This window comes from Gymnogyps californianus, chromosome 5, assembly GCF_018139145.2.
Source record: "Gymnogyps californianus isolate 813 chromosome 5, ASM1813914v2, whole genome shotgun sequence".
Lineage (NCBI taxonomy): Eukaryota > Metazoa > Chordata > Aves > Accipitriformes > Cathartidae > Gymnogyps > Gymnogyps californianus.
The window spans coordinates 12,256,269-12,775,615 of record NC_059475.1 but is presented as its reverse complement, the minus strand read 5'-3'; the positions used below and the strand labels follow the sequence as shown (position 1 = coordinate 12,775,615).

Sequence of the window (519,347 nt, the reverse complement as noted above, 5' to 3'; positions counted from 1 at the left end):
ATCAACTATAGGCATGGCTTTGGACACAAAGTCCACTTTTGATGGAGAACCCATTCAATTCTGGATCTTGTAATGAAGAAAAAGAGGTTGCCAGCTAAAAGCAGCTGTGTTAGCAGCACAACTCCAGATAAAATACTCTTTAAACTGTTCACCTTTAAGCTGTCAGTGGCCTGGAGACAACATCTCCCAGTTGGCACACTACCCCTGAGACCTGTTAGCCCTGTATATGCCAAGTCTTGCATGAACACTGGAACGCCATCACTGGCACCGGTGACAATCACACTGGTCCCTAGGTACCTGCTAAAACCCAACAGAAAAGCCAGGAATAGCACAGATCTGTCCCTGCTCTCGGTTCTCCAGCAACAACCTTGGTACAGGTGGCTGTAGTGTTTCTGTTTGTCATATAAGCAACTTGACCTTCCTCCTCTTCTGCTTTTTCAGTCCATTTACCCTTCTCGTAATAAGATGAACTCATCATAGTTTCACGACTATACTGGCTGATGTAGAATGGGTTTCACCCAGTTTTTGGCAGAACTCTTCCAATTTGATCAAAGTGGTACTGGGGGACTGCAGATGAACTTGTAAGTGCAGGAAATCCTGACAAGATGGCAGTGTACCCACTTCTGTGGCAGTTTCCTCTGACAGCTAGACAAATTGGCCATTGTTCCATTTCTTTACCATTCATCATTATTTGGGTTCCCCTGCTACCCACAAAAGAGGGAACAACAGTTTCCCTTGAGCTTGAAAACCCCTAGTTAAAAGCAGCTGTTTGTCAGTGAGCGTGTGCTGCCCCAGATAAGTATTTCTGGTAGCAAAATCTTCAGTGCACCAGACTGATACAGTTATTTTTTTAATTTAAAAGCAAGTATTAAAAAAAAACCCAGAAGCCAATTTTGCAAATATATCCTGAAAACCCTTAAACCACTCAGATTTGTAGGAATATCAGTCAGGCACTGCCTGGACATCAGGTTACATGCTGTTAGTTTATTTGGAGGATCAGGGCTTTAGCTTGCAAGATCTACAGAGGCTCAAAGGTGCAATTTAATCAGCTTCAGAGAATTTGGGCTCAATTTGGCTCAGAGAGTATGGTGCAGTGGAAGCCTGCAGAGCTCTTCCCCGCTCACCTCTCTTCCTCCTGTGATGATGTCCATTGCTAATGTGCTCTCTGTCTAAGGGAAATGGCTCTGCAGTGCTTTTTAGTTAGGCTGCTTATAGGCCTCCTAATGCTAGTTATAGTGGTGTCATGGTGGACAGGATAGCAAAGTTGCCACACTCAGTCTGGGGGAAAATCATCTTTTCTTCAACACAACCATTTATGGTCCTGTCAAACTACAGCAAAAGAATAACTGATGCAAGTTCAGAACAGCACATATGTAGAGCCTATGAATGCAGTCCTTATATAGCGACTACACATTTTGTTATAGTTACATATTTATTCAGTATTTCCCTTTCTTATTTGCTCTCAGTTTGGAAATAAACTTTCTTTTAAAACAATTGTGGTACTGCTGTTTCTTTCTTTCTCTATTCCTTTTTTCCTTTCCTCTCGTGTCTGTCTTCTCTTCAGAAATACTTCCTTCTCTGTACAAACTCTGAATTGTTCCATTTGATTTTGTCCCACTTAAACTGTTCCAGTGATTAGCAATTCATTAGTTAAAGTCTATATAAAACGGCTTCTGAATTTGTTTGCCACTTACCCTCACTAAATACCTGTGTCTGTAGACTCCAGAAAGCAACGCAGCACCAGTTATATTTAGGTTGAGTTTGGGAAGAAAACTGCAGCTTTGGCATTTCAGGGGGAGGGATTTATTGAAAGTTTAAATTCTTTAATTTTTTACATCATCTGTTCTAAAACTTGAATGCTTCAGTTAGTATTTGCTATCCAGTGCATTTCAGTTTTAAAAATTAGTATTTTTAATGGGACATTATTGTGATTCTAAATTATTGCACACCAAGCATCTCTACAGCATTTGGCTTGATGTAGCCGTATCTCTCTAAATGCTGCCCAATCCCAGTTTCATAGCTTATGTTGGCTACTTTCAGTTTTCTGAAACTAGTTTTCAGGAGGTTTCCATAATCTCAAAAATTGTGTTCTTGTGGCTCACCGCTGCTTGTCCTGAAAACAAAAACCATCTTAAGCTTTCAGGCTATTGAAAGTGTGAGAAATACACAGAGATGTGCTATTTAAGCAGAAATGTTTCTACGTAGGCCTTACAAAAGAAAAGGGTAGTGACCCACATGTCTCAAGGCGACAGAGCTCCGAGCAAAACCATTTCACTGCGCAGGCATGGGGAGTGTGTGTGTGTACAGAGTTATATTGATGGCTGGTCCGCTTAGCCAAATTAATTTAAGACGCTCTTAGGTTTGTACAGTGCTGGTGGCACAGGCAGTCACCCCCCACGCATGCTGCTGGTTCAGTCCCTGCAGGGTACCGGTGAGAGCCGCTGGGGACAGTTGTGCCGCCCTGCGTGGCAGCTCTCCACAAAGAAACGGGGTATATTCAGGCAGAAGAGGTTAAAAAAGGAGGAACCACTAGTGGAAGTGGAGTATGGGACACTAGCATCCCTGTAGTGTTTCTCACGTCCCAAAAGCACATGGGCTTGGAGAGCAGCAGTGGTGTGAACAGCACCAGTGTGAAAAGGGGAGAAAAAAGTATCCCTGTATTTTTGGTTTGGGCCTCAGTAGCAAATCTGTCTGAAGATAATTACCTGTTGGAGATACAGGTGTTCCATTTCAGCAGGCAGCAGAAAAGGGCCTTCGAGCCCCGCTGTTGACCACAGCCCTTCCTTCAGCAGCAGGAATGTCTGCGTCCTGGCTGCAGCCACAGGAGCTGGAACAGTGTCAAAAGTCGCTTCTGCGGCTTCTGCCCATGGACATTGGGGACCAGTGGCCCAGTGACAGGAGATCGGCAAACAACAGAAACACAGTTAAGTACAAACATCTGTTTTCTATTGACTGGGCCTTAGGTGTTTTAGTTCGTTATCTTTGAAGCTTTCAGTCAGACCGTGCTGCTCGCTGTAGAAGTGTGCCATTTGCAGCAGATGAGGTTTTTGTCCTCCAGGCGAGGAGGGGTAGGCTTTGGGGAGGAGGCTGGCTGGGGGCACGGGGTGACAGAAGAGGGGCTGTGCTGCAGGGTCCGAGCATGCCACCTGCCCTCAGCTCTCAGGGAAGCGAACCCCTGGCACTGCTTGCACGTCCAGGGGATGGTGTGCCTGCCCGGAGAGCCTGGGGAAGCAGAGAGAAACTCGAGGGATACACACCTGACTTTCTTCGGGTTGTTTGGGTGTCCTGTGGCTGGAAAAAACTTACCTTTTTTTCAGGACCCTTGTTACACAAGGCGTTCATTTTAAGGTGATTTGGTACAGGAGAGAGATTGGCAGGTTTATTTGTTGGGTTACACTTAAGCAAGGTGGTATGAGATGGAAAATGAAGCCGAGGCAAAGTTGTGGCATCTGCCTGTCTGATAAATGGCATCCACTACAAATTACATTTGCTGTGCGGAGACTTTTTGATTCGTTTGAAAGGGTCTTGTAGGAGTTATCGTTAACAGCATGGGGTGCTGTATTTGAGGCTCCTGTGTTTCTGACTGCATTTTAAATCACATGACTAGAGTATTTGGAATGTATTAATTTTTTGGTTTAGCTAAAAAAGGCCGTCTTTAACTGGCCTAAAAGGAGTTACTGTTTTTGGGCACATGGAGATTTTTGCGCACTCTTCTGGCAACCAAACGGGAGTAAAACAAAATTGCTGTGAAGGGGGAAGCTGCACCCTCAGAAGAGCAGCTCGCGGTCCCCGCCCGTCCAACGCTCGCTCTCCGGGCGGTACCGGCCCGGCCCGGCCCGGCCCGGCCGTCCCCCGGCCTCCGCCGCAGCCACTGCTGGGCGGGGCCGCGCCCCCGGGCTAAGATGGCGGCTCGCCCGCGCCTCACCGGGCGGACACGTACGTGTGGCCGCCTCGGGGCTGGTTTGGGGTGGCGAACCCCGCCCCCTCCGCCCGCACCGCTCGCGGCGTTCGCGCCAAAGCGCCCCGTGACGCGGCCGTGTGTAGGTCCGCCCCCGCCCTCCGTGTTTTCAAACCGAGTGGGCGGGCGTGATTGGCTGGCGTGCGCGCCACGTGACTAACGGTCGCGGGAAAGCCGCGGAGTCCGAACAGCGCGAGGCGAGCTGTGCCCGGGGGCAGCGCCGTGCGGAGCCGCCGCCGCACCCAGGGGCGTAGCGCGCCGAGGGGACGCGGGGCCAGCGCAGCGACAGCGGGCGCGGCGCGGCCGGGTTCGGCCGTGAGCGGGGCTCGCAGCGAGCCGCCATGAGCTTTCTGAGCTTGCAGCAGGCGGCGCCGCCGCGGCGGGTCTCGGCCCGGCGGGCGGCCGCCCCGATCCGGCAGAAGCTGCTGTTCCTGAGCGGCCACAGCGACTGCGAGGAGGAGGAGGAGGACGAGGAAGAGGAAGGAGGCAGCAGCGGCAACAGCACCGGCGAGGACTCGGCCTTCCAGGAGGCGGACTCGCCCCTCTCGGCGGCTCGCACCCCGGCGCGGGGCGACCCGCCCCTGCTGGAGGAGGAGGAGATGGAGCCAGCGGCGGCGCCGGTGCCGGACGAGGGGGACTCGTGGGAAGAGGAGGGCTTCGGCTCTTCTCCGGTGAAGTCGCCCGGAGCCTACTTCATGGCCGGCTCGCCCTCGCCGCCCCACAAGGGCCGCCGCTACTGCAGGCGCTCCCCGCCGCACCCGGCGGCTAGCGGTTACCGCCTGCGGAGCGAGGAGCCCAGCTCGCCGCTGCCCGACTACCCCGGCACCCCGCCGCACAAGACCTTCCGCAAGCTGCGCCTCTTCGACACGCCGCACACCCCAAAGGTGAGGCACCCGCCCCGGCGCCGAAGCGCTCCGCCGCGCCGCGGGGCCTCCTGCCCGGCGTGAGGGCGGAGGGGGGTGCTGGGCCGGGCAGGGCTCTGTGGCCGGCCCGCCCCCGGGGGCCTGGGGGACCGCGGGAGGCGCCGCGCCCGTCGGTTGAAATGCGGGCGTTAGGGGGCGGCGGGGGCCCGGGTCCGGGCGGTGCCGGCGGGGTCGCCGCCCGCCCCGCGAGCCGCTTGCACCACCCCGCCTGCCCGCAACGGCAAGTTGGCGTCTGCCCCGGGACCTGCCCACAGCCCGTCCGTTACGGTTATGTAACCCGCGGGGGGCGACGCTCCGCCCGCGCCGCTGCCCGGCCGGCCGCTCGGGCTCGGCGCGCCGGTGGGCTCGGCGGGGGAGGTGGGGGGAAGGGGCGGGCGGCTGCGGGCGCCGTGTTAAAGGCCGGGGAGGCGCCGCCTCCCGGCGTGGCTCCCTCAGCCCGGCTCCCTCAGCCCGGCCGCAGGCCGCCCGCCCGCGGGGGCCGAGGCGGGCGCCTCTCGGTTCGCCCCGCAGCCCGGGCTGCCGCGCTGTCTGCCGACGGGCCACGGCCTGGGCGGACGGGGAAGCGAAAGTCGTGCCGCGCCCCCCAAATCGTGCATTTTGTCCCGTAGGGTAACTGGGGGCGTGGAACAATCCCCCCATATATATAAAACATATTTATAAATACATTTTTATATCTATATTATTTATATGTAAATGTGTAAGTGCCCTGCTTTTCTTATATTGCGTGGAAAAGATCTTAAAAAAGGTGAAAGTACAATATTAAAATCTTAAAATAAATATTTTAGTGTTGTGTGGGCATCTGTACCTTTATAACCAGAAAGTTAAAGCTTGAATTGGAATTTCCTCCTGCCTGTCTGTCAGTAGATTGGTGTGTCTTGTTTAAGTACTACTGTTGTACTGTATGGCAGTGCAAGTTCAGTGTCTGCACTCTTTTGCATTAAAAGTAAAAGGCTATGTGAGTAGCCAATGCTGTTAAACTGATGGATTGGAAAGCTTAAAGGGATAGGTAGCTCTTAACTCTGTCAATAACAGACTTTTGGAAGGCATTTCAACTTTTGAACTCGACACTCATGTAAAACACAGTATAGTGAATTTAAATCTAGTGATAATAGGCTTGCTTTCTTCATTACTTTTCATATAGCCCTTTACAAGTAATCCAGGGATAATCCCTGGGGATAATCTCCCAGGGGTCTACAGACTATAGATTGAAAACAACTGACTAAAGGTGGGAGGAAGGCAACCTTGTTAATTGGTTTTCTACAGCTTCCACCTCAAATGAGGTTTCACTGGTAGAAATCAGTGGTACGTGTTTGGAAATAGTAAAATTGGTGATGATCTTGTACCGAGTCAAGCGCAGATGCTTTAGAGATGCAAGAGTCTCGTGGATTGTGACACTAAAACCAAGGTCTTAACACTGCGGTTCACTGGGATTCTTAAATTAGGTGCCCAAATTCTACATGGGTTATCTTGGAGAGGTTATCTTTTGGAATCTGGAAGAATCAGTTGTTTAAGGTATCCAGTGGAACTACTGAAATGTGTGTTGAGACACACAGTGACTTAAAGGTCTTCATCTAGCCCAGATTTGGGGAGTGCAGTTGAGATTACCAACTACCTTCTTCCCTATGGTGGTTTAGGCTTTAGTTATGTCAATTCTTTATTTTGAAAGGCATTGCTAGGATAAGGCAGTACTCCTGCTTGTGATCCAATAGGTCAGTGGTTGGCATCCTCACCAGGATGTAGGAGACTTAGGTGCAGACTTCCCTACCTAACTGGGAGAGGTTTCATCATGTGCCTGGAAAATGCCTGGTCTGACAAATTACCACCCAAAAGATCTGTTTTGGATATTGGACTGAACACGAATGTGTATTGAAATAACAGCAACAGTGCTGTCAATTCCTGAGCAATTTTTTGTAGGTTCATGAAGAGGCATCTGTGCAACAGTATTAAATCTTTTATTTGCTTATTTTTTTAGCTTGCCGCCTAAAGTTGTAGTCACCGAAGATAATTTCCTATGTCTGATCTAACTTCATATCTTGTGTGTGAAAATCATGGTGATACAGCACAGAATGGTCCATGAGTTTCATCTGTGTTTGTTTCATGGACAAGGAATTGTCCAAGAATTTTAGGTGATGACGTGATTAAAGACAGAAGAAAACTGCTCTCATAATCTTTCCTGTCTTCTAAAAATTATTTTAACATTCAGTGTTTCCTTTAACTGTTTTTGTGTGGAGTGTAATGCCTAATAGTTTCTTTGGAATTCTTTTTGATGGAAATGCAGGTATTTAAACAACTCATGCTAACTTTGATTAGACAATATTGTAATGATGGCTTTCAAGCATGACCTGACTGTTTATGTCTATGGCAATATTGAGGCTATAAAATGTCTTTTTTGTCTTTTTTTTTTTTTTTTTTAAATAAATATAGAGTTTGCTTTCTAAAGCACAAGGAATAGGCTCCAGCTCAGTCAAACTTCGAGGAGGCTCTCTATTTATGAATGTTGGGAAATTGGAGAAGCAAGAAGAAGATATTAGACAAACACCTCATGTGAACATCAATCCCTTCACTCCCGATTCCATGTTCCTTCACAACTCTGAAGGAAAATGTCGTAGGAGGAAGAGAACGCACTGGAATGAGTGAGTAACGTGTATTTTCCTTTAAGCTTATCTTTAGAACTACTTTTAGCTGCAAAAGTTTTGTTAAAAATTGCTTCTATGAAAGTATTTTTCCTTGCAAATCTGTTAGTGATGCATAATATAGCTCTTAAAGTATCTGCTTTGAGATGCATGATATTATGAAGTAACCTGTTAGCACAAGATCTTTTGATTAGTATACAGAGAGGATAGATTAGGCTGTGTCCTACAGTCTTTTTACCTGACTGAATGAGCTAGGCACACAGTCTTTTCTTGAGGAGGGAAAAACACATTAAATGCTAGTATGAAACATGAAGAAAGAAATGACAAAGATATTAGCATGGTACCTTTATTTTATGAGTTTGTGCTTACAAATGTCTAGCGTTCAATTAGTTAAACTAAGGTAGAATGGGAGAATTAGATCTCAGAAAAATCAACAGCTGTTAGACTTCAGTTTTAAGTTTACTTAAGCCATATTACTTCTGCAAAAGTAACTGGTGTGAATTTCAGCTCTTGCGGAGAGGACATGGAAGCAAGTGATGGAGAGCCTGAAGATGAAACTATCAGACCTGCTAAGGTAGTTAATCTTTAGAACTTGATAGTAAGTTTGGCAGTTGGTGTATCTGCAGATCTAAGTATTTTCCTTTCTAATCTTTGCAGAGGATAACGATAACAGAAAGTAATATGAAGTCACGGTATGCAACCGAATTTCACGAGTTAGAAAAGATTGGATCTGGTGAATTCGGTTCTGTGTTTAAATGTGTGAAGAGGCTTGACGGCTGTATTTATGCAATAAAGCGATCCAAGAAACCCTTAGCTGGCTCAGTGGATGAGTGAGTATTTCCTGCTATTAAAAGTCACCTCTTGGTGCTTTTTCCTCCCGTGTCTCTTTGTATTGGTGTCTAGAGAAGACATTTAAGAGAAAAGTATAAATATACATGAATTAAAAGTAAAACAGGTACAATTTTGAAGTCACTTTACTTCCCCCCACTCACCCCCCGAATACTGTGCAGTACTGGGGAGGAAAGGCTACTTTCCTTGGCCTTCCCAACTAGGTCCTCATCCTTGTCAGCTTGAGTGACATGCAGATTAGTTAAGTCTGTTTTGGGGTATTTTTTGGCATTTGTGAATGAGCCTGTGATTCATGACTTTTCCCCCTACTGTTCTAATAGTTATAATATAAAACTCCACAAATTTGAGTTGCTCAAAATTGCATACCAGGCTTACACACAAGAAGTTAGGAGTCTTGAGTTCAGTCATACTCCTGACTTATGATCATCATTGGTTTTTTCCTAAAACTTCAGTGATGTTTCTCAAAGCTTGCTGGTGCTGCTGGTTGGAAAGTATGTAGTGGAAGTGGCAGCTCCCTCGAGAATTCTCTGCAACAAAACCTGGTTTTTGATGTTCCATATACTTAGTCTCTTAATACAATGTAATTTATTTTAGCTATTTGGATATAAGTACAAATCCACCTTAAGGTGCCACAGAACTGAATATGAAGGTGTTAATTAGAAACCTGAGCTGGCAGAGGGTCATGATATTATAAGTGTTTCTATCAAGCTGAAATTGGACTAATTTTACCTCATAATATTCTTGTGTGCTGTTATTTTTTTGTGACTGTAACAGGCAAAATGCTTTAAGAGAGGTCTATGCACATGCAGTTCTGGGACAGCATTCTCATGTAGTAAGATACTACTCTGCATGGGCAGAAGATGATCATATGCTTATACAGAATGAATATTGTAATGGTAAGTAAAGTTTATCGCTTGCTCTGAACTTGCTTGCAAAAAATCTGATTTTGGAAGATATACAGGTATCTTTACAAATCCCTAGCGCTAGTTAGGAATTGATTGCCCTACACATAGCTCATACCATCATTGTCTCAAATGTGTGTGATGTTCCTTTCTGTTGGAAAAGGCATATCAGATATACAAAGCAAAAACTATACAAAATTGCAGACAAAGTCTTAAGTGTTCAAGAATATTGGGAGTACAGTGAGGCATTTGTGAGCAGCAAAACTGTTCTTTCTTCTGTACAATACTACAAACTGGAATAGAGAAAATTACCAGAGAGTTTCCTTTAAAAAGGGAGGTGGACCTGATTTCTGAAGCTTTTTGCTATGGTTGATACCCTGCCAGAGATTTGGAAGAGGGAGAGAGGTCTTTTCCCTTGTGTTGGTATCCTGTTAATTTGCACGGCAACTACAGCAGAAAAATAATTTTATTATATTACGTGGTTATAAAGAGGGGATACAGCACTAGATTTTACACTTCCTATGTATCATCAGCAAGTTCTTGGCGATATATTCACTGTTAATTTTGGAAGCCAGTTGTACTTTTGGAAGCAAGTTGTCATTACTTTGTCAACTGTTTGATGTAAAATAATTAGTTGTTTTCTTTAATGTTGTTTTAGGTGGCAGTTTAGCAGATGCCATAAGTGAAAATTACAGGAATATGCGTTATTTTACTGAACCAGAACTGAAGGACCTGCTACTTCAGGTGGCTCGAGGCTTAAAGTACATTCATTCAATGTCACTGGTACACATGGATATCAAACCTAGTAAGTTTGCAAACTGCTTTACTCTGCGTTGACAACTTCCTCAGTTAATTTAATATGCTGTAGAAAAATGAGCAGTTAGCCACACCTTACTAACTGTAAATTCTTCCCTGAAGTTCTAAGTAGCAGTACAAAGATGTCAGTTATAAAATTGGCTAGCAAACTTAAACTGTTGTTGAGTTTATCTTGGGTCCTTTTTGTGTAATTGACTCTACTTGCATAACACTTGGCTCCTCTCCCAGCAGAGGGACCAGAGTGAGTTAGTTAGTTTCTTGCTCTATGAACTGGGTATCTATACAACTAAAACTTCTGTGTGGCTAAAGCAAACTGTAGTGAAACTAGATGAAGTAGAAATTGGACAGAAATGGTTTTTTTAACAATTCTGCTCTTTTTCAGGTAATATTTTCATATCTAGGACATCAGTCCCGAGTACAACTTCAGAAGAAGGTGATGATGATGACTGGTCGTCTGATAGAATCATATTTAAAATAGGTGAGAAGCAGCACACTTGTGCTCAAAAGAATTTCATTGTCTATTTGTCTTCTGAAAAATAACTTTCTTTTCTTTTTGCAGGTGACCTTGGTCATGTAACTCGAGTATCTAGTCCACAAGTGGAGGAAGGTGATAGCCGTTTTCTTGCAAATGAAGTCCTACAAGAGGTAACTGTTTTGTGTGTGGAAAATAGTGATGTTAGGTCTGCATGCTGTTTTCTTTAGAGTAATGAGTTGCTGTCTGCTGCTTCCTTGCTGGAGGAGAAACTTCCTAAATGGTGTCCCCTTGAACACTGGTAGTACTTAAAGGAGAATGTAATATTGTAGATGTGTTCAGTGCTGAATAGTTTAGCTGTCTGTTAGATTTCTTCTTACACTGGGTGGTATGTGTAGTAAATTAATTTTTCTTTATTTTTCAAGAACTACACTCATTTGCCAAAAGCAGATATTTTTGCTCTTGCTCTGACTGTTGTCTGTGCTGCTGGGGCTGAACCACTTCCAACTAATGGGGACCAATGGCATGAAATTCGACAAGGAAAACTACCTAGAATACCACAAGTGCTTTCTCAAGAATTACTAGACTTACTAAAAGTAAGAACTTTTTGTACTAGTGGCTCATTGATTAGTGTAATTTACTGTATTACTGGCCTTAACTAGAATGCCTTATTTTCTTTTTTCCAAGGTTATGATTAATCCTGATCCAGAGAAAAGGCCTTCAGCTGTGGCACTGGTCAAGCATTCAGTGCTTCTCTCTGCCGCAAAAAAGAGTGCAGAGCAGCTCCGGATAGAACTGAATGCTGAAAAATTCAAAAACTCACTCTTGCAGAAGTAAGTAGTTCCTTGGGGTCCTTAAATATAACTTCATTTCTAATGGGCTTTCATATGACAGTAGAGCGATGATAAAACAGGACCGTCCTTGTTTCTGCATGAGGTCCACAAATCTGTATGCATGTACATACCTGAGAGTACAAAGTGGGTTACGTAACTTTAAAAGGAACTTTCTCCATAGAAGGAACTTCTTGAACACTCGAAGGGAATCTCAACTACACTATTAGTATTCAAGGCATACAAAACATTACAGGTTTTTAAAAAATGTTTCAAGCATAATGCATACTTTTGTGACATGTATAGTGTAACTTATATTATTTAAGTTTGTGTTTTCCTAGGTCATCTGTACATTGAAACATGTTGGAAAACGTGACTTAAATGAGCTGTTTTGAACTTAAATGAAATGGCACTTCAGGAATGTTCTTGGACTAATTTGACTTGTACAGAGCAGTGTTACTAGATTATCAGAGAATCATTTGTATCGAGAGGTCATCTTCTCCTACCCCTTGCTCAAACACTCAGCTCTGAATTAAAGCTTTGAAAAAGAGATTCCCTTTAGGAAAGTCTGACTGCTGCTTAAGTTTCAGAGGAAGAGTTAGTAAGTTAAGAAGCAATCATCTGAATCTTTCACTGCAGTTAACTTTGCACGTGTTATGCATAATAGGCAGGCTTTTATGAGGGAATGTAGAACACTGATTACTTTCTGACTGGCTCATGGTGAATTAAGATGTTAACTTCACATTTGGATTCTCTCCTTTGCTATCTGCTTATCTTGCTATTGCTACAGTCTGAATGTAGCCACACTTGCCATTTTAGATATCTTTATAATCTTCTTATGAATTACATTGACTGCAGAAAGAATAATTTGACAGTCTGTGCAGGTTATTCAAGGACAGATTTGCTGAGGTAACTTGCTTGTATGAAGACAGCATATTTTTGTATCATGTGAAAGGGGAAGTTGGCAAAGCTAGTATTTTGTGAAGACTGCTGGCCCGCCAACAAGCAGGGTACATCCTTATAAAATAACTGTAAATCCAAGAATAATTTAAAAAGAACACTTACCCACAGTAATTTTTAACGTTGTGTAGGATGGTGTTCCATAAAATAGTTCAGGTAGGTATTTTTCGTTTGTTTTGTTTTATTTTGTTTTTTTAACACTCCTGCATTTGACCTATTTAAGATACACGCTTGTGTATGTAAGTTATCATCAGTGAAAGGAATCCTTGTAAGGAAGCTCAGCTTTTGTACTGTGTCGTCGTCTTCAGAGGAAGGAAGAATTCAAGATTAGACTTCTAGGGAAGAATGAAAGTATATTGTAAAACTTAATTTCCTGGTAATGGTGTGGTGGGTGGGTGTGCACATGTGTGTGCATTTGACTGACGTTCAATCTTTAGGGAAGATGACTAAAAATTGATTGCATTCTCTTGCAGTGAACTGACACAGTGATAATGTGGGGAGGATTAGATGGGGCACAGGTGTTAATGAATGATACTTTGGCTTACAAGAATGGGAGTAGCTTATTAAACTAAAACATGTAACTTAATACACCTGCACCAATATGCAGCAAGCTTGTAAAATTTGATCTTGCTTTGGAGTCCAGATGTGAAGTGAGATTACAAATACTAGTTTTTATGGTAGAGAAAATTCTTTGAGGGATGGTTTGGGATAGTAGAAGGAAAAGAGTATGGGGGGAATCCTTACACTTAGCCATATGTCAGCATTTAAGGAAAGGAGAAAAAGGGTGTGTGGGGAAACCCTTGATAAAGATAACTTTGCTCTTTAGTCAGACTATTTAATAGTTTTATCCTGAGTTTTATTTAACTTTGTCCTCAGACTGAGTATTGGCAATTCTCTGAAACAGAAGAGTTGACAGAATGTTGCACAGGGACAATGGCCTGTGCTACCTTCAGTGACTCAGCCTTGCAGTTTTGGGCTCAAATTTTTATGTTGGGCAAAAAAGATTAGGTGGTGATAAGCTTTTAATGTGGGTATGCAAAACGAAAAGGATGCTTCCCGAGTTGTCTGTTGCCAGTTATGTTCATCTATGTTGATCTAAGTGTGTGTCTGTGTGTCTGAATCTTCCACAGAAGTTCAGTTGTGGCTGAGTGCTTCATCTGGGCAAACCTCAGTAATTAGCTCTTCAGTGATTTATCATACGGCTTGTACTAGAAAGTAAATAGCATCCTACTGTGTTCTGGTAATTGAAGTGTTGAGCTGCTTATAAAAGGCTGGATTTCAAAATCTGACTGAGTTGTGTGAATTTGTCCTTTCCTTACCTTGTTGTTCAAAAGAAAGAACATCTAGACAAGTAACGAACATCCCACTTCTGTCCTCTGGGTTGTAAACAGGTGGATATGAATGATAATGGTCTTAGTATGACATAATTGATGGCAAGTCTAAGTTCTGAACTGCTGTAATTAATTTGAAATGCTCTTGCTGCAATACACTGTAGTCCTTACTGATACTGTTGTGTAAGTGCGACTCTCAATGTCTTGCAGAGAGCTGAAGAAGGCACAGATGGCAAAGGCAGCAGCTGAGGAGCGAGCACTGTTCACTGACAGAATGACAACTAGATCTACGACACAAAATAGACCATCTCGACTCATTGGAAAGAAAATGAACCGCTCAGTTAGTCTCACTATATACTAACTATGAAGTCTAAAAGAACTACTGAGGATGGCTATAGCATCTCTGCCGGACTGAAGCCTAAGGAATTGAAGGAAGCATTCAATTCTTGGTTTCTTGTCCTGTCTTTGATCAGTGTCACTAGTTTTACAGGAATTGCTTCTGGGTTTTTACTTGTACAATATGGCTGATTAGCTGTATTAACCATTTGAGTTAATGGACTCGGTTACTATCTTGTCTATAGAGGATCCTGGATGTTAATCCATAAGCCTTTCAGTTACACTGTTAGATGTTACATCGTCCCAGGGTTAACCACTATAGTGGTGTGCTGCTTTGTAGTGTTACGGCATTGTAATAAGAAGTAATATCCCAAATGATCTTTAAGAGGGAGGGAGGGGGCCTTGCTTTGATAGTTACTGATTTTTTTGGAGCAGAGGGGAATAAATTTTGAAAGACAGGCTTTAAGGCCACCTACACTCAAGGTACCTGATGTCAGGTAGACTTCTATTGTGAATTTTATTTGTATATTCAACTGGGAGCACTTTGTAGGCATTGCATAAACCACAGCTTAGAAACCTGTGGAATTAAGTGCCATGTGGAACTGCTGCTATTTTTAGTTTGTCCTTGCTGTAAACTGTAGCATTAAAACAATCATTATTGTGTTAATAGGCTTCTTGTTAAAACAATTACGTGAAACAAATCTAAGCTGCGTTTTAGTGAAGGCAGCATTTTTCTCTCAAAGCTAGTGCATTGTGAAATAATGCACCAATTTAATATTTGGACTCTGTATTAGTGTAGTGCAATTGTTAATGTCTTGGCTGTTGATGTTTTGTAATTCTTTCTAATAAGGTTCTCTAAATGTTGGTATTCTCTTCAGTTGTCCATTCTTGAGGCTATTGTATATTTTTTTTCTATGTTGGAGTACTTGTAAATAATTGTTTAGTGTTAAGTGTTCAGGTTGTTCTTCATTGTTTATGTACATAAGTTTGATCGTGCTTATAGTATACTATACTGAAACTGCAGTCTGAGATGCCAGCAGACAAAGCGTAACTATTCAGTTTTAAGTTCCAAAATGAACTGATTGTGGCTGTCAGAACCTGTACTGATGTTGGACCTAGGCTGACAGATGTTGCTAAAAAATAGAACTGTTCTAATTACTGGCTCGTCTCTTCATTAATTTTAGTTTAAACAATGTTTCCCATTTGTGCTCTATTTGTTCTTACTAGTGTTGAGTTTGAATATTAAAGTTAAAAGTTTTGTTTAATATTGTCTAACACTTATTTAACTCTACAGTTGTGGAAATAAAATATTGAGTCAGGAATATACTACGGCAAGTCCTGATTAGATCTGCTTCCTGGTCCTGCATAATGCTTGTGGTTCTCTCTCATGAGAGTGGGACTGAGATAACATATTCACTGATAGTTACCTTGGGAGAGAAGCACCACAGTCTGTGCGTTAGTATCTATAGCAGTCTGTCTCTACAGCTTCAAAAATGGTACTGCATGTTGGAAAGATGAAGCCCCTGGAAGATTTGAAGTGGAACCCATGACTGTGAAGACGGAGTACTAGATGAAACTATGTGAAGAAAGACCTGGATCTGAGGTAAGGAGGAAAACTCATGAATTGCTGAGAATGGGAAGAGAACTGCTTATTGAAAAGTTGGGAAGAAAACGGTGGCAGTAATTGGAATAGTCTGGGGAACACAATAACAGCATGTTCTGTGGCATGGATGCAAAATACATACGCATTTGTATGCTACCTCACATAAAGAAGAGAGAGACAGTAAAATTAGTAAAGGCTTAATAGATTATTGGGGAAGCTTTTACATTGCTGTGTTAAAGAGTCGCAGGTGACTATCAGAAAAGCTGTATGTGAATTGAATGGACTATCATAAAATTTAACTTTGCAATTAGCAAATGAAAACTACATATTTTTATTTGTAAGAGGTCTCGGTGCTATTCATATATGACAGTGAAATTCAGAGGCTTGGTTTAGGTAACTATTCTCTGACTGTGCAATTCTCATCAGTAAACATTGGTCGACTGGAATACCTTTAAGTTTTTGCTTTGTATGATAGTCCTGTCTTGTTTGTGAGAGAACTTAGAATATTTCATACGGTTTTGTTGCAGCATTTTAATGTTCATCAACACTAAATGAGACCTCTCTTAAAACATACTTCTAAACAGTTATCAATATCAATTGATGGGGATCAACAAACTTAATAAGCCTTTCTTCTCCTATACTGTAAATAAATTTGATCTACCTATGATAATTATGTGCTCTTGCATCACTCACTTTCAGAGGCTTGTAACATCAGTACAGGTTTTGCTGTGCAAGCAAGCCATACACAGTAGCTATGTAGGCTTGTAGAAATGTACTCTGGGTAAAAAAAACTGGCTGGATGGCCAGGCCCAAAGACTGGTGGTGAATGGAGTTCAGTCCAGATGGTGGCCGGTCACAAGTGGCATTCCCCAGGGCTCAGTATCAGTGCACCCTCAGTTTGCAGATGACGCCAAGTTGGGCAGGAGCATTCATCTGCTTTGAGGGTGGAAAGGCTCTACAGAGGGATCTGGACAGGCTGGATCAATGGGCCAAGGCCAGTTGTATGAGACTCAACAAGGCTAAGTGCTGGGTCCTGCACTTGGGTCACAACAACCCCATGCAACACTACAGGCTTGGGGAAGAGTGGCTGGAAAGCCTGGCGGAAAAGGACCTGGGGGTGTTGGTCAGCAGCCAGCTGAATGTGAGTCGGCAGTGTGCCCAGGTGGCCAAGAAGGCCAATGACATCCTGGCTTGTGTCAGAAATAGTGTGGCCAGCAGGGCTAGGGAAGTGATCACCTCGCTGTACTCGGCACTGGTGAGGCCGCACCTTGAATACTGTGCTCAGTTTTGGGCCCCCCACTACAAGAAAGACATGGAGGTGCTGGAGCCTGTCCCAAGAAGAGCAATGAAGCTGGTGAAGGGTCTAGAGAACAAGTCTTATGAGGAGCGGCTGAGGGAACTGGGCTTGTTTAGTCTGGAGAAAAGGAGGCTGAGACCTTACCGCTCTCCACAACTACCTGAAAGAAGGTTATAGTGAGGTGGGTATTGGTCTCTTCCCAAGTAACAAGTGATAGGGCAAGAGCAAATGGTCTCAAGTTGCACGAGGGGAGGTTTAGACTGGATATTAGGAAAAATTTTCTTCGCTGAAAGGGTTGTCAAGTATTGGAACAGGCTGAGTGGTTGAGTCTCCATCCCTGGAGGTATTTAAAAGACTCAAGTGGTTGAGTCATGTCCCTGGAGGTATTTAAGACATGTAGATGTGGCACTTAGGGATGTGGTTTAGTGGCAGACTTGACAGTGTTAGGTTAATGCTTGGACTTGATGATCTTAAGTGTCTTTTCCAACCTAAATGATTCTATGATTCTATTCTTTTGCTGGTCACAGGTTTTGTATCTGCTATGGAAGGGAAGCCCAGCCTAAACCATGCAACTGAAGTGGCTTTGGATGTTTTAACTTTCTCCTGTGTGCCAAGGAGAATGTTTAAAAAGGAGCTTCAGGGGTTTTTAAGTAGTTTGAGAGCAGTAAGAATGGTGAAATTTTATCTCAAATTTTCATAAGCTTTCCTGAGGCCAACGGTGAGGCTGAGAATCCTGGCCCCAACAGTGGCCAGTGGGAAGACGCAGAGAATTTGGAAAGTGTGCGTTAATGCTTCCCATGAATACTCGCAGCATCCAGTGATTCATGATTCAGATGCTTGCTGAGTGAGAAGTGGTATCTATTTTTACTGTCATTGAAGGGTTTTTTCTTTCTTAATAGAAACAATCTGACAGTAATTTTGGTAGCTTACGAATTTATTGCAAAAAATGACTTTTGGGCAAAACTCGTATGTAGTTAAGCAAGCCTTGTATGTAGTTAAGTCAAGCAATTTCAGGTGGAAGGAGCTACTAGCCTCCTGCAAAATGTAGAAAGTCAGATGTCAGTTGAAGAAATTCTGCCAAGCATGGTGTAACAAGATGAGCTTCAGCACTTTAAGAAGAAAGCTTTATCTCAATTTAAGAAGCAAGCATTAGAGTTGGGTGGCAAATGTGTTATTCAAAATAGCTACATTTAATGTTTAACCATTTTTCTCGTTAATTCATCTAGCTTAATTTTCCAATACAGAGGTAGCATAGTACCTTAACTTTTTTGATCAGAGTACCTGACTTCTTGAAGAACTACATAGAAAGAGAACCTAAAAATAACTGAAAGCAGGTATTTCATATCCCCACCGCCTCTAGGTATTTGTCTGCTTCTTTGTCTTCAGTCTTTGAATATAAATTGAGTGTCTGTAATCCATCTTGTAATGATACGTTACTGGACAACCCTACCTGTCTAGTCTTGCTTAGTCTTGCTGCATCTTGTGCTCAAAGAGTGGGCGGTGTGATGGACTAAAGCTCTTACGGAATTAGTTTCCTGTAAAGACATGACACCACTTAACACTGACAAATGCAGCTTTCTTAAAGAATATTCTGAAATTGTTCCATCTAAATGCTTTATTTGTGGATGAATTGTCTTCCATTTGACTGTACAAAACTAGTTCTTGTTGGAAACAAACAAACAAAAACAGCATTAACCCCCCCATCTTCTTAATGTGAATTTCAAGTATCAAGCATTGATTCACTTTTTGGATAATTCGTCTTGAGAATCAAGCCTTTCCATGGACTACCTGTAGAAATATTGATGGTCCTTAGTTTTTCATTGTTTTGCAGGCTAAACCATTATAATCGAATCATAAATGCTATATTTTTCAAAATATTTTGAGTCACATATGATGTTCAAATACTATATGAAATTCTATTTATGCCATTACTGTCAAAACACAATTGGATTTACTCAGAGAATATTTTTTCCGGAAAACAATACTGTGATAGTCATGCATACTACTGGTCCAATATAGCCATGAAGGCCAACAGATGGACGAGGAGTGTGTCTGTAAAGGGCAGCTAGCGCCTTCTAGTTGGAAACTGTAGCATAACTAGAAATTGTTGTTCTACTTTCGTAGATTGCGTATCAAACTCCCAGCAATTTTTGCCATGAATTCTCAAAGGGTTAACCAGCTAGAATTACTAAGGTCATCTTAGTCTTTTTGTTTTGTTTTTGTTAAGCTATTGATACACAGCATTTGTCTAGTTTGTTTGGGGTTTTTTGTAGTTTCCAATTGTCCTATTGGCTCCCTGATTTCCTGCTTCCCCACCCCACCCCTGGATACAAGCTGTTGATTACCACAGACCTAATAACATGTTTTATTTTAGTTGGGATGGATCTGAATTAGTAAGATGTAGAACCTGAAAAACTTACTGACTACTTGGCTTTTTTATGAAGTTACAGACAAGCTTTACCGCTACCTAGAAATGGAGGTAGACACTGCTTGTATATTTGAAAATAGGATTTCAATTTCATAGATTGCATTACTTTAGACTATAACATTGAAAAGTTTTGTGAATAAAAGTATACTTAGTCACCCTATCCTTCTTGTTGAACTGGGGGGAAAAAAAGAAAAGTGCCATGCATTGTTTGACCCCCTACCAAAAGCTGACCAGCTTGACCTTGTCTTTCATGTGTTTTGTAGTCTCCAGCAACACCTGCTGGACAAAATAGTCAACTGTACACTAAACTTTTGTCTTTAAAGTGTTTGTGTGCTAGTATGACACTCAACCATGACTGTTAGAAATCATTATCTTGTTCTGCAGTAATGATTGAGTATTCTTGCCAGCAGTAGCTCAGGTAAGTGTTGACTTTTTTTATTTTTTCATCCGCACCCACCCCCTTGGTTCTGTAAGCTTGGAAAAGGCATCCTCATGATTTTACCATATATGTGATTTGGTATATAACACGTATGCACGCTTAATAAATCTGTGCATGTGTGCTACCTATGAATATCACCGCTATAGCGGTGCTTGAGGACTTGGGTCTAAAGCAATGGCCAGCAAGAGTCAAAAGCAGGGCTGTTCCCTGCCTGAACCTTAGCTTCTTTCAGTGAACCATGGAAACCATCTGAGAGAGAGCTGCGAGCTCCCCCGACTGGAGGCTGCTGAGCTGACATATAGGTTCTCATCTCAAGAAACACTGGAGAGAGAAAGCAGGAAGAAGCAGTGACTGGGCAGGACAGCACACAGGAAGTTAAGGTCCTGCTTCTGTTTAAACAGTTGGAATTAAATGAAGATGCTATCTTCCCAAAGTATAATGGGATCGGGGTAGGGGAAAGGGAGGTGCCCCGAGGAGAGAATATTGCTGCGCCTAATCAAACAGGAAACAATTTATTACTGTTTAACATGTTGCTCAGAGATCTGAGGTTGTACATGCTTAAAAATTATCTGAGATTCTGGATAGTCTTGAAAAATCTGAAGAATTGGTTTCAAAGATCTTCCTTTTGCCAGTCATTTGACTCCCTTCTACTATGCAGCATCAATATTTAGCATGACATCTGAATAATCATGCTGGTCTAAACTGATTTCTCTGTTTCACTCAAGATGAAAGCAGAATAACTGGCCTAATTCTAATTCATGATCTTCTATGTATCCATAGGATCACTGCCAGGTAGGTGGGCTAATGGACATAAAAATGGCTGCTGTTACTGAATTACTATTTATGCACAGGAAAAGATTCTGTGTGTTCAGCCTGCATCCTGATGGAGACGACCTTGTTCATCTATTGATTTACAGACAACAGAACGCACCACCAATGAAAGTATTTTAGGCAAAGTGTTCTACAGGATAGGGATGGGGAGGACAGGAGAAATACCTCCTGTTCCCAACCTTTAGTAGTCTCACCAACCACTGCTCTTGGGTTATCTTCCTACTTCTGCGACTGTTTCCTCTTGCCTCTTTTCACTCTCAGCTACTTAGGTGTTAAGATGTTTAGGGTAGAATCTCCCCATGTATTTGTTCCATGCCTTAGCAAATGGGATTTTAATCTCCTTTTGGTCTTGTAGACACTGAGTCAGACAGTAGAAGACTGTCAATCAATATTGACTCTGCTTAAATGGCTTTTTCCATTGACCATTTCTCTCTCCAGTTTCCATCCCAAAACATGGTGTCAGATGGTTACTGCAGTACACACCTGGGATTTAATTTCCTTTTCCTTTCTGCAAGTAAGGTATCTGTTGTATTCTGTTCTACGGTGAGTTCTGTAACTTGGTGAGAAATACCTTATCATGTACAAGTGCAGAGTAAGATGTGTGTTACCAGGGAGGAACTGAAAGGTAACTTAATGCTCTGTGTTTTACCTTTTCATTGTATTTCTTTTGTCAAGTTTGAATAGAAAGGCATGTGTTGTGCATATGAATATAAATAGTAGAAAATGATAGTAAAGTAGGTGTGCTTTGCTGGAATCACTTCAAAGATTGCTCTAGAAGTCTTAGAAGTGAATGGCAAATCAACTCTTTTTTTTTGGTAGGAGAGACTGAGCTGCCATTCTGGTTCAGCATCTAATGCTGCTTCCTATTTCACCTAAAGTAATTTTTTGTCCTTAATTTCTACATAGTTTCAGTGAGAATGTTTGAGGAATGTGGATAAGGTCAGAGATAAAACTTTTAAAAGTATTTTAAAATAACAGAAAAAAACAATGCCTGAAATGGCTTGAGGACTGGGTTACGGTATAATGTCAAATATACTTACTGTTTTTTACACTGTCCCCCAATGCTTCCTTGAGATGTTTTATGGTGGGACTAGTCTGTTCAGAAACTATAACGCATTGATCATGAACACTGGCATTTGATTTAGTTTTATTTTCTACTGAAACATTGCTGTGAAATGGCAGATACTGGAAACAGTTTGCTACAAAGTTGGCTTAATGATTTTCAATTTCTGTTTGCTTCAATTTAGTTTTACTGTGGAGAATGAAAATGACTGGTCTAGCCACAGTTCAGGAAGATTTTTCTCAGGGCTAACAATGAGCAGAAAACTGAGTTGCCGATGTGTCTGAATTCTTTCCTTGATGGCATTTTAACTGACTCAGTGGCATAAAATAAAATTAGTAACAGTTCAAATGTGTAATCTTTCCTCTGGTTAGAACCTCCCTGACAAATACTTATTATTTGGCTAACAAGGAGTAATTAAGCTTCTGCAGGGAGGAGGAAGAGAAAAGTGATTGACCTCTTAAGGCTGAGCCTCAGCAGGGTCTAACTAAAGCTTCTTCCTGAAAGTGTGAGTCACTCTGAGACTGTGAGCCAGTTTTCCCTCCCTGATCTCCTCACCACCCATCAGTCATGTTTTTAACTGTGGTGAGCAAACAAGATTAGAATAAGCACAGTTTTAAAATAAAGTTGCTGAGATCTCAGACAACTTTCAAGAAAAGCAGAAGTACGTTAAGTTGCATCAGAACTCACTTTTGTACCATGCAAGCAATTTAGAGTTTATGTAGTGCTCTCAAGGACTTCATGGTTAAGTGTGATCACTGTTAATTAATGTTCTGTGGATTATATGTCAATCTTATCTTCAAAGGTTTAGAATGTAAAGTCTTTGATAAGCAAAGATCCAGACTAGCACATTAAAACAGAAGAGTTGCTTAAAATAACTCACACTTTGGGTGTGGGTGCAGTTAGTCCTGTAACTTTGTTAAAGCTATTTCGGGTAAGTATAAAAAACAAAGGTTTTGTTCAACAGCAAGTTTATGTCTGCATATGAACTTCAGTTTAACTGGTTTTGCTCAATTAGTTCAATCCTATAAAAACTATTTTAAATATGAGTATGTCTGTATAAAATCATGTACTAGTTCTATGCATAACTTGTAAGTATCCTTTTGATTAACCTACCAAAAGCTGGAGCAGCTGAGGCTTATGTAAACTACTCATTTTAATGAAACATTTAAGCATGGACTGTTAACCTATTGAGCTGAATGGGACTATTTATATTCTTAGTGGAAAACAAGTCCTGTTCTGGCAAAGGATTTTAGCATGTCATTTAAATCAGGAATAACAGAAGCCAGCAAAAAGAGTGAAGAGAAGCACACAGGTATTTTTTACAATTACTTTGTGGGGCATTTTGTTTTAGTTTCATTTTTCCACTCTACTGTTTTTATGAAAATGAGCTGCCAAAAATCACTGAACTCTGTTCAAAACAGAAATTAAGTCCCTGCCATGAGGAGATTCATGTGTGAACTATATTAATTGTTTTTCCTCAGTGACATTTCACAGAACCTAGCTGTATTTTAATGCACTTTAATAGGTATGTTCTCTGTTTACTGGTGACCTTGTAGTTGCTCAGCTACCAAATAAAATAGTTTGTTAGGTTATCTGCATATACAAAAGTTGTCTCCTTCCTCCTTAAGTGGAGTAGCTGTGGTCAAATTGGAGAAATGCTAATGTATTTCAGGATGATAGATGTTTCTGGTAATATTAACAGTTATAATGTTAGCAAATCAGGTTCATTAGGAAATTTAATGCAATTAATCTTTGACATTAATTGTATATTTGACACCATCCATCTTGAGGAAAGAGCATAAATAATTGTTTGTGGATTCCAAAGTCCTGAATAAACTATGGAGAAAAAGGTTAAGAAAAATGAGGGGAAAAAGGTTGCTAGGATACAGCTGGTGAATAAGGTAGGTTGTGTTTGACTATTCACTGTGCTACTGAGAGGCTACGATATCTCTGCATTGCTAGAGTATTTTTGTTGCTTGCTGTAAACTAGAGAAGACACTAAAGAGTAAAAATTACCAGAAATCTGTGGATCATTCCAGTCTCCAATTTCCCACATACAGAAAACTCATTTTATGAATTATTACATATGAGAATTAAAAGTACTTCCCACAGCGGACTTTGCTATCTGCTCATCCGTAGTGATCCTGACCAGAAGACCATTGTATATCAAGCATTAGTGATCCACGTACGTTAGGCCTGTGTGTACTCAGCTTGTGCTGCACTGCGCTGCCCGTCCAGCCTGGCCTCCGGGCCCACGTGGGGCTGCGTGTCTCCTGCGGCCAGGGCATACATCTGCCCAGCTGATTGTACCAGAGGAGCCTGCGGGCAGCTCCCGCTTGGTACCTGCGATTATATCCGCTGCGTGGCCTGCCCTTTATCTGAAAATGGAACAAGAAGTTCTCGTGTTAACATCCTTTCTGTTTAGCTGTAGAAACAACGTAGAGAGCTGTTTCCTTGTGTGCTGCTTTTGGCTGGGATAGTATTAGTTTTCTTCATAGTACCTAGTATGGGGCTATGGTTTGGATTTGTGCTGAAAACAGTGTTGATAATACAGGGCTGGTTTAGTTACTGCTGAGCAGTGCTTACCCAGAGTCAAGGCCCTTTCTGCTTCTCACCCCACCCCACCAGCGAGCAGGCTGGGGGTGCACAAGAAGTTGGGAGGGGACACAGCTGGGACAGCTGACCCCAACCGACCAAAGGGATATTCCACACCATGGGACGTCATGCTCAGCATATAAAGCTGGGGGAAGAAGAAGGAAGGGGGGGACGTTGGGAGTAATGGCATTTGTCTTCCCAAGTAACAATTATGCGTGATGGAGCCCTGCTTCCCTGGAGATGGCTGAACACCTGCCTGCCGATGGGACGTGGTGAATGAATTCCTTGTTTTGCTTTGCTTGTGGGCATGGCTTTTGCTTTACCTATGAAACTGTCTTTATCTCAACCCATGAGTTTTCTCACTTTTACCCTTCCAATTCTCTTCCCCATCCCACCGTGGGGGGAGTGAGTGAGCAGCTGTGTGGTGCTTATCTGCTGGTTGGGGTTAAACCATGACACCTTGTAAGAAAATCCTGTAATAGCTTGAATGACCAAAATGGTGTAACTTTTTCATGGGCAGGATCTGTGTGACATGCTGCGCCTTGATCAGAGACCTGGTTGATGCTGCACAGCTCAGGGTTCCCAGCACCTAAAGGAATGTAAGATTATTTACACTGTCCTCTCTATTACAGTGTTAGCTCCAATAAATGGCATTTAAGTGGTACTTTAGGGTCTGAGTGCCTTTCTAACTGAGATCAGAATGAACCAGCACCACCTGGTGCAAAACAGTCATCTTGCTGTACCTGCCAGAACTATTGCACTTGCAGAGTGCCATTTTTGTTCTGATGATGCAGCTGAATGAAGACTAAAATTGGACAAAAGTTAAAATCTTTTTCCTTGTTTGCTTGATGCCTGGAATTTGGCATCTTAATGGTTCTGCTTAAAGTCCATGAAAATAAAACCTTGACTTCATCATGAGCTGTGTGCACTGTGAATCTCTCAGATGCAGTATTCAAAGCAGTATATGTTGTGGCATTGCCTTCTCACCGCTTCTGGCCTAGATGCAACTAATATTGTTGGCAGAGAAATACCATTGAGGGATCTACTAGAAAGCACAAGGAGTGCGGAGACATCTCAAGTCCTCACACAGCAGCTGCTCTCATCATTGCTCAGTTGAATTACCACAGCATTTAAGAGGACTTAACAAAAAAAAAACCAACCCACCCCAAAACACATCCCCAAAAGCTAACAACAACAAAACTGCTTCCTTGTGATTATATTTTGTACCACTCCTGCGCTGAAGTAGCGGTGAAGTTTCTTTTAACCCTGCCCCTGTTATTTTTCATTGGACTTCATTCACTCCTGCCGTACACAGCCTTCGTTGCAAGCTGCTTTTTGAAATTCTTGGGGCTGAAATAGCCTACGAGGAAAGCTGCTCTTCTCTGTGCGAGCGTCTGTGAAAATCAGCGTGTCTCCTGCACGAACAGCCGTGGGCTGGGGCACGGAGCCACCCGCAGCGCGGGCTGGTCTCTGGCAGCGCCCGTGGAGCCGGCGCTGCTGAGGCAGGTACCTCGCGGGGGCCGCCGCTGCCCGCGGGGAGCTCAGGCGCACCTCGCGAGGCGCCCGCTCGCCTCCGCGCCCGAGGCCGCCCCGGCCCCCGCGCGGCCTCTCCGCCCCGCTGCCCTCGGCCCTTGCCTCTGAGGCGGGACGCGCGCGGCTCCCGGGGCGGCGCCTGCGGAGCCGGGCAGGGCACGGCCGGGCACCCGCCCCCGGGGCGGCGCGGGGCGGGCGCGGCGGCGGCGGGGCCGGGCGAGGCGAAGCGAAGGCAGAGCGACCGCGGGAGCGGGGCAGCGGTAGCCGGCGGGCCGGCCATGGTGGGCCTCAAGGAGGAGCTGCTGAAGTCCATCTGGCACGCCTTCACCGCCCTCGACCTCGACCGCAGCGGGAAGGTCTCCAAGTCCCAGCTCAAGGCAAGTGGGGCGGCCTGGCCTGGCCCGGCCCGGCCCGCCCCGGCCGGGGGCAGCGAGGAGAAGAGGGGTGGCAAGCCCAGGGGACGCGGTGTGGGGCCGGGGCCCGAGGCGGGTGTGAGGGGCCGTGACATGGGCCTGGGCTGTCCCCACCAGCAGCCTCTACAGTGGACATGGGGGTGCTGGGCCTGGGGCCTCTCTGAGGCGGTCACACTCGGGACTGGACAAGGGGACATGGCCGCCCACTTTCGAAGCTCACTTGGGGGCCATGAATTGCATTTTCTCTATTGAGGCTACCGTTCATCACATGGCATTGCCAGTCGCTGCGGCTCCTGGATGCCTCTGTCCTGTGGGAGGCTTGCACAGGCCCTTCCTCATGCTCAAGGAGGCTTATTTTCATTCTGCCGAGGCGAGCGCTTTGTCCTTCCAGAGACGTCAACGCACAAACCCTTGTTGTGCTTCTGGTCCGCTTTCAACTGCATGTCCTTGGTACCCTTTTTGGCCAAAATCTGTTGTGGTGTAGCCACAAGGTCCTATCTATAGGGGTTGGCTGTGTCCAAGTGAAATTCATAGCTTGCCAAGGGGAGAGCGAGGTTCCACAGTGCTCTCTTATTTGGATATAAACAGGAGAATTAGTCAAGAGGCTCCAACTGTGCCATTCTTCCCTTAGCTTATATGCTGAAGTAATGTTTGTGCTCTTAAAAGAGCTCTCAGGCAGCTTGCTGAATCTGATCCCGTCTTGGCCCCGCTTTATGGGACTGTCTTGGCCTGGGAATAATAGCAGGAATCTGGCTAAATAAATATTTTGAATAAGAACGCAACACCTGTTGACATTGGAGACTGTGGGTCCTTGTACTGAATGCTGGAGTTGTGTCGGCCACAACAATTAGCTGAAGTTTGTGCCCTTTGTGGGATTAACTCCATGAGCGAGAGTGGCCGTGCTGTGGGTGGTATTTCCAAGCGTGGTCGGTAGCTAATGCACTTTGTTTTCAGCATTATGTAATAAGTGTCCATAACATGCAACGTGCTGCAAGCAGCCCGTTCCTCTTCCCCTTTTCTTCGCTCAGGGCGATCAGGCTGTGAGATGGCCAGAAGTGACTGTGGGGCAGGAGTCAGGCAAGAGGCCAGACCTGACTGCAAGTACAAGCTGAAAATGTGTGTGGGTCTCAGGTCTTTTACAGGAGGTGTCATGAAAGCGAGTATTTGTGTTGCAGTGTTGCAGGACTAACGGAAGTAGGTTGCAGAGAGGCATTTTTTTATTGTCCTGCTTTTTAAAGGAATTCTGTTTTCCTGTCACGCTACTACACCTTGCGTGCGCTGCCGCAATTTGTGTGCTCAGTGCAGTCACCCCGGGAGGTGTGTCTGCAGCACGTGTGGGTGTGCCGGTCAGCGAAGAAGCCGTCATGGTCGCATAGGTGCTGGGGTAAATTAAATGGCTAAAGAAGCAGCCAGGATGCTGGTGGGCTTGTACGGCTTGCTCTGATGGAGTAAGGTAAAAATGTAAAAAGGAGAGGGGAAATTAAACTTGTCCCCTCGTTACCTATCAAACATCTTCCTAAACAGTTTTGATGTTTCATGCTGTCTATCTGTGAGAGAGAAGGGATGAAAAAAAAGTGGGTCTTTGTGGATCTGTGCAGTTCTGTCTGTGATACAAAGACTCCTGAGGGAAGCGTCAACGGTGAGATTTGGGAATGCAGAAACAAGTCTGAAATGAGTCTGCTGCCTTCTCCTGTGGCCACCAAGAATTAGTTCTCTGGAAACATGAGAAAGGGTAGAGAGTGTTCTTCCGTAGGCTTTTTGCGGCAAATGATGAATGTGGTGTCAAACTGATAGTCCTAGGGAGGAAAGGTGTACGTTATGGCAGTATCCCCACATTGATGCAGCGGAAGGGGTAGGCAGGACAGCAAAACAGAAGTTCCTGTCTCATTGATTTAGGGCTGTGTTGTATTAAGAAGGTATTTCACAATAAGGTATTTCTCATCCACATTACCATGAGGAAGATATAGCACCCTTATAAAATGGAGAGATGAGGTTTGGAGATAAACAGGTTAGGAGAGATCTGTGGCATTAGAAAAATATGTTTAATAATTTAGTGAAACTCCTGTTACAAGAAAAATTGGTAAAAACCTATTTGTTTTCTGAGACCAGCATGCAATGTTGTAACTTGCTGAACTCTTCCCTCCTCAATAAGAAAATTTACTGACAATGGATCTTTTAGTTGTATAATCCAGTATAAGGTATTGCTGTCATGTTGCACAGAAGGTCTTAAGTATAACATGTTGGTTGTTAAAGAGAGTGATTTCTAGTTTCTCTGCCTAGAAGTGATCTTTGAGCCCTCCATAAAAATAAATAATTTTCATTAAATACTATGAGAAAAATTAATATGTGTTATGTAGCTAAGGCCCTACTGTGAAGGGTTTGCATCACACATTGTTTTTAATACATCTAGAGCAAAGGGATGGAGGTGAGTGAATTGAGTCTGTTTCGTAGTCTGGAGAAACAGCAAATGCTTAGAGGAAAATCTAGGACTTTCTTAGAATAGTAAGGATTTCATCAGATGTCTTTTATCCATTTGTATCTTTTGTATATGGTCTGAGCTGCTGAGAGAAGAGACAGTCAAATCAGTCCTCCGTGTAATTTTGAATATTATCTTCTTCCAGTATGCACTGATTTTTTTTTTTTGTCTAATCAGTAATCTTCAGAAGTTCTACTGTTACGCAGGCTGCAGATCTTACCCTTTTTTCTACATCAGCAGAAACATTTGTGTATTCTGTTCTTAAATGACACCTTTAAATATGGACACAACCATTATTTTGTCAGTGTGTTTCAGCACTTTCAAACACTGATACAGCAAGGCTAAAGTATAAATTTTGTGTATGCACTTGTAGCTGCTGTTGTGGTTTGAGCACAAGCTACATGCAAATACTTGCTTTCCTATATTTAAATCCAATTTAATTTTTCTTGCAATCTGCAATTTTAAAATTGACTTATTTTTAAAGTTTGTGTAATGTGCCGACATTCAATCTGCTTTTCATCCAGATCTTGAAACACTGTGGTTTTAAATGTAGTTACACTTAGCAGCCAGCAGTACTCCTTGTAGTATGTGTGTACGATTGGATCTTGGAAAGAATACATACCAATTAGTTTTTACACTCTCTGTGGAAGCTCTTCCTTACATTGCTTTGTGACTTGTCCCTGCTTAGGCAATGGGGTTATCTGGCTGTTCTTGTTCTGTTTTGTGTGCTACCACTGGGGTGGATTTTCAAAGTCTTGGGTTCCTGGCGTGATATCTGCAGGACATGGATGGTGAGCACCTTGTGAAAATACGGTCTCATTCGGGCCCGTAATATGTGGGTGACCAAAGTTACTAGTCAGGCTTAGAAAATTTAAGCTGGTCTTTAATCATATCTAGGATGTTATACGATGATTATACCTTTTATCTTTGTTTTGCCTTTTTACTAAATGGGAAGTCAGTGGCCAGTGCAAAGAGGAAGAATGGTGTAATCAGGGGCAAGAGGGACGGTCTGAATGGAGAGGAAGACCTCGAACAATGTAGCAAGGGACTGGAAAGGTTGAGAGCCTGTGACAAGTGGGCAGGACCCCAGCCGGACAATTGACTTTGTACAACATTGAAGGATGGTAGGAAATTAGTCATTATGACTCACTATGAGAGAGTTGTACTCTGACATCATTAACAGGGCTCAGAAGTGTTTGTATTAGGGTAGCCATGAGGAATCGTGTCTGTAAGGTGCGAGGGGGGGATGCCCCTCTTCCAGAAGAGCTGGCAAACCAAGGCAGCTTGTAGACTAAAAGGGGAGGCATTAGGAAACGACCGGGCCATGATATGTGCTTGAGAGGAGCAGCTGCCAGTGGATCAGCAGGCCGTTTAACCTTTGTCCTTGAGGTTTTGTCAGCTGGTTTCAAGGAAGATACAGAAGGGCGCAGTAGATGGAGGATGTTTACTGGGAGCTCTTCCTAAGGGCTGGGAGCTGCAGGGCAGAAAGGCAATTTCCTTGGCAACTGGACAGATGCAGGCTGGCACCAGTATGTGATTGGGGGCCAAAGGGGATGTGCTGGTAATGAAGGCAAGAGGAAGGGTGAGGTTGTCGAAAATGGTGTCAAGGAGTCTGTGAGTGCCCAAGGGAGAAGGGAGCAAATGAAGGAACGGAGAGATGGTGTGGGCAAAGGGTGCTAGCATCAGGAACTGGAGCTGGTGGAGGCCAGGCTTGAATATGCTTGTCCGACTGGGAAAGAGGTTGCTGCACTAACCCCAATGTTAAATAATGACACTCCGAATGGAGCATTTGCTGCCTGAGTGGATAAGGAAGCTGTACCTTGGAGATGCTGTGATGCAAGGGGCATACATGATGCTGGTTTCCACACTGGTCAAAACAGGAAAAGGGAATGTACTTGCGAGTAGCCTTATTTTGGCTGGCTAGCTGCTGACATGGATGTCAGGGAGAGATGAGCCAAGAATGTCTTGGAATGAATTCACATGAAGCCACTGAATGGAGCTGTCAGGATCTGCGATGCCAACATTTTAAAATCTTAAAAAGAGATGGGGGAGGGAGAAGACCCCCCTGAAAGATGGAAAACAAAAAGAAAAAAAGTGCTGAAGAAACTGATGGTAGCCACTGTAGGATTAGTCTGCCCTGTTAATGCTCGTGCTATCATCTGGGCCAAATTTTTGTCACTGAGCAATAAGTAGTCTAGCAGATCTTCCTTTCCCTTTTAGAAGCGCAGATCACTTTTATGGACAAGGTTAAATGGAACTATTCAGATGGTAACAATTCAACACATGCTTAAAGTTTTGGAAGATCAATGTTTTGGAAAATGGGAGCTCAGAGGGGAGCAGCTGTGGCGGAGTAGAGCTGGGCTGGAGATCTGCACTCCAGGTAAAGCAGCATGAGACTGGCCACAAATGAAGTAAATCCAAAGTCTGTAACGACCTTTCGTGTTCAGCTTGCTTGTTTCATCTGATTATTTATATTTAGAGCAGAACACCTTCAGTATTTCCTGGGCACTACTAAGCATCTTTCTTATGAAACTTTTCATTGAAAATGGAAAAATTGTGCCAAGAGTGCACTGGTTTTGTGGACCCTCTGCAGACTGCTTGTACTCTCTCACGGACTACAGTTTGGGGACCACTGCTGTACCCATTGCTGCAGCACAGAGATGAGTCTCTGGGCTGGCATAGGAGTTGGCTCTGGCATGAAGGTAGATAGTTAAACGTGGCATCCAGAGCATAGTAAGTGCTGAAAGAAAAAGCTGCCTAGCAACCCTGTGGACATGGGGGGAATAATCCTTACTCGTGCAAAACTTCCTCATGGTTGACGGAGCTTCTGCAAGGCAAGGCAATTTTTCGTACCCCAATTAACCTGCTACTCAGCTAGATTTTTTTTTTTAATTGATCATTAAAATAGAGTATATCATGGTTCAGATAATGTGATTTGAGAGAACAAAACAAAATGAGACCTCAGTGCAGAATTTTTCAGGCTTACCCTGCAACTGAGGAATTCAGCTGGCACTTAGCCGTGTTAGAGAATGGCAGGCTTTGGCAGGCACCGAGGAATTTCCTGAGTTATGAAAAGAGAGCACTGGGCACAGGAGAGATCGCAGATAAGCCAGATCTTAGAATGATTGAAAGTGGAATTCTTTCCTGGTAAATTGGTGGCTTGATGCGGAAAACCACGTAGGTTTCTGACGACCCAAGCACAGCAAGAAGGCCAAAAAAGGGAGAAGAGAAACATGTAGAAAGGACATGATGAGAAGGTGTTTTATTGAGACTTGTACATTATTTTGGTAATAAGCTTAAATCAGTTATGCTTTTAGAATATTTTTATTAGCTGAGTATTTTTTTAGTTTTAGTATTAGCAACTACAGTCTGGTTGGAAAACTGAGATCATCTTTATCTCTCAGAAATTCAAGAATCCCTCAGTCTTCTATAAATAACAACAGAAGCCTTAAATAGAAGGGGAAACATGCATGATAGTATGGTTTTTTTCCCCTCATATGTAAATCACATGGCCTCAAATACTTGATTTAATGTGGTGGTTAAAAATGAGGATAGATTGAAGGGAAGTATACTGTTGATGGAGGGTAGTGTGAAATGTGATAACATCTAAATACTCTTTTGCTACTTCGGGAAATACAGGTTTTGTTGTAATATGGCTGATGCTACTGTTTTTCTGTTTTTAAACTTTTGCACCTGGTTAGCTCCAGTGGCTTAATGTTAGCATATGGCAATGAAAATATGTATTTCTCATGGAAATGTGTGCTTTTCTAAAAGAAAGTGTAACTGTGGAGGTATGTCAAGAGGAATTCTCCTCTGAACTGAACTTGCATCTTGGGCTATCTTTGTAGGATTTTATGCTAACTAGCACTTAGACTCTGCATGTCTCCTCATCATACATAAGAAAAGTAAATTTACATTATTTTTTGGGGGGGGGGGGGGGGCGGGAAGCCCAGACATTTTAAGTGTGTGGCATAGGTTTGATTTCCTAGGCTTTGACGACTTCAGACTTTCACTTCTTGTTTTGCAGCTACCCCATCTCGACCGCTTTATGTCTACTCACCTAAATAGACCTGCTTATAAATTTTCTGCACTTTTTTTTACTGCTTTCTCTTTGCATCATTTGGGTCTGGTTTTTTTTTAATTTTATGCTGCAGAGTGAAAAAGTAAAACATATGCCAAAATTCAGTTGCAATCTGTGCCATCTAGTTGTTGATTTACAAACAAAAAATACCACAAGCAGCATGCCTTTTCAAAAGATGCAGTCTGTTTTACTTCTGCTAATTTTGTTTTACCTGCATTTTTTGCCTTTGGTTCTTAGTTACATTTTTTCAATGCAGACCATTCCTGGGCATGTGAAGTTAAATCCTTAACCCAGCTCCTGTAGCCGGTACATGGTCTTCAGAGGCTTAACTCTGCATCATGCCAAGGGGAGAGGGCTCCCAAGTGACAGCATGTTTAAGACCCAGTGGGCAGCGTGTTACAGGACTGGCCTGACTCAAGACAGCGTGAACAACGAAAGGGATGGCGCTTTGCCTTTCTTAGGAAAGTGCTGGTGGCACAGGAGTCGCTGCTGCCCAGGCTGTGCCTTCCTGTTGTTGGTACCGAGGTGCTAGTTTGTGCGTGCAAAACTTGGCCTAAGTAGAAGCAGTTGAGATGCGTTGGCTACCAGTTAGTTTTCAATAATTCAGTACTTCCTTAAAACTAATCAAGCGTGTAGCCTCTTCTTGAAGGTTATTTCTCAAGAACAGACATGAGTGCTGGTGGATGTTTAGCTCTTGACATAGTTCATGCAAATACCTTTTTGAAATAAAAATTTGAGAAGCACGCCTAGACCCTTCCCCTTTCTGTAACATTACTTTTCCTTTGCCAACTGAAACATGGGGTGAATGTTGAGAAGCAAGCCAAAAGCAAGCAAATGAGAGAAATCCATCAATTAAATAAATCAATTAAATCAAATTAATGCTTTAATTTGAGTGGTCATTTCTTTGTAAACTAAAGGTACATATTGAGTTGTTCTCTTTATTACTAGTTTTCACTAGGTAGTAAATGTTTTTAATTTCAAAGGCTAAGTGTTTGTGATTGTTTTCTGTAGCTGTCTAATTTCACTCTGTAAGTATTACTTTGGTGTTTCTGCATGCCTCTCCTGGTTTTCAAATGCATAAGTATATGTGTACAAAAGGGTAGCTTCTGTAGCTGTGTTTGCGCTTCTGTAGCTGTGTTTGCACTTCTGTAGGAATGGACCTATCTGTGATCACATTACTTCTGTAAATGTGCAACTGTCTGAAGCTGTTGAATCCTTGGAGTCAACTTTTTTAGTTACGTTTTGTTTTTTGACAAAAATCTGCAGGGCAGAACTTGTGCTGACATGAACGTGTCACTTTGCGCATGGTTTTGGGAATCACAGGTCTGCTCTGGAGGGAACGCAGCATGGTTAAGGCCGACAGCAGTATCACTGATTTCTCTTCTGTCCTTAGGTCCTTTCTCACAACTTGTGCACAGTGTTAAATGTTCCCCACGATCCAGTGGCCTTGGAAGAGCACTTTAGGGATGATGATGAAGGACCAGTTTCCAATCAGGGTTACATGCCTTATCTAAACAAATTCATCTTGGAAAAGGTAAGTTTTGAATTCTTGTGTTCTGTTTTTCCCTTTATCAGGTTTTGTATTACAGTGTCTTTACAGTAAACTTCTGTTTGCAGGAAGCTTGCTGGTGTGAAGACACTCTGGTTGTGAGTGTCCCTGTGTGGGGTCGTGATGGGGAGAGTACTCTGGAAAGCCTGTGCCTTAAAATGGAAAGGTGCACTGTTCTCTACTTCTTTTTTCTCTCCTTGGTTTCTATTTCCTGTTACATCTGGTCATTGTCTAAGCTGTGTTCATGCAGAACTGTGTTCATATTAATAAAGCACCTCAGCTTGAATTTATTTGAAGGTGTCTTGGAGCTATAGGTTGTCGCACTTTATACTACAGCTATAACAGAATATTGTCATAGACTCCTTTGCAAACAGGAAGGACAAAAATATCTTTAATGTCTGTTCACAAGGTATTTCAATAAATAGATCCCTTCAGATAGTTACAGTGGGTGACATTAGGGAGTTTTGTTAAGTTTCGTCTTGCAAGTTCTTTCCTTTTGTGTCTGAGCACCCTTCAGTCTTCTGTTGTGCCTTGTTTTGGGGGAAGCTCTGGAAAGCCAGCAGGGTTTCCCCTACTCTCCTCTCCATCTTGTTCTAAGATAGGTAGTCACTGGGTTTGAAAGTAAAAAAAACAAACCTATCTTCCTGCTTTTTTTCTGACAACCTCTGTTGAGATACGGGTCTAGACGGTAAAAACCATCCCACGTGATAGCGCGAACACATCGGCTTCAATACCACTGCTTTCTTGTACACTTGGGGGCCAACCCCAGAAACCCTCAAACTTTGATGTTGTGGCTGCAGGGATAAATAGATGCTTGCTTTCTTTTGTAATGTTAAGAAGTCCTGAACTGACATGCTGCTGAAAAGTGCAATGCAGCAATTGCAGATTTGCTGATTTTTGCTGCTTCTTTAATCTACATTTAATACTGGTGGAAAACGTGATATATACAATGCAGTCTGGCAGCTTCAAAGCAGTAGAAGCTTCTTATATCTAGCTAAGACTTATCAGCTCCTCTGCCTCTCTGGTCTGTGTTTCTCTCATACCCAGTAATAGTGTCCTGTTTTATGTGTGGGAGTTGTTGGCTGTTAATACACATAAAGGTACTCGCTTAAAGTCTTGGTTGTTTGATGCTGAAGAATCCTGCTTTGTCCCCAAGAAGTTTGTGATCTCATTTCCACTTCATGTTGACTGTCTGAGCTCCTGTAAGATTCAACAGAGACCAAGCAGTTTGTATACAAATTTTGGGGAAAAAGAAAAGGCCTTACTTTATTTTGACCAAAGGATTACAGTAGTAGAGTCTGAACCACAGTGGTTTTTGTTAATACTATTTGTAGGCAGTAGCAAGCCATTAAGTTAAAAAAAAAAAAAAAGAGATGGATGGCTTTTTCAAATATAAACGTGCTTTATTGTTAAAGGGTGTTTATGGAAGAATAGTTATGGAAATGAGGAGCAATTGCATTTAAATAACACTTCAATTTGAAAATGAAAGACCTGGCTGCATAAGCAAGTTGGTGTGAATTTAGTGTTTAGCTACTCTGGGGCACCTTCTTACCCCGTGGTAAAAACAAAGAACAAGCTACCTTGCTTTCTCATGAAAGGAAGGAGCATGACTGCGAGTAGTTTCTTGTGTTGTTTTATTCATACACTGATCTGGCTTCCGATAATTGCCTGATATACCCATACCATTAGTTCACCTTAAAAGATGAAAATGTTAAGGAACAGCATTAAATTACTTGTAACTTCATGTTATTTAGTCCTGACTAAATGCTCATAAACAGTTTAGATATGTACTATTAAAAATTAGTGAAATTCTTCAGACAGAAGGCTATCTTCTTGGACTGGAAAAATCTTGATTGTGACATCTCATCTTTTAGAGATGACTTTACATCAGTGCCAAAAGACAACATGCAGTGGGATGAAGTCACTGGTTCATAGCATGTCTCCTTTGTTTAAAACAAACAAGCAAAAAAAGAGAACAAGAAACCCCTTCTTTTTTCGTTCTTCCAAGGCGTAATCTGTTCTTTTAGATGGGGTGATTGTAGAACAAATGCTATTAATTTATGCTAGTAAGCAAAGGTACTAAAGAAGGACTGGTGCTTTATACTCCTGAATACAGAGGAAGTTCTCTCAATTTCCCGTCATACATCTTCGGGTGAATTAATTGATTTGAGCAAGAGCAACCTGCTCAAGAGAGGTTTTTTGATCTCAAGATATTTTGCTTTAAAACATTAGTAAAATATTTAAAGAATGAATCCTTAGATTTCTTTTAAAACAGGTATGTAACTGTGACTTACAATTTTATTGAGAGGACTTTGTAACCTTTTAAAATAACTTCTGTTGTACTCTTAAATGCAGTTGTAGCTTTTTATATTTTTTTAGTGCTGGCTTACCCTGTATTACCCTGCAATAAAGCCTCTTTATATAGAACGAAGGAATCGTCAAGAAAGGCACAAGTTGATAGTTTAAGGAGGCAATTTGGTTGCAACTAATTTCCTTTATCCAAATAGGGAATTTGAATAAATAGTTTGAATAATTAGTATTGCCTAACTGATGATTTCCAGTATCGTGCTGCTTATTGCTTAGCAGATAGATATATCTAGGATTTTCTTGCATCTGAAACAAAATCTGTTCTTGTTCTGTAAGTGTCCCTTTCAGGAGGGAGCTGTCGCTTGGCAATATAATGTCTTCATAATTTGTTTTACTTGATTTCATAACCATATTTTAGCATGTTCCATTATTTACAATATGTGTCTTTTAATACCAATTGAAAATGTTTCCTTTTCAATGATGGTGATGGTGGTATTTTACAACATGTCTTATTTATAGCAGGGAAGAGTCATAATGGGGGGAGACAAAGAAGGACATTGTTCTAAACCTCAGATTATCTCATCTTCCAGACAATGTAGTGAATGCTAGTTACACTACAAATGCTTGTTATATTTTTGGAACTGATCTGATCGCTGGTACTTAAGCCAAATATTTTCTGTATTTCCTTATGGTTTAGAGTTATTTGGTAAGATAGATGATGGTAAATTATACTTTGCATATTAGTAGAAATTAAAGATCTAGAAAATTGTATGGGTTTTGCTGCATTTTTCTTTTTATTATTTTGTGAAACTTCTTAGAAAGGGAAGGTAGGTGTCTTTTATAGATCATGTTTTTATCTCTATGAGTTTAAGCAGTTTTTAGGTTGGAGGGGTTGGTTCATTTGCATGTTTCATCATTTGGACTGATTCACAAATAAAAGTGATAGTTGCTGTAGAGTTAATAGTGTGGAGTACTGTAGAAGTTTCCAAATGAAATGGTGACATCAAATAATTTGGACAAATTATGAAGTACAGTTAAAAGCACGTACTAGTGCAGAGGAAGCGTCTCTTGTACAAGGATTTGTTCATTATGTAAGCAATGGAATTGTGTGATATTCACACAGGTTGCAAGCAGGATGAGTATTGTGGCCAAATAAAACTACAATTTTCGTTTCTCAGTGGAGTGTCATAAATTTCTTACTTTAGTTTCACATCAAGATGATTTCAGTGTAGGATTCATAGTAGAGTCTCACTGTAATTAAAGATGGTTTGGGGGATTCTCTTTATATTTAAATATCAGGATAGTCTTTGACCCAATCTGTTTTATAAATATGTGTTCTGTTCATGTCATGAAAAAGTGAAAAAGTGTACATGGGTTTATGACTGGGTTTTTTGCCATCAGTTCCTCCTGTTTTAAAAGTTTCTACTGTTACAGTTTCTTAATTTAGAAGTACTTTTGCAAATAAGTTCAACTTTAAAAACTGTTCAAATATTTTTGATTTTTGAAACTATGCTTAGAAATGATCTGTCATAAATCCAGAGAGATTATTCATTCAGAGTAATTATTATGTAGCTACCTACAGTGGAGTGTTGCCAGTCAAGGAAGCCAAAGGAGCACAGCCAAGACTTTTGTAGTATGGAGTTAGATATAAAGCAATTTGGGTTTAGTTGTGGGATTTTCACCTTCCTTCCCCTCCCACCCCATGCAAATGTACTTGTAGAATGTAGGTACCAGGAATAGTTGGCATTGCTACATGAAATTGCTGAGGAAAATTTTTATTCTTCATTAAAGAGAACTATTTAGTTCCATCCCCAACTCCCAGTATCTCCAGAGCAACGATCTTGTGATTATATCCCTTATTTAACAGCCAGCCTGATCATTTAGAAAAAAAACAGATGCGAATCAGAGTTATTTTGGAGAGCCGGGGCTTGTACGCTCATCTGATTATTGTTCCTGAATAATTCCTAAACAGTGTCTCTGCTCTGGATGACACGTGGGCCCCATGAAGTTAATTTCAGAATCAAGTCTGCATTCTGAAAAAAAGACTTGTATGTCTAAAGTGGGACCGCTGGCACAGTGCGACTGTCGTGGTTTAACCCCAGCCAGCAACTAAGCTCCACGCAGCTGCTTCCCCCTCCCCCCTCCCAGTGGGGTGGGGAGGAGGAAGGAAAAAAAAGTAAAACTCGTGGGTTGAGATAAGAACAGTTTAATAACTAAAGTAAAAATAAAATATACTACTAACTAAGAATAATTGTAATGAAAAGGAATACAACAACAAAAAGAGAAATAACACCCAAGAAAAGACAAGTGATGCACAATGCAATTGCTCACCACTTGCTGACCAATGCCAAAGCCGCGATCCGCACCTCCCGGCCAACTCCCCCAGTTTATCTACTGAGCATGATGTTCTGTGGTATGGAATATCCCTTTGGCTAGTTCGGCTCAGCTGTCCTGGCTGTGCTCCCTCCCAGCTTCTTGCACACCTGCTTGCTGGCAGAGCATGGGAAACTGAAAAGTCCTTGGCTTAAGATAAGCACTACTTAGGAACAACTAAAACATCAGAGTGTTATCAACATTATTCTCACACGAAATCCAAAACACAGCACTGTACCAGCTACTAAGAAGAGAGTTAACTCTGTCCCAGCCAAAACCAGGACAGCGACCTAGTCCCCTGTAGCAAAATGGTCCTGAAACTTCCTGCTTGGCTGCTGCCTGATCCTGGTGGCAGTAACATGCTGTAGGTGACTTGGGTTTTGACACAAGTTTCTGAGGCGCACGCAGTCCGACTTTCCTATGTGAGCAGAAACCACGCACTTTCCTTTACCCTGGCCAGGGCCTGTGCCTTTCTCCACCCATCTCCCTGTGGTCGTTGATTGCTGCCATGCTTTAAAACATGAGCTGCTCATAGAGCAACCCACCTTATTTATAGTGCTTAGAGCACTTGCCAGGTGATGGCTGTATGAAAGGAGATTTCCCACCCTGTTGGCATCTTCCTCGGGAGTAGCATAACCACTAGGACGTTTCCAAGGTGGAACTGCTCATCATCTGGGTGGGTGAAGCTGTTTTAGAAAAGAAGTCAAGCTTCATTGGGCAGGGTGGGGAGGACAGACAGGAAAAAGCACAGGCAAAAGTAGCCAAGGGATGAGGCACTGGCAAATTGAAGGAAGGGGAGGGAAACCTGGCTTCTAGCCCTTCTTCCAAAGGGTGTTCGTTTGCTTAGCTGGTGTTTCATTTAAGACCTATGTTTCTTGTGTGAACAACCAGGATGCTGAGCTTGTGGCTATAGCAGCTACAGCTCCTACAGCTTCCACCTTCTTCAGAGGACAGCTGTAGTGTGTAGTCGGCCTCTTGCATCGTCACTTACATTGATGGCCTGCTCTGCAAGCATGCAAAGTCTATGGCTTGCTTTCATAGTCTCACTTTTAGTCCTGGAAATAGTACTGTAAAGTGCTTCTTGGCATAGGGTTGGTTTCCTGTTTCCTTCTGTTGTCCTTTTTTTTTTTTTTTTTTTTCCCTCCACCCCCATCAGTTCATCCACTTCCTTAGTCTATCTTTGACTTAGCCACTGTGGCTCACCCTCCACTATATTTGACCACTTACCAGACTGGATAGGAAATCATACAGTTTGCAATGGTGTCCTTGAAGCACCTAAGATGTATGGTTTGGCCTATCATAAGAAAATGTCACTGAACATTACTGGCATCGTTACCACAAGAGGTACAAGAACCTGTTTCTTAGACATGCTTTCCGAAATCTCAAGAGTCTTCATTACAGTGCAGAACATGCCTTTATCAGTTACATGTTGGCAAAGAAATAGCATTGCTAAGCTGTAGGGAGATAAATAGATTTAATCTCTAACATAAATGAAGGTTTAAAAAGGAAATAGAGGAAATGAAAGCTTTTGCATATGTAAATAATTCACAGATGGGTATGTACAGTTGCTAGGTATGATAAAGGATAATGAAAACGAGGAATTTTTTTTATCAATAAGGTGAAGATTTGAAAGTCTGAGAAAAAGGAAACGGTTTAAGTGGATTAGCATTTGAGAAAAAAATGATTGCAAGTTTATGAATATCCTACAAGAGTTACGTTTGAGTAACATGAAGTGGAAAAACATTAAAGGTCTTTCCCAGCTATTGTTCCAATATCGCTTTTAGGATATCTGCATATAGTTTTGGCTATATTGGTTTCCAAATTTGCTATATAAAATCTCAGTAACTCAGTGCAAAGAAGGGCAGTTTTATGAAGATGGTTTGGAAGCTAAAGCTAATGTGCTAGAGGAAATGCAGAATGCAGTGTAGCCTCCTTCACATGAAGTCAGGGTGTTATTAACTCGACCAGAAATTGGAGGTTGGATGTAGATTTTGCTGGAAGAAGTTCCTTAGTTGACCCCGTACAGGAAGTCAGACTAGGCTGCTACAGTGCTCTTTTTGGGCCTTGACATTTCTTGCAAACTAGAATTTTCTCGGTGCTTTTTGTATGACTTAGCCTGTTAAACTTTGTCTGTTATTCTGTGCCATTCGTGCATATTAATTTTTTTTGTGCAATTTCTTCACTTTAGGTTCAAGGAAACTTTGACAAAGTTGAATTCAACAGGATGTGCTGGACTCTCTGTGCTAAAAAGAACCTCTCTAAAAGTCCTTTGCTGATTAGTGATGAAGATGCATTTAAAGTGTGGGTTATTTTTAACTTCTTATCAGAGGACAAATACCCTTTAATCATTGTACCTGAGGAGGTAAGAACAAAAACTTAAGCTGTTTAACACCAGTTTGCTTAATGTCCCAGTTGAACTATGTTAGTGTTTGCTACTCTCTAGAGATTTAAGAAAACATAATTGTTTAATATAAAACTTTTATTCCCCTCTTTTAATAATGTAAGGCGTCAGGTGCTTTTCTTTGTCTTTCAGGGTGCATATGCGGGGATTCCCACAGGATACTTTAGATATTGATGGCTATGCATGTCTGTCATTTAAACAGCCTGGACTAAATGGGACGTGCTGCTTGCCCCCCAGTAAATAGCTAATTTTGCTTTTTGTGAGGACTGACTGGTGCTGGGGAGACTAGCTCGAGAAGCAGCAGGGAGCTCCTACTAGGAGAGAGCAAGCTAACTTTGTGCACTCAGAGCTGTTGAGGTTCTTGCTTCGCTCATGAGTAGTGCATGTATGTGATCTTTAATCACTGCGCTTGCTTATATGTGATTAAAATTTTGCAGTTAGTACGTCAGTGTGATTCTGAACAAAAGTCCTCCCCTCTGCTCTGTGTTACCGTGACTTGCAAGATGAGTCTTCAGTCTCATGTCACCCTCCTGATGAAAAGGAGAAGTACGAGCTTTTCTGATGATGTCTGTTTCTGATCAAAAGCAGCCACCACCTGAACACTCTTGCCTTGAAACAGTTGAAGGAATAATACCAGAGAGATCTCTTTCTACTTTAAGTTCATGAACAAGCATGGGCAACGCTCAAATAGGTATTTTAACCCTAAAGCAAGATTTCAGTATCTCCACTATTCTCCCCTTGGGGCGGGGTGAGGGAGGAAGCAGAAAGATCAGAACTGTAGGCATAAGTAATCTCTTGCAAAACTGTATACAGAAATCCCAGGGGTTTGCAGTTCAGCACTGGAGTACTGATTAATAAATATTTGCAAATTGTTGAACAGTCAGGGATCAAAACAGTCTGATTTACATGCCACTACAACCTAACTGTTGGACTCCAAGCTGTTGTGCCAAACCATAAAGTACAGATAACTCCCGTATCAAAATAAACTGCTCGGTTTTGCCTTATCACTCACTTTTTAGCAGGAGACTTTCACTCTGTACAATGTTTCTGTTTTTGCCAGACTAGTGATGACAGGGCCCTACCTGGCATGCTGTATTCCCATGAGAAGTGGAACAGTCTTCTTGCTTGCTTTCCTGTTTTTTCTGTCAGTTCTGGGAGATGGGGATCACGGTTATAAAAGCTAAGACAGCTCCTTTCTTAATGGTGCCAGATTTGGCTTTGGTAGAAGGTCAGAGCCACTAATAAATGTCAAAACTGGAACTCAAATCCACATCTCTGGTTTGTCATTGTATTCCTCACTGTGCAGCCTGGCTTATCTGAGGATAGATATTTCACATCTCCTTATTTGCTGGGATGGTTAAAAGCTTCAGACCTGCCAGCTCTGGGGCATCAGCATTGCTCACTTGCTACCCCTCCACCAAGCAAGCCCCCAGATTCGTGCTGCCTTCTGTAGCTGGTGCCGGGTAATGGCAATATGTCCGTTTGTTGGCAGACGGGCTGCAGAGTTGGCTCAGAGCCCAAAAGAGGTTTTCCAGATTTCAGAGCTGCTGTTGTTTGCTTTCCTTCCTATCCTTAATGTGCAGGGTTAACCTGTATTGCTCTTCTACTTGGATTATTTTTAAAATTCTTAGGGTGGATCTGTGTCTGCATCTCCTTGATTAGGGCAAGATTTAAATTGTGCAATACTGTTTAAAGAAAGCTTATAGAGCCTGACAAAGAAAGGCTGCTCTGTTCTTATCATGTACAATGCCTGTATTCACTCTAACCTTTTGCCTTAGACCACACAGGTAATGTGATCAGCCGGTGGAGGAATGCTGTCTGTTGAAGGCACTCCTTTCTGGTTTGCATTGGTCCTCCTCAGGTTCTCTGTGCTTCTAGAGAATTCCACATTTACTCATTTACCCTTTTACACAAAATTGCAAAAGTAAAGATGCAAAGTCTCAATTTCGGTCAGTTTTGCTTTTTCTCTGTGTGACCTTTCATATCTGCCTTTTAAGTTCTTATGTCTGGATTTTTGTATGTTAAATCTAAATTCCAGATTTGCAAAGTATTTTTTTGTACAGACTTGTAGTTGTTGTCTTAGTGCTGAGAATTTCTACCTGAAAATAACTCTTTTCAATAGTATTCAAAATGATACTGGTACCTGGTAAAGGTATTTTTCTTTCCACTTACTTTTTATGCCTCTTGAGTTCATAATAAAGCTTGATTATATATTTAGTCTTCACCACTTTATATTGCATCCTTTCATTTAATTACAAAATGGCTTGCACGTCATGTATAAAGTGAGGGTTTTTTTGCAAAGTGAAGAACAGAGGAGAAGGGTCATGGAAGCATTGCTGTTCTGTGATGTTTATGTTTTGGTGAGAGCAATGTAAACCTCTCATGGGTGACTATAGCTTCCCAGCCAGGGAGCAAGCTTTCTTTCCCTCCCTGTCTGTTGCTCTTATTGTTGGCTGAGAATATTGCAACACACAATTTACTGCAGTTTCTGGCTTGGAGTCCTTTGTGTGGGATCCAGCTGTTTCCCCTCCTCCCTCTCTTCCACCTCGTAGGCTTTTGGGTTTCAGAGATTTTGTTTCCCCTTTGGAAGTAACTAGGAAACTTGACCCATACTTTCAGATTGGAAGGGTGATCCCATGAAGATTTTTGCATCCCATCTTGTGGATGGGAAGATTATAGTAGAGCAAACTTCTTAGGTCTCCAGTGAATGTGTTGATACAACTTCATATGGCTATGAGGATGCCTTTTCTTCCTCTTCCTTGGACAAGCTGCTCTTTGAAACCTGCTTGGGAGTCTTATTTTCCTTTGTTTTTTCTTTTAAATGAGAGAAGTGGTTTCTGCACTCATTTGAACAATTTCATGTCTGGAAAACTGTCCTGCTTGGGTGCAGTTTCACCTTCTTTGCACTGTGCTGACTAAAGATTAAGGCTGCTGTCCTTCCTTCTCACCCATGTTGTGTACTTTTGCACTAGTGCTGCTGTGCTAGGCCTTTCATATTAGGCAGCTAATTGTGGTGGGGCTGTTACCCCCATCTGCAAAGTGTTAAGTCTTGATTCCCTGCCCAGGTGTTGAATGGGCAGCAAATTGGGAACAGCTGCAGTTCAACTAGAGAAGGGAAAAAAGGCTACTTTGGAAAGGTTTCAGAGATGCAGGCTGTGGAAAGCTTTAGAAAGAGCAAAGTAGTTACAAAGAGGGAATTTGAAAGCAGTGGAGTAGGTGACGCAAGGGCCAGAAGTTGCTTGCTTAGCAGAGGCCAGACTGAAAGCTTGAGGCAGTGTCTGGCCTGTGCTCCTCACCTGCCATGGAAGGAGGGATGGCAGCCCTGCACTTGAGGGAAATAAGGTTAGTAAAATCCAGCATGGGGAAGGGCTTGGCTTGGGGTGTGCAATTTTGGAATGTGACTTCAAGCTTGAGAGGATCCCTCTATGTTATGGGGACAAGTCAGGTCACAGAGAAACAGGAGCTGGTGGCTATGCAGGGCACTGGGCTCAGCTGGTAATGGCCTTGGGCTCCAGTGTTGCTTCTGCTGGCTATTGGTGGGCAGCTGAGAGCAGTTAGGAGAGTTGGAAAGGAACAGAGATCCATGACTGTCTATTTTGCAAAGGTGCTCATGTCCCAGGGAAATGCAAAATGGTATCAAATCTGAAAGCTTCCTCCCCTTTCAAGTGGGAAGCCTTGGTACGCACAAAGTAAAACACTTCCGTGAACCGGGTGAATGTGGTATTTCAAAGAGATACAAATGGACTGGAAGAAAACAGTGCTGTATTTTGTTTAGTTAAAATTAGTCCTGATGGACAGCTTTCAGAATTAATACAATTCTCAGCTAACAACAGAACTGCCTCCTGTTGCAGTGGTCAGAGCTTTACCAAGCAGCTATACTGCTAATGTGTTTGGAAAGCAGGGGCCAGGTGGGAGCTCCTTCCCCTCCCCGCAGCCGGTCTTTTCCACTAGATCATCTGAGACACAGACATCCAAGTGTGTGTTTCCTTTAGCTCTTGCAGGCATTACCTCTTCCATGAGAAGGATAAAATAAAGGGAAGAAAGGTGGACAGAACTGTAGCCATAAGAGAACTATTTCTAGCCTGTCATGAACTTTCCTTACAACTCACCTCTTAGTTGTTACAGACTCATTTGCGTGCCTTGGTATTGTTTAACCAGATGTTTTCTGTTTTATAAAAAGGTTTCCAAACACTTCCCCTTTCTTAATTCTGGACATGTGACTGCAGCCTTGGGAATGCTTTATCCCCTGAAAGCTGTGGTATGTGGTTAGCTATGTTTCTGGGCCATCCTTAATGGTGAAACTTGCAGATATGTACGCTGCAAGCTGCATACTCTTTGTGTGTTGTAATCTAGTGTTCACATAACTTGTTTTAAATAAGCCAAGTGTATTTGCTGTCTTTGCTTTTTAAGCCTGGCTTCTTGAGGAAAGAAGATTTGTACAGTCATTTTTCACTTGTCCTCTAGCCTTCAACTGTATTAACACATGGCATTTCTAATCCTTCTAGTTAGGACAAAGAGGGTCCAAACCTTGTCTGGCTTTCTGTGCATTTGAAAATGAGGTGATGTTTTTTAGACTGAGGAGGTGAAAGTCTGAAAGCTGTCCAGCGGTGATTCTTCTGGAGGCATTTTTTGCAGAAAAAGTTTGTTTTGTGACCATGTTTGCTTCCTTGTTCTGCATTCTAGTATCAGAAACTGATACAGTGAATGAAATATTGGGAATTGAACCTTGGCCATTCAGAAATAAAATAAAAACTGATACAACTAGAATGAAAGCTGCTTGTATGGGGTTTTAATTGACCCATGATCTCTACAAGTTGATGATGATGGTTAGAAAGATTTTTAGTCACAACGTGCATCAGTTCTTCCCATTTCACTACTCTTCCTTGATTGCTGCAAAAAATAAGACAGTTTTCAGCTTCTGCAGCAGGTTGTCCTTAGGATTTACATGTTTACATGTTACACTGTTTTTTGAGTTGACCTTTATTATACTACTTAATGCTAATTTAATTTAAAAAAAAAGATGATAATGGCTTACACTGGATAATGAACACAGTTTTGTTGGTGGAAAGGAAGAAACAAGTATTTGACTTAAACGTGATGTTCTGATGCAATGAAAAAAAGGAATTGATGATGACTATGAAAGGGGATATGATTGCTTTCATGTCTCTTGCCCAGTAACATGTGCTTCCACAGAATTCTGTACAATGTGAATAGACTTTTTACATCTGCTCTGTTAATATCACAAACCTTATTTGAATAGTATGAACCAGAATAGCCTTGTGTGCCGTGCTCTGCGGGGCATGAAGGTCTCCTTGACATTATTTTTCATCTAAGAGACGCACTTGTATATCAGAAAAATATGTGAAACATCTATGATACTTCATTCCCCATGGAGGATAGTGCCAGGAATACCTGGAAAAGAAAAACAAGTAGGTATTGAAACATGGGAAAAGAAAGTGCCCTCTGAAAGAAGGTACCAAACAGGCTGCATAGCTCATGTTAAACAGCCTCTGTTCTTTATATTATTTTTGCTTTCTCTTGGCAAAATTCTGGCTGAAAAGTTTCTGTTGTTTTGAGATGGAAGCTGTTTTTCGTACTATGGAGCCAGTTGGTCCGTACTAGTGTATGTAGCGTTACACCCCCCCCCCACCCCCCCCCCCCCATGTTTTTATGTCCCTATCTGAAAGTACGGTCCAGTCAGAATAGCAGCAAACGTTGCTTCACGTTTGCTTTTCGACACTCTACTTTTTAACCACAAGAGTAGGTTATGTTTGAGCCAGTAGACTTAATTTGTCAGTTATTTGCTGAGTTGACATGTCTCTTTGTGGAGGAGGGGAAATGTCGTTTGCTCTGAGAGGTTCCTCATTTGAGCACATAATGAATGGTCTCTTATTTGCTTCCACGCTGATCCAACTTATTTCTTTATATTTATCTTGCACTGTTCCATATTTATACCCCACCACAACACTTACTGTTGCTATTGAGCAGGTATGTTAGATAAATTTTTTCTGGGGACTTTGGTTAGCCATGTACTTATCTGAATGCAAGATAAAGCTTGAATTTTTTTTATTTTAGAAATTAAATTGTAATATGTATAGGTCCTCTTTCAGTTAAGAAGAGTTAATGTATTTTAAAATGAGATATTTTATGTACTTTAATGGGATTTTAAGATATTTGTGGTCATGTTAGTGACTTGTAGATGGGAGGTTAGCAGACTTAAACTTTTAAATCTGTTCTAATAATCAAAATAAGGTAAAATGTTTACAAATGACATTAAAGGAAAGGCTATGTTGGCTTATTTTTAGTGCATTACATGATAACTTGTACTAGCCAAGAGTTTTGCATTGCTTGTTTTCCAGACCGTTAGTCTGATATACATTTTGTTCATATGGCTTGAGCAAAAAAGTGAAAAAATCTATTCAGGTATGGGGTTTTTTGTGTGTGTCCCTGTGTGTGTCTGCAAGTGAGTCCTAGTACTTTGAGATAATTAACCAAAGGAGTTTGAGAGCTGCATGCCTCAAGTAGTGTAATAGGTTGTGAAATCTTGGAAGAATACATTTTAAAGTTCATTCAGTTTTAATGATTTTTTTTTTTTTTTTAATTACTGTCTAGCATTTTGGCAGTTATTATCTACCTAATTAAGCCTGAGTTATTTTAGCTTTCCTTTCAGCTAAAGTACAGGATCGTAGTTCAGAACTGATGCTGCTCAGAGGGACTGAGCTGAGTGGCAGAATGTGTTTTGAACATGGGGGAAAAAAGTTACTCCTGCATTGATGCCAGAGCTCATTTCAGCTCATCAAATCCAGGTTTTAGGAGATTTGTTTTGAAACAAGTTCGCAGTGCTACTGTTCTTGCATGCTGTGAAGGGCTTTTTTGAGTTGGGTTGTTTTTTTTTTTCCTATAAAACTTGTCTGGAGTAGGAAGTAAGCCGCTTCCTGCCTTTAACTGAATGCTGAGGATTTATGGTAGTTGATGCTCAGAAGCCTTAGATTAGTTTTTTAACTTAAGGATTTTGGAGAGTGAAAATCAGCAAAGCATATTTTAAAGATTTTTAAATGAATTAGCTACTGAATTTTACAGAAATCTAGTAAAAGTTATATGTTGGCTGCTTGGGAGGGCATGCTAAAAATTCCTTGCTGTCATGTGACTGTATTAACTTCAGTGATTCAGAGCTGTGCATGGAACCACTGCAAAGCAGTTTTATGACTTGTTCTTGTGAACAGTCTGAATATGAGCAGTGGTGAACATCGCACAGCAGAGCCCTGGCACTGCAGCAGCAGGAGGCCCCTGCCACCCTCTCTGGCCTGCGGCACACAGCCTGCTGGAGGGGGCGAAGCGGGTGTGCAGGTGTGCCCTCCCTGGGGGGTGCTTTCCTCAAATGGCAGACGGCACAGCACAGAGCTGCAAGTGGTCTTTGCTGATTACCATAAACCTTGTACCAGTGTTAGTTGCACTTATCTACAATTTGAATGCCACTTTTGCAGAGGCCTCTGTTCAAATCATATCTTTGCTAGTAAGAATTGCATGAGGAGCTAAAAATACTTACATGCCATACTCAGTGAAGCTGAAATTAAAAGCGGTGCTCGCTACAACTTCTGTACCCACCCTGGGGGCGTATTCTGTGCCTGGCTAGCCTATCTTCTCTTAAGACAGTCTTTATGAGGAGGATAGACAGCCACATCTCAGAGGGATATGTGCTTCCTGCTCATTCAACAGAGCAGGAACTTTCCTCTAGACCGTGCAATGGCTTTCAGTAGCTTCTCCATTTTGCTGTAGCATTAGCCCATGTGCTACTAGAGTAGGGTCTGTGAGACTAAGAACAGTTACTGAGCTGAAATAGTAAGAAAAGCCAACCCATCTGTAGGGTGAATATGGTAATTTACTGCTTTGCCAGATGAGTGTGTTCTGGTACATGCTTGTGTGTTTCTTGATCGTGAATGTGAGGGTAAGGAAGGGATTTGCCTGTACCAGTTGCAAGAGAGAAGCAGCAGCTACAAAATTAGCATGTATGCTGCATCAAAACCTTGAGGCCTGGGAGTCCTTGTGATGAAATGTGTGGGGAAAAAACACTTCTTTAGTTCTTTGTACTCCCAAATCTCTTACGCAGAGACTGCTGGGCGCTCAAAAACCTATTAGACCAGCTGAAAAGTGACGCTGAGCTGTAGCTGAAAAGTTAATTTCTTCTGTGGTGAAACATCCTCTGGCTCTTTCAGCTAGGGTTTTTCTTACCTGTAGGAGAAATTACATTGTGTTTTCAAGCAGTGCTGAGGAACAGAGGTGAACCAGCACTGGTGATTAGAAAAATGAAGTCCTGGAAAGCATTTTGTTTCCACTGCTTTTCAGTGAGGCATGTTCATGCTGTACACCTTAAGTCATTTTTGGTAATGGGATTCAGACTCCTGAGTCACTTAGTGTTTCCAAAACCACACCTAAAATAGGTAAACTGAAAGTGGAGCAGACTGTCCTGAAGGACTAACCTTCAGAAAAGCAGCACTTAAGGAAATCTGTGTAATTTCCACGTGCACCGAGAGAACCTGAAAGGATTATGGTGCTTTCCCACCTCGCCTCCACCGGGCAGTGTGCAGTTCCCACCCTGTCAAATCCCTCATGCCTGTAGAGAAGCATGGCAGCCGGGAGGAGCCCTGGCCTGCAGCTTTGTGGACCAGCCTGCCAGGAAGTGGTTCTGTGCTGGCCTTGTGGTGGCTGGAGAGAAAGGCCAGCCCTTGGGGGAGCTGGTGCTGCGCTGTCCCTGCTGTGGGCTGGTGCGGGAGGGTGCTCCGGTGCGGGGTTACTGAGCACCCTCTCCCCAGGCTTCCTCCTTAGGGAGGGCGCAGGTGGCTTTACTGTCTGCCTTGGCCAGTTGCCGAAGGTGGCTGGGTTCCCTGCAAAGCTGGCGAGGAAACGCAGTGAGCCATTACCCAAAATAGCAGAAGGCCACATTAGCTTGGTCTGTCTTCAAAACTGGGTTAAATGCTGTAATTGGTATCCTGTGACTTCAGTCATAGAAACTTAGAAGCGAGGCTTTTACTTTGTTGTGTAGAGGTCTTTGTAGGAAGGCTCTCACCAATTATTTTGTTTAAAGAGCCATTAAAACCATTTTATGCGCACTCAAAGCTGTAGATGGGCTTAGTTTAAAATACTGCGTTTAAAGAGGGAACAGTGATGAGTTTAAAAACAAAAAAAAAGACAAAAGAAGAAACTCAGCCTTCTTTCCCTCTTTTTCATTCTTGTGTTTATTTTGACTAGTGTTATTAGTGTTATTACCCTGTGTATGGTAATGCTTACAGAATGATGAAAGATTAAAGGAAAAGGAGAGTTTATTTTGGAAACAATAAAAGCAGATGTGAAAAATTTGTTCTTTTACTTCTCTTGATACATCTGCCAAGATTGTGTCCAGTGATGGAGTGCTTGAGAGCTGGAGAAGAGGGGTCAGGTGAAGACTAAGATATGTGATCGTACCTCGGTAGTTTTTCATTTCACTTCTTGTCCAAACTGCCATCTTTTCTTATTTTTTCTAATTTGTTTGCTTTTTATCTTACAAGAATACTTTTTGAAACTTCTTGCTTTCTCACACTTCAGTCATCATGGTTTGGAAGCTGTTGCAGGGAAGGTCCCATGTGTTCTGTAGGAATCTGAAATATTAAAAGAGGCTGTCAGGTTCAGTTCTCTGTGTCTTTACTATGAAGAGGGTAGCTGCGGGGTGGGCTTGGCAGTCAAAAGTTCAGCTGAAACAGGAGCCTAAAATCTTTGCTAATTAAACCACCTATGTTTAGGGGCCTACATGCGAATGTAGGAATGGAGCTGTAATGATAGTCTCTAGGGAAGCTTAGTTTACAGCTCTGAAACACTTGATTTCCATGCCTGCTGAAAATGATTAATTTCTGTTTGTATTTCTGTACAGATTGAATATTTACTTAAAAAACTCACTGAAGCAATGGGAGCAGGCTGGCAGCAAGAGCAATTTGACCGTTATAAGATTGCTCTCAACACCAGTCGAGAAGGTCTTTCTGCATGGGAGCTGATTGATCTCATCGGAAGTGGGCGGTTTAGTAAAGGGATGGACCGACAGACGGTGTCCATGGCAATCAATGAAGTCTTTAATGAGCTTATATTAGATGTACTCAAACAGGTAAGAACCACAGAGAACTAATGTTTTAAAGTAGAACAATTTATTGCATAATTAGGAAGTGTTCAACTTCTACTGAAATTCCTTTACCTGATGGATAATGAGCAGGGGGAAATTAGGTAAATTACTTATAAGGGTTCTTTAATATGAGCTTATTTTTATAAAAGAGAAATTGTGCTACTGTTCAGATTGTTGTAATTGTTGTAGTATTATGAATGAGTTGCTTGTTGGGAGAGTTTGTGTTTAGAAAGTAAAAGAAGTGTGCTCTGACTTGAAATACAGCCTTTTTTATACCGGTATCAACTGCTTGTTAGCTGACAGAATAGTTGCAACACGCTGTCAGTTCTTAAACTGGTGACAACTCTTCAATCTTTGAAAATGCTTTTTTCTAGTTTCAGTTACGTGGTAGCAAATATAAGTTGTGCTGATGATAACCTCTGTATTCAAACAAGGGGGTCTGGACAAAGGTATTGCTCCAGCTGAAAGGTCTGCTTCTAAGTTGCCCCACTTCAACAGGGCAAAAAGGTGTAGAAGAGCTCCAGAGCTCTCTCCCTTCTTGTTCTGCTTAGCAGGGTACGTGACTGACAACTTATTTACCTGTACTCAAACACAACAAGTCATGCTGGCCTTTATATTCTTAGCAAACTTCTGTCAGTCTTCAGTTTCTTCAGATTTCCAGTGGCTGGATTATCAGTTTAGGAATGACTTTAAAAACTGCATTTCTTTCATGGGAAGTATAAATATCACAGGGATCTGAGGGGTCACAGCAGAGCTTACCTAGAGAGCTATTTAAAATTGACTTTTACCTGACAAAGAATTTTTTTTGTCTTTGATTTCTTGGCTTCTTGGTGAGGAGAGAAACAAAGGCTTTCTTGGCAGGCTTTCCTAAGCTGTTCTGAAGAAATCATCAGAAGGTCTTGGCACAGGAAATTATTTCGGAATATCTACAGAACAATGCAAAAGTCTATTTTTGTTAACTGCTGGTTGCCTCTTGGAGGTGAGGGCTGGGGACACACACACATAGTCAGTTGAGGGCAAAATGAAGTAATTCTGCTGTTTAATACCATGAAAATAAAATAACTAGTGTCAGGTCAGCCCTTCCACTTGAAACTTGTGAGGAAATCAGATTTCTTTTCAGTTTTGATATGGCATTGTCTCTCCCCCCCCGTTTTTTTTTTTTTTTTTACTGTCTCCTTTCTTTCCTCTCTTGGTGGCTGGGCCTCTTTCTCAAGGATGTCTGAGTGCATTTGAATGGTTCCTTGACACTTACTTAAAAATAGTTTGTGTCAGGATTTGGCCCAGTGCCTCCTGGACAGTCAGTGGCCTAATGGAGAATGGAGTTCCTCATGTGCTTACAGACATCTGGTTCGGTCACAGCTTGTACTGTGATACCTTGTTGATTCACAGAATTGTCCTGTTTATTGCAGTAGGTATTAATTAGTGACATACCATATCGTAGCCAAGTCTCATGGTACCCTTTTTATTGTACACTTATCCTGGATCTCTAAGGCTTATCACTCCAAGGTAGCAGTGATGATTAAATTTTTGATATTTAGTTTTCTGAAAGACGTGTCCTTCATGCGATAGTTGGTGTGAAAATATCCCCAGGAGCTGTCAGTGGGCTCTTGGAAGATGAGAAGCAGCTGATGCACAGAAATAGTAGATAAAGATTTTGCAGAAATTTGAGGGGAAAATATCAGTCTGACTTGGCTTTGAAAGCAAATTTAGTATGTCAGGAAGGGGAAAAACACCTGGTTATGACTTAGACTGTGCCAGGCATGAAAGAGTGAAGCTGCAGGAGTCCTTCATACGCCCTTGTGACCACCCAGACCTCGGATGTGAGTACAGAGGCGGTGGGATAGCACGGGGGAATAGGCACGGCCTTGGCTCTGGCCACGTTTAACTGGCTAGAAAAGCTGCGCACAGATAAGCTGTGTGTGTAGGGGGGTTATTTCTTTTTTGTTTTGCCTTTTTTTTTTTTTTTAAACAAAAGAGCTTCTCCAACTGTCCTGAATTTTTTTCCCCTTCAGACCTGTACAGAAAGACACCTTTGACTTAAATATGCCACAGCACATTTATTTGTTTGCTTGCATCCAAAATTGCTATAGCTAAAAGGCGTTATGGAAAAATGTTCCTTGGTCTCCTTTCCAACTTTTCAGTCCTCTTAATCTGGAATACTTTGAGTACAGTGCTTTCTGTATGGCTTGTTCATAGCTATATTGATGTAGGTGTTTCAGTTGCATCTGTGATTTGACTTTTTTCTGAAGTTAGGAGTCAGACAAAAGTATGTAAGTAATTGGGGAATATGGTTTCAGAAATGGCAGGTATAGCTGAAATACTGGCAAACTTTGAAACTCTAGATTAAAAACTGACTAGGTCACAGCAGTGCCCTTGATAAGACCACTAAAAATCAAACGCCTGAAAGAATGACCAATTATTATATCATTCCCTGTGCACCCTCTTTTTCATGAGATGGTTTTTGAATTGCTATAGCCACAGTGGATAATGTATAACAGGGTTACTAGTATAACTGCACTTAGTATTGCTGCTTATATTTGAGATGTTAATATTCAACAGAGGCAAACTTGGACAATTTGATCATGATACCAGCCCTATTTATTGTCATTACAGAAGATTATAATTTTTATTCTTTTATTTGTATAAAGCTCAGTGGCAAAGTATGGGCTTCCCTTCCTTCTTTTGAAATAGTCTTGTTAAGGCTTGCAAGTGTTTTTCTCATATAGAAAGTTGAGTGGATCATCTTTCAAGAAGAATAAAATACTATGAGTGAAATCTTGGCATTATTTAAATCAAAATACAACTCTGGATTTTCCCTTAAAGGAACAGGCTTCACCAGTGTTCCCATATCCAGTCCAATAAAGATGCCAGGAGTATGGTTCTGGTATCGGTTTCTCTAACATAGTCATTGAAGTATCCTATATGGGATCGCTTCTTCAATGGGGTGCAGCTAAATGAGTGTGCTGGCAGGGTGGAGCCACTCCCAGGACAGAGGTGCTTCTGCTTTGTCCCTGGGAATATCCCATAACAGGCTGGATTTACAGTGCGTAGATGCAGGCCCACATCTGTCACGGGGGCGTGCATCTGCACAGGACTGATTTTTAATAACGGGTGTCATTAAAGTATTACAGGTGAGTCTTAGCGATGGCAAATGTCTGTCCTTGACTGAAGAGAATTAAATAGTAAAGGTCATCAAAGAGGACCAAAGAGTCATAATAATAACTTGATAATGACATAATAATTGTTCAGTTCTTCAGATAGCCCAGTTACTTATTTAAAAACTGGACAGAAGAAGAGCGAGTAGTTTCTCATGGGCTAAACAATTGGCAGTGTGCTGGTTTTAGGAATGGAAGTGTGTAGGTGAAGTATTTAGGGTCTTGAGCTAACTTTTCTGTGTGTTCTATTAGGCCTTTAAGCCACATAACCAAAAGACCAGGTGGTTCAACAGGGGCTGGGCATTTCAGCTGATGTGTTGCTTTTTACAGGGCTATATGTTGAAAAAAGGTCATAAAAGGAAAAATTGGACAGAACGATGGTTTGTGCTAAAACCCAATATTATTTCCTACTATGTAAGTGAAGATTTAAAGGACAAGAAGGGAGACATCATACTGGATGGCAACTGTTGTGTAGAGGTAAAAAAAAAAACAAACACCAAAAACTATGACTGAAGATAAGAATTAATCCTTTTTTGTGTGCGGGATGGACTCCAGATATCTTTTGTTAACGGAATTTTTTTTTACTTTGTATAAAAACAGTTCCTAAATGCGTTTTTTTTTGTTGTTTTTTTTTTTAATAAAGGTTCTTGGTACTGGTATTTGTAGCTCTGTAACAGATAACTCCATACGTGGGGCTTGACAATATAACTTAGATTCCAGTGTTTGCAAGGCTAATCCTTTGTTACCCATTCTAGGCCTTGCCTGACAAAGATGGAAAGAAATGCCTTTTTCTCATAAAATGTCTTGATAAAAGCTTTGAGATCAGTGCCTCTGATAAAAAGAAGAAGCAGGAGTGGATTCAAGGTGAGGTTACGAAAATCTTAGTTATGTGAAAGTTAAGGTAAGCTGTCTTACAGCTGTGCTTTACTCAAATTTGAAATTCTTGGTCTTGTGATTTTTGGTGTCTCTGTTTTGGGCACATGGAAAGCATCTTTAAGGAGCCTGAGACTCAGGAAGAACTAAAGATCCACATAAGGGGAATTGGTTTCTGTCACTTAGGTGCCTCAATTCAGGCAGCCATAACCAAAATTAAATGGATATTATTGTTGTTTGCTTTTTCTATATTGGCTGTACTTCTAGGGATGGGGAAGGGAAGAGGAATACATTGTAAATGGTTGCTTTTGGGGAGAAAGGGAAAGCTTGGTCATTTCAGCATCATAAAATCCTGGCTTTGCTTTTACAGTTTTGCTTGAGGTAGTATGGTTTGGTAAGCTGAGGATAAGGCTGGGAACTGGGGCTTCCTTTTCTGTTCCCACGGTGAAGGTACTCCTTCTGTGAGACCTTCCCAAATATGTGCTGAGTGATAGTTACATGCATCTTTTGCAGAGTGAGGTAGAAGGCCTTGCAAACCCACTGTTGCCAACACCACTGAAGTATGTACAGCATTTAAATATTTGGAGCTGTGTGCTTTCATTTGCACTTCCCTCTTTACCTAAAGCATGTGTTTAATTGCACCAAAGTCTGATGTATGACAAATGATTACTTAGTTCCAAAAGGAGATCTTTTTTTCACAGGTGTAGTAGGTGAATAAAATACCAAAATAATCTGCCATTCCTCAGCGTTGCTCTCTGAATATTTCCTCACTGAATATAAGTGAATGAGGGCTACTTTCATACTGGGAGAAAGTTTTCCCTTGGAGTATCAGTATAGAGTTTAAGGTTGGTTCTAGGGAAGTAAGTGATGTATATGTTAGGTAATGTCTTACTGCTTGATTAGAGTCACTACATCTAGGTAGTAAGAAATCTTCAAGTTTTGGGGTTTTTTTTTTTTGCAGCTAGGCGTACGAGTGACTTGTATGTCCACTGCCTGTTAGAAACCAATATTGGAGTTGACATAATGCATTGGAATTGCCGGACCTTATCCCTGTGGCACACAGCCAATAGTGAAAGCCAAGTATCTTTCACTTTTGGTTTGTGTTGACAGCTAGCCTGATGAGAATTAGAACTGGCAACAGTTATTTCTGATTGAAAAATACGTTAAAAAACCCGAAACCAACAAACAACACACCACCACAAGTATTCATTCACTAAGCCGATCCAGGAAGTTTAGCATTTCCCTTCACTGGTGTTTTCTTCCTCTCCCTTTGTCTTGCATGCTCCTTTCCAGCCATACAGACCACTGTAAACCTGCTGAGAGTGGGGAGCCCTCCACCCCACAAAGAAGCACGCCAGAAACGAAAAGAATTGCGCCAGAAGCTGTTAGCTGAGCAAGAAGAGCTGGAGCGGCAGATGAAAGAACTGCAAACGGCCAATGAGAACAAGCAGAAGGAACTGGAGACCGTGCGAAAGGTGGGAGTGGGAGCTGCTAACCTTCAAGCTTTAAGCTCGGTCTCTGTGGTTGAGCTGGGCTTCTTGAAGTATAATTAGGCATCTATTTCCTATTCAGGTGTTCAGACACATTGAGCAAACTCCTCCAGAGGAGGTGAGCTTGTGTTGGTGTCAGCCCCCTAAGCAAGTAGATCTGCTGGTTGAGCCTGCAGTAAAGCCTTCAGCATTGACTGCAGCAGTTTCTGAGGACTGTTCAGCAGGCTTGGGGTAACTCACGTGGCCCAGCCCTGTCCCCTGTACTTATGAGGGTATTGTGAAGCTACTGTAAAAGAAAACCCTAGCTGTGTGGATGGTGTTTGGGGACTGGAGAGTCTAGTATTTTCAGTTACTTGTGGGTTTTATGTTTTTCTTTTCTGTCAGACGTGTCTGTCAAACTTGGGGCTTTCCATTAAGATTTTCTTATATGGTTTTCCAAAGTTCTGTTATGTGAATTGTATGTGTGGGGGAGCTCTTCTCTGCACACAGACGGAGTTTCCAGAGATTACAAAGATGCAAAGTGGTTTTGTGAGTATGTATAGGCATAATTTTATTAGAGTAGTTTGGGAGAGATTTATAGAGCTGAGACGCATAACAACCATTTATAAACTGTTTAAATGCATGTTCCTTGTAAATGCTGGATTGACTTTTAAAAGCCTGAGAATTGGACTAGAAATTTCTGAGTATTAGCAGAAGACTTGCTGAATACATTATTTTCCTTGTAGACAGCTTTTTAACCTAAATCTAACAACTGGCAGGAGACACCAGGGTGCCTTTGCTGTGGCTGCACACTCTTAACGGTCTGTTGAACATGCTGATGGATCTTTGTACTTTGGAACAACTGGTACCTCTGCGATAGTTCTCCACAGAGACTTGATTAGTATCCAGATATACTTCCTGTCTGCATCATTGCTTGAGTTTTTCATAAATGAAAAACACTAACTAATTTTAGCCCGCAGTTAGAAAAAACTTTAATGATCTTTGCGGCGGGAGGTGGGGGGAGAAGCTATAAATATTGTGAGAGCATGTTAAAGGTGCCAAGTCTAGAAAGCAAATAAAATCATCCAAAATGTATCTTTTTAAAAGTCTTGTCATTAAGTCACAATTTGTGGCAAGGAGAAATTTGTCTTTTTTTAATAATCTTGCACAGACAGTACTGATCTGGGTATTATTCTCTTTGCCTTAAATGGAGTCTGACAGTGGAAAACCATTCTTTTAATTAAATTTTAGCACCTATATTCTACCATGTGTTTAAGATTCAGAATGCAAAATATGCTTTAAAGGATAGCCTGCGTTACCTGCAAGTTACTGGTAAGTAATATACCTGTTAACAGAAATCATAGGGCTGGATTTCGGTGTTGAGTTTACTTTCTTGAGGAAAAAGTTAGGGGGAAGATAACATGAGAGCAACCCCAAAGGAGCAGTAGGATGTTGACAGGCTCCAGGGAGTTTTGTAGAAATCACAATGGGTAAACTAAAGACAATTGCGGCAAGAAGCATCTTTTGAAGTGGACTGGATTAAAATAACTTCTCAAGGAGAGTAGTTTAGTCTCTGACATGAACCACTGCACTTTGACTAAGTGGAATTAGCAGGGAGGTACTGTGTTGGAGGAACTTAAAGTGTTTGATTAGTTAGAAAAATGGTCTTCAAGGAAAAGGGTTTGTAAATGGTTCAGGAAACGGAATTGTTCTGGAAAGCTTAGAGTTAGATTTGCTCCTAATGGCAGTGAGCCACCACTTACGCAGCATCTGCCAAAGTGCACTGTGAGACTGGTTTGTATTTTGATAGCTCCTGCAGTAGAAAATTTAAGAAGAATAAGAGCCTTTGTCTAAAATAGATTTTTTCATATTTTTTTAATGGGATTTTGAGAGACATACATTGAATAGACTGGAAGGTAAGTTTTTCTTACCAAGAAAGCATGCACAAGACTTGTGCACCCTTTCTATTTCAATTTGGGGTCTTGCATGGGCTTCAGGGACTCTGTGCTAACTAACCTCTGCTGGAATGGTGTGTTCCTGTTGATTCCCCCTCCCTCCCCACCCCCAACATTTGGGACTTTTCCCTACACTGCCTAGTTGTTGCCAGTAACCTTACCTGCCAGGAGCTGATGTCCTCTGACATGAATTAAGCAGGAAGTTGCTGATAAAGAGTGGACAAACAGTGTACTTTCTTGCTGAGCTCTCTGGCAAAAGCCTCGCACCCACCCTTGGCTGTGACTCTGCATGTTCGCCCTCTTGGCTCAGTATTGGCAATGTTTGTTTCATTTCAAAGCAGGGAAGAAAATCAAAAGAAAATTTCACCTAAATAGGCATCTTGGATTTGACTACAATTACGTGCTTTTAAATGTTCTGGCAGAGGAGGAATACTACTTCTAAAAGACTGGCATCATTTAAGCCTTTGAAAGGAGAGCAATTCTGTACTATCTTCTACAGCTTAAAAACAAACCAGGAGCCTTCTCCTTCCCTTCTTCCCATCTATTTCAGACTAGAGTGATATCACAAGCTCTTAAAGGAATGAAAGTTTTAGCTTGGCAGTTTTAATCGTTTAGGCATCTCATTAGTTCATCTACGTTGTGTGAGGGAAGATGGTTTAAATGTGGTACCTTCCAAAAATACTAAAGAAGATGGGTGTCCCACTCTTACTGAAGGTCTGTGGAAACAATTTCAGCAGCCTAGCGTATTACAAAAGAAGAGTGCTTGCTTTCTGTTTCCTCTGAAGCATCAGATAAGTTTCTTAGGAAAATTCTGTGAAAGAATTATTTTGTTTTCAGTATTGGTAAAGTTTTGGCTGGTACTTGTACAATTCTAACCTTCCGTGCATTCTAAAAATACATGCTATTGAAATCCTGATGAAAGGAAAAACTGTGATGACTATCTTTATATGTGAAATCAAGATGCAAAAAAAGTTAAATAAGTTGCAAAAAGGCATGAAGGTACGAGCAGCTGTTTCCTAGGCCTTAGCTCTGACTACGCTAATTTTTCCCCTAATTTCAAGTGGTGATTATCGACTAGAATTTTATTTACCTTACATGGCAATTTAGGGGATGTTAAAGGGATGTGATTCACAATAGCACAATCACTTATTATAGTCAAAGTTTGCGGCACTTCTGCTTTCCCATGGCAATTTACTGCTGCTCACTTCTGTTTCTGTATGAACTCTGTGCATGCTGGCATGTTTTCACTGTTGGAAGTCCTGTGCAGTCCTGCCTGTGATGTGGTTTTCCATAATAGTTTTCTATCCCATATGAGATAGAGAAAGAAATATAACGATTTCTATCGGTTATGCAAAGCAGGACTCAAAGGAAACTTGGAGGAAGTCTGATAATTGACTTTTCATTGGTAAATTTAAAATTGTCTTGCAAATAACAAGATTAAGAATTACATTTAGAGATTGAGAACAGCCTCAGACATTTAAAAAAAAAAAAGCTGGTGCCATAATGCTTTTGAAGGTTTCTTCCATTTTTGTTAAAAACAAAAATTGTTAAATAAAATTCCATTCCCCCCAAATGTTTTAGTTTTTACAAAGTCTTTTTTCCTTTTTTCCTTCTCCCTACCCCCTGCCCTTCTCTTCCAGCAACTGGAAGCAGCAGCTGCTCGTGCTGCTGAGGAAGAGAAGAAAAGACTTCAGACTCAAGTCGAATTACAAGATCGCTTCAGTTTGGAGCTGGAGAGAGAAAAAATGGTGAGTAGTACACGTGGTTTTTCGCTATGATTACACATAGCGAGCAATGCATTCAGCAATGACTTCCCTCACAGGCAGTCACTGAAAGGGTTCTGCAGATTTTGCAGGAGGCTGAAGAATGCAACCTGTGTTGCATTTACTAGAGACATAGGAATAAAATATTTTTACTAGTGAATTCAAATACTGGAACAGCTTGCCTACAATTTGTATAGCATTCAAAGCTTAAATATCATTGGAAAATTGGGAAAAATTTGACTGAAGGATAAATGCAGACTGAAGTTATCCTTGCAGTTTTCAGAGATGGAGAACCTGAGGCCAGTACCTACTATATGAATAGGCAAAATGAACACAGGCACAATCAAAATGCATTTTAGGAATTTTCTGACTTGAATATATTCCTAAAACTATTGCTTTTTTTTATACTGTGTGTTCTTTTACATTTATACACAAACATAAAAAAATTAAAGAAATATTGTAGCTTTACAATGCTGTTACTATAATCCACACTGAGAATTTCCAAAAGAACTAATTTTCAGTCTTCAAGGGCTTTGTCAGGCATAACAGGTTTTTCTGTTAGCTGGAGGAAAAAAGTAGAAATAGTCAAGTTGATGTGATGGAACATCTTGGAACATAAATGCACACAGTCCTGCTTTATGGGCTTAGTGTGAATTCCTGAATACGATCACTTTTCTGGGTCAGTGGGATTTCGGTTAGCTGAGGGAAAGCAGACTGCAGACCAGTGGAGCAGGACATGCCATCCTACCAGACTTGACAGCAAGCCTTTCTTGCTGACTTCGGGAGCTGTGCTTACCTTCTGTGAAGTACATGTTATGTATTGCTAAATGCTGAGGTTTTGGTGCTTTATCTCGCTTCAGTTCAAAGCCAGCTGACTGCTGTTGTCCCCAGCAGAGTGATGGGCTGAGTGGGAGGATGGCTCTGGTGCCGCAGCACCCCTGGTTTCCCACTCTGGTCAGCGAAAGGGGGATCGTGAGGATCTGGGTGACTGTGACTGTGGACAGGCAGCATGCCCTCACCTTCTTCTATCTCCTACCGTTGCTTTTTGTTATAGTTGCTCTTCTCTTAGCAAAGCCAACCTCCTTAGCTGATTTCCACCCCTTTATCCATCCTGTGCTGTTGCGGTGCCATCATCCAGATATGCGTGTGAAATACACTGCTGCCAAGGGAGGACTTGCCTGAGGAAAGGAGTGGAAACAGTGTAATTAAACCAGCCTGACCTTTGTGTCTGGGAATTCTACAAGTTTTCTCTTCCTTCAGTTTAGTGTATATCTGTAAACTAAGTGACAAGACCAAACTGATTGAAGTTAGGTTTAAACCCCTGTAAAAATCCTGTGCTGCATGAAGTAGGGCAATGGAAGTAACCTGTATTATTATTTATTTTTTTAAATGCTTTTAGTTACACATCTACAAATCTAGACTCAATTTTATCAGTTTTGCTCTGCAGGCAGCAGGAAAAGGTTTGTCTCTGAAAACGTTATCTGAGGGAAACCTGGCAATTCCTTTAAAAATTGGAAACCTGAGCTGAATCGTAGCTCATATGTGTCCTCTATTTATGCTGCTAGGTAAGACAAAAAATGGAAGAGCAGGTTGCTCAGAAATCATCTGAACTGGAACAGTATTTACAGAGAGTACGTGAACTGGAAGAAATGTATAAGCAGCTACAGGAAGCTTTGGAGGATGAGAAACAGGCACGTCAAGATGAAGAGACTGTAAGGAAACTTCAAGCCAGGTATGGCTTTGACCTAGTAGAGATTCATTTCAATTCCCCACTCCCCCACACAATAATAAATAACTGTGCCATAGTATTAAAGACTGTTTGCGTCTTGGACACGCTGCTGGAAAGGGGGAACTAGCTTGAAGTCCAAACACAGGATAGATTTTTTTTTTTTTTTTTTTCCCCCTTAAGCTACGAAAGCTAAAGCTGGTAGTTACGATTTTTTAATATGTTTTGATTAGCCCTTAGCAGTGGGAGTGTGCAGCCATTTCAGAAAAGCAAGTGCACTTCTTTTTCATCAGATGTTGTGCATGTCAGCACTTGAAAAACTGAGATCACTCTGTACAGAATTTTCAGTTGTGTATTTTATAAAGCAGCAACTGTAAATATGACTTTCTGTTGTATTTTATCACAGGTTTAAATTGTGATTGATAAAGGGTTAAGTCTCATCTTACTCATGTGGGCTTTGATTAGTGTGGTTTGTTTCTTCATATATTCAGTCCTCCTCAGACAATTAAGACAACTTATGCATGCCTGTTTCTTTTGTGGTTTTCAGTGTTGTGTATTTGCATTATTGACTAAATTTTGTGAATAGCCCTTTGTAGCAGTCAGACTGCTTGCACTGCTGGCATGATTTTTCAGCTTTACATTGAAGACAAGCCAACAAGCAATAACTTTTTCCCTGCTTCCCAAGTATTTAAAAAAAAAAAGAAAAAGGAAAGAAAATAATTAGCTTGGCTTCCCTACATGTATGCTACATAATGCTTACTTTAAAGTGCAGTTAACATCACAATCCCCATTGCAGATTACTGGAAGAGGAGTCAGCAAAGAGAGCTGAACTGGAAAAATGGCACTTGCAGCAGCAACAGACCATTCAGATGACAGAAGCAGAGAAGCAAGAGCTAGAAAACCAGAGAATGATAAAGGAACGGGCTCTTCAAGTTGCTATGCAGCAACTGGAACGACTTGAACTGGAAAGGAAGGAGGCCCTTGAGCAATATGAGGTGAGCTGTTCTGTCCGTCAGCCTCTCATACTTAGCCAGGTATTCAGTAGTTTAACCGAACTTAAAGTTCGTCAATATCATGCTTCTTTAAGGGTTAGTATGGCACAAAAATTATAATAACAGGTAGGATAGTTATGCGTTGGGTTTTTTTCGCCTAGACCAGTAGATATGTTCGAAGAGGACATGTTTCAGACACACCACCTCCTTTATTCTTTTGTCCCAATTTGCATGCAAGCCAGCTCAGTCACATCCTGAAATACTCTGTATATGTTTGTCTTCTGTTGAAGACTAACTTCTTATGCAGTCCCATTGATGCCTTATGCTTTTGAATTAGTTATTCTTGCAATGTTTTGATGATGTCATGGGGCAATATTGTCTTCTACAGGTGAAAAATCAACGTGCTACTTTAGGCCCTTGCTCCTCAAAAAGGTATTTAAGCATTGAACTGATGTCAGGGATAGCTAGGAATTGGCTCAGATTCTCAATGTGTAGCAGTCCTCGCATCCCAAATGCCAGGCCTGTTCTCTGTTCCACTGAGTGTTTTTGGTGAAGGCCAGTAGCTGTATTCATGGAAGAAATAAGAGTCAGAATCCAGCGAGTACAGAGTCTGAAGTGCTGCATACTTTCTAGGGCTAGGGAGGTGTTGATCCTGTGTGTATTTAGGTCAGGAAATGAAACATGACTGGATTTCTGTTTAACTCGGGAGTGTGTTTATGCTGTCTGTGTGCCCTTGAGGTTAGCTCTGTGAAGGACAAGCTAGTGAGCTGTCTCGACTGGCACAGAACACAAATGCTGCAGTGACTGCAAGCAAGGGCCCAGGTGGGGCAGTTCTGGCCACTGTACAACTTACAATGTTGGTGTTACATCTGACACCATCATTAGATTGCTTTTGGCTAATACCTGACTTTTTTTTAGATGACATCTCAGACTTTTCGTATATGAAACATCATTTATTATTCCAAAGGAATTGCTGAATACAATAGACATAAAAAACCAACCAAACAAAAAAATCCACAAAACAAATGATGGAGTAGGTCACTGCGATAGTTGACTCATTATTTCAGAAATAATTAAACATTCTGGCCTTCCGTTTGGAATTGACCAAAAGACTGGTTTAGACTGAAGAATATCTCTTTCTTGTGTGGGTGTAACAGCAGTGGTCCTTTTCCTAGCTTACATTTTATGATTTCTGATAGTGAGAGATACCCACTAGCTGGTCTTAGTTTGGAACAGAAAATGCATCTTTCTGTTTTGAAACTACGGTTTATGCTTTCGATCTTCATGAAGACTAGCCCTACTTAGCAGCTACAGAATCTTGTAAAAACCTGGTTATTTTTGGATTCTGGTTTGACAGCTTACTTCTATACAGCTAGCAACTGACTAAATTACTTAGAATGGTTAGAAATGAAGTTCTCTTGTCTACCCTAAATGGAGTGCTGGCTGAATTAGCATGGTTCTGTCTTTAGATTTAAAAGGATGTTTTTTCTTTTTATATAAACAGAGTAAATTCGTTCTTGTTTTCAAGTGGGCTGTATCTTATTTCAGGAAGTTAAGAAGAAGTTGGAAACGGCAGCTAACAACACCAAGAGCTGGAAAGATAAAGTAGCTCATCATGAGGGATTAATTCGACTAATAGAGCCAGGTAAGTTATCAGCAGAAAAGTTACAAAAAGTATGTATTCATTCTGTCTCATACTTAGATCACCTAGTGGTTTACTGAAGTCTGCCTTTTCCTGTAGCTTATTGGTTTCACAGCAGCCTATAAATAAATATCACATTTGTGAGAACTGCTGATGGTAACTTTCAAGTCTTTACCTCTACTGGCCCTACCATAACGATTATTGTATTATTGTTTGTTTGTTTGTTTATGTAAAACACAGCAAAGGTCAGCCTGAACATTGCATGGTTTGGGTGTTTAATGCAGTTAGCGTAAATGCTAATTGCCGAAAACATGAAGATAGCTAAAATTAGATTTTTGGGAAAAGTTTAATTTCTTAGCTTAATTAATAGTGTGCCAGCCGAGAGGAAAGTGGCTTTGTAATGCAGTGCTGGAGAGATTGCTTTCCTTCAAGGACATCTCTAAAGACAGGAAGAAGAGGTGTTTGCTAAGACACAGCTGTTTGGGGTGGAGGGGAAGTTGGGAGATAAGGATGCAAAAGATTGCAGCAGTTGACAATTTCTCACACTAAGCACCTTCACTGACAATGTCCCAGGCATTCCTCCCTCCTTCGTTAGGCAGGTCCTCAGGTCACCTTTGAGAGGATTTCCAGTCACAGAAGAAATGGCACTTACCAAATCGTCCTGTGGCGACACTCGGCCTGTCCCACTGACGGTGGGTGAGTGATGTCGCTGTCAGAAACACCTGTTTCAAGTATTGCACTCTGTCTTCCAGGCTCCAAGAATCCTCACTTAATCACAAACTGGGGCCCCGCCGCCTTCACTGAAGCTGAACTCGAGCAAAGACAAAAGAGCTGGAAAGGGAAAAAAAACACTTCTGAGTAACGACAGTAGCTGACGTATCGTTCGTGAACAGAAGCCCGCCTTTGTTCGTTCTGCTTTGCACAGAGCAGCTTCTTATAAAGATCTTGGTTTGCTCAGCAGGTTGGGCCTTTCTACAAAGGAAATACTGTTTACCACATAGGAGTGTCTACTCGGAGCTCAGTAATTGTAACGTGTGGTGTCTGACAGTACTTGCTGTTTTCCCTCACATTTCTAGAAATGCTGTTCTTTTATACAAAACTTTACAACTGAAGATTTTTATTTCAATGTAGCTTGTGACAGAGTTGTTTCTATACTAGCCTGTAACAATCTGACAGCATCTTAACCAATCAAGCAGCGTCACCTTCATTCCAAAAAGTGAGGGAAGCAATTGTTTCATTGGTTCAGTTAGTATAATTTAAACCCAGGACAAATCAGTCCTGGAGGCTCTGTCCAGCTCTGAGGCGTAGAGCATTACCTTTCCTTCCATTGAGTCTCCTTTTATTTTTCTCTGTCCATCTGTTGCTCTTGCACAGTGCTTCGTGCTCGGATATATTCTTCCTTAGCGAGGGTAGACTGCCATCACTGGGTACCTGCTGGCTGGTCTGGTTTTGTGTCCTGTTTTCCTCTGTTTGCAGGAATCCAAACAAAAGAACTGGAAATAGGCATGTACAAAATGCTGCCGTAAAACATTTGGAAAAAGTAGTCATGCAAGATTGTTCTTGTACTGTCTCATACTTGAGAAGTGCTAAAAAAACCCTTGAGAGTTCTCTGCGTAGTTTAAAAGATGCACAGTTTTGACTTACAGATTTCTGGAGCAGATGAATGGAAGATGATAGCACATACAGGCCAAATGCCATCTGCATCAAGGCTATGTTTGTGCAAGAAATCTGATTATAACATACCACCATTTTAGATGCAGCACTTTTGTCTTAATTGGAGGCCAGATGAAAAAAAATGCAAGAGGAAAACTAAATTTGACATTTTTATTTTAGCTAAAAATGATAAATGTGTAGCAATAGTGCTTTACAAAAAATTAATTCTCATCAGTAAAATAATTTCAGCGTTTCTAGTAGCAAGGCTTCCCAAAGAGCCTACTGCTCTGCCTCAAAAGTCTCTCCAGGGACAAAGCCAGTTATTTCTGTTTCTGTAGGGAAAAGGAACAAGTCTGTGATTTTGCTTTGTAGATCTCCCACACCAGACAAGAAGTCATGCTATTGCTAAGTAAAATAGTATTCTTGCTGAATTGGACAGACGTTTTGAGAACTAAGTCCCCCCTCCCAAAGAGCAGGTGCCCATTGGTGTGGCTTGTTAGTCAGCTTTGACCTTTGTATGTACACCGAACAGGGACATCCATCTCTTAGCACTTGCTTTTTAGGTCAGCTAGATGGTAAATTATTTTTAGTAAGAAGTGAATTTTTCAGATGGATAACCAGTGCATTTGTGTACAGCATTGTCATACTTGGGTCGCAGCAGAGCAGAAGCTGTACAGAAGTGATCTTCAGATCTGGAAGTCAATAGCATTTTATTTGCCTGTTAACTAAGACTCACTCAGATACTGAATCTTCTCAGACATTTATTCTCTGGTTATATTTTTATACTAATTGAAATCTTTAGTGTTTCAGTAAGTGGAGTGCTGAATAGAGTGGCAGGAAAATCCAGGATCTTCCTATTTGTATTTACTGTACAGGAAAGCAGTAGTTCCTTAAGCTTGCTAACAAGGCATTTTTTAAATTGATTATGTTTACAGAAGAAATGTGAAAATAAACCTGTAATAGAAATACTAATGTACACATTGTTAAACTTTGTTAAAGGAGATGGAACAGTATTTATAACTACCAAACATCTTTTATGTGGAGAGCAGAAGGTGTATTGAGGCTAAACTTGTTTAATTTTTCTAACAGTCTTTATTTTGGACAAATGTTTTTTAAGAACACCAAATGATGCATGTTTTCATATTTTTTACTGTTCTTTAGAATTGGCTATTTAATAAAGTAATACAAAGTCATTTACATTTCTGAATTGATGTCTTCTTGCATGGTTTTCTTTTGGGTTACTGGAGTTCAGAATCCAGTAACTGTTGTGTGGAAGTATTACTGTGATGGAAGAAATATACTCTTACTGGTCTGATCAATGGGATTTGGATTAAAGCCATAATAAAGGCAATGACCACACAGATAATACAATATAATTTGTCTTAACAGCACCACTTCTCTTACAGTTCATATTCAGTACACCTTGATACGGTATAACGATGCTCAGCTGTTATAGACAGTGTTGTTCCATAACAGTACTTGGAGGGTGCAGTTGAGCTGTTTTCTGAAACACAAAGCATGCCAGGTAGGAAATGATAGAACAGTTGCATCTACAGTAACACATCAACGCTTAGAGTGCTAGCCTGGGACAAGAGCGGACCTGCTCGCATCAGCGAGCTCATGGGGGAAAACGGCTGCGGAGTGAGGGTACCTTGGCACATACAGGTATGTGCCTCTGCAGGCAAAGCAGCCCTTCATTAAAATGTCATCTGCATACATCTGTCGAGTTATTTCTTAGTCACTAGTAGAAGAGGAAATGAGACAAGTCTCCTTTTAGCTTTGTTGTCCCTGCTTGCTCTGACAAATTAAGAAAGCTTTGTGTGAAGTGTTGCACATTAAAGTGGGGGAAGAGGGTGGTTTAAAAATTAACTAATTGCATTTTGAGCAAAAATACCACTTTAGACTAAGCCCACTAAAGCTACACAGCATTTAAAGAGAGAGTAGAGCTGAGTCAGAGTCATCACATCTCATGGAACAGTGCAGCATAGAAAACTGCACCCCTGGTGCAGTACCATGGCTGGTGAGGCCAAAGGTTACAGCACTCCTATTCCAAGAAACCAACGAGACTGCTAATGGTGAGGATATCCTCAATGAAGTGTGATGCTATGGATGCCTCTGTCCTGCCCTGAGAAGCCTTGCAACATCGTGGTGCCTTAAACACGCACCAGGCTTACATATGCGGAGGCCAGCAGAAAGCTGCGTCTGCTGTTCTTGAACCCTTAGTAAGGTGTGCTGGAGGGCTTAGTCCACTTGTTTTGTCTGCCAGATTCGGGTTTACCTGCTGCTGATGGTGGAACAATCCTGCAAACCAACAGCTCAGTACCATGCTTTTTTCTCCTAAGACAGACACGCTTTTTTTTGCCCTGTGACCATTTTATGGAGCTGATTTATGAGATGACTGTTGCATCCTTATTCACACATTCCTGAACTGTAAAAGAGGCAGGTTTCCAGCAACTCTTATTCCTTCTGTTTAACTTTCCTGCATGAACAGCCACAAACCCAAAGCCTACACGGGAAAGCAACAGTGTGTTAGAACAATATTTGTATCCTGGGGCGGGGGGACCCAACCCCAAAAGAAACAACTGTTCAGTCATGCAGGCCTTCTGGAACAGTCGCTGCACCATCCATTTCAGTAAAAGTGAACTGAAAATAACTGCTCTGATTTTTATCTCAAACATGTAAAGCAGTTAGTTAAGTAAACAATTTTTGAGCAAACCGGTGCATGGCCAGGAAAGGGGATATCCATAAGGTCTTTTAGCTGCTTCAGGGAGAGAGGTAATTATTTGTTCATGAAGTAAAGGGCACAGAAGAGAGGAATTACAATGTGCCATAAAGTTGTCGTCTTAATAGAATGAAAATCTCCCGCAATGCTAGCAAGATTTTTAGTTCCCCCACTCATCAATTAGGGACTTTCCAACTCTGCCTGCGCCATGCTGGTTATTTGATAATTGTGGCGCGCTCTGTTTTTTTGTGGTTTGGGTTTGTTTTTTTTTTAATCTTTTCGCGTCACGATAGGAGCCCCGGCGTCTCTCCGCCTGGCAGTCCCCGCCGGGACCTTGGACCGGGGCGGCGGCCGGCCCGGCGGGGGGGCGGCAGAGGCGGAGGCAGGAACAAAAGCCGGGGGCCCCGGAGCCTGTCCCATCTCTGGACTCCAGCTGCCATCTGGTGGTGGCTCAGCCCCTAACCGCCCCAGCTTCCCCAGCTTGCGTTGTTAACAGGGGTTTTACTCACCCTGTGAACGGGTCCCGAGGCGGTGAAAACCACCCTTCAGCTTCACTCCCCTTCAACAACTACCGCAGCCGCTTACAAGAGAAGCACAATGACGTACAAAGGCTGGAAAACTGTTAAGTGAACCAGGTTTCCTGCTGTATTATGATTACCTCACTGCCGTCATTGTAGCATGTTGTTGTCCTTGAGTTCATGAGCCAATTCGGGTCTTCTGTTAGCTCAGTATATCTGATCCCAGAGACGTCCCATGAGACTGAAAAAGGATTTTACCATACGAGTGTTACCACTGGCCTAGGATAAATTTATGCTCAAAGCCTTAAAGCTAATTCAGGTATATTGTCCAACACCACCCCCCCCACCCCACCCCACCCCCCACCCCGCACCACCGAAGTACAATGTGTACAGATACATCATCCAGCGAGCCCTCAGCTGCAGCACAAAGCTTGGGCTGCCATACAGCTTTCCTAACGGGAGTAAAGCAGAGCAAGGAGAAACGTGTAAGGAACGTTACTTTTACCTGTAAATAGTGTTTTCCCAGGTGCCTCGTGTACATGCCTTGTTTATCCTTTACTCCATCCCGTTCTCCCTTTTGTCCTACTGAACGGTGCTCATTGACTTGCACGCTAAAAAAGCTCCGAGGCTGCAGGAGTGGGGCTGAGAGAAGGATGTGCAATGCGCCAGCTCACACGTACTCCCCTTTTGGGAGCAGGACCCAGACTCATGCCTTCAAGTCGCAAAGCGGGGGTAGAGGGTGGGGAGGGAGTGTGGAGAAAAAGGAAAAAAAAAAAAAAAAAAGAGAGAGACCAGCCTGTGGTCTGAAACACTTCGGTCTGAAACACTGCCTGGCAGGGTGAGCAGCCATACCAGACATCATGTCTTGAGGACTCCTGTTACTGCTAACGTGGCCCTGAGTTCCAAAATAAAACACAAACAGAAAGTTTGTAACACTACATGAATTTAGAGACTATCGTGACTTTCATACATTGAGTCTCACTGTGAACTTCAACTATTTGGAAATGCCAGGGAAGTGAAAGTGCAGAAAAGCACTGTTTTATGAACTAGCTTTCTGTGTACATCAAAAGTACACATCCTGCAAAAAATGGAAAGGCCAGTGGTTGTTTTAACACTTAAGATGAAAAAAAGATTTGGAAAAAGGTAGCTGCTTCTCACCTCTAAAAGAAATTAAAATCGGAACAGTATGATGCAAAACAAAAGACAAAAAACATCCTGCAAAGCCTGGAGAGGGAGATTTAATGAGGCAGTTTTTAACACCTACAAGCACAATCCAGAAAGGCCACTTGACAAGAGCCCCACTCCCCCATTCTTTCTGATATTTTAGCCTAATTGACAGCGGTAATGTAAAAGGATATGAGCAGCTGGCCAGAGGAAAGCCCATGACAGACTGGGCAGAATGTTGATAAAAAGAAAAAAAAAAAAAAATCACAAACCCCAGAACAATTGCACTCGCTTTCCCCATCAGCCATTATTTTAAATTCCTTAATAAATAAAACAAGCACAACCCCCCCCCCCCCGTTCTACCTTAGTCAGTGTGCTCATTGCTCACATTGCTCTTCTGCCTATCAAAGGAGCTTGCTCTAGCACCAGCTTGATACACTGTTATCATTGCTAATTAATAGAGATACTTGCCATGGCGACAGCACACAAACAGCTTTTACAGGCTCTGGGCCTAACAATGTCTTTGTACAAACGCTCACCTGCCATTATTCCTGTTGTGGCCTATTTTCTGAGCACACGACAGCGATTTGCTCAGGCAATGCCGATTTCACCATGGGAAACCTACCAGGTTGGTTGAGCGTGATTCATGCAGGTCTGCGTTGGCTGCTCTCGCCCACAGTTGCACAAGGCACCCGTGTCCTTTCACCTAACTTGACCAACAAGTCTAATTTGAACATGTTAGTATCTCAGATGGGATTAAAAACTCAAGCATTGACATGAGACAGTTTCAAAAGCAGCCTGGACTTCCTCGGTGTTGACATTTATTAGCTGTTCCAATGCCTACCAGAGCATGGGGATTTCTTTTTCCACTCCAAAGAGGCTTGTGCAGCTCGGCACTGACACAGTACGCAAGTGCTGGGGAAGCCCAGGTCCTCTGGGGTGTTGGTTCCTTGCTCCTGACTAAAACAGGAAAAAAACACTTAAAAACCTATTTAAGGTCAGACTCTGCTTAGACACCTTTAGAAAGTCCCTCTCACAGCATAGCTGGGACTGAAATTTTGCAGCTGGAGCAGCCTAAGGCTGTGTTTTCCCAACCATTTCCTTTGCCAGCAATGCATTGGGCTGTTTTGCTCTTTCCAAGCCGTGAAGTCGACCGCCATGTCTGCCTGCGAGGGAGGAACATGCCTCATTTTGCAGCCAGGCTTTCCCTCCTGCCAGAAAGATTGTGTTGGCCCTGGGCTGCTTTTTCCCAGACAGAAGGTGGGAAATGATGGGGGAGTACAGCCTGCCTGTGGTCCTACACAGGTCCTACCCAAAAAGCTGAGTGGTGTGGTGGGGCCCAGGCACTCAGTGTGGGGCTGCTCACTGTGGGGATGGAGGTGGCATCTTCTGCATTTGCTGTTTTGCTTTATCATGGCCATTGCTTGCCTGTGGGGGTTGCACGACGCCCAAGGGGGTCGTTGCTGGCCCATGGAGCACCCTGGGGAGATGGTTGGCCAGAAACAACCATCACCCCAAGCCTGGTCTCACAGCATAGCTGTATGTGGCCCCACTTGCAAAAGAAAATTGCCTGCCTGTGCTCCCGCATGCTCCCTTCACTGTCACCATTACAGATGGCAAGAGCCAAACCCACAACTGCTCTCGGGCCACCTCCGGCCAGCAAATCCTCCTTGCCGACAGGAGAAAATCCAGAGCGTATATTCCTTGAAATCATACTTCCAAGGGCTGGGTGCAGGCATGGGGTGTGGTACGAGAACCAGCTTGGCAGAACAGCTCACCAAAGAAAAAAGGAAAAAGAAAACCACACTGGGTGCCAAACGCCCTCACCGGGCCGGGCTGCTCCCCAGCATTTCTTTTGTCTCTGCAGAGCGTGGACCAGTACTGCACAGCTTCGAAGACAGTTCTGCCTCTGCTTCCCCTCCTCACCCTACTCTGATCAGTCATTCCTACTGGTGTCCCTGCGACCCAGCTGACAGTGTACCAGTTAGCAGGCATTTACCACCCGGCAAATTAGACATGCTCTGTTGCTGCAGACTGGCACAGCTATTTTAGCAGAAAGCTCTTTGGTGAGTGCTGGGCCCAGGGCAGCATGCACGGAGCCCACCCCACCTCCAGGCGAGCGGTGCTGCACGACCACTCGCTGCTCTTCCAGTTTTCCGTTCTTTCCTCATTTTTCTCTCGCCCCTCCTGATGAGCCCCAACTCCCTACATGCCAAAGCAGGGCGAGAGGACTGACACGATTTTTCCAAAGCCCTCGGCTAGTTCTGGGACCCGCAGCACAGGACTCCGCCAGCTCCTGCCCTGGCAGGCCGGCCAGGCAGCAGCAGCTGCTCCCCCAGAGACGGGGAGAACAATAAGAAATACCAGATCTGCCGCAGGAATGTGGGAGATACCGTGGCGGGGGGCCCTGGTGAGTCTGGGCAGGATTCGCTCACGGCTTGGACGTAGACCAGAGGTTGCCACTTGAACAGCCCTGTCGTCGGGCCGGGGTGACTTGGGGGATGCTTCGCGGGGCCCTGCCCCGCCGCGGCCCCCGACGCCAGATGGCAGCCGGACACCGCCGCACGGCCCTCAGAAACAGCTCACGGGAGCGAAGCGTCTCCTCGGCAGGCTTGTAATTAATCACATCTGCGGATCCTGTTTTGAAAGGCAGATTCACACAGATGCGGTACGACACGGGTTTTTTACAGCTGAGTTGGTAGCATGCTTGGAGCTGCGTCACTTGTGTACGTGCAGCAACACACTGCTACTGCAGGAGGAAAAACCCACTCTTCCTTTGCAAGGAAAGCACACGTAACACCAAACCAAAATGTTTTTCTTAGGGTTTGAATGACTTACCTAACCAAAGAAAAGTAAAAAAAAGCGAGGACCAGGCAGATTGCGAACAACAAGGCTGTCAGCATACCAGTCATCACAGCTTGGGGGGCTTCCACCTAACTGCAAAGGCTGAGCAGCAGCGAATGCATCTCGCCCCCTCCGGTGCTCTGGGCACACTGGTTACCCTGATTTATTCAGGTGACTGAAACCAGGGTCTGCACCCACAGCTGCAAAGGCCTGACACTAATTTGAGAGTCATACAGTTACTCTGTTGGGTAACATTTTCCCTCAATGACTTACGAACTTTAATCCAATTTTGAAATGTAGGGGAGGCTAAGTTGGATTACATTAGCTTTACTGCTCATGTCATAAACTCTTGAGAAGGGGGACTGGAGTTTTTTTCCTCCAGAAACCTTCTGTTGGCGCACAAAATCCTTGTTTTTTTCTTAGCTTAGACACCAAAAGGGGGAGTTTTCAACTTCCAAAAATAAATCAAAGAGACCATGTTGCCTGCAGGGTATTTGTTTCTCCATAGGAACGTGAACCTGGTGGTTTAGTTTAAGAGAGACTAAGCTAACTCTCACATTTTCTACATTCCTCCTTTTCCTGATATATCAAGATCGACAGGTTTGAACTGTTGTTTTAATGAAAACCTACTACTCCTGAGAGGATTTCCTGGTTTAGAAAGATGATATTTCAGAGCTGCAAAATTCCAAACAATTTGACTCGCTATCACCTTTGTCAGGTCCCTTAACCTCCTTATGTCTCAGTTGCCCATTGATGAAACGTGAGTGATATTTACCCATAAAAAAAGCACACAGATTAATAAACATCTGCAAAATACCCAGCTGCCCCTAAAAAGAGAGCTCTTTAAGTGATATCACGATAAACTGAAATTGTGTCCACAAGGTGCAAATCAGAGATTGCTACATGAGGACTTGGAAAGGGCCGTGTGTACCAGGGCAACACCTGCATGACCAGAGCCCCCTGGCACCATCCCCTGCCAGCCCCTCGCAGGGTCACCTCCAGCTCCTCCGCCTTTATGCATGATCCCTGGTGGCCAGAAAACCTCCTCTGAGCTCTTGGGTAACAACCACAAATTGAAGCAGCCTTTAGCTCTCTAATTAACTGGAGCTAAATCACCATGTAGCTACCCCCAAAGTGTCAGGAAAATTAAGCCAGTAGTCATAAAGTCATGCAGCACTCCAGCCAAGCCCTCTTTCGTCATCTCTAATTCAGGCTGCTGAATCAATCCCAGGTAGGTTTTCCCCTCCCTTGTGCATGTGGAGCCCTAGAAACATCCTGGGGTAAATCTAAACATGACTGACCTGGACACTGCATCTCTGGACAGTTTTCAGAGCTTAAGCTCTGCAACTCAGAGCAACAAGTTTTGCAGATGGGTGCAAATCACTTGTGGAAGGCTCAAGTATTTGTGTTAAACTTGCAAGTACAACAGGACTCCCTGAATACGTTTTTGGTCTTGGAAACTGATCTTCAGCTCCCAGTTTCGTTAATTCTGCAATCCAAAATGTTTTCTTCACTGTTTTTTTCTTGTCTACCGAAGGCAATTAGGATTTTCCAACTGGGCTAACAATTTGGAAGCTCTAAGATGTAAAAACACTTTCTTGTGTTACACAAGTTTCTCTGAATTGTAAAATGCATTACAAAGGGGAGGGAGTCAGTCCCTTGTACACTGCTTGGGCTGCTCTCCTGGCAGAAAATGACCACTGGCAGCTTGCAAGGCATGGAAAAAAGACTTATCATCCAGACCCTGGAAACACAGTCAAAGCTGCCTTAGCTGGGCAAATCGGCACTGATTTCTCAGCCCTAGTCCCTGGAGGTACAGGTCTGCTGACGTCAAGGCTGTCGTCGTTACTGCAGGGTTCACAGCCCTTAACATTTTAGCTGCAAGCCCTAGTCCAGCCCACTGCACAGAAAAGCTCTTCAAACGCTTCTGATAGGGACGGCTGGGACATGGAGTGCTCTTGATGCCTCCCCACTCACCTGCTCCAACTGTGTAGCCGAATGTTTTAGGGATCTTTGAAATACGCACTTTGAGAAGCCGCTTGCTCTCCTGTTTGACTCAGAAATCCTCCTGGAACATTGCTGCTTACTGTCTGAACTCCTAAAGCCAGGTTTTCTTCCTACTATGCCAAAGAAGCCTATAAAAAAGGAAAAGACATTGAAATTCAGGAAAGCGCTTATCTGATATGCAAAAGCTCACAGGTGTAACACGAAAGAATGCACAATGCTCAGGATTACATGGCCATTAGGAAAATGGGAAAGCCGCTAATGATTTTCAAAGTTAGGCTCTCACTTGTTGTTTCTATCTGGCTATTATTTTGGGGAGACTTGAAGATTCCTTTTATCAGGGAATGTTTCTTGATAATTTCTTATCGAAAGAGCATTGCTTTTATCCCTTTGTATTTCAGGTAGATGAAGCATTTCATAAGCTGCTTGCTGAGCACTGCTCAAGGGCAGGAGTAATTGGGTTTTTTGGGGGTGGGGGGAGGCTGATACATATCAACTTGCTGGAAGAGCTGGAGCAGAGCCAGCAGCCATGATGAACCAGCCCTGCAGCGGTGCATGCTGGTGGTGGGATGGCATATCACTGTCCCAGAGAGCTGCTGATAAGCTGCTTCGCCTTCTGGTGCGGCAGCACAAAGCTGCATGTGGGCTCATTTTCCGTTTCCCCATGTTCTGCAATGCAGACATCCCCTGGGGTCCCAAAGTCGCAGGATGAAAAACTCGTCCTTCCTTTTGGCCCGGATCCTGAACAGACATGTGCACACGCTTAGCGCTGAGCACGTGAGTAGCAACACTGATCTCCATGGAACAATGCACATGCTCAAGCCTCTGCACATTTGGGAGCGGGGGAGAGAAGGACACTTGGTTCTTTGGTCGCCTGTTTTACATACCACTGGTGGAGATCCCACCCAAGAGAGAGCTGTACAGCAGGATGGCGGTGAACTATATAGCTATTTTTATTTCCATCACTTGTAGCCTTGCTGAGACCTGCTATGAATTATCTGGGATATTACACCCCAGACGAGTCGAAACAACAGGTCTTACTGCAGACTGTCTGTGTTTAGTGGGATGATTTAGTTACTGTTTTCCCCCCACCCCGTCTTCTTCCTTATTCCCATTAGTGACACGTTGGCTGCAGAGAAAAGTTATTCATGCTCTAGAAATGTAATATTTACTCAAAACAATTTTTATTTGGCTTGGCTTCTTCCCAGTGCCATAAAGTGATAGCCAACCCCAAGTGCTTACATAGACAACATGTGCATCTGAGTCATATTTATGATCCCAGTTATAAAAAGCACACAATCTTGTTGTTTGGTGCAATAGGATGGGACTGAAGGCATCAGCACGTCTTGAGCATAGCTTGTCTCTGGAATCTGCAGAAATTTGCCATACTCCAAATTTAGAACTTGTGGGTGGAAGCTCAGGCAGCAGCCAACTTTTTATACCATTACATCACAGGAATTGAGGGCTTCATGCCAAAGGATCCAAGGAAATTAATAAAGAGCAGAGGCTGTCCAGCTGTTTGAATTTAAAGTCATGGCAGAGAGGTAATTATTAATAAAAGTGGCTTTATTCAGAACATAGTAATCTCATTGCTTAAATTGAACATATCCCCTCTCTTTACTGCAGCTTACTATTCTGTTGGAACTTGTAAAGATAATAGTAAGGAATTAACATCTGTAAGAGATAGGCCCAGTGAAGCTGAGATCGTTCTCGATAGAGGACACGCTTCAGTGATAACTTTCCAGCTAAGTAATGCTCAGCGAGCGCACGCGTTTGCCAGTGGCATCACTGCTCCCCTGGCTGGAGGAGGTGGCTGGAATGTGGCGTGCATTTTTCCAGCTAAAACACACAAGGTCTCAAATGGACAGCGATCAAAGCTATATCCAGCTAATTTGAAGAGCAATTCAATTTGTTTGACCTCCCTGTGCTGGGGCAGCCAGCGTAAGCTCAAATGTCACAGCCTCCCAGGAGCTGATGGTAAAGCATCAGGGGCTGTTACCAAGAGGCATGGGGTGACCTGACCGACCTTCCAGCCCATTTGGGAGGCACTGCGCATGCCCACAGTCCCGGCGGTTAATGGCCCTGTGTGCAGAGCGTGGCTGTGGCTTGGGTAAGGCCAGTGCCGATGCTGGGAGGGGGCCGTTGCCTGTGCATGTTAGGGCTGTGCCCAGACAGACCGTGGAGTCCAGGTCTGCTAGATGCTGCTTTCTGCACCTCAAAAGCACAGCGCACACAATAGGGACCTTCCTAGCTCCAACAGCGAACCTGCAGCCCCCAGCAGGACAGGCTCCACACAGAAAAAAAAAAAAAAAAAAAAAGGGTCTGCACACAGAAAGGGGTCATAGGTCTAGGTGATGAGACTCGGCATGCCAAGGGCTGAACACAGGTTTGCCACAAAACATATAGCCAGGAGAATACAGCAGAGTCTTTGGAAAAGGGGCTCCCCTGATGCTTAAACCACAGAAATGTTGGTACGCAGCTTCAGAGGTTTACAGCCTATACTCTCCTCAAGGGTATGCAGAAGCCATGAATAATTAAAAATTTAGCTTCGGGTTCCCTAGGAAGTTCCCTATTCCCATTTTACAGATAAACAAGCTGAGGTGGGAAGCAACTAAAAGCTTCTTCACTGGAGCTATATTGTCAGCAAACCAAACATTAGAGTTCCCAAAGACATGCTCCTGCACCCACAGATATCACGTCATGCTTGCACATGTATTTCTTGCAGCAGCGCATACCAAACAGCTTTACGCATCCATGCCTCACCAGGAGCCAGCAAAGCAAAGACTGGGACCTGCAGCTCGTAACATCCCCTGCTTAGGTCTAAGCACCCACACACGTACATCATCCCTTTCTCTAGAGAGAGCAGATTTAAAAAAAAAAAAAAAAAAAAAATCACTTCAACCACATGTCCACAAGGTGACAATTTCCACAATGAGAAGGTGGCAGTTACTGGTAGGGAAAAGTAAGGGATAAATAGCAGAAATCAAGTCATTCTCCATTTCTTAAACATTGTGTTTCCACTTGTAACACAGGCATGTGTGTGCAGGGGGTGTTACAAGACTTCAGGCTGCTCTGGATTCAACAGGCTCTATTATTAGATAAACTTCTGGTATTTTACCTAGAAAAATACAATGCCAACCATTCATTCCTGCCAGAGAACCCACTGAGAGATCCTGGGCCTGCTCAAGTACAACGCTTCAATACTATGTATTTTTTTCCCTGCGTGTAGCTGATCATGGTGGACTATGCATTTTATTTTTTGTGAATAGCCGTGAACATCTAAAGATTAAAAAACCTCAGGTTTATTAACATCCCATTTATAGTTAAGAAATGCCCTTCTGCAACGCATGACTCACAGAGGTAAGCTGAGGCGCTGCGGTGGTTGAGGAGAGCCTTCGGCTGCTGCTTCGCTGTGTAGAAGAAAAAAGTCAGCAAAATGAGCAGTCTTAAGGATACCGTCATGCACCCCAGAAGCTGGGAATGCCTACCTGTCAGAGCCAGACAGTGGATACTTACTGTCCTCAGCCCTTCCTTTCAGATATTGCAGGATAGTAACCTCACTTCCTGGAGTACTGCACTAGACAAATAATTGTAATAAGCAAGGGATTCTATGGTAATAGATGAAACACTTCAAGCTATAACCCAACAAGTTTCTAACCCATGGCTAATCTCTAACTCTCTCCCCGCTGAAGTCAGCGGCAATCCCTCCCACCCCATCTACAGTCATTAGGAATGCAGCAAGCATTTAAAAATTTGGAGACCTTGCCCATTCTTACAACTGGGCAAGAATCAGATTTCCAAAATGCTATTTATGCTGCATAGAAACTGCCTTTGAAGAACTCCCTTTGTATCCAGCAGACAATCCCTTATTTCACTACTAGTTCTAGACGCAGCCAGCCATCATCCTATTTAAAAGTTGTTCCCTTGGCCACCGTCTTCTAACAATGATAGCAATAAATACATTTGATCAGCTAATTTACCTTCTGCAATCACAAAGGTAGACTAACGACCTGTTTTATCTCCTGGCATGTAGCCTGCAAAACCAACTCAAACTAGTAGCACAGAAATTAATACTAATATATAAAATATGGAGAAGGGTTTTATGAGAAGGTGGGTTTGTGGCTTCTTGTTTTGACTTTTTTCCATGAAACTCTTAAAAGTCTCAAACCCTGAAACTGAGGAACCTTGGTGGTGCCTTATTTCCCAGCAGTTTCTTTAAAAGATGAGTCGTTCGGAAAGCATGGAAAGTATTAGAGTCATTGCTTTGATGTCTTTAATAGAAATTCGGGATGGATTTGAAAGAAATCAGGAAAGTGCTGTTATTTCCTTTTGGAATGGCAGTCTGACATGACTGGTGCTGTTATACAACAGAGCGACCAAATGGCAGTGCACACGCTAACCCAGCAGTGGGCCCAGGAACTTGTCCTCCTAATCAAGTTTATAGCTGCATGCTAACGGGCTCAGCAAACAAACACTCATGTTTATTATAACAGAATGAACAGAATGTACCACAGAGAATATGACTCACTTTTCCATAGGACGCCTGTCTATTCTCTGGGTTTGAATAATGAAATATTGCACCTCTCACTTGCAGTTTGTTTTACAAAGTTTTAATGAGTTCATCCCAACGAGCTGTAGCCCTGCCACATAAAAACTGATTCATTCGCCTTGTGAAAATAAGCGTGCCTTTTGACAAGACGCTCTGCACTAGGCCCTACTAAATCAGCCAGAGAGGCTAGACTCACTCACAGGTGGTTTTAGTCTTGAGTGCTTTTTGAAAATGAAAATATGCAGTCAGCTTCAGCATCATGTTGGCTGTTTTCCCTTGGGTGACAGGCTGTCCTGCTGCATCCAAAGTACCCCTCCTCCTCCTCTGTACAGAGTTTGTCTTTTAAACTGGGGCTTTAAAACCATTACTTTCTGTAAGAAAAGGGTTTGTTTTAAAGCAGAGTTTGGGAAAGGGGCATTTAAGAAATGATTACATTTTTATTTCAAAACATGCAAAAAACAAGAAAAGCTGCCTATTACCTCACAGGAAATTCTGATTAAAGTAGGTGTCCTTATAAGACCCTCCTGCGAGAAATTCAAATGAAGGGAAGGGGAGGGAAAGAGATTTTTAAGTAAACAAGTGAGAAGAGCCAGGGAAAACAAGAGCAATGAGCAGAGTCTCAGGTGGCCAACTTGGCGGAGAGGGGCGTGAAGGAAGGAAGAGGCTGTGGGACAACGAACCGCTGGCGTTTACAGTAGTCGAGGAGTCTCCAGAGTTTGTGACTTTAACCACAAGTTGCTTAACGATACTGTATGCTCCTTTTCTTTCACATCCAGCCCCAGTCATGTGGGTAAATACCCCTTCGAGTCAAGACAGTGGACACAGGTGCGTGGGTGGCATCGTGGATAGTGCTGTTGGAGAGAGGAGGAGGACCGGCAGAGGGGGTGTTTCACTGCCCCTTGAAATTACAGGAGTCATGATGAGAAAAGACGGCTCCTGACTCAAGTCTCGGTCCCTGGATGGGAGAGGGCTGGTGAGTAACAAGTTAGGGACTGAGGGACTGCCCTGTGGTGTAGTTGGTGGCCAGTTGCAGCTAGAAAGATTCCCCCCCCCCCCCGAAGTCAGCGGAGGCCTTCAAGTGCCAGAAGAGAATGACGAGACAGGAGAAATAGTGTGTTTGTCACTTCCCAGTGACAGATGCAGGAGAGCAGAGGATCCACTAGCAAAGAGGCGGATGTAAGCTGGCACTTCAGAGATCAACTTGTTGCTGTGGCTTTCTACCAAGCATCGACAGTTACTGCGAAAGACACACTTGATTCATGTTTGCGGTGGAGATTAACCTTGGCTAAGACTCTGCAAGTTAGAAAACCATTTCAAGTTAAGAAATGAAATATTCCCCAGGTTAAAGATTGCTCAGGTTATAGCTCATCCCTATGGGAATTTTTAGCATGGATCTGCAAATGCATTGTTTGAAAGTTGTAAGTACTCTTTTGCAGCCTGAAACACTAACTGCAATAATGGAGAAACTAACTGAATGACAGAAAAGCAAACCCTAAAATAGTTTACCATTAGCACCAGGAAGGCTGGGGGTGTGTTATTCTGTGGTTTTCTGTGCTCGGTAGCGATGTATCATCAAAAAGAGTGTATATTTAACGGCTGAACAATGCCATGCATGGTGTCACCTTCCCAAGGGCAAACTGTGCAACAGCTTCTCCAAACTGCTGAATTTCCACTGCTGAAGCAGTTCATTTAAAAAAATCCTTATACAGCTGGGAATTATAAAACTCTGCGAGAGCCTGTGATGCCAAGGACCTTCATTTGGAGGCACACCTATGTTTCTAGTGCTTTGGAAGCTGGTCTTTTCCAAAAATCTTTCTATAGATGCTAAAGCAAGGATGAATCTGGCCACAGTCCATTCACCATGAGTGATTATATCTTAAAGGGACATTCCCTCTCTTTAAAAATTCTAATTCTTCACATGTTTCTGGTTAAAAAAAACCACAAAAGAACCAACCCTTGTGCCTATGTCAGTATCTTAGCTGTATAAATTTAAACATTCCATTGTAAGCTAAGATTATCTTGCCTCTTGCCCACTGAGACATGTGGGTTTGGCTTTATAAGACTCCATAACTGGCCTGCTTGAACCCTGTCCAGCAAGTTTTCATCTAAATTGATTAGGACTTGGAACGTATTTTCTTGGACAAATTGTGTTCTAATGAATAGAACACTCCCTCACAGCTGTCCTGCCAGAAAGCCAAGATTTTTTCTGTCTAGAAATCATCCCAAAGTGACCCTTAGATAAAGTTCAGAATCCATTTTCATTTTTTAATTAAGAAAAGGTTTGCTTAATTCCATTCCATACATTTCAGTGCTAGGCAGCTGACACATGATTCCCCCTAAACATTTTATTTTAAAGAATTTGGTTGTGATGTCAGATCTGCCACAGACAATACATTTCTAAACACACTGTTTACATTAAATGCAAAGCAGAAAGATGGCTTCAGCAGGAGCAGAAGCCTCTCTCATCCTGATACCTGTAGATGGCATATAGAGCAAATGCAAAGTCAGCCCTGTTCTCCACACAATAAATTTAAACATTAATGAAGACAAACAGGGGACACCGCTTTAAAGTCTCATCCAGGTACCAGGGATTTCCACAATGCCCTTCCCCAGGGACACGGCTCCCAACAGACCCCTCCTCCCACCCAGTATGTAGCTTCATGAGCTCACCTTCAAGTCCAAGAATGCACTGGCTGGGAAATCCTGTCATTAATTAATGCTGGCCAAATTAAGAGGGCATTTCCCCTCAATAAGGGGCCCTGTCCGCTCTGAGGCAAGAGCCTTCCCCAGTCAGGATGAACACACCTTTTCTTTTTAGCATTTTGCTCCATAGTTGTTTTCCCAGATGTCCCAGCTTGAAACCTCGGTAAATGTTTGTCTTATGATTAGCCCATCTGGAATTTTTATTCTATGACCATTCCTATGGTACACAAGGAGGATTTCATTCAATCCAGAATACCCAGTGGACATCCATGATTACATCATTTTGCTTATCTTTTAGCAAGAGTATTTCTAGGAACCAGGAGTACAATTTGAGACAAGATCAGATCCTTTCTAGTCTTGCAAAAGATGGTTCTGACCCATGCACCTATGTGGCAATAACAAGCCTTCAGCATGGTTTCAGGATTTTGCTGACACACGGCACTCAGAAATTAAAGATGTTTGTTTACAGGAATTCAAAGGAACAGGTCTTCCAAGGAACATGACTTCCCAACTCTTTAAACATCAGCTATGTCTTTAACAAGATAGGAAACAGAGGCAAAGTCACTTATGCTCAGTCTTGAATGGAATTTGACTCCTTCAACTAACAACTATGCTTATAGAAGAAAAGTAAATCACGACAAATTGCTCTGCTACAAAAGTAATTAGCATTGTGGTATTGCTTGTGGAAAACAGGTCATAAGAAGACAATAAGAATGGGAAGCTTCCTCTGCTCTCAACAGACTCTGCTTGCTCATACTTGCAAGACACACTGAGCTGCAGAAATTTACCTGAAATCCCACAGAGAAAGATGATAGCTGCTGCAGTTATTCTCCAGCGCCTTTAGTGAAAGCTGGTCCAGTCAAATCAACATGATTAGTCAATCTGCATGATTAGATAAAAAAGGTCTTACTTAAGCTTATGCTGCTTTGGCAGACAGATTCAGATGGAAAAATATCATGTACCTTGGCTAGAGGCCATGTCATCTTTGCTCGTGGACTAAGAAAACTGGTTACATTTGCAGCCATTCCTTTGAGCCCATGTTTTTTTTTTTTCCTGTGTGCTCTTAAACCAGCTCATTGGAACCTAAATATAATGACAGGGAATGAAGAGGAACAAGATTTGCTAACACTTTATCGCACTGTATTCTGCAGCCTGCTATTGTCTGGAAATGTGGTTACAATGGGCAGATTATACAACGTTAAACCCTCCTGAAAGCATACACAGAAACTGTGATATAATCATGCTTGGAGCAGTTATCTTAATACAAGCACGGGTTCAGTGCCCAGTGGAGAGTAGCAAGCAAAGCTATGGGCCCAAGGCAAAACAATGACCAATTGCCAAGAAACATCCTTGTTAGTCTTTGTTAGAGTTTGTATTTTTAAAGTCATTGTGCAGTTTAATTAAGTTGGTAACATGCAGATGCGAAAGTGGAAAAAAATGTGAAGACATAAGGAGATGAAATGGTAAAGCACTGAAAGATGTCACCTCCTCTGTGAAACGCTTACATTGTGAAAGAAAAAGGGAAGAATGAACGAGTCATTTCAGGATACATCTGGAATGAGAGATAAGACCAGAAGATTACAATCTTCTAGTAGTCTTCCACAAAACCTCTTTTTGCATTCTACATCATGCAGGCTGATTCTGAACACAAATCAACAGGGCACTAAATGGAGAACAGACAAGAAGATGAACTGCAGTCTAAGAAATGGGATTTCAGGACATGGTGGCACTTTCAAGACTCTGAGAACTTGACCCACATGTTCCCTGAAGACGCTAACAACATTTACTCACAAGAGCTGAAGGTTTGATCAAGCCTAAGTTATCACAGAATGATTAACTCAGAGATCAAGGACGTAAATGGGATAAGAAAGCAGAAGAGAGAGTGAGCAGAACTCAAGTCAACCCTTGTGACCACCCCTGGTGGTCCCTGTGTGCTACCAAGTTGATCACAGGCTTTAAGTATTTTTTGGTTGTATTCCAGCTTGTTATACACACTCAGCTCCTCTCCCTGTTTATCTATTTTGCAGTGCTGGACGTGTGAGTAGTTTTGTGAAATTATATAAAGCTTTTAAGCAGACACAGCCAAAAATGTTTAGATAGAGACAGGCAAACTATTTCTTGAGTTGAAGAGGAGACTTCAGGCCAGATCCCAGCTATCACGTCCAGGTTAAGTTCCCCTTGCACCATTTCCAGAAAAAGAGAGGACTTCAAGCTGTCCTTGGGATCAGCTGGGAATTTCCTTTTCATGGGGGCATCCATGGGTGGCATCAGGCCAGATGAAGCCAGATTTGTGCTGTCCACTTCCCGCTGAGAAAGCCGGTGCTCCCCAGCTATCCAGAAACAGGAGAGGACAACCAGCATTCAGTAGGAGTCGTCCAGCAGGCTGAAGCTGCAAAAAATCACATGAGCATTTCCTGCCTTCACCTCAGGTAACAGCTGCTTTGGTGGGTCTCGAATTGCAGGTATCGAAACCAGAGAAAGAAGTGAGCTACTACCAGGGGCCCTGCCAGCATTTTTGCCCCTCATCTGTGCAGAAAGCAGAGGACTTTGCCCTAGCTTGTGCTCTTAAGCACATGTGGCTGCCCTTGTCTTGCTGCATGACTCAAAGGCTGGCATGCAAGCAGTCCCCCTTGTGCATGGGCAGACAGGTAGGAGACGGACAGCAAGACCAGACATTACATTACCTTTAACTCTTACATACCCAGTAATTAATCAGCACCCATTTCACAGAAGTCACGTGGATTGCCAACATCCCGGAGTGGCCCTGGCTCAGCAATCTACTTGCATGCTGAATTTCCACTGCGCTTAAATTACAGTTTTGCCTAGGGACTCGGTCTCCAAAAAAAAAAAAAAAAAAAAAAAGAAGTGCTGAACACCAAATACAAGCTCTTTGTAGTCAGTGTTTTGCAAGATCCGTCCATGTTGAAGGACTGCAGGTTTGTACCCTCTGCTGTTAAATGGAGGGACAGAAGGGTTATAGGAAAGGCACACTTGAACTCTCTGTAGCCAGTATATAGCATTGTAGGGAATAAGCCAAAATGTCAACGCTAAGGAAGCAAAACATAGAACTAGAGAGATGGGAGTGGAGTAGAAAGCTCAGAATTATGGACAAATTAATGAACCAGCAGTACTGGCAACGGGAACAAGCTGTCAGAACTTCATCTCTTACAAGGGACAAAGAAAAAAAAAAAATTTCTGATGCTTTTGATGGAAACGGAGTTATGCAAGACTGATATTGTTCACACTGATTTAATTAAGACTCTGTCAGCACTGTCAAGCTTAATTGGCCTGGTATTTAACATTTATAGAAGTCAGTTATAAAAACGTGCTCTACACTAAAAATCAGTGTTCTATAAATGGTCCCAGTCCTAGAAGGGTCGCCTTTTTGGCACAGCAGGCTCTTGAGAGCATCCCACTTATGTGCTAAGATATCTCTAGCTGAAAAGATTACAAGCTCATGCTGCATTCCTTGCCCACACAGTCCTCTCCTCGCAGTTTGTGGGAATCTGGGGTGTCCAAAGAATGCAGAGTCAAGCTTCCTGGCAGCATCCCATCACGGAAATTATTTCACAGAGAATTAATCCCTGATTCTGACACTTCTTGTCATGTTAGATTCAAATCTCTGCATTTGCTGAGTTGTAATGAGTGTGGAAAGGCAAGGACTAGACAATGGACTTGCACCACTTGTGAACATTTTGGTTTCTGGGCTGGTTAGTGACAGAAGCAGTTCTCTCTGTAGAGAAACGAGCTCATCTGGATGTCAGCAACAGCCCATGGGTAGAGTATACCACAGACCTCGGCTACTGTCATGTACAGCCCTATTCATCAGGGCCATAGCATCTCTAGCACTAACTCCTGCGGCTATGGGACATGCCTTTCTTCTTGCCTTAGTGGGCAGCAAGTACACACCAGCCTGGAGTCACCAGTGAAATCAGTTAGGTCTCTAGTGGGCTGCTTCAGGCAGTATTATAGATAAGATTCAAATAAAGGCAGCAAAATTAATATCAATGAGAACAAACAACCAACACTCCCAGAAAATCCCATGTTCTGTAATTGTTATTGCTTCATCAGTGACAGGAAAGAGCAGTGTTTTAAAATAGAAGTTCACTTAATTGAACTTCCCTTAAGGCACAGAAAATAAGCTTCCATGAAGTGGTATCAATTGTTCAACAATAACATGCTCTCCTGACTGAAAACTGGGTTAGGAATTTGTATTGTATTTTGACAAAACATAATTCCTAGCCCAGTTTCCTCCTCCTCCTTGAGATAACCAGGCAGATTCCACCTCAGTGATTACTGAGTTAGACTATGGGGGTCGGTCAATGTGTAACCGATGTCCAGCTTCTCCACATACCTACTTAATGGAGGCTGGTGGATCCACTACCGGGCTTTAGACGCACAAAGGCATTAAAGGAGTTGATTGCTTAAATACCTTTGTAGATATGCATCCTTATCCTCTGTGCTGGGGCTTAAGGTTCAAAACTCTGTGTCAGCCTAGGTGAGGTCAGCTGCACACAGGACTCACATCCTTGTCCCTCCTGGGTTACAGGGCACACAGAAATATAACTCTCAGGGTACTAAAAAAAGGGAAAGAAAGGAACACTCAAAAACTACAGGACAGTGAGGACCTATACCTCTTTCTGGTAACCTGGAAAGTGTTAAGAACCAAGTAATGTATTTACGTGTGAAATACTATCTTTCCGAAAGCTTGTCATAAGTGTGGCTCACACCACAGGGATGGCCACGCTTTCCAAGTTTGTGCAGCAGGAAGAATATTTCCTAGGGAATAAGGTCAAAATATTGGTATTCAACTGAATCAGTATGGGCCAAATTAATGAAGTTACTACTCCATTATAGACTTCCATACGTGAAATCTGAGAAAGCGGTTGTATCAACAGCACATCAATCCATGGCACTGGTCAGAGGAACAAAAAACCCCTAACCTTCAGTTTCAAAGTTTCATTCAGCTTTGGCACAGAAAGGTTAACTTTTGTTTAAACAATGCTTCTGAACAGATAATGTTAATGAAATGTTTGCATTCAAGTCTTATTACACAGTGCAATAAGTTTGCTTTCAATACAAACACTGCGCGTCCGGTACAGAACAGAAAGCTGGGGGGGCAGACACTAATGAGTAATAGTTCAATCCCATGGACCTTTTTTAAAACTAAAAGCAAGGAGGGGGGAATGTTTGCCATCTCCAGACTCTGTGTGCATCTGCCTCTAAGTTTCTTCTCATTCTCCAGGGATTTACAAAATTATGTGTTTAAATATTCATTTTCCTTCTACTCTAATGCTGCCTAAAACTCCTTTTTCAAGCCCAAGAATGACATAGCCAGTGGATGCAAATTATATTCAGTAAAAACAGAATCTTGTAGCAGCACTGGGTAAGTCAAATGCCAAGTTAGCCCTGATGTGAAGCAAAGCGGCTAAATCATCCATCCAGATGTGAAATGTTGACAGTCTCTTAACTGTAGCGGTTCTAGTTGCAATAGAGGTGCGCAATTTGGCTTTGTTAAGCAGACATCATGGAACTATTTATTCTGTCCACAAGTTGAACAGGAAGTTTATTAAACTTGCATATTGCTGGACATATCACCTGGCTGCTGTGTTTCATATTGGAATGCAAAATTGGATGGTCCATTTCTGTACTGACGTAATGTACTGCCATGCGGAGGATTTCTCCTCGAGACTAAGACCTATTTCTCTGACCCCAGGACCGCATTGGATGTTGTGCATCCAATTCCTGACAGGAATGCTTCATTTTGCTCTTGAGCAACCACTTCTGAGCAAGCCAAGCTCTTCTTGGCTGGAAGAATTGGGATGTCCCAAAATGGGGCTTTTCAACAGATGAGTGAAAAAGCAGAGAGCCCAAAGGACCATCCCTCTCCAAAGAAAATCATACAAATCAACAAGGAAAAATTCCTCTTCGTAAGTTAGACTTTCTACGATGGTAAAACAGCTGTGTGCTGTTGGGCTTAGCTCTGCTCCAGCATAGCCCTGAATATCCGTTTAACTCTCTCAACAAGGCCCCAGGGGACAGAGCGAGGCTCCTGGGTCTGCCTTTGGCAGATGCTGAACCAAGCTGACTTTAAACGTGCCCTAGATTTCTTGTGGGAGACTGTCTTGGTCGGACAATGCCTCCTTGCAGCGGACCTTCCTGCCACCCCAGCACACCATCGCTCTCCCTCCCCGTGAGCCGGATGCTTCCCTTCCATCAGGCTTGGCTGGGCTGTGGCCTCCTCCCCTGCCAAAGCAGTGGGTTGCAGCCAGCATGGCTGCTGGGGACATGCTCGCTGCTGCCACCAACGCGCTCTCTCTGGCAGGCTGGAAAGCTGCAAATATGGTGCTGCTTCCGATGCAGGAGAGCTCTTACCTCCCCCAGGATGGGGAGCCCTGGTCCAGGATGTTAGTGGGGTGCAGGACGATGGTTGGGAGCACAGCATTATATGCAACTGAAGGCCCCATGGGGAAGAAAATGGAGGTGAAGACCAAGCTTTTCAGACTTCACTTGCTGAACCACCAAGTCCCCTTGCAAATGCATAAGAGAGAACAAGGGAGTCCTGAGTAATTTTTGTAGTTTCTCTTCTCTGTGCAGTGAGCTGCTGAGCATGACCATACCCTACTTACCAATATAAACTATGGGGCAGAATTGATTTTTCCCCACTTTATTTGCCCTCCAGAAATAGATAACAGTTCAATATAAATCCCAAATAATTTCTCTTCACCCTGATGAAAGTTTTCTCTTAACAGCAAATAGTGTTGTTTTCAGACTTCTCTTAACACCCTCCAATGCACACGTAAAATTTTGTTGAATTTAGCCAGTGAACATCCTTTCAGAGTGGATAGTTCAAAAGATCGCTTATTTTCAGCTAAAACAGTACAAAATACACTAGGTATTTTGTCCAAAGAATCCCTCCCAGATTTACAGCAGGCCAACTGGATTCACAAACCGTTCACAGATAGAGTAATCAGACAGATTTAAAATAGGAAACATTTTCTCCTCTGTTCATGCTAATTTTTTTAAAATCAGGTAACAATGTGCATCATCAATGTGCAACATCAGTGCAATGTATCATTTTACAAATGTATAAATGTGCTTCCCTGACACTTCACTCTTCATAGCAGCCTGCAGAAGGTAATTTAAGATGCAGGCATTTTTTGAAATATGAATAGAGACACACTTATCCAAAGCACACCAATCTTTTTGGCCTGTTCTGAACAGAGAAACTTTAACTGCTATAAACATTTCAAGCAGGCTGGATATCGCTTGAGATGGAGAATTACATCTTTCCACCTCTAGCTTAATACAGTAGGAGTAGGCAAACCCCAGCATATGTACAGGCATGTGAACCCAACTGCCATCCCTCAACACCCCTTTGTGGCCTACTGCTATTGTAATTATTCATTCTGTTTCCACACCTTGCCTGCTTGCTTGGTTTTGCATGTTACTGAACCTCAGCGTCACCTCCGTGAACTACCACAACGCACCACAAAACACGGGTCAGCAGGGACCCCTGGATGTTACTCAGCCCAACCTCCTGCTCAAAGCAGGTCTACCACCAATGCCAGAGCAGACCTGCAGGTTCAGCTGCTGTCCCACTCACCGGGAAGTTTCGGCATAAAACCCATAGCAATATTTAAACTACAACTCTGCCTGAACTGGTGACCACTCGAGTCTTTTTACAGTGGTCAGGAATTGCGTCCTGTGAAGAAGAGTGGGGAATGAAGGTCCTCAGCTACACAGAAGTTAGTATTGCTTCACCAAGCCTGACAACGTTATGAATTTTTACAAACCATAAAAATGACCAGATTCCAAGCTTTGAGGCGGGGAGAAAAGCTAACTATATAATTACATTTTCTTTGGACTTATCTATCTGTATGTGAGAGCTGGGGTTGAAAACACTTCGTACAAAGCAGAGAAGAACTCAAAGCACGCTCACTTATTTAAACCAGCTTCCAGCATTCTTGTTCAAAGTAAATGCATAACAGATATAAAGTTTTAGTGTAACAGGAATTATCTTTTTTTCTACAATGCTTTTTAAATTGCTATCCTGTCTGTTCCCTTTCCAGAGAATTAACATTCATCTGTATGTAACCTATGCTTAAAGGACTAGTAGGGTAAGACTGTGTAGGACACTGCTCCTGATGTGTTCACCCAGCTATTGAGATTCCCCATTGAAGAGCAAGCAGAACTGGTATCTATTATATTAACACTTCTCAACATGTTCCTCATGCAGCTGCAAGATGCCAACCAAAGAGGATGCCCCCTGAGCAGCCTCTTGGGCAGGCCAGGTGCTAAGGAACACTTTGACTTTATGACACCTTCATTTTGCTCTAAAGTTTTGCCGTTAGTTGTAAAGCCCTACGCATTCCATTCACTTGCATGATAAAAAGGTTTTTACAGTAAAAATTCAGATATTTTCTGCAAGTTCATCGAAGTTCAGTAAGCTGTATTTTCTCATTGCTAGGAACATGTCTGCTTGAGCTGGAAAACTTTCTGGCAAAGTGCAAGTCTTTAACAGAGGAGTCAGTACTTGTCAGACCATGCAGAAAGCTCGAGAGCTCCCTTCTCAGCAAGCCTTACACCTTCCTCACGACTCCTGTGGCTTTGCACATACCTGCAACTACATGCCCCAGAACCATACGCTACTTTAAAAAGGCAAAAGAATTTTTTTTTTGAGTTTGAACTTTAGCTTTGTTTTGAAACCTTCCCCTTTTTTCCTGACTAATGCAGATCATGAAGGAACACCTCCCTCCGGCCAAAAGCATGGAAGATGCTTGTGATGATCTGCCAAGATTTTAACAAGGGCGTCCTCAGCACCTCGAAGCTGCACATCAGTGGAATGTGGCCCATATTAATAATACTTTAACTTCTCTCGACACGCTCAGAGACAGCCTTGATGCCAGCCCACAGGGTCCTGAGGGCAGAATGACAGCATCCACACACAGGCTATTAACCTGAAAGACAAACGTTCGCATTTTTTGCTAATCCCCTCAAGTACTTAGTATTTCGGAATCTCTTTCCTCATAGTTGCACTCACAAGACCATGGAATTACTTATTTTAGTCTGAAAGAGGATAGTCATGTGCTGGCATTACTTGTGAGAACTGTCACTTGTTTATTACCATAGCACTATTGGTATATAGCAAACGTATCAGATTTACAAATGAAGGGCTTTGTTCAGGAAATTGCTCAGACACATGCAAAGCCTCTCTAAGAACGAACATTTTGGGGATGCAGGTGTGAATCATTCTCTGCACAGCCAGGAGTTAGCTCGGTAGGTATGGACCCTGCCCCTCCACCGTATCCCTGTTCTGGGGCAAGCCAAGGAGCAGAGTGCCGCTGCAGCACCTCACCCAGTGTTACAAAGGTATCAGCCGCTTTCAAAATATTGTACTAACATTCAAGCTGTAGGAGTGCAGAGTGACCACTGCAGAAAGTGGGTCAAGTCTTACAGTCTTTTCTACGGTAGAAGCTACTATGGCAATAAGAGAGATCAAGAACATCTTGATTTGGACGTATACCTTTGAATTACTTAATCAGAAAGAATATTATGGGCAACAGGGATTTAAAACAATCATGTAACCAAGCCAATTTTATACTGGTCTTATCGGAAGATGTTGCAACAAGACACTTTGTGCATTGTTTACATTTCCAAAATGACGAAACCAGAGGACAGAACAAATGAAACTAAAACCCCAGGCTGCTTCATGTAGTTTCTACACCTTGGCAAATCAAAGTCAAAACCAAATGCTAAAACTTACCCACATCATCATCTCTCTCACAAGGGGGGAAAGAAGGATTCTTAAGTGCTGTTAAAAGACTAACTTTTAGCATTACTTCCTCATCTCAAGTTTGTTAAGAGAACACAGTGGTGACCCTTCTTGTGCCTGGAGAATAGAGCTGACATAGTAAGGTGAAGAAAATACCAGCAGTACTGAGAGAAAGAACAGCAAGAAAGCAAGTTTAGTATTACTGACTTGCTGCCAAGTGGAGGCAGATCTTTCCTTGTTGACATGACACAGACTTTACTCTTGGGCTAGGTGTGCTCTACAGGAAAGAGCTGGGATCCCCCCCAGCTGCTCCACTGGTCTTGGTCTGGTTAATTTCTATCAGAAACACACTTGCCAACCCTCTCCCTTTTCCGACCATCGTAAATATCAAGGCTAAAGATCAAAATCTGAAAACAAAACATGTTGAAAGACTTGTCTTCTCTGAAAGTGAGAAGAAAGCATGTCTAACTATTCAGACTGCATGCTTTTCAGTATGAGCATGCTGGATTATCAGAGTTTACATGACAGCTTTCATCAGGCGGTCACACAACACGGTGCAAACAAGCCACATGTTAACCCTGTAAGGCAGGGATAAATCAAGATTTTCTGTATTTCACTGAGCAGAAGACTGAAGAACTGAGAAGTTTAGGGATTCATGCAGGGTCACATAGAAGCAACAGAGCTGTGAAGGGAGCCTCTGACCAAACTAACATGGATGCATAGGAAAAAGTCCAAACTCCACTTCACAGTTTGTCTAATTCTCATGGGATCACAGGCCCTAAGATTTCACCAGGTCAAGCAAGCCACAGTCTGCTCAAGGATATACATTCCTTTTTTATCATGTAACCACTATGTGACCCTGACAAAAAGTTCAGGGGTTTCTTTTCTCTAATATAGGCTCTTACGGCCTTTTTAAGGGGAGGGAAAAAAGGAAACGAGACCCAGGTGAGCATACAACAACAAAACAATCACTCCAGCCTCACTTCATTTCACTTGCAAACAATATAAAAACCCCCCAATTTCTGTTCAGGTATATACTTTTTATATATACTGTATAGGTATATACTTTATACATACTTTTCTGTTCTGGAATAATAATAACCTATGTCCTGGGCTCCGCACAAGCAAGAATCTCACATTAGAAGATAATTATCTTGCTACAGTCACGCATCAAGAAGTAGCTACTCTAGGAAAAGGAAAGCAGAGCTTGGAGTTGAAGATGCCGTGGGGCTGACACCCAGCCACAGAAGGACCTTTAGTCACCATCGCCACATACCCATTACCACATGGCTATGCATCCTCATAAACAGCAGCAGCATTATACTTTCCTTTCTAGGCCATAAAAGGGGAGCGGGGGAGATGCAAGAGCAGGTCTTGTTGTTGGTCCTAGGAATACAGCAAGATAAAAACCACGGCTGTGTAGCAGTGCAGAACAAAAATAAGCTAGGCATCCCACAAAGTCATCCAACATGTCTATTAACACTCCTAGTAAGTGACTGCTTCTACCTTTTGCAGCCACTGGCATCAGTAAAAGTTATGAATTTAGTGATTCAACATTTCAGTGAAGCGTAAACAAATTGTAGTCCCTGCAAGGGACAAATGGTCATGAAATCTGAACTCAGAGATACTTTCCATAACTCAGAACTTGACAGAGTATGCTTACAGATCTAGCAGGGAACTTCCATCAAGCTTTGGAGAAGCTTATGGGAACTGCAGTCCTCTCATTTGCAGCAGACATACTTCTTGGGAGACTCATTCCTCTTAAACAGAAAGCATTTTAACCATTTTAAAAGATCTAAGTTTAAAACTAACAGGCATTCTGACACTGTGTGCAGAAGACTAGATTCTCACTCATTTCCCAGTAGGCTCGAAGATTGCAGCCAAGAGCATACGGATGCCAAAGAGATGCCTCCCACAGACTTGTAAGAACCCTTCTTGCTTTTTTAAACCTGAGAAGACCTTTGGTCCAAAGTTTTGCAGTGTGGAGTTCCCAGAAATGCGAACATGCAAAGAAAAAAAAAAAAAAATAAATCCCTGGAGAGCTAACCTTATTAATAACCTGCTTCTCCCTACTTAAAGTTGGTTCAGATAGAAACAGTGAATCTCAAACCCAGGAAATTATGAGTATGACATTGTAACGCCCAAATAGGGATGGCAGAGCTCCCAGTGATTTCACACAGTCAGTTCTCAAGTTACAGAAGTTGGAGCTGGATTTACAAGTGGCATCAACCAAACCTCCAAATCCAAATACGAAGGTATCTTCAAAGTCTAGACCCAAATCTTACAACTTCTCCCATTAGCATGGACATGTGAGCATTTAAAGGATGAAATGTTGCTCTCTGTCCACTTGGGTGACAAAATGCACACACATGCCGGAAAGGTCAGAGACTGAGAGTTCATTCTGCACTTTTATCATACTTTAGGAGACATGGGTGGATGGAGAACTAACTGCTGCCAATAGAAACATTGTTTCTTATTCACAGGGACATGCAGCAGCAAAACCAAAATTACTCAAAACAACTAGTACTGACATTACTCAGGTCAAGAACAGTGGAGCCAAGAACACCCAAGAAGGGTGGGACACAGGTACCTTACATCATCTTGACATTTTAAAAGGACTTTTTAGGGTTTAACTCTCCTGGTCTCATGAAGAGAGTCAGTGGTGTGAGAAAAATCTCTCCTTCCTCTCCTGTTCTTGAATTCTTTGAAAAGGACAGTCAATATCTCCGATTACAGACAGAGAGACTTTTCCTGCTGAGGAGGGCTCCAGAAAACAGCCTGCTGGCAAAGTGCGTGAGGAGAGCTGCTGACAGCAGTTGCAAGTGCAACCACCACAGCAAAACAGTGGGTTTCATCCACCCATCAGAGCACTAAAATAATCGGATTTTTTGGTGTTATAGCAGTCGTAACTGTGTGAGCCATGGATGTTGAACCAAACCACGGCAGACTTCTGAATTTGCCCAAGCATAGCTTTGCCTGTTGTATCGACAGTGCAGCTCAAACAATGTAAATGCAGCATGTGTAGAGACACGCAAACAAGTTTCAAACTACCATCCCAAGCAATGACACAGAAACGATTCCAGTCAAGGTCCCAAAAATTCACTCTGTTTTCTGGCCAGGTTTTACAGGCTACAGTGAACCTCTGGCTGCTGCTAGCACAGGTACAGGAAGTGGCGTTACAAAATCCCCCTGGGGATTACAGGTTAGGTCTCCTGCTCTGGCAGCAAATAATTTTTTAGTCAGATTACATAACCGCATCTGAATCCACCTCTGCTAAGCCCATTTATGGAGTAAGCGAGTGGCGTTATGTGCCTGGTCAAAACTCCTCTCCCACCACATCCCCATGGCACGGTGCTGTTCCTCCTGCCGCTGCCAGGCAGGGATCACCCAGAGCCCCAAGGAGGAATAACTGGGTACCTCCTTGTGCCATCCACCCACCACGTCACCTCTGCCCTTTGCTAGGGTGCTGGCAAAACCATTTCCAGGGTTGGACCGGCACAAATAATTTTGTGTGACAACTGGTCAGGGGACTGCTAGCTTCTCTCCAGCACTGGCGTTTTGTACCCCGGTGGGCCTCCAGCCTGGCGAGTGCAGCTGCCCCTCTGCTCCTGACAGTTTGCTGCAAAGCAAAGCATACACAAAGCCAGCTAGTTCACAATCCCAGATTAGAAAGTGTCACCAGTTAATATCACCTGATGGCATTGTTTAGCTAAGGATTTTTTTTTTTTTAGACATGTTTATAGCAGTCGTTTTGATAGAATAATCACAGCACTTAGCGTTGGCTTTCATCTCCCTCATGTGACTCACTTCTTCCATTTTCTAGTGCTCAGCCGTGATTGCTGTAGTGGTTTAGCTATCTGCACTAGTGCTAGAAACAGGCTTGTGCCACCAAGCTCAGATCTGGATCAGAAGTACTGCGAGTCTGCGGGAGTTCAGATCAGGAGGTTTTAATCACTCTGCCGCAGGGAGGCTGACTCTTATCTCTGCAGCTGGCTCTGCTGCGTGTCTGCCGGCTGAAAAGGGACACAGGCAATCTGGGGCTTAAAAGGTAGATGTGGCTTTGGTCTCATCTCTAAATATATATGTATCTGTAAAATAAAGGTATCACTAAACATATCTCTCAATATGTATGTTTAGAGCTGTATCTTTTATATATCTACATAAATACACACAAGGTTTTGAAACCTTCTTATTTTGAAAGCTTCCCCTCTCCATCAATGGTGGAAAACCCACCTTGTTTTGGAACAAGAACTCCCACAGGAGTCTGAAAGAAACACCTCTGCCTCCCCGACCCGAAAGCACCGACAGAGCCGTTGAGGAGGTATTTCCCAGGCACCAGGGGCTGGTGGTGCAGACCAGAGGCAACCACAGCCCTGCCAACCGCAGCACCCTTGGCCCAGCCCTGGCATGGAGGAACCCGGGGGGGGGGCTGACAAAGCAGCCGTGCCTCGTGGCCCCAATACGAGGTGGCTGGCATGGCAGCTGCATTGAGCAATGTAAAGGCGGTGGGGAAATAATTTCAGTTTCCTGTAGCGTTTCATCATTTTACATATATTTGCATAAGTCAGTGTAAAACCTCCTAGCTTTTTCCAGCAGCATTAGAAGTATAGCTAAACATACAGATTTCCAGCAACACTCCTTGAGTTCACTTTCTTGCCAGTTTTCAGGAAAAACTGCCCATACATGATTTGCCAATTTTTATGGAATTTTGGCTCAAAAAATTTTTAACTACTTAATACAGATCACATTTATTATCACCATCAGTGGAAAATGTTATCTTCTCAGATTTCCTTGTATTGTAAGCAGTGGGAATATAATTAATTCATTCTGCAGTTATACAAATATGTAAATCCATTACAAATACAGCATTGAATGCATTTTCTCAAATTCCTATGCTGTTTGCTGCTTTGTTTCTGGCAGCACCAACATCCTTCTGCTGATGATCAGATCGCCCTTCAGCCCTCGAATAATTCCTGGAATAAACCTATTGATTAATGCTCTTGTGACATACTAACTCATATGGCAATAGGGAACTATTTTTATTGCTGGAGGCTATTTGTCCCTCATATGTGCACACATTTTGACTTCACATTTGATACATCTCACAAGCTGTCCTACAGTTTGATGCTATCCATCATCCCATTGCAGCTCCAACACTCCTGTTACGAGAAATTCCATTAAGCACTAGGGGTCAGTCAACTGTATTAGAAACATAAAGCAATTTACTAAAATATACATTTAATGAGGCTTCAGGGAGATAAAGGATCACATGCACAAATTACAGTTTTAGGAATTAGACCGAAACCTGTAGAGGATAAAGTCTAAACTATGATCAGTCTGTGACAAATCCTCAATATAACCCCATGCCTGGATTCTATCAGCAGACTGTATGATCTACACTATAGCATCTTTTAGGACTTATCTGTAGCTGTAATTTACCATGCATTGATCAGAAAAATTTTCCACTTCAACAACAACAACAAAAACATAACAAATACCCTAAACCCCAAAAAGTTGCTTGTGAATTCAAATTTTGTTGCTGCTACTTACGAGTTTTCTAGCATTTGTGCATGATAGAGATGGGAGTTCAGTTCTCTTCCAGTGAAGCTGGAGGCTGGTCCCACCCCACATCCCCCTGGTTTCCCAGCAACCCATGTAATTTTTGCCAGGCATATCACAGTGGCCTCACATATCACAGAGCTCACCTCACAGACAGTGCTGATGGGCAGCTGGGACCTTCTTTTGCAGGTCCAGTCATGAGAATCTTCCGATTGCTATGTTGCATTCCCCATCCTGCCAGGGCAAGCAGTCATGGCTCATGCTCCCGCCCAGTGCAGCACCCAGGCCTTTGGTTTCCCTGCTCTGGGGAGAGGTAGGCAGCAGCACACATCTGAGCTGCAGCCACTGTGAGGAACAAATGCACAAAAGCAGTTATCCAAATGATAGTGCCAACAGTGGCCAACAGGATGGAACAGAGCCCCAGGTGACCCGAGTGGTCAGAGAAACCCAAACCTTACTGCTCCCTGAACTGGGATATACTTCCAATAAAACCCATCACAGTGCTTTGTGGGTGTCACAGAAGAAATCTGTCCCTGCTGCAGATGATTAGGGAGCCAAACAGGACCAAGGTAACACTGAAACCCTCAGCCTCAGTATGTTCAGCCAGAGAAGAGATGGTCTGAAGACCACAGTGCCAGTAAGTAAAACAAGACACACCACAGAGCTGAAGGTCGGAATGTTTCTACTGTGTCAGAGCTCCTCTTGCCCTTCCAGTCGTATCATTAAGGCAGTGTGGTTCCAGGTAGCCTACAAGGGCTGCTGTATTCATCTACACTACCCCCACCTTCTTTTTTTAACGAAAGGCAGTATCTCTCTCTCACTCCAAGTAGAGGCCATGCTGGAAAAAGTACAAGCTCTCTGATTCCCCTTAATGATGAGTGAGAAAGACCACTTTACTTGCTCAGTCCTGCCACGTACCACCTGGCTGCTTACACCATCTTCCTTTTAATACTTTCTCTTCCCCTCCACCCTACATGGTCACCTAACTGAAGGTTGCAGCACTGCACCAATTAACAGAACAGAAATACAAGCTCCAACTGTAGTGGCAAAGAAGCAGCTGAGGATTAAAAAAAGCAGCCAGAGATTGCAAAAATACAAATGATTCAAGGCACGACTAGGGTTTCACATACCTCTTTCTGGACTGTTGGGTCACTTAAATGTTGTGCAATTCATGCTGACTGCAGTTGTTGGGAAAGGTAAGAAAACCAAAAAACAAGAGCAACCTTAAGGAAATCTAATTTAGGGAAGAGAATTGCACAGCAATGCAGTTCTCTTAAAGTGACTTATAACAGATGGTACCATTTAGAGCCAATGGTGTCCTTCCACTCCAGTGCAACAGCTCCATTTGTCTGACGCCTTTTGGAAAATGGATACCTGCTTAAGTAAGGACAGCCAGTACCAACGTACAAACAAACACCACCTTGCCTCTGCGTGCACCATTGTTTTCCCCTGGCCACAACATGCTCTGTAAGAACAGGTGTGGACATTAGTCTGATTTGCACTGAATTTTTCTAAACTTCTCTCCTCAAGGTAGACTGATGCCCCTCATTCTTCAGAGGCAAAAGATTTTGAAAATGTCTTGCTGTCTTCAAGACTGGGAAGAACCAGAAAGCTAAAACAAAGGGGGAAGGGGGAGCAACCCAAGCTCTTTGTTCCAGTTGGCATGAAAGCATCATTCTTACAATAGCCCGTTCTCTCATTCCCCCCAACAGCTGACAACTCATGGCAACTAGGGACAGGGCTGCTATTGTCATTAAGCAAATACTTGTCCAATCTACATAGGAAAAAGAAGAGCTCCAGAGATGACGACATGTTCAAAATGCTCGCAAGGGCATCCCAGGAGGGGAATAAAGAGAGAGAGCAGTGGAGGAAAGGGTTCCTGAAGCAAAAACAGGGGACAGAGAAGTGGTCTCGCAGATGCAGCTGCTGCAGAGGTTGAAGAGTCAGCCTGCTTCACCCAGCTAGGGACTCAGACTCTAAGTCCACCGCAGACTGCAGCCTGGGCACCCTCTGCAGGCCCCTGCTTCTGCAACCGTCCTTTTCCGGGGCACACTGCACACTGCTGCCTGGCCCGCACTGTCATGCATTTCTGCATGAAGTGATGGCAAAGAGATTTCTGGGCACTGGGAGAGCCCTTAATGCTGACTCTTACCAGTAGGACAGTTTATCTCTAGCATTCAATGACCAGCGTGCACTGAGGACACATACTCATGATCTTTCACAAATAATTTCTTTAGAAAAAACATGAACGACCAAGCAAACAAACAACTCGCCACACACCCACACAAAATGTGTTTATTATTAGAAATCTTCTCTTTCTGTACAAAGCATGAACCCTCCCCCATATAAAGCATTTCTGCATGTTCACCACTCCAGCCACACACTTAAGGGGAGGATGGAGGCTATACATCATGACATTAACATGTGGGATGAGTTCCAAACAAAGCACAACACACATTTTTCCATGAGCAGTCCTAATCCTCAAAGCAGGAGCTTGAGTGACTATAGTCCAGTCGTGGCAGCATTTGTTTAGTGTTTTGAATTGCTATAGGATAAGTCTGCCTTCAGGGTCCACCAGCCTCCTCCCCCCATCTGTTGCATAAGCCTGCAGCCCTTTCTTTCACGAAAAGTTGTGCAGAAGAGCTCATGCAGTTTCTGTAAAGTTTGGTGGCGATGTGCCTGACATGGAGACAACAGGCAAACAAACTAGTCTCTCCTCTGCAGTAGCAGTGAGGGACACAGCCAGAGGCCACAAGGCCAAGAATCGCAAGCAGGGCTGCGGGAAGCCTGGCACAAGGGGCTTTTCAAGACCGTTATGCCTTAATACAGGTGAACCTGCACTTACAGGCTTTGTAGGTCCTTCTTTACAGAATTATTCCAGGGGCTCCAAGTGTAAGCAACAGAGTCATCCAAATCAAACAACTTAGGGACTCACAAATGCACAGACTTGCAAGTACCTATTATGGATTCTTCAGCCTAACACATCTTCATGACAGCAGCACACGGCTCCTATGCAATAGTCAGTCAGCTGCTCTACGTGGCACAGATAGTCAGCAGCTAACTCATAGCATGCTTAAGGATGGAGAAGCACGAGTCAAAGGGAGAACTGCCTTTACATAACGAATCCCCTGCTCCCCCTACAGAGGGCTTTGTCACAGGGGATTTTACCCATTTGTAATCCCAGATCTACAGAACTAACCTGCTACCAGTCATCAGCGACTGCCCAAGACGGACCACGCTCCACTGAGCAAGGCTGCCCTGGCAGCGGTAGGGGTGGCGCTCTGTGTGCCTGGTGTCAGACTCCTCCTTGGCTGCCCTTATTGCCCTGGTTCTGAAAACTTTGCATGTCTTCAGACAAGTTTGCAACAGCCTGTTTATATTCATCACCATGAACATCTCGGTGCTTGCCAATGTTTTTAAACTGGTGCTGGCCGGGTTGCAAAAAACAAGATGGATGTGAGATAAGAAGAATCATGGGAATTTAAATTTCACTCCAAGCCTCAAAATTCCATCATCTTGCAGTCGGATGCCACAACACACAGTATGTAAAGTTCCAGGATCTTACACAGCAGTGGCAACACATCTTGGGAAGCCTGGCTAAAGAGCCCAACACTTGTTTGGAAACTGCAACACTGGACAGTTGTAGTGATACATAGCTAAAACTACTTTGGCTGTAGAATGACAGTATTCACTGCACCACATTTATGGATATACAATTCAACTATATAAAACCACTGAATGTATCTTGTTACTAGCTTCATGCAAACCCTTAAGCAAATTGTTTGCTGCACACATTTGTGCTCTGCCAGCAATGAAGTGGGGCATATAGCACCACAAGACAGCACAGCCACAGAAAATTGCTATTATTATGCTGGCCCTCAGCAATGCTTTCACAAAAGGAGAAAAAACCCTAGCTTTTTCAGTCTGATGATTCCTTCCCAGAACATTGTGGTTCAGTTCTCTTATCAATTTGAAAACTCTACTAAAGAGTTTTGAGCTTCTCAGATTGTGAAATACCTAAGAAGCCACAGCAGACAGGCACTATGCAGATAAACAATCTCAGTACAACAGCAGCTGCAGAAAGGCAGTAAACATGCATTTTGGCCTTCTGCAGCTAAACACTGTAAGACAAAACCAAGAAAGCATCCATGATTAGGGCGATTTATAGCCTAAAATAAACCCGAAGATTGATGAAGAACACGAGACCAAGAGAAACTATTCCTTCCATTTCACCAGTTTTGTAATTGCTTTGGAACGAGAGAGGAGAAAAAATTAAGAGATTAGGGGAAAGTCATTCTTCATTCCCCATGGGTCTGATCCAGAGCTTATTGAAGTCAATGAAATGAATCCTGCTGCAGCTCCACTGGATTTTTTTGATCGGGCCACAAGAGATGATTACTAAAGCGGCTGTGCAAGAAGAATCAAATTTGTTTCAGAAAAATATTTAATCAGCATTTTCCTTTAAGGTAATCACAGACCCCATGAGGCAGTAAAAACTCTATGCATCTAGCTTCAGCACTCAAGGGTGAAATGCTGTGAAGAGCATCAATTTAAGAAAACAACATTTGTTTTCAACATTTTTTTCCACCCATTTACTGTTAGCATACCCAGGATGACTAGAGGTGATAACAGAAAATAGTGTTCTGCTCCTTCTCTCCACCCCAGTGAACTTGTACATTTGATAACACTTTGTGCACAGTCAAGCTCATTGTTTCCTCTGATTTTTGTGTAGCTCTTTTACAACAGTGAGAACCTTTAAATGTGAAAAGCTGATAGCATATGACAAAAATGGGAGAATCCACATGCAGGTTTGACTTAAACTGCTCTTAATTCATCATTTACAGTTGTTTGGCTTGCAAGTCAAGGATGACTCTTTAAGTTGGAGTTTCCCCTGAAATTCTGCCTCTACGAGCAAGTTTTTTCAGGCCTCTGTCCAGAAGGGGAAAATTAACGATTCTTGGAATCATTATCATCTTTTGGGTCACTTTTTTTTTTATCCCGATAGGAACTTTCTGAAACAAAGGTCCAGTCAAGAACAGTACTGGTTTCTCAGCTTCCATTGTGGTAAAATGGAATGTTCTTCTTTAAGAAAACAAAACCACAAAAACATAAGCAAAAGAATCCCCCAAAGCCATACCGTATGCAGTGAAGCAATGTTCAGTGGTTCTATCCAGGTGACTTCACTGGGTCAGTAGTTGTCTGCGCTCTGAAGCTCCTCTATAAACATTCCTGTCTTTAACCTTTCCAAGACAGAACTTCCTTTCTGATGTTTGTTTCATCAGTGTACTTTGCTAACCTGCCTAAAAATTTAAAGAAAAAGTCAGCCAGCAGAGAGGAAGTTAAAAGCTGCAGTTCTTAGCTCTTTATAATGCACAGGAGCAACTGAATGATCAAAAGAATTAGCTAATTATGTTCACGTGGGCAAAGAGGGAAACCTGTGGGGCTGACACACTTCCAGGGCAGTGCCCACAGAAGACCACCACCACACCAGTGCTGTGCCGAGGCAGGGATTAGGGTAAAGCTGCAAGCAGAATCGCAGCCTCTGCAACAGGGAGATAAGGCCTCTGGAGAGCTACTGCTCTCTTCTTTCTGTGAGCTCCTTTTGAAGGTTATCCATTCTATGGTTTTGGATATACAGATATAGAAGTGAAACATGTCCTGTGGCCCCTGCCACATAGATATTTTGGTAAAGAGGTCAGGAAGTCTGACCACCTCTTCACTATGGAGTTAGAGTCTTTGGATTCTCACACCTTAACCCCAAGTTTATGAAAGCCCTCAGCAAAGCCATGGCCAATTTACAATGGTCTGAAGGAACAGTGTATTGCATCCTTGTCTCAGCAGGTCACCATTAACCAAGAACCAGGCTATTGTGGTTTTTGCCACTATATGCCTGCTGTAAATCAAATTACTTAGATGAGGTTTTGTCTCTCTTCCCATCTAGCATTGAATTGGTTGTCCTCCAATTGCTTCATTCTCACTTCAGTGTGCTTAAGCCAAGTTTCAGTCTCATTGTTGTCTCCATCATACTTCACACTGAGTCTACCTACAGATCAAGTCAACTTTTCCATTTCCTTAATGAGAAGGATATGATATTCTCAAGGAATTAGGCAGAAGCACTTTATTAATCTAGATAATTCTGATGATTTTGTTATTTTGGAGAATAAATATTTATCCTCATTGGATGGCTGGAACAGATGCTCTTCCAGATACGTCCAGCCTTACTACACAGGTATGTTACAACTCCATTATTGCTGTACTAACAGACATGTTCATTTCTTTATAACCTAAACTGTTCATAACAAATATGGAACACAAATCGCCTCCCATGTCCATACTCAAAACAGGTCTTAGAAATAGTGATGTTTATGGAAGGAAATCTTTTAATTAGCCCTATCTCAACAAGGCATCCTTCAGCAATTTAAAAAAAAAATTTACACATTCTCTTCTAATTCTAAAGCTAGTACTGACTCCTACTGCTGTTGGTCCCATGTTTCATGTCATCTAGAAAAAGAATTAACGTAGCTTAACGAGGCATGTCACATGCATACTTACTCCACTATCAGTGTGCCTAATCCCTACCACTACTACCCCAAAGTTTCTCATCTTGCACATGCTAAACGCATCTCTCCTGATGCACTGAGAGCATCCAAAACTATTATTACACCACAGAAAAGGATAGAAGCTCATAAGTATCTAAAAGTCAGTGATTCTTAGTGCTCACATGTCCTCTACTCTGAAGACTCAGTTGTGGCATGAAAGTGAGTGCTTGGATCCCATGTGAATTTGAGCTGCCACTTTACGCTGCTGGAAGTCTGGAGGTTTTACCTGAGGGATCATGTAGACAGGACTGCTGCCTCATCTGGTAGCAAGGAGGTGCACAGAGCATTCCTTCTAAGGAGCTTGTTCACTGTTTTAAAGTTCCCAAGTACTCTTATGGGAAACTATGCAGTCTGTTATAGCTCCTCCATCAAGGCAACTGGTTCTGTTTTTGGGGAAAGATGCACTTGCAAAAGGATCATACTGTTGGAGCACTGATGGTTTTTGTCGTTGCTTTTACATGGTGGGTTTCTCCCCCCCCCCCCGCCCCTTCCAGCTCTTACACAGAAAACCCTGACTGTATTGTACGAGAAGGAGGTCCTGAGCAGGCAGTAAGCTTCAACTTCTTCAACTGGCTTTGGCGTTACCTGAGCCATTCATGACCTATTCAACTTACCCACGCTCACAGCAGACATTGCACTAAAAAGTAATATAATAGTTTTGCTACATTTCCACTCTTCTTTTATTTAAATGGGAGCTCCTGTTGAGATAGAAGTAGCTCCCCGCAAATAGTGCGGCTAAGGACAGGCAGCAGGACTTTTAAGAACCCCTAAGGAAGACAAGGAGACGAGAAACATATCAAGTCAGAATCCTACTTCTTATTAATTTCTGGCTTTTCCATTCTATACAGTGCTGTACATATGTAGTGCTGAAGCAAAAGGTACATCTTATTTTTGCTCAGTGCTATCAAGTCTGGTAATCATACTGTTGAATCAGAGGGTTACTATTCAGTTCTGCATTAATAGTAGACTGGCCTGTGCAGTAATTTTTAAACTGGGGCAAGAACAACAAATGATTAGGGCTGAAGTAGTTGTTATCCATGAATGATAGGTCTTCTGAGCTTGCAAGCCCATTTCAGTTGTTGTTCAAGACTTCTGGAAGACTTTTCACTAGTTAAACTAAGAAGTCAAAATAATGGTACATTTATGTATTCCATGTGTGTCTTTTGTCAGTGTATTTGCACACATTTAGTTTTCCAGGACACACTGATTCTGGAGAGACAGCAGACATTTGAGAACGTGAACTGAAGTGCAAATTGACCAATGTATTAAAGCAGCAGAAGCTGCAGATAAGCCGAATTCCTACAGAAATGAAGACATGAGAGAAATAAAAAGACAAAGATGCTAAAAAAAATGCAGTGATATAGCCAGTCTTACATATTTTGTGTTATTTTAATTTCTTCTCCTTAATTATTTTTGCACGAACACCTAAACTTCTTGGGCAGGAGGAAGAAGAGGGGAAAAGCAAGCATCCTGTGTTTGAAGTAGAGGCTCTGTGCAAGGATTATTCTCTAGACATGTCCCTCTAAAAGATAACATACAAAGCTGCTAAACTGTCCTCTTGGGAAGATGTAGCACTGTCAAAGCAGGTGATCAAGGGTACTTCTGCTATAGCTTTTTAGCGGCAATATTCCTGCCAGCGTAGCTCGGTTAGGGGGTTTCCACACTGTCCTGATCTGGTCTGCCCTGCTCCAATATTTTTAATTTGGAAAGCAATTTCTAAATCAGAAATGCCGTGAAGAAAGAGGGACATGCCATCAGTCTCCATGGTCTATTTGAACTTCGTACTAGTCTGAACAACACTGACTTGCCAATAGGATTCCAAGAAAGTATGGACGCTGCTTTATTTTTAAAGTTGCTTGGGAATATACTTCTCAGCTGCTACACAGGAAACAGTCAGCCCATGCATTAAAATTGCTTTCTTGAGACCAGATTTGAGGTATTTTATGAAGTCTAACATTAATTATGCAAGATCAGGAAACTATCTGGGTTTCTTTGAGATCCCACAGATGGGCATATAAAGGACAAACAAAGTAAGTGCTACAAAAGACAAACATAAACATGCCTGCAAACACAATTGTTCACTCTGCCTTGAATTACAAAACAGCATTTTTCACATGGCTAGAGTCTTAGGTCATAACAAGTGTCAGTGGAGAAGAATTCAGAGAGGCGAGGATGCAATATGCTAGCAATACGTCTGGTAGGACCTGGCTTTGGAAGTAACTTTTCTCAGAGAAAAGGCTTTAATAATAAGCAAGTGTATCAGATTTCTGCAAACACACTGTTAAGGTCGGCAGAGCAGCTGGCAGCAAGGCGAGTTCTGTGACCTGCTCCTGAACCCTTCAAACTCATTTCCTGTCAAACATCAGACCCAAGAGGACAAGCAAAAAGCTGTTAAGCTCTTTTCTAGAAGAGTCTGAGATTAGAATTCCAGTAATGGCTCAAATTCCTTTCCAGTTGTCCTGAACTGGCCACTTCCAGCGCTGAGGATTGCTATGCCGTATGGCAGCGCTGTTCTTCTCTGGGGGAAGGGAGGCAGGGGAAGGAGAGGCCATGGAAAATAGGATCCAGCTTTTCAGACAGCAAACAGGAGAGTCAGATGTGCTATTCATTTAAATAAATTAGCGCTACTTCCGGTAGATCAAAACAGTTGGTGAGAATTGCTTAGTGTGTCCTGGAGAGCAAAGGTAAGCCTGGATGTAATTTGCCTCTGCAGTCCTCTTCTGGAACTGCACATCAGGAGGCCAAGTGGGAGGCTGGCCCCTCTGAAAGCCGACAGGCAGGAGCTGGCGCACACAGCCAGAGCCAGCCACCCCTTCCCAGCGCACAGCAAGGGAGAAGAAAAAAAGAAGCGTCACTGCTCATTTCAGATCGTTAGAAGAGAGCTGCTCATTTCCACATCAGCAATTGTGAAAGCACTAACAGTGGGCAGATCAGAAAAGATGTTAAGAGCTGGGCATTTTTCCAAAGGGAAGCACCCAACAGTCAATGTGTTTATTCCAGTATATAAAGCATACAACTGCACAAATTTTGTGGAATGTGCACATAAGAACAACTCATAAGATCTCAAGTAACACCACTTTAGATATTCCTCAGTTTCTGCCCCAAACTGGATCTAACAGTTCAGAACACTTAAATAAATAAAAAAGCCTAGCAAGGAATATCTATCTGCTTGCTTCTGCACAGAGGTTTCCCATTTTTCCTGCACCAGCTCTGCAAGAGTCCAAGTTCACAAGGAGTTACAGCATCAGAGCAAACTTCTCAAATCCCCCTTTAGTTTATTTGGCAAGACCATTCTGGAGCTAAATGCTTCCGTTGTGTACCATATCTATGGACAGAAAGGTATAGTACAACACCAGGAGCGATCCTCTTTCATTTCATTTGAAGAAATTAAAAAAAAAAAAAAAAGAGAAATACTTGTAAAGTTTATTCTGACATCATCAACTTTCCCGTCAGCACCACCATCTCTACGACAAGGAAAACAAAATTATGATGAAATTTTGGTTTTCTACCTTCCATAGTTAAGAGGCAGTAGGGATCTGAAAACAAATTTGATAAACTTTAGTTTATTGTATCTCAGTAGCTATCTTCAATTTCATTTTTCTTTCCAATTATATTGTTATAAGCAAAACAATATATCTAAATACATAGCAGACTATTTGTATTAAGATGTAAATCCAATAATAAAGAAGAATGTTAAGGAAAACAAGAGAAGTAAACTTGCAGCAAATTAATCAAAATATTTGCTTTTAATGCAGATGAAAATGTGAATAAATCATTATGGACAGATGCTTGTGATTTTGTTTTTGTTTCTCTATTATTCTGTCTATTATTGGCCAGAGGCTTACATTCATCTCTGGAAGTGAGCCAACTTCCAATAAAAAGCACTTCTACAGCAGGTGTATAAACTGAACAAATTCTACCGTCAACAAAAAGTTAATATTTGGCAGGATTTTTGGATTTTGGGTCTGTTTCCTCTAGTGAGTTCATTAATATAAAGTTTAACTGCCTTCCTTCCCTAACCCAGAAATAGCAAACAAACTCTCCCCTTTCCCCCCAAATCTCACCGCTCCTAATTACTCGTTTGTGTCCCAGAGACTCCATTGCTGCACACAAATCACAGTGGCCACCACACAATCCTTCATGTCAAAAAAGCTGGAGAACGCTTCAGTGGGATTTTTCCCAATTTACTGCTGGGAAGCCTAGGGACGAACAGACAAGCTAACATTTTAGTTCAGCTCAGTGACTCTTTGAATTGGCTAGTACAGCTGCTGGCGGAGCAATGACTGACCTGCAGCCAGCACGTAAAAATGCAGTGCTAAACAAAGGACAAATAAATAAGAAAAATGCCACCCCAGAGTACAAGGCTTGAGCTCCTCTAGACAAACCACAGTGTAACAAGATCAGCTCCCTCATCAAGGGCACAGCCAGACTGTACTTTCTGCTCACCGTGTCTTGGGCCTGTTACTGCAGAAAGGCTGCAAGGCATGTGCCAGAATACCCTTGAGTATTAAAGGATATATAGAAAACCAGGACTGCTTTCTCCCCCACAAGCTTCCTTTCCTGAAAGCAAATGGTCTGTTTCACAAATCAAGGTGAGATTCATACATATTAATGCAGTCTGATGAACAATTACAGCCATTAACCGTGAACTTCAAGAGGCTCCAACTGGATACCTCTTCTTCTCCACAGTATTTATTACAGGTCTCACAACTTGTGTCTGCTCTTTCCAAACATTTGGGTCTGAATTCGAACTTCACAGTTCCTTCCCCTTGAAGCCCCAGATGTGTCCAGGAGTACTCCTGAACTTTGAAAAAGCTTGGATCCAACTGAGGCACATTTCTAACATTCATTTGAATGAAATCAAGTAAATGCAGTTGGAATCTCTCTTGAACAGAGAAAATATTTATAAGCAGAAGTTTTTACCTATCAAGCTAGTTTGAAGAAGTGTGCAAGGACAGAGATTTATAACTAAATCCTTTAGAATATACTGAGAACTATGCTCTCAAGATACTAATCATAAAGCATCGAGAGGCCTAGGACTCAAAACAAAACCAAGTTTTTCTTTCACCTATATAAATCATATTGTAGCAACCAAATCAAAAACTAATCTTGACAGTGCTAGGTCTTGCTGACCTCAGTCCAGGACAGCAGTAAATACATGTCTACCATAATTAAGTTCCATTTAATTTAACAAGTTAAGAACATACATACTGCTGTTTTGAACATTTGTATTTCCATCTATTCTTACAGTTAGGGCCCTGTGGAGAGCTAAAAACAATTCCAAATTCATTATCAAAGTATAAATAAATCGGAGCAGAAGAACACACACTTCCCTGTGCTGATACAGTCAGGGCGTTTATGTTCAATAAACTGCAGGATGCTATCTGAGGTTTACCCTTGAGGAAAGGTATCGGAATAAAACTATAAGTAAACTCTGTACTACAGCTGCATTTCAGATGGTAGTAGTTAACGTTCTTGAAAATCACCACGCTATATTAGCTAAGCTTTTTTAGAAGATATCGCATACACTGTGTAAAGCTGGTACCTACTTACAAGATCAGTCCTTTTCAGACTTAACAGTACCTATACAAGTGAGCCCCAAATGAGTGGCGTCGCTGAGGACAGGAGCACAAATGGCTCAGGAGATCAGAATGGAACTGTGCACTGATCAAAAGCAACCAAGATAGTACCTGAAGACTTCACACAGCTCTCCCTCTGATGCCTAGGTAGTCCCGTACCAATGTGATTAATTTGACATCCTTTTTTTCGCACTTAGTAGCCTTCAAAGAAATGTAACACTTGAGGAGGCACAGCCAGGCATGTTAAAGTTGGGTTTAATAGCAAGCACCAGAGTATCGTGCAGGAACAGCTTAGTAACTTCCTGGATGATGCTGGAAACCTCTTTTGGAATACAGATAGATTTATTTAAAGAAAGATGGTACATCTTAAGGTTTTGCTTGTTCTCCCTGACCGCCACAGGAAAGAACCATACAAAGCTAAATAAAAATAGGAACATATGCAGGGTGACTGGACTTTAAACATTGCCTCACTGTCAAAAGTAGTAGAAAGGAAGTGAAGCACGGCTGTGCTACTGTTCTTTCTGCTTTGGGGCAGAGTAGGTGCCAGCTGCCCATAGAACTGAGAGAGGAAGCTCGGCTGCCGGTAGAGGCTGTGAACTAAGACTGTCTCTGTCATGAACACTAAGGGAATCAGTGTGGATAACCACTGAAGAAAGAGGAAGCTACAGCTAATCACATATCCCAGCAAGCAACATTGTTCACTAAATGAAGTTACTAAAAGAGGCAAAAAGAGGACAAGGTTAGAACACTGTAAAAGCCAATGACTATTTCCACATTGAAGAGTTCATAATAATAGTTCTTGAACAAATTGAAAACAAGAAACTGAATTAGGTTCAGATGGTCTGCTCCTAAATAAACCACACTGTGGAAGATTTCACAATGCACTGCTGAAGCATAAATATCCATACCCAGTATAACAATACATTTAATCTTTGGGTATGGGGGATGGAGTAAGTTTCTAGGGGGGAAAAAAACCCCCAACCGTGTCTAGACAAGGTTAGATCAGCATTATTTAGTACCAGTGAGAGCTAAACTCAATTTATTACCAAAGGCTAATGAAACACAACCTCACACACACATGAGTGTGTGAAGTCCTTTGAAAACAAACTACGATCTTGTAGTCACTTCTTCCCTCCCTCCCCCCTGCCCCAAATTTGATGTGTACTCTATAATGGCATTGACATTTTGGAATCCAATCTTACAGATACCTCAAAGTTTGGCATAAAAACAAATAGCTGTCATCTGGAATAAGATATTTGGGAAACTTGAGCAAGTTAAATAGGAATTGTTTTGAGTCCTCATAAAACCTATTTTTTTAGGAATGATAAAGTTAGAAATTAAGATTATTTGTTTCTATCAAACAGCATGCAGTGAATTTCACTCGCTAGTATGAAAGGTATATTGTGTTTGAATATTTTACAAAAATTTCTGAAGGACATTGTCTAACAACCTGAAGTCATATCTAGGAATACTCTCAAAAGCATTAAGAAACATAATGTATAGTCCTAGGATTCATTTAGGAAGACATTCATAAAACTAACCTCTCAAACGTTTTTTACTTTCTATCTAAACACTGTTTGTTACACTCAGGGACAGTGTAGCAAAACAAAAACTTCCATCAGTATTTAAACAAAACAGTTCATCTTCCAAACAGTAACAGTTTGGTTGCAAACCAAATATTGCAGCACTTTCATAAATGCTCTATAGCAGAGATATTATTAAGAGCAGAAGGAATTTTTAGGCCAAAAGTCTCTCTCAAATAGGATTTCTGAAGACAAAAAAAAAGCATCAATGAAAACAAGCAAAAATGACACCCAAAACTCCCTCATCCAAACACTCATCTCCTACAATGCACAAGGTCATATTTGCAGTCTAGAAACTGTTTCATATTAAGAAGGGAAAAAAGCCTCGGGGCGGGGGAGAATCACAAACCCAAAGTGGCAGCCACCTTCATTGTAAATTAGGAGATCTCTTCTACGTTTTAAACTACAGCATACAAAAATATAACAGTGCATAGAGCTATACCTGAAAAAAATATACTACGTTGTCCGATATCTTGATTTTACTGTGCAAAGGACTAGAAGATCTAGAACAAAAGTAGATAAATAATTTTGAAATACAGCAAATTTTTTGGAAATGCCCATCCAGAAAAACTACACAGAGTGTAAGTTTTTGCTTTAGTCATCTTTTATGAGCCAAGAACTTCCCTAGATAATGATGACAAGATGAGAAACTCAGGATAATCAAAATAAGTAGAACATTTGGACAACAAAGAAAAAAAATTTAGGAGTAAACTATCACATTGCAAGACTGAAAGCCTGACCCTGGTGCAGTGAGATACTTTGTAGGACATGAGAGACTGCAAATGCTCTCTGGTATCACCAACAACAGTATTTTGTTACGGAATAGGCAGTTCAGAAAGATAGCGTATTTGCCCATATTGCCAAGCGCCAGGCTTAGAATGCTTTCTATTGAGATTTCTCTGCATCAATGAACAATTACAGGCCTTCAAGTAATGTTCCTCATTTACAAGCATCCACTGTGCTGTTTCAGCTTCTTCAAATCGAGGTTGGGATACAGATGCGGTTGGTTTCAGTTTCTGAGAAAACTGACTGCTAAGATAAAAAGCAAAGGATACTCAAGTACGATTCTCTGCTGCTTCTGCTCCTTGATTCACAAGGTCTTTTCTTTGTTCCACTACAGAACACTGTTTTTAGTTAACACTTCCAGATGCAATTCCATTTTTCATGGGTTAAATACACAAATACTTCATATTCAGCTTGAGGTTATGTGGGCTTGAGCAAATTCCTCATAGAAGTCTAACACTGTATTATTTTGCTATGTGTCTATGCTTTGTTTTGGGGTTATTTTTGTTTGTTTTGTTTTAAATCATGAAGCTGACCTCATGATGCCTCTGAATTTGTGTCTTTGGGAAAATGAAGGAAATATCAAAAACACCTGGTCTGTTTCTTCCAATGTAAACATAGCAACTTCTCACCAATTTATCTTTTTAAGAAATTTCAGCACCCAAGAAAGTACATGAATTTTTTCTAGGTGCAGAGAGGAAAGGAAAGAGAAGGTCTTACAGATATTAATGACAGATGATGAAACTTTATCATGCCATCTATAAAATGCACTTAAGAGCCTGGTGCTTTAACACACAGTATAGTACCAATTCAGGTGTTAACTAGTAGGGCTCATATCCACTAGGAACATCCTTTTTGCTTTTTATGTCAGCAGAGGGGGCATAGTTGAGGGAGAAAAAAACCAAACCAACAAAGAATGCCCCCCCACCTCCCCACCCCTTTATATACCTTATGGATCCTTGCCACTGCATCACCCTTCACAAAGATGACAGCAGCTGACATAACTCTAGCTCTTACAGTATTTATAACAAACAAGGCTTTTTTTCTGTATAAGAATTAGCTGCTTTGTGCACAAAAAATGTAAAATTCTTTCCAACGAGCAGAGCCTCAGACCCTTCAGAAGCAATGTTTTTAACTTTATCAAAGCCAGAGTTAAAAGGAAGATGTGCTACTGTTTCTACATTCTAAATAATAGATATTCAAAAGGAAAAAAATGTAAATTAAATAAGTGGTTCTGGCACACAGAGCACAGATGCCAAAGACAGAAGCATTTTTGTGGTGTCTTGACATAGCAATTTTATCTGTGACACATTGTAAGGATAGACTAGAAAACTGAAGTGGGACCCTAGGACTGACCAATACAAAGCCATGTCCAAATACAGAGCAATGCAGGATATGCATTGCAAACCATATGAAATGCAATGCAAATAATTTTTCAATGCAAACCATATGAAAAATCTCCACGTGAAGGGTCTGAGGTAGAGAAATACTGGCAAAACTGAGTTTGAAAGTATTGCATGTCTTGCTCCCACAGTAAAATGTTGTTGGCAAACCACACTGGCATCTAAGCTGTAACAGGACGTGCCACACTACATAGCCTGTCAAACTTATGTAAACACTAACTACCTTCGTAAAATATTTGGAATACTGAATTTCTTTGCCATAAAATGGTGTAACTTACATCACATGGCTTCACTAGAGTTTGGCTTGAATCAGAAAAACAGATCTGAATTTCTCTGTGCTTTTAAAGAATTTCTTGGTTTCAAACTGCTCAGCTGGTCTGTAACTTGACTGGAGGGATCCATGAAGTCCAGCCCTGCATTGAATCGTGACCCAAGGGAATGTTTCTGAGTTGCATTACTTATCCAGGTGGATCTCTCGCAGCACGGGACTTCAGGAGAGCAAAACACAGCCCTGCCTAAGTTTCTCTTTAGCTATAAATAATTATGCTCGCTCTAAGAGGTTGTACTAGAACAAAAGAGCTGCCCTGAACATCACTTCAGGAACAGGTTCCTATCCTATGCACAGGGCCAACCTCCATTTACCAATACTAGAGCTGTCCATCTTAAAATGTTCAGTGACACTGAGAGCAACACTAACATACTATGGTACTTGTTCTGGGAAATCACCACACCTGGATGCCTCCTTGAAGTGCCTGAGCACTCACATACAGCTTGAGAAACAAAGAGGACGAATTAGAGGTCTGCAGGCAGTTGCAGGGCTACAATCTCATTGGCATCAGGGAGACATGGTGGGATAGCTTACAGAACTGGAGTGCTGTGATGGATGGATACAGGCTTTTTAGGGATGACAGGCCAGGAAGATGAAGAGGGAGAGTTGCCCTTCGTGTGAGAGAGCAGCAGGAATGCACAGAGCTCTGCCTTGAGACCTACAATGAGCCAGCTGACCGCCTATAGGTCAGAATTAGCAGGCAGACCAACACAGGCAATGTTGTGGTGGGTGTCTGCTACAGACCATATGATCAGGCATAAGTAGATGAGGCCTTCTTCAGACAACTGGACGAAGCCTCACATTCGTAGGCCCTGGTACTCATGGTAGACTTTAATCACCCCTATCTCCGCTGCTCCTTTACTGAGTGACACAGACTCTCCACCAGTGCCCACCTCTGGCAGGCAAGGACACTGTCTGCCCAGCCTCAGAGAGGGGCCCCATGCATCCCCACAGCCCCAGGTCTACAGACCTGCATCCTCCCTTAGCAGCTTGGCCTCAGTCAAAGCCCCTGCTGATCCAGGGGCAATTGTTCATTATACGTAGTAATGAATTTTATATACCTCATACCATCAAACATTGACCTGACATCTAGGAATATATGTTTTGCTTATAAACAGTTCCAGGGATAGCTGGGAAAAAATCTGTAGCCTATGTTATAAATTATGACTCTACACTAGTTTATTTTGAGCTATGTCTCTATAAGTAAGGGCTGAAGGATTGAGTCCCACTTAACACAGTAACCATAACCCACCTAAGCAAGATCTCAGGGTCACTCCTTTGGCTGTGCACTCAGACTGCTGAATGCTTTGACATAAAAGCTTTGTATGTCTTTTACAGATAACCAGAACACACTGCATATGAAGTACAAACTAGTTTCTATATAGTTGTTGCATTAGTGAAGAGCTACAATCAAACTAGCTGACTCTGCAAGAAAATAATTCCTGCATCATATATTCATCTTGATTACTACTTGTAACAAACACTATCTCATCATTTCTTTTGTGAAATCATAAATCCACAGAATTAAAAGCAATTTATGGTGTCACTTTCAAACCCAGCTGAAGTTTCCCTTCATCCCACGGTTATTAACATGTATTATTTTTGTTCTTTTTCCAAAACACAGTATTTTGGAAATTATGATGGTAAATCCAGAGAGGACAGAAACATGGTTCCAAAGTATGCTGAAAAAAAGAATGCAACTTTAATAATAACAGCAAGTATTGGTTTCCATGTGACCAAAGCTCAAACTCAATTTAACAAATATGATAACCTTCATGAGGGATGAAATCTCTGCTTTGCTGAACTCAGGGCGAGCTTTGCCAAAGAGTTAAGCAGGCCATAATTTCACTCCCCAAAAAGAATTCAGGAACAAGAGTAAAAAACCAAAGGAACTAAAAATAGCCCTTTTCCTGGTCCCGTGCATATGACAGCTGTTCAGCTGCATGTTTTCCTGGATTTTGCTACCTATGACAGCAAAAAACCAGACCTGTCGAACAACGTGCCAAGAAAATGGAGAACTCAAAATATTTATATTGTTGACAATACTATTCAGGAAGTTAGTTATAAGTCAAACTAAGTACTGTAATATCCAATATATGCTGTTTATATTCATGTAATCACAGAGAAATGCTCTGGTTGGCTACAATATCACTTAAGAGCAGAGCAATTGATCCCTTCTGAGAGTCAGCTACATCCAAAAGTACTGCAGTAAAGCAAAGATAGATCCATCTTGTTTAAGATGGCAGGCTTATCTGAAGTAGCTGAGGGATCTTTAAAAAGTGGTTTAAGATGATGTACTCATCCTATTGCATAAAGAAGGAGGGCTAACTGCAGGTTTCATCCTACTCCATGTCTCCCAAACCAGCCACCTATATGGAATTCACCTGTAGCATTCACCTGCAACTTATAGGGTACTTCTTCAGTTAGCCACATACTAAGTCATATCATGGTTTCTAGTATGAGCTGTTTGGATGCGCAACATCATGTAAAAAGATTCTGCCTCAATTGGCACGTCATACACATGTCAATGACATATGTAATGCATGAAATGCAAAGCACGCAAGTATACTACTCCCTTGATCAGAATAGACAGGAACATCTTATCCCTTCTGAGCACAGGAGATTTCTTGTTCATAATGGTAACAGAATTTAAAAAAAAACAAAACAAACTTTTCTAAGATGACAGAAGCATGAAAATTTTTCAGATAAAACATAAGACATAGTTAACAACAGGAAAAAGCTGAGTACCTATCCGTGCTTCATAACACACTGTAATGCAAAATGAATCAGGAATACTTGGTTGGAAGATGGAAACGTTTGCATCTGTGAATCGTCAGTCTGACTTCAGTGCCTCATGCAGCAATTACTTACACATGCTTTTTAAGCAAATTACAACATCAAAATATTCTCCATCACATTAACACAATGTCCAAACTTTCTTTTATTCTACACAACTTCAACACGTTCAGCATATGTGCAGATTTGGTATTTTATTTTTCTGTGGAAGAACTCCACTGACATGATTAGGCTCAGAGGTATTTCTGATCTACACTAAATCCTTTGGGGAGCTGGGATTGGATACAGAAAAGCTCTGTTGTAATGTAGAAATTAGATGCTGAAGGTGGGTTAGCTGTACTTATTTTCTCCAATTTGTGTAATTTTTATTTGCTTATTCTGAAGCACTTCTTTTCCACAGAGGCACATATGGAACCAAAATGTGTAATTGTGTAGTAAACAACAGCTGCAGCCACCTTTTGGCTCACTTCTATTTCTATAGCATATTAGCCGTTTTTGCTAGGACTTTGCAAAGCTCTAGGTGTTATCACTTAAATGAAGGGAAAACACCTTGGAATTTACCTCAAAGTTGATAGAGATCAGCTCAAGCAGGATGCAGTATCCACACGCTTCTTTAACAACTCTGCATAAAATGTACTGTGAGAGACCAGTGCAACACATCTCAAACACTAACCACCGAGTCATGCAGCTGGTCTTAGAACAACTACTTGAATAGTAAGCAGAAACTTCCCTTCTCAGGGCTGAGTTCATCACCTGGATCATAGCACTTGAGTCTTACACCACATAGTTCAGAGCTCCCTGTGAAGCAAGCTGAAGGTGACATGCTAAACGTCACACAAAAAAATCACCAGGGAATTCCTTCATTTCAGGTAGTAGGTCCTTTAACACAAAGGACATCTGTGAATATCTTCCCAACACAGGCTGCAGACAAACCATCCAGAACAGAACGCACCCTCAAGCACAGCAACGCCATATTCCCAAAATACCACACTAAAAGACTGCTGCACACTGAACTATTACTGTTCAAAAGCCCTTCATATTTTAGCAGTCTCTAAAGGACAATAATTCTTGGAATTACACCATCACATCAAAACTTCCAACACTGCCCTCCAAACTCTATATGCCCCCCACTTACCTTTTGGAACCTCCTTGGGCAAAATCACATTCAGAACACTGGGTTACACCCCACACACTCTGGCAACATAGCAGCTTCTGCTCCCTTCTCAGTCAAGGTGCAGAGGAGTCCTGCTGCACCTGGGGAGCTCCTGCAAGCAGGACCCCTTGCTGTGATGCAGGAAGCCCTCCCCTGCCCAGCCTCAGCTCCTAACCAATACAGAGACCCTTGCCGCTTCCCATTCAGTGGCTCCCAACACCATCCAGTGCCATGTGGCTGTTCGGTTACTGAGCCATGCCTCAAGGGTCACAGTCCCCAAACCTCCCAAATAGGTTTTCAGCCTCACACCTAGCTGAGGAAAGCCTGGGGACTACTTTCTCCCCCCGCCCCCGCCCCAAGAAAAAGGAGTTCTCCTGGCAACTGAGCTCTGCCCCACAGCCTCACCTTTTCTGCAGGTACCGAGGACTGCTCTTGCCAGAGTCCATCACCTTTCATCTGCCCAGGCAGGAACACAGGCAGAATCACAGGCATGGCCATCACTGCTGTTCCTTCTCTGCCCAACACAGCCCTACCCCAGAGACAGGCACAGGTGCCACTTATCGGGGCCTGCTGCCCCAGCTGGGCTGTGCATGAGGCACACCTGGGCCCAGGACCCCTTTCTTTTCTGAGAGGGCACCCAGGACAAGTAGGAGTAAACCCCACTTGGCATGAGAAGCATGTTTCAGGATGCATTAGGTGTGTTTCTCTCCTACTGTGTTTGTTCAGTTTAACGTCTATCCTTTTTTAAGGATTTAAGACCTATCTTCATGGAGACTAGCAGCCTCTTCCTCCCCACTGCTGCCAGGCACAGCTAGCAGCCAGTCCCTGCCCTCAGCTGACCGGAGCCATTTGCAGCTGCAGACCCTTTCATACCGATTAACCATTTCCAAGCATTTGTACTGTGTTGCACATTTTCAGTTGTTCTAAGCCACCATCCCAGGGCAACTCCTCTGGTGCACAAGCTGTCATTTCATCCATCCAGAATGTGTTTCTGGCAACGGCTTTAATAATCTGTTGTCCTCATGACAATCCTCTTTTCACCTTCAGAGTAACAAAGTATTAATTTAAATAACATCTACTAAAATGGTAAAATTAATGCAAATCACACATATTTTTTTACCTCTGAGTTTGTCCTCAGTCTTTTCCTTCAGAAGAAAAGGTTGCCATGCTCCTGCAACATAATTCAAACACATCAACTCTAGATAAAAATGCAGTCTGCAATTTCTGTCCATCCTGGGCTTGAGATTTTTAGTCTTTCATTCTTCTAAGCTCTCTGCTAGCCTGTGCAATAGCAAGCAACATGGCAGCCTTTTTCAAGGTTTGTATGTAAAAAATAATTTCCCATTTTCTCCATTTGCCTGGCTGCTGTCCTGCCAACTCTAGATCAGCTCACTCCTCTGTCCCTCTCCTCATTTAATGCTACCTTGTGTAACAAGGCAAGGGCTAACAGTTTTAGGATCTACTTTATACTTTTCTTATTATGCATGTATTGTATTTGTACATGCCCTCTCATAAAGGCCTGGATTTTGTATTTTATATAGAAATTCAGGATAACACTCCTAATTTAAGAAAAAAGTATTTTGTACCATATTAGCATTTATTCTTTTAATCAGGCAGTGAATAATTCAGACGTTGGCCAATGTGAGGGTTTGTTTCCTAAGTACACATCTCCCTTTGTTAACTACTATCCATGTTTGTTCTCAAAAAAGGACTACAGGTTTCTCTCTCCTCTCCCATTCTCTTCAAGCCTTGCAAACTACAGTTTGATAATGATCACTTCTGATTTCGCAAGAAATCCTGCATAGTGTTTTAATAGTCATCTTTTTCAAGGGCTGTAGGACTATTTCTTCCTACAGTGTCTAGCGCGGTGTCACTGTGCTTGTGTCTTTAAAAGGAGCAGCTTTACTTAACGTAGCAAAAGCTCAGGTTTGTTCTAACCACGTATTAGCAGTCCACCAAATATTAAGTGGTTATGTTACCTACCAAATTCCTTTAAGAGGAGCAAAGGTAACAGTTCTAAGTAGCATTACTTTCTTCAAGTATTTATTAGCACGGATGAGTGATATTTGGGCCCACTTTTACTGGCATATCACTTCAATGTTTTGCTTCTTCCTTATGCACATAAAATGGAACAGGTGTGTTTGCTCCGTGGTTTCTGGTTGAAAAACATTCAGTGTACACATCAAAGGAGACTTTGTTTTAGGTATGCTGTTTGTGTTTCAAACTGCTAGGAATTCTCTCATTCTTACAGGAAATAACAATCTTAATTACATAATAGCTCAAAATAGTATTAGCAATAATTACGCTAGTAATAGGACACAGCATTGTATAAGCAATTTTTGGTCAGCGCATTGGTCCATTTTGCCTTCTGTGCTGTCTCTGACAGTAGCTCATGCTCAGCTACACTGAAGAAAGCGCAAGCAAATTTATAACCAAATTGTTTTGGTTAAAGAAACAAACATTAAGGAAAGGCATCCATATTCTACTATATGGATAAAATTCTGTGTTATTAATTACTCCACATTTGAGAATATCCATATAACAGATAAGTATGTTACGTCATGGAAAGATTGGCCCAAATTTGGAAATTAAAGTAGAGACTTGACAGTGCATCCTTTGTACCCATCTCCAGCAGCTGCTAATAATTTGGCTAAGTCTGCATTTGATAAACAAAGCCGTGTTGTTGTACTGGAAATACACTTATAGTAATATTAGCAATGGTATTTTCAATGACCAGAGTTCAGCATACTTGATGTTGGCTTCATGTTAACCTCTTTCCTCAGCGCTGTTAAATCTAATTCCAAAGAGCGATAATTACATGTCAAATGCTGAGAGTGTTTGAAATCCAGGCTGAGATCCAGTTTTACAAACTGGCCCCTTATCCCTTATGGCAGACCAAACTCAATCACCAACCCTGTTCCCCTACCCCCCAAAATTCCAAAATACAGATGTACAACTTGAACTTGCCACTAGTTTCAGAGCACTTTGAAAAACAAAGACTCTTTCCCTTTTGGCTTTAATTATATCACAGCACCTGCAAGTATTCTAGGCACCTCTAGGGAACCAGTTAATACTGATCATCTCTGCTTCTCAAAAATTTCTCATCTAAATTTAGACGTCATCAGACAAGTAAAGGTCAAAAACACAAAACAGGGAGTGAGACAAGTATAGAGGGAGATTTTGGCGAACAGATAACGCAACTGCTCAGAGGAAAGCAAAGGAGATCCGAAGTCTTCCTTTGCTACTGGAGATGTGGGTGTATGGTATCCAGTTCCATGGCCTCCTTACCTGCAATTCTTCCCATTTGCAGTATGAGCTTTCCTACACTCCACTCTGTCACAGATACTTGCCTTTTTCCTTTCTAATTCTTTGATCATCTGTCCAATAGAGGAATACGCACTAAGCTGCTTACATGTGCTATCTTGACCTCTGCTTTACACTGGCATCAACTCATTGCTATGTTAGGCACTAACTACCAGCCAGGGCTTGCTTCTCCCCTGCATCTCTCTACTTTTTGACATCCATAGTCTTCATAATCTCTCTTCATTCTGGCTTGGTCAGAAGAAAATATATACAAAGGTTAATCTAAAATTCTAACTTCTAATATACACCAATGAGAGCAGTAAGACAGTCACTTGTAATTTCAAGCGTCACTAAAGGCCTCACTACACTTTCATGTAACTCAGACTGATAATGAAAATTAATAGAAATCAACGGGCTGGAATCCCAAGATAAACTGAAGGATCTCTGTTTTGGTTGCACATACTCACTTTTCAAATAAAATTATCAAGTTGTCTTGAGATACCATCATCAAATAAAGCAAGCTGTCCTTATCTCAAGTATTATATGAATTTAATTTAAAACAACTTAAATATGCATAATGTTTCACTGTGAAATGGTGAACAGGTGTGAGAAAAGAAAAAGTGGTAAAGTTGCACAGAACTGTGTTTTCAGGAAGTATTTGAATATCATATGGTAACACGCATGCAGTGACCTAGGACAGGGGAGAAATATTTTTAAACTGAGGCCCTTCTGACAACAGCTAAAAACTTTTGTGGTAGTCCATAGCAAGTTGCTAGGGTATACATGACCCTATTGACAGCAACAGTTAGTTTTGATAGCAAAAATGGAAAATCCGCTCGCATGACAAAAATCTGTGTGCAGTATTCTTTGAACTAAAACACATTCAGTATCATAGGAAATAGCTACGTTTGTTTTTTATTCCTAGGCTGAGAAACTTGTCACGTATGCCACTGTGTGGTCAGCTGTGTGGTTTTAACAACTGAAATAATAATTGATAAAAATGAGTTTATCTTAAAAATTATTTTCTCTACAGAAGTTTGTGTCACTAAAGAGACAAAGTCTCAGACAACTATTTCTGCAGGAAGAAGAGGATACAAAGCTTCGATATTTTAGGGTTAAAAACAGATGTCTGACTGCTGTAGCAACAGTATACTTTCTGAGACTGTAATAAGACCTATAGCCTGCCCTGACACTGCTAATGTACGTAATACACACAGTGGTCAATGACACGATTCTACATACCATAACTAACTCCTCAATTTATTCCTGGCTCTCGTTCATTATCACTTGATGGGACATTTTCCAGGTTTTCAGGCATTGCTACACACTTATACCAGAAAACAAGACTTACTGCAAGCTTTCCTTTGAGTCAGGAGCCTGAAGTGGAAGAAGCCAAGTTAATTTTGACTTAAATTTTGACTTTTTTTTTGGTCAGAAAACAGTTCTAAAGATGAAGAAAACTAGTTGTTTTGAGTAAAGTAAGAAAAGCAGAAGAGATTTTTGAACTTAATTTCTTTTCACTCTAATTCAGGAGGCACTAGGAGCAAGCTGGATATTTTAAATAAAAGCTCTTTGAAAATTTAAAAAGAGTATCATAAAGAAAAATATCTTACAGGCATCTCAGAGAAACAGGCTGTCCAACTTCATCAAAATTCAATGGTAATTGCATCACCAACTCTCCAATGTTTTTTTCAAAATTCCAATCCTAAATCATTTGCCTGCACGAAACACTACAAAGATTTGAATGCTTTATACTAAACAATGTAAGTATTTTTGATTTAAAAATGTTAGTGCAAGCCTTTGCTTCAACTATTGCATTAAAATATTTGCCAGTGATAATCTGAGCACAGCAGAAATAAAAATCAAAGTTTTAACTATTGTGATGGCACAAAAACAATGCAACATTTGCAAAACCTGAACATGTAAGTATTTAAACGAGAGTGATTCTACCTGTACTATAGCTTACTATATTGAGCTTAATTCATAATTATACACAATTTTATGAAGTTATAATTTTGAACTTATTGGAGATATTGACGTGAATAGAGTTTTTAACTCACTGGCACTACTAACGAAGATGGTCCACAGCCAGTGTAACCTGGCAAAGCCCACAGTGCTGTCAGTGTGATGCTCATTTCTTGAGCTATGTGATAATTTCTCCTTATTGAGAAAGCATTTGCACAGAACACTCCTCCTGGGTGTTAAATTCAAAGCAGTCTCATCTGTCCATCATTAAACAGGGATGTTGTACCTAGTATAAATTTTGGACAATTAATGGAGACTTTTAACACAAAGGGACACTACAAGTTTTGCAGGTCCTGTCTGGTGACAGGCTGAGTGCATTTGAAATGTAGGAATCCTTACTGAGTTGAACAGTGAGAGAAATTCATTAAACAACAATGTACGCATTGATATTTTGTCAATATACATTGATAAACAAGTCATCAATAAATAAATCTTAAAATAAACCAAGACTATGCCTCAGGTTCTTCTATGTGAGTATGAGGGGCAGGAAGGAGTACCATTCAATACCTGAAACAACTGCTACCTTCGTGTCTCCTTCCAGGATAATATTGTGGTCCTTTTAGCCTAACTATTTCCATCCTCTATTATTGCCTATTTTACAGATAAAAGTATAGGCTCTCTATGAATCTCCTAGAAGACACATAAACAAAACATCTTTACTGAAGAGTAGACAATGGAAAACAGCAACAGTAAACTTGCCACAATCAAGCAACATTTCCTATTCATAAATGTGCAAATTCTGACATGTAAGCAAAATTTGAAGAGCAAGGAAGAATCTTGAACTCTATGGTGCAACCTGAAACTGGACAAAATGTAATTTCCCATTGGATGTTGACAACATGCAATATTTTAGAGAAGCAGAGATTAGATTAGAACAGATTAGACCACCATCAAAAAGATAAATAAGACAGTATTTTGGCTAGATATGACTAGCAATCTGGAGTTATAATTCAGCTGTCACTAGCACATCTCCTGGTTTGTAGGGTCTGCATAGACATCAAAGTATAAACAACTAAATTATGTTGGAGAGTCTGCCTTTAAAACAGAGCTTTTACCTTTTGTTCCAAGATTGGGTTTCCAGAACTTTCTAGGAGTAACATATCACATATGAAATCAAATATCTCAGTTTAAGAAAGACTCTTTATCTTCTCAGGACTGACTCAGGTGAGCATTATGACAATCTCAACTCATTAAAAGCTGTGTTTATTTCATAGTTGCTTGCTAAACCAGAAATGACATCAGTGTTCAGTCCCTTCAGCTCTCGACGGGCAGTCTTGTGATGAAGGAGAAACTTTCATAACTGTCAGTGGTAAGAAGGGAAGTTAGTATCTGGGTTTTAATTACTGGAGTGTGATCGTGGATGGAGATGGTAGCCATAGTTGATTACACTTAATTGATTTGCTCTTACAAACTCAAAGAGTAGTGAATTAAAGATAAAGAATTGAAGAGTCCCTTTGGGTGAAAAGTCATATCAGCTTAGACTGGAAAGGTCTACAGCAGAAAAATAAAAAAAGGTAAAATTAGTCTTTGGAGATTTTGTATTATGCACAAAGAAACACAAACCCAATTCTTATCAGTATTTGTATTAGTAATCCATTCCTTTGAGAGGCTAGCTGGACTAGTAAGTAAAGAGAGGAAACAACAGTGAACTTGCAGCATCCTTATTTGACAGTCAATTAAGAAAAAGTTGTATGTGAAAAAACTCAAAAGATGAAAATTTCCTAAATGAGAATGTGGATGCTAATACTGCCCTTGGCTTGCACAGTAGCCAAAATTTGGGAGGAAACTGATCGAACACAGACAAAACCCCAGAAAGTAGGTGCGACAGTGATACTGAGCATGAACTTTAGCATAACTTTAGCATAACTGGGGAACTGGTAGATTCATTTCAGTTTTCTGACTCCCCAAAGCAACCACAGGATAATTACGAACAGACAAAATACTTGGATGATCACAAATGTGAAAAATGAGAAATGTGGTGCAGCCACTTAGACATACTCCAAGAATATTACAGGATGAAAAGGCAAAATGACAGTATTTGGACAAGATCACCACATTTTTGTTATGTCTGCAGTTCACAAAATATCAGATACAAATAATGTGTGTGGGATGTGATACAACATTTTGAACATTTGTTCCTGAGTCTGTTAGCTGTTTGTGTATTATTACATAACCAGTGACCCACACGTGTGGCATGCTAAGTATTTTATTATTTAGTATACTAATTCTAAAGTTCCATCAAAAGTAAGGACTTTTATAGAAATTCCTTGTATGTTAGACAGGAAAGAGAAATTACTAATATAATATATCAGTAACAACTCTTCAAAACTTAAACTCAGTTCATCCCGTCAATATTATGTGGGCATTCTGTTACTCAACACAGAGAAGAGCAAGCAATCTTCTTCCCTTATGTAAAGCCCCCGATAATTCTCTTTTCTACAGTAGGAATGTTATGATACACAGTAGGGGAATAGCGATATAACACACCAGAGGGAGCACACGTCTACCTCATTCCCAACTCCTGGATGGGTTCCTTTTTCTGTAATATTTTCATAGAATATGAAGATGGATCCCTTTGTACACAGAATTTTTTCCAAGCAAATTATCTGTTTCTAATTCTCTAATTCTGCTGCCACAACTCAAACACACTGGCAAAACCTGTCGCTTATGCTATGCTAACTTCTCCACATTTTCTCTAAGTCTCTGTTTGAATCTTCATTTTGTATAGAAGAGACCCTCAGGGACACTGCAAACTTTGTCTCTTCACACCAAGAGCCTATGCCTACCATTCCTTTGTATATTCCTTATATAAACACCACAAATATCATACATCTCATTTCAGCTTTTATTTGAATATTTTTAAGTTAAGTTGCTCAAGTCCATTTTCCATCAATACAGACACTAAAAATAGAGATCAACATTTAAGGCAACATTAGCATCCATGCCAAGCTCAATATGCAAACCTTATCATGTAAGCACCACAGCATCCAAGAATTGTCACAGGTCCCCTACCTCCATCACACATTCCCTTTCCATTTTAACTCTGCTATCCCACACTACACTCAGTAATTCAATTTAGATGCACATTCTCAAGTAAGACTTCGTCATTTTTTATATTTTGTTTCTTATGAACTAGATAATTTTTGCATAAGGTGATATAAATGAGTGAGATACGTTTCAGGATGAAAGTATGCAGTGGATTTATGTTGTGATACCATATAGGATTTTTTTTAAAAAATATATTTAACATCATTATTCAATGACTTAGTATGAACATTATATGTATTTAGCCTTTTAGTAAAGGCTATACATTGAGACTTGTTAGAATGATAATTTTGCTTTAAATTCTGATTTCATTAGTCTTTAGTGTTACTGTTGACAAGTGTTTGAGTTAAGGATGCTCAACTGCAACTTTTATGTAAGAATATTTACAAGTATACAAAAGACCACATAGTTTTTAATACACCCACTATTCTTAATACAGAGTAAATAAGGATTTGTCTTGTGCCCGTGGAAATATTTCAACATGCGGGTCTTGCTTTTTTCTCTTTTACAGTAAAAGGAAAGGTTTTACTTTTCCTTAAGAAGTGTATTTATTACAAGATGGTTAGCATACATATATCACATAACATACAAGAGTTAAAATTAACTAGTTACAAAATAAGCAGTGGTACGTATATTTTCATATAACCTAAGAACAGGATCAGTATTTTACAAAGTACATATAAAAGTACTTCATATACAAAGAAAAATATAAATGTGCAAACACCATTGTCACAGGTGGAAATTTGTCAATTGAAAAATGCTAGAAAAATCCTTCATATTTTTGTTTTGAAATTGCAAATGCATTAAAAACAGCTGCACTTCCTATTGTGTGTGGTGAGAAATTTATGTTCCTCTCTGACAAAACACATTAGTTATAAAAAAACCACAAAAAATTTAATAACTGAAAAATCTTTTAAGTATAGTCAGTTTGGTTAGGCTGACATTAAATTACAAGCAGAACGTCTGGAAAAATGAGAAAATAGTGAATCATATATACAAACCTTTTGTAATATTAGTGTGCTATTTAACATATTAACATTTCAAAATAAAAACAATGGCTTAATTACCTACATATTCTACTCAACATCATCACTATTTGTAGACTGTAAAATTTCTACTAATTTGGAGCTATTAAAAATGTTTCGCCAGGATTTTAAGCTGAACAAACACAATTTTATCAAATGTAAAAATCTATAAACAGTCTTCCAATTCATGTGCAAAAAATGTTTAAAAAGTATCAAATCACGACACATCAAACCTGATTATGTACATATTTAATATCTGTAAATGTTGTTAACTAGCTAGTATTGTTCTGCTATAAATAACTTACCTCTGTCCTGCAAAATGTCTGCATTTTAAAGATTTCAGTGCAAGTGCTTGCTTCATTGTTTAGTGCATTATCATGTTTGGTTTTTTTTATTTTACAGTGAGCAGAACAGCATATAAATTAACATATACAACTCACACATAAGAGATCTTTCTTCTACTGAATTCCTAGTTCGTTGTTTTCCATTTCTCCTGGATAGTGTCAGCCAGTTTTCTTTCATTTATCCCATTGTAATTGAAAACAGAATCTAAAATAAAAGTGCTATGATCTTCAGATAATCCCTAGAATTTGAAATTCCATAATAACATTGCAGAAGCACTCAGTAGAGCAAAAGATTAGAGAATGACCTGCACACTGAGAAGACACTTGAAAGTCTGATATTGGGCAATTTCACTTTTTGGTCTTTAAAAATATCAACTGTCTAAAAACATTGGCAACCTGATATATGTGTCACTGGACTCACAAGCTTTATTTATTTATTTTTAGGAGTTGTAGACATGTTCCCTCTTATTCATGACTAGCTTGGAAATAAGAACATTCTGCTTAAAAATATAAATAAAGTGAAAATACACTTCCTGTTGGAGGGAAAATTTCCACAGTTTCCTTTGGACAAGTTTCCTAACAGAATAGCTCTGAAATGAGAGAACCAGGATTAGATGATAGTGCAAATATAGCCCACTTTTATAGCTAAGAATTGTACTGAAGAAAAGTGGAAAATCAGGATATATGGATTATTATTTTTCAAAGTCCTCCCTGCAGAAAAAAACAGCAGTTACAGTGGTTATAATTATTAAACAGAAAAGGAACTTTAGCATATTATGAACTTTTATGGCTGAAATGTAAGGAAGGCTGGTTGTCTGTCAGTAACATTTCAGAACTTAGCTTCTTACAGGAAGAGGTGCTTTAAATGTGTCTTTATTATGGAGCGTTTTTCCTTTCTAAGCATCTGAAATGCAACTCTGGATCCTATCCATCCATTGCTGAGCACTCTGTGCATCTTGGGCACAAAAATTATATACACGTTTATTTGTCTTCAACTGCAAAAGAAAAATAAGAACATGAAGACACAAGTCAAAACACAAAACGGAAAAAGAAACTTGCAAACTTTATTTTAAACTGTAATAATGTACTAATTGGGTCTGAATGTAACATTTTTTGAAATTCTGCTGTTGAGAGTGAGGGCCAGATGCTAGCTGTGTAAAAACTTCTTGTCTTGAGTTGGCATGACAGCTCCTTCGCAGCTCACACCTTCCACCAGGACTGATAGTAGTAGGTTAAACACACCAAGAAAAGAAAGTTTCACATAAAGATCAAGTAAAGACCAGATATACTTACATCAAAAAATGCTTTTTCACTTGCATGTTTTGGGGCTCCAATTGTTGGAGAAGCAGGAATCACAGTTTCTACTTCTGCAAGGTCTATGTGTCCCTTACAGCTTGTATCCTCACCAGAATCATAGTATCGCAGCTAGAACACAAGAGAAAAAAAACCCCATCCAAATATGCTATTTAGATGGACCTTTCACTTCTTCCCTTTTCCTGGATACAACCTGGGGGCATGGAGTGGTAAGGGTGGGAGATACAAATATTATTAGGACCCGAGGACATCAGACATGGGAAATTTCTACGACACAATTGACAGAAACCATAGGTTTGGTATATACAAAATGGTGGGACTGGTGATAGCCCTTAACTGGCCAGTCCTCTATTTGACATCTCTGGGTGACAGCAAAGTCTCCACCACCCGCTCCTGTGCAGACACAGAGTTGGGGAAGGAGCATTTTGTCACCAGAGTTTCAGAGTAGAGAAGCTTCAAATAGTCATGAATTGCTTCTGGGCAGAGGACGTGTGAAGGATGAAAGCAGAACCTCATCTTGAGGATTCAACATTCCTTATCAGTTTTTCTAACAAAAACCACCTCTTCACTGTTCATTACATTGCAACTAACATAAAAGCTTTACTTCAACAAGGAGTTAACAGAACACTTATTCTCTGTATTTCAAGAATTTAAAATGATCAGCAAAAATTTAAGCATAATTTTAGATAATTATAAACTACATAGAAAACTCACATTTTCCTATACTGCACTTAGTGGTTGAATGAAGCTTGTTTTTTTTTTTTTTTCTCCTTGCAAAGATACTTTGATATGAATCTTAACCACTCTGTAAACTGAGTTTCAATATGCAAACAAGTTCCAGAAGAGACAATATGATACTTGCTTTAATAAATAAATAAATAAACCCCCCATAAACCAATGCAAAATAGTAAAGCAAACCTTCACAGCAAAGGTCAAACAACAGAATTCCAACTAAGATTGACCTGTATTACTCCTACATCTATGATACTCAGGAGGATATTTGGTTATACAAAAAATGTAAAAGTATTTTTTTCTTCTGCAAAATGAACCTCTTCTCCTGTATATCAGGAAGAATAATTATAATCAGCACATTTGTTGGTATTTTACCACACTAATCTAGAAATCCTCAATTAGCATTTTAAATGATGACTGTCTTTATCTATACTACATATTTTTGAAGTGTATTGATTATAAAATTAATATTTTTAAACAAAAGCATACATGAGTCTCAGAGGTTACAACCCACACTGCATAGAATATTTGGCTCAATGAAGATTACTGCCTGATGACCCAACATCATTTAAAGTACATGAGACCACAAATTTCCACTGCAAAATTCCGGCATACATTGTAAATTGGGTAAAATGTTTAGACCAACAGATCTCTGTTTTTACTGCTCCTTGCTCTACAATGATTTGTCAGAATATTTAGGAATAATTTTGCTACTACATTTACATCACTGTGACTAATCTAAAATACTCCTGTATATGGCACCTGAAATTATTGTTCAATCAGGAACTTAGCATTTCAGGACTTTTAGAAATACAGATTTGAGATGAAATTTTAACTCATTTTAACTAATTTACAAAATTCAAACTCATTTCAGAGCAATCTGTGATCCTGTTCTCCATGTTTGAAAAGACTTTTATACAGAGATTCCAGGTCAGCTTTCTCAAATACAGGTTAACATAAAAACTCTAAAAAGTCAAGTGAGGTAAATGGATTTTTCTGCTGAAGCAGTTCAGATTATGATTTTCCAGAGTATATAATGCCCTTTCATTTGCAAAGAAAAATTCTCATGGCAAAGTGCCTGAGGAACAAAGAGCCTGTAAAATACACACTGAGCATACAATAACTACTACAGTTTCAACACGAATGCCTGAATTAAACTTCCTATCAGTTACCATATTAGCTCTCAGCATCCCAATTGCACTCTAGGAAATACCTTCTAAGTTTTTCACTCTCTAGTTCCGAAAGAGTTTTTAGTTCTTTTGGAAACTAAAGAGGTCATATTAAAGGGCAAATTATGCTCACCACTTAATTGCTTAATGACATTCTAGAGTTAGCAGTGCTTTAAAAAATTGCTTGTATTGCTTCTACACCACAATGCCCAGAAGATGTCCTCAGGCACTATCTGGCTTTCTTTTCCTGAGGTACGAAGAAGGCAAAAAATGTTTGGGCCCAAACAATAATGCATGACTTCCAGTCCAAGAAGTCTTTTATGATTATATGCTAAACAGTTATCACTGTTTTAAAAAAACCCAAAATACTAAAAAACCTCTGTCTATTCAGAATACTGTATCAGCTACAAGATACATGAGATAAACATAGATATATGGTCTATAATGATGTAACACACACATTGCATCTGAAAATAATCATTATTAGTATTATTTTTAAAATCAATCTATACCAACCCAGTAAATAAAAAAGCAGCAAACTAGTAATAAAAAAATCCATTATCTGAAAAGGTTTTACCTGGTGTTTAGTCACATCCAGCACAAACCAGCGAGGTTTCCAACCTTTTAGTAAAGCTCCTCTTTTGTATAGCGTACCTTCAAAAGATCTGAAAGGTACAGAAAATACAAATGGCATGTGTTTCTATAATATGAATACTGGTGACACATAAAAGCCCCACAATGACTACATACATTTTCAAACACTTCTTTTACTGCAGTAAAACATATCGGTTTTAAACCAATAGTTTAGTTATTGGTAACTGTGATACACTGATAAACACTGTTTCAGTACTTTGGATGCATTAAATGTGCAGCTACAATTTGCTTGTGCATATAAAGGGGAAGATTGAAAGATACTGCTAGGAGATAGAGGCCCACCCATCAAGACAACTAAATGTAATCAAAACCACAAAGAAGGAACAAAGTAGTCACAAAGCTTTCTGTGCATATGAAAATTTCTTTTTTTTCCTCCTAAGGCAGAGACTTGTACCAATCTAATACAAGGTTCATAAATACTCTATGATTATTCACTTTACCTATTTTCATCATTCTTTGATGTGAAATGATTGTATAGCGTAGTTGTTCTTCTGTCCACTCCATTAGAGGGATTGATGCTTGCACTCTGTTCCTCACCCAGCCCACTGTCAGGTATTTCCAACAAAGACCTCTTCTGATAGGAATGTAGATTAGCTGACGTCATCCCTGAGGAGCCAGAAGGATGTCTCCGGAGCTAAAAAACATCAAAATAAAAGAAAAAAGGTAATGCAGTGTGTCTTGCATTGTGAGACTGTCTCAACATTATACTGATAATACATGGTACAACATGTAAGTTGTGAATTATTATGAGGCCAAAAAAATCTTCATAATACAAGTCAGTGCTGTCTCAGAAAAGAAGTCAGAGGGATGGCAATTCAATGCATTTCTTAAACAGAAGGGTTCACATGGTGTGAGAAATCAGTATTTCAGAAAAGCCTTGTATATTCCACTGATATAATCTTGAACAATGTTTCCCTTGCCTTCTCAGAAACATCTAGAACTAGTCAGACATTTGGATACAATAAATTTCCCTAATTTCATAGGGAAGGAAGAGAAGGGAAGGAAGGGAGGGAAGGGAGGGAAGGAAAAAAAGAGTGCAGTTTCCAAGAGCTACTTTATAGATCCAAATCATTTTAGTAGAATCTGAATAACAAGAGGGATCCTGAATTTGGTCTTAATCTAAATGACAGCATCCTAGAGAGAGAGTTCTTTGGGGTTGACCCTTAGCTATTGCATTTATCTGAGAATCCTCAAATAACAGCTAGGACAGGAGACTGATATCAGGTATATTTATACACGCATTTTCTTTTCTGCTTCCAATTCAATAAAAAAATCCTCTGCTTTGCGAGGATAACACTTTTTTCATCTTGAATTCATCTAGGGTATAAAGTGAACTTGAATGACTCTGACAGACATAAAGCATATTGCTTTCCTGAGAGCAAAGGACAAATAACAAAGTAGTGCTGCAGACTAACCATTGCGTGGAGGCTGGCAAATTTGAACAAGCACATGAAGCTGAAGAGTTAGGGTACAGTCTTCAGCTGGTAACTCACTGTGCCAAGTTTATAGGGAAAGCTCACAAAAAGCAGTATCTAACATTCTTCGCAGTGCACATAGATAGCAAACAGGCAGCCTTTGACTTAGAAAATATCTATATTGTCAGCTATTCTTTTTACCGCAAGTCAAGAATTGGAAACACAAGCATGAACACTTCCTACCTTTACTAGAATCTACAGATCCAAAATTCCATTTAGACATGGAAATATCTTTATTCATCTTTGAAACCCTGTGATGTCCTTTTGGCTACTTTCAGGAACTGAGGTTTTTTGTACTTCAAGAATCTTTTAAATATATAAAGTCATATATTTGTGTATTAGTAAAATGCTCATGCTCATTTTGTCTGTATGCGTTAATCTACTCTGGAAAAACAATCAGATAAATAGCACAAGTATAAATATATTTTTCTACATGCAGAAATACAGAGCCAGTATCATGGGTTAGAACAACATATTCGATTTTTCAAAAGCAGTATTTTACTCCAAGAAATATAGTGATTTTGTCAGTGCCCCAGGTAGCCTATATAGCAGGAATGGAATTATTCTATTGGATGAGCTCTTTTACTACTTACATTGTCTTGTCTGGTGTCATCCTTTAGATTCATTTTGACCCTTTCCCATAAAAGCTGCCACCTTTCTGGGCTCTGATTTAATTTACTTTCCAACCTTTCGATTTCCTGAAACAAATAACAAGGGTTTTCTTAAGGATAAACATTTCTAACTGATCACTTCCTGGCAATCATTTTTATACAACCATTTTCTAGTCAGTATTTTTACACAGGGAACTTTTAGGCCATTTTGCCCAGTAAAGTACAAAAACCTCTGTCAAACCAGCTATAAAGTGAAATCAACCTGACTCAGGAGTCAAAGGCAACCAAGTACAGCATCAGCCACATTGTTCTTCTTGCATGTCACAGGCTGGAGGAGCCATTATGCTTTCAATTCTCTGTCAGTTCTCCTGAACACACAAAATTCAACACCAATTGCATAATAGAAACACCACAATGATAAGGATAGGCTATATTTTATAAAAATATTTACAAAGAACAAATTCTGTGCTGTGACACCAACATTGTACATTGCCAATATTAACATTTACCTTGGTTTATAAAATGTGACACAAAGCTGTAATAAAAGAAGGAAATGAAATAGAAAGATTTATTCAGTTTGGATTCCAAACTGTAACAACATGTTCTTGTTGTGGAACTTGGGAATATGACCTATGTCGATAACCTCCAGTTAGGGTTATTTCCTGTTAATAAGACAGTGTGTGCAAAGTTAAGTAAAAAGAGACAATTTCATTAGTATATGTTTACTTGTGAACACTCATCGATACATTTGTCATTACTTTGATGTGTGGTCCATATTCCTTGCCATGCTTCCTTTCTGTATTTTTACTTTCAACAACTATATTGTTATGAAAATCTGATTCTTAATGAAATCAAATTAAAAAGTCAGTTTTGCAAATCCAATTAAGGATTGATGATGGAACAAAAAATTGCCATAGGACAGAGAATTCCCATGCTATATAAAAGCCAACTAAACCCCAAGACATTTATTTTCGAAGTAGAGACAGTGAGTCTCTGACTTTATTTACTTCTACTATACCAAATGATTAAGGTAGATGTCATAATATTCTCCAACTCCTATTGGTCTTTCAGAATGACAGTTTCTTCAGGAAATTGTTATTGATTGAAAGACTTCAGAAAATGACTATATTTTTAAGATAAGAAGACGTTTTGACCAGGAAATTAACTCCTGAACTAAATTTTGAACTCTGAAGTGAAAATAAAAAAGCCAGCATTTGACAGTGTAATAGGAACAAAATATTTCTACAAACTCTTCCTTGCTGAAGGTAAATCAGAAAACTCAAAAGTAGAACTAAATATAAGAAATCTGGCTTAACAGCAAGAATCAAACCAGACGTTTTAAATACTGAAGGTAGTTGAAAGCCACATATACATTAAATATTATGGGACTCTCTTCCTGCCAAGAAATAAAACCAGAATAGTTTTGTTTGGAGTATCTTCATAGGTAGATACAAAAATAAGGAATGGTGAACACAAGCCAGACTAAAGGCTTATGTAGATTACTTGTTCCTTGTTCAAAGTGCTGAGTGTGAAACACTTCCTGATGGGATACATACAACTGAATGAATTTACCACAGATTTTTTAATGTAAAAGGCTTTCCAAATTGCTGCAAAAGGATACAAACTCTTTGGTGCTAAAAGTTAGTCAGGTTTTAATCTGATCATTCTCTTTCTGCCCTAGTCTTGACTTCTGAGTACGAGTCTTTCTCTGCAGAATCTGGAAGTAACTGAAACTTGTTCCTTAGCAACTGGGTCACATTCCTTCTTTTTTGGCTCCACAATGAGTAGTGCTTCCAGAACTTAAAATGAAAAACTTTCAACCATCTCCTATATATAACTTGAAAAGTTAGGAATAAATTCTCCTTTAATAAACCCCATGTAAAAAACTTACATGGCAATAAATCACTAAAATTTACTCTTGCGCCTTCGGTTTTAAATTTTACTGAAAATGTCAGATTTTTTTCCTTCCATGTGTGGAATGGACTATGAATACCTGCATTTCCTTGAAAGAAAAATTCCTTAAATTTATCTTTCTGGTTCATCTTCTGTTGCCTAGACTTACAGGAGCAGAAGTCAATACGTATAAAAAGAAAGGTTATAACAAATACAATTGTATGAATATCCATTTCCTGAAATTAGTAACTACAAGCAATTAGCATTACTGTGCCTTTCAAAAGATGTATCTGCTAAGTAATCCGCTTTGTAATTTTTGAATGGTACAGACAGGAGTTAACTCTGCAGACACTCCAGAACTGTGGAGACTGATCACCTCCTTTGTATCCACAATGTGTTTTGTATCCACAATGTGTTTGTGCACACACAAAACAATCTGGATGAAGTCCTACACTAGTGAACTGTCTTGACTGTGACAGAGCACCCTGTTTTTGAAGTCCTTCCTTGTCAGTATTTTCTCTTCAACTCTGGGGCTAGAAGGCTTCTGAGACTGACTACAAATGGAAAGATGCTGAATGTGTATCCAGTGATTGAATTGCTGCCTCTGTCAAATGTTCAGACTTGTGTGTGCAACAAGCAAGTGTACATGACTAGTTGTTCAATATTTGGAATAAACTTTTTGGTTCAGGGTCCACTTTGACGGATCAGCCTTTTTGGCACATAACTGAAAGCTGTAAAACAGCTCACAATCAGAAGTGCTACTTTTAGTGTTTTGCTGCTTATTCATTGACCCCTTATACAGCTTTAGTTCTTTACAGCATATATTTAGGGCAGAGTTAATTTGGGTGACTGGCATCCTGAAGTGGCATCTTTGAGTTTTCCAACCTCTCTCTGAGCAATCACCATCTAATGTTAAGTGATGTAACTGCTTATTTGTAAGAATAGGACACGTAGGTTCATCTCTCACAATTCTTAAAAGTACCGGAATCTGAGCCACTCCCAATGAATTATGAGGACTGAATACCTTTTTAGGAACGTTAGCAAATTAGTGGGAAACAGTGCAGATGTGTCTGCCCTCAAGGATTTGACTTGCGTTTTCACTGAAATATAGGTAGATTACTACCTCTAATACAACCAGCAACCAGGCATATATCACAGAATGGTTGAGGTTGGAAGTGACCTCTGGAGGTCATCTGGTCCAACCCCCCTGCTGAAGCAGGGCCACCTAGAGCCAGCTGCCCAGGACTGTGTCCAGATGGCTTTTGAGGATCTCCAAGGATGGAGACTCCACAACCTTTCTGGGCAACCTATGCCAGTGCTCAGTCACCCTCACAGTGAAAAAGAGTTTCCTGATGTTCAGATGGAACCTCATGTGTTTCAGTTTGTGCCCATTGCCTCTGGTCCTGTCACTGGGCACCACTGAAAAGAGTTTGGCTCCATCTTCTTTACACCTCCTTTTCAGATATCTATATACATTGATAAGATTCCCCTCTGAGCCTTCTCTTCTGCAGGGTAAACAGTCCCAGCTTTCAGCCGTTCCTCATATGAGAGATGCTCCAGTCCCTTAATCATCTTCGTGGCCCTTTGCTGGACTCTCTCCAGTAGCCCCATCTCTCTCTTGTACCAGGGAGCCCAGAAATGGGCATAGTACTCCAGGTTTTCCAGAGGGAAAGGATCATCTCCCTCAACCTGTAGGCAACACTCCTAATCCAAACCAGGATACCACTAGCTGTCGTTGCTGCAAGGGCATGTTGTTGGCTCATGGTCAGCTTGCTGTTCCCCAGGACCCCCAGGGCCCTTTCTGCAAAGCTGTTTTCCAGCTGGGCATCCCCAGCATACATTGGTGCATGTGGTTGTTCCTCCCCAGGTGCAGGACTTCACACTTCCCTTTGTTGAATGTCACTCAGATAAGTTAGCTCATTTATAATGTATCATAACATACTCATGTCAAAGGATCATTTGAAGAGCTAGTCTTTATGGGAAACATTTAACCCAGAACTTTAGCCTATACTGAAGACATGGCTCTTGGATGTGGTACACTGTGGTATTATCTTATTGAATTTTACAAGCAAAGAAAGCAAGTGCTTACAAAAAAAAAAGCAGCAGGAACCTCAAAGTTCCTGTCAAATGAGTTGTTTTTGAGTTTTGTGGAGAAATCTACCTTTTTTAAATGGAGAAATTCTTTTAACACTATTTGCAACTAATCTCTGAAAGAGAAAATAGAGGCATAGGTGTGCTGTTTCACAATTACCTTTCATTTTCTTTAAAAAAAGGATGGGTAGCTACTCTTACTATTGGTATCTTGTTTCTGATTTCTATCGTGCAGAAAGGCCATCAGAAAATGGTCTTAAAGGGAAGCACCTCTGTTTGAACATTTATGTCTCCAAAGTACACTTCTGAGAATTTAAGATTCGAACAATCTAGCTCATATTGGTTGGCTCCCTCTGATGTGGTAGAAGTGAATTGAGAAGCTTTATACAGAAATCTGTATTTTAAAATGCATTTTATCATCTGCAATGATAGGACTAAATTAATGAAATGTGCGGATTGGTTAACTTCCTAAAAACTCATAAACATAAGGATTTATGGAAACCATAGAGCCATCACACACATCTGGTTAGAGGTGGACTGTTATGTACCCAAAACACATCAGAACATTTACTGCTAAAAAATTACACCTTTTGCTCTTAATAGAAGAGCACCACATTCTACCAAGGAAAATTCTGAATTAAGACATTCAATAACTTCTCTGTTTCAGCTTTACATCCTGAAGAGCACTACCTAGTTTTCAACTGAAAAATATCTTTAGGACAAAGAAATTTGGGCTTATCATTAAAAACTAAGGGAGAATCAATCTTACCTAGTAATCTACCGTTTCTAAATATGGTCTCAGTTCAAACATTTTTTGGATACCAACACATTCTCAATGGCTTTATGATTAAAGAGAGGTCTTTCTCCTACATCAGCAATAGCCCTAAATTAACAACTTGTTTTAAAAGAAAGTTCACTTTGCTTTTTAAACTTAGAAGAATATTTTTGTAACCTTTACACAACCTCTTCAAAGTTTTCCAAATGTTCCTCTCCATTGCTATCTTTTATTACTATAATCTGATTCACAAATAATATTTAAACTCTATAAAACCTGACCCACATATCTTCAGAATAGAATATGGCTAATTTCCCTGTTATATGGCAGTTTCTCACAGTTGTGGATATGGATAGTTTGGCATCTACCCCAGGAAGAAATGGAGAAGAACATTGTTGCTATATTCCTGATGTACTTCTGGCCTTTAGTTACCTGATATGCAAGCTCTCTGTTTTTTTGCTGAAGAATCCTTGATATGACCCCTGCTGAGAGACTGCTCTTTCTTTGCATTTGTGAAGTTACAAGCTCTGAGAAGTTCTGGTTATCTTATTTTGAGTCAAGGGGAGTTTTACAAGTGATTATTTTATTATTTTTTTTAATTGGTCATTGTTCCTGTGTTTGATCAATTATGATTGGAAGGAATGGACCAAAAGAAATTCGAGGAATGTGCCAGAATAAAGCTAACTCTCTAGCAAAAGCAAGTCTATCCTCAAGGACTCAAATCAGTTCAGAAACTTCCTGCCTTAAGACTTTGCTAAAAATCATCTTTGATTCAGGGGAGTTCGAGGACCCACAGCATATCCCAATTTTCCAAGCATTGCAATATTAGGCTGCATAATCCCAGCTTTAATATAAGGTAAAGTCTGCAAATAGTTTTCAAAATAAAAAACTGTACATAGTGATGTGTATCTGAATATGCACGTGGCTTGAAACAATAGCTCCAGGAAATGAAGAATGCCCTTGTCATTTTCCTGCGCTATCAATTAAGATGATAATCTAAGTATTAGGACTGTTAATTAATTATAATCAACCAACAAACATTTAAGAAAATACAGATGTTAAATCATTCTAAATAACTACAGCAATTATCATGATAATGGGATCCTTTTTCATCTTCTAATGAAGAAAGGACAAAACCTAAGCAGCCTACATGAACCCAAACAAGAAAAAGCCAAAATCAAGCATCTACTTCAAGTACCAAAATATTCTGAAGAATCTAAATTTACCAGTTCAGTCCTAGTAAACATGAATAAACTAAGAGCAATCATGGAAAGCTTTTTTGAGAAATTTGGGCCAAGATGTTGAGTTTATGTTTGTGTATCTGCCTCCCACTTGTTGAAATCAACAAGTGTCAGATTCTATTTTCTGATCTGTCTGGAAATCTGCGTCTTTGTCATTTTACCACACACCTACTTTAAACTGAGTAGAAAGAGGACAAGAAAGCTAGATTCAACATTTGCCCAAATGAAAATAACAGTTCCTGCATTTCTTATAAAAGGCAACCTAAAAATTTATTACACTACCTACCTTTTTATTTAAAAAAGACAGTGAAAAAATGAATCCATGACTGGCTTTCTCATAGTTATTAACTACTATTGAAGTGTACTCCCAGAAAAGTGTTCATTCAGAACAACATAAGCTTTGCAGGAAGTCTGACTGATTCCCAGACCAACCATCACTTCTCAAGATCAACCAGTTTTACTAAACACCTGTTTTGACATCTATCATGATCCTTTTAATAACAGTATAAGGCAATAACTTAAATAAAAAGTAAATATGAATTTCATGAGCGTAAGAGAACTTACTGTTCTGCGTAACACATGTACTTACATTTAAAAGGCTGCTGATGGCATCAGGTTGTATTTTTTTAACATCATCATAACATGGCCATACTATTTTCCTCTTAGTCTGAGAGAATGAACCATCTGTTTGGTCAGCTTCCTCTGAAACACTGCATTTTGCAGTTACCATGGTCCAGTCATAGGAAGGACCTGTAGCCAAAATCTCTTCTACATAATAATCCCACTTTTTGAGGCTGGACATATTTACATTGGGTTTCAGTGCCTGTTTGAAACAAAGTTTTAGTATAATGGCAGAAAGGGAAGTCTTTCAGTTTCAGACTTACAATACACTACAACACTTACATTTTCTAGATTCTAAATTGAACAGTATATTGCACTGGGTGAGTAGTGCTGCAGTTTGAAAATTTCCATAGCAAGATCTTGGCTCAGTGAGATCAAAACCTAAAATTAATACTAGCTTTGGGAATATACTGCTCATTTTTATCCTTCTACTAAACCAGGTGCCTACTAAGAACTCTAATTCAGCATATGTAGTTGGTACCCTCAGTGTCTTTGTGCCTCCTGTTAAAGATAGAAAAGGCATTTGATAGCAATCACCCTTCCATTTTTCTCAGCAGAAAATCCAAGACTCTTTACCATCAGAGAAAGGAGACAGACTGTATAACGTAGGTGGACATGCCACTTGGAAAAAACACAGTAATATAAAGTAGGCAGCCAGAGACTGTAGAGCTTTCAGAGTAGTTTAAACCAGATCACTTTGTATTATTATTTTTTTTTCTTTTAAAAAATAAGGTAAGACTTTTAGTTTGCATGCACCTTACTTGAAGGGAATTACTGCCTCAGATGAACGGGCAATTTTAAAGTCTGAAGAGTGATGCTCAGTCATAAAGACTAATTCTGCTATTATGACTAATTCTGCTACTATGACACCATTTCATATGAGGAAAAATAGTTTCTTCTAAAACAGAGAAAGAAAACACTATCAAAATATCAAAAGCTACTCCTGATTGCTTACTAATCAGGCTACTGCTTGCAGCAAAATGGATAAAACATACAGTGAACAAGCAGCCCATCAAGCTCCAAATTCATCAGTGATGGTTCTACAGAGAAAACAGACGTTTCTCTAAAACAAAGACACTTTCTATCCACTGAATGCCACCATCTTGTTTTTTCCCTCCTCCCCCTTGCACCACCACTTTATTAGGTGAGTGTAAGAGTGTGTGCATGTGATGCATGTGTGTGGGTTGAAGGGGGCTGCACTGTTGACTGCAATAATGATCTGATGCAGACTCAAAATACCTTAAAGAAATTTTTTTTTTTTTTTTTTCAAATGAGGTCAGTTTATATAGGAGATTTGAGTGCAAGGTGCTATGTATGCTAAGATACAATGTGGTGAAACAACTTGAGGAAAAAGGAAAACCAAGAAACACTAACAAAAATATCAGTGGCACCATGGCCTCTGAGACAGCGGAGGCTGTCCCATCATTATGTTTTCTGGTCACCATCAGTGGGCAGACATGCAAACAAATGATTTATCAGGGTGAAGCAGGATTATCACTGCCAAAGCAGGAGAGAGCAGCACAGGAATGAACATCTGTGGGGCAGCGGATGGCAGGAACATCTTTAAACAGCCTTGTCTCCAGAACTACAGTAAGAACAACACCCTTTTCTTGCAGTTCCTGAGATATCTTGACTGCTTCTTCCCCGGCTATTGTAGAATTCTATAATGGCAAGTGTATTGTAAATTTTTTATAATTATTCAAGACACAGTGCAATCTAGTTGACATACATTATCATATGAGACAGTGATATAGATAATGTGATTCAATCAGATCATTATGAAATGTATTCCATTACAACTCTAAACTCATTTCCCTGTAACTGTGGTTTGCAATATGTAATGTTTTTTTTTTAAACAATCCGTGCAAACTTTAAGATCATTTTTATAATCATTCATATAATTAAATGAAATCAAAGATCCTCATTTACCTCAGTGGGATGCATAAATACACGTTCCAGAATTTGGCCCTTTAAATGACATTTCCATAACTAAAATGACTGAGAATATAAGCCTATGAGACACTGCTCTGATCAATCAAGGTGGGTCAGCTTTGTCCGTCAAATGCTTAATTCAGTTGAGAACAATTAAGATATCAAAATGTACTCAAGGAATTGCTCAGAATAACAAACCATCTGTTTTTTTTTTTTTTAAATCATACCTCTATTTCAGCAGGGGCATAGAGGTAATTGAAGAAAATGGGGCTCCTTTTGTGCATCTTCTCAATACATTCCCAAATACAAATTCCTTTTTTGGCATGTTTATCTCCTTTATCTTCAAACAATGTCCCTAGGGAAAATAACAGCAACAAAAAGATAGCTTTATGATAATACATAACAAACACTAAAGCATAGCCAAAAGCAATTTCACAGACTAAATGTATAGTAAAATCTACTATCAAATGCCACTGCAACATGAGATTGTACTTGATGAAACAACTGCTGTGCTTTGCAACTGCAACTATTCAGTAGCGTTATATTTATAAACCTGTTCTGAAATACTTGAGTGTATTTAGGAATGTCCCTTTCTGCCTGCAGCTATGCTGACTCAGCAGACCACCAAGCCCTGCTAACTGATTCTGCCCCCCACTACCTGAGGTTATCAGCCCTTCCAATCTGCTGGACCAGCTGCACCTGAAATTACTTGCTAAGTCCTTTCAGGGAAAACAAATCAGGCTAGTGTAAATAAGTTAGCCATAGATTTGTGCTGTCTGAAATGGCTTTGGAAGGACATATAGTTTATCAGACTACTGGAAACAGGATTTTATATCGCATTAAATGGTATTTGAAAGCAAACTACCCCTAAATAAACAAACAATTCCCCCCCAAATTGTAGAACCATGTAACAATCCAGGTTGGAAGGAACCACAGGAGGTCATTGACTCCAACTCCTTGCTTTTGTTCAAATGAAGGTAAATAATGAAAATTAACTTTTTTGTTGAAATAAAACGGTTGCTCAAGTTTAGTCTGTTCCACAGTTACTACAGAGAAAAGCATTCAAATAGACCATATGCCATGAGAACCGCCCCACGAAGCAGTGAAATTCAGAGCATGTAAGTGTTTTGATTAGTGAACAAGTTCCAAGAACAGTCTCAACTGTGGTTGTGTAGTCTTATTAAGAGGGCTCTGAGGGTAGATAAGGCCTTGGAACCAGTAAAGCTGCACGCGACAGATGGAGTAAAAAGGAAATATAAAAGAAGAGAAACACTGAAGAGAATGCAAGAGAAAGAAGTGAGAGATAATGGATGGAAAGGCTTTCCTTTCCTAAAACCTCATGCACTCTCTGAAGGATTCCCAAGGACTTTGTTTCTGTTAAAATAAGGTATTTAGTAGGGGAAACTGAACCATGTGGATAAATTGCTAAAAAACCCTGAGGCATGGCACTAATTTCTTCCATTTTCTCTTAGTTCCATCAGTGGCATGGCTCAGGAATCGTTCATTCAGAAAACTCTACATGTTCTTCACCTCCATTTTGCTTTATATTCCTGAAATGGAATTCATTACATCATCACCATGCAATTACTGGACCATCTCGAACTAGGCAAATTTTTGTAGACCAAATATTGACGAGAAAAATACTGACAACTACAAAACCAATATGCAATAAGCAAACATCACACATACCATGTTCTAGTCTTTCGTAGTCTGAATCCAGAAGAAATGTTTTAAATCGATTTGATATGTGATGAAAAGCCAGAAACTTCAGATAATATTGATTGAACTCAAACTCTGTTGGGTATTGGTTATGAATCTAATAAAAAAAAAAAAAGATGGAGAAAAAAGAGGATATTGAGGTATAATAGATATGCAAGAAATAATAATGTGAAATATGACAGCAAAATAATTCCCCTGTGAATGCTGACAACAAATACATCCATAGGCAACTGTCTTGTCTGTACACACAAATCCTTCTACATTTTGTCTAAAAATATTTTAAAGCTTATTAAATTCATATGCTGCAAAAATAGGGTGATAGGGTGTACTGTATAATAAGCAGTATTATAGTCTGTACAAACCCCAGGATTCTTCAAAGTAATCAAACTGGATATAAATGTTTCATGATAACTCTTGAGACACCATGTAACTTCATAGGCAAAGATGCTACTCCTGGATGTCGCTGGAAATCTAACTTTAATTGGAAGGTTTTGCAGTGGACTTCTTGCTATTGCTCAGAACCCAATGTAGCAGACATGTACAGAGGTAATGCTGCAAATGATATTCCATCTACCATTACTGAAACAGCTAATTTCTGAAGTACTTAGTAGTTTACACATTTTTCTTCCTTTTCAAAATATGTACCAAAATATTACAGTACAAAAAAAACCCCCTAACATACTGAGGAAGTGTCTTGCCATTATTCTTTTAAAACAGTAAAAACTATATAATGTCTTAAATTCTTATCCTCAGTTAGGCTTGGGATCTATCTAATTCAGTGAATGTCTCCAACAGGAGTCAGGAGCAGATATTTAAGAAGACAATACAAGATTATCAAAGTACAGCACTGTGGGATAGTTGGCTCTTCACAACTGCTTCCTCTTGAACATTATCAGAAAGAGCCTGGTGTAAGATTTTAAGCGTGAAGTTTAATATTCATGGCAAAATTTTTTAGCATTAATTATTGATGATATTTATACTTGATATCCATATAAAATTCAAGATACTAAAAATCTTGATGTGAAATTGCTCACAGAAATTTCATGCGTTAACTTCAAATTTAAAATTTACTCTTAAAATAAGTTTATGAGTTGTGATCTTTACTTTCAGAATTAAGCATGGTAATTAACTGAAAATTCCCAATTACAATGGAAATAAGTACAGTTTGCAATCAAAAAAGAAACTGCTGATTGAATTTCACATTTGAAATATGTCCCACTGTGCTTTGTCTAGCTTCACATCAAACTTGTAAAATACCTTTAGTTCTGCAATCTTCCCATGTCTCATCTTTTGCATTCCCACCACTCTCATTTCCTCATTCCATCTTTTCTCTCTAATCTCTACTTATCAGTTCCTCAAGAGAGAAAGGGGTTTTTTTAGTACTTATGGAAACTAGTATTAGACCACTTGAAGCTCCTTATGTTTAGATTTTCACGTGCCAGCTGAAAAAAAACCCCAACCAGCTAAATAAAGAAAAAAATATGCGTTTAGCAAGGAAAGGTTATCTACCGAACGTACAACAGTGACAGGAAAATCCCTTGAAAGGACCTATAAACACATACACAGCATTTCAGTCAGAGAATTTGTTGTTATCATATCTCAATATTAGCTTGTGGCTAGGCATTTAAAATGCTACGATAGTTTAAGATATCTCACACTTACTTTAATCCCCACTTCTCCCCTGATACAAATGACTACATTCCTGCACTGTTTTGTAAGAATAAAGCTAAGCAAAATTTTTTCTATAATAAATTCAAGACTTCAACTTCATAGACAAAGTAACTTTTTAGTTCTCTTTATAAAAAAGAAAATATTTTTTCTGGCATATATTAGATTAAAATATAATCTGAGTACACTAATTCTGTTAAAAAATGACTTTTGAGCTGAAATCCAAAAAACTCTGCATATGTGTGTGCATTTAGACACATACAAGTACTTTAGTATACATTTTCTCCTTGTGTTAGAAGTTTTCTTTAATATATTGTAAGAAGAAAAGGCTACATTCTGCTATTTGACATGACTTATACAGGGTCCTAATTTCTACTTATGGTCCAATAATCATTTTAATACATTTGAAGAGTTACAAGAATAAGCTGCTACTAAAATCCTGTCATGGGTCTAGGTGGTGTGAGTGACCCCATTTCTGAGACTTCTGGAACTACAAGTAACTAGAAGTTATAATAATATAATTTACTTTTTAAGTGAAAACAACTACCACCTAAAACATTTCTTTGATAAAGGTGAATAATGTAGTTATTGTTATTGTCTGGGTTTTAATGGCTGTGGCTGATTTCAGCACACTTGGAGATGGGACAGATGCCACAGCTAAGTGAAGTGACTACTGTTATTGATGATTTGTTTAGCTGCAGTGCAGTCTGCAAAATTTAAAACATGGCTGAGCTATCAGGGAAAACAGCTCTTATAAAAATACAGCTCCAATATCAGAAGCGATAAATGAGAAATTTATCATAGGAGAAAATAATAGTATTAATTTAAGCAATTAAAAATAAATGTAAAAGAGAGATTTTTATTACTGTAGGCAATGTAACCACTTAGGTTGAGGTTAAATATAGCTGGTTTCTCTCTGATAACTCTTTGGTGCCATTGCAGTTAATTCATTGATTTTAAGGGATATACTCAAAATTTACATGTAAGTTAGAAGCAATGTTTTATACTTTACAATTTCAACACATACCACCTAGAAAGATAAGTCTACAGGGACAGGGTATCTTTGAAAACTACAACTGCATCATCTTTTAAAATGCTTAATCTCCATAATATATGAACATTTAACCCTGAGTAAACCGATAGGTGTTTCTAATATTATGATTAGAGAAACTCAGTATTTTAGAATTCTTTTTCAAATCACCATGTTCCCAATTAACTTAAATATCTTCTAAAGGTATTTAATAATCTTACACTTCTATCAGCCTTCCTTAGTTTTCCAATACATTTTGGTTTTGTAATCCCATTATATATCAATACTTACTTAGTTTAAATAAGAAATATAGCACTCCAAAATGTCCTGTGCTAGTAATCACTAAGAGGCTACTCCTGCAAACACTGGAATAACTGAATACATCTACCATGGGAGTAGCACACTCACCTCCTCTTACACAGGGTGCTGTAACAGAGCTCCTTATTGAGCTTAAAAAAAGTCAGTTCTAGAAAATAATTCTGTTTTAATTATACTTAATAAATTACCAAATAGATACGGAAGAAAAATAAGAAAAGCTTCCTGCACTGACACCACTTTCATAAACTCAGTCTTCTTAGAAGCAGAGAGAGTATCTGCCAGATACTGCTATTGTGAAAGAATGATTTTGCATTAATAATTCAGCTGACACCTGGAGATACTGGCATAAACAATGACTTTTTAAAAGATGATGCAGTTCTAATTTAGGAATCACTGCTTCATTTGTTTTCTCTGTATCTTTAGTTTAACCCATAACATTTAATGCACATACTGGCTTTATGGTGACTTTCTTACTGCACCTAGTATGTTGAGACTATAATGGTTAAAAATATTTTGAAAGGACCAAATGTTTATTTCCAGTGAATGGGAAATTTTAAAAAACTTACCATAATATATTACACTTCAGGGTCAAGTTGCAATCTAATTGGACTCTGTAGTTGTCTAACAAGTTGCACAGAAACCAATGAAACTTAACAGAAATGTTCAAGTACAAATGTTAAGTAAATTTATTTTTCATAGTAAATTCCTATGAAACGTCAACCATTAATTTAACTTCAAAAGTAATTTCCCTAGTTTACAACCATACTGTTAGAATTTGGTAAGTCAATACTACGCCACCATGAGTTAGAAGACTAATCTTCATAAGTCTATTTCTAGAAAACTTACTCAGAGTTGCATTCTAAATAGGATTGTAAGTCATTTAGCTTAAAGATGTTTTCTAACAACAGATTACACTGATTATGCAGGAAAGCTGTGTTTCCATGCCCTTTCTTGGCCGAAGATAACACTAGCTGAAAAGATTATAACCCCTAAACACCCCTATCTTTCCTCATGAAAAAGTACTGCCTCCTTCAGATCGACCTGCTGAACTGCTTCTAAATCCACATCCATCAAATAAGAAGGTCTTTTCTACCAAATCTGTTCTACCATTTTGACTGGAAAAGGCAGGCAGGTTCACATGAACCCCTTAGCTAACAGACTGGAAGGGTAGTATCTCTGCCAGAGGAGAAGTGATGAATAGCTCCAGATGGCCTGCAGGAGGTAACCTTTCTGCTGATATAGCTGCAGCCAGGGCATGTGGACACAGCTTACGACCAAAAACCAGAAAATACAGATCTTTCTGTAAAATGTATCTGTTAATAACTCGCATACTTTATATTGCCTCTTAAAGATAGAGAAGAGTCAGATACCTAGTGACATGCATCGAAGCTGCTATCTGAGCATCTGAGCTGCTATCATAAGGCAACGTTCTTCTATTTGTTTGACACATCCACATGTATAGTAGCAATATTTTAGGCACCTTGCAGCTTGAGGCAAAATCATACCTGACAGTTGTTAACAGCAGGGTTTTATCCCACTTTACGTTCCATCCTAACTTCTAAAGCCAGGATGATTATAATCCATTATTCCATGTTCTCAGAACTGCAGATTGTGTTAAACATAACTTAAAGAAAAAACAGGAATTTTGCCATGAAGAAAACATGGTACATTCTATTTTATGACAATAAACCAAAATCCTTGAATTTAATTTTTATCTTTGTTCTGGATAACCCATTTGTTTCCAAAATTTGTGTGATCTCTGGACTTGAGAAAAAAATACTGTACAGGTATGTGTGGATAATTTCCTTGCTTTGCTTTATGCCAACTTTCTAAGATTTATTACAGTAAAACTGGAGCAAAGTGTTTCCAGGGTCATAAACAGGATGTAGGCTATGTCTACATTAGCAAGTAATTCAGAGCAAAAGGAGTAGGCAAACAGACTGAAGCAGCTGGTGCTGAGGTCCCTGCAGCTATACTACACATTTGTTGTTTTACTTTGGACTAGATTTAGTCCAGTTGAGTTGATGACCCCATTGTACATTGATGACCCCCATGCTTTTAAGCTAAGTGATAAATCATTGGTTCAGATCCTTTTAAGAGCTGGTGAGCGTTTAGTACATACCTCAAGCAGAACTTCTGGGTTCAATTCTTCCAAGAAAAATCTAGTACACATGCACCAAAACAGCATCAACAAATTATAAGGGGAGATGCTGGAGGGATTCACTTCAAAATTACACTACTGCTTGAAATCAAATGTAAGTTTACTCCATTCCACTAATAGACAGTGTTATCCAGTCAGCTCATTAAAGCTCAGAGAAGACATCTGACAGCAGAGAGAATATAGCACCAGACAAATGATTTACACACAGAATTGAATGAACTACCAAGCAGATGGGTTTCAGTATTGGAAGACATGGCTATTCTGTCCTGTTGTAGCCACTGCAACCAAGAATGTGTTTTTTCTACTTCAGAAAAGGAGCAATAACCTTAAGCTATTGTATGGAATAGTTAGTGTGACAACTGGGCAGATTAACTTGTTTGAATGAAAAATGCAGTACTGATTCTCTTTAGAGAAATCTCCCCATTTCAAATAAAAATTAACCTGAGGACCACAGCCATTGGGAAACAGATTGATGAAACAGGAGATGTGACAAATACTTCTAAGGTTTTCTAATGGGGAATGCTGTAGGAATCGAACCAAATTCCAAGTATATGATTTATTAACTTGCAAGACAGCAATAATGATGGCTGTTCGTGTTTAACATTGAGATACAAACAAAATTTTTTTTTCTGCAACATGTTCTTCAGTAAGTCTTTACTCATCTTCTTATAAGCTCATTCATTATCATTCTCCCATAGATATCTAAAGATTGTTTTTCATTGGTTTAGCAAGTTATTTAATCTGTGGACTTTGCTTCAGGTAGCAGAGTAAGTCTACTTGCTGACTTCTCTTTCAGGGTCTACTTCATGCAAGTATTCACTATGAATGTCTGTTCCCAGTAAGAAGGCTGGTGCTTTAACAGTCATCTTCTGTGAGAGACAGTCATCCATAAATTTTAATGCAGGTTAATAATGTCCAGGAGTCTCTTCAGCTTTTTTCAGCGAGAAAAATGAGAGAAGTGGAAAAAGAAAGACATATGTACAAGAGGAACTATGCAAGCTCCTATCTTGTGTTTGCATACACAGAGACTCTGCAAAGCATTTATATTTACTGGTTTGAGATGAAGAAAAGGACAGACTTTAGAATTAACCTGAAATGAGTGTAATATTCTTAACCTAACTTCTTCCTACACAATGTAACTGTTGGTGTTCATCTTCTTCTGAACATGCAGTATATATAAAAATAAGAACATCTCAGGACCCCCTGGTTTATAGCTTGTTTCCAGAACTGATGGAGTACAAGGCCTCTTCAAAGCTCATCATCAAGCACAAGGAATTAAAAACTGTCTAGTCACTGTACTAACAATCAGTCAATTTCTTCTTCTGAATAAAGGTACTCCAGACTGCCAAAAGTCAGTCTTAAGCTTAAAAACCTTCTATTTGAAATCTCTGCATAATAAATGACCTTAAGAGATCTGTAATGCCAACGTCCCTCTTAGTCTGTTTTGTGTGGATCGGTCAGTCTCCTCTAGGCAACCATTCCAGCTCTTCTTGAGGTGAAATCCATTCACTTTAATAAAACCTAGAGAAGGAGGTTACTAGTCTTCTCTCAAACCATTATCTATAACATCTGAAATAGAATATTTATGAATTATTCTTGTAAACTAAAATTAGATCGAGATTGACTTACCTGATGCACACAGTCTAAGAACTGTAAGAAAACAGGAGCAAATCCACTACCCTGACAATTGAGAGTCAGATTACTACGTTGACTGAATTTATGACCAAAAGAGAGCCATTCTTTTTCCACCAGCATTCGGAAGCCTTCAAGTGTCCTATAGAAGGGATCACTGAGTAACTGCACCAGAGATACTACCTAGATCACAAGACAGGATGTGTTAAGAGTGACAGAAGTTAGGAGAACACTTTAGTCAATGAATATAAATATTTCATTATCTGTTTATAGTTCAAGGAAACAAAAGCCTTCATATAAACTCAATTACAAGTATTTTACCACATACATTAAGTATTTTTATAAAACAAACCAAATAATATTTCACATGAAAAAACTTCAATTAAATTGAGACTTTATGATATCTGTAAAAGTCAAACCTGAGCAACTATAGACTTTGGAAGTCATTATAATGCTTACCACATTTAAATTATATTTGAAATAAAACCACTTTTATTAATAAAATAAAGATAATAAACATTTATGAAATAGTATCGGCTAACTCAGCAAAGAAAGTGTTAAAGAATTGGTCCTGAGGGTGACCTTAGAGTTTCTGCAGTGTTGCCATGCTATGGTGCTCACCAGACAACTTCAGTCTGTTTTTATAGACAGCATCTCAGGAGACTTTAAAATGCAGCACAGACTTCTTTCACTTCCAGCTATGTATGTCCCCTTCTCTATTCTTCATTGTTTGACAATGAATCCACAATTATGCTAACATTCTTTTGTGGGTTTGTTTACCTGGTATCAGGATGCTGGCTGCACATGAAGATTTTATTTACTAGAATTATAGATATCTGTGTTTATCTTCTGAATTATGAAGCAACTACATGGACACAATGCATCCATTAAATGATGCAGCGGGTCTTCATTCACCCAATTTATAGTTTGTTTCAGAAAGTTATCTGTTGTGGTGATCTGTCCTTGCAGCAGGTGTTACAGTCACTTTGGCACAAATTTAGTTTTCTCCCTGTGTGTGATCTCCTAACTTCATTTATGGAAAGTGAATGGCAAGAGAAAGAATTCCTCTCCTTCCTTTCTGTGTTTAAAGTGTACTATGTTTACAAAGATAAATGAACAGTTGTGGCAACTTTCAGCTTTCATTCTTACATATGGTCAGGTGCAGGAATGCAGATTTTATATCTAAGCCTTAGAACTGTAAGTCCATCAGGACGTTTGGAACAAATTCATTTTAAGGAACTCTTTCATAGTGTAAATTGCAAATGAATGCAAGGATTCATGCATTCTAGTTTCTTCTCTGCTGCCACAACACAAATTTATTAATGTTATACCAAATTATCAGTCACTTGTGTAAAAAAGTATTGCTTGGTGTTTTTTCTTAATATTTAGCTATTTCAATATTTTAATAGCAGCTTACTTGTGCAGTAATATCCCAGCCATCTTCCAAACAAACCATAACAGAAGAACCATTTTCCAGGAGCTCAGAGATGATCACACCCAATTGCATTATCTTGTGAAGCTACAAAGTATTACAAATAAACAAAGTATAAGATAAAATTCTAGATATTATCAATAAATAGAATATTTTCATATTTAATATTAAAGTGTGTATTCTGAAATCTACATATAGCACAGAGAAATGCATTGATGCAACAGATTAGAAAGCTATAAAAAGTAACAGTCTCAGGATTTTCATCCGAACGACAACAAAACTAAGCAAAGATTTGAAGATAGGAACTTAAACTAGTAAAACTAATGTGTACTGTAATAAAATAGCTGTCATAAAAAGGAGAATGGGAACAACACAGTTGACAGATTTATTGTAGAGAAATTCCATCCTGGGCTTAACACTAAAATAATTTCCTGTGAAATGTTAAGGTTCCATAAAGTCACTAAGTACTTTGATGGGAGAACCCATGTAAGATATTTACAAGATAATATTTCTAATGCTCAATCCCATGGAAGTTGGAAATTAATGAATTGAATAATGATAATATTTATGAAAAAACCAAACCACAAACCTAAAAACAAACACAGAAAAATCCTATTTCTATAATCTGGAAATAGTTCGGATAGATTAAACAGTGTTTCCTGTGCTTGGGCAGACTGGCTAAAACATATGGAAAGAGGACGCATTAATTATTTGCATTCTAATATTAATTATGCAGTGATACTAAAATTCCTTGAGCAGGTGGGTTAGTTAATTTCTCTGGGAAGGGTTATTGACTTGAATGAGATTGATTCAAACATGATAGGTATAAGCAAGTTAAAAAATTTAGGTGAATTTGAGCAATTTTATCTTAATATGAGACTTCAGATTATTATTACTAAAAGGAAAATCTAGATGATGTTTCTACCATTTTTGTCATACTATGACAGCATTCTTGGTAAACAACGTAATAGACAATATGTAAGCAATTCAGTTTTTTACAGTAGAATGAAACTGCTCTTTGCAGAGCACTGAATACAATCCAACCAATAGCAGCAGTAGGAAAGATGAAAGCCTGAAAGAAGGGAGAAAGCAGTATAGGAAAACAAATCAACAGAAGACGGCAAGAGACATCTAAGATCATTTATGCAAGGAAAAAAGTAAGTTCAGAAAGTAAAGAAGGCACAGGAAAGTGATTCAGGGAAAACAAAATTAAATTGGAGAAAATAAGAGGAAAAAAGATCAACCAAACAACAGTTAAACCCCAGAAAATTCATCCTTGTTTAGCGCAGTCTGATCTTTTCCTCTTAAAAAGACCACAATCCTATGAATATTACCATGTCAGTTGTAATGGAAAACACTTAACTCCTCTGAACATTCACATAGCCATTACTTAGAAAATAAAATAAACTAATTTTGCTCCAATTTTTAATAGGAAAAGATTGAAAAGAGCACCACTTTTAAAACCAAGCAGTTTATTTATTGTTCTATACTTTCTTAGGCAGTAGAATAGAAGAAAGGCTGTTTTTTGCCATCCTTAATGAAGAAACTGATATGCAATCTGGCTATGCAGATTCAATATAAAAAAATGCAAAATACTATTTTTATCATTCATATTCAGAAGATAGGGCAGCACTTCAAATTTCTTCTTATGTATTCACATCCTTATAAAGAAATATTTAGCCTATACAGTGTTAAAATCAATACTGTGTAACTTCTATCACCCTGGAGAGGAAAGCTTAATACAATAAAAACACATTTCCAAGATGACAGATCTATGTTCTTTCACAGGAAGAGTAGAAAATGTGTCCAATCAGTCATAAATTAACTTTATCACATAAGTCACATACAACATGATTTAAAGCACAGAAATGTGGTTTAAATGTCACACAGCTAGTGTGTGACATTATGATCTAGTCCTGAGCAAAGAGTGATAGACTATTACTTTTCCTCTCAAATATGCCAAAAGAGAGTAACTCCAATGTTATAATCTCCTCTTGATCTCTGTGCTGCTATAGGGACATGTTTACTTCATCAAAGTGACATTCAATTCATTTATCTACACTTATCAGCTTGCTCAACTACTCTGTGATTGAAAATGTTCACATGATGAGGGAGTCAAGTCTTCATGTTCTTCCCACTTCTCCCCTTCCTGAAGAACGTGGTGGCAAGAGACAGCAATAACCAGCTCCTATGCTGTCTAAGGAGTGATAACACCTCAAGGGAAGAAGGTAAGCCACTCCTTGCACTGTAGCACATTTCAATCAGGAGTACATTTTCTGATGCATAATTACTGAAATGACTGTGTTACTCATGTATTTCCTCCTTAAGAAATCAGCATATTTTCTACGATTAATTGCATTTGAGAAGAATATATTCAGCAGAGGATTCCAAGCATAACATGCAACTGTTAAAAAACATTCACTATAATTAAAATGGTTTCAGATTTACAAAGAGCTGACTTTCCCACACCCTTCTTAATTTGAATCTTGCAAAGTTACTTCCAGTCTTCGCTTCATTTGGTTAATCTTTATGTAAGGGAATATGGGATAGGGAAGTAAAGGAACAGATTCAGAGAGAAAAGATTAACACACACACACAATCCCCTCTCCCCCACAAATACCTTCCCATATCCCACAACAGATAACAGATGCTAGCTTATTTGTTAAATACTTGTGCATATGGAAATTCAGGGTGGGAACACATATGAAGAGTAGAATATCGATTTTAAAATCAAAAGGCTCATTTATTGTTCTATACTTTTTTCTGATTTTTAAAATATATAAAATAAGAAAAAGCAGTTAAAACAAGACCGTAAATTTATATAGGCAGAAAAAATGGTCATCTCTACTTGCGTACGTGTTCCATGTTATCAACCATAAATTATGTTATAAAAAATGTCTCCCATGTTTCTAAATGTTATGATTGTATTAAAATAATAATGCTTATGTAATGACAGAATTGATAGTATGCAAAATAATTACAATGAACGAAGAACAACAGCTGGTTAGAACACAACAGTTCTCTGTCAGAAGAGCCTGAAATTTATTTTGTGTAAGCAGTACTGCATATAGATTATTAGAAGTACCTGTCATATAAATTACCTGTGGGAACCACTCTGACTCCCCAAGTGCTTTAAGGAATGTTGCCTCAGAATCTGTAGGAATAGTGCTGGGAACACAAGCTCTCATCAGCTTTTTAAAGCTTGCCTTTGTCTGTCGGATGTCACTGAATTCAACAGGAACAAATTCACAGTTCAAAGCAAAATCAAGTTTGAATCCCTGCATGAAAAGGACAACAGCAGGTGTAATTTAAAAGGGAAGCGTATTTTTCACTGACAGTCTCATTAAATCTCAAAGTCTTGCCTGCTTTATTGCTAAATATATCAATTCCTACTTAAAAATCTGTTTAGTTAAACACCTGCCCAAGATAATAAAAATCCTTACAACACTTGCAAAATGTACCATAATACATCTAATACTTGTAACAGCAGAATGTACTACACGGCAGTCATATTTTTAACAATAATAATAATTATAGTAATAATAATAGTGAAAAACCAAAGTTGAGTGATAAATCTGTTGAGTTCTTTAGACACAACAAAATGTGCTTCCTTTAGGATTTTTAAAGCAAATTAACAATAAATAAAGTTAAAATAACTGTATGGATGACATACCAACAGTGCAAGACAGCAGGAAAAAAGTAATCCCAAATCCAAAAAGAACCTCCAAAACTGCAAACCAGCTAAGTCATCTAAGTGGTCACTGCACATCGAGACCGTTGTTTGCCTAGAGCACTTAGTTCAACACAGAACAGCAGTCAGGGAATACCTGATATAATTTCCAAGAGGTATGTGAGGTTTTCCTAGCAGAATTCTTCATGTTTTGTTTTACTTACTGCATTTAGAAAATGAGCAATAAGAGAGGAGGACTGAATTAAGAGATCAAGTTAGCTAACTGAAGAAAAAAGAATTATGATGAAAAGGATAATATGGAGAACATTATTAGGAAAAACAATTCTCATGTATGAAGCATCACTAAAGATCTTCACAGGAACCTTTTTCAGTTTCCTTCAGAAGTTGCTCTTCCATGGAATTAAACTTGGCCTGCAAATAATCTTCATTAAGCTGCTTCATAGGATGCCAAGAGAAAATGTAGGAAAGTGAAAGCACAGATTTAGTTCTGTTTATATTTTGGCATGGTTCAAAAATAAATTCAATAGCTCAACTAGCAAACTTGCTTTTTCAGAATGCTAAGTTGTAATAACGTATGATAAAAGCAATTGAGAAAAGTAGCACAATTTCCTTAAAAATTTATATATTTCTGTTTGTATCATCAATTTATATGACATGATATTTAGCAGAATAAAACAGGTCCACACAGGAATCAACATCAGTAATGCATGCTCTGCCAAGCCCTGTACAAAGCCAGCAAATTCCAAGTTAGCAGGATGCTAACAAAAGCTAGGAAAATACTTCACAATTAAAAACCAACAACATTTCTTTATACAAAACCAAAAGTTGAATTGATCTTATAGACTAGATACAAATCACCAAGAGAAGGTTCAAAACAATCACGTAATCACTATGTAATTTTATTCTTACATTTTCTAACACAATACACTTTTCCTTAGAAATGCCCAGAGATGACTCATCTTCAGCAAAATTGTATTATTAAACAAAACAAAAAAAAGGGAAAAACGTGTAAGCTCTAAACTGGCAAGGAAATCATCCAGCATAATGTAAGGATCCTTGAAGTACTGATTTTTAAACAATTTCCAAATTATATACATCCTACTGGACTTCAGACTATTTCACGTTGATTTTGTCCAATGCTTGTTGTTTGTTCATCCAGCTCTTTTCATATTCTGCATAAAAATACACACCTGTATGGTAATATATTAAAAATGTTTTAATCTATACCAAGCACTAACATGTTATCCCCACCTAGTTTGTGACTGCTGATACGTTAAACAACTTCCATTTTTTGCACAAGTGGTCTAAAGGGTCACTTCAAAGCAGCAGACTAAAGATGTTTCTACTGCATATCTTTAGATACGATTGAACTCTCCACTTATCATTCATTAAGAAATCAAACAAATAGAAACGTGACTAATTGTTACTATTGGATTATGGCAATCTAATTCTATGTAATAGTTTCTCTTGCATCACTCTTCCTGTATTCCTTTTCATCGAAGTGCCTCCTTTGCCAGAGCCTTCTGGGAGTTATGGATATAAAAGAAGAGTTAAGAAGATGAAAAATTGATATGAATAGACCTGTTTGAAAAATTTGGGAAGAATGTTCTGCAGAAAAGCAAATGAAAATGCCAACTCAACAAAACTGAAAAATTTTGCAGGAAAACAAACAGTTTTCTTACTGTTCAAAAGAATAGTTTGTTCTAATAATGATAAATGATGTTTACTTTCAAAACTTCTCTTTAGTCTTTTATGTTATATTCTGATGCTTTGTTATATTAAATCAGAACACTGATTATAGACTTAACAGGATATTTCTGTAAATTATTGTTATGCTAATTATATTAGAAAGTGATAGAATGTCAAATGAAACCTAACTAATTAAAAATGACTACTTTGTGTACCAATGTGTAATGAAGAAATCAAAAGGAAAATGAATTTGCAAACCAATTATAAAAGACAAAGTAAAAATGGAATAAGAACTAATACTTGTTATATAACCATCATTTAAAAATACAACTGAAAATACAAACAATATAAAAGAACATTTGAATTACAAAGAAAAGTCAAAATAGAAACAAAATTTGCAAAGAATTTTGATTCATCATTCCAACACAGCATGATTCTTCCATCTCCTGATATAACATAATTTCAGAAAAAAATGAATACTCATGTATTTTCCTACTACCAATAACTGCTTTTGGAAGTTACGTATTTCAAAAAATACACAGTATTTTATGTATGCTCACATTTCAAATAAGAAAGTAGAAAATAATTGATTTTTCAGTCTTTGAATGCAGAGATTTAAAAAAAATAATCTGCAAACATTTTCTGAAAAGAAAACTACCAAGAATTAACGCAGAGGATATCTGTTTCTTAAACAACTGCATCTAAAATATTACAATCTATCCAAAAAAGTGTACAAAACTGTAGACATCATGGTCCTCTTCATGTATTCAAATCAGGATGGACAGACTTCTGGGTTGGCCTTATTCACATCAGTTTGGCTTCATGTGAGTTTAAGTGCTGCACACAGTAACGAAGGTTTTCTTCTCCGGTAATCGCCTTCCTTACTAACAACACTCCATTTGCTTCATAACATATTTCAACACAACAGGAAAAATAAAATTGCACTTTAAATTACCAAATAAGTCCGTTTCATGTTTCCCAAAATAGAAAGCACTGAGATGACGACTCAGCTGAACATTAGATGAGTAGTCAGCAGAATCAGAGTACAGTAGTATGTATTTAGGTGTAATTAAGCATGGCTCTGAGAGCAAGAACTTACAGGTACAGAACTCCAGCACTTCCCTTGGAATAGCTCTGAACAGTCTCTGAAAGGGGCAGCAAGCTCCCCCGCCGCTACACCAGCCCCACTCCATTTGCCTACAGTCCCATCATTCATCTTTATCCCAGCAGCTACACTGAGCAGAGCCAAACTCTGCTGCCCTTGCTCCCTGCAAAGCCAATGCAGGGAGACAGTTGAGACAGCGAAGACATGGCGACTTCTGAATATGAAGGCTTTGCTGGATGCTCTGTTGCCTAGCAATGTATTTCCTTCCTAGCCATGTCTTTCCCAATTTGAATGCTCTTACCTTGTACAAAAGCTATTCCATTCCTCTAGTCATCTGTTACCCATCTTCGTATCTCTTAGCTCTACTACACATCAGCACCTGACCAAAAGTGACAAATAGGGCTCTACTCACAGAACTTTTGTGAGTTTGAGGCTGATCCTTAGCTGCTCTTTGAGATAATTTAGTATATTAATTTATGTTAACTTTATTGTATTATATAACCACAAAGCTTGATTTTCACCCCCCGAACCCACCACTGAGTTATACAGCATTAATTGTTATTCTGCGTATAGGAATAATCCTTGTAAGAGTTCACACCTTTAGGAGAGTTATCCATCTGCCTTATCTAGAATATTATTTACTGTTTTGTAAAAACATTAGGGTTATTAAATTCAAGCCAAATAAAGACTATGTTAACATAAAAAAAAAAAATTGCCATTACCCGTAACTGAGATTTTTCTCCAAATATATAGAGAGCTGCTTGCCGTCTCAAAAGCTGACTTTGCAGAAAAGTGCTGCTACTGTAGGAAGTGGTGTTATCTTTCCCTGCAAGTCTTGCACCAACGTCAATGAATGGAGTCTGAGTGTTGATAAATCGGTTGCTTGAACGAAGACTCGCCCATACACCTTCATAAAGATGAAAAATACTTAAAACCTCTTTGCGGGAGGCACCAGAGATCATAATTATTAAGGCATATGCTAAAATATCATTTGGAAAGTAGAGCGCTTAAACATGTCATTTGCATCCCTCATAGGACATACTTAACAGCATGTACTGGAAAGAAATATTTTCATAACAAAAATTGTCAAAAGCATCCTACTGCATTGTCATTTAACCTAAGATACTAATCAAACTCTGCACAGTGCCTTCTATTGTGGAGAAAACGGTTGTTATGATATCAGTAATACAATGATAAAATGAATCACAACTTGCAAGTAATTAACGTCCATTTAAGTGTATGGAAATTACACTTGTTCTTTTCAGAAGTAGGGACAAAAATTTGATGTATTTCCTTGTCAAAGGCATATTATTTTGGAAGTCTAACTAGTAAGAATATTATATAATTGCTTTCTTCAAAAATGGAAATAGTATCACTTGAAATCCCCTGTTACCTAGAATTCTTGTGTTCCTTTCGCCCTACACAATGTAATAGTATCAACCATATTGTATTATAATGAAAATATACATAAGGATGATCAGTTCAAATATTACATTTCAGGATTAAGTATTTCCATATTTACTCTTTAAATGCCATGATTAAAATGCAGAATGCCATGAATTTTAGTTTTTAATTGTCCATGTCTTATGGACAATTAGAAATGAAAATGAATTTAAGGAAGTCCTTTTTTTAATCATGTGTTTCACGACTATATTCTAGCTGATGTGACTATGGTACAGTTGTGTGAGTACAGAGAAGGATGCCTAGAAGATCACAGTCTTACAGTTTTAATCTGGCAGTAAGACTGCCATTGCTCTGGCAGCAGGGCATGGTACAGAAATCCCAAAGCTAGCAACAACATGAGCTTGAAACAGTGCAGTGTGACATGGAACCACGGACTTGCATCTGAAAGCAGCACAGCAATATTTGAATGACATTGTACCAACCTAATAGCCTCTGCCTCTCAACAGCATTTTTAGTTTGCATATTGTGCCTTGCTGATGTAGCTATATTATCATTTCCAGAGAAGGAAATTCCTACAGCACACAGACATGCTCTGATCTGATCACGCTCAGGTAAGTTTTGTGATTTCAACAGAAGATAAAGTAGTGATAAACCAGATTGCCAAGGCCTGTTTAGCACTAGCAGAAGAAAAGACAAGTAGTAAATATTTTTCTGTTTCTTGTGCCTTAGTTAATGACAATGATTTTGTGAGACTGTTTTTGTGTGTCCAATGTGAGGTATGTGAAAGGTACTTGATTTTCAGAGTATAAATAGCACTACTTGAAAATCAAATCCCTTAAAGTATACTAAATTTGGCATTCAAATGGCAGTGTGAAATTCTTTACCCAATATGCAGTAAATCAGATTATCAGAAGAGACTCTTGTCCATAAATCTGTGAAGCAAGATATCCAAAAGAGGCACCAGAAATACCTCGTAGTAGTAGAAGTTTAGATACTACAGTACCAAAAAAACCCTCCAACCCCTTCAGGAAAATCCAATAATATGCATAGTTAACATTTCTTGCACAGAAGAAATAAACCAGCAGAAAACAGTAAAATTCCACTGAGATAGCTCAACCAGCAAAATAATTTTATTCTATTTTTTAGAAGCAGGATTATCTTTCTATTAAAGAATAATTCTGTACAGTAATCCTCAACAGGGACTTGTCTGTACAGTTTAGCTTGTCTGCCTTTCTGGCTGCTAGTATTAGATGTGAGCAAATGAATAAGAGTAACTGAGAATGGTTGGCTAGGAACTTATGAATTGGTAACAGTTCTAAACAGTTTCCACTTCAAAGACAGCTAGGTTTATAAAATATCTCATATATTAAAGTAGTATGTTTAGTATAAACTTTTGTTCCACATCTCAACTACTACAGATGAAATAGTAAAGACTTTAGCAAGCAGAAATCACAAAATTAGCAAGCATTTAATAACAGAAATAATTTCTTGTTCATTTGGTATGAAAAAATGCTAGCTCCAACATGGACAACTGTCCCCAAAGATGATATATACAAAAATACACAGTGTCACTGTCTAATATTTTACAAATGCAGGCCATCGTTAGCGCCTGTAGCACATAAAAAGGAACAAAACTGGTTAAAAATACATGCAGATGAACATGTTTACCAGTGATGGAGAATAGTGATTAAAAGACACAATTATATTTTTTTTCTAATTTTGCCTAGTATCTTATTTTTTGTTAGCAGTATCTAGCTTTCATTATTTGGCATATACCGTATTACTATGACTCTCTAATTTGGCAGAAATCAATTTTTCCCTGTTCACTAACATTAAAAATAATTTTGGAAAGAAAGTTCATTGACTAGGTAACAGTATTTCTTAGCTGTTTTACTAAAGCAGTAAGAGTACTAAGTGCTCTTTTGCAGAATTAATTTTTTGCTGTTTAAAATTTTCACACAGAAAATCTTCTACATATCACTCCGCATTAGATCATAATATTATTAAAGAATAACATGTTGAAGTGTGTGACTAATCACTGTCACTGCATCATACATTCAATGGCCAAAATACCCCAAAAGAAAACAAAACCACAACACTGAACTAAAAAACCAAAATTTTGTTAATGCACAATCCAGGCTTTCTGTCAGTATCACTTCAGCATGTATTAAGATATTGTAGTAGTTATGGAGATGGTAGAAAAGAATGTGCTTTCAGGACACAGAATACAGTACCTTGATGGACTCTTCCCTTAGTTGCTGATTTGGAATTTGAATGAGTGAAACATTTATCTCTGTACCCAAGCACTGGTAGATAACAGTTAAGACAGAAGGAGGAGGAATGGAATGCACATTGCAGCAAGACACATTGCAGGAGAAAAGAAAAGGGTTACTTATTAATTTCCAAAGATCTAGTATATATTGAATTTCTTTATAGTACATGATTTATCAGACAGCACAAATCTCAGTCATCACAAGACAAAATATCAATCAAGCCAGAAAACCAATATAAAATGGGAAGGAGTACCCATTTATCAAAAAGGAGTAATTTTCATTGTCATTGCAATAGTTTCAAACATGTAGCACAGCCATCATATGTTTTTCCATAATTATAATACCAAAGGAAATGTAATGATTAAATCATTCTGCTGAATACTTTATTGAAAGCTTCTATCCAGCTGAAAGTTACCTTAATTAAAAATCCCAACTTTAGAGCTTTTTTAAAAAACTATTTTAGTCTATTTTAGGTACATAATTTGATAGAACTCAAAATCAAATCAGAGTGCAATATGTTAGTTCTACACACCTACAAACATTTTTAAAGGACTGTGTAAAATTATATAATTTAGAAAACATGTAATATCTATCACACAAAGAGATTTCCTCCCCCTTGCAAAAAGTCTCATTTTCAGTGGGAGCCTTATATGCTTATCAGAGCGTATATTTTTGGCTCAAAAGCCACATCAACACAAGCAACTTCTTTTAATACAAATATTCTATTAAAACATACTCAAAGTGTTAATGTCTCCTGCTTTTAAAGTAAATGTCTGAGCTGAGTCTGTATTTATTACTTATAAATATCCTAGTATTTTTCCAACAGCAGCAAATCATACTGAGAAAACATTTTATTCTACTAAATTACACAACAATGCCAAGTAAGAAGTGCTGTTCTGTAGAACCACACTATATTAATAAAGTAATATAAAAAGAAAAGGTATGCATTTTGAGTGAACTTACAATTCTTATGAAAGATATCAACCAAGGTATTGCCAAAAAAAAGGTCCAAGAATGAAAATATATTATGAAATATAAGTATTTGGCCAAATATTTCAGATCAGAAACAACTTAACTGGGCTTTAGGCAAATACTTTGTTACAATGTTCCAGGTAAAGTAAAAAACCATACCTGACACAGACACAAATATTCAGGACAATTGATGAGTATTCAGAACAATGATGATTTTTAAAAATGAGAAATACTATTCAAGCACTGGCACATATCTTTTAACTTAAATTTTAGAAGGATGTGTATTAAAAATACATTGTCTGACACAAAAAATAGAAAATGTCGTTTTCAATTGGTGTATCATAGCTGAACCTGGCTTTTGAGCCCTGGTATGTGTGAGAATAAAAACAAGGAAAGAAAGAGGGATCCAGAATCAAAACCACAAAAATACTGCTATTGTATTTTGTACAGTGTAGTGCATAATCCATAGCTGCTTGCTACGATAAAGTAACTAGCTAACCCCATTGTCTTTTTTTTTTCCTTTTTCTTTTTTTGCTTTTTGAGTTATTCTTAGGAATATGAAGGAGAGAGAAATCACCATTTTTAGACTGCCTGCATAAGTGTGTTTTTTCAGCTGACCCAAACCCTGTATTTCTGGTCCTGCATACAGTCTTGTGACACTACTTCACATGTGAAATATAACTAGTTGTGAAAAAGTAGTAAAAAACTTTGCAATAATAAATCATGTGAATCAATTTATTTGAGAACAACTATTTTAGAGATTCTATATACTCTGTGTATTTTAGAGTTTCTTCTAAAAGAATTGTGTTAGCTAATCTAAAAAACCTAGTGTTTACTTCTCTACAGGGAGATATTCCCTTCCCCTGTTCTCTCTTACCCTATCAACTTCTCGCCTTCACTAGGGCTCCCATTGTACTTGTCAAACATTCTTATGTTTCAGCAAAGTCCTCATGTATCCTGCTGAACTGTGAATCGACTGCAGATACTGGGCTGTAATTACACCTTTCAGATATATAGAGCAGGTGTGGCATCAATCCAGCAAGACATAAGATAACTTCTCTGCCCCCTTCCTGATTACTGCTGAAATTTAGCCAAGAGACTTCAATGTCCAACACAACAACATGTCTGTGACCCGATACTGCCTTGAGACTCCTTTTTTCTTCACTGAGTAGCAACAAACTCATCCTATCACACTTACCACAAACTCTAATCCCAGAAACCAGCAATAGTTATTTCAGTAATCCTTTTATCTTCAAAAGACAACTTCCATACAGTCAACCAGCAAGCTTTCCCTTACTTATCTGGAGCACCTTCACTACCCCTCAGCACCACTTTGCTGTTGGCACTTTTGTCCCAACACAAGGGGATGGAATACAACCAAACACGTGCTGTCAGCTACCCAGCATTTTCACTATTTCAGTACAAAGTCAAGCTGGGCACAGCCACCAATTTATCTAACAATTCCAGACACTATTAACTCCTGTTCTCTTAGATCCCTAGCCATTTCACCTATCCAATTAAAATCACTATGTTTTTTCATCTCCATGTACTACAATAACAAGACAGTGAGCAGAGAACAGGAACAGAACTTTTAGATATGAAATATGCATATACTATGATTAATGAAAATGCACAGAATTTTCCATTTTTTGGTGATCACCATTTAATTGCCCTTCCTCTCTTGCCTTCTGCTACAATTCTCACATAACTTCTCTATACAGCTCTGAGTATTTTCCTTTCTTCTTTCCTTTCTCTCTCCCTCCTGCCTTCTTCCTTCCTTCATTTCTCTAACCCAGTCCATCTCTTTTGGAAGTTCTGCTCTACAAAATTGTTTTATTCTTCCCCATATGAAGCTACAGTTTTTCTATCACACAATAATTCAGGTTGGAATGGACCTCAGCAGGTTAAAGTAGGTCTAACTAATTTTAGACGAGGTATCAAAAAGGAAAAGCAACTTCTAGGTGCTTAGAAATAATTGTAAGAGGAGCCTTCAGGGTAATGAACGAAATATAAAACGCTCCCTTTTGGGAAACAGATTCATCCCTATCCTAACAAACATATACTTAAGGAATTTGATGCACTAATTTATGCATGTATTGCACATAAAAAATCATAACAATTTCATCAGACTAGAAAAGTAGTTGGAATCTGCTTCACAGAATGAAACTGATGAGCCCTTGTACCTAAGAATAACTATTTCTAAAGAATGCATTGTATCTCCCTACTTATTACGCCTGGCCACATAACTCCCTACTTTACCTAGAGTAAAATTATTCAGATAGATTATTTGTAACTTTATGAAGCATCAGCTAATCTTCAGCCGAATGCCAGAATGATCTGTAACTGGAGATTCTAAAGTGCGTTCAATCCTAACATAAAATATGCATTTTCAGGCAATATATTTTAGACAAATTAAAAATACAGATGAATCACAAAGTATGTAGAAACATAGCTCCTAATTGAGTGCTTAATTTTCCACTAATTTCCAACATGAAACAAGCTTTATTTCAATGGTAAGTAAAGGACTTAAACCAGAAATTAGATACTTAATGTTATGGACTGAGGCTAATTAATCTCTATTTTGTTGTTTCACAGAGTAATGAATCGGTAAGCAGTGTAAATATTTTTACTCCACTAACATTTTGTTATCATTTATTACTTCAAATAATAGACTTTGAGCTAGTCTTACTAACCTCCTCGAGCAAAGCTATTGGATAGATTTACATCCAAATGTCCTGGCACTACCTGCTTAAACACAGTAGACATTCTTGAAGCCCTCCTTTCAGTGCCTAAAGTCAGCCAAAAAAAGAATAGAAGATTAAAAAACTACAGTGTTACTCAGACTAACACTTAACATAACTGATAAAATGCCCTTTTTCACACAATACAGCTAATTCTTGCCAATTTTGTACTTCAGATTTATTTTTTAAGACAGATGTGTACATTGGCAACAGTATGGAGATGTTAGATACAGCTAAGCAATCAACATTTTATAATAAATGAAGCAAAGCATGCAGACTTTGGGAATGGTGTTATTTTACAAGAAAAGCCACTGTTTGGCTATATTAGGCAAATTACCATCAACTGAATAAGACAAGACAGACACAGTTTCAAGTCACATACTCATCTTTCTAAGACATCGGGGTTACCTTCACATAAACTTTACCACGTTTCATCACATAATAACTGAAATAAAACATGGATTCATTTCTTCATGGTTCCACATATGCATAACTCAGTGTATTTTGAAAGAGTTTTCACTGCAAGTAAAGCTCTACTTGGAAATGACATTAAAAGCCCATTATGAGTATGTAACATGCATGAAAATGCCTACATACCTTCCATTGCCGCTGCAGTTAAATAGTGTATCTGTTCATGTAGAATTTGAGCTTGCAATCTTGTATTTTCTCATTATATGAAATAGAGTAGTATTTTGCATTCTCATCAATTTGGCAGTCTCTTATTCAATACACAGTTTTCAATATTCTTAATTTGTTACAAAAGACTTTAAAGTGCATCTTTGCTTTCGATTCTGTTATATAATGTAATTGTTGCATTTGATATAAAAAAAAACCTGGAAAGTTTTGGCATCTTCATATTCTGGAGAACCTTGTTTTACTTGTTCCAGAATTGTAATAAATTACTAATGCCTCAAGATTGGCCATCATACTCAACTGAATTTCATCAAAAACTATGACCCACAGGTGGATAATTGTTTACTGTCAGATTAAGAATACTGAAAAATATTTTGGGAAAGATTATAAACATCCTTTACATACGGAAAACACTTTCATTGAAACTAAGAGTGAACAAGCTATCTGAAAAGTGTAACAATAAAGAAACAACAGAATTCATATGGGACATCAAACTAACACCAAATCAGAGAAAACTCACTTTTCAAATTAACCATAGAAAAGCACTATATAAACCAATTTTACCTGGAGACAGAGCAATCATTGGTCTAACAGTGAGAGTATTACTGCCATTCATTTTGCAGTGGACGGATATCACATTCAGTAAAGCTTGTAGGTATTTTTCCTGTTCTATACTGCTTGAAGATTCTAAAGAAGCAGGAGCTAGAGTCACAAGAAGAATGGAATACATTAAAATACATTTATAAATACACAGAATAGCAAAATAAAAAGTTTATGATGTAAAGCAGAGATTGAAAATGTCATGGTTTGTCTATCAAAGGTTCAAAAAGCCATTCCTTTGATGACAAAGAATGCTCAGATGTTCATCACCTGGCTGCAGACTAGCACCCAGCAATGTTCTCTTGCATTCCACTCCACAAAGTTAAACTTCTGAAAGAGTCTGTTACCTCACGGTCACTACTTAAAACATTCATCATTAGCCAGTGATCAATACAAACAGAATGGAGAGGACGTAGTTTTCTCTTCACTCTCAGAACGAAAAGTAACATTTCTAAGATTGTGCTACTTGTCAGCAAATTTCAGCCTTTTAAAAAAATGCGGAGAGAACAGATAGAATTGTTTATTTAACAAAAGTGAGTTAAAACCATACTCACCCAGCTCTTCCTCATTCCAGTAAAGGAAGGTTCCTTACCTATAACTGAAGGTTCCTTGAGATATATTGCCCATTCACTGAAAGTATACATATATCAAAAGACACCAGTGTTCATGCACTCTGCTGCATTTAGAGACATCAATGGACACAATCTACATGTCCTTCAGGTACCCCACCCCCAGAATCTGACCTTTTTAATGGAATAAAGAAGAGAGGAAAGAGGATGAACAGTGCATGCACACCTGGATAACACCCGTTAAGGGATCTCCAATTATCAAAAGTAATGTTCCTGTTCCCTAGTGACAGTCTACCTGCTCCTTCACCAGTAGGTAACTTCAGGAAGTGTCTTCCCGCATGCTTAGGTAACTTGCAGGAGGCGGGGCTGCACTGTTGTAAGAACCACAATTCCTTCTCTGAAAATCTCTGAATAATCCTTTACATGGATGTAGTTTCAGATGACTACTCTACAGATCTCAGAAACAGAATCATTTTCCAATCGTTACTGATGTTGTTTAAGTTGCTGGAGACATGGAGAAGGACCACTTCAGAGAGAGAGAAGTGGCTGCAAAAGACTGAATGAAAGCAAAGCCAGAGAGGAAACAGACACAGTTTAAGAACAGAGCGCAGAGGGAAAAAAAGCAAGATGAGAAGGTATGATGCTCTGAGAAAGTACTGAAGTTAAACAGACAGTCCACGTAAGACAATCTTAAGACTTAAAAAAGTTAAGAAACAAATAACAAAACACAGAACCAAGGAAAAAAACCTCAAAAATAAGAAAAATAAAAAAATTAATCTTAACCAGAAAAACTCCACCCATTTGTGTCCAGGTGCACGGACTTAAACGAAGGGAAGGAGATGACGGTCAGGTCCTGGGCCATACTATGATGATAAAAAGTGTTCAGTCTCAATGAGTCAGATTTTTTTCAAATGCCAAACAAAATTTTTTGAATTCTAGTTTATTGCAGCCACCTCTGGACTCGCTATAGGACAGAAATGTCATAGCTGCTTAAACCAGGATTTGGTATCTTGACCACAAGAGCCAAGATTTGGAATAAGAGATAAAGAGAGAGAGAGTCAAAAGAATTTGACTGAGCACATTTTGACAAACCACAATGGTAACTTACAAATAGTTTTCTCCAGTGATGATTCAAACAGATTCTATGCTGGAGACTAACAGACAGTAAACTAATTAGCTGGAGGTGGCAAAAGAAATTTCAAGATAGCCCTGTTAAAATTAGTGTCGAACTGGAAATACAATTAGGAGGTGATTAGAAAATGTATGCACAGGAAACATCATGCTGTTTCTGTCTGACAAAGTGGAACAAGCCTGAAGAAAAAAGTTATTTTCTCTTCAACTCTTAAGCAGGGTTTACACATCCTGAAATCCACTTGAATGATCTCTGGGTCTCCTAGTCCTTGAAGCAATGCCACAAAAAGTCAATTTAGGTCTTAACAATTTAGTTAAATGAAAGGAAATGAAATGACTAAATGAAAGGATAATGTCCCCACCACTTGTACTTACAAAGTTTTATTTTGTGAAGAGTATTGTGTGTGTTTTAGGAAAGAGGCTCAGGAGACAAATAGCTTGACTTATATGAACGTCTGTTATTGAACTGGGCAGATATCTGAATTAAAGACTGAGGGCAATAACGTCCTTATGAAGGATTATACATGAAAAATTTGCCCTTCATCCTTACCACCGATCATTCCATCACACAGTGCTTAACAGCAGTCTAAAGGAATGAAAGACTACTGGTGACTCAAAGCATGAACCCCTTACCTGCACAGGTGAACAGGGATTTCTATAAAATGACTGATCTTTTAAGTGCTGTATCATACATGAAGGCCATCACAACAGTATGGATTTAAACAAAAGATGGGGATGGAGATGCCGGTAGCAATTTTGTAAATTCCAGGAAAGAAATGTATTGCTTAATAATGCAATAAGATTGCCTCAGCTGCTAACATGTGCTCTATATGCCTGGCTGCAGGTTGCTCCATCTTTATCTTACAACAGGTCCTAATATAGTCAATAATCCAGCCTGTATCAAGATAACTGTTCTCTTGGATAGTGTTACTACATACAAGAAACATAGATGGTCTTCCCACAAGGCAGTTGACCAATACTTGGTAATTCAGGTGTAGACTGTCATATTTAGAACCATAATGCTCTGCAAAAAAATTCCCAGAAAGGCAGAAGCAAAATTCAGAAACCAACTTTCATGTTTCAAAGGAACTTTTGAAAAGACCTGTATACTCTCCATCTCATATTCAAACATCTGTTAACAATCCTTTGTGGAAAGACGTTAGAAAAATACAATTCTGTTGCACAGGTAGTTTGGTTCCATACAGCAATTCAGTACTGTTCATAATTTCTCTAAAAAATATGTTCTGTGCTTCTTAGATAACATATTGATCTCAACTATGCTTTGAAAACTTGCTTAACACATGATGTAACAGAAAATCACAAAAATGTTCACTACGTTCCAGCAGGTCCTCTTTCTTGCTGTGTATCAATCCAGAACCACCTAATAAAAATCTACTCCTATGAAATCTCTGCTTCGGAAGATATGCATCCGTCAACTTGAATTTAATTTAATGTCTCAGTTTTGTCTGGGATAGAGTTAATTTTCTTTTTAGTAGCTGGCACAGTGCTGTGTTTTGGATTTAGTGTGACAATAATGTTGATAACACACTGATGTTTTAGTTGTCGCTAAGTGGCGCTTATCCTAAGTTAAGGATTTTTCAGTTTCCCATGCTCTGCCAGCAAGCAGGTGTGCAAGAAGCTGGGAGGGAGCATAGCCAGGGCAGCTGACCTGAACTAGCCAAAGGGGTATTCCATACCATAGAACGTCATGCTCAGTATATCAACTGGGGTGAGTTGGCTGGGAGGGGCATCGATCAGTGGGTGGTAAGCAATTGCATTGTGCATCACCTGTCTTTTCTTGGGTTTTATTTATTTTTTTTTGTTATATTCCTTTTCATTACAATTATTATTATTATTATTATTATTATTATATTATTCTTAGTATTATATTTTATTTTACTTTAGCTATTAAACTGTTCTTATCTCAACCCTTTTTTTTCCGATCCTCCTCCCCATCCCACTGGGAGGGGGGAGGGGGAAGCGGCTGTGTGGCGCTTAATTGTTTGCTGGGGTTAAACCACGACACTTAAGGTTATCTGTGTTCTTAGTTTGCATCACAATGCATTTTTCAATATAGACTTTCCTTCATTGTACACAACTCCTACTGAGGCAAATACAGGCACCTGTGCATAACTATCTTTATTGATCAGTTTCTTCAAAAGTTTTGTTTCACCAAGCTTCAACTTCATTATGAATAAAATAAATATCCTATAAATATTTTTCATTTTCCTTGCAGTACCTTCCTGAGGAGAGTCTCCATTTTCTTCACATTTTAAAAGAAACAGTAACTCCAGAAGCTAATGTCTGACAGATACAGTTATTGTCAATCAGATTATCTATTGCCTAATATACTGCTGGAAGTATGACAATGGCAATATAAAATATATAAAATTAAAAAAAGAAGCCACCTATAAAAGCAATGAGATTACACACAGGAAACGTGCTTTAATGGGTCAGGCTTTGAAGATCTTGTTTTGGAAGGCTCTCATACTCCCATGCCCATAGAAATGATAGCTCCTACAGAAAACATGGAAGTGTTTGTCTTTATATAATTTGCAGACTATTCCTGCAGAATTTTTTCAATTTATTCTATCTATACCAGGTTAAAGATGCCTGGCCAGTATTTCAGCTATGACAATCAGTATTAAATCAGTTTGTAAGACTAACATTTGAATTGCCATGCTTAGGATTCACACCATAAACCTGTGGAACAACTAGTGTAGCTCATAGCTTTGGCAGCTGCTGTGTTAACTACTGGTAGTACTTCACTGATTCATTTTATGAATCTTTTCAACAAAAATGCGTTATGTAAAACTCAATTCATTACCTTGCTCCTCACTCCAACTAAAAAACGCCCCCACAAAACACTGAAGAGAAACACTGAATTAATGCTATAGCAGTGAATATTCAGCAGATAATTAATGATTCACAAATTAGTGTTAATAGCCAGCCCAGACACTGTCTGATGTAAAAAATGTTTTTCTAATATCTCTGAAATTTTGAGATTTTAAAGGTGAATTTGATATACACAAAACCTCATACAGCTAAACATTATGTCTGATATAAACTGTTCTTTACAAGTAAGAAAATTATGGTTTTCATAAAGATACTCTGTGAAGAAAGAATTCAGGAGGACTATGCAGAAATATTTAAAACATGTAATCTTCAAACTACTTTTATGTGACTTACACATATTTGTACAGTATGCTTGTTATAGGTTTTGAAAAATTCTATAGAACAAACTGTTCAGTAGAGTCAAACCTTTTAGTTGCATTTTAGTCATTATTGGGGTGAAACGCAAACATGAACAGGACTGAGGAATTTCTTTGCTACCTTAATGAGTTCCTAGTATTCCAATTCTACCTCACATTTTCTTTTTCTCAAAAAAGAAGAATTATGGCCTAATTCTAGAATAATTTCTAAACAACTATCAGTTTGATTAAAGAGAATACTGACTTTTTCTTCAGCAACATGCCAAATACACTCTTGGCGTGAAATTAACTCCGAAGAAACTATCAGCATAAGAGATGGAAATCCAGGCAGTCACAATAAGTATCCTAAACACTGCCTGTGAATGATGAAAGTCAACTAATGTTCTTTCCAAAATTAATGTTGCCCTAACGTTATATTCTTCTGAAAAATTAACTATTCTGACAAATCTTGTGCTGGTCCAATCTTGATCACACAAAGGAAGAGATTTACTTAATGTGAAGACCCCAACTAGAATTTTTCAGGTCTATGCTTAATAAAAGAAAGAGAAAAGTTAAACTAGTATTACAAGGAAAAACATGAGAAAATCCAATGCATAATGGTCTCTCTAATATTTCACTAATACTCTATTAAAAGGGACAACATACAGTCATTACATAAAACAGTGCAAAGGAAAAAGATAATTTAAGGGAAACAGGGGAAGTTTGCATTCCATTTGGCAGATACTAGCTTTTACTGAAGACTTTTGGTACGTATATAATCTCCATTCAAATTATTCATTGACATCTTTTGAACCACTTTCATACCATTCAGGATCTGCTTCTTGACATACAGTAATTAAACCGAACTAATATAATATCAGATAACCATTCATATCCCGAGACTTTTGATTCAATCGTATCACTGATTTCCTCTAGAAAAATAAGTATTTCTACATAAAATTACTTATACAGAAAGCCTAGCTGCATCAACTCACCTGTAGTATGTGTGTTTTGGGATTTGAAGAGGCCAACAACACCTTTTCCATGAAAGCCCCCAGATCTAAGTAGAAGAGTACTGTTTTTAGTGTTCTTCCAACAGACAACTGGTAGGCGATTGTGACGGTAACAGCGAGCAACTCTCTGCAGACTGCTGTCTTGAACGGACTGAGGTACTACCAGAAGCCCAGGATAACTGTATTGACAGAAAGGTGAAAAAAATTGAACAACAATTAAAATTGCTTTCAAAATTTTAAACAATGAAAAAAAATTCCTAAAATTACAAGCTGAATATACATCTTAATGAAAATACACCTCAACTGTTAGAATTATTTTTTATTTAGTAACTCTCATTTTTAGTCCAATCCTAGCAAATACATTAATTTGTAAAGAAAACTGCATTTTAAAAACAACTTTAGTATTTTTCTTGTGTGCCCTTTTTCCATGAAGGACTGGAGATTTCATTATTCATAATGAAAGCAATGACTAGCCAAAACTGGCTTTAGAGAATGCAAATGCTCTTCTGCTATGATTCATGCAGATACGCTCTTGTATTAAAAAGAATTTGTGTGGGTAGTGGTAGTAAACTACATCAGCTTTCACAACAAAAAAGGAGTTAGTAACATTCATGTGTTAAAACACAGCATGTGACTTTCAGCACGACAGACTTTTAAAGTAGTGTAGATACCTCCATTAATTCAATTTTAAAACATATTTTTTATTTGAAGAAAATAGTTATGTATAATTGTTTCTGAGGCTTACTTTTTTATTTAGGAACAGAATAGATTTTATATGCAAATATATTACATAAATAATTTCCAGTACCAACACAGTAAGTTACAGAAACCATAGCGAGAGAGTGAGTTCTACCAGCTAATCTTATTGGCTAAGTCAGAAAACTGAAAAATAGCCTAATGATTTAGACATCAGTGTAGAAAGCCAGGAGAGAGAAACTCCTTCAAAAGGCAATTCAGAGTATCTAGGTTAGTCTCCTCCAAAAGCCCCAGGGGAACTCTCTTTCCATGGGCTATAGAAAGAACCTAGGAAGGAAGACTTGCGTTGCCTGACAGAGCTCCTGGGGCAGTTCTGAAAGCTCACTTCCGGCTACCATTGCTGGCAGTCTTTCTGAATCTGATGAATGCATATGCAGCCACCAGAAGATGAATCTCTGAGTGGAATACAAATAGCTTCAAGGTCACTGGTTGAACACTCCTACTGTAGACAAAAATCTTCTGAGAGTAAGTTGCTTAAATGGATACACCATGTGGTATATGTGTTATGTCATCTTTATTTTCAACTACTGGACTGAATTGGTAAACTCACCTCCTGCAAAGTGAATACATCCTGTTCAGTGCAGTTATTCTTAAGTATTCTGTTTTTGAGCGAGAAGAGTTACTACTGATGGTCCCTAGTCCCAAACGCTGATAGTCTCTGAAACAGGCTCTTTCTACTAATTGTTCCATTGTTGATTTTTCTGATGCTTTTAGGGTACCGCTTGTGTGCAGCTCGCTGTCATCTGAAACTAAAGTTAAAAATCTTTAAGCATTTGCTATTGGGGAGGCCAGCAGTTACACAGAAAACGATGTTATTTTCTTCTGAACAAAATATTAGTTTGTCTTACTGTCAGTGATGAATGACAAGAACTAATAAATACAAACCACAGTTTAGAGAAATTATAAGCAATGAAATAATATTTTAGTCAGGAAACCTGAATATATTGCACAGTTACCTACTGCACTTGTGACTGGCATGGCTGACAACTCTCGCTAAAATCCTGGAAAAGTTATTTCATATATTCATTTGAACTGAACTGAAGGCAGATAATCTTTCTTTCAACAATTTATGAAAACCTGTTAAACTCACAATTGCTATACAAAGATGTACACAAGACAGAATAATGAAAAATGTGCACATAAACTCATTAAACATCCAAGATAAAATGGACCTCACAATTCTTTTAAACTATCTTCAAAAGATGTAACAATCTTTTTAAGGCTTGATTCAAATTAAAAAATGGTTCTGTGTCATAATTTCACAACAGATGAATGTTGGTTTCTTAATGCCTCAGTTTCAATGTCAAACAGCAGCCTTCTTCAGCTGTGCACGTCAGCTGCACTTTCCAAAGCAGAAAAACCTTTAACCATGAGAGATAAAAACCATGTCACAAGTTCAAACTACACTGAAATTCAAGTCAAGCAAGGTCTTTGTACAAAACCTGCCACCTGCCTGTTATTGACATTTTCAACTATTTCCAAATACATCTGAAAGCAGATTTACTGTTCACAGCATGTATCAGTTACTTGCTACCACCTCAAGCACTGAAATATGCGCGTATGAGGGGAAGTATTTCTTCATAAATGAGGCACTGAAAAGTATATAAGGATTTAAATTTAAAACAGGACTTTATAAAACTGGAAATTAAAATTATTTTAAAAATAAAAATTATGATACAATTAAAATTTTACTGGCAGTAGACAACATTCAGAATTTACAGGAGTAGAACCCACATACATTTTTTTGGGGTGCATCTTAGCATAAAAGCTAAATGAATAATTTTATTGCCCCTGCAACTTATCAAACAAAACCAACAATTCTCTATTTGACCTAAATAATAAAGAGTTTAACGCTATGGATATCGCCTCTTTTTTCTATGTTTTCATATTTGTTACAGTAAGAAAGAAGTTACAAAATATTTACAAGTATAAAGTGCACTAATGAGAAGCAAATTAAATGAGTTTTAGAAATAATTTTATTTTGGGGCATACATAAATTTGGTATTTAACAGTTTTGAATGGAAAGCTATAACTGACTCAGGTAAGATAAGGGCGCATTATTTGAAACATTTTTTTCTAAATGCATTTTTCTCTCATGAAAGCAGGTATATTGGTGATCAGAATTTGCACAACATTTTCCTGTGTATAAAAGGCTAGAGATTATAAGAGCTCATATCAGTGTCCTTAACCTGAAGAGGGAGATGAAGATGTTTTGCTGTCTCAAGTTTAAAATGGATTTTTTTTAAATTTGATTTTGAAAAGATGAGGAATAATCCCTCTATTTTATCGTTCCTGAGACATGAATGTTTGTACAAGTGGGTTTTACAGTCTCCTATTTTGTGGAACACACCAGTATGATCACCTATAGGAAACAGAATTTAGTAGTGATGAGATTCTGAACTCTGAAAATAAAAAGATGGGGAGGAATTGGAGGGAAATCAGGTGTTCATTAGCAACAACTAATAACTAGAGTACTGTGCCCCATTTTGGAAATCACATTGCAAGTTATATGTGGACCAGCTAAAGAGGACTGAGAAAAGAGCAATGAAGATGATCAGAAGTCTATCACGACTAATAAACAAAGAACTGAAAGAACTGCAAATATTTAATATCCAGAAAAGAACAGAGAAGAGAAATACTACAATAGTCCATAAATACATTAAGCACTGCAATCAGAATGAAGGAAATCATCTCTTCTATATGTATATGGTGGCAGAATAGGAAGTGAAGGCTTTAAATTGTGGCAAGGAAATGTTTAGGCCTGAATATCAGAAAGTTGCTTGTTTTTCTCCAGCATTAAGGATGGTTAAAGCATTAGTACAAATTGCCTAGAGTTGTGGAACCTTCATCTTTGAAAGCTTCTAAGAAAAAGTTAGGTAAACATCTACGAGGAACAGATTAAGTATGTTGATCTTGCCTTGAGGCAGAGAGATGGAGTAGATGATCCCTTGAAGTTCCTTCCAACCCTATCTTTTACATTCCTTTTTTAGGAAAATGCATCACCTGCTGCAGATAGTTCCCGTTTGCTTCATTGTTGGTATAGCTGCATAGTTTCCTATACTTTAGTTTTTGAGATTTGCAAACAAAAAGTCATTCACAGAAGTCAATATAAAAGAAATTGCAGTGATTAAATAGCAAATTTCCTAAGGCTATTTGTACTCTGTCTGAAGCAAAAAGTTGCTGCTGTTGTCAGCTGACTATACCTCAGGTGTCAGTGCAACGTGGAGAGAAAAGCAAACTGTCAGACTTTGATCACCTTACACATTCCCAGTCAAAACATCTGGAAAGCAGCAGGTAGGAAGCCTCACAATTTATATTTTAATATTTTTGTTAGAGGAGGAAAAAAGTGACTATCACTAATGTTTATATAACACCTGTGTTTATGGAAGAATGTAGTTGTTTTGTACATCAGCAATGCAAAAACTCCTAAAATTTCTTCATCATCAAGAGAAGTACGAATACAGAGGTATGACCGTGCTTGGTGTCTCTGGGTGAAGGACACAAAATCACGCAAAAATCACACAGCTACAGCCTGCAGAATTGCTTCTGACCCAAAGAATCTGCCACACCAGAACGCATACTAACTCAGCACTTAAGGAAGATGCTGGAAATTCAATTAAGGACGTAATTTTTCAGAACTATAAAGACATTCTGTATTTTATAATCCTTTCTTTTTGCCTTTTTTCCACCACTTTTATCTGGAATGAAAGAAGAGAATCAATAGTTTTTAGCTTTCCTGGAATGGCTTTCTTCCATTTCGGAGAGAACAGAGACAGTGCAGTAACACAGTCCTGCTTCAGACAACTTATATATATCCGCTCATAAGTCACGTAAGTTGCCTTGCTCACTGACCAAATATTCAAAAGGAAAATTTGGCTTGTTTGATGTTTTGAAGAAATCATTAGTGTTTGATAAACACTTCATTATCTGAAATGCCCCCTTTTTTTTTTTTTAAAAAGAAAGAATGGTATGACAAAACAATACCTGTTTATGTACAGGAGAATCTGGTTCCCTCTAGTGGTTTATTATAAATTAGCACTGGTCCAGATAAGGATATACTGACAGCAGCACATGGTAGGAAAAGAAGTATTTGGAAGAAAGTCAAACTCCACACCATCACACGAACTATACAAAGTGCCCAAATCACCTTCTACCTTCTGTCCCCAAATCCTTTCAACCAAAATTTGGAAAAATGGTATTTTCAGTAGTAATGACTTCTGCTGCTTTCAGAAATCATTTGTCACTTCCACATCCGCCAAAGTCTCCCATAGTATTTGCTCTTTCTTGAATCTCACCAATTACTGCTTTCTCGTCATAAACTAATTGCAGATGTCATGATGTCTAAAGATAAATAGAAGCTGCAGCATGCTTCTGTGTTGTTCCATCTACACTATTATGATGTAAAAAAATGATAAAAAAGATACTATATGCAAATACTTTGATAATTAAAAAATAATCTAGTATTTAGCTGTACTACTGAATGAAGTCAACATCCTCTTTTGCTTCATCATCACAAAAGAAAACACTTAGTAAAGGTACATAGTTGAAACTTTTCCCTTTGCTGTCTAGGAAAACTGCGATTTCTTCTTGAAGACATTTCTTATTCAATATATTGGAATGGAAGCATAATAGGACAGACTTATCAACCAACATGGAAAAAACCCATTTTACTATTACCAGAGATATCATCTTCTTCGTTCCAGCCTGGGCGATTCCCTCTTTCTTCCACTATTGTGCCTGTCTTTTTCTTTAACAAATACTGGCGTCCAATCGTCATCTTCCCAGCACGTTTTGCTCCTTTCACAATGCTTTTTGAGAATGTACTATAAATTCATAGCAATAAAAATATTTAGAAAGATGCATATGATTCTCCCCAATAGCATGTACAGATTTTTATGATGAACCCACTTACCCAAATAAAATGTATTTCATAATTTTTCATTTAATATAATGACAAAAATTACAACCTCCTGAAAAATTACTTCCTATATTGTTAAACACCAATTTTATTATTTTGAGATAAATTTGTGTCTATTATGTCTAACAGTAATGAATAAGCAGTCATCATCTTTCTTTAGGTATTTGTATATTGCTAGCAATGTGATAAATCTACAAAGTTGACAAAGTAAAGGCAGGAAAGATAGAAATTACCTTACAGTTTTAGGATTCCATGACTAGCTTGGGATTCTACTTTCCTGTGTCAACAATGCAATAATCAACAGAGAATCATAGGAACTACCACTCTGGAACAGGCTAATGATCCATCTAGTCTAGTAAAAATTAATGTATAACATAAACTTCAAAAGAGGACCCAAAGCTCAAACTCTAGATTAAAAAACACTAGGACAACTGTACAGACTGTACTAAGGGTAGAATTAATTCTAACCCACATTAGGTTATTAACCTATAAAGTAATACACAATAAATCTGGTTTTTATGTTGGCATAGTTTGTTTAGCTGAAGGTGCTACTTACATTGTGTGTGTTTCAAAATGTAATGAGATGCTTGTTCAAATTTACCGTAGCCAGAAATTTGGATAAATAATATATTTCTATACCAAACTGACATGTATATCATACTCATCTACCTTTTATTCAGTAAATATAAAAAGATGAAGAATAACAACCAGTTATTTTGACTTTCCTGAAAACCGCTTGAATGATCTGCATTTCTGCAAAGCTGACAGATTGTTCAATGTATTTGACTAATACTAAATGAGAACATCAGTAATAAAAGAAGAAGAATGACTATACCGGAATGAAGTGTTCTTTTCTTTTTGTTTTGGTAAAATTATCTGTGGTGCTGTTTGCCCAGCTGCAAATGCAAAAGTGCTGAAGATAGATTGAGGATAACGGAACTTCATTAACTGTTTCTTAAATATTTCCACCACTTCAGGACTTACTTCTTCATCAAATGCTACTTTAATTAACTGCATATTAAAGACATGACATGTTAGAAACTGAAAAAAAATTTATAGAATTAAAGAAATTAAAAGATCCTAAAATATATTAGCAAAATTCCCATACTTATGCAGTACTATGCCCATCAGAAAATACAAATATATGTACACATATCTTATTGATTTTGAGGGATACTACACAGCCTATTAATTTTTTATTTAATTTTTACATTTATGTCCTAATACTAAGGTATTTTCACTAAGAAGCATCTGGAATTCTCATAATACTAAACACAAAATATTTTGGTAAATCCAAGCAGTAGTGCTGGCACTGTGATGTCTACAACTGTTCAAATACTAGTCACATGGGACAGCTCAGCTTGGAAATGTTCTGCCAGCTCTGCCCATATACTGGGAACTAAGGTTGGTAATGCACTTCAAAGACTCTCATCAAGCCAACAATTTCAGCATTCATACATCACAACCATTATACTTCTGTTACTTAGTCATTCCAATTTTTGCCTCACCTTGCAAAGTATAGAAAACTGCTAATAATAAAAATGTAATAGTGAAATCTGATCCTTAAAAAGGAACTAATCTTGTGCTATTCAACACTGATCCATCCACCCCACTAAAAATGCTTTTTGAAAGGTTTGGGGGGGGGGGGAGCGCAGAATCCCATCCCATCATCCTCAGCCAAAAGGATGACAGTCAGCAATTCAGGGGGGAGGGGAAAAAAAAAAAAGAAAGGAAAAAAAAAAGAGAGAAAATGGGGAATCCATAAAAGGGCCCAAAAGAACTTTAAGAATGTGGAAAAAGCAAACAAATATCCTAGAGCTTTATTTTTGAGCGCACACCTATACACCTTTTGAATGTCGTTTGTTTGCCATCTAGAAGGTGGATTTCATCATTGCTTTTTTAATTTCACTTGTTTTGTAAATACTTTCCAAATGACTAATAACTCTGTTGTTCTAGGACCTCCTTGAAAGGAGCTCTTGAATCTTTAGGGGTTACACTGATCTGAAGTTTTAAAGACATTAAATAGCATAACAGCAGCCAAAAACTTCTGAAAGTCATAATTAATAAACAAAGAGGAGGAGCTATTTCATACTGTATTGAACTCTAGCTGTTACAAAGGGAACAGAAAGTAAACTGTTTGCTGATTGTTTTTGTTCTCACAACCTAATACAAAACTATGCTAAACAAAAGCAAAGATGATGTTTGACCAGAATCCAGCTCTAAAAACACTGAGCCGTGTCTGTATTTAGCACATCATTGAAGCATGCTAACTATTCTGGTAAAAAGATTTCTGGAAAATAAAAGTCCTCATGAAGTCCTCTCAAAAGTCCACAAGAACAACTTACTTTCGGTTGTTTTACTCACTTGTATTCCTAATCTTATGCTTTTGAATAGGATATTGAAGGATGATTAGCTAAATAATGTCCATTATTGTAAGGAACTAGTAAAATGCTGACGATCTATTTTATTATGTTTTCAAATGTTAGAATTATTGTTCTTGTATGACTTCTGCAGTCAGCCAACCCAACAAAATATCTCAAGTACCGCAGTCTACTTTCAGTCCATGATATAAAATTCTTTGCCTTCAACTTTGCATGTCTTAGGGTTTGACCACAGTTAAGATCACCAGCAAGAAGAAACTTTTAGGGAAGACTTCAGAGACTTCATGATTCCAAATTCTTACAAGTCCATTTCTGTCAATCGCCCTGCAGTACATGCTTCTGCTGAACACACTAAGGGAGATCCTACAGACAGGAAACTACCAGGATCTGTGCAAGTCATATGGAGGCTCATTGGTTCTGGCCAATGGTGGCTACCCTAAAGATTCCTGGAAGTGCAGCTTCCATGTGAGATGTACCATTATTTTCTGCCATGGATTTTTAGAGAAAGCTGGTAAAGTGACAAGTCTTGAGAAGAAAGCAATATTTATAGCTTTTCCATATTCATTCCATGCAGCTGGAGGAGAGAGAAAGCATGTTTCCACTGGCCTGCCTAGGCCTCTACTTAGTCACATTAAGAGATTTTGGACCCAAAATAGCCCTTTACTGGATCCAAAATAGAAAGGTGAGGAAAGGAGTGAAAGAAATCAAATACGAAAATGGTAACCCTCTGTAAATATCAACTGGGCCAAGAAACGCCAGGGTTTCTACGAGACGACTGCATTCTCTATTGACTTCACAGGGCAGAAAACTGAACTCTTCACAAATATCAGGACAAAGTGCTGCTCATAAGTATTTTGGGCTGTGTTGTCACATAAATTTTTACAAAACTTCCTTTTACCTGAAAGGTAGCTGAAGTGATCTGCAATCCTTCCTGCATACTCTGCTGCAGCTGGTTCTGTATAGTGATCTTCTTCTCCTTTGTAACAGACGCAATAGGAAAGCTCCGGATCACCGTCTGCTCTCCAACTGAGGACCATAAAATTGTATTTACAGATACTTGTTAGATCACAGAATTAGATCTGGTTTGGTCACATTGTACTTTGAATAGACAGGAATGAGTAAGTACAAAGTAACATGAAAATAATGGTACAGAATTAATTTCAGGCAAAATACCTGAAAAGTTGGTAAATTCCTAAAGTATTATTTGTAATCTGAATTTCTGCTTAATTTCAGCTGGGATGATTAGAAAAATATTCTCCTTCCTTCTGAGTCTTTCTACATGATGGAAATGCACCCCCAAAACTAGGCTGGTAGGCGGTAAAGAAGCAGTTTCAAGCTTATTCAAATTTCATATTGCATTATACAACTTACAAACAACGAACGATATACACTGGTATCTTTACATATGACCATGACCTTTCCACAATAAATTTATACTTCTGAATGAAAATCTGCTTAGAAATGGCAGATGTCAAAATATGAAAATTCATCATTCAGAAGAGCTATTTCCATTTCATATTAAAAAGAATACTGAATTTATTAATAATAATTTTAGGGAGAATACTAACTCATATTTTTCATTTAACACACTTCTAGTGGATGATAAAAACTGTTTAATGAAAAGCTAGGGGTAGTGGAAGCTGCAGATCTCACACAATATATATGTTCTCTCTTGGTGGTGAAGCAGCTTACAAATGTTGCTCTGTAAAGCAGCATTATTAGACCAGCTTTACAGAGGGAACTGAGATACAGAGATACTAAGTGTTTTGTCCATTCGAAAGTCTATGGAAATTACTGAAGTATGGTCAGGAACGTCCTTTTTCTGTCTCCAACTTTAGGTAGTCCGTAAAAGCCTGTAATACCATGTGACAGTCTACTGAAGTTTCCTCTAAGACAAGTACATATTATGATTTTACATTGCATGAATTACTGAAGACAGCACTCTAAATATCTACCAATATGTAGGAATAAACAAACATTTAGCATCTAATGCTTCATCTGAAGAAATAAGTTAAGTTAAATGCAAAATCAAAATCAAACATTGTCATATCTAGTGATAAAAACCTGTATTAAGATTATTCCTATCTGATAAACACGAAAAATTATACTGTGAGGTATATACATTTTGATGAGGTATATACATTTTGATGTTGATGCTTGAATAGGTGGATAGGCCAGCTCAAAGTCCTGCCTATCTGAAGGACCACAATTATCACTGTTTAATTTTTCTTACCCAGTTGATCATGAGGAGTGCCTTTAAATATAATTCTGTAAGTGGTAAGGAACAAAGCTCCTTCAGCAGGGAGGATATGAGGGCCTCCAAGCAGTCCTCCTGTAGCTTCCTCTCTGCCATCAGGATCCAGTAGCACACGGAGACCTTCACAAACAAATTCTTCTCCTGGCAGTAAAGTTGGTCGTAGAATTTTGGGCTGATGCAAATAAATGAAATTGTAAGTGTAATGGCAATACCAGTGTTATACCTCAGTCTAGTTACAATATTTGGCTTAAAAAGCTTCAAAACAAAATTGTCATGTGACCGAGTCCAAAGAAGGGAGAGGGAGTTTGGACTCAACTAAGAGAAATGGGTCTCAAAAAACAGTGGGCATGCAACAGCTTGTTTATGATCAGAAGTTTGGCTCTATTAGTTTCATAAGTTCTTATTTCATGAGACCAAAGCCAAGCACTTTATTTATCACTGGTGGAAATTTTCTTTCAATGTTTTGATGTTTCCTCCTAACATTATGAGGGGGAAAAAAAGACGACTAAATTGTACGATTCAAATACTTGTAAAGAATACAAATATGTTTCATAATACTTGCCTTCTGTATTGGTGGAAGCCGCCTACTCTCACGATGGACAGCCTCCAGGGTCTCTATGTGCATTGCTACAATGCCTGGAAAGCAGTAATACCGTAAATGAAGTCTCACATAATATGAAAGAGAAAGTTGCAATCTAATTAAAACTGATATTCTGAAATTCTCAAATTTAAACATCAAGGAAATAATTATTTGAAATTCAACAGCAATTACAGTCTAGAAAAGAAATCTAACCTCCTAACTTCACTGAAAGTAACTGAAACTAAAAAGTGCATTTCTCTCACTAGAAAAAAAAGAAAAAAGAAAGACTACAAACCACTTTTTTGTCACAATTCTTACCTGGTATCATGCAATGAAGACCCTTGATGTGATCCTGTGTAACACCACTCTCTGTGCAAACCTTGTCAATAAATCTGGTGATGAAGCGTACAACTGCGTTTGCAACATCATTGTTCTCAGAGTCCTCAAATCCACTTTCAGTGTCATAACTCTCTGCAACACTGCCTGCAATACTATAGACATAAATAAAAGAAATTTCAAGTGTGAAAAATTCAGCTGGTGATGCACATATGATACCTGGCTAGACACAGACAAGCTGTGGGTTTTTTTTCTAGTTACAATACATAAACCTTGCTAAAAGCATATGGTGATACCACAATTACATCGTATTTTCACTGTCATTAACACTGTCAGAACTGCATGGATGATGACATAGGAGAACTTTCCCTCCATGAGTCCAGCGCAGACAGGCCCACAAGAGAAAAAAAGCTGCTTGGAAGTGAGCTCTATGTCTTCTCTTCATAGAGTCAAGCACATTATTTGCAACCCATGGTAAACAAATATCCAGTTACATAGAGAAAGATACATTAAATGAATATTTTGGTTGCAGAGTAAAGCATTCAAAAGCTAAGAAGACCATAAGAAAAGTTTTTTGTGCATCAGATAGAAAATGCAAGCAAGTCAGTAGGAGATGTACTTTAAACGTCTGAAAATGCCTCCCATAATAATATTAAGGGCCAGATTCATACATTGCAACATATACCACAACCTCTCTACTGAGCATGTCCTAATGCCTGAGTTTAGAGGTGTTTAGTCAGTAGAAATGAGTAGCCATGGGGAGTTTGATACTGATAGCCTGCCTATCTTTTACTTGATGGCAGTGTTCTCACGTAGTGTTCTACCAATTTTATCAGGTGGGCATTCTGATGGATCATAGGTAATAATGAAGACAATAAATAGAGAGCGAGAAAGGCTTGTTATGAAATGTCCTGGATTTGCATGCTAGGAATGTAACTAGCATTATACTCCTCCTGCCTCCTCAGTAACTTAACCTTTGCCACAGTGGTTTAGCCCTCTTGCTTTTTGTGACCTCAGTGTCTTTCTTCCTTGCAGCTGTTGCACAGAAATTGTGATTTTATGGATGCTATACAAATGTTTTCTTGATTTTAGGTTCATACACTGTTTTTTTCAAGTTATACAAAAACTATCAGAGTAGGTTTTGGGCTGCTGTTTTCTTTCTCGTCATACCCTATGTTTGTCTTCAACATTTGCATCACTAGATTAAAAATTCTTACTGCGACAATAAAATTTTTATGTTCCTTTAAATAGTGGTAAATTACTCCAGATTAAATTCTGTTATTTAAGAGGAATCATGTTAGACTTCTGCTCTTCGTAATTAATGAACTTGAAAAGAAGAGCAGATACTGAAATAATGTGATATTTAGAGTAAGTTCTGAAAACTAAGAAGCTTTTGAAAACTGTGGCCCATCCTGACTGATTACCACTGAACTTGTGTACCCACCTGTTTGTGACAATACTGTTGCTTCCACTCTCCCAGTCACCAGTAGCTGATGCTCTCAATAACTTGTTCTTACTTGTATCCAGTGGTACTAGCAGGTAGACCATGAGGTTAGCAAAATGAATTGCCTGACTGAAAACTGTACTTTCCTCATTCTGGACTAGCTCCTGCTGCGTTTGTTTATTAAGAGTTGGCCATAATCGCAACTGCTCAGCAGCCAGGTCCATTGCTGTCTTATCCTGGTCTGGACCTGCAGAATTTTTCTCCTAGAAGACATATAGAAAGAAATATAAAGACATAGAAGAAATAAGAAAGCTGTAACTTAAAAAACAATGTTTAGTCAAAACTTTAACTACACTCAATAGGGTTTAAGGAGAGTTATGATTATAGTAACTGAGCTTTGAAGGCAGTTTACTGAAACACACAAGTAGCACAATGTGGACAGATCTAAATAACATAATTTCTTTCTAGATCTTTTTTATGCTATATGGTCTTCCATGTTTCTTCAGAGTGGTTTACTGATTTTAATATAGCTGCTTTCCTTAGCTTATCCACTTAGCTCACATAAGAACAAGCATAAATCAGATTGAGAAATAACATGCAGCTCATTGCTTGATGCAGGTGATATTCTCCAAATTCCTAGAATGTTCAGGTGAGGCAAGCTCTTATATAAATGGTTTCCAGACCAGCTGAAACGTTCATGTTTTTACATGTTGGAGTCCAATTCTAGCATTTGCTTGAAGCAAACTAGGTAGATGGCACATAGACAAATTGTATTATAGCCTGAGGAAAATCAGAATAAAGGAATCTGGCAGTCAATATTAGTGACCTAACGCCTGATGTTAAATTATTAAAGGACTACGTCTCCTGTAAATGTTTTTTCCATACTAAGTTAAAGCTGAGCTAATTTTCCATATAAACATATGTGAGGGTTAAAGATGCTTCCTTATAAGTTCTACCATACTTCACATTTTTCTTTACATAGTGTCAGATTGGAAGGGGGTCCCCATACACAGTCCCACAGTCCTTTTCTCTTTATCCCTAATATGTCTGACATGCCTTGTCAGTTCTTCATTCTGATTGCATTTCTGGGAATCTCTCTCTATTGTACTTCCTCTCTTTACAACGCTGCACGACTTCGGGTAGCATACACTTTTCAGTCACATAGTTGATAATGATATTTTCATACAAGAAGAGAGATTACAAATGGCTCTTTACTATGTGTATGTGCTCCTTCTTAAAAAAACAAAAAAAATCTTATTTTACCATGCTGCAAGACTTCCCATTATATTTTCATTTTTGCATTAGAGATGTACTTTCCTCCTACTGAGACAGACAATTTATGTTCTGGAAGATCTGTCCAATTTTAATAAAGCAGACTGAGTGCCATTCAACAGAAACCACCCTAGGGTTTGGTAATAATCTAACACTGGACACTAGAACTGCTGCTAGCTTAGGCTGTTCATATAATAGAACTGTTGCCAGTTTGTAACATTCCTATATGATAAGTTACTACTCGCAGGAAAAACACATACCTTACAGTGTGGAAAATTATACAAAAAGTGGTTGGTTGAAAAATCATAAGAGCAACATCAAATTATAGTGGTTTGCAGATAAATGTAAATTTTTGTTATTTCTCATGTCATTGTATGCTGTTTAATATGGGAAAAACGAAAGACAAATACCTAAGATTGGAGAAACCCTAAGTTAGCTCTCTGTAACTTAGGAGACAATTAAAATGTGAATAAAAATACTACCTTGATATTTACTTCAATATATTCTCCTACCTTTTGTCTCAACTGTACTGCATGGTTGTCGTCTTTGGCTGTAAGGTAGAGGGAACGAACTTGATTTTGCACGTTGCTATAAAAGGTTGTTTCCCAAAACTGTTGGTTAGTCCAGATAGGATGGTCTTGTACACAGGTGTAAGCAAACTGACTAACTCCAGGTGCTAATTTCTGAAAGCAAAAAATGTGTAAAATTGACAAATTAGTCCTATTATTTCATATCCTTTAAAGGCTATGGCTTGCGTATTGAAATATATATATATAAAATTAGCCGTACAGACTGAATATGCACTATATACCATCTTTTGTACTGCAATATAGGAAAGAGAAATTATCTCCAGTTTTGTGCTATTAAAGAAATTAACATACAGGAAGCTTGTATACAAGTCTAATGCCAGTGCAAGGCATGGCTTTCTTGATTTGCGGTAGAAAAATGAGACTTGAGAGGAAGAATTCTGTGATGATAGTACAGAATATATTTCTAATATAAAACATTTTCCTTGCCAACAAAATATAGTATTTTTAATAACCTAGTCCTACAATATAGAAATCAGCATTCAAACAGATGAAAATTATTTCTCATTTTATTTAAGAGTCAGAACTACAGTAACAAAATTTAAAATAATTCTAAGTGGCAACTGAGTCCTTCCAATAAGCTGCATTTGTTGCAACAGCAGATTAGATAAATTGTTTTCTTCATTGTTATCTACTGCACTGTATGACCCAAATCCAGCTCCTGAAAGAGTACTAAATTGGGTATGTTCTTTGAAGTCACAAGGGTCTGGATCCCTATAAGGTCTCAAACAAAACCAGAATTGTTACAGCATTACTCATTATGAATGGACCATTGGTTTCAAGTAGGTCTGTTTATTTAGGTAGCACTAGTCTCCCAGTAAGTTGTTTAACATTCCTGATGACCACATACAATGAAAGGAAATTTATTTCAATGCCCTGAATCACGAAGAATGAAATTTTATATCATACATTCTTACTTTTTGAAAAAAAGGCGGCCATAAAAAAATTTGTGTTGTATACTGCGTATAGCAAAGAAGCAGGTAATCTAAATACCTGCTTATGGTTATTTCTGCAGCAGAACTGAAGAATAAAATACACTACTGGGTGTACATACTACTTGATTTAATATTTATAATTGTACAATTGTACACAACAGCCAGTACATATAATAATTCCTTAGTAGTCACCCAGGCATTCAAGTGGAAGGCTAGGAAATTACAACTGAAAATTTTAAAGTCTGGTTTACAGATTTCTGGTTTTGCAATTCTTCGAACTGTGTTTTCCACACTATGCTCTTCCAAGTACATCATGAACTAAAAGTCCTGATCATGTGCCATGTATTCATTCCCTATCAAAGACAAGGTCCTTTGAAACGGTATGTTTGAGGAAATGACATGTGACATGCTACTAAAATTTACCCAACTGAAATACCTTCTCGCAATGAACCATCAAAAAGTGAGAAATATAATTTTTATTTAATCATGCAGAATTTAATCAAAATTTCTTGGTAACTTGTTAAGAAATCTAAATGTGTCGAAGATTCAAATTACATTAAATGTGACTTTGTTTATTCAATACAGATTGAAACAGAAGATAGCTGGTTTGTTTAACAGATTCCCAAGTTTCGCTTGTGATGCAGTTTATGGTAGCTCACAGGAGATGATAACTAATCGCACAGTAATGGCTCCCATGCTTGATCTAGCTGGTAAATCACGGAACAGGACAGCTCAAATAGTGTCCTACTGATCTTTGTATTGACTGCTGGGCATCCCTTGAAAAAATCTCAGGCATACAAAATATACACTAACTCATGACTATGTCAAGCCTGGTAATTAGCAGGACAACTTACTGTACATGAAATTGAGTCTTTTAATTGTAAAAAAATGAGACAATGTTAAAAAAAAAATACAGGAGGACTATCTCTATCCTCCTGTAAAGCCACCTCCTTTACAGTAATCTTTATTCAAAGAGCTGTACACATTTCATATCTTTCACCGTTGGTAGGTGTGTATACAGCTAGCTTAAAATGGCTTAATTTGTTCAGCTGTGGTAATTAACACAGGGCCCGCAGAATGGATCTGGCCCAATTATTCACCTAACTCAAAATCCAGATGCAAAAAACTTGTGTTACAGAGGAATGGGGATGACAGGTAAATCATGGAATATAAATATGGACAACACATCTTGATAGCAATAGTTACTGCTAAAGCCATATCATGACTTTTACTTCGATTTATTCTTTATTTTTTTCACTGGCAGTAATTCCCAGTCACAATACAGATGCAAAAAGGGAGTATGATGTCAGGAAAAGGAAAAAGGAAAAAGGAAAAAGTCTGTTCAAGCCTAGCTAGTTGGTATAGTTAACTCATACCCATTTGTGTGGTGAATGCCACACAAAGGAGTGATTTGACTATCAACCTGTCCAGCTGCCTTTGATGCCTCAGCCCAAATCAGGTAATTGTAAACCAGGTAAAGAGGCGGTGATCTTTGGCACAAACCCAAAAGAAAGTTTAAACTCATAGCCCTGGGTCCATAGTAAGTGTTACAGAAATAAACATGAAACAAATGATTTTCACATGGGGACAAACATGACAGGAAAGCTGAAGGGCTTTTAGACGCTCTTCCTGTGCTCATAATTTAAAACCATGAACAGCAATGTACAAAACCCAATTTTTAAACGATAGAGATTTATGTTCAAATATAAGCACATAAATCAACACTGACAGTAACTCCTAGGCAACGTAAAAATAGTTTGTTTACAAAAGGATGAAAGAAAATCCGTCAAAAAGCTAAGCGATCATAAATATTATCCTTCTCATCACCTGCATGTGTTGAAACAAATGGCAAAACCTGATAGTGGCCAGAGCACAGAATCAAAGTCAGGACTTGTAGTTCCAGGCTCAGCTCTGCCAATTTTTGCCAAAATCACTTTGAATTCTCAGCTTGTTTTGGTTAGTTTGTTTGTAAAAAAGAAATATGAATACCAACCTTAAGAAGCACACTGCTGCTCCTATGCAGTCAAAATCCATGGACTAAAAATACTCTTGGTACAAACATATGCATTCCATGAAGCTTGCAGTGTCTATATTCTCTACCCTCAGAGTGTTTAGTCAGTCCATTTGACTAGAATAGAAACTAATCTAATACATCAAAAGGGCCCCAATGTTTACTGTTGTACTCAAAACAATTTGCTCAGGATTTCTCCAATTTAAGTAAAACAGTAGTTCAGTGCTTTTCATCAAGCAACACGACATATATAAAACAAATCTTCACCTATCTTTTCATAGGACAACTAAACTATACTGATATTTATGCTCTTTCTCCCTGTCCCAATAACTCATTTCTGCCAGACAGAATGAACGTAGGAGGCAGCAAAAGAATTTCCTACTTACAAGGGAGGATTTAAGGGCTGACAGCTTAAAAAAGACCCCAGAAGAAAATAATAAAAATAGTTCTGAACTCATAAAGTCCTTATTCTAAAGTTGTCTATATGATAGCTTAAATGAGCACTGAGGTGTAAATTGTAATAACCAACAGGAAATGAGTTAACTTCTGCAAAGGACACCGAGTTCTTTCAATAGACTAACAGCACATAACAAAACCCAAACACTCCCCTCCCAAATTACGTATGAAACAGACATTACCCATATCAAAATAATGAATTACATTCTACAATTTGTGAAAACACAAGGTAGATTTGGGACTTGCTATGTGTGACTATATGCAACTTCCTGAATTCAGGAATTATCTTTCCATTATTTCTACCTTACTGAGTGGCACTGGATAATACCTGCCTAGAATTTTTTCTCTGTTTCCTGACACTGGATAGTTCTGATTCTGAAAATGACACTTGCAGCTCAGTAAAATATGTGCACCAACTCCAAGACTCCCAAACTTACTGTGAGGTGCAGGTCCCCAAAGAGCTTCTCTATGACATTATATTATTTAGATTGCTCATTTCTGGAAAAAAAAAGCATGCTTTGTGCTGATCACTCATCAGTCATTATCCTTTACAGCACAAAAGCTTAAAGAAGAAAGCAAGTTTATTCTAGCAAAGCAAAGAATCCAGTTATTGATTGTGAAGTTGGAAAAAGAACTAAAAAAAAAAAAAAAGAGTAAAAAACAGAATATAAATATACCTGACACTGCTCTTTTCTCACAGGATTTTGCTGCATGTCTCTTGGCTATGGAAACGAAGGGGCAAACCCAACAGTACCCTATTTTTTAAAGAAATCCAGTTTACTTTAGAAGTAAACTGGATTTCTGTCTCCAACTTATATCCTGGGTTATTGGTTTGGATATTTTTGGTGAGAAGAGGAAGGAAAAGAGGTGAGAAGGAGGTTACTGCTGAATGCAAAGAATAGCTTCCTCCTCAGCACCTCGAGGAATCACTATGCTATGGGTTATCTGCTGTGACCTCTGTGAGAAAGCTATTGCAACACCTGTGAAATTACCCACCGATCTTCTTTGCATACCAAAGGAGATCACAGCACTTCCTCTCCTGTATTGGTTAAGGTTCTCCCTGGAATTCTGCAAGTGTAAGCTTATAGATCATCCAGGACTTGGGGACACTGCTACTTTAAAGGGTTACTCCCCATTTAGGAGCTGTTTATATAGACATTCAGTCAATTACTACCTATTGCATATCATGAATAGGTACCACTTACTGTAGGCAACATGCTGCCCCTCCCCAAGGCGATGTAAACCAAGTTCTGCATATGAACATATTCTATGGGCCAGTCCTGCATTCAGATCTATGTTGTACCCACACAGATACCTGCTAAGTTCAAAAAGACTTCAAAGAAGTCCCACAGGATCAACCTACATAGACTGACCTGCAGGAGTGAGGCTTATCTATATATTACTTGCAGACAGCACTGCATCACATCGTGCATATACATCAATATTTATCACAGCATGCACATACTCAAACAAGTATAAGTGTATATGAATATGTTTTCAAGCCTGACTGAGTGCTGCATGGATAACATCAGTCAAAAAATTCAATTCAATAAATGGTTTTCCCATTTGGTCTAAAATACAAAATTATACCCACATGTATTGTGCACACAAATGTGGGGAAAAGTCATAAAAGCATAAAGTAAGAACTGTGAAGCTTCCGTTATTGTTTTTTTTTTTTAGTTTTGATTTTTACTGCTTTAGAAAAAAAAGACAAAATACTAAATCAAGCTGCTTCTCCAACCTGAAAACCTGAGCAACAAAAAAGAAAACAATTTGCCACCTCTCCTACCTTCAGAAAGCCACCAAACAAGACTGTACTCAAGACTGATTTGTATTTTAAAATACTTTAAAGTGTGAGTAGCAAAGTGGTTCATTACACTGTTTATCTACTATTATTTCCCCATGAAAAATAAAAGAAAGGCCAATTCACTTATAATTCAGCGCTACCAAACCACAGACAGGTACACTAAACCAGCAGAGGGCAATAGAATTCTAGAATTTTGCAAAATTGGGATGTAATTCTGGATGGAGCTTTATTTATTGTATACATTTTCTGGCAAAAGTGACTTAAACATCTAAATACTCATGATCTTTAATCCCAGATTCCTGAAGATGACGTATAATGTACTATACATTACTTAAAGTATACAGAATATCTCAGATTTCTATATACATGTATCAAGACAGACAGATATATGCTAATACAAAGTTACACGTAACATTAAATAATGCCCAATAACATACTTCTCCTTTCTCGAAAGAGGTAACAAAAAGATTTACAAAGTTCTGTTATACACAGAACACACTAAGGAAACTAAAATCATCTAGAATGAAGGATGTTCAGAACCCCCAAAAAGAAAGAGAAGGTATTTTCATACCAGAACTTCACAGTTCTGAATAAGGTTAAGTTCCAAGAAGTGGATAAAACATATGCTGATTTTTTTCCGCTGTCTACAGTACATTAGGTTTTTTTTTTTAAAATCTGATTTCATTTTAGAGATTACCATGATTCTATTCACCAAGGTTTAAATCCATTAGTTAAGTTACGGATTTCACAAATTCTCAGTTGCAGTGTTGAATCCATCTGAAGAGTTTTTGAAATTGTGACACAGCTATTTTGAAAATATTCTAGAATGTCATTGTATTCCTTTGGCATTAGGTGGCTCAGTAGTGAGCGTGCACCTGTGTGACTGCATTGGAATGGTGGTATTGGCTCCACCCACAAAAATACCCCCCCAGCAAGAAAGCTGTTATCCAGGTCTACACTCAGAAACAAATAAACCCGGTAAATCTCACAAGTTTATGTTTTATTATTGATGACCTGATATGAAACTTAAAGCCCAGTTAATAGAGCATCTAAGTAATCCCAAAAAGGGTAATAAAGTGATTAAGTTCTTCTGTCACTTCATTCTAGTATTTCTTTAATTACTATTTTCCTTCTCCTATGGCAACTTCCTCTGTCTTCAGTGGTAGAATTCTCTCTGAAGTTCTCTCAATATACAGCGTTCCTTTATCTGAAGAAACTATTAAAACAATAGCCCTTAAGTAGTCCTCAAGAACAGGATGAGCAAAATAGTCAGAAAGATGTGAGGGTACAATACAGAATATAAATTGCAAATTAATAAAAAAATTATAACAGTAGTAGATGTCATCTTGGCAATACAAATTATATATACCACATGGTTCAGAAGGTGAAAGAGAGAGGATGGGCAAAAACGGGAAGAGCAGTATCATGAAGAATTCTGAAAGTAAGGACGAGAAACCTGAACTTATTGCACTCTAAGGTAAGTCACTTGAGAGATTAAACGAAGATCCAGTCTGACCAACAGGCAAAGAAAATGATTGTGGAGGTGCTGGACGCAAGTGCATTACAAAGCAGGATATTGTAAGGAACTCTTCTGCCAAATGATAAGATCCAGATATGGCATGAGCAGTGCATGAGGAAGAGGAGAGCTACATCATCTGCTTAGTAAATTCTTACTGGCAGAAGTGTTTTGAACTAACGACAAAAAGCTGATGTGGTATTCACAAGTTCAGATAGCCAGTGATGAATCAGAGGAAGCGATGAAGAGGATCCTAACAAGAATTTCAACCGTAAGAACTATTATGAAGGATAAAGAAGCAGCAAGTGGATAAAATGCAGGGATGTGGATGAAAACAAGAGTAGCAGATACAAACTTCAATTATGGGCTTGAATCACTGGGAGAATAATAATGTGTAGGAGTGAAGGGGAAAATCATAAGACAGGAAAGCATTTGTGACACCCCAATTCTTTGGTCACATTCAGTTTAAATTGTCGATGAGATATCTAGGATGGCAACATAGAAATTCACACAAAAGCAGGCAATATACACAAACATGTCAGCAACTTATCTCCCCTACTATCTGTAAGCATTTGCTCTCTTCTGGAAACATAAAATAATGCTGCTCAAATCATGACAGATAACAATGCTCCAATGAAACTGAATTCAATAAAAGGAATTGTATTTTCATGCAGAAAATTAAGTTCCATTCTACTGGAATAAGGATGTAGTGATCAGGAGGTGAAGCTGAACTTACAGATATGGAAAATGCATGGGACTGTTGCTTCAGATTTACATTCCTTCACTTTAAGGTCAGAATTTTTACCAGAAATTTTAATTAAACCACCTGAAACTCTTTCATGGTGAAAATTCTAAATGAAGCAGTATTTCTGTAACACTGTAATCCCTCCTAGAAATAACAACGTAAAGAGATGGGCTATAACTAAATTAAAATTGTTACAGTCAAACCAGAGTTCCGAATCATTGTTAAAAAATGAGTTCAAGTGGAATCAGGAATAGTTACAAATTATGTAATCCAATGCTTGTGGGAATACAATGGAAAGGTTTCTGTTTATTCTAGGAGACAGTGGATCAGTTCCTCAGTTACAGAACTAAACATTTACTACAACATTTATCTTCTTATTTTAATTGGGGGGGGTGGGGGGATTGTCCTTTTTTTTTCCTCACCAAGTACTTCCTCCCACAAACCACTAAGGAAAGGAATTGCAAATTGCAAAGTTCTCGTCAATGTTTCTCATGATGTTATCATTCTGGGAAAGCAAGTTTCTTCAATAGAGCAAAGTTACTACAGTAATTCATTTCCAAAATTCCTTGTAAAGACACATGTTAAAAAATCCTCTAGTTAGTCTCTCCCACTAATGCGCTAAACTGTCATACTATACTTTCCTGTCTTATTTCTTCCAGATTTTTTTTTCACCTAAATATAGTTTTGGAAGTGAGATACGCTCTACCTGCAAAGACATAAAATCTGTTCTACTGACATGTATTATGTATCCATTCAAAACCAAAGTACACTAATTAAAATCTTAAGGTTCAAAGACAACATTTTGACATCTGTGTTTGCAAGTGATACTGCAAAACCACTCAATCATAGCTAACAAGAACCCCCAGATTCCTGTTTTAACTTAAAAAGAATGTTTGCTTTTACAAAAATAATTTACTGAACTATAATCTTTATATGAAAGGAACTTTTAATGGATGTAATAAAAACACTTGACTGGGAGAGTGTTTGGAAATATTGACAGAACTTTGACCATCACCTTACTATTCTCTTCCATGACCCCACTCACATTCATAAGCACCTGCCAAGTAACCACATTATCCTCTCTCAAAATTCAATAATATACTGCTTTTATGTCATGTCTATAAAAACTTCAGCCATAGTTAACCTACCGGTGGACAGAATCACCAACAATAATGATGACTAATAGTGCTCCACAGCTTCCTCGCAGTGCCTCAAACTGCCTGGCTTCAAGTATTATTACTTATTTCAAATTCATATTGTAAGCTCTTGAGGATAAGGATCTTCATCTTTCTGTTCTTTTGCACAAAAGCAAGACCAGCAGTTCTGGTCCATAATTATGGCTCATGGATTTTCCAGTAATGCAAATAATGCTAATATACACACTTGATAATATTGTAAAATACCCTTAATCAATCTTTTGCCTGTCAACTTGAACATGTACAAAATGAGTCAGATCTGTGTATGAAGAACTGTTAAACAAGATGATATATGGAAAAGCAATTTACATATTAAATTAAGATTTAAAAATCTAGCTTATATTGTAAACATACTTCATGGTGTTTTAAGTTACACTAGTGTCAGAAGTCTAGAAACTGACCTCAACCTAAAGGATAAACATGTATTTTTTCCTTACAAAATATTAATCACTTGAAAGGATTAACATCCAACCCTATCCCTGCAAAACAGGGCACATGTATCATGCCCTTTTACAATTTTCACCAACATTACCACTCACTTTCTCCTAACAAACCAGACTGGTATCTGGAACTGAAACATTACAATCTCTGCTAATATAAAGAAGCATTAGGGCTCCGATAGTGAAAGAACAGCAAAATCCAATGATGAAAGCTAATACATGTTCTTTTGATACTTTTACTTCATTTGAAGTACTGCAGAAAAAGCGTTCTCCTCTCCTGTGTGATGTCCTTAAATTCACTGCTATTTGCTTTAGAAGAGTTATGTAAAAAATAGGAACCACTTAAAGTCTGCCTACATATATTTTCTTTTGTGGTTCAGCTTCTTCCATAGTATCCACTATACGATACAGGCATGTTCTTGCTGGTTTTCAAGAAGGCAACTTAATGTATTTCTACATTTTAGGGATTACCATTCTCAGAATGGATAAATAAGTATAGTATTAAAAATAATGTTATTTAATACAATTTCAGTCACAAAAACATTTCCATAGATTAAGATAGTATCAGAACTGGCAGAATAGAGATACATCAAGAAAATTTATGGAAGCAGACAAAACTTCTTGCCAAGACAATAAAGGAAGTCTTTCAGGATGGGAGTTTCCTAAATTAAAGCCAGCAATTCAAGAGTGGAGAATTTTAAAGTAGAAGTGATTTCATCCCAAGCACATCAGAGTAAGACAGAAACAGTTTAAAAGGAAATATAGTAACTAGATGTAAGAATGAAAATACTTCAGTACAGACAGCTAACGCATTACAGAAAGTCTTTCTAGCTTTATAGAAGGCTAACAGCATGCTGTTTATGAGAATTACTTGGGCTGATCGCAGTTGTGCAGAAATACAAGTTAAGAATGAAAACTCATGTTAAATGTAAAAAACCCACTAATTTTGCTTTTCAACATTAATTGTATTGTCCAATAACTTTGTGCAATTCCCTGGTATTTACACAAATTCTAAAATAAAGACTAATATATTATTATTTGTTATAAAGTAACAGAGATAATGTTAGTACCAAATTTTCCACTGTTTTTCACAGTACAGTTGGACCAATATTCCACTTATTCCAGCTGATACTAACTGTAATATTTTCCTGATAAAGACATAAAAATGGAATAAACTCTTCACCCATCATCATAGATTTCCACATCAGCCTTTCATTAGGTAGCTCCTCTGTGACTTTGTAGCTGATGCTATACAAGAGAGAGCACGTTTCAAATTATGATGCTTCTGTTACATAATTAACCTTGAATTGGGTCTCTCCTGGAAAAGCATTTGATGGTAATAGTTAAAATAGGATAAACTACTCTGAATTTCTCTAGTACTGCCTCTTTAATCTTCAGAGAAAGCCCTTATCCTTATAACTGGGAATCCCTCCCACACCTAACAGGCTCTGGACTAAAGTGGTCATTTATTTAGGCATTTCAAGGAGTAAAGGCTTTCTTCCATTGAACGTCTGTCATAACTGTTACTGAAATCTGGTCATTCATTTCAACTGGGAAAGTATACACTCAAATTAATTTCACTTTATTATTACGCTATGCAAAGAGCATATATATTTCACTGTGGAAAACATGAGAATTATTTATATTGGTGTCTTAACATGGAATACTTCCAGTTTCAAATTTTATCATTAACTTCAAATTTTTTCCTTAAATCATAATTTTGTACTCATCTTGAAGATTATTAAAAAAAACTTAAACAAACTTAAACAAAAACCACTTCCAATAAACACGGACTAACATCTTTTTCATCTTGACAATGCTACTAGGATAATTCCTAAGATAACCTGAATAAATGTTCTGTACTATATTCAAAAGTTTTAAGTAAAATGATTTACCAAATTTTGGTCATCTTTTAAAAACACTGAATAAAGCAATTCTCCTGTTTTATGTAATTCTAGTTCCTTCTCAATAGAGAAAGGTATAGGCGTATGGAGTACAAATGACAAATGGGCAGACATGCAGATGAACAGCCAAACAAAAGCATACCCTAAGGATTTCGGTTAGCCCTAGTCTGCAAAATATTTCTCTGATGTTTCATTGCAAGTTCTAAAATTAACATCAGTATCCAACTGAAATTTTATTCAAAATTTGGTGGCTTACAAGCATTAAAATAAAAAAAACAACCAACCAACCAACCGAATCAATCCTTCTCTCCATCCCTCCCAAGAATTACATAATTTAGTCACAGAAAAATTATGAAGTAGTCTCCAATGCATCTCACTACATTATGCTAAATGACAAATGTCAATTTTAATGTAATACATCCAATCTGTGAGACAGTTTACTGCATTTGGGTTATTTTAGCTGAAACTAGATCAGCACTACCCAAGTGTACATCAAGCCATTAAAAACAACAACTGACTCAGAAATCTAAATGAAATACTTGTGATTCTGAAAAATAATACTGCTCTGGCCACTGCAATTTAAAGAAATGCTGATCTATAAAATATGGAAGTCCATTCATCATTTCTACACAGAACAAACTTTACTTTCAGAATAGTATATTTTTATTACGCCATTTCCTTTATTCAAACACAGGTGATCAGAACTGTCACTTCTGAATGCCAAATAACAAAAACTTGCAAGTGCGTTACTATCTACTACGTAATGTGGTAGAATATCCTTAGAAAGGTATGGGAACACAGATTATTATACACAGTTAAAGCATAAAATTTTAATTATAAAATTTTGAAAAAGATTCCCTGAAAGTGAGAAAACCGTATTATAATCTGCACATTCAGGTTCTGCAATGGTTGAGTGATGCAACAAAGAATGTTTGATCAGACTGCCAAACATCGCTTTAGTTGAAAAGGGAGGGAAGATAGAGAAGTCGACCCTGACTGTGACTTGGCATGGAATAGCAGTGAGGAAGACAGCTTTTGCTCCCTCTGCCTGTTGTCCAGCGGACAGGCTGAAACTGGTGCCTGCCATTGATCATCACTCCTTCTGCATACTAAACCTTCAAGAAATACAGCGTAGTCTACACAACATCTTGCCACCTTGGCAAAGAGGTATAATTGGAAACAGAGTATCCAAATCCTGTGAATTTGACAATGCCAATTATACAATTGTCAAACTGCCTTCCTTGATGAGTTAATAAAATGAAAATATGATTAAAATATGTCCTTTTCATCTTATCCTTTCTTCCCATGTGTAGAAAAAGATCTCTTTTCCACAGCACCAGAGAATACCACATTTCTATTTTATACACAGAAAAAATGACCACATACTAAATAAGCATGGATCATCTGTACCAAAAAAACATGGAAAAATTCTTTTATCTTCATGTAGAAATATATTTTATTTATATTGTTTCAATTTTAAACAAAATTCCAACAGTATTACTAACGGTAAACTAAAACCTTTTTCTAACCCAGAAGCAAAAGATGTGTTTGTTTTTGTGACATTAACAGTACACATCAAAGTCCACTGTCACTGATGAGTCACATTTTGCTAACAGCTCATGTTCAATATTTAAAATTTTTAAAGAGCATTGTCACTATTTTTTCTAGAAAAAATCAATTATTTCTCCAGGCCACAAATATGCAACCAGTACTGACTTCCTGTCTATGAATTTAATCCCACCAGCTATGAGTTAGAGTGCGATCAAATCCTGCCTGATCAAGTTTCACAACAGATCACTCACCAGACTTCAGGAGCTGGAATTCTGAAATGTCACCAGACATCCCAAGAGCTGATAGCATGCTGTACACAGGGTGATTTTTCTTGTTATTTTAATTAGATATATGATTAGATATAACATCACCTTTAGGAGTATGTTTCTCTTCCTACTCAGTTTCTTGGTTTCATGTGCTGGGCTCACACAAAAACACATCTTTCTCATTATTTATACACCTCAAACATTTGGTGTCTGCGCTATGTGTGGCCACGTACAGTAAAGCTATTTAGGAAGAACAGGTAATTGTTTCATTAGTGCTCTGCTTTGTGTTAGGTAAGTAAAATGAAACTTAACATTTCATATACACAATAGTCCTTTCACAAAGGAACTGTGATGTTGTGTGACTTCTTTTTATTCTTCCATTTGAAGCATCAGGAATTACACTAACAATAAAATGTTGTGACATGAAATCCCATCATAATTTCCCATCAAAATGCTATAGCAAACATAGATGGTAAAATATAACTCTACAACTTCTTTAGATTTACTACAGGCTTTCTCACTGATAACTCAATTTGGAATACCACTTGTGCAGTAATACCAATGCACACACAAATGAAAACCTGTGTCACTATTAGATTCACAATTCCTGTCTATTCCTGGCTACCAAGAACGCTGTGCAGTTTCAACAGGGCTAGGTGAAATAATATTTAATATGCTGCTGGCATTAAACATGGTATTCTGATAATGGAAACACCAATAAAAACAAGTACATACTGCCAAGCACTACTTCATTTTTTGGAAAGCATAAACACAATCACACTTATAGCAGAGGTAAGACAGTTCTGCATATTGAAGCAACAGTATTGGAACACCTATGCTCTGCCTTCAGAAAAATGAAATGCAGCTTGAAGTGTGCGTGTGTGCACGTGCATGTGTGTGTAAACTACATTGTATATGGTAATGAAATAAAACTGACAAGCAACTCAGCAGAAAAGGCCATGACATAGTTTGACAGTGCAAACATACCAGTTTTCCTGAAGGTATTTTAATAAAAAACAAATAATCCTCCAAAAGACCTTAATTTTAGTTTGTACATTCCTCTGGACTTATCAGAGACAGAACAGCAATATGTTGTGTTAAGCAACAAAACTTTAATCATTCTATCTAAGATTTCGGTAAAGGGAAACCCAGTGAAAAGAGAACTTACAAACTGTTAATACATTAGAAAGCAGGAAGCTCAAGGGAGAAAAGTAAAGCAGCAGGATTTGATATGATTTCTCCCCAAAACAGGGGAAGAGGAACATTAGTTTAGTGTTAACTCCAGAGCAGGAATCCTCCAAAGGGTTATAGAGATGTTAATGGGGTGGAAAAACGACACCCATTTCTCTTAATTTAAGAATACCGATACAGAACATTGTTCCTACACAGGTTCATGCCAGGTAGAACATACTCACTCTAGTCTAGGATACAATTTTGAAAACCTCCAGAGAAGCTGAAAAATGCTCCAAAAAGTTTCATTTTTACTCAAATTCCAAACAGAACCTTAAACTGTTAATCTTAACTAATCGCTGCGAAGTTTGTCTACTGATCTTATGTTCTGAACAACACATCAGTTTGTGTTTAGTATGAATAGTTTTATACCAAAATAAGTACTTTTGCCAAAGAATTGTATCTAGTGGGACATACCAAAGGGGGCCATCACTGAACCTGAGGATTAGATCTGGGAAAAACAAAATTCTTTTTCTATTATGCATTAACAGCTGGCTTTTGCAAGTTAACAGTCAGGTTACTTCAATTTTTAATTCAGGTCTGGAACATTAAAAAAATCATCATGCTTCTTACATCCGGGGACTCACAGTTTCCTGAATGTATAGCTTTAGAGTTAAATAGTAAGTACGGGACTAGGTTATTACACAAAAGATTTCAGAGAACTTTTTGTGAGAGAAATGGTGTGAGATCTCGGTACTCCTACCAAAAATACAAGCGTATAGAAGAAATTACTGAAAGATATTCTATATTCAATTCAGCTTTTTGCTCTCCTTGATTGTGAAATTAAAACTTATTTAAGCTTATTTCAACACTCATGATACTCCATGCAAAAAAAAGTATTTTTTTTTTTTACTGTCTTTTCTTTTTTTTCCTCCCTGATTGAACTTTAGCAAATGAGGAATCTAACCAAACTGCTACAGCTCCCCCAAATACTCTCTGTACCTCTCAAGGTAAAGAGCTATGTGGACTCTCTTGCCCATTTTTATGAGAGGACCTAAAAATTGGAAAACAAAACAGAACAAAAGTCAATCTTTCCTCATAACATAGGATTAATGAAGTAGCAAGAATAAAATAGGGAAATGGAAAATCTCTATAGCTCATTAGCTCTTTCTCCAAATTAAGTATTAGTGGCAGCAACAAATTACAAACAACTCACAATTCTGCTACTCAAGGGCTCAAAAGAGAGGGAATAGAAAAAGATGAACTTGTAATTAAAGATGGGAGAAAGTTTATTTGCTGGGATTGAAAAATTTAATGTCTCACCACACTAGCTTATATATGAGAATGAAAATACTCTGTAGACTCTTTCCAGAAAGCAGTCTTGGAGTATTATGTACAGCTCTAAAATAAAGCCCATTTAAATAAAACTTTTTCACAGTTCAAATGATTAGAAGAGAGAAAATCTACCACTTTATATATGTAGTAAATACTGGCTTAAATAGGAGATTTCAAGAAACTTCCTATGCATATGACTTGTCAAAATTGCTCTCATCTTCGGCAGATGTTTCTGTGCTTTATGACTGGTAAAGTTCCACACTTTTTATTCTAAAAACTGTATCACAGAATCTATTTCTAGTTTAAAACAACCAGAAATTGTTCAGTTAGAATGTACAGTTTAAATTAAAAAGCACTGATTGATTTCTCAGCTTATTGTTGCAGAAACCTTAGTTTCTATTCAGCTAAAATAGGAATCTCTTTGCATTTTATTTATGGCTGCTCACAAATGCCTCATACACTATCTGAAGGATGGAAGGTTATATTTTTCTTAATTTCTATCACGTTATTAATGTCTAGCTAGACTGTCACAGTACCTACTATTTTGCAGTATCATGATGTACCAATTACCAATGTCTACGCACTTATATCCCAAACTGGGTTGTATAACAATATTCACATTAAAGAAAGATTATTTAATATTGCAAGCAAGTCCATGTTCTGAACTTCTTATCTCTGTAGATATGTACATCCTAAAAAGTGGCACTTGAGCTAACCAGAACTGGTGAAAACGCTACTGCATTGGGACACTGAAATAACTACAGCCATACTACAACAGTTCTGCTTTTGAAATAATTGCTTGCAGAATTTGCATTATTTACATTTTCATATTTACTATCATATTATATTTTATCACTACCAAACACTATGCAAAAAAAGAAAAGAAAAGAAAAAAAACACAAGAAATTGAAAACAAATATACAGTTAAAACAAGCCATTCATAATATTCTCCAAAGTTAACAACTACACAGACTGAAAACTTAACATGTACATTTTGGCCAATGCTTAACAGACCAAATTAAACAAAAAAGTACTCCAATAAACTGTTTTTACAAAATAACATCAGAAATTATTCTTTTCAATTATTTTAGTGACTAGTTATAATTCTCTAACCCATCACATAAGCCTGCATTTAGTTCTGGGTAAATTTATCACAATCATCATCACCCAACATCAATAAGTGTAATTCTGGAGCAATGTCCATAATAGCCTATTAAAAGACTTCCATTGACATCAACCAATTTTAGAATTAACCTTCCTACCCGCCATGTATCTCCTGTCATCACTTTCTTCATTTTAACAATGTACATAATGTAAAAAAATACAAAATAGGAGTGGTTTTCAATAAAAACTTACCCTATAAAAAGCAGTCGTCAGGGGTAGTAATGCTGCAGCAATGCTATATTCTTCTGAAGATGAACAATCCTTCAAGAAAAACATACGAAGAAAATAAGCAAAACTATTTTCAATGTTATGCATTATAATTTCATTTCTGCCTTACGGAGTCCCTCTGATATCCTTCCTATACACAATGTAAATTTTAATCACTTGATATCATGTAGGAATAACTTATATTTATGTGTGTGCATGTGTGCATATATATACGTGTCTTCTCTCAATTTCTGCTAGATAGATATTGCTATGATTCTTCCCATTTAAGGAATTTAGTAGCAGCTTTCTCACACCCATGTCTGAAATATAATTTCACCAACATAGTTTACATATAAAAAGTAAAGTATTCCTTGTTTAGGAAACAATAAAAAGGTGGTTCAACAGCAAATCTGACTAAAATGGAAGTGATGTGATGACCAAAGAATGTACTTTCAAAAAAGTTTACACAAAGAAATTGACATTTATTTAATATGGAATAATCACCTCCACAGCCTCTACAAAAGTTTGGCACAAGGTTAACTTTAAAAGAAGATGAAAACCCATTCTCTTCACAGTCTCAGAATGCCTCATTCAACAGTCAAGTGTGTCATTCGTGTCTCTCTAGGCTGAAAAGGGTATGCCAAAGTAAATCAACTAGTAATTGCACTGATGAAAATAGTGATTTTATTACAGAAGTCTTTTAAAAGAAACCAGAATTGGAATGTAACTTAATATTTAAAAAACAAACTACTTCAATTTTTAAGACTTTTTTTAAAAAACATAGAACAAAAAATACTCAACAAGAGTTAAAAAAGATACTTTTTTTTTTTTAAGTGACTGGATTTTTTTCATTAGCTCTTTTTGCCAACACTGAAGAACACAATAAAGCACATAGTTCTACTACACAAATGTATCACCATTGTGCCCCTGGATGATGAACAGCAAAACAACATTTCCACTTGAACAATTCATTTCAATATTTTTAACGTTCATTCTTACAACAGGCACCCTCCAACTCGAACCACGCTCCTACTATCTATCTATAACATCTGACCAAATTCCAAAATGGAAATATCTCAAATGTTCCTCTGCCAGACTTTTCATTTATGCCTTCATCTCATATCAGAGTTCTCTAAAACACAGCAACTAGCAAAAACTTGGCACCAGCCAACTGTGATAGCAGAAACAGAAAATCTGCTTTACAGGAACAATCATGTTAAGGATCGTTAGGATGTTATTTGTATTCATCTCACTCTTCTTTCTTAAATGGCTGCTGAGTGATTATGGGCTGCAGGTTTAAAACAATAGACCAAAAAACTCATCACAAGACTATTTTGCTTCTCATTACTTTAAAAGTCCATTTCATCCTTAGTGGTCTTCCAATAACAAATACTTCACCTTCTATTACTTTAATCAAGCTCACCTAAACAGAATACCAATGTTCATACACAGTTAAATATAGTAGCATTTAGAAAACTACTTACATATGTATTCTGAAAAGGTGTACAACAAGTTCATAGATGTGAAACTTTATTTCTGCACAGAGTTACTGAAGGTTTTAACACGTCTAACTCCATGAATGCATGTATGCTAACTGCGCATGGAAAACAAAAGGTGTGCAAGTGCTCACAATTCATAACACATTCCAATCTAGTAGAGGAAAACAGTAAGAAAAGTGGACACTGAGAAACTCAATATATGTTTTAATGATGCCTTTCAGTATTGTGACATGTACATAAAACCCCCAAATTAGTTTGTAAGATGTCAGAACCGTAAGACTAAAGCACATAGCCTCAGCGGCTTTTCATTTTCAATTTCTGCATGATTTCCTATTGTTATCCATATCCTTAACCCCCATTTGGAATTTAGCACATGTATTTGTAGTTTAATATAAAGATATGATAAATACTGTTAGTATTTTTTCACTTAATCAGAAAACTTCCCATTTAAAATGAGACTTTACAACCTTTAGGAATGCTCAACAGTTTTCAAAGAAACACATATCTTATTTCTGTACGTGCTTATTTATAACCAGGTATAAAATGATCCATCCTCATTGTTTCAAGTTATCTACTTAATCTCTTAGCTCAAACTATTTGTAAGAGTTTTGGCTTTTACCCAAAATACACATAAAAATATCTTTATAAAAACTGAGCAATGTATCTTCACCTAGAGAGTATTCAATATTCTAAGAGCTAACATATGTCTCAAAGATATATATCATCACCACATAAACAAGGCAGTAGATTATTTTTCCATTCCTCCTTGCAAGTATGAAATTCTCCACATATTCTATGTCAGCAGTACCCCCTGGACTTGTAGTGTGGAAGTATTATCTATATATATTTTTTCTTCTCCAGCATATGACAAGAAATATAAAATGATCTCAGTTAGGAACAAAGTATAATACCGCTGTTTTAAGAATAGTGAAATTAATTAACTGTTTATCTGCTTTGTAGCTGCAAGACAGAATGCCAGTTAACACAGATGTTGCACTGAAATCTTAGCTTCTCAATTTTACAGGCAAACCAAAGTACTGGAAATGTCATATATTTATTGTATGCAATTAATTTAGACTCCTGAAACAAAGCAATCCAGCTGCCTTATATATAATAATGTCTTCACCAATTGTGAAAAATATCTCTTACTACTGCTACAGAAGTAGACAAATCAAATACCATAAAATAATTAAAGCTGTTCCCCCTAATTTGCACAAAATGAAGCTGAGACACATCTGGGAAACAAAAATTATTCTCAGCAAATTAATTTCCTAAAACCAACGTCTTATGACAGTGAAATATGGACTTCCACCATCCCATGTGCAGAGTACCGCTTTGAATCCATGCCTAATTGAGTGAAGACCTGGCACATTATTCTGGCCATACTGATCATATATTCGGACAGTTGCTGAACTCCATAGCAGATTGCAAGTGTTACAGGAATTCATGTACATTTAAAACAGTTTTGCTATACTGAATTGACAAGTGAATAATAAAATGAGAATGTTTTTCCTTACATTACTTACTTTGATAATACATGTGATTTACTTTTATGTTCTGCTCAGTTTAAATATGAAGCAAAACTTTGGTGGTTAGATATTGTCATTACATTGCAGAACTGACAGCTAGGAAGTTACAAATTTTGCCCACTTGGATGGATGCATGGGACTGCTAGTATCTGGTGAGGCACCGACAGCTTTTGGAATCTGGTAGGTGGCTTAGGCTTCTGGTACTGGAGAGGAGAGGCAACTCTTCTCCTCATTCTTGACTTCAGAACAAGTACTGACCTGAACTTTTGCTTGGAAAACAAGGTATTGTATGTCATCATTAAGTTGAGATGCCCTCCACACTCTGATCCTAGCAATGAACAGCTAAGAAAAGCCACCCTGCGTATAGGTCCCTCCTTGATCTGCTACTGAAGGTGCAGGCCCAGATTCAACAAAGCCCTTAAGCGCCCTTTGATGTCCCACTGACTACAAGAGCAAGCTGAAGTTAGTGAAGCACAGTGACAGTTAAGCACAAGCTTACTGTGCTGGTTTTGGCTGGGATAGAGTTAATTTTCTTCATAGTAGCTAGTATGGGGCTATGGTTTGGATTTGTGCTGAAAAGAGTGTTGATAATACAGGGATGTTTCAGTTATTGCTGAGCAGTGCTTACACAGAGTCAAGGCCTTTTCTGCTTCTCACACCACCCCACCAGCGAGCAGGCTGGGGGTGCACAAAAAGTCGAGAGGGGACACAGCGGGGGCAGCTGACCCCAACCGACCAAAGGGATACGCCAGACCATGGGACGTCATGCTCAGCATATAAAGCTGGGGGAAGAAGAAGGAAGGGGGGGATGTTTGGAGTGATGGCGTTTGTCTTCCCAAGTAACCATTATGCGTGATGGAGCCCTGCTTTCCTGGAGATGGCTGAATGCCTGCCTGCCGATGGGAAGTAGTGAATGAATTCCTTGTTTTGCTTTGCTTATGTGCGTGGCTTTTTCTTTACCTATTAAACTGTCTTTATCTCAACCCATGAGTTTTCTCACTTTTACTCTTCCGATTCTCTCCCCCATCCCACCGCGGGGGGAGTGAGTGAGCGGCTGTGTACTGCTTAGTTTCCAGCTGGGGTTAAACCACGACACTTACATACCTTCCCGAATAGGCTGCAGCGAATAACAACTGATACTTAAGGATTTCTGCTTTCTCTTAGTCACACGATAAAAATCTAGGAGAGATATATGAAATATCTGATAACATTTGGAGTGAAATTTTCTTTTTAAATCCATCTTGATAGTCTCTCTCATTAATTGCTAGCTGATACAGTATGTTTCCTGTGTTAAACCACTTTCTGCTTTGGGCAGTAAGCTTTCCAAACAGACACCACATTTTTAATAATCTACAGAAATCTGAGTATGCTGAAAACTTGGGACCCAATTTTGCTTTACCTTCAGCAGCACTATAAATAAATGGAATTACCTGCAGGCCTGACTATCACATGAAATTAACATAGCATGCAGTGAATGCATTCAAACTAAAAAGCTAAACATGGCAGCTCTTGAGCCATACTTTTTTGGCAGTACAGTATGATGCATGTATGCTCTATTAAAAATACTGCTAAAGTAACCCTCAATGCTGCATTGTCCCTCTTGAGAAGTATTGAATGCTGTCAATTTTCATGAAGACCAAGAGCATTCACCACAATGCAGGACTAAGCTCAGAATGAATCAAGAAGAAAACGCCCGTAACTTTAGAGTCATATGTTTTTAAAGCACTAAGACAAGAATTGTTAAGTCAGTATGTGTAAGGCAACCATAAACTATGTGCATTACATTGGCTACAAATTACAGGTGAAATATTGTTTCCAAATTCAACAGATGATTTCAGTGGTGCCAGGATTTAATCCTTACTGTTACAGATATATTATGTGGGCAGAGTTTTACTGAATCACAGAATTTTTATTGTTGATGCAGTTTATAGTTTGTAAATATAAACTGTCAAACCTAATGCACAAGACTATTCTTTTTGTCTGAAGTAGTAAGAGAATTCAGCAGTTTAGTTTAGAAAAAATGCTTTGTTTGTTAAAAGGAATAGGGATTCACCATCTAGAACTGCAGTGTAATTCAAAACTAGAATTCAATTTTAATGAGCTGATTTTAGAAAAATCATTAATTTTCATTAGATAAGCTGAATAAAATTTATGCATCCATATATAAATACAATATTAATGCAATTGAACTATTAAAAATGGTGGTTTTTATCAAAGAAAATCTATTCCATGTTAATTGATGTTGCGACCAATGTCCTTTATATTCAATCTCAGCAGAGTTAAAAATCCAAGTAAATAAACCGACAATTTCACAATGTACTGATTATATCTAATATAATCATATGCTGCCTTGAAAGAAAGGTGAAAAAAACATAGTCCTATTTGGAATTTCCAACGTAACTTTTAAAAGTATTTAAACTACAAGTTTTAACTCCACAGATAAAGCCATCATCTGGAGCAATAGTAAAAATGACATATTTTGATGGAATAAATGCCAAAGGACACTAATTACTTACAGTACTTATTACTAACAGCATATAATTAACTTCAAAAGAAAGTTTATAATCTTATTGAAATCATAAGCAAAAATTGTGTTTTTTTAGTGAAAATTAACGTACAGTTACTTTCTTTCTAACATTCATATACAGATTTCCATAGTGAAGTTAACATCACTGCTAGCCGCTGCTCTGCTCTATAATGGGATCAAAGTTTTCTTTTTTTTTGTCACCAAAGGTGAAATCAAACCTTATTGAGACAGCTACAATTTTCTTAAACGCAACTCTTCTGGGACTTGAGAAACAGGATGGAAGACAGACATACCTAGGAGGCCCATATAGCTGACTACCAGTGGACTTATCTATCAGCAGAACTACAAGAACACATTCAAAACTTGGGAGATACTGCCTTATGTAATTCTCATTACTTTTAAAACTTCTCATTTTGATAAGGGTATCTACAGTCTTCCAAAATTATCAACTCACAGAACCACGTCTTCCTTCATAAATGACCCTAGCACATTTTCCGTGTTACTCATTAACACAAGCTTTTAATTTAACTTTTGTTCTACTTAAACACTGTTGCAGTGATTCTCAGTTAATAAAAACAAGAATGTACACTCCTATTGTCTATTGTTTCCAGGTTTAACATTGATCAGAATCACACTCTGGGCTTTTGAGGAGCAACTTCTCAGATTGCTACCTGGTTACTATCTGACAGCAGTAATTCAGCACAAAGTCCGTATTAGACAGACTTCACCTGTGCTCTGAATTATGCCAGACGTAATACTTTCTTCATCCCCTATGGCCATTACATTCATTCGAGTGCCAACGCAGAAGACAAAGGAACAGCACCCAACCCAGAAGAATCCTCACCAATTTGTTTTGACTTTGTGGTCTTTCTGCCTGACTAGAAGCCTTCATAATGACCATTTAATCAAGGAACCTATCACGTCAGCAATAGGATGCAAGATGTTGTAGGCCTGCCATTTCAGGTAGCAGGAGATCCAATTCCATTTTAGAAGGATTTCACTTCCTGAAGAACTTCATATTTGTCTTTACCTAGCCCTGAATTCTCATAGGTTTGTCTGTCCTTGAAACGTAGTAGTATAAGGGACAGAATTCAATTGATGCAATTTAGATAGAATTACACAAGCACATAATGTTCATTGATTTTTAAGTTTCCTTTTGCTTTACTCTGCATGTTCACAAGTTAACAAACGAAGCACATTTACTCTATGCAGCTCCATTGTACTTCTGATCTCACAGCAAGCCAAAACAAGAAACAACATTTTACTCAAAGAAGAGCTGTCGAGTCCCCCCCTTCCCTTCTTAATAAATACATTTCCGTCTAGGGTTGAGATCAGCAATTTCCTCCTTCTCATAACAAATTATGTTTAGGAAATCAGGAACTTCAATTTTTATGTGCATAAATTACACATTCTTCACTGTATTTTTACTGTACCCCAAAAGCATAAAAACATTTAACTTTTGTTGCAAGATACTGATAAACACAAGAATGCCATCTCTTGCGTCTAAGCACATCTGAGTTTCTTTAACAGAAATGCCATGCGTGTTTCTGAATACTGTCATGAGGCCCATGGCAATAAAGTTCAACATACTCAGGCTGTAATCTTCTCCCAAGGAAATGGTTGGGATGCCAAGATGCCTTTTGACTTTTATTTCACAGCAGGGCTTCATTCACAGTGACTCTGTCCAAACCTTAAACTACACCAGCTGTGATACAAGGTCCTGCACAGTAATTTGTAAAAAGTATTTGACAAACAACATTCAAATGATAGAATACATTGCAATTCATGACAAAACAGTGATCAATATCCATTAACTACTCAGTTGGAAAGGGGCGATTAATTCATAATATATCTACAAACTGCAGTGTACTCCCAAAGCCCTGCTAGACCAAAGCACTTACGCAGTGATTGCAAGACATAAATACAGGATACTTTGTAAACCACTTTACAAACAGCCTGGTTAGTTGAGTTAAGAAACAACAGGAAAATGCTTAAAATATTAGAAGAACAATTAAAATAGATGCAATATTCCAGTATAGTCCAGTTATCTATTAGTGAATCAGTTCACAAGTACACAGCACACTTTCTTATGCATTCTAGCATTCATTCGGTGCGCAGCAGTGTCTCTTCTAAATTATAAGCAAAGTCACAAACTTTCAAACATGTAAGAATACATTCATCTTGCTTAATTTGATTTTACTGTTCTAAGTTTCATGCGATTTTCTAATTTCATATACTTTTAACAAAAACGCATCACATCATCAGTGCACATTCTACACAATTTTTACAACTCAACAGGAATTAACACCTTTTTTAAAAAAAAATCAGATTTCTATGGGTATGTAAAGCGATTCACTGAAAAATCAGTTTTTCACTTTAGAAAAACATTGTTTGGATAGAAGTGGAATTTTACGTCTATCTTCTGAAATGCAAAGAGTCAACGCTCAGCTCAAATCAATTACCAAAAGATTCTGGGTCTAGTTCACTATGGAGAAATTGAACAAACAATGGCTTATAAAATGCAACTTGGAAGTAGGGCTCATTGAAAATCTTACATTGAATAGCATGTGATACCAAAATATTTTTTTATTTATGCTAAAAACCCTCACTGACATCATCTTAGAAAAGAGAACTTCTAAACCCCAAAGTTTTCCCCTTGGGAGACTTAGTCTCTTATAGGTACCTTGTCAATTATAACCGATTTTCTGGGGAAACAGAAATAAAACCTTGGGCAACACCTCAAAGAAGGCAAGGAACAGGTTCAGGGGACCTACACGCTGGACTGTAGGGAGCAAGTCCTCATAGAAGGCATTTCCAGACACATGAAGAACAACATAGTGATTGAGAACAGAAAGCACAGGCTGACCAAGGGAAAATGGATCAACCTCTACAATGAAGTAACAAGCTCTGTAGCTGAGGAAAGAGCAGCACGTCTCATTTACCTTGGCTTTTACAGGGCTTTTGACACAGGTTCCTTTGGTATCCTTGTAGGCAAGCTGGAGAGATATTGTCTAAATGAAAGAGTGGAAAACTGATTGCATTCTCAGACTCAAAAGACAGCAGTCAATGGTTCCCAGTTTAAGAGGCAGGTGGTTGTGAGTCACGTTTTCAGGGGTTGATACTGTGGCAAACGCCACCTAATGTTTTCATTAACAACCTGGAAAATGGCATGAAATGCAACTTCATCAAATTTCTGGATGACACCAAATTTGGGGGAGTGGTAAATACACTGGAGGGCAGGACTGCTACTAACTGGCATCACAGCCTGTCAGAAACAGACTGACAAGAACCTCCTGAACTTCAACAACGACAAATGCAAAGTTCTGCACAAGGGACAGGGTAAGTCCATGCAAAAACATAAGCTACATAAGAACAGCATCTGGAACCATGTGTTGTTATACATGTCAAACCAAGACTGTGCCCTAAAATTCAGAAAAAGGTGCAAAATGAATTACCTTGTTTTGTTGCTGTTTGCAGATATCAGCAAACTCTGTACAGTATAGACAGCTCCAAGGAATTGGTAAAATAGATGATATTGCAGTTCAATTGAACAGGCACTCAACATGAGAGGAAACACAAATATTATGAAGTACCTTGATGTCAGAAAAAAAAGCATTATAAGAATAGCAACAGGCAGAAGAAATGAACAGATTTATGGTAGTGATATTAAGTTTCCCAAAGAAATATATGAGGTAAAGAATAAATAATCGGAAACAATGCATAAGACTGATGGGAGACACGAGGAGGAAGAATATCTTGTATCAAGTCAAAAACGTTAAAAACATTAGTCTCACCAAGAGATATACTCATAGCAGGGGCAAAAGAACAAAACAATTACAGAGTTTAAGGATCTCATCCAAGAGATGGAAACTGTCAGGAGAGTGCAGAACTGAAAGAAGCCCAGATGAACTAAATAAGTATATGAAGGGAAAACACTGTGCTCAACCAGCACAGACAAAAATTATTGGAGAGAAAACTGATGCCAGTGTTTTTTTGTTTTTTTAAAAAATATATATATATACTGAATGTATCCGCAGGGTTCTGGCAGGTGCCCCTGGGAACCAAAGTACATGTTTGTGTGGATGTAACACTGCCTCTGGGAGATGCATTTTTCACAAACCGCCAAAAGTGGAGTTTCTTTTCAATATGTATTTGACATCTTGTTGCCAGACAGCTTCAGTTTTTCTACGCCAACCTTGATATTACTGAGCAGCTTTGCTACAGCTTTGGCAGAGGCACCAGTTAGTCTGTGTACAGCTGCACCAAAGGACAACAAGAACGACAATGACCAGCTGCTTCTGGAAGAAGTTTTCTTGGATCAGCTTTGTTGGTGCAGCTCCATCTCTGGATTCACAAAACAAGTGTCAGCTGCTGGAAGAGGATATTTCTGGGATGACCTGCAATAGCTGCAGAATTTCAAGGATGACAAAAGAGGTTTTGCGTTTTTTTTTGAGGTAATTCTGCTTATTATAGGGTTGTGAATCTTGAATTCAGCCAGCAAGGGCTTTTCCATGCTTAGGCATAAATGACACATTGTATTAGTTGCGCTGGTGAATCTGACAGAACCTAAAAACCCCTGTTGCCAACCCTGCTGCTAGACCTCTCAGTTCCTTAACAGACTGGAATGTAAATTTTCTGTTATGTTTCAAAGAGTAGTTGCAGTTTTAACAACTTTAATACAAGTTGTTGTACAAGTTGCTTAATCCAAAAATCAACCTTGTAACATCAGAATAGGCTCATTCCACATCATGAAAAAATCATGCTACTAAAGCCATTATCAGAAATATCCCATTTTTCTGGAGAAAAAACTCCCAGCAAATTTAAGGCTTTATAACCCTGGCTGATAAAGTCTTTTTAATGATAAATGGTTCATAGAAAAGAATACCTAAAGCAAATTTGGGAAACTGGAGGACATATGTTGTGCGTGATTAGGTAGCATGTTGTACAGCAGTGTCCACCTTGATTAACACATCAAATCTGTGTGATCAAGGGAGAATGTTGTTGCAAAGCCTGGAAAGCCCAAGAGATTCAGAGATTTCAAGAGCTGCTTGATTTACTGAAGTGCTCCCTCCAAGATAACATTCATCAATGAAATCTATACATTCTAACACAAATATTTAAACTATGAAAAAAACCCCATAGAAAAATATAGTATTTTTATTTAACTTAATGTGAAGTATTTAAGTGTTCAGATTGTACTTTTCAGTGCATAGGCAGCAGCTTCTTTCATATGGATACAGATTTTATTTGACATCTTACACTTTTTTGTGGTTCAATAATACAAGTATGATAAGTGCATGCAAGATGTGGAAATTGTTTCTTATGAAATGTTTATTAAAAATTCGTTCCTTTAATGTTAATAAAGTGTTTGTTTTTCTAAGAATACAAGCAAAAACAAGTGTGAAGCATTTTTTGTAAGAGATAAATAAAGACAATGGAAGAAACAGTAAAACAATTTTGAACTGGCAATTGTAAAACTATCCTCTGAATCTTTCAGTCTTAAAACTTGTTGAATTGATACTTTTCTCTGGGATTTTCAAATGGCTCCAGGAAATATGAAGGTTAGAATTCCATGAGGTAACTTCTCCGACTTTGGCTACAGAAGTGAAAAAGTAAGCTCCCAAAACGTACTGGTTTGTCATCTATTGAAGAGGCATGTTTGGATGGCCTTGAAACAAATTCCTGTTCTCTGTAAAAACAGTTCTGCAGGGCAAACACTACTAGAGGAAAGAAGAAATCTTTGAGCTTGCTGTGTGGACCAAAGAAGCAGAAGTGTAGAAGGGAACTTTGCTGTAGCACTGCCTTCCAGCAGAACTGTTTCTTTGATACAAATCGTAAGAAATCTTGGTATGATCCTTTCCTGTTCCATCCTTCTAAATGATTGCTAGTAGCAACATCCAACTAACTAGTCACAGAGAAAGCCTTCTTTGCCAGCTTTTGGGTTGCCGGTTAATCCATTTTAAAACCCTGACAGATCTTCTCCTAGGCTATCTTCCTTCCTGAGGCTTTTATTCCAAACACCTTTCTGTTTTGTTCTTATTGTCTTGAAATTATATGGAAAAATGCAGAAAGGGGAGTTCTGCTGTGGAAGCACAGTAAATGGCAATGAAGAGATTTATAAAAGGCAACTTGGGGTACAGTGAAATATTAGTGGAGTATTAAGTCCCAACTACACTCATGCTGTTTGAAATTCCTTCCACACAATTCATATTTGGAGCTTTCAGAAGGATGAGCCAGATTGCAATGGCTGAAAAAAAAAAAGAGTGGGTAGTGAAAATAAAAAGTGAGTAGTTTAAGCGTTAGCAATGGCTTTGGCACCCTAAAAACATCAAGACTCCAATTCCAGAGAATGCAGTAGCAAACTACCAAATGAGTGCAAGACAGAATTCTGAAGATCAGTAGCTAATTTCTGGACAGTATGGCATTATTCAGTGTGTATACTGAATGAAACACACTGTATCAGCATGAACTGTCAGCCATGTACAATAAACGTAAATGTGATGACTCAAAAGATAAATATTTCTAATCTGTGTCTCCTCCTAACAAGAAATATGAACAGATATTCTGCTACATTTCACCATCTTCTCAGTCCTTTTATCTTACCTGCAGTTCTAAGTCGCAAAAAAATCCTTAGGCTTTCAGGAAGACCTTCACTATCAGAGTTGACATGAATCCCACAGTCCCCACTGCCTTCTCTTTCAGTACCATGCTAGTGTCCCATGGCCACATTTTGTCCAAGCTCCTTATGCTGCTGAAATTTTGGATCTTGTTCTTTGCTGTTTTGTAAGGAGATTTAAGAGTGTAGCTTTTGATTCAGTACTGTGAGACATCCCACCAGATGATCTTAGTCAACAATTTAATAAAAATTTCAAATACTCTCATTTACCATCCTTCTTCTTCTTTGAACCTTCTCCTCTCCACAGAAAATAAAATAATAAATAATAAAGATCTGGGCTTTCTATATTAATACACAGCCAGAAAGAGGAATGCACAAGCACAGTACAATGCTACTGTGTAGTATACTGATGCCCATTTGTGGAGTGAGACATGAATGCGATGATGCAGTGGTGTACAGGAAGGTTAGTGACATGCAAACCAAGCTATTCCTGAGAGCACACAGTACGTAAACAGATCAAGTCAGCCTGGAAGGATGCCAAACACATAGCATGGCACTTGCAGCAGTACCACTGAATCCACCTGAATGAGGGCACATGAACTGAACAGCAAACTTGCTGCATTTTCAGTGAGGTGCAGAAAATAAGCTATCTTGCCAGGTAATGCACTCCAAGGATCTGATTGTGTGACTGTAAATCATTTTGATGCACCACAACTGAGTAGAGGACTAATAATAGCTTCCTCTCTCTGAGCAGACAAAGCTCCTCTGTCACTATAGACAAACATTACACATATTATATATTGTCAAAAAATTATCTCACCATTTTGCATTCACAGTCCAATCTGCAATTGATCTTATTTGTTATATTTTATTTACACTAATGAATTAATAAATTAAATTCATAACTACTTACATTAGTCTGACTCTTCTCCAAAACAACCTCTCTCCTCTCCCTGCTCCCTTGGCTATCACTGAAGTTTAGACCAGATTATAGTATTTTCATTTAACTCTATAACTGGCAATAACTGCATGGTAGTAATCTGTTAATATCGTATTTTTATAACAATAAAGGGAAAATTAAGTATTTTTCTCTTACAATAGCTGATTCTAAACATTTATGTTTATTTTTGAAATAAGTAAAAAGCTGACTGATAAGCAGCAGAATTTTATATTATAAGGTAAAATGTCTTGTGAGATTTACCGTATTAAAGGTACATATCCAATAGTTAGATACAGTTGCTGTCTCAAGAAAGACGTTAAACTTGATAAATCTTTACAAATTACAAGAATGCAAAGATAAAAGTGTCTTACTTTTTGTGATAATTTACCAAGTATCTGGTATGCAACTACAAAAATATTTTCCCAAGTTTTCAAAAGAATTCACCATTGCCCGTGAAGTACATGATTGTTTTCTGACCTTAAATATGACAGCTAAGTGTCAGCCAAAATTCACCATTGCTGTAACAATAATATGGAGGTGCTGCACATCTGATTTTGATGAAAATCTCTAGAAAATACCTTGTCATTAAATTTTGGACCCAAATCCTTTATCTTCACCCTGAATGAGTTAAGTACAGAGATATACTATGTGTTGCATTTTTATTTTGTTAGTTTTTAATAATGGCATCACTGCAGCCAGTACACAACAAAATAAGGATTACCCTATCTCATCTTATAACAGTAATGAACTTAGCAAGAGCAACACATGAATGGAAGCTTTTGTATACCTAAAATGATTACTTCATCTGGGCACACAGAGTTAACAAAAAAATAAATTTAAAGATACAGTATTCAGAAAAGCATATTACCTGCCAACTTTTACTAGCATACCAGTAATCACAGAAGTGAGATAAAGGAAATCTATATGGTAATACTGGTAATCATTAGATGATCATAGCAGAGTCTACACTACTGCAACAATTTCTGGAATACATAAAAGTCCCATAACCCAATAGTGTCTCAAATCAAGACACGAAGAAATCTTAAATTAAGGAAACACCTCTCAGTTGAATTGCAGAAAGTTTCAAAACATCAGGTTTCCAGATATGTCTTTTACTGACATGATTTCCTAAACGTAGTCAACAAATGCAACTATTTTGTAATACTGATTAGTAAAGTTGGTTGTCTGTCATAAGGAAAGAAAAAAAAAAAGTTGGAGAAATCACTGTGGAGTGATGATAAAATAAACGCAAGAGATTTAACATTAGCTAAAAAACGACTGCCAAAGGATGACTACCAAACAGTGAAAAGAATACAGAAAAGAATAAAAAGGAGACCAAGACAGCATGGAAAACATTGCTTTAGCTGCTTCCAGGGGCATCTGTTCTGAACTGAAAGCTGCATGCTGACTAGGAAAAGAAATATATCAACATTTTTTATTAATAATATGGATTTTAAATGCTGTTAACCACTATAGTTCTTGCATACATTGCTAATCAAATTCATTTTTGAGTAAGTACTTCAGCTTTTCTTTCTAAAAAAGCTACATATTCATACAAAGTTGTGACAGAACCAAACCTTACAGTGGTATGGTACAAGCTGAAGGTTTCTGCACTAGATATTAAAGTTCACGATCAAATGTTGTTTTTAGTCTTTTCAGTAAGTTTTTGAAAGTCTTTCTTCAGGAAAATTTTTATTGGAGAATTTTGAAAGTATTTAGGTTATGACTTAAAATGACTTCATTGAAAATTAATTTTTTCATTATTTCTTTCTTATTAGACTGTTGCCTGAGTAGCCAAAGATGTTTCAGCACTAACATGGAGATTACAGGCTCCACCAGAATTTCAACTACCCCCAAGGACCTCTAAGGTCATCTTCTTTTTACCGACCAGAAAACTGAGCTACACACTTGTTAATTTTATTTTTTAAAGTACATAATTATGTTTTAAATTTTCAAAATTAGATAGGAATAAATGTAGGAGATTTTAAGTTTTTGTTAAGATGGAAAATATGGAACATAGTCCCTTTACTAAGAGGTAAGAGGGAACATATGACCTTCCCTGCAATACTCCCTCTCTCTCTTAGCAAGCTTCTTTATTTGTTTCTCTTCATGATCCCAAGAGCATGTACTATCAGTAACTGAAAAAAAAAATTTTCAAACTGTCATGGAAACAATGCGCACCAATAAAATATGTTGACTTAGGTAAATTTGTTAAATTTTATTTGGTTCAAGCTGACTTGGAAAAAAAGTCATTTCCCCCCCAACAAATCCTAAACCCCTTTTCCAAAATTAGTATTTATGGAGATCGATAAAACCTGAATGGACAACACGTAACCTCAAAAATGTTTGTGGAATATTCAGAAAATTTCTGGCTGCAGAAACAAACTTTAACATGCTCTTGTGGAAAAATGTATCCAAGAATCAGCAATTCTCCCCACAGTTTTGATTACTGCTAGGTGATCTCAGATGAGATGAATTTCAAGTAGGCTACTGAAGAAAGTGAATGTTTGTATAAAAGAGATCATCTGAATGCTCATATATTTTAATATAGCTGTTCTTACTCTTAAGCACAGAATGCCCCCAGATTTGAAGCCAGGAATGAAGAGCACCAATGGCACTCTTGAGTAGACTTCAGGTAGGATCTTTCACCTTTCCATAAGTCCAGTTTTCATCAATAGATAATTATGGCTTGGAATAGTTAATTATGGTTTGCTGGATTGATTTTAAGTTAATCAGTCCTGATGCCTACTGTTTTCATATGCAGGTTGTATCTTCAATTTGGAATCAGAAATTAGACAAGACTGATGGAATTCAAATCTTTGTTATATGGTACTTTTATACCAAATTATCCTGAAGCAGCTCTTTGCAATGAGCACCTGTAAAATGCATGTGGCAGTCTGGGTCCCTTTGTTAAAGTTTAGCTGAAATATGGGTAATCAAAGAAGTGATTCTCATAATACTTCTCAGCAACTTGATTTGGATTTTCTCTGTAGTTATGGTTTTCATGTTTTGATCCATGCAACACTGCTGGTGTACTGACTATGCCTGAGAGGTGGTGAAAAGTAACTGAAAAACCCCAAGCCTACTGTCAGGTAAGTTTTCTTCACAGAAAATGTTTTACATGGTAACTAGATCTGTAGAGGTGGAGGCTAAATGGATAGGGGATTGGGAAGATAACAGCCATCTATCATAATCAAGTCAGGATCAAAGTCTATGACTTTCTTACCACATGCGATTCAGAGGCTGAGTAACAAATTGTGTTAACATAACTGTAGTTGTGGCCTGTGGCTTTTAAATAGAACCACATATGGTTAGTATTTCAGCTATTCCCAAATGACAAAGGCAAGGCTCCAAAATAGTCCATTAAAATAAATATTTTCCTTTAATTTTTTTTTCCACAAAAACAATTATACCTTTTAACTTCATAAATATAACAGGCTAAATTCCAATGAAATCAATTGTCTAAATCTTGAATTTGGCCTGAAAACAATAAATTAAAGGCCATTTTAGTCCACTGGCTTTGTCTGCATTAACATTTTCTTCTCTTCTCATGAAGAAAAAATGTCCAGAACGACTTGTTTTGCCTCTGTTCTAATACAAAAAAAATTATTCAGTAAAGACTTTACTTGGTTTAAGGGTGTGAACCCCAACTTCTGCTGGCACATAGGTAAGACACTGATCAAGAAACATGTTGTGGGTAGCATCATATTTTGTGCCATCTGTGAATCTAGATTGTACTAATGCTAATGTTCTTGCGCAAGTGGAAAATATCAGAGCATGCATGATATTTACAGAAGCAAATTTTGTGAGACTTGAAAGTATAGTAAAATATATAAAATATTAGCAATTACATTAAAGTATTAAAAGTGAAGAAAAATGAAAACTTGTTGAGAATTAAAATCATCAGTACTGTTGAACGTATGCATAATACATAAAACTCAGATGCCTATGGTTCAGAGGTAGACAGAATATTATAATGCAGATAAGGAAAAAGATGACGTTTCTAAAGAAGTGCTGAAAATCATGGCATCCTCATAATCCAGGTTGATTTTAAGTGTATTATTATTACTACAGTTAGAGTAAGAGATGATCTAGTAAGATATTTTATTCCATACACCTGCAAGGGATAGAGAATATTATATGCCAATTGCATGCAACTTATTTAGGTATATCAAAGGATATGTATTCTCTAAAGTGATGTTTAATCAATTAAATTGAAAGCAAAGGTTTTACAAGGTGTTCAACTGACCAGAGGAATTAATTTCATCAAAATAAGTTGCTTTTGTCCTCAAAAGTCAAATAATTTAGATAGAAAATTAATTCTATTTGTAAACTCCCAAACATTGTGAAATTCTAGACTGTTAAACATGCAATTCAAATTTTAATTCCCAGCTCCCAAGTGGAGTTTTGGAGTTTAGAGTGGAAGAACTGGGAGGACAAGCAGGGAAAGGGGTTGGTGGGGGTTTGTTTGTTTGTTTGTTTTATCTATAGACATTAGGTGATGTTATTTTTAATACTTTGTTGGATCACTAGATACCAAAGCCTGCCCCCCTGACTGTGTACAGGGGGGGAATTACTGAAAGTAATCTTCACGTAGCATGCTTACATGGCATTTTCCCATGCATCTTAAAAAACAATTCATATAAGTCATAAATCTGAGCTATAATATCAAAAATGAATGTCAACAGCTGCAAGAATTTTTTACAACATAAGTAGGTTGTCAAACGTTCTTTTCCTTACACCTTTATTTTCTGTTTTTGTTCTATAAATTCATACACTCTTTGTTTATGTAACAGTCAAGGTACGTCTATTACTGTAAAGAAATCGATTCTTACACTTTTTTTCCCTAAAAATAATTTTAAAATGCCACATATGTTCACTATTTTTTGTTTGTCATAGTAATGCGTTTGTCAAAGTTTACACAAAACATTGACAAAACCCAGAATTGGCCTGTGTTTTATGGTATTTATCTCAACATCACACTTCAGTTTTTGAATACAAGCTGCCAAGATTTCAATTCTTTAAACCAAAGGTTATACAAACATTATAGCAACCAAATGATTAGAAGACTTTGAATATATTTCAATGTTCTTTCTGTTTTAGAAATGACTGTATGTGAAAAATAAATAAAGGTGATGATCTTACAGTCACCCATTGGCATCTTTTACGCAAATTCCTGCAAAACAAAACTTTTAAAAACAGACAACTTCATAAAAGTCCTTCTAGAAACAACAAACCAGTCTTCTATATGTCATGTTTCTTCCAGTAAGTTAAGTACCATCAATGATCAAGGGCGCACACACCTTGCTCACAGAGCAGAGGAGCAAGCATTCCACTTCAGCTGCTCTACTACACCTCAGTTTCACAGTTATTTGAAGGGTGAAGCACAAGGGGGGAAGACCAGAGTGAGACTATGTTAGACAGGCAAACTCTTCCCCTTTATTTTAGTAATGAAAGACTGCACTAAAGCTAAATACACATGTGCATATGGGTGGCCACAGAGGTATGTTCACGGAATGGGTACGGTACATCAATACTGTATAATATTTTGTTACTTATTGTATACATAAAATGACACTCAATACAGATTAAGTGCATGTACACATACCTAACAGTGTTATACACAAATCTATATGGAATTATGTACCTGTACTGAAATACACATTACATACATACATAAAATTTAAAATAAAAACAAAATTCCATGTGTTCCTTCCATATTTTTATTAGATATAAAACTTGTAAAAACAGAAGTCACTGATTTCACATAACTTATTCTATTAGGAAAATGCCTATTCTTTGCAACATCAAAGACTTTTATTTTCTTTTAAACCTTTTTTTTTTTTACTACCTTTCATCAGTCCACCTCTCTCACAGTCAGGCTAGAGAGCAACTACACAGCAGTATAACAGAATTCCTAAACCAGACTTGTTTTATTTACAGCAGTGAGTAGCGTACAAGCGCATGTCTGCTTTTCATCAAGACGACCAAAAATATTTAGAACACAGAGCTATTAGGAACACTTGGCAACCACAAGCCCACAATTAACAGTAATGAACACTTAAGAGCAGTCAGAGCCTACCACATCAACGCTCCAAGAAGCTACATGGTTTCAATAAGATACCTACGTGTGAGCAAACACATGCAAGCATGCCCTGCATTAACAGCAAATACAGGAGGATTGAACAAAGGCCAATGACAGGAGACGTCCATTAAGAGTAAAGACTGCTCTAGCTGATGAATGTCCCAGGACCCAGCTGGGATGGGTGGGTTTGTGCCACTCTCCTTATCCCTGCCAGGGGGCTACTTGGTGTGATACCCTTGTTCAGTGTCTCATGCTCTAGTGCTTATGTTTGTGTCCAAAAGGCTATCACATTTTTATTTCTCTATCTGTAAGCCAGATACGACCTGACTGAAATCAATGTAACCCAGACACAGACCAGCTGTCTGCAGTTTGGATACTATATCCTATTTTTTTTTTTCTAAAATGCCTACATTGTTATGTAAATGCCATGTAAAATCTGCTAAAAACTCTTCAAGATCATCACAGCTCTTAACATACCCATTTTTGTTGCTGCTGTTTTGCTTCAAGGGCCTTGATTTTGACTGTGCAGTACCGCCGTGAGGGTATGACTGAGACTGTGGGCAGCAGGAGGCTGCAGGGCACCCTGGGCTGGTCACAGCCGGTTCCAGCCGGTCACAGTCCCGGTTGGAAACCCCACTGCGAGCCCCAAAGCTGCAACCTGCCAAAGGAGCTGGTGACGCTGCTGCTCACATGTATTTCTGCTTCTTCTTGTATTAAAACCAATACCCCACCATCATTTGATATTTGTAATAAAATATTAAGCAGAGACCCTTAAAACAAGGCTCAATCCTGCTCTGATAACTGCATAGAAACATAATGAAGGCATAAACAATATCCCCACACCCTGCAGTCTAGGAACAGGTTATATCTATGGCAAGTTATATCAACAGAAAAGAGGACACTATCACATTTTTATTCTGGTATTTTTGATCCCTTTTCATGTTAGCAGCAAGAGACCTGGGGCAGACCGGGGGAATCCCTGCAACCAGAGCCCTCGAGATGTATGTTCAAGATGCACATTCATTCACACTCTGAACAGGTTGCTCTCATCATAGCGGGACTTGGGGATTTTTTAACTTCTACATTACTACTGAGTTTATATTCATGTGTATATATATTTCTATATATAGCAGACATAGATATCTGTATCACCCTTGTGCCTCGTGTATGCACATGCATACGTGTATACATAGAGGGGAGGAAGGTGTGTGAACACAACATGTTTTGGTGAGAAGCTGAGAGGGAGGGAGGTTGAAGGCAGATGTAGGTACAGACAGCACATCATGGGACTCTCATTACTGCTAATCCTTCTCTTTTCCTTTCTTTAAGTAGCAGTCTCACGCAATAGTTACGGAGGGCAGGTCCAAGCAGAAGTCACAAACGTTTTCAGATTATCAGAAGTAGGGTCTTGGAAGTCCGCAGGGAAACAGCAATTTAGGAAGTGCGCAGCCACACACGAGCTCATTCCTGAACACCTCTGCTGGCACAGCGCCAGCATGGAAAGCAGCCATGGTTTTCTGCTGCCTGGTCATCAAAGAAATTCCTCACTAAAACCACAGAGGCAGTTTAACACAGCTTGAGACAACCACCTTGGTGCCTGGACACACACACACAGAACCAGCCAGACACTTCTCTGTGGAGACCACTGCACAAAGAAATCTCCCTAAATGATGCAAAAAGGAATTACTTGGACACTGTCACCTCCACAGGGAGAGTCCTGGCCCAGTGAAGAACGGCTACTGCTACGTCAAGGTGTGTATATATCAAGGGAGATGATGAGGAGGTAACTGCGGGCTGGTCTTCTAGCAGCAGTGATAAAGCTAAAAAGTCTGCAATGTTGAGTGACAGCAGCATGCAGATACCTACTTCATGAATACATACATACATGGGCAATCCCGCAAAGAAAGAAACTGTATTTTCTGGATTTCATAAAAAGATGCCTGTGAATGGATTTTTCCTGGACTGTGTGGGCATCCAATGAGATGGGATGAGTATAACAGTATGTTCGTCAGAGCAAAGAAAGGAAAAATAAAAACAGATCAGCAATACAATCTTTTACAGCGTACTTCCATTTTTTTCCTTGAGAAATTATGTGAGCACCATCAGGTCAGCCATGTGCAATGATATTCTAGTATCTTGCAATTTCTTGGGAAAGAGACATCATCAGAAAGATTCAGAAATAGCAGCTTCTTTTATTAAGTCCAGAACATTAAAGGTGGACCCCTGAAAAGTCAGCAGGATGGAAAACCTGTTATTTCTACCTTTTGGGTAATAAATCATGGACCAGAGAAACTATATGGTGTGCCCATTGTGGCAAAAAAAATCTGCAGTATAATATGAAATCAAATCTGGAAGTTTCAAGTCCAAGCCTTAAACACTGAAATCTCCTTTCTTTCACTTAAGTAATACCATGACTCAGTCTAACAGGATGAAAAAGATCAAATTGTTAATAACTGATGAATTAATAGAACTAAGTGTGACCCTGTTAAACTCCCATGATTTCTCTTCATGATGTATTTTCTATGTTTTAAGATACCTTAAAATATTTTCAAATACTGCTGTTGTTTAAACGTTATTTCTGAGAGTCTCTACCTCCAGGAATGCAAAACAAACTGAGTACCAAAAGGCAGGCCGTGAAATAAAAGTCTGAAAGGAGAGAAACCTACTATAACCCTCCAAAATAAAGACATTTAGCAACATAGTTTTCAACATAAAATATGAGAAATGCTAGTTCATTTAACCTTTATATTGCCAAGAATTTGAATCACATGACACACACGGCTGATTTTCTCTGAGGAGTAATAAAATCTTTCTTGTTATTGGACAGTATTTGCAAACCTCTGAATTCTGAGGACTGACAATTTTAAAACTTTATCTGGTGGCAGAATATAATACAAAAGTTATTTGCATAAGAAAAATAAATTTCATATTATTTATAGAATGCCATTGTTTTTAATTTTGCATATTAAAGTTTCTTTCACAACAGACTGTATAGTAAGTGCTAGAAAGAGGCCCTTATTACACCAAAGTGATACAGAAGAGTCACAAGCGAAATTCTAGAGGCAAAATTAATCAATACTATCTTTCATCTGCTTTTGGCCATTGTTGGAGAACAGATGCTGGCCCAGATGTACCTTTGTTGTAACCTAATACAGGTTAAATTTTTAATTTTGCCCTGGGTGCTACTAAGACTTCCTACAGTTGTTTTTCATACTGTATACCGTAAGTATACTTCTAGAATACTCAGTATACTCTATTTGAAAGATAAACATCTGCTTATTGCCACTATGGAAAGCCCTACTGATCTATTAGAAATTATCTAAAGCACTAAAACGATGAAGAATTTGTCTACTATTAAAGATATTCTCTCAGTTATATGGGTACAACACGTGTATTCACATGGACATGACACTGGAGCAAACGAGGTCCTAAAACAGCATTGATGACTTTGTAGGCTGTCAGATTAAATCACATCATTAGAAGACCCCAGCCCGTTCCTACACCTAAAGACCAGAATTTTGAAAGTATTTATGTATTTAACAGTTTTACGCACCGTATTCCCACTCTAACCACATTTAGATTAAGTACTCCAGATGTCTGGGGCACATATGTTTTCCAATTTGGCCCACATTTCCCAAAGAAAAGCATTCATATGCAGTTAGGCAATATTACTGACCAACATCTTACAGAGGCAATGTTATATTGCAACACTGCAGTTTTGGAGTTTTTCTTTTTAAACGAAAAGTTTTATCTGTTCCAAAGGAACGAGCCAAAGGAAGCTCGTTCATAGTCCTGCACTATCTGAAGAGAATCTTTCCCCAGAAAAATTTTTTTTAGGAAGCTTTATTGTTACTGTTAAGTATTTTATGCAAATTGTTTAGAATGCCTTTTTAATATAAAAATTGTTTCTGATTATCAAGTACCCTCCACCTAAACAGTGGAAGAAGTCACCATCTTCAGGCCTCTTTTTGCCTTTACTGCCATTTTATCAAATTAAGTGCTACTGTGTTTCAAAATACAGAGTTCACTTGCTGCTGCCAGAGGAAAGTCAGAGAGACAACTGAAAATCTGGACAAGTCATGTTGTTTGTAATAAATTAACGGAGAAGTATGCAAATTGAACCTTGAGATGGTTTTTGCCATTATTTCTTAATGAGTATTAAAAATACAATGTGTTGCTGGAAACATAATTACATAGAAGAAGCGTTTCTCAGGTAAAAAATAGACTTTTTAGTTGCAAAAAAGTTAAGCAGTCTTTTCTGAAATGTCAGAGAAAAGCATTCCTTTTAGAATAGGAATTTATGTGTAATTGCAAATTATTCTGAGGTAACAACAGCAGCAGAGAGCAAACACGACGGGAATAGTTTCTAGAGAAATAATTTCACATTTTTCTTGTTACAGTGCTATCTGTATGAATAAATTGTGAATCAATATATTAAGCTTTCACAACACTGTAGATGGTTTTTAACAGTAATTTAGTTGTATAACATATGGAACAGAACATAATGCTTCTGCTTCGCTATCACAGATATTAATCACTACTGTAATACAGTCTAATTTAAATGCTTGTCAGAGTATATGATCTGTCAGGGGAAAAATTCTTACTTAGGGCATGACAATAAAGTTTTTAGCAAGTGACCAATGACAACTCCTAGCAGAGATAAAAGCAAATAACTGGGGATTTAATTGCCCTCATTAGAAGACATCTGCTTTAACTAATGAGCAATACAATCTCCATGTAGTTTTGATCTTCCTGCTACTAAGAATGATCAGAAATACTTCTTTCATTTTCATTTCAGCAGCAGTAGATTGTCAATACTTCCCAGACACAAATAGACACAGTAAAGCATGTTTTTAACACTTCAGTATTGACTTACTGCATCATGCCTTACCTTAACTATATTTATAAAGCCACCTAAAGTCTACCACAAGGCTTGACATGCAGCTACCTACCTGCTAAATAAGGCAGATTAATATGAAACTCTATTGTACTATTCCATAGATCATAGGCCTATTAAAAATTTGCAGTGAGGTCCTGCCCATTATCTTCAGACTGTAAATAGTCTAAAGAAGAATAGTTCAAAACAATGCCACTCTTGGACTGAGAGACTCAAGCTGACAAACACCAGAGATACGGCAAGCCAAAGTTTTGCCATCTCTAGAGAAATCGGTAAAATACACTCTTCCTTCCTCTCAGTTGCAAAATGGCTAGAGATCAGATAGTTGGGGAAATACTTCCTAAGTAATTTTTCACTAAAATAAAACAGCTATTAACTTGAAGCAGTGGTATGAATATTTTATTCCTCTTCCTTAATCTATTCTCAAGCACTGTGGTAGCAGACACGTTACACCAGATATAATGAGACTAGCAACAATATACATGGTGGGATTATTACTAGCATTTTGTTAACGTGCTGCTCTTCATCTACAAAACGAGTATACAGAAGCTCTGAAAAAGCATCTGACCTTTATTTTTATGGACTCCAGTGAAACAAGAGAATACATTCTATTAAAAGAAAAAACCTGACACTAAACAACCAGGAAAATCTTGAATAGTAACGGAGGGATCTACAATAAACTTGCAGAATGCAATCTTCCTGGTTTTGTAATATGTGGCACTGTTCCCAGTAAGACAAAGAATTCAGTACATGCCAGTAATACAGTTTCTTGTTCAAAAGACACTTTTCAGAAATGGCCAACCTGTATCTCTTGAAATACACATGGTTTGCAATAATTCACATTATCAGCAGCAGAGGTTTGGTGGCTGGGGAGCATCGGATTTCCTATCTGCATGAGCAAGTGAGCCAGCAGAGACTGGTATTTCCCAGGGAAAACCATCAGGCTGGGGCTTGCTGCACGCACATCCCAGCTCAACCCACCGCGTACAGTAGAGAGCCAGGGCTCTGACCCACCTAGCAACTGTGCCTGCGGCCTTCCCTTCCTGTCAGTTTTTGTATCAGCTGCTATATGCCTCCTGGCCACAGCAATATTTTAGTTTGTATCTTACAGAAGCCAATGGGAACATGCAATAATGTTAACAGAAAAATCTGTGACAAGATGTTTGGTTGTACAACTGAGACAGTTTCCACAATTCCAATAGTTCGCCGAGGTCGTAAAGCAATACTGCAATCTAACTCTCCCTCAAAAATTCCATCATAATTAATGTGGTATTTCCCTAAAGCTTGACTACATCTCCAGTTAAGACCACATTTCTTAAATAAGATTTTTGTATCTTTTTAACAGACACTGTTTAAATTACTTGGTCTTATGACCTGCAGCTAACAGAATTCATGTCTACAGCAAAATGCTGACTTGCTGAGTCCCACTGCAGCAAGGGCAAACTTACGTACGTTCTTGATAATGTATATTTTTCTTGAACCGATACAAGGAAGCTCCAAAACGTCACAATTTACACATTGTTCCAAATAATACAGTTGAACAAAGTGCACAGACAAATTATAAATCATGTTTTTATCTTAATAAATAATTTCATACGTCATAAAAGTAGAATAGTAGTAACCAGCTGCCCAGTGTCAGGAGTTCAGATGTTTTCATATTGGCCAATCTTATTCCTGAGAAATGGAAATTTCCCTTTTATATTTTCCAAGATATGAAAATACTGTTGGGGGGAAAAAAAGCATAAAAACTGTGCCTCCTTACTCGATCTGTTTCCTCTCTCTGATTTGAGTTATAGTTGCTAGTTTTATTGAGGAAAAAAACATTCTATTTTAACTTCAATAAGACTTCAGACATTCATTTCTATAACATTATGGTCCTTCTTGGGTCTTCAAATCACTGGGAAGAAAAATAACATTTTTCTCCTAGAGAAAAATTGGATTTTATTGCTTTATTAAAAGGTGATGTCAGTATTTCTTTCCTCAGCAAAGTAAATTTCCTCAACTCCCCATTTTCTTCTGCCATCTGTTTTGTACTAAGATACAGCAAATAAAGGGGATTTGTATTTCATTCCTATCGTCTAAAAACATCTCGATTTTTTTATCCCAGGAACAATCAGAAAAGCAGAAGCAAAATCTGTGGCACATCTAGACAATCCTGTTTTCTGGTTTGAAAGAAAATTTCTAATTCTGGAATACACAGCAGGTGCAGTATTCCATTGGTCATGATTCTGGGCAGAGAAACACAGTTTCACAGACAACTTCAATTTTTCTTCCAACTCTGAGCGTAAACTTAGAGCTTGGAAACGGCCAATGTCTGTGCCAAAAAAGCACACTCTGGTACATGCTGTGCAATTTTAGCCAGTCGACTTCGTTTTCATCTGCTAACTGCAGGTAATTTTACTCCAAAGACCACTGCTCAGGCAAAGTTGAATTTTGTTCCAAACAGTAGAAAAATATCTACTGTGAACAAACAAGAAATACAACAGACAACAAAACTTATATGTAATGGTGACCTGAGGTAGCATTTGCTCAGTCAATGTTAATTTATTTCTATACTTAAGCGAAAGCTGTATTTAGCACTCACCTTCTTAAAAATATGGGTCAACAAACTGCTGCAAAATAATTTCAGTGGTTTTTAGGTTAGAGGAGCGTGAGGTTAAAATACCAATGTCTCAATCAAATCCCTAATTTGTTACAATAACTTAGACAGGGGCAACAAGAGGCAAATTATAACCAAATGTGATCACATTACAAATTAAAAAAAAATACTACTACATTCTCAGATACCAGACTGAAAACACTGATGTCTATAAAATATTTCTGACAATGAACTGCAAACAAGTAAAGCTAAAACACAACAATTATTCAGATGAAAGTCAAAAGAAGTCATCCATGTATTTTACCCTCATAGGTAGCTGCCACCGTATGTTGATGTTTATTCAGCACAAAATTATTCAATTTATCAGTAGAATAACTTAGTAGATGGACTGTAAACACCTTCAGTGAGTCTCTGACAAAATAAGATGTCACCGTGACAAGTAGAACTACCACCACGAACCATGGAAGCAGAAAGTACGCTTTCTTCTTGAAGTATGTTCACACTTGTGATGACAAAGAGGACAAACTTATGGTTTTTTTAACTGAGCAGTGGGTGATACACCTTTTAGGAGCTCAGAGTTGAAAATGACCTGGAAAAGCTAACACCCATTCATTAAAAAAGTACTTGAAGCCATTAAAACAAATCACTTCAATAGCTACCAAAACTAAATTATATCTAAATAATGGGAACGATTTTCTTTCTGTTTTTCATATCAGGCAGATCTGTATAGACCTGAGTGTTTTGTCCTTTATCCTTTCAACAACAAAATATCTTAAATCCACTGCCAAGTAGTATCTGCTACATCATTGTAGTACATGGTCCTATAATTTAATTATATTGCTTCTCCACATCACTCTAAACAATTTTTTGCTTATCATAATAACAAAACAAAGACAACCAAAGAACAAAACCTTCACATCCTGTACCTGCAAAGCACAGTTCATCATTCGCACAATGTAGTCAAACTGCTGATGGTCCAGTATTGCTCGATTTTGTTTAACATGCAGGCCTAATTCCTGTGTCAGGCAGTGCCGAGCTGCCTTTCCTTTTAGGGCTCTCAGAGCTGCAGGCAGGGTCTGGAGAGAAGAAAATCTAACTTTATGAAAATGAAATTAAATGGCACTATTCATACTGAATATCATTCATTCTTTATTAAGAAACTGCAAGTGACAGTATAGTAAAGAATAACTTTGGAAATGACTCATTAACTTGAATATCAAACTTTCACATAATGGTTGATTTAGCTTGAGTCATTAATATTAAATTTTTCCCACGTTTTTTTCAAATGCATTAAACAGCATTTCTCACCTACATCTGTAAATAGAAATGATTGAATACAGGCAGGCATTGAATGGATGTGAAATCAGAAATGGATTATTGTGCATGAAAGCAAGTGCTCTATTCTGTACTAGTCAGGCCAGGTCTCAAGTTAGCATATCAAGGCCAACCAGCATGTTTTTTGATAAGCAGTGAATGACAAATGGCTTTAGAAGTGGCATACCTCTCATAGCAATGAGGCCACAAGACTGTTACGCAGTTTACCCTAAAACAGTGCCAACAGAATATTTATGCCAATGTTTTAAAGATGCAGCAAGTGCTACATTAGTGATTATCAACTGTGGCCCTTTCGACTAGACTTAATGGGTGGTAACAGATAAATAAGAAAAGGCAGCCTATTGTCTAAGGACAAATTTACCATGCAGGGGGACAAAAAACTACTGAAATTTTCCAAGTGCCTGTAAGTTGAAAGAGGTTAAAAACTACTGTGTTACACATGCATCAAAACTCTTTAAAAAGAGCTACATGTTATTAGGACTTTTCCCATACGCATTTCCATAACATAACTTGTAAATCAAGAAATGCTCATTTTCTATCTTGTGCTGCACAGCCTCAGAGTGATACAGGTGATACTCTTCTGAGAAAAAAAAAATTTCCTAATTTCATCTGTAGAATTAGATTTGAGTGTAAGTTTGAGTAATTGTTCTAGAATCAATAACTGAAAACTCTATGGACAGAATCTAAAAAACCTGGCAACTTCTTCATGTGAAAAAATAAGAATGTCAAGGATGACAACTCACTAGTACATTTTAGTGAAGACAGACATGCCAAATATTTACATTCACCTCTGAGTTCTAGCAAATTACTGATTTTTAAAACCAGTAAAATTTACTGTACTGAAAATTTCAAAAGAGCATTGGTTGACAAACACTGAAACATCTATGTATGCCTTTTGTTTACATTCCTCCTAATCAATACTGCTAGACCAATACACACTCCTTTTTAAAAAAAAAAAATCATGTAGATAATACTATTTATAATGGCAATATAAATTAGCAAAAAGGGCATTAACACACTCATGTAGTATTACAAACAGGTTTTCAAATCCATTAGCTTCATATTACATACAGGACTGCATGTAGATGATTAGTTTTATTGCTTCATTCATTTAAATGGTTAAAATAATCATTAGTATTTGAAACAAGACTTCAAAACGTACTTTGTGACAAGGTCGGTCTCTATTTGCTCATTAACAGAACAGAAGCTTATTTGGGAAAGTTAAAATTTTATTTTATTACCTTTTCAGTCTCCAAAAATTTGTTTTCAAAAATGAATGAGATGCAGTTTCTAACAACTTCCAGCCTTTGTGCACTGTTGAAAACTGTGCTTCCTTTTTCCATTATGGAAACTAACAAAGAAAAAGAAGAATATACTTCTGTGAAATGTCTTCTGCAAGAGCCACAAAGAATACCAGAAAGTTCTTTAAAAAAAAAAAAAAAAAAAAAAAATTACTGTGCCCTCCACTTTGTTTTATTAAGCAAATACCATTAATAGGCATATACAGATGGGAACGTAAGATCCTACATCTTTGGTTCTCCTACACCATCTGAAGAAGAGAGTGCTCTGAATTTTAACTAGAGTAGTTGCTTCTCTTTACTACTTGTTCTGTTTGTCTCATACAGGCACAAAGAGATTCCAACCTCTAACATACTAATGAAATATATAAATACAAATTAATAAAAAAAAAAGTGTGTGTGTGTGTTCTACAGTGAACTACATAGCCTTGCATATTTTATAGCAGTAGATAACTATTTTTTCCTAAAGAATTAATTGGCCATGCCAAGAATTCTGTGACATGGAATAAAACCTGACAAACCTGTTCTCTTATCTAGATTCCAGTTTGCTGAGATCTAAAGATTATTTTCTTAATGCGGTATTGCACTCTGAATTTTCAAGAAAATTCAGAATGGAAGAACTAACTTCTGTTAGTTCTCTTTAAACTTCTGTTTTTATCTTTAGTATCAAGTAAATAGAATAGAAATGGAGAATATGTCCTTCTTGTAGATAATAATGAGCTCCTAATATCCAAGGATGTTGACATACAGGACAGCAGGGAGTATGAGTGTGAAAGCTGTTCCTTGGAAAAAAAAAAAACCAAACCAACTTTGACATAAAAATTAACTTATTAAGAAAGAAAACTTTCTCTTGCATCTAGTCTTTTAAAGAAAGACAACAGAACACAAGCACATATCCTTTAAATTTTCTGTAACGGATTCAATTATATAGTCAACAGCGAAGGCAGGTGAATACAGTTTATCCTCTTCTTACATAAACCCAAAGAGAAACAGGGCTGGAAGGGGCCTCAAGAGGCCATCTAGTTCATCCTGCTGTCCCTAGACAGGATCAACCATATTTATGTTATTTCTCATGTTTGTCTAATACATTCCCAAAGTTCTGTGATAACAGAGACTCCATGGCTTCACAAGAAATCCATTCAACTGCCTCACAATCCTCATTTTACCAAGTTTTTCCTGACAAATAACTCTAGTTTTGTGCTGCAATTAAACCTATTATTTCTTATCACTACAGATCATTCCCTTTCTTTTTTTAACAGTCTCTTATGTAATTGAAGACTGCTATTATATGTTCCCTCAGTCTTCTATTTTTCAGTCTAAACAACTCTCCATCTTTCCTTGTAGGTCACATTCTCCAGACCGCTGGTCATTCTTGTTGCTTTCTTCTGGACTCCCTCCAACAGAACCAAAAATGGAGACAGTCTTCCAGTGTCCAAAAATGGATACAAACAGTCCAGCTGAGGTCCTACTGAGTACAACAAAAGGATTTCTCCATGGGGTTCACTGACTGTACTCCTGTTTACACATCCTACTAAGATGTTTGTCTTTTTTGCAATAGCTTGATACAGTTGGGTCATGTTTGCCCTATGATCATTATAATCCCCAAATTAATTTCTGAAGAACTGTTGCCTAGTCAGCTGATAATGCCTACGCAAGTACAATACCTTATTTGAAGAAAAACAGTAGAAAAGGACAAAATTCAACAGAGACTAGATTTCTAATTTTTCAAGATTGATTTGAATTCTAATGCCATCCTTCAAAAGTTTTGCAAGCTCTGCCAGCTTCATGTGTCCTGCAAGTTCACTAAAAATCCTTGTTTATGCCAAAATCACATTGATGAATATGACTATGACTAACAGAATTTTTCTGGCATTAAAATTAAATTGACAGGCCTACAATGTCTACATCTGTTCTTTATATTTAAATATAGGTATATTTATTTTGAGACAGATGCTATGTTTGTTCTTTGCCTTTTTCCAGTAATTCACATGTCTTCCACTAGCATCAAGGAGGAACCCTAACAGTTCAAAGCTTGGTTCAGCCAGTCCTACAAGTAACCTACGGTGATATTCATCAGACCTAGATGAGTAGACAGTATCTAATTTAATAGTTCAGTCTAACTCAGATCAAATCCTTTTTTGTTGTTAGTAATTATGCCACTCACACTCTGGATGTTTGGCTTCTTAGTAAAGGCTGATGCAAAAGGGCTTTTAAAATTGCAAAGGCAAACAGGCAAGTCTATGTACTAAAGGTTACTATGATCACTAAAAATACTGTATTAACATGAAATTGGGAGCAACACATTGCAGCCATGCTAATTATATATTCAGCTCATGAGATAGGATGACAAACAGGTAAGTTGGGGAACAAGTAAACATACCAACAGGGGGACCCGCTGGAACGACACACTTCTTGTCCCCCCGGGTGGCAGCAGGGGCACCCTGACTCCTTGCGAGGCCTTCCTGGAGGAGCTCCTGCACCCGGCACTCATTGATCCGGGGGAAAGGGAGGATGTGAACCCGCAAGTGGGAGCCCTCCGTGGGCCTTGGCACTTTCTGGAATGCTATGTGGGGATTGGGATTCTCCTGTAAGGTCAAAAGGAAAAGGTTATACACAAATGTGTTACATAGTGTTACCATCTGTCTCATCCACTTTATTGCTGTTTGGTGTATCTGTCATACCTGAAAGATTAAGAAGCCAAGTATCTAATGCAGCTGACTAATATCATGTTTCATATTCATATCACCTTTGATTCATTATCTGTAATACTTCCAACTTTGTTAAAGGCTTTTATAAAATTATATCTGTCAACATGCAAAATTCAAAAAGAAAGAGAGCCAAAGAAAATCACTGCTTAACTTCGGTTGATTTTATGCAGCTTAAGGAATATTTAGGACTTGAATAGAAATTAGCTTGACAATCAACCTCTTCATTAGAGAGAGGGTTGAAGAACATTAAAACATTCAATCTCTTCACCAAGTACTGAGAAATATTCTCGTCTTGAACAAGACTACAAAGTGAAAATTCATTTTTGTACCATGTTGTATCAAACTATGGCTGTCCCTCACTAGGGACCAATTTTCTATCTTCTGTATGTCCCATAAAAATATGTCACACAGCTGACTGTTTGCACTAAAAAAAATTTTAAAAGTTAATATAGGTGATCAAAGAGAGTAAATGATGGGCCTAAATTACAAGGAAAGTAAAAAGAAGCTGTCACATCAGATTTCGGGGTGTTCTCAAAGGATAGAAAAGACATCTATTGTTGCAAAACTATCAGAATTTCCAGTGTGAAAATAAATGTTTGCCTACAATGATTTTTTCACTCTTTTATGGTCTTTGTTTTCTTCTTCTTTAAAAGAAAATGCAATAAGCAGCCCCAAAGAAAGCTTTTATCCTTGCTTTCGGGTTTTCTTGCAGAGGTCTTCAGAATTAAAAAAATGAAAAAATCTGTTTCACATTGCAGAACACTGACCTACTTGTTTTGCCAAGATAATTGCTGCATGTGCTACTATGCAATTATTACGGTATTTGTCTTGATCTTGACATTATCAAACAATACTGCAATACTGAAAACATTAGCAAAGTATGCCCTGTACCATACAACAGAGATGTGACTGTATGTGGGACATTTGAAGACCATGTACATCACAAACCACTAAGTTTCACTCAACTGCCTCCACATTGACTTCAGCTTGTTTAAAACACGCTTTCCAGAAAGACAACCTGAAAAGAGCAAGATATGAAAATTCACCACTGCTTTTTTTTTTTTTTTCCTCAAATGGTTGATAATCTTTCCTGTTTGGGTTTTCTTCTGGCTTCAGGTTGTACCTTTTCCAAAACACAGCCGAGATCTACATGTTCCATGAGGATTCTACCACCATTCACAGGATCACATCTCACATCTTGAGGAGTGCAATGATCAATCAAACAAAAGAGGATATTTTCATCTCTTCATTCATATACCAGGGGTTATCATTAATCATGTTTGAATTTACTGTTATCCAATTTGACTCTATGCTGCTACTTATTACTGGCTATGTACCACTGCCAAAGAGTGCCACTCAATCAACTTGGTTTCTGTTGTACAAGCACAATGAGCTTGCAATAAAACTTGTAAACAGGAGCTAGCTTGATACTTTCGTGTACGGGAGCAAAAGGCAACAAGGAGATCAAATGCATCAACTTGAGAAATAGCAGTCAAAACAAACCAGCTACTTAGCCATACAAATTCTCTGCAGAGGAAAGTTTAATGAAGCAAGCCAAAAATCTAGCTAGGGGGATGAGAGCAGCAGATGCCAGGAGAAGCAAGGCAGAGAAACGGAACACAATCTCAGCAGGGGGTAACAGATGACATATAGCAGAAAAAGCCAGAAAGGGAGAATAACTATTCCACGTTCCATTTCATGGAGGAGAGAGATCCAGAGGAAAGATACAGAAAGAGTTACTTTAATCTTGGCCATCACAAACCTAATCCCAGCTGTATATGCTATTAGGAACGTAGGTCTAATGTCTTCAACTACTGAAGCAGTATATGCCAAAAACTTGTCTAGATTTTCCACTTGTACCAGCTAGACTAATACAAACATTATCTCTCCCTAACAAACCTTGTTTCTCGTATGTATCTAGACTGTCACAGCTACAATATGATGACTATTTAAACTGTGGAACAAGATGTCAAAATATGTCATGCAGTGAGTTTAAAATCAGGCAGCTCTAGGCGTAACTTGCAGAAGCAATGTTACTCATCACAGTGCTTTACTCAAAGATAGCTGTATGCATAACTACTAAAAATCTGACTTTTAAATACACTAAGTCATTGACTTAGTGGTAGTGAAGTAGCAGGACAATCACATACAGAAAGACTAAAATGAATTAATTTTGACACTGATTTTAAGAAATAATGTAAGTGAAAAGTTGCACATATGCACAGTCACGCTTTATAGGCTCTTTCATTCTAAAAAGGATCTATATCCACTAGAAAACAAATACAAATGTTCGCCATTTCCTTTGGAGTAATTTAGTATCATAATAAAAATAATATTGTTTGAAGCATATCCCATATTTATGGGATAGTACCACAATAATTATATGCTTATAACATTAAAGCCCTAGCTCCTTGGGAAATCAAAATTTTAAAAAGACAGATAGATTTTCAAGAAACTTTAGTGCAATACTCCTCATCTCTGCCATCTGATAAAAAAGAACCAGAATAGTTTACTTTAATATTGCCCATCGACTTTCTAATGAAACTAACAGTCCTGAATGTTGCAGAACTGTCAACTGATATACCTTCTGACAGTGTTAATCTGAAAGACCTGAATTTGGAAAATGCATGTTGCTATATACAGCACAACTATTAAATCAGTAGCAGAGAATTTAATACTTATTCAGAAGTTTTTATTTCTGATTTAGCTCATAATAGAAGATGATACCATCAGTACTTATCATTAAGAGAATGCTATAGGATGAGGAGGTATACCATGGAATAAATAATATTTTATTACAGATGAAATATCATGGATGAAATGAATCTATGTAACAAAAATTCTGATGCCTGATGTTCCTCTTCATTTTCCACAAGATACGTTCTCTTATTGTAAGTCTGAAGTGTCACTGTAAGGATATCAGTGTTAAGATACTCCAATAAGTATGCCATACCACATACACACAAAGGACAACATTTCATACACATTTTTAAATGTGAAATGGTTTTAGTCCACAATGATGTATTTGCTCTCTCTTCTAATGACTACTATCAACAAGGTAGATTAAAATGTGTATCAATTCTTTCCTTCAAAAAAAGTATAACAGTCATTTCGCAATTTCAGAGGAAAAGAGAGATGGAGTGTGTGAGTGAGTGTGTCTGAAGACAGACACACACATTCTGCAACTAAGGACAATATTAAAGCCAGACTAACCTCATTTAACACATCTTACTATTCACACATTCCATTTACTTGAAATAGAGGTGTGTTTTTCCATCCAAAATCTACTGACACAAAAGATTGCTGACTGTACTGGTTGTAAAATTTTGGATTTGCTATGGAAAAGATGCTAATTTTACCCCAAACAAAGATTGCATTGACAGTGACGAAATCCTTAAAGGCAATTCATTTTGGGGAAAAAAAAAAAAAAAAAAAAAAAAAAAGACACACACCACTGAAAAAAACCCCCAAACCACCCCAGAACTTAGCAGTACTTAGTAATTCTTATGGGTTTTTTATAGAAGTGTAGATGTAAACCACAGTTTTGGGGAAGTGGGATATCGAAAAGAAAGGGTGATAAAGCTGTTAACTGACTGCAAAACAGATAATGCCCTGTGGAGTCTGAACAATCACAAGGAAGGCGGGGGGTGGGGGGGAGATTAGCTGATGCCAAAAAAAAAAAAAAAAAAAAGAGAGAGAAATAAACAACAGAACCCCCCCCCCAAACCAGCTAATAGAATGCTAAGAGATTTTACAAAAGCACCATGTAACATAAAGGCATGATAGGAAGGCAAGAATGAAACTGGAAATGGTATTCTTGGAAACCTAAAGAGTCCAAGAAACAAGCTGTAAGAAATGAAATAGTGCTTGCTGAGCACACAAACCATGGGGACTGGGTTGGCACAGCAGGAAAGATCTGCCGAAAGTATACATTATACCAATTGGATGTACTGTTTTCATATAGAAAATTGTTGAGAGGCAAGAAAAGAGACGTATTTGGAATGGACAGGTTGCAGCAGAGAAAATAACAGTTTATATACATTATATGACTAGACACTAAGCAAATAGAATGCTAAGTAGCAGTAGTTAATAGGTAAATGAATATTAGTATATTGAACTTCCTTCACATGTACAAAATTGTTGACATTTAAAGTTCCAAAGTCTTTTGTCATAATGCAGATGATGACTACCACAAGCAGTCATTTTCATTTTCAGATACTGGATCAATCTCAGAAATGTGAATTTTCAATGTTACTATCTCAAGTCTAAATGTGCAGCAGGTATAGTAAACTTACATTTTTGAAGAGCTGTTCTGCAAGTTCTCTAACATGCTTTATCATTTTTGGTGGATTACCTTCCTCAGCTTTAATTCTTTCGACTTCAAAGGCTACCAACTTAAAAAAAAAAAAAAAGGGAAAAAAGAATACAAATATTTGTAATTAAACTAAAAATAATTTCTTTCCTATTTAAATTATGAAATGTTAATTCGAAATTGAAACTGAGCAAAGAAAACCAAACACTGAAAAATGCAATGTCACATTGCTCTGGAACATGAGACATTTTCACTTTCTTATAGAGTTTCTGTTACCAGATTTTATAGTCCGACCTCACATAGAAACTCCTACATACCTAAAACATTCCTTTAACATTGCTAATACCATAATCCATATTTCTCATATAGTCTACTACTATGCAGAATTAATACCAAACTCTATTTGTACTCTACATTCAAACAAAAGCCAGCACAGTACAAATATGGCAGTACTTTTTAAAAGAAAAAATGTTTGTCCCAGTTTATATTGTTGGGTATGTATTTAATTTAACATTTCTCAATTACTTTTTCAATGTTTCTAAGAATATAATTAAATTACTCAAAATAATTCTGTACTAGCACATGTGACGCATTATGAAGTTCCAAACCTGACAATAGGAACAGCATTACCATGATTTATACAACTGTTTAACTTCATACATATAAGCAGGGCATGATTTTATGGAAGTAAGCTCGAAATGTATGCTTAGTAGAAAATGAGAACTGAGTATAAACTTTATATAATAAACAGTGAGGATTTGGAAGCATCTCAATAGTTTTTCACATGCTGAAATGTTGTAGGTACATTTTAATTTACTTGGGAATATAGAAACAGTTTTTACCTCATCAAAAAGATCACAAGCTCTGAAAGGAGGACCCCTCTCTGACACAAAACCAGCAAATGCCATTCCATTGAGAACTTTGGTTAGAAAGTCATTCTCAATTAAGCCTCGCTGCCCCAAGAAGGCTGCCTGCAATAAAGACAGAAAAAAATGCACGTATTTTATCAGTATCAAAACTACAGCCAACTATTTATGTACTAGCAGTTAAACATTTTCACCAGCTTAGAGTAATATGTGGTACTTTCTAATTAAATCTTTTATATTACCTAGTATCTTTTTATATCTAAATTCAGGAGTGATATAACAGGAAGTTTGATGCACACATTTTATAAATCTCACAATTAATAAAACAGAGAACTAGTACTTTTAACTATTGTCTTCTAACTACATATGTTTTCAAAATTCCTTAATGATTCCTCAAACATTTCTTTGCATTAAATTTTAATGTTAACTTCATTTCACGTTTCATCACTGTCCCTACAATTAGTTCCACTAAAATACATTTAAATGGTGCTATGTCAAAATGATAGGCTTATCACGTGTAGATTATTTTATTTTTTTAAACTTTAACACTTGTTCAAAAGGCAAGCTCATGGGAATAACATGACACAAACAAATACTAACTCAAGATACGTAACTGCTTCTCTTTTACCTTATGGAAATGAATTACTGGTTCAGCATGAATTCTAATCAGCTGAAGACATGACCGGTATCCTTGGAAAAGTTGTGCAAACAGCCTAAGGAAGATAGCTCGCACTTCTTTATCCTGTAAGCAGTAATTGAATATGCTGTCAAAACATTTTTGTATTCTAAACTTTTCCACACTTTGTATAAAACTGTCTGAGAAATGCCTACAAATTCATCAAACAATGCAGCAGTGTAGCATAGAAGTGGAGATATCTGTACCCATATGAAGTTATCTTATATGAGGCTACAGTTTCACTGACCTGTCCGCAGATGGCAATGACCGATTTAGTACATATTCACCCGTTTTCTCCTACTGCTCTTTTCTCCGCCTGCACAACAGGCTCTGGGCAACGCAACTGTAACTGTTGGGATGGTCATGTGGTGAACCACATGAAGGAACTGCCATGAGAGAAAACTGATGCTAAATAAAGGAAAGAGGGTATTTTAGCCTGGATTTACTCCCTAAAATAAGTGTGGCTCTGCAGCACAAAACAAGCATTGCCATCGGAGTGGGCAGGGGTGGCAGGGAACCATAGGAGCCTAAGCTGGCATTGCTGCTGCTGGGGGAACCAGGCTCAGAGCATCACAGGCATCACCACAGTCATGTGCTGTGGCTCTGCCAGCTAAGGAGAGTGCTCTAAGTTTGCTCAACTACTTGTCTAGCACTCTTCCAACTCACGTCTTCACTTGCCAATCTACTGCAGCCAAAATAAGCCAAGGTTAGTTTAAAAAGTTTAAACAGTAGATCCTTAAAGTCCTGGTTTATTTTGATTTAAATGAGTAAGGGAGTGCTTACATAAACATTGATGAATTAATGGAAATGATGTGAACAGTTGGGGGCAGACTTGGGGCAGTGACATCTTCAGCTGGCCCAGATGCAACTGAAGACTGCAATCAAATCCTGTGTCACCCATGTTACTTTATCTTAGCTGAGGTACCTACTCAGACTGCAGCCATGTCTAAAACCCGAGGTCCTAAAAATTGTTTTATGACCTCAGGTTTTATGGTGTCTCAAAGGACTTTTTAAACAAACTCTAACTTTAAAAGTTACAAGCAGCAAAGAATATTAGATTAACTAACCAGGTAAACAGCTGATCAGCTAATCAACAAGCAAATACAACCTAAATAAGGTAAAGCTTGTAATGATTTTTTAAAGAAATAAGTTTAGGTATATATAAGATTCGATAAAGCTGTCCTACTGGAATATTTTTCTAGATGTCTGTTTATTCTTCACTGGAACATGATCAATGTTATTCTGTTTTTAACTTAATTTTGTAAGGGCTCACTTTACTGAGAGAGATTCTCATTTTCTCTGTGTCCAGGCTGCTCTCTAGGATTTTAACAGGTACATTTGCACCCTGACATTTTGGACTACTTGAAAACATGGTTGTTTCTTTTAGATTTAACAAAATTCTTATTTTGATACAAAATTATATTAATTTATAACTTCACTATTCAAAGTGAGATCTTAGCTGCATTCTGCCATTAGTTTAAATGAAATCTGGATGACATTTCCTGTCTTCAGCAATGGAAAAAAAAAATCTTAAAGCAAGAAATAAGAACAACAAATATATTGTACCACTTCAGAGTTTTATGTTTTCAAATACACCTACACAAAAAACCCAATGTGTGTTCTTAAATTGAATTGGCTTTTGGATTTTAGTTTGGACTACCAACTCAAGTTCAATTCTAGACAAGCCAAAACCTGCAGCTTTACCAAGTTGTTATCATGGCTTCATAACTACTTTTAATCTAAATTAACTAGATTTTAGTAGAAAACTTTCTACAGACTTTTTTTAGTATAGACAATTACATATAGTTTCATTCAGGTTGAGGTTCATTAAAGCCATTTAACCATGTATAGTTAAAAACTATGTAACTCCTTTCCCAATATGTCCAAGCATACAATGTATAATAATCATCATCATTATTGTAAAACCAGTGACTTATGTTTTGCTGACACAGCCAGCACTCCCATCTTTACTCATATTTACTCTAAAAATCTAGATCTTGAATGACATTTTTAGTGTTTCTGAATTTTTTTTTTTTTTTGAGTGTGTCTATAAGAGAACTTGATTTTAACATTTACACAAACACAGAAAAAGACCAGTTTGTCCACTTATGTAAAATTCTGCAGCTTTACTGGTCTACAAAACAGAGGAGGCACAGATTTAACTCAACAGACAGCAATATTAAAAGAAAATAAGGTGCTTCCATATTAATACAAACATGTTTATAAAAACTTTGAACCCATTAGAATGCTATTAAAGGGCAGAATGCAAAGTCCAATGGCATTTCTTTGCTCCACCAATAATACTATAAAGAATATGGATATGGAAAAGAAAACACAAAGTAGAAATTCTTAAAAGAAAGTTAGTCTAAAATTTCAACAGTTTTGTACTTAAGAAAGTCAGACATAACACAGAAATCTTACCAGCATTTTTGAGTGTGATAAAGCTGCTCGTGGGGGAGGGAACGCATAATCTGCTGTTTCCAAATCAGGATGCAAAACCTAGAGAATTTTTTAAACAAATTTTTTTCCCCCTCATTTTGCTGAGGAAAGGATAAATTACTTTTTTTCTTCTTTCTCAAATTAATATTCACTGATAGTAAGTACCTTAAATAATAGATTGAGTTAAATTATGAAGACTGAACGGAAATAAAGGTGGGATTAGTTTCTCAGCTTCAGGTTTTTATAAGTGACCTAGTTATCAAAAACTCCTATTACAGTCAATGAAGCTAGTCAATACAGTTAGGGATTTTAGAGTCGATTCATCTGAAACAGATTAACAGACAGAAAATTCTTCTCTTTAAGATAAGATGATTTGTTCAGAAGCCTCCAAATAAGATGATTTCTAACTTATGACAATGATAGTAAAAAGACAAACTGAACTACTTTTTTTTTGTGATTCCCTAATGTAGAATCAGTCATTCTTGAATACTGATATAGGTGTATCATACAAATAAAACTTAAAGACTAATTGGTTATTAATTTGTTAAACTTCAAGACAATGAACAGTTGAAATGAATTTATAAAAACAGAAAAGAAGTTAAACTGAATAGTAACAATGCTGCTCAAATCCTGAGGTTGAACTCTTACTAAAAAATCATTATTAGGAAGGAAAAATCACTACCTACCTCTTGAATAGCGAAAAAACATTTTAGTAGTAAATTACTGATGATATTAACTCTAACTTCAGATAATAAATTCTTCTAAAAACAGGAATGCTGGCATGAATCATAGTTTTAAATCTCACATTTTCAGTGTGTTTGAAAGTGATTTAACACTGAAATTCATTTTTCATTCTTTAAAAATAGGTGAGAGGGTGGAAAATGGGGTTTGTATCAAAACATACTAGAGAAAGCGCCATTTGAGTCTGATGTAGCAGTGGCTCTGGCAGCTGAGAAAGATGAATACATTCAGGAATTTTAATTGTGCCTCCATCCAGGTCTGCTATGATAACATCTAACTGTAAGGGACAAACAAACACGTTATCGGTAGTGCATACTGTGAGCATAGTTTAAAAACACAACAGTTCAAATTTCATGATCTGCACATAAGTTAAAATAAACAAATTAAAACAGTACTAACTTTAATGCATAGAATGTTTTTGATAAAGGAAATACTCCAAATACTTCATATTACTGAATCTAGCCATGAAAAATGAATGCAAACCAAAGAAAGTAAAATTAGGACAAACTTTCAAAAGTGACTTCTGTTTCTGGATGTTCCAGGTCTGTGTTCAGTGATTTGAGATATCTAATAGGCTGTTTGCAAAAGGACATGGTGAGGACAACTGTAAGTAAAATTACATGTTTCTAGGCACCTCTGTACCTCTGGTTCAGTTTCTCCAAGCACGTGCTTAAAAAGTAAGGATAAAATAAAATAATTGAGGATACATTTGAAAATCCTAAGTGAATTGTTCAAACGCATGACAAATACATGACAAAGCTGCAAATGGATCCATTCCTTCCCATCCTGCACTAGAATCAAATCATTTCCCTCCTCTACTTTATAGTCTCAGTATTTACAAAAGAATTGATGCTTTTTCTTTTTTCTCCTCCTGATTGTCTTGCCTTGCTTTCTACAATAATATTTGAAAAGTATATGAATCGTTCATATAAACATCTCTGAAGCACGGAAAAACTCTGGAACTAAACATCACAAATGACATTGTGACTATGAATATGCTGGGTAGACATACTTACAAGCTCATGAATGTCACTGCGAAAGACAGAATGTACACCAATTATGAAAGGTGTTGGTGAGCTGAGAACTTCCAATAGTTGTGCAGGAAGAATTGGAATATAGGGATAACTGTGAAAAGAATAAATAAAATAAAATGAAAGCTTCTGACTATCCTTTCACATAGGGCAGCTTTTTTCTTAAAAAAAAAAAAAAAAAAAATCTTCCTGTTAAGCATTAAATTTACTATAAATACCTGTATTTTAAAAATACAAAAGATGAAAGTATTAATTAAATACTTCTTTATAAAGTGCCATGCTGTTGAAAGAACATCTGTCATGTAAACTCCAGAAATTATTATATTATAGGGTCTACAATTCATTGTAAACAAGTGTATTTTGCAAAATAAGAGTAGCCCATTTATATATGTAACATTTATGTTATATGGCCATTATATTTGTCCACAACTTTTAGGTAACTAGGGACACTAAAGTTATGGCTAATACCTTCATTTTAAAAACATGGCTAGTTTTTGGCCAGACACCTACAATTCAGCCTTTTGTAAAATATCATTAATAAGAAATTTTTAAATGAAATCTTTTGCTTTGATATTGAAATGACAACTAAACATTATGTATAGAACAATGTATTTCTGATATTGTTTACTTGATTTGACAATTTAAAAAAAAAAAAAAATCAGTGTTTTCATCAGAGCAACATGAAAATCTGGATCTAAACTGATCAATGCATTTCAACACCTAATTTATAGTTATTAAAATTTACATTCATGACTATTCTAGCATTAAGAAACATATCCCAAAACTCACTTTCATTTTTTTCCTTCTTATTCTGTATTAAAATTAAGCTCATCTCTGAAATATTTTAAATAAAAACTTGCCATTAAAATACAAGCATGTTTTGAAACACATGAGTCAGAATTAGATGTCTTCTTCCTAAAACCCCCAAATAGCTTGACATTAAGTTTTCCATTTCAAAACACTGGATTCAGATGTGGCTTTTTAGAGCGGATCAATTTGTTGATTTCAATTCATTCTCTGGCGGACATTTGTCAGTGACTTAAAACTGTGATACAAGCTAATGTAGCTGTTATCTTAGAACCACAGAATCTTTCGGGTTATAAAGGGCCTCAGGAGATCATTTAGTCCAACCTACTGCTCAAAGCAGGGTCAAGGCTGAATCCAGATCAAGTTGTCCAGGGCTCTGTCCAGCTGGGTCCTGAAAACCTACAGGGATGGAAGTTCCATAGGCTCTCTGTTCCACTGCTTAGTTATCCTCATAATAAAACACGTTTTCCCTGCATACAGTCAGAAACCTCCCTCTTCACTATTTCAGTTTCTGACCCCAATCTCTTGTTGTCCTGCCACACACCTCCTCTTACTTATTGGCAGGCTGCTATTAGATCTCCCCCATATCTTTTCCATGCATTCACTCACGGATCATCACAGTCAAGTTTTACCATCCAATTGATGTGAGTAGGGTTTCTATTGTATTTGTCGGTAGGATGTGTCTCCTTTAATTGTTTTCACTGTCATAATGCAATCAGATTTTTATTAATGATATGTACAGACTAGGACTTAATATATGATCATGAAAACCTTTGCTTATTTCAACAAACACAGCACAACTCCTTTTGTTAAGGACAATGTAATATAAGTTATAAAATTAGTCAGAGTTCAAAGAATCAACACTCAACTCACCTGTATTTGAGGGGAAACATCAAAGACTCCAGAGCTCTACAAGCATCACTGAGCCTCTGAAAACTTGCTGAGTGAAAGAGAACCTTATTTTCTGTAAGCACAGCACAGAATAAGCTGAGTACATTTTGGATTCCTTAAAAAAAAAACAAAAAACAAAAAACAAACCTGTAACAATGTGGCAAAAGAAGAATCAAAATTACATTAAAATGTACCATTTTCTGGAGGAATTTTCAAAAAGCATATGATAAATGCATGAATTGCCAAACCCCAAGTTTTTCTACCTTTTATTTAACTAGTGCAGCTTCCTTTCTATTTTTCAGGTTGCTAAAATACTATCTGAATGTATTTCTACATTTCAAATATATCGTATTATATCTCCCTTTCAATACCACTTTCAAGGATTTCCTCTTCTCAGCACAAATCCCAGCAATGCTTAATAATGACTTCAAACAGTATTATGTGTATCTTCTGCATAGCCTTCTGTGTATCTAGAATTCAATTCTGGTCACTGATCCAGGCTTAACTTCTAAACCTTTATGTATCTCCATGGGGGTGGGGGGGGAATCATACTGCCGAGCTCAAAAGAAAATGACAAAGACTTCCCAGTAAATACATTCATACTTCATCCATGGAGAGCGTTCTAGGAGTCACAAGGTTAAAAAAGGGCAGTAAGAGCGTACATGTCATTAGAAGGATATGTTAAAGAAGGGCTGACTGTTTAAACAAGTCCCACTAGATTTAGGGTAAGACTCATGAATCAGATGATGAGGGGTTTTTTTTTAAGACAATATGATTTACCTAGGAGACAAAGCCATGTGCTTTCAGGGAAAACCAAAAATACATTTCCTTTAAAACAAAGTCCTATCCTGAGAAGCAGACATGTCTGAGATATGTGAGATATGCTGAAATTTATGAAATTTCCTGAAATATGCTGGAATGTATGATGTTTCCCTGAGGACACGGCTTGTGTTATCAGTAAGGCAGCCTGTATTACCTTTACAAAGCTACTGCTTATCTTACAATAATCTTCCCAATAAGAAGTGTGACTATGGAGAGCCACTATATTCATATGATAATTAACATTTTGCTTAAGTAATTTTTATTACATGTTTTGACAGGGTTTTTTTTTTTGTATGATGTTGTATGAAAATTTGCTTCACTGGAGTGGAGCTTGGTTCATAAACATAAAGGGACAAGGATTTGGAGAGGGTTGTTGAGAAAAAGACCTAATTCTTAGGATGAACAAGTCAAACAATAACATAATAGCTTGTGCTTTCAAACTCCATTCTCCAAGAATCCTAAGGACAGACTCATGAAATCAAAGGCAGAGACTTGAGAGGACTCAAGGACAGAAGGCTTTGTTATAACGCTGAGTGAGTTACTGTTGCAAATATTTGCTATTGTTTTCAGTGGCATAATTAATATTGTGCTAGTATAAAACAAACTGCTTTGTAATACACAATGTAAGGACAGTGTTAAAGAAAAAAATCGAACTAGTTTCCTCATGTGAATGAAATAGCACTCATCAGTGAACGGTTAGAAGCTAACTTGAAATAGTGTCCTTTCTTGTGTATGTACGTACGAGGGTATGTATATATTTGAACACAAACTTAGAAACTGCTGCCTGTTTAAAAAAATCTCTGTAAGAAATTAAAAACTTGCACTGCCCTTTGTATGCAAAACTGCCCTTGTTCCTTTCCCAGAGGATTTTCAAGATTGTTTTGGAGTATACTATTTGTTTTAAACTAAGTTTTTGTTTTCAAGCTAACTGGGCTTTTTACACCATTTCATTCCACACCAAATATCTTATTAAGACACTTAGGAATATATTTTTTTAAACATCTGACACTTTTTTCCTATAATCAGATACAAAAATTCTCAAACAATCCTCTATAAACCTATAATGTTCTGGCAGGTATTACTGAGGAAAATAATACCTAAAAAACTCACAAATATATACAACATTTGGTACAACTAAATTCTCTAAAAAATCCCTCTTGTGATCAAAATATCTATACCTAAAAATTCTTGAAAGAGATGGTTTTCCATTCTGTACATCTTAAAATGGCAACCTAGACTGAGAGGTAACAGTTCTAAAATATTTTCTGGATGTTATTGACTTTAAACTGTGTTTTACAAAGAATTAAAACATTCCTTTACTGAAAGTATTCAGATGAAATCAAGCTGTCTAAAAGAATAGCCCTTTTTTCTAGCTATATGATATTACCTTGCTGTGGATTATGATGATTCAAGAGTCTAGAAGGAATATCTTAATTCTACTACCTTTAGAAGTCCTAAAACTTACCCAGTATCAGCATTTTTCACTTGAAATCTCTTCTGAATATAGGCTTCCTCATCAGATATCAAAACAATACACAATTCTCAATAGTATATAATAACTGAGCACTTAAAAATGCAAAAATTTTACTAACAAAACACATGAATGAAGTGGAAATCAAGATTTTGCTTATGTATAAGAAGGACACCTGCAAGTACTTCATAGTATTTGAACACTGGCCTTCTAAAAAGAAGATGTGCATAAACCACTCTGACTTTCTAGTGTTGATATCTGTCTATGAAGCCAAAACAAAATATTACGGTTACATTGATTTTTTTGTTCTATTAAAAAAAGTGAGAACACATTGGCTGTAAAGCACGAGATCGCACAGTCTCCTAGGGAGTACTAAAATGATACACTATTGTATAGTTAATATAGGTAACTCTTCATGCTCATATATAGTGTTAACCTGTATGTCTGTTTGATTTTATCTTTACCACTGTAAGAAATGGATTTCGGTAAGTGTCTTCAGTTTACAGAAAATTTTGGGTGTCTAGTCAGTGTAATTTTTTTTCCTTGCTGATTTTTCTTGATAGTTTCTTTTAAGAACCCAAGTTCATGTAGACTATGTTAGAAGACAGGTCAAAACTCAGCGCTGAAGTTCTATTGAAGTTCAACTTTTCTACCTAACAGAGTATGTTCTTGGTAACCAGAAAAATAAGGTCTTCATTTCTGTAAAACTTGGGGGGGGTGGGTGGGGTGGGTGGAAGTACAACAACAACAGGTTTGTCATCTGAACTCAACTACAGTAAGACTAGAGTTCACAAGTTCTATCTTTCTCCTGAGGTTTTACTGGAGGACAAAGGGACTATACTCAAAAGGCAACACTTAATGGAATAAAAAGAAGCGAAAAAAGAAGAAATAAACCAATGCGCTTTTTTTATTTAAACTATTAAGCAGTGACGATACAGTTTGTGAGGCTTTCATAGTTTCACTAGGGAAATCAGTCTGGTTTTGCTGCATATTAGTGGCCGCAGATAAAGCTTCAGTTTGTACTCCACCAAGGCATTTCTCATTGTAGCTTAATCAGCACCAATATAATTTGATAGTTAAGATGACTATTTTTAGCAACTATGTCCCATGTATAAACTTGATGCCACATAGAAGAATATTTACTGCAAACATGTTTTTATTACATTCCGCTAGTTGGTCTCTCAGATGTTCAATACATTTTAACTAGCCATGAAAAATGAATTTGAAATGTTTTCTGTGATATGAATGCACTAGATGTAGCCCCAGCTTTGCTGAGTTAGACAAAAGCATTGCTTTATTTGCAGAACTTCTGGAAGTGACCAAAATTGAGAGCATCTAAATACATCTCTCTCATAAATCAGCAGGTCTTGTAAGGAACAGTAGGAAAAAAACAGTAAGGACACTGGGAAATATCCAACCTTCTCTGTGAGTTTGAACCGGGACAAATGACAGCCATCACCAAAGCAAGGAGACAGGCTGGTAGGGGCAAGGAAAGCTCAATGGCCAACTGCTGACATATAAAAAAGGGATAAGAATCATTGTCTCTTCAGTCTGGCAATTCCTGTCACATGTCCAAGTTAGCAGTCAGTCCTCTGAAAAAGCAGTTAAAAGTAGCTGTAAACTGTGTACATTACTGCTGTGCAATCTATCATTGGCTAAAATCCCTGCACAAGGTAACACCTCAGCAGAGAGCCAAGTGCAGGACACAGATCTCCTGCACACCCTGTCTGCGCATCTAGGCTAAGTCCGAACGCCTACAAGAAACCTGCGTGGGAAACATGAGATAGTTACCTAATGTAACCCACATAACTTTATAGATGTTCTTAACTTCAAGCTGAACCTGGAATTTTCAATGAATCAAATCTCCATCTAAAAGTTATTTCTAAATTCTCTCGACCATTTTCTGCGTTCTGAATGCATAAAAAGCAGAAAGTCACCTCACGAAAACTGGCCACATTTCAGCAGAAACAAAGAGACTAGGAATCTTGTGTGCTTGCATTTGAAAACAAAATTATTTTAATTTCTGCAAGGTACCTACAATACAAATGAATATAGCACAATGAGAGTGTTTGACTTGTCCTGTGTAATCAGAGTTCATATAAAAAAATGCATAAATAACTTACAAGAAATAACAATACAATACAAAACAAAAAAATCCCAAGAAATAACCAAGGTCATTTCTTTAGGTATCTTTCACAAAAGCCAGTTTAAAGTGAGAACTTCACTGGCTCTTACCCTTTTCTTTCCTGAATGAAAGCTTCACAGCCTAAGAAATATTAAATTTATACCTAAGGAGAGGCTCTGAAGTTTTGGGGGTTTTTGATTTGGGGCTTTTTTTGCATAATAGAAGTGCTGTTCCATTGAGAAGCTAATTACCAATATTGACCAACTTCTTGAAAACAGACTACTCAGTTTGGAAACGCATTTGGACAGTGAAACCCAGGCTAATCAATTCCACTGACTGAAAAACTTGTACAGCCCAGAAAGCTTCTTTGGTACCAGTTGTTTTCCTTCTCTTTTTTCTTTTTTTTTTTAATACTCTGTATACAATACAGAAGAATATAAAATAAATAAAATCAAGTGTACAATATAGACATCTAATCTGGAATTTTCTTATTTTCAAGATAATAGTCACTAACTCAAAATTATTGCTCCACATGTACTTTGAAATATACGTTTTCAGGAATATCAGCAATATAATGACTGTGAAGGATCATCTGATAGAATCAAACAAATTACAAATAGTAAGACTTTTGATTACTTTCCTTTTTTAAACCATTTAAACCATTGATTAAATTATTTGACCAAGCCACCAAGGTGTTGTTGCAAGCCTTGCATGTTGTTTACTGAAAACAAACAGTTCTGAATAATAGCCTGAGCTGTTTCCTCATGCTACAAGACACAATCGTGTCTGTCTGTAACCTTGAACCGTATACTGGTCTTCAGACTCCACACTACATCCGATGCTAATTTGTCAGGGCATAAATAGACAACACGAAAAACAACAAACAAGTTGATTTTTACAGATTACTCTTTTGCAGTCTACACACAGACAGACATCCTGTAAAATATTATACATACGCTGGAAAATTTTGAATGGAGGCTTCCTGACCTTCACTGTTTTCAAGTATTTAAAGAATCTGTAATTTGTACTAAATTATCTGACATCCTACATCAACAAATGTATCATTCTGCCTGCTTCCTGTTGTTCTAGAATTTAAGTATTTATTTAAGCATGATTAAAAAAACCCCAAACATGAAGTGTACTTGACAAATTATTAACTGTCCTCTATATTGCATGAAATCAAAATATTATCACTAACTTCTTCAGAGTTTTGTAAAGAGTTACAAACGTGGATTTGGAAACTCAGTTAGTTGAATACATTATTATGCCAATATGCCATTCTTGAATTACTGGACACAGGAAAAAGCTTAATAGACAAAATAATCCATAACTTAGCCAGACTAATCCAGGAAATGGGTCAACAAAGACTGAAAAGCCTTTCTGAAAGGCCACTGGAGAGTGCATAGTACAAGTTCTGTGCCAGGCAGTGTCAAGCTCTAAAGATAACTGGGAAAACAGTAGAGAAAAACAAAAATCTTTTCATTTTTAATTTTAGATGTAGCTGCATAGCACTGCTAATGAACAAAATACGAGCTTAACTAATAAATAAGAGGCAACAATTGTACTCAATACTCATATAGGCAATCCTTGCCAAATAGTATTCATTTGTCAATCCAAAAATTACACAGTATCTCCAATCAACTACACACTGTTAAAACAAACCCCAAAAATTGCTGTGTCACTCAGTTCAGGATCAATTCACATTTAGAAAAGTATGCAGTTCTGTTATTAGAGTAGGACTGCACCGCACACTACATGATTAAATCATAGCCAAACTTGCTCACAAACAGGGAGCAATCTAGCTGTGCCAGCAGAGAGTTTTGTGAGGGTTAATTTATCCTGCTTTCTGGCTGGGTAACAGAGAACATAAGTCAGACGAGTACCTCAAGCAATTAACTTATTTGGTCTTTGTCAGACTAAGGAGGAAGAGAAGCAGCCTCTAAAGCACAGAGCCTTCAGCTAAGACTCCCTCAAAGAATCAAACATTTCATGAATAAAGTGTTCGTACTAATTTCTGAGCACATAGAAGCAAACACAGGTGTGTTGTAGCACTGAAATTAAAACACATTTTTAGAGATAAACTTTTAATTTTGGAACTGAAGGCAATTCAGGATCTGAACCATGAATGTTGCATGTTCTTTGTAAGCAGCAGGGCAGAACGGAGGCTTCTCTACAAACCAGCCTTTGGGGAGGGTGGGAAGAGGTTAGGAACAGGACCATACAGAAAGATTCTGGTATAAATGCCATAAAAGCCAACTGATCATTAAACAGCATATCAAAGAGACTATGAAAACGAATATATATATAAAAAAGACCTCTTCAGCTGATGGATAAATATTCCTACCACTATTGCTCCCTCAAAGTTTAACAGTATCAACTGTGTTCTGTCAACATTGAGTCAAGCAGATGGTTGTCATCCAAACCCAAAATTACACAGGCACAAGGAAACAGGGATTAAGCACAGTATATGATCTACTTAGGAAGACACATGGTGATGTCTGTCATTTGCATGTTGGTATCACTTCATTATTACCAATTTCATTAAATCCCTCTGCAGATCTACTTAAAGGAGAGCAAAAGCCCTCTGGATTTCTTAAGCCTTCAAACACAACTCTGCCAATACACTGAGTGAACATCATCAGCAAATTTTTTTTTTCCACAGACAATGATACAGCTAAATACAATTAATAATAAAATATTTAGATAACAAGGTCTTCATTCCTGAAAGAGAGAAGTGCATATAGCATTTCATATGAACAGTTTTAGAGCTATACATATCCAAAGTGAGACTGGTAAGCTCAAGATTTATATGAGTGTGTTGAGTGAGTTTTCTCAATAAAGCAGAAAAGACAATGGAAGGTAAACCAGACAAATAATGGTTTCATGTATAGAAAGTACTCACATGGCAGGGAGGTAAATGCCAAATTTACATGAAAGCAATAACTTTGAATTTTACAAACATAACCTGCATTACCAATTGAAGGTTTGCAACTGATTGTATGTCTGGCTCATACAGACAAGCTTGACAGGTGCTACTAAAAACAGATTTAGTTACTTTATTTTAAATGTTGGGTTTGTATTTTTTCTTTTTTTTTTCTTTTTACTGAACACACATCAAAACCAAATTCCAGTAAAGAATAAAATGCCAAAAGAATGTCAGTCAAAGTAGGTTTGCATATAAAATTAAATTCAGAGCTGTTGAAGGGAAGATAATCTTCACGTAAATCAAATATGAGATTAATTTTTTTCTCCTACGGGGAGGGTGGCAAGCAATATTTCTCAATATTGAACTGTTAACTATCAGATTAAAACAGAAGTTTTTGTTTTCTTACTGTCTGTGTCTATATGCATGCAGGCATTGACATTTGAGTAATCTATTCTGCTGAAACATGGTTTACTTTCACATCTCATCTTCTGCTTAGTTATTTAGTTATCTGGTAAGATACCTAAAATAGGAAGCTATTTGGTTTGGATGTTTATCCCATATATATCTAGTATTCCAGCCCTGAGAAAGTTGTAAGTAGAGATAAACAGTAATCCTGTACAAAACTAATATCAGGATACAGAATTTCTGTATAACCCTCACAGGCCCACGCTAAGCAAAACTCAATGAAAGAATTTTGTAAAAGAATTCTGAGTGGACTGGGATAACAGATACATACTAATGAACTGAAATGCTGCCTGATTTTCCTAAATAGAGGTGGAAGAGTGCTACTGAAATGTTCCCACATTTCTAGCAATTTTTATAGGTGACTTTCCTTCTTAAGAACTGCCCTTTTAAGAAGCATAAATTTATTGTTTGTACCAAATATTTTGTGAAACCTTCTTTCCCACATACATCAAAACATACATTGGAAAAATAAGCACAGGCTATAAAAATTATTTATAACAGTTAAATTACCCAAATTATCTTTCTTTATTCTGATAGCAAATCTCAAATCGTAATTTGATGTGAAGGAGAAATTATTTGCAACTGCTGATTTATTTAAGTAATCAAAAATAGATACTGCAATTTACCAGCTCTTCAAATTGATTCATACATGCTAAACTGTCTGAAAGTAAAGAAGGATTTCTGTTCAGCCACGAAACTTCAGAAAGAGCGTTAAAAAGTTTTCAAACAACCCAATTTGTTTTTAAAATTTCACGTTAGAAATCAGGAAAACTATTACAACAAAGAAATATTAACTTTTCTGACCACAGATTCAAAGCTGTGGCAGGATGAATAGAAAGCAAAGTTATAACCATGACTTTTTAGAGACTATGGGAAATGATTCTGCATATAAGCTAATTAGCAAAGTATGTACTGTAATAGTGAAGTGGCACATCAAAATGAAATTACTATATTTATTCCCTCATTGTCAATCTCAACAATTTAAGAACTGTCTGGGAATAAAGCCTGAACAACCTTGACGTTAATGACAGCCTTTTTATGGGATTTAGCCATGTTACCTAGGTAACATCAGAAACCTGGTATGGTGATGTCCACTTACAGATACCAGCATATCACAGAACCTGACCTTGACATCTTAATCTTTATTTACTCATAGGCACAACATGCAAATCAGAATTCTGGAAAATACAAAGGTATATGCTAAAGGTATGAAATCGGTACATTTCACTTCCACCAACACATGAAGCATATGAAAACACTTAATGACTTTTTACCTTGATGATGGATATTTTTGTTATCTTTGCAGCTACATATAAAACAGCAAGTCTCAAGTGATCTGAATCAAACTACAATGACAAATTTCAGATAAATACACGGCTTATTTATTTACATAAAATTTTAAAAGCAAGTATTTCACTTGTAGCTAAGAATAAAGCCAACAGATAGGCAAAATAGAGAATTAAGCCCACAAAATTATGAGCAGCTGCAATATGAAAAAGAACAGTATAACATATGGGAAAGACTGCCATGTGTAATGGATTGGAAAATATTCTTAGTAGAAATACTGCAAATGAAATCCTGATGGAGCAAATGGATACTCATAATTTGACTGGATTCATTTAAAGCAAAAAATGTCCTTTAAAAAAAAGAATGCACAGCGAGAGTAATACCATTATGATCCTTAGAAAGAAAATCTCTAAGAATGAGAAGAGTATTGTCATTCTTGAACTGTACACAGGAAAAATGGTCAAGGATACACAAGAAACTGCAAACATATCTGTTTCCTGTCTAAGGACTACAAAGTCTTTCTCAAGGGACAAGAACAGAGGTGGCTGATCAGGATATTCAGTTAGAGCTATCTTCAGCCACTGTTGGTTGATATTCATGGAGCATAAACCCACAAATATTCAATTAAGAAAACTGTGAAACAGCATAACCGTGAAAAAATCTAAAAAGTCGCTTTATTTCCTTAAACTATCATATTTGGATTCTCTGCAAAACATTTAGCAATCTTTAAAAAGTCTTTCTTCGTGAAATTGTCTGAGATTTTCCTGACCTCCTGAGATAGTGATACCTCAGTCCACACTGCAACTAAATAGCAATACTTTAAACATGATTTGACAAGAACAAATATATGGAATGAAATTTCTATAGAACTGTTTTTCCTTTCCTCTCAGCACAAGTATTTACACTGAAGTTTTGAAATTTAAAGTTTTGCAAGGTCTTATGATTTAACTGCTACCAAGTTTGCTTTGGAATAATGAGAAAAGTTATTTCTGGATTCATACCAGCAAAAGTAGAAAGAAAAGTAATCTGTTCCGAGTAGGATCTGTTTCAGTATTTTCTATAAGCAATGGTAAGCTTCTTTTGTCTTTTTGAAATTTGTTTGTCTATTTCTTAGACATTTGCTTTTTGGAGTTTACATTTTGCTCATGTTTGGAAAACAGTAATTTGTTTTCAGTCTTCTGAGAGGTGTTTTCTGAAGTCCTACTATAAATAGAAAATTACTCTCTTCTCAAATATCTCAAAAGAAATTTTCACTTAACAGTTTAAAAAAATTTCACCTCACTGTTATAGAGCAAACAGTAATACATAATTTTATTATTTTTCATCTTATTTGAAAAACTTCCTTTTAAAAACCAGCTCATTAACTACAGCACTTTATCAAATACACAGCTTCAAGTTTCTTTAACAGTAGTATTTACTTATGTCAGATAACTTTTCTTTCTGAGATTTACAATTTGCTTAAAATGAACTACTGCATATTTTGTCTCATTAAAAGAGGCATTAGTAATACAAGTTCAGACTGCATAAAAAGTAAGCGAGCATCTTATTTTGTTGTTCTGTAAAACAGTGAACACTACAAGAAATATTGGTCACTGCCTCCCCACACATTTCAGAATCCTGTTTACTGACGGCTTGCATCACAGCACCAGCATTACACTGGTAGATGACAGAGCTCAGTGTACCCACACATGCCAAACAAATGTAAAAAAACTGAGCAGCATGTACTGAAAGAATAGTTTATCATTACCTGACTGCAAGCTGCTCTGACGGCTGTCATTGAAAGGGATGGTCTTATCCCACCCACACGCTGCTGCTGCTTTCTTTACACCTGCATTAAAGCTCACAAGAGTCCAAGGTGAGCTAGTTCAAGCTGGAAGAGGGATGGATCTGTTCTTATGGCAGCACTTGGCTATTCGACTGATTTTAGCACAGCATCAAACCACAACCTGAGACTGCTGGCAGAAAACAGATGTGACTCTCCTTCCTTCCATCCTCCAAATCTTTTCTGTTAACTTGGTGAGATAAAATAGCTCAGCACGGGTGAGCAAAGCACCACTTCAGCACAGCAGACGGAGCAGGACTGTACAACTGGAAATGGACATTCACAAATGGGATCGGCTGCCTGGCAGTTTATGCTGCAGGGGAAATGAAGCCTCAGTGACTGTCCACAGAGTGCAGTTACTTGGGAGCGCAGAGAGTCCCTGTACAAAATTCACTATCACAATATTCCTTTATGTTCAACAGCATCTAAAGGAATACTTTCTTTTTGTTCTGCTGTTGCAGCAGTAAGGGCCCATTAGCAGTAAATGCCATATCAAACCCCTTGGTAATCTAATTTGTTCTTTCACAGACTACACAAATCTACTTGGAAAGCTTGAACGGCAAATTCTCTTTTGCTGAGTTATAGAGCTAATCGCAGTCCACCGGCCATTGGGATTTAAACTGAAACTACAACATAAGCCAGCAGCATCCACTCATGCAGCATGTGGTGCCAGGTTCCATAGGCTGGAGAGTACACAATTTATTAAGATCAAAGACTGATTAGGAGTTTCTTGATTATATACTTCAACAAAAGTGTCTTAATTCAATTTAATCATACACGCTGCTGAATTCCAACAAAGGGTATATATGTTCCCATCACACGATATGTGACTTCTCATGCAAAGAAAAGGAAGTGAGTTGGGTAAGAAGTTTGTAAACAACCTGACAGAAGTAAAAAAGTTCTGGTTCATATCACTGAAGTCTCATAACAAACATGAGATGGGGAAAGGGCACCACATCAACACTTAGTGCATCCCCCAGTTTTAGGTATTACTGTACTGAAAATGTTGCATTTGGTCACTTCATATGCTGTGCAGATTAAACCTCTCATTGCTTAGCTGCTCTTACATTATTTCTGAACATAATGAAGTATTAAAATATAAACAATTCTTGCTCTATGTTGAAGACACTGGGATTTTCTTAGTCAACAAGTTGAAGTCAGCTCACGGGCTGACTGTGCAGTGACCCTTTCATAATGTTTCCCAGCCATACAAATACACATATATATTTATCAGGAATGTCTTTTCCCATTTATATAGTAATTCAATATAGTCATCTGTTGGCATAAAGTACACTACATGAGAGGCTGAACATTATATCTCCCCTAAACCAGAATCAAAATAATGAGAAACTATTACATTACAGAAAACATTCCTCGAAGTGTCAACAAATGTAGTCAAAAGCAAAAATTCTGGGTATTTTAATATATCCTGGATTTAGAAATATGGGACTAAAGGGTCTATAAACAGTGAAAGAGTCCAGCCTTTTGCTATCATGACTATATCAGACAATCCCAAATTGATAAAGCTTCATCTTAACTGTAGTGACACTGCTTGTCATTACTACTCACAACAGAAGGTATTTCAGAATTTTTCTCCTCCTACAGTTAGAAATCATCTTTTAACTTCCAGCCTTAATTGATTCATGACCTTTTTATATGAGTTTGTTCTTGATGCTCACCATTTTCTGTAGCTTAAGCATGTGTACCTACGAACTCCTCTCTCTGAACAATATTGATGTAAAAAGCAGCAAATGGTAATACATATGGTCTATATGATACGGAGCAAAAGAAAAGGATAAAATACAGCAGAAAAACCTAACGTTCAAAAAGCAGCCTTTAAAAGCCAATATGAACAATAATATGACCAACAATTTAAATATTCCTTTCAGATTTTATGTTATTTTGGGATTTATGTTTTCTAATGGAGGCTACACTTTTTAAGCAGTAGAACTACCTTTACTTTCATTCAGAATAAAAACGTAAAGCATAGCATGTCCTACAAGTATTGTGAGTTTAAAAATTAGCTATCTCAAAAGTTAGCTAATTTGAGGAACATCATAATTCAGTTTTTCTCTTTTTGATTGGATAGGTATTTTCTAATAATCATGGTAAAATTAATTATATTTTTAATGTTATATAATCTTATAAAATTTATATGAAAGTTATACGAAAATGACAACGCTGTGTACAAAGAGTCATTGGTTGGGTTTTTTTAAGTATAAAATGTCAAATATTACCTAAAAAATCTTAATCACAAAAGTAGTATGTTCTGGCTCTACTTCCTGTTGTTTTCCTGATATGATTCCATATAAGATCCATCTGCCTTCGGAACTATTTGAGGTATATCAGATGAGAGTGCAAATCTATAAAATAGTAACTGTCAATAAAAAATAAAGTCAAAGAGGCTTTAATAGGTAGCCATGCATACCCCTGTTCAGCAAATCAGGCTGAAAAAGAAAAATTGCTGTAGACTCGGGGGTCTTTTGAGAGAGCTGAACAAGAATGGGCTGAGCTATGTATCAAAGTGGACTGCTAAAGATTAAGCCATGCGCCAAAATATTACGTTTACAGACATTAAACTAAGAGCTTCTCACATCTTTTTGCCCACAGCCTGAAGAAATATTCATACTCCCAAACATTAATATGTATCAGTTGTTCCACAATCCGTGTCTACATGACCAACCTGATCTATCTCTAAAGTGGGCCTACTTAGAGTATTGGATCGGACCTTTTGACTTTCAGAGGTCTGTTCCAACCTAAATTATTTACAGTTCTAGAAAAGCTCCTCCATCATGGCAAGAGCCAAGGAATTCAGGCACCTAACCTCTCTGTGAAGGAGCAATTGCCAGATCATTCAAGACAACCAGCTTTACTTTCCCTAAGTGCAAACTACTGCAGATAACCTCACACCGACCATGACTGACGAGTGTTACTGCTTTAAGTTCACTCACCATAAATACCCAACCTAGCTGTGTACTGGGGTACCAGAGGAAATCTCTGGTTTTGATTATTCTTAAAAAGAAAAAAGGTAAAATTTATTTTAAGTTTTTAACAATAATATAAACAGAAGTAATTAGCAGCTAAACATGCTGTCCTGATTTCAGCTGGGATAGAGTTAATTTTCTTCCTAGTAGCTGGTACAGTGCTGTGTTTTGGATTTAGTGAGAGAATAATGTTGATAACACACTGATGTTTTAGTTGTTGCTAAGTAGCGCTTATCCTAAGTTAAGGATTTTTCAGCTTCCCATGCTCTGCCAGCAAGCAGGTGTGCAAGAAGCTGGGAGGGAGCATAGCCAGGGCAGCTGAGCCGAACTAGCCAAAGGGATATTCCATACTGTAGAACGTCATGCTCAGTATATAAGCAGGGGGGGGAGTTGGCCGGGAGGGGCGGATCACTACTCGGGCATCGGCCAGCGGGTGGTGAGCAACTGCATTGCGCATCACTGGTCTTTTTCCTTGAGTTTTATTTCTTTCTTCCCCCCCCGCCTTTTTTTGTTGTACTCCATGTCATTACTATTATTATTATTATATTTCATTATCATTATTGTTAGTATTACATTTTACTTTAGTTATTAAACCATTCTTATCTCAACCCACGAGTTTTACCTTTTTTCCCTGATTCTCCTCCCCATCCCACTGGGAGGGGGGAGGAGTGAGGGAGTGGCTGCGTGGTGCTTAGTTGCTGGCTGGGGTTAAACCACGACACACACATTATGATCTGTCACTTACCTAATGTTTTTTTATGAATAATTATCCCAGTGTTTAACTACAGACCAAGTACACCTATTTTATTGGAAAAACAAACTAGAAGCAAGTGTCATTCCTATATCATGCCACTAGCCCACGTGTATCCTTTGACTTATAGTCAAGCCAGCATTGAGTTATTGTATGTTGAACTCTACTGTCTTCTGAAATTGAAGAATTATTTAAGTAGTTCCATTCACAGTACTGGAAGTGAAATACTTTTAATACAATTGGGCTCTTTCTCAAACAACACTGTGTAGTCCAGAATGCAGTTCCTCTACCTGACTTACACATTCTAAAAAGCTAAAAGAACGAGCAACAGCAAAAGCTAAAGACTATCTGGAAGGAGCAACAAGGTAGTTTATGCTAGCTCAGCAAGAAGAAAGTAAAATTCCAGGATCACTGAGATCGGAGATTGAAACCAATATCCATAAGCGTAAGACTGCACAATTGGGTAGTGCTTCTGGGAGAGACAAAATATCTGCATCCTGCTTGCTACTGACTATCAGAAATGCAAAATGGTGTTTGGATCCAATTATTCTAGAAAATCTCCACCTCGCTATTTAAGCCTCCCCTTATCATAAAAGAAGAAAATAAGTTAAGGACTTATGATGGAGGGCACTTGGGGCAGTGTCTCACGATCTCGCGTGAGAGTGCACTCTTTTCCCAAGCATTCAGGTTCTCTTGCTCTTAAGCTACATGTGACGCTCAACTAAACTTTTCAGCCTCTCCCCTATATAGGATGCAGTTTAACCATAACAGCCTTGTAAATCACTCACCTTTGACAGCACTGCTAATATTGCACTCTTTTGGTATATACGTGTCTACTAATTTGCACCCTAAACTGTGACAGTCAGTAGACTACAAGATCTTCCTTTTCTTCAGCAAAGCAAAATACCTTGCACTTGAACTTTTCTGCTGTCTAGTGGTGTTGAGGTCTGACTCAGCACAGTGATTCTTTGTACTTAGAACTGAAACAAAAAATTACAGATGATCTCCACCAGATCATTTCTCTGCATTCTCCATAGGTCAACAGTTGCTGAACTGCGTGATGTTTATCTTTGTGATACATAAACAATCACACTCCAGTAGCTCACATCATAATTTCTGAGGTAGTGGGTTGGGAAGCAACAAAATGTTGGAAAGATTGTTAACAGATGAAGCCAGCTTTACTGTGGAATGCTGAAAGTCCAACCAGTGTGCATACTTTAAGATCAAGAAAGATCTCTTCCTCAGGATCAAACTACACCAGGCAGGTATTGGTGCATGACTACATCTCTTGTAGGACTTGCAAAGCTTGATTTCTAGTATCAAAGGGATCAAAACTTATTGTGAAGAACTAACATGAAAATACCAACTTTCTCAAGACTTTTAGAAGGTAAACAGTGAAAATTGAAAAACCATCAGCTGCCAGGGACCAGCAATGGCACACTGCTCTGTAACAGAAGGCAAGAGAGGTGCCAAGTATGGAAACAAGGTGGGAAGGGGCAGTGCCCTCACCAAGTGCTGAAGTCCCACAGTACCCAGAGAAAGATGAGTTGGGTAGGTCTGCTGACAGCAGCTAGGTTCAGCCAGAAGTCAAAATAGCCAGAGAAGCCCACAGTGACGAGGAAGGTCTGAGGTCAAGCCAGGAAGTCAAGTCAGCACGGCAGGGTCAGGATCAGGTCCAGCGATGGCAGCCAGGTCAGTCACAGTGATCACCAGGCAAGTCCACGGTCATGAAGAAGACCTGAGATCAAGCCAGGATGTCCAGTCCATGGGTGAGGATCTGGGACAGAGAGGTATGTTGCACAAGCATCGCTGCAACATGGCTCAGGCAAGGACCAAGGGCACGGCCTGAGCGTAAGTACAGCATCCAAGTGAAGAGGTCAACAGGCCCCTCCTTTTCACATCTTTCACACAGCTCTTTCCTCAACAGTCTGAGCCAAGGTTGCACAGCTGTGCTACATCAACGCTGACCTTGAGCACAGGCAGCTCGGCCCTCCAAGGAAGGGTTTGGGGGGCTGTTGATGCACTCAGGGACCTGACATCAGCTTTCAAAGGAAATACTTATAAGAACCAAGGACAGAGCCTGCTGAACAATCAGCCTAAGCAGAGACTACAAGTCTTCTGAGAGGAAAATGTATGCTGAATGTTATTGGCACAACTACAGAACCATTTAAAAAAATGTGGGTTTTAATAAGTTAACCAAAACTGTGAAGTGCAAGTCTGTCAGTTTAAAATCTCTCTGCATATACAAAAATCTACTTCCAAATATGGATGGAGTGGCATACCTTCATTAAAAAATAATTAAAATAATGCTGTTGTAATTAAGATCTTCCCCCAAACAAATTTTTGAACACACAAAACAATTTTAGTATATTCATTAACAAAAATATTTTAGAAAACCTCATCATTCATTAATTTCTAACAAATCAAATGACTGAAAAATGAGAAAATGAGAAAATACAGCATTTCTTTTACTTCTGTACACTTTGATAGTCCACCCAAAAAAATTATAAACAGGTATGACAGTTAACATATGATCCCATCATTTTGTTATGAATGGATTTATCACTGTATAACAGTAATGGGTTTTGGCTCCATGACTGTTTAAACCAATAAAAATCATCACTGTCAGTATCCCACCATAGAAACATGTGGAAAATCATTCACTTCTATTTGCTTGCTTAGTGTTAATTGATTAATTAATTAATTTTAAGCAGCTCTCTGTGGTATCAGAGAAGTATCTGCTCTGGTGCAAAAGAAAGGTAGGAACCTGCAAGTAGGGAGAAAGGGCAGATAATACTCCAAACTTCTCAGCCTCAAGTCACAGTGTTGAATTTTGGAATTGAATATCTGTATTAAAAAAATACATGTTACCAGTACTATTAATACTGGAGCGGAGCATTTTAAACTGCTTGTACTGAAGTACTTCCCTGCTTATCAACTCTGCCATCATCACACACATCTGCCCTAGTATTTATATTTTGTGCAACTGTAACAACCTTTAGAAGTTAACCAAAGAATCACTTCTGAGATCTGGAATTACTGACACTGCAGTCTTCAAATATATTATTTTTAAAGTACTTGTTTTAGAGGCTTCATATACTGCCTAATGGTATACGCACAATTTCTAGGTTAAAAATATTTTAAGATATATAAAAAGGCTGAAGGATAATGATGTTTAACACTTTCATATAAGTTACGTCATAGGTTGGACAAATGAAAGAGAAGCGTGCCAAGCAACCTGGCTCAACCTAGCATTGCCATTCATCTTCATCCTGTTCCAGCTATTTAATCTCTATTCTACACAGCCCTGAATTCAAAAGCACCTTTATCTTGTGTCTTCATCCAGAAGATTCAAAGTATAATTTACTTCAAAGTTTCATTTTTGCCACTTAAAAAATTACTTTCTTTGTAACACTGAAAGTCAGTCTGAGTTCTACTGAAAATACTTGAGTGGTAAATTAAAGATATGAGGAGGAAAACGAGCACAGACAAATGAAATGGAACAGAAGAAATAAGGGGATAGGAAAACAGCCCAGATAAGAGACTAAACAAGAACGAAAGGAAGGAAAACTCTTTGGCCTTTGATTATGTGTTTGGAAAGTAGGGGGAAACATTAATTCTTCAGGAAAATAAATTTTCATAATTGTTCTGCTCAGCTTAGCAGTGTGATTCATGCTACCAGTTCTTGAAACATGCTGTCGTGGTTTAACCCCAGCAAAAACTAAAAGTGCTGGTTAAACCTTAGGTTCTTGTTTTGCTGCTCAGGTCCCTAATATAATTTTGTGTCCTAGGTTCTTTGGAAAAACTGCTTGTTGGGGAGATGGAGGTGTATGTCTCCGATACAAATGACTGAATATGGCAGTGACGATTAACCATACTGATTGCAGAATGGAGAAGGCAAGTAGGGTTGGGGTTTGGAGAAATGAAAAGAGCTTAAGGCAGAAACACAGGAACGTATTGTTAATAAAGTGAGAGAGAAGAGAAATATAATCAAAATCTCCTGTGAGCCTGAAGGCTACTGTGTTTTGAAGCTTTTATAGACACCTACCATCTTACTAACAGACAATGAGAAACAGAAGAGTATTGAAAGTCCTCTAGCTACCACAGATCATTTTTAAAAGTGACTTTATGATTACTGTTTTTCCAGCTAATCCTTGTGGATGAAATAATTTTTAGGTGTAGTGATCCAGCTACAGGCCTGGCTTTTGTCACATTATTCTCATATATTAATTTTTTTTAAATAAAAAAAGAATGCATGATTTAAAATGTCAAACACTGCTGTTCCTTATTATTAAGCTTAAAACCTTTGGGGATGTTTTTCCCAACTGTAGTTTAATGCCTAAGTAAAAATAAGGTCTATTTCCAGATATGCTGCAAACTTGGTAATACAGGGAGGGTCATCCACTGACACAGTATCATCCTGCCAAGCAGAAAAAGTATGATGAGATTACTATTGCACAATATTTCTCAAAATAAATGTTGAAATTACTTTTGTATCTATTCATAGTGGTAAATTTTGTCTTGCTGCCCATCTTCCTCAGAGAGAGCGCTATTTTTAAAAAGGTGATTTATACAGTTCACAAATATTTTTCTAGCTAGTCTTCAATTTTCTATTAATAATTTAAATAGGATTAAGTGACTTGTACCACAAGAGAAGTAACTGAATATGTCATTACTTGACAGCCTAGTCAATATTTGTGTCCTAAACACAAGCATTTGATGGGATAACAGCTGTCATTAAAGTAACTATCAAACACCACACTGGACAACAGAAGTAGAATGCTTTTGCCCAGGCTGGTAGAGACAAATACGCATTAAGCTCCTGTTCAAATGGAACGAGAGAAATAGAGCAAGTGTGAATATTGTTACAAAAACCACACAAAACTTCTGACAGGCTCAACTATCATCTCCAGAGGAAAGGATTAGGCTTATCTTAGAAAAATAAACTTTTTCAAAGGGATGAGCTAATAGGTTCTACCACATCCTTCCAGACTCGCTGCCTTTAACTCTTCATAAGACTACATGGAAAGTGAGAATAAATGAGAATTTATTTAAAACAGCCTGTTCATATTTCCAAGTCCTCTTTTTATATTCCACAATCATTGCAAACAGACATATGTAGCTGTATTAACCACTTTTTTTTAGTAAATCCGAACAGAAATTTAGCATTAACAAACTTTGGCCTTAAGACAACGATGACAGTCCACCAACTACATGTGAAAGGAACTGTGTGCTATTCTGTAAAGTGATGTACACTATGAAAACACAAACATTTTTTAATTTGTGTCCTTAGAGATTACAAGGCGATTCTACCATTGTGCTATATCCCCAGATACTTAGACACAAAAACTTTGAAAGGGACATCAGCTGGGAACTGAGGCACATTTGCAAAAAAAACAAAAAGAAGGAAAAAAACAAAAGCAAGCAGTGGTCAGAAATAGGAGATGGGAAAAGTAAGCCTCTTTTGCAACGGGTTCAAGTAGCTGCTTAAAAAAAAAAAAAACCCAAACCCAAAACAAACCTACTTGCCAACTTATTTGCCTATTCCTTAACTCATTTCAGGCCTGTTCCCAAGCAATGACTACTGTCCTCATCACACCAAAGAACAGGAGAGAAACAGGAAGAAGACCTACACAAGACCATTAGACAAGCTCTTCCTAATAGTTTCGATAGTCTTGTAAAAGACAAAATTATGCCACAACAGAAAAGAAGGGGTATTGAGACAATTCTTTTTTTTCTACGAACTCGTATGATCTCTTCAGGGAAACATGATATAAGCCTATAGCTTCTCTTTGTGAAGATTTGTCAAGTTTTATAATCACATACTTTCTTCAGTCTCTCTCTTCCTCAGGCCAGCTGAAGTGTCACTAACCAGAATTGTGAGCAATGAGCAAGTTTTCCTTCCGTATCTCCCTTTCTCTCCCCCTCCTTCTGCTGATTTTCGTATCCTTCTGTGCACCATAACTGGAAACGGCACCTGGTAAGCATCGGCTTACTGACTCTTGTACTTCTTACAACCCACCAAAAAGCAAGAAAGACTGGACCTCCAAACATTTACTGGAACTCAGAGGAAGAAAAGGTGGCAGAAGAGCAGCAAAACCATAGAAACCAGACTGTTTACAGCAAGAAGGCTAATGGAGAATGGGAAAAGAAAGATGAGATGGTAGACAAAATAAGGGGTATAAATATTGGAAAGCATATATGAGCTAATAAGGAATTACACAATTTCAAAATATGAAGGTAAAGGATCGATTGCTAGCACAACAATCTAGGATTTTGTTGTTACACTGTGCTGGTTACACTCCAAACTTCAGTACTCTGCTACAGTAATCTTTAGGAAGTTACATGACATCCATCTGTATATATTTACCCATTAACAAAATATGGTTAATAATATTAACTTAAATCCTATGTGTGTGAAAGCAATTTTAAATTGTTATATGGACGTTTTATAATTCAGTTTTATACACGCGTGAAATTAAAAAAAGCTCTCTGCAAACATGCTCTTACTAAGAATCCAGGAGGAAAGATGGTCCTCAGTTTCCTCTTCCACATTTACATTCCCACTCCGTCTTTACAGAGTTTCCCTCTATAAATCCGATGCATACAATGACTTGTCAGATTATTTGCTTTCATTGCCTTCCTCAGACTGGTCCTGTGACAAAGCACTACAATCCCAATTTGCCATACAAAAGCCAAGTGTCACAAGACATGTTAGCTAGCCTATCTAAGCACTAGCTAAAAGCCTTGCTTTCTTTGACATTTTCAGAAATGCGAGTTTATAGCAACCTTCACTACAATTGCCCAAAATAAACTGCCTCAACTTAGGTATCACATACCGTACTTACAGAACAAACATACCATAACATATGGTATATCATACCGTACTTATGGTACCTCACACCACATTTTATATCTTCAGAAAAGGGGAAAAGTTGTTGGGCCTATCCATGTTTAAAACATTGCCTGCAATCTGATCAAAGTAATCTTAATGAATCTTGACATAATAAGCCAAGTAAAACCTCAGGGACTGCGGTGAGGATAAGTAGCATCTATACCATGTTAGCCGCGTTTTTTAATTTAAATTGCTATCAACAAAATAATAATAATAAAGATCCTTTCGGAATAATATTCTTTTTGGGAGGATACAATTAAATCTTATCAGTAGTAGATGGCATTGTGCTCATCAGATCTGATACTCTTTCCTGTGACATAAGCTCTTACTCCTCTTCACTATTCTTTTTCCAGTTTGCATCCATTCTTATCGTTCATTTATGAGAAGAATGGATGACAACACATATTCTGAGGCCATTTGATTACTTGAGACTAAACACGAAGTTCACAGGTTTAGAAAAGATTTATTAATCGCACCCTTACCCATGGCTGCTACAAGTTTGTGCTTCAAAGTCACTTCATAAACCAATGGAAAGAAGACTAACAGAGTGTTAAAATTTAATGAGAGACACGAGATTAGTATTGCGATACCCAGGTAACAGTGACATGACGTTGTAATTGTAATGAACAAGTAAGCATTTGATGAGGATTGCATTAGATCATCTTCTTGAAAGATAAGGAATAATAGATAACAACAGAATAATATGAATTCCACATAGTTACCAATATCAGTACATGGTATCTTTTCTACTAACCTTTTCAGTTACACTAGTTTTATTATTAACCTCCTTGGTTTTCTTTGTAGTTTGTATGGTATCCAAGGGGTGGGCAAACTTTTTAGATGAATGTTTTTGTAATAAAACAGAGGCCAGGCTCGCTTCTGCTCACAGTACACTTACAGATACTAGATAACAATGGAGATAACTTACCACAGGCAGGATGTACAAAAAGGTTATATGAATGTCTGATTAGGGAATAAAAGCACTATTAGTCACTCTTTCATTCAAAAGAAATTAATATTTACCATGTAGCTTTCTCGGTACATGATTTGAACTGAATGAGAACAGAACATACCTCATTCTCTAATTTAAAAAAAGAATTTTTTTTCAAAGCAGACCTAGACATACCCAGTTGCTGAAAGAGAAGAGCCACACTGGTGCCTGTAACAGGAAGGCTATCATGTAGAGGAGTCTGTATCAGTTGTCGGTCTCCAGCTCCCAAAGAAAACAATTTCTGTAGAAAGAATTTTTTTTAATTGAGTATAAATTTAATTTATATAGAATAAAGAAGCTGTTGTCATACAGATAAGTGATTCATCCTGCAAAAATTATTTATTTTGTATATAGAAGTTTAAAGTCAGTAAGAATAATTGAATTGACCAATAGAGATCTGAAATATTATATTGATGTCTCCTTGAATGTACAGCCTTCCTTGTACATTGGTAGTACACTGAATGGCAGTGCCTTCCTTGCATTTCCATTGAATTAGTTAAATAGTTATGGCTTTGAAGGCATTCAATATTACATTTTTAATAATACATTAAAAAATCTTTCAGAAAAAAACCCACCAGTTTAAAACCCATTCAAATCAGAAAAATATATATTATTTTCTAACTGAATTTCTTTGACATCTACTGTCTGCATGCATGTTTTAAGTATGAACATACTTGTGATATATGGGTATTGAAGAGGACACTTCTGCTACTCCTACGTTCCAGCTCTGCATATTAAAGTAGAATTAAAACTTCGGCTACCTTTCCAGCACAAGAACATACCTCCCTTGAGGGAGACAGGAAATGGGAGTGAAAGGAATGCACTTGTGTATCACATCCCAAAAAGCATTGTAACTGCAAAATAATCTTGCTTTCCTCTGAGTAAATCCACATGACATTCATGCAGTGGATGATTTCAAGCAGTTACCTCTAACCACCAACTACCATGGGGTGGGGGACATTTCTATACAAGCAGTTAAGTGTGGTACAACTCCACTCTGTACGGCAGCAAAGATGTTGAATGTATGAAGGTAGGAAGCTCTAGTTGCTGTACAGCAGATGTTTGAAACCAAAATGCTCCACAGTAAAACCAAGCAAGTCCCTGAGCTGTAGCAGAGATGCTCTTCCCCAGCACTTTAGCAGCAGACCGGAATGCAGGTCAATAACTAATTTTGCAGTTGATTATTTCAACAGTGGACATATGAATAACCCAGGAGGCTCCTCAAGGACTTCTGGAGATAAACATCAGAAGAGTGTTCCCATTCTAAGATATATAATTCAGATTTAGCCCTGGAAGTATGAAGCTTAAGAAAGAAAAGAGAAAAACTTAATTTATGATTAAAATGATAGTTTGACACTAGCAAATTTAAGTTCGAGCTCAAAGAACATTTATTTGAAGAGAGAAAGCAGAAGGGAGAATAGCTAGAGGAGCATGACTTTTCCTCCCTCTTCTAGCAGAGGAAACGGCCACTGGGGAAAGCCATACGGGGCGGGGGGGGGGAGAGGATAGAAAAGGAGCCAGAAGTTCAAGTGGATCACCAAAACCTGTAATATGAGGTTCAAATACCACTAGAAAAGAGGCTTTCTGATGAGGAGACACAATCTAATTACTCCCCTTCAAAACCAAAAGGCTTGGGATGCAAAAACACAGAGACATGATTGCCTGGAGAGCAACAAGGTAGATCTTGACTAAACTGAGAGGACATTTTGCCACTTATAGCACTGATAGAAATTCCAAAGCAGCCACGGCTATGGGAAAAACAGAAAATTAGGGATTTGTAGGATTTCAAGAAGGTTGATAATCCATAGGTTGGGTGAGAAGTGTGAGAAAACGTGTATGAAATTGACTTTAAAATATTGCCATTTGCATACTTAGTTTCCAGGTATGTTTCATGATAAGGACTACAGTTTCCCAGTAGTGTCGCAGCATAAAGTGAAGGCCAAGCAAATAAGACCCAACTGGCTTGTCAGAAACCCACAAATGTATAGGAATAATTTCTTTCAAATAAATCAACAAACCAACCTGACTTTCTGCTCACAGAAAGCATAGGTAAAAAGCAGAAAGAAGTGTATTAGCTGGAAAACTTTTTTATTATTTTTGAATGCATGGGCTACCTGGAATATTTAATTACCTCTGAGAAAACCACGTTCAACTTCCTTTTTTAGCATTTTTTTTTAATTTTATGAAAATAGAAATTTAAAAGAGTTACCAAAGAAAAGACCAGTGGAATCCTGAAATGCATCAAGGAAAAGACACAGGTAAATGAACTAAAGTGAAAGACATGTTAAAAAATGGCAAAGAAAAAAAGCCTTTAAAAATCTGTAGCAAGCAGAAATATTCCTGAACACACATTATTATTAAAAACTAAACTCATACAAACTGCTTGATTTGTTACTGTGCCTTGTAAAAAGCCAACTCAGTGACAAAATCAACCCTTTGACCTTATCCTGGAATGGAATTTTTGCTGTCTTTAGAAGACAGGCCACAGGGAAAGCACTCACAGGCCACAGGGAAAGCACTCAGCTGAACTATGATCTTTTTTTCTTCAAAAATATTTCAAGAATTTATTTTTTGTTTTCTCCATAAATTAAATTAACTGGAAAAATACTCTTTTTTTCCATTTACCTGAGACCCTCCAGAAGCAGGGACAAGGCATGAACACAGATTTGCAATGAGAGTCTCCAGTGACACATTCAGGCTGTCCACATACACGGTATAGATCAGGCCAAGGCAAGCCTATAAAGGTAGACAAAAATATATGAGACTGCTATACAGGGAAGGCAAATGTCAAATTACTTAAAGATCTATGTATGTAATTTTTAAAAAATAAGTGTGTCTTAATAGTTATTAATGTAGTGAAATACTTTCCAACTGAAGACAAAGTAATTTGCTACAGAAGCAATCATTCATTTAAAAAAATTAGCTTGGCTATTTAGAAGGGATGTATGTACTGGCAGGAGTAGATATATTATTTTTTAAAAAGAAATTAAAATTTTAATATTTGTGCTTTGTTTATTATATAAAAAGTGCTTTACTACAAGTTACTTATAAAAATTCTAAAATCAACATAGCTTCATTTCTGCTTTGAATTCCATGGACCTAAACCTGACTGGTTTCCAGAGTAGAACACTGACGAATCAATGAGCTTTTGAGACTCATTTTAAGACCAGCGTCAAGGATCAACAATTCCATATGTTATTTAACTTACATTCTTTATTATTTCAATATATTTTAAAATGAACAGTATATTAACACTTCAGCATTTCCATTTTTTTTAATGGATCCAGTTTTGATTGAGAAATCACAGACACAGCTTTATCATTTTTCCTAATAATTTAATGTAAGATGATGCAATATTATGTTCTAAGAAGCCTTTGGAAAAAAGGAAATAAATAACTTTGTTCCACAGCATCCTTTTGGTGCCTTTTAACTGCTGTAATTTTGATAAATCAGCAAATATTTTAGGAATTCTCTTCTTAGAAATAATTCCAACAGTAACTTTTCCTATAACACATAGTTAAGCTGTGAAACTCCTTGCCACGGGTTGTTGTAAAATTTGAACATTAAGAAACTGGACAAATTATAGGAAAAAACCCACACAACTGACACCTCTGGTTCAGGATGTCATTTAACTATAATTCACACTGAATTAGGAAAGTATTTTGTGGAATTATTTCTACAGCCTGCCCTATTCTTACATACTTTGCTTTGCATTTGCTACGGGCCACTATCAGAGACAAAATACTGGGCTACATGGACTTTTAATCTCACTTGGTACAGTCATTCTTAATGTCTAATGACAACTGCTGAATGATTTCCTCCTTTGATCTGTAAACTGAACTATATTTGTTTCTGTTAATATGTATTAGCTTAATAAAAATTCAAGCTTTTCATTTATCTCAGATCAGTCATATTTCATCAGCTGAAAGTAATCCAAGATCCTAAATCTCTGTCATGCATCTTAATTTGATCTGGAAGAGGCTCTGACATTTTGCATTACATATGGAGGAAAACTAGGATTTCGCTACTAATTTACCATTATACATTTAATCAAATATTGTTAATGTCTTGTTTTTACCTGAGAAGTCTGCTTTTGTCCTAATAATTCCCTTCATTATACAGTAAATTGAGCCCAGAAAAATCTCTATTTCATCTTCTATGTAGATTAAAAACTGCTTGGAGGGTAAAATAGCACTCCTTTAACATATAGGGGCTATTTACTGTCATAGACATTGAATTTTATCTAGTTCAATCTAAGCCTACTTTTGCTTTTAAATTCCCAAATCAATCCTGAGATGTTTTAAATCAAAAGTACTGTCACTGCTACTCATTAAAAACAGATTTGTCCGCTGACATATATTATAAATGGCAATTGCAAGTTCTTTACCCTGAAAATTTCTGGATAATCTAGTCTGGACACCAACACCAGACTTTTAGGAGCAAATACTTCTGCAGGCGGAATTAAACCAGACTCTTCTTCACCTTCAATTTCTTTTGTTCCCTTGAAAACAGAAACATTTCAATTAATAAGCAGAAAGAAACCTCAAACTAAAATGCTAGCATTCTTACAAAAAGTTAACATTTCTCAGAGCTTTAGAAAAGAAAATGAATGCATTATTTGAAACTGGTAATGAAGTCAACTAACAGGAGCACATTCCAATGGTTGCCTGAACTCCCTAAAAGCTTCTAGATGTAGTCCAACTTGTTAAAACTCACCTGGGAAGTCATGCACCAATGTACCTAAAATAAAGTTCTCTGAGACAGCAGTTTAACAGGACAATGTTTCACATTAAATGCTCCCTGTTTCACATTTTAGATAGTAGATTATAGAATGGGATCGTTTCACATCGAAGTGTTAGCTGATTTACAATCAACCATACTCCAAATACAGAAATAATATATTTCACAAAAGAATGGTTGTCCTACTCATATTGATATAATTCAATTTCTTACAGAATTTCCACTAACGTTACAGCTAAAATTATCTGTATCATCTCCAGCCTGACCCAGTGAATTTGGAATCTAAAAGAATTTCTTCACAAGAAAACTAGTTCAGTTTTCTCAAAAAATCCCTCAAACTTATGAACCACTAAGTTCTGGTTAAAAACAAGAGAAAAGTACAATGTAGATAAACTTGCAGTTGTTCACGATATTGTGCAAGTTGCTATAACCTCCTTGCCAGAGCTTACTATTCAATCACAAATATTTTATTATTATTCATGGCCAAAACTAAAGATGTCACTAAATACTTTCATTTCTAAAATTCCACACATTCTTTGACAAATTCATTAACTAAGTTTTCAAATGACAGAAAGTCTGTGCTTTCCAATTTTTGCATGTAATTCTCTCCACCCCCACATCACCCACCAAATTTCTAAGTATTTTATTTGTTCCTCTGACCAAGCATTCTTCCAAGCAAAAATCACTATATTATCTTAATTAGGAATACGAGAAAAATTACTTCCATTTCCATATGACAGCATGAAATATCTGCCTTCTATTTCTGTCACGTTACTAGTCATCATTTCAGTTTATTTAAAAAAAAAAAAAATCCAACATTGCTTTTCTATTAAATGGAAGAAACCCGATAGAAATGTTCTTAAATGCCAGGAATGCTGTGAGTTCACGAGCTTTATTTCACCACTTCAATTCAGAATGTATGGTTTCTTTAAGCAAATGCATGTATCCAAACAAAAGCAGTTAAAACAATGATGGTAGAAGTACTTAAAAAGCTGACTTAATAAATGCTTTTAATTATGAAAAATGTTTAGTTACAATACGCTTCATGTGGGAGTTTTATTGATGGGGTGCACGATCAAAAAAGTTTGGAGACCACCGGCCTACAGCATAGTTGTTCTTCTAGTTGGAAACCAAACAGGTTCCTTCAAAAGCACCTGTTGTTTTAACTAACCTAAATAACTTTCTACTGAAACAAAATACATAATAACAGTCCTATCCTGTCCAGTCCTGTCTGCACAGTCCTGTGTGCCTTGGTCAGAGCCAAATGGTGGCAGCTGAAGACATTAGCTATCAGGCAGCAATCATCATCATCTGTGAACCACTTACTTGTTTTTGCCTCCACACCAAGACCTGCGTTTTATTATATAAATGCTCTCCTCAGTTCCAGCACCAAATTGAAAAGGTCACTTGAAAAGGTCCAGTAGCTGAGTATCAGCTAGAAGCTGCACTGACAACTGTAGGGTAATAAAGAGCTACTTCCTAACCTGACCCGCAGGTGGAAGGTATCTACATTAGAGCCTTTGCCCATTGCCCTTCCACGTATAAAGTCAGAGCTGGCTTTTCAGGCTTGTGTCCTGAACATGGGCGTGCGTCTCTTGGAAGCTGCTCAACTGCACTCAAGTTCTGTGTCAACCTATGCTAAAGCACTTCTCACACACATCCCTCTAAAGAATATGATACATCGGTATGTGTGTGTGCACATGTACTTTGGTGCTCTATTTTCATTATTATACAGACAAAAAAGGGCATGTAATTTTTTGTATGTATACCAGAGGAGACACAAATGCTATAAAATATTTTGGTGCTTTTTTATACACAAACTAAACAAGATTCTGGGGTTCCTGTAAAACTGCCACTGTGATTCTTCAGGACATAAAAGTTAGGTGGTATTCACGTATGCTATACCATCCCTTGTCTATGCAAGGTATCCAAAAAAAAAAAAAAAAAAAAAAAAGAACATATAAGCATGGCTATACTGAGTCAGAAAAAAAGGTTTATCCATAGCTTAGTACCCTATCTTGGTACCAAGGGCCCCCCTGAACAGAGGGCAAGCTTAGTGTTGCCATTCCTCCTGTGCATTCTCCCCGTCTCCAGCAACGTGCAGCTCAGGAACTTCCTGACCTGGAGACAGCCTCCTATCTAAAAAAACAATTCAACATTCAAGTAAAAGTGGTTTAAAAAGGGAGTACTTATGTTTGTATTAACCAAGTTATTTTAATTAAAAGATATGTATAATATTTTCATACCAAAGCAAAAACAATTGGCACAGCAATACATATACACATATGGGCATATAATTGGCTTCGTACATTAATTCTTACCTAAACGGCAACCAATACATACGCGATGTACACACTTAGTCTAGTCTGCATCTCATTTCTAGGTTAAAATTGTGATTCACATTATTTAAATTAACAGAGAAACACAATAACTCAACAGTCACATGTCCCACACATGTTCATTTATTTCCATCCATTATAATGTTGACAGGGAGAGCTTTTCCATTAATTACAGTTCCTCCCCCTGCCCCCAAAAATGCAAGAAGAATTTTTAACTTATAGTTTAGTGGTTATACACCACTAAACATATAATCAACAAAAGTTTATTGTATCAACTGTTCTAAAGAGCAATTATGAATTCTAGGCATAAAGGCAACAGATTCTGGCTATCTGACAAATTGTGGACCCTGACAACATTAGGAAAAATGAAATTAAAACATGTTCCACATTTCTAAAGGCAAAGGAATACGGAAGCTTCTCTATATTCACACAGTACTAAGATAACAAAAACTCAGGGTGCATAGACAGGGAGGAGGTTTCTATAAAAGGCCATTTTCATAAAATCCACTCAACTTCAGATGAAGTCTTGAATTAATTCATAATTAGATTTAATTTAAAACTTTAAGGGCACAACAGCAGCACAATATTGAATTGATAAATCATTTACACTATAAAAACACTCTCTCTTACTTCACAAAAGATTTACGGAAAAATGTAATGTGACTAGCCGTATTTCTTTCACGGCTAAACGTTCTGACAGGCACACAGGCACACTATTAGGAGTCAGTAGACTAAGTAGATAATCATTTCAAACACATGACTTTTAACCTACTTTTCAAGCAAAGTATTAACAGCATAAGCATTCTGTAGCAGTACTAAATACAAAGCAGTAAAACCACAAACTTAATTCTTTCTATTTACACTTTTGTTCAGACACATGCACATTTCATCTTTCTTTATCCCCTTTCTCATCTAAGGAAAAAATATGCTCTAATCAAAACTAACAAAATAAAAGAGTTGGTTGTGGTTTTTTTTCCCCAATGCCTTTTTATTTTATAAATATAGCATTCAGTTTACAACTAAATTAAGAATAATTGGATTTTAAGGAAAACCTTGCTAACGATACATAAACTGAAAGACAAATTTAAATCTGTTAAATAAGAAGTAAGATAATACTGCTATTTCATTTTATTTTTTTAAATCTAGTTGATTATTACAGTTTTCCTTTTGCACTTATATTGGTTGGAAGAAGATGATAATGCTATTTGGTATACTGCTATGGGGCTTCCCTGATATCTCTCATCTAGATTGTTGGCTAGCCTTCATACTACAGTAGAACAGATTAAGAATTTTCTTAATTTCAATTAAATATTGAAAGAGATTCCTTTTTTTTTTTATTTCCCTCTTTTTATTTCTACATACAGGCAGACTTTGAAAACAGCTGAGATTAGAAAAATGTACCACTAGAGAGCAAACCAGTGTTCCAGATCCTTAAAGATTCATTTAGTTTAAAAGGTGATACACATTTAAAATCTAATTCAGAAATATCTGTGCCTTTAGATTGGGAATAAATAATTTTTTTTTAACATCAGATTAATAAAGTTCTGAAAAAGACTCTTCAGTAAGCTAAGGAATAGGTAACAGAGACTGATCTAAGTGTATTAATGAAAGGAACTGTATGATGACCCGTGATCATACATGATTTCACCACGCTTAAAATATTTGGTGCCCTGTAATTATATTTGTGTTTGACTGAAGCCCATCAGGGTTCTGCTCCCTGCCAGAAACCTCTTTTCTTCTGCATCTTGACTTGGTTTCTGAAGTTATAAGGAGAATATAGTGCAGAGTTCTGTAAACTGACTCAAGTCCATACAGCAGTTTTTCCACAAAATCTACCAGATAATACTACAATTATTAATATGTTCATTACAGAACTTCTTATCCACAAAATCACCCAGCTAACAAAAACTGTCTTTGCAGAACTCTTCATTGCGAGAGTTCCTTGTTCACACATATATGATTGTCGACAGTCTGGGCATCTGAAACATGGAAGGTATATAGGAGTCTTTCTGTTTTTTTAAAGACTGCCTTTTTTCTTCTAGCTCCCACTGCATCTCTTGGAGAAACAGCATTGCCAAATGTTTAAATTTAGATATTTCTTAAACAAACTTTAAATCATCATATTCCAAACTGTCACAAAAACATAGATACATCACAGTAATGAATGTTAACACTTAGGTCCCATGAGATCAAAAAAAGTATAGTAAAAATCAAGATAACCAATTTTAAAACTAGATACAGAATTACATTCTTAAAATTTTTAAATACAATTAAACAAGCATTTATTTACTGTGTAAGTAGAACATGGTTGAGGATGTATCATAAGTTTAAACAGAAAAATCTTATCTGGTTTTACAGCAGGGTGTTTGATTTGTTTACTTGTGCCCCCCCCCCCTTCCCTGCATAAATAATATATAATAAACAAACTCAGAAAATGGTGAAACTTCTTTTGAAGGACATATGATGTGATTTCATTTTGCTTAATTTGTTTGCTATAGCTGTAAAGTGGCCTCTTAAGAGACTGGCCAAAAAAATTGTGTGTTCTGTACATTTAAAGCAGACCAATATATTCTAAACCTCAATTTTTTTCATGCATTTTAACAAATGCACACATCCACATCTACACTAAAAATATATATATACAGCTCCTGACATAACATAGTAATGAGTTTCATAGGTTCTTACATAAATGAGAATACAGAACTAGAGAGAGCATGAGTGCACATATTTCAACTGTTTGCCTTTCTTCTTGTATCATGAGAAGTATCCATGTAACACATTTGTGACCTAAGGTGATGGGGTAAACTGGCATGTACAATAACCAACTAATTGAAATAACAGTATCACTTTATAGTTTATGAACTTGGTCAGTGAAAGTAGCTGAATTAATAAATGCATTTGTGCAAGCATTTGGAAAAAAATCTCACAAAATAATAAAAGTTCACATGACCAAATTAAAAAAAAAAAAAATCAGCATTAATCCCCTGACTGATAACCAATAGTTTAGAAAAATTAACTGTGATCAGCACTGTTCATCATCACTCTGCTATTTATTTGTTTGCTTGTTTTCTGAGAATAATTTGTTCCTTCAGTTTAGCCAAGGGATGTATATGGCATTAAGCCCAAGCTAGACAAATTCAGACTAATTATTCAAGCATTTTTTCATAAGAAAGGTAACTGACAACTGGAGTTACATACCAACAGATCAGGGATGATGTCCCATCTCCACAGTCTAGAAAAAGGTTTAATACATTTTTCATAGATGCAGTTAAAATCGAATACTTGTGGGTTTTATACACATATTATTAAATAAGGTATTGCTTTGCTTTAAATTGGTGTCCTTTTGCTTTAAAAACCCCTCTACATTTATAAAAAAGTGTAAGAACAACTGGACACAGTTTGCAGCATTTTTATCAAGTATATTGTAATGAGATAAGAGTTTGAAAGCTTGGTATTAGAAGAAAATTTCAAGTATTAAACAAAGAATAATTTTAATAATAAAATATGGCATATTTTCCTCAAATAAATTGGTGTCGATCAAGAGCAAAAACTTTCTTAAAACTTAAATGTACATTAAATATTTTTTCATATGCTACACACAGGGTACTGTGGAAAAATGATTAACACATTCTAATGGAGCAAGCAATGAGCAGTCACATAGCTCTCCCAGTTCAGTACCCATGCCAGTCTATTTAGGGAGATGTTAAAGGGACTGTAATGAACACTGCAAATCTATGAAAGCATACAATACAGAGCGCAAAGGCTTAGCTTAACAACATATGATTGATACCATTTCAAAACTTCATCGCAGTCTCCTGCTTCTTCAGTATGCACTATATGCACTACTCAGCAAAACTTAAGCAGGTACAAAGGTGAATATGAAGTAGTCCTGTGACATTTTCTGCCCAATGCATTTTGTTTGCTTTAGATCACAAATATATATTCAGAGTTGAAAATTATGAGTTTCAGATGACATCTTGTAAGGCCAAGAATAGATTAAGTGTATAGTTTCCATGCTTAGCATAAAAAGAGTGTAAGAAAGACATTTCATTGGAGCTATTTTGTGCGCCGGCTTGCCAAAACAGAAGTAGTAACGCTGCATGAAACATGACAAAACCTCAACCAATCAAACTGATAGCAAAACTGTTAGAAAGTCCTTTGCATCAGGTCCTATTCTTATTGCTTAGTTTTACTCTTTATATACTTTTTACTGCTGACACCAATAATCTCACATAGAGACTGGGCACCTGAAAATCAGAACAAAACCCAAAACACCAAACCCAAAGTAAACTGATCATTCACAGTTAGTCTTAAGGAAGAACAACAAAAACAACCACCACCATAATCAACATGCTAACTGAAATATGCTCAAAACAAACAAATGGTGGTAGCTCTTCATGCAATGGTTATTTAACTTATGAAACTCTTCTGCTACAGAATGGTAGTAATAAAAATGCATACAGGGTCATGAGAAGACGGGACAAGTTACTGAAATTCACAGGTTACTAATCATGCACCAGGCATATTTGGCTCAGTTGGTCTTTGGACTGTAGAGGAGGGACCACTCATGGAGATACTATGTACGCCGTATTCCTCTGCTGTTCCCTAGACATTCACTCCTAACGATCCACAGAGACAAAATACTATGCAAGATGTCTTTTCTTTCTGACCCAAAATGACAACTCTTATGTTCTTCCAAGCATTTAATGTAACATATTTGAATGTATCTTATTTAATTATACAGCTTCACAATATTATTTAGATTATAAAACAGTATAACTTTTCCAGTATATTATTATATTCAGTGTTCACTGGTAGATAACAATTTCAAGAACACATTAATTCTCTTTTGATATCTAAATCACACACACAGAAAGTACTAATGCAGGGTTAGCCCTAAGTCAGACAGTTTATTAAATACGGGGGGGGGGGGGGGGGGATCAATTAAGTGATTACAGACTTATTTTTTATTCCCTTCTTTCTTTTCTCTCTGACAGAACAAACTTTAAGGAAACAAAAAAACCCATTTATACAAATCTAAAACATAAACTGACTTAATTTCATCCATGGTTTCAGACTTGGCCTCAGGTATGTGGAATAGAGAAGAAAAATAATTACAGCATCCACATAATAAGCAAATAGCTCTTTGTAGCTATGAATTAATTTCATTTTCTGTAGATTTATGCCTAACTTACAAACATTTGTGGATTACCTGATGTCTGATAAGGGTTGATCTCACACTCCAAGTTTTCCCTCATGTGGCAGTGGACTATGAAACATACCCTTCTACTTCCCACCCACCCACTTTCATAAAAGCTACTGCAAGTACAAGATCTCTACTGCCAGTCACATTTGGCTGACAATGGATGTGTTTAGATGTTGCATGTGGAAAAACAGCACATAAACAGACATCTTCATGTAAGCCTCGATTTCAGCTTAAGAAGTTATGTTAAAACTTTTAGTAGAAAAAGGTGACTGATTTTGTGCTACTTCAGTGAAAAACTGGAACTCATTTAAAGGCAACAGATGTGGCAGCCAAGAAAACAAATGACAGCAGCCAACTTTACTCATATTAACCTTATCTTTTTTTATTCAACAGAGATATTAATTGCCCTGATCTAGCCCTCAAACTTTAAGGTTTCCTCTTGAACTTTTACGAACCTAATTTTGCCACAACAATCATATTATTTTAAGATGTCAGCTCTGCTTCTAAACATTGACATTTAACTTAAAAATAACAATCTAGCCAAAATCTACATCAGGAACTGAAGTAAATTTCTAAAGATGAAAATTACCTACCAATATAGTCCAAAAAAATTCTCCCTACTACTGAATGTAGCTGATGTTAAGGGACTTACACAGCTTGAGAACACATTAGCATTTGCTCCATCAACATGTAGCTGAATTACAGTGCACATGAACCATAACTATCCTTCCTCTCCTGTCTTTTCACCCCCATCTTCAGAACTTGGACATGTCCATCTTAATACTTGAATATGTATGCCCAAATCTGCCATTTATCAAATCTCCAACACTGAAGGCTCCTAGATAAAGCAACTCTGAACTGTTATCCAACTCTCCAAGACTATCAGCTGTCCATCCAGTCTTCACTTACATTGGCTCTGATTCCCCCCAGTTGGACCACTATGTCCTTCTGGGTCTTTGAACCACCTCTGTGGCAGGCAGCTCTGTGAATTGCCTTTGTTAGAGATGCCATGCATTTTCAGACATGAGGACAATCCAGGCATGCTGACCATACATCTCCACTCCGGGGGCATATGCTACTGAAGTCAGTGCATTTAGTTCTGATTAATGTTGAGCGGAGAAAAATTAGGTTTATCCTCACGTCAGAGTGAGGAAAATCAATTTAAACTGAGGTACTAATAGAAAAGTTAGAAAACACAAAGCATTAGATGCAGCTTTACCATTTTGAAGGTAGAAGCTGGCAGGCATTATCTGAAACTCAAAGGAAATCAAACGTGAACAGAAAGTGAAATTAGAATTGTACTTTTATTAATTCATCCAGTCCTAGAGAGAGAATGAACATCTCTCATTACAAAACTTTCACTCTAGTACTTCATTATAATTGTCAAGAACAGCTTGCCCTATGCAAAATTTTGCACTGAAATTGTGCCAAGTTCAGCAAGCCCGTTGTTTTTCTACCAACTGCCCAGCAAAGAAGATTTAGAGGCCACGCATGGTTTCTTATTTTAAGAAAAATTATTTGAAGTTTGCTTTAGTAATCTCCTGCCAATTGCTCATTTGGGATGGATCCCTTTCTTTCCATGTGACTTAGTCTCTGCTGGTCTTATTTGCAGCCAAATACACTCTTAGCTGGTTTATTAATAATCAAAGGCCAAAAAACATTCAGCATCAATTAATTTTATTTACTCTTCAGATTATACAAACGCATGTATCCAATAAATTCTAACACATGTACAAAAGTTAAAATAAACTTAGCTGACTGCCTCCAGAAGACAAATCTGCATCCTGCCTACAATCTGCTGTACTGAGCTAAAACCACAGATAAATAGATCTACTTCATGGCTTGTCTACACACACAGAATCATACCACTGCAGCTAAACTTATACTGGAATAATTATACCAGCATAAAAGCCTTTATCTTGATTTAATAGTTTCAAAACAGGATAATAAACGGTAGTAATGTACAGTAGGGATTCTAGCAACTAAAAAAGTGCCAGAGATAGAAAATTATGCAAAGATCGTAAACTTTTCAAATAGAGTAACCTCAAGTCTCTGTAACAGGTCAGCTCATTCACTCCCTAAATACTACTGACACTTCAGAATACTCATATATGATAATAAGTAGTCTTCATTGCACCTTCCAGCATTACACAAAATTTACACCACCAGCATCTATTAGACGTCTACCATTTAATGCACCTGACTTTGAAAACTCCAGAAGGTGCTTATACGCATTATCATCTAAACACATCAAAAGAACTTTGGAACAAAAGTAACCTTGTACCCACGCTTTCCACCTTTCAGTCCAGCTTATGCAGCTATAGGCCAAAGCGTATTTCTGGAGTAGGCCATTAGGCTATGCACACCTCAGAAGATCTGGGAAGTCCAAGGTAATGCCATTGCAATTGCACTATAAATGCTGAAATTCCATGGGGCAATAATCAATAGCATTAAGTAACTGCTTTCAACATGTTAACCTTAGCACTGAGGAACGTTAAAGAACTACAGTAACAAGTCTTTAGCAAGAACTATGCATACGCAAACAGTAATTTCAGAGCTTAGAGTTTACTAAATCTTTCTGAATTTTCCCAAAGGCAGCAAATTTGATCCATGGATTCCACCCTTTCAAGCTTAGACACCTAATCTAAGGGGAGGAGACTGCAGAGACCTAAGAAACGTAAGCAGAACAAATGGCAAAAATCAAATTAACTTAAAAAAGCTGGTAATTCATACCCTATATTAACTCAGTCATAATGGTTTTTATATAATATAGAACAGTATATGTGGAAGTACACCAAGGCAAAATTTTACACACACAGATTTTTGTTTTGTTTAATTAAAATACAGTCAATTAATTCCTTTAAATTGCATATGGGGAAATGCATTGAAAAGGCTTTCAATGAGTTGCTGAATTAGTATTACTACTGTTTGAAAGTCAGATAAATTATCTGATCCCTAATGACAAAGAAAAGTCTCTGCTTAAAAGGTAGTATCTCCCTATCCTGTGAGCTAAGACTTGGGGCCACTGTGTAGACACAGTACAGGAGTAAAGAGGAAAAGGAAACCTTTACCCAAAACAAGCTTTTGCACCCTGCAACAGCATGAGTTCAAACTGGGGCTGTGTGTGCGAATGCACGAGCCAGGGGATAAACAGGACAGGAGAAATTACTGCCAGAGTTATTAGGAGGATGGAAATATGCTTTCCTCTGTACAACTGTTCTCACCTTAACTTTAAATTCTGGTCTAGAGAGGACCTTAAATGTATAAAAGGACATTAAAAATACAAATCTACTTCTTATCATACAGAACATTAGCTGCAACTTTCTCTTTACACAGGAACAGAAAGGAAATAAAGCATTACTTAAATCTCTATGCTATCATACCATCCATTTTTCAGCAGCTTTAGAAAGATGATGATGTAATATACTTAACTTTATTTTTAAAGCTAGGGGGTTTATCCACAAAATGTGTTTGGGGGCATTGACCGTTAAGAAGTCACTTTCAGAACAAATTTAACATTTGGGATATTCACAAAAAGTTATTAAACTTCATCTTAAGAATAACATGCTAATATAATATCCAAAGGGGGATCAGATTTCACACTTCAAAAAGGGTACTACTGAACGGAGTGTTCTCATCCTCTGCTAAAAACCAAACGTCAGTGACTCATCAAGTGGCATATGCTTTAACACAGCAGGATCACCAACTCTCCAGTCCAAGCATAAGAATTAAAACTTTATGAAGCACGAAGTCATTTTGTTGGCAGTTTTTCTCTTGACTCAGGAAATATTTGTGAATGTTGTGAATCTGCCATTTTATGGTTTGGGATTGCTACAATTTCTTTTCCCTCTTTTGCAGGGGGGAGAGAGAGGAAGAGAATGTGAATGGCAGGAAATGGGAGACTTGTGAATTATGACTTATGTGCATTTTCCAGAGTGATATATTTAATCTTACCAACTTTGTGATTGCAATGTTTTAATGTACATAGGCTTAAGACAACACACAAAAATGATACAATCTTGTAGTAAGATTGTTATAAAAAAATGTTTGGGGTTTTGTGCTGATCTCATTGAGCAGATTTTCTGTACTGCAAGAAATGCAGTTGCACAGGCTCGGTTACTGGCATAAATCATTCTCTAATGTGTTGATGGCAGGGTTGGGGAGAGAGGATAAATTTCTTTCAAAGTGCAAAGCAACGTACAATTTGACCATTAAGTTCCCAAACGACGTGAGTCAACATTTTTAAAAAAGATTCTATCTAGGGTGCTCTTCCAAGCATTGTTAGTATAAATTCTAACTGCGTAATTGGTAAGAAGCACAGCTGAGGTCAGTAGAAGTATCTGCTGAGTCAAAAGCATTAAGTCTTTGTGTTCTAAGTGGTAACATCCAGAAATTGCTGTTAGAAACAAGAACCTCATTTTAGCAAACAGTGTATACACCACACAGAACTATATATATATGCGTGTGTGTGTATATGTGTGTGTGTATATACACATTTTTTTGATGGCTAATAAAGTTACACACACAGAGTAACTGTGTTTTATGGGTGAATTCTGCAGATGCAAGTTACGATTCTTCTGAATACCTTTTGGCTGCTCAACAGCTTCCGGCTTCAGTCACCAGAAAAATAAGCTAAGTGGACTATTTTTTTGGTTGATAAGACAAGGTTTTCTTCAAATCAATGAGATTTCAAGTGGATTTCAAATCAATGAGATTTGAAGTCCACAGCAACAATCAAAATACAGTAATGGGAAAAACCAACCAACCAAACAAATAACAAACCTTCAAGGCACTGTGAGGGAAGAGGAAATAGGGATGTTTTGACTTATTCTCCTCCTCGTAATTCCTGTAGGTACATGCAAGTCAGTATGGCATCCAGCTCTAACTGCTAGAGCATCTAAATGGCACCTTAAGCCAGAGAGAAACGTGGCTCAGACCAAGCATGTCCTGGAGACATAAAAAGCTGGAAGGAGAAACCAGCGCAGCATCTCAGATTTCTTTACACTTTCTATTGGTAGGAACTTGAGGTGAGAGAGAAATCTTGCACGCTGAACTGCTCTGAAACATACTAAGGAAGTCTTTAAACAACACCAATTTTACCACTGTTAATTCATTATTAGACTGCCTCTAGTAGTCTAGTCACGTTCCAAACCTTAGGCTCCTGTTAAGGTCAAACTTTCAAATGCTTCATTTTAATGTCAGATGAGGAACATATCCTTATATAGCTTTAACAAATGTTATGGGACAATTAAGGGAGACTAGCATCGTAAAACAGAACAATTCATGAAGGATTACATGGCAAAGCTGTACCACCTGCATTCATAGCACCAAGTAGGTTCTATTCCCATATTTAATGGAATATGTGTTCACCTTCCTTGTGAGTACAGATATGGAGTACTAATCAGACTAAATGTAACATCAATCTTTTTGATATATTATCACAACTTTATCAGAGCTGCACTGACCAGCAACTGACCAGCATCCATGCAGATAATAACTTCTGGGTCAGTTCAGAATGACAGTACTGCAACAATGCAAAGTATGATTCATAGATGTCAACAAATAAAACAGTATTTTATTTTCTATCCAGGGACAGGAAGTTGAAAATAGGCCATCAACTGATTACCAGAGCCTGTGCTTTTCTCTGGAGAACTTGTTATGACATGCAACTGCCAAGAGATTAAACTGAATCCAGGGCTTTCAGAGATACCAGGGAGAATATTTCTTTCCTGCAGACTGTATAGCTTTTACAGTTGCTACATTAATCTTGCACCCTAGGTTATCATCGGTACCACCTAGATATACCACGTGAGCACAATCTCCTTACTTTTCAGGTAGCATTTATTCACAAATTATCCTGTAACAAACAGCTGAAGCAGGAATGAAGGGAACCGGAATGACACAAGTAGCCTTCTCAGACCCAGCTTGATCAATTCTATCAAAAAGGTTCTTGTATTATTATGCAGGAGGCTCAAAAAAGGTTCGACAGTTCTTTTCTAGCATTCACAAGCTGAGAAATTAGTTTTCACTTTGCAGTTTAATTAACCACAGAAACTTCCAAGTGGTTGATTCCAGTTTTTTGTGAAGATGATTCTGCCAAGCCAAATATCTAACCTGCTTTAGCTGAATTAAGACCAGTCTCATCTATCAGCAAGGTTTACCTGATGAAGGCTACTGGGAAAGAACTAACTCTTCTTTTTTGGAAATTTAATCTTACTTTTGTCTTAGTGAGTTATATCATTCGGTTAAAAAAACATTGAACTGTATTTAACTGTGAAAAGTACTGTCCAGATTTCATTTCAAGTCCTGGACACTACGTTTCATGGACTGTTTGTTTAATGAGGCATGCATCTGAATGGTTAATTCAATATTACTTTCATAGCCTAATGCTTCATAAGCTTATGTTTCATTACAGATTGTACATGTGCTGAATTCTTGTCTAATGACCATGTAACAGGGCACGTTCAATTATTCTCTTTGGGCTTTAGAAAGAAACAGGAAGTTTGGCTATAAACAATGCAGTCATAGAATAAATTTCACCACAGCAAGTTCATCTGAAAAATATGCATTCTTTACAACACAGCCAGGAATGGCATTATGAGAACCAACATCCTGCTGCAGTCAGGTTTTTTTTTTTTTTTAATTTTGTTTTTTTTTTTTGTATTAATACTTAGGCAATATAAGAAAAAACCTTTTAGTTAATACTGGATGTTTTGTGATGAGCATTACTTGAAAGATGTGGATAGTGAATCAAAAGCAGCTGCTAGAAACCACAGGATAAATAACAAGCTTGCTAAATTTAGTATAAGTTATGAAATACATAGAGGGGAGGAAGAGTCAGCCATTGTAAATTTTTATCAGCCGGGAAAGAATGACTATAGAATATTTCACTCTTTACTTAGAAAATAAACGAAAGATGACAGACATTAAATACTGACAAAATTTTTAATAGGAAGATGTCAGTTGATCTACACTAAAATTTAAGAGTAAAATACATCTAATTTTTGGTTACATTTCTGCTTTGAACTCCTTTTAATAATCTACAAAAATATACACCTAAACTGTACCGTTAATGAAATAAGAACAACTATTATTCTCTGGCTTCCGACTGTGCCTAGAAAAAGCACAATATTATTATTATGCCACATCTTTTAATTATTCTACAAATAGGGTAACATTTCAATTCCAGTATTAAACAGAGTACACTTGGATTATTAAAAGCATTTTCTTAAAATAATCAATAATGTCACAGTTCTTCACCAAAAGAGCAAAAAAATTACTTAGCCATCTATTTAATCTTAACTGATTTTAATATACTTAATGCCAAGATTTTACTTATTTTTTAATTTTCATGTGGGAAAGAAAATATTTCAAAACTTAACAATGACAGTCCGCAATTACAGATTGGATTAGGTTTTCCCTAGGTTCTAGTTTCTAAAGATTCCAAGTATTATGTCATAGCAGAGATTCTGTGAAGTACTTTACATCAAATGGGAAAAAAAATGTCTATTTTTGAAAGACTGAGGTTGCCCAAAAATAATTAAATACATGTTTAAAAACAAACATTGCCAAGTAGCTGACACCCAAAATCTGACCTACCTAAAAACTGAAGAATTATTCTATCAGTTTTAAAATCTTGCCATTTACACCCACACAAATCTTGACAATAAATGCACTTAGAGAAATACATATATACCTTACAGTATACTTGTACACATTTGTCCTGTGCTGGCCTGATAGAGCTGGCCAGCAGAGGGAGCAGAAGTTAATAAACCTTTTTCCTAGAACAAAGATGAGAATCATTCATGCTATGTCAAACATGGAAGTAAATGAAAGGAACACCATATTGGCTGTCCCATTGAAAAAAAAACACATGGTGGAAAAAAAGAAATTCTATGAAATGTTTTTGGCTGGGTTTTTTTTCAAAGCAGATAAAAACCAAAAAACACTAACAAGTACATCGAGCTTACCTTTGCGCAAAAATACACGCATTTCTGTATGACAGAAAAATACATCCTTACCAGGAACAACAAAATATTTTCTGAAGTTCTCCTCTATAACATTAATCTATTATTTCTAGGCACCTTTTTCTGCGTTTTTGTTACTTATTGTAAAGTTTTTACCTGCAGGTTAATCTCTGCTTCATAGAAAGTTAAGCAGGAACAGTAGTGCCTCTCTGAGTCTATATCAGTCAAAACCACCACAAAGAACGTTGGCTGTTTTCTCTCTTTCGAAAGCTGCCATCCTCCAGGCTGGCAAAACTAATGAAACAAAAAAAATGAGACATATAGTTAAGCAGTAGTATCAATTGTTTTAAGAAATATGAAAAATATTTTTAAACAATATAACAGAACATTATCTGAAACAAGAAGCTCATTTCATTTAAAGTGAACATATGCAGAGTTGCAAAATTTGGAGAATATGGGGAAAACCCAATAGGTCTTGGAGTTGGTCAGACTGATATAAATCTAGCTCTAGACATCAAGGCAGATATAATAAACTCTACGAACTGAAGATGTGCTCCTTTGAATTCAGTATTCCAGATCACCTTTGCAGGGTTTAACAGGCAACAACAGGAATAAACTGACATGTTATGCAGGTTTCATTTGGATAACAGGTTAGAATTTGAAGCTAAAATTGTTGTGTCTTGGAATGTCTCTACATTTGTAATTTCTCCACTTATTTCTCCATTAATTTTTCTAATCAAACATAGATATTCCACTTACATCTACTTGCAAAATTATTCAATACTTACTCCTACAAAAGACTACTTACAGAGCAATATTTTTAATCCATTTATTGATTACCTCTATAAACTTCATTGTGAACATCTGAAATTTTATAAGAGGTCATACCATAGCAGGGATATAAGTTTTGCCACCCCTGTGAAAAATATGTTCAAGTTTCATGACTTCATAAGTCTCAGGGACAAAGAAAATCACTTGCTTCTCGGACTCAAAGAGGCTGCAGTTCTCCAAATACTTCGTATGTACTTAGAATACTACATGCTTCCAAGCTCTTGCAGCAATGAGCAAACTAAATATGTGCAATACTTAAAACACACATCAAATAAGCCTAAGTCCTTCCAGTATTTGTTCCTTCAAGCTGACCAGGGCTGTGGCAGTGCAAGTCACCAGAACCGAAGACAGCAATTCTGACCTCAGAAGAGAGATGCATAAGCAGCATGAACAAAAAGAGAACTACAGCTCAAAAGCAAAGTGAAAAGTGTACATTTTTTCTTCTTTTTTAAATGACTGGAGTACAGCGTCGTTAATAAGTTGTTCCCAGTAATGGAAGAGTGTGCTGAAATTCAGAAATCAGTTTGCTGAAGATTCTTGAGATGGCCTTTATGGAATTTGTATTCACTGTTTCTTTTACTTAAGGCTGAAGTCACATACATGAAAAATTCACAAGTGCATTGTTATTAGCAAAATTATAAACTTAGAATTTACATAGGGTGAAGATAATAGCCCCTGTATGTATTAGGAACAAAACAACCCAAAACATCTCTAGAATTGTTAAACAATGCAGGTACCAAAGGAACCAGAGAGAGAGGTCAAAATCCTATGTTTCCAGCAATTGCTTCTTTCCCCTGGACAGCTGCTAAAAACTGAAAGAGCATGAAGAGTAAGTTGTAAACAAACATTTACTACAGATTCATCTTTAGAACCTCTACAATAAAACCTGGGTAGTCTTAGGTGAACAGAAGTTAAAATTCTGCCTCTGATATACAGTTTATTTTATGATTTGGTAAAACTTTCAAAACCAAAGTTTTCTCATGTTACATTCTTCAAATTCTAGATAGTCAGCTTAACACTTCTGAGTCTGTATCCTTAGAAGTGCTAAGCTCTCCCTCCTGCATCTGAGAATAACTGTTCTGAACATCAAAAAGTATTCTGAGAAAAGACATCCTAGTCATTCCAAGCTAAGCATCCAGTATTAGTCCATGATTTTGATAATACTAGCCTAATCTCCCTTTGTTTTTCATCCCATGTCAGTTAAAAATTAAGAAGATACCACTATTAATCTTGCAGGACTGCTATAAAGATAATGTAATATAGTTGATCTATACAGACATTATAACAAAAGCACCAGTAAAAAGTTTGACAATAAAATCATTAGAGTTCTGTATGTATTGCAGAGTTTAGGTGGTGTGTGGTAAATGAAGCCTGGAATCCGTAGCTGAAATAAGATAAAACCCCCAAAACTCTGAATAGCTATTTGTTCAACAAGTATGAGCCAAAATGCAAAGAATGCAGTAAAATTCTATTAATAAATAAAGCCTTTCCATGGTATACCGTTAAAACTGAATCATCCATACAAGGTAGGTCAAATTAAGATTGTTCATACAGTCCTAGCTCTGGCACTTCTTAAGCTCTGAATGCTTGAATTTACAATCTTAACACTCTCTCACATCTGCCAAGTCTACCAGTTCTGACAGGAGATCCTTGCTGGTGCCACTGCCCTTTAGCTTTACGGGTAATTTCCCATCTCACACCTGTAAGTAGCAATCTATCAGATTTTTGGGTGTCTGGAATTCCTGGACAAAGGACCATTCTGCACGCACCAAACACCACCCTACTAAAGGCACAGAAGAACTCGTATATCCAAACAATCCACAAACCATGTATTCTGCACGCAAATGACAAATACATGAGCTTGGGATGTGTGGCTTATGCATAGCTGGTTTTCACATGATACACACAGAATCTACCAATTTTGAACTTTGAAGTATTGCTAAGTTCATTTTGAATATACTTTTTGTATTTGTATAAAATAAATTTTAAAATATTTCTTTTTATTGTAATAAGCCATTATTAGCAGGTCTACTGCATAAAATTTATACAAACATCTGCCCTGTAAACTGGGAAATGCACAAGGAAAACCAACAGCTAAATTTTTAACTCTTAGAAGTGACTGTTGATCTGGGCAGGCTGTTCTCAATAGCAATCTCTCAATATGCATGTCTAAACCCTACTCATGTCAGTGAGAATTCTTCCCAATTTCAAAATGATCTTGGGTATAACGTATGCTTTCTAGATTTAACTATTTTACTAGAAAACAACAATTAGTGATTGTTAAGGAAAACAGCTGAAGTAGAGTACACCCACTGGCTACACAGAGAATCTGTATTTTCAAATAAACTGGAAGGAATTTATAAATATAAAGATTGAGGATAAAGACAACATGCTCCTCCAAGAAATTAAACAATGAATGATTCTCAGTTTCCTTAAAATAAGATAATAACTATTAGCATAATATTTGAAACGTAAACAACATTGAGAAGATGGGGGACTTCAACCACCCCGATATCTGCTGGAGGGACAACACAGCAGGGCATAAGCAATCCAGGAGGTTTCTCGAATGCGTTGATGATAACTTCCTTCTCCAAGTGACAGAGGAGCCAACGAGGAGAGGGGCTATGCTGGACCTTGTTCTCACCAGCAAGGAGGGGCTGGTGGGGAATGTGAAGCTCAAGGGCAGCCTTGGCTGCAGTGACCATGAAATGGTGGAGTTCAAGATCCTTAGGGCAGCAAGGAGAGCACGCAGCAAGGAGAGCACACAGCAAGCTCGCTACCCTGGACTTCAGGAGAGCAGACTCTGGCCTCTTCAGCGATCTGCTTGGGAGTATCATGGCATACAGACCTGGAGGGAAGAGGCCCCCAAGAAAGCTGGTTAATAGTCAAGGATCACCTCCTCCAAGCTCATGAGAGATGCATCCCAACAAAGAGGAAGTCAGGCAAAAATGCCAGAAGGCCTGCATTCAAGGATCTCCTGAACAAACTCAAACACAAAAAGGAAGCCTACAGAGGGTGGAAGCATGGACAGGTAGCCTGGGAGGAATACAGAGAAATCGTCCGAGCAGCCAGGGATCAAGTTAGGAAAGCTAAAGCCCTGATAGAATTAAATTTGGCCAGGGACATCAAGGGCAACAAGAAAAGCTTCTATAGGTACGTCGGTGATAAAAGGAAGACTAGGAAAAATGTGGGCCCTCTCCGGAAGGAAATGGGAGAGCTGGTTACCCAGGATATGGAGACGGCTGACGTACTCAATGACTTTTTTGCCTCAGTCTTCACCAGCAAGTGCTCCAGCCACACCGCCTGAGTCGCAGAAGGCAAGGGCAGGGGCTGGGAGAATGAAGAACCACCCACTGTAGGAGAAGATCAGGTTCGAGACCATCTAAAGGAACCCGAAGGTGCAAAAGTCCATGGGACCTGATGAGATGCATCTGTGGGTCCTGAGGGAACTGGCGGATGAAGTGGCTAAGCCACTATCCATCATATTTGAGAAGTCGTGGCAGTCTGGTGAAGTTCCCACTGACTGGAAAAGGGGAAACATAACCCCCATTGTTAAAAAGGGAAAAAAGGAAGACCTGGGGAACTACAGGCCAGTCAGTCTCACCTCTGTGCCCGGCAAGATCATGGAGCAGATCCTCCTGGAAACTATGCTAAGGCACATGGAAAATAAGGAGGTGATTGGTGACAGCCAATGTGGCTTCACTAAGGGCAAATTGTGCCTGACAAATTTGGTGGCCTTCTGTGACGGGGTTACAGCGTTGGTGGATAAGGGAAGAGCAATGGATGTCATCTACCTGGACTCGTGCAAAGCATTTGACACCGTCCCCCATGACATCCTTCTCTCTAAACTGGAGAGACATGGATTTGATGGATGGACCACTTGGTGGATAAGGAATTGGCCGGATGGTCGCACTCAAAGAGCTGCGGTCAACAGCTCGATGTCCAAGTGGAGACCAGTGACGAGTGGCATTCCTCAGGGGTCAGTATTGGGACCGGCAGTGTTTAACATCTTTGTCGGTGACACAGACAGTGGGATTGAGTACACCCTCAGCAAGTTTGCCGACGACACCAAGCTGTGTGGTGCGGTCGACACGCTGGAGGGAAGGGATGCCATCCAGAGGGACCTTGACAGGCTTGAGAGGTGGGCCCGTGCGAACCTCATGAAGTTCAACAAGGCCAAGTGCAAGGTCCTGCACGTGGGTCGGGGCAGTCCCAAGCACAAATACAGGCTGGGCGATGAGTGGATTGGGAGCAGCCCTGAGGAGAAGGACTTGGGGGTGTTGGTTGACAAAAAGCTCAACATGATCTGGCAATGTGCGCTTGCAGCCCAGAAAGCCAACCATATCTTGGGCTGCATCAAAAGAAGCGTGGCCAGCAGGTTGAGGGAGGTGATTCTGCCCCTCTACTCTGCTCTCATGAGACCCCACCTGGAGTACTGCGTTCAGCTCTGGGGACCCGAACATAAGAAGGACATGGACCTGTTGGAGCGAGTCCAGAGGAGGGCCACGAGGATGATCACAGGGCTGGAGCACCTCTCCTATGAAGACAGGCTGAGAGAGTTGGGGTTGTTCAGCTTGGAGAAGAGGAGGCTCTGGGGACACCTTATAGCAGCCTTCCAGTACCTAAAGGGGGCCTACAAGAAAGCCAGAGAGGGACTTTTTACAAGGGCATGTAGTGATAGGACAAGGGGTAATGGCTTTAAACTGAAAGAGGGTAGATTTAGATTAGATGTAAGGAAGACGTTCTTTACTGTGAGGGTGGTAAGGCACTGGAACAGGTTGCCCAGAGAGGTGGTAGATGCCCCATCCCTGGAAGTGTTCAAGGCCACGTTGGATGGGGCTTTGAGCAACTTGATCTAGTGGAAGCTGTCCCTGCCCATGGCAGGGGGGTTGGAACTAGATGATCGTTAAGGTCCCTTCCAACCCAAACCATTCTGTGATTCTAAGAACTCTAAGTTATACAAATTATATACTCTAAGTTTATACAAATTAGTATAAATACAAGCTACTATCCAGTATTATTATCAGCCTAGTCTGGCCACTAAGAACAGCAAAATGTTTCCTTACCAAACCAGATGCTATACCAAAACAGACAAAAGCACCACTGTGAATATAATTCAAAGGTCATGTGCTTCTTCAGTAAACAAGAAAAAAAACAGGAGTTTAAAAATGAACACGCTCCCATATTGTTTCACTTATTTGCCAGAATTCTTGGAACCAGAACATAGCTTCTACCAAAGACACAGAAAATTAGAAAAAATCAGACTGTCCAACTCACTATTTACAGAAATAAGCCTCTAATGGTGATGAGTGCTTCAAACTGACCCCACATTACAACTGATTGCCTTCTAAAATCTGGTGCAAATATCCAGAAGTTGCGCTGAAGAATATGTAACAGATCTTATATTCAAGGTGCTGAAATGACATTTCAGGCATTGTTTGAAACTGCAGGTGCCCACTGAAGCAAAGAATTTTCTCTTAATTATTCCCACAAATGCTTTCAGACTAAACAAGAAATCAGACATTTAAAAATGACACATAATGTTTTAAAACAGTGTAGCTGGGTTTGTTACCTTTAAAGATTTTGTATGTCATCACCATGAGCCTTCTCTCTAAAGTCTAGATGTGATTAATGAATGTTTAAAAGTGACATTTGTTTCTTCTAATTTTTATAAGCCAAAAACATCATCTTTGCTTGATTCATAAATTTGTTCCTTCTTTATTACCTAGAGCCACAGCTGTACTCCTACTCCTTGCCTTGTCCTTCTCTATTAAAATAAATCATTTGCATAAATCAGCATATACCTTAGATGTACTATATACAGCTTTGGTGTCTAGAATCAGAGAATCAGAGAATATCCTAAACTGAAAGGGATCTATGAGGATGGAGTCCAACTCTTCACTCCACACAGGGCAACCTCAAAGTTAAACCATGTATCTAAGAGCATTGTCCAAATGCTTCTCGAGCACCGATAGGCTTGACGCCATGACTACTTGCCTGGGGAGCACTCTAAAGCCTGCTGAAAAATTGCATAAAATGTAAAAATAGTCACAATTTCTATTAAAGCACTGGAGGACCTAGGATGTAGGAAGAAGGCTTCCTAGATACTGTGGAAATGAAGACTAAATACCATTATTATACTGAACAGTAATTATATAGTGTTCAAGTTTCCATGGAGAAAATTTTAGTCATTTGTATCCTTACCATGGCAGAACTATATCATTTGCCCTCCATATCTGTTGATCAGAAATTACTCATTTGCTGAATTGCATGTTAGAACTTTGTCATTTACCTCTGGGCTTGCACCCTGAGCACAACCAAGTCCCTAACAAAAAGTTGAACCAATATTCTAGTTGGGTCTGTGTAGCTACAGACGGGAACACTGCTCTCTCTGCACTTTACATTGTTTTCTGTATCAACGATCTGGTCAGCTTTCCATCAGAAATCCACTACCTCTGATGGCACTACCAAAGTAGAAAGGGGAAAAAGCTTGTTCAGAAAATTTACAACATGATACATTCTTTGCAAGTCATCTGTTGAAAGCATTTTTTGAAGAGTTTATACAGAACAGAAGACAAGGTCTGCGATACACCATTACAGAACCCTGCACTTAAATAATTAATTATATTTAAAATATATTCTCACACTAGATATTTTCTTCAAAATATACTTGTGCACTTATTTCTTGTTAAATAAAATCCAAAGCTATCTGGACGCACATAAAATAGAAAACATTTGAACTGTATTGACTAGACTTGAATTAAAAGATCCCAAAATGACTTTAGAATTTAAAACATCTGACACAGATATCTACTTTCCTTTCTAGTTTAACTCTTTCACCAAACATTTGACGCTCCCTTGGATCACTCTGGGCATAAAGTTTCATTTTATTAAGTCTGCTTCTGTAGGCTTTCTTTTACTCTTCAAATAACTGTGCTTTGTTTTTAACATGTACCATCATCATCTTTTCTACAAACCTCCCCGAAAATAAAGGACCATGTTCTGAACATTATGTGAAGGAAGTTTGTTCCATCTGGACTTGCATGACCTAGCACCAGCTGCTGAGTATTTCACCATTTCACCATTCACTTATGTATGGAATTTTGGCAAAGGGAATTTTCTTTTTCAGATGCATACCTCTACTTAAAACTAAACAAAACAATTACAATGCTCACTAGCATAATAAAAAAGCAATGTTATGAAGCTGTAAATCTGAGGAAATGCTTGAAGCTTTGGGGATATCTCTGAACATAAACAGAACACAAAATATACACTGAATTTTATAACATCTTCCTGCCTTTCAACATCTTGTATCTAAGAAACTGCACATTTATCCTTAACCTAGTCTAAAATAAAACTAGCGCACTTAAAGTATACTCCAAATATTATTTCCACGTAAAAGCCTGTTTCAAGTGTTGTAGAAGATTCTGATGACCAACTGTAAACAATTAAACTCACTCATGAAGAAAAAAAATAGCTTTTAACCATAAAAGAAATATAAAGGCCTTTTCTACCCTGGAATGCACTGAAATACAGAGTTCCCCAAGATGAACCTTTACACAGTCACCTCGTGGCACCTGTGAACTGCCGGAACCTGCTGCCAGGATCTCCCACAAAGGTGCATGCAAACCAGCTGCCCACCTCTCCCGCCCAGTCCAGTCAGAGGCTGGTGGGGTGCTGAAGCCAGAAAAGACACTAAGAAGCCAATATTAATATATTTCATTAATTCCAGGCTTTCTAACCCATGACACCAAAGAGACAGAAGAAAGGCAAACGGAGCACAAATACATAGTGTTCATGTGAAATCAAGGAACTGCTTTCTCCCCTCAGCAAATCGAAAAAACACACTTAGATGCCTGCACATGCTGATATTATTGGATACCACCTGCCCCTTCACCTCTCACACCTGAAATTGGTTGAAATACTTTGGGGAATCACATTAGAAGCTGCAGGAGGGTTGTTTGTGACTACAGGTGATATTACTGTCCAGGAAGAGCTACAGGTGAGTTATTTTTTCCCTCCTTGCTTGGGACAGACTCTCCCCATGTACTGTGGACATTTCTGCCTCAGCAGTCAGCTCCTCAGTCAAACATAAAAACCATATCAAAAAAGACACTAAGAAACGCTTCCCCTCTGAGAAAAGATCCTCAACCACATTCTTGGGCTTCCTAAGGCTGAAAGTTGCTGAAAGATCTCTCAATGGCACTAATTCTGCACAAGTGACAGACAAGATATTCTCTAATTTGAGCTACAGATTAAAGTGAGCCTCAATAATCAGACACTCAAGCTTGACACAGAGACCCTGCAGCAAAAGTCCAAAGAAGAAAAGTTAAAGTATTTGGGAACATCTCAACTAAAATCAGCTAATTCATCCTCCAAAGCCATAGAGATGGAGAAGTCTTTTACTGAAATTTATCAAGAACTAGGTTAACCTCCCACACATACTAGTAAATATATAAGCCTGGGTGTACATCTACACATGCCCATGAAAAAAAAGTTTCAAGTTCATTGCTTCGCTTTTTTAAAACCTCGTAACATTGCGTAGTTTTAAACACCTTTCCCCAATGAACTGCTATGCTGAAAACCAGAATTTGTAAAAAGCATTTCTACAAGGACTGTATTCCTAGTTTGTCTTCTGAAAAAAATATTTGAACTGTCTTTTAGAAAGAAAACTACACCCACCAGGAAACCAGTTTCTTTTTCTGCTTTCAGAACACTTAATATCTCCATCCCAGTAGCTTATTAAAAAAAAAAAAAAAAAAAATCTGTCAAATAATCTTCTGACTATTTCTGAACAAAACCAACCTAGACTACAAATGTGGTGATTTATGACGAACTATTGTACGCTAACAACTTTGTTTCAGAAGTAGCACAGGATATATTATGACATTCTGAATGGGGCTTTCTTCTCAAAATGAACTTCTGACATCTCTATTCTAATCATGTTTAGTAAAAAAGTGAAATTAGTGTCCTTGTACAAATAATTAATAGTTTGGACTTTTTATTCATTTATTTAAACCATGCTCCCTCCTCTTGTTTTCAGCCAAGTGCCCATCAAGATAATCTTATGGCAATTTAAAAATTCTGAGACCCTTGGACCCACAATCTTTTTTTACCACCACCCCCCACAAAACCCAACACCCCCACCATGCTCTGGTCTATGTCAGGCAAAGAGAGTGGGACAGCTGTGGACAGTAACCAGAAATTCTCAGACGCACATCAATATGTCAAACCAAATACAAATACATTAGGTGTCTGAAGCAGATATTTTATGTCAGATAATTTTTTTTTTTAACATACATTTTAAACTTCATCAAAAAGTTAAAAAGCCATAAATTTAAACTCTCAGAATTTGCAACTGAAATTCAGGAACACATAGCCTGCCTTCAAAATTTCTCTTATCAAGAAATGCTTGTTAGTCAGCAATAATTGCTGCCAATGATACCGTCAGTTAAAAGAATAATGACAAGTCTGGATACCAAATATTCAACATGAAAGCAGAAAAGACAATTTCAATGCAGCAATAAATTCAAGTGAGGCATGACTTCAGTAAATTATACTTCAATCTGAAGAATACAGGTCTATAGCAAATGAATTGTGTTTGTGAGACAAAAAAGACAGTATGAGTGGAAAATATCTGATATCTAGAATATTCCTGAAGCAACACTGCAAGAAGGACATTGAAAAAGAATATCATTATCGAAGAAATTAATTCTTTGTATTACATGCTTGTGTTTTAATTTTCAGCATGAAATGGATAAAGAAGCATCTTTGTCCCTCTTAACCTATTCAACAATCACTGCTCAGAAGTGGTTTCTGAAATGCATTGTGACACTTTCTAAGACAACGGTTAATTTGTTTTGGTTTGTTTTTTTTTTTCTATTTTTACTGACCACTATACACTTGAGGAGATTGGTAGTCATATGAGGTATACAAGCCTAGAAAAACAGTTTCCATTTAGAAACATAAATGAGTATTTTATACATATTTAATTTATCAGTCAAGCATGAAATATTAACCTTGCCTAATGCACTCTTTTTTCTCTCCCTCTCTCCCCTGCCTTCTTCCTCGTTTGACAGTAGTAGCATTGCGTTACAACAGCAGCCATAAACTTTTTCAAGTCTTTAATGACTTCCCAACTCATTTTCTAGATAATGCTATAAACTATCTTTCAAAAGATATACAGCATGTACAAGCATAATTATTGCATTGGTTGAACATCAAAAAAAATGTACAGCAGGGTAATTAATGTACATCGCTCAACAATTACAATTGGCACACAGTAAGCTATTTATATGATCATAAATTTTGATTTGACATTTTAATGCTTAAATATTCCTCCAGAGGAACTGGTCAATGTTATATAAAATACTACTGTAATACACAAAGTCCTCATTATCTTATTTTTATAGCTTACACCTGCACAATCAGATATTAAACCACACTGTTAATACCATATGCAGCCTTGCTACCGTGTTTGAAGATACATTCTGTTGCTCTTTAGCAATTGTAAAAAAAAAAAAAAGTGCAAGGAGACTTGTGTTAAGATTTTTGCATTCATGATCTTATAACTCCTTAGAATACATCTGCCAGCGAAGTGTTCGAAGACTCAACACTTAAGAGAAAAAGCGCATGGGTGTGCAGGTATGTGTAAGTATGTGGTAACGCAGTGTATACTAAAAAGAACATTGATCTGAATTGACAGAGACAACTAAAAGGCCTGCGACTGCTGCAGCAAAATAGACTTAGAGATTTAAGAGAGATGCCAACAGCCTCAAGAGGACAAAATACAGAACAGGAAGTCTTGAAATACGCAAATTAATTAAAAAGTCAGAATAAAATAAAGAGCAGAAATTCGACTGAACAAACCACAAAAAGGGTAATACATACCTTAAAACCCCTGAATAAAATGCACTTGGTGCAAACAAAATTATAATCAATTTATTTTTGAAATAAACCCCTTCATAATGCAACTCTCAAACTCACTTTGAGTTCCAAAAAGTGCCTGGGAGGAGCAGCAGAATGGATTACTGGAAACCAGATCAATACAAGCAGCAGGCTGCAAGTTAGCAAATATAAGACCGGGAAGGGATATATGCTTCTAGATCTGGCTCTCAGAGAGTTTGCTCCAAAGCTCCCATGTTTTATATAAAATCTCCATGTTTTGGGGAAGGTCATACTCAACCTGCACAGGATTCAGCTAACTTCTGCATCTCGCCTTGCCTGATACCTCTCCTCCATGGACTGAAACAAACGGTTTCCTGAGACTAGATCTAAGTCTTCTGGTCTAACCATTCTCTAGAAATAATGCCAGCAAAATAGTCTTGCCACCTATCCCAGTGAATTATCATTACCTCTTTTAATCATTTTGGACATCAGACATCAAGTTAAAATACATTAATCTACCTTAGCCTATCCTACTCTTTTTATTTTCAAATCCAAATACTGTTATAACCCAGTGTGCCTCCAAGATCTGGAACATGGACAACCCACCCCAAGCAGCTTTCTGCCAGTTTAGCCCAGAGTCTGTCCCTCCCAATGTCAACGCTTACACCTATTAAGGGGAAATCAAGGGGACAGAGGAGGGGGTGGTTGGCATGGGGAAGGGGCTTTTGGAAAGCCTGGGGAAGTTTAAATGGGTTGGCAGTCACCTAGCCCAGCATGAGTCCCTCTAGCCACATGAATAGTAGAAGGCCTGAAAAGAGAGCGTGTCCAGGACCACATCCTACAACCTGCCACCTTGCCAAATGCGCACTCGCAGCAACCATTCCCACCAGCCACTGCACTACACCTCGTGCTGCCTGCTCACCACTGCCCTCAAATTGATCGGAGATGCAAGGGACAGAGATAACTACAACAGTTCACTGCACCAAAAGCTTTATTCAGCTAAGACAACTTAAATTAAAAATAAGCAAAGGGAATTACAGAAAGGGCGGTATATTTCTGGTCTGTTCATTTTGGGAATTTAACAATACTTCTTATATGCCTCGTGTTACTATTTCCCACTTACGGTCACAATCAATTTCCCCTATTGCAGGTGTGAGTTTCCACAAAGAAACAGAAGAGAAAGTACATAAACATAGGAAAATGAAATGTGGCTAAAAATCTCACAAAGAAACATCTTCTCATGTGAGTGAAAGCCTAGACTAGGACCTGAAATAAATAAAAAAAAAATTACTGGATTGCAATATGAATGTATCCAATTAATGCAGTTCTGTACATTGGCTGCTACTACTGAATTTTACATTTCCACAGTGTTAAGAAAAATATGAAATGCATTTCCTGTCAGCACTCTCACCAAAAACAATAAAATAAGTAGCACGAAAAGACAGCTGAAAAGTTTGGTGCTTTCCATTGAGTTTCAGCTTCCTGTGCAGAAAAATGGGATCAAAAACATGAGACATACTTGTCCTCTCTTCCCACAAAACTGAGATCTTTATTATAACCAGTGGGCATTATTACTGGACTATATTACAGGATGTCTTTAATGGGTGTGGTAAGAGAAACACCCATATGAGAGTTTGTCTGGCAAAAGCTCCAGTAGAAACAAAAATGCTTTGTGCCACTGTAGATGCTTTCATATGCACTGTTGGCATGACAGTAAACAGCTATTTTGATGAATAGAGTGTATTTCCTCCAGGTAGATTTGCAGAATTTAGCAGTTTCTGAACAAAGAATAAGAGATTCCAAAATCTGTCAAAATGAAACTTCAGAGAGGTTTGGCATTGAGAAAGTTTGTACTTGTAAGTTCCTATCTAATCATGGTAACCGCTTTTCCTCCCTTTTGCATTTCTCCAGTGTACTCCATGTTTGGAAGCCATCTTAAACTTCAGTTTTGCATAATCACCAGAAGACTGCAGTTTGTATATTCTCCATTTCCCACCACATGATAATTAAAACAGAGCAAAATAAAGCGTTACAAGTTTTTATGGGGAGCATGCTTCTGTCATAAAATGTTGCTGGAATAAAAAAAAAAGATAATTCAGAAGGGAGAATATGAGAACCTCTGACAAAATTCAACATTTTCAAACAGACTGGCTCAAGTAACTTGCATGCAAGAGAAAAGAACTGAGGAGCTCTTCATCACTAAAGTTAATATTCCACAAGTTTTCCGAAAGGGGGAAAACCCAGGGAACTGGAGACTGCAGACATTATTCCTATGTTTTAAGATGGTAAAAAGAACATCCATAGGAAATCATACACTAGTTCAGCACAAAGGTCAACTCAGGTAAATTAACAGAAGGTAATTCGAAGCTGTATCAGAGACAAAAATCAAAGATACAAATAGAATGATGACTGGTATGTTTCTGTAGAAAACAAGCCATTAAAACAATTTTTGGGGGGTGGGGTAATAGAAATATAATGCAGCTAACAAATGCAACCACCACCACATGGTATACTTGGACTTTTTTCTTTTTTTCTTCTTAAAGATATTTGATTTGATGCTTTGTGACAATTGTATTTTAAAAGTACACCGGATGGCATTAGTACGGCATATATTCCATGGATTAAAAGACTAGCTTGCTGACAGACTGGAAAAGATAACCATTAGCAGAGACACACATCAGTGAAGCCACCTATATTGAAGAAGCATTATCTAATTCCCCACCCTCCTCCCAGCTAAAAAGCCTTATCCTCTCCCATGTGTCATGACTGGGCACTCACAGAACTGCTAAGAAAATCACTTTAGAACATGGTGTAGAGAATACAGAAGAGAGTTTTCCAAAGACAAAAAAAAATAAAACTGGGGCTGGAAACAAGCATCGTAAGTTTAAAAGAGCTCAGCTTTTTTAGTTTATTGCAGAGAGAGTTGAGAAGCACTTTATAGAGTAGTTATATGTAGGCGAGGTGTTTGCTAGTAAGAGGATTTCAGATAAGAGTGTTCCAGATCCAGTTGTCATCATAAAAATTCAAAATAAGATGTCACTCTCTAGTCAGTGAAGGGGACAGAAAACTGGAACAGGTTATCAGGGTAAGCATTAGGCTCCCCTCAGTTGGAGTTGGAGTCCTTCAAGTAAAATTGAACAGCTTTCGGAAGAAATCACTCAGTCCATGTGTGTCGGCGCAAGTCAGCCCAGACTGGTGTGGAACCTGGAAATCTGGATATGAAACCTCTTGTTCTTTCTTTTTCAGGGCCTGAACATGCTCATAACACTTGAAGCTCTGCATTATGATATGATTATAATCAGATCTCATACTTCAGAGCTTCAACCATTCAAGCATAGAGATTTAGACAAAATTTCCACCTGAATACCTAAATGGACATCCGAGTTTTTGCAAGAGAGCCAGTGGCAGCGATCCAGCACTTCATGGGGCTGGCATGTACTGCAGAGAAGTCTGGCTGGCTTGTCTTGCTTACGTGACTAAATGTCGTATGCCAAACCAAAGGCTGAGAAGGAATTTTCTACCAAATCACGCTGAGAGGGATTCAGGGATTTCTTTTGCTTGTTTGTTTTCCTTTGTAGAATATGGCATGTTGGTATCATCAGTGCAATCAATTCCCTTAAGCTCAGGAGATGCTCTGGTCTCATCCTAATCTCAAGAACACTATCAATTTGGACAGAACTGAAACTAGCTGGTATAACTAGAATTGCTGGATACTGTATCACAAATCAGTGGTGCTAATTAATAGACTCTAGTCAGACTAAAACTAATGTATTACATATGGTCTTCTCTGTGAAGCCAGAATGAGGAAAAAAAAGTTTTAAAAAATAAACTGACGTTTTAAAAAGAAAGTAAAATTTATTGTTTATAAGCAACATACCTGAAACGTTATATCATTTTATATAATAAAATTTGGTTTTTGGAAAGTATTGAGTAGGACTGGATATGAAGGAATAAATATTTTTCAAGTGGGTTAGTAGGGATTAGATAATTCTATCTTGTCTTGATAATTTAATACAAAATAATTGGTCAGACTCAAAACTTGTAAAATATTTTACTGCTTAAAAATGCCAGTTATTGGTAATTAACTAAAACAATGCACTGTTAAGAGAACTGAAAAATGTAAGCTGTTAATTTTACCCTTCAGAAAAACACACGTTTCCCTCTCTGTCCCAAGACAGCTAACAAGCGCAGAAAAAATATCCCCTATAAAGCACACTTGCACATTTCAACTGCATACAAGTGCCCTCTGCAGTGACAGCATGCCCAGAAGAGGCCTTCTCTTAGTTCTTTCAGGTGGGTTAATTCCAGTCTCTTACATCCAAAGGCACCTGGGCTGCCCTTACAGTTCTTTCAAACTGAACATCATTGAACATCATCAATTACAGATCATCTCATAAAATACAGGGAGTACAAACAGAAACCATATCTTTTTTCATGTAAACTGCACAAGAGATGGGGAAAATATACTGTTGTTATTATTATTATTATACATTTGTTAAATTATTATCAAGTAATTATTACACAATAGAAGAAGCTATTGAATAGTGGAAATTAATACATGGAAAATTACATTGTAAAGATCATGTTCTCATTGAAAACATTAAATAACTAACATGTTCCTTTCCCAAAATTAATCAAATGTTAGTGCTACTCCTGTATATAAAAATAGAAACACTAGTCAACTGTGGGGGGTTCCCTTCCACTGTCCCATAAGCATACAGAGGAAATACAAATATTTCAAAGCATCCGTAATGTCTTACATACTTTGAATAAAGAGCCAAACCACTTAACAGTACTGAATTTTATTCCAAATTATACCCAAGAGGAAGCCATCTGCAGGAAAAATAAAAAGTAAAACAAAAAAAACCCAACACACTTTTGACTTGAACATCACTTGTGCAATACAGCTATCCAAAAGGACAGTGTGTTCTTTTAAAAGAATGACTACTTATTCTTTCATGATACAGGCAACATAAAAATCACCTGAAAACTTCCGGGCTTTTTTAACTACTAAGAATAAATTATACAATGTTCCAGTGAAACACTGAACTACTTTTAGTTCTTTTATTTTTCCCCTCATCTAACATAAAATACTTCTATATTGGCAAAAGCTGTCTCTAGAAGACTTGAAACTGTTTGAAGTTACCCACAGCCAAGCAAATCACTGCTGCCATGGTCAAGTTTGAAAGGAGACTGAAACCTAAGGTCTAAAATGCATTAGTAGTTCAGCATTGACACCTACAAGGCCATGAAAGCTTGAAGCCACTGCTTTAGACAACAGAAAATGTCAGGTTGCATTTCAATAGAGCAATAGTAACATACAGCTTAGCTATACACTCACAGTAAAACTGAAATTCAATATACCAGGAAGAAGTTTATAAAATGCTACTCCAAGACACAATCTATGTCGGTAAGATGATGACTATGTCATAACTGCCAAAGACGTCAACATCTCAGGCACGATGGTCTCGTCTGAGCAGCAAGGACTGCAAAGCTGCCTACAAATATATTAGCGTATTCATCATTTTGTCTCAGGAGTAATGATACAAGATGAGCAGAAATATCCTACTGCATGCAGCATTTCCTGATGCATCAATGTTTCCTACATTCCTAAGTCTCCAAAATATGAAACAGATCATACTGAAGAAAAATAATATGAAAAATATTTGCTGTAAACTCCAAACAAATTAAGTGAAAATTTGAAAATAACTATGCAGTACTGGACAAACATTAGAAGAATAATATATGAGCTTTGACAATGTGTGTATGGGTTACATTAAAAAAAAAAAAAAAAAATCAAAACCCCAAAAACAACCAAAACTGAAAAACAAGCAAAATACCCCTTTCAACAGTTGCATACCAGGAAACATGTGTTGACCCACGATATTTGAACAGCTAACAATACTGTCCTACACTCAATCTACAACAGCACAAAAGAAAAGCAATTTTTCAGAGTATTTGGGGATTGGAGGACCCTTTAAAACATTACAGAAATTTTCTGCTATTTCCATATTCGTTAGTCAACACTATGCAATTTAAGGAACAATTTCTTTTTCCTACAAAAAAACCATAACAGGCACTAGATACTACCTAATGGCTTTGGCCCACACAGATAAACTCAGAGTAGATTGCCAAAATGATTTTTCAATTATGCACAGATTTGTACCAAAATAGAAATCAATGGACTATTTTTCAATAAATAGTATCCCCCAGTCCCCAGATTTTCATAATAATAACTTTTAAAAACTTAAGCCTCAGCAACTTGAAAACACTAGCTGTGTAGAGATCAAGTCATAAACACAGGCCTACACATTTCTGCAAGTAGTCAGAAAGTTACTGTACTGTATTTCATAAACTATACTTCACCCAGAACAAAAGGAACCCTCCATGTAAATCCAGAACTATGTTCTAATTTCTTTTTAATTGAGCTGAAATCTTGACTACATGAACATAAGCCTGAAAGTCAAATGTCCTAATGAATTTCATCTTTTGCAAAATTTTGCCTAGGGCTAGGAAATAAATATATCAAAAAAGAACCAGCTCCTCTTAGCATTATTGTGAAAAAACTCATGCTGGCACTGCTGGTTTGAAAGACTGAAGCTTATATTTTCAAAGATAGTCCATACTGAAATAACAAACAGCTATAATATGTGTATACTGAAAATGCCAGCTAGATGACACTAGTTATAGTTCTATACCGACTTATTCTTTTTTAATATTTGACCTGGTCCAAGCAACTTATATCCAAGAATCCTCCTAGATTCACATACAAAGAAGTTCTCGTCAAGTTCAGCAAAGGGAAATGCTAAGTCCTGCACCTGGGGAGGAATTTCTCAAAAGAAAACTATAGAAGTAAATTGACTTAATTGTTGCTGTGCAATGATTTTTAAAGACCTGCTTTAACTTTCTGTCCCTCTGCAAATATGGAAAGTGATCCATTACAGCGAACACGGATAGGCTGACATGAAAGCCTACTGAAAATGTTTGTTGCCTTCCCCAAGCAATTATCTCAATCTACTAAAACATCAAAATTTTAAACTCTCTTCTCATAACTAAACCTCTCATAGCTAAAACCTAAAAATTTTCATTTGTATCACCATGGAACAACTGATGCATTTTAAAAACATTCTTCCACACGTCCATTTAAAAAAAGAAATAGAAATAAAATAAACAAGTGAATGCAAGAGAAAAGTGACTTAAGCAGATGAGCGGCAGATATGGGAAAGAAAAACATACCACAATACCAGGTCAAAATTAAGCAGAGGGAATGGAAAGAACAGTTCTGCCAGGATCTAGACAATGTTATCTGAAACTATAGGTTATGAGAGAGCTCACAGACTTGTGTTCTTCATTTGTAAACCACAGCTAAACAGTATCTCCAAGTCACAGAAATTGCCATCAACTATCCACATGCAACGGCAAAGCTGTCAAACAGCCCCCTCCACACTGCCAGTAACAGAACTGACGTCCCCATGCCCTCAATTCACCAACTGATTCAGATGTTTTATGGTTCAAAACCAGTGACACAACCACCGCACTAGAGAGAGAGGGAAAGGTCAACAAAAAGACATAATTTATTTCATTATCGTTAAGCCAAAAGAAATTAACAATATACAAAGATGTATCAGCACTTCAGAGTAAGAACTGGGTATATAAACATGTTTACAGACTGAGTGGCAGACCAAAACTTGAATCATTATCCACAAAGTCTATTTCAGTTGATCTTCCCACCAGCATCCAGGAAAATGTAATTTTCTGCCATAACTGACCACCTACTTTTCCTGTCACCCAGTGACTCGCATCTTTTTGACCCATTCTTCACTTACCTCTGACTCTAATCTTGCTTTATCTTATACCATTTCCTTTATAACCTCTACCAAATATCTTTCTTTTACATTCTATTGATAAGTACATGGTTTGAGATACCACATCCCTTGATCACTATATACTGAAGAACTAAAGCACTACAATTTTAACTGATCTTTAAAAATCCCGCTGAGCAACTGCTTTTTCCTTACTCCAACTACATCAGCTCTTTTGTGGAATCCTTTCTTGGGTTCTCTCTTACACAGCAATGTCAAGATTTTAAAAACTAGACCAAGAATTTACCTTTCCCTTACACAAACTCTTACACGTTCTTCCTCCCCTCCCCCCCCCCCCACTTTACTATTTTCCTTATTTAACTTAAGAATAACATACTTTTTTTTGAGGCAGGTATACATTTTCTTCAACACTTCCCAAAATCAATATACACTGGAAAGCCTTCAAGTGTGCCTTAAACCTTCTCATCTCTGAGCTGTTCTCCTGTGAAATGGTTTGGTTAAATTAAGACTTCTGGATATGATTTTCCTTAATTTTTGCAGCAGTACTTACTTCTAAATCCTCAGCTTATTCTATCAGCATATACTTCAACTAATTGCCACCAACAGCAGTGCAGGAAATCTTAAAATTAAATCTCTGTTAGTAGTGAGGTATGAGATGCAATGCTACTTTCCAATTCTTTTCTCATTAGTCATCTTGCCTTTGAACCCATGTTTACCACTGCAGTTACAGATAGTTGCAGCAGACAATTTCATTTGGGACTGTACAAAGATCTTTCACCTTAATCCACACTTCACAGTGTAACAGAGTCCTGCTGTTTCTTTTTGTGGCCATTTGTACAGTTAAAGAACTCTCTCTTCACTACCTTTTGCAATCCAATTCAGCTTGACTTTCAACAGTGCTCACTTTGATCATACATGCTTTGGTGGTCTCCCATTCATGAAGAGTAACATGTCCTTTTTGAAACTTTTTTCCTCCATTCAGGAAATTTCAAAATTATTTGAAAGCTGGACACAATGCACTTCATCACAGGAAAGCTCCTGGAGAAATGTAGGCAGAATGTAATTACTCAAGATAGAAGTTTAAAGAAAACAAAGTGGATAACACTCCTACATTTGCAGGGATGGATCTTTAGTGCTTATAGTGGGCAGACCTTGGTTTTATGTCTCACCGAAAGCTGCCCATTCCAACAAATATTCCCCCAAACCACAAAGAGACAGCAATCCTGTAGCCATGACTCAAATCTGAGAGAATCACCTGCTTTTCCTGTACCATTGTGAATTTATTTGATGTTTCTTTGCATATATTGAGTATCCTACTCTAAAGAGTCTCAGAGATGAACAATTCCTAGACAGAATTAATGTCTTGTAAAAATGAAACTGGTAGGCGGCAGAAAGAGAATCTCAGACCTTGCCTCAGAAACAAAGTAATCCATGATCTTTTTCCTAAACATGAAATCACAGCAATAAGGAACAAATAGTGTTATGTATTTTAGTTCTTTAGTCGTAGATTACAAGACAAAGATTTTCCTACACACAACATTAATAACAAAATTATGTACCATTTAAACTGATGGAACTGAACTGCCGAACACTGTCCACTTCTGCAAACCCATCTTCATAAAACTGGCACATCAATATGTTACTTGTTGGTCTCTTGCCTGAAGCACTGACCCCACCCTCTAACCGTAATAACAGTGATTACAATTTCTGGAATGATATGACAGGATTTGAACAATCTGGGCATTCTTCCACTTCTGTGGTGACTGTGCATTTAGTAAGGTGCAGTTGTTCTTAGCTCAATGCATTAAGACTTCTCTATTTTTAAGAACACTTGTTTAATATTCTTGGATGAAATAACTCAGATCTTCACTAACATCTTTAATTTCAGTTGAAGCCTTTTCCTTACTTCTCTGATTTACTCGGTGGTAAAAACATAACAAAATAACAAAGGAACTCCCCAACACTGAGAATGTGGCATATTCTATCAGGTGCATTCATAGCTACCAGTACAAAGTCACCAGATAGTGTCTTACAATATACTTGAGAAAAAACACAGCTCTTCTTTCTCCAAACCAAAACGCATACATTTCTGCATGATTTAATGTCAACCCCCAGACACAATGATGTTTAATAGCCTGTTAGCCAATAAATGTGGTTACAATTAAAACTAGGGTTATTCCTCCTATCTTAGTAACCTTTAATTCCACTTGCTCCTCTAAACTATCATTCTACTATCCATTTTCTCTTTTTGTCTCCAACTGCTCAACAACAGCCGCAAAGATAGCTTACACAGCAAATTAAGCTATGCTTGCAGGGTAAAGTAAAGAGTACAGCATGGAACAAAGATCAAGAACAGTGTCTTGCTTATAATAAAAGAAGAGCAAATCACACAAGCAACTACTTTGGTTTTCAAAAGATTTAAATTAGCGATGAAACAAAAAAGTTGGGAATCTTTACACTGACTGATATTCTTCCGAATTTCTAAAGGTTTACATTCTGTCCTCCATGAAGTAGAAACTCTATACCTGAGAAAGAAAATGATTTATAAAACAGTATATATTTTGATAGTATGAGTTATACGTGCCTTAAAAAAGTAAGTGTCCATCTATGAATGATAGCTTCCAACTCAACATTTTGCAACACAAGGTACCAGAAGAGAAAGAAATGCTACAAACACAAAGCCTGGATCATATCCTTCTGTTTCTATAAAACCCATGACTTGCTAACAGCTGTATAATTACCAGATATATTTCATGAGTGAAATGCAGATTCAATGATGCACTTTCTGTGATTTGATGCCAATGCTCTTAGGATTAAAAAGCTATAAATCTTCAAGTAACATTAAATACATCTTCAAGATGCATTTAAAAGTTGCACCATAATATTTTCACCTTGCTTAATATTTTCACTAATCAACTTTGCATGCAAAGTGTCATCGACCTATTGCACTACTTAAATGCAACGACAATTGTTTTCAATTGTTCTGCCTTGCACTTTCCTAAAACCATTACAGAATCATAAAATGTCTTTTTTCCTTTTTTAATTTTTTTTTTTTACACTTCAAAACATGTTTAAGGAGACAAGATGATGCTCATCTACATACTTTGCATCCTTCAGCACATCAGAAAGCTGTCCAAAACTAGAGAATTATTTCAAATCCAGTATTTCCACATTGACTTAGAAACTGTTCCAAACTCCAGAAAGTAGGATATAAGCTGATGCTACTACTTCCCAGCAGCAGAAAGCTGGGAGTGGGAAATTACTCATCTCTCTGAACAACTGACTACAGCCACTTGCTAATGAGTTTACTGGAAACGTTTTATGGAAATGAGCAAATTCAGATGGAATATAAAGGTGACTTCACAATTCCTTGTTGCACAGCAAACCAATTTTACTAGCAGATTCATCACCTGTAAATGTGTCACCTGTAAGGGAGCAAAAGGAACTTCAGAAAAGTGAAGGAGCAGGGAAAAGCTGTGTATATCATCTTGTTAAAAGAAGTGAGATGAGCTCGACAGAAAACACTGACAGTATACTGCAGATTGAGATTCCTATACATTGGTGAAGCTCCTACTGACAGTTGATGTGGATTTCAGACGACTCTGCTGTGGCAGAACCATGCTGATGTGGACCCCAGACCACTGAAGGACACATTCCACGTACAACCTACATAATGAAACTAAGACTGCCTACAGCTAAGACTACGAAACGGAGACTGCCATGAAAACAAACAGGCAAATGGCCACTCTCCCTTATGCCGCAACACCCAATCAGTGTTAAAAACAAAAAAACCCAAAACCAAACAACAACAAAAGGCAAAAAGAATCCAAACATGTTTCATAACAATCTTTGGTCTAAAAGCACTTGTGAGCTAATTGTAAAATAAGGAAGATAAATGCATAATTCTGTATTTGACATTGCTGAAATTTAAAGGCGGTTTCTTAATTCCAGCGCTAATAATGTAAATGTTCCAAAGAAAATTCATTGCTTCTAAGAGAGGGAGAGAACAGCTGCAATAGGTGGGCAATTTTAAGCAGAAAAGAAATCAAGGGAAGTGTTTGTACGGTAAAACAATACATGTGTTTGATCGCACAGTTGACCGACCAATTGCTATCTTAGGAACTAACATATATCCCTGTGCCTCTGCCACCGATTTTCTGTGTGATGTTGAAAAGCCACTTTTTACAGGTATTCCCTAATTGCTACAACTAGACACCACAGTCACAGGGCCAGACTTTCAGAAACGCTAAGCAGACATACTTTTGAAAATGTTTTCATTTAGCAGGAAACTCAGCAATATTACCAGTCTGAAAAAAAACGGGTCATAAATATTTGAGATTTGGCAATCAGTTGCTGCAGTCTTAAGATTGTCAAATCTTAATAAAAGATGATATTGTGATATGAGCCTTGAATACAGCAGCTCTAAGGAACAGCCCCTGTGTCAGGGAACAACCATTTACAGCAAAGAAAGGGACTTCAGACCCTTCCACAATGGCCTTCAACACATGAGAGGCTGCAGGAGGAGATGATGATCTAGATTTAACTAGGATCTTGAGCGATCTTATTTGCTCCTGATCATCTCTAAGGTATTCACTACTTCAGTCTACTGAATTAAAATTTATTTTAATCAATAAAAAGTCAAGACTTTCTAACACTTATCTTAGGGAAAAAAAATCAGAAATAAAAAAACACACACAAAAACCCCCTTCTTAAGAAAGAACTGCAGGACAAAGCGATGATAACAATTTCTAGAACAAGGTTACAGCATCAGTCATGCCTCAAACCCCTCTTTGTACGGTAATATAATGCAGATAGACTCTCCACTTCTATTGGAACAAAAACTTTACATACCCACAGAATTGTGAGGGAAAAATACGGAAACATGGCCAAAATAAATTGATGGTGTTGATGCCTGCTTGAGTTTCTAGGCAGAATAAAAATAAAAATTCTAAACGATATTTTTTTAAGTTCATTTCATCAACTGTGACAACTCAATAGTGATAATACTTTAAGGAGACCAGACCAACACCAGAGAGAGAATTTGTACCACGTGGACTCGGTCATGAATCCAGAACAGCATCATTCTATTGGTATCCTCCTCTTTGAACCAATTAAGGGCCTAAACAAGTTTGGAGATCTTCTTTTCCAACAGAATGTGGAAATTAAAATGAAATTAGAAAGATAATCCACTGAGTGATTGCTTGGGGCAGTTCTGTCTCTAGATAAACATACTGTAACAAAAATCTCAGGAGGGTTTTTCTGTTTTGACACTGCTAACCAAAGACAGGTTTTTAGAGAAATGCCTCCTATAATGACTTTGTATAATGTGCATGGAGGATTCAGTAAAAAGCTCCAGAAATCTTACAGTAATTAAACCTCCCCAAGTCTTCCTTCTAAAAACATTTGGAACTGGCAGCAAAAGTTTTTCTTGAACTTGGTCTTTAGAATCCTGGTCCACAGATGTTTTGCAACAAGCTGTTGACAATATTCAAGTTCCTGCTGAAACCAAAGATGCTGAAGTTTGAAAAAAACAAAATGGTGTCAGAGCTCCTCAGAACATTAACTTCCAATCTAAAGTTTTATCTTCTTTAGCCAGAATAAACAAGGTGTCTTCAACCAACCAATTCAAATCTCAAATATCACCACATGATCATTTTATGTGGCTGCCGTATGCATCACAATTATCAAAATGAGTAATTAAGTACTTTAGTAATATCTGCATCCCACTCTTACGTATCCTTAACATACAACTGTTTCTTTTTATTTATAGTCAAGTAAAGACACTTATGATATCTTTATCAACCTGAAGGCTCAAATGGTTGGGTTTTAATATGAAATAATGTAGACAAACTGGTCTGCCTGTGTGACATAGCACAAAGGTTCAAACACAATTTTAGGCTACTGTATAAACAGACAGATGCACAGACAGGACAACAACTTCTATGAAATCTTACACTTCAGAAACAACAGATATCTAAAACATGAAGCACAGGAAAATCTAAGCTAGGCATTAGTTTGAATTAATTTTAATCAAGGAAAAAGACTCATTTTTCAAACAGAGAAGATCAAGAAAAGTTTAGTAGGAGATTCCAATTTCTGAGCTTCTTGGAATACAGTACACTTACAAGAAATATATATGAATAAAGATGGAAAGATATGCCAGAAATGAGTCAATAATGTAATGCCAAAATTGTGGAAAACTCTGAAGTTTTGCAATGCTGGATATTCAAAAAATCCAGAGTAATTTACATGAAAATGCTACATAATTTGCAATTTATGAGTTTAAATACAAAAGAGGGGATTCATAAAGTTTGAGAGGAAAGACATTTTTAGCTGGCAAGCACTTTTTACATGTTAACCATTTTTTCTTTATCTTACTCATGAGACCTCTTTCGGATACGAATACATTTGTTAACCATTATTATGAAGAAAATAAGGCAACAGCAAGATAGCGTGTTTGTACTCTTTTAAAACAAATCATGCATATCAATATACTCATCAATTTTTTTATGATTTGCAAATTCCACTCTCATTAATAAGCTGCTTATTTTGGTAAATAAGTTGATTACAACTAACTTGGCAACGTCTTTCAGATGAGAACTTTTTGTCATGAGGAACTTCAATGAATTCATGTGCATTTCTGCAAAGAGTGAGCACATTATGAAATCCCAAGACACAACATGAAGTATAAAACAATTTTTAAAATTAGAATGTAGACAAAGAAATGCCAAAATTAGAACATGAACAAATACCTACGAGAAAACTGATTTGTCCACTGCTTGAAAACACAATACTTCAAATTCCATTCAAAATCCCGAAAACCCATAAACGCTTACTCTAATCTTCAGAATGAATTTGGAGTTTCTCCATGAAGAATATCAGCCAACCAGATGTGAATTCAATCGAGTACGTTCCTTTCTAAGCACAGAAACAAAGCAAAAAAAAAAAAAAAACAACCAAAAAAACCCCCAACCCTCCTTCAACTCTACTCAGAGACTCAAGTTTTCTATTTTTCACTCTGTTAGGTTACAAACCGATAACAAAAATTGTTACAGATCAATAACCCTAAACAATACAGATTGCCATTTGGGAAGAACTTTTACACTGTCTTCAGGGTGGAACTTACTAATTTCAGCTCAAGAGTGACCATGACGACCCCGATTCTAGAAAGCTCGCCTGAGTCTGAGCATTGGAAAGTGAATATTGTGGGAATAGTCTCACAGGGACTGAGCTCATATCTGAAGCTAACAAACCCAGTGAGACTCCAGCTGACAATGCAGAAACCATTGAGATAATTTCTGCATTGCATTTGCCACTGCTCCAGATCTTGAAACACAGTGCACAGACTTCCCAGCAGATTCTAGGCAAAAATCAGCCCCAGGCCAGTATCACTTCCCCTCCACAGAGGCAGAAAAGGGTGGTACTGTTTCCTAAAGCAGGCTAGCATAGAAGCTGGAAAGTAACATCCTTAACTATGGTCTTGGTGCAGTTTCATAATCTGCAACTCAAACGCTCAAAGCATGGACAGCTCTGCATAGGGAGCTGGCTGTTTCATGTCAGAATGGCTGTGCAGCCTAGAAAAGGATTTTTACTCTGCTGCTTTTATTTATTTAATTCCTTTCTCCCTTCCACCCCCCACCCCTCACTGCTATCATGGCCCAAATGACTAGACACAAGCAAGGTAAGAGAGGAAGAATTGCCAGTTTGCTTTCCTAGGAAGCACAGCACAGGTCTTGCCATAGTAATAAATTTGTATGCAGATAGAGAGACATGTATCTTTTTGATAAATCTTAGGTAGCATTATTAAGTTTTATTGAATATAAATCTGGTTTTAACAGTTGTATTTTTAATTACTATAACAAACTGTCCAAACATCCCTTCTTCCTCTTCTACTGTTTGTTTTTTTTTTTTCTCTTGCAAAAAGTGTATCATATGGAGCCTTCCATGTTATTTGCATTTCATCCTTTTGCACTTGTCCTAAATTGCTTTCCTTCTGGCAGATGCAACATTTCTGTTCCTAAAGAAAACGCCCTTCTTCTTACCACCAATCACCAAAAGCTCCACAGAGCAGTAGCTGTGGGTTAAACTTCTAAGAAATGAAATGCAGATAGAAGAACATAAAGAGAAATTATCTCAACTTTTCAGAGTCTAGCTAGTCTAATTCCATTTACAGCAACCAGAATTAGACTCTCTTCTGTTGAGAATAAAGTGTAAGCAGGACAAAACCTCTGAAGATGGAAATCTGGCCCCTTTACCACATTTGTTTTATGGAATGCAGAATAAAACTGGCATGCCTTCTTTTTCAGGTCCCCAGCACAGTTCAAATCTACAATTTCACTGCAGACCACATTTCCATTATTCAAATTACAATTTTGGAAAGCCATCTATCTTTGGCGATGCAAACAGCTTAGTGTAGCACTAAAGCTGACAACAGGATTCATGGTGGCCCAGCAAGCATACGGTTAAGTCTCCAAGCTCACACACCAGGAGAAAGAGCAAGAATACCCTAGTATCCGGGGTCCTGAACAGCAAGTGACCCCAGGAACAAACATTCTCCCTGTCACAACCCCAATCTCTCTTAGACAACAGAGGAAAGCAGACGAGCCTGAAAGAAGAATCATTCCAGTAGGGTCCAATTTCCCCAAATTGTCCAGCTCTGCCACCTCCCATCTTCTCAAGCAATCCTAGACATACCACTGCAAAGTCCTCTAGGCACAAGCCCTGAAAACAATAGCCTTTCCCAAGAATATTAATCTCTTAAAATTGAGAAAATGCCTATAGAAAAATAATCTCACGAACCATGCATAGTTTTAAGTCTGCCAGAGAGGCTAAAGCCATGTTATGCCTCCCCCAATAAAGTGTCTTCAGTGCTTTACAGGGGGTAGCCCACAGATGAATCCTGAAAAACTGGCAGTGATGGTAAATTTTCCTGTTAAGATTTAGAAGACACCAAAACAGCCAGAAGAGTTGAACAGACAACAGAGAGATTATCCAGTTTGCTCTGGAATTTCTCCTGAGCTGGAAGAACATGGATTATTACAACTGGACTTGCACTCAGCAGGAGCTGGGCTTGCAAGTGTCTCTGAAACACACACCTACCCTGTGTGTATTGATGAAGAAAGTTATTTTTATTGAGCTCAGTACCAGTAAATACATAGACAAGCATTGAAAAGGACAGCAATCTTTCCACATAAAGAGCTATTTTTTCCCAAAGAGTTATCTTGAGCAGCTAAATTTGAAACATTATTCATCTAAATAAACCTCAAGATGGAGTATATTTGCTAAGATTATAAAAATTGTTCGGATAAGTGTAATGAAAATTCATGCTGGATGATTCTCAACGGGCTGCTGAAAGTTTAGCAGACTCTACTAAAGCATAAAACCATCATGATGCATATTTATACTAAGCACATCATAGTCTTGCCGTAATCTTTACTACTTTCTGCAATTTTCAAGTTCAGCAAATATAAATGAAAAATTAACTTCCTTTTTTTAGTACTAAGAGAAAGGCATTATAAATACAAAAACTATACTACCACTATAAATTCTGCATATCAGACAGTTATTTTTAGTCAGTCAAACCCAGCAGAAACAAAAGTCCTTCAGTTTAATGGGAACCATTCATAGCTACAGTGAAATCTCTATGCGTTAGCATTAACAGTCTTCAGCGCATAAAAATCTTCTGTGCTTCTATCAGTGATGAAGCATGCAACACCAGACATGCTGGTCAGTGGTCTTCAGGCTCCTGAAGTGAAAGAATAAACTCAAACCCACCAGAGGGAAAGGAGAAATTGGGTCTCTGTGAAGAAATACACAGGAAAGCAGCACACCTGCTGATGATAGTTTATAAAAGTTGAGTAGAAAGCTCAAAGAAGCCAAAGAAATTGCACCTTTAGCTGTTTGTCCTTTCTCTGGGAGTTGCTGATCAGTGAAGCACGACTGTTTTGAAAAAGGACAGCAACTCGGCAGGACACATTTATGAGTTTCCAAACCCCAAAAGAGAGAAGCCGAGATGAGCTGCTCTAAAAACTTTAAATACATCATGGAATCGGTAACTGAACTAGGTGTGAGAGTATAACATAGTGGGGTTTGGACATGAGTGGTAGTTTCATTTAGCTCTACAAACTTATACAGATGGAGATGACCAGTACAAAAGTTTTTCCGTATGATCTTGCTGAATTTCCTGAGGTTCCTGTCAGTCCATTTCTCCAGCCTGTCCAGGTTCATCTGAATGACATCTGCTCTCAAGTGCATCAAACTGCATGCCTCAGTTTGACATCATCTGCAAATCTGATTGTGCTGCAGTCTGTCTCCTCCAGACATTGTTTTTTTACAATTTCTGATGATGGATACAGCCTATATCTTTCTCCAGTCAACAGGGATCTTCCCTGACAAGTTTCAGCATCAAAAATGGACACGTGGTATAATTCACTAAATTATAATTTTTACTAGGTTTTACCATGTACAATAATGTCAGATTTTTAAAAGCACAGTTCTAATGTTTGTCTATGTTTCTTTAGTTTCTTCTCTTTCAGAAGGACAAATAATTGGGTTATACTTATAAAACAAATAAATTGAAAACAAAAGTTGAAATTAACCACCATACATTCCTCTTTGACTAAAAAAGCACAATGCATAAGCAGTTGCATAAGCAGTACAGAGACAAACAGGCAACGTGATACTAGAGACTACATTCCAAACCTTGAAGTTTGTTTTTTTGTTTTATGAAGAGCTTCATGATATAAGATAAGGACCACTTAATCGTCCAAGCAATATATATGCTTAAAATTATGCTACTGGCATGAATATGTTAATTTGACTGCCTCAGTGCAAATCACTAGTCTGTACAAGATAAAGTACTGTAAGCAATTAAACAAAGATGTTATTTTTATTTAGCAGAGCACTTTTAGTAGCGGTCACTCTTGCCTGAAATTGATACAATACAGAAGGGATGAAGGGGGGGGGGGGGGGGTTAATATAACTATAATGCTTAAAAAAACCCTCAAGTATTAGCATTAATAAGGGTTAGTAAGATTCTGGATTAAAGAGGCAGACATAAGTGAAATTACATACACAGACATATATTCTCATATCCTAAATTTGTCAACTGAATCAAAGCTAGTATGTGATACTCTCATTTGAACATGATTCAAAAAGCAATGTTCTTGATGACAGAACTGAAATTCATACATTCACAACAGCATAAAGACATTAACCGGCTACGCAGAAAAAAAACATTTAGTCTTCTAATGAAGACTGAAACGTTTTACTACATAGTTAAATACAATGTATAGAAGAATTTAAGAAGGTGCCTAAACATAACCAGTTAGTATTCTTACGACAGAAGAATATGCATCTCCTGCCTGCATTTTTACCAAAGAAAATGAGGCCTGAAAATATGTAACTTCAGACAATCTTAGATTTCCTCTAACTAAAAACAGGTGGCATTTCACAAAGGCTGATCATTTCTGCATGACTTAAACACACATAAGCATATATAGATTGAATTCAGCTTTATAGGCAAAAGAGTTTCTTTACCACACAAACATAGCTCCTTCTACACTCTCAGCCAAATACATACAACCAATACCAAAATTCAGGAGACCATCCGACTGAACTAACCTGCTACCTACAGCTTACCAATGCTTTTGTACTGCCCAATAGAGATGTTGTTAAATACTTCACACTTATCTGCACATACAAGTTACTGTTTTGGCACATGCATTATATATACACCCTTGAGTTCACTAACTGTTGCCAAGCCTAATGAGGCTTGGAAAGTCTTGTGGATTTTTAAGGGTTTTCTGGCTGGTGATGGTAGGCTTTTCTGTTTTGTTCCATTTTTAACTTGTAGCCTCTGGGACAGTATCATGCTGCCATAACTTCCTCTCTCCCTACAGAAAAACATCCCCTATTACAGTTATTACCAACATTAAAAAGGATTGGTATTTTAGAGACATCTAGCTTTAGGCACAAAGAGGCAGACCCAGTATCTTCTTCAGGACATTAATGACAACCTAAGTAGAAGCAGCTATCTAATGAGGAACACAGGAAGCTGCTAGGAAGAGTTGCTTCCTTGAGACACAAAGTGTCAAACAGCTCAATTACAGAATGAAAAGCTGAGATAACTGATGGAGGCATTCAGGGAGCTCAGAGAAGGTCCACGACTCTTGAAAAGGGAAGGTGATACACTATACTAGCTGAGCACTCTGTGTAAACAACTGCGAACATTAAACCCTAACTGCAAGTCTCTGCACTTGCTACTAGGTTTGTGCTTTTTATCCAGGATAAGCAGGCTTTGCTTTTCAGAAAAACATGTTCTAGACATGTCAGTAACCTATATGTTAACCCATGCTGCGGAATGCAGGAAAGAGATTTTGAAAAGCAACCTGACTTTGGGGATATCAAATATAGCTGTACAACACTGAATAGACGGATTCATCAAGCCTGAGAACTGGAATAATCTTATTCATTAAATATTAGCCTCCCTGGGGTAAATTGCATGTTGGGTTTCTTAGGATAATGTGAGGATAATGGAACTGGAAGAACAACCCAATGACCAGGACAGCAGAACTACAACAGATATTGCCAGCTACCCACCTCTTTTCTTTCATGGTCAGAATGTCTTCCATGACAATATCCTCCAACTGCCACTTACCTTCACTTGCCAAATACAGAGCTCTAGTATTTGTGTAACTATCAGAATCATCTGATGACTGACAGAAGTTTTCTTGATGCATTCCTTCTTGCTCCTTTTCTTGACTTCAGAACAGAAAGGGCTACAACACCTTGGTCTGTATTTTAGGATGATCTTTTCATTCTATCCAGTTTTATGTGAAATGGTTTCTTTGTCTGCTATCCCACACTGCTACATTAACTACTGGAAAAATTAAAGTGGTCACTCTGCTCCTTACATACCTACTCATTATAATACAAAAGAATTTGAACAGTGAAGGCCATCCTTAATGGTAAGTGTGCAAGAGCTACACTCCCAGCAATTCCCAGAACCAAAGACTTTGAGTTCTAACAACTTCTTTAGAAGAGATACACATAGAAGAAATGTTAGCATAATGAAAATTAAAATTAATTGGCAAAGTGAAATACACTAGATGAAAAAAAAAAAAACACATTCAGAAATGAAAGTTGGCAAACATTATGTTAGCCTTGGATCAAAATCAAGCAGCAGCAGTGGCTTTTCCAAGCTTTTATTTCACTAGTTACACCTCTAAGCATAAGAACATCACCAACACACACGCTAAATATGAAATGTTTCCATTTACGATACAAATTTTTAGAAATCCAAATAGTAAAATCCTGTATCAGCTAGAAACATATGAAGAACGTTTATTTTTAATAATGAGAAATTATTCTCAAAAAGTTGGTAATTAGTATTTATCTAATGTATCATACAGTCACAGATTCCAAAGTAATTTCCTGCAGAGACAGTTGTAAAGCCAGCTTCTCCTCCAAAACATACAATTTCTAGAAAACAAACCAATGTTTATTTCCATCTATGCCATCAAAATATGTACAACAGAATCATCAGTAACAGATACATTTATCTCACAATTACCTGCTTTATCTACAATCATTTGCACCGTTTAGCAAAGCAAGACAGTATCATGTGCATCTTTGTGATGGTTTATTTTTTTGGCAATGTTGCCAAGTGAGGACCTTGAATTAGAAAGGTATGGAATAGCCATGGTAGTTAGCATATTTTTTTTATAGCAACCGTTCTCAATGTTGAGAAGGCAGCTGAAAAATACCTGTTAGCAGAAATTCGGTTGAGCCAGAAAGTCTTTTTAAAATAGTTCTTCTGCTACTTAGAAATGAGACTAGCGTATTTGCTGCATTTTGCTGTTTCCCAAAATCCACTGTGAAACCCAAATTTATTTTTATGCACGTACCAAGCTTGTTTAGTACTACAGAGGATTTACTTAACATGATTTAAATCAGAAGCACTGCATTCATTAATTAGCACTGTAATTTTTAATGACACCTGCTTCACTTGTTCCAAGCAGGAAAAGGAACATTTATTAATCATATGAGATGCTCAGATATAATTCCTCTAATAAACTCTGACTTATAAATTAAAAGGCCGCCACCACCAGTCTCCAAGGCACAAAGATGAGTATTAGAAAAAAGAAAGTGAGGAGGTAGGCTAACAGTATACATACACAATGTCCAACTCCAGCCTGGGTGCCATACAGGTACTACATTGCATATAATTGTACAGGCTGTTACAAAAGTACAGCAAATACAGTTAAGGGACACACAATGACAATTAATTGTCAGTACTACAGACAATCATCATCATCATCAAATAATTAGGATAACAGATTGTTTCCCAAGCAATTACATTAGTTATTTTTTAAGTGGCAAGACTCAGTATTTTGTACAGTTATGTATGAAAGAGATATTTCATTATGCCACTGATTATTGTCTGTTGCAACAAAGTACTCATTTCAGAGCTCTGACAGAATTAGTGGGGGTTTTTTGTTCGGTTCTGGTTTTTTGTTTGTTTTTAAATTAAAAAAAAAAAAAAAGGCCATTCCCCTACATATGGAATTTCTATCCAAAATTAAATTTATCTGAGTTAAAGGATTTGAAAAAATTTACTTCTGCAGAACTAAAAGGTTGTGTTCACTAACCTGCAAATCCTTCAACTACAGTGAATGCTTCCTATATAAAAATGGAAATATAAGAATCTATTGGTGAAAAGAAGGAACTTGCTATTCTCCTATACACATCACAGGATCTTACAACTACTTCATCTTGTTCAAAAAAATGTTTTTCTGAGCATTTAACATTGCTTCCAATTTTTGTCTTCAGACTTGCCAATGTATCTCTTTGCTATACAAGAGATAACAATATACTAGGTTCCAGAAAATGAAGAAAGATATATACAAGATATTTTCAACCTTTTCAAGTAATATTTTTCTGTAACATTCAAGAAACGAAAGGTGATTTGATGGAAAAAGTACACAATCTGTAATTTGAAACAACTTGGCTACTTCTCATTCTTATTTCAAATTTGAGTAGTGGTTCAGTGCCACCTTACAAAGAAAAAGCCCAGCTAGTGTGTTGCAATGGAATAACGACCTAATAAATGCTTCCTTCCACCTATTAGTGATTAGGTGTTGGACTTCTTGCACAAACATAGAAGTTACAACCTTTCCAAATTTTGTTCTCTTGAGCCATTACTATTGTCTACATTTATGCATCTATCAAGTAATTCTTTTTAAATCTAATTAAATCCTTCGCCTCCATAATAAATCCCTGGGAACAGCTGTCAGAACGTAGCTGTGCACTACGCAGAGCAGTAGCTAATGGGGGGTCTGCATTCACAAGTTGTCTGTTCTACTGACTGCCCCTGCTCAACATGAGCAGAAAGGTGTCTTTCTACTGTATCAGAGCTTTCCAATCAAAAATTTGCACACTTTTCCCAAACTTCAAACAGCTACTCCTCAAAGCAAAATGGTCCAAATGTTCAGATTCACACACACACACACATCTCCACAAGCTCTTCATCTACCTTGTCATTCTAGCAATCATTCCCAAATTTCTTGTTTCTGTGGTTCCAGCCAACAGTGGAACTATTGGTTTATGTGTTTTATTTCCATAATGCTATTCTTAACACATCTTAGCTTTCGGGTTTTTTGACCACTGTTGCTTACTGAGCCAGAGATCTTCAACTCTGCTGTCCAAAATGTTGCTCAGATGTCTTCTAAATTTGTAAAATTAATTCATAACACAGTAAAGCTTATGCACAGTTCAAGTTACTTCCTTCAATATGCATGCTTTTGCACTCATCAGCATTGAATTTCATCTGCCATCTTGCTATTCAACCAACTAATTGGCTCCTGCAAAATTCCCCCAAGGGTTTTCTCTGATCCTAAGTAAGTAATTCTAATATCTGCAATTTTGCTAATCCTATTCCTGATACTTATTGCACATAAACATTCTCATCTCTAACAAGGAACACTTCTGCTGTGGTGAACACTTACGGTAACCTTTTGTTTTCTTTGAGCTCTCTTGGTCACTACCTGATTCCTGACTGCCTTGTAATTTCCTCGACCTATTTTGTAGGGGTTTGGCAAAGGACTTGGAATCTTCAAATAAACGATGTCAGTGACTTCAACTGTATCCACTGTTTGGTTTACGCACTCAGAGAATATTAATAGATTAGCGAGGCATAGCTGTTCTTTGTGGAACCAAGAGAATTGTGTTTTGAATTCTGTTCAGCTACTGTTTTTTAAAACTGCATATTTTAATCAGTAGACTAGTTACAAAATGAAACAAATTCTGAGACTGTAACTGAAGTTACTCTTCAAGTGCTCAAATACTGCAGTCCCTCTACCCCGTTTTATTTTATTTCACACAACTATTAAAAACTTAATATCCCTTGTGTTTGTCAGTCAAGGCGAAGTGAACGTCAGTTCCTGGAAAAGGAAGAGCATGTCAGCAGGATGCATCCTTCTTTCTGCGTACGTTGTTTCTGGGGTTTCCCTAAATAACTTCAGAACCGACAAAAAAAAAAAACCAAACCAACAACCAACCAAAAAAACCACCACCAACGTGCTTAGGATGAGGTCACAGGCATGGAAGGATTTACTGAAATGGAATGCAGGAGAGAGGAATGAATCCCTTATCCAATGTGTCACACACTCCAGGTCACAAGATAAAGGGATCAGCTGCATGGACTGAGCAGCCCCTCCATCTGCAGTACAGCTGGATCCAGTTCCAAATGTGCACTCAAACATGAACAGATTCACAAGGCGCAGTTTTCTTTTGTGGAACCATTAACTTTTTCTTCTTTGGTATCCTGCTGTCGCTTAAAAAAAAAAAATCTGCTGTTTAATTAATTGTTCTGATAAGTTCTACCATCCTTTCAGTGCACACACTTGAAAGATTTGATGCCACTTTCAGTTTTATTAAAACAAAAGGAATACACTAGACGGTCTCTAAAAAAAGTGCCCATTTCACTCTCCATACAGAGTTCTAATCACCTGTGCAATTAACACCTGACATATACAGTACTTATTAAATCACTCAGTGTATTTTTATGTAGTAATGATCTTTCCTGCAGGATTTTGTGTTTTTAATTACTAAAAATATGTAAGCAGTAAGTGTATTACTAGAAGTATGTAAGCAGCTAGTATGCATAGCCATAAATTTTTCCTGTGTCATGAAAACATTGCTACTCACTTAAATAAAAGACATCAGTACTTAATTTACCATCAGCAAAGTACAGCTATGAACTGCAATGAATTCTAACTCTAATACATCATCAGTAAACAGTGAAAAACACCCTCTCAAGGTGCAAAGAAAAATAATAGGTACCTCCTTTCACATGAAAGGTCTTAAGAGTAGTGGAGAAATTGAAATGAATTTTTAAAACTTTACTACAATGTGAGCAAATATTGCAACTATAAGTAGTATATAGTGCAGTAACTAAAACAACATGTAAAATACTGAATTTTACAACAGTACATAAACAAAGCAACTCTTCTGATTATAATCACACCAACCTCTTACATTAAGATGTTAAACTAGTTTCAGAAATGCTGGATTCTCTTGTTCTAAGATGAACTTACTAAGTAGTAACGTGATGCTTCTGGTCAAAGTTTTTTCTGGAATATGTTATAAATGAAAGGAATCTTGGCAGGTCAGTATCTCACTAGAACGTGCAATTCTGCATGTCATTGCCTCTTGCTTATTCACTGAAACAACAGATTTCATTACAAAACAAGTAAGAGAAACAAACATAGCCTCCTGCAGTTCCTGCTTCATGAGCAGCATTCACCTTTCCTTTCCTTTATCACAACACCCATTGCCAAGACCACGTCTCACCGCAGGACAGGAAAACAAAAGAATTAAAGAATTGCTAAGCTGAGTTCAGTTACCCTTAGTCACCAACTGATGATACTCCTATTTAGGCATTTTTTAAAGCAGTGTTCGAGTACTTCCCGGAAGCTCGTGCTGCATTCCACATTACAGCTGGGACTGCATTATAACAATGAGAAGAGTTTAAAAAGTCAAGCAGTTTCTGTCAGATAAATACCTCCATGCATAACTATCTGGTGAAGGCGCAGTCAGGTTTGCCCTGCAAACCTCACATGAAATAAAACACAGAAACACAACAGATTTCAAAAAAATTTACATGACCTGTAGATTACCCATAAAGTTGCCTTTATCTATATCACATTCTTGTTGGGCGGTTGGGGGGGCGGGGGGCACGTGTTTCAGTTTCATTCTCATTTCCTTCATGGAACCTATTCATTGAAATTATTGAAACGCAAATTGCACTGGAAAACAGTCTCAGCCTAAAGCTCTCTGAGCCCTCCCTTTCTGTACTAAAATGAATCTTCCAGTACTAATAAATGGAGCATAAACATTTAGATATTTTCACTTTCCTTTTCAATAACACCTTTTCAGAATGGCACCTTAAAAAGCCACTTATTTTCAGCTGGAGGAAAACATCAGTTTAATTACATTTCAGCTATAAGATGCAAAAACACATTTTCACAATTTGCATCTTTAAGGCATCTAGGTATCTTTCAAAGCAATTCCCATAAAACTTTTAATAGGCATTTTGTAAACACAAAGCATACTGATATTAAAGATGAAAAGAGCAAGCATTTAATATTTTTATAGAGAAAAATACCCACTTCCCCAACATGGTTATTTTAATTTTAAAAGCTCTTGCAATAGATGGAGTCACTTAAATTTTGAACATTCATTTGATAATATGGAAAATGAGTTACTAAAAATAAATCCATACGATCTAGATAATAGATAACTGCAAAACATTATGGCTTCGTCTTTCATATCATTTCCTGAAGTTAAAAAAATATATATACAAATAATGTTGCATAATCAAAACAGAGTTCAAAGTTCAACCTGTGATTAAAAATCACTCTCAAAAAATTAAAAGGCAAAATAAAAATCACATTGTTATGCCTACTAGGCTTGTTACGGAGTTTTTGTTAAGGAGAAATTGTTAAGGAGTTTTAAAAATTAAAAAGAAAAGAAACATCTGCCTATTGGCCACCATTAGACACCTGTGACAAAGAGGTAAGAAAATGAGTAAGCTGACACACTGACAATGAAACAAATTTCTGCTTGTGGGGTTTTTTTCCTGAAAATAAAATGATTATGTGATAAAGCAGGTGAATTTATTTCTCCAGCCTTCACAGCTGCTGTTTCTCACATTCTAAGTGCTGTAACTACAAGCGATACGTGTGTGGTGAAGAGAAAGACCACTCTGTATATAACAACCTCCCTCACCTCCCATGAAAGACGTACACTCCTTCTGGAAAAAAATGTGAAAACATGTTCAGACCAACTGTTTATTAAGTTTGCCATTTTTACTTTCATTGCATTTTCAGTAGACATCCATGCTCACCTACAAAATTCCTAACAAACACGCCATCTACCAACTAATTAAAATTATTTATCATAAGAACAGCTACCTCAAGTTAATGAGGTATATATTCTGTTTCTAGATAGGGCTGATAGCAAGTGTATAGGGAAGAACTTCCAGGCCTCTAACAACTTTTGGCCAAGAGATTTGGTGAGCTAGAAGTGGTATCTTCTTCTGCCTTCTACAGGTTTCTAGGAACACTGCACATCACCATAAAACAGATGCTGTTGACTAATACCATAAACCAAGGCACAGCAATTACTAAAACCAACATATTGCATATCTAGTTCTACATGTGAAAAAGAAATCAAGTGACTGGATGGAGTAGTGAAAACAACGCTACCATAAAATGCAAACAGCCCATCAATAACTTAAATATTAAGAAGGAAAAAATGTATTTTTAAGCTAGTTGCTTTCATCTCCTTCATCTTTTTCAAATGCAGATTTGTGAAGTAGGCCACAAGTTACAACAAAATGTTGGAGATCTTGCACCAATTAATAAATAGGTCTATCTCCTACATTACACCTCAGCATGTTGACAATGTTCTACTTTTGAAAACGTACTTATTTCCAACAAGGTCCTTTAAAAGGTATTTCTGGAATATGCACTTTGGTTTTGTTAACAGGTCACAGCAGCAATGGCAGGAGTTGTTTGTTCTGTGCAACTGAAGGAAGTCTGCTGTTACCGATGGCCAGACTGAAGAATGGCAGCCAGAACTAGTTCCCAGACTAAGTACCCTTAGGATGTTGGGCAGGGAGAACAAGGAGAGCTGGAAAACAACTCTGCACTGTTACAAGAAACCAACTACAAAGTTAATCATGTGATGTGTGTGACCTATCTAGTCATTCAGTGACCTACATGCTGGGATTCATCTCTGCCCTTCTTGCTCAGTAGTAAGGCCATTTTGCAATGCAGTGGTTTTTTCTTTTTTTTTTTTTTTTACATTAAAAAACAAGCTGCAATGACAAGCATACAGTGTACTTCTAAATTATTGTTTTCAGATTCTTAGGTATTTTCACATCATGGAGAAAAAAAATCCCAAATCAATAAAAGCAAATACAAAACTAGATGAAGAAAAGTGATATTGCCTGGGAAAAACAGTTGCCTGAATGACAAACTTTTCCTGTAAGATAACTGATAGAATGTAACCAAAGAGAAAGACAATATATTCATTCCTGTAATGCTAAGATATATAGGAAAAAAGCATTTAAAAAAAAAAAAATCAACAGTTCACAATTGCAAATTGAATGTTTTACCCATAATCATTTGCATTTCTCTAAGCTTAAGAAGACAGAAGAACAGTATTTATATGTGCAGTGAATAAAATACTAAAATATAGAAGAGATTTAAAATATTTGCATTTCTTAAATCTGTTGATACTGTCTTTGTAATTCCACTTTACGTTCCTCTTTCAGCTAAGCCATCTGATACTTGGACATAGCTGCATCAAAAATGCAGGTGATATCAACTGGGGTGGGGAGGTAGCAGTTGATAGACTAGCAGGTAGAACTGTTATTGCGGGAGACCTGTTCAGCTTGCAGAAACAGACTGGGTCAGGAACCTCAACATGTTCAACAAAGGCAAATGCAAAGTCCTGGCCCTGTGGGACTCCATGCCTCAATGAGAAAATACTTTCCAGGGTCTATGGAATAAATCCGTCTTGTTCTGTACAAGTTCCTTCTAGACTACAGAAACTGCCGTGTCACTTTTTATGCAAAACAAACGTCACTCATTTGCTATGCTATGTGAAATTGCAAGTTGCAGAGTAACCTTGCAGATGTTTTTACTGAGCTAAGCTACCTCAAAATACTTCAGACCTAAAAACATACTAAAACAAATACGTAGACAGCCCATTTTCTCCGAAGATGGCTTTGCTATAGTTCATACACACACCAGAAACCCCTGACAAACTAGCTAAAACTAGCTGAATTACAAGATACATGTCGAATATACAGTTTTTCCCCAACAAACCACTAAAATTCCAAGGTTAAACATACTACCATGAAATATGTCACCAAGTATTATGCAGAAGGAACATGATGTCCAAGGAAAGAAAGTTTTGTAAAATTAAATATGTTTACATCTGTACCAGGAACTATATAATGATTTTCTTTTATTCAGAATACCATCCACTGTTTCTCAAAACATCCACAATTGAAAAATATAAATATCAACTGAAAAGTTTTCAAAAGCTTTAATATGGAGAACCACTATGTCTAACTACAAAGTCCCTCAAGTTCTCGGAAAAATTCATGTCAGCCTTTGCTCTCTGCAGAATTAACAGCTGATATTTTCCTATTTCTACTCCTCTAGACTTTACACTAAAGGTAAAAATTGGAAATATGCATCAGTAACAGATGATGGGAAAATGTTTAGCCAAAAATTACAAATGGACTGCCAATAAATTAAGAATTAAGGTTAATAGCAAAAGAAACCCAGGATATTTGAATGCAAATAAATTCACCATATCACAAACTCAAACTACTTTCAACTCAAATCAGACAGTGATTTCTACAACATTTTTTCCTTTACTTACCCATTATTTAAATAAACTTTCTTCTGACCTCAAAGGTTTTTCACCAAGACACATGGAAATGTAAAACTACACTGTACCTTCCAAGAATGGGAAAAAACTTAGAGTAGGAGACATGCTATTTTTTTTACTCCATACTGACTCCTCAACAGGGATTCTCTTCTCTTCTCTTTATACCAACAGTCTGTAACTCAGTAAAGCCACCTGTCACAAGGTGGGATGCAGCTTTAACTTAGATGTAATCTCACTGCACAGTTCTTCCTTCTCATCACCAGTCTCTGCACATATATGACATGCAAGATGGTGCTGATCACAGGAGGTCCTGGGGAAGGCACTTTAGGAGGTCTATAGCCCAACCTCCAGCTCAAAGTATGATAAACACTGAATTCAGACCAGATTGCTCAGGGATTTACGAAGTCAGTCTTGAAAACCTCCAAGGATGGAGATCACACAAAGTCTCCTGGACAACTTGTTCCAATGCTTGACTCTCCTTATGGTGAAAGCTTTTCCCTTATTTGGCTGTAACCTCTCTTATTTTAATTCATACCTGTTGCCTCTTGTTCTCCCATCATGTGCCACTGAGAAGAGCCTGGCTCCATCTTCTTGATAGCCTCCATGTAGGTATTGGAAGGCTGCTGTTAGGTGCCCCCAAAGCTGTCCCTTCTCCAGGCTGAACAGGCCCAGCTCCCGCAGGCTCTCCTCATAGGGCAAGTGCTCTGAGCCCTGACCAGACCATCTTGGTTGCTCTCCTCTAGAACAGCTCCAGTTGATTGACATCCTTCTTGTACTGAGGGGCCCAAAACTGGATGCAGCATTTCAGATGGGTTCTATCAAGTGCTGAGTAAAGGACATTAATAATCATTTCCCTCAGTCTCCTGGATGTGCTCCTTTTAATGCAGCCTGGGATGCTGCTGGTCATCTTTGCTGCCATGGCACACTGCTGGGCTCATGTCTAACTTGCTGTCTAGCAAGATCTCCAGGTCCTTTTCAGCAGAGATGCTCCCCAGCCAGTCAGTCAGCCTTCAACCTGAAACACTACAGGTGGTTCTTCCCTCCCAAGCACAAAGATTTGCATTTTTCCTTGATTAATTTCATAATACTTCCATTGGCTCATTTCTCCAGCCTATACAGGTTCCTCTGGACGGCAGCCCTGCCCTTGAGTGTATCGACTCACGTATCTTCTAGTACCAGATTCCAGTATCTGCTGGAAGCCACATACTTGTGGTTTCTTCATGTAACTGATGCTAACCAACTTTTACTGGTTATTCTAACAGAGGGGTTCTTAAATGTCAATTCACTTCAACAAAGACACAGTTCGGAGCACCAAGGGTCAGATATTTGAAATGAGACAGTGAAAATACCCTTAGATGGTAAATACCTGACTAAATATATTCTTTTAATGCCAGCACGAAAAAAAGAAAAGGCACAACAAGATAAAATATTATATTCGTGCATGTTTGCACTACATGCTATACAAAAATGTGCGAACAGAACTCATGACTGACTCCCATTAGGCCTGCTACTCTACTCTGCAAAACTAATGTTAATATTGATACGAAGAGTAAATTATCATATCAAGAGTAATGGGTAAATTTCTCTTCAAAATACATAAGGAGTAAATTATCAAGTGTTAATAGTTAAGAAAAAATTGAAGTGTTCATAGTTACGCATAATTCTAATGTCTCATCTAAAATAATTGCAGAGACAGTAGGTTTTGGTTTTGTAATGTAAAAATAGTATTCTTAGTAAAGGAAAATCTTAAAAAAAACCCTAGAAGGAAATACTGCCAACTAAAAGGAAAAAAAAATGCTAAGAAAAATATTCTGTCTGGTCATTTCCAATGAATCCACATGACAGTATTCAAAGACTTGTGGAAATGTACATCAACACTTAACAATCTTTAACAAGCTTCTCCCCCCTGCCCCAAACAAAGTATTACACAAATTTTTAACTTAAACAGAATCAAATTAATAATCTTCTTAAATTCAAAATAAGACAAAAAAATATAGAAGATTAGCTACTGTATTACTAAAAAGTGAATACATTATTGTACTCATTGAATACAACATATTGAGATAGCCAGTATATGCAAGACAAAAACAGTAGACAGCACTCCATGCATTTATGCTGTTTCCATTTTAAAGTATGCAAGTACTTATTTACATGCATTTTAAAAGCCACAGTAAAAAACTCTCAAAATCATCCTCTCTTTCACTACCCAGAAATTCTAAAAAATAAGGGATATGTGAAAAAAAAATATAGATTTTTATCTTACATCTATTCATACACTTATTCATTCAGTCACACTGACTAAACTCAACTCTAATTATGACCCATGGTGTTCCAAGGATTAGGTTCATGACCTCAAGCATTTTAATTCTTTTCTAGATGAGGTTATTAATAATGTTTACTGTAATAGAAAACATTGCATGTAAATTGCAGTCTTGTGCAAACTTTATGGGATGTGGCAGTGAAATTAGAGCCCAAAATCTTAAAAAAAAGAAACAAAACCCAAAAAACCCCAACAACTCACATCAGTACTTTTGTGCCACAATACTACTACAGCTTTTAAGTAAAAGTTCTTTGTCCTCCCATCATGGTAAAGTCCACAAGTGTAAAATCAACTGAAAATGAAGACTAGTATATTTTCTAGCTCTCAGTACTACTCACTTTGGTCAGGACTGAAAGAAGCATGGCTTTAGCCCACTCCCCCTCCTAGTGAGCCAAGCATTTGGGAATCTTCTTCAGGTTCCTCAGTGAAGGAGATTGACCTCAATTGTTTGCTCTCTTCAATATTGACTCTCACAGAGGGATGAAAGGGACTTGATCAGGAAAATTCAACACGTACAGCCCCTGACACTGCAGTCAATTGCAGGAAGATACAAAACACACATACATTCTTCTCCTTGAATGTGTTGGCTGGTTTTGGATATGCCTCTTGTAGGAGAGCATTATTCTAAGACAGGACCTACACACTAGCGGCCTTGAACCTCTTTCAATAGAAGACACCCTCACAGTAACAATGAACCCAGCTTGTATGGAAAAGCAGGGGAGTAGGAATATAACTGATGCCAGCAAGAACCTGTAGCAATTTGTTTGTTAGATGTCAATGTGACAAACCTCACATAGACTTGACTGTTCCTAAAGAAGCAGTGATGAGTCTGAAGTCTGTTGAGGTCAGAGTGCATTTCAAGAGATGGACATGGAATCCTATTCTTGGGAATTTGATACCCTAAGTATTTTCAGGAAAACTTATTTTCCTATTATCACACAGTGGCTATAATTCTTTTTTGAAAACAATACAATTAACCATTAGGGGAAAAAAAGTCTTGTGCCAGTTAAGGAAAGTAAAAGTGACCATAAACTCCAGCAAAAGTTAAATGTAAAACTACCAATAAAACTAATCGAGAAATTTGGTGGAGGAGCCTGCTAAGGAATAAAAATGACTACTAAAATACGTTTCAAAATGCATCAGAAGTAGAAAGCTTGTAAAAACTGGTAATGACAATGGATAAAATAAGGACAAAGGTAAAATGATCACTCAAAGAAGACTAATCAAGAGCTCCAAAAAACCCAGTAAGAATTCTCTACATTATTGTTTCTTAGAGAGGTGCCTGGGGAAGTTCCCAGAACAAAACTGTATTTTGGAGAGGAAGATATAGAAGATTTCACAAAATGAAAATGAAAGTATCAAACCACCAGGAACAGACAGTATTATTCCAAGAGCTCTGCGTAAACAAAATAGAAAGTTAGAGAGCTATAAATTGTGGTTTTACCTTCTACCCCTGGAGACGACAGCGGGTTATTGGAAGATGGGCAAATGTTTCATCCATTTTTAAAGAGCATTAAAGAGCTACCCAGAATTTTTGCTCTACTTGTAGCAAACTTGTAGAAAATGTCAAATTACAGAACTAGTAACCCTACAGATAATTAAATTATTCTGGAAAAGAATCAGAAAGGCTTCTCTACAGCAAGATCATAAATCATCCATCTATTAACAGTTCTTCAACAAAAGCAAACGGATGTACTCAATAAAACAATATAGTTCACTTTTCAAAAAATCTTTTAGCAAGAACATTCACAAAAAAAATCTCAAACCAAATTGTCATGGTATAGGATAACAGTTCTCTTCAGACTAATAATCAATTTTTAAAAGTAGGAATAAATGGTTAGTTTCCCCCAATGGAGGCAGATTAGAAAAAATAGTCACAAAGATCTCTGCTGGGATCTGTGCATGTGTAGTAGGGGCTGATTGACTTCGGGTTGTTTTGTTTTCTACAGAAAATTTCTGAACATATCAAAAAAGTTCAACAGTCAATTGGTCAGGTCTATGGAAGATAAAGTATTTTGAACAGTCAATGCTAAAGTCTTTTGTGATAGTACATGAAAGGGTCTCACAATCCCAAGTAATCAGGTAACAAAGCATCACATGATTCCTAACTGAGAAGTGGAAACTAAAGCACATGAGGGGAAAAAAAAAAAATCCTTAAGAAGCATATGCAACAACAGACTACATTGTTACCACTCAGGAAAGAGAACCTGAAATGTGTTTCACTTTAATGTGCAGTAACCATGGGAAAAAAAACCATTCGAATGCTCAACATTATTAGGAAAGGAACTGGGAGGTACACACATACTGTAAGACTTGCCATTTTGGTCCCTGCAGTTCAAAAAAAGATACATTTGAACTAAAAGTCACAGAGAAAAACAACAGTATCCAGAGGCTTGGAAGAGCTTCTGTACAAGGAAAGATTGTATCAGAGAAGTTTCTCCATCTTGGAAAAAATACACTCTAGGACAGGAATAGAACAGATATCTACATGCTTATGAACCAAATCAACAATATAAATACAGAATAATTCATTATTTCTTATGAAAATTAAATAGAGAGCGTTATATAAATGATCATGTGTTGATGTAAGACATATGGAAGTCTTTCATAAAATGTAGTGAAACTGTGGAACACATTGCCATGGACTATTATGAAGGACGAAAGAATAATGCGCTGAAAAACTTTCAGACAAAGAAATGGGGGAGAAGCTCCTGAGGAACTAGCATACATGTTGGGCCAAATGTATCCTATCATTGTGGAAGCCTCTTAAACCTGGAGCAGCATATGCCAGTGTATTCATCAAAAGAAGCAACAGTGTGTCATCTCATGATATCTTACACTCTTTCCCAAACTATCCAGCGCTGATTCCTGTTGGATTCTGGACAATAAGCTTGATCAACTTTTATTCTGACCTTGGGTATCAATATTTCCATTGCTATTCAATGTAATTATCAGAAGAGCCTCAGGAAGCCTAAACCTTGCGTTACCATGGAAAGTAGCTCAACTATCGACAGCATAACATTTCTAGTTGTAGCAGCATTAATAGATACAAATCTACTTATCTGTTACACTGCTAAAATTAATGTTTAAAACATAGCCTTCCAAAATTCATATGGTTCCCATAGCGGTAAAGCAGATACTTTAGGGAAGTGGAAGGTAAGACACACAGACTAATAGGAATACAACCTTGCAGAAATTGTACAGTCAGCTTTTTGCCACTAGGTTGAAATTTAAACAGCAAGTCATCCTAAAGCTGTCTCAGCAGAAAGCATACATCTTATCTGCACTCTCTCTCTTATTGGGGTCTGAAATATGTAAGTTCACTTCACAAATCTTGTTTATGCATTTCTAGATTGAAGCTTAAGTTAGGTAGTTTGCTTTCTCCTCTCACTCTGGATCAGTGCTAGCACAGAGAACAACCTCACCCTCCCGAACAAGAAAACCTGAAGAAGGGGGTAACTCGTATTAAAACAAAATACTAGATGACTCAGTTAGGACCACCCCATTCTTACTTCATTCAGTGCAAGACATAAAATACCATGAAACTAAAATTGAAAAGGTATGTTCTTTTCTGCCACACTTAAAATTGATAATCTGAAGAGACAAGAGTCATTAAGTCTCCTTCTTTGAACACACTTCAGAAACCACTACTAAATTCAACCCCTAATTTAATTAAGGTTTCCACTGTAGTATTGCTTTTGCAACCCACAAGCAAGGTATCATCCATAATAGGGAAAATAATGTACATAAATATGCTGTTACCTAACTCATCACAGTAAATTAATACTTTAAAAGGAAAGCTTATAAGCACTATCATATTTAAGCAATAAGACATAAGAGGGTGTGCATATGCTGTAATAATGACACACCTTAATAATAGAAGTAGTATGTCATTATTATCCCATACTACACACCCTGAAATGCTTCAGTATATATCACATCTATGTATTTAACAAATGAAATCAGGATACTTAGAAAAGATGCCTATTCAGTGGCTGATAATCTCAAAATGTTTCATCAAAAAAAAAAACCAACCCATAAAACATGCCACCAAATATTCCTGCTCAGGTAACCATTTCTAACAATTTTTTTTCCATCATCATCAAATTACAAATACACACTGCAGAAAAATACCTCTATCAATGAATGCACTCGCAGTTCCTACAAAAACAGGTTAAAAGAGGAAGGAGAGCCAGCAAAAAGGATCTTGTTTTCTGGAATTTCAAAATGTTCTTGCAAGCTTAATGGTGAGTTCTGAAAGACAAGGTGCAGCTAAAACGTTTAAATAGGCTCTTAGGTTTTTTGCTTAAACTGCTTATGCCTTTCCATTTTAACAACCCAAGAAATGGTTTAATAAAACCAACCCACTTCAGTTATCTCTATTAATTCACAGTCTGAACTCAGGGACTGAGGAGTTAAGTGGTTTTAGCTGAACTCTTCCACAACAACACTATACTACTTGCAGTATAAAGCCAAAGTCAGCACAAAAATTTGACATCCGATTACATTTTCCTTAATTATATCATTGTTCACCTTGGAAGTAAACTGAAACATTTTGGAAAACGTATTATTGAACGCTTAACTGAATACTATCTACTTAGCCTTTCCCACACAAAATACAAACAAAATTATGTTTGTGGCAGCCAGAATAAACAAAATTTAATGCTGATATGCCTTCATCTTAAACCCAGCTGAAATGTACTTAACTATTTATTAATCGCATATGATTCCACAGAATTTATTACTGCAATACACTTTCTAAGGCATACTCAAAATAACTTAACTACTTTCTTCAGCTGAGGCATACTATTACAAAAAACTAACATCAACAATCTTTCAAGCCTGATCAAATTTGACAAAATGATTGTTATTTAATGGATTTCCATTCATTTAGTACCTCTTTGGTTATATAAATTGGAAAGTTTCCCAATTCAAGTGAATTTTTCACAACTGTATTACCCAAGAATAAAGAAAATTGTAGCTACTCATTTATTACAATATTCCCAAACAGTTTTCCAACTACACAGTTGGAAATGCTGCTGGTCTTTTAGATGAAAGACATTCAGACATGAAATGACCAAAACACATCCTTTTAAGTAATAGTACTGATCAAAGTGGAACAAGAAACAAAACTTCAATTTCAAAAGAGAAAAACTTTGAAGACATGCTTATATAAATGATTCAGCAAGTGATTTTTTCCAAGCAATTTTTGTTACTCAGTGCAAACATGATAACTCACTGTGGATACTGAAAAGCTTCTGATATAGAAGTTGCTGCTGCTAACACACATTGGTTATACGAGCAAAACATCTAAATTGGGGGTGGGGGGGTTGGGGGGAGAATGTACTCTCCACCCACTTTTTGAGAGGTCTTGCCAATTCCTCTGTTATTTGGGAGAAGGAGATCAAATTCAATATACAAGACATGAAACAGATATGAAAACGATCCAACAACAAATCTTAAAAATTGCAAATGCCAACAAGTCTCTACAAGTATATTACCAGGCCAGAATGAAGTAAAATCATTGTGAAATAAGCTTTTCTGGTATGCAGTTATAGCGAATAATCATGAAGTGATGTCGAGAACTAGACAAATCTGGTATTCGAAGAATGTTAAAAACACTGAGGTCACAAATGCACACTGTAACTTTAGTACCCATTTCTTATCCCACTATTTTGGTACTACATCTAATTCATTCTTCATTCTAAGCTTATAAACCATTATTTTAATGAACATCTCTCTTGTCCACATGCTATAACGCATGTGGAAAAGGAAACAATACAGTTAAAAATGAAGTGATGTTGATTTTGTGTATGCCATTTACAGAAGGAGAATATTACCTGTTTTTAAAATACTACATTATAACATAGATTTTTCAGTAAATTACAAAAGCAGATATTCTCTCTTGGACCAAAATTTTGAATTTATTTCAATTTTTTAGAATAAAAGGATGTTTCCTGCACTCTTAGCTCACAGGTAAGCCTAAGACAAAGTACCAAAATCATAATTGCATTGAGCATTTTTAATACTAAAAGCATATTTGCTTGATTATAATCCAGTGTAATATACTGTGTCAATCTACACAAAGTAATTACATAATCTGACCTTGTCCGACCAGTTTGTTTTAGAGACACACTAGAATGGATTTGGGTTTAACTGCCTTTACTTAGGTAAAGAGCTAAAACTTTAAGTTCTGAAGACATGGAGACAGGGGGGAAAATAACCCAGAAAGTCAAAGCCAGTTCTTATATTAAATTCCCCACAATTTATTGCAGAATGACAACAGGAATATTAGCAGCTCAGTAAAACAGCAGATCATTTTATTTGGGGGTGGGGGGTGTTATTACACATTATTTATTACATTAAAATTGCTTTATTCCTCATTTTGTGTATATACTGTTTGCTTTAGTTCAAGTAACTTGGCAGGGATTCAAGTCAGAATACATATACTTTCAACAAAAAAGAACAAAGACATTTTTGATTTGAGGATAACTGAAAACCTGTCCACTATCTGACTGTGATCTGTTTTTCATATCTCCTTTTGTTGACATAAATAAAAGATGGTTTCTCATGAAGGTTAAGGAACCAGCCAGTGCAAGGAAAAGATAAGCAAGTAGTTTGGGGACATCTGTATGACAAAATCTGGATGGAAAAGTTTCTTCAAAAACATCAGTAGTAACTTAGTTAGATACATAAATCCAAAAAGATGGGGAGAGAAAAAAAATTCACCTCAGGGCCATGACATCATGATCAAGTTTATGCTTTTAATATGCAGAGGGTTGTCATTTGAGGTTTTGTTCATTTTTTTCTTGAAGTCACACAGAATGGAGACAGGTACTGCAGTATTTTTGTGTTAGGGAAACATGCAGAGCACAGGTGACATTTCAAAGTCTACCCACTTTTTCTTTACCCCCAAGGGAAAACACAGTAGCTACAAGAAGAAAAAAAAGACAGATGCAGAAACAAAGAAAACTGGTAACAGTAAGAGTCGTATCAAAACAAAGACAGTTGGGATATGGGCCCTTGTACAGAAGGTGATGGGAGATGTCATGTCCTATCTTCTCAACTTGCATTAAAACCTGCAAGATTTGTGATATTCAGCCAGGGAAGCTCTTGAGAATAAATTCCAAAAGCTATTAAAAGAAGATCTGGGTATCAGTGTTCTTCCTCTGCCTAGGTTCACTCTGCAGCTCAGATTTAATGAGTTGCAGGCTGAGAAAGAACTACAACCTGTAAAAGGATCATCATACAAGTAGCATTAACCACAACTAAAGCCTGAACTGCCTTATCTCCAAATCTGTGAAAGTTGGAGCTTCAGAGATCCATACTAGACGCCAGTTCAAATGCTTAATTTATTACTCTATTGCTGATACAGAAATAAAATTCCTTTTCCGTTTATCCTGGTGTCCATTACAGCTAAATAAAAGCACCTGTTCAAGTGATCCTTTGACAGCAAGTCCTTGAAAAATGTACAGACATTACAACTAAACATAGCTGAGAGAGGTCTCTCTTAGCAACATTAAATAAGGTTATAGCACTTCATGGATCAGACTGCAGCATTAACACTCTCATCTTAGAAATTTGCCACTTCTAAAGGTTTTGGCCTACATCGGTTTATTTCTGACATTCACAGAGCACTGAAGACAGAGAAAGAAGAAAAGGTTTTGCTAGGACAAGTCCAGGTAAACTGCTGACAAAATTGTTGGTTCCACACTCAGAATTCATTATAAGAAGCCATGCTTATGGCAGATCCCCACTCAGGAGAATTTCAATACAAAGATGAAAATTCTTCATCAGTGACTAGCCCTAAAACAAGCACTTACAAAATAGATCTGAATATATTTATATTTTTCTTCTTCCTCTTAATACAAATTGTATTTTGCATACAAACTTACATTATTTCTTTACTCTTTTACTTTACTATGATCAAAAGCAAACTCCATAAAATTACTATTTATTGACTTTTACTTAAAATAAGGAGGTTTCTTCATTAAAATTCTCAGTCATTTACCAAATCCTTACTAAAATCAGGATATCAGAACCATATCAGAAATTATTAAAGACCATATTATTAAAGAATAACACAGTAGGAAGAGGGCCACCTAAATAGCCTAGCTCCCTTTTATATCCTCTAACCTTCAAGTTCATTCATAAACTTTTCCTTTTTCCATCTACAAATACCAGGTTTTGTATAAAAGAAAACAATATGCTGTATGTTATTAGGAAATAGACAAAATAGTCTAAAAAGGCTGTACAATAAAAACTGAAAGATCTGAAAGTGGTTTTGCCAGTTCCATGCAATTAGTCAAGACAGCATCAACATGCCGTACTGAAACAATATTAAGCAGTCTTTGCTTTATAAACAAACAAACCAACGTCCCAACCTCAGGATTTATAAATTCAACTCCTTTTGACACTTAAGTTAGTGATGGTGCTTGAGGCCAACATGCTGCTTTTGAAAAAAACTGGAAAAAAGCCTCCAAGTCCTTTCCCTAGGACTCTGCATGGCACAGTCTCAGTCAGACACTGAACCACTGAAATCAGCCACTTTCTCCCCAAGCTGCATAGGTGTTTGTTTAGAGCACACAACTGCTCTGCCCTGTACGGAGTCCAGAAAGGAAAACCAGGAGTTACATGAATTGGAAACAGCAAAAAGTCTCTGCACCAATGTTTCTGTTTGGCTTCTAATAGGATAATACAAGGGCTGATACAATGAGCTGCAGCACACAATATGCAAAATTGTGAAGGGTCATCTTAATATTTATTATTGGTTTGTTGTTTTTTTTTTTAATGAACACAACTAGGATATACCTTTTATAACATATTATGAATAAGCACTTACACTGTATAAAGGCATCACTAAAGTTTCCAAGTTTAAGAAGTCAAGCTTTAAAACCACTGAGATGATTTAAGCCAGCAGAAGAAACCTGCATCAAATGTAACAGAAATTATATAGAGTACAAATGAAAAAGTTGGTCAAACTGGGGAGTTGGGGGAATATCATGATTTACAAGTACTACTGATTGGAAATTCTTAGCATGAAAAGTATCAGCTTTAACAAAACACAAACCATTAACAAATTTGTTCAGAAAAAAACATAAAATAGCCTTTATTTTCCATTAGTCTGTTTTCTTGAACTATTAGAAAACATTCCAAACTGATTTGTAGTCATAGGAATCAACTTCACAGATAAATTATTTCTGGATTCCCAAAACACATTCAATGACCCAGTTCAAATTTCACAATCTTGTATTCAGCCCAATAGACTGTGTTTGATTAGATGCACATTATCTGCCTTTCTGCTCCTTCACACAACCCTAGAAAGGACAGCTTTATGACAACTGGACATATGGTTATAAATTCAATAGACAGTCCTGCTTTCTGGCTCTCTCCAGAACCACACAAATTCTCAGCTCCCTGCACAAACACACAGAAAAACCAAAACAAGCAAACAAAAATCCCCAGAAACTTCAGTCAAAAAATTGCCTAAATTACAGCACTTCAAGCATAAAAAAAAGTTCAAATTTCTTACAGAAGGCTGACAAATAATTATCTGTAATAATGAGCCGAAATAAAACACAGGAATTTTAAACACCAAATTGGTAAGTGGTTCTGAGGTACTTCACTTCAATGCCTTACTGGATTGTTACATTTGTTCAAGTTTAATTTTCTCTCTTCCTCTCTGGTAGTTACAGGAACCTGATCCAACAGTGACATAAAGAACTCCTTAAGAAAAAGCTTGCTGTAGTTAACAGCAAAGACAAACACCTGACAATACCTAAAGACCAGATCTCATCTCTCATGGTAATCCACACCGATTTCTTCATTCGTCGCCATTCTGATGTCTCAGTTTGGTATCTTCCCAATGAGTTACTACCATCTCTCTCTGCAGAGGCAAACAAGCAGATAGAAAGCCAAAGCCTTAGCTTTTCAGATTAACAAATCTAAAAAGAACCTCAGGAGACTATCCAAGCTATTCCCCTTTTCATACCTCACAAGTCATTCCTCATAGGTATCTGTCTAACATTAAAAACAAATAATACTGTTCCAAAATTTCACTCTAACCAGTGTGAGCTCCATCTACTCAAATGTTCATTACTGTTTACACCAAATCTTCTTTGCTACAGAACCCATTCACCATTACTCATCTTATCCTCAAAGGACAAGGAGAACAGTTTATTCTCTTCCTTTTATTTATATGAAGTCTTCTCATATCTAACCTCTGGCCATCTCAGAATAGTGTTTACCTTTTTTCAAAAGCTAAACTTCTTTGATTCACGCTTAGCTCAAGATGCACAACACTCTTGTTTGCCGAGACAAAGGACAAAGAAATGCTGACACTTGTATACTACTAACTTACGACAAGGACAGTCAACTGCATATGGCACAAGAAACAAATGGAAAATAGTAGTTTTGTATAATAACAGATCTGGACGTTACAGTGCACATAAATACATCTCTATTCATTTTTGTGTATTTGGGACAACATCAAAACAGTGCTGTAAACTCAGAAGGTACAGCATGTACAGTACTTCTAACTGACTTAAAAGTGTACACTGGTTTGTGTCTTTCTGGACAAATTTCTCTTTTGTTGCTTGCATTCCAAACTTATATGACTTGTCTTCATATAGAATTATTCTGAAATAATTTTCCATGATGATTAGTCCGAAGTGGAATAGGTCACTTAAAGAACCTCTTCTGATATTAAGAACATGTTCAGCTATTCAAAAACATACAGCACTTGAAGGTCATGTATTGCATTCATCCAAGTTAACTTTCAAGTATAAACAAACATTTTTGGAAAAAGACAAAGCACATCCATAAGCAGGCTATTCTATAAAGTGTTCAAGGAAAATAAAGCTGAAAAGAATTAAAAATTAAAAATTTTCCTATAGTTTTTTCTCTCAAAAAATGAAATATAACAGGATTTCTGCTCTTCAGTTTTGGTGTCTGGATACATAGCTCATTTTCATATCACGTGTTTGAGTTATATGTTGCTCTCCCTTTTAAGTCTAGACCATTTCTTAGTTCCTCTGAATAAGCATGAATAAGCATGAAAAATGTTCACAAATGTTTATGTGTTCACACTGAGTACATACAGATAATAGGATAAACTGAGAGGGAAAAAATTCTTACTGAAACATACTAGTCACAAAACCATTTCTTCCAAAGGTATTATACACTCTAGTCTTGTACCCTGTGAAACTGAAGAGCACAAAGAATGCTCCGAAATCCTGCAGACTCTCAAATCTCAGAGGAGCACAGGGGGAGGGAAAAATGCCACATCTGTGCGAGAATCCTAGACTGGCTGGACACAGGCAGACAGGACTGTTGAGGGGAAGAACTACAGATCATTCTCAAATACCTAAGAGGGAACTCAGAGAGTAAGAATGATGATACTGATATGGTTCCACCATCGTAACACTATTTAAATGCAGCATAATCACATTTGCATCACTACATTCAGTGAATACCTCCATTATTTCCATCATTACATATGAAGCTTGCTTTTTTTTTTTTTTAAAAAACAAGGAACATCAAAAAAACATTTAATAATAAAAATTTCAGGACCTTCAGGAAAAGCAGGGTCTCCAGGAGACTTCTCACAGACGGGTCTCTTAGTTATAAGCTGAAAATACCAAGATACTCACAGAGTTTTGTAAATGTTACACCACCACATGACTTAACTGTGGGTCTCAGAATCTCCTCTGCTTGACTGTTATCCAAAAATCCGACAAGCAGAGACTTACAGAAATATCCGTGTTGCAGTCTTTCCTCTAATTTTTAAAGAAGATGAGAAAAACTTATGGAGAGGTAATACAGATACCAGATTACACACAAAGCTTAGGTAGAAAAGACCATCTTACGCGGCCAAGTATTATTTGTGGAGATAACAGATACCAAGAATGAAGAAAACCAACTCAAATCATTCTGTGATTCTAACAACATCTGCACTTCTTAAGAAAGCTTATAAAAATGGTTTTCTCCTCCAAAAGATTTGAAAAGAATTTAACTTAAAATATCATTCAGTCGGGGGGGGGGAAAAAAAGGTATCTTAAAACACCTTGATAGTTATAAAAAAGGTTACACTTCAATACATTCTATTTTTAATAATCTCCATGGAAAGATTACAGAGCTGAAATTCCAAACAGGTGTCACTTCAATATTTTACCATTTTTACTAAGAATGTTGACTGTATTATAAAGTGTTCCATTTTTCTTTTTCTTTCCCCAATTGAAAACAAAACCAAAAAAATGGATAAAACATATTAATTGCACCCTTTCACAGTATTTAGTCAAGTAAGACCAAGTTTTGCTACACAAGGACTACTTGCAAGTCCTTAGATTTCAATATCAAATTATTTTACCCCACTAGTCTACAAAATCCAGGAGCTAAAATCCACTCAGTAAAAGCAGTGGGATTCTAAAACCAGAATATAACTATTTTACAGCACAGCAGAGATATTACTGTAAAATACAACACATTTATGGCACTCCAGATTTCCACTGGAGGCTAATATAAACAAGTAATATAAACTGAGTCCATAATATAACTCCGATAAAGTCAGCCGTACGTTTGCTATCATCTGTTTTCTACTAATTGCTGAAAGCACCTGTACTGCAACATAATGAGAATGAAAGAAGAACACAATGCATTTGTAAGTGCTACACTGAGCTCTGTCATGCAGTTGTTCATTAAATAATTACATATGTAATGATTCTTGAGAGGTAAAAAAAGTTTGAGTGGAAAGAGAAAAAAAAAAAAAATCACAAACCCAAAATCTCTGCAGCCGACCAAGTACACTGAAGGTTAAACGGATGCTGTAGACAACCCTTTATTCAGGTCCTTAAAAGCATTAATGTTGCAGAAAAATTGGCTTACAGATCAGCTAGCTAAGACTGAAGTATTTAAAGATTAACCCCTTTAAAACTTTAATAACTTCAGGCCTCAACTGGCTAATCTGCAACCCAGTTTGTCTCTTATGTCCTATTTAAAATAAGTAGTAACATGTTCAAGTATCAGATTTTTTTTTTCCTAGAAAATATGCTTACACCAAAGTGGTAAAACAAAAATAATACTAAGTGATTAGGACTTGAATTTTAAAGGTATTACTTTTGACAGCATGTGTAATGATTTTCAGAGACTCTGCACTGGGAATCTCCAAAAGTTTAGGAGTTCACTACTTTAAAATCTGGCTTACCTTAAAATGTCTTCAATTGAGTGACAGAAATTCTGTTTTTCAATGCAACTCTGAAGACAAACTAGTTGGGTTTTGGTGGGAGTTTTTTGAGCTTTCTTCTCCTCAACCCAATTGTGAAGCTCCAACAGCAGTGTATATTCACTTAAGATCTCAGAGGTATAGCTGTCACTCGTAAGTTATGTATGTCATCATGAAGTGGAAATCTGCACAGGACTATGAAGTTGGTTTTTGTCAAAAGACTGACATCTACTAGGTCGGTCAAAATACAGATATACTTTGAAAATACATAAATACCATTCCTTCTCATTTGATTTTTTTTTTCATATCTCAGGTCTCAGGCTAGTTGAAATTTGAAAGTTGAATCCAGTATTTCACAAAAGACATACTTCACATCTATTTAAGAGTTCATATCTGAAGCTGCTCAAAGGTGGAGAAATGCTGAGATATACAGCAAAAATAAGGCTCTACACAAAAACCTAATATGCTCATTCCAACAACACCAACTCCTCCTCCTCTAGGAGGAAGTAGGCAACCCACCAGATCTCAAAGGGACACATGCAGCCTTTCTTCAGAAGCACCTCTCTTAGTATCATAACACATGTAAGCTGTCTTCAAAGGATTGTACTAAATAACAGTTTTTACAATTTACAATTACATTTTATAATTTAAGTAATTATTTGGATAGGTGATTAGCTTGTCTAGAAATGTATGTTCATTTCTATACTTGCACATACTTGAAATGAAAATTACTAATTCATGACACTACTACTACTACCACCACCACCACCGGTTATAGTGGGAAATTTTCTTCCCTGCTACTCACAAACTGCACAAACACATTATATCGAGTTTAAACTTATGACAACGTATCTATTTCTAGGTATGACTTTCATTGGCCTAATTAACATTAGCCTCCCAACACTGAGTAATGCAGATGACACTTAGTTTAGCTAATTTAGCCCTGGGACAAAAATGAGTTTACAGTGTAACATTACATACCAAAGCTTCCTCCTTTGATGTATAACTAATTATGATGTCTAGAAAGGTATACGGCAGCATTAAAACGGGATTATAAATACGAAAAATATGCAGAAATATAAAGCTAACTCATTCAACCAACACACTCTCTCAAGGATTCTCTCTGCAAGCGAGAACAAGAAGTTTGATTACCCTAATTTTAAACTGCTCTATATGTCTCAGCTGATTTTAGAGGGTTATTTTTAAACTTAAGCTGTATCTGTGTAAAGCTGAAATAACTTCTCTGAAACAGACAGACTATGGAGAAGGATATCCGAAAACGTTCACTTAAAAAAAACAGGGGGGGGGAACTATCCAATTGGTATGTTCTAACTGCATTCTTTTGAAAACCTATGACTTAAATGCTTTTCTGAGCCAAATACTTTATTAACTTTAAGAATGAATATAAATCTCTCTTTACTCCTCAAAGTCAGCTTACTTCCATGAAACTTGAGGACACCCACTTTGACTTGTACTTGTCAGTAAACTGCAGATGGACTGCTATTTGTCAGTAAACTGATGATGCTCAGAGTCTAAGCTGAAATTACAAAAAGTTTCCTATATTCCTCTTGAACAGCCCACAAAAGGGTCTAGCAAATCAAAGAAGAGTATCTTACTGCTTTTGAAGTAACAGTCAATATGAATGATACATAATATTAATATCATACCTTATTCTCAGTTATATCACACAATTCAACGAATGGTAAAGTATTAGGGCCCTTACTAGCCACTGTAATTATCAACAATCCATTACAAAAACTTCAGGTATGTTTCACAGCAATTTGCAGGTGGCTCACTTAAAGTTTCTGTATTCAGTTATAAACAGAACAAAGTTAAAAGCTGTGAAGCCATTAGAGAAATAGCAAATGCAAAGAGTGTAAGATTAAGAAAAATCTCTTTAGGTAGTTTCATGAGATGCAAAGAAGTAGAAGCTCTAAGAAGACATACAGACCGAGACATACTGACAGTATCTTTCCCTCAACAGAGACTCACGGCTTTGCTCACTTACCACTGACAACCAGAAGACACACGATTTATTTAACAAGACAAATTAAAACACTTGACTTCAATAAAATTTCATAAAGTATATTTCTGTTGAATTTTGGGCAATGTGTTTATTCCATAACTTATGTGTTTGTTAAACAAGATCAGAACATAGCTAACATGCAACATACAGAAAAATAGAAACAGTTTAAGTAACTCTTAATCCTTTAATACAGAATATATATACACCAAATATAACACTCTTCAGTAAAGTTCAAACTGCAATTACATTTTATAATGACCTAATTCTCTACACATTTGTGTCAAATTAACAAAACTACAAATACAGTCAAGGCTAAAAGTAAAAGTTGAAATAGGGTTATCATCTTTCCTAAATGAGATGTTCTCAAAATGATCCATCCCTTTTCACTCAGCCAAGGGCAGGTCCATTAGGCACAGTTTTTCCCATGTTAGCCCATTTTTCAAAACTGGGCTCAACAAAATGAAAAATATTTACAGTGCTTTTATTATTTAACTTAAAAATTACCGGCACAATTCTGCTCTCTACATTGTCTTAATCTATGTCTCAGAAATCTGATTGCACGAATTCAAGCCCAGAAGGGTGGGGGGCATGCAGGGTTGGGGAAAGAGAAGAGCCCTCCACAAAAGTCTCGGAGGATTTTGCCTATTATTTTTTGGCTGGAGCTTGGACTAATGGCATCTCTACAAGCTGCGGAGATCACAAGGGGTCCAAACAGGCATTTTCAATCTTGAAGTATTAAAGCCTGGGGGGTGGGAGTGGGCGTAGGTCTTTTCCACTATTTCCCCCCCACCTTGTTTCATAAAATGCCATTAACTACATGAATGGGAAACAACTATTAGATCATATCACCCATTAGATGGCAAGACAAATTATCTGATTCAATCTATATTATTTGGCAGAAAAAATTTCAACACCCCCCCCCCCCAAGGTCCAAATTCACAGGCCAATAATTCGCTTTACAGAAGGGGGGGGCAGCAGCCAGGCCAGGGTGGTGAGATCTTCACCAAGAATCAGATACAAACCATTGCTTTTTTTCCATTTCAGAGAAACCATATAATTCCATAAAGATCCTTCACTCAAAGGAAAGGAAGTACAATTAAGAGGTTTTTAACTCAAACTACTCATAGAACTAAGTGCTATTCATAAATATGTCTACCTCCATTCTCATATACATTTATGTCAACTATTCTTACCTTCTTTCTCCCTCCCCCCCCCCCCCCCCCCCCCCCCAAGGTTTGCCGGTTACCCTCTTAATGATATTAAAGCTGCCCTTAAGGTGACAAACAGAAAACAATAACACAGCTTTTCTTCTTTCCTTTCCATGAATTAATGTTGATTCATGTTACACTCATCCAAAACCCTGAAAAAAACATCCTGCCAAAATCTGACTTTCATAAGTGATTTACTTTAGTACTTGATCTTTGCAGTTTCTTTAACTCCTCAATCTTAATTAATTAAAATTTTATTACCATGTTTGGAAAGCAAATCAAAATTTGACTAATTTTGCCGACTGCCTGAATAGATGTCCTTAAGTTTTAAGTCATCAGATTTCATTTGACTTGGAAATTTCAAAGTCTTAATGGTTTTGCCTAATGAGTCATTTGAGAACTGATACAGAAATAATGTTTTGTTGAATCAAGGAAAAAAAAAATCTTTAGAAAGGTATTTCTTCTAGTGCTAACATCCTACAATTAAACTTAAATGGCAAATAACATTTGGGTACAGATACATCATTTAAGAAGCTTCCCTGCTTTAAGAGAAGCTGTGCTCATTTATTTCAAAACGTCACTGGAAGTCAGACACATTACTTCCTTTGAAATAGGTAAGGAAGATTTGTATGACAAAATAAATCTTAGTATGACTCAAACTCTTGCAGTTGTTTAAGGCAAGATCAAACTACCTAGTTCAACCCCAAGAGAGTGGTAAAAAAAAAAAAAAAACAAACACCCCTAAGCCTTGGCATCAAAGTTTATTTCTCTTCTAATGAACTACAACTGTGTGTATTATATAAAAAAAGCCACTTATCTGAACTCAGTCAGTACTCATCAAGCACATGCTGGCTAGGCATGTATTAAGTAGAGAATTACCAGCTAGAGCAAAGAGCAATTGCTATACAGAGTGGTATAATGTTGTAACAGTAGTAGAAACACTTCAGAGAAAGCAGGAGCTTCCATTGTTTCAGCACAGCACTACATTGCCAAATGCAGTATTATGCAAGTGTACCACAAACACTGTAACTATCCATCACGTGTATCAGAAATAATGCTTACACCAGTAATTAATGTATGACATCCCCCCAAAACATAAGGCTTATGCTTGACTATGAAGAAATGAAAACCACACTGTTGAAGAAAACGAGCAACCAGTTGCGTACACCAGCACACAGTGAGTAACATAAACCTCTGCTACACCAGAGAGCAGGCAGTAAACACCAAGATCCCCTCCCCTCTCTTACTGGAGAAGACAACACATGGCCAATGGCATGTTATGACTCAGCAAGTGAGCTGAGCACTGGTTGAAAGGTATCATACCAGTAAAAGCTTGCTATGTTTGCTATTATCTGTGTAATAAATTCAGTGAAGAGTCAGTGTCTTTGTCCTCTGCAGCTGATTTTGTCCCACAGTACAAAGACTTCTATTGCAACATTTCCTACGGGCCATCTCCTTCTCTACCTCATCCTGTCCCAGAACTTCCTAAGTTCACGGCAGTAAGTGTTTCACTCTGACTTCTCAGAAACCTAATTTGCAGAGTGTGACCACAGTATTTCATTTCTCTGCAGGATTTTTAGAGCCATATATTTAATGAATCCCTGATTCAGATGAGTAAGACATATGTTTTCATTGCATCTCACAATATGAGACCAGGGAAGGGAAAGAAGTGACCCTTAGTGAATTCTCAGAGAGGTCATTTAAAGTAGATCACTGTACACTAGCCTTGTTCAGTGTACCATTTACATAATCACCCATTATGCCATCTGTCAAGGACAGAATACTGGGTAAAGACTGACCATTTTAATCAAGCCAGTTTATTGGGATATTATTTTTAATTCTTTTTTTAATCTACAATACACAAATACATGACAATGAAAAGTCATCTGCCATCTGAATGATGCTTCTAAAAATGTAGTCAATGATAAACCTATTGACACAAATAAACATTTATTTTAAACACACTGTTTCTAAATTTGCAGCAGACTTTTCCTGTATTCTAGGAATATCTATTTAGTGGTACAGACCAGAATAAATTATCTTCAGTTAGCCAAAATTATTATTCTTAAAGCTATTATCTATCCCCTCTACTCACATAATTCTTATCTATTCCCTGTTGGGAAAGAAATTCTAAAAATTAGAAAACGTAATGCAAACTTACCAACTCTATTCCCTGTGGAAAAGGAGTGTCTTCCCAGTCCTTCTGAGGAAATCTTTGTATTATTTTCCCCAAACCTTCTGTTGGGCCTGCTGAAAGATAAAAAATTCAATTACTTAAAGGCAAAATGGTGGAATTTAAATTGCCATAAATTTGAGAATATTTTCAGAATATATCCAATATTAGGAAATGTTTCACCACAAGAGGCAGAACAGGCTCCTCAAATGTGTCTTGCAAGTCATATAATAAATACAATCTTAATATTCTCCAGTAGTAACACAAGGAGTTACTACATGAAATGAAGGTGCAAGCTGCATCTAGCCTATGCCCATTATGCATGTTTTCAAAATGACAGATGATTACTGGTAATTCTAGTCTCTCTCTACAAACAGTAGTAAATTAAAAACTGATATAATGGATAATGTGATTTTTAAAAAAGAAATCAAACATTTGTCAACAAGCAGTCTTCATCCACATGATTTATCCAGGACACTCTAGCTCCTTGCCAGTATTTCTAGTTGGTTGCCTTGGACAAGTCAGCAGTGATTTTCTACACAGAAAGGTGTAGAGAAAAACTGCTAATTTCTGATAACTTCTCTAATGCAATTGTCTTTTTTTTTTTTTTTTAGCCCTCTCCTTTTTTTAAAGCCACAGTGCTATAGATAGGAAGCCCTTCAGAAACACCATATATTCAACTGTAGCGTCCTGTCATCCTGAATAGTACAGGAATGCACATACAAACATGAATTTTGTTTTCCACCTGATGAAGTCCTGGAGTAAATACTGAAAAAATCATAACCTTTTTTACTTTAATCAATACTATCCTGAAGGAACGTTGAAAGCTAGGACCATTTTGAACTAAGTCACTACACAACGTAAAGCATGCAGTCAACAGCCTTCAACTTATGTTTTCCACATTTAAAGCATGGTACAATAGTGGGAAGAATGACCTTCTCTCTTGCACAAATCTTGCCTTTTCCTACAGAAAAAAGGAAATTCTCTGATTTATCTTACAAATATAAGAAACAAATTGAAAAATTAATATTATTCCGATTTCTGAAGGAAATTGCTTTAACATGGCCACGTATGTCACACGCACATCAAAGACCTGTCTAACATTCCGTACACATTTTAAACCCAAGAAAACAAGATTTCTGTAATAACATTACCTATCCCTCAGTCTTCACTCTAGCAATTTCTGCATCTGTTGGATGATTTCAACATAATTTCAGAGGTAAGCAGACACAACACACACACATACTTGCAAGTCAATCGCTGGGTAGAGATGAGAGGCCCAAACTCCTGTTCTTTCCTCTACTCCGAAGAGAAGGAAAAAGCAGCAGAGCTGAACAGTTACCTCTTCTGTAACGCAGCACCCACCCAGGCAATCAGCAGTTACATTCAAACCGACCAAGCACAGCACACACAGCTCTAGACTACCACTGTATATGCATTCCCTTACCCAGTAAGTGGATCATAGGAGAAACAGGGTAAATAAGGAAGCAAGCTGATATCACTGCAAGCATAGATAAAAGTTTGATTTAAAATAAAACCAGATACTTAGGAAACCAGTTTTCATTAAACTATACATAAAGTTTCCTAAACGGCAGAGCTGAAATTTGCAACCATTTAAAATATCTTTTAATAGTCTTAATAATCTATGCTGACCCATCACATTCAATTGGATCATCCTTTCTCTAAAGTCATATTACAAAACTTTGAAATTAAACATTAAAATTTTTAAACATTTTCTTGCGAAATTCTCAAAGCTGTACTTCAATACTATGAAACAGTACAAATTCTGCATTAGTAGTAGCAGTCCATATGTGTTGCTTCCTCTGCAGACACCCAAGTAGCAGCAATGAATACATTATTTTCCTGGCTTTACCATAAAAAACAATTTTCAGTCTGACACAACTCAAGTTGCTAGCATAAAGCAATTCATAAATCAATGTTATGGTGGAAAAAAAATATGCTTCCTTTAAGCTTCCTGCTAATTTACAGTTTGAATTTGCTTCTATCTTAAAACCCACAATAAATTTTACAAGGCGCTTAGTAGAATCAATCTGACAATTTAGTAAGAAGTATTTTCTCCAGTTTATGTATTTTTACACTTAACGTTCTATGATTTTCTCTTGAAAATAATTTAGGAACAGATGTTCTTGGTACAATGGGCATTTAAACTACGCAGAGTAAACTCCAAACAGCAATCTCACCCCCAAGATAGCACATACTGATTGTGATTCCCAAGGGCAGCATGCTGAAGAACTGCAATCAGATTGGGTTAGCTATGAGATGTAAGTAGCAGTAAGAGATGAAATCAGCAAGTTAAAAGCCAAAGGAGATACAATATTTAGCGAGAAGCTGTAAAGGTGCTGAGAAAGCAGAGTTAGGATGTGCCAGAAACCAAGGAACAAACACAGACATGGCTACAGCTACAGTTTTTGTGAGGAAAGGGAGCTCCATATCTATTAGACTGTAAGAACTGAATAGGGTCACCAGTCACTAATTTCACTTGTTTAAGATCAAGGGAGCTCCATATCTATTAGACTGTAAGAACTAAATAGGGTCACCAGTCACTAATTTCACTTGTTTAAGATCAAATGTTACTCTTGTACTCACGTACTCCTTCTTACACAGCATCATCTACTGGATTATCACTCCTCTCCCCCCACCATTTCATCTCAACATCCTTCCTAAATCAGGAGGCATAAATGGAGAGGCTTTACCATTCCCTCCCTAAACAGCTCTCAGAAGAGCAGACAGTCACACACCTTCCCTCCTAAGGCAGGCACACTCCTGCATTCCTCCTTTCTTCTATAGACATCCAGTCCCTGCTTCCTTCTTCCAAGTAAAAAAAGAACAGAACAGCTACATTTTCAACTAGATATGGCAGGAATTGATATGTATTTTGCTGCTAGCATGCAATAAACAGCCTTTAGCCTTCTCTGCTCTCCTCTCACCCTTCACATTTGGTACCCCACTCAGAAAGCTCATCTTTCCTCCCATTCCTTTATGCAGCCACGTACCTGAGAGCCTCTACTACTCTCTTCTTCAGAGAGGGCTGTTCCTTCACTATCAGAACTTCTTCCCTTTTTGAGTTAAAGTCTCAAATTACCACATTATCTGCTTTTCATAAATTGTATCTGTCAAATCTCTTCTTCCTCTAGTTGTTCTAACACTGGCAGGTGGAGCAAGCAAGAGACAGCAAACAAATGCATCCAAGACAGCAGTGAGCACAAGCATCCTCCAAGTAGAGCAGAACTTGTGGTTGAGAGGCCAACAGCAAGCAAGGGCAGAAGGACCGAGGTGAACAGAGATACCAAGACTTCCTGGAAAGGAAGTATCAAAGAATTACAGCAGCAAAAAGTGTTCAGTCCCCGCTGTGTATAAGTCCCCTAAGTTTCTCTGTGTGAACACAGGTGACAGTTTTTTTTACTCTGAATCCACGCCAGCTCTCAAAAGACTGAGACCTCTGACACTACCAACTACACCTATAAATAATGAAATCCAGGAAAGCAGCTCCAAATTTCTTCTCCTTCATCATGTTTTGAAGCTACCAATCCTTCTAGTTCTCTTTTTATTAGACTGCTAGTAAGACACTCCCTACATTACAGTATAGAAACTTCTTTTAATTCAGAATTAAGAGACATACAATTTTTTTTTTTTTTTTTTTTTTTTTTTTACATTTGTAATATTCACTCCTTTATGTCAAAATGTTATCAGTCTTTTTAGGTTACTTTCCTTGGAAAGCCACTAATGCTGGCCACCAGCGTTAAAAGACCATACTGCATGTAATTCCATTTTGCTTCCAAGAAGGATTATAAACCTCAGTAGGAATTTACCTGAAAGAAATGCACCTCTGAACATTTTCTGAAAGACAGATTGAACTTCTTATGCTACCTGAACTTGCACTTCAGTTCATCTCTGGGATCAAAGGGAAATCATTCCAGAACAACTAATAATTAAATGAAAGTTTCACACGCTGAGGAGATACCTTGAAATCATTATCTGTAGAATAAAATGTTCCAAGTACTATTTAGAAAAAATCATTTTGCACTTCCCTGCACATGCAGTATTCTTCTCTTTAAAAGTCTCAAGTAAAGCCAAGGTGAATCCTTCAACTAGATTTTTAGCATAGACCCTTAAATCCTTCTACTTTCAAACTGTTTTACTCCTCTCTACTACCAAACACAAACAGAGTTTCTGTACAACATTCCTACATGCTTCAAATTTTTTTCCTCTGGAGTACTGAAGGCAGGTAGAGGATGCTTTCAAAACTGTAATCAACTGAATGCTTTACCATGGTCTAATTGAAACCATAGTTTTGAATTTAATTTCATAACTTATCTTAGTAAGTTATTAGATTTAAAAATAAGACATACAAAGACGTACAAATACAAATACGCACAAACTGGTTTGGGTTGCTCTTACTTCAGCAGGAAGTAAGTGCTTTCAAGAGAAAAAATGAGCAGTAGCAATAAGCTCTAGCCACTGGGAGCCTGGTTCAGAACACTCCAAATAGTTACAACGTGACTTTAAAATATAATAGAGCACACCATCATATTGAATTATATTCTCCTTGTACCTAAGATTAGATTACCATCAGTATGATAATAATATGTGTTAAATCGCGCTAGCTACTCAACGGATTCAGAAATTTGTCTTTAGCATTATCTAGTAGATTTAGCTATTGATTCATTAGGTCTGAAACATCACCTGCTCTAACCAGCTTAAAATGTCCTCAAAGATAATTAGCAGATTCTACACAGTATATATGGGCTAGAAAAAGGTTTGTTTATTAATAACTGGCTGCTTCATAGACTACCAGTTATTGTCACAGGAAAACCAGTCCTGAGTCAGGGAATTGGTACTTCAATTTAATTTATTGCCAATTAACATAAAGTTTTGACCACTGATCAAAGACGACAATATACAATTAAACATTTGGGAACACATCTTTCCTCTCCCTTCTCAGGCTCGACTTTAGTCCAGCACTTCTCCTCCCCACTCTCTCATCTCAGCTTCCCTTGTCAATCCATCCATCCCAATTCTTTTGGCGAGGTGATGGGCAGTGCAGAAGGTTGGGGTCATGCACATAGTTTTATTCTGCTGTTCCTTGCCTCTTGTTCATTTTCTTCTGCTCCAGCACAGATCTGCAGGCTGCAGTCCCTCCCGGGGTGTCCCCAACCCAGCTCGAGTCATCAGTGGCCAGTGTCCCTCGTGGGGTGTGCTTCCTCTGGCACAGAGCGCCTCCTTCCAAGAGTATCTCTCTAGCTGTGTCCCCAGCGATGTTCTCTTCCACATCTCCTGTCTCTCATGGCTGCTGCTCTATGTTAAATACATGTGAGCAGATACGCCAGCAGCTCCTCTAGCTGGCTGAGGGTTTGGCACACACACTGGTGTGTTTACACTGGTTTAAAAGCTGGCTGGAAACAGCTGTGACTAGCACAGGGTAGTTCCTGACCTACCTGGATTTTGGGGTTTTTTTTAATGAATCTGCACTCCTTCCAAGTCAGGGCAATTCTTCAAAATCTCAGAGTTTTATATGTTTGCAATTACAAAGTAAAATTCATTGTAATTTGATAAATTTGTAAAGAAATAAAATTATTATTTTCAAATACACAAGCTACTGAACTGCAAGTTGCATTCTTCGTGAAAAGTTTAGACCAAGGAACACCTGAAAGAATCTCCATTCTACAAGCAGTGAGGACCTGGCCTGCTCTTGCCACAAGAAGCTTCTTACCGTGACTGGAAGTGTACTTCACCCACAGACAGAAATTTACATTTAATCCTTATACAGAAGCAAAAAGATAGATAGAAAAGGTCTGTCTTATGGACGCTACTCCTTTACATGAATGCAAACACAAAGTAATTCACTTAATGCTGCTACACAAGATTAAAACCTGTGCAAGAGCAGACTCAGTTGCTGCACTCCCATTTAATAATAAAACCAATTCAGTACAGTATGCTTACCACATTTTTCCAATACTTTATAGTGTAATTACTGTTGATTCTCCGTTGGCATTTTTCAATCCAACTAGTTAAATAACAGTAAAATTGTAGTCAGTCCCTAAACCCCGTGGTTTGGGGTGAGGTGGTGTCGATGCTATCTGCCTTCAGCTGACTTTTATTAAGTCATTCATCTTTCAGCAGAGCAGTTACATCTGAAGATATCAGATTATTCAAGAGGTGGCTGCAACTCAGCACCTAAGTGATTTTACATTCTCAACCGTTTTAGCACAACAGGCAGCAATGGGGGAAAAAAAAATCCGATCATGAGATTTCAATAGCAGCTATAATTTGTTTCAATATATGCTACTGATAACTACTGACAACTTTCCAAAAATATCAAGGCCACATACCAAATGTTAACTCATTGTTAAATCAGGTTTCATTTACATCTTTATTTTTTAATGATTTTTCAAACGCAGAGGTTGTTGGGGTTTTTTAGTTCTTCTGATCAAGTATTTGAAACACGTTTAACCAATAATGCAAAATTCTATTTTATGTAAAGGAATCTACTACAAATATTTAACAAAATTTGAAGACTTCTATTAAAGAACAAATTAGAAAATCTGAATGGAGGGGAGAGGGGAGAGAGAACACTTCTACGTATTATTTTGCCCTTCCAATAATGCCTATGCCTTCAGTATGCATTGAAATGTATCCACTGGTCTCCCGTATTTTGTGTAGTGGGTACAGTTACTCTGAGTCTACACGGACTGAGGCTCACTAGATCAGGTGGGCTTCAAAAGTGCATACACTGACATTGTGACAGACTGCCATGTCCTATTCCATTATACTGTACAGCTCATTTGGTTAAACTAGAGAGAGGAGTACCTCAGTAACCTCTACCCCACTCTGGTCTCTACTGCTTTCACTGGACAAGTCAGCCTTTGCCCATTTTTTCTGATAAAAAAATAAAATTATTAAGATTTTCCCATTAATAAGTTTTAGATCCCTACCATGTTCTCTCCACTATGCATCTATCCTTTCCAAAGTCTTCTTTCAAGCCCCTTTCATTAATTCTTAACACTAAAAGGACATTCCTTCAATATCCAAGTGAAATTCCTATTAGCTAAAGCTAATCAACCAAATGTGACACCACATTAAAAATACACACGCACTGAACAGCCAGTGAACACCAGTAGTAACCTCCCCAGTTAGTGCCTGCCAGTATCTGCTTTACAGATTCCAGATCTACAAAGATTCCAGAGGTTTTGCTGTTCATTCCACTCCCTCTATTGAGAGTGACAGGAAGAACTGGCACTCATTAATATTGACACCTTGTTTTTAAATTGGAAAGATAGGTTATTCCAGTGTTAACAGATTCAGATAGCCACAGCCAGCAAGAAGGATCTTTGTATCATCAATACAAAGATTTCTGTCTTTTGGTATCCTTTCAGATAACGTGCAAGCTGCCCAAAAACCTGGTGGAAACCCCATAGCTAGCACTGCTCACTGAATTCAAATCAATTACACAGAACTTTCTGGAGGTTTTTGAAACCACTTAAACTCAGATGCACTACACACATCACTCAGACAACAAACTACTTAATATAGTATACATGTGCATGTGCATAGCATGGAAGATGCACATTAACTGTGTTCCACGTAAAATAGTAATTGCTTTCATTATTAATTATATATGCAAAACATGCCTGGCAGTAACAAGAATTCAAGACATATTTCCTACAAAACTACTGCCATTACTATTATTAAACACCAATATTGTTATCATCATAAAGTTATTCCTACAAAAGCAAAACTATTCCTATACTTTAACCGAAATATTTTGCAATTTTTTTCTTTCATTTTGTAGTAAAATACTTATGCCATATAAAGTGGGGTACAAAAATTGTGAAGATATTGCAGCAATTTTGAAAGCTGTCATTTTATACCTACAGCAATGAATTGCAATTTCATTTTCATGAAGGGTGCTAGGTAATAATCATCATCATCCAATAGTATCTTTACCTTTAAGATGGCTTAACTCTTTAATCCATTAAGAATCAAAGCTGACTACACAGTAAATCAGGCTTCAAGTTTTCAGACATTACATTCTTGTCCCTGTACTATATATACACATAGTGAATTTGCTCAAGACCAAAACTGAAATTTCAGCCTATAAGAATGCTGAATGAGCAGTCTATACCTTAAGGTATTAAGGGAAAAGCAACTTTTCTCCCCAGCTAGGCTCTTCTGATCTGCCCTCTTTCTCCTTTCCCCATCTTTTTCTTTTAACAATACAAACATGCAACATTAAAATTCTGGCATAATCTGCTGGTTCCTGAACCCTAGTCCCTTAAACTCCCTTCTTATATAAATCTTTCCTCATGAAAGGTCACATGCCATCTCTTGCTTGCCCTTGAAATTCCAGAAGCGAGCTGTTAATGCAACTTACATTCCAAATTAATGAGAACTGTGATAAACTCTGTCTTTTCGCTTACAAACCCCTGATAAAAATACATTTGAGCTCTAAGTATTGTTAATCGTACATGCAAAGCTTTCAATTTAAGCACTTTGGTGATCTGTTAGAAAAGATATCATTTTCAGGTCTACGCAGAAGAAACACACTACAGATCACAGAGAAAGATCAGTAATTATGCCACACAAAATACTTTAAAACGACCATTATAGATCCTACATGTAAAGTTAATAAATCATTTTGCGTATTCAGAAGTACAACTTTACACATTCAAAGTCAGAAACATATTGTCAGTGTGAAAGATATACAGATGCAGGTGGAGGAGTACAGTACCGCTTATCCTTCTTTTCAAAACAGTACCTAGTGCGAAAGACATCACTAAAATCTGCTGTGAAGTAAAATCTTTTTCATATCAAAGTTCTTAAATAATCTGAAACAGCAGAAGTTTTAAACTATTGAGGATTCTTGTCACTTTTTAGGAGTTTTGGAAAAGCTCTTCATGGAAGCATGAAGACAACTCATGCTCCATCTTATGCCTCTGTTTGCAAAAAGGGAACAGAAATGTACTTGAGGTCTCCCCATACCTTTAAAAACATCGGTACAGAAATCTTGATGCCAGAAGACAGAAAATACCACAAAAGATATCCCCATTTTAACTCAGTCCCAATACAGAAGTCAGAGCTGGAACCGAGGTGAACAAGAAGCCAAAGGAGAACTAACATGAAATACCTAGAAAGAAAAATATTTCTTTGATAGGCCTAAAACACATGGCACGAAGTTCTGAAAAAATCTGCTCGACCGATTATAGCACATCACAGGCTATGTGCATCTTAAAGTCTGAAGTAGCCTGGACAGCAAAATTTACATAAAGAGCATTTAACTCTAATGTATTCTAGAGATGAAAGACTTCATTGCAGCCTAACTGCCACAAAAAGTTAAACAAAGTGCTGGTACTTTTAGGAGGATGGAGTGAAGACAGGCTTCCAACAATGACCACAGACACTATTTGTACAATTGGCAAAATTCATAGTCAGTTCATCTGAATCAACTCAAAAGAAATGCATGCAACAATCTTGGGAATTTGAACGACAGACGTTCTGGACGCTTGCCATATCGTCAAGGATACAAGAAATAATAGGATAAGATGATCCTCGGGCCTTTTTCTTTGTAAACAGGAAAAATTTGTTGAACTTATCAGAAAAAAAAGTAGTATTTCAATCTTCCCCCAGATGTACTGGCACTGCTAGTCAGGACTACCTGAAATATTTGGATGGTCCAAATTCCTGAAAGCCTCAATATTTATTTGATTTTGGGACTTTTCTATTTCACAGAGCCATTAACCCATCTTATACACAGGGGAAGGAAGCATAGAGAAAGTGATCTATGCCCCCAAAGGATGTGCAAGAAACAGGCTCAATCGATACCACCAAAATCTTAGATTAGCACCTTATTCACAGGATGACCCTTCCCACTATTGCAACAGATATTCTCCTACGCAGGTCAACTATGATCTTCATTATTGCTGGGTATCAGAAATCATTTCTATGCTTTGTAAATAAAGGAAGAAAAATATTCTAGCTTGTATTTTAATTAAATTAAAGCACGGGGGCAGGGGGGTGGGAATATGGCAATACATGCCATATCTCGTTCCACTAAACCAACAGGTGTTTCTGCTGAAAGAAGGCTAGCAATTGCTACTCAGTTAGAAAACCTCTAAAATAGGTTTGAAAAGTCTGGGGAAAATTCACATTTAAGGATGAACTTCGCCCACTGAAGTTGTATCAATGCTAAGCAAAATGAAAAATGGATAAATACCATAAAAAGCAGAAGAGGAAGGAAATCAGAGAAAAAGGAAGCATGGGCAGAATGAACAGGAAGAAGAGGCAGTAAATAGAGATGTTGTAATCATCACCATAGGTTAGATGCACATTTGCCTACTGCAATGGTGTCCCTCTAATACTGCTCATTATCAGGCACAACAGCCCTGGCTGACAGTGCACACAATGATTTGATCAGCCAGGACTCTGTCAGCTTCTAATCCCTCTGAAGAGCCACACACCAAACATCACCAAGTCAGTATTATACCTGAAAAACTGTTAGTCATGTAAAGTGCTGTCTCATTTTGAAAGCCGTGCTTAAGACCAAAACCTTAGCGACCAGTGGCAATGACCTCACTGACATTTTTAACTGTGAGTTCTGTAAAAAATTATTTCTTTTTGCTGCTGTTGCATCCACTGTTTTTAAGAGCCCATGTAGGAACTTCTGCAATAACACGAAGTGTCCTTTAAAAAGCTTTTCTGTCCTAGGACCTATGAAGGTGTCAGTTACTGTTGAAGAACCCTTCAGTACCATCAGTCCTCCACCTTTCACTAGGATTCCAACTACCTCAAAATTTCACCTGAATAAGTTACTGATACAATTAACAGAGCTTGGCGGTAACAGCTGGATCTCAGGACTCTTCCTTCCAAATAGAAGTCTGGGACGTACTGGACATACACTGTATTTTTGCTGGGTGGACAGTAACGTGGCTTTGCAAAAGTCTTAAAAGGAAATAACAGACAAGAGAAAGCAACAGTGAATGTTAAATCATTTTCAGGTTACTCCCTATCCAATGGTTGGCATAATATTCAATAAATTGGAAAAAAGCTTGGGGGGCTGGCAGGGAGAAAGTTTCCTGCTCACTGACAATCCCTCTTCTTGTTTGCAAACAAATTACTTTTGCCAGCTTCTGGATAGGAAAGGAAGATCAGACTTAAAAATAAACATTCTGTGTTAAACAAACACTCTTTTGAACACACCAAACTGAACAAGACTTCCCAGCTGTCTTGGAAAAATCTTTTTTATTTATGTTCAAGGAAGGTATCAAAATTAAGATGACAAAACTGTACTCAGCTTTGTACTCTGAATCAATATCTTAGAGCTTCTCAGACTGCTCACAGAAAAAAAAGAAAATTTAGACAGTTTCTCAGTTCTAACAAAGAATGTATATTGCTTTGCTTCAGAAATAACACTGCCCTGTTTATTAAATCTGACTTCTGTTTTCAGTAAGTTATCTTACTCCCACAACCACCCTTTGATTTATCTTTAACTGATATACCTGATAATTAAAAATTAAGCTCCACTTTGAAATTTCCTAAACATAACTGTAAGATTATAATTTTATCCTAAAACAATTTCACATTTTCATTATTATTATTTCAACATATTAAATCAACACCCATTTCAGCATACAAAATTTGAATATATTATACAAAACTAGCTTGAGTAAATACTTCTCTTTTACCTTCTTTACTTTTTGTTTGGTTGGTTTTTTAACCAAACACGGATTGTAAGGCTAGAATAAGTATACAGATATTTACAGTGTAGAGCTGTAAGTAGCTGTAACGGTAATCTGATTTTGCTGAGTATAAAGAAAAGCTATTCATACTCTAAAATCCAGCAAAGAAACAACTTCACAAAAAGGCTTTCTACATTTACTCTTAAGTCTATTCATCTGCTGAAATTTATTTTTCTAGATCACTTTATAGGAGTATAACAGGTAAGGAAGAATATATCTACAACAGTTCTTCTGTATCACTATGCATTTATAGGATTCCTGAATATGAAGATTCAGGTCTAAATGCAATAATTAAAACATACCCTAAATATCTTGAAACACTTGTTTTACCTTTTATTTTAAGTACAAGCATGTTTTAACCTCTATTATTATTTTTTTTCCTAGGAGTAGAGTAGAAACAAAGCTAAACTGGGGCAGGGGGGGGGGAAATCCCATATTTATCATTTTACTGACTACATGTTATTTGTTCAGATATACAAAATAACATCTTATAGCTTCTGGAAGTGTCTAATCATGCTTGGTAGCAGCCAGAGAAAGTCATAATTGTATCTATGAACGACATCATACAGATAACAATCCTAAACAAAATTCAGGCCCAGCAAACTGAACAAGGAAATATGGTACTATGCTCTATTGAAAGTGTTAATATAGTTTAGGGAGGGTTTGAAATCAACATCATTCATACCTGTGTGAACATTGATAAACAAGGCTACAAAGCCAACACAACAAGAGATTCCTTCTGTGACATTCTATGGAAATATAAGAGACTCATGTGACAAAGGAAAAAAAGACAATGCTGCTCAAAGTAATTTCATTTTAAGTGCCATCTAAGATATCGTAATAAATTATTCATTTTGAAAACCCATACATATGATCATGAAATTAAATTTTTAATAGGTCCTTTAAGACCCTACAGAATTTAGGCAAGTTGCAGACTAAATCCTACGTGAAAAGTTTGAAGAAGTTTTGTAATATTGCAATTGTATTTTCATTTAAAAAGTGCTAAATAACAAATTAGAGTAAAGGAAAAATGAAATCAACCAACCCAACAAAAAAAAAAATCCACAAAACTTCGCTACAAAAAAACATGGAAAATGTGGATGGGGAGAGGAAGAACAAGTAGCGCTGTGAGCAACAAGCTACTGAAGCCCGAATTCCTAACGGGCTTGATCCCACTCATTAGAATCTCAGTCTAATAAGGTGTGAGCACCGATAAATTTTTTTTGCATCTGTAATAACTGCTCCACAGCAGTCTGGTGTGCAACAGCATTTTTATTGTCCTGTAAGCTTTTTCTAACTTTGAATACTTGTTCATTTCTTCTATTGGACTACCTACTTCCACAAAACTTGTCAGAACTCAGTACTTTCAGCATATTCTGAGCTGCTAGCTCTTCATCTTTAACAGGGTATCTTCACCCTTCCCCAGTTGGTTTCCTAAAGAAATGAGGCTTACGCAGTGCATATTGTGTTAGTCTATCAGCTTCTCTCCACTCCCTTCAGCTGTTAGCTATAAACATACTTACAATAACAGTAGGAATATAAAACGTGAAATATATCAATAAGATAAAGTTACTATTAAACTCAATGCATAGTAACATTTACTATTTGTATTGCTTATTCTAAGATCCAAGCATGGAAATATTTACTTTACAGAAACAATTTCTTGAACTCAAGACGCTATTTCCAAAACTGATGTATATGCTACCAGAATAATATTAGATCTAGTCTACTTGACGGAATAAGATTAGTAGTAGCTAGATGTACAGGGTGGAATAAGCATACACAAAGTGTGGGGTTGGGTCTTCTTTTGTAAAAGATGTGTAAACTCTTGGACAAAGACATTTTTCTAAGGTAAACAATGAGACTTCCCTTGAAGCACACATTTGTATCCAATGGTCTGAACAACTGGTTTTGTTTGAGGGAGAGAGTCACAGAGCTCAACTTCCGTCAAAAAGGAAAGAGCCCTGAAACAAGTTCTCATAAAAATGGTGATTCAAAAGAGCATTCCAAAATGAAAGACAAAGACTTCATGCCTATTACATCTCTAAATAAAAAGTGGAAACAATGCAAAGCAAATGGGTTTCTCAAAATGTATATAAAATTACATACTTTCCCTGTTAAAGAGATTCATAAACAACCACTAAGAGTAACACAAAATTTTTTTTTGCTCAAAAAATTACAATGGTTTGTGTAACATCATTTAAGACCTACTGTCAGAAGGACTTCAAGCAAATATTCAGATTGCATGAGGAATCTTATCCCTACCACAGTCCATCTTTGAAAAAGATAAAACTACCAGTGTGAATTATCACCTGAAAATTTTGCTGATGAGGAAAACTGTCACTGTGCAAGACCAAATGTGTCTTCTCAAGCATTGACTTGTTTCAAAGGCACCAGGGAGTCAGATGTATCTAATTAGCAGGGAATGCAACGTTGCAAAAGAGTAAGCAAAACACTTCCCAGAGCTGGCTGATAACTTTAGTTCAATGTAGGGCTCACCAACACACAGACCCATGATAAGTGAGCAGAGAGTACATTTTCTGAGAGACAGAAGGAAGATTCTGCACAGATTTTCCATCCCATGAGGAAGAGCAAATACAGCATTAGAACACAGTTCTAGCTATACCAAGTTCACTTATTTGAAGTAGAAGGTTTGGACTCTATACTTAGTGAAAGATTGATCTTCACTACAAATCAGACACTTTTTTTCCCTTTTAAACTGAATACATTCTACCTTTCCCTAAATCTCCATATACCTTTTAAAGTAAACTGACCTGTGTAAAGAACATAGGTGTAGTAAGAAAAGAAACACGCAGTTATAGGTTTAGATAGCTTCGTGTATCTGACCTCCAAGCAAAAATACTGACATAAATGGCCATAGCATTTCAAGTTACTTTTGTGAATGTTTTTTTAAATATTTTGACAGCCAAACATTTTGCAGCTATCTGTAACATAAAAAAAGCTAACAAGAAAAGGGTTTTTCCTTTTAAAAAAATCAACAAAACACACAAATCAATGCTTTAAAGCCAAGCCATTGTCATTACTTAGATATCTATTTTTCTTTATTCGTTTGATGCTAATGTCAAATCTAGCTGAGCAAATAAAGTAAGCTTACTATAGTAACAGATAATCAAAGAGCTTCCTCTAACTCTTCTACCAAGTAGAAAGGTGTTATTTGAGTTAACCATCTCAATCATTCTCGCTTTGCTCAACACACTGCACAGAATTCACTACACTATTCCATTTCCACATAAAGATCTCAGTTGAAAACTGTATTACCCTGCTTTCCATAGGAATAATCTTATGCATCATGTACAAGTTCCTTAAGGGGAATCAGGGGAAGAAATGCAAGAGCGCACTGTTTTAAATATAGAAAGTAAAGAAAGTAAAAATGTAAGGTTCAGATTTAACATGCAACGCTTAAGATATTAATAAATAAGGAGGAACTACAAGTTAACGTCCTTCAGCTTTTACTTTCCCCAGATTAGCCTGACCTTACAGACTTTAATAGGTGGGATCCTGTTAGTTAAAATGCAACAGCGCACGCACACACAGATCCAATAGTGGTTACTGCATTTTTTGTTAGAGGAACAGAATCATGTCAGCTTCAGATTAAAAATTTTTTAATTTTGGTAACTGTCTCAGGAGCTACTACTTTATAAAAAGGAGTAGCATCTGTATCGTCTACTACTACAGTTTCTAAAAAACAAAGTTTTATTTCAGAATCTTATAATGACCGCTGCTGTGTTGATCGAGCTGCTTCATTAATGTGGTATAAAATACTTATCCTACAGGAACTGCAGATGCAGCCCTGAACCTCAGTGCAGAAAACTGGGTATAACCCAGCACTGGCCACATTATGTGATGTGACAACATGTCTAGCATGACGCTATGTTATCATGGATGACTCGTAGAAAGGGAAGCTAATAGCCCATCCCCCCCTTTTTTCTTTTTTTGCCTACTAAATACATCATTATCCTGGACCATTATACCTAAAGAGACACTTTAGTTTTCAAAGATTTTGTCTACTAATTTCTCTTCAGCCTAACAGCTGTACTCCAAAGACATTTTTCTTGTGCCAGATGTCAGAACACAAACTTAATGCTTCAACTTATAAAATACTTTCCATCATAATACTGCAACACTTTTAATAAAGGGGGTCGCTATCTTTGGTTATCATGGTGACAGATGACCTGTTAAAACAGGGACATCCCCACTTTATACTCAGTGAAAGATTAATTGCTCAAAACCACAAGTAAATGACAAAGCTATAGATAAAACACCCGTACAGCTACTTTATGTCTGAGGGAAATGTCTCCACCAAGGGGTTTAAGTTCCTGTGTCCCCACACAAACAAACTCTTGCAAAAGCCATTTTTATTAAGTAGTACTATTGCCACAAAAAACAACTCTTACCATGACCTGTTCTCAGCTGTAGGCTAATAACAGACTTTCTTTAAACTTTAATAAATAATTCTCTAGTTTTGTGGTATTCTTATGTAGTCCACATACGGAACGTTTTCTTAATATAATAGTGAAAAGAATTCAGTGGTATGAAAGGCACTAGATGGTGATTCTCAAAGAGCATTTTTGATTATACAGTAGTTTTGAAGAAAACATCACACTCTTTTACATGCTTCTGAAGCCCTGCCAGGATGTAAATTAAATGACCTAATATGAATTCTAACTCATAGAAAGCCTCACAATTCAGTTACTTGAGACAGAAAAAGGCAAATTACTGGGACCGAAACAGACTACTACACTCCACCCATAATAACAGGAAACTACAGAGATGGAATAACGCTACAGGAAGTTTACTTACCAAGAACCAGAGCCTGAGCGATGCGGTGCTCGTGCAGTGCTGAATACCTTGTTCACCTGAGACTGGAGAACATTCTAACGCAGAATAAGAAATGCATTCAACCAGTCTTGAAAAATAAGGTGCATACACACATGTGAAAGACCACAAGGCTAAGCAAGGCCTTGAATTTTCTCTACCCTTTCACACAAAACAGAAATTGCAGAAGGTCCAAATATCAAAATTTTCTCACCTATATAAAAAAAAAAAAAGGGATTATCAGTGACATACCTTGTTTTTCCTTGGGCTAGAAAGATTTTTAACAATGGAGCCAGAAAAACATAAGTATGGCCAGACACCCTGATGTTATCAGGAGTGTATCCAAGAAAGTTTGGCTACAAACTCATTTAGGAGCAGAAATGCTTCCAGTTGCTGTAGGAAGGAAAACAGATCGATACCCCACTTCCAACATCGTCATTAGAATATCATGTCTGCTGCTCATGGTTTAGAAGCAAGACACCTCAAATTTGCACATCAGAGTTTGAAGCCCCACGTGGGTGAACTGCTGACAGGTGAATTTCCATGTACCTATCCCAAAAAACAATTTGCTTATTAAAAGATAAATGACTGCATCATTTTTCCTGTCAATCTAGTAATAGGCAGTGAGGTTGCCCTCATGTCTAAGCTTTCACTCATTTCAAAGAGTCCAGAGCCCTACAGCATTGATGTAAAACTACTTTCTAACCAAGACCACAGTCCTTGCACAACATGACAGTGAAAATGAGCTTCCCTACTCTCATGGAACACATCTGATGTCACTTTTTTGGAGGATTCGGGGAAGTACAAGTGCTGAACAGTACTATCACAGCAAATCTGAGCAATGTTGACCCACTCACCAAAGGAATGCTTGCCAGGAGAACTCAGAATGATTTCAGATACTTGAAGTCATCTGAGGTAACATCTGGTGCAATGAGTCACATAAGATAAATAGGTCGTCTGTCTTAGAAAGAAGACATACTGATTTACCATAGTGGTTAGCCGAGTATGTAATCGCAGAACCAAACTTAAAAGACTGGAATCAGTTTTATATGAAGTAGACCTCTCCTCACTAAGGATTCAAGAATAACTCCAGTCACTCCACAACTTGCATTGGTACAGTGTTCAGCTTTTGCACAACAGCTAACTCCACAGATCAGTATCATCTAGGTCTCTCTTAATAACTCCTGAAGAAATGTCCTGAAGACAACTTGGAGCAAGAAGTAATTCTGTCTGGTTTCAGTGGGCAGGAAGTCAAAGAAGGACAGCTTGTTCACTTCACGAAAACAGTGTGAAATAATCTAACAGCCCAACTGCACTGAGGCAAAGGAACAAATGCTTTTGCTGAAATCAGCCTCGTGCTTCAAATGCTTACTTTTGAACCTGGAAGGCTTAGCTAAGAAGAAGGATTAAAGCAAGTGTTCACTTCCTAAAAACCTGGTATTCCCCATTTACCCAGTGAAATGAAAGAATTCGGAGACTTTCAGGGACAGAGTGTACTGGGTCTAGTTGCAATAATTTCCTTTGTAGCAGCCTGTATGGTGCTGTGTTTTAGGTAAGTGACTAAAACAGTGTTGATAATAAACTGATTTTTCAGCTGTCGCTCAGCAGTGCTTGCACAGCATCAAGGGCTTCTCTGTTTCTCACTCTGCCCCCCGCAGCGAGCAGGGTTAGTGGTGGGCAAGAGGTTGGGAGGGGACACAGCTGGGACAGTTGGCTCAAATTGACCAAAGAGATATTCTAATACCATATAACATCATGCTCACTAATAAAACTGGGGGAGTTTTTCCAACCAAAGTAGATGATGCTTAGAGACAGGCTGGGCTCTGGTCTGTTGGTGAGACATGGACACTGATCACTTTTGCATCACCACTTCTTTCTTTCTTTCTTTCTTTCTTCCTCCCACCTTCAGTTACTAAAACTATCTTTATCTCAACCCACCAGTTTTTCTCACTTTTGCCCTTCTGATTCTCTCCCCTGTCCTGCTGTAGAGGAGTGAGCAAACAACAGGGTGAGGGCTTAGCCACTGGCTGGGGTCAACCCACCACAGAGAGGATTCAGGAGTTTAATCAGATCTCCTTAACAGGCAATGACATCCAGGCTGCAGACAGATGATAAAACATGACTGTAAAACATCGTTCCATTTCCACACTGAAGGACATCCTCTACTTATTTCAGCAAGTTTAATCACGGCAGTATACCTTTCCCAAGAAGAAAATAATGGTTCCAACAGAGACCGCCTTCTGGAAAGGTTCTGAGGTACTACTTCCATGAAGGTGACGAATTTTCATTGGAAAAGTAAAGATGAACCTGCTTAGAATAAAATAAATTTACACTATTTTTCTCTGTGATAGCATACTGTAACCAATATACACTGGCTGAATGCGTGAACCGTAGCCACAGAAAAGGAATGCAGGTCTTGTGGAGGCAAATCTAGAACTCACAGATTCATTTCCCTGGCACAAGCAGCCATACTCTCCAAGGCGTGAGGTCTTGAAAAGGTAGCACTTCAAGCATATATTAACTTTGTCTTCCTGGATTTTACTGAATGAACTGATGCTGAACAGGTTGTCAAATTTATCATGTAGACAGAGAAGTAATATCTTCAAAATGAACTTGTTAGGATAGCAGCACCTGATGAGCTTGCTGACGAAAACTTGCTTGGTACTAAAGATGGTGCTAAATGGTCTGACTTTAGGTGATCTCAACTTGTGACAGCCAAAGGCCCTCAGATCCAGGGAGACGTTCAGTGCCCTTTCAAGAAGACAATCTTCCAATGTAAAGATCTTGGTCATTTTTGTTTTGATAAAGGATGTTTGGTGGAGCATCTTAACATTTCCATCTCTGTGGTAACAGGATACAACATATGTCGAGTACAAGATGGAGTCAGTTCTCAAGTTGCAAAAGAAGAATTCGGGAAGCCAGAATATCTTGGATAAAGAACAAATATAGAACCATTTTTTCTGCCACTTTGAAAAGAAAACAGCTCACAGCTATGGAACACTCCATCTCCCCAAGGAAGAGACGTGCCAGATGCATTCCAGCTAATGCGTCCATGTGTTTTCTCATTCTCCACACATGGAGCATGAATGTTCCATCTACAGAGTCTGTACAAGAAAAATATTCCCTATTCTCAAGTTTTCAAGTGTAAGTGGTGTGTTCATATCCATGTGGGCTACATTCAGATACAGAACTACAAATTCTGTAGTACTTTAAATGAAAAATGCATTATAGAAGAAATATTGTTAAAGGGCTCAGGAAACCTTCCTTCTGTTTATACTGTAATTCTGTAGAAAAATTATATCAATCATACCCAAAAGGATTTTTACCCCTCTGGAATAAAGAGCAAAAAAAGTACAACCAGAGACAACTGTTCTGTAGTGTTCTCTGTTACCTTTTGTTCTTATTTTTGAACCCTACAAGAATTTCAATAGTGGAACAGAACCAGATGTATCAAAGTAAGTCATTTCATTCTGCCACATTCAGGCAAAATCTGCTTTACACGACCAAATATGACTAAACCTTAAATACTTAATTTGGGAGAGCTGCCTACCTATCAGTGATAAGCTGCAGTCACCCAAAGAGAACATTTCAAAAAAAAATTTTCAAAAAACCCAAAACAAACGAGGAAAAAAAACTAGTCTAGGAAAGAAACCAAAGCCAACACTCCACTCTTACCTCCCAAAAGAAACTAAATGAAAACTGCATCTGAAATTCTAAAGGAAAATCATTAAACAGGAGTTTAACTGTGGAAAGACTATCCTAAAATTCTTCCAGAAATAAGTATCACCTGTATATAAAGAACATTGGCTTAGGCTAGAATAGTCTTCGCATTAAGCTCTAAGCTGTTAGTTCAAACATGCTGAAAAAACACAAGAGTGATATAAATTATTAATGACTAGGAAAGTCAAGGACTTGCTTCACTTTCGCATATAATCCGTATGTACATATTGCAAAACAGTGAAGAACAGTGGCTCACCAGATTTGTTACTATTAAAACTATGCTATCTACAAACAAAAAAAGCATTCACATATACATACAAAGCTACCATATTCCAATCCCAGCTACTGGCTATGACTCTAGCATGCCTTCTATCTGATCTATATGCCATTTATGAGTGTCTAAATGTATAAGTCAACAATAAATTGTAATAACTTGGATTCAGCATACACCACAATCATAACACTTGATAGAAATGTTAAGAAAGTATTCAGAATCATTACCCAGCACCACCAGACACTAGAGTTTATTCATCTGCTTTTATTCAGATGTCTACCACAAAACTGAAACTCTACTGTAAATCCTTAATTAGAAGCGGCACTTTAAGTTATAAAATGCAAAAAACAAAATAGGAGCAAACCATTATGGCATTGTTTCCCAGATTCCAGACCTAGAAGGTTATCACTGAAGACCCCCTGGAGGCTACAGGCACCACCATCTTTAACATGCAACCTCCAAATGAAACTACTATACTATTATCCAGCCCTGCCACTACATGCAAAAGGATATTAAAGTGCAAAAGCCCTACAAACTTCGAAATCCTGTGGCGCTTGCATGTGTAATACAGTCTGAGTGTCAAATTGCCAAATTAATTCCAACTGTTCTTACATGTATCCTTCCAGATCATCACAACTACAAACAGGAAAGAATTTCTCTGCATGCTGAAAGTGACACACCAAAAAGATACCCCATCAAACTATTCCAAGATATCCTTCCTTATGCATGTTGTCACCTTAATTCAGTACGGATTTTTTTCAACTTCAGGGCTACCCAAAACCTACCAAATGCACTGTCAAACAGTACAGCCTAGCATGCCGAGTTTAAACAAGATGTTACCTAGCTTTACTTTTAAAACATCAGAACTCGTACCTTCTGGGATGAGTTTTGACCCAAATTAGACCGAGAAAATAAGAGTCAATCAGTAATAGGCATTAATTACTCAACACCTATTGTAGAATACACAGCCTTTCCAAATCCATTTGTGAAGTTCCTCATCACCTGCAGCATGGAGGAAAAGTAACTTGTCTCAGCTGTGGGAAGAATATAATCTCGTGATCCAGCTAAAGCCTGCTCAGTCAAACACTTGCCAGCAGCCACTGATAATATCATAAATGCACCTACATTAACGGTTCCCCATACCATGTAATACCCCGACTTACATGGTATTTTTATTTTCAGGATTGTCAGACCAATTTCCACCCGAGACACATGCCTAGTGCATCAGCAAAGAGCTGCAGCCTTTTGTACCAGAACTTGAAAGCCAAAAGTATGCTGGATAAATAAAACACATTTTGTAATATAGCTAGCTAGAATAAATGTGTAAAAATGACAAACAGATACTTGCCATTTCAGATTAATATATTCAGAAAGGTTTCACTACGCAACTTGATTCTAGTAATGTCTTTACATAAGCAGATTTTTATAACAGGAATTTACGCCAGTTAAGCTTTATTTGTCAAACTGATAGATGATACTTTCTGAAGTAAACATTACTTTTCCCACAGAGGTCTGCACTTTAAGTACTCTTTGTCCTGTACAATCTCATCCAAGCCCTAGTTGTTTTCATTGCATATTTATACAACACTCAATTAAATGTATTTTCAAACACTCTCTCTAAACTGCGTTTCTATTTTTTATCCAAAACAGGAGCCCTTCAAGATACTGTTGTACCATTTAATGGTATACATGCAAAACCCCACATGACTGTTTTTCCAGGACACACTTCTAACCCCTTCCTTAGTGCTCCCACCAACTATCCGCAGAGCAATTAATTCCTAGAGAAAGAATTATCAAAGTAGTTTTCATACTCTACTACATATCTTTACACAGAATTTTCACTTTCAAACCTTTCAACTATATATGCAAACATTTTATAAAATGAGATTATGTCTTTTTTAAAAGGAAAGCAAACTGTTACTCTACCCTGCATCTGGTCAAACATTGCCTAGATCACCCAAATTACATATGAAATGTTAACTTCCATACTCAGTATCTATTTTTCTTGTACCACTAATAATACAATTGAAGGTGTTTTTCCTACTACCTGTGACCCAGGAATATGAAAAAGTATATTAGAAGTTCCTGAACATGCAAGATTAGCCTATCACTTCAAATGTAAGAAACTATGCTACATCACAACTAGCATGACAATTTCACATGTTTTTTATTCACCTGCACGTTAACCTAAGTAGTGTGTTTGAGGTCTTTCTCCCCAGCCCATAACTAACACTGATATGCTTTAGAAGGTAAGGGAATCTGTATTAAGCTATAAATATCTCAGTTTTATAGAAGAGCATCAGGATGTGTGGAACCCTCCACCCTATCAGTTTCTGAAGGCAGAAGGGCCCATTTTGTCCTGGCTCCATCCTGAAAGTCACTCACTTTTCCAAGAACAGAAGCCAGAAAGCACAGCAGGAGAGGGCAGCAGAGGCTGCTGAAAGCCTTGACATTGCCTAGCAAGAGCAAACCCAAATATCACACCTACTAAGAAACAGCTCTACATCTCAATGGCTAGATCCTGTACATCCTGACAAGTGGACAGAGAAACAAAAGGAAGGGTATGAACATGGAAAAAAGGTACGCATCCTGATTGCACATTGTTTAGCCCACAGGTCTTCGGGGAAAAAAATGCCTATACAGAAACAAACTCATAAACAGTGTCAAAACAGACTAAAACTTATGCCTGTTAATATAATGCACATACACTTGGCTTTTTTGTTCACCCATAAATTCTATATTGTATTGAAACTTTTCTGTTAGTCTACTTCGCTTTTTTATGTTTTTCCTCTTCTAAAAAGGAAAAAAAAACTAGCAATCAAAAAATCTAGAACAAATTCAAGCAAATACCAAAGCAAGTAAAGATTTTGTGGTTCTCTTAAGACTGAATGTGTTATTAGCACTAAATCCCCACTACTCCACAAAGAACATCCTCTAGCCAACTAGCCAGAGGATTATGAACCATACAAAATGAAGTAGGATAAATTAAAATCTCAACACATTATGAACTTCCCAGTTGTTACTTCAGAGCAGTTTACATTTACCCCATTTTCTTCTACCAAGAATCAAGTATGTTCAGAAACAGCCAGAGATGCTAAGCTAACTATGCATCCTCATAACAGAAAACATATTTTGGGGGTTTATTGACTGGATCAACATGTTCAGAATCCTATTTTCTCAGAGATGTCAAGTGTTGTTAATGTCACCTAAGATGCCATCGATAATATTGCTACAACAGAGACATACTACTGCAACAGTCTGAAGAACAGAAGAAAGCTCTTGAAGATAACGTAGAATTTATTGAAAATCAACACATCTGTAAATAAAATCTGACTCACATGAAAACGGATTGTGTGATAAAGCTGTAAGATTAGAAACTACCGATAATTTAACTCCTAAACTTGAATGATACATTTCCACAATGTAGACTACTCCCAGGCACTAGCAGTTCATCTTTTCTTTAACATGACCTAGAAACGAATATCTACATTCTTGGCTAGTTTTACACTGTAAAATTTTGCTTTTAATAGAATTCTGAACATCTACGCAGGTAATTTCAGTGTAATCAAAACATTTTTACACCTAATCTTACCTGTTAGAAATAGTGTGAGTTAGTAAATGGTGCACTTTATAGCTAGAGCAGAGTCTTATCTACAAAAATGATGGGCCTGGCAAATTATGACGCTAAAGCAATAGAAATGAAAATCCAACAGCTATCAAAGGTAGTAAGCTTGAATTCAAGCTGTCCTTTTAGAGAATGAGATAAAATGAGGCAGGGAGGGGAGAAAGAAGAAGCAGAGAAGAAGAACAGGATCAGTAACTCAATGAAACCAAATGAAATATATGTAGGAATGTAGCATTTGTGATGCAAATTTGATAATAATACACTCCTCAATAAGCTTCATTCAAACCTGCTTTGTGATTCACTGTCAAACAAATAATTCTAATGATTCATTAACAAAAGAATGAATGATCTAATACGGCTTTGAGACAGACAATGTACAATCTAGAGGAAGGTTGCCAGAGGTTTAAAAGTAAATATTACCTTAAGAAGTGAAACTTTCTTTTTCTTTTCAGTTCACAAAAAAAAGGAATGGACCTAACTCTAAATAATTTTAAGTTTTAAATAATTTTTTTTTTAATCCTCACCTGTATCACATTACTGTTTCAGAGGTGATGTGATTACTCCATATTAGCTTAAATACAGCATATTTATTTAGCATATTCATTTCAGCAGCTTTGTGGATTCTGATGGACTACCTCAAAGATTTTTTTTTTTTATTGGATCAGTTCCAGTGTGGGAGAGATATACACACAGTACTGCACAGTAACTGCAACAAACGGATTCAACTTCAGCAGCCCCTCAGGAGTTCTTCTGCATGGGTAAAAGCATCAGAATACTTCACATCACGTAGCATTTTACAAATCAAGCAAGAAAACAAAACCATAAAAGCTGGGCACATAAATATGCTATATATTTTAGACCAATGCATACCAGCACTGAGTTTTATTGTTTTCAGTAGGAGTAAAAAAAGCCTTCAAATGTAAGTCAGGTCTGAAGAGAGAAACACAGAAATACCTATAAATATCTCCATACGTACCAACATGTTTCGTGATAAAAGCTTAGGCACTTGACCTAGACATTTAATAAAGAATATTTTGGGGCTATTTATCCTATTTGGCTTGAATGGTAATAAAGATTTATTTCTGGATGAATGGTAGATGCTTTCTCTCCCTTAGTAGTAATAACTTCCAATCATTTAATTATGTTCTGGAGAACAGCTAATGCTGTAGCTCAACATGCCAAAGCCAGAACACACTTAAAAACTGGCTTCAAATGACACAAATTAATAATCATGAATAAAGGCAAAATTACGTCCTGATAGAGTGAAAACAATATTCAATTGGTGACCACCTTAGTCCTGCACAGAAAGGGAAGGAGAGAGAGAACAATGACCTGTGGACTTTCATAGTAGAATGACTTTAGCCTCATCTGTGCTACTAACAAAGGTGTACTATGAGAGAATAGTAACATTAAAGGTTGGGGAGTTTTTTGCTTTTTAGGGGTGAGTGGTTTTGGTTTTTGGGTTTGGGGTTTTTTTTGGAAGAGCACATTTTAGATCTAGAAATAGTAGAGATGTACAAGCTAAAGACTGAAACTAGTAGGAAAATGTTCTACGTAAGATGTGTAGAACAATCAGAATGATACAATCTGACTTAACTACAAATGATACTAAAATTTTATTTTGTTCTTCAGTCAAGTTTAAATATTTAAACAGTGGAAGTAAATACCTTCTCTGAGTACAAAAGAATTTACTTTAAGAAATACCTTTCACATTCTTTAGAACGTACAATGCCTTTGGGATGAGGAGAGTACAGGGGAGCCATGACTTTCTAGTAGGGGAAAAGATCAGCAAGAATTCCACTCCTGATGAACGAAGAATCTGTCATATGAGACTAACATGTCTGAAAGTACTTTTACTTTTTTTTTTAAAGACTACTGAGATGCAAACTGCACATTATTATAAAATACTCATACCGTTAAGCAAGTCCGTAACATAACTTTGTTTCTTTGCTACTTGCTAAATACAACCTTTTCCATAATATGTACAAATTGTTGCAAATTACATATATTCTCTATCTTTAAATAATGTGGTTTACTAGCAAGTCTTTCACATTATGTATGCTTGGCCAGGTGCCACAGAACAGCAGCACAGGACCAGAGGGCAAGTGGAAGTTGGTTATAAGGCACCTTTCCACTTCCCTTACCCTTTGCCTGGTAGACATAAGACCAATCCTCAGTGTTATGTACAAAAAGCCTAAGGGCTGTTCTTAAACATGCCTTTCAAGTGGCTGTTACACAAGCTGCAAATCGCCAAGACAGCATGGCAGCACAAAAGTTTCTTTCAGTGACGATTCATCAGCTATAAAACTACTGTGCATCACCACAGTTCTAGCCCTCTGCATTCCTTAACCTGACAAATTAAGTACTGAACTCTGCTACCATTATACTACAACCAAACACATCAGTATTAACAGCCAGTCTGAAATCTCTCATTTTTAAGTTAATGAATCCACTGAAACCCAGAGTATTCTATCACATTTATTTCTGATGTAATGTAAAAGCTTCCAGCTTTATCATTCCATAATAATAATAATCAACCCTGAAGTTGTCTTCACTGGCCCTGCAAGATCTTATTTAACTGCTTTATCCATTAAGGAAATTATTTTTACAATCTAAGGAAAAAGCCCTACACTTTCAGGTTTATCCTTCCCTCATTTTTCCAACCTCCCCTACATAACTGGTGGCTACCGGGGGGGGGGGGGGCACAGGGGGAAGTAAAAAAAATTTTAAAAATCCCTTCACAACACAAATGAATTACACAAACCACATCTCTTCCATTGGAACATCTGATACAGAGACCATGAAAGGGGGTGGAGGGGGGTGGGGGCGGGCGGAAATTACTATGGCCTATTAGTTTGTTCAGGATGACAATATTTTCCGATGTTACCCCAAAATGCATACATACATACGCAACGAGCATATATAGTATATATTTTCAAAATATATATATTAGTGTATCTTATTTTAGAAATAAGAAAGAAACCATTGTCACCTTAAGACTCAAAATTCAGGAACCATGTCACATAATACATTGAAAATTCTTTCCACTAGCCCTTCTATGAAGGGCATTTTAACATGTAAGCCTGGTCCACAAGAACAAAGGATTAACAGGTATTCTATTTGATAAATATTGTAAGCAAAACCAAAATCTCTGTCTTCCAAACAATCTATTTGCCAAAGTAAGAAGTTTTATCACTCTATTATTAGATTTGAAAGTACTGGTACTTTTGCTACTTATCTGACTTTCTGGTTTAGTATGCCAAATAATTGAAATACATATACAGATGAGAGCTGCTCTCTAAATTTATAAGCTGCAAGCTTCTTTACTAATCTAACCAATGTCTGGCATCAGTCAGAACCCTGACACCGACAGAAGAGCATGGCAGAAACATACTGCCCAAGAGAAACAGCCTTCTCCTTTCTAACATTTCTTTTCTTACATACAAAATTACAATCTAGCCATCACACTCTTAACAAATGCTTGGGATTAGTTTAGAGAACTGAGAAGTTATGGATGACAAGACAATGTTGTGTGTACATAATCTCTGCTAACTTTAACTCCAAAAAGTCTCCATGGAGATTTAAGAGGAAAAACAGAACCTCTCTGTCAGAATGAAAAAAGTCTGAGGAGCATCAATACTAATGAAACAGAAAAAGCTACCAGTCAGATGCGTAAGAATCTTCCTACAAACCCTGCCAGCTTCCTGAAGGTACAACATCTACTTTATATCAACTGTTATTAAGGTAACAGCACAGCTTCTACCCACCTGCTCAGCCAGGCACACACTCTACCTACATATCTCTATTTTGCACTTCTCTTTGCTTCTCAGTTATGCCAGTCTCAACTTTATGCAAGGAATCTTCCCCAATCCATCTCATTACTCCTCTTTTACTTTCTTACAGTCATGATGACAAGAGTACCTATTATTGCACTGCAACAGAAGAGTCTGAGTTACAACTTCAGTGCAGTTTCTCTGTTCTGTATCCCTAATAGGTAGGGCACTGAATAAAAGTAACATTAAATTAATCAGGAAAAAAACCTTGCTACATTAATTTCCTCATTTATTTGTCACTTTCTCATGTGCTGTGAAAGAATATAAGAGGGGAAAAAAAAAAAATCCACCGATGACTTTTGAAGGTTTTTCTTTAAATCATGAAGGTACTATGGATAGCTAGTAAGGTAGCCCTCTACAGACTTACTACATCACGCTGAATCAATTACTATGACAAAAACACACTTAATATTGCAACATAAATATTCTAAGGTGCAACTTATAAAGTCATTTGTCTTTAAACTGAAGTGGTTTTCCATATACTCCAGACAGGTTTCAGGTTATGTCCTACTTATGCACAATACAATCATAACATATATTAACTTGAAATAACAGAAGCGGGAAAGATTTAAATGCAGAGGTACAAGGAAATAAAACAGGAACATATCCAAAACAATCCTTAAAAGGCACTGCCCCGCCCTCCCCCCCCCCCAAAAAAATCAAGATATTGTCTCTACTGCTTTCTTCCTTCCCCCATCCTGGAAACTGGAAATGCAGAAGTATTTTAATTTACATGCACAGTATATAGAACCAAGTGAGGCACATACTTTTATTATGCTTCAGTTAGAGCACCACATGTTTGCAGAAGAGAAGCTGAACAGAAATCAATGCTCCGCACCTCACTGCCCTATCACTGAACAATATTTCAACCATAGAGGTTGACATAATTTAGCGAAAAGGTCTTCCTGACACAGAGGTAAAATCTTGTGTGGCAGAAGCAGGTCTTACCTTTTCATCCTCATGCTTTCTATGTATTAACTCCCTCAAGTGGCTGACCACATACACTATAAAACCTATTGCTATCCATTACTGAAATAAATCACAGAATCCATTTGTGGATCTGAGGGCCTCAAACTTATACAAAAAGCATATGAGAAAAACGAAATAAGTGATTGCTGGGGGTTTTTTAGTTTAGTTTTTTTGTTGGTGGTGCTTCTGGGTTTTTTGTTTCGTTTTTTTTGTGGTGGTGTCTGTTTTTTGTTTGCCCTCCAGGTCTCCCTTGCTTCTGTGTAACTTATCAGGGTTAGCTTTTGGGGTTGATTTTTGTTCAAGTTGCAGCTGAGGTGAGTTACTTAATGCTTTCTAACAAGAATAAAAATACTTTGACAATTATTGAGAAGAGCTGCAGACGGAGAAGATACAGACTTTCTACTGCCTAACTTTTGTAACTTGTTGCCATTCTCGTTTTAGCAAAACAGTCATATAGGAATAATTTATTAGCAGCTGGTAAAAACTTCAAGTCTTTCAACAGGAGTTGTTTCTCAGAAATCTCAAGAGATAATACATTGAAAACTCAGCAGTCATGAAACAGTACCCCTGGCTTTATAGTACGTTCTGTGTCCAGTTATACAGTGAATGCAATTTTAAATTTTAATAGGAATTTCCAATACTGTTTGGCATCACCATGACTTTCAACTGTTGTATGCACATCTCGCACACTAGGCCTCTGAGGACTTGTATTACTTAATAACTACATGTTTTAATAGAAATTTACAAAAAGGAGTTACAGGGTTTGTACACATCATCCTATTACCCTTATCTCATATCTGTACCTGTCATTTATTTAGCCTCATGGACTTTTTTGTTAAGTTTATTGTCAACGGAAAAACAGAGGAGAAAAGAATTTACTGGAGATTGAGTACTTAAACTTCAGAACTTTCAAAGTTAAACATCTACTTGCAAAATTAAAAAAAAACCAAGGCTTTGCATTAACAGAAAAATTAGAATGTTTAGCCATTGATTTGGAAACAACAAATCGTACTAAAGTTAAACAAAATGGCAAAAATCCATTTTTTCTGATGCATGTACAAGAATTGCTACATAAAACTGAAAAGGAAGTTACAAATCTCATAGAATACCTACTCTCAATTTAAAAGGAAAAAAAAAAAAACCAACAAAAACCGTTGTGCTAAGTTTCTGGATCCTGGCTTTCCCCCATGGGGGGTGGGAAAGAATCCCATTCCTGAAAGTACCTCTGATGAGAAATCTTCTTGCCTTAGTAATTCTACCAGATCCCAACTCTATTGTGTCAATCAGAGTAAATAAAAAAAGGCAACTCTGTGTTGGGTTTGTGTAGCGGGGGAGGGCCTACAGGGGTGGCTCCTGTGAGCAGCTGCTAGAAGCTTCCCCGGCTCCAAGTTGGACCCGCCTCTGGCCAAGGCCAAGCCCATCAGCAACACTGGTAGTGCCTCTGTGATAGCATAGTTAAGAAGGGGAAAAGACTGCTGAAAAGAAGAAGAGCTACAGCGAAGAGCAGAGTAGGATGTGGGAGAAACAACCATGCAGACACCGAGGTCAGTGAAGGAGAGGGAGGAGGTGCGTCAGAGCAGGGATTCCCCTGCAGCCCATGGTGAGATGGCAGGCTGTCCCCCTGCAGCCCATGGAAGGTTAACGGTGGAGCAGAGATTCCCCTGCAGCCCATGGAGGACCCCACACCGGAGCAAGTGGCTGGGCCCAGAGAAGGCTGTGACTCTGTGGGAGAGCCCATGCTGGAACAGTTCATGGAGGACTGCAGTGCGCGGAAAGGACTTGAGTTGGAGAAGCTTGTGGAGGGCTGACCCCCATGAGAGGGACCACGCGCTGGAGCAGGGGAAGAGTGTGAGGAGTCCTCCCCGCAAGGAGGAAGGAGCGGCAGAAATGGTGTGTGACAAACTGACCGCAACCCCCATTCCCGTCCCCCTGTGCCGCTGGTGGGGGGAGGAGGTAGAGGTATCTGGAGCAAAGCTGAGCCCAGGAAGAAGGGAGGGGTGGGGGGAAGGTGTGTTTTTAAGATACGGTTCTATTTCTCATTATCCTACTTTGATTTGAGTGGTAACAAATTAAGTTGATTTCTTCTTTCCCCAAGTCGAGTCCGTTTTGCCTGTGACCACAATTGGTGAGTGATCCCTCCCTGTCCTTGTCTCGACTCACGAGCCCTTTCGTTGTATTTTCTCCTATCCACCCTGCCGGGGGGGAAGGAATTAGTGAGCAGCTGCACGGTGCTTTGTTGCGGGCTGGGCCTAAACCACAACACTTGGCAACTCCTTCATGACTCAAACCAGAACATAACCAAACAGAACAATTATTGAAAAAAAGTTAATAATGGCCTTCATTTTAAACTGAAGAGGCCAAAGCCACTCCTCTCATGTTTCCCACTAGGACAGAACATCAGTTCAGTGTTGCAAGATCTAATAAGGCAGCCCTACAGACAGAAATAAAATAATGGACCTAGAATATGCCCATAATCATATGATCTGTATTTTGGCAGCATAAACGTCCAGCTTCATACCACCGTGCTTGGAGAATCAGATGACACATAGAGCAGAACCTACCAGAACAACTCTAAATAGTCACAGCAACCTCCCCCTGCACATCATCTACAGCAACACACTTGCAATGTGTAAAAATTCCAGGTCTACAATCTCTTTGGCACTGCATATACGTTCCACGTACATCTGCTACCTCAGAGTTGCATGTTTATAGGTGGAGTATGAACTGATCATCATTTTACTCAAGACTTTCCAGGTCTTTCTGGAAAGCTTATCTCTTGGGAGAGATACAGGGATTATTTATTCTTAATACCATGCAAAGAGGCTGGGAAAGGGAATCAACGTGACAATGCTGAACTCATAAATGCGCAGCTATGGGCATAGTACCTCAGTTTCCCCTCAGAGCTTTCTTCTTCTAAATGAGGTAATTTACTTGGACTATGTGATAAACCATCTGATAAAACAGCTCAGGAAAACATTTTTCGTTACCCTCGTACAAGTCTCCTACATCTACTGAAAAACATGAGAAACATACTGCCTTAGTCTGAAGTGAACAGGCAAGGAAGCTACAATTCTGTTTGCTATCAATGTATGACAAACTTGGATTGTACAGGGAACAGAGGTGTTTACACTTGCGCAGCTGCACTAGGCTAAGAATCACCTAGAAGCATAAAGGTATGAATGCGACTGCTGCAGTGGCATTCAAATACATCAGTGCCTGTACTGCACCCCTCTCAGTGGAGACCACAGAGCCGCCATCTAGAAGACATTGCTACTGTCCCATTCAGAGAAAAAGTTACCAGGCAATAGATAGCAAAGCTCAACCCAACCATTGCATTAAGTGTCCAGAAGGACCCCCAAAAATAGAAAAGACATCACTTTATGTTCTCTCATGTACATTGCCCAACCATAGGGAAGACACCTGTAGAACTGTAAGCTAGTAGCAAATAAGTAACTATTTTATATCTCCTGAACTAATGTATTTGGAAAGAAAGAATAACTACTGTATCCTCAGGCTGCCCATGAAGAATGTCCAACAACAACTGGATATTGAAAAATCGAGTTTAGCCTGAGTTCACAATTCTCAAGATGTTTAAAGACAACTGCCACAAACACTATAAAGCATGAAGTCCGAGGAAAGTCTCAGACAAAGAAATAGTCACTGAGTGCACTAGCATATAAATCTTAAACAAAAGGCTGAAAAAAAGAGAAAATCTTAAATCTAAGATTATTTCAGATGCGATGAAACAGACCTGTGCAATCTAGACGTTATGTCTAGACTATATGAGGAGCAGTGACTATCCATATACAAAATCATTTGCCTGCAATTTGAAAACTGAAGTTAGATTTCACAAGTTCAGGCAAAAGAAACTAAGTGACATACACCCATGAAAAGTTTGAGGTCTGTTGGTGTGGAGACAAGGCGAAGGGAAAGAAGCAGCTAAAAAGAATAGCTGGTTTTGGTGGAAAGCATATTGGTTTTGTTTTTCCACTGACCTTTTAAACTGTAAATCTTTAGCCAAAACTAAATTTGTTGACACTACTATAGTAACATACTAAGATGAAGAGACTTAATATGGGTATTATTTCAGAACTACCCAACCAGGGAAACAGATATTTCTTAAAGAATGATTACCTCAGAAAACACTATGGGTACAATTACACAAATATTTTCTTATGCTTTTTCAAAAAGGGAATTTTTAATTAAAGATAAGACACCCTTATCTATGCAGGCTGTATTCCTCACATGGGAACTCCCACAGTAGAGACCCTATGCAGACAAATCCTCCAAGACAGGTTCCTTCAATTGTTTCACTGTACCATCCCATTGACAGAGCAGGATTTGCCTTGGGTTGGCGTTGACAAGCTCTACAGACTCTCCATATCAGAATGACAAGTTATGTTGTGACAGAGCAGTATTTTTTCCCTGAACTTGAGGATTTGGACTTCATGTCTGGTTAATGACTGAAAAGGCAAAGGCTTGTATTCTGGTTTTTAAAAAATCATACATCTTTGCCATGAAGAATAAAATCAATTTTATCCTTGTGATAACCTGGAATACCTTGTGAAGTTTCTTTAGAAGTTCTTTATGTCTTCTTCCCAAATAATACAAAGAGTAAGTAAGTAATCACCAAAGCTGGAGTAAAATAGAACATGGAGCATTATGACAGTGTTTACATCAAATAAAGAGTCCTTTGCATCTTCTCACACATAGTAATTACATATTTCATGTTCCAAAAGACTATCTTGCACAGAGCAGCTGAAAAATGCAGAGTGTTTATTCTCAAGCTCAATTCTGACATGTTTGGATCTCAGCTGTTTCATTATACTCATTTTTTCCCCAGAATTCAAAGTGATGATTTGGTACACAGTAAAGGATGTTCTGCTACTTCTTTGTCATCAAATGTGCACATGAAGGATTACAAGTAAAATTAAGCAAGAAATAAAATGCACATCTGGGTAAAAGATATAGCAGCAAAAAAGCAGTCCCTTCTTCAAGCCAAGAAACCAGAAGCCAAAATAAGCATGCTTTACAATATGCATCTTGCTTTACAATAAATAGAAGAATCCTTCATAAATAACATTCTTTATACAGAAGGCAATGTACTTTCTGAAATTTTCAAGGTGAAGGTTAACAAAGCTTTAAGTCTACTTTAAGTTTAGATGTAGCGTGGTTTGTTGTTTTCAATACCAGAAGGGTACTCCACAGAAACAGCAAAGTGTAATTTGTTAAAGTTGGTATGACGCACATTTAAGCAAAACAATCATCACTTCTAAAAGCATTTCCAGGTTAGGTAGTTGACCAATAAGAGAAATATTTCCGTAACATCAAAAAACACATTGATCTTTAGTAAAAAGCACTTGCTTGGAAAGGAAATACATACTTGACCCAAAACTTATTTGAAAGATCCACATTTCCTGCTAAATTGCAACATCAGTGTAGCTTAATGGTGCTTTACACTGGACACACTGTCACTCTAGAGCTAGGGAATTATCATGACCTCCAAAAATTTAAAATTACTTTTGAATAGTATTTACAGAGATGTTAATTTTTAACATAGTTGGCAAGTTCAAGATATTCTTGCAATACATGATCAAGCCAGCTCATTTGAAATTTTCAACACAGTGCCTATGAACTACAACATAGTTCAGGCAGTAGAGACAGATAATCCCTTCTGTCTTCACTTCCTTGTTTCGAAAGCAGTATCTTCAGACACATCTCCTTCATCTGTCCCAAATCAAAACAATCCTCCCCAAGTCTGAAATCTGTAAAGATGGAATCATCCTCATAAGGGCCTTTTTGATAGCCCACACTGTGACAGTGCTGCAGAGATATCATGCAACTCATTTCTCCAACTGCCTCACATTAGCCTTAAATCAAGTGTTTGTTTGTAGTTCCGTATCACACATCACTGCAAATTCCTGTTTTGTAGCTTGCTCAAACTACCCACATCTAAACTCCAATCTGTAAATACAATTTAGCACATCTCAACATGCAAGATGTTTGCTCTGAAATCCACTTCCTCCTGATCTACTTTTCAATCCTCTGTAATAAGAAGTTGCTCCAACTTCCAAGTCCTTTAGTTATCTCTCCACTACCTTCACAGGATTCTTCCTCTGTACACTGCACACTTGCTCTCTAAAAGACAATGTTTATAATCTCTCAGCTGCTCTTCCAGTGCCCTTTTTAATTCCTTACTGTTATTTAAAATATCATTTTTCTATAACGCTTCCTGCCTCTAAGCATTTACAGAGCCACACTCCTTTAGTGAGAGGAACTGGAACATGGAGCTGTACACACTCACACCCCAGCAAACATCATTCATACATATCACACGTCAAACTTCCTGATGTCATACTTAATTTAAAATTTATTCAAAACTTACAGAATTTTGTGACTAGAAGGTCATCTCAACTGTCTACTAGAACATTATTTTCCCCTCAACTTCACAGCAACTGTCGCATTCCTTCAGGTAATAAGATGCACGTTGAAAGTCCATATGGAATTTTAGACAGTGCCCTCCTCACCTGCATTCACATGCCCTTAGTATCATTTAAAACCAGACTACAACGAAAAAAAACCAACACAAGTCAATCTGTTCACTCAATCCTTAACATCAATTTTGTACTGTACATATATTTTTGCATTGATAAAGGAAAATTTAACGCATTTTTTTCTACTCAAAGCCTAAGTATCAGCAATGCATAAAGGATGAAGGAGCAACTTTTCTTCTCTTTTTTTCCCAGAACTAACTAGCTGCTAAGATTTGGTTTTTTGTGTTTTTTTTTTTTTTTAAGTCTGCATGCCATTGCTCACCTACAGGTGATGAGGAGTGACGAGTCATTTGGGAGTTTCCCACCCTGTATATTTCCTGTGGTTCCAATAGGCTAAAACAATTAAATAATATTTTGATGTTACCAAAGCACGATTTTTACATAACAGCTGTAAAAACGCACGTTAACAATAAAATTTCTGAGTGCATTCAATGTTTCCCTCATACAAAACATTTTCAGAACACAGATGATAAACGAAGCCTTACAAAGAAGAATGATTCACATATCCTGGTAGGCCAAATATTTTGTCTGGACTGACTATAGACTAAAAACACAGCAAAAACAAAGAGTTTCCAGTAAGTGTGAGCGTATCTTATGGCCCATATGTATTCAGCAAAAATTAGCTCCTTACCCACCTGCCAGAATGGCGTTAATGCCAGCGTTCAGGCTGGTCATCTTTTCTACCAGCTAAACCCCACACAAGTACGTGCAAGCCAGTGTTGTAAAACAACATAAGATGATCTCAAGAGAGTTTGGCCCCAAGTGCTTAGACATGTTTTGCTCTGCATTCTCCAGTACTCCATAAGCCGGGGCGGGGGGGGGGGGGGGGGGGGAAAGCAAGGCTCAGCACTTATTGGCCTTCTGTCATGCCAGAATTTCAAAGAACTGGTGTGTCACCACTCAGACATCCCTGAGTTACCCACCAACAGCCCAACACAGCCTTACAGGAATGCTCCGCTGTCTAAAGATAAGAGGACTTACCTGGAGCACCTTTTAGGAGAACAAACTGAAACAGAGATTGAGTAGAATGATTTCAGATCAAAATAACAATAGCCCAGAACAACAGGATCAAGTAAATAGCCACAGAATGCAATTCCATCAATGCTTACTTGATTTAAACCAAATGGAAACAAATACAGGCCAGTGATCACGCTTACACAAGGGCAAATGCAAGCAGATTGCCACAGTAGTCAAAATCATCTCATGATGTCATCTTACTAAACTACTGTGCGACAAACTTTGTTCTTCACAGCTGCAGAAAAGTTCCAAACAATATGTTTAGCTTCAAAACCAAGAACAAAAAGAATGGGTCTACTTCAAAAGGGCAATCAAAATTAACACCATTGTTTGAAATATCCACAAATGTCCACAAGTTAAACACTACTTGTTTGTGTTCTGGCTTTCAAAGTTTAACAATTTATTTCATTCCCTCCTCCCCTAAGAACGCATCTGCCAGAATGACTTAAATTAAGTGGGGATCAACACAAAGAATGTAGTCCTTTATAAGAGATGCTGAAAAATAATATGTTGTATCCAAATTTATTTTAAGTCTACACACATGAACTTTGAAACATCAGAAGTGTTACTATGTATTTGTATTTCTTCTAACACTAGTAGTCTTCACTAAAGCTGAACTTTGTATAATGTGAATTATTTTTTGTCCATGTAGCATAACATTATTTCACCTGATCTCTAAGCATAGTTAAACAAGTACTGCAAATGCTGTTAAATACTTACGTGACTAAAACGAAAAAACATCAACAAATAGAAAGGCCTAAAATAAACATCAATTTGTGATTTTAAACAATGAGTATGTTCTTTGTTTTTTAGATAATTCTTTTAAAACTGTAATGCAAGAATAAAGTATGATTCTCTGCTTACATGCTAAATCACTTATTTCCTTACTGCCATATCCCGCCCCATAAATAAGCTACGCTGCCAAGATTTTACACGTCAAAATGCATTTCCAGTGCATGCACCATTAGCAGTAAAAATAATAATTTTTAAAAAATCCTCAATCCATACTTCGCAATTGTAAGAAACTGAAGGAACTGGTTGTTTGAAAGTAGAACACAACTGAAGAAAATAGAGCTGCATCCATGTCCTAGCAAACAATTAAATGCCTCTTGACTATGAGCCCGAAATAAATTAATAGAACATAACCTCTCCCTTCTGAGGTTGTGGCAGGCCCAGAATATTAACTGGAGCATACTATAATGTGTCTATTACAAAGGAAAGCAGGTATTCTTCTAAGTGACAGTAAATCATGTTCTTGCAAGTAAGAATGCTACTTTCAGACAGGCTTCCTACAGAAGCAAGGTTTATGTGATCAACTGCCTTTAACCCAAATAAATATTGTCCAGTGACCCTGATTTGAAAAAAAAAGTGAGTATTCAAGACAGCCTGTTGCTTGTCCAGTAGCAGCACTACTAGAGACATTCAAGACAAAAGACAAAAATGTGCAGAAAGATGTCACTAGTTCTGCTGTTTATGAATTTGCCAACTTGCTTCTCCAAGTACCCTGACTCTTAAAATATAGCCCTATTTAAATATACCACAAAGCACCTCAAATTTAATATACCTAGGAACATCAACGGAATATACTTTCTGCAAATTTACTCATTACACACATTCAGTCATATTTACAGCAGCATTAATTCTATTTCCCAGCTATGATACGAGTGATTATGGGGTTCAATGCTCAGTTTTTGTTTTGTTTTTGATTAAAGTCACTGCAGGCTGAAACACAAAACATAACTGAACCTATTCTTTTTCTATATATATAAGCATATATACACATACACACCAGTATTTTATATATATACACATAAATTATTACTCACTTTCAGAAAATGCAGATAATAAGCACATTAGAGGACAAGATGAGAATTCAAAGTGATCTTGAAAGACTGGAAAAAGTTATGAAAAAATGTTAGAGTATGACTAAGGAGAACTGTAAAGCTGCAGAGTTAGGTCAGAACAGCTGATTGCACATATATGGGATGGCCAAATAGTTATCACTTTAGTTAAAAGGGATGTAGAGGTTAAAGTAGACCAAAAAGTGATGTTGTGATGTTGGCGGAAAAAGAAGGGGGGGGGGGGGGGGGGAGTATGGGAATCAGGGTGATGTCTGCACATGGAACTGCCTGCAAAACCAGCAAATAACAGTCTCACTCTCAGTTTTGGTAAGATTTCATGTAAGTTACCACATCGAGTTTGGTCACCACACTTCAAGGAGAATAGTAATAACAGGCTTAAAACTGTACCAAAAACCACTTGAGTCAAACACTATGAAAACCCTTCTAAAAGTCAGACAGAGTAGCACTGGAACAGACTGACAAAGCAGGGTGTGAAAGTGCTGTTACTGAGGGTTTTTAAGAATGAGTTACACAAAGATCCACCCCGACCAGCAAAGGCTACAGCTAATTGTGCCTTGGGGGAGAAGAATGGATCAGGTGATTCCTGGAGGTCCTATCCAGTCTTCCTTAAGATTAGGGACTATAGAAACCAGGGCTGAACAGGACCTCTGGGATTCACCTAATCCATTCCTGTCACCTAGGCTGCAAGTCCCAACACCACAATGTTTTCTGGTGGGTTTTTTTTCCACAATTCCATACTGTTTATTTCTGAGTTTACTGTTGCCATCATCACCAGATGTAAAGCTGATGTTTACAGAGAACTGTCCCAACAAATTTCAAGAACTTTTTCACTAAGTGACAATAGCTAAATTGGAGATCACTGTTGTGAATGTATGTTAGGACCATCTTTTGTCACCACTTATTGTACTTTAGCTCGTATTTATCAAAACTGCATTTCATCCAAAATTTTAACATCTAGTCACTCAGTATCATGAGCTCTTTCTGGAGCCCTTCACCATAAGCTTTAGATTCAGCTATTCTGAATTATTTTAATTTATTTCTTTTAAATCATCTGCAAGGCTCATCCCCTAACTATTCCACCTCTCTTTTTACCAGATATTTACAAGTTGAACAAAAAAGGTCTGAAAAATTAACTTTGGGAGTCCATGCTACCAACTTTGCCTATGAATAATGACCACTTGCTTCTATCCTTTAATCTACTCATAACTCTTGAGACTCTTACCATTTAACCAGCAACAATTTAGGTTCTTTAAAAGCCCCAGATACGAAAATTTGCTGAAAATTATGATTGGCAAGACACTGTCGACAAAAATCTTTGTCCATCTGCTGTAAAAACTGTAAAAAGCATGTGATGCTTTGTACTGCTATATTAAGATTACTATAGTCCAAATCTCTTCTTGGTAACTGTCAAATACATAAGAATAAAAAAGATTCAGTCTTCATAAAACCATAAATCAAACAAATCTAATAAAACAGAGAATTTATATTTTGGCCTCTGCAAATCTATTTTTGAACCTTTAGGAAAGCACAGTTAATATTAGGTACCGAATACATACCAGATTTAGACAGTAAGTAATTAGGGATTCCTACTGCTCAATAACTACTGCTCATTTCTAGACTTCATATGAGGATTTTTTAAAAAGTTGGGCACCTCTGTATCAGATTTTTCACAGAAGCCATATGCTCATCCTTTTGGGGTTGGGAGGGGTGTTGAAGAGTTTTGCAGAATAATTATTCTTGCTACAAAACCTGTGTACTTTGACAGAAAACAGCAAAAAATCAGATAGTTGGATGATAAAGTTGATTATCAAACATGAGGATGCATAACAGAAACTGATCAGAATATCTGATTAATTTTTATATTCTGTTGAAATATTTACCCTTGGGGTTTTTTTCCAACCCAAAGAAGAATGAGTAAAATTGGTCTTTATAAAACAGAAACTGATTTTTAATTCAGAACTATATGCTGCAGTTCAAGAGACTTCTGCTTCAGGATTTCAAAGTATTTTATTAGTAGCCATGACCTAAGTTTTACAAGAAACCTGAAACAAGAAAAATTACTGATTTTGGGGGGGACAGGGAGGGGAAGGAGGAAAGAGGTTAGCAAGGGGAGACAATGCAACCCACAAACTTTATTATAACTTTAAGAACACTGGCCAAGAATAAATAGAACACACATAACTAACAAAGGAAGATATGAGTTGCGTGGGTTTTATTTTTCAGCATCCTATCTTTAGCCATCACAACATTGGGAAAGGGAACATCTCCAAGGTCTCTTCCACGAAACGTATGACACTATGGGTCCAGTCCAAGTTAAGACTTTTTTTTATTATTATTACTTTTATATAAATCTTACCTCTGGGTTTTCTAACTTCAAATAATGGTAAGCATATTATCAAGAAAACAACAGATTATGAATAGTCTCCTGAGTTAGGCCTCTAAAATCCTATCTCATTGTAATGAGGAACAATCCTCATTTTTGTTAGAATTAAGTATGGATGTAAATTGTTACCTTCTGTCTTCTACTAGTCCACTAACAAGAACAGCAGCTATGACTATCAATGACTATGTCTAGAGACTAGACCAGTGAAGCCACATGTTCTTGAACTGCAATTTTCTAAAAATGGGCCATTTACTAAAAAAATGGACCATATTTTCTTAAAAAAAAAAAGAAAAGAAAAAGAAACCCATAAGCAAACACGTAAACAAACAAATTTCTTAAAAATGCAAAAACATCTCACAAGGTCAGAAAGGTAGAAAGTGTGTTTTCTGGATACTTTTCAAGACCACTCTCAAAAAAAAAAAAAAAGCTCCAGTGACAGTCTTGCCTCTTCCAAAAAGATGCCATGTGGCAAAAGAGAACAAAATAATAAAAACAGCCTCCACAAGGATATTTTGTTAAATATGTATGATCTCATCTCTCTTCATAATAAACACTATAAACAAAATATTTGGAAAACCCAGTACTGAAACAACAACCTTACAAAAGTATCACTACTTGGATCAATGCTGTTTACTCAGTGGCAAACCTGGTATCGTTATTTATGCAGATTAATCAAACAGGAAAGAGAATCTTTTGAAAGAAGTTTTGAATACCAAATCACAAACATGTGGTGCTCTATGGTTTTGTTTTCTTTTCAGTTGCCTGTAACTGAAAAAACATGACGCTTGCTTTGGCTGTCCTGCTGAATTATAACACCATCACAGCCGACACACCACAACTTTGACACTCTAGCCCTAGTACAACCTACTGAGATGGTTTGGGATGCTCTAGTTCTTTTTGCTGCTTCTCTGCTGGAAACGATCAGCCTCTCAGAGCTGGAAAAAGGGAACATGTGCCCCATGCCTCAATCATGTCAATACAAATCCAGGTGTCTCAGCTTAAAGCATGTTTACTGGCAGCTTGAGTCAAAACCTCAGCTCATTAGTGGAACTAGCACGGAACCAGCAGAAGTGTCTAAAATTGCCGTAGGGGCAGCTGCCTCCAGCTAAAGGGCAAATCTGGGACTTCCACAGGCATTATCTTAACTCACTTTAGCAAAGTGGACCAGAATTTGTTACTTAAATTAAGCACTTAAGTTTTAGTCACTATTAGATATCTACACAGGAAACATTTCTCTGCAGCACTTTGAACACTTAGCACTTGCATGAATTTCTAACACAAACTCTAAACTCTGACTACTTATTAGAACAGAAAACATCCTTTTATTCTGTGTATATGTCTCGTTATCTGTTTTGGAAATACTATTAAAAGCATCCATTGCAAACCTTGGGCTTTCTACCACTGCTGAAATTTGCTGATCATGAGATACACACATTCATTAGTTTCCTATTTTGCAAAAGCAAGGAGCTCCTCAAATGCATAAAATAAGAATTCATTAATTATGTTTCTAAGAAATGTGGGGCGAATCCCAAAGTCAAAGGCAATGCTCAGGCGGCAGCTCTTCCCTCCCTTAACAGGTGCCCTGGTTTCGGCTGGGATAGAGTTAATTTTCTTCTTAGTAGCTGGTACAGTGCTGTGTTTTGGATTTAGTGTGAGAATACTGTTGATAACACACTGATGTTTTAGTTGTTGCTAAGTAGCGCTTATCCTAAGTCAAGGATTTTCAGTTTCCCATGCTCTGCCAGCAAGCAGGTGTGCAAGAAGCTGGGAGGGAGCATAGCCGGGGCAGCTGACCTGAACTAGTCAAAGGGGTATTCCATACCATAGAATGTCATGCCTAGCATATATACTGGGGGGAGCTGGCTGGGAGAGGTGGATTGCTGCTGGGGCATCGGTCAGCAGGTGGTGAGCAACTGCATCACTTGTCTTTTCTTGGGTTTTATTTCTTTTTTTTTTTGTTATATTCCTTTTCATTACTATTATTTGTATTATTATTAGTTAGTATTATATTTTATTTTACTTTAGTTATTAAATTGCTCTTATCTCAACCCACGAGTTTTACTTTTTTTTTTTCCCTGATCCTCCTCCCCACCCCACTGGGAGTGGGGAGGGGGGAGCAGCTGCATGGTGCTCAGTTGCTGCTGGGGTTAAACCACAACAACAGGGAATTCCAACTAGTTCCTCAGTTGCAGTCAGGCACAATCTGCTGCTCAGGCAGAGGCCCCAGGCTAAGCTACTTTACAAAAAGCAAATTCCGCCTAGAAGCCCACCAGCAACCGTGCCAGTCACAGCACCAGGAACCTCCAGAAGGATCCATCACTTTACGAAATGAGCGGTGACCTTCTGAACTGCACAAAAGCCATCTCTAGGGTTTACAAGTACTATGAGTTTTTAAAGCTGGGAAAGAAGAGGGTACCAAGGGCAAATCCAGACCCTTCTACTAGACACAATGAATTCAATAACAATTTTCGATCAACCACATTAGCATCCGCTACCAGCTCTTACAGGATCAGTATTGAGAGCTGTGTCCATCACGAAACGAAAAACAGTGAAGGAAAAAAGTTCTCACAGACTGAAGGTTCTAAGAACTCACAACCTAAGAGAGAGAGACTAGAAATAGATTAAATTACCAATATGGGAAAAAATGTGGTTTTAAATCTGTGTTTTAGGAAGGAAAAGTATAATCAATTTTCCTTTGAAATCTTCTTTAAGAAATTCTAAGTTCTTCAAAAATATGAAACCTACTTCTCTCTTCGTAAGTTACCAATCAAGAAGAAAGAAAACTGAAATCCTCCTGTAACTTCTACTAAAATGATCTGTGCTAAACTTAGTTTAAAAATAGCATATACTAACAATATAGAACAGTAACTCTTAGTCATTGCACAAGCTTCATAAAACTACTATGTATTTTTCTGGGAAAAGAGACTAATTATGAAGAAACAGCTCTGCAGGAACAAAGCATGTGGCTTTTTTTTTTTATGCAATTGCAATTTGCATTTTTATGAAAAGCAGCCTGTGTAATAGCATTAAAAAACACAGACTTCCTAATTTAGTGTTATTTAAAAAGTACAGTATGCCCATTCAACAGTATTTCAAGAATTAAAAGTCCATTACAGTTGTATTTATGACAAGATCACAACTTTGTCCTTTTGAAAAAGTCTTGAGTATTTTGGTAGTCATATAGTCAGCTTATGCTTATTGCCACTTAAGAATTATATTTATAGTTCATAGAACAATAGTCACAAAAAAGGACTAGCGTCTGTATTTCTTTGTCCAAAGCACAAATACATGTGTTAAATGTACAAATTTAAAATGTGAAAGAGTTTAATAATGCAGCAATCAAGCTAAAAGGTTTATTGTGCTACAACTGGTGCAGTTATAAGAAACTAAGAAGAAACATGAGCGCAATGCTTTTTAGATATGCAAATAGCTAACAGCCATAAGCATTACTAAGGGCGCTCTAACCTCTTATTCTATAACTATTTTCATTTCTTATTTAGCCAAACTAAATGTGCCATCTTAAGTCTCAATGCTTAGTATCTGTCTCTAGCTCAATTATTTCAGAAAACTCCACACCACATACTTTTTCTGTTTCTAAGAAATAAGACTGGGAAAAGTCTTTTTTGCCTAAACTAAAATTCTAGCAAACACTCTTTTAGGCCCAAAATTTACAGCAGGGACAAAACCTGGCCTTTGTGTTTATGTGATGAATTGATATTTATTTAAAGATGAAAACCACAAGAAATCAGACTGACTGGACAAAAGGACTTCATCTCATAAAAACAAAGATTAGATAAAAATGGCTAAACAGAGATTAAGAGAGAGAGAACAGAGGGAAGGAGGAAGAAAGAGGGAGACACACTACGGTCAGAGATTCTTCTGGGGTAAACCCCAGAAAGCCAAACTAGAAGACAGAAAGAATTTTAAAATACCAGAATGAGTCAAACAGAGTAAGTAGGAAGAGTGGCCACTGTTTTACAGAGCAAGGGTTCCCAAACAACATCAAAGCAATATGCAGCCCACTACAGAGCCTGAAGGGGACGCTGCCAACTGACAACACTCAATACTCCTGGCATTAATTTCTATGGCATCTGGCAAAGGTAGCTCAACGAAACCCATTTTCCAAAGTACAATTTTCCACAACTGAAGTCAAGATTCTAGAAAGAAGAGTTGTCATTCCTTTGCATCTGCAAGTATCTGAGAAATCCTCTGCCAGAATGTCTCATCTTTCTTCCAGTTACTATTCCATTAGACCCAACGTATAAGTCTACCATTTAAAAAGACATTTCCAATCTTGCTGAAGACCTATCCAAGTGTCAGATAGTGAATCTTCTGGGGTTTGCATTTTTAAATCTTAGGAAACAACATACAAACCACATTAAAAGGACATTATTCCTACCTACCTTCCTCGCCCCCCCCGCCCCAAATTTCCGAGTGATTGATTTTGTAACCTCAGTAACATTCCTTTGTCTCTTTTTATCCATTGAGGTCTCCCAGGGTCCAATGTGGTTTTGTATGCAGCTGTCCTGAATTTGTATCCAGAATTATGATGATTTTGTGTTTTCTGTATATTAGCATTCCTCTACTACAGCTACACAAAACCTCAGACTGTATTAACTGTCGCCAACTACTGGTTTTGGCTGCAGTACTATGAGTCCGTTACCTATGTCCAGTTTAGTGGAAATTTTGTGCTTAGTGACTTTGTTGTTACCTTGAGCATAAGACTACTACAAAGCAAACAAAGAATTGAAACTGTGTTCGATGATTGCATTTTTTCATATTATACAATTTGTAGAAGACTGAAAATTCAGAATTGTAAGCATTAGAGACATGAAATCATGATGTATCTAGTCACTAACATAAGCAATAACAAGCATGCTCTTGGCTCAATGAGCAGGGATTTAGCTGCCAAATCCCAATCAACACTAATTGGATTGTCCTGGACTTCAGAATATACCACCGACACCAAAGGAATAATTTATTGCAACAAATATATATAACTGGAATACAATTCCCAAAACATCGAGCAGAAGAAAATTAATCTCATCAATAATGATAGTGTTATTGTTAGAAATAATTTTTTTCACTATATAAGCAAGGAGCCTGAACATCTCACGTTACTGCAGAGGAGTAAAAGAAGAGATGAATCAAAGGAAGACTTCCTAATTACCAGTATATATTTGTAAGATACAACTTTCACTGACGTTTATCAAGGTTGAACAGTGAATCTACCGTTCCACATTTTAAAATGATTCCACAGTGACTGTGGTTTTCCTTTGTTTTTTTACTTTGTAAGTACCAGTAGCTGGGGAGGTAGCTGGTATTTTAAATTCATGTCAATGAACTACCATAGCAGTATAATTATCTTCCTCAGTGTTATAAGACTATTACGTTTGTGACATTGGAGGAGTTAAATGTCATTCTCACTGTCCCCCCACTGAAAAATATGCTTGCGGTTATAGAAGGGCAGTGGTTAAATAGTATTCAGGCTTGCGTAACAAACTGTTTTCCATGAACACACTGCAGGAAAAGTGTCTTTTTGTTAGATAATCCACAAAGTTAATCCAGGACAGAAAAGGGGAGAGAGAGTTTCTTTACTGCAATTCAGTCTTAAAATATCCCCAAAGATATGAAATGCTACTTCCCTCAACAGAATCTGTGTCCTCGCATTTTAGGACAAATGAAAATAGCTTATAGAATAAACTTTCAGGCTCCATGAATGTCTTGATTTAAATTGAAAGGCTGAAAAACACAGTTACTTACATATCTGCATTCTGCTTCAGTTCTGATAGTACACTTGACGTTTCATTAAATTACAGCTACAAAAATTCTTCTGCCACAAAAAGAAGGATTTAGTTTTTGTTGTGGTCTTTTTCCCCTTTGAGATTCCCCTAGATTGCACTTGAATCAAATGAAGCCACAGCACAGATAAGAAAGCCACTGAAGTAACAGCTTGATTCCCTTATTTTTCTACATTTTCTGTTTTACAGAGATTTCATACCAAGACACCAACAAATCGTCCACTCCTTATACACACACTAGCCCAGAGGAATGCCCAACTATGAATATACAACAAATACACCAAAAAATCCCCATGATATTATATTCTATTTGCCCCCCAAAATGAAAAGAATATTCTTCACAAGCAAAATCTGCCCACAGGAAAAAAAAAAAAAAATCAGACAACTGCATTTAGGAACTTCTCCCAGTCTATCATCAATCACTTGTCTAGTTTCAAAATCCACCAAGATATGAAGCTATGTTAGACAAGAAAGGCTTCCCTGAAAAGAAGTTGATAAAAATCAGAACAGAAACAACCACAACAGAACCTACACGTTATATCAGCATTTATCAGTTATGACAACAGCCAAATAAAACTGCTATACTGTTGCAAGCCTTCTGTCATACACATTGCAACTGCATACACAAGCAAGAACGAAAAACATTAGTCTGTCTTCTTATAGCAAACAAGTCTCACAGAAAACATTTCACCCCATCTTGCAGGTTTTCAGAGTTAACTGCTGGGTACACAATAGCATCCTATAGGAAAGCCGTTATGGGTGTACGGGTAAACTAATCAAATCCAGTATTTAGCACTGTCTTCCCTAACCTTTCAGTTGCTAAGCTAAGACAGACACAAAATGTTCTCTCTTTTACCTTTTTCAAGTACCACCATATGTAAATTCCAAGGATAAATTTATGATTATGGCTTATACCAGCAAAAACCAAACCAAACCAAACAAAAAGGCATTTTCTCATGCCCTTCTGTGATCTTTGCAAACATCTGTGTTCTTCCTAAATTCCATCCACATTCCATTATGCAAACATATTAAATGGGAATTTTTGGTGAAGCACATCAAACACACTTCAAAATCCATGGAAAAAGGAAATGGATATACAATAAGGTAGTCTGGGATTTTCTCTAGCTTTCAACCCAGAGTGCCTACATTTTCTAGCACCCTTGTTCCCTTCACAGACTTCTGTAAATGTCTTTTGTAGCAAGTTACGTAACAGCTTTATATTGTGCTGATATGGTGGAGAAAAATGTGGTTATCTATGTTAGTAAAGGTTCAGCTGAATGCAAAATAAACATGGTAAAGCAATCAATCTTGGTGTATCACTGAAATCCTTCACATTCCCACTGTTGGGTTCTTATTAATATACATTACTTATAATAACTTATATTAATATAATTATATATTATATATAATACAATAATAATTATAAAATTATATAATACACTTATATATAATATAAATATAAGGGGTTTTATTAAGTCTGAGGGATTTATTAAATCTGGTTTCTCCAACTCTGTCAAGACACAGAACATGAACTTCCGATAGGAGCTACTGCTATTGCAGTTCTTTGTAGTGGCTCAGAACAAGTTTTTAAAATACACAACAGCAATTAAAACTATGATATATTTAAGCTTAATTTTATGGTGAAAGATATAGACTAAGTAATTTTTAAGCGGGAATACAGTCAACTGTACCTGAAATACATAAAAAGCTAGGTGAATCAGATCACCCTTTACAACACAAAGACTTCTCCTTAACTTCCTACGTGCCTGAAAGTCTACTGACACTTAAATTGTCAACGGCAAAGCTCATTTTCCACTCAGACTGAATCTCCGTGCATCTTGCCAAGCACAAATAAATGCGAACCATTCAAAAGCACCCATTACTTTCCTCCAAGCATGTAGGAGACTAAGGCACCTGACTAACATCTTTGTTCCCAAGGTTCTAGGACCATTTAAGCTGATATAAATTCAGGCTGCAGTAATCTGTCGTCCTGCATGCTCCTGCTCCTCCTTTATGCTGATACTGACATTCACCTGACATCCTGGTGAGCCAACTCTGTTTGAAAAATTAGCAGAAAAGTAACCCAGAAAAAAAATAATACAGTGACACAGGCAAAATACTCAGCAAGAAAGGTCTTTTTGACAGGTCAGCATCCTAAAGCAAGCTGAAAACAAAAGGAAGATTTAACACAATAGGGATGACAGCACTAGGACTGCAGTAACATCAATTTACATAGGCCTAGACTGGAGCAGGAATGAACTTTAAAATGTTTGACCCCCAAAGGATACTCTTTGGTTTGAGGACAATAAACCGTTCACTTCCCCTTAAGACTATGTTGGATAAAAAAAATTTGTAGCACCAATAACAATGGTTTTCCACAACAGGAAAAATCTAGAAATCCGCTCCTAAATTGCACAAGTACACAAACACAGTAGTTTAGATATTTATAGTGACTGTTTTTCAATAAAGCTAGATAATCTGCACAGGAAAGCAATACCTTTACCACATTTTCAGTATATTGCAGATATTGGCACATGTAAATAAATCCATATACCCATGTGAAGTCAGAGCAGATGATAGCTGCTATAGCAAGATAGCAGAGGCAGTAGGGCTTTTCTGGGAGAACAGTCATTACTATAAACATCCTTCCTTATTAACCGCAAGTGCATATTATCCAAACTGCTGCTGACGTACAGGTTGGGGAAGAGGGGGAAGGTTACAGGATTTTTGTTTGCTTGTTTACACAAAGATATTCTACAGATTATGCCTGAAAAAATGCTATAAAATGTAACTACACTCAACATTAAAATCAAAGATATTAAAACCAAGCCAGAACGTTGTTGAAGATGAAAAAAAAAAAGGGGGGGGGGGGGAAGAACATACTTAAAAATTTAAAAGCTTCATGGGTAATAAGTCTACAATCCTAGAAATGTTTGCCCTTGCTTTTTCATATAGAAGGAGGCATAATAAATGCATCAAAAAACTATGACTTTTACAAGAAAAAGAAAGGTCAGTACTCCATGTATTATGGGATTGCATGTGGGGGTAAAGGAATTTGGAAAACAATGCATGCCTAGTCTTCAACAGAATGTTGTTCCTTTGAGCATTTTTAGTATGAAGCATTAAAGTAGCAACAAGTAATTCAAAATAATGAAGTCTAAATAGTTACTTTCTGGGAATGACCTTTTCAAATTAAGGTTCTGGAGTTATTTCTGAATCTGCTCAATTTCATCCATGCAAGCAATCCTACAAACTTAATGAGACAATTTATGTACAGGAAGTTAAACACATACTTAAACGCTACAGATGAAGACATTTTACAAACATAAAGCTTGGCAATGTAATCTGTGATTTTATTTCACATAGTGGCTATGTCAGATTGATCATACCCTTTAAGAAGGCAGCCTACTTGCCTTGTCTTCTCCTTAAAAGCACCCCTGGATTTTTTGGTTGCTTCTTTGTTTTGATTTGGGCTCTCTACTATTGCTGGGGAAAATGTTCCAAACAAGAGAGAGGCAAAAGGGGAGGTCTTTATTTTTAACATAAAGTACCCTCTGTTTCACATCTTATAATTTTGCCACTACAATTAGGACAGGTCTATTTCCAAATGGGGTGGGAGAGGGAACCACGCCATAACTAATGGAATAATAATACCTGTATAGTAAAATCTAGGAGACCCTTAGCAGAATTTTGTAAGCCACTGTATCTTTAAACACACAGATATAATGATTTCTCTGAAAATTATATTTCTTTAAAAAAAAAAAAAGATCTTACTCTAAGAGTTTATTAGCTACACTTTTAGAATGAACAAATACAGATTACATGCAATGCTACTTCAAAGAATTACTTAGAGTAACAAACTTGAGTGTTGTTTGGTGCATAGTCAAATAAATTAGGGGACATTCAACTGTTTAAAATAGTTTATTAACAACATACATTCAAAGGATTGTTCTGAAATACCCAGCACAAACACATACCAGTTAACAATCACTTCATTTTCAAATCAGTTTATATACTCATTTAAGGTCTCTCCAGCAACAAAAGTGATATTTTAACAGAAAGTTACATAATAGAAACCACTTTCTCTTTACCCACAAAACGATAGCAGATAACACCACTTTCCTTTCACCCGAGCAGACAGAAAACATCTCGATTCTCTAAGCAAAGCAGCCATTCCTGAAGGGCCTACCGAGTGCCACAGCGCTTCCCCAGGTGTTAGCTGCAACACCCCTTCAACAGGCGATAAGCTGTAAGACCCCAGTCAAAACGGGCAAAAAGCCCCACTGCCTTCCAAGACCCCTCAGTCTTTGTTCTCCATTGAGGCCGCGGGTGTACGTGCCTCAGCTAGAAGTACAAAGGTGGGGGAACGGCACCCAGTACCGCCGTTTTCTGCAGAGGCGGCTCGGGAAACAGGCACGCACAAACACCCCCAGCACCCAGCCGGCCCCCGCTGCCTGCCCAGCGGGAGCGGCCGCTTGGGCACCGGCTGTCGGTCGGGGCGGGGGGCCGGTGCTGTGCACGTCCGTGGGTGACATTTTAAGCTGCTCCCACTTTCTCGAAGGAACCGCTGCCCGTTTCCAACGGCCGGGGCGGTGGGGCAAGGCCGCGGGGTACGCCCCGGCCGGCTGCCGCCCTCACCGCGGGGCCAGGGCTGGGTTCAGGGGAGCTGCCAGGTGGGCTGAGGCCGCGAGACGGAGGCGAGGCCGCCCCCCCAGGCGGAGGTGCCAGGGCCCGGCCAGCCGCCGGGCGGTAGAGGAGCCCCTCCGCTTTCCCGCCGGCCCGTTCCGCCCCAGGAAAGGGGAATTAACCCTTCCCTCGCCCCCGCCGACCGCTGCGCCCCTTCGCGGGGGTGAGGCCGGCCCCGCTGCCCTCAGCCGCCCTCCTCCTCACGGCCGGACACGCGCCCCGTGTGCGCGGCAGTCTCCTCCTCCTGCGGCCCGACCGGAGGCGGGAGGGGGCCGGGGCCGGGCAGGAACGAAGGGAGGTGGGAAGAGGCCAGGCACCGCGGGGCAGCCCTGCGCGCAGCCACACCTACCTGTCTTCTCGTGGTCATAGCCCACCACGATGAAATAGTCGGCCAGCCTGGCCATGGCTGAGAGGAGCCCGCCTCAGGCCTCACCACCCCTGCTGCGGCGGCGGCAGAGGCTCCCGGGAGGCTCAGCATCCTCCCCACCGCGCCCGCTGCAAGAGAAGCGGCACCACCTCAGCCATGTTGGAGACGGGGCGCGCTGTGCGCCTGCGCGCCGCCGAGACCGCTGCGCCGTGACCCCGCCGGGCTGGGCGTGGGCTGAGGGCTCGCCGGCGACACGCGGCTGAGGCGGCACGGCAGGGCTGTCGCAGGCCGCCGGCTGTCCTGGGGGGGTCACCAGTGCAAATGCTACCGCCTCGCTTCGCAGCCCACCGCGGGCGGGGAGGGCTTTGACTCCTCGCAGCTTCCCTGTGAAGTACCCACCCAGGGGGCAGGGGGTCCGGAGCGCTTTCTCCCTTAAAAAAAAAACCGCGGCAGGTCCGACCGATCTGCACGCTCGGGAAAACTCGGGTGCCTGAGCGGGACTTTACCTTACTGCCCTTCGCATGGACCTCTCCTGAGAGGAGCTGCCGGGGAAGGGCATCGCCCCCGCTTAGGCTGTGCGAAAATAGAACCTGGCGGCAAACTAACGCCAACCCCCCCCCGAGCTCAGCCTCGGGAATCGAGACTTAGATTTCCAGGATGTTTCCTGTTTACGTTCTGTCCGGGATGTGCGGAACATGCTGCCACGGGGGAACTCGGCCCGCGCGGCTGTCGCGGCGCTAACGGCCCCAACGGCTGCACGCTAACCCCCAACGGCGCGGCTCGGCCGGGCTCTGTGGGGGTGCCCGCTGCCCAGCTGACAGGCAGGCGAGGACAGGGAAGGGATTTCAGCCCCAGCTCTCCCTCACACCAGCAGCCGCGACCTGCGGCGCTGTCCCCAGCGGGCGCGGCAGTGGTGCCCTGAGGAGGCTGCCCTGCCCTGCCGTGCGGTGCGCGGTGCGGTGCGGCTGCCCGATCCTGCCGGCTGCTGCGTCCTGCCTGCTCTGGCTGACGTGGGTGCCCCGTTCCATGCGGTAGCAGCGCTTGGGGGCGGGAGCCTGGCGGTGGCATTGGCTGCTAACAGGGGCCACGGCCAGCAGTGCCTCAACGTAACCCTCCTGGCCTCCGACGTGCTGGTCTGGGCACACACGGTGGCTGGCAGGGCCCTCCACAAGGCAGTGGGGAGATTTTGTGTTGCTATTTATAACGTACAGATGAGGCCAACACCTTTTGGACTCTTACCCTCGAAAGCCCGGTGGGCTTGCCAGCAGTCGCAGAGATGCTGGTGATAAACAGGGTGTCTGACAGTACAGCGCTTGGTTAACTGGCAGAATCTGCCAAAACATTCTGATAAGCTTCCATGTACGTCCTGTTTGACAGCACAGAGAGAACAAACAACACAAAGGACATCAGTTGCACTACAGTGAGGAGCTGCAGCAGCCATGGGTACCGGGCTGCATATGGAAATGCAGCAAATTCACTGGATTTGCTCCTGACGATCCACCATCACGAGGGACCCAGCAGACAGTCATTAGCGGTTCCACAGAGACATTTCTGTTTCAAACGTGCAATTCTTACACCTCCTGCTTAGCTGGGACATACCGATGCAGTGTCTTGCTGATAACCCAGAGGCAAATTGGTTGGGAAGCTTCAACAACCAATTCCAGTGTTCTCGCTTGTGACTTCTCAGCAGAGGGCAGTGGTCGAAATCTCCTTGGAGTAATCAACTTCCTGGCTTAACTGTTTTGAAGTAGATGTCATGTAGAAAAATCTAAACTTAATAAAATTGCTTGTTAACTTTAGAAGTAAAGAAAAATGCGTAATATATACATCGAAAAGACTGAATATACTTTTTGAGCAAGAGATGCACTCTGTGTGGTCAGTCACTTCCTATACTAGGTAGGAGCTAGAAGAACAAATACCTTTCTAAAGTTATGCATAGGCATTTTGGTTCATGATCGTGTAGACTTTAATGACTGAAACCCACAAAGCTGTTTTCAAAACACTGAGCTTTTTGATTAAAAGCATTTCTGAAGTAGCAACAAAGGAACGCAAATCGTAATGAAGCCACACATTACCCCTGCAAGGTAGACAAGGATAAAGCTCATCACCGTGACTCCTAGGGGGGGATGCTGCAGTTGTTCAACAGCACAAAGCCAGGACATGCAACAGTTTACAAAAGCAAGGGATAATGTTCTGCACAGCTAAACCTGGAGGGAAAGTTTAGAAACACTAAGAAATTACCTAATTTGGAGCTGAAATGGGACCTTAGGGTTATTGAATCTGAACTCATAAAAAGGTTAAGTCTCACTGCTCTTTTAAGCCAGCACCTCTAGCAGGGGAGTATCACCTAACACTTTTCCCAGGGCATTAACAAATGCTGGATCAAGAGGAAGATGTTACTTATTGATTCCCTAAAACTACTAGCGCCCACTTTACAGCCTTGCTCCTTCTTCCAATATAGCCAAAGCTTGGTTAGTTTATGAAGCATGTCATAAGAAGTGGCACGTCTTAAGTATTCATGTAACAGGAAGGGCACTGTTCCTCTGGGTTTGAACACAGCTGTGTACCTGCACGGACGGCAAAAGGAGTCAGTCATCCGTAACTTACTTCCTTAACTTCCCTTAAGTATAGAGCAATCTTATGCTCTTGTAGGACAAATGAGGAAGTGGAGCAGACAGATTGTTTGCTCACCTAAATTCTAATGCAAAGTAAACTGAACTTTCATCCAGACCACCAAAACCATAATTCCCTCTGTTACAGCAGAGTAGCCTGGCTTCTCACGGGTGATGAAGGAGCCCACAGAGCAGCGGCTCTGGGAGTACACCAAGGCCTAGGTCTCCAGAAGGACCCAGTAAGCAGCCATATATTTATCCCGGGGAAAGAACCGTTGGGCTGCAGCCCCTCCAGGAGACTGAAAGCACACAAGGGACAAAGTTGCCACACTCAGACTGTGCGCTTACCACCAAAAAGGTGTGAAGGTTCACAATAACTTCTACAGTCAACTCTTCCTTCAGGAAATATAAAGGTCATGCTCTGCCTGCAGTTCCTTAATCCAGTGTCACCCCACCCCATGCCAGAACAGGGACACAGCCATGACCCCGACCAGGTTTTCCCCTACCAATATGCATCCCACCCTCATTTAGGAGGCTTTGTTTGGTGTACTCAAACCTATCAGACATAACACTCACCAAAAGCACCTCCAATGGGACTACCAGAAATGGAATCGCCCCTTGTCACTGTGCCCTTGGCACAGACAAAACTGGCTGAGTGCATGCACTAACAGCAAGGCTTTTCTGTGTGGAGCTTGACTGAGGTTTTACATCCTTCATGGGGTGTCGTTCTTCTGTTAGCATCATCTTTCTGCTGATTTCATACAGCCTGAAATACAATCAAGTATATTCATACTCATGGCATACAAATTCAGTAAAATTTGTTTAAACCCCAAATGAAACACGCAAAGGCACTTCCACTGGCTTCAAACAACAATTTTCTTGCATAATCAGCACAGAGTGTTTGCCTCAAACTGATTCCCCATTGATGCCTACAGATTTTAGACCTTTGCTTTTGGAATAAAACTCAGCCTGAATAACATGCTCTACAAACAGCAACTAATCTTCACAATCTCCCTGCCAGAGCAGATACATATTGTAAAGTCTTTTGTACATATGGCAACACCAAGAGGTTGAATGACACGCCCAAGATAATCAGTAAACAAGTACAAGAGCTGGATGTTCCTCCAGGCCAACTTCCCCGCATGGATGAGGCAGCATCCAGAGAAGACCCTACACTTCAGAGGAGAGCGCAGTCTTGCTGAACTGCGTGGCATTGCCTCAGAATAATAGTTTGTGAATAATATTTCCATGGGACATTCTGTGTAACTTTTTTCGAAATGGAAATAACTCACTATTTACCAAATAATTTTTTAAAAGTGGACACTGTTACCTCATAGTACAAATTCAATGACGATTGCTCATTTCCAAACACCATGGGAATGCAAGTGCTTAGGAAGAACAAAATGAGCATCTGAACAAAGAACATGATGTTTGGACTAGATTTGAACCAGCTTTACCTGCTGAAGCCCTTTCACAAATCACATCAGCAACAAACTGATAATTTATGTGCCAAATTTTCCACCTCGTGAATTCGAATGAGCTAATTTTGTATTACTAAAATGACAGTTGTCATCAGTATGGAACTCACACATGAGTTGTGTTACTACTATTGTTACTGTTCCTAAACCAACATAGAATTCTTTCTGCATTGTTTGCCTAAGAGTATACAAAATACACTTCCCGTTTAGCCAAGGATTTTAATGAGGGATTTTCCAGCATTTGGGGAAGTGTGTGATTTTTTTTTACCGGAACAGGAGACTTAATTTGAATCAAAGAAATGCTCATCACACAAAATCCTGCCTTCTTATTCGGAAAAGTTAGATTCGGTTTCAGCTTCTGCTGATCAAGGAAACGCTTGAACTCGCTCGAGCCTGAGCTGCCTCATGAGGTCTCTAAAACACAGTCATCGTGGTCTGATGCAGTTGTGCAGCTCTGGTCATGATACAGTCCCGTTCTAGACCACCTATTTCCCCCTTTCTTCCTCGCTGAGTTATAAACCCTAAGCCTCTCGCTCTGTGCATTTCTGCTCTGGAGCACGGTCCGTGGGGGGGCAGCGGGACGGCGGCTCCGCGGAGCTGCCCGAGCCGGCGGGCGGAAGGGACGAGGGAGAGCCCGGGGCTGGCCGGCTCCTGCTGCGCCCCGCGCCTGGGGCAGCCGCCGCGCTGCCCCGATGGCTCCCGGCGCCCCCGCAGCCGCCGCCGCGTCCCGCCCCGCGCTCTGGCCGGGCAGGTGCGGCGGAGGGGCGGATCTGGGCTTGCCCCGGCGGCCAGCTCACGGCCGGGGAAACTGCCTCGCCCCGCGGGAGCCGCGCCGGGGGCTCGGGGAAGAAAAGCGGGCGGGCTGGCTGGAGGATGCGATGGGGAACCGCTGCAGTGAGTGCGGACCCTCCCTGCCGGCGGGTGCCGGCGGAGAGCGTGTGAGGGACGGAGGGGCGGCAGCCGGACGGGGTGGCGGCTCCCGGGCCAGCCTGCCCCCGTACGGATAGGTGCCGGAGACAGAAGCCTCCAGATGCCTGGACGCTGCTGGCGAGGGAGGGAGGGAGCACCTTAGACCGAGTCAGCCGTGCACAGGAAAGTTTCCGTCACCCCCTTGCACATACCTCTCCAGGGTGGTGTTATATACCGCGGTTATCTAGAAAGGCAGTGTCACGAGTACGTACTCACTTGATTTTTGAAACACTTTGCTTGGGGCAAGATGTGAGAGAAACATCTCGCACACGCCAGTTCATTCCTTCCTCCCGAGTATCTCTCGCTGGGAAGGGGACCCTGACGCCCCTGGGCGCAAGTCTCGTGGGGCATTTCCCTCGGTTCCGCTGAATTTGCATTGCGACAAGTAAGCAGAGAAACAGTCCATCTGCTGCTGGCTTCCAGCACCCCCTGCGAAGCCGGACCTCTGCATTTCTTAAGCGTCACGGAGCAAAGATGTTAAAGACTAAAGAAAACCAAAAAGTGGGCAGTCTAAGGTTTTGCTGCTGGCCAGCCGGAGAATGCTGTTAGAGACCTCGATCCTGCACTGGTTTAGCTTTATAACCGGGGAAGTAAGTGCACTCACGTATATAAAGGTTTGAGGATTGGGGATAAAACGACGCACGGCAAGTCTTCCCTGGCGTCCATAACCCCAAGCATTTCAGTGACCCTGTGTTTGCCCCAAAGCAATACCGCTTCCTTTGTTCAAAGGTACAGAAGTGCGCTCTAACCTTCATCTTCCAAATCCATTTGAATTGTGATTTATTTGAATCGATCAAGTAAATCAAATACATGTTATTAGATAAAAAATGCACTCAAGTTGAGTCATAAATATTAATGATGTCTGATTTGTCACCTCCTTACTTATGTAAAGAAGGCTGGCATTCATTACGGTTACTCATTATAATTCACGTTGTCCAAATATGGGTTTATTTTTGGAACTTTGGTATTTGATGGATTTGCATGGATTTTGAGATTGATTGAGTCTAGTTCCTACTGCCCTGCTTTCACCCACCTGAAGTTAAGATGCCTAGAATGAGAAATTATGCTACAGACCGTGTAAACATAATTATAAATCGGCAGTTAAAAAGTCTGTCCCCAGTAAAACAGACTGAGGGGCTTATCAGATTTTGCAAGTTATGCCATGACTCGGAATCCACATCTAAAAGCTGTCGTTATAATTAACAAAATACCAAGGGAGTTGTTTAAGATAATTTTCAATAATCCTCTTATTTTTACCCTAGTATGGGTTGCCCCCAATCCACGCTAGAATGATTAAGAAGTGCTTGAGATGTGGGGGGGTGAAAGAAAAATCGCCTAGCCGCGCCAAGGTCCACCCACTTCCCCCTCTATAAAAGGGAGCGGTGGAGCGCCGCTCGGCAGTGGTTACTTCAGACACACAAAGAAGGAGTTCTCCCTCCTCAGGAAACCCTGCAAGTTCGGATCGTTACTACAAGAACATTTGTCTCAGTGGATTATCCTCACTGTCAGGTAAGAACTATTTTTTTTCCTCCATCAACAACAACAACAACAAAGATGCAGGGGAGGCGGAGAGGAAGTAAAAATCTACTAAGTCTGGACTGTTTTGAAGAGCTTGGAGTTATGCTGCCGAGTCTTGCACTGGCTCTTGGCATCAGCTGCAGTTTACAACGTAAGATCCAGAGCTAGCTGGTTCTGCGTGTGAAGTGGGAAGATGAGCTATCAGGGGATAAACTTCCAGGCAGCAAAACACTTGCTGGAGTTTGGAAACGATGCGTCTGATAGCCAGCTCTCTCTAATCTCATGGGTTTACTAAATCCTAGTGCAAGCCGCTGGGGGTATTCTGGAAATTCTGCTGGTTTTCAGCCGCCTCTGCAAGTAAAACTCACGACAAACGTAAACTTTGGAGGCTCTGTTATTTACTCTGTGATAAGTTGCTGAGCAAATATTAGCTTCTGGTTCATATCGCACACAAAGTCCCCGGTAGCCTGGGGGCTCTCCGAGGGAAGGAGCTCTCCGGAATCACCAGAAATAAAGGACAGACCTTACTTGACTTTTATTAGCGACCATGCTTACAGTTCTTCTCTTTTCCCTCCACCAGGAGCCCAGCCAGAATGAAACTAGTTCACGTAGCCCTGCTCTATCTCGGCTCTGTGACCTTCTTCGGGGTGGATGCTGCAAGGGTGGACGTAGCGACAGAGTTCAAAAGAAAGTGAGTATCGGAGCGCGCCCTCCTGCCAGCGCCCAGCCTCGCTCGTGGAGCTGCGGAGCCTCCGCGCCCCCGCGCCGGGCTCCGGCGGTGATCAGAGGGACTGGATTCCCTGCGGGAATTGCACAGCTCCTTAAAGGCCTCATGCCCTTTCAGGAAACATCCAAAAAAAAAAAAAAAAAGGAAAAAATCTCGGCGCTGGCAAATATTATCGCTCCTCGAATCTATTTGGTTTGGCTCCCGCCCTGCAGGCTTGCGCTAACAGGCTCTCCTCTTCCCTTGCGCTCTTTTCAGATGGACGAAATGGGCACTGAGCCGAGCCAAGCGGGACGTGAAGTCTTCGGGCGCGCTCCGGGGACTGGGGGCAGCCGCCGACGTGCAGCCGCTCATACGGACCCAGGACGTGAAGGAGGATCCCCGAGTCTCGCATCCCAGGTAAATTCCAGCCCCTTCTGGGCTCGGGCACTTGCTCGAGGCAGTGGAAAGTTTCAGGGTCCCCTCGTTTCCGGGTGTTCAGGCTTATTCTCGCTATAGATCCCCCAAGCCCCGGACATGGGTCCTGCCCGGGCTGCACATCGCGCTGAAAGCAGCCTCCCGCCTCCCTTTCCCCGCGCTCTTCAGCTGGCGGGAGATAGCAGCGCCTTTACTGTGAAAGTCAAACATAAATAGTAACTTGAGCTCTGGATCCGTAGATAAAAGTAACAGCCATAAAACGGCGGGGCCTCTCCTCCCATCGGCAGCAAGCTCTGCTCTGCGACCAGATCGCCCCTCTCCCGCCGCTCGGCGGAGGGCAGAGCTGGGGGGTGGTGGTGGGGAGTTTTGCACCGTCCGGACAGCCCGCCTCCAGCCTGGGGGCTCCCTGCCCTCCCCGCCCCGGGCCCACCGGGTCCCCTCCTCCGGGGCCCCAGTGCACTTTTCTCATGCCCGCTCTCTCTCTTCCTGCCTCGCAGCAGCCGGGAGGATGCTCACATCCGCGTCAAGCGCTACCGCCAGAGCATTAACAGCTTCGCCCACTTCCAAGCCATCCGCACGGGGTGCCGGTTCGGGACGTGCACGGTGCAGAAGTTGGCCCATCAGATCTACCAGCTGACCGACAAGGATAAGGACGACGCCGCCCCCGCCAGCAAGATCAGCCCCCAGGGCTACGGCCGCAGGCGGCGCTCCCTGCCCGAGCGCCGCAGCCCGGCGCGCTCCCCCCGGGCCGGGCGGCGCCCCTGGACGCAGCAGTCGCAGCCCCTCGCCCCCGTCCTCGGGGTCTGAGAGCCGCACTACCCGGCCGAGGCCGTCTCGGATGGATGGACTGAGGCACGAACGCTCCGGAGGTCCGCCGCCGCTCGGGAGCCGCCGCCAGGATTCGTGGAGAGCGCCCGTCCGGGCGGGACCCCGGCGCGCCCTCCCTGGGCCGGGGGTGGCGGAGCGGCGGGCCGCGTCGCCAGGGCCCGGCAGGGCGAGGGGCGGCCGGTCCCGCGGCCCCCGCCCGCGCCCGGCGCGGGGAAGCTGTGAAGGCCGCGTCCCGCTGGGGACGCGCAGGGGCTGCTCCCCCCGCCCGCCGCAGCGGCGGGGCGGTCACTGACTCTTTACCCTCCCCGGGCGAGGCACCGCCGGCTCCCGCGCCCGCCGCCGCCTGGGACTGGAAGGCGACCGGCCTGCGGCCGCCAGAGGCGCCGCTGCCCCGCCGGCCGCCATGTCGCCCCCTGCCCCGCCGCTGCACCCGGGGGGCCGGGCCTTCCTTGCCGGCGGGCTGCGCTCAGAGCTGTCCCGGCCCCGTCTGCCCCGAGGAGGGGTTGCTCAGGGGAGCCCCGCGGCCGGGGGGACCCGCCGGCGAGCGCCCGCCGCTGTGCGGCACCCCCAGACCCGGGGGCCGCGGCCCCGGCCTCGCCCTCTGCCCCCAAGTGTTCAAGGGTGCACGTTCAGCTCTGGGCAAGGACAGGTCGCCCACATCTGCTCTACCCTCTGCGTTATCTGCACCCGGCAGGGAATCGGACACTCACTAGTCCCCGCGGGGACTGCGATATACTTGAACGTCACAGAGAGGAAAAGTGCAATTGTACGTGGTTTTTGTTAATTATAAGTGCGGTGTGTGTGGATCATGAGATACGTATCAATATTTAAGATTGTCCTGTGTCATGTTCTGTTTGTATCTTTTTTTTTTTGGAAAATATATTTTATTTTTATACATTTTTTATATATATATTGCATAAGGGCATTTTTAAACATTGTATCCCCTCTATTTTTCATATCGTGAATGTCAAACGTTAAACTCTTTTTCCATACCTTTTGTTATCTTGCATTTCAGACTGGTGAAAGATGTAGAGAATGTATCATGTATGTTCTCCATGGGTAATATGTGAAATAAAATACTATTACATAAAACAGTTCTGTTATGTTGTCTTTCATGGGGGCAGGCGGTCAAGATGAATGACTTCTTACTGTGTTCAATCCTACCCGTACTAACTTAGCATGGCAGTTCTGTGACAGACTAAAACTCTTCAGTTCCAGACTCTGTTAGCAGCCACCTTATCTAGTCAAATCAAGTAAACTCAAAAGCAAGCATGCATCTTAAAATCCCAGGGCAGATCTGTTGAGAAGGCTCTAAGGCCTTTTCTATCCACATGTTCCAGCCAGGGCTGAAACGTGTCACAGCTTGGATTGATCATGCAAGTTTATTTTTTGCCCTAATTAATCAGAGAAACAACTGCACACTTCAACATTGCACAACAAAGTAACAGATTTATTGAGGGAGCACGTTCCAAAAATGGTCATGGCAGCTTCCAAGGTTATTTATGTTGAAGGATTTCCTGGGCCACAGTTCAGGTTAAAGTTAAACGGTGACCGGTTCAGTGCGGGCAGAACATCTTGGATAAAAGCTTAGCATTAGGGATTTTGTTGTTTTGTTCTTTTTTTCCTCTTTTTTTTTCTTCTTTTTTTTTTAAAAACAAATTCCAGCCACAGACCAGAAAACAAACGTGAAACACCCTTATTAATGCACCAACAGCACCATCTATTGGTGCCTACTCTTTGCACGCCAAGAAAACCTCCTGAAAACTAAACAAGTGTATTTGAATAACATCTTGGGTAAAATATACAATTTCCCATATTTTACAGTATCTCTGAACATAGTTAACATATACAGGAGAGGACTGGGGAACAGCAGCACTAAGTGCTCCTAGAAGAAATGAAGTGGGCATATTTTTTTACCTAATACTAAATGCCTAAGGAACATATATTTACAAGAAAAATTCAAAAGAACTGGCAATGACACCTTTCCAGGAATACCGCTGCAAAAAAGCTTGGGTAGGAACCCAGTTGACTAGATACCTGGCATATATTCATAATGATTTTTCTCCCCAAAGTTTTGAAGTTCTGCTCAGAATTGCCTATTTTTAGTTACTTTCCTAAACATTTTCAACTAAGAATTTTGGAATCTTGAGAGGTGGGGTTTCCACTTGAACTGTTCTTTTTTTAAAAAAAAATGCATATATATTGACACTTGCCAGTTTTAATTACCATCTGTTTGTTAACAGCTGGAAGAGAGTTTACTTCTCTACTGCTGATGGCCTTTCTGATCCAGATTTTGTAAGATGTAAGGGGTGACAGCAAATGCATGATCTTCAGCGCAGATTATAGCTGCCAGCTGAGAAACAAGCAAGTGGCTACTCTCAAATCATGAAAGATCTTGAAATTAGAATAGTTGCTGCTTATAAGTTTTGGGGTGCTTGTAGTGGGAAATTACAATGCGTAGGTGAAAGCGTGATCCTACTTAAAGTACATAGCACAACAAAAATGACTTCAACAGAACCATACAATTTAATAGCTACAATGTTTTACTTATGGGTTACACAGCTAGCATCTTCGTCATCTAAACTTGGGACATAAGACTGGATTGGGCTATAGTGTGGTTAAGTATGTACTTGCCAACTAGCTACTTTTGTTTGTATTGATCCTTTCTTCATTTACTGCTAAAACCCAGTCCCCACTTAAAATACCTTTTCTTCCCTCCTTTCCCTGTCACTGATAGAAAACACTTCACTCAAAGCTGAAAGATCCTTGGGCTAATCGGACAGAGCGAAAACCAGCAAGCTGGTGCTGGGTGGCACAATTCTGACCTTACTGGAGCTTAGCAAGTGCAATTTCTGTTTGGAAGGATCAAGGGCGCCACCTGCCGCGCTTGTAGGGAGAAGCAAAACTCAGTACTTGCAATAAACAGCAACTAAAGAAAAGACAGATTTTTTTTTTTCAGTTCCCTCCATCCCCCCCAAATCTTTGAAACCGTGTCTTTTAAAGCGTAAAGATCAACACTGCTGAACTAGACATGCCAGAAAGTAGGGAGTAGCCCTGTGCCTGGAAGACGGCACATTCTTTGAATGTACGGAGCTGAAAAGTAAACCCTGGAAATACTATGACCGTGTATTGTAGCTAACCTAGTTAGGCTAGGCTAGATAGGCTGGAGGAGAATGACAGAGCAGGCAGGAACTCTTTCCCATTGCACAGCTAACCCCATATCCCAAACTGAGTTCGAGGTTTTGGGGTACTGGTCTGTAAGAGCTAAAATATATAAAGACAGTATTCTCCCTCCTCATCCATTTCTGCACCTGCCCCAGGTGAGAGCTGTCCAAGTGAAAGCTCTTCCTCCTGCCCAAGCAGGAGACATTACTGAAGAACTTTGGCTAAGCATCTTTTCACTACGAACTTCCCACAAAGCAGAATGTTGGGCACTAACCTTTAAACAGTAGTTGAAATCCATACGTGAACTAGATTAAAATCTCTGAGGAGTATGAGGATTTTGAAGCCCCTGAGGTTTCAGGGAGAACAAGACTGTGAAACAGTATCAGCCCATGAAAGCAAGCATCCTCTTAAAGTCCTAGAAGTTCAAGAAGAGCTGTGTGCTTAGGTCAAGGCCAGCTTATGCTTTAATGTCACAGATGAGAAGTGGAAGATGTCACCAAATGCCTCCAAAATCAGGAGCATCTGTTTACACACCACCTTAGTTTCTTAGAAATACTTAGAAAGTATTCATTTCTAAGAACAGTCTGGTGTCCCACAGGTCAGCATTTCAAAGGCTGCTTAAAACATGACTATAAGTTCAGGTCAAACAAGGTTCTAAATTAAAATTAAGTTTTGCAACGGTAAATATGTATTGGAGCAGGAATTCATCCTTGTCCACCAGTCTGTTCAAGACTGGATGCCAAAGGAGTGGTCACCATTCTCAGCAGACCCTCCACAGTGAAGTGTCAGAAGAGTTCACGGAATATTCTTTACAATTTATTATTTTGTTTTGTACTTACCCGAGAGACACCCTATGGCAAAGAAAAAGTACTTCACTATACACAATTTTTTATTACCAAAATAGATTCCAAAGGCTATTTTTATCTCAGAAAGATTTTTGTGGCTCCATTATTAGTGCTATACGGAATGGTGGCAAGGGGCCTAAAATGCTGATATACAAGTGCTTTCCCATAAGGTCCTAGTGCAGGTCCCCTAACCTAGAGGAGGGAAACAAGTAATTATTTTTCTTTCTCCAGTTGGTACGACAAAACTTACTTTAAGCAGCCACGTCACATGTGGAACAAACAAAAAATGTTTGTTCTCCAGTTACACCAGAAAGTGCTCAAAGAGTTCTGCCACTGTTACCTAGGAACAACTTCTACTGTATCCAAAAAGTAGAGACACTGGTGTACTTTCAGATGATTATCAAAATCTGCAAAGCATCTTGGTCCGTGCTAATAAGAACTGCAGTCAGGTGCCAGATATAAACTTTTTCTGCAAGTACAATGACAGAAAGGGGAATACTAATGAATACTTTGGCACATATGAAGCCTTTTCTGGCTCATTTAGTACCCAAAGGACAGCAAGTCATAATTAAAGCCAATAATGGCAACTCCAGACAGCCATCCAAATATTTTCCTTGTGCCGTCAATACACCATTTTATATTATCTCACATCATACTTAAGTAGTGTAGAGCACACAGGCATCAGGAGAAAAAATTCCAGTATGACTGACTACAACCAATAACTAAATCCAATTATGCCTAACTAAAATTTGTTTATTGTGTTCACAAGGGTTTGCTTTTATTATCCAAAAATTTCTTAAAGAACAGTTTTTTTCACCAAATAATTTGCGTCAGCTTCGAAATTGTTTTGATTTTTAAATACTTAATTCTTTGGAGCAGGGCCATGTATCCTTCATGAGGAGAAGGAGCATAATTTGTTCATGAGGTAAAGAACTTTGCTATGTAAAAGCCTTTTTACTACATGCTATATACACTAGTCAAAATGCTTCATAACTATAATGTCTCCGAATGAAAAACAAATGGTTCCATTAAGACTAGAATCAATGTTAATGATTTGATAAGACTGGAGTGGTTTGCTTGCAAAATTCCCAGCAACAGCAACAGCAACAGCAATGAGGAGGCCAAATGAAATCTTTTGACTTTGTTTGATTCTGTGATAACTTTTACCAAACATTAAACTAGACCTCCTTGAGTCTCCCATCCACTTACAAAAGCCCGGGTTTTTCCAAAGTCAGGAAAGATCAGTCCAACCCAGCTGAAGGCAAATATTTTGTAATAAATTCTGACTCTCAGAATAGGTTTGCAAAATAAATATTCTCCCAATACTTTCAGTCAACTATCACTTCCCAGATCTGTCAGTTTGCAAGTTACATGCAACTTTTCCAGCAATTATAAAACAGTTTATATTTTCTACATACTTTGCTAACATGGTGTAAAAATAAACAAACAAATGTCCGGGTCTGAATCTCTGATGTCCAGTGGTATTGGCAGAAACAGGAGAACAAACATAACGGATCTTATCTGTTAGTTCAGGAGCAAACTAAGTAGTTCATTAAACAAACATGATTATTGTCCTTTTAATAGGTGGTTACTGTCACAGGAGTTATCATGAAACCAAAACACTCAAAGACTAAAAGGCCACCACGTAATTCATCCTACTGCTGTTACAGGAGAGGACAAAAGGGTGTGTGGGTTCCTCATTTCCCTTTACATGACCTGCCTCTATTGTGGCTCTGCTAGAAAACAGTAAACTCTCAGAGGCCACTACACTTCCCTGCCTGTATATAAGGACTCAGGAGCAGATCTGAGTCTGCACACTGGAAGAAGACAGCTGCACCTTGTAAAGTAAATTTGTTCTCTTTAGAGACAAGGAACAAGCGCTGGATTTCTAAGTCACTTTTTCTAAGTCATTTTTTTCCTGGGACTGTGCAGCTCTGCATCTCATTCTGCATAAGGAACAAATTCATAGTCTGGCCCTTTATTGATAAACAATATGAAAAATATGCAGCTGGCATATATCATTAGTCTCCTTACTGCCTACAGACATCAGACATTCTGGTGGTGACAAACTGGTGAGCCAGATAGGAATCTCAACACCAAATCCCAGGCCTGAGACTGATCCCATCTAATTGAAACAAAACTTCTACTGACTGCAGCAGGAAAAAAATCTAAGCCCCAGCTCTCTTTCAGAAACATGTCTATTTTTATACTGAAAGATTGTATTCTAAGTTTTGCTTTATACTTCATTTATTCACAAGTTCTGGTTTTGAAGACTGAAGAAACTACTAAAAGCTAAAAGTAAGGGACAAGAACTCTATCAACAAGAGGTGACTCAAATCCAGACTCTCAGTTCAGTCTGAAATGAGTTCAGCAATGTATGATCATTGCTGCTCCTCTTAAGTGGATGTGGTGCTGCTGGCAATGACAGCTTCAACAAACATACATGTGTCAAGTGCAACGCTAAATGTGTTCATGAGTAGGGATCGAATCCCAGAAACTTCCAGTGTTCTTGTCCAAAACCCAGACTTCATTTTTTTATTTAATGCAGTAGGATTTTGGAGTGTTTTAAACACTATGACTTTATATAGTAGCATTTCCTTCCTCCTCTCTCTCTTCCGTCTACTTTTAAAAAAAAATCTCATTACCTATTTTGAAGCCTCAGAAAAGGATGTATCCAGACAACTAACTCAAATGAGAGAGTGAGTGGTGTACATAGCTCACAGCAGAGGTTGGCAGTCGAAGCTCCTGTATCAGTCAGGGTGCACACACAAACAGTCTAGCACTTTGTGATAATATTTGCACAAGGCAATCAGTATCTATTTAATGAAGGACATAAAAAGATTTGCACGAAGAAGAGATTCCTGCAGACACAAAGATGATTTACTGAGTGATAATTCACATCATCGCGCCCCAATCTGATTTCATTAACTCCTGGTAATGGGGGAAAAAAACCCTCACGTTACAAGTGCACGAGGGCCATTAAACCTGATTTATTGTCTTAACCACACTGCAAGACAGACAGAAACAAATGATAAGTTTTTTCCATGGAATGTTGTTAGAGTGTGTGTACTAAGATATTTTTCTTCTTCTACTAGTCTGGCCCATCTGTACAACTTTGCTGCCATCTGCTGCCTTCTAAAGAAAAATAAATCACTCTCATTTAAAATTATTGCTGGATGTCAAAGTGGCACAGTGCTGCTGCCAGCAGGGAGGCCTGCATTTAAAAGAATTTTATATCTGGCCTGGGCTGGTTACTCAATATGCTGAGTAAGGCAGAGACTCAAATTTTTCATTCCTCCTGGGCTTTATTCAGTCAAAGCAGGAACAGCACAATACCTTTACATATTCTGAGGAGGTGGAGAAAAGAAACTATCCTGTTTTTTCTGTTGTTCTGAGCAAGCTCAGGGGTTACACTTTGCCCAACAGATGCCTGGATACTTCTTCTATCCCACTTTTGACACTGTGGGCTACCAAGAGAACAGGGAACATAGCAGCATTTTTTGAGAAAATAATGTTTTCAAGGTGTGACATGAAGGGATCAAAGGAGAACACTAGCTCCTGTGTGTTACAGGAATTACCTATTTACTGATGAGTAAAGAAGGCCAAAGTTAGAAAGACCAGTACTGCCTTTTCAGGAGAACTCATGATTGGAGAGATGTACACATGCTCTTCATTTCTAGACACAGAGCTTTTTAAAAGGCAAGAATCAGAACAGTGTGATGAATCAGACTGACCTGTTTCTCCTATCTATCTAAATAAGGCATAAACAATGCATCACCTCAGTAGTAGTTAGGTGTTAGCTGTCAGCTTCTATGATCACAGAACTGAAGTTGTTCCTCTAACTGTTACAAACAGAAGGGAATATTTTCTGCAATGACATTTTTATAGTGGATTGAAATCACAGTCATATTTATTCTGATATAATTATGTAAGTTATATATACTTAGTATAATACAAGTATTCTTATTTTAATAAATAACCTGCTGCAAAATGTTTTTATTATAACACATAATCCAACAACACTTACACAAGAAGGAAGTAGTATATCTGGTATGAAAGGCTTCTTCAAATTCTACCTGAGGAAGCTAAAGACAGTAGAGATGACTTGTAAAACACTGTAAAGACCTCTTGGCTTATGTGAAGGATTTTTTAAATTTTATTTTTAATCCTGCTGAGTAACTCAAACAGGCATTGAAAAATGAGCCTTCCATCAAAATATTTCTTTTCATCTCTATGACTGTAGAGTGTCTCAAAAAATTATATACTATATGACACCTACATACAACATTCAGCCCTTTATTCATAATGGGTTTAAAACAAGTAGTTGAAAAGGTACCATTTTTTATTTACCTCTGGTTTAGAATCAGCGCTGGATAAATTTGCTCTATACTGGATATACAGTGATTCACTAGTTGGTTCATTTAGCCCACCCAGCTTACATATTATCTACTCTATTACGAATGGTTACAAATATGAGAATGGAAATATTGTACGAATGGGGCACACTTGGAGCATGAACCTTCAGCCAGGAAGTTACTTCAGCCTCCATCTTTGCTTCCTTGCCTCAGGACAGGCATCAGTCATGTTCCCAGGCCAGAAAAGCAGCTTCCCTCTGCCTAAATCTGTAACGCCCCAGGTAAGGCTGCAAATAAGGTGAAGCACTGCAGTTGACTGCTGGCAGTTCAGGCAGAGGAGTGTGAGACAGGACTAATGAACAGGCTGAACCACCACTACCCAATAGATGAATGCACACACACAAATATAGATCATGGAAGCACAGAAACATATACATGTAAACACACCCACCCAGTAGGGCACACCGTAGGACTGATGGGAAAAGGCTTGAGAAACTTAGGCCTACTGTCACCTACAGGGCACATCATTAGTAATAACCACACAATTGACAGATAGAGAACAACAGGAATCAAAGCTATTGCCAGCCCTCTTCCATTAAAGGCTGTTTACTGGAGATCACTGGAGACAGGCCCCGGTGTGAACAAGCCCAGTGAGAATCTAAAGAGCAGCACAGAGCAGCCAGGGCACCCTTGCTACAGTCTTGAAACAAAGGCTTGTGCAAAAACTAGTCTAAACAGTCCTTGTACTGCACAAATACCTGCTACGGGCTGCCAGATCTTAGTCAAATTGCTATTTTGAAACAGTAACTTTTATATATATGTATGTTTGAAAAGGGCTTCAAAATGATATTTCAAATTCTGTTCCAGATCTAGTTTTGGTTTTCAGATAGGATTCCATTCTCCTCTCTGGTTAAAAACACAGCAGTTTGAAGCCACCAGTCACTGAATTAGTCCAGATTTTAACTCTGGCAGCTTTCATGTATTCAGAGTAAATGTGACTGGAGAAAAAAAAAAAAGATCTATGATGGAGAAAGGGACTGGAAAAGCCCAGTCCTTTTAGAAAGAGAATAGGTGCTGTAGGCTAAATCAGAGATGCTAAGGGGGGAAAAGTGATCTTCCAGCTCAGTGTCCATCAGCAGCCAGAAGTCAGTATGTTGGGCATCGTCAGGAAGGTTACTGAGAACGTGACAGAGGGGTCAGTCTTGCACTATATAAAACCTCAGTGCACCTCCACCTTGAGTTCAGCACACAGTTCTGATCTCTGTGTCACAAGAACGACAGTGGATCTACAGAGAGTAGAGATAAGAGCAATGAAAAGGGTCAAGCGGATGGAGTGACTGCTTTCTGAGGAGAGACTAAAAAGGCTGGAACTCTTCCATTTGGAGAGCTGAAGGCTGAGGAGTGGTTTAGGTTTACAAAATCATTAAGGTGGTACATAAGGTGAACGCAGAAGTGTCATTCATCAAATCCTGCAATATTACAACTGGGGTTGGGGAGGGGCACTCACTGAAACTAGCAGGGAAGTGGTTTAAAACTGATAAAAGAAAATACTGGTTTTTATACAGCAGTTAGTGAATTCCTGGAATTTCTTGTCCTGAGAGGCTGTGGAGGTAGACGGCATCAGCAAGTCCAAAAAAAAAAAAAAAAAAGAGAAGATACCTCAGATAACAGTATCAAAACAGATGCTATAGGGAGTAGGCAGAGGTGTGCTCTTTAAAATCCTTAATCCAATGATGCCGGGAGTGTATGAGGAGAACAGACCACAGGAAGTGGCCAGGTTCACATGATGTCCCTAAACAGTATCTCCTTTCACTGCAGGAGACAGTGGGGGGCAGCACATTGGCCTAGACAGACTACTGCTCTAACCCAGTCAGACATTTTTTATGTTATGAATAAAGCTTCTGTGTTGAAAATCCCCTCCATGCAAGAAAAGCCACTCTATTGTGCTATATTGGGAATGTGAATGGTGCCAGTGCTGTAGCAGATGACTGGAAAACTGGCCAATGAGAGCATATAGGTGTAGAAACACATGTCTACACAGTAAGAGATACCAACAGAATTGTTCAACCTATGTGTCCACACACCCTCCAGCAGCAGCTTGAAACTCTCTAGGACTGTAAGGTTAGAAGAGAGTTAACTCTTCTCTGTGAGGCCTTGCAGTGTAGATAACAAAAAAGAAAGACTCATAAAATCTCTGGACACGAGGAGAACAACTTGCATTGAAGGGCCAGTAATTGTAACTATTATCACAAATAGTTGGGAGGGTTATAGAAGCAACTGACCAGTTTAACTACTTCAAGGGTGCTGCAGAGTGGAATAAAACATATTAATGGGAACTATTTTAACCATGTTCTTCTTTCTCTTAATTGCTGCTTGTTTAGGAACCGTGTTTTAATACTTTTCTTCCTGTCAACCACTGTAGCAAGAGAGAAACCACTTCTTTCAACTTCAGTTAAGAACAGCAGAGGTCTGTGATGTGCTCTATGAGTATAATTGAACTGAACGATACTCAATAAATGAAAAAAATGCATGGGTAAGAAGCTTATTCTTTGCTTTCATGTGTCTTGCATATTTTTGAAGTCACAAGTTTTTGTTGATTAAGGAGTTTTACTTTTACCCTGCTTTCTCACCAGCCTCTCTGCTGATGAAGGATAAATAGGGAAAGTGTTGACCTTTCTCTGTATGTTCCAGTTAATAAATACAAATAACACTTTCTTGTATCTGTGCCCAGTTTGGATAAAACACAGTCTGATAGATGCTGTATCCCAGATGTTACATCTGATAATTAGGCGGCTTTAAAATGTAACATAGCTGAATGTTATTAAAACCACTAAAATAAAATTAAACCTTCATCCCTGTCATATTATTTTCTGCAGGAAAACATAGGTTTTGCCTTGAAAAGGTCAGTTTAAAGAAGAAGCATAATGATTTAGAGGAAGGTAACTTTCAATTCTAGCTTGTCTGTGTCAAATACTTTGCAATAAACTGCTCATCAGTTGCATATCATAGGCAAAACAGTCAGCTGGTAAGCTCTGTTGCTTTTGTATATTTTAACACACTTCTAGTATGATCCAGAAAATCCAGGCGAGAGGTAATATATGTGATCACATGACTTGTTATCTTAAATGGTTTCATATGTGGTATTTGCTCTAGTTATTTGACATGACTCAAGTTGACCTCATTGTTTGTATGCTTGAAAGGGAACAATTATGCAGCTACTAAATGGTATGGAAGACAGCAATGCCATACAAGATAGAAAAGAAAGTAGGAATGCAATGTCTACCAAACTGTTAAAACATCTTACACCAACATAATAAGTATATTTTCTTTGTACAGCCCTATATTACAGAACAATGAAAAAGCTAACATTCATGCTGGTAAATCTGGGTTAACCAAGACATCTTGTAGTTCGTGTAGTCATTTGGAACCTACAATTGTTGTAGTTCTCACTTACATCAGAACCTTAATATTTCCAGACAAGTTCCACATTTGCCAGAATAACAAAAAAATAAAATAATTAAAGCAGACAATAGTGGCACTAAAAGTAGCATCTTATGACAATGCTGTCAAATGATAACATACATAAACTGATGCATATATATCTTCAGTTATAAAATCTTTGTACATACTTAATGTGAGTTTGGCAACATTTTAAGGAGGATGTTGAAGCAAGTACATCTTTACTTTTATCAGTGGTTTATAAAAAACACTGATGAAATAACATAGCATTAATTAAAGCTAAACAAGACACAAACACTATAACTTTCTTCTTGGTACTGACCTCCTTCTTGCAGAAGCATTTGCATTAACAAGTTAGAAAATGAAGGATGGAAAAGTCCTGGAAAATTTGCTGGTATCTACTTAATCTGATTTTTAAGTTCTTTATTTTAGTTTTCCTGGCACCTATTTCAAGTTTTTGTAAGTGAAAGCATGTAATATCTTATGAAACTCCAAGGAGTCCTCTGAAAACTATTTTGCCAGATTTCAAATCACCTTGAAGTCTTTACAGAGGTTTTTGTTGAGCAGACAGAGGTTACAAGACAAAGACATTCTATTGTTCTGAAGCCTCTGACTCCAATCTCATCTCATCAAACGTCAGTAGCTAGTGAGTGACTGAATGGACAACACCCAGCTGAACCAGCACAGCAGGCAGTGTACTAATGCTTCAGAAGGGTGAGCAGTTTCTGCTGATTCCAAAATGAACCAACTTAACATGGGTGGCAACAGGCTGCTGGAGGTACTTTAAGACAACGTTAAACCATGCCATAATTAAAGAGTGTATTAGGCATTCTGTACTGATTCCAGCATCCTGACTAAAGCCCACACCTGAGGAATTGCATGCTGTATTCCCTAGTTCTTCCTCCTATTTCAGTATTTTCTATTCCCCATTCTACAGGTCTCTGGGGATGTTATGCATGTTCAAGAAACTGCCCCATTGAAGTACTGGAGAAAGGAAACTTCAGAAAAAATAGTAAATATCTTTGGCTATCACACGAATGCCCAATCGACAATATGTGCTGGTTTGCTACCTAGCATAATAAGCTTTGTTGATGCACATTGAGAGGACAAGAGCCTAGATAATACGACAAGCGTTCTTTCGGAGCATGGAGGCTACTGTTGCCAGCTCTGAGGGGGGCAGACATTGGTGCCTGAGGATTTACTAAAGTTTTCCCCAGACGCTTGACAACATGATCTTGCCTCCAGATACTATGTTTCTTTCAATATGTGAGTAGGAAGATCAGTTTTAATTAGCATGCCTTTAAAGCTGACCAAAGCAAATACCAATTACTGTCAATCAGCATGGTGATTACAGCTACCTCAGAGGCATTGCAACAGAAGAGTGGTTGCTTTGTTTATGTGTCAGAAGTGGATGGCAAAGGAAAGTAAACATCATGATTTAGCTCACAGCCTCGGAATCAAGAGGAGGAGAAAAATATTTTTGCTTACCATGACACATTCACTGTTTTGTTCTGGATTTCTTGGGACTTCTCTCAAACATTTAGTGTCACAGACATGAGAGAGAAAAGTAAATGGATCAGATGGCTGATCAGAGTGCTTTTCTCCCTCAAATAGCTGGGATGGAACTGTATGAAACTGCAGTTTTCAGGCCAGGGCATAACCTTAGAGCCTTCTGCTCTGTTCAGCACAGTCTGGTAGTAACTGTGCTCCTTTATATCCCTCACAGCTGCTCTTTCCCAGTCTGAAAGTGATACTGCACTTTGGAACCACAGCGTTTCCCACTGAGCCCAAAAGCCCACATTGGTACCCTGTTGTGGTACTGCCTGACAGTGTTATCCTGAGCCAGAAGGCAACTACATTCCCAGACACACGCTGTCAAGCTTTTCCACTTAAACAGCATTCAGCCTTTTAGGGCTCTTTCTCTGTATCAGCAATGAGGGGAGTATCAACACTTCTGCACATTTGTAGCACTCATTAGCCCAGGTGTTCCCTCCTAAGTTCACTGCTATGACATGATCCATTCCTTGTTGTAGGTTTCAAAATTATTATCCCAAGCAGAATGCCTTGAGAAGGTAATGATTTTCCTGCATGTGTCTAGGTCATTCTGACCTAACCCCTTTCCTGTCATATTGTCAGACAACTGGCTAACTGCCAATGATGGGCTCAACGAATTTGAAATGCCATTAGAAAGATTATGGTCTGTGTTCAGTCCAGATTTCCTCCAACTCAAACCGTTGTGAAAATGCCTGGAATATTTAAATATTGCTTGTACTGTGGAGAGGTAGGATTTTTGTTTCTGTTGACTCCTGTCAGAAAAGCTCCTCCAATCTCTAAGTTATTTTAATCCATGTCTAATATGGAAGATTGTCGAAACAGCATTTAGCTAAAAAGGGAAGCTGACATAAAAGTATATGCCAACTTTCCAAATGCTAAATTACAATTACTTTCTTGCCTCACTGCCACCTATGAAGAATGTGGCTACACAGATAACCTAGAAATGGAGATATTACTCTGCAATATAGCTGCACTTGACTAAATATTTAAGTAATTACAGAATTAGAAAGCTGAGTCTGTATGATGGCACAGTCTGTGAGCTTGTGGGGACATCTGTCTCTCTGACTTGTTAAGATAAGTTACCTTTTTTAGCAAAACCTTACTCTTCCTGGGCTTGGTGACAGATAGGGTTTTCTTCCTGTACTACTGTGTCCCTGACACTCATTTGGTAAAGTAGTAGGACTCACTGGGCAAGGAAATAGTTACCAGTAATCACATTAAGGCGAGAACAGGAAACAAGTATACTCTGGGGAGCCTGGGAGCCAAGTGGACGCAAAGAGGCTACACCTTCATGGATTATGTCATCTCCTCCAAGGAGCAATCCCTGGTCCCTGAGCCAAGCAGTTCTATGTCGTTCATGCCCACTCTGCTACATTGCCATGCAGAGTGGTTGCCTATGTCTGTGCTGACAGCTGGGGTGTGGTTGGGGAACTGGGACTATCTGTCTGGATTAAAAACAGCCAGGCTTCAGTCTCTAAATGAGAACATGGAGACTCTGAAAGAAAAAGAGCCAGGAGGGGTCAAAAACCCAAAGAGTGGACACTGGGATTAGATAGGCAAGGAGAATGAGACAGGCCAGACATAACACAGATTAGAGAACTTGTAGAAATCAGTTCTCCGGGGAGACCCAGGAATTCATTAGTCTGTAGGGGAACACAGTGTGTTGTATATACTTGTATAGAACAGCAACACAGGTTCCTTGTGCAATAAAAGTTATCCAGAAAAATAAATGCAAATAATAGCATACACTATCTATAACACTGCCCAATGCAGAAGATCAAAGAAGTAGTTAGGAGATGACATATCTGGTTAAAGATAGCTTTTATTGATAACAAAATGTAACTAAGAAGTTATAAACTGTATAGAATCCCAGAGTATCACGATACTTAATATTAAACTTATTTAGGCGTGAACTTCTCTATAAGTTTGTGGAATGTTCAGCTAGAGGCATAAATGTCCATCTTCAGTTGTTTACTGTCTAAGAACAGTATCTGTGTCCCTAAATGGATTTCCAAAGCACATAGTTGCTCAGAACTGACCTTTGAAAATTCTAAATGAAATCTGCATGTGTATGCCAGTGTTTAGGTGTTACTGTTTAGCTTTGGAAAAAGCTGGTTGGAAGTTTAAGAAAATGGGAAATGCATCAAGTTAGAATCTTTTTCCTATTACCTCTTGTAGGAATCTGTAGTCTTTGTGAACTCATGTTTTTGTTCAGCAAATCTGCAAATAATTTTCAAGGAAACCAAAAAAATTGTGTTAAAGTTCCAGGACTATCTGTTTCTATTATTTTGGTTATTTTCCCTCTATATACAATTCTTAAAAAATATGTATATATACATGGTTGAAGAGGTTAGGTGGTGCATGCAGATATGCCCTCGCTTGGACAGACGACTTTAAAATTCAAAATGCCTTGAAAGGCAAAGTGGTAAGAGAGAAATAACAGTTCATAAAGACTGCTATATATTACAATAGAGAATATTATTTTTAGAAGTTATAGGCTTATGGTTTACCTTGCTGAATTCAACACAATTAACAAAATGGAGCTCAGTTTATCTATCTCACACAATCTTCAGTTTTTCTCCAGAAAAGTGCCTGTTCCTGCCCCATGCTTCTCTTTTGTTCTTCACGTGCCATTTGATGGATCTCTTGCCTGTCTTTTTGGTTACTAGAAGGCACTGAAAAGAATACAGATAATAGACAGAAGGACTTCCGGGTCTCACTGCAATATCAAGGCACACTTTAGCCTTGATCAGCTATGGCAGGGAAGAGGCAAAGCCTTCACTTCACCTTGAGAGTTGTAATCTCTGCTTCCCTTGTCACTGGCCACTGGAAAAAGCCCATGGCTGATGCTCTTTTCTTCAGGCAGCATCGTAGTTTGTCTCACTGCATTTTGCCAGGATGGACATTTTTACTGAAGCAGTAAAGAGAAATGTCTATTGCCTGCAAGCAGATTTCAGTGACATGTTTCCAAACAGGCAAAAAAGTGTCAGGGAGGACGTGCGTTTTCAGGGGCTGCCAGGCAAGGCAAACCACCCCGTTCCTGTGGCTCTGGTGGCATGCTTATGTCCTGCTTCTGAAAGCTCTGCAGGAAATGATGAGACAGAAACCAATTTCTTCTGGCAGAGAGCAGCTAACCTTTGGAAATCTAACTTGTTTATTACAGCAGAGGCTTTGATGAATATGGTACTTTGAGGGAACCTTTGTGAACACAGACACAATGCAGTAAGTTAACTGTCTTCAACGCCAACATTGACAGACTCTTTGTGGCTGCATACTAGAAGTCCCCTCTGGGCTCCTGAAGCAGCAACTCAGCTCTCTGTCCTTACTCTAGTTGCAGATATGTAGCTTTCCCCTAGTCAGTGCTTCTGGCAAGGAAATTGTTACTCTTGCAAGAGTGGAAATGGGAAAACCTGCATTTCTCCAAACTTGTGTGGATACCCAGGAGTCAGGAGGACTCTTCTAACAGACTGCCAGCTGGACCAAGAATAATGAAGTTCCAAGGCTTAAATAGTGGTCTGCTCTGGCCATTCTTGATGTAAAAAGATACTTTTACTCCCCTCCCCTCCAGTTCAGTCCTCCCACTCTTTAATTTTTTGGTTCCCTTTCTTGGACTTCTACGGATTAAGAACAGAAAATAAACAGTATCCCTTCCCCCACTTCAGAAGAACACTTTTTCCTGCTTTTCTTGGCTGAGTGCTCCTTTCATACTCAGCGGGTATCCTTGGGATATCTCCCAAGGCAGGCTCTGCACAATGGCCCAGCACCAAGAAGTGTGGCTGTCTAGTGCCTAGCAACACTGACGTGACCTCGAGTGGCTTAATTTTATAATTGCTGTCTCTTAGATAGTATGTGAACTCAAACTGATCTCCAAGACTCATAGTCACACCAAAATCTCCTGAAAGGAGCAGACACTTTCACTGGCCTCAGTTCACTTTCTGAAGGTTCCAAGATATAGAGCCTGTCTTCTTTGTTTTTCATTCATGCAATAACAGGAAATCCCAGAGAGCAGAACAAGAGATTTCATTGTTTCCCAGAACTGGTAACACCTTGATGGCTAATTTGGTTTAGGGCAAAATTAACCAAAAAACCCCAAAGAACAACCCCCCTCATTCAGCTGTATGGTCTTATTATTAAGCAGCAATTGCAAACTTGCATTGACATCAGTGGAGACAAGATTTCATCCCAAACACATTATCAGTGTGGATGACTATCCACCACTGCACTGGAGATCTGTGATCCATATTCTCAAATTCTTTCTAAGAGTTTGACATCAGAGATCACTTGCCACAAACATCTTCTGAGTAACATCAATGAGGAACCACAATGTTCTAAGGTAGTTGATCTCTTTCACAGTAACTGATTAGATTCACAATGTCATTAATTTCTGGATCATACTAGTCATTTAGATACCTTAGCACTATTTCAAAAGCTGGCAACATGATACTCGAAATCATATAATTCATAAGTATTAGGGGAACATATTCTGGTAGCTCTTCCAACTTCTGACCAACAACTGAATAGTTTGGCAAACATCCTTCAGTCCTTCAGACACAGAGGACAAACACAGAATTTGGACAAGAACACACTTCCATTTCTTGGCCATGTCATGATCTTTACAGGGATAAAAATACATCCAACTTAAATGAAGTTCATCACAACATTTCCATAACATCTGTCCGATAGCGCGGTGAGTTGACCTTGGCTGGCTGTCAGGTACCCACCAAGCCGCCCTATCACCCCCCTCCTCAGCAGGATCAGGGGGGAGAAAATAAGATGGAAAAGAACTCATGGGTCAAGATAAAGGCAGTTTAATAAAGCAAAAGCAAAGGTTGTGTGCAGAAGCAAAGGAAAACCAAAAGATTTATTCTCTACTTGCCATCAGCAGGCAATGTCCAGCCACTTCTGGGGAAGCAGGGCTTCAGTATGCGTAGCGGTTGCTCTGGAAGACAAACATCGTACTAACAAACGCCCCCTGCTCCTCCTCCTTTCTCTTAGCTTTTATTGCTGAGCAGATGATGTCATATGGTATGGAATATCCCTTTGGTCAGTTTGGGTCAGCTGTCCTGCCTATGTCCCCTCCCAAGATCTTGCCCGCCCCCAGCCTACTGGCCTTTGGGGGTGAGGGGGGATGTTGGAGAGACAGCCTTGATGCTGTGGGAGCACTGCTCAGCAGTAGCCAAAACACTGGTGTGTTATCAACACCTTTCTAGCTACAAAGACAAAGCACAGCGCTATGAGGGCTGCTATGGAGAAAATTAACCCCATTCCAACCAGACCCAATACAGATAGGTTTGCCAGTTCTCTGGCCCTTCAAAATTTTGGAGTCAATGTTCAACATACAACCAAACTTTTGGTTACCTATATTGATTTGCTGCAGACAAGTGGTTGCCAGTTGCCATGATAAACGTTAGTATTTTCCTTTAAAGTTTCGTATTTGCCCCCTCTAATATGTGAAGGTGTTAACTCACAGACATAGGCAGATTTAACTGATGGTGGCCTTCAGCTGCCTATCTTTATGATTGCTCTTTGCTTCCCACAACAGGAAAATGGAATAATCCATCCAGCCATTTCTAAACTGTTCCACTATAAAATCAGGACTGATTCTGCTAATGTTATAGAATGTGGTGATTTGGGAGCATTTCTGCATGCAGTTCTACTGTCCCTGCAGTAAAGGTGACAATCTTGGGAAGAAGCAAGTCATAGACACTGGGAATGCCTCCACTTCCAAGCTGAGTCCCACTGTGTCACTGTTGGGTGTTATCAGCTGTCTTCATTTCTATACAAGAAATTAACAGCATATTGTTTATGAATCTCAACAGAGGACTTAATTCCTCCAAAGACTTGGGATATGAATAATACCTCTCTGTGACAGATCAATGGTGACAGTAGTTCTTAGACTATTTACAACATACATCGGCATTGGCATTTAAAAAGCAGTGGACAAATGTTGAATTTATGCTATTCAATGCTAATTCAAAGTAAAATACATTACCAGACCATTCTCATCTAAAACATAAGAGATATACAACTGGACTATTGCAATTCAGCTTACATCAGTATCTGAATGTAAACACGAACTAGGTCAAAATTGTTTTAAGCTTTTTATAAAGAAGGTTTGCAATATTTCAACCACATAACCTAAAGGTATCCATCTATAACTAAGGTTTTATAATTAGACTAAATCTAGTTTTTACATTTTGTTAAGCCTTAGTTTATTTAATGATGGAAAAAACCCCCACAATTAGGACTGGATCATCACTTTGTAATCTGCCCTCAACAAAGTAGTCACACGGAGTTGTCTGTGTCCCCAAACTAAGAAAACTGCTCCAGTCTTGCATCAGATGAAGCTGAAGTCTCTTTAGTGCAATGATCTTAGTAAATGATTGGGGAAAGTGAACTAAAGCCTCCTTTGTAGTTCTGCAGAGCCTGCTTTACCTCTCTTACCTGTAGGATTAAGCTCAACAGAGAAATAAAGGGGACATTTTATGCTCACTTACATCTCCATGTAGGCCCATGATAACAGACCTTAAAGGACAGCTAATTAATTGACAGACAAACCGTCATGACATCAAAGAAATGGTTGGTTCTTAACAGCTTTTGCATGATTAATAAGGCCAGTTGGGAATTAGAACCCACATCTCCCACTGCCCATCCTCAAGTCCTAAACAGAAGAGTTATCTTACTGTTCATTTACATAATAAATGAGGTTCTGGATCTCTCTTTAATCAAAATTTAGAATCACACAGCTTATTTGGAAATACGAAGACAACTGGGAGTCTGATTGATCCCACATGCATATTGGGAAGTACATAACATACTGCAAAGTTACAAAATACCTGCTGATTTCTATTTGTTTTAAGATTAGGGAATATGTGTGCTTGATTAACATTCCAACTTAATTAAAGCCCAGTAAGCTCCCCACAAGCTATGTAAGAATAATTTAAAAGTATTTCATGAAAGAAATTATTTTCCGTTAAAGAAACTGGGACAATTCTAAATGCCTTCATATGTTAGCCAGCTAAAAATATTTTATCATAGGAACCACAAAACTTATCTCTAATGTTCAGGAATTCATCATTATTTCTTCACTAAAGCATGTCATTCCCAATAATTACATATTAATTAAATGTACTATTAATTTTCATAATAAGAAAGTACATACTTGGAACTAAATTGCAATTACATTGTGTTTTTTAACATTTTGTTGAAGATGGACTATTTTATAAGCTTTCATTGTTCATGAGGTTAATTTAGCCTAATTTTCCCATCACATATAAATGTATCTTAATTTTTTTCTATTCAGATGTTGAAGTCATGGGAATTAATCTTCCACGATCACATTCAAAGCAGGCTTACTCACATTTGCAGACAAAGACAATAAAAGTGACTGTAGCCATTCCCAATGCCATTCCACATGGTCTGGCCCAACCCAGCCATGGGGCTTATGGCTTCAGTAGTAGGAATGGCTGAATTAAATGCATATCCACTCTTTCAGCAGTCTCAAATTGAAGACTGATCCTTTCAAAGATAAAACCAGAAGCAGCTGTCACTAATACACCCATCTGTAGCTGAAGTAGAGAACACTACCTCCATTAAGCACTTTCTGCTTGAGGGACTGTAAACTGCAAGAGAGGAAATGCATGTGAATAGGCCACCTCTCAAGAGTTTTTACAAGCAACCTGGGGGAATTCTGACAACTGAGGTACACCTATAAATTACTGTCATTTTGTGACAGCAGATAAGCGGAAATAACTCAATTTATAGTCCTATCTCCAGCCTCTAGATCTCTCTTGGTTCCCTCACGTTCCTGTCAGCATCAACTTAGAAATGCCTCCCTCTAAGTGATGTTACGTTCTGAGTGATTCTTGCTGCTCTCCTGGCAGCCTTGTCATCCTCTGCAGCTGGTCCCCTTTCCCTCTGCTCCAGAATCATTATCCAGGTCATCCCTTTTCTTGCTTGCAAACTCCCTACATCGCACTGTGACAATTAAATCCACTTAGGACCATGAGTCAAATCCATCCCACAATATGCAGTTCCAGTATTGCCTCATGCATCAGACACATCCCTCCTGAATTGCAAGAGCAAGAGACTTAATTGATTCAATTTTAATTTGGAATTCTCTTTCTAATCTAATTTTCAAAAGGTCATATTAAAAAAAATCAAAGATATGACTGGTGTTACGTAATGGTGTAAGTTTGCTTCCCTCCCCTAAACAGCCTTTTAATTTCATTGGAATTAGTTGCATAAAGCAAGGTGGATTTCGCTCAAGTTCTCCTTTCTGTGGATTTTTAGCTTTAAATTAGATATCTTCTGATTTTTTCCAGTGGGTATGAATATGAAAGACAACAAGTAAGAGCTATTGAAGATACTGCAACAAGATCAAAGAGATGGCAGGTAAATGTTGAGTTGAACAGGAAGAACTTATTGTGAGGTGGTAGGCTAAGGAATTGTTTCCCAGAGGACTGAGTAGAGCTCTGTTCCTGGGATTTCTAAAAGTAATCTCAATGCAGGAGCATGAGACTGAATGGGTCTCAGCAGTTAGGGGAATACATTACACATTTTTTGGAGTAAAGTTCTAGCATATTCTGTTATTTCTATCAAATGCTATTTGCTCTCTTAGTTTCCACCTAATCAATTTTATTTAAAGGTAAATAAAATGTTCCATGTTACTTTGTTTGTTTTGCCATAGTTCTGTAATTGATCTGTTTCCTAAATTGGTATTGCGTTCAGGTATCAGTGAGATGTGGACTGCATTGGTTCAAACAGAAGGGGTACTGCTCACCATCTCATGACGTGGTTTGCGTTATGAACAAAATTAATTTTGGGGGGATAAGATGACCCACGAGGCCTAATCTATTTTTACTTTTCATTACTTGTTTTTTTGTAATGCGTTCTCTCCTACAAATAGATACTTAACTGAATTTGGACCTACATTTAGCATTTGTGGACCTCATTCCCGTTACTTTCTCTGGTGAGATCAACGTTCTGCTGTGATTCGCGGAGCTACGTGGGTATGAAAGCAGTTTGAGAGTGAGGAGTTGTCTCACAGGAGCTGAAGGAAGGAAAATGCCCAAATCTCACTGAAACGCTATGAGAGCTAAGCCCCAGCCTTTGGTCCTGCTGTTCTTTTTTTGTCTTTTATTGCTTCAGAAAGGAATTCGTGGCCCCTTGGTGATAGGGAAGCAGAACAGAGATGACCTCTACATCACAAACTGATGATTACTGGAATTTGGGAAGATATGCAGAGAAAGGGTGACTCAATGCCTGCCTGTTCTTATGCACTTTATGTAAGCACCTGTTAGTTTTGCTTTAGTCACTGTGATGTATACTATGTAATAATGTTGTTCAATGCTTATGTGACCAGCTCAGTAGTTTTTATGATAAAACACTTTGATATTAATCTAAAACCAAAGTATAAATCAGTAAACAATGTAAAATTCACAATCATTTTCACTTGCAAAAGTATTCACTGGAGGATAGAAACCAATGTGAAACCCCTAGGCAGGACCTTCCTTAAGTGATTTTGCAGAGCAAAGGAAGAAAAAAAAAAATCAGTATATAGAACAGTTCAAATCTTGCAGATATATCACATGGATTCACATAGACCTTTGGGACGTATTTTTGTGTAAAGTCCCTGTACCTGTGCACAGCACAGGGCCCTATGACCTGATTTGAGGAAGCCTGTATCTGAAGCGTGTGATGTGCTCAGCAAATAACAATTGAGCTGCCCTTTTTAAGAGAGATTTTTCCTATACTGTGGGTGCTACAGGAGAATCTTAGCACTGGGTTTCTGCAGGGCTGGTGAAGGCTGCACTACTCTGCCACAGAACTGGAGTGATTAGTGGAAGGGATCACTGCTTCTGTTGGGCAAAAGAGTCACTAGATATCGAAGTCCTCTGTTCTACCCCCTCTAAGACCGTCTCTTTCCTTCACCATTCCCTCCAAATCGTTATTTTTCTCTTCAAGGACTGAATCATGGCGCCCTGCCTGTGTCCTTGTTAAGATCTCAGCTAGAAAAATGCTTTTGCTTAAGAAAATAACATCATGGGAAAGGCCATGGCAACACAAATACTTGTTTTGCCAGAACACATTTATACTGGATGGGTGGGTAGCTCAGATGGCCATGAACACTTAATAAAGCTCATTTTTCTAGTAATTCCCTAAGGCACTTTCTTCAAAAAAACTATTATAGAGAGACAGGCATTTCAGTGGAAACTGCCAGACTTAAAACAAATATGATTACATTCTTTTCATAATTTTTTCCTGTCACCTTAGCAATCTAGGGAAGTAAATTTCTAGTCTAAATAAATTGGATCATATTATGCCTTTTCAACTCTTCAGTCTTTTCTAAGTTTTATTTTTGCATCCAAAATCCTAATAACAGCCTGTAACACATTTACATTCCTGCATTCTTGCCTCTGTTTTGTTGGGTACACAGTATTCCTTCTTTTTTTTCTGTCTTCCTTTGGTAATATAATCATTCCGCATTTTTCCAGATTTGGACAAACAGTAATGTTTTCAGCCTCCAGTTAGTGTTTAAAAAACAACAAAAAAAGCACCTCTGGCCTTCAGGCATGAATTTAAAACATTAAACTGAATGTAGAAAGAAGCAATATGAAATCTAGGATGAGGAAGCCAAAGCTGTCTAAGAAATTTCACAGAGTCAGAGAATTTAAAGCCAGGATGAACCAATAGATCTCTTAGTTTGACTCCTGTTTGTCAAGGCCATTACATTTTACCCATTTATTACTATATTGAGATCCACAACTCTGTTCAACTGAAGTATTGCTTCCAGAAAAGTACACTGCTTTGAAGTGAGAACAGCAAGAGGTAGAAAATCAACAACTTCCCTGACACTGATTAATCATACACACTGTTAAAAAGCATGCCTAACTTCTCATTTGAATTTTCTGGCTTCACCTTACTGCCCTCAGTTCTCATTTTTCCCTCTTTCTACAATATTAAAGAGCCCTTATGTCCCTGATAACTTCACACAGAGAAATTATTTGTGAACTCATCTACTCACCCTTGGTCCATAGATCTGTTCAAACTGCACCGATATGTGCTCCCCAAACTGCTATGCTGGATTTCATTCCACTTGTAGCACTAAGCTTTTCTTAGTAGGCTACAGCATTACATCTTCCATCAGCCTCCATGGTACATACATTTCCTGGACACAGGTTCTCTGTTCCCCCTTCACAGAAATAGACCAAACAACTGATCTGTCTCCAGTTTTCAGAATCCCAAGGGAACCCCAAGGCACTCTCTGCAAAACTATAGTTGGAATTACATTTTACACCTTAGGAAGTACATAAGGTGGAAGGTATACGCACTATAATACACATTGCATGTATTTTTAAAACATTACTGCTCTTCATTTGGATAACCCAAGAAATACAATGTGTATTTTCTTGACACATCCTAAATCCCTTTTTATAAGTAGATACCATATTGTCTGGAGTTATCTAGAACCCTTCTCTCAAAGCTCCAGCCAGAGTCTCTCCTGTCCAGCTCACTTCCTCAGATCTCACTTCCTGCAGCTAACTCAGACCTCCTGTCCCATGTTTTCAGTTCCATTCTATATAAAATCCTTCCATTTCTTTCTCTAGCAGTTTTATGTGCTTGAGCCTTTTCCACTTTCTATACCCATTTATAGTACCTGGCTTCTTTGGTTTTTTGTTGAAGTTTCATTCCCCTGCAGAAACATTTGGAGTAAAAGGTTCATCTAACCTCCTTGACTAATTGTTTGGTCAAACTGTAAGATTTAAAACAAAGATCCCCTTTTATTCCTAATCTCAGATAGAAAGGCTTTCTTAGCAAATGTGGATACACATTCATACACAGGCACTAAAACCACACCTAAACATTAAAAAAGAGGCAAAAGTTTCCGTTACATAGATAACATTCTCCTCAATTATCACAACTACGATTAATTCTATTTCTTGATCAAGGTAATCTTTTATCAGCTCCTGAATTATGAAAATAAAAGAAGCAACACTTCTGTAAAATCACTTTAGCTCCTGATCCTGCAAGGATATGCAAAACCCATCCATGAATTGTGTGGGAAGCTGACAGACTATGGGCACACCATCTCAGACAGTACCTCAGGGCAGGTCTGATAGAGGTGGCTCTGCTTCCCTGTTCTGCCCTTATTGGCTCATGTTGCACAGCATGGGTCCTTGTCATTTCACCTGCTTGACAGCTCGTGCCATACGTGTGAAAACAACATATTTTTCCTTCAATCTATCACAGTATTTAAGTCAGCTAGAAAGACAGAAGTGTCTGCCACAGGGAGGGAAACAAACTGCAAGTTGCTTTGTACTGTTCAAAACAGATAGAAAAACCAGTTCTTTTAAAAGATACTCAGACTGAAATGTCACAGAGTCGGGCTTTGACATATTGTGAGTAAATGAAGCAAGTAATGAAAAGGCTGGCAGAACAAACATGGGCATGCAATGGAGAAAATACTGTCTTGGCATTGGGACCTACGTGAGGGATGTGCAAAGTCATTCTGCAGAGAAGGCCAAATTCCATGTTTAATGACTGCTTGTCTAAATTTAGGACTATATGATACACTTAATCTACAGCAAGATGCACACTGATATCACTGGGGTACTGGCATTAAGATCAAGGGGATAAACTATCCTTTTGTACGGTGGTAGCTAACTCAGGCTTACTACCACAACTGTTTCTCAGTTGAAGAAACATTCCCATCTTGACTTTCACTGTTATTTCTGCACTTTGATTTTCTCCTTTACAGTTTTCCTTTTGCTGATATACATTTCCTTTCAGTCCCCTTTTCTGTCTTTTTCTTCCCTTCCCTCAGAGTTTTCCTCCCTGTAATAAATCCTCTTTCTTCTCATGCTGAATTCTAATTGCCTCCAATCAAAAAGTTTTGCTAAGCTTTCCAGTCATGCCATTAGATTTTAGAGTTAACTGTTCAAAGACAACCAATGTCATTCAGAATATTATTTCAAGTTGCCTATTTGTAGAGTCCTGAAGAAAATGCTGCAAAGGTTTACAATGAGTTCATGTTTAGAATATTGTAATGGATTTTTTTCTCTCCAGGGAAAGTGATGGGTGTAACCACTGTAGCATAAGCTGTTCCGTAATAGTTTCTCTTAAATAACTAGTTGCAGCTTTTAGAATAGCTCAGAAATAGCTTATGCCATGAGAGCTCTATCAGTCAATTTCCTTGTGTAGACAAAAGCTTTTGTAAACAGGATGGCTTGGCACATGATCTACTTTAATGTAAACTTAAATTCTGGAGAAACTGAATATATCATGTGTTTGTGCAGTACATCAGCTGGGGAAAATGGAAACACTCCACAGACTCAGATAGGTCTTTTCTTGTCTCAGTTTTCTATGAACCACATTGTTGGCTCTTCTCTGTCCCTAATTGTTGTATTATGATCTTTCTGGCCTCCAGCTCTTTGTTCTAACGATTAAACAAGACTAACATTTTTTTGAGGTCATAGTGATAATATGATAGTCCCTTTGAAGGGATTCAGTAAACAGAATACAGCAGTAATGCATTGTGATGTTATCAGAACCTTAATTGTGACTTTTGGTAATATTATCACTGAAGAAACTTTAATATACTTTAAAAACTTTAAATATACAGTGGGCAGAAGAACCACCAATAATAAGCAAAATACGTTTATAAAGCACAAGACTCACTCAGTTTCCTTTCTTGAGCACACTGGGCAATTACTAAAAGGAGTACAGCTGTTAAGTGATTCCTTTAGCATTCTTATTACGTAGTCCCTCCTGTCTAACATGGCCATCCAGAAGTAGTTTCCAAAATAACTAATATAATTCTGCCTCACTCTGAGATTCCTGGTAAGCAACTGATTTTTAGTAGTTACTGTTGGCCACATGGGATTCAACTTTTGAGAATGACTGACTCCGGCATTCTTAGGCACCTATGTGGAGATCAAAAGAAACAATTTTTTTGAGTGTTTGCTTCTTCTCATGGACTATAAAGAATCTTAGAACACCAGCTTAGATTTAGACAACTATCTTTCAAATATCTAAAGTTAGGTTAGATAAGTTCCCATGCCCAAACCTTGTCCTACTTTTAATTACACATATGCTAGATTGCTAAATGGACATTAGAATTGAAATGAATCACTGGATGCTGCCTAAGAAAACCATACTATTAGACGAGACTTGGACAGGAAAAAAAAAAAAGAAAAAAGGAGGAGAATGATTATGGGACAATGACTTCTGACATGGACCCGGGAAGAGGTGGTTTGTCTCAGAAACATCAGTGGCTCTTCCTGGTGTGACTCCTTTTGTCCTCTGTCCTACATCTCCCACGGCAGCAGAAGCTGTTAGGTTGGCTCAGTCATGGTCCCAGCTCTGCTTTGACCCCAGTCTTTTCTCCATAGGGCAGCAAAATTCTGTTTTGCCTGTTTGTTGAGTAGTCATTAGTTGATCTGCACTCACCTTCTTAGGTTACATTAGGAGAACAAAGCCAGTCCAACTATTTAGATAATAACTATAAAAATCATGTTTCTTTTTCTCTAGAAGTTATCCATAGAGGCAGAAAATGACAATGTGAATATGTAATAAGGGAAATGACTGTGGATGACAAATGTTGAGCAATTACATCTGAGCTCACCATGAGAAATGATGAGGAAAAAATCAGTGTACATTGTGCGCATTCATGCATGCATGCTGATTATTGGGAAGGGAGATAACGGCCATTGAAGCTTGTTGCAGCATTTTGAGGAAAAAAGTAAGAAACCTGCAATGTGGCCTCTTCCCAGCTTTCTGACTAACTCCAGAGCACTGCATCGAGTTTGATACGCCAGACTGTCAAAAAGACAGTTCACAGAAGGAAGGCCACACTACAGAAAACAACTGATTAAGTATACACCCTGAAGCAGCAGGCAACGAAGCAGCATAGGTATCTATCTGAAGGGTTTACATGCCAAGAAGAAATGAAAAAGTATAACTAAAAATAATAATATGAAAGTGGCTGAGGTTAAATATCAGAGAAAACTTTTTGACTAGTCTCTGGTGTCTCTAGTGAAGTAATACAAATCTCCACATACAATTTTAACACTGCTAATTCTAGCACCAATAACTGTACAGTTTGTAAGAAACAAGAACTGTCAGGGATTAATATGAAAGACAATGAGCTGTTTTCCCTCTCTGACCGTTGAGATTGCACCTAGATCTTGCTCTTGCACATAGAAGTCCAAAACACACAAAACTGTACATTTTTAATTTAAACACTAGGTGGCTCTGTTGGCTTTTTTAAGTACAGCATTTCCCAAGCCTGCACGAGTTTTGAAAAGTAGCTACGATTCAGAGAGATGTGCTCCATTGACAGTCATTATGGACCATGTAACTTTTCCTAGAAGAGCCTCTATTGTGAATGATCACAAGGAAACATATATACTATTGAAAAAAAAAAAAAAAAAAGAATTGTCTTCAGCCTTTGACCAACTTGGCACTGATAGCCAGCGCAAGGATCAAAAAGGCATTGACTTTCAGTTTCTCCCGTGTTTTACTGAATTTTCACAGCTAATTGTGCCCACGGGATGCCTGTGTGGTGACTAAGGACGGGAAAATGAAGGCTATGGATTCTGGCCTCATGCAGGGAGAAAGCTGGCAAAAGTGGTTTTAAGCTGTTGATATGCTCTTCCAATTCTTGAACCACTTTGCACCTGTCTGTGTCCTACTGGCACAAGGAAAACTCTATCCTTTTTTGTCTTGAGCTGGTTACAAGTAATTCAAGGCACTGCTAAGGCAACTATGGATCCCTAAGTCATGTAAGCACCCCTTCCTTCCCACAACACTGCAAAACGCTGAAAAATTGTCCTGAGGGTTTATCCTTGGATTCTATTTTTCCAAAGTGATCACCCCAGAGCTGGCCAGGCTGACTGGCAGTCAGACAGCTTCTTTTCAGACCAAGGGATCCAAACCAGCCTTAATTTGGGCAAAAACTGATTCCACATTATCAACCAGCAAAATTAATGACCAATTTCATTTGGGACTGTGAAAACATTTTATATGTCTTCCAGAGGTGTTGCAGATCTACAATCCTTTCTTCACTAGTCTTTAGCCACAATTAGCATACTTCCTCACGTCAGAAAAGAAATGGATGCATTTTCTTCTTAGTAACCTTGCAACTATCACCATGGACATGGTCATAATAGTTACACCTTTAAAACTTTTTTGTTCTTCTCTGGTGCACGATTTTCACCTTTTTTAGAATTCATCACTGGAGTAGTCCTTGCAGAGTATTTTGGCAATCAACAACAGCTATATTTTGTAGGAACAGATTCAGTACATTATGAACTGTTAAAGCATATCTGGAAAATCAAAAAGATATGATGTATGTGAAGTTTACTCTCACTCTTTCACAAAATATCCAGTTTCAGTACCAGATTACTAAATGAATGTTTGCATACAGCAAATTTACCTTTCTGCATTGTTTTGCGGTAGCATATATATAACAGTTTATGTTTCATTTATATGAAATAACAACACAATCTGAGCTTTCAAGAAAGACTAAATTGAATTGAAAAAACAAATTTGAAGAAATATCAATTTAATTATCTACTAATTTAAGTTCTAGATTCCTCTGATATTTCTGTTTTGTAAACAAAAGATTGTCAAAATTCAGAAAGTAATTATAAGGGAACCCAGGCAATGAGTTTAACAGCTCTTTTTTTCTTCCACTTTTGTCTAGATCTAAGACTGGCTGTTCCCCTACTCTCTGCTTATGCCCACTGGATCATACAGGAGATACCAGGCATAAGCCATTCAAACAGCTGACTAATCTAGCAGGTCACCTTTCAATTTCATACTTTCTTTCATCTGCTTCAGTCTCTATTGGCTGCCTGAGTCTCAAAGAGATTTGTCCGTGCTTGAGCTACTCTCTGTGGAAATTACTTCTTTTCAGCTGCATGATCTAGCAAAGAGTTTATTATGTACAGAGACACCCCCCACAGATCCTTTGTCTTTCCATGGTAGCACAATATGCCTGAGCATGGTAATCTATGGCACATTCCTTTGGCTCAATACTGCATTGCTGTGACCTGTCTAAGCATCAGTTAGAGGATGTTGTTGCAGTATATGGGGGGGCAGACATGAGCTTACACTGGTGTCCTGGTTTCAGCTGCGGTAGAGTTAATTTTCTTCCTAGTAGCTGATATAGTGCAGTGTTTTGGATTTAGTAGGAGAATAATGTTGATAACACACTGATGTTTTCAGTTGTTGCTAAGTAGCATTTATACTGTCAAGGATTTTTCAGCTTCTCATGCCCTGCCAGCAAGAAGGCTGGAGGGGCACAAGAAGCTGGGAGGGGGCACAAGAAGCTGGGAGGGGACACAGCCAGGACAGCCGACCCAAACTGGCCAAAGGAATATTCCATACCATATGACATCAGGCCCAGTATATAAACTGGGGGGAGTTGGCTAGAAGGGGCGGGTCACTGCTCGGGAACTAACTGGGCATCGGTCTGCAAGTGGTGAGCAATTACATTGCTTGTTTTGTATATTCTAATTCTTTTAGTATTATTATTGTCATATTATTATTATTATTTTTCCTTCCTTTCTGTCCTATTAAACTGTCTTTATCTCAGCCCACAAGGTTTTTTTTTTTTACTCTCTCCCCCATCCCACTGGGTGGGGGGAGTGAGCAAGAGGCTGTGTAGTGCTTAGTTGCCTGCTGGGGTTAAGCCACGACAACTGGCTGTAGTCTTAACCAGCAAAAGCTATGAGCTCAAAGAGCTGTGCTATATCTGTTCATACAATTTTTGGATCAAAGCTGGCTCACATCCCCCTGGCTCACAGTGCACAATGAAGCTGTAGAACAAGCTCACTACCATACGATGTTGTGGACACCAAAATAGATACGGTTAAAAATGGAACTGGACTCATTCTTGGAAGACGTTCACTGACTGATGACAATCAGTTAGGACAGTCCAGATTCCACCTCCAGTTCATAAAGATTATAAAGCAATACAGGTGAGGTACAACAGGAAAAGGATTGCTCTGTCTTTGACACCTTCTAACTATCTACTAATGTTTCTGTTCATACTGGATCTTCTGTATAGGGCTGGCTGGGCATTAGCAACAAATGAAAAAGGAAAGGGGTATGAAGGTGTATGGTCAAAAACGTGTAAGTAGAGAACCAGAGCAAAACCCCGAGCAGAGCACCCCTGTATACCAATCCTTCAAGACATCCATGGAATTCAAGGCCTTTCCAGGGAGAAAAAAGGCTAAAGGCAAGGGGGAAAAAAACCAACATAAAACCAACCAACCAAACAAAAAAATCCAAACAAACCACACAACCCGCCCCAACTTATCAGGGCCACTAAATCAAAAAAGAAAGGTATGTAAGAGTTGCAGGATCAAAAACTAGTATAGAGGGAATTGAGTGAGGCATCAAGCACAGAAGCCCTGACAGCATCTACTACTCTGTGAAAGTATCCCAAGTGTACACCACCTGATGATGCTCTGCCTGCACATGAGAGGACAAGGGAACAGAAACAGGCCCCACCGTCCCTGGGATCTCTCCTAATATCTGCCAGAGACAGAGTACTGAGCTATGGGGCTCTTTTGTCTAGGCCTGATGGCACTTAAATGACTTGGAAATCTATCTTTGCACACAGCCATTGGAATCAGGTCCTCTGATTGTGGCAGCAGCTGAAACATAAAGCTTGAGATACACAGAACTTGATTTCCCTTCGTCTGTATTGGATTAAGTTCACTCTGTACAATAACTATGAACCAGTAAAGTCTTTCTTAGATCCTCAAAAAAGGGCACAAATATGACTTGGGTATGTGTGCTGTTTTTTTGAATAGAAGGGAATTTCCTCCAGGTTAAGGAAGAGATGGGAGTTTCACAAAATTGCCTGAGGGAAAAGTACCACAGCAGCAAACAGGTCAAGTCACTTTGGAACCAGAGAGAGATGGATCTCTAATAATGCAAACACCGCTTTTCCCTCCTTTTAATTTATACACACTAATGGCACAAATAAAGAAGTCTCTGATAGGAACGAACAGTTATGTAAGGTGAAATCTGCATTCCTTGCGTCACTGCTGTTTACATAACACCAGCACGGCCACAGGCCGCAGGGAGGGCGGCGAGCTCCTGCTGCAGCCCCGCGCAACCAGTGGTGCCGCAGACCTCACCCTTGGCCCTGCCCAGGCGGGAGAGAGGAGCGGAACGCAGGGCACATCCTGGTGATTGATAGTGGCAGGCTGACGTTGCCCTCTTGGCGAACCATAGTTACAAAAAATAAAATGTTATTTTCCCACTGTCTATAGGGTAGAAAAAAATGATGGAAACTTTCACAAGCTGTAGATTCTCATACCTAATATTTTAGATGAGCTTTATGGAAAGAAGACAGGGGCTTTCTAAGTAATTTTGCATATAAGCATAGGCCTAGCTATAGCATTTTTTACTCAGGCAGGTTGGATAAAAATCATAAAGCAATTCCCGCCCAGGTGAAAGTTTAAGTTTCCACATGAAAATAAGAACATTTTGGGTTGGATTTCTTGCCAACTATGCCTGCTTAGCACTACACAAGCAGTATAGAGAAGGTTTATTTGGGCTGTAAATGGCCACTAGGAATCCCCGTGTACAAATGAACTCCCAGCTTTGGAGGTTGCAGTTTCACTCACACTTGTAAAAGGAGAGACTTGGAAAATGCACCTGTAAAACAAAGAGAAGACAGGAGATATTCTGGGGACAGGGAAGACTGCAGTTCAGCAACACCTAGCTTTGAGTTTATTTAAGGCTATATAATGTTTGTGTAAGGTTATGTCTAAACCCTATCTTGCATTTCCCAGTTTCTGGGCAGTTACGCGCTCCACCTGCATCACACAGATATCTGCTATTTGGGAATGAAACTTCTGACTTGAGGGCCAAATAACCCAGATGCAAACCCTTGTCACAGATCATCACGAAAATGTTAATGGTCATCTAAAAGTAATACAAATGCAGAACTGAGTATCACTTAATGAACTATTTGCATTTCCACTGCAAACATAATATGTAAACCAATTCTAAACATACGGTTTAGATTCCAGTACTGATTTTTGCAGAAATCAAATAATTCAGAACATTATTCATTTCAGGGGCTTCCAAAATAGACCACAGAGTTCCCCTTTGTGAGCTGTAATCACACTGTTTCACACACACTGGCAGCATCTAATTTATTAGACTGTTGCTTGCTGAATATTTTATTTTATGTGCATTCTGAGCAAATAAAATTCCTTTTAAAACAAAGCTGAGTAAAACAGCATTGTACATCAGAGTGGTGGTTAAGTATTTCATCTGTGTATCACATAACAGATGTGAAATGTAACTTTCAGAAAATTCTCCTTTTTATAAATCAGATTAAAGGTCTTTCAGCTCCACATACAGGTTTGTCTAATACAGTCAGATCTCTCCTTCTTAGAACAGTTCCAAAATTTCAGATAAATTATGTATAACATCAGAGCAAGGCAGTCTTCCATCAAGGGTAAATACTTGCAAAGTCCAAGCTAAGTAGGTTTGAGATAAACTGGTTTTAAACTAGCATTTTTATATGGCTGTTGTGACAAAGCAAGGCAGTTAGTAGATGCCTGCAAAGAATTTGCCAACTGGCTGGAAAGAAAGCTTTCCAAATATCTGAATGACAGCTTACAATTCCAAACACACCAAAGCATCCCATCTTGCTTGTAAACCTTTCTTGTGCAACAAAGTATTACAGTATATTCCATTTATAAACTCATGGAAAACTTCTGTTATTTCAGACTCAGATTATTAGGACTGTACAGATACTTTCCTAGTTTATTTTTAAAGCAGTGACTGAACAGTTACATCCTTTTGTAATTTCTATAGTTCCCACTTCCATTTCAGTTTTTAAACAACCAGATTTATATTTGCATACTATATGTATTTTATTTTATAATAATATACTACAGGACAATTATACTCATAGGTATCCTTTCAGAAAGGAAAATGTCATTTGACTGAAAAAAACAAGAAACAGGATTCCAAACCTACTAGCAGTTCTAATGTCAGTGCAAGTAATTTTCAAAACATTTTGCATTTTATATAAGCATAGTTGTATCTTGTATGTACATATTCCGAAGACCACAACTATCCAAGATGGAGTTTATAAAAAACAGTTTTTCCTCCTTGTTGCCCCTCTCACATACTTTCTGGAATGGCCTTGAGCAGTCTCCAAAACATAGAAAATTTTCTGCCTATATTTAGAGTAGGAACCAAACTTTTAGTTTTACAAATTCTAGTTTAACTCAATACTGAGAAAGACCCAATCATCTGTATCAAGTTCTTAACTGAGTCTAATTCAAATACAGGACTGAATACTCATATGCCTAATTAATTTCTACAAGCTTTTTGAAAAGCAGTGGATAAGAAAGATGATGCTTTTTGATTTGCTGACTTTATAAAACAGACAGATATGATTTGCTTTGTATCATTTCTATCACTCAGTGGAACCATTTTCTCCCTTTTTGAATGATTACAATTTTCATCCATTGTTTTGTTTAAAAAGTTGAATCATTCTTCCTTTCTAGTAGAGAGTATTTGATAATGCGATTCAATTATTATGTTTCACATTCGGCACAAACCTCCCCTCCAGCTTTTGGAGATGATTACTTTATTTAACTGTGGTTTTTTGCTGTTGGAATATCTTCAGTAAGTAAATGCATGTGTGCCAAGCATATCACTAACTGAACTGACTGAAGATCAGAAAAGTGAGTACTAGGTCTAATACTGCTTGGATGCCACTAATGGGTACATTATAGATTGAAATATTTCATTTGATCCATTAGTTGTTTTGTTGTTATCAATATCACAGTCAGTAATATGAATCTGTTTAAAAAAATTAATTCAAAATCCATAAGCTTTTAAGGCACTGTTCAAATGAAAGCAGTACGTTGTAAGAACAAACAATTTCAAGTGAGAATGAGAGACCATCTCCTAATTTTGATGAATATGCATTCCAGCTTTAATCATCTCCCAGACAAGATCTGTCTGTTTCTAAAAATAAGTATTAATAATACAGACGTATATTTAGGGTTTTCTTTATTTTATTCCATTCCTCAGTAGATGTTGACATGCAACCAAATCTTTAGAACTTTTATTGCATTTCCTTTTGTTAAACTAGACTGACTGCAAAAGAGCAGTCCAAATACCATGTACACTGGAATAATCATGAGTTTACTACCGTCTCCAAAAGAATAATCTCTAAAGTAGTGCTTAAAGCAAGTTGAAGGCATAATAGAAATAGAGAATTTAAAAAATAATATAAAGAAACGTCATCAGTTGTAACTTTGTGGTAAAAGGAAGGGAATAACTTTTTCTTGTATAATAAGATTAAAAAGATAAGAAGAAATACATTTTTACACAGTGCAAAATTTACCTGAGAGAACTACTGCTTGCTACACAAAAGAAGTTAACCAAAACCCAGATGGCTTCAGAAAGTACTGACATTTTACAATAGGAATCAGAACATTTAAAATAACTCTGGAGACACTTGCACTACTTTCAACATGGTGTATAAAAGTATAATCTGCCCACATACTGGACTGGCATAAAGACTCCTTCATGGGCCAGATGGCAAGTGTTTAACAAGGTGTTGACTGACATCACTGGGGTATTCTAAGTCTGGATGCAAAGTTTAGTGCTTTATGTTTTGCAGGTGCTCATGGAAGTGTACAACATCATCTACTGTTGAAAACATGCTATTTCATTGTTGTCAGCTTAGTGTTACTTCCATTTCTCAAAGATACATGTGAACTGTTCATTATGAGAGCAGAGACGGGACATGAAACTGGACCCACTAGTCAAATATATGTTCTGAACAGTTCGTAAAATAACTGTTCATAGCAATTGCTTCTGCAAAATGTGAGAGGACTTGAAGTATTTTCTTGTTAATTTACTACCATTACCCTATTCTTACAATCCATCCTGACGTTATTACAGATCTTGCAATAGTATTTTCCTAATGCTTCAATTACTATAGATGCATTTACTAAGTTATGATCTCAGTTTGCCTTTAAAGGTTTCCAACTTGTTACAGAAGGAAAGGTCATTTAAATGGTCATGGTCACCTAGAACAAGTGTCCTATGTCCTTATGGATTTGTACTTCAGTGCTCATAGAAGGTTTTTCTTTGTTAAGGCATTTTTAAGGTCTCCCTTCTGTGTGAATTCTCTGGCCCTCATAAAACGTGAACTCACACTGCAACATTTTCTTCACTTGGGGCATACAGAGCTGCCTGTTTCCATGAAAGAAAACTGTAGAAACTCAGTTATCTTTGAGACCGTTATTTTTTCATTATGGTTGGTAGAGCGCCAGCAATAGCACAAGAGGGAACTCTTCCAGGGTCTTGCGTCCCATAGTTAGACGAGAGATTAAATCAAGTGTGGAGACAAGACCCATTTGCCAAGCTGAGAAGATGAATCCAAGAAGCCATGGGATACCTGAGTCCAGCAGGCAGGGCACAATTACGATTACAGGGCCACTAAGGAGCCCAAACTGCCAGGCAAACTCTGTGATGGGAAGCAGGCAAGTTTGGGCAAGTTCAGGCAGGTGGTTGGGAGAAGGACATGGGGAACAGGAGAAAGGAAGCAGGACTAACAGATCAGCAATCAACGGATGTACTGAATGGCCAGCAGCAACAGGTGTCCTTTACTCATATATCATGTGGGCTGGGCAACTATGAGTCAGACTTACAGACACTTACAGTACGTCGTTTCCTGGGTGGCAGATGGCTTGTCTGGGTGTAGCCTGGCAGCAGCTGATGAAGACATTCAGAGTTACTGTGGGAGAAACATGCGCATGCAGCATAAGCCTTTTTTCCAAGCTACGAAACAATGTCTATTTTTTTTAGTAGTATTATTACTTTAAAATCAATTATTTTTTTATGATTTTGGATGGCTGACTCATTTTCAAATGCTTTGGATTGGTACATGTCTCATACAACAGCTGTGGCCATAGTCCTTAGCTTTTTCAGGAGCACGTGAAGGTGATCATGTTGATACTAGTATAAGAGTCAAAGTATCTGGTCGTCTTTGCAACTCAGACTTCGCAAACTTTTGCAACTCCTCTTTGCAACTCAAACTTTGTATGGTTACCTACTTTCTTTTCACTTCCATTTCTTCACCAGCTGTGTGAAGTAAAGGAATTTCTTAAGTCAAAACCCCCTGAGGTTTATGAATGGAGCATTTCTTCATTTACCAATTTGGGAGGACATAGCGGTGACAGCACACTTGCAACAGAACAACCAGGTGATCTCTCACATGTTTTGGGAGATCTACCTTTACCCTGCTCATCTTTTTACACAAAGGACCTTGTTCGTCAGTCGCTACATTCCCAGTGCTTCCCTCCACTGTAAAGATACTTTTATATTTAAATGTCTTCAGATTAGACTCCAAGTATTGTAACCCAAACTTACCATAAACGTCCCTAAATCTTTCAGCTTCAGGGCACGGAATCTCTCAAAATAAGGTCAAATTATTTTACATTATCCTCATTCCTGCTGAGTCATGCGTGGTTTGACCTTCAGTTATTTGTCTTGGGCTCTTTACCCGGTAAGTTTGTTTTTGTTTTTTTTTTTAAATATATATGAGCACCTGAAGCATGTCGCTACACTGAAGGACGGACTTTGTTGAAAACACTTCTGATAGGGATACATCGTCAGCAAACTTACTTATCGGGTGTCATCTTCGCACCAGCCTCACGACGTTCTGGTCTCGAACCAAAGTTCTCTACATTAAAGCGCTTTTTGAGGAGGAGTTTTGAAATAAGCGCTTGCGAAGGCAACACTCACGGGGCGCCCCGCGCCGGCCACCCTGCAGCTGAGGCGAGGTCAGGCGGGCTGAGGTCGGCCGGGGCCGGGCCAGTCCGGGGCGGCGCGCCCCGGGTAGCTCCCTCCCACGCCGGCGAGGAGACATGTGACAGCGCGACTTCTGTCTTGAAGCTTCCGAAGGGGAAAGGGCCGCCGCGGCGCGGGGGAGGAAGGCTTTCCTCGGATCCTCCGGCTCCCACTGAGGCCACGGCCCCGGGGAGGAGGCGCCGTCCCTGCCCCCGCCATTCCCGTCGCCGCAGGTGCAGCCGCGGGACCAGCGGCACCGGGCAGTGCCCGAAACGGCTGCCTCCTCCTGAGAGAAACAACCCGCTCCGCCCCGAGCGGGACTCTCCTCAGAGAGGTATGGACACGGCGCGCGCCCCTCCTCGCCCCGCCTAGTGCGACCGTTAACGGCCCCCCGCGCGAGGGCTGGGCTGGGCTGGGCGGGGCGGGGTAGCCCCCCCTCGCCCCGCTGGATCCGCGGGGCAGGGAGGCGGGGGTCGCCCCTGTAGCTGGCGCTTTGCCCGGCAGGAGGCTGCACCCCGTGCCCGCCGCCCCGCGCCTCAGCACCCTCCTTCTGCCTGCCTCCGGCCCCACCTGCTGCGGAGCCGCCCCGGTCCGCGATGCTGCCGCCCAGGAGGCAGCTGGCCGCCGCGGCGGGGCCGGGGGCGCGGCAAGCGGGCTCCTCCGCCTGGGGGCCGCGGCGACCATAAAGGGCCGGGGAAGAGGCGGCGCGGCACTGCAGTACCGGGGCGGCCGGCCGGCGGGTGAATGCGGCAGAGGGGAGCGGCGGCATCTGGCGGGAGCAGCTCCTCCCTCCGCCGCCTCCGCCGGCAGCTTCTGACAGAGTCTTTCCAGCCGGCGGGAGCGCCGGTGGCGGGGCCCGGCCCAGCCCCAGCATGGCTTTCCCCGGGGCGCTAGGTAAGTCCCGAGGCAGGAGGCAGCGCCGTGCTGGGCTGGCCTGGAGTGGTGGTGACCTTGGCCGCCGCCCCGGCGGGGACGGACCCTGGGCGGCCGTGTTCGGGGCTCCTGCGGCGGGAGCGCCCGCGGGCCAGGCCCCGCGCCCGGCCCTGCCCCACCTGCTCGCGGCGGCAGGATGCAGCTCCGAGCGCTGCCAGCTGACCATCCGTGGGGGTTTGGAGGCGGCGGCGGTTGTTGTTTTCATGGCGTGTGCTCATTGCATACTCAAGCCCATTAAATTCCTGATCAATAATTGCTTTTTAAATAATCATTCCATCATATTTTTTTATGCAGCATGTTTCAAGAGAAATAGCTTGCTTTTCTTCCACAAAGGTGCAGAACTAAAGAGTAACCAATACGGCCTTTCTGTGAGAGAGAGATACTTAGGAAGAGAGCATTTGCTGGTTGCTGGATGGCATTCATACCCCCTCCCCATCACATTAAGATGTCTAGTTGTCGCTCGCTCAGTCGCTCACCTTGGGTAAAGGACAGCGCTTCTATAGAAAGATACTGGATACAAGATCCTCATCCCTCTTCCAGTTTGGGATGGCACAGTTTGCATGAGTATTGCGTGAGGTGCCTCACGACTATTTTAGGTTTATTAAACTCATTTCAGTGACGTAAGCTAGCAGTGATGTGGGTGAACCTACCTTTCAAAGTGTTTTGTGCCTTAGTCTCTCATTTGCTTGAGTGGAGAATGTGAGATCAGGTTCTGTAAGAAAGAAAAAACACCTTTGGTCTCAGTAGAGGATCGTACTTGTATCTACACATTCTGACTCTTCACTATCTTACTGTGATGATTTAAAATACAGTATGGTTTCTCATGCAATGTATTTCCTGCTGCATTTCTGTTTCTGATCACAAGTCTCTAAGAAAAAGTTCATTGATGCTCAGCCAATGATAAACATACAACTAATTGATCTTTTCCTGTCCTAGTCAGCTAGTACTGAAAATATTTTAAATGCTGATTTAGCAGCAGAAAAAATATTATTATTCCACATTTTACTATTATTGCTAGCACTCTTGCTGTAGTCAAGTAAGTATAAATACTGTTCTTGCCTGGCTGAAGTGGCCCAAAAGGCCCTTGTTGCTGGCAACTGTGTGTGGCAGTTACTGTTGCTGACAACTGTGCTCATTGAGGTCAGTGGAAAGACTCCCATGACTTAATTGAGGTTTGAAATTGAGAAACCGAATCTAAGTTTGGATGCTTCTAAGACATCGTAGTGCATTGTCATCGAATCATTCAGCTAAACGTGTATGTATTTTTATATTTCTTATGTAGTTATACTTAATTTTATGAAGACAATACTAATTGCAAAACAAATACTCTCCAGGCAGAAAAACTCCATAGTCAGATCCACAGTTCTTTAAAACCACTGACGTTTTCCACTGGGCTGTCAATTGGTTCTTACAAAATAAGAATACAAAATAATGTAGATGATGACTAAATTGCCATGTTATGGTGCAATGTATCTCTCGTCATGTTTTCATACTATATTTGCTTTTAGAATAAAAGCAAAAGTGTTCTCAAAGCAACTGTGGAAACAGGTGGACATTAATTAGAATCTTTTAGGGTGAAAACAACAGGATCACATATCAAAAGGATCACATATCAACATGTGAAACTTGCAGCATGCCTACAGAAATACTGTAATGGGGGGCCCTGATAAGTTATGCCTGGAGTGATTAAAAACTGCCATGTTCCATGCTGACTTTCAGTATACATCGTTATTTAAATGAATACCATCTTATAAAATATGTTTGCATTTTTGTAACCAAAAAGGATTCTGAAATGCGACTTTTGGACCTAGACTTCACATTCTGGCAGTGCTTGGATCCATTTGTTGTGACATGTTCATTGCTATTTTTAACTTATGTAATAAGAATTTAATCTTATTTGTTACAAACTCCATCATACTGAAGGCATTTAAAAAGCTTTATAGTACGTAATAAATAATGCTGGTCAGTAGCTTACAAGCACTGTATTTTTTTCCCCTCCAGAATGCTACAAGATACGTCAAAATTCATATTTTGGATTGTATGAGAATGAAATATAAATAAAGCCATGAAACTACAGAAGAAACACTAAAGATGGTATTTTCAGTAGTGCTGCTGTAACAAAATAGAAATATTTTGTGATGAAAGGCTACTTAAATAAAAATTTAAAATACAAAACATATTTTTTAGAAAAATTATATTTAAATGCCAAGCAAAAATTAAAATCCATATCCTGTCTGCTTCCCACATACAATTCAAAAGCAGGATATGAACTACTGAAAACAAATTAAAAAAAAAAAAGTCACTGAGTTAACTACACCATATTTGCTCCTGTTGTGCAACCATTTTACTTCACAGCAGCTCCACGACTTTCTTATTTGTGGAAAGGATGGGGTGAGGTAGATATGTGCAACCTTCTTTTCTAACTTGTTTGTGGCTCTAAAATTGGTTTGAAGTCACTGAGCAGGGAAGAAGGCAGGCGACTGAGTGAATGTGATTTCCAAGTTCAGTGCAAGTACATACAGCTAAGTATACATTATATCACAAGTTATAGTCTATCCGATTATGCAAGTAAGTAGAATCTACTGGCAAATCTGTACATACATATCTTAGGAATTTTCATGAGTATACCAAGAAGTTCCCGATTCACAAATTGGCATGGCTCCACAAGTAAAGATGCTCAGTGGATACCTGTGGTTCTTGTGTACTGCATACTAGTTTAAATTCTGCATAGCTGTTCTACTTTATTCTGCTTTTGCTTTAAGCTTTTAATTTTGATAGGTGTACCATGAAGAAAACCCAATCTCTTACATATCTTTATTCTTCTTATAGTTATAACTTTGTCAACTCTCTTCCTTATTAGCCGAGATGCCCAGACAGTTTCCAAAGCTGAACATCTCTGAGGTTGATGAGCAGGTGCGACTTCTAGCAGAGAAGGTGTTTGCTAAAGTTCTCCGAGAAGAAGACAGCAAAGATGCCTTGTCACTATTCACCGTGCCTGAAGACTGCCCTATTGGGCAGAAAGAGGCCAAGGAAAGGGAACTGCAGAAGGAACTGGCAGAACAACAGTCTGTGGAAACAGCTAAAAGGTTTGTTCGGTGGTTGCTTTCTTAGTGGAAAATAGTTTTTTAAATGAGTTTGAGTTAATATTGAAATACCTGGCAAATAACATTCTGCCTCTTGTTACTTCATGAGCAAGGTCTACAGCAGGTACCAAGGGCACCTGTGCGATGTCCTTCCGTGCTATGCAGAAGGTGTGGGGATGGGCCCTAGGGAGCTTGGATTGGTGACGTTTTCTCAGCTTCATTTCCAGCAATAGCATAGATATTGCTTATGCAAGTTTAACAAACAGCATAGCTGGGTAGAAGTGAACACAACCCTAAGACTCTTTAATGTAAAAAGAGTCAGAAAAAGAAACACTTCCCCCCCCTTTATTCTAGTTTCATTCAGAGAAATGGAAAATTTTAACACAGAGAAAATGACAGTGGTATGATAATTCTTTTAGTCTCTGTAAAAACAGATGAAAGCAAAGACTTGACATTTAACATCAAGGGAGAAGGTGAAAAGTGGTATTGGCATAATGAGGTTATTCGTAGGTTTCCTTAACTCACAGAGAGAAAATCTAACCACTATCAGCCATAAAAGCGCACATCTTGAGTTTTCTCAAAGAAAAAAAAAAGTACAGTCCACCTTTGGTTTACCCATGAATCTAATGAAGCCAAACTTGATTTGGTCTATGATTTTCTTCTGTGAGAGAGGTAGCCTTACCCTGATGTCAGATACCCTGTTCCAGTATCTTAACTTCAGTGGACTGGCTAGACTGTTTCCTGGAGTCACACGAGCTCAGCAGCAGTCTGACACCAAATGGCTTGGATGTGTACAGACTCTTCAAAAAGCAGGCAAACAAGGAAGCCTTTGAAAGTGATAGCTAAACATGTGTACCCGGTTAGCTGCAGACAATCAATTGGGCAACGCTTGGCATCACATTTATGGAACAGAAGGGAGAAGAGTCAATTTAGTTAAATTAAGGTATGACACACTGATGATACAGGCTGAGACTTTTGGTTTTGAATTGTGCAAGTGGGTTTCCGAGTTGGCATGTTCGTAGACATAAAAAAGCACAGAAGGGAAAACTAGATGTTTTCATTCAAACAACTATTTGGTACGTCTTTCCTCCTGAACTAATAAGTTTCACTTTTAATTTGGGAAATTGTCTTATAGAAATATGCTCTGTCAAACTGTACCTCAAGTTTTGTACAAGTTTAACTGTGGGAAGTGGGATATTATATGTATGTTGTTTACATGTGGGAACAGAACAAGTATTCATCCCTGTCCTACAGGACTGAAGTGTACTTCAAGGACAGTTATACGAGTAAAACTTCTGTTGTTTTCAGTTGCAGTTGATCCAACACTGCCTTTCAAGAATTTCATACTGATTTCAACCATGGCTACAAGTACTTAAGAGAGGATGGAATTTGGTCATAGGGTATTAATTGTACCAGCACTGCATGTTCTTATTCTTCAGAATGTCACAGAAGTAATATGCAACTTCTGGAGAGTATTCCAGTATTCCTTTTTCTTTGTTAGTGGTTCTTACTAACATTTTAAGGGTTTGGCATCTAGTTTATAAAATGAGGGAGTATTTCCACAGTGCGAAAGAAAGTGATATCACAGGTAGTTTATAACATTATATTTATTTATTATATGAATGTTTAAAATACATTTAAATACATTTAAATTAAGTAAGGAAAATTAATTAAATCTTTAGAGATATTCCCAAACTTCACTTGAGGTATTACAATGACTTCACTGAAAAATACAGCATTCTTTTTTAGCTGGTTTGTCTAAGGTATGCATCTATCACAGTTTTGCTGAGAAAGGGCAAAAGTTTTAAATCTATGGGGGTTAGTCATTTAGTGCCCTGAGGGGAGGAATGGGCTTGGGTATCAAAGCCATGCTATGTTATTACTCTGATAACCAACACTAGCCTTTTGCTCAAGTCTTATCAAATGCTGCCTAAGGAATAACATGTGCTCATCCTTTTTCTTACAAGTTTAACTGAATGACTACATAAGAAATTTTGATGCATAGTCTTGTCTGACAACTAGACGAGTTTTTAAATCCTGCATGCTTTGGGAAGAATGAAAAGTTTGTGTAATAGCATGATAACTTATAACAACTTACCATACATAACATTCACTTGTTTCTGTTTGATACTTTGTGAACTCTGATGTTACCAGTCTCTAAGAATCAACTCCTACTAAAGTAAGCACAGTGATCGCATTTTCCTTCTGTACAGTGACTTGCTGAAACTGAATTTGTAAGAAGTGAAACAAAACAAACCTTAGGGCATCTTACAGTGATTGTAATAAATTATGGCATATTGTATTCGTGTGGAGGGTAAGTGCAATTGTGTGTAGCATATATCGTGTAAAATGTCAATAGAAAAAAAGCTAAAAGCACAAATATTTTGTGACTATTTTTCATGTGCTATGAGAGATTTCATTTGTAAAATTTCTTAGGGGGTGATTTCTTTGCTGTAATCAGTTTTCCAGTATATTTAATGTTTTATACCATGGCTTATTTTATGCTTTATACCATGAATTTGTAGGAAGAAAAGTTTCAAGATGATTCGATCCCAGTCTTTGTCATTACAAATTCCATCTCAGGAGTGGAAAGCACCATCGGCCAATCCTGTTCTGTCTCCTGCAACGCCAGTTCTTCCAAGTGCTTTTCTGCCAGTCCAAGTGCCATATGATGTACCAGAGTTTCAGAGAGTTTCAATTAGTGGGGACTACTGTGCAGGGGTAAGAAACCATTTTTTTTCCCCTTTCTGTATCTAGCGGGGGGGGAAATCCCAAACCACAAGCAGCTAATGTATATAAAGTGTGAAATGCCAGTATATGATGGCTCTCTGCAACAAACTGTAAATTGCTTTGTGAACACATTGATTTGTAAAACAGTGAAAGTCAAGGTCAGGTTGTTTTATACTTTTTATCATAAAAAATAAATCGAATAGATAAAAACATAATCAGACATTAAATGAATGGGTAATATATGGTAGGAGAAAAAAAATTGTGTGTTTGTGTTTTGCACATTGTATTTGGACTCTGCTTCTGTCACTGGCTTCCTGAGACCTTGGGTAAGATTCTTACGGTCAAGCCACATACGCTTACATTTCTGGAAATTCAGTCTCCTTGTTACCGGCGTGGATTCAGTTTGTTGCTAAAATGGCTGTTTTATTTTTGTCAGTATTTATCGAGGCTTTCCTTTCAGGTTACAGTTGATGATTATGAACAAGCTGCCAAGAGCCTGGTGAAAGCTCTTCTCATTCGAGAAAAGTATTCACGTCTTGCCTACCATCGCTTCCCAAGAACAACATCTCAGTATTTGTGTAGCATGCAAGATGAAAAATGGAAAGTTGAAGATGAAGTGTATCCAGGTGAATAGCCTTGTTCTTCTTTTTAAAATATAGAATTAAACCCATGCACTGCTGCAGTAAAGGTAAGTTGGATTTTTGTGATGATCTCTTCTGAGTGTCTTTGCCTCTGTAACTTACTCTGTTAGTAAGTGGTGGAGAATCACTGATGGACCTAAGTTATAAATCCTGTGTCTAACCTGAAACTTTGAAGCTGTCAAAAGCTAAAAAACCCGTACTAGACGCTCATTGATTATTATTTTTTTTTTTCAGCAAATGAGATGGTAAGTAGTACACTTGTGTTCCTCCAGGAAAAAGATATATGGATATGGTTTAAAGTGAAACGTCATTCCGCCTGATCTTGGCATGCTGAAATAAAAGGGATTATGACCTCATCTACATCGTAAATTGAAGCACGATACAGACATGCCAGTTAGCAAGCCCTGAGTCAGTAATTTCACAGGCATGATACGCTTACCAGGTCAAGACTGGAAGCTGTACAGTCATATTTGTTGGGCATTCTGCGTGGGTTAATAAAGTCTGATCTCTCAACAAGGCTTATTAGGTTGAACATATTCCCCACTATGTATGTCACAAATGATGTTTGTCACTTAGGTGGGTTGTATCTTGAAAGCTTTGCTTCTGCATTAAACTGTTTGCACTGCTAGTTTTTGGATTAGCCTGTGAGGAGCAACTTTTGGTCTGTCCAGATGTGCCACTGTAGATGTGTCCATATTGTTGGCAATGTATTCTCAGCCATAAAGTGACATTTTAAATCAATTACCCTCTAGCTCACTGGTTGAAAGAGGGTGAATTAACATGTTTTTAAGCGTTTCTTATACAGAAAAAGTGTGAAGAGGACAGTATACTGAATATTGAAGACAGGAAAGATATTTTGGAACAGCTGCCAGGGAGATCTTTCCAAGCTATTATTAGGTTAATAACTTTTTTACAGTTAAGATTTTAGATTTAGGACATAAACAATAAAATCTCATTACACAATGTCTTAATTAGCACAAGTTTGAGCTGGATAGTCATAAATATTAGAGATAAGAATGGTATCAGTTTATAACATACATTCAGGTGCTCTAGGTGAATGAAAGGACTGGTTAATTACTTTTCTGTCTTGGCTTAACTGAACAGGTAAAAGAAGAAATCTCAGTGATAAGACTGAGCCCAAGAATGTAGTTGACATAAATGTAGTTGAGACACTTATTTTATGCTAGTTGCATTAGTAAGGTATTGTAAAAGAAGCAATGAACATTCACTAGCATGAGTGATAATGTTTGAGTGTTCACATAAGCTGAATCTCCCAGAAGTATGTGTGTTTACCTGATTATCAGAGAAAAAAAAAAAAGTAATTTTGTGAAGAGATTACAAAACTGTACTGAACAAATCCCAACCGTGCTTCTGGTACTTTCTGATTTCAGTCATGATCAGAAGGCCAAGGGGAAAACTAGAGTTGTGTTGTACTATCTCTGGCTTCTGCACTTGTTGGTTCTGTTCAAAAGCAATTAATTATAAAAATAAGGTGTTTTATTAAAAAAAAAACCCAAACCCCAAAAAACCAAAACACAAACAAAAAACCCCACAAATGAAAAAACCCCAATCAAAACACAACAAAACCAACCAACCAAACCAACCCCCAAAAAACCTACAAACCAACCACTGCCTTGGTCAGAGTGAGAAGCACTGAGTCTTAAATTATTTCCTGCTCTACCATGAGTGAAGTATATTCACTGATGGTTGAGAGAAAGAGGATACAGTCCTAGTATGTATGCACTAGTCTAGCTCATTGGATTGTGGGAAGGGTAGAGGTGAAGAAGTAAGGCACAGCCTGTTCTTTTCTGACTGATGTTTCAATATGAGAACAGCTGCGTTACTGTGTGCTTAAATACAAACTTCCAAAATTACTACAGTGAGTCAGAAGGTGAAAAGAAAATAATGAAGGTGGGTATGAAGTCAACAACTGTTTCATTGTTCAAAAATCTAAACTGTACTTTCAACCATCCTAATTTAAATATTTCTGGAAACTTATTTTGAAACTTGTGCCATCATACATTACTAAAGAATAGTATTAAATCTATTTAGACATTGGTTCAGAGAACTCTAATAATGTATAATATTTGAATTAAGGTAGGTACTTAGCTTAGAGAGGGACTGCAGTTAAAGCCTGTCAGAATAAAGCTGTGTTGTAACAACAGATCTTCTATAGTAACCGAAAACGTGATTTTAATTGAAGTATTAAGATCTGTTAGAAATGAAGCATTATAGAAGCAGAAAGTCCTTTTTGTAATTATTTTGCCTTTTGTGTGAATTATTTCTCCTAAATGTAATGTAAATTTATTTCCAGATTTCCATTCACCACCAGAAGAAAATGAAGATCCTTACAATCTTGATGATGCTCCAGACAATTTGGATTATGTTATCAAGATAAAAGGTGGCATTCCCTTTGTTTATGATAACAAAGAAATGATGGAACTAAATGAGCCTCGGAGTCTGCCATATCCTGACCTGGAGACCTATACCCTTGACCTGAGCCACGTTCTTGCTCTAATTGCAGATGGTCCAACGTATGTTTCTCTTTCTTTCTTCTCTGCCCCTTCAGGCTGTTGGTTACCTTTAGTTAATACTTCCCGCTTTTGTGATATTAATTTCTCAACGTACTCATTCTATAGTAACGTTTTGTTTTGCCCTTCTCAAGCATTAATGCATCACGGAAAGACTTAAAAGGAAAAAAAACCCGCACATACAGCTATATTTCATTTCTTGAGCTTCTTTGCATCAACAACGGCAAAATGAGAAGCAGTTAACAGAAAAGCAAGAAATTGGCCAAATGTTCCCATTCAAGTCAAATCTGACCTAAACTTCCTGAGGCATGGGAACTGAAACTTGAACCTCACCTTTTTTATTTTGTTTTGGCCTATGCTGAATTTGAGGTTTTTGAACAGTTGTCTGGAATTCCTTCATATCTGTTCTACTCTTGCTGCATGAAGAGAAACCCTGCATATGTAAAGCATATAGAACAGCTCAGCAAAATAAATATTCAGTTTGATTTGTTCCAGATGTGAATTAACTGCTCATGTGCTGCAAAACTGATCCACGCATGCACAGTCGAAATAAGTCTGAAATTTCCCAGAACCATCAAACTCCTGGTAAATCTCTAAAAACCAGAAATATAACAACTCTAGTACAGTCACTGCCACACTCACGACAAAGTAATGTCCTTGCTCAGTGCATAACGAAAACATGCATCCAGTTTTTAAGTTTACTTCCCAGCTGAGGACTGGAAACATCAAGGTTTCTCATGGCCTCAAGACCAGGAAAGGAAAAGAATCCACCCTAGGATGGAACAAAGCAGGAACCTGGACTGTTCTTCCGAACTATTTGCCCTGCCTTTGAGAGATCATCACTTACAATGTGACAAGTTAGTCACACCTGATGCATTCTTTCTGCTTTGAGTGTGCGTCTTGACACCTGCAGCGTAATCTGTCTGCCTTGCGCATTCATAGTGGCAAAGCAGATGGGCTGAACAGAACGGTCCCATTCCCTCAGCACTTTTTCAAGAGCAAAAGCCTGTGCTTCCACCCGCATTATCAGCACTCCTGCTCCAAATCAAAGCTAGCTCGAGTATGCTTGTTTACAGTATGCAGTGGGTAAATGCATTTCCAGTTTCAGTGTGTTATATTCTAAGAAACAGATATTGAGAAGATTAAAGGACAAGGAGGAAAAACTTGAAACAAAAATCATACTGAAGACCCTTCTTTTTGCAGCTTTTGTTAACAGTCTTTATCAGGAAGCCATAATTAAGAAGGGCCTTGGTAGGACACGTTAGAACACTCAGCACCTTTGTGAATGTAGGAGCAATCATCTGCTTCTTTCACTTCTTCAGATTAAGCTTTTTGCAGGCTGATTCACACTCCCTGATAAATACACACAAACCAAAAGGAAAAAGTCTTTTCAGTAATCCTGTTGCATAAGCTCTTCATACGGTATTGTTTCCCTGTTTGCAGCAAGTGCTTTCCTGTCATGTCTATCACACATGGGGCTGCTTGGAGATCAAGAACCCATTGTTCTTTAATCTTTGCTGTTCTTAAACTGGTGAAATTTCACCCCTACTCCTCAGTGTTCTGGTCTCTTGAATAATAGTATAACCTAACAAAGAGTTCCTACAGCAGGCAAATGGGTCTTGATCAGTATCAGATACAGTGAGACTGTGTTTGAATTGGCCTTTCAAATCCCTAATGGGATTTGTGTCCCATTGAGGAGAGATTGTCAACAATAAAGCAGAAAAAAGAAGCCTATTACATTAATAGTGCTACAAAAGTACTGTAGATTCAATAAGAATTGACAGATGGTGAAGAGAAACACCATGTCATTGGTTAAAAATAGAATGAGAAACATAACAGAAGATGAAAGTGAAGACAGAGGAGTAGGCAAGCAGGAACAAAAAAGCATGATTTTTCTAAGAAGAGCACAAGAAATTATTTGGGGAAAAAAGTATTTCTACACAATATGTGTTTTTTAAGCCATAAAAATTGAAAGTATATTGGGTCTTATCTTGGGTTCTTATATTCACATTGAAAAAGCAAATAAATAATTTGGGGAAATTTTAAAAAAATTATTTCCATAGTGAGCAAGTCTGGATTATAGGTTGTTTCTTATACATGAGGTGATCTGCTCTATTGGAGGTATAGTTTCAGAGTAGTAGCAGTTGACGTGGCATTTTATTATAGGTTTTATGATCTCTCTGGTCATCATTACTAAAAGAACTGCAGTTTATGCGCAGATACAGTGATAACAATACTTGAGCAACTTAAAGGACATAACACGGTTATGTAGAGTTCTGTTTGAGGTTTCATTAATAATGTTGGTCTGAAATCATATTGGATATTGACTTATATATTTGTTAACCAGTAGGATAAGAAGAATGAATTTGTCTTGGTCTTCATACATAATATTACTTACAAAATACATACATGATAATATATACAAAAATATTTGTTTTTACTGTGAAAACTTTCAAGTTCTTTCTGAACTTGAAATACAAATAGTTTTAAGTTACAGTTAATTTCTGTGTTTTCTTTTACAGAAAAACATATTGTCATCGGAGGCTTAACTTTTTAGAATCTAAATTTAGTTTACATGAGATGTTAAATGAAATGTCGGAATTTAAAGAACTAAAGAGTAATCCCCATCGAGACTTTTATAATGTGAGAAAGGTAAGTGTGAAAAGGATTAAAGGCATGACGTTGATTTTAGTAGGAGTTCCAGCAATTTTGCTTTTCTTGTGTGAGGTGTAGATGATATGCATGAAGTGGTGTGTGCATACCACTCAACTGAATTACATTATTTTAAGAATATTAAAATTTTTCTACATGGGAACACTCCAGGAGAATTAACTTGAATGTAAGTCGGTTAAATGGATTATGCTAAATTAATCTGTTTACTTATTCAGAATCAAAGGGGATTAATTGTATGTATGCTTTAAAGGAGTGAAACAGAGTTAATCAAATGAATCTCACTTGGATTATGAATAAAAATATCTACATGGAGGTTTAATTCATTTTAGTTAATTCACTTAAAGACAGTCAAGTGCATTTTCCTGCTTTCATGTAGGTAAGTCATACTAGACTGTAGTAGAAACAGCTGTATAGATTTTGGATAAGAATTTCACTTCATATTGAAAATAGGTGTTTAAATATGTGTCAAAAGAAAAAAGACCTCCCACAGAAACTGAACTGACGGTTCATACTGCCATCAGTATCTGGTAAAAAATGTCTGTGAAATACTAAGTAAAAAGATTATTTGAGTTATATGCTTAGCTGCCTCTGAGATACACTGGGATGTAATTAGGAGATAGGTGGGGGAATCAAGGAGCTGATTTCATTTCCTGACATATTCACACACAAGGGAGCTGCATTCTCTTCAAAGCATGGAAGCAACAGTATTACGCTGCTTCGTTTGCTTCCCTTTGCTGAAGTTAAGAGGAAGTTACTGGAGAGATAATGCTTCAGTTTGATAGGTGAGATTTCTTCACAAAGCAGTAATTGTTGCTGGTGTTTTTAACCACTTCAGGTCCATTTTGCGTTGTTTCTATATGCAACTGGAAGAGGTAGTCCTTATTTTGTAACTTCAGGGTTTAGATCAATACTTTAATCCTTCTTGTTACATTTTGGTTAGTGCTAGTACATCAAAAAGGTCTTTTGGCTTTTCCCTATAGTGTCCAGTGTGCTGGCTACTGAATGTTTGCTACTGTTGTGGTAATAAACTGTCAAATACAAAATCTGCAAAACAAAAGTGTTTGAATGTACCCCTGTCTATCACAAGGCTAGAAGCAGATGCGTTGTTAGGTAAATTCAAATGAATTTCCCATTTTTAACTGTTAAGCGTATGGATGGGAGGATCTATTAGCTAATTCACTCAAGCACGACTCAAGTGGCAGGGACTCGACTCCTAACTTGACAGTTTTCTTGCATAACCCTGGACAAGATATTTACTCCATGCCACATTCAGATAAAACACTTCACTAGCTGACAGAGACATTAATAATAAAACACATGGTGACTGAGAGGTGTGAAGGACAGGTGTGGATCAGGTAACTGCCTAGACAATCAGTTTAATTACTGAGAAGCTGTAATTAACAGGATTGTACTTGATAAGTTCAGCTTTTGATTTAAAAACAAATGTTCAATGTCTCTGGGCATATCTTAATTATTTTCTAAGTATCTACTATTAAATAAGCCAATCTACAAATGGATTCATGTTGTTCAGAAGCACAAAATGCGCATCACTTCCCCTCTGGCAATACCCAAATTCAAGAGAGCAGGACCAAGCTTGCTCTTCTCTGGCAGAGATCATTCCTACTGCTAGTTATTGCTTTAAAAATTCTTGCTGCACAGAGTTAATCTTGCTTAAAGTAGTATTTTTATGAAGTAAGCTTACAAGTAGTATTTTTATGAAGCACTCTCTATGGAAAGTAAACTGCATTGTAGATAGAGTTCCTGTAAGCCTCCAAATAATCTTGTTTTCCCTATGTCTTGCTAACCCAGGTAATGTGTGGATCTGTAACTTCCCCGAAGTGCTTTGTCCCTAATAACAGTATCAGCAGTGAAACTTATAATATGAAACAGACACTTCTAGGGCCTATATTTTCAGGATGTCTCTCTGTTAGTCAATCCTAAACAGTGCATACTGCTCATAAGGAAAGCAAGAAATAAGATTCACCTCCCAAAAGAGCTGTTAGTGAAGTTGTATATTACACCTCTCAGACACTAGTGTGAACATCCTGGTACTATCTGTTTGCTTATATAAAAGAGCCAAAGTAACTGATGGGAAATGCCAAAATTAAAACAGTTATGAATGTAGTGGCAAGGTCAATCAGTGAACATGTATTACTGCATTTAGAAAGGTACAGTGGAAGGCTGGCCAGCATTATTTGCTGGCATGACATTCAAAGGTTACTGGGGTTTTTTTGCCTTCTCCCTGCCCCCTTCCACCCTTTTTTCCTGGTGTAATAGGAGTTCTCTTCCAGTGACCTCATCTATTTACCAAATCCCAAGATAAGGCTCCTATTAAATAAGGGAAATGTATGTGTAGATCTTACATATTGGACTTAACCAGAATGCAACCAAAGATATGTTTTGCACTGATCAAGCTGGAACTGGAAAATTGCCCTTCAATAATCAGACAAATATTTCTCTAGACAGACAAGAATCCACAGGTGGTAAGACTGTGGCTGGCTCCACTTGGCTCCCCACAGGAGGTGGACAACTGTCTGTGTAGGAGAATGCTAGCTTTAGAGAAGACTCTTGAGTCTGCGATCAGCAGGGCTCTCCCATGTTTTCCAGCTGATACATAGCAAAGTGCAGTCAAGACAGATTTTCCACATAACTCCTGGGTTGCCTGCATTAAGGATGAAATTAAGTAATAAGAGTTTAGCTCTACAGCACATAAACTCAGAACTGAGTTTTAGCCTTTGTGTACTAGGGTGTCTTGCCTTCCAAAGCAAGTATGTGAGGTTTTTTTGAGCAGGGCTTCCAATAGACGGCTGTGCCCAACAGCCTCAGATAATTCAGAGCCAATAGTTCAGTTTTTTAGCTGAAATACACCTTCAAAGTAAAGGACCTACACCTGAATATTATTTTACTTCTATAAAATATTGCTAATTGTAGGAGGCATTTACTGTGCTTTCTTTGTCTTGGAGCTGTTCTTGTTCTTAGGAACTTTGGTTTGTCTCTATTGTTCTTTCTAGGGGGGAGGTTGTTGCCTTCCCCCCCCCAAAGGTGAAGCCAAGATACTTGTTTACCTAACACGTATTTGTTATCTTTATGATATGTATCTGTGTACTGCATTGGTCCTTCACTGCAAATAGCTTTGATACAGCTTTCTAAAGATGAAAAAATGACAGCCTAAGCCTCCTTCCATATTCTTTCTCTCTTTAGCCATTATTTCAGTGTGTCAGCAAACCAAACCTGAGGATATGTCATAGCAGTGACTTTTACACATCATGTTATTCTGCCTACAGACTCACTAGCTCGGATGCCTAGCCTTGTGTGGCAGCAGAGCTTTGGCTCAGGCCAGGGTAACTGTGCATGGAAGAACGCAGTTTCTAGAGTGGCTAACACAGCCCTGCTGAATTCTGTGTTGCAATAGCTGGTTGCTGCCGTGACATACCGTTTGGTCTAGATCGTTGCTGCTGATTTTTTTTTTTTTTTGAAGTATTGGTTAGACAAAAAGGAAGTAAATTGTAGCTTTTGTTTGTGACCACAGGGTTGAAATACCACGTCTTACTTCTAAGAAAGGAAGTTAGAGTGGGTTTATATACTTCTAAATTCTGTAGATCTCACAAAATACTGAATGAAATTAATAGATGTCTGCTTTTTAAACATGATTAAAAGCCTTGTGAGTGAACAATGAGTCTATACCTTAACTTCCCTGAACTTTGACTCATTCTGAGGTTGCTTCTTTTTTTCTTTTCTCCGTTTTCTTTTTTCTCCGTTTTCTTTTTTCTCCGTTTTCTTTTTTCTCCGTTTTCTTTTTTCTCCGTTTTCTTTTTTCTCCTTTTTTCTTTTTTCTCTTTTTTCCTCCTCTTTTTTCTCCTTTTTTCTTTTTTTCTTTTTTCTCCTTTTTTTCTTTCTCCTGTTTTTCTTTCTCCTGTTTTTTCTCCTTTTTTCTTTTTTCTCCTTTTTTCTCCTTTTTTTTCTTTTTTCTCCTTTTTTCTCCTTTTTCCCCTCCCTTTTTTCTCTTTTCTTTTTTCTTTTTTTGTTTCCTTTGGGTTTTTTCCTTTTTTTTTCTTTGTTTTTTCCTTTGTTTTTTTTTCCTTTTTTCCCCAGTAGGTACTTACTGACTTTGGTGATGAAGTTCAGTTTTATCATATAAACCAAAAGTGATAGTGAATGGGAAGACTTATGGGTTAGCATCAGATTCAAAAGACAGGAATGCCTCTGTGCACCTCTGTTAGCATTACCTGTAATGGTGCCTTACCACTGTTAACTGGCAGTAAAGCTATATTTTGTGCTTTCAAAGCATTGTGCATACTACTTCTCCCCTCCTATCTTGCAGAGATGCTGAGGTAAATTCTTGTGTCTGCCCTCAGTCTTGCGTGACCACAAAACGATCAGGTGGAAAGCCATGAATCATGATAATGCAAAAATTCTGTAGAGACCATAAAGAAAGCTTTTCCTCTGTCCTTTCTTTTAGTAATTAAAAGAACAGAAAAAGAAATTTGTTTCTCTTCACAGCAGTTTATTTCTGTATTTGTGTGAATACAAACATTATAGGGCTTGATTCTGTGCATTTTGCAATGAGTACAGCCAAACAAGAAGCTGGAGACACAGGGATTCGCATCTCCTGTCTCTCCTCATTTCTGGCTTGCTCTGGATTGCAGAAGTATGAATTAGACAAGCTCCTGGGGGGCTCTGCCCAGCTCTAGGGACTATTTCAGCTGCCAGGAGCATTGCTGTGCTACCGTAGGGCAGAGTATTTTGTGTCTGCTGCCTCTCATGCCTATTACAGAGCTGCAAGGAAAGAATCAAGCTTATTGTATAAAGCTGTGTTATCCTATCTGAAAAGCTAATGCAGTATGAATATATTGGTGAGCAGGGAATCTAGCAGTGGGATAAGGAATGATTTCCCTTCAATCCAGCATTGAAGTAAAGGCTGCAGAGGATTCAGTGTCAAGTTCATGAAGCCCATAGCTATTGGCGTAGAACTATTTATGAGTTAAAGTGCATGTGTTTAGAAAATCAGGTAGTTTGCATGTGTGGATACTACTGATCTATGCACTGGAAAAGTTCAGTATCATTAAAAGGGCTGCCCTTGGCATTTGTTTTTGCTGTATGTATCACTTACTGCTCTGAATCTAGAGCATATGCCTAATTCAGTGCAACACTATTTCTGACATGCACAGATAAGCATCCATAAAATAGATCTGAGATGAATGCTTTGTGGAGATTAGAGAGACAGTGGAAGGAAAGAGAAGCAATGCAGGAAGAAGAGGGAGGCAGAGTGGTTTAGGGAAGTTGGTGCTGGTGAGATGTGATTTGGAGGGCAATGGGAACTCCTTCAAGCTGTAAGTTGTACACAGATGTAACCATCTTGACTGAGAAGTGCAAGCACTTTATCCACAAAGCCTGCAGACAGAATGGCATGGGTGGTCAGGTCAGTAAGGAAAGGGCTAGCCTGAACTGAGAAGGTACAGAGGAAGACAGGCTGGCTTCATTACATGGAGAATTGCTGAGTGAAGGGAATTCTACCATCCTTTAATTGCAAGAAAACTGATGTCCACCACTGCTTGAATGAGATGATGGAATTAAAAGCATTAAGGAAACCTTTGTGTTAACAATTGTTTTCATTTGTTAAAAAGGTGAGTTCACTGAAAGCATATTATGTGTTCCAAGATAGGCTTCTGTCACTCATTGTGTTTCTTCTTTTCATTGAAGATTAATGTGACCTTGAGTAAAAGGTTTCCTCCTAGGGGGAGGGGAGAATAAGAACTGCAACAGGAAATTTGGCTAAGGGCATGCAGCCGAGGTTTTTTTCCACTGAGGGGAAATTGGGCTGGAGTGGCATTGTAACAAATTTGGAAATGCAAGCAGAATGTTTGCAAATAGAAGCAAATAGACCTTGTGGGAGGGGCTTGTTACTCATGGGCCAGAAAAGCCTCAGCTTACTTCATTTATTGTATGAAGAACAAAATAATAACAGCGTAAAATGGGACTGGTTTTGTGTTTTTTGGGGGGAGGGAGGAGGCAAAGGGGGCATTTGTCACCCTTATATAAACTCAATCTGTTCAAATTCTTTTAGTAGATACCTTTCATAATACAACAATGAAATCAGTAACAATTTCTTAGCATGATAACATTTCAAATAAAAATAATAATAATAATAATAATAAATCCCTAACCAAATCAGACAATATAAGCTGTGTTTAAGGATTCTGTGTTTAGATGCTTCATTTAGATAGGATTGCACCCTGAGTTGTGAAAATGCACAAAAGCATACACACTAATTAATTACGTGCTAGGGCAGGTCAAAGCTCAAGTCATTAAAACCTTCCAAAAAGTTGCATTGCTTCTAAAAAACAGTGAAGAAAAAGCTGTGTGATACTTTAAGACTTGTTGTTGCTGAAGTTGCTGCTTACCTAAAGGTCAAAATATACTGGGTAGTTAAAAAAGGTAGCCAAAGTAGTGTATATTCTCTAGAAAAAGCATGAAAGAGACTCGAGGAAAGTCTTTTTACTCATGGGAAATAAATATATTTAGGGAGTTGGAGGAGGAAAAAAAAAAAAGGGAAAAATCTTGATTCTCAGAGAATAAGCCTGACATGGTTAGCTCAGCTATAGAGCTATGTGTGATATGCTTGTGGGGACTGGAGAAGATTTCACAGGAGCTTACTGAATTGCAGAGGCACACTTGAGAGAATTATTTCTCAAAGGGAAGCAGAACTTTAAAAGAAATGCAGTTACTACTGTGTCATGTGATCCTTGCATACAAGCAAACAAAAGAAACAAAATGTCTCCTTGCTTTCTGTCCTTGCCCTCCTAACAGTAGTGAATTCGTGTTGATTTAAATAAAGAGGAAGTGGTTTGGTTTGGTTTTTTTCAAGACTCATTAGTTCCAGTAGTTGAGCCACCGCTGGAACTAGTGCATTCTGAAATTAAATAAACTACACTTTTTCAGGTTCCCTACACCTGGTATTCTATGCTTATGACTTGCTTTTCCTGAATGTTTAGAGCTTATAGGGCATCTATTAACTGTTCTTTCACTCTTCCATATAAGTTGACCGAGCCTAGTAGTTTGTAGTATTTCACTGGTCCAGGAAGAGTTTATAGTAACAATATTTGTTTCTAAAACAGAAGGTGTTTATTAACCTGAGTACGCATATATATAATGCACTTGGGTTCAAATGCCTATACAAGTACTCGGAGGAGTGTAGCAATATGTTAAGTGGAGCTGTTTTTACTATTTTAGACACGGCATTGTTTACTGTGCATTAGTAATGTAGTTCCTGTTGTGTACTTTGAGACAGTAATATGTTTCTTGCTTGGTCTTCAGTTGTGCTATTAACATTCACATGGAGATAGATTTACCCTTAGAAGGCTGCAACAACTTCTGTATGTATAAACTGCAAATTAAATAACTACATGCACCAAGTAAAACAGTGGCATTTCTGTGGACTGTATGTCATAGCATAAGCTGAGGTTTACATTGCAGGAGTATGGCAGTTACTTATTCAGGTGCTCCATGATCTGTTTCCTACTGATCCTTAAAAGCATATCGGGATGTGAACTACTTCTGTTGGTAGAATCTGAAAGCTGCAGACATAGACACTATGCAAAGGGGAACTCACTGGTCTCACATTGTACGTGTCCATGTTTGCAGTTTCCTAGACAGAAGAGTCCTGGATGAGCGTCCCTGCAGAGATGTAGGTTCAGTGACTCCTTATAGCTGGTTTATCTGAGAATTCCTTCTAGTGCGACTTCCTGCATACAGGCTACGTGGCTTTTGTCGGGAGTGTGTCCCTGGGAATGCTAGTTACTTGCATTTTAAAAAGCACAGTGCAGTGGATTCAAACTGTTCCAATGTAGTATCTTTAGAAATTTGTATGTAATGTCAGCATCCAACCTTCGGATCTTGTTATGTCATTGCTTCTGAGATTGAAAAGCCCCTTCTCTGCCTCATGGTCTCTTTTGGATGTACAAATACCTGTATACAGTTGATCAAATTAACTCTCAAATTGCACCTTGAAAGCCAAATAAGCTTCATTTTTACAATCACATGGCAGTGTGGGTTTTCCAGCTCCTGTTTCCTTTTGTGACATTTCTTGGGAATGTTGTCAGTATTTGGTTTTTTTAAACCTTTAAATGTAGACAGCAAAACTGGGTGCATTCTGACAGCTGCATTACCAGTGTTATGCAGAAGCAAGATTATTTTTTATTTCTGCTTTGAAGCTCCTTTCTTACTTTGTGTGAGGAGTTAGAGCAGCCCTTTCACTATAGTTTCATTGTGCTCATTATGTGTCAACTGTGAAATCTAATCAGAACAGTGGCTTGTTTTGTTTTGGTTTTAAATTGATAGGAATTTGTTGGTAGAGTAATTTCATTGTTTTGCCTAGGACATGCATTAGGCTGTTTTGTTGTTCAATCAGAATTTCTCAAGGAAATTCAAAGCAAATGGACCCTGGAGCAGCAGCCCTGCTGCTGCACACACTGGATATTGCTGTGCTGTTAGATTCCTTAAGGCCATTATCCTAGCTAAGGCCTATTCTTCCCTTTCAGGTACTTGGTCCTTGGGAACTGCAATTAGTACTACCTGCCTTTTCAAACAAGAAGTAGTTGGGGAATATACCTGGTTTTCCTCTATTCTTTATCGATGTAGTTAAGATAATAAACCCTTGACTGCAAGGAACTGCAAAGGATTCGTTTTACATACCTGCTGGAGGCACCTAAGGAATTACACATACTGAAGGGAAAACTTAAATCAACAAACAAGCCCCCAAATCTCATCAGTTGTTTCTTTGGATTGTGTTCTAATATAGGCTGCTCAAATAGCAGTGCAAGCTTCTGAGCAAAAGAAAACCATACCTGTGGAAACCATTTGGTTGTCAATTTTTTATTTTTAAATGAGACTTCAACAAAAAAATGAAGGAGTACTCTCAGCCCTTCTGTGAAGCTTGCACTTCCCTTAGCGTGTGAAGAGATCTGAAGAAACTGAAAAATCTGTCAGCATTATGAGTTGCTGTATTATAATTAAACTTGGAAAAAATAGTGACAAAATCTCTTATGTGTACATTTTGCAGTTCTAGTGACCTAAGATGTTTCATGTGGTTGAAATACAAAAATCAATTAAGCTTTTGGAAATGGCTGAGAATTCCAGGTCCTTTCGGTCAGAGAGGATGGTTATAACTACAGTCTATAACTAGAAACACATCATCGATTCATGGATGAAATAAAAGGATACTAAAGGATCAGAGTGTCCTTTAAGGAAGTACCAAATTTAATCTGAACCCAGGTTCTGTGATTGGCACTTATACTGTATCTCAGCTTGTTGAAAATTTTCTTATTTAAATAGGAAACTATTAATTGAAGGCTATTTTATTTATAGTTCTGCTTATTGAATAATTCCTCCAAAACCAAAATCTCAGGGTTCTGAAACATTTTGACTTGCTTAGGCACTAATCCATTTGTTACTTAAGGAATATTTTAGAAGGCTTTAGTCATTGTTATATATATATACTTTATATATATACTCATATATATACTTTGCTAATTTAAGTTTCTGTATATGGATGATGAGCATGAATAACCTTCTGATTTCAGGTTGATACTCATATCCATGCTGCTGCTTGCATGAACCAGAAACACTTACTGAGGTTTATTAAGCACACGTATCAAACAGAGCCCGACAGGATTGTTGCAGAGAAAAAAGGCAAGAAGATGACTTTAAAGCAAGTCTTTGAAAGCCTTCACATGGACCCTTATGACCTCACTGTAGACTCTTTAGATGTCCATGCAGTAAGTCTATTAAAATGACAAAATAAATGAGAAGAATCTAAGTTTTCTAAGTGTGAAATTCTGGTTTCTACAGTTTTTGCATGATAACTTATTAAATCAGAATTTGAACTCATGCATTACTTTGCATGTTTGAAGTAAGTTAGCATAGGCTTTTTCTTTTCTGTGCCTTTTATTGCTAGGCAATTTAATTTATAAACTATTATGTGTACTTAAAAACATGGTTATTTGGGTTTTTTCCTCCTCCAGGGTCGTCAAACATTTCATCGATTCGACAAATTCAATTCCAAGTACAATCCAGTTGGTGCCAGTGAGCTGAGGGACTTGTATTTGAAAACTGAGAACTACATTGGTGGTGAATATTTTGCTCGTATGGTCAAGGTAAATAAGTTTCAAGCTTTTCTAGCTGTAGAGAAATGAAGGTTTGTAAAAGATTTGTGATGTCATAATTGTATCTAGAGCTAACACTATGGTTAAGTGATTCCAAGTATTGGGCTTGCTCTAGCAATTCATCAGAGAAAGACCTCTGCTAAGTCAGCCGCTGTTGCTTTCTAAATAATTTTATGAGTTAGAAACTCATACACATAACCTGTGTATGAGCTCAAAGCAGAGTTGTGTGCAGTTTCAAACTAGTGGAGAGCAGCCAAGGGTCAATTCACTGGCTTAATATTTTGTTAGGTTGTAGCTGGCTAGTGGTAGCTGCTAGGGAAGGAGGAGCTAGGGAAGTGCCTCTGCATAAATCTATATCTGCACATGCATGCACAGGCTTCAAATTCACTTGTTACAACAAAAGAATTAGTAGTTTTCATGAACTAGCTGTCAGCTCTTCTTAAATGTATAGAAGTGCTTGTCTAAAATTAATAGCCTTAAAATTGCTTACTACCACGGATTCTGGGTCAGATTCTCCACTGGTGTGCATATCTTATGTAGTCATTTACCACAATTTAAATAATACAATTCTGATTTACCAATTTTAAACATATATCTTACAAAGGTGTTTGCACAAGAATATTGTCCTCTAAATCAAGGTGTTACAGTTAGTTAAATGATATCTGAGATAGCTTGCTAGTAGAATATTTGGATGCCTAGAATAAAATAATGGATTAATAGACAAGAGATTCCCTTTGTCTTTAAAGGGTGACAATACAGTTATGTCTGGTCTGAGGAAAACACAATGATTAATATACTACTAGCTGTAAATGATCTTCAGTGTCCATATTAAAGCAAATATATTTATTACTTAATAGGAAGTAGCCCGTGAACTAGAAGAAAGTAAGTACCAGTACACAGAACCCCGCTTATCCATTTATGGACGGTCTCCAGATGAATGGCTGAACTTGGCAAAATGGTTCATTAAGCATAAAGTTTATTCCCCTAATATGCGCTGGATAATTCAGGTTCCCAGAATCTAGTAAGTAATCAGGAGCTCTTGGTAATTTTAATAGTTTGAAATCATACCAGTGATTTGTTTTAATTTCTGATATTTCTTACATGGTTTATGAACTGTCCTGTAGTTCTGTTTATAAGCAACAGCCTGGGAGATTTATTCTTGACCGTTGCTGCAGTTTTCCTGACAGTCTGGGGGTGGAAGACAGGAGATGGGGTTTGAATCTACTCTTTATGAAGCTATTCAAAACTACTGTGAATTATTTCTAAGTCTGAAGATACTAAAAGGAAAAATTACAACTGGGTGAAATTAAGCTGCATTCAAAGGCAAGTTAAAATACAATTTAGTAATGAAAATAAATCCACTCTTGAATTCCATAAAGGAGTAGAAAATGCTCTGTAAAACTGTTATCATCAAACTTCCTCAAGATCAGTGACTAAATGACAGTGAACTTGGAAACGCAACCCAGATTGCTGATTTGCAAGCTTAAATCAATATCAGTTTTTCTTAGTTTTTAAGCATCCTTTGGGACTTTATTAAATGGTTCTTTGTTTCTAATACCGTATATTGTAATACAGTCTCCTATGATAATTTTTTCAGCCTTAATAGCTGAGCTTCATGTTTTGAAATTGCATAGTTGGAATATGAGTAGAGAAAGAGCTGTCATGGTCGCATATATCCCCCAGAGTGTGTTTCTCATTAGGGAGAAAGTTTCTCTCTGTAAATTTCTTATGTAGCAATTTCTTACGTACATAGTGGAGTCAACACTTTCATTAAGTCATGTACGTAATGACACACTGAAGTACTGTCCCTCTTTTCTGAGAGGCTCACTAAAGCAGAACATTCTACTTTCATTTGGAGTAGTTACAACTTTGGAAAACAGAATCTTTCATGAGCGGTAATTCCTTATCTCCCCTATTAGTACTTGGATTGCTGTAAGGGAAAGGGTCACTGTTCTTGAGACAGCATCTACCCCTGCATACTGTCTTTATTTTTGGAGCACTCGGGAGCTTCAGCAGAGCCTGGATGAAGCAGAGTGCCAGGCAGTGCCGGAAACAGAGTACAGAGACAATCCCTGCCCTGACATAAACTTTGAATTTCTGAATCCTGGTAGAACTGAAGCTGTAGAATATACACAAATAACAGAAAATAGGAAAGTGGAGGAAAAATATAAGCCGATTAAAGAATGGTCACAACTGTGTATATTTTTTCCCCTTCAGTGACATATTTAGGTCAAAAAATATTCTGCCTAGTTTTGGGAAGATGTTGGAGAACATCTTTGTGCCTTTGTTTGAAGCAACAATCAATCCCAAAGACCACAAAGAATTGCACCTTTTCCTCAAATATGTAAGTATGTTTGGATTTTCTGTCTCACATGAAATGGATCCTCTCCTACTCATAAATTTTGTTTGTCCATAGCTGTTTCCAGACACTAAAAAAGCTTTCTTCTCCATAGATTACTGGTATTATTGTTTTAAAGCCCTGACATACAATTTAATAAAAGCCTGGGTAAGGTCCTGTTGTCAAATAGTTGCCGTTTATTTCCTCTGAAACAGCTCAACAGCTATTTATTTGTCCTCTCAGTAATCCTCTCTATAAAGAATGACCAAAAAACATTTGCGTGCTCTTGTGCAGAGGGAACACCGTAATCCAGGCTGTGTACTTTGAGCTTGCCTCTGGGACTGGCCTCCAAAAAGGAGGCAACTGAAAGGAAGCATTGTGTAGATCCTGATGGGACTCAGGAGAGGTGGGGATGTAGCTGCTGGGACATGATTAAGAGACATTTTTGAGTATGCCCCAAATCAGAACTCTGAGGTTTCCTGGGAGTCTCTGACCTTCAGCTGCTTTTCAAATAACAAAGCAGATGAGTTGAAAGGATTATAATCTGGATCTGAGGGAGTCTTACAGGCCTGTGCCCCCCACAGGAGTCTGAAGGCTTTTGTGCACCTAGGCCTCCTATTTGTCTCAGAAGAAAAAAAACGGGTGAAACTTCCTTTGAGAAAACACATTATTCCTGCTGTCTGCATGGTATGGTAGGAGGGCAGCGCAGCAGGACTGCTAGTGTAAGGAGGGAAACGAAGAAAGAGGACTAGATACTTTGTACAAGCAAGTCCTGAAGCAAGAGTAAGTAACGTTAAAGTTTGCTTCTTGAAAACACTGATTTCTGTGAATGTCTTCTCCCACCAGGTGACTGGCTTTGACAGTGTTGATGATGAATCCAAACATAGTGGCCATATGTTCTCTGACAAGAGCCTTAACCCTGACCTCTGGACCAGTGAGAAGAATCCCCCGTATAGCTATTATTTGTATTATATGTATGTGAACATCATGTTGCTAAACAACCTTAGGAAGTAAGTGGTCATTTTTCTCTTTTACAAGCTTCCAGAAAGAAAAATCAATAATCTTGGTCTCAATCTAAGTCAGTGTCTAGATCACATATCTTTTGAAGCAAAGGTTATCTTGAATTATTTTAAAGAGTCCAAGAAGAGTACATGAGTTATTTTGAAAATGTTAACTGCAAAATGAATTCAAATGAAATATTCAGAAATCGTAAAGGCATCAGGTTAATATCTTGGTTTGTGTGTATTTTTGTTTTGTGAATTCCTTAAACTTGAATATATCAAACAAAACAAAAGAAGAAACCCCACAAAATTGACTTCTTGACCTTTGCTTGGATTCACAGTGGATTTCCAAATATAATGTACCTCTTGGTTGCTTGCTATCTCCTGGTAATTTAAGAGATACAAAGTTACATTGTGAAATACTGGTTTAAGGGCTGCTGCCATTATCAAAGATAGACGAAGGAGGACATAATTATAAACTGCACATCTAGCTAACTTATTTTAGCATGCCTCTTGACTCATTCAGTTTTACTACTTTTGAGACCGATGTCTAGGCAAGTAATGCAGGGAGTTATGATACTGAACATGAGATCATGACTGTAAAAGCAGATTTTGGCCTCAGGCTCAGTAAAGCCTGAAATTCAACTTGAGGTTATGTTCCTGACTTTGTGGCTGACTCACCGAGTGATCTGCACAACTGACTCAAATTGAGGCACAGTGAGGTTATCCATTGATATTACGGTGTCATCACTTACCTTGCAAGGATTTGGTTCATTATTATTTATAAAACATTTTGGGATTTTCTTATAGGAGGTGCACAGATTTGTCATTTTAACAGGTCTTATCCAAGTTAACATTCAGAATGTTATGTCTTCTCTCCCACTGCTACCTCAAGCATTTCTTTCTCTACCACCCTATATAATCAAAATTCATAATAAAAACATCCACCTTAAATTACCTTGTACTTGCAACAAACAAGCCTAGTTGTTAGTTTTAGTTCTATAATGGAAAGGACACAGTACAGGAGATATCTTAAGTCATCCCTTTTTCCTGACTTCCTTTACATTCTCTGTAGTCTACATTTTTTTCTTTTCCAAAGACAGAGATTCTGTCAGAACTTACGCATTTCTTTTTTAACTCAAGATCATTTCAACTACTGTTTGAAAACCTCCCTAGATAATCATTAAATATTCTTTACAACTAGGTGAGATAATGACACAATTCATCAATGAGTCAGTAAAACTGTTCACCCGGTTAAACATACTCAGTGTTTGAGGCACCACAGCCAGTCCATTATAAGACTGTTTTATACTTTTGGTAGCATTAGCGAAGTCAGCAAGGATGGATTATATCCTCAAATACATTTTCAGGAGAAACATTACTAAACATCCATCCTAGAACTGCTTTATACTCTAGCAGTCTTTGTTGAAATTCTTTGTTTTGAACATCTCCAGATACTCATGGGACGTTTGTCTCCACTGAATAACAGGGTCCGTTATAACCTAAAACCCAGCATCATTTTTAATATAGATGATAAAAATAAAATAGTTCTAGAAATCATAGTGTGAAGTCTAGTGTAATAACTAACACTCTTAGATCATCTCTGTGCTACTGAGGGTGTGGTTTTATGCTATACTTAACCTGGTGAGATGGCAAGTTGTCATCACACTAGGTAGTGTTAACTAACTCTTGGCAACATGCTTCCATTTCTTCCCTCATTTTGAGTCTAGGAATTATGCAGCCACAGGTTGCATCAGTTCACTTAGCTTTCCATCTGCCAGTTCCCTCAACTGAAATCAGTCCAATAATTGTTCACCCAGTAGCTAAACAATTGCTAAATGAGATGTAACTGGGGAAGGAAAGAAGAAGGAAGACACAAAAATGTCGGGTGGTGGAAGGGGCTTGGGTAGAGGGACCTGCCCCTTTTGACAGCAGCCCACGGTAGGCCTGATTAGATGTCATGTCAAACTGTATGAGAATGTGTAACTTTTAATTTTTTTTTTTTTTTAATTCCCATATTAATGATAATTATATACAAAACAGATGAAGAACAGTGCATTTTTTGTTAGTGGAACTTGCTTTTAATCTCCTCAGGGAAAGAGGCATGTGTACTTTTCTGTTTCGCCCACACTGTGGAGAAGCTGGGTCTATCACACACCTTGTATCAGCCTTTCTGACAGCAGACAACATTTCTCACGGATTGCTCTTGAAGAAGGTATTGCTTGGTTGCTCACCTAAACTAATCGCTATCTGCTTAGACATCAGTCACTGGTTCAAACAGCAGTCACCAAATTGACTTTATCTGAGCAGCCCAAAATTAATTTTCTTCGCAAGGCACAAGTAACTCTTCACTTTGATCAGAAATAAATAAGCTCAGCTGAACTTTGTATTTCTTATTTAAGCTACGAAAATACAGCTTTTCCTAAGTGAGTATTTTAAAGCTATGTCTTTATAGGGAAGATCAACTGTTCAGATATGTCAAGGACTTGGTGGCACCTGTTTTTGGTTACTCCAAGCAGAGCTAAAATTACATGGAAAAAACTGCTTAGACTTGTTACTACTCCCTGGTTTAGGTCCCAGAAGAATTTAAGAAAAGCTCTAGTTTCTTCTGTACAGGGACAAAGGTCATTTTCCCTGACTGGCATCCCTGTACTTCAAGGTTCAATCAGAAGTTCATTAAGGTTTTGATTATTTATATCTAGAGTAACTGGGATCACTTGATCAAGAAATTTAACATAGCTGTATAACACAGCAATATTTTATATACAACTTGATTGTTATGACAGGACAAACGTTATCATTCCTGGTGTTATGAGTTAATAAAAACCATCACACAACTCATCCCCAGGCCACCATTTTGTAATTAAAATAATTGGTCAGTGGGTGGCAGACTTGCACTGAGTTTATTGTAATTTTTTGGAAAGAGTTCTCTTATAAGCTGGATTTTCTGGTTAAGGCTGGAAAATTCCCTCTATATTTTTCAACATATCCAAGAACAGAGAAAAATTTTGCCTAAAATCACATCTGATGTTACGCTCAGAACCAGTAATTCCTAAAGTTAGACCCAGACAGAGTAGTACTAAGGTTGTATGTGACCAAAACATTCTCCTCTTCACTCTCTCCTGCTTAGCCTGGTGCGATAACCTGGCATAGCAGATAATAATAATAATAATAATAAAGGCACTTGTTAGGTTCACAGGTTGGTTAAGCCAAAAATAGTAATAAAGATGAGGTGACCACGGAGTATTTATATTATATGCAACAGCAACACATGACTTCTAATAAATTAAAACTTCTTCTGCTCCTAAAATTTACCTATCCACCTGCAGTTTTGAAAATAACAGATTGCTTAGCAGTTCTTACACATCTGTTATCTGTGACTTTCAGGTTTTGGGGGAAGGTATGCAGTTAGTATCAAATGCAGTGCCCTCAATATTCATATATACTTACTAATCTACAGTAATATTAGTCACCATATTTTTAAAAAGAAGATGACATATATGTTGAAGAATGTAAATTATTTTTATGAAAATCAGTAACATTTAAAATTCAGACTTCTAAATATTTTCTAAAGAAGTCAGAGTTTAGTATCAACCTAAATGTTTTTGGTCTTCGTCCTCCCTTTGTAATGCTGTTTCCATTTTATCCAAGGGAAATCCTTCCTTTTTTCATTATCCCATAGTACCATTAAATGCTGATTGTGTTTTGTTTTGCAGAGTCCTGTCCTCCAGTATCTTTATTATCTTGCACAAATACCCATTGCTATGTCTCCACTTAGTAACAACAGCCTATTCCTGGAGTACTCAAAAAATCCACTACGGGAATTTCTACATAAGGGACTTCATGTCTCTCTCTCCACAGATGATCCTATGCAGTTTCATTATACAAAGGTAAGAATTGCAAAAAGCACTTGTCTTTGAATTTGGCAACAGTACCACATAGGCCCAGAATGACCTGAAAGCTATTTTGTATCATTGCTTAGGATATAAAGTTTCATGTCTTTCAGTCACTTCATTCATTACTCTTCCTCATTCTCAGTCTACTACTCACCCTTAGGTTAAAGAGGGAAATGTCTGATTTCCTAATTATGTTTCTTTTGTACTCTTGCCTCTCCAGTGTTGGCTGTTGAAGTATAGAATGAAGGATGAGGCTGAAGGGAGGTTTGAGCCTTCATAAACAATCCTCTAGAGTGCCAGGAAAGTCCCGTTTCCTTACTAATAAATCTGGGGAAGTACATTACAAAACACGTTGTGGAATCTCTGACGATGACGTATGAGCTCTTTGCTCAGTGAACTGAAACTGATTCTTGCCCTTGGGTGGCCTGGCAGAACAGAAGTGCCTGGTCACTGGTTTTGACGCCCCAGTTTTGTGGTTGGCACTGACTTGAGTCATGCTGTGCCTCAGGGTGGCGCGTACATTGCTCAGTTGTCTGTGTTCGGAGGACAAGCTGAGCTCTGGTGTGCTTCACCCAGGCTTGCTTCTGGCCCATGACATGTCTCTCCTAGAAAAGACAGAGAGCTTCTGTGGGGGCTTTCTGCATGGATGTAATGCAGCACCAGCCAAGTTACACATAGTGTGGAAGACCCTCAGCTGTGACAGCCCACTAGAGTCAGACCCAGCCTCCTTGTGTGGAAGGTCAGAAGTGAGAAATTGCCCTGCTATCTGTCTATGTACCTATTCATTAAAGATTTACGACTAGATCCTCCAAGGTGTTTATATACCCTGGGATCTCATTTGAAATTGCCTAATAAATGCCTCTAAGGATCTGGACTGCAGGCTGCAATTTCTTAGATAACTGGATACCCAGTGCCTATTAATTATTTAACAGTCGCCCTTGGGAAATTTGAAATAAACAATTCTATTCGTTAGTAATTGTGATGTTAAAGTCTTAAACCTCTAATTTTTCACAGCTATCTAAAGAGCATGTATAAATTCCGTAATTAGTAATGAGTACATATCGCCATTTACATCTTATTTACATATCATTTAATATTAAACATATTTTGGTGATACAGGAAGCTCTCATGGAAGAATATGCTATTGCAGCCCAGGTGTGGAAACTAAGTACCTGTGACTTGTGTGAAATAGCAAGAAACAGCGTACTACAGAGTGGATTGTCAGATAAGGTAATTATGGCTGAAAAAATCTCTTTTGTGAACATTAGGGCAAGTAGGAACTGAGAAGTCAGTAGTCTGAAAATTGAATAGTAGGTGCTTCTGTGATGTATTTGTGTACATCCTATCCTCTTTTCCAGAAATATTCACAAACTATCATCTGCTATGCAGTTTTACATCCAAAAAAGTATTAACGTTACATTTTTTCCTCATTAGCTTTGTTTTGGAATTCCCAAAACATGCAGAGAGACCAGGTGCCTCTGTATACTCAGTTCTGCCTCCAGTCCCAATCCTTTAATTATTTGGGTGATATCCCTTTGCCAGTAATTTTATACATCGTGTCTTGCATTGAGTAAAAACAAACTGCCTGTCATAAGCAAGACATGTTTTTGCTTAGAAGGGAGTACTACAGAAAATATTCTGGTTTAGATATAGTCAGTCAGATTAGATTAAATTCCCTTTTGGCTTTAAAATTCTATACATCTGTGGCTTTCTCTGGGACTTATTTTAGAGCATCTTCTCTTCTATGTCACTTTGAAACATTCCTCTCAAGGAACTGGTATGTGAAGGGGCTTTACAAGTATATTCTGTTGTTTCTTCCAATATTCTCTAGTGACAACTGCTAATTTTCCTCTTGTGCAACATTTAGCTAACAAAAGAAACCTAAGCCTCTTTTTGACCTCTCACATGAAAGATGTAGTAGTGAAGACCGAACACTAGCACAAACGGTTTAAGCAAGCCAAACTGAGTGCACTGCTGAGTAATTATATATTTAAACTTTGGCCTTAAAATCTCCAAAACTGGTTAAGACTCTGAGGTAAAGTTCAATGGCCAGCTGGTTGAAGCTGCTTTTTTCACTTGCACTGGAGTCATTCAACTAACAAATACTCAGTTATACAATAAATCAAAGCAGTTGAACTGACTTCTTCCTTTTTACGTTTAATCCCGTTCACAGGAAAAACAGAAATTCTTAGGGATGAATTACTGTAAAGAAGGGCCTGAGGGAAATGACATTCGAAAGACAAATGTTGCACAGATCCGGATGGCCTTCAGGTACGAGACGCTGTGCAACGAACTTAGTTTCCTGTCTGATGCTATGAGAACAGAAGAGATTTCTACTCTGTCCAAGTAGTTACAAACTCAAAGAAACCAGAACGTTTCACTCCTAAGCAGGATAAGATGCTAATTAACATTGAATCATCTGTCTTTGATGCTACCAAGACATAACTGAACAGTACAGAGAAAAACAGAGTATCTATGGAAGGTAAACAGCGTTTGCTGTTATCTTTTACTGCATTATTCTCATTGCAAAAATTTCAGTTTCTACAAACATTAGGCTTTGTAAGATTGCTGTAAATACTAAACACAAACTCAGAATAATATTTGTTTCATACTGTCTTAACTGTGCACTATAGTGTAGCTTGGAAAACAACAGAGAATATTCATAACGCATCTGTGATATGCACCTTAGGATTCTGCAGATGCTGACAGTATACATGCACCTGGTTTTGTCCTGCTAGTCTCAGCAGCAATCATGGCATTTAGCACTTGTAAGTTTAACCCTTTATTCATTAGGCGTTTGTATGGGGTGCATAATTTTGAGGCTACCCTTTCATTCTGGAAGGTGTTCTGACACAGTTTTTACCTTAACGTTTCAGCAGTTATACTGGAAATCAAGAAAAACCAAAATCTGGTAGTCTTGTTTAATGACTAATTAATGACTTCCTGTTGTCAGGTAGGATGTCTGTGATGAACAGCAGATTAATGCTTTTTAATCTATTAAGTAGAAAACATGGTGTCAAAATCATCACTATTGTACATTGTAATAATGAGTCTAATTAATTATGTCATGAAAACTTTGCCTTGAAAGTTGAGAACACTTTTTTATTGCTTTGTAATGGGAATATGTGGATATGCCAGTTCAAATTACTTGGAAATTTATGCAGATAATTTCGGTTGCATGTAAAGAGAAATTTTTTACTTGAACAAAGGAAGTGTTCTTATGAATCAGTGGTAGAAACTCCAGACCTGGGTTCTGGTCCTACTTCTGACATCTTTTTACACATTTGTGTTGGTTTGTATTTTAGTCAATTAGAATTGAATAAGTCAAACTGTCTATTTATACAGAAGCTAGCCCACTTGAAATATGTCATTTCAAATCATGTCATATTAAACTTTTTATTTATGATGGAGTGGCTAGTAAAATACAGCTACTGGAATATTTATCGCTTTCAATCTTTTTTCTATTTGATCATCCTTCTTAAGACACCGTACTACTCATGCAGAAAGGATTAAAGGTAATAACATGATAGCATCTATGTATTGTAGAAGCTGCATGTAGTTTCACACCAAAAAATACTTGAGGCTAGGGGCAGCAGAGGATGTTGACGCCTGTAAGTCCAACATTACACTACTTAATTTGAAGGCCTATTGTCCCTAAGCTAGGATCTTGAGCCTATGGTTGGAGACCTGGGTATCTAATATAATACATAGGGAGGTTAGGCATCTTAGAACAGTAATTCAGAATTAATGCATAAAAAGCAAATAACGAATACTAGCCGGTCAAGTCTCACTAGACCTAGAACCCTGCATGTTTTACTACATCAGATGTCTTGTGCCACTTGTATTTCTTAGGCCAGGCCCTTCTCCTGGGGCTTGGGCACCTACATCCTTCCTTTCAAGAGCTGATCAGGTCTCGCTTTCCCTTGTAAATGCAGCCAGAAGTAGCAGTGGTGACATCACCAGTACCAAACTACTCCTTAATGACACAAATGTATATATGCACTGAAGACATACACTCTCTCCTCAGGCTGTGGCAGTTCAAAGCAATACCTACAAGGACACTTTTTTAATGTACCTGCTGTCCTGAATGGCGATTGCAGGGAAATGGCACCAAAGTAAGGGAAGGAGGAATTCCCTAACACCTCCTATAGCTGTGCAGCCCTTTAAGAGCCCCATAAGAGAGATTAAACCTAAAGACCCTTAGGAAGCAGCCTGGAAGTAAGGCTGCTCTGAGGGAGACTGAGGCACAGGAGCAGAGTTCTGGCTATCCAGTCGCCATTACAGTTAGCCAGTGTCATGCGGAGGGAGCTGCAGTGATTGCAGACATTCTTCATCCAAAATATGGTTGCAGACAGGTGGTGGGAGACTTCACTTTAGCTCTTCAGTGACGTAGCCCAATGTCTGCAGTGTTCAACTACTGCCTGATTTTGTATTCCTTGTGCAGCTAAAAATTGTGTGAAACCGTGTGACACTGCTCAACTGTACGATAATAAAATTGTCCAAAGTTCTTAGTCAACAATGCCTATTGGCCTCACTTAGAAACTTCAGCAGCTCATATAATGCATTATCAGGATTGGCAAGTGTAATTTTCCTAGGATGAAGTCTGAAAACAGTGGTTCATGCATTTTAGCTACATAAAATGCAGACATCTTTTTTTCATTAGTACAACTTCTTACTAATAAATTGTTATAATATTATTTATCTGAGAAAAGCATCTGTGTCCAGGCTAAATAAGCAACATGCTTGGTTTGAAGACTTTAAATTGTAAGTATTTTAATCTGATAAACATGCTTTACTTGGGTTATTTCACCTGAAGATTGCTATTAGTGCTGCTTTTGTTGTCACTTTGATTTCTTATTTAGTTTTCTTACTATTATACCAAATTTGTGTATGTTTAATACCTTTTCAGCTTTCGTTACCTCAAACACATCAGGTTCCAATATGTCTGTAGCTCTTATTAAAGAAAAAAACCAAAACTGGATTTGAATATTCTGTTAACGGACAGTAATTGGGATTTTTGACAATAACAACAACACACACGTGGCTGTGACAAGTTCTGCTTTCTGTGCTTCCTTGTGTGCTGCTTTTAAGGATAAATTGAGCTAATAGTGTTATATTTAGGGAAACAAACTGACATCCTTTCAAGCTTCCACTACTACATCTCTTTCGGTCATCTTTTAATTAGGCAAAAGTTATTCATTCTCAAGTTCAGTTCTTAAACTTCAGCTTCTTTTCTCTTTTAAAGTTGCACTTTTGTTCTAACGTATGGCAGTTCAAAATAACCTTGCGGTCTTAGGATATGTATGTAATGAAGGGCAGATCCAGCATTGAAGTGTTACTGACATCTGAATTACTGTTATACACATTTACTCAAATGCAAGACAGGGCAGTTGCCGATTCCCTCCCCGCTGCCGTCCCCCCTGACTGTTGAGATCAAACCTGGTTACAGCACAGCATATGTTTTACTCAAGCAGAAAGGGGCTAGAACATTATTGTAGGAGGTGATTGGGGCGGGTGCTGCTTCAGAATGGGAGAATATCCTATTTTCTCATCCTTTCATTGGTGTTAAGGTTCAAAACATTATTCAAGACATCCTTAAATCTGTTAGCTCACAGCATTTTATACTTTAACCTAAAATAGTTAATTATGGGTTTTGGATGTTTACAACGTATCTATCCAAACAATTTCTAGTGATGCTCTTCCATTCTGTTGTGTTACTTTAGCAAACTTAAGGCATTTGCTCTGCCACTGGATAATACAAATTTTTTTTCTCACCTGAGAGCTACCTTATCTTCTCGTATCATTGTTCTTTACTTGTGGCTAAACCTTTCTGTTCCATTTGCCTAGTTAAAATCTAAGTCTGAAAAAGGTGGGTGGGGGGAGGGATGTCTGTAAAAACTGCTTTTTCCTTCTGTGCCTGGGTTAAATGATGTTTATCTTTTGCCTCTTGTGGCAGCATTAAACATTACACAAATAAAGAAATTATAAAAGAATATGGTCAGGGTTTTTGTGTGTGTTTACCTCTCAATAAAATTGTAGCTGCTCAAAATCTCCGCGTTTAAGTAGAACTAAAAACCTATGTAATTAAACTGTTAGCAGTACAGAAGACTAAAGCAAAACTAAGGACTACCACAGCATGGAGACTGAAAAAAACCCAGTGGAAATAAATAGAGAAGATAATGAGAATGAGCTAAAAGCTTAGCTGACTTAAAGCAATTCAGTGTTAATGAAAACCAACTGTTCTGATTTGTGCCAACAGAAGACCTGGCATTAAGTCCTGAAGTGAAATTGTATTGCAGGGCTGCCCCCGCTGTCTCTTGGGGCCCTGGTTCCCTGCTCATCCAAACTGGGCATCAAGGTAGGGCGTGCAGCACCTCTTCCTGATCCTGGAGCCTCATCTTGATATTAAACTGAGTCAAAACACCTGAGTTTGGGAGCAGCAAAGCAGTTCTGACACTCACAGCTGAAACAATTTAAGCAGTACACAGAACAGCTTTATCTGACAAAAAGAACACAACTAAGAAGCCAACAAGTGACAAATTGAAATAAATAGCTGATATCAACATAGACATTCTGCTACAGTCAAGATAACTTTTGAGGAAAAAAAGTTTAACACAGATTACTTAATAAAGATTTTTAGATGAAGATTAAAATGTGTGTCTCTTCGGTACACAAACCCTTTATTTCTGTACACAAGCAGCACTCAGGAAGCACAAGAGTACAGATTCACATGTAACCGAAGAATGTGTATTTCTCCCCCTACCTCTCAAAGCACTGAATACCAATGTTAAGCAGCATAGAGAACAGCATATATAATAGTGAGACACCAACACCACTAATTCATTAATCATTAACCATGACTAATGGGTACTCTCTCACATACATACACAATATTTTTTGGAAGGTCTGTTGAAGCGGGTTGGAACCACATTAGCATGGAAGCATACACTGTTGTATCAAAACCCTACCTTGTTCCACATACAATCAAATTCCAGAAGGGCAGGTTTCTGACTAATTTAAGCTTAATTCATAAAAACACCTTGTATTTTTAAATAGCACTTTGAACCAACGAGTGCTCGTTTAATTACCTGTTAGATAGTATTCTTTGTTCCACCAGACTCACACTGGGCAAAGTTCCATCCAAGGTCACAAAACAATTTTTTTTTAATTTCATGCCTACAAAACCCATGCCCAGTGTTTAATATTTTAACCTCAATAGTTAGGTTAGTGAGGTAAGCAACAGGTAAGCAATCATCTGCTAATTAACATCTTGACAGCTCAGATACAAAAGCAGAATGTGTTGTCAGATCCCTCACAGACATAACATTCATTGCAACATGGCTAGTTCACAGCAAAACACGTTATCTGGTGATCATACACTGCGGTTACTGGAAAAGAACACTATCTCATTCAGGTTAATTTCAGCTACACATAGCAACAGGAAAAGAATGTTCAGTCTTTAGAATATGTTGCCGTATGATAAATTCTAGGCCTTAGAACCAAACTTCTGAAGAATTAAAAAAAATTCAGTTTTGGAATTACTCATTTTTCAGACACACTTACAAGCCAGCAGAATTCCATTCACCCACTTAAAACAGGTGAAGATAAAACCTTACGGTAAGTTATCTTCAAGAATGGTTTAACAACAGAAGAAGAATGAAAATAATTCATTACTGTAATATTAGTCACAATAGAATTACTTCCATTACAGAACATACGTATTTAGTGGATACAAAATTAAAGAATTATGTATATGCAGTGTCAAGAATTAAGGCCAGACAGTTTAACACACAGCTCCCACTGACATCGAACATCTTCAAGGCTCCCTGAGGAGGCTACTGTTCCAGGATTCAGCAGGACACAAAGCACAACGAACCATAGCTAAGATGTTCCTTCTAAAAATAATGCATTTGGCACATACAGCTACACAGGGGCGGAATTTAACAGTTCAGTTCAAACCTATAGCACAGAGATCTCATTGGTTGCCTTCTGTTTCCAGAACTGGAATGAGTATGGATTAGAAAACCTTTATAATTATATACAGAATTCTCTTTAAAAGAAAGATATATGTTAAATATACCATTTCCCACTAAAAAAAGAAACATGCACATTACATTAATATGGTGTCTAAACTTGAAACCTAGTAAATATAAACATTTGTTAATTCCTCAAGTACACCTACCTCCTGGTGTGTCTGTCAACTGGTTAAGTTTTCCAATTTTAATTTTCTGATCTGTTAATGAATTCCTCTCCCATTTCACTTGGCTTTGAAGGAGCCGAACAGATAAACCAAGTAACTAGACAGAGGAAACAGTTACATTAATTATATGCTTCAATTCTTACTAAAACCCAGGAAAAATCAGAGAAGAAAGAATACTCCAAACCTTAGCATTCTTAAGCTTTAAAATAATATCAGAAACATGATGGAATAACTTGGGGAAAATGTAAATCACACTTCTCTGAAAGAAAAAAAAAAAAAAAAAAAAAAATCCTTTCTCCAAAGAAACCTGCTCCTCAATCCTGTCCTTTTAAGAAGTGGAGTTGTTTCATTTGTCCCATTACTGCAGAATGTTCCAATTTATTTGTTTTGACAAAAGAAAAATAGAAGAATCAGTGAGCCTTTTTTGCAGAGCTGCTTTTAAGCTACCTTGTTAATATCACACTTCAAAGTTTAAGAGACATCTGACTCATAATGGCATGCTTTTAACCACACCACCTGTACAATGGAATTGTATTTAGATTAAAATTCAGTTTTCAGACTTTTGTGGTAAAGCCAAGAGATTCCTTAAGCTTAAAAGAACTTTGACATTTCTTCCAAAGTAACTTTATTGCACAGTTCATACACAAAGTTTAATATACTGGAATGTCCTTAGCTATTAATACAACCTATAATGTTTAAATTACAATTTCACATTAAACCTGTAAGAAATCTTCACTTAACACAAGAAAGTGTAGTTTGTTCTAATGCCCCCCACCAACAGCTAGTCATAGTAATTCACATTTTCAAGGTCTAGCTTCTGGAACCCATTGCCATGTCTCTGCCAATGTGATTCCTTTTCCAAAATTGTTTGCTAAATGTAGCACTTCAGACTAGGTAATACCAACCAGTACCAAATTACTAGTTTTTCAGTGTTAATGTACCTATTATCCCATATAACATACAGTACATATATTTTACAAGGCACACATTACAGTACCTACATCACAGCAGTGTGAATTACAGCAACTTAATTAAAAAAAGCTGTACAGAATACAAAGTTTACTTTTTCACTATTTAAATAATTTTTGCATTAGTTTATATTGTAATTGCAAGTGTCATTATGCTGCAATTAACAACCTGTTTGCATCACTACAAAATTACATTTTAAGAAGTTCATTTAAGTTCTCAGCAGAAAGTCAACTTATAAAATCTCAGTTCAGAAGTATAATTCTTGAAATACTTGAAAAATAAAGTTAGCTTGAAGCTTTAATTTAGATGCTCTTTCTGTTCCAGTGATATAAAAAGTTTAAAAAATTCAAAGGTTATTTTAAAGTTCTGAACATGGACTAATGCAAGATCAGAAAGCAAAAAGAAACCAAACTGGTGTGTGATTAGGAATATTTGCAAATGTTTTAGTGGAAAATCCCTGACCATTAACAATATTCAGCCCAAATAAGAACTGCCTTTATGCAACCAAACAGTCCATACATTTTCTGAAGAATATCTCACTGATATCAAAGGATTAACAAAGGGAAAAAATTAGTTCTAAGCTATATACATTCATAAACGGATTTTTCAATAGTTAAATACAGATTTACACACTAAGCCATACTGGCTTTTAGATGATACACACAAGAAGAGTACGTTGCTTATCTGTCTTAATGTCTATGACAAATTTGACAACTGTGCCATAAGCCAAGCTCAAACGGGTGCCATATGCTATGCACATTCCTTAACAAATAGAAGTGTAATAGAGAAATTCCCAAGATCTGGTCCCCAACGTAATTGAATTATTTTGTAGCCAATTAAGAAAAATAACCCAAAGGTGCATATCTACGTGTGCACACACCTTGTAGTTCAGAACCTGTCTGTGATAAAAGGCCTTAGCCTTACGGCATCATTGAATTTTAACAAGTATGGTAATTAAAAATGCAGTCTTACAGTAAGCAAGATTTATGCTGATATTCCTTCAAATGCTACACTTGAGTATTTCTCACTCAATAGCCTCAAGTTAAAAGAGTAGTATTTGTTAATATATATTAAAAAAAAAAAAATCATTAATTCGCTACAATAGCAGTTGATTTCCATAACACTATTTATGCAGAAGAGGCTTAAGATGGGTTTCCTGAATACTAACAATTTATTTTAGACTGTCCAAACTCAGCTCTTTAAAGATTTTACTCTGCTAGACACAGAAATACTGTTGCGCTCCAGCTGTGATATCCCTTTTCCCAAGTTGTCACATGCACATCTCACTGCAAGCAACATTACTATTAAAGTAGAAGTTTCTCTCTGCTACATAAAAGCATATTGCACTTGTAGATACAAAGCACGGCACCCTTACTTAGATTATCACCTTATAACTCTTAGTACACCTTATAACTCTGATTTCATCACTTCAAAAACTCAAGAGAAGCAGATAAAACCACAGCATCAGACTAAACTACACCTTAACTGCTAATTCAAAGTCATTCTCTTCAGATATGCCTAATGTTTAAAAATAATTTTGGCTGTTCTTGATCAAAAAACTATAAAGAAACTGATGTACTTTTTTAAGGATTGTGTACGAAACCGTTTAATGTTTCCAAGCTAATAAGACTATGCTAAATATCATATTTAAAAAAATATTCAAAGAGATAATCTTGTTAGAAGAATAAAGGGAAGTGCACAAGTACATTTACAGAGCTGCCCACAGTCTCCAAAACAGATTTAAAATAATTAATACTAAATCTCATAACAGATCAGATTGAAATCAGTATCTGTAAACACTAAAAGCAGCAATAACTGGCTACTGAAGAACAGGCAGTGGGACATCTTCAAGTTTCAGCAGTAAAATTTCAAATTAATGATCACTAGTGCTAACTCATCATCTTTAGTCACATTTGTCATGAAACTAAAAGGGACTGCTTTTAAGGATAAAGAACTGTGAGGTCAAGCCATCTGACACTGTTCATCTTCTGTAGCAGTACACTGTGATGTTCAAATAGCAGTTCGCAGTTGTAGTTGTGCTGTTATAAATTGCTTCATCTAGTAGTCAAACTGCTAATTAATATCAAAAGTTGCTGTTAAAATAAACTTTGTTAATGATCAAAGAGTTTACTGAAAGTACAGATTAATAATTAAGACTGCACACACATACACTGGCTCATATACCCTGTGTTTTAAAAGAGCAGCGTAGATTCACAGCAGCCAAGAAGAGAAGTAAAAGACAGACTGTGGAAGAATGGCAACGAGAGGTAAAAACAGATGTTCATGAAAACGAAAGCTTCAAGTGCTTCTGCTATTATCAGCTGGTTGGCCAGTGTCAGGGTCTGTGAGGCTGGCCCGCCTCATCTACCATGTTAAGTATATAAGTAGCGATATCATCTTCTGTAGGTGCATCTGAGACCACCCAAGAATCGCTTGCCCCAGTCACTTGCCGACGGCAGACAGGACAGCTTCTGTGACGATCACTCCTGTTAGGAAGCCAGAGAAATGAGTATTTTTCACTGATGGTCTCTTCCTGGCCGAAAAAAGCCAAAAGAGCCCCCAAACGAAAAAAACCCCCACACCAACCCAGTGAGAACTTCAAGAATGATCAGGTTAACTGCATTAGACCACCCATACATTTTTTTGTTTAAAAACTTTTTCTTTGTGAGGAAGATTGGCCAACAATTCTGAATGTAGCTCCATTCTTCGAGTGATAAATTTGGAGTCATGTTCCTCATAATCAGGTTTGCTCAGGTTAAACAGAATGCATCTAGCTACCTGCCCAGAAAGTTTAAATGGAAATCCACAGTCTAAATTAATTCTTCCTATCTTTAGATATTCAGCTGAGGTACTTGGCCTGGTTTCGGCTGGGACAGAGTTAACTCTCTTCTTAGTAGCTGGTACAGTGCTGTGTTTTGGATTTAGTGTGAGAATGATGTTGATAACACTCTCATGTTTTAGTTGTTGCTAAGTAGCGCTTATCTTAAGCCAAGGACTTTTCAGTTTCCCGTGCTCTGCCAGCAAGCAGGTGTGCAAGAAGCTGGGAGGGAGCACAGCCAGGGCAGCTGAGCCGAACTAGCCAAAGGGGTATTCCATACCATGGAACATCATGCCCAGTATATAAACAGGGGGGGAGTTGGCTGGGAGCGCAGATTGCGGTCCTGGCATCGGTCAGCAGGTGGTGAGCAACTGCATTGTGCATCACTGGTTTTTTTTTCTTCCCCCCCCCCTTCCTTTTTTTGTTATATTCCTTTTCATTACTATTATTATTATTGTATTTCATTATTACTATTGTTAGTATTATATTTTACTTTAATTATTAAACTGTTATCTCAACCCACGAGTTTTACTTTTTTTTCCTTTCCTCCTCCTCACCCCACTGGGAGGGGGGAGGGGGAAATGGCTGTGTGGTGCTTAGTTGCTGGCTGGGGTTAAACCACGACAGTACTTCAGAAACCAGTCCCTGAAAGCTTCCTATATAAAGAGAAAAAGGAACCTTTTCCTGGGTCATTCAGCCCACTGAAGTTAAGAATTGGTCCCTGAGGGTCCCATCCCCCCCCCACTGACTAACTCGGGGTCCCAAACAATTATGCTTCTGAGCTGGGAGCCTCTGTTATATGCCTAGGTTAAGAAGAGATGAACCTTAAAAATTGAATACCAAAAAAAGAATGGTATAGCTGGAACTTAGTTAAGAGTTCAGCTGATTCATTAGCCAAAGTAGAATATAATCTGCTCTCCACCACAGCCGCTAAACTAAGCCCTGTACTGCTGACAGATGTTAAAATATTTTCCCAGGAAAGAGAGGTGACTAGTTATACTCTGAGATCCAGTGATTTTTACTACGTTTTTCCCTTGTGGGAGCATGGTGTTATAAGAGTAACTTCCTTGATAAGCCTTTGAAAAAGCCACAAAACAAATTCTTATGCACAAATTATACGACTTAAATGTAAAATCATTTGCATTAACTAGTCAAAAAAAAGCCTTTAACTGAGAATATCTGTATCACCTAATGCTAGACTGCCAGAACACCTGCCTAATCCTTGTACGTCTTCTGCAGGGTCAGAGAAGAGCTACGCTCCTTCACAAAGCAATTTTTGTCTCTCAGTCTTCCAACAACGGGTATATCAGACAGATGCAGAAGCTGAAAAGCTGTTCAGTTTACTATGAAGCTGAACATACATTGTAAGATACATGTTATACATAAATTTGAAGGCATTGCTACTGAGAAGAAATCTTTTCCTGGAAAAGTCTGATATATTTAAATTAGTAAATTGTATGCTATTTATTTCAAGTGAAAGCATAATATACGGAAAAAAATCCCTCTGATAGTTATTTCCCAAATAAGTGATAAGACAGTCCAACTTGCCTTCATATTTGCATAGTCTTACAAACTATTGATTTTTTCCTTATAAAGAAGCTTTTAATGAGATTTTGTGAAGCATAACATGTCAGCATCAGCATATACCCTGTCTCCTCTAGTTTTCGAGCAAGAATACAATTTAATTTTACAAGAATACAAAGAGATAAGAAATTACAAAACAAATGCTGAAAAGCACTTTCACATCTCTTTTTCCAAAATGAAATTCTTCGTAAGATGTTTACAAATTCTGAAATCCTTCTTTCCTTTTGCTGCAGTCTGATTTTACTCAAGCTTGTTATGTATCATATGTGCATTAGCTTGCAAATACCTTCAGATATTAAATTATATGGGAACTAAGGAATCTGTCAGACCAAACTGAAACATGTCAGATAACCAGTACATACTATAAAATAATATCCTTTATTATGTATTACCATTTATCAATGCATTTCTGGCAGAAACTGTGAGCACACGGCAAGATTAAATCAGCACGCCCATCCATGCAGATGCAACACTCCTCTTCATCTGTCAACTGTTTAACCCTGCAGAAGAGAAGACAGTATTTTCTCCCAGATAACTAATAAGTTTTATATTTATGCCCTAGTAACTACACTAGTTACTACATTTTTCATAGTAATTAGTGATGGACAGAAAGGAACACCTGTGCTTATCTGCAAGGAACACGTAATTTTGTGAATGGACTAGTTGCATCATCCCAGCCTATGTCAGCAGACATAGCCTCAAGCTACCAACAAACAGCAGTAAATGAACTAAACTAAGTTAGAACATGCATTTATTTTGTGTGTCATGTGGCACTTTTGGTGTTACAAAGGGTTATGCAAATCCTTTTTCATATCAACAAGGAAGTGTGAGAAGTTGTAACTTACATATCACATGACTGGGCAAAAGAACAGAAACACTGTTTACATGAAAGGCAGGAGAAGAATCTGCCTTCCTTTCACAAAGTGTCAGGCTGAACTATTTCACAAGGAACTTTGTCAAACTTCCGTGTACTGGTTTATATCCTAGATAAAAACATGCATGTTGAGAGGATCACTACTAGAATGCATGTTCACTAATTTCACATGCCATCAAAATGCCAAGAGCTAAACTGTTCATTAGATTGAAAATGCTCGTTTTAGCTTGCAATACACTCCTCATGACTGTTCCTTCAAATTAGGACTCTCTCTCAAGTTGACTGTTACCACAGCTTTTCCAGTTAAGCTTCTAGGTGGTTCCTGTTGGCGGCGGGGGGGGGAGGAGTTTAAAAATTAAATCACTCCCCAGGACACACATTTTCATTTTATGTGTCATTTTTTTCCCCCCAAATAATAGATATCTGTATCTAAAGTTCCTAACAGTAGTATCTCAAATATTTGCATTATCAAGACTTCTCAAGCATGAAAAGGTGCAGAGAATCCTCAGCTTTCACTGACCTAACTAGACATGTAAAGTTACCTCATTTTGTAGTCATGGCTCACTTCCAAAACAGCCAAGTAAGTGTTCTGAAATTTTTAGGTTTTCCAAAAATCCTGACTTGGGAATCTCTTCTGTGGCTTGGGGCAGAGAGGTAGCATTCTAGAAAGAATGGCATTTCAGGAGAGACAGTCCACCTTAATGACTATTGACCAGACTGCTTTTGCTTAGGTATCTTGGGAGCCTGTCAAATAGAGTAATTTTTTAACTGTACAGATTAGTCAGCTAATGGACAGCAATTAACATGCTTTCATTTTATTCTTCAGTAGGTCCTTGGGGTTTCCTTTTCAATTTGCTTTTTGAGAAATTAGTTTAGAATGCTGGGACATTTTTTTGTGGAATTACAGATGGTGATTCGCATACAGTGAGGACAACAGTTTCCAAAATACTCTCTTTTGATTAGCTCACTAAGTTCTTTGGACTTGCTCCCTTTCATTTCCCTCCCCCATGCAACTCTGAGTACTAATCTTTGATTACACTTCAATTTTTTAGATTTGCTGATGTATATACAAGCAATTATACTTAAAACAGATGCCCTGTTTATAGAGTTTCTGGAACCTAAGATTTAGCCATAGGACTAAGTTTCTGAAGAAATGGTAAAATACAAGAGTGACAAACTAAGGAAATGATTGTCTCTTCATTATCAGAAAGCATAAAACAGTTACGGATATTTTGGAACACTCCGAGGAGGAAGTGGATGTTCTAGAGAAATGGGATATTATTCCAGTGGAAGAAGTTAAGATAATAAGAAGAATGAAACAGATAATATTTGCTATTTTTGGACAGCGACGGCTAGCTCTTGCAGAGCTGAAAAATGTCTAAAGGTGAGAAGAATTTAGGCAAATGGTAGGATACCACAGAAAAACAATCAGAAGATTTCCTTGGTGTAAAATACTTGAAGGTGCTTCAGCCTGTATTTTCCTTAATGACTTGAAAAACTTGCATAAGATGCAAGCTCACTAAATTCCAGCATATTACCAGCATATTAGAAAAGTATACTCTTTTTTTTGTTGTTATTTGTCACTAATACTACCTCAAGCGATGAAGTTTACAAACACAAAGGATGCTCATCTCGCCCATCTCAAAGTCTGAAAATCGAAAAAGAAACTCACCTAGGAAACCTTATATCTACTCATTGACTTTAGCAATATATGAAGTTGTTTTGCCTAAGCATCCGGCGTTTTTCTGTTTGTTTGGTTTGTTTGAAGTAAAAGGCCATTTCCAGATATACGTGTGTTCTAGTATAACCATATATCTTTGAGAAAGAGCAGGAAAATATGCTTTCCCAAACATGTCCACAATTTGCTACCTAATTCTAGCATTTTAATAACTCAGAACAGCCAATAATTTAAGATTATTTGTTCCCAAACAAGAGAAACAGGAAATTAAATGAAAAGAACACATTCTGCAATCCACTGACTTAGAAAAACCAGTGGGCTCTATCTGTAGAATGACAATGTAGCTGACCCCCTTCTCATTCTAAAGACAGTTAACTAGCTCAGCAACTTGTTCTGTTAAAACACCTGGCTACCAGCTCTTCACTGGTTGATACAGAGAACTATACCATTTACTGCTTTTCCTTGTAAAACCTATCTCTACCTCACTTAAAACTGAGTTAGAACTCTGAACTAATTCAGAAAGTTAAAAGTAAGAAATTACAGGTAGCAACATTTCCACAGAGGGAAAGGGTGACAAGCTTCTTGCTGTTACTATTCAGTTCGAACTGAAGTTATTGCAGGTGTTGACCTCAGTCTTTTGCTTTTCCTCTAGTTAACAAAGCAGGATGTCAACATGTGTGAGACAGTTCACATTTTTCCAGTCTTATAAGTTAAATTATTACTATAATTCATGAGTTTCTAGTGGCAACAGATGGGAACTTTCACATGCCAAAATGTAAAAAAGGAAGAGAAAGTTTAAGTTGAACAATAACAAAATCTGTTTAAACCAACACTGTCAAAACCCCTAGATTTGTAGCTGCAGCTGATTCCATTTCCTCCTGTTTCCTTATTCAGGAGATTCAACATATACCATGTTTATATTAGAACTGATCATTAAAACGATTGGTCTGGAGCTAAGGTATGGTAGCACCAACAGAATTTCACCCAAGTACACTACAGCTCTCTTGGTACAAGAGAAGGTGTGCTGTTCATGTCTGTGATGATACAAAGTCTGCACCTGCCAAGAGCATGCAGTTTTGATCATTAGGTGTTTGTCGTTCAGGTTTTACAGACAACTTCCAAAATATTTATGTTGTAACTGTGGTCAGAAGCTAGAATATATCAAAATACCTTCCCATCCACAAGCTGGCCTGACAAGATGACACAGACATCAAACTCTCAGCAGCTTCTTCAGAAGTACCACTCTGTGCAAGAACTCCTGCTGCTTGACTGGTGATATCTTTATAAAGTTGAATGAACTGATACAAGTTCAAGATTCTGGAAGCTTCCACGATGCCACTTGTTTTATTTATCTTAAGATATAAGAATTGTTTACAATTACATATCAGATTTTTACTTTACATTGCTCAAAATTCTTTTAATGCACTGCAATTCTCATGGCAGTAGCCACCTTCCCAAGCGTCCATCACTATGTTAGCAAATTCCAGTCTGCTTCAATAAGAGTTAAGAACTGCAAACACAGCTGTTTCAGCGTGAGGAATACCACAGTTAGGACTACATTTTTAGGGCAAGACAATTACCATCACTACTCAAATGGATTAAGTTATGAGTAGGGACCTAATGGCTAAAAAACTGGTCTAAACTTAGAACAAAGAACAGAATAATCAATCATTTCATATTTGAACTTAAAACAGCCTACAATGATGGCTGCCTTAATAAAAACTAAGAGCAAACAGAAAATTACAAACTGTTAGTTTCAAACAAAGTTTGAGAGTTGGCTTGGTTGAAACTGCACATTAAGATTGCTCAGTGGATTCAGGACCGTTTAAGGATGTTACTTGATAGGATACAGAGGGGAAAAATCTCCTCATTAGAAAGAGCAAACTTAGTAAGTTTTTTCATGGTCTTCAAACTAAGTTAAACATTTAACTTTCAGATTGGTTTTCTACGGAATCAGAATGTATACAATTACACTAGCTCAACTAATAATGCTTGGAATTGCTGACTAACTTCTACTACTATCAAACTATACAGATCCCAATTTGTTGTACTATTCGATTACCATGACTTGACCTCACAAATCATCTGAATTTGTAACTAATGGGCTGTAAGTGCTCCATTGGAAGATATCATTCCTTTAAACTTAGTTATGAAAATGGTTTTGTTAACCTGCTTTTTGCAGAAACCTAGAATTTAGACTTAATTTATCTCAAATAGTATCCTTGAATACATCATCTGTATCAAAATATATACTCAAAATATATGTAGCAGGTGTTGGATTTTACCAGTAAAAGTGACAGTCCTCAAATATCTGTACACAAAACCCCCACCAAATTAAAATTTTCAACAATCTTACTTTAGTACATATTATCCGAACGACCACCTTCCAGAAAGCAGAAGAATCAGAACCAGGCTGCACTTCAAATAACAGATGTTTGTCTTGTCCAGAGGCCAATTTTGCAGTACTGAAATAAAGAAACATCAGTTTTACATCATGTGCTAGACATGCAAAGATCAGCAACCTCAGCCACTGTGGTATTATTTATTGTTCACCTATGTGCTCTTTATCCTTAAAGAGATTTTATCAATACTGCCCAGAGACATTAAAGAGTAATGACCTTCTTAGCATGTCATTAAATATAAAATACACAGTCCACTTCCCTTTAAATTGCACAGTAAATTTCAGAAAATGATGTGCAAGTCTTTTGATCCAGCATCAGCAAGCAAGTGTCCTTTATAGACATTTTGATTTATATATACTTTCACTGTTTATTACAGTAATCATACAATCTTGTGGTCCAATCTAAAAAGGTTATTTCCTTACCATGTATGTAAGAAAAGCATGCAAGTACCAACACATGCAGATGAGGTGTATTTTTGTTAGTATATGTTAATAATGAAGCAGTCAGGTGAAAGCTTCAGGTGACCCTGACGTTCTTGGGTTTTTGTATTTTTTTTTTTCCAATGGAACACAGACACAAAGGTCTATTCCATAAGAATCAGAACAAGCTACGGTACATTCAGGCTGAAGTAAACACTGTAAAGAAATAAAAACCCCTTGAATAACAATGATATTTTGGAGTTAATTATACTGAGATATGCTTAGATTCTCAGGCAAAACAAAGTAATGGTCTTCAAAATCTATTTATGTGTCTACCCAGAAGACAGCTATCTGTTCTTGCAGACCATTCATAAAAGTATGACACTCTACAAGACAATTTCTAAACTGAATACAAATTCCCGTTATAGTTAAACATCAAACACTACCAAAAGCCACACACTACAAAGCCCCTTTTCAGCATGTACATTTCCACTTCATATAATTGTATACCATAAATACTGGGTAAAAATGACAACTCTGCTTTTTTGTTCATTTCTTTTTACTGTCAACGTATCAGTCAAACAAAAGGCAGCCTATGAAAAATCTTACTTGTGCAGCCTTTTGTTTGGGATTATCTCGGTCACTGATTTCAGATAGTAAAGCACATCTCGTCTTTAATGAGGAACAGCATTGCATATCCGCAGCGGTGGGAGAGATGGTTACAAACAGTTCTGTCTCAGGTACTACTTTCCTAGTGTAGCTGTACTGTCTTTTTAGGGCTCGTATTGCTACTTCCTACCAAAAGTGATGGGCAGAGAGGAAGCAGCATTGCATCTTTAGGTGGTTGGTGGAGGGGAGGAAGAGTAAGTGAGACAGGTAACACTAACAAACAGATACTACTAAACATCTACCTCTTGTGAACTTCTAAGAGAGAAGCAACACTTGCTGGAAGAAGAGTAGGGGAAAAGTGAATTTAGGGAGGAGAAATGGCTTTGGTTTTGAACTGTAATTACAACCACTATAGAAACCAACAAAACCAGATGGCCAGTTCTGGCTTAGCCAGCACAGGAGAATATATTGCATACAAGGTCTCTGTAAAACATGAAAAAAAGAAGGAAACAAAGTAAGGCTTACACATCATTAAGTTCAGCTACTCTTCCCAGAAACTCTTCATACGTTAGGAAACCACTTTCTTGAACCAGAGAGGCATGCTTTGCTACTTTTTCTGGCAACTTGTTAATTACAGTTTGTGTGTGGTTTGAAATTTGTTGACCCATGGTGAAGTTCTTCACCTCAGTTCCGTAGAAAGAAGTTCTCATTCACTTGCAGAGTCTCTGCTAAAAATATTTTAGAGTTACATTTGTGTGTTTTATGAATGGCTACTCCCTCATTTTGTTTTAGTGTAAGAGTTTAGCTACCCACTAACCAGTCTAATTATTTTACAGTAACACAACTTGAACAGTCAAATCAGAAACAAAGCAGACCACTTAGAAGAGACTGGAATGTGGCATTAACAACTTATGAAAAATGTATTATTTTGCTTACAGCAATACTTATATTAAATAGAGACAATTTTTCACGCAGATTTTTCAGCAACTCCAACACACATATATAAATACATCCAATGGAATGGAAAAGAAAATCTTAAGATGACAATGATAATTTACGACAATCTTTGTTTTTCCTAAATATTTGTGCATGGGAAAGTCAGAATGTCTACAAATAAGCATATCAATGTATGTCTATACGCAGACATTACATTAGGAATTAGCTTTGTTACATCAGACTGACACTGGCAGATCACAAGAACTCTCACAGCATTCTTAAACTGGTAAGCCAAGGAATCCACGTCAGCATAAACCAATTTAGAAATCTCCCTATCTGCACAAAACACTCAACTTTAGGATGTATTACAGAACTGACTTGCTCAAACCTTTCCCACTTCATCTTATATCACCTTTCCTTTACACTCCTTTCTCTTTCCCCAAAAGTCTGCATAAGGATCTGCCCTACGCCTTCTGAGTCTTTATCCCTTTCCACCCCTTGATCCCTCTCATTTGACATTCCCCCCAAATTTCTCTTTGCTCTTTGTCTTGAAATAGCAGAGGCATGCAAATTAATTTCATCTGTACAGAGTTCATCGCTTGTAATGCAAACCAGTAGTTTCACACCCTTTTAAGACTCTTACAGACAGAGCTCTGCAATAGCAAGCTAATTGCAGAATATCAACCTTAATTTAAATACGGAATAATCTGATACCAGGTGCATTACAAACACCTTATGAGAGACATCACAGAAAAACACAACTTCATCCTGCATGTACATATAGCTGCATTTGGCATAAAACTGCCCAGGAACATGGTCTACAGCTGTCAAGATCTTGCCACGGTGTAAGAAAAACACAGCACACAAAGTGAGTTCATATCAGAGCATTCTACGAACTATTCCGGTATTTCACACAAGAGAATAAACTTCTAATTTAATGTTTGAATTTTAACCAATTTCTATTCTTAGACAGATGTGTTCCCACCGAAGTCACATTTCTCCTTCCAAATTACCCGCCAATCATCTCCTCTTCCGCTATGTAGACCTTGCATTTGGTGAGCACACACCCAGATACTTGAAGATACTTGAAGGACAACCTCTCAACAGCATAACCTTTCACCCTTCAAATACAGCCCATCCCATATCTTTCAGTTTTTGTGTGTTCCCTCTAGCTGAAACGCAGTCTTCCTGAGGAAGCAAAGCACCGTGTGCTAGTCTACTGAACTAATAATATAAGACTGTATCACAGAAAAGTCTGGACAAAAAAAACCCCTGCAAACATGTTTGCAGAAGTGTTTCCTTTCGTATGTTCTTCAAGACCAGAAATACACAAAACTACACACAGGCAGATGAGGTGTACCACCAGCCTTCTCCCTTTCCAGCCTCTCCGAAAGGAGCCGCGCTGCCGCCAGCCCCCGACGGCCAGGGCACAGCCGCTGCTTTCACTTCACCGTTTAACCGTACTCAACGGCCGGGCCTGAGACAGGCCGCGCGCACAAGCCCGGCTGCGTCACGCCCGCACCGCCCGGCGCGGCGGGGCGGGGCGGGGCGGGGCGGGGCGGGGTCCGCTCCCCCCCGCCCCCGCCCCGTTTCCCCCTGGCCGCCGTGCTCGCGGGTAACCGCCACTCGACCCTTCCCGCCCCGAGGGACGCGGCAGCGAGGCCCGGCTCAGGGGGCCGGCCGGGCATTGCGCAGGGCGCCCGCACCCAACGGCTTCCCCGGGCCCGGGCCCTGCGCTCCCCTCAGGGCGCCGTGACTGCGGGCCGCGCGCCAGCCCCCGAGGGGCCGCGGACGGAGGGCCCCGCCAGCAACCTCACCCCAGCGCCCCGGCATCCTGCTCGCCGCCGCCGCCCGACGGGGACCGGAGCGAGGCCGCTCCCCCGCGCGCCCCAGCAGTCGGCGAGCGGCGCAGGCGCAGGGGCGGCGGCTCCCGGCGCGGCCTGGTGACGCCAGCGCGCGGCTCGCGCTGTTGCCAGGACACGGCGGACGCCGCCGTGGAGGCGAGGCGCAGGGCCCGCCCCGCAGGGCCGCCGGCAGCCCTGCCGGGCCGGGGGCGGGCCGGGGGGGAGAGGCGGCGCTGCCGGGGCCGCTGCCAGCCTTCCTCCTCGCCCGCGGCGCTGCGCGGCCCGGCGCCGCCCCCCGCCGGTAGTGATCCGGGCGGGAAGACCATTGCACACGAGGGAGTCGCTGATCGCGTTACAGTTGAGCGAAGCAGGCCCCGCCTGAACATCCTGTCTGTCCTGCAGTAGAAATGGTGTATAGAGTTGTTTCCTTTTCAGAAGAAATCCTGTAATAGCGTGAATGACCCAAACGGGGTAACTTTTCTGCAGACGGGCCCTGCTGCGCCCTCAGCAGATGCCCGCTCGGTGCTGCACAGCTCAGGGTTCCCAGCGTCTGAAGGGATGGAAGACTACCTGTACTATTCTCTCTTTTCTGTTAGCTCTAATAAATAGCAATTTAAATCATACTTAATGGAGTCTTAAGTGCCTGCCGTGGTGGGATCATCACAGGCCAGGAACTGCTGGTGCAAAACACGCCCCCACCCTGCCATAACAGCCGCGGGGGGGGGGAAGGGGAGAGAACACCTCGCTCTGCATGGAGGATGTGGGAGTTGGGTGTGTGTGGCAAAGGTCAATGCTCGCTGACCTTTTTACAAAAAAACCCCAACACCCATACATGATAACAAGCCATTTAGGAACAGAAATCCTAGAACATCCTCTAGGTCATCCACATCCTGATGCTTCAAGGTTTAATTCTAGAGGTTTGGGGTTTTTTTTTTTAATTTAAAGAGGAGAAAAGGAGTAGTACTTCCCCTTCCTGCCCGCTTCTGTTCACACATAGACACACGTACTTCCCACGATAAAGGCACCCCTGTACTCCAGTCAGGGATTGGGTTGGACTGGGAATCTCGCTGTATTTCCTGCAGGCCACCCACCCCTTTCGCCTAAGGTCAGCAAACATCTGTAGCCTCAGTGTGGGAATCTGAGTAGCGTTACTGTCAAATGACTAATACAAACTGTGATCTCCTGCTAGGTGGAATGAATTATTTGTCCAAGATACTTGAGCATAATGCAATTTCTGAGACATCAAGGAACTTCATAGCTGTTGAGAATGTCTCGTAAAAAAAGGCATGACACTTGAGAAAAGTCAGAAACATAATGAAGAATTTCTCTTAAGTTTCTGCTACTACCAGTTAAGGGTTTGGGGTTTTGACACTTTCTGTCTAGAAATTAAATAAATGTTTCCTGTTTGCTTTGTAGTGGTACATCCCTTGCAATTCTATTAAACAATGAGCAAGAATGTTTTGTACTTTCTAATTTGAATGTGACTGAGTAGTACTCCTTATATACAGACAATATCAAATACAGTACTTGTTGATTAGTACATACAGAACAATGTAACAGGTTCCTTTTAGCCTTTGTAGTGTTGGCATGAATTATGTCATGGAAAGGAGGGGCAGATCAAACTCCATTGACCACATGTCACTGTGAAGGTCAGGATGAAAGCTATCTGGTTTTAAGGTACATGATAAAACAAGACATTTATCGGTTAAGGCAATATCTTGTTATATCAGCTCGTATAGATTTTTAGAAAGTAAACACTTCGGGGAAAAAAAGCCCTTATTTAGATCTAAAACAGAACCAACAAACTTCCAGCTGGAGTGGAACTAGAGAAAAATTTTCCAAATTTCTTAAATTACTTATTTATTCAAGAAAGTATTTGTTAAATTGCTAGTGTTGTTCTTTTATAAGAACTAATTACTTCTGTAACATTAAGGTTATATGAGCTCTTTTTACTGTGAGACAGCTTTCATGAGAATAAATTGTCCAGACAAACATATATACCATACTTTATTTTTTATGAAGTACTGTAAAAGTCCCATGCCACTTGAGATCTTTGTTATGAAAGCCACACTTAAATATACACAAAAGATCTTAAACATAACTGTTGAGATACAGTTCAAGGGGATTTTTTCCCCCTGTCAAATATCTGATGCAGAAGAATGATACAGGTTTTAATAAATAAAACAGTAAATTATGATATGATGAAGATATCTAAGAAAGTTATTGATTGCTGTATATATATAAACATCAGCATCTTTGTACCCTTCCTTGGGTATTTGAATGACAGTGGGTTGATCCTTTTTTTACTCACTTGTAAACAGACTTATTTCTTCTGTTTGTAAACAGACTTTTTTTAAAACAGTATGCAACTACTTAATGGAAATAAGCTAATCTACATGAGGAAGAGCTACAGTATCATCATTTTATTTTAGACATTAAGTTAGCAGACATCCTCCAGCCATAAAAAACCCAAACCTTTTCATTACATATTGAACTGAATTCCGTGCAAATAGTTAACACACTGCATGTCGTTAATAGCATATTCCTAATTAGTTCTTTATTAAAGATGAAAAATGAGCTGTAATATGGATTTTTTTAATTTCTTTCAAGTAAATAAGATACCATGTTCTTCTGCAAGAGCATTTATAGCTAAAGACATAATTATTAAAAAACCAAGTTTTCATATGTTAAGACAGAGAAAATATTCATTCATGAGTATTTACAATCACCCATGTTTAAAAGCATTGCTAAGTTCTGTGTGCTTCATTTTACATTTCTATCAAGAAGTGTACATTCTTCCCCTTAAACTTCTGCTTCTAGACATTTTACTGTGGCCTCAGGCTTGGTTTTAGACTCTTCTACCTTTTTTCCATTATTCTTTGTTTCCTTCTCAGGTGTTTTGTCATTTGACTTAGCCTCTTTGAGAGCAGTAGTTTCAACCATTTCTTTTTGCTGATTCTTGTTTGAAAATGGGAAGGTTTTCTTGTACCTTTAAATAGAAAAAAGGATAGTAAAGCAGAAACACTGACATAGTTTGGTAGTATCACTCAAGAAATAAAGTGAAAAATATCTAGAATTAACTTTCTTTGCCATACTCAAGCGAAAGTCTCTCAGAGAATGGTGGCATGCTAGATCATTGTGCTGCTTCAAGCAGCGTGCTTTTTAAAGGAATATTTTTGTATTTTTTTTTAAGAACAGACAATGTATATTCAGGATTCGTGGTACATAAAGATAAAGCTATCTGGGCTAGGATGTGAGAAATGCACACGACTTTGATACGATTTAATGATGCACTGTGTTGAAGATCTTTACACAAGACAAATGAGCTCAACAATTATTTTGTTATGAACACAATCATAGTCCAAGAATAAAAACTTTTACCTTGAGTCCGACATAGAAAGAAACAAGAATAAAACTGCATAAGCAAGCTTATATACAAACAGATGCCCACTTCAGTGTTGCTATTTTGGCACACTTGGAAATGTTTTACACTAGGCACGACTGACTAATCAAAAATAGGCAATATTTGTCTTTGGTTCCTTTTCTAAAGCAGGGAATGGCAACAGCAACAACAGACTTTACTTGCATAACAACAGGGTTTAAGATTTTGTTCTTTGTGCTACACTGTTATGTCATTATTATTACCTTCTCTGCTCTTTAGCTATATATTTAAAATATTCACTGGTTGTACTCTAGGAGTTAACTCAGTCCAAGAGAAAAAAAAAACAACAAAACTTACTTTTTGATATAGCAGACTGCTAGAACAACTGAAATAATGAAGAAGATGACTGCCAGTACAAGAAGTGCAGTGGGGATACCTAGAGATCAAAGTGAGGTAAGCATAGAGGTTTTTATATGTGCTTAATTCTGACTTTATGAAGGCTCATAAGCATAAATCCAGATGCTTCTAAAAACAGCCTAGTGTAAGCGGTACATACACATCAACTCAAGAATAGCGGTATTAGGAATCTCAAAAGGTTAGTTACTCCTGCTCATTTTTTCAAGAGAGACTAAAACAGGTATTTAGGCAATCCCTGACAATGTTTGTCTAACCTGCTCATTGGAGGGTTTTTACAACCTGCCTAGAGAACACATTTTTGTGATTAACTATCCTTACAGTCAGAATGCTTTTCCTCATATTTAGTCTATTTCTCAGTTGCTGTATATTAGGATTACTTATTCACACCTCATATCTCAAGAACATCTCCATATTCGGAGAACAACAAATCTACTTAACACTCTCTTGGCTTCATTTGTTTTTAGGAGCTTGCTGAGTTTTCCGTTACTCTGAGCACATGGTGTTTGATAAGACTTTCTCAGAAATGTATTTACCCCAAATCACATAAACCAGAATGAACTTCTACCATTTCATATTAAAATATTATTAAAAAGTATAAAATAAGATTTTACTTCTACTTAAAAATTATTTTAAAATCCTCTGCGTTACAAACTTTGCTTTTGCAAAACCATTACACTCCTATTCTGCCTCCAGGTTCAGCTATATCAAAATGGATGCTGGAGTAGCAAACAAAAATAGCAGTAAACAGTTTTACTAACATCTACGTAACTAGCTCTTCTGATTAAATAGCTACCATATATGGCCTTTACCTCCAAAGACAATGGCATCATTCTTAAAGGCAGCATGGGAAGTGTAGTTAGGAGAGTCAATCGGTGAGTATTCCTCTGGTATTTTTGTAGTAGTCCCCTCTGTTGGTAATATAGTTTCAGTTATACATACTATGCGAAATTTTATATTTTTCAGGGATTGTTCTGACTCAGTCACATTGGGCACTGCTGTGATGTTCTCAGTCAAATCAGAGCCTGAATATGCAGTGAAGTCCGTTGGTGCACTTGATGAAGGTAGTATGGTTGTAGTTGGATCTGGTTTACATGAATTAATCTGAACATCTGCGGCAGGGAAAGGAAATGAATAAGAGTTGTGTTGGATGTTAGTTTTGTACTTACTGTACACACATGTTTATTGAAATTGTTCCTCAGTCATTCCCTTCTGGAAATTATTATTTGTTTACTCGCAAAAGCTTTACCCAAATCAGGCATGCCTATTTCAAACATGTGGCTACAACCCAGATTACGCACCTTTTATCGTTACTCACATAGTTAAACACTTTTTTGAGCAAGTGTGGCGCTCATTCTATAATTGCATGCCAATGACAAGACTCCTCCTGAAAAGCACTTAGAATAATAATGCATATAAAAAACAATAATATGACCTCCTGCAGAGCCGGAGACTTAACTGGAGATCCAAGATTCAAAAATATTTCTATTGTATATGTTCAAAACATATGCATGCACTGTTGATACTTGGAACACTACTTTGATTTTCTGGAAACAAAAGTAGCCCATAAAACTTGCAGGTAAACCAGGCACCAGTGTGAGATAAAAAAGTGACGCGATTCTAATGGGGGCTAGAAAGAAACAAACTTCAGGCACACTCAGAAATTAAGTCATTTAAATGATGTGAATGTTGTCTATATAAAAACGTGGGTGCAAGTGGACTTTTATATGTAGATTGAAAAGCTGAGTTCTAAATCAGGCTCATGTGAAAATGTGAAAATTCTTCTTTTCTAGTGAAGTTCTATATTCTGTAAAGCTATAAAAATTTCACTGAAGTAACAAGCAGATTACAACATAAATAACAGGGAAACGACGTATGTACTGTTCTCCAAATGAATACCCGTGGGAAGTCTGATGACGCAGTTACATTCACAGAATAAAAAGCTAAATGGCAGGGGCTTTTACTTTTTCCACTATAGTTTTCAAGTGATTTTGGCATTTCTTTGGCACAAAGAAAATTGACAGAATGAGCTTCTGCCAAATATTTTGGGTAAGAAATACCTAGAACAGGCAACAGTTTGGCAATTACGATAAAGAACTGCAGAATCATCCCAAAGTTAAATATACATTACTTTATTTTCTATCCATTCAGCAAGCTTAACTTACTTCACATGCGGTAACAGTATAATTTTTTTGAATTAAAGCTAAACAAAGCAAGTAATTCGGAATTACTTGCTACCTCCTTAGCATTACCCAACCTACCCAACATTTCTGATGCAGAATGACACATATTTCATACACTGAAACACCGTGTTGCATACGAACAGAAGAAATAACAGTACCAATAGGAGCAGCTTCTTTTAGAGTATGTTGCCTGAGTACTAATTCACCTATGCATTCATCAATAAAAGCTATGGACTGTAGAGAAAAACTAAGTTAGCCCAATCATGTAATTTTTAACTTTACAGGTTAGATGATAAGACAATTTTTAATGGTGCTTTCTCTCTGCACTGCTTTCTTATCAGCAGTCAGATACTTTGTAAGCTGACTACTTATATTACCTATGCTCCTTCACTAAAATGGCCCAGGATCATCAACAAAGTCGCACTGGTGAAGGCAGGGCCTTCTCCCTAACAGCTTTATCGTCAGTCTCTTCGTAAGCTCCAATGTGCACATTCACTAGACATGGTCTTAGGTCTTTGTATCTTTGCATGGGCATATCTTGCATATCCATCTTTCTCCTGCTCTTTCTGACCCTTATTCACACATCTTTCCTGAAAAGTTTCAGGATTTTGCACATAATCTCTTGCTCTTGTTATCTAAAACTCATTGGCAAGGACTAGGGACTGATTAGAAATAATTTATTGGTCCTGTATATGGTTTAATTATTGGGATAGTTGTTACATAATAACGATAGATGTGGGACACTAGCAGGAACACAATGCCTCTAGTTAAATACTTATTTTTAGTTAATCACAGAAGTCATTAAGAAACAATACTGATCTGTTGTGCTGAGAAGATCTAACTTATATCAAGGCCCAACTTCCACTGTTGTATCTTCCATCTGGGAATAGACAGTCAAGAATGAGGGGAAGGACAAGTCTTTTCACACATAGGATGATGCACATTAAAGGAAGCTGTTTGATTTTACTGATAATAGATTGGGAATTTAGTTAATTTTACGGTCTCTTAGCTGTTCTAGCTTATATTTTAATTTAGTTTAATGGATACATTTCCTTTTATCAAAAAGCATTCCACTTTTCCTGAAGTACCCCACTCTTGGTCTTTTTGCAAGAAAACACACATCACACACAGACACCCTGGTTAAAGATTTGATTCACTGTCTTTCAAATTAACGTACCTAAATAATCAAAACATATCAAGAGCATTGTGTCGACATTACAGAGTGGTAAAAGCAACTCTTCTTCAAGAGCTTTCATGGCAGCACCAAATTATTAATTCAGATTATATCAATTGACCTTTTGTATTTCTTGGAAGCTTTTTTCTCCTACAGAGCTAAGTACAGCTTGACAACATTTAAGATTGGGGGGGGAAAGGGCCAACAAATTATAAGAATTCACTCACTTGGTATGATTTTTTCATGCAGATATTAAACAAACAATAAAAACCAAAACAAAACACAAAAAATGTAGTTGTCATGCTTACATACCTGAGGAATTGAAGCAGTAAACCTTAAATGTTTTAAAGGGTTCAGCATACCATAGCACTAGTCCAGTGTTGCCCTTACCACATTTCTTGTTGGATGTTATCCGAGGAATGACAACCAATCCATCTTTCACCCATCCATAGCTACAATAAAAAGCATCAGTCTTTTTAATATTAGATTTATCACCAGCCTCAGATGTGTGTAAAGGCATTCACTAAAGGCAATGAGACACTAACTGATGTCATGTACCTGCATGTTTCAAAGCCATGTTTCAAAGCCTTTTCAACTTGGTCTTTACTTGCTAATTGTAGATTAAGTTGATTACATGCATTACTTGCTTCTGAGAAATTAACTTTCTCCTCAAGATAAATTCCTACACCTGTGATCCGGCAAGGTGAAAGAATGGAACCTGTAATTTAGACATAAATATTCAAGGTTAGTATTTGAATATTAACATTTATTCCTCAGGAAGAATTTAAGATCACATTCAATTGAATTGAACATTGTTAAAAGTTTGTAGCTTGAGGATAGTAGAAAACTAATTTCTAGCAAAAAAGACATACTTTAAAAACAGAACATATTTTCTTAACACAATAGTCCAGAATTTCAAGAGGTTTGGCTGTTCTTAGACTAAATGCATATACAGTTGGCATTTGAGTCACTACCTGGAGTCAGTTTCTTGCTAAAGACACTCTTAGTTGTCATACTTATTCATACAAAATGGGAAGAATAATCAGACAGGGTTTTTTTTCCTTTTTTTTAACTAAAGTGATAAAAGTAACAGTTGCATTGAGGCACTGATTCTGTCAGTACACCACTCTTACCAATATGAGTTCTATCAAAGGTATTATACATAATTTTTCATGGAATTAACATACCAATAAGAAAATATGCCTATAAAGATTTTATCATTCCTTATGTTCCTTATTCCTCCTAAACTTAGCTTTTTTTTTTTTCCCCAGCTTGGCATGATGCTTCCACCCCCCAGCCACTGTCAAGTGTTCAAGTCACTGAGTGCTTGGCAGGCAGCAGGAAAAGAGGGGATAGGCTGGGTCAATTTATGACACTTTTCCCCATTCCTCCTCCACAGGCAGGTCATCCAGCTTGTTTAGATAGCCACAGCTGGCCCACTGTTCATGACACCTGCACCAGGACATGCATAGCTTAGGTCTGATTACACCTGCTCTACTTTCTCAGCCTGTGTTAAGGACATAGGACAGAATTCAGGATTTGACACAGACAAGGAGAAAGGATATTATTCTTTTGCCTCCATATTTCACCAGAAGCATATACTGGAAAAAAGATTTTTTCTTTTTGAGTTACGTACATTAATTGCCATATTAAATGAAACATTTCAACGGTTTATTGCAAACATTTCAGATAACCAACAGCCACAGGTGTTACTTCCTTGCTCAATATGCTTTTCAGACTGTGTGCTCACCAGGTATGTACACTAACAAACACTTCATAAAATCTATGCATCCAAATACAGGCAATCCACAAAATCTCAAGGCAGGATGAAGTGATGCCTGCAGATCTACCACATGACTTCTTAGCAACAGAGGTTAGATTGAATTTTATGAATGAAAAGATAGAACTAGCAGCCAAGCCACCCCCACGATGAGAAGGGGATAAAAAAGATGACTCAGCTTGTGTGGAGTGCTAAAAGAAAGGCAGGTTTTTCGCTCCTACTCCCACTGGGTGTGGTGGCATTGGAAATGGCTTCCAGTAAAAGATGCATCTCTGCTGTCTTTACGTTTAGTTTAAATGTTTGGTAGATCAGTCATCGAATTAGGTGGATTTATCTCAGCAGTGATGGAGGCTGTGGCCTCCCATTAACACTTCCTGGTATGGTGTAGACCCAGTCACATGGCAGGTGAGCCACTGAACACTTAAGCAGTCCCCATAGCCAAATCTTGGCTGCATCCAGCCCTGACTTGAACATAAGACAAGCCCAAACATACTGCATGAGGATGCAGAGAAGCCCTGTTGCCCAGTGAAGATGTGTGTGTAGGTATCAAGGACCTCAAGTCTATCCAAGTAGTCCTGGTGTGAAGATGATTCACACTGTCAAATTTCTTCCTTTCAGCCAGCCTGTCTTCATGAATGTCCTCTTCTACGGCTTCATTTTGGCCAAAGTACTTCTGTGTCAGGGAGGTCAAACACTGGAACAGGCTTCCTAGAGAGGTGGTCGATGCCCCAGGCCTGTCAGTGTTTAAGAGGCATTTGGACAATGCCCTTAACAACATGCTTTAATTTGGTCAGCCCCGAATTGGTCAGGCAGTTGGACTACATGATCATTGTAGGTCCCTTCCAACTGAAATAGTCTATTCTATTCTAGGTGTTCCAGTTTTAAATTTTCTTGATTCCCTTTTGCTAATAGGCAACTCTCCTGGTCCTCTTGAGAATTATTTCTGGTTTCCTGAATAACTCCGTGTCTCAGCTGCTGAGGCACATCCCACAATTCCTCTTTCTTAGTTTTCAAGATCCCACTCCTCCTCTAGGGTTTATGCCTAATTCCTTTCTCCCCTTACTACTTTTTATGCTCAGACTTCACTCTTATTACTTACTTAGTACATTATTTTCCTATCTTTAGATTTGTGCTAATATAACTTTTAAAAAATATAATGTTGAGAATGAAAGTTTCTCAATGATCAACTTTACAAATTTCAAATAAAGCTGAGCAGCTGACTGAATGGAATTTCCTGAAACCTTAGAAAGTTGTCTAGATCCTTGTAAACTGTTACAGTCTTTAGTCATTCAATTACAGGACAAATATTTTTACATGAGAATCGCATGATAGATACATAGTATAATATAAAAATTCAGTACCAGAAAATTAAGTCTTAAGTGATAAGAAAAGTGACTGTAGGACATGGACCAAAGTTGTACCTTAGAATTCGCTAAACCTTTTAAAACAAAATTGTGAAGTAAAAGAAATGTTTTGGAAAAGTTATCAGCTTCAATCTAAATTCCAGATGGTTTTACAGCGTGAGGAAGAAATCCAGAAAGAGAACAGTAGCCTCTTCAAGTCTTTTCATCACTTCTTAAATCACCTCTGAACTCTGTTCTAAAGTTTGTACAGGAGACAGACTAATCCTTTAGAAGCATATTATCCTTTTTGGTCCACAAGCTGCACATAGCTGTACTTTAAGCTTTGCTCTGTTTAGTTAACCTACTAATAATTGGACATTCCCCTGAGTATTTGGGTCTTGTGTGAAAAATCTCTTCTACTGAGAAAGGTGGGAAGACCTAGACAGAAGAATCTCACAAGAAGAAAAAGTTGTCATAGGACAGGAAGAAAATTGTTCAATCTTTGTAAGCTATGGGTATTGCCTTTATTGTGCATTAGTTCTCTTCTTGCTTTTTGGGGGAAGCTGTTGTTTCTATCTCTTTGCCTTGCACCTAGCCTTCACTCCGATTTATTAGAGAGAGTTTCCTTTGGCTGCTGATGTCAGGGAGCAGCAAGAATGAGGCTGTTCCACAAGGAAAGAGGAGCCAGGAGCCGAGGGTGACTGCAGCACAGGCAGGACAGTGCCCTGACCGACCAGGGCACAGTCCCACAGCACCTGACCAGGACCACAGTGGTGACAGTGGCAGGTTTCACTGGCAGCCCCAGAGAGAGCAAGACAATGAGTCAGATGCAGGGTTCATCCAGAAAGTCCATTTGGGAACAGCAGAAGATGGTGCTACCTGTAACACATGCCTGAAGTCCATCCTGGAGACGAGGCGACCTACAACTTAAGTCCAGAGTCCATTTGTGAAGCCCACTCAGTAAGTCACTACAGGAGGGGACAGGGCATGCTACAACACAGCTTGAAGACACAGCTGGAGATCAGCCCTGAGCTTAACTGGAGTTCTTGGACCAATAAGCAGAGGATGCATGAGTAGGTACCCCAAGGGAGGCTTGGAGGGGAACTAATGGGGGTCCTAACAGCTGGAAGGAATAGTCTTAAGACTCAAGCTCTCCATTTCCCCAGTGAAAATTATTCAGTGGTTGGGATTGCTGGAGGAGACTACTGTTGTTAGGTACTCCAATCCTGTGGACTTTCAATAGGACTTGAGCATCTAATTCACTCAGTCCAGGTTTCCTTCAGAAGCCTTTCAGTAGATAAGAAAAACAATTATCTCCAACAATGGTGTATGTTCTTTTACATAGGTAGAACAAGCATTTACTCCTTGCAAATTACAGTGGAACATCTGGAAACATCTGATGTACATTGAGTATCTACAGATATCCTAGTAGCTACTGCAGTTAGAATACATTGTGTCAAGTTGATTATGGAATTTGAAGGAGAAGACATTCAAATTTCACTAACATATAGAAGAATGGGGTATTATATGACCCTGATTGAAAAAATAGGTTCATATAATAATGTTTGAGGGAGGAGGGTTATCTAAGAACTGTGTGATAAAGTTGATGTTGGCAATTCTCTATGTTAATTTTTTCAAACAGATAGTTTATACAAAATAGGAACTTTTGCACTGTATTAACTGGAGACAGGCATGACTGCCCTGGAAATGAACTGTGAGATCCCTGCCACACATTTCCTTCAATGTTGCAAATCAAGACAGTGTCATATTGCCAAATAAGAGTGAAACACTTTGGATTAAAGATAGCATTTTATCAAAGACACACAGAACTAGTTTCACCCATGTTTTGCTCTCTGAGGATTGTACAAAACTGTTTGCTATGATATTTTAAATAATACGAAATAAAATCACATTTGGATAGATCTGAACTTAATCCTAAATGCAATACCAAATCTTTAAAACAAGCAGTTCTGTAGCATTTAGACAATAATGCTACAGCATTTAGACAGTAATTAGACTAACAATGAAAGTTCCCCTATATGCTAGAGTAGTTTTCATTGCACTGTATTCTCAAAACCCTGTGGTTTCCTATGCCAGAAACACATTTACACACACTCCCTTCCCCTAATTTTTGTTTGCAAATCTAGCTACTTTTTTCAAGTACTTTACTGTTCAACTAGGAGACTTTAAAAAGTGGAACTTTACATACCTGTTGTAAAGTAATTTTGAGCCATGAATGTCATAACCCAGATGAAAAACACTGCTGAGGTAACTCCAAAATAAGTTGCCATTATGACCAACTTGGAAAATTAAGAAATTCAAGGTGATTTGTCTCCTGTGCTAAGAAAAGTTAAAGTATTGGATACTGTCAGGCCACCTTTGAGATGACTTCTTGAAAGCAACTTCAGCTGTCACTGCACTGCTTCATAGAAAGAATGTTAGAGCAAATGTGTTAACTGTCCCACTCAAAAGGTGAGGTCACTGACTGGAAATCCCTAATCACCCTTTACGCTTTCTTTCATGTAGGGCTTGCTGGAAAATTTAACTACTGCTGACTCAGAAAACAGCTGAGGAAGGAAGATAAGACTGTTACACTAAGTCAGTAAACACTTTGAAAGAAGTTTTTCTTTTGCTGTTTTTTCCTGTTTTACTGATTAACAGCTCATTACTCATGATGTTGTCTATTCATCTAGTAAATTAATTCTCTATTGTATCACAGCATGCCAGGCAAGATTTTTCTTTTGGAATTGGAAGGGCATCCATTCCCCACTATCCAATTTGTCTTGATGTAGTACTTTTACCTTCCTTTGCCTTAGAGTTCCAATGCAAAAATAGGTACCTTAATACAGAGATAATACGATACCTCGTTTTGAACAGATTTGGAGATACACTACTGTAAATGGGATTCCTTGTGAGATTGTAGGGACAGAGGTGGGAGCCAGTCCCTTCACTGCTGCCTTTTGTGAAGTTCCAACAAACAGTGACTCCAAGAGTGATTCAAAACACAGATGATCCTCACAGCTATAACTTAGAAAACCTTCAGGAAGTCTTAGCAAAGAAACAATTTTTTTTCAGAGATTCCAACAAATGTAGAGCAGGAATGGAGTTCGAGAGATCAGGTAGTTCCCTTCACTGTCAGCAGGATCAGCTGTATTTATGTTATTCCTGACAGATGTTTGTCTAACCTGTTCTTAAAGACTTCCAGTGACAAATTCCTAACATTTCCTCAAACGCTCTACTCCAGTGCTTCACTGTCCTTTACTGTTAAAAGGTATTCCCTAGTCTAAACTGACTTACCCATACTGTGGTGTAAACCTATCACTTCTTTTCCTGTTGGAAATGGACATGGAAAATAGTTTATTCCCTTACGTTTTGCAACAATCTTATGTATTTAAAGAGTTATGCCTCTGCTCCCACTTTTCTTTTAGCTAAGAAACCCCAGCTTGCTCACTTTCTCTCTAGCTGAGGCCTTGCCAATGCCAAGTACTGGTTAATAAATTACTTTACCTGCTTATACAGTGCAGAATGGTATGAGTCTCTTTTTGCAACAGGATGATTTTGTTACATCATGTTCAGTTTGTGATTCAGTAAACTTTTAGATGTCCTACATCCCCAGGCTGTTTTCAAGGTCCTGTAAACAAGCGTAACAGTAGCTACCTCTTTAAACTACAGTTTGCATTGTAGAAAGTTCCCACCTAATATATTAAGATAGTATTAACTTTTATCTGGGCACAGGCCCAATCTCTTACAGCAGCATATAACGTAGTTATGGGTATACTATAACATAGACAGGCATCTACAGGGCTGAGTAGAGAATGCTGTGGGTTAATGAAATGATGTCTCCATTAGCAATAAGGAAATGAAAATTGGGTTGTGTTTGGGCTGTGGTTTGGAACTGAATGTTGGTAAAGCTCCTTGAGATCTTAAGACACATTTCTTGCTCCAATTTCTTTTC

At 38.4% G+C, this 519,347-nt stretch overlaps 7 protein-coding genes and 1 long non-coding RNA gene across 12 annotated transcripts; 4 read left to right on the top strand and 4 right to left on the bottom strand.

Moving 5' to 3' along the window:
- Positions 1–4,299: 4,299 nt before the first annotated feature.
- WEE1 (WEE1 G2 checkpoint kinase) lies at positions 4,300–15,313 on the top strand. Its single transcript, XM_050896825.1, has 11 exons — positions 4,300–4,842; positions 7,306–7,514; positions 8,022–8,088; positions 8,172–8,344; positions 9,138–9,259; positions 9,924–10,070; positions 10,464–10,559; positions 10,641–10,726; positions 10,979–11,149; positions 11,241–11,386; positions 13,885–15,313. Exons 1-11 carry the CDS (start codon positions 4,300–4,302, stop codon positions 14,033–14,035), a joined length of 1,911 nt encoding a protein of 636 aa, XP_050752782.1. The 3' UTR covers positions 14,036–15,313.
- A 10,760-nt stretch (positions 15,314–26,073) lies between these two features.
- On the top strand, positions 26,074–67,978 carry SWAP70 (switching B cell complex subunit SWAP70). 2 transcript variants are annotated; one of them, XM_050897275.1, is made up of 12 exons: positions 26,074–26,176; positions 34,163–34,303; positions 41,187–41,360; positions 51,301–51,528; positions 55,029–55,175; positions 55,454–55,562; positions 56,865–57,046; positions 60,636–60,743; positions 62,324–62,490; positions 63,281–63,479; positions 65,025–65,121; positions 65,871–67,978. In XM_050897275.1, exons 1-12 carry the CDS (start codon positions 26,078–26,080, stop codon positions 65,978–65,980), a joined length of 1,761 nt encoding a protein of 586 aa, XP_050753232.1. In that variant the 5' UTR covers positions 26,074–26,077; the 3' UTR covers positions 65,981–67,978. The 2 variants fall into 2 exon arrangements, with proteins under 2 accessions (XP_050753232.1, XP_050753233.1); XM_050897276.1 differs by lacking the exon at positions 41,187–41,360.
- LOC127016639 (uncharacterized) lies at positions 61,167–70,626 on the bottom strand. Its single transcript, XR_007766505.1, has 5 exons — positions 70,517–70,626; positions 70,152–70,252; positions 66,435–66,611; positions 65,771–65,949; positions 61,167–61,936 (listed from the first exon to the last, which is right to left on the bottom strand). It is a non-coding gene; the product is annotated as an uncharacterized LOC127016639 (long non-coding RNA).
- Positions 70,627–126,999: 56,373 nt separating this feature from the next.
- Positions 127,000–406,066, bottom strand: SBF2 (SET binding factor 2). 2 transcript variants are annotated; one of them, XM_050896976.1, is made up of 41 exons: positions 405,998–406,066; positions 354,324–354,409; positions 292,033–292,170; positions 276,012–276,125; positions 274,250–274,360; positions 271,760–271,865; positions 249,068–249,200; positions 247,373–247,481; positions 246,520–246,633; positions 245,598–245,675; positions 243,129–243,242; positions 242,477–242,605; positions 241,618–241,716; positions 236,995–237,199; positions 234,558–234,667; positions 232,908–233,057; positions 205,275–205,343; positions 188,512–188,682; positions 186,728–186,990; positions 185,266–185,438; positions 184,930–185,003; positions 184,344–184,539; positions 183,009–183,136; positions 180,565–180,740; positions 179,489–179,634; positions 175,362–175,560; positions 174,038–174,234; positions 168,116–168,253; positions 166,871–166,966; positions 160,251–160,435; positions 156,145–156,321; positions 153,029–153,130; positions 151,609–151,794; positions 144,773–144,899; positions 143,311–143,438; positions 141,120–141,353; positions 134,513–134,617; positions 132,885–133,078; positions 132,368–132,455; positions 129,869–130,000; positions 127,000–129,570 (listed from the first exon to the last, which is right to left on the bottom strand). In XM_050896976.1, the coding sequence occupies exons 1-41, from the start codon at positions 406,050–406,052 to the stop codon at positions 129,472–129,474; spliced, it is 5,634 nt and encodes a 1,877-aa protein (XP_050752933.1). In that variant the 5' UTR covers positions 406,053–406,066; the 3' UTR covers positions 127,000–129,471. The 2 variants fall into 2 exon arrangements, with proteins under 2 accessions (XP_050752933.1, XP_050752934.1); XM_050896977.1 differs by lacking the exon at positions 166,871–166,966 and having other exon boundaries at positions 354,324–354,412.
- Positions 406,067–412,521: 6,455 nt separating this feature from the next.
- Positions 412,522–415,085, top strand: ADM (adrenomedullin). The gene is made up of 4 exons (XM_050897464.1): positions 412,522–412,583; positions 413,173–413,283; positions 413,575–413,715; positions 414,231–415,085. The coding sequence occupies exons 2-4, from the start codon at positions 413,186–413,188 to the stop codon at positions 414,538–414,540; spliced, it is 549 nt and encodes a 182-aa protein (XP_050753421.1). The 5' UTR covers positions 412,522–412,583; positions 413,173–413,185; the 3' UTR covers positions 414,541–415,085.
- Positions 415,086–453,073: 37,988 nt separating this feature from the next.
- On the top strand, positions 453,074–487,100 carry AMPD3 (adenosine monophosphate deaminase 3). 2 transcript variants are annotated; one of them, XM_050897613.1, is made up of 15 exons: positions 453,074–453,131; positions 456,591–456,816; positions 459,339–459,534; positions 460,004–460,169; positions 462,499–462,718; positions 465,238–465,367; positions 474,967–475,161; positions 475,408–475,539; positions 476,406–476,569; positions 477,766–477,892; positions 478,733–478,896; positions 480,982–481,102; positions 482,604–482,777; positions 483,903–484,013; positions 484,957–487,100. In XM_050897613.1, exons 2-15 carry the CDS (start codon positions 456,596–456,598, stop codon positions 485,131–485,133), a joined length of 2,298 nt encoding a protein of 765 aa, XP_050753570.1. In that variant the 5' UTR covers positions 453,074–453,131; positions 456,591–456,595; the 3' UTR covers positions 485,134–487,100. The 2 variants fall into 2 exon arrangements, with proteins under 2 accessions (XP_050753570.1, XP_050753569.1); XM_050897612.1 differs by lacking the exon at positions 453,074–453,131 and adding an exon at positions 453,593–453,691.
- Positions 487,101–491,341: 4,241 nt separating this feature from the next.
- On the bottom strand, positions 491,342–505,142 carry RNF141 (ring finger protein 141). 2 transcript variants are annotated; one of them, XM_050897949.1, is made up of 6 exons: positions 505,090–505,142; positions 502,862–503,064; positions 501,263–501,371; positions 500,077–500,258; positions 496,747–496,854; positions 491,342–494,438 (listed from the first exon to the last, which is right to left on the bottom strand). In XM_050897949.1, exons 2-6 carry the CDS (start codon positions 503,044–503,046, stop codon positions 494,288–494,290), a joined length of 735 nt encoding a protein of 244 aa, XP_050753906.1. In that variant the 5' UTR covers positions 503,047–503,064; positions 505,090–505,142; the 3' UTR covers positions 491,342–494,287. The 2 variants fall into 2 exon arrangements, with proteins under 2 accessions (XP_050753906.1, XP_050753907.1); XM_050897950.1 differs by having other exon boundaries at positions 502,862–503,061; positions 505,090–505,136.
- Positions 505,143–507,120: 1,978 nt separating this feature from the next.
- Positions 507,121–517,794, bottom strand: LYVE1 (lymphatic vessel endothelial hyaluronan receptor 1). The gene is made up of 6 exons (XM_050897817.1): positions 517,602–517,794; positions 512,828–512,987; positions 512,582–512,721; positions 509,725–510,024; positions 508,856–508,934; positions 507,121–508,105 (listed from the first exon to the last, which is right to left on the bottom strand). Exons 1-6 carry the CDS (start codon positions 517,681–517,683, stop codon positions 507,919–507,921), a joined length of 948 nt encoding a protein of 315 aa, XP_050753774.1. The 5' UTR covers positions 517,684–517,794; the 3' UTR covers positions 507,121–507,918.
- Positions 517,795–519,347: the final 1,553 nt, after the last annotated feature.

Bases quoted from the DNA above. Each gene is read 5' to 3' on its own strand.
- WEE1 (XM_050896825.1), top strand. From the start codon at position 4,300: ATGAGCTTTCTGAGCTTGCAGCAGGCGGCGCCGCCGCGGCGGGTCTCG. The intron at 8,345-9,137 runs GTGAGTATTTCC...TGACTGTAACAG, and splicing joins TTAGCTGGCTCAGTGGATGA to GCAAAATGCTTTAAGAGAGG. The intron at 11,387-13,884 runs GTAAGTAGTTCC...AATGTCTTGCAG, and splicing joins AAAAACTCACTCTTGCAGAA to AGAGCTGAAGAAGGCACAGA.
- SWAP70 (XM_050897275.1), top strand. From the start codon at position 26,078: ATGGTGGGCCTCAAGGAGGAGCTGCTGAAGTCCATCTGGCACGCCTTC. The intron at 51,529-55,028 runs GTAAGAACCACA...TGCTTTTTACAG, and splicing joins TATTAGATGTACTCAAACAG to GGCTATATGTTGAAAAAAGG. The intron at 55,563-56,864 runs GTGAGGTTACGA...GCTCCTTTCCAG, and splicing joins GAAGCAGGAGTGGATTCAAG to CCATACAGACCACTGTAAAC.
- SBF2 (XM_050896976.1), bottom strand. From the start codon at position 406,052: ATGGCCAGGCTGGCCGACTATTTCATCGTGGTGGGCTATGACCACGAG. The intron at 185,004-185,265 runs GTAAGAATTGTG...ACTGCTTTCCAG, and splicing joins TCTTCATTGCATGATACCAG to GCATTGTAGCAATGCACATA. The intron at 143,439-144,772 runs GTATGTGTGATG...TATTTTCCCTAG, and splicing joins CTACGAAAGACTAGAACATG to GGACATTGTTTGAAGATAAA.
- ADM (XM_050897464.1), top strand. From the start codon at position 413,186: ATGAAACTAGTTCACGTAGCCCTGCTCTATCTCGGCTCTGTGACCTTC. The intron at 413,284-413,574 runs GTGAGTATCGGA...CGCTCTTTTCAG, and splicing joins GCGACAGAGTTCAAAAGAAA to ATGGACGAAATGGGCACTGA. The intron at 413,716-414,230 runs GTAAATTCCAGC...CCTGCCTCGCAG, and splicing joins CCCCGAGTCTCGCATCCCAG to CAGCCGGGAGGATGCTCACA.
- AMPD3 (XM_050897612.1), top strand. From the start codon at position 453,670: ATGGCTTTCCCCGGGGCGCTAG. The intron at 460,170-462,498 runs GTGAATAGCCTT...ATTTATTTCCAG, and splicing joins TGAAGATGAAGTGTATCCAG to ATTTCCATTCACCACCAGAA. The intron at 465,368-474,966 runs GTAAGTGTGAAA...TTCTGATTTCAG, and splicing joins ACTTTTATAATGTGAGAAAG to GTTGATACTCATATCCATGC.
- RNF141 (XM_050897949.1), bottom strand. From the start codon at position 503,046: ATGAGAACTTCTTTCTACGGAACTGAGGTGAAGAACTTCACCATGGGT. The intron at 500,259-501,262 runs GTAAGATTGTTG...TTATATCTTAAG, and splicing joins TTCGGATAATATGTACTAAA to ATAAATAAAACAAGTGGCAT. The intron at 494,439-496,746 runs GTAATACATAAT...GCTTCCTAACAG, and splicing joins CAGAAATGCATTGATAAATG to GAGTGATCGTCACAGAAGCT.
- LYVE1 (XM_050897817.1), bottom strand. From the start codon at position 517,683: ATGGCAACTTATTTTGGAGTTACCTCAGCAGTGTTTTTCATCTGGGTT. The intron at 512,988-517,601 runs GTATGTAAAGTT...TCTAAATTACAG, and splicing joins TCAAAATTACTTTACAACAG to GTTCCATTCTTTCACCTTGC. The intron at 508,935-509,724 runs GTAAAGGCCATA...TTTGATCTCTAG, and splicing joins TGATGCCATTGTCTTTGGAG to GTATCCCCACTGCACTTCTT.